This window comes from Podarcis melisellensis, assembly GCF_964234715.1.
Source record: "Podarcis melisellensis genome assembly, chromosome: 2".
Lineage (NCBI taxonomy): Eukaryota > Metazoa > Chordata > Lepidosauria > Squamata > Lacertidae > Podarcis > Podarcis melisellensis.
The window spans coordinates 88,673,959-89,250,674 of NC_138529.1; the positions used below are offsets into that span (position 1 = coordinate 88,673,959).

General features: G+C 42.7%; 1 protein-coding gene and 1 long non-coding RNA gene across 4 annotated transcripts; one reads left to right on the top strand and one right to left on the bottom strand.

Annotated features, from left to right (window-relative positions):
- The first annotated feature begins 10,782 nt into the window (after nt 1-10,782).
- On the top strand, nt 10,783-43,711 carry LOC309365364. Its single transcript, XR_014166056.1, has 3 exons — nt 10,783-10,877; nt 41,245-41,400; nt 43,238-43,711. It is a non-coding gene; the product is annotated as an uncharacterized lncRNA (long non-coding RNA).
- Nucleotides 40,007-451,278, bottom strand: GRM7 (glutamate metabotropic receptor 7). Of its 3 annotated transcripts, XM_081901586.1 has the most exons (11): nt 446,208-451,272; nt 314,793-315,009; nt 250,324-250,465; nt 241,635-241,789; nt 202,434-202,574; nt 174,080-174,280; nt 172,720-172,859; nt 140,099-141,034; nt 83,096-83,342; nt 76,442-76,534; nt 40,007-41,250 (listed from the first exon to the last, which is right to left on the bottom strand). In XM_081901586.1, exons 1-10 carry the CDS (start codon nt 446,715-446,717, stop codon nt 76,464-76,466), a joined length of 2,760 nt encoding a protein of 919 aa, XP_081757712.1. In that variant the 5' UTR covers nt 446,718-451,272; the 3' UTR covers nt 40,007-41,250; nt 76,442-76,463. The 3 variants fall into 3 exon arrangements, with proteins under 3 accessions (XP_081757712.1, XP_081757714.1, XP_081757713.1); XM_081901588.1 differs by lacking the exon at nt 140,099-141,034 and having other exon boundaries at nt 446,208-451,278; XM_081901587.1 differs by lacking the exon at nt 76,442-76,534 and having other exon boundaries at nt 446,208-451,271.
- Nucleotides 451,279-576,716: the final 125,438 nt, after the last annotated feature.

Consider the following 576,716-nt stretch of genomic DNA (forward strand, 5'->3'; position numbering starts at 1 on the left):
AGCCTCCAAGCTGATTGCTGGCCAGAATACATTATATAATGAAGTGTGGGCTGTGTGAACCCTTTGTGATATTCTCTGGTACAGATCACACACGCACAACTGACATTGGGATATCCTAAAGGAAAAAAGTGCATTTACATGGCAGTTTGCTTCATTTTCACAACATATCCGAGGTGTTGGTTTCCACATTCAACTTGAATTTTCACATGATGTAAAAGCCACTTCTGCAGTGCTTAGCATATGTACCGTATTTTTTGCTCTATAAGACGCACCAGACCACAAGATGCACCTAGTTTTTGGAGGAGGAAAACAAGAAAAAAAAAAATCTGAATCTCAGAAGCCAGAACAGCAAGAGGGATCGCTGTGCAGTGAAAGCAGCAATCTCTCTTGCTGTTCTGGCTTCTGGGATAGCTGCGCAGCTTGCATTCGCTCCATAAGACACACACACATTTCCCATTACTTTTTAGGAGGGAAAAAGTCTTATAGAGCAAAAAATACGGTATATAGGTTTTGTATATACACAGTGGAAGATTTCAGGACTGGTCAAGATAAGTCACTAAGGCTCATGTATCTTTCAAAACAGCTGAGCTGTAAACAGGCAGTTGACATTTGCCACCTCGAGTTCATTTTGAACATTGCAGATATCTATGATAGCATTTTCAAAAACATTTTCAAAACCCTTGACTGAGCTCACAGTGGTTGATCACCTTTCTTCTTCACTTTATCTGTATGGTGACTCCACTGCCTTTTTGTTTTGTAAAATGCCAGGCTAATTTGAGATGTCTCTCCCTCTGGGACTGTACCAACAAAACAAAGGAATACCTTATTGCACTTTACAAGAGAAGTTTGCACCTCAGCTCCAGTGTAAGTACCATTAAATGAATATCATCTTCAATTTCCTCATACTTCAAATACTGAACTACAGATGTTGAATTATACCAAACACAGCCCAGGGAATTAAGTCACAGCTATACGGGAAATAGTGATACTGCTATCATGGATCCTACGTAGTTCTGTGAATAATTGCAATGATTCAGTCAGCTGCTGTACATCAAAGTATTTTAGATAAGTGGAAGTTTTAATATGTGGCTGATAAGTATGAATTTTTGGTCCGTTCTTTACTCTTTTTTTCACAAGTGATCTCTGATGTATCCTTTTCTTATAACCAAAAGGCTTATCAAACAAAGAAGCATCCAAACCATCAGGGGCACAGTTAGTTAACTTGCAGCCCAGGGCAAAACAGAGTCTTGGGAGTCTCCCGTTGCAAACACACACACACACACACCAAATTCTGTCAGTACATAACACAACATATTTATGTACATGGGAGAACAACATCATAAAGTTATTATGTAGTTTAGTATAGCCACAACGGCAAAAGGAGTATCGATATTTCTGCAAAATGAAAAATAGACCCAATTAATTGTCTTATTTTTTGATTATCTGTAGTGATGATTATATCTTCATTATACACCTTTAGGCGTCAGGCAAAAACGTTCCTTTTTAACCGGACCATTGGTTGACTTGATCAACATCCTATACCCTTTTAAAATGTGGCTCTTTATGGGGGGAGGGCTATTATTGGGTTATTGTTTTTATTTCAATTTTATATTTTTTTGTGAATCGCCCTGAGACCTCTGGGTATAGGGCAGTATATAAATTCAATAAATAAAGTAAAACAAAACAAATGATTATTGTTTCTATGGGGCAATCATTCTGTCAGCCCAAGCATTTCTGCTTGTCAGATGGAATTATCTTCCCTTTAACTGGCACATATCAGTCTGGAGTTTCCCTCCATCAATCAGAGCAGATTTAGGCAGAACACAGGGGTGTGCATGGGGTGGAGAGTGGGACTCACCATTGTGCTAGTGGGACTCACCTTAGTTGAATCTGGCCCATGGAATCTAGAATCTCAGTTGTTCAACGTTGGTGGTCTCACAGACCCCCTAGTACTGTTTCTCACACACTCTTCAATAGAAAACCCAGAGTTGTAGCCATGGGAGGACGGGAGGTTGTGGGATAGTCTATGCCACTCCATTTAACTGAATGCCACCTTACAGGTACATCTGCATCTCCAGCCTCAGTGGTTTCAGCTCCCCAATGATAGAGGTGCCTGGTTGAGTTATTACACTTCAGGGAGTGGCACTGCTGGTGGAAGGGAGGAGAATTACAGCCTGGTAGACAGATACCACTAAATGCGCATAAGATTTCAGCAGAACAATTAGCACATTCAATGTCACCACATGCTGGGATTACTTTCTGTTTACTGTCCCTACCAGGATTCCATTCCGCTAACAGAAAATACTAGAGCAAGAGCAACAAAAATGTAGTAAGTGCCTCATTTCCACGAAGTATTACATGAGCCAGTTCAAAAGCAGCAGAGAGTGAGATCGGATCTGTCTCATAAAGATGTGGAAAGGGGAAAGTTAGACAGAGGCTGCGTAAAAATAGAGGCAGAAAACAAATCATGAGACACGTTTAAAACAAGGTATAGCAGCTCTTGAGAAAACTACCACAAGAAAAACCTCATGGTATCAGATCAGTGTTGAACCAAAAGACAGGATGATGTAGGAAAACTTTCCAAAAGAAAAGCATGTTTTGGTTAAAATTCTAAAATTTACCGTATGTTTTGATAGCATACTGAAACCAACACATTTCAAAGAACATCCTTAAGTAATAGACTATCTCACACAATCCTTGTTGAATGTAGCATAGCAATCGCTCTTAAAAACACACACTCTTCTGCTTGGATAGACTTGAGCTTACTTTGCAACTGTAAGGCTTCTGGGGTGTCAAGTGACTAGGAAGCATTTCAGTCCTTCAGACCCAACACATTCACTGGACCTCCTTCAGCACATACTCAAACTGCTTCTGACATGCCTCTATGGCCCTACCAGCTTTTCATGGCAGTAGAAAATGGTGATCTTACAGTGGATCTTCTTCAGTGATTTCTGATCTATTTCTCCAGTGCTGAAGAGTCAAATCTGAGATACTTTCCAGCGCCTGCAGTAGGGACCATAGGATTCGCATTTACCGTATTTTTCGTCCCATAGGACACTCCATCCCATAGGACACACCTAGTTTTTTGGGGGGGAAATAAAGGAAATTTCCCCCCCTTTATTTCCCCCCCAAAAGCAGGTCGGGGAAACCGAATCAGGCCGAGGAACAGCGGGATGGCGGTGCTGCGCCTCCCTGCTGTCCCCCGAGTTTCTGGGGCTCTGCTTCAGGGTGCCCTGCACGCTGGGCGGCAGGCTGCTATCCACAGCGTGGGGAGCCCTGCGAGGAACTCCTGCAGGGCTCCCCAAGCTGCGGATGTCTGTCTGGCATGCGGGGCACTCTGCTTCAGGGTGCTCCGCGCGCTGGGCGGCAGGCTGCTATCCGCAGCCTAGACATCGCTGCGGGACCTCCCACAGGGCTGCCTAGGCTGCGGTAGTGTTCCCGAAGCACCGGGCGCTCTGCTTTCAGCGCGCCCGGTGCTCCGGGAAGCAGGCTACTATCCGCAGCCTAGTCTGCGGATGTCTTCCTGAAGCCTGGAGAGCAAGAGGGTTCGGTGCGCACCGACCCCTCTCGCTCTCCAAGCTTCACCGAAAGCCTGCATTCGCCCCATAGGACGCACCCAGATTTCATTTTTGGAGGGGAAAAAGTGCGTCCTATAGGGCGAAAAATACGGTAGTTGGGATTTGTTACCACTGAACTCAGCAAGAATTTCTTCCTGCTTTACTTATATGCAACCCCAAATATTGTATTAATTTGTTATGAGTTGCTTCTAAAAATCCCATACAGTGGTACCTCAGGTTAAGTACTTAATTCATTCTTGAGGTCTGTTCTTAAGCTGAAACTGTTCTTAACTGAAGCACCACTTTAGCTAATGGGGCCGCCTGCTGCTGCCGCGCCGCCAGAGCACAATTTCTGTTCTCATCCTGAAGCAAAGTTCTTAACCTGAAGCTCTATTTCTGGGTTAGGGGAGTCTGTAACCTGAAGCGTATGTAACCTGAAGCATATGTAACCCGAGGTACCATTGTATTGGTTATAATTATGAATGACCTTGAATTAAAGTGAACGATTGTGAGGCAGCCAAATTGTTTGCTATGAACTTCTGAAAGGAATTTAAGGCTTTTATTTATTTATTGTTACGGCAGGGATGAGGAACATGTGGTCATCTCGATTGTGTGGAATACAACTCCCATCATCCCTAGCTGTTGGCCATGCTGACCAGGGAAGTTGGATCCCCAAAACACATGGAAAGTATTCCCCACACCTCCTTTTTTATACTTTATTGCTTTTTGCCCATGTGCAAGATAGTCTAGTGCAGACCAACCTGAGGGCAGCCGCACTCAAGGAAGGATCATTGCCGCAGATCCCAGTGCAACACTCCTCTCTATTCCTATCCATGATGCATATTCACATTGGTTCGCATGCACGCCATTATAGGAGCTGGCGCACTTCATGTTTTCCCAATACAGTGGTACCTCAGGTTACATACACTCCAGGTTACATATGCTTCAGGTTACAGACTCTGCTAACCCAGAAATAGTACCTCGGGTTAAGAACTTTGCTTCAGGATGAGAACAGAAATTGGGCTCCGGCGGTGCGGCGGCAGCAGGAGGCCCCATTAGCTAAAGTGGTGCTTCAGGTTAAGAACAGTTTCAGGTTAAGAACGGACCTCTGGAACGAATTAAGTTCTTAACCTGAGGTACCACTGCAAAGCATTTTAAACTTGAACATGCCTAGCTGGGTTGGTGAGTGAAGGCTAGATGGGGAAGCAAAAATATACACTAGCCTCTTGTTCTGAGGTTCTGTTCCAGTGTTCTCATATGCACACAGTGCAGAGAAGGAGGGCCAGGAAAGCACATTCTCTTCATTTGCTACAAACCAGAAAACAAGAAGAGATCAATTGCTGTGTTTTCGGATCCTAGAATCATAGAATCCTAGAGTTGGAAGAGACCACAAGGGCCATCGAGTCCAACCCCCTGCCAAGCAGGAAACACCATCAGAGCACTCCTGACATATGGTTGTCAAGCCTCTGCTTAAAGACCTCCAAAGAAGGAGACTCCACCACACTCCTTGGCAGCAAATTCCACTGTCGAACAGCTCTTACTGTCAGGAAGTTCTTCCTAATGTTTAGGTGGAATCTTCTTTCTTGTAGTTTGGATCCATTGCTCCGTGTCCTGCTGCATGCGATGAATGAAGGAATACTATCCAGCCTGGCAGTGTGCCTGCATATTAATTTCTGCCTGCACAATATGCTTCCTATTCGGGAAAGCAGCGTGGCCGTAATACAATGTGCCTTCACCAGTCTGTTTTTCCATATTGGCTATCCACATCTTGAAGCAGATACAGTGAGATACTAGTAACTCATGCAACCCTTTTGTGCAGAGATATCTTTGGAAGAAGCCACATCTTTCCTCTATGCAGCTCTCCCTTATCTCAAGGATGTATGAAAACACTACCATAAGGTGGGGGGGGGGGAGCATCATCAACTAAAGTCTAGGTTTTCAGTTGCTGAAATATTCACATTAGTGAATATACTCCCTCCCCCCCCCTTTATTTGAACACATGGTTTCTTACAGGAACAAAATGGCATCTTCTTTTCTTGTAGATTTATTTTCAGGCAATTGGGCAAGATGTTCCTATGGTAACAGATACAATTTAATTTCCCTGATGTATTGCAGAAGAAAAATGGATTGGATTTCATCTGACATGGATCTAGGTAGGCCATATCGCTGGTTATTAAGCACAGTCGCTCAAATTATCCTGCGGCGGCAGCTTTGGGTTAGTTAAAGAAACCTTTCTGATGAGATTCTCAGGGCATTTTTCTTTGAGCTACCATGTTGTGGGGAAACCCGTCAGCCATGGAGAAGATATTTTAGGATGTTTAATGGGCTTACAGTGCAAACCTTCTGGGAAGTAAGTCCTATTTAGTTAAATACAGCCTTATAGCACAGTATTGTAGCTTGTATAACATCCATAGCTCCCAGGTCAAAAAGGGGTGTCCCATCATTAGGTTCAGTGGAAAAATTCCTGCATGTATATAAATATGTATCTTCCATTCACATTTATAGGCCAATGTCTGTAGAGGAGAGCTCAGTGTGGTTATTTCACACTTGAACCATTTGTGTGATAGTTTGGTGAGAATGCTTAAACGTGAATGTGTCTAGGACAAGCAGTTGCACCATCAGTCTCAAAACATTTGAACACCAAGGTTTAATTCAAGCATGCAAGGTTTCAGTGCATCTCAGTGTCCAGTAATACAGTAGGTGGCAATGGTGGCTTGTGTGGAAGCTGAGGCAGTCTTCCAGCAGTGCTGCATTTGTTGAGATGAGGTGAGGTGGTAGGAGCAGTGCACACTCAATGCAGGGACATTGCCACAAGTCTGGAACTTCCTCAAGCTCACCACCATCTTGCCCCATGTCCTAATGAGCACATGGCTGCCTCCAGAATGACATCTCTGGCTCCCCCAATGAGCCACTGTTGGTGTGAGAGGATATCAGCATGGTGTGTGTGTGTAGCTCTGTGGGTGGAAATTTGTTCACAGTTGAAGCACTGGGAGAAGGCTGATCCAACCTTTTCCCTGTGGGCCATCTTTGCAACTGAATTTGCTTTCTACCTGCCCTCACATTTAGGAACTTAAGGACATAAATTGAGCCCGCTGGATCAGCCCAGTTCTCTATCTAGTCCAGCACCCTGTTCTCATGGTGGCCTGTGCAAAGCCTCCGAGCTGGACATGAATACAACAGTTCCTAGCAACTGGACAGTGGAGGAAGAAAATAGACATCATGTCTAGTAGCCACTAATAGCCTTGTCCTCCATGAATTTGTCTAATCCTCTTTTAGAGCCATCCAAGTTGGTGACCATCAGTGCCTCATGTGGGGACAAGTTCCCTAGTTTAACCATACACTGCTTTCTGGAAAAGCCACTCCAACAAAGTCTATGGGAGGAAAATTTTCCCTCACATGTCACCTTCACAAAGTTACTTGTCAAACATTTAACTCGTTTAAAATGAGGCAGATATTATTCTTTCTGTCCTAGATTTGGCATGGACAATCATCATCATTTCCTATACAGTACAGCAAAGTTTCAAAGCAGTCTGCTGAAACGTCTTCTAAGTGTACTACTTTCTCATCATTATTATGGCAGAATGTAATTTCTTCAACACACCCTTAACCAGAACTGTGGTCCTATAATGCCTCTGGTGTAGGATACAGTAGGTAACAAGTAGGACTGAACTAAAAATGGTTGTTTCATTTTCACACAAAACTTCCACTTATTTCTATTTGTTTGAGTGCTCCTTTGAGATTCTCTTCTTTCTCTCTCTATCTCTCTCCCTCTTGTCCAAGACCTAGCCAACCAAACTTCTCAGAGGGAGCTGTGCTAAAGAACCATAGGAGAAGCACATCTTATTTGGAGAAGAAGCCCAGGTTCATAATCAATAGCATTGGATGAAACATACTGACTCACACAAAATTGAAGTAAACAGATATCTCTGTTCAAAATATTGGTGGATGTGTTTTTTGTTTTTTTAAACATTGCTAAGTTGACATACTGTAAACAACCAATTAAGGTTTTTAAATGTTAAATTACTTTGTCATTAGATGTTATATTTAGCTGAATGGTTCCCTTGAAAGGAACAGAGTTCAAGACTGAAGAGAAAGTGGATTATTTATCACAGATAAATGGGGAAGGCAGTCTCGTGAAGAACAGATGCCTCTAATTAGAATGCTGTGTTGTTTCTAACATTTAACCTTGCACAAGAAAACTGTCTAACTCTTTTGTTGTTGCTACACTCACAGACAGTCAGAGTGAATAATCAGTAGGGTGATCATTTGTGATATTGTCAAAATAACTCAAAATATGGCACACATTTCCCATGAGCATGTAGCATCATTCCCAGGGTGGCTTCTCCAGTTACAGGTATGTCACTGCTTCAACCCTTCCAAAGGTTATTAGAAATGCTTTACCGCTTTGCCCAACGCACAAACACCTTTTGTGGGGGACAAATGGCCTGGTGAATAGAGCCTGCTGTTCTCCCTCTGCTGTTGAATCATTGAAGGAGGTTGGGAGGCAGGCAATTCCTTCAGAGAAGGTCCCTGTGAGAGGCCTGGCTATGATTTTGTAGGCCAGGGCCCTGTGGGATTTGGTCAAGGAGGCTCTTGCCTGTCAGTCAGCCACAGACTTCATGTCTGGCTCCGCAATGTCATGATCACTGCTGGACTCTGGGATCATGACACCAAAACTTATGCACACTCTCTAGGACATGTGTTAGGAAGTTTCTGTAAATACACATGCAGGATTTTTTACACATGTTGCAACGAATGTGTGTAGGTCAGGAGAAGAGCCTACCCTGATTGGCATAGATGAAAGGAGTGTGATAAGCAATCACACTTATCTATAAATATTCAAATCTCCCAGTTACTCGTACTAGACTAGGCACAGGCAAACTTGGCCCTCCAGATGTTTTGGGACCACAACTCCCATCATCCCTAGCTAACAGGACCAGTGGTCAGGGATTATGGGAATTGTAGTACCAAAACACCTGGAGGGCCAAGTTTGCCTATGCCTGTATTAGCAGTGTAACCAAGAAACAAAATCCATGATGCAGCTTAGATCAAACAAAGCTTGGCTCAAACTTGCTTTACTGTCATTTAGGGTGATGATGGCTTTATCCTCCACTCAATATTATCCCCCAAAGCGTTCCTTTACCTTCTCCCATACAAGTGAATTATTGCCTCTTGGGAAAAGGGAACTTGTGGCTCTCTAGTTACAGACCTTCCAAGTGTCCCTATTTTCCAGGGACAGTCCCAGATTTACAGAAGCCATCCTGGTTTCTGATCTCAACCCAGAATGTCCCACTTTTCCTTAGGACGTCCCTATTTTCATCAGAGAAATGTCAGAGGGTATGGAGTTATGACCTCCCGATTTTTTCGACAGAATCCTTGCAGCTGAATAGTCAGGCTTTTCTTCCACATCCTCCACGCCACCTGTCATAATTGTTGCTATTGTTTCAGAAAACAAAGAAGCCTAGAAGCCTAGGAAGTTAAGAGTGTAGCATGTATCAGTGGCTGGTTAGTGCTAAGGCCTCCAGCTGGGTAGGTGAATTGACATGAAGGAAAGCTGCCAAACAGTTAACATGGTTTCAAGTCTGCCTGGGTCCACAGTGGTACAGGTGAGCACAGGATGTGTGTGTTATAAAAGACTCGCCAAATGTGAAACAAACCTTTCTGAACAGCTGCCCTGCTTGTCATTAGTCAATCTAATGTGAAGAAGATGCAAGAAAACAATTAGTTTGAAGAACAGCCCCTGTCTGCTCATGTGGATACTGGTTATTTCACTCTCAGGTATGAATACAGAGAATTGACCAAAAAAAAGGAAGAAGGTAATTTTCTTTTTCCTGAAGGCTCAATATTTCCCAGCAGGAGAAATATGTCCATTTTGACTGTGGCTTTTTAAAAATAACATACGATTATATTTCATTATCACAACAGCTTGATTTATCTCCTTTGTCAATATTTGTCTTCATCTTGCTGCTGCTTATCTCCAGGGTGCAGAATCTTCCATCCTGATCGTAGGCAAAATTATGTGCTTATCATGAGGCCACAATTGGTTTACAATTGAAGCTTGAGGCTCCCTCCCAAAGTGTTAATAAGAGCCCAGATCTAAAAATTTTGGGAGTTTGTACTAAGTTCATGCTGTCAGTGCATTTTAGAGCATTTTATGGCCCAGGGGATGGAGTACCAAGACGTGTAGATTAATACAAAGTTGATAATAAACTTGAGGCTCACTACTTTTTCATTCTACCAGATTCACCATTCTGAAATGTATCAGTTCTTCCTCTTCTTCTTTTTAAACCGCTGGCTGTCACACTCTTGTTTGCTTGATGAAAGCAAATGAAAGGACTTCATCCGAAAAGGCAGCCTATACATATTTAAAATACATGAAAAATAAATAGTACAAAACAGGCATGGCCAACTGGCAGTCAGTAACGCAAGGAGGAAATATATCCCAACAAACTAAAGGCGTGATTTTTAAAAAGGGGATCAAATGTATACAACTATAATAAGTAAAAATCCAAGATTGTAATAATTTAAGAATAAGATTTGGGTAGTAAAAACAGGGAAAGAAATTGTTGAATTAATAATTTGATTTGGAATACAAAAAAAGGGTGGTATGAGGAGGTCCGAGAAACAAGTAAATGAAAAATAAGGCGATGGAAAGATGAATTGTTTTTAACAATTTTTGTTTGATATTTTTTTTCTTTTTTCTGTTTTTTTCCATTTTTTGTAATGTAAAATCTTTAATAAAAATTATTTAAAAAAACACAAATGTATACAACTATACAGTAATTCATTTACTCAGTGCTTTTTTCTATAAAAAAATATGTTTAGGGGTACAGGGGAAGAGGAAGAGGCGGAGCTTGGATGGTTAGTGGGAAACCACAAAGTGTTTGTTAGTCTCAACCCTGCCCTCTACTGACTGGAGGCTGAGAGAGTCAGCAGAAGGCTGGGGACGGAAAGGTTAAAAGCCAGAACTGCCATGGAGGCTGCCAGTTTTGTACAGTAAATGCAGTGCTTTTTGGGGGGGCGCAGGGATATGCATACCCCTAAACATTTTGTGACTCTAACTTTGGCTTCATTGAGGGGCATTATTTCAGTATGAGTAGGAAAATGAGAGTACCCCTAAACATATTTTTTTATAGAAAAAAGCCTCCAGTCAGTAGAGGGCAGGGTTGAGACTAACAAACACTTTGTGGTTTCCCACTAACCATCCAAGCTCCGCCTCTTCCTCTCTCTTCTCCCTCTTCCTTTCAAGAGGGTACCATGGAGGTAGCTCCAGTCATGTAGTGGAGAATCCAAAGCCATTCTTGTGAATAGAAAGTAACGGTAAGTATAAAACCCATTTTGTGTTTTATTTTCCCCTTTAAGCAATGCTAGTAATGTGTGAACGAAGAAGAATGGGTGTTGAGACTGAGTCATTCCAGGCAGCTCCAGCTTCTGATTGTGAAAAATAATAACACAACCTCTTGGCCAGCTGCATTTTAAAGGTAAGCAAATCGTACACCCATGTTGCAGGGAGGCATGGCGATGGGTTTTATTCTAAAGTTAAAACACTTAAATGTAGAGGGAAATGGCCCTGCAGAAATGTGGGTTAGCACATAGAAATCTTGGAAAGCACTACCTAGAATTGCTTTTCTCAGATTACGTAGATTTCCATGCGCACTGTATCAACTATGCATAACCGGGAGTTCCCCTGTTTCTTTCTAGTATTGTTTTATGAGGTCATTTTGCTCCGTGTTCTGTGCTACTGCCTTCCTGTTTAACTTGGAGAACTTCTAAAATTTATTTCAGAATCGACGGGCATGCATCATTTGCTGCAGTTTTCAGATCATTCCTTTTTCTTATGCCTTACCAGTGCCCACCAGTGCCCACAGATTAAATCACAACACCAAAAGGCATCTTAATATAACAGCTCAATTCTGTTGCACACAGTGGTTTTAATTGGGGCGAAGATGCGCTGGTATGCAATGGTAACCTGTAAGAAACAAAACTTTCAGCAAAATGAAAGCTGTGGCAAAGTCGCATGAAAAACTCCAGAATTTTATTTTATTTTTAAAGTAGGAATGGTGGATTGTTACCGTATTGATGTTGCACAAAGCAGGACCGTGCACTTCAGAAACCTCATAGTTCAGATTGTTCCACCTCAGTTGCATGTGGACACGGTCATCATGGTGATGTTTTCTCCCACATAATTGCATTTGTGTGTTGGGGAGAGGGAACTACTGTGGAGGAAGCAGAAAGGTGGTTCAAATTTTAGATGTAGGTTATCATGAGATAACTGCAGGCATTACATGGAAAATGCGATCCCATTAATGTACCATCTATGGTGCCAGAATTGAATGTTCAGGCTCATGTGGATCTTTTGCAATCTCAATCATGAGTTTTCATGCAGAATAGGATTTACCATGCCAGATACACAATTACGGAGAGATGCTTTGTTGTAGGAGGCATATCGGCAGATTGAGGCGGAATAAATTTGTGCAGCAAAAGCATTACTCCCACCTTAAAGATGGAAATGAAGGGGTCGTATCGGAGAACATTATTACTTGTACAAGTAAAGAAAACGGCTTTGTTACTCATGGATACATCACTTACTTTAACCATATACATGAAGAAAACTATGTGTGGTATTTCAGGTGTATATAATTTCCATACTAATTCTTCTTGAACTCCAGAGAACCATACAATGGAAGGTATTTTTATTATGCTTTTGACAGTGCGAATGCACTTATATTGCACAGAGTGCAGCAATAACTATGCCTACGAAATTGCATATGATGTTTGCAATGCCTGATGTAACGGAGAGATAATTATAGTACTCCCAGAATGTGACAGGTGTCACGAACGAAAAGTGTTCTCTCTCACTCACTTAAATCTATGGGAGATAACATATGCATTGAAATGCAGGCACATTATGCTGGAATCATAGTCTCCAACACTTAGAAATTAGTTTCAGTGAAATTCCCCTGTTTTACCAAACACCAGAGTGTGATCAGCCACCATAACCTTGGGGCATGTCAATTTGTGCCTATCAGATTCATAGCAAGAACACAGAATGTTTCCTACTAACAAAACTCCCATCTCTTTAGAAGCATAAGCTCACAATTCTGTTTTCAGTGGTTGGTTGCATGCCTGTTCAGCCTCTCTGGCACGTACGCCAGATGGAGCCAGTGGAGCACCTTCCAAAGGGCATGGCTATGGATCTCCTGCAGCTCATGTCCTCCTTTTCCATAGTTTGCCATGCCCTATAAAGCATTTCACATCTGCCCTCTGCATCACTCTGATGGTCTGCTGTTAGGTTTGGGAAAGGCTCCTCCGGCCTGGAAACTTGGACAGCTACTGTCAGTAGACAACACTTGAGTTAGATGGGGCAACAGCTTGATTTGATATATGGCAGCTCCCAGGGACTAGGCAGGAGTTAATCCTCCTGAGTTACCACCCTGTGCAACCTGATCCAGCCAATCATATTCCCATGCAACATACCACTTGTGTCATATGAGTTCTATATTCTTACGTTGCCAGTGTTGGTAGAGGATGGGAGCATTGGAGGAACGTCGGCCACAAATGTGGAAACGTTGGTTGTGGGAAACCTTTTGCTCTAAGCCAGGGGTGGCCAGCTCCCAAGAGACTGCAATCTACTTACCAAATTAAAAACTGGCAGTGATCTACCCCCGTTTTTGGGAAGTACAGGTCAAAGGTTTTTTTTAGGGAGGATAAAAACCCTGGGTGGGGGAGGGGGGTACAAGAAAAAGTTGTTTAGCTTTTTTTAGGGAGGAAGAAAGCCCTGTTTTTAAGGGTTCTGGAGGAGAAAGAGAAACAGCCACTCAACAACCAATTGCCAGGGAAACAAACAGCCTCACTGAGTAAACTCTGTCTTCTGTTCTGACGATTGTGCAACAATGGAAGGCAGGGCGAGGGGGCGGGGCCGGATTCAATTTTACCAATGCTAAGGAAAGGGATCCAGCGATTGACCGTAATCTACCAAAACCTCCCAGGGATCTACCAGTAGTTTGACCTGTTGGACATCCCTGCTCTAAGCCTATCTTGCTCAGGAACAAACTAGGAAGGGGAAACTGTGTACTCCTGAGAATGACTGCAAGACATCAACTTTCCAGGAATCTCTAGTGCGGTGGTTATTGTTCATTGTGCCACCCCACCCCATGGGGGGAGATTGCATAGGGGGCACAAAGAGGCAAGTGGGTGGCAGGGGGTGCTGAGAAACAAGGGAGCAGCAGGGGGTGCTAGGAGTGTAAAAGACTATATGACTTTGAAAAGCTAGTATCAGTAGATCAGGTTCATAAATGTTGTTGAATTAATTAAGCCAAATAACTGCAAATGTGCAATCAGTTGGTTCTGTTTTTAATGTTATTGTTTCATTACCTTCCTTAATGGGTCATGCAAACTGCTACAGTCATACCTCGAGTTGAATGTGCTTCAGGTTGAGCGCTTTCAGGTTGTGCTCTGCGGCAACCCGGAAGTAACGGAGTGCGTTACTTCCGGGTTTCGCTGCTTGTGCATGCACAGACGCTAAAAATGACATCATGCGCAGGCGCGGAAGCGGCAAGATGCGACCCGTGCACATGCAGACGCGCCATCGCGTCTTATGTTCCATTCAGGATGCGAACGGGGCTCCGGAACAGATCCTGTTCGCATCCCGAGGTACCACTGTATTCTAAATAATTTTAAATAGGGTAGAGTAGGGGCACTGGGGGTGAGTTTATGGAACCAAGGGGACAGTGTTTTAGTCCCAGTTTCCGCATCTCACCATGGCTTCTTCTACCCTTTGCCAGAAAGAAAGGTTAGAGACGTTGCCTTGGCCTAGAAAAGTATTCTACTTTAGGCTTCAGACCACATTCTAACCGGCTCAGAACATCTGTTATTGTGGCTAGGAAGTAATCTTGGAGGGAGGCAACTCCTCCTGCCCTCTGCACAAGCCAGCCCTTTAATGAACTGCTTCCCCCCTGGCTTGCTATTTCCCTTCTGTTATGTTGTTCAAGCATGAAACAAATAAAGCAAGTAGTATCGCAAAATGGACGTAGAGCTCAAACTAACTTTTTTCCTGTGAATCCAGGTAAGCAGTGTGGATGGCAAACACTTCAATCCCATCTCCTTCTCGGTGCTTTTGTAACCCTCTCAGGCACTTTGTAAGCAGAGCTATTCTGAAACAATGCCTTGGACAAACTGCTTGGAGAAGAGCAAACATTACTTCGCCCTCTTCCCCAAACAGCCCTGGAAGAAAAAGAAACAGAATGCCCTGAAAACAGAATGAGAGTACCGTATAATTTAAGTAAACCATTATTTTTGTTCAGTACTGGTGTCATTACATCGCTTGGAGTCACTTGGCTTTCTCTTGCAGGGGAGGAGGTCTTTATATAAATTACTGGCCTTGGATCTTGCAACTTTAGTAATTTTTTTTATCCCTTCCCTTCCCTAGCTAGTCCCCTAGGCAGTTTTTAAGTCAGTGCCAGGAAGTAAATGTTTTAATAAAACCAAAGCTCATTAGGCCTGTTATAGGAAGCTGCCTTACATCATAGAATCATAAAATTATAGAATCACAGAATTGTAGAGTTGGGAGGCACTTGAGGGTCATCTAGTCCAACGCCCTGCAATACAGGAATCTCAGCTAAAGCAGCCATGACAGATCACCATCCAACCCCTGCTTAAAAAGCTCCAAGGAAGGAGATTCCACATAAAATAAGAGTAGTGCATTGCAAAAGTATTAAGCAGCTTATCAGTGATTTACAATCAATCAGGGAAACACGATTTTAAATGCCTTCAAATAAATAACTAAAAAAAATGTGTAGAAGAACTGGGAAGGAAGCCTTGCAAACTCCAGGTCTTTTCACATCCACTTTGAGATTCTGCCCTCGGAGGGTGAATGTGACCACCTCTGCTTTCTGTTTCCTGCATTGGGCACCACCTTTTTCAGAAGCGGGGCAGCGATATTCCATTTATTTCCAAATAATTTAATCAATACATTTAATTAAAAAAATCACATTTCTCTTGCAGAAACACACTTTTTAGCTACCCTTCCTGTAAACATTTTCTCTACACTGCTGGAAGTCTATTATGACTTTTCTTTGTATTTTTTTGTAGCTCCAGAACGACTTTTCAGAAACTCTCTTCAGACATCCACACTCCTGTGTGCAGCTGCTATCAGTGCTTGCCAGATAGCAGTTATTCATCAGTTTCACTTACCCCATCTTTCTGTAGCAATAGCTTTTGTTATCGGCAGATTTATTTATTTTTATCTCTTCCCCCCCCGTCCGTCCATCTTGTATGCACAGCAGTCTCTTTGATCTCTCCGATTTCCTTTGCTGGTGCAGGTATGTGGAAACGGCATCTGTGAAAATGTGTCACCTTCAGATCTGTGGACTATAATACTCTGTGTGTCTCGATGCCTCTAACATGTAGGGCATCAACAACACTTGCCAGCATACGGCTGCCGTTTTAATATGCTGCTCGTTTTGCCTTTTGGTATAGCAGCAGCAGCAGCAGCACAAATGCAATTGTCTCCTTTTCCTTTTAATTGCTTTCCGTGAATATTAATTAGGTCCTGAAGATGTAGATTGGCTGCTCTTGTAAGCGGAATCATCCGTAACCAGAAAACGTATAATTTGACACTTCAGTATCTTTAAAAATGAAATGCTGTCTGTTATCAAAATTGTTTGTTTCCTAGACATCTACAGTTTGATCACTACATGGAACACCAACATTTGCAGTAGCCATGAGAATAATGGCCTCTGCTGCTTTTCCATCACAACCCTTCCCCTAGCCCTGACATGCCTCTTCATTATTTCCTCTCAAAAGTAAAATTCGGTGTCTCTATTATTTCATACCCCTTGACCTGGTCTAGTGGACTTGGGTTTCCACAGGGAATAGACTGTGAATAATGGATTGTACTACTTTAGAGAGTGTGGGGTGGTGGTGGCACTTTTTGAATGATCCCTCCTGCAAGAACCCCCCTCCCAAAAAATCCACATCTGCTTTGCTACTTTTTAGGTATTGTTTTTCGCAGGGAACCAAACTTTTTAAAATTTAATTACAGTGGTACCTTGGGTTACATACACTTCAGGTTACATATGCTTCAGGTTACAGACTCTGCTAACCCAGAAATAGTGCTTCAGGTTAAGAACTTTGCTTCAGGATGAGAACAGAAATCGTGCTCCAGCGGCATGGCGGCAGCAGGAGGCCCCATTAGCTAAAGTGGTCTTCAGGTTAAGAACAGTTTCAGGTTAATAACGGGCCTCTGGAACAAATTAAGTACTTAACCTGAGGTTCCACTGTACCTCCCAATGGGCAACCTGAAGTGGTACAGTCCATTTTAAGAACTGCATGTGTGGTTTCAGGGAACCAGGCAGAGGGCCTTCTCAGTAGTGGCGCCCGCCCTGTGGAACGCCCTCCCATCATATGTCAAGGAAATAAACAACTATCTGACTTTTAGAAGACATCTGAAGGCAGCCCTGTTTAAGGAAGTTTTTAATGTTTAATGTTGTATCGTGTTTTTATTATTCTGTTGGGAGCTGTCCAGAGTGGCTGGGGAAACTCAGCCAGATGGGCGGGGTATAAATAATAAATTATGATGATGATGATGAACCACTCTCTTTCCTTCTTTTCTGCTGGTCCACTCCAGCCCCTGCTTGTATTTATGCCCCAAACCAGTTTCATCCTGTAGCTCCCCTTCTCCCCTGACCTCTGGTCAGTCATGTTGCTCCTGCTTATCAGCAGGTACAGGGAAAGCAGAGAAGTGGCAAGGAAGTTGGCATGGTGAAAACACACTGGCAGGGGCACCCTCTTAGCTCTGCTGAGGCATTTTTTTGCTGCCACCTCACCCCTCTCCCCAGTGGTATGACCAAACAGAGGTCATGTGAGCGGTGGCGCCCCATCATGCGATCCACTACTGTTCTTACATTCTTTTTGTTCATAGCAGGGGGGCAAACTGGATTTGAACTAGCCTGCCAAACCATTATCAGTGGCCTACCCACCCCCAGTAAAATTGGGTGCTGCTTCTTTCAGTCTTGGTCCTGAATGACAGTAGAATTTTAAACTTCCCCTCTCAGCCTCAGCTTCACATTGGTTGATTTGAATTTTTTGAATTACTTTGGAAAGTTAGCAATCCATTAGAGAAGATAATCTCCTTGTTTTCCTACAACCATTTAAAATTTTGTTGCAGACTCCTTAACCATGGTCAAATCACTCCAACCTTCATTGTGACCCATCAAAACACTCTTTTTCAACATAACGATAATTTTACATAACACATTTTGAGGACATTGTGACCATAATTGTGTCAGCAAATGTTAGCAAGCACCCATCACACGCACTCCAGTGGGTGCCCAGGTTTAATGGCAACTCAAGGAGCTTCCTAGAACCACTTTTCTTTGTCCATGGAAAGAGCTTTGCAAAATGTGGTGTCGAGAGTTTCCTTCCAAACTGGAAAATGATTTTCTATATCCATTTCAATTGGGGTTTATGCCCAATTTTGGCACAGAAATTCCTTTGCATGATGACCTCTATCGGGAGAGACCTGGGGGGATGTTTCTTTGTCCATTCTTCCCTGACCTCTCAGCCAGAGGTCATTTCCAGAGGGTATATGCTTTTCAGCCCCATGAAGCCTTCAGTGTGGGGTTCCTACTTTTTTCCTCCAATACTTTGCATCATATGAAGATAGCTGCACTTCACCAATGGGCCCCTACCCTCCATACACCTTTGCAATTCAGTCACACAATACAGGTATACAGTGGTACCTTGGGTTACATATGCTTCAGGTTACAGGCGCTTCAAGTTACAGACTCCGCTAACCCAGAAATAGTGCTTCAGGTTAAGAACTTTGCTTCAGGATGAGAACAGAAATCGTGCTCCAGCGGCGTGGCGGCAGCAGGAATCCCCATTAGCTAAAGTGGTGCTTCAGGTTAAGAAAAGTTTCAGGTTAAGAACGGACCTCCGGAACAAATTAAGTACTTAACCCGAGGTACCACTGTATATATATATTTCTACTACCGCTGCCATGACAGTGACTTCAATACTGTCGCACAGCGGTAAATTAATCAACACAGAGTCTTCTTCATAAACAGAATAAAACCTTTACTTGAGAAAATAAAGTTGTTCATAAACAGCATAGTTAAAGAGCATACACAGAGTGCTCATAGCAGCTATCTGACTCTTCACAGAGGCACAGTCTTAGTTACTGATTTACTAGATTCCTGGAGCCACTCTGTCTGCGACAACACAACACACACACTGGCTGAGACACACACAGGCTGACTCCAGTACTTTTACAGGGAGAATGAGTCATCACCCAAGATGAATCACAGTCACAGTGACTTAGCAGTTTGCTGTTAACACTTAGCAGGCTTGAATGATTGTGTAGGCCTTGTAGGCCTTACTGCTTCTGCTCTCAAAAACCTTTGTCTCATGACAAATACCACTCACCACCCTCCAGGTGCCTGGATAGTGGTGAGCATACAGCAGTACTGCTTTTGAATAGAACCCAAGCTCAGCTTCCATCCGTGGTAGCAGCCCATCATTTAAATGGAATGCTATGGTCAACAGATCTTTGATTTAATAGTTTTTAAAGACCTAAAATAGCCACTTGTGCCCAGTGGGGAAGACAGTGATATGTGCACAATCTGGTCAGGATGCTGTGGGGACCTTGCCCAAACCTGGCATCAAACCTAGTTACAATTGATGGGTGATTAGTGCCATTCAAAGGAAGACAGTATGTGCCACCCAAACCCATAAAGTATGACATAAAACTATGCCACAGTTCTAAAGTTGTCATATAGGCATATATACGTGAAGGAAGCAGACACTACTGCAGCTTGAAATCTAGGTCAATCAGTGGTTGAGAAGCTAATGCATTTACAGGATTCTGGGTGGAAAATAAGTCATAACTTCTTCAACAATATGCCACTGGACTGGGGATTAGCCAACACTGGTTGGCACATTGAACATGAATAAACCAACAATCCTCTGTGGATTTATTCCCATAAGCCCGGAAGTGTTAACAGCATTTTTGGTTTTAAAGAAGATTTGACACTTGTAAATTATGTGCCAGCAAAAGGAAGCACAGTGATTCTCCTTTCTTCATTGCACAAGGGCACATCTTTCTCGGACCAGAATTCCAAGCCTGAGCTCATTTATTAGTAAGAAAGAGCTAAATGGGACCAAAAGGTGGCCAGTGGTATTTCCTGCCCAGCCACCCCTCAAATATGGTGGGCATTGCCTGCTGAAATATTTGTATTGCTGGGAAGTTGTATAACCCGTGACAGTGTGAACTTCCCTAAGAACACTGCTTTCTAATAACCCTAGGTTTAAAGTTGATCCTACCTGGTTTGAGTCTAGAAACATAGCTTATCTGAAATGTCATGAAAAGGGAAGGTTTAATGTCTGAAGTTGATATAATGCCAGACAATTGCAGAAACATATGTGCTTCTGGTAACCATTTTGTCTGTTTGGAAATGTTAATTGGTTTTAGACTGCTCAAGTGGCATGTGCTATTGTTGCAAGATCTGTGAGATTTGTGATCCACAACTCATGCTTATTGTACCATTATACATGCGCATCGGTTATAACTCAGTTAATGACACTCCCCCCCCCCCCCAGTGTTGTGTAGTTTTTTTGGACTTTGCATTGTGGGATATTGTTGGCTCTATTATTTGCAACAATATTGTTCCACTGGGGGGGGGGGAGTCTCTATAAAGACATGATTTATTACTTGCAAATTATGTTCTCCATAATCACTCCCACTAGATAGTTTATTTTCATGACTTCATTGGGGTACATACATTTGGGCCCAATACTGGATTGATACAGCCAATTTTGTATCAATGGAGATTGAAAGTCAGGCCTTTGGAATAACCTGCGGTGTGTCATAAAGTCATGCCACCATTGTCCTCCAGTTTACTTCATGCAAAATGCTCGTTGAGAGCTCAAAGCAATACTGGCAAATTAAGAGCTTACCAACAAATGAATCATTCCATTGGTCTCTCATTCTTATTCAAAAAGCACAGTTATACAGTTCCCTTTCATATATTTTCTCTGTTTATACATTGTCCAAATGTGTTTATCTGCAGTGTTGCTCCAAAGCAAATGTTGATTTGAACACTTTTCATGTTGAATGTACACAACATTCAGAGAACTCTTCCTTCCTAAAACTCTCAGGGGAAAAGTTTCTCTTCCTAGCCTTATGCTCACGGCAGTCTTTATGTATGATCGGTATGATGAATTAGAATCCAGCCGGTACACTTCTGTGAATCCTTTTCATTTGAATTCAGTGCTTTACACCTAATTTTCTTTTCCTGTTTGACCTGTTCAGGTGAACCATCTGTATCTTGCAAAGGCCATGCATAGCAAGAGAAATGAGACAATCAATTCCAAAAGAGAGAACATGGTTTGTTACAATGGGAAGTAATACTAGGCAATATGAGAGTCTCATATTCAGAATATCTCAAATCTCTCTCTCTCTCTCTCTCTCTCTCTCTCTCTCTCTCTCTCTCCCTCTCCCCCCCCCCCCTAGATCACAAGCTTGGATGTAGTCAGTGCAATGTAGTAGATAAAATGTTAAGTCACAACTTAGACCCAATCATCCTCCCTGTTCACCTGTGGAATTTGCAAGCAGGTGGGATGCCCTCTGGTGGAAGGCCCCAAAAATGGGACATTCCAAGGGTGGGGCTGAGCCAGTTTGAGATTCACTGGACCTCAAGCTGGCCTTCATCCTGTTGAGTGATGGCATTAGGCCCAATAAAGGCCGATTGTCCTGCCTTCCACCTTCCTCTACAGCTGCTGTGAGAACCTGAGCTGCAGATGCAGCAGTAGGGAATATGATTGCAGCCGAAAGGTGTGCATGCATTGAATGTGCTAGATCCCCCCCCCTCAAAAAAAAGTAACTAGCATTTGCAGGAAGCGTGGCACAGAAGGCATTCAACAAGGAGTTAAATGGGGAGATTAACGATCTCTCCTATGGAAATTCATTAACTTTGGAAGGGAACACACAGGGAAGGTAAATAATATGCAAGTACAGTTGGATGCTCAGGTTGCGAACGTGATCCGTGCGGGATGCAGGTTCGCAATCCGCGTCTGTGCATGCACGGGTTGTGATTCAGCGTTTTCGCATGCGCAAAGTACGTTTTAGCGTTTCTGCGCATGCGCGACTGCCAGAACCCAGAAGTAACCCGTTCTGGTACTTCCGGGTTTTGGCAGTCCGCAGTCCAAAAAAACGCAACCTGAAGCAGACGCAACATGAGGTATGACTGTATTGCTGATGACTGAGACATGTTTGTCTGTTGTGTGCTAGGGAAAAGATATGTTTAAAATATGTATGTTCCCACGTCATTGGACGGCAAAACAGAACAAAGACTTCTGCAAAGTAAACTAATTCCAGCAGAATGGAATGCCAGGTGAAAGTGTGAAATAGAACAGATTGAGGCATGTTCCTAGATGTTTAGTATAAGCACAACGATTCAACAGGTATAGTGGAAACAATGTTCTCAGTTATGGCGAGAACAATTTTGTTAACAAAAGCAAATATTTTGTTTTTGATATATTTTTGATATATTTAATAAATTTTATACAACGCTTACTGGAACAGAATTCCTCTAAGAGGGTTTACAGGGACGCAGGTGGCGCTGTGGGTTAAAGCCTCAGCGCCTAGGACTTGCCGATCGAAAGGTCGGCGGTTCGAATCCCTGCGGCGGGGTGCGCTCCCGCTGCTCGGTCCCAGCGCCTGCCAACCTAGCAGTTCGAAAGCACCTCCGGGTGCAAGTAGATAAATAGGGACCGCTTACCAGCGGGAAGGTAAACGGCGTTTCCGTGTGCGGCTCTGGCTCGCCAGATGCAGCTTTGTCATGCTGGCCACGTGACCCGGAAGTGTCTCCGGACAGCACTGGCCCCTGGCCTCTTAAGTGAGATGGGCGCACAACCCCAGAGTCTGTCAAGACTGGCCCGTACGGGCAGGGGTACCTTTACCTTTACCTTTAAGAGGGTTTACAAGGGAGCTGAAAATATTCATTTAAAATACCAAAAAAAAAGAAGAAATATTAAAAGCAAGTTACATAAATAAAATGAAATCAGTAATCTTAAACATATCTATTTCTGTTCAACAAAATTTATAGTGCCCAATCCTAAACTTGTATATATGAAGTTATTTAATAAACTCATTTGAAACCAAATTCTATGCCACATATTAGCAACAACTTCATTTTGTCTGATGAAGAGCTCTGCATAATCTTAGCCAAGAAGATTTGCTCCAGTAAAAAACATGGCACCGTATATTTAGTCTCTGTATACTCTGGGGTCAAAAAAGCAACAAAAGTCTCTTTCTCATACTGGGGGGCAAGCAGCATAAGCTTTTCATTTTATTAAAAGGAAATAAAGATCATCCAGGTACATTTCCGATAGTAGCAATCTCTGCCTCATATCTCGTAACTGTATCTCTGCAGATAGAGAAAGACAGTTCGGCACACATAAATTTGTTGGCATTCCTGTCCAACATGCTTTTTAAGAGCTGAACATAGGCTTACATTTGCTTTAAAGCTTCCTGGTCAATCATTCAGACACATACTGAGTGAAACAACTTGACACGTCTTTCTTCCTCTCGTTCCTGTGTACCTTAATAAGCACATGTAATATGGAAGAGGAACACAGACCCTCCAAGTGTCCCTATTTTCCAGGGACATCCCTGATTTAGAGAAGCTATCCCAGTTTCTGATTTGATGTCCCAATTTTCCTTAGGATGTCCCTATTTTCATTGGAGAAATGTTGAGGGTTTGGAGTTATCTGACCCCCAAGCCATCTTAAGGCAATAATGCATAGGGAAGTTTTTCTAATGTTTAATGTTGTATTATGTTTTTATATGTGTTGGAAGCTGCTCAGAGTGGCTGGGGCAACCCAGTAAGATGTGTCGGGTATAAATAGTAAAATTCTCATTATGGAATGGGACATCCCTATTTTCATCAGAGAAATGTTGGAAGGTATGGGAAGAGAAGGGGGAAAAGGTCCCCCTCATATGTCTATATATGATCCTATGGCGCTCTTGCTTGTTTTCTTGCAAACTGCTTAGAGGTTTTATTGCAATCAAGCCGTATATAAATGTTGTGAAATGAAATAAGTTAATTAAAAAAATGGCCACTAGGTGCGATCATCGCATACATTTTCATACATTCCAGTTTCAACTTTGCTAGCGTTTGCCAGAGCCAACAACAGGGATCCTTTGTGCTTTCTGGGTTTTGAGAAGCAACTCTACTATGGAACTAAATCCTACTGATTCCACTGGGCCTTAGGCCCATTTCAGACACTACCAATGTGGTGTAATAGGTGTCCAAAATCTGCTTTCTATGTGGTTTGACCCTTTGTTGTCTGTCTCAGTGACTTCATTGATCATGTACAGTTGCGCTGATGACATCATGACCATCCAGCCAGCTCCACTGGTACTGGGGGGAATTTCTGACCATCAAACCTCACAGGACATGTTACAGAGATTCCAGAGCTGAGGAAAGTAACTGTATTAGTGAGTACCACACTGCCTAAGGCCCAAAGAAATTACAGGGATTCAGTTCTGCATTCATAACTAGAACTCGGAACTCTAGCTTTGCATTCAACTCAGTTCTGTTAGCATCTGTCTGTCTTGAGAGAGAATGGAGTGTGCCTCTGGGAATGAAGTCAAACTGCTGGAGAATCACAGGGCCTGCTGTGGCAGCAAAGACCAGTAACTGTTGCCTCCCTGTGTTTTTGCTGCATTAGCATCACCAAAGTGATCTCTCCAGGGCAAACGGCTGGGCAGTGTGTTTGGAGGTCCTGCGCTGCCCAGACAACAAGACCCCCTTCTTGGCCTCACTGCTGTCATCCAAAGGAAACCAGAGCAATACGTTTGGCACCAGCTGGGCTGCAGGAGTTGCCAGAAGTAGGCGTACAAGGCGCCATACAACTGTCTTAGGTTGGATTTCTGTATGCTTTACTCCTTAGCCTTTTGTTCTTCTGAAGATGTCCCACAAAGCAGAGTAGATCCATTGAAATTATTGGACCTAAGCTACCTACGTGTGTTAATGCCAGTGGGTCTACTTTGAGTATGACTTGTGGTGGATACAATCCAAGGTTGTATCTGGCAATTGTTGGCTTTAGTAATGTTGAAGCTTGATTATGAGGGGTTATCCAAGTGCCGGCATAAGAAGGATGTTGTCATTGGCACAATTCCAGAGCAGAGCTTCATGTGCAAGTGAGCCAACATGGAAGACATTTTTGGGCAGCAGCCATCCAACCTTGAAAGTGCATACAATGGTCTCCTAATTCACATCATGTGTGCAATGCCAAAGTGTTTAGTAGTTGCACTTTCTACCCAAATCTCTATTCTAGATTTGTTTTTATGTGTTTATTTTCCAGCTATGGAAAGTTTTTTAATGTAACAACCTGAGTCAATTATATCACAGATGCTCTAGCAGAAACTCTAATGCCAAACCATAAACTAAGATATTTTCCAGTAACAGCAGCATCTGTCTGCTTAGCAGCTCAGGTAGTTCGGCAGCCGGCTCTGCCTGTGCGATTAAGCTGGCTGGCACTCGGCTGCTGCTGCCTTTTCGCCTTCATGGCTCCTCATGGATTTACTGTCTTAATGAAGTGAGGAAATGCACTATGGCAGAAGACCTCCATTATCTAAACCCCGCATTTTACTGTAGGTCTCCTGTGTCGCCTGGGACACTGTAACTCACTCGTACGGATACTACCTGCTCATCTGATTATCCAAATATTTTGAATGACCCTGGAACTGTTCTGATGAAGGATGTCCGGTCATTTGTTTTTTGGCACAATCTCTTCATTCGTGTCACTCACTTGGTACATATATATTTACTGGGTTTCTCCCAGCACCATACAATTCTGCCGATAGCTGCTGGGTTGGTAATGAAGGCGCAGAAGTTGGTGCTGACAAGGTGCATTACTAACCAAACTTAAAACTTACACCACAAAGGTTGCACAGCACTCCAAAGCATCTAGGCAAAAGCAGTTATTACTTCCTTCATCTTGCTCTTCCTGCTTTCAGCAAGACATGTTCCAAGAGCAAATGATTACTGCCTTTGTAAGTATGTTTACAAGCAGCTTGGGAGATTGGGGGTGATTCCAAGAAGTTCAAGTTCCTTTGGGTTTTTTTTGCTTTGTTTCATTATAGAGGTGGTGTTGATACCATTTGCAGTGTTTGCTCTCTGTGGAAAGGTCAAGCTATGTACATTTGTCTATGGAAAGGGCAAGCTATGTATATTTACAGGGTACACATGAAGGGTTTCTTTCGCCACAGGCAGGAAGAGAGAGGGACATGACTCTGCATTGCCTGAGCAAGTGAGCCAATATTTATCACTTTATTTCATTCCTTCACAAACCTGCTTCCCATGAAACCTCTCAAAGTGATTTCACAGGAAAAACATCAGCAATGAAAACATATATAAAATTGCATGTGTGTGTGTTTAAAAAAAACCCTAAAGCAGTTTAATACAGAATTGTATATTAACAGTTTAATCAGTTTAACAGTTTAAATATTTTAATTGTAGAGACAATTAAAATATTTTATACAGTTGTACCTCTGGTTACGTACTTAATTCGTTCCGGAGGTCCGTTCTTAACCTGAAACTGTTCTTAACCTGAAGCACCACTTTAGCTAATGGGTCTGTAACCTGAAGCGTCTGTAACCTGAGGTACCACTGTTTCTACAACAAATCCAATATAGATATAGACTAGAAGAAAAATTCCCACTGAAAGGCTTGCTTAAAAAGTAAGGTCTTCAATAGGCACCAGAAAGACAGTACAGTATAGACAACATCTGATATGGACCAAAGGGTTGGTGACGCCATGCTAAAGGCCCAGTTCCTATGCCATAAAGAATGGCCCTCCTGATGAGATGGGTGCCTACATGAAGGATGCCCTCTCCTGCAGAGCTCTGAGATCTGTTTTGTATATAAAGGCTGACAGAATCTTTTTGGAATTCTGGTCCCAAGCTGTATAGGACTGCTAGTAAGTCTGGTCCCTCACATACTCAAGTGGTTCTGCTTTTTGGAGCTATGTCCCTGCAAGCTATTGCAGTTCAACCCAGGTCTGTCACAAGTATCTAAGAGGATAGTATTGGACCAGTCATCTGCTATAACTCTAACCTACTTTTACGGTGTTCTTGAGAGAATAAAGGATGGGAAGGGAGAACAAAACTGTCCTTAAGTTCTTGGAGGAGCCACTTATTAAAATGGTTCCAGTTTGATCCATCTTTAAAAAGCACATGACAGACTGTGCCTAATAGTTCCCAAATGGAAAGGAATCCTTGCTATTTTTCAATCTCTATTGATTCATGATGGAGAGACGATGTCTTCTCTCACACTGCAGAATGCTGATTAAACCCAGTCATAGGCGCCGACTCCATGGGGCCTGAAGGGGCCCGAGCCCCCTCAAAAATTCATTTGGGGGGGCTCTGCCCCCCCCAATAATTTAAGAAAATTATTAGTTATATTATGCTTTGTAAAATCACAAAATTATGTTGGTATTTTTTATTTTCCTTGTTTGACGATAGTTACCTTTTAAAATACATTCAGTAATGAGTTAAAACAAAGCCACTCCCGATCTAGAGAGGGGGTGGGGTTGCGGGCTCTCGACCCATCAACAATCTCGCGGGGCTGGCGTCAGCCCCGCGAGAAGCGGGGATTCCCCCAGCTCATTAATATTCACCACCCACGGCGGGAGCCAATCGGCTGCCGCAAAGGGCGGGCCCTCACAGGTTCACTTAAGGTCGGGGCAGCCCGGGGCTCGCCCCTTTCGTTCCCCCAGCAGCAGCGGTTTGGAGGTCTTGGGCCCCCCCAATATTTTTTATAAGTCGGTATGGGCCCCCCCAATATTTTTTATAAGTCGGCGCCCCTGAACCCAGTTCTTCTAACTTCTATTCTGCACTGTCATGACTGGACACTGCTTGTGACATCACTACGGAAAACAGGGTCAATTTCTGGAAGAGTTCGTATCCGGGTCATTAGTGATGGGCAATGCCACCTCCACTTTCCCCCTCTTTTTAAAGTCATTTTAACAACAAAGAGGAGGAAGATCTTGCACAGTCGCCATGCTCTCCCACCCCTAGAATGCTAAGGACACAGCATTGTTTGAGAATATCTGGGGAGGTCACTATTTCCTTCCAAAATGCCCTGGGCCATCTAGAAACAGGGATGGTGGTTCTATGTTGTCAAATTTTGTAAAGCGAAAAATAGCTCGCTGCCCAGCCACTATCTGACTTCACTGGGACTAGTAAGCCTGATCTCCCATTAATTATTTTAAGAATTCCTCTTCCTTCCATTACTCCCAATTTCAGGTGCCCATTTTCAAATACAAATACTTCAAATTCAAATAGAACTTGCTGAGAACTTGGTGCACCGAACTGCTTTCAAGTCAGACTTTCAGAACGCTCTGCTTGATAAGTGTTTAGGCTGAGCTAGAATTCCTTTTGTGAAATTAATTACTTCTTTTACATAATTAAGTGGCATTTGGTGCTTCTATCTACAGTATTTTGGGTACCCATGCATGCAGTCATCAAATGTATTTATTAATTTCATTTTTAATTCCTTCTCTTTAATCCTTCCATATCTTTATGTGTTTTGCCATTTTGATAGAACCACACAGAAATTATTTCACTAATTGCTGTTCATTCTGTGCATGAAGCAAAAATGGAGTGGGGGGGGGGAATCATGAAGGGAAATATCTACAAAAGTCAGGGCTTTACTCTCAAACTGGAGAATGTGAGTAGATGAAAATACAGCAAAAGGACAAGCCTGCACATATTTATAGGGTAATGAAAACTGCAAGCAGCCTCTGTGTGGTAGCTTTTCCAGATTGCCACTGTAACTGGTGATAGCTGAACATCCCTCAGGTCACTGTTTCTGTTTCTGAAAGCCACTTTTCAAAAAAAAGTTGGAAAATAATACATTTTTTTCCAACCAGCTCCAAATTCCAAAGCCCCTGTCGTGCTCCCAATTACGTCAGTGAGAGCTTGATGAAAGCAGAAAACTTCCCCTCTCCCGAACCCGACTAGTGAACTCCTTAACCTGCCCAGCTGTTCCTTCTCTTCTCTGAAGCTTTCTTATTGGTGGCCAAGGCAAGGCATTGAGCAAAATCTCTCTGGAAACATCTGTTTAGTTCCTCCCTTGCCTGGCATTTAGAACATTGCAATGTTAGCATCCCAGGGAGCAGGAAACTCGTGAAACATTTTTATTATTCCTAGCCACCTACTCAATGTGATTTTATCTGTGAAGTGGCATTCCAGACCACCTCCCATCGAGTGTGAAGATCTGCGATTCCTGCATTGCAGGAATGACCCTTGGGGTTCCTTTGCATCTCTACAGTTCTCTGATTCTGGGAGAGAGAATGTATGAATGGTTATACTGTGCTGTATTTGGTAAAGCACCGAATGTGGTATAATCGTTAAACATTTTCAACGAAGGCAAGAAACTGTTGTAAGTGAACTGGCTCCAAGCATCAGCAGCTGCGTTGAACGCAGTGTCAAGTCAAATAGATAAATTTTTTGGTTTGTTTTATTTTTGTGGAAAGACGCCAGTGTTTTGTTACTTCTGTACAGAGTAGGAGACATGGACACGTGTATATTTTGATAAGAGACCACAGCACAGGGCTAAGGCATGCACTTTGCATTTCAATCAGTCAAGGCATCTGAAATTGAACAAGATCTGTGATGTGAGAGAACTCTGCCTGTGCTGGAAAGACAAAATAGTCTGTTCTGGGGTAAGACAGCTTTTGATTCCCTATGGATGAGGATAAATTTGACTATATCTTGAAGGGCGCCCCGCCCCCCATATCTAGTGCAGGAGGTTGGCCCAAGCAGGAGGCAAGACTAGAAGCAGAAGGAGAAAGTAGCTCAAGGGGAGAAGGTCTGTTGTACAGAGTCCTATAATGAATTAATTGTTCAAATCCTCTGATCTGCTCACCATTTAAACAGAGAACATTACATCATGTATACAGGAGAATACAAGTATACATGTATACAGCAGAATAAAACAATGATGTTCAGCAATATTTTTATTGCAAGGAATAGGAATATAGTACAGAATTTTAAGAGAAAGAGGCCTCTTTGTACCTACACTTTTTTTTTGGAAGAAATGTAGGCCATTTAGAACAGGACAGTGCTTCTGCCATTTCCAGCTGTCTTTGAAAACTACAAGGTTAGAGTTCATGAAGACTACAGTAGACATGGCTCCCTTTTTCACCCACATCTTCTCAGATCAGAGGAGGGTGTCACTCCACAGAGCACACAAACCAAGATTCTGGTATCTTTTCAACAAGACATGGGTCACACTTGTCACCTCATTGTTTGCACTTTTTTCAAACGATGTTTTACAGTCATTGCTGGGACTGTGGGATTCCCTTGTGCCAGAGCCAAGGGCAGTGCCCCAGGCCTGAAGGTGCCAGTGTATAATTTTTGTTGCTAAAAAAAAGCTGTATCCATTTGAAGGTACTTTGGGACACTTGTTCTTTAAAACTTGTGGTTAAACCTTTTGCGTTCTATTTCACCAACATTTTCTCCGATAACTTTCATAGCTTACAGTGAATTGAAAAGAACACACAACTAAGTAGAAGCCTAGGCATCATAATTCATTATTATATCATGACAGGCTCATGCATAGGATAATCTGAAGCAATTATGTAGTTTGTCATGCAGGACTTCACATCTTTACTTGCCATGGGGCTCAGCCCTGGAGGTAGGAGCAGAACTAATATGTACTCTACTATGGCCTCAGCTCCCAACCCACAGACTGTGTTTATAGTATCAAAAGTCACTAAGGTATCAAGGATTCCACTCTGTTTCCCCACCATCTCCTGAAGCAACTCATCAGGCAGAGGAACCAACATAATCTCAGAACCAAATCAAGATCTGAATTCAGTTTGATATGAGTCAAGACAATCTGCTTCATCCAAGTGTATCTGAAGTTGCACAGCCACAATCTTCTTCAAGGTCTTGGGTGGCAATTATTCAAAGTCTCCAGACTCAAAAAGAGCTCCTTAAGGAGAGGAAGCATCACCACCTATTTCAAGTTGGGGGGGGGGCATTCCCTCTCATCACGAGGCATTAACCACTCATTGGACCCACCCCAATAACCCTGTACAGCTATTGCTAAGAAACCACATGGGGCAGGGGAGCTTGGTCTCACTTCTTCATTTGTCTTGTCCATAGTATCAGGCTGCAGTAGCTGGAATTGATCCCAAATAAGAGGGCCACTGGTCCCATCACCTCCTGGCAAATAGAAGGGGAAGAAATGGAGGCGGTGAGAGATTTTACTTTCTTGGGTTCCATGATCACTGCAGATGGTGACAGCAGTCACAAATTTAAAGATGCTTGCTTCTTGGAAGAAAATCAATGACAAAACTAGACAGCATCTTAAAAAGCAGAGACATCACCTTGCCAACAAAGGTCTGTATAGTTAAAGCTATGGTTTTCCCAATAGTGATATATGGAAGTGAGAGCTGGACCATAAAGAAGGCTGATCGCCGAAGAATTGATGCTTTTGAATTATGGTGCTGGAGGAGACTCTTGAGAGTCCCATGGACTGCAAGAAGATGAAACCTCTCCATTCTTAAGGAAATCTGCCTGAGTGCTCACTGGAAGGACAGATCCTGAAGCTGAGACTCCAATACTTTGGCCACCTCATGAGAAGAGAAGACTCCCTGGAAAAGACCCTGATGTTGGGAAAGATTGAGGGCACAAGGAGAAGGGTACGACAGAGGACAAGATGGTTGGACAGTGTTCTTGAAGCTACCAGCATGAATCTGACCAAACTGCGGGAGGGAGTGGAAGACAGGAGTGCCTGGCATGCTCTGGTCCATAGGGTCATGATGAGTCGGACACAACTAAATGACTAAGCAACAACAAACAGGGCCAGATGGTTCTCTGTAACCTTCTCCAAAACAGTAGTTGCCAAAGGGCAGAATGGGGTAACTGGTTTCATCCTCAAAATGCCTAGGAAATATATCACAGTGGTTCAGATGTTACAGACTGATCAAGAATTTCCTCAACCTCTAAAAAGCTCTGCTCTACTGTGGATGAGAGAAAAGTAATTTCCATTTGCCACCATGGTTACCAAATGATAGGCACAACTATGTGCTCTAATATGTTCAATTGGCTTCGTACAAGATTTGTTCCACTTGCACTCTGCCCATCATCCAGCCTGCTTCATTCAACCTGCTTCACCAGGATGAACAGCCTTGGAGAAGGTGCTCAGTCATCTTGATGGCCCATTTCCATCTTGCCATTTCTTATTGAGGCCAGAGCCTTGACCAGAGTGTCACGTATGTCAACCAGAAAATCTCTTGAGGCATTCAGGAATCTTTTAAGTTCTCCTAAGTTTCTAGGAGGATGATGACAGAAATTGGTCCCCTACCATACAGGAGAGGAGTGCTTACCATCAGATCCAACATCACAGGAAATGTTCCATCCAGGACAAATGTGGTAGTGGCAATCAAGGACAGAGGGTACCAGACACAATGAATGAGGTCTTGTCTCCAGCACCCTAGAGATTGTTCACACTCGATTAGGGCAGCTACCATTAGATCCACCCATATGCAGTGCCAGAAAAGGAGGCACTCTGCTTCTGAGCAATTCAATATCGGCCCAAATAATTTGTATCTGGGACTCAAAGCAGTCACATGATAGGCCTGGCACATGATAGGAAGCCACATCACTTAAATCTTATCACAATGTGTGTCTTCTCATGCTTCTCGTTTACACATAGGAAAGAATGAAAAAACAAAACTACAAACCCTCAGCATCTCAACTTTTTGAATGGATACATTTTGGTAAATGCTTCACATTTATTTTGCCATAATGAACAGCATTTTTTGCATGTCAGTAGATACAGTTTAACTTTTACAAGAAGCTGCTGCAGAGTTGCTGGTTTATTCCCCTCCCAAATATTTACATATAAAGTATACTGTATTTCTATCTGCATTTTTTGCTTAGTGTAACATGAAATCCTTTCTAAATGCAAATGATTCTTTTCTTTTGGTATTGTGCATACCGATAACGTATCAGTTGAGGGTCAATGGGACCCTCCCCCCCACAAAATAGGTTTTACTGGAAATTAAAAACAACAACCAGGAATTGGGAAGATGCTCTGTTATGACTGCTGAGCCTTCTTTCCACGGGCGTGCTTGCTGAAAACGTTTTTTTGCTGGCGTTTCCTCCCTGCCCCTCCCCCCGGACATCTTTATTGAAAGTTAAAAAGTACCTAAGCTCGGCTTCTGATATTGGAGACATCAATAGTTTCCTTTTTTAAAAAAATTGTTAAATTTGCATCCTTCCCCTTCTCCCAGGGTGGAGGGATAGAGCTGTATCTTGTCAGCATACTGATGACACTGCACTCCAAATTCCTGGATGGCAGCTACCAACAGCTTCATAGAGATGTGGAAAAGCTTGGGCTCAAAAAACCATGGGGATGAGCAATTGTCTCTTAGCACTCCTCCTTGGTAGCAATCCTTCACGTCTCATGCTCTCTAAAGCAGTGTTTCCCAACCTTTTTTGGGCAAAGGCACACTTGTTTCATGAAAAAAATCTCGAGGCACACCACCATTAGAAAATGTTAAAAAATTTAACTCTGTGCCTATATTGACTACCATATTTTTCGCCCCATAGGACGCACCGCCCCATAAGACGCACCTAATTTTTTTGGGGGAGAATAAAGAAAAAAAAAATTTCCCCTCCCCAGGCACGGGGCAGGCGCGGGGGAAGCCCAAGCTTCCCCCGACCCCAGCCCCCAGAACAGCCTGATATCCGCAAGCCTAGGGAGCCACACTGGTCTCCCCAGGCTTGCGGAGAGGTGCGTGAAGCCCGGGGGCGCTCTTCAGCGCGCACCAGGCTTCGGGATGCAGGCAGCTCTGCGCTACCCTCCAGAGCCCCGTGCGGCTTCGCGCTGGGATCCGGGGGGTGGCGCGGAGCTGCAAGAAGCCCTGGAGCGCAGGCAGCTTCGCACCACCCTCCGGAGCCCCGCGCGGCTTCGCGCCAGGATCCAGAGGGTGGTGCAGAGCTGCAGGAAGCCCTGGAGCCCAGGTAGCTCCGCGCCACCCTCCGGAGCCCCGCGCGGCTTCGCGCCGGGATCCGGGGGGTGGCGCGGAGCTGCAAGAAGCCCTGGAGCGCAGGCAGCTCCGCACCACCCTCCGCAGCCCCGCGCGGCTTCGCGCCGGGATCCGGGGGGTGGCGCGGAGCTGCAAGAAGCCCTGGAGCGCAGGCAGCTTCGCACCACCCTCCGGAGCCCCGCGCGGCTTCGCGCCAGGATCCAGAGGGTGGTGCAGAGCTGCAGGAAGCCCTGGAGCCCAGGTAGCTCCGCGCCACCCTCCGGAGCCCCGCGCGGCTTTGCGCCGGGATCCGGGGGGTGGCGCGGAGCTGCAAGAAGCCCTGGAGCGCAGGCAGCTCCGCACCACCCTCCGCAGCCCCGCGCGGCTTCGCGCCGGGATCCGGGGGGTGGCGCGGAGCTGCAAGAAGCCCTGGAGCGCAGGCAGCTCCGTGCCACCCTCCGCAGCCTCCTCCAAAGGGCGCCCCGCGCTCCGCGCTGCAGGCTGCCGCCCGCAAGCCTTGCGCGCGGGGGGGGAGTTCCCCCAGGCGCCCAAGGCTTGCGGACAGCTGCGCGAAGCACGGGGCGTCTTCCAAAGGGCGCCCCGCGCTCCGCGCTGCAGGCTGCCGCCCGCAAGCCTTGCGCGCGGGGGGGGGGAGTTCCCTCTCCCGCCTCCCTCCCGCGGCACACCAGGCAAGGTCTCACGGCACACTGGTGTGCCGCGGAACACCGGTTGGGAAACACTGCTCTAAAGCAAACACACCTATGATTTCAGTCCACTCTACATATCCAGAATTAGGAAGGGTTCTGGATCATGTAGAATTGTGTGCATGTGAAGATTTCAGACATTTGCACACACAGACACCCGGGTGGCACCATCTTGTTTCCTGTTGTTAACCATGATCTGACCACCTAGATGAAGCCGGAGGGTATGGCTCTGTGAGAGGCCAATAAAATTATTAGCATGCTGAGAATTCCCAGAATTCTTTGGTAACTACCGCCCTTTTTTAAACACAAGGGTTGCTTTCACCCTTTATCAACTGTGTGCATCACAGGCAACAATAGGCGTGGTCAGAAGTAGGTGTGACCACCCCAAAATCTCACATATACTTGATACACACATGGCGCATGCTCCCCTCTCCTCAGCTGATCTTTTCAGATCAGTTGAAGAGTGGAGCTGCTGCCCACTTCCTCATCAAATAATTCATCTGATGACCAGAAAGGGGACAACTTCCATCCCCATCAGGGCACAGGAGTAGGGGGAGAGGTTTAAACCTCTTCACCTACCCCCCATTTTTCTACTGCTGGGATGGGTCAGGGGAAAAAAATAGCTGAAGAGTGGGACTAGTGGTTAGCTCTATACTGTTTTCAGATGACCAAAGTATATAAGGAGTTAAAATAAAATAAAATTGTACCCCGCTTTTCCCTTCCACAGAAGGGTCACTCAAAGCAACTACAAAAGCAACAGGGTCTAATGGTTAGAACACAAATCAACAGTACTGAAAAATGTTGTGTTAGTTTGTGGTTTAATGGTAGGATTATTATTGTGCATTAGGGTGCAGGGCAAAGAATGACGTCATCTCTTTCGTCTTACTGTATCCACCACTGCAGTAGGAAATTGGATAATGGAAATCAGTTTACACTTTCAGAAATGATGGATCTGCTCAGGATCCATATTTACCGAAAACCTATTTCTCCCTGTTGTTTCCCCTTCATGTAAATATTTAAATGGCTGAGGCAGGTTGCTGAACGTGTGTGATTCATGGAGAAAATAATGAATCCTTCGGGGAATATGTGGGTAGTGTTTACTGAGGCATGTCTTTATGGGTCTGGAACACCTATGGAAATGCATACAGTTTGCCCCTGGATAAATGACTCAATAGCTTCTTTGACGTTAAAGAATCTATTTCAGAGCAGAGCATCCTGGGAAAGCTTGTAGAATGCTACTTAATAAAGAGGCACTAAAAATGGAGAAAATTGGCTATCAGTCATCCTGTTTAAAAATGTAGAGAATGGCTACAACCCAGATATAATACCTTGGCCACTCACATTTCTTCTTCCCACTACTTCTGGTTCGAAATACATATTTAGTCTGAGCAGGAGAAATTGATAACACATATGAGCAGCAATTAAGAACATCAACCCATTGAAATCGGAGGCCAGCATAGCAGTGAAAGATTATTATATTATATTATATTATATTATATTATATTAAACATGAGAACATAAAAAACAGCCTCTTGGATCAGGCCAGTGGCTCATCTAGTCCAGCATTCCGTTCTCACAGTGGTCAACCAGATACCTGTAGGGAACCCTCAAGCAGGATTCAAGCACAAAAGCACTCTCCCTTTCTGTGGTCTCCAGCAACTGGTATTTGCATTGCTACCTCCAGCTGTGAAGGCAGAGCACAGCCATCATGGCTAGTAGCTGTTGATAGCCTTCTCCATGAATTTGTTCAGTCGTCTTTCAAAGCCATCTAGGTGGGTGGCCATTGCTGCCTCTTGTGTGAGCAAGTTGCATAGTATCCTGAAGTTGCATCAAGAAGTACTTTCTTTTATCTGGCTATCCACGTTATAGTGCCATGGATAATTTTATCCTTTTTGAGGTAAGGTGGCCAGAACTGTACACAGTTTTTCCACATTTAACCGCCCTGTATATTTGTATAATGGCATTATGATACCATTGCTTTCCTAATGATCCCTAGCATGGAATTTGCCTTTCTCACGGCTTCCGCACACTGAGTCAACATCTTCATCAAGCTATTTACAACCACCCCAGAGTCTCTTTCCTGATCACTCACTGCCAGTTCACACCCCATGAGTATATATGCAAAAATTAAGATTTTCTTTGCCCCTACATCCATCACTTTACACTTGTTTACATTGAATTGCATTTGTCATTTTACCTCCCATTCACACTCTCTTTATGTTTTAACAACCCTGAAAACTTTAGTATCAGCAAATTTGGCCACCTCACCGCTCACCCCTAACTCTTAATCAAAAGTATAAGTCATGATACTGATCTTGGCAGATCACACCTTCTACATCTCTACACTGGGAGAGCTATCCATTTATTCCTACTCTTTGCTTTCTGCAATGTAACCAATTCCTGATCCACAGTTGTGCTGTGATTTTTCTGAATACTCAAGCAGCAGAGTCCAGGTTTGCAGGATCTAGTTTGCTATTTACTAGAAGCTTAACAATGACCCACCAGAGCCTATGCAAAGTAATGGCTCTGAGTGTTGCTGATGGATCCAGTTACAAACTATACCCATACAGAAGGATGACAGATCAGGGATCCAACAAGATCAGGGTAACAATGTTGTTGCTGTTGTTAAATAATTAAGAGTCAGAAACTCTTGCTGATATGCTGCAAATCATCAATCATGTCTACTGGTGGATGGCAATCTCTGTCTTTCCCCCACTCATTCCTGGCCCTAAATCATAGATAATGTGGTTCCATCACTGGTAGTCAGAAAGAAGATAATAACATTTATAGACATGCCCACTTTTTGAAATATTTTCTACCTGCAGTGGAATCTTTTTGTTACACCAAAATGCTATGGAATATATATTTGCATAATGATGGCGTCTTCATTTATTGCTTTGTATAACTTGAAACCTACTCACACGATCCATGGTTAATATAGTGTTGTCATATATTGTTACATGTTCCCCACTTACCTCAGTGTTGACAAGTTTCAGGGGCAGCATTTACCCTGCTTTGATCTCTTTAGCAGGACAGATCACTGGAGATTTACAATATTTTTATAATGTTTATTTACAAAAAGACAATTTGAGCATAGGTGGAGGTAGATAGTGCAGGACTCCAGCCGAGTAGCAGATCCACTGCCTTATCACATCTGCAGAAAGGCAGAAAGCCATCCATAGATGCTCTTAACCTTGCAAATCTTAAAGCTCCTTGCCTCCCTCCATCTCAGTTCTTGTTCTTTTTTTGCAACACATTTCAGTGTTCTTGTTCTTTTTTGCAAAAACAGCTTCATTCGAGGAGGCTCAGAAAAGGTATGTTGCCTTCCTTTCCTCCTGTTCAGAACATTCAAGAGGTGTTTCCAGAAGCCATATTTTAACAATTATCTCCCAGAACAACATATTCCATTACCATTAAGGAACACCAGCCAGTCATTCTGGCCTGAGCATTATTTTGCCTAAGCCTCAAGCTGTGATCCAGGATTGCTTCAAGTCAAACCCACAGTAATTTTCTGATTCACAGTAATCAGTTGACAATCCTATATGCTTCCTCCATCCACCTTAAGATGAAAAAGTCTGCATGCAATGCTATAAGTTGGACACAGCTTATCAAACTTTCCTAGACCCCCAAATATATATTTTTAGGAAACCTATATTTAATTTCCATAACCCAGTGTTATGTTCTGTGTAACTCAGAAGTTTGAGGAAGCACCATGGCTCGTTGGTAGAGCATCCTTGCATGCAGAATGTGGTTCCAGGTACAATCCCTGGTATCTCCAGGTATGACTGGGAGACAATCCTGACTGAAATGCTGGAAAGCTGCTGTCAATCAGTGGAGATGATACTGAGATAGATGGACCAGTGGTCTGACTCAGTAAATAAAAGGCAGTGTCCAATGTTACTGAATGTCCAAAATAGAATGCATTATGTGTTCATGTGCTCTATGTTTACTGTATCAACAGACTGGATCAAGTATAATACAGAAGCTTGATCTATAATTCCTAATCATAGTTAATTACCTTGTTGCTTGTAATACTGTGAAGAAATCAGGAAAGGAGTTCACTTTTTCATGAATTTACCAAGTATAGGGAAAGCAAAACTATATTTTCAATAAAAATAAATAAAAGCCATTGGACATTTTTCAATTCTTTTTTGAAATGACATTTGAAAACAAATGGAAAATTGCAGGTGTTAACTCTTGTACTCTTTGCTTTTACAGTGCTCACATTCCTTATGAATGATTTACTTAAAAGTTGTTTTCCAAGATCGTCACTCCTATCCAGCTATCCCTTATAGCAGGGATGGGGAAGCTGATGCTGTCTGGATGTTGCTGGACTACAGCTCCCACTAACTTTGACTACTGTCCATGCTGGCTGAGCCTGATGGGAGTTGGAGTTCACCAGGGCACCAGGATTACCTATCCATTCCTGAAAATGCCTTAGAAGTCCCATACCTATCACAGACTCACACATTTCAGTGAAGTGGCAGCTCTCAGTCTGAAAGCAGATTTATCATAAAGAAGTGAATGGCGATGCCTACACAGGCATTCTTTTTCAACATTGCAGCGCATCCTGACTAGATCTAGGATGCATAATGGTGGTTATGGTGATTTCCCATATATTTGTGTGAATTGTATGTATATTTCACTGAGGTATGGCTCCCATTCAGGTATGGCTTTTGAAAAAGTTCTTGAGTGCCCTCTCTTCCCTCTCAGCCCCTTAAAATAACAACAACAAGATTCAGTCAAAATTGGAACATGAAGGTTTTCATCCATAGCATTCTGTTGTGGGCTAATGCCTCCCGGCTGTCACATTTTGTTTTGATGCTGATTACCTTCATCAGTATAATTTATCAAGTTGTCTGGATAAAAAGGGACGATAAATACTTTGGAATCTAATCTTCAAATTAGACAGAAAATATTGCTGCATTGCCTGAAGGTAGCATGCAGGTGTGCCATCTCATCTGTCGGGAAAGAGAATCTAACTGAATCACCTGTCTTGACCTGTATGAGTCACCCTATTCTTTTTCTTTCATCCTATAGAAAACTTGTTGTGTGATCCTTGGAGGTCTTTTTGAATCATGCCATGTTGAATTTGGCCTCATTTTCATTGCAGTCATACTGTGAAGGGATGAATTTAACTTATATCCAACATCTGGCAACCTTCTTACACACAGACTGACTGTGGAAAGCAAAATTACATACATGCAGTCACTAGTGTGGTTGTAGCCTTTCCTTTCTCAATTGCTTTTGACCAGTACTCAAGACTGCTGGGAATCCCAAGTAAAGGAAAACCTCTTGGCAATCTCATTAGTTGTGGGCAATAATTAATACTTCCTACCTTTATAAACTACTGTACAGCGAGCCCTGTGTTCATTTGGAATATTTAGAGTGACCATACCCTAAAGTGGTTGCCTGTTTTCCAACCTACCTTTACATTTGCTGTGTATATACAATTTATATTCCAGTCACAAATAGACCCAATCTGTGCACTTCACCTTGGCCAAGAATAGTCTTCTGTTCAGCAAGCAGCCAATTCTGGAATCCATTCCTCTGTCACACAAACACAGGGAACGTGCTTTTTCTTGCGACTTCTTGCCTGTCTCGTCTCTATCTCAGCAAAGACTAGCCACCTTGATATAACCTTGAAAGAGAAGTGGGGTCCCAACTAGAAAATAGCATTTTTACAGTAAATAAAGAAAAGTTAACCAAAATGTTTTATTGATACATTCTTAGACAATATCACAGGTTTGAGAGTATGGAAAGAGGGGAGTTCTGCGGCAAAGATTGTTCTCACTAAATTGGCACATAAGCAGCAAGATTAACGAAATTACTTATTACAAACAGTATAAAACATACATGCTTTTTTCCCTTAAAAGTCTTTTTTTTTTGTTTAAATCACACTGGTCAGTCAATAGTGGGGCATTAACAAAGAAAAAAAAATCTTTTCAAGACATGTAAAAGCCGTTTTCTTTCTTTCAAATACCATAAGAATTATTGAAATTATTGCAAAATAGTTATATACCGTAATGAAAAGAACAAAATAGAAACACAAATACAAATATCCAACATAAATTATTAACATGTACTGTAAAATACATTACTGGCATGCATTCCAAATATCAAGACGACCTCTATCAAAATTCAGCAATCCGTTCTGCTTTCTCTGTTGCCATCAGAATTATGAAAGGCAGAGAATGGAGGTGGAGGTGGAAGAAAGGGGCGGGGACAGAGTGAGGGGCTTGCTTGGTCAGCACAGTTTTTGGTCTTAAGTATCTTTTTTCTCCCTTTTGTTTTAATTAAAAAAATAACATATATGAATTGCAGTAGTACAGTAATAATCATACAAGTCATGTACATAAATTCTTTTAAATCTCAGGGGTTTTGTCATTTTTGTTTTAGTGTGCTAAAGTTAGAAAGAGCAGGGCTTGCATGATAACTGTGCATTCAAAACCAATGGTGAACCTCTGAAACGACATGAATGGCAATATGCAAAAATCCCTCACAAACTGTACAGAAAGTTCAAAAACTTGCAGTTTGGAAGTACATAGAAAGACAAAAATAGCCCCTTGAAAGTCACCATGGCCAATTGCAGTTCACCCGGGAGAAGCTGGTCGGAGCTCATAGGTCATACCTCCCATACAATGAAGAAAAGGTCCAACATCACAGCCCAGTGGCAGTGCCAGTGACTTATTAAGCCAAGAATAAGTTAAGGATATTTTCATAGAGCAGCTGTTCAGAATACTTGGATCCTCCATAATAACTGCCTGGCCTTTCAACGTCTCCAGCAGTGCATACGCTGCGGTTTCAGGAACAGGCCTACACGAGGTTAGGTGACTGAATGGATGAAAATCTCCATCCTCCCATGGCTCCGTCTGATGCAGCTGACTAGATAACCAGATTGTTATAACTGACATACTTCTTTTTTGCAGCAGGGCCTGTGGAAGAAAAGGGCGAGAGAAGACCAATCAGCAATACAAGAACCTGCTGAATCTTCTGCCATGGTCTGTTGGTAGATACCAACATTTGGGAGCTGGCGTTCTATGGTGAGAGAAGAGGGAAGCAGAGTGGCACAGGCATGCATGCAGGTACATAAAAATTACCAGCCCATAAACATTATTACTAGTCCATCTTCCTAGGCGTACCAATGTAAGTCGTTTCTCGCACGTGAAGAGCTTGCAAGTAGTCCACTATCGTACCATATTTTCCCCATTTGGAGAATATATATATATACACACACACACACACACACACACACACACAGTGGTACCTCGCAAGACGAAATTAATTCGTTCTGCGAGTTTTTTCGTCTTGTGAATTTTTCGTCTTGCGAAGCACGGATTCCCATAGGAATGCATTGAAACTTGCAAGACGTTTTCATCTTGCGAAGCAAGCCCATAGGGAAATTCGTCTTGCGAAGCAACTCAAAAAACGAAAAACTCTTTCGTCTTGCGAGTTTTTCGTCTTACGAGGCATTCGTCTTGCGAGGTACCACTGTATATAAATTTCCATTGCAAACCAAATCTTGCATGCCTGTTTACATGTGGTTGCACAATGTGCACACACATAAGGTGGATTTTACCTAACAAGTCCCATCAGCAGAAGCCCTGCACAAGGACTTGCGCAATGGGGCTTTGCCTCTTCTTCTTCCCCCATGCCCTCCACCCGGGGTATGTATGTCAGGAGTGTTAGGATATTTCCGTTCCACCTTAAAAGGGAGCAGGCTTTGTGAGTCACAGAGTCTGCATATTTCCTGTTCACAGGAAGTTTCTCTTTTTGTTATTGCTTTCGTTTCTCTCACTGTGCCTGAGACATCGAAGCAGGCAGTCATGTTTTCTCTTTGTTCTGACCAACGCTAAATAAAGTTGTAAATATGCTCTCCTGAGTGCGTCTTTCGCTGCACGAACTCTGCTGATAGAGCGTGCACGAGCTCTGGAATGTGGCAAGCTATTTCTGAGGCTTCGTGTCGCTAATTGACTGATACTGTTTCTACGGGAGATCGATGGATCGTCCGGCATCGGCGTGGGGGCATGATAGACTCTGTCTCCCTGGCAGTATCCCAACAAGGAGATCCCAAAAAAACAGAATGTGGGGAAGGGAGAGGCCGGGTCATTCTCTCTGGCAAGTTGAAATTCTTGCGCTGGCAGAATGTTTGATACCACGTGAGACTGAATTCGTCCAACAGGGTTGAATCCAGCAAAGTCATTTCACAAGTGGAATGACGTCTCCTTCCCACTGTGCCCTCCCACCCTCCTCAGATCTGCTTCTAAAGGTTTGGGGAGGCCCCAGAGCCCCTACTGACACAGACGTAACTGTGGGGCTATTTGGACGCTTGCCGGTAATTTTATTTTACGGCTAAACCTGAAATACTTCTGTGTGCGTAGCCACCATTCACATCAGACAAAATCAATTTTCATCTCAAAGTAACAGCCTCAATTATTGTCATCAGTGGCAAATTGCTAAATGGCAATTGGTTGTATATAAATATACGAAGGGTGAATAGCATGCTTGTGTTTATTATTAACATTACATGTGTTAACCTGTAAGTATGCTTACAGCTGCACCGTTCAGAAAGAGCAGGGAGTAATTCGATCTACTAGGAACTTCTCCTTAACAACCCCACTGAAATAAATGGTGGCTATGCTTGTGCCCTGGCATAAGTTTAATTCATTCACAGTGTTTGTGGAGGACCAGCTGCCGGTGGATTGTGCCTGTTGTTATTGGGGAGCGGGGGCGGGGGGGAATCAGCTGTAACTTGCTAAGCATCTGCTGCTGCAAAATGCCATCAATCTAATCAGAGAGGAGCACCTGGTAAACAAGATCCAGACAGTAATAATGGCAATAGCATTAGATGTCCTCATATATACACACAAAATGGCCAGAACAGATTGCAAACTGACTTTGGGTTTTGGATCTTTCCAACAGTTATTGATATGAAATGAAAGGCTTTGTATCAGAATTCTCAGTTCTGCAGCGCAAAGGGTTTGTGTCGTGATGGTACTGAAGAACAATAACCCTAAAACGTTTAAGTGGAAAAGGGCCACAAAAAAGTAAGGTTATAAAAGTGTTTTCAGAATAAAATAAAGATGTCATTAATAGCAGCAGATGACTTTTTTTTAAAAAAAATAGTTTTATTAAAGATTTTCTTGGTTTACAAAGTACACGCCTTCTGACATTTTATATAGCTTTCAGTTCACAGTTCTGAGAAAGCGTCGCAATCATTAATGAATTCACCTTCTTGTCACAATAATGGAGCAAGCGTCCAACTCGTTCAGAACGTGAGCCTGACCAAGGCTGTTGCAGTCTATCAAATAGGGATTGTTGTATGCTATGTGTGTGGCAGACTCCTAATTTTGCCGCCTGCAGAAATAAAATCCACAGTTGGGCAACTGGTTGGCACAAGATTTTGAGTTCTCCAGGATGGGCCTTGTGTAAAGCAGGGGACAAATTTAAAAAAGCGACAAATTGGCCTGATGTTGTAGCCATCAGATTTGCATCTAGACTCAGTCTTAAAAGTGGAGACTTCCTTTGTCTCTGCAGGGTGCTCTTTAGGGAATTTACCATTTGAGGATCCCATTCACTCCAGCTGATTTGGTTTCAGCTGACTTCAGAAGCAGCTCATCTGATGGTACACAGCCACAGTGTTTCTTTCCTGGCGCAATGCTACTGCTTACTGAGCGAGGAGGGTTGAGACAACACAGGGGGTGGCACAGTGGAGGCACACTAGTCAATCTGGTGCTCTTGCTGGTGTGTCCACACTGCACTGACTTCCCTGCTGCATCATCTCCTCCTGGTAAGAAGGAACAATACGTACACTGGGAATCTAGAGTTGCCATTGCCCCACTGGGCAAGCCACTTCTGATGGCCTTTTTTTAAATAGAACTCTTCCTAAAATCAATATTCAGCTTTGCCAATATAAAAACTCTCTGCCTAACAAGAAACACGTGTTTCAGGCGGATTTCGGTAACTTCGTGTTTTTGAAAATCTGGGTCAGCCATTGCTTCTTTGTCCCAGAATTCTAAATGTAACCTGAAACCTGTGGCATCTAAGAGAGACTATCCTTATCCCTACCTGGGTTGTATTCATTGAAATTCTACTCATTGAAAGTCTTACAAGACGCACTGAAATTAACAAGCCTCAGCTAGTCATGCCCATTTACTTCAATGGATCTACTCTGAGTAGGAATAGCACTGAACAACACCCCATGTCTCGATGCAGACATTATGGCTGTTCTGGAGAACGTGAAAGCTTGCTCATTATTTTGTGACATTTCGGTTGGTCCTAATAAAGTGTAAAGGAATGAAGCTTTTCGGTCTTTTGTGTTGTATTCTTTGTTGAAAAAGGATAGCTTTTAGATAGAGGCTTTTCTTCACAGGAGGGTCAAAAGCTCAGCCCAAGAAACTGAAGCTTAAGGGGGAAGTGAAACATTAACACAAAAGTGGGGAAGGAATCAAAGAAATTACAGGAAAGAGAACTTAATTCTCACACAAAATTCCACTGCCCTTCTGATTGGCCAAGAGACTGGGAGGAGAAGTGGAAATACAAAGTACATGAACTAGCCAAAATAATTAATTAGTATTGGGCTTGGAACACCATTGGACAAAGAGTGAAAAGCTAAAATGGGGTGGGTGAGGGTGGGCAGGGTGGAAGGCGCTGCAGTGGAACTAGAATCTGTTTTAATGTTTAGGTAGGGAAACAGACCACACAAGGTTTAACTAGATGCATTTTTTTGTGTTGTTTGAGTATTCCTGGTCAAAAAATAAAACAAAACTGTTTAAGTTGCTGCTTTACAAACATTTACTGAAAGCTAAACTTGTTTTTAAAAATGAAGATCATGGCCACTGAGACCATCACCTCCTGGCAAATAGAAGGGGAAGAAATGGAGGCAGTGAGAGATTTTACTTTCTTGGGCTCCATGATCACTGCAGATGGTGACAGCAGTCACAAAATTAAAAGACGCCTGGTTCTTGGGAGAAAAGCAATGACAAACCTAGACAGCATCTTAAAAAGTAGAGACATCACCTTGCCAACAAAGGTCCGTATAGTAAAAGCTATGGTTTTCCCAATAGTGATGTATGGAAGTGAGAGCTAGACCATAAAGAAGGCTGATCACCAAAGAATTGATGCTTTTGAATTATGGTGTTGGAGGAGACTCTTGAGAGTTCCATGGACTGCAAGAAGATCAAACCTATCCATTCTGAAGGAAATCAGCCCTGAATGCTCACTGGAAGGATAGATCCTGAAGCTGAGGCTCCAATACTTTGGCCACCTCATGAGAAGAGAAGACTCCCTGGAAAAGACCCTGATGTTGGGAAAGATGGAGGGCACAAGGAGAAGGGGACGACAGAGGATGAGATGGTTGGATAGTGTCTTCGAAGCTACAAACATGAGTCTGACCAAACTGCGGGAGGCAGTGGAAGACAGGAGTGCCTGGCGTGCTCTGGTCCATGGGGTCATGAAGAGTCGGGCGTGACTAAACGATTAAATAACAACAACAACAAACTTGTTTTTATTTAACATAAGATTGGCAGTGCTGGATGAGCCCAGTGGCCCACTTTGTCCTGCGCATCCTGTTCTCACAATGGCAAACCAAATGTTCACGGGAAGCCAGCAAGCAGCACCTGAGTGCAATAGCCCTCTCCCCCCACTGTGGTTTCCTACAGCTGTTATTTAGAAACATACAGCCTCCTGCTTCGAGGGATATAAATCCACAGCTTCATTGTGTCTTTATTTCCCCTCAATTCCCCCCTCCGAGCTGTGCTGAATAATAATAATAATAATAATAATAATAATAATAATAATAATAATAATAATTTTATTTATATCCCACCCTCCCCAGCCAAAGCCAGGCTCAGAGCGGCTAACAACAATAAAAGTAATACCTTCTGAGTAATACCCCTCCCCACCTTCTCACTATATAGAAGGGTCTGGAAACTTCTGTTTCAGTGTATCTGAAGAAGTGTGCATGCACACGAAGCTCATACCAAGAACTAACTTAGTTGGTCTTTAAGGTGCTACTGGAAGGAATTTTTTTTTGTTTTAACAATAAAAGTAACACAGCATTCTAAAATCAATTCATTCTAAAACAATTCAGAATCCAATTAATGGCAACCATTTTATGAGGATTGCCAAAGGCGGGGGTCAGACTGTGCCTTGGCCAAAGGCCTGGTGGAACAGCTCTGTCTTGCAGGCCCTGTGGAAAGATGTCAAGTTCTGCAGGGCCCTAGTCTCTTGTGACAGAGCGTTCCACCAGATCGGGGCCACAGCCAAAAAAGCCCTGGCTCTGGTTGAGGCCAGCCTAACCTCTCTGTGGCCTGGGACCTCCAAGATGTTTTTGTTTGAAGACTGTATGGTCCTCCGTGGGACATACCAGGAGAGGCGGTCCCGTAGGTACAAGGGCCCTAGGCAATAGAATGCAGAGTCCCCAAGCAGCTAGAGAGAGACCAGGGTGAGAGAGGCAGACTCTGTTTGGCAGCAGCCTATAATAATTCCGGGGGGAGGGCAAGGCGCAGGTAACTCTTATAGGGAAAAAAAATGCAGTTTTCCAGCAAGTTCCCCCATCTGTCTCAATAACTAACAACATAAAAAGGTTTTTTTCGTGTATAAGACACCCTCATGTATAAGACACCCCCTACTTTTGGAGAAAGGAGTACGGCAAGGCTGTATATTGTCTCCCTGCTTATTTAACTTATATGCAGAATTCATCATGCGAAAGGCTGGGCTGGATGAATCCCAAGCCGGAATTAAGATCGCCGGAAGAAATATCAACAACCTCAGATATGCAGATGACGCAACCTTGATAGCAGAAAGTGAGGAAGAATTAAAGAACCTTTTAATGAGGGTGAAAGAGGAGAGCGCAAAATATGGTCTGAAGCTCAACATCAAAAAAACGAAGACCATGGCCACTGGGCCCATCACCTCCTGGCAAATAGAAGGGGAAGAAATGGAGGCAGTGAGAGATTTTACTTTCTTGGGCTCCATGATCACTGCAGTTGGTGACAGCAGTCACGAAATTAAAAGATGCCTGCTCCTTGGGAGAAAGGCGATGGCAAACCTAGACAACATCTTAAAAAGCAGAGACATCACCTTGCCAACAAAGGTCCGTATAGTAAAAGCTACGGTTTTCCCAGTAGTGATGTATGGAAGTGAGAGCTGGACCATAAAGAAGGCTGATCACCGAAGAATTGATGCTTTTGAATTATGGTGCTGGAGGAGACACTTGAGAGTCCCATGGACTGCAAAAAGATCAAATGTATCCATTCTTAAGTAAATCAGCCCTGAGTGCTCACTGGAGGGACAGATCGTGAAGCTGAGGCTCCAATACTTTGGCCACCTCATGAGAAGAGAAGACTCCCTGGAAAAGACCCTGATGTTGGGAAAGATGGAGGGCACAAGGAGAAGGGGACGACAGAGGATGAGATGGTTAGACAGTGTTCTGGAAGCTACAAACACGAGTCTGACCAAACTGCGGCAGGCAGTGGAAGACAGGCGTGCCTGGCGTGCTCTGGTCCATGGGGTCATGAAGAGTCAGACATGACTAAACAACAACAACAACTTTTGGAGACCCCAAAATTAGAAAATGGGCATATGCACTATCCGTGTAGAAGATGCCCCCAGATTTTTGACCTTATTTTAAAGTAAAAAAAACAACTAGTGTTATACACAGAAAAGTACAGTAGTCTTCAGACTTCCACCAACATGCTTTCAGCTTGGGGGAAAAAGCAAATGAAAAAGTTTTCCTTTCCTACTGCTTCCTACTCTCTCCCTATCAACTTAGCTTTCCCATGCTTTTGAAGACTTGTGGAAGGATGTCTGCTGGATTTTGCTTTTAGACGGACTATTAAAAGATAACAAATAACAAATGCTGCGATATAACCCAATCATCTTTGAAAATGATATCAGCGTTGTATTCCTTCTTAACCGGATTTATTTTTGTTTTGTGATCACTGTTAGAGGGTGTATTTGATGCTATTTTCCAATGGCAGCGCAACATTATCAAATCAGAATCCAGTTGTAGCTTTTAATACTTCATGACTTCTTCTAATACAAAGGCAGTGTCTGAACCAAAGCGACACCAACGTTGGGGGAAAAGCTGCTTTTATTTCTCAACGCGGAAAGCCTCCCATGCTTCAAAGAAAACCTAATTTGTACTGCAAGATGTAATACTTCACATGGCAGTTGACATGGCTTTAAAAAGATTCATTTACAGCTTGTCTTGAACTGTGGTAAATGGGGAAACAGGAGGCCCTGCTTTGGAACAAGAAGAAAATGGTCTGTGAGATTTGTAGTTAACTTTGGGGTAATTTGATTTCTGGTGCATTTGTTTATTTGCCTGTTCTACAGCTCCCGTACAGAGAGAGCCAGGTAATTTACAATATCAAGGCATCTTAATGTTGTAGTATTTATTCATTTTGCCGTGGCAGTCATAGGACTCCTCTAATCAGATTGTTTTAAAGTGCATATTAAATCCAGATGCTTTCAAGCTCCTCTAAGGAACTTCGGGCATACCAAGTGCACACAGCAACAAGATGATAAACATTTTGTTTTTCCAGTTAAATGACCACCAGAATAGAAGCTTGTTTAATAATGATGCTTTATAAAGAACTTATATGAGGCACTGAAGATTAAGAAATCCACGCTACAGCATAACCAAGTGCCCATGAGGACAGTACAGAAGAATATAAATGAAGCATTGGATGATGGATAATTTTTAGAGGGATTCTGCTATGCAGTCTAGCTAAAAAGTGCTATTAAAGAGTCAATATATCTTAATAATGACCACTTGCACAGAAAACCAAACTGCTTCCCTTTCTTAGCACAGGAGACCACAGGATTGTTTTCAGTACTGTGGGACAGATAGGAGTTTCTGCATTTGTCTGGTGGGCGCGGTTTGAAAAGCTGCTTCTTAGGATGTAAGCTTCTGGCCAGGGATCATGGAGTTGAGCATAACAAGTGATTGGAACCGAGTGCCATTATTATTATTTTTTAACATTAATTCCTAATTTACCCACCAGGATCATAGCTAGGGAGACCTTGGGGTAGCTGGCCATCTGAAATATTCAAGGTTCCTTCCTTGAATATTCACATTTTCTTCTTTTTCCAGCTCATTTTACTTCTGTAGACATAAGGAATGCGCCAGACACTGCTGTTCACCACAGCCTCCGGCATTACAGCCGATGAAAGCATAGGTTGCTAGCATGACTGACAAGCACTTATTTTCACTTGATTTATTTGATTGCATTTGATACAAGGAGTGCGCTTGTTTGAGTGACTGCATTTGTTGCATAAACGGCTTAATTTCAAATACAGTTTGACTAGCTGTATTTGCAATTCTGCTGCCAGACCCACCTCTCCCTAAACTCATGGCTACAGCCAAATGATCACATTAAAAGTGCCTATGGAATGAATAAAAGAGCATGCTTCTGAAATGTTTTGAAATATGGCCTTGGGTTTGTTTGTTTTCTAAAAAAAGACACACCTGGAGGAGAATTCCCATGTATTATGCAGCCACCCTATATTTATTTAGCTTGCATTGTGTTCATATCCATGTGGGACAGGAACATGGAAAAATATGTGGATCCAAGCATAAGGTCAAGGTTTGGCTCTGTGTGGCAAGTCTGAAAATGTTGCCTGTGCTACTACGCGATGCATAGCAGCTACAAGCATGTATTATTAATAGCGATATAACTGCCATTCAGAAGCATTGCAGGACAGGAACAAATTGGTTTAAAACAAGTGTATTAACATTCCCTGACAGACTTCAAAGGGGTGAAATCACATTATTTTTATTTTATTCCGATTTCACAAGGTACAACCCCCAAATGTGGCAGAGCTCTTTATATGCACCTTGGGAATTGGTATCTAAGGTGTATAGGCCTAAATTGTCACTGCAAATAGGATCAAATTAAGTAGCTCTAGACACAGCCTGAAAAGCTGAAATGAACTGAAATGGCATGAAGGAAGGAAGAGTTGCAGGTTGCTTAGCAACTATTACCATTTCTCCGCATTAGATGAAGGGAGTTCAAACTTTGGAATTGTTGATATTGGTTTCTGGGAATGTGCAGGGAGCTTTTTAATTTCACCATGTCACAAAATGAGCTAGCTGCCATTGTTAGAGGAAGACTTGACATCTGAAATTTGGAGAGTTATCCGTTTTTCAACGGCAAGTAGGCCAGAAGAGGCAGTTAAGAATTTTAGGGCCTGCCTCTTAGCAGAAATGCTACATTTACTTTCCCAAGGTTATCAGAGCTGGGCATCCCTTTGAGATGACAGTGACTGGTGGCAATTCAGTGCTACTGGCAGAATGAGCTGGTATGTTGGAAATAAAACTATTACTAAAGAGACTTGTATAAGTCTATAAGCCACACACACACACACACACACACACACAGAGCTGAGCCTGGAGCCTCGACTGCTTGTCTCATTGCCTTAACAGTATCATATTTTGCTCAGAGCTCTCATACATTGGGGGGGGGGGAGAGAAGGATGAGACTCCAGCCTCAGTTTACTTTTGTACCCCCCTCACAGCAGGACCTCAAGCCAAAATCCTGACAGAAACTGACACATTCTGTCCAGGTCTTTGGAAACAGTTCAGAGCATGGCCACCAACGGTTGTATTAGCTAAATGAAATTAAGGATGAGACTGTTTTCAATACTGTGTAAACTCCAGGGTCATTTGGGGTATCACGTTAAAATGCCTGCACGTCTATCACCGAAAGCTGAAGCACAGAAGGAAACACAACATCATTTCATGTCATCATTGCCTTTCATGTGCTGATGTACATCAGATCCCCCCTTTGATTCACTATTGCTTGTTGACAATCAGGTACTTTTAGGCACGCTGATTTGAAATGGTTCTGCAGAGATAACATCAGAATCCACTTATATGCTGAACTGATCTTTGGCTTTTCAGAACTGAGCTTCTCCTAACAAATTCAAACTTTATAATTTGTTTGCTCTTTTCTATTTGCCCCTCCAGCACTGATGGATTCTCCTTGAAGGCAGAGCACCTGCCTCAGAATTCAGAATAGCATACACAATAGTCAACCCGCTCTAAAGAGGCAGCAAGTATTATTCCTTTTCATTTGTGGAGCAGAAATCAAAGATTCCAAGCAAATCCCCCTGAGTACATTGGGGATTACTGCCAGGGAGGTAAGTGAATATTGAAATAGGTTTCCAAGGTTGTCATGAATCTGGAGAGGGATGGGGTGACAACATGTTGAGAACATGTTAACTCACATTGTGGGTGCTAGTTAACAAGCTGGCCTGTGCTTTAAATGGGGTCAAAGCTCAGAACAATAAACCACAGTACTCAGATGGTCAATTTTACAAGGTGTTATAAATTGTGCAAGACTAACTACTCACTTCGAAAGCTGAAAAATGCACAGGTAGGTTTCCAGGCTGAGAACCACTCTCCATTAGGCCATGACTCTGTGCCTTCAAATGAGGAACAATGCATAGTAATGCTAAGATCTGAGCAAATGGGCAAACCGGCACATCGGGGACACCTACTGTTTCCTATCTGGTTTTGTAGTTAAGCCTCCAGAACATGCATTGGTAGTTGTTGGTGAAGTGACAAATGGAACAAATGTCTCATGTTTCTTTTTCTTAAGGTTGGTACAGAAATTATGTTTGGTACAGAAATTATAATTTGGTACAGAAATTATGTTTGGTGTTGAGCCATTAAAATGACTTGTGTCGAGTATCTATCCAGGAGACACAAACCTCAAATATAAACAGTCATACCTCGAGTTGAATGTGCTTCCGGTTGAGCACGTTCGAGTTGCGTTCCATGGCAACCCGGAAGTAATGGAGCACATTACTTCTGGGTTTCGCCACTTGCGCATGAGCAGACGCTCAAAATGACGTTACGCGCATGCACGGAAGCAATGAAACGCAACCTGCAGAGACGCACCGTCACGTCTTGCCTTCCGTTCAGGATGGGAACGGGGCTCCGGAACGGATCCTGTTCGCATCCCGAGGTACCACTGTAAAAACAAAATGCGATTTCAAAATCCTTAGAGAGCCAAATTAAGGCATTCATCAATATATTTCTGCATTTAGAGTCAATAGGTGGTATCGAATTGGTGGCCTTGTGCAACCAGAATAGATTTGTGGGCAGGGCAAGCACTGCCAGAGGAATCTCCAAACATTTCCTACCTTCTTCCTCTTCCATGACCCAATATCTCTGCTGGTGGAATAATGTTAAGGACATTAACTGGATATTCAGTATCTTGGTTTGCATACACACATGGTTATATGCTGGTCATTTTACATTTATGTGTTTGCTTCTTTAAAGTATTTCATGACTGAGTCAGGGTTGAATGCTACCCTGAGACTCTCTCATTATTAGCTTTCTTATAAATGCACATTATTTACAATCCTTAAGCAAACTCAGACTAGGCTAACAATAGAAGTAAAATATCAAAGAACTGTGTGAGCCTGTTACCCATGGAACTGGTAAAATACTATCACACAAAACGATGCCTGAACCATAAGTAACAATTATAGATGTTCACCATAATAATTTTCTTTAACCTTGGCTGCCTGCAAGAGCAGTTTGAAGTAGCAGTCATCAGATTACAATACTTGTTCTACTGCAGTATATTTATTATTGCACATTGCACTGCACAATGTGATGGTACAGGTAGGTGCCTTATCTAAATTAGAGCTAGTTAATTATATGGATAGGGTGGCACTGTGGGTTAAACCACAGAGCCTAGGACTTGCCAATCAGAAGGTCGGCGGTTTGAATCCCCACGATGGGGTGAGCTCCCGTTGCTTGGTCCCTGCTCCTGCCAACCTAGCAGTTCGAAAGCATGTCAAAGTGCAAGTAGATAAATAGCTATCGCTCCGGCGGGAAGATAAACGGCGTTTCCGTGCGCTGCTCTGGTTCGCCAGAAGTGGCTTAGTTATGCTGGCCACATGACCCGGAATTTGAACGCCGGCTCCCTCGGCCAATAAAGCGAGATGAGCGCCGCAACCCCAGAGTTGGTCACAACTGGACCTAATGGTCAGGGGTCCCTTTACCTTTACCTTAATTATATGGATTCTTCAATATTCACAAGAAGCCAGAAAGTTGCACTGAGTAACCAAAAAGCATTCAAACTCTGGAGATGTGAATGGTATAATCCTGAAGTGGATCAAAACAAGGTGAGATGAGTCTGACTGCAAACGAGCTGAGGATTATTATTATTTAATTACATTTTTGTATTTAATTGTATTACATTTCTATTTAATAACATTATTGTAGGTACTTAAGGAGATACACAGACATAAGTGGGCAATCACTTGATGGCTTCTAAATTGCATGGTAAGACTTCAAAAGCAGTGCATGAAGAGGGGTTCTGGATTAAATCTACCCGCACAGCATTGCTTTCAGTGGGATACATGTTTGAATGTGTATCCACATTCTGGCAACTTGTACCAATAACTGTGTGTTGCTGTTTTAGTTATTTTCAGTTTATATGACCCATTTTCAAATATTTTGGAATCCTCTGAGATGTCTTGCATCATTAGATCATATTTACTGTCGTTTCTCCCCCAGACAACTAGTCAATTTGTTCACCTGTTTTTAGAAGCTGTTCTTGCAAAGCTCACCAAGAGCATGATCCTTGAAGCAAGGCATTCTGACTTACGTCAATTCAAACCCAGCAGAAATACATCTGTTATGAATCTTCCTCCTGAAAAGGATGCTTTAATTGTAGTGTTACAAAAAAGAATAGTTTGCCCCTGTTGTTTTAATGGAACCCAAAGCAGAACACAGCTGCTTAGTTCTGCTCCAGCTACTATTCTAAAGCCTTAAATCTGCAGTACTGTCATGTATCCTTCAACTACACCTACAGCTGGTACTGCTGTTTCTTTTAATGAGACTTAACATGGTTCAATTCCTTATGCACAAGGTTGTGTAGCACATATGTTCTGGCCCTACAACAGTGTAACTACACAGAGGATGAGGCTAGACTCCTCTTGTGCAAGAAGGCCAGTCCCCTTTGCCAATATTCAGGAAGAACAGCAGCCCATTGGATCCAATCATAATTGTAAGCATTAAGCTTTATTATCAGACAGGAAGTTGTAATCTAATTAGCGCTATTTGCACATCAAGACATAAGATTGCGTTGAGTGCATGTCCTTGGTTCAGTTCTGTTATTTTAATGATGCACCAATTGTCCTGTCGTGGGCAGTCCAGAGCTTATGGTATCATCACAGTTCTGTTTCTGAGACAATGGGTTAAATGGCAAAGGCTGACAGACTGCAACCCTCTAAAAGAGTTCATTCAGTTGAAACAGGTTTGAAATTAAATCATTTAGGCATAGTGAAAATAACTGATCTAAACAGTTAGCCCAGAATGGGAACTAAGGACTTAATGGAAGCCAAAGAAGTACTCAGTACAACACACTGATATGACTTCATCAACGGGTGTGCCATATAAAACCCTCTTTGAAACTAGTATGAATAGATCTGGTGAAAACAAGGAGAAAAATCACACGAAACAAAAAATGCGCCATGTTGTCATAGAAACCGGTATTGCAAGAAATAATGTTCTGAAGCAAAAAGCAAACAAGCTAAAAATAAAAACAAAAAACCCCCACCATTTCTAACACAATCAATGGAAAATAAGAGGTGTTGAGGTTGTTAATATTTTGACAGACTACAATAAGCAAACATTTACAGACAACTGCATGTCTTCTTTTTGAAGTAGTAAGCATTTGGCTGTTGATGCCCCTTTCATACTCTAAGCAGATCTACCATATATTTTGGAAGGTGGTGTGTCTGTTCTCTGTGCATTCCAGAGCCTCGTGAGATACCATCACCAAACCTGATACGGTGGTTCCCAAGAGGAAGGAGGCAGTTTTCTGGATACTGCATGCTATTTGGAATCAAGATGGTGGACCGAAACATTCTGAACTCCACCACTTCAGATGCCTCTGGAAATATTGTTGCCCTGTTAGGTAGGTTCGAGGAGTGGATTTTGGCCTATTATTGAATGCCATCAGACCCTGTTTTGAATTCAGCTGGTGGACCACACAGTTTCAAACTGTGCCAGTCTGGATGCCTCTGAAGATATCGCTGCCCAATTTGATGTAGCAGTTCCAAAATGTGCTGATGTGGACATCTCCAAAGATATCTCTCGCCATTGGTTTTGGCCCCCTTTGTAATAGTGACAGCTGATACAGGAATTGAGCCATGTGCCAAGTGAGTAATCCTGCAGGGGTCTGCTCCGCCATCATGTTTAGGGAAGTTTTTAATGACTGATGTTTCAATGTATTTTTTATATTTTGTTGGAGGCCGCCCAGAGTGCCTAGGGAAACCCAGCCATATGGCTGGCGTATAAATAATAAATTAATATTAATATTAATGTTAATATATTATGTTCCCCACAGAGAACATACTGTTTTGTGATCAGGGGCAGGAGAAAGGAGACAGTGTTAATTTAAAAGCCCAAATTCTGGGTTGGATTCTATTCAGATTTTCCATAGTCAGGTCATGTGTGTGCACACAAGTGAACATATTTTATTATCAATTTATAAATCTCAGGCTAAATCTCAGAATTCTGTTCTTTCTCAGAATTCCCAAGAGATGCCAGGAACTTTCAGCTACTTTTGTATAATTTGCAGAAAATATCTGCTTTACTGTGTGCCATCTGGAATATGGTAGTATCTATTGACAGTATAGCTAGCTAATCGATGCAGTGTAGAGTCTGTCGGAGACTATTATCCTCTGGAGTGCATCATTAATATAGTCAATATTTTAAAATAATTTACAATCTACTTAGAGCACAGAAGACCCATCAATGTGTACTTGAAGGAATTTACTTACAGCAAAGTACCCATCAGCATATTAAGGTTGAACGATAAATGTTCAGATTAGTATTTGTAATTAAATGGATACCCATTAAAATAAAGGAAGTGCTTCTACACTCAAGTCAAACTGTTTGATAAACCAGTTATGGTAAACTAAGTGTAGGTATTAAACCTTTATAAGGAAACACGCGACACAGATCTGGAAGCTCTCACTGGGCAATGGCCAAAATAATGGCAGTCTCATTTCACAGCAAGTGATGCTGAAGATTAAACATTTACAGATAAAAGGTGGACAAATGCAGATGCCATATGGCCATTCATGTTAGGAGCTCTACAGAGAAATTGTCTTTCTACAGGTAAGAGATTAAGGGTCAAATAAAATGTGTCATGAAATGCGTTAATGCAATTAATGTACTCTTCTGTTATGTGAATAGGACTCATGGGGAAGCCTGAACCAAGGGTGGTGCAGAGCAGGAAAATAAATCTCTCTTCCTCCCACAGTCTGAACAAAAACCATCTCTTCATCCCACTTCCCAAGGACTTCCTTGCAGTGCTATTTACTTTTTTGGGACAAAAACCATGCACATTAATTGAATGTACACAATTTACATTGTGGGTCTAATTATGCTCCATTGATGTTGGAAGCAGAATTACAATAGAATCATAGGATTGCAGAGTTGTAAGGTGCCCCCAAAGCACCACCCTTGGATCAATTGGTAGACTATTCAAATATCTATATCAATTCCATCTAACTTGCAAACTATAAAGCATCCCTGAACCTCTAACAGCACAGAGTTGAGGCATAAATGGACCAAAAAGAGAACAGAGATTAGTTATTACCTAGGGAATCCTAAGCAGGTTGCTATTATTTTTATTTTTCAGCATGGATGAATTCTTAGAAGAACAGCATTTTTTTGTTAGGCAGGGTAGGAAAACATTTAATTTGATGAATGTATTATTTTTGTGAATTACTCCCTTGCCTCCATTCTTTGGTGTGCAAGGAACCCACGATGTGTTCTGTGGCAGAGGGTCTTAATAAATGTGTAGCTACATTGTTTCATTGTGATTGAAACAAAGATGCATTATTCAGAAACAAAACCAGCTCACATAATTTACAGTAAACCTTAAGTGCCTTTAATTAAAAAGCATAAATCACAGAGAGCCGTTTCAATGTAAACTGTCTTAAGACTGCTGAATATGTCTGTTCTCATTTAAGTTCCAGTGACTTGAAAGATAACAAAGACTTGCAAATTACTTTCTCACATTTAAACAATGCCATTAACCATGTTTTTCTTTTTGCAAGACTGTGTTGGCTTCTCCACAGTTTAAGCCACGCATGGAAATAATTTCCATCGAACTCACCTGCTGTCTTTTCTCCCCAAATAGCAAGACTCATTGTTTTCTCGAACTGTCAGAATTTCAGTTCTGTCTAGTTATCTATGCAGTTCAGAGTCTTCAGTTTGTTATAGTGGTGAGATACTCATTCAAAATTTGTTGTTGTTTAGTTGTTTAGTCGCGTCTGGCTCTTTGTGACCCCATGGACCAGAGCATGCCAGGCACTCCTATCTTCCACTGCCTCCCGCAGCTTAGTCAAACTCATTTTGGTAGCTTCGAGAACACTGTCCAACCATCTCGTCCTCTGTCGTCCCCTTCTCCTTGTGCCCTCCATCTTTCCCAACATCAGGGTCTTTTCCAGGGAGTCTTCTCTTCTCATGAGGTGGCCAAAGTATTGGAGCCTCAGCTTCAGGATCTGTTCTTCCAGTGAGCACTCAGGGCTAATTTCCTTTCCTTTTTCATCCAAAATAGCTCAGTATAATAATTTCCAGGTGCATGCTATACTATCAAAATGAGGGTGTTTCTCTGCCTCCCATGAGTACACAAATAGCTCCCCCCCGAATCAGTACACACCAGTATTGTATACAGTAGCACCTTAGAGACCAACTAAGTTTGTTATTGGTATGCGCTTTCGTGTGCATGCACACTTCTTCAGATACCACAAAAGCTCATAGCAATAACAAACTTGGTTGGTCTCTAAGGTGCTACTGGAAGGATTTTTTTTTTTATTTTGTTTCGACTACGGAGACCAACAAGGCTACCTACCTGTAACCAGTATTGTACAGACATTCATAGACCCGATTGTAGGTTAGAAGAACAGCCCCGTGTGAAGTCGTTTGCATGGGTGCTTCACAGTATGTTTGCGCAGAAGCAGCAGGATGTGTGGCAAGGAAAGAGGCGGGTGCCACAAGTAATTTCAAACTGGAAGCTCAGAATTAAGTGCATTGCCACCACATTGCTGCCATGCCATTCCTTACTAAAAGCCATGGTACTGAACTCTGAAGCTAATTGGAGAGATCCCCTGTGTGAGAGTCCATTCATTCATTCAGCACGAGCTGAGATACAACCTGGCCAATTTGTGACCCAGGAGACCAAATGCAGTGAACCACCAATGTATGATGGTCCTTGAAATAGCAACTGCAGCAAGCCACCAACAAGCAGTGTGTTAGAAAGTGCCTGCTATGGAATTGAAATTTCCAAACCCAAGCTTGGCCAAGTTCACTGGAACCCTTAATTAGGAACAGGACAAGTTTATATGCTGTGAGACAGGGCAAGCCTTCAAGGGCATCACCAGTTACATGTCTTTAATTTAAATTACGTTTGTGTCTGGAATTCTTACTTCACGTACTAACTACAGAGCTTAGGACAAGTGCTGGAAAAGCTAACCAGCAAACTATATTTATTAAGAGCAATAAAATCCCAATTTAGTCATAAAATTCGTTGAGAATGTCCTTATCTCTGAGCCTAATCCATCCACAGGCAAGGCGTGAAGATAAAATGGAATGATCCCACAATAGTGTCCTGAGCCCCTTGGATGCAAAGTTGTGATACAAATACATTAATAATTGATATATTTTCAGCATTATTTTACCCGTAAATGTGCAGCTTTCCCATATCCATGTATCATCTTCACAAGAGAATGCTGATTGCTGTATATTTAATCTAAACAATGTCTCCTACTTCTCAGAAGTTATCTCCACTGAGTCCAGTAGGATTTACTCTCACGTAAATATGTACTAACGCCACTTGTTTGGGAGCATCCCTATTAAAATCAGTAGCGCCTTATTTCTGAGTAGACATGGCTAGGATTGTGCTGGAATATATTTACCGCAATTATTTGATTGGTTAAAACTAAGCTTGGTGTATGTGCTTATTTGATGTTTCAATGTGTTGTAAACCTCTTTGAATTTTTTCTTAAAAATAGAAAGTGGTATAGAAATGAAAACAACAACAACAAAACAAACATTATTAAATATATTTGAGGAATCTTATTCTTGTGAATTCATCTTATCTGCTTCTCACAGAGTAATGTGCAAATAAATACGTAGTTACTCCTCATATTTTTTTTGTGCCTCTGAATATTGCGATGCAGCTCTCAACTCCAAAAAAGGACATGGTGCGTTTTAAAATGAGTATCTTGAAATTTAATTCTTAGAAAATCATATTTTGAGATAATATATGTTTAGAAATGCATATTTTGTGAAAAATGCATTCAAAGCACGTTCAAAATGAATGCAGGCTTTTTTAAAAAAATAAAAATAAAACCACAGATGAATGCAGAAATTAGATGGTCTTACAAATGAACACATATGAAAGTGTCACAGACCAGAAATAGACTGAACTGTCCATTCTTATTTGAAATACATGATCCCTACTAATTTCAGTAAAGCTTTTGAATTAGCTTCTATCGCATTATATCCTCAGTTCAAAATGCCTTTATGTACAACTGTAATATTATTGCTGGTGCAAAAATTCAATAAATACAGTTTTTGTACTGCTAGCTCATTTTCTCTCTCTAGCTCATTTATCACTTTAACATATTTCAGCTGCTTAAAAACAAGAAGAAATGCAAATTGGCAGATGTTTTCATTCTGCAATCTTTGGATGAGATTTCTTTTTAATGCCTTAGTTCATGCAACACTGGACACAGTAGCAGCCCAGCCGCTTACTTGCAATGATGAGTGATTTGAATTGTCTCAGAGCACACATGCTTATGTACCTAGATCAAACAAATATTTTATGGCATTTTTATGGTTCTCCTTTTAGTAATGAAGAATATCTTATGGAACCTTTAAAAAACCCTCTCGAGTGTTCTTGTGAACAGCCTACCACTGGGGTAGTCATCAGTGTGATGCTCTGCAGATAGGGCCAGCCCAAGACATTTTGACACCTGAGGCAAATCACAAAATGGCAACCGCTCCCTATCAGGGAAGAAGGGGTGAGTGAAGATCTACATCAGGAACAAGGGGGCAAAAACGATCTACATCGGGAATCTGCCCATGTGGATCCTGCTGCCTGAGGTGGTTGCCTCATCTTGCCTCATGTGTGGGCTGGCCCTATCTGAAAATGTTGTCCTCCAACACCCATCAATCAACCTACATGGCCAATGGTATGGGAAGCTGGGAGTTGATATTGTTGTTGTTAGCCTTTCACCCTGAGGTCCCAGGGTGGTTCACGACAATTAAAACAGAATATTAAAAACTACTTATTTGTAGTACAGCAATATCTGGGAGGCATTGCATTGGTCACCTGTAAACTAACACACATGCTGGAGTCCCACAGCCTTGTAATCACAAAGCGCAATAAATTTTAGCATACTCGTTAGTTAGGATTGCCACCTTTTTCTCCTGCAAGAGCCTCTATCCCTTTAACATCAAAGCAGCTCAAAGCAGAAATGCAGCAGAACCAGCTTCTTCCCTACCACATCTCTATGATGTGATCAACTGCATCTGTTGACGCTTTGTTTTTCAAGCAGTGCACAGAGCCTCCATCTGTCAGAGAGAAAACTAGCAGTGCTAGGGATGACCAAACGTGTCAATTCTGATTTCTCTCAGTTTCTCTCTCTTCCCCTCCTCCCAAATCATAAGTTCAGTTTCCACATCAGTTTGTGGGGTTTTTTTTTAAGTACTTAGGAAAATTCATCAGCATTTTAGTGTGAAATTTTCCTGATATACAGTGGTACCTCGGGTTAAGTACTTAATTCGTTCCGGAGGTCTGTTCTTAACCTGAAACTGTTCTTAACCTGAAGCACAACTTTAGCTAATGGGGCCTCCTGCTGCCGCTGTGCCGCCAGAGCACAATTCCTGTTCTTATCCTGAAGCAAAGTTCTTAACCTGAAGCACTATTTCTGGGTTAGCAGAGTCTGTAACCTGAAGCATATGTAACCTGAAGCGTATGTAACCCGAGGCACCACTGTACGTACGTATGTACGTACATACATATATACATACATTCCTGATATACACCCAGCCTGATGGAACGCTCTGCCACAAGCGATCAGGGCCCTGCAGGATTTGACATCTTTCCACAGGGCCTCCAAGATGGAGTTTTTCCGCCAGGCCTTTGGTCAGGGTTCAGCCTGACTCCCCTTCTCTTTCTGTATAAGAACTAGAACGAAAGAGGCCTCCCAGCATTCTCACAGGCCCATATAAGATCAGCGTAAACAGTTGGGCCGATGAGCACTTACTGTTCCCAACCCTAACCCTGCGGAAAGCCATCTAATTAGACTTTAATTTGGACCTGCTTTTAGGAGGTAATTTAATTATTGTTTGATTTTATACCAATGTTATATATTTGATGTTAGCTGCCCTGAGCCTGACTTTGGCCGGGGAGGGTGTGATATAAATAAAAGATGATGATGATGATGATGATGATGATGATGATGATGATGATGATTACATGCAATTTTGCCCAATACACTGTATTTTATATGTTGTTTTGCTAAAGTGCATTTTTGTGCACACTTTACCCCGGCATATGCATTTTTGTTAGGATGCCGGTGGTGCTGTGGGTTAAACCACAGAGTCTAGGACTTGCCGATCAGAAGGTCGGCGGTACGAATCCCTGCGTCAGGGTGAGCTCCCGTTGGTCGGTCCCTGCTCCCGCCAACCTAGCAGTTCGAAAGCATGTCAAAGTGCAAGTCGATAAACAGGTACCACTCCAGTGGGATGGTAAACAGTGTTTCCGTGCACTGCTCTGGTTCGCCAGAAGCGGCTTAGTCATGCTGGCCACATGACCCAGAAGCTGTACGCCGGCTCCCTCGGCCAATCAAGTGAGATGAGCACCGCAACCCCAGAGTTGGCCACGACTGGACCTAATGGTCAGGGGTCCCTTTACCTTTACCTATGCATTTTTATTACACATTAGTGGTCTGGGGAACTGCATTGCAACTTTCGAAGGATGGCTGTGCTTCGGGTTCACATATTGTGGTGGTTTTGTCTTTAAATGCAGATGGAAACAAATTTCTCCTCATCTCAAAGCAACACTTATACAGCACTGCTGTGTTTGCAACTGAAGTATTAATAGTTTCTTCACATACACATAGGTCTTTCTACATTCCAAATAAAGACTTTGATTTTGGCTCCCCCTTCCACCCTTAAATCTTGTTGTTGTTACTGTTGTTGTTGTTGTTATTAAAATACTACCCTTTCGCCAAGTATCACAGGACTGTTTACAAGATAAAAACACAAAAATACCTAACACAATAACAAACAAAAACAATGCCCCCCCCCCAGTTTAAACAACCAGAGATGGTTAAATTAGCCTAAGGTCTGGGAGAAGAGAAAGGCTTTTGTCTGGCACCTAAATATATGTAACAGGTGCCAGGTGAGTCTTCTTGGGGAGAGCATTCCACAAATGGAGCCACTGCAGGAAAGGCCTGTGCTTGTGTTGCAACCCTCTGGACCTCTTGCAGAGGAGGCACACAAAGAAGGGCATCAGATAATGATTGCAGGATTCAAGTTAGTTCATATTTTAAGACCACTGTTTATTTCCATCCTCACCCCCCCACCATTTGTAAGTGTTAGCATTTCTTCCTAAATCTCACTCGTGTGCTTCAGGGAAGTCAGATTCAAATCTAAATGTTATCAACAGGTTTTGGCTGCTCAAGCTCACTCAGAGGATGCCCATTAACTTGAAAAGAAAAGAAAAAAGCAGAATGGACTATTTACAAACGAGAAAGTGAATAGTGTTAGCCAATCCCTCTGGCAACTCTAGTGTAGAGAAATCAGTAGTTTTGAATGCAACTTTTATCCACTTGATCAAATGACCCAAACATTGCTACACTAGATTCAGGTAGGTAGCTGTGTTGGTCTGACTATTATAAATAATAATAATAATAATAATAATAATAATAATGTCCAGTAGCACCTTAGAGATCAACTAAGTTTGTTCTGGGTATAAGCTTTTGTGTGCATGCACACAGTATGATCTTCATAGCATCCCCCAAATGTGATCGGCATAGTATCAACTAACAGTAACTATGGCAACTATTCATTTGTACCCTTATTCAAAAGCAAGTGAAAAATGGCACATTTTGACATGAGTTGCTCTCATGTATGACTACACTGCATCCAGGAGATAAATGAGTTTTCAGGGAAAAATTGAAAGGAGAATTTGATACAGATAATTGACTTATGGTCTTTGGGCTATTGTATTATTTTCATGGAGGCACTTTAAAAAAATAAAGACGTGGGCTGCACACAATTCACACAATTTATCTCACACACCTACACTTACTGTGTTTTCTGAGATGCCTTTCCCATCATAGTTCTCTCTTAGCTCAATCTGATAAGCCTTACCATTCTAAGACATCTGGGATGTGTATGTTCAAATATCACCATCAATTAGAATTAAAGAATCCTAGCGGGGGGGGTGTTGGTTTCTGCTTTCTTCTCTGTGCAGCGAAGGGCTTGTCACAAGACAGGTTGTTTACATTCCACAGAGTCTGTACTGTTGTGTTCCCACGGGAACGGGAGACTGGATGTGACGTATACTGGTTTCCTGTTTTTCACTGCTCTTTGCAGTTTCAGTTTGTGATTCTCTCCGTGCTTTAGAGGAGAGATGACGCTTTCTCTGCTCCGGCAGAGGGAAAATGTTTTTCTGTAACTTACCAGCTTTGAACTGTAAATAAAGTAGTATACAGCATGTTGGCTCATACTTCTCATCATTCCGCTGTGCACTGGACACTGCTTATCAACAACATTTGGTTTCGGGCCCAGAAAAATGCAGTGTTTTGAGAATGGGCTTCAGAAGTCGGGCTCCTGGCAGAGGAACAAAGGAGCAAGAGACGAAGTGCCGGCAGAGGATCGGAAAGCAGCAGAGAGACGGAACGCAAGGTATCTGCTCTGCGCGTCAAAATGATTGATGAAGGTATGTGCTACTGCTCCGGGCAGCCTGCCAGCTTCTAATTAATGGCTTTAAGGCTGGACTTTGAACTTTTAAAGCCGTTTTCCACGGCACAAGCGTAGTGGCTTGGATGGCTGGGAAAGTGAAAGTGACTTTTGGAAGTGCTGTTGTTTCACAGCAGCTGCAGACATGACGCAGCAAAAATTAAAGGGCAACATTGAGAAAGCACTTGGGGACTTTCACTTTTGAGCTTGCTTTTGGAATGCAGTTTAAAGCAGCTGCAGATAAGCAAAGCAAATAAACAGAAGAGCAGCACAGGCTCATAGGCAGAGGCTGTTTTGAGATTGCCTTTGGATTGAAGCAGCTGTACACAGAAGCAGCATGTATACAGCAGCTTGATTTAAAGCAGCATAGATGATGCAGGAGGCAAATGCCAGAGTCATGATGGCTAGCTGCAGAAGGCTGGATGAAGCAAGTGGGGAATTTGATACCACTGATCAGCCAAATGCTCAACTCACAGTAGCCTGTGATACTGCCATGAATCAGAATGTAGCAGATCGGTGGGGTGCTGGCTGCATGGGAAAGGGGGAGACTTCACAGTCATCATCCCATAGTGCAGTGGAACCACCAGATGGCGCCAAAGCTTTGAAGGCAGTGAAATGCTACTCGTGTGGACGTCTAGGCCATATGAAGAGGGAATGCAAATATCCCAGGGCCAAGACAGAGCAGCGCAGCGAAAGCTCATCGCGTGGAAAAGGCCGAGGCAAAGGCAAAGGTCCGGTGTCCAGGACAACGCAGCACAAGGCAATGGTCTCACGCTACGCTCCAAAGGTTGCGGAGGTTGCAGAGGTCCAGAAGACATCTAGATCTTTCTTCGTTGTTGATTCAGCTGCAACGCATCACATGTGCAACGATAAGCGACTGTTCGTGTCTTTTACACCGCAGGAAGGTGCAATTCACCAGGCGGATGACCACACTATCCCCAGTAAAGGCTACGGAACTGTTGTTCTTCACAGTTTGGACTTATCGATACAGGATGTTCTTTATGTGCCGGACGCGAAACATAATCTGCTTAGCCTTGGACAGCTGATGGAGCGGAAAATAGACGTTTCCTTTAAGAACAATAGATGCATCATCACCAAGAAAAATGATTATCAGTTGTATGCTGAATTTGTTGATCGTTTGTTTGTTTTGTATTATGATGATGTTGTGCAGGATGACACTTGTTGCATTGCAGGTTCTAACAAAAGTTTGCATGCAGAATGTATTCACGATTTTCACAGGAAATTTGCTCATTTGCATTTTGAGGCAGTATCTAAAATGCCTGCCTTGGTTGAAGGTATGACTATTAAACCCTGCAGGTACCACATGAAGTGCAAGGCATGCGCAGCAAACAAGGTGAAAATGGCTGCGAAAGGTAAGGTGTCTAGTAGGCAAGCTACAGAACCATACCAAATTATTCATGCTGATTTGGTTGGACCACTAGCGCCCTCTTTGGGTGGGAATAAGTACTTCATGGTTCTTGTTGATGCATTTTCCAGGTATATTTATGTGTACAATCTCAAGCAGAAATCAGAGGCTTTTCCTAGGTTCAAGGAATTCTGTGCTTGGTTGGGAAATGTGCATGGTAAGAAGATTAAGATTCTTTTCACCGACCGGGGGGGAGAGTTCACTTCTCAGCAGTTTGAAGCTTTTCTGGCTGAGAAAGGAATTCAACATGATTTGTCTAGTCCTCGCTCGCCATGGCAGAATGGGCTTGCGGAACGAGCAAATCAAACATTGCTTCAAGGGTTAAAAACCTTGCTGCATGATGCAAATCTTCCAGAGAGTTATTGGGCCGAAGCTCTCTCATGTTTCACTTACAGTTATAATCGCAGGTTGTCTTCAGCGATTGGTTGTACCCCCTATGAGAAGATGTTTGGCAAGAAGCCATACATCAAACACATGAAAATTTTTGGTTCGGACATGTGGGTTCACTCACCACAAAACTCCAAGTTAGACAAGCGTGGATTGCATGGTATCTTTCTAGGTTATCAGAAAGGGTCTTACAGAATAATGATGACTGACTCTAAGGAAATTAAGCTCACAAGAAGTGTTGAGTACAATGCCAAGTGGGGGGAGAATGTGGGAATTTTCCAATGTTATCCTGATGACAGTGATGAAACTGAGGATAGTCAAAAGCAACCGCAACAACCCACACCCACTGATGAAGGTTCTGATTCTGAGTCTGAAACTGAATCGAGTGATTCAGAGGATTTCAAGAGTGCGAAAGCCTCTATGCGACCCTCTGAAAGCTCTGATCAGGAATTGGAGGAACCATTGTTCACAATAGGTCACTTTTCTCCTAAGAAGGAAGAGGAGAGTGTTGAAGACCTAAGGCTAATTCGTAGGTCACAGAGAGCCACAAAAGGCAGACCTCCAAAGAGATTTGCTGATGAGTTTGCCAAGATAGCAGTAACAACTGTTAAAAGCTCCAAGAAGGTTTTTGAACCTTCAAGTTTCCAAGAAATCCAGGATTTGGATTCAAAGGAAGCTGAGCCATGGTTAAATGCCATGAAGGCTGAGCTTGATTCCTTGGAAAGGAACAAAACATGGGACCTTGTTCCAGTAGTTCCAGGAATGAAATTGCTTGGAAGCAAATGGGTCTTCAAAGCGAAGACTGATCAAAATGGCAAGATAGTCAGACACAAAGCCAGATTGGTAGCCAGAGGATTTGCACAGGTACCAGGTGAAGACTATCACGAGACCTACTCACCTACAGTGAGGTATGAGAGCATTAGGCTTATGCTCAAGCTAGCTGCAGAGGAAAATCTACACATTAGTCACCATGATGTAAATACAGCTTTTCTGTACGGATCTCTAGGTGAATCACTTTATATGCTTCCACCTGATGGCGTACAGGTAAAACAGGGATTTGTTTGTGCTCTGAAAAAGTCAATTTATGGTCTCAAACAAAGTGCACGGTGTTGGCACACAAAACTCACTGAAGTATTGTTTTCTCTAGGTTTTAAGCAAGGGAAAGCTGATCCATGTGTATTTGTCAAAGAGGAGGGGCAAAAGAAACTGTATTGTTTGTTTTATGTTGATGATCTTTTATTCTTTTGGAAAGATGTCACAATGTACAATAACACCCTAGCTCAACTGAAAGAGCACTTTGACATGAAAGATCTTGGTGAGGTAAACAACTACCTATCTCTGGAAATAGAGAGAGATCAAGATGGTAACATTCTAGTACACCAGTCACGGAAAATTGCTGATGTGTTAAGCAAGCTAAACCTGATGGATGCTAACCCTGTAGACACTCCGATGACAACAGGTTATCAGGTAGATGACACTGAAGAAGCATTTTCTGACACTACACTGTACAGAAGTGTGCTAGGCAAGCTAAACTTCATTGCCAGATGTTCAAGACCAGACATTGCTGTTAGCTGTAATTTGCTAAGCAGACAAGTCAACAATCCTACTGTTAAGGATTGGAAAGCTCTGAAACGCATAGCGCGGTATTTGAAAGGCACTATGCATTACAGACTGAGATTTAACAATCAGAAGTCTGGTGGTCTTGAGATATTTGCAGATGCAAGTTTTGGAAGTGACACTACAGACAGGAAAAGTACGTCTGGAGTTTGCTATAAGTACAATCAGGGTCTATTTGATTGGTCGTGCAAGAAGCAAACAACAGTTAGCTTAAGTACTTGTGAAGCTGAACTGAATGCACTGTCTTATTCACTTAAGGATTGTGAATGGTTGTTACAATTGTGCAAAGACATGAAAATTCCTGTCAAATGTCCAATCCAGGTTTTCCAGGACAACAAAGCATGTTTGGCTTTGCTAAATTCTGAAGGTTGTAAGCAAAGCACAAAGCACTTACAATTGAAGGTGCAACATGCTAGGGAACGTATTCAGAAGGGACTCGTAACGGTGTCCTATATGCCAGGTAATGAAATTCCTGCTGATGTATTGTCCAAGATTGTATCAAGGGATCAACACTGTACCTATGTGCAGAAGTTGGGTTTGTACTGATATTGTACGAACACGCTGCCCAGAGATGTTCACAGAAAGGGGGAGGATGTTGGTTTCTGCTTTCTTCTCTGTGCAGCGAAGGGCTTGTCACAAGACAGGTTGTTTACATTCCACAGAGTCTGTACTGTTGTGTTCCCACGGGAACGGGATACTGGATGTGACGTATACTGGTTTCCTGTTTTTCACTGCTCTTTGCAGTTTCAGTTTGTGATTCTCTCCGTGCTTTAGAGGAGAGATGACGCTTTCTCTGCTCCGGCAGAGGGAAAATGTTTTTCTGTAACTTACCAGCTTTGAACTGTAAATAAAGTAGTATACAGCATGTTGGCTCATACTTCTCATCATTCCGCTGTGCACTGGACACTGCTTATCAACAACAGGGGGGAGGTGTGGATCGTGTAGATTTAACACACTGGTCTTTCCCCCTAACAAACTAGGCTAGGAAAGGCACACCAGAAGAATATTTTAAAAATCATTGTTCAGTAGAAGAGCCATTTCAGCCAGCATTCGATGTTCATCCAGATGTTCCAGGGAAACTCACCAGTAGTGCAATTAGATAATTTAGTCCTTGAATTTAATGTTCTACTATATTTCTTCACTTATTTTAAAATGTAAGTGAGCTGGCCCTGCTGGGTTTGGGGAGCCTCCTGTTCATTCTGCCTGGCATATTTGCCTCAAAGTCCTGTCCTGATGACACCACTAAAACTGCCCAAGACTTCATTTTTTAAAAAAAATATTTTATTTAGGATTTTCTTGTTTTACAGAAGTGTAATGCCTCTTATTTTTTTCCCCATGTAACATTTTTACAAATCCGTTTCATTTGTTGAGGCATTAGGGGGGAGAAGAAAAAAAAAAGGAAAAAGAAAGGGGGTGGAGGGAGGGAAGATGGATGGGGGTGGGGTCAGGTGGTGGTGTTTCTATTATGCTTAATGTATGTAGAGTTTGGTGTCAGTGTTGTTTGTGTTGTTCACTTGTGTTCCTTTGGTGGTGAGAGAGTTTGGGGTTGGCCTAGGGTGTGATTGTTTGCTTGTGATTGGCTGTGGTGATCTTTGTTTTCGTGTGTGAGTGGGGTGGGTGGGTGTTTTGGATCAGGTTAGCCATATTGATTTGTATGCTGTTGGTGGATTATTGTCATTGTCCTGTTGCGCTGTGTATGTGATAAAGGGGAGCCATACCGGGGTGAAGGTGTCTTCTTCTGTTTGTCCCCGTGTCAGTTTCAGTTTATTAGTTAATTTTTCCAGTAGGGCTGTTTCCCATACTATCTGCCCAAGACCTCATGATGCAGACAAACATTTTCCTGTTTGAACATATCCCTCTGCGTACGGTCGTTCTTTTCAAAATCTATACATTTGCTGGGGCACTGTTATTGGCTCTAAAATTTACTAAAAACACGGTGTTAATTATTTTAATTCCAGGCAATTTTCTAAGTAATTAGAAACAATTCAAAGAAAATCTGTATAGGTAAAGACACATAGGAAGCCTAAGGCCCACAAAAAAAAAAAAAAAATTCCCCAGCAGGCTATCTAGCATGAACACCTGTTTTGAGTTCCAAAGGGTAAAGAAAACGATATAATGAATAGAAATAAAGCAGAGACGCCCAGAGGGCTGAAATATCCACTGACAACTAAATTAATACAGCAGCTAATGTGGGCAGGATAACAGAGCTTGGCCTTTAGGAAACACCTTACAGATGGTAAGGGCTAATGCTGTAATCAATAATTATGTGAATTGCTAATGCAGGCAACGAACAGCTCTCTAACTGCCCAGATGGAGAGGCATTCTGCAGCCATGTATTAGGAAATGAAGCTACTGATCCTTAAAAACCTTGCTGGAACAAGCTCTGTTCATTCCAGTGCCGCAGAACACTTCGAGGATTATGTCGCCTAGGTCCAGCCTTACAAAGACATATGCTGCACCAGTTTAACTTTGTGCACTACTATCAGTCTTGTTGAAGTCAATGGACTTGTTTTTAGTGCACCTAAACTCAGGTCTCCAGGCAGGGTATCATATCAGCATGCAGACACTTAGGCTTCACTGAATCAATGGCTCGCAAGGCAAGCAATGCTGTTAAGGGTCCTCTCCAACAAACAGCTGAAAGAATTGTGGTTTAGGATCCAAGCTTGTTCCAAATCTGGTAACGTCCGTTTCTCAATTCCAACACAATAGAAAACAAGAGTTCGCTGGTGGCTTCCTGGCTTTTCACGGCACATTGAGGAAGGAAAGAATGATGTAAGGATGGAGCATGTGGCCGAAAGCTTCACACACACACCTCGATTTATTAAGCCAGGGTATGATCATCTGAATGTGGCCATTGCCAAAAGAGTCAACTATCTAACTGTATGTGAGATGGTGTGAAGTCAGGGCCGGATTTATGTATAAGCTAAACAAGGGGACCCCCAAAAGATTTAAAGGAAGAAAAACTGGATGTACATTTCCAAAATATAAGTTAAAAATAAAATAAAACAAAACCTACATACAGCAACAGTGTTTTGTGTTGTGTAGGCTCCTATTTGTTATGTGCAAATGGCTTTAGATACCTATTAGGTTCATAAATTACCATATAGCATATATTCAACACATAAAACAGCGACAATTTGTTGTTGACAAAGGACAGCTGGACATATAAAGGGACCCAATACCTTCAGTAGCTTAGGGCATGGGTAGGCAAACAAAGGCCCTGGGGCCAAATCCGGCCCAATCGTCTTCTAAATCCAACCCACAGATGGTCCGGGAATTTTACATGAGTAGAATGTGTCCTTTTATTTAAAATGCATCTCTGGATTATTTGTGGGGCATAGGAATTTGTTCATATTTTTTTTCAATATATAGTCCGGCCCCCCACAACGTCTGAGAGACAGTGGACCAGCCCCTGCTGAAAAGGTTTGCTGACCCCTGGCTTGGGGCCTCCTCAAACCTAAATCCAGCTCTGGGTGAAGTGACAGTCAAGCACGTGCTATTCTACATGTGAATACATTACTTTGCATGTGACTTCTAATGCACAGTGGCACACTCATTCCAAAGAGGACAGGGCACAGGGAAGACTTAGGTGAGGACTGAGTTGTAATACAAAGCCCCATCCTGTTTTACAATGGGTTCCCCTTGCTGGCGGCAGGGGTAAGCTCTCAGTGCTGGCAAGCACAACATGGTTAATTGTGATGGAGCCCTGGATTGAAGGTTGCATAACCACAACAAGCAACCGTCTTCTAAAAATTAAGCAGTCCAGAAAAGCAGCCAGTTAGGCGCAGTAAGGAGCTCTTCAAACACAATCCATGCATGCTTTCTCTGAAATAGGTCTTACTGTGTTAGTGTGGTTTTAGGATTGAAGCCTCCGAAGCTAAAACTTCTGTTATCCTCACACTGTAGTCAGACACAGTTAAAAGAACACCCACCACTGGTGCGGAGCTCAAAAGGGGGAAACAAAGCTTTGCTTCAGGCTAAAATGATTCTTGAAAAGCTGTGGTCTACTGCTCTCCCCTGCTGATACTTGTTAGATACTGCTTAGGTACTGGACCATGCTGCCGTTGCTTTGGAAACAACAACGGCCCAGGTGCTTGGCTCTCGGTTTTGACTTAGGATTGTACCTCAGTTGAGTGAGCATCTCTTTAACTCAGTTCCCGTAAAACTGGACTTATAATATCCTACATTACTTAAGGCACCAAACTCAGGTCTGATAAACACATGACATGTTTAAAGTGAGAGAATGCAAAGGGGTGAGGAAGGTGGGCAAGATCCTGTCATTTTTCTTAAAATCAGGAATCTAATATCTAAAACAGATGATTGCTGGGTGGGTTCAGATAAACGTATCATGCTGTATGCTAGCTGAAGAACTAGCTGACCTCTTGCTGGCAAATAACTCTGGAACACAGAAGAGCTACTAAGTGGTTAGGGTGTTGTTTTTTATAAAGCAAATATTGCTGCTGAAGAAATTCAAATGCCAAAAGACCACAGGTAAAGCCGAGCTGTGAATATCTGTCCTATTTTAAAAGTAGGGCAAATCGTGTATGAGGAGAGTGAAAAAGCTGCTGGCTTGAAACTCGGGAAACTGAAGCTTTCCTGGTGCGACACTTCAGAGAGACCCATGCAGAACAGAAGGCTTTTTCATTCCAGTTTCTGCTCTGACAACGAAGGAGGTAAGTTCTCATCTCCAGCTTTTGTTCAAGCAATTTAAATAAACTATTTAGGGAAAATATTTTTTACATTTGCATATTGTCCACTCAGTCCTCTTGAGTGGTTTACATACACAATAAAGTACAGAATGCATTAAAAATTAGTCGTAAGGCAAAACACCATGCAACACCCCCCCTTAAAAACAGCATTAAACAAACCAGCATGAAATCAGCTCAGGGAAATGACAGCAACTGAAATTCAAATGCCTGGGGGGGGGGGGAGGGAATGAGGTTTTCACCTGGTGCTTAAAAGACCATAGCATGGTTTTCATGTGAATGGGCTTCCCACTGGCGTCTGGTTAGCCTATGTGAGAACAGGATGGTGGATTATACAGGCTTTGATCTGATCCAGCAGATTCTCATAAAAGTTATGGAGAATTACCTCTTTTATAGAAATGAAATCAATGTTCTACAGTCCAGTGCTTATACCCTATACACTAGAAGGTTCAGTGACTTTCTTGTACTAACTTATCAGGCATAGGATTGCAGTCTTAACCAGTCCAGCTTGTTGCTGTTAGGAACATCCCTTTCTTTCTTGCTACATTGACTCTTAACTCAGCCATTTGGATGTGTGTGACGAGTCCACTGTAATATTATTGTGTTATGACAGAAGAATTTAAAGACATGCCTAACAACATTTTTCATTTAACTGTATTAAATTTACTGTTGCTCTCCCATTCTATTTTTTTCCCCAGAAGTTGAAATGAAAACTTGTTTGATTGGGTTGATTACAAAAACAACCCATACATTTTCCAACGATGCTGCAGTAACTTCCTACAGCTGAAGTCACCGAAAAGTAATTTCCACCAGTCTTTGTAAAGATAAAATAATGAAATATTTTTTCGCTGTGTATGCAAAACCTTTATGTGCAGTGTGATCCTTTACATGCCCATTTGGAACTGAAGCCTCCTTAAGTTCACTGGGGTTTACTCCTTTATAGGATTGCAACATTTATTGAATATACAGACAGCAAATATGATGTTTTTATTTCCAAACTCTGAGGAGGATACTGCTAACGTATTTTCCTCACTGAACACTGAATGCTTCAGGAATCTACCGTATTTTTCGCACGATTGGACGCACCGGACCATAGGACGCACCTAGTTTTCAGGGGGGGAAATCAAGGAAAAAATATGATTCCCCCCCCCCCCGCAGCTCTGGGAGCAGTGGACAGGTTGCACGCAGCCTGTGCGCTACTCCAAGACCTTCTCCCTGCTTTTGCGGGAGGTGGCGGAATTCCCACACCTCCCGCAAAAGCCCACAGGAGCCCCGCTTGACTCCCGCGGGCTTTTCGACCAGGAGGGAGAAGGGACTGAAACGGCCAGTCAGTCCCTTCTCCCTCCTTGGGCAAAAGCCGCAAAGAGCTGCACGCTCTTTAAAGGCTGCGCGGCTCTTGCAGGCTTTTCTGCGAGGTGGGGGAATTCCCCCACCTCCTGGAAAAGCCAGCAAAGCCGTGCAGCTCCTTTAAAGAGCGCACGGCTTTTGCCTGCTTTTGCGGGAGGTGGGGGAATTCCCCCATCTCCCGCAAAAGCCCGCAGGAGGGAGAAGGGACTGACTCGGCCAGTCAGTCCCTTCTCCGTCCTTGGGGAAAAGCCCCCAAGAGCCGTGCGCTCTTTAAAGGGTGCGCGGCTCCTGCGGGCTTTTCTAGGAGGTGGGGGAATTCCCCCACCTCCTAGAAAAGCCTGCAGAAGCCACGGAGCCCCTTTAAAGAGCACACGGCTTTTGCCTGCTTTTGCGGGAGGTGGGGGAATTCCCCCATCTCCCGCAAAAGCCCGCAGGAGGGAGAAGGGACTGACTCGGCCAGTCAGTCCCTTCTCCGTCCTTGGGGAAAAGCCCCCAAGAGCCGTGCGCTCTTTAAAGGGTGCGCGGCTCCTGCGGGCTTTTCTAGGAGGTGGGGGAATTCCCCCACCTCCTAGAAAAGCCTGCAGAAGCCACGGAGCCTCTTTAAAGAGCACACGGCTTTTGCCTGCTTTTGCGGGAGGTGGGGGAATTCCCCCATCTCCCGCAAAAGCCCGCAGGAGGGAGAAGGGACTGACTCGGCCAGTCAGTCCCTTCTCCGTCCTTGGGGAAAAGCCCCCAAGAGCCGTGCGCTCTTTAAAGGGTGCGCGGCTCCTGCGGGCTTTTCTAGGAGGTGGGGGAATTCCCCCACCTCCTAGAAAAGCCCGCAGGAGCCGCGCACCCTTTAAAGAGCGCACGGCTTTTGCCTGCTTTTGCGGGAGGTGGGGGAATTCCCCCATCTCCTGCAAAAGCCCGAAGGAGGGAGAAGGGACTGACTCGGCCAGTCAGTCCCTTCTCCCTCCTTGGGGAAAAGCCCCCAAGAGCTGCGCGCTCTTTAAAGGGTGCGCGGCTCCTGCGGGCTTTTCTAGGAGGTGGGGGAATTCCCCCACCTCCTAGAAAAGCCTGCAGAAGCCACGGAGCCTCTTTAAAGAGCACACGGCTTTTGCCTGCTTTTGCGGGAGGTGGGGGAATTCCCCCATCTCCTGCAAAAGCCCGAAGGAGGGAGAAGGGACTGACTCGGCCAGTCAGTCCCTTCTCCCTCCTTGGGGAAAAGCCCCCAAGAGCTGCGCGCTCTTTAAAGGCTGCGCAGCTCTTGCAGGCTTTTCTGCGAGGTGGGGGAATTCCCCCACCTCCTAGAAAAGCCTGCAGAAGCCACGGAACCTCTTTAAAGAGCACACGGCTTTTGCCTGCTTTTGCGGGAGGTGGGGGAATTCCCCCATCTCCCGCAAAAGCCCACAGGAGGGTTGGAGAGTAGCGGGAAGGCGTCGCGCGCCTTCCTGCTGCCCCCCATCCTCTGGGGCTGGCGATGGGGGAAGCGCTGCTTTCCCCCCCGCCAGCCTCAAAGCCGGGTTGGAGAGTAGCGGGAAGGCGTCGCGCGCCTTCCTGCTGCCCCCCATCCTCTGGGGCTGGCGATGGGGGAAGCGCTGCTTTCCCCCCCGCCAGCCTCAAAGCCGGGTTGGAGAGTAGCGGGAAGGCGTCGCGCGCCTTCCTGCTGCCCCCCATCCTCTGGGGCTGGCGATGGGGGAAGCGCTGCTTTCCCCACCGCCAGCCTCAAAGAGCAGACTCTCCTGGCTTCAGCGGAAGCAACGCAAAGCCTCTGTAGCGCAGGCTTCGGAGGCTTTGCCTTGCTATCGCTGAAGCCAGGGAGCCTGCATTCGCTCCATAGGACGCACACACATTTCCCCTTCATTTTTGGAGGGGAAAAAGTGCGTCCTATAGAGCGAAAAATACGGTAGCTACAATATTGAAAACCACAGAAGACTGAGCAACTTAATCCCACCCCACAGAACAGTCTTCACATGGCTTCCTCTCTCTCATGTTGAATGAATGCAGAGGAGGGAGCATGAATCAACCTGCAGGCCATGCCCCCTGTTATTGGTGACAAAGGACTCAGTGTGCATATAGCCGTATACACATATATACAGCGTATAACATTTAAATAACAAGGCACCCTGATTAGTCCAGGGTGCTTGAACACAAGGTAGAACTGCACACATTTAGTATCTTTTCTAACCAACATGGTCACTGGAAGGGACATGCTGTGTGGAGTGCCAGCAACAGAGTGGTATGGCCCACGGTTGTGACCCTCCTTCCCTTCATCAAATACGTGTGGAGGGTGTCATGTGAAAACCCCTACAGCTTCTCATAATTCATAAGTCTCTGGAGAACCTGCTCACAGTGGCAATATTTGGCATCAAACTGTAACCCTAGGGAAAGGCAACTTTTGGTTCCTGGGTCTGAGTTTCCACAATCCTGTTCTATGCTCTTGAGGTGGCTCACGTTGGCTGATTTTGCCTCCCCTTAAGATTATCATTTGCATATTATTTCTTTGTTGACTAGTTTTGATTAATCTGACATCTTTAGTTCCATTATTACATTGAAACAAATATACATTCTTGACATTTAACTTGCTTTTAAAAAACTTTTTAAAGAATTAAGCAGTAAAAGTTAGATCTTTGTCTTACCTTCTAAGAAAGCAGGCAAGAGCTATACTGTAGGTGGAATAGTGTACCAAGTAACAGATTTTTGTACACTCTTTCTTACAGGTGGTATGCAGTCTACAGGAAAAGTAAATATATTGGTATATATAATGCACACATTTGAATAGATAAGGTAATTTTTTTGGGGGGTGACATCAAAAGGTTTCAGTCAAGCAGCGGAAAGGACTTCTGCTCTCACATCCGGACTTCCCCATTGTCTCTTCCTCTTTGTAGCCCCCTACATGACTTCAAAAACTGTTATAGATGGTTATTGGTTGGGGTCCTCCATAGCTTATTGGGGAACACAGAGTTACGAGGGGGGGGGGGAAAGGGGAAGTCCCTTTGCGTGAACAGATGCCCATTTGTGTGATGTTGAATATCAACCTTTAATTTATGAGCTAGGTTTAGTCACACTATAAAGTTTGGGGATATGGCAACACACAAATTACAGTCCTGTAAATTGACAACGAACAAATCAGTTCACAGAAGGCTTCAGGTACCTCTGAACATAAGAGAAGGTGCCTACACATCAAAGGAATACACTGGATTCATTCCAGAAAGGCCTGGAACTGTTTGCACCAGCTAACATCCAGAATCTAGTTCCCTATGTTCAGCTATGCTATCAGTCTTCACTGTCTTCCATACTTCTCTCATTGGGCTGGTCTTATGAAACTCCCACCATTCCCCACCATAAAAAGATGAATTAGGCAACAACATGCCAATGATGTTAGGAACTGATACAAATGAACAAACGAAAGAAACGGCACAGCAGAGCAGTGGTTGCATCGTGGGGCCTACTTCATTCTCTGAAGTAGAACATGGGATGTTTTCATTTCACATGTACATCATTCACAATCCACTGATGGGATTCCACAGACAGAGTAGATTCTTAACTGCCATGTTTCACGTCACAAACATCCTAAATGAAGTCTTACAGAATTTTTGCTCCAGAGAGAGAGAGAGAGAGAGGCAACAAAGCTTTTCAGTTTTGCCTGTCTGTGCTACACTTTCGGTTAAAATTATATTCCATAGAAACTCAGAGGAGACGAGTATATGTGAGAGGGGGTAGAAGTCCTAAATGTTTCCAATCTACTCTTGAAGCACATTTAGGCACTGATTTTATTTTGAAGTCCAAGTCCTCCAGCTGAGAACTTGCTGGCTTGAAAAAAAAAAGAGTTGCAATACGTGGCGATTCACACACTTGTAGCCTCCCAATTCAATTACAGTACAGTGGATGTCCAGGTTGCGAACGTGATCTGTGCGGGAGGCACGTTTGCAATCCAAAGCATTTGCAATCCACAGTGCTGCATCTGTGCACGTGCGGGTTGCAATTCGGTGCTTCTGCGCATGTGCAAAGCGCGATTCAGTGCTTTTGCGCATGCCCTAGTGCCGAAACCTGGAAGTAACCCATTCCGGTACTTCTGGGTTCCGTGCGGTGCGCAACCTGAAGCGTCTGTAACCCGAGGTATGACTGTACTTAAAGCTGTGATCATTGTAATATGTGGAGTTGTACTTGAAGACAATGTGGAAGCTTCATTTAGTGATGAGTCCATTGCCAGAATTGGGGTTGCCTGTATTACATCTATTCTGAAAGTATCACATGGTATGCTTTTAATAGAAGATGGAGAAGTAGGGAGCCACTGCTTACCTGACCTCAGGTTGCCTGCATCTCTGCTGTATATTGTGACTGAGTGACTACGGGGTGAAGCGGAGATGAGGTCGGTATGGTGGAGATGCTCTGAAGGTAGCACTGGCCTGGTTCTGCAGGTATGTTGGCACTGTACTGACCTTGCCAATGCTTCATAAGAACCAAAAAAGATATTGCTGGATTGAGCCAAAGGCCTATTTATTCCAGCATCCAGTGGCCATTCAGTTGCTGTTTACACTCTCCATCTCCACTCAGTACACAGCAATGGCTTTTCCTTAAGTGAAGGCTCATGCTTTAGAGCCTTCTGAAGCATAACAAAATCAAAACATACAGATAGACACACATTTTCCAGGTATGTGGGTAGCAAAATCAAAGGAAATTAACAGGGTGTGTGTAAGGAATGTTTTTCTGTCTCAAAAGAAAGACCCCAAGGGACACAAAAATAGGCAGCTGGCCTTCCACTTAAACAAATGATGTTTGCCTTACACAACCATCCAAATTTCATTGATTGTGAGCGTTGACATGCTACTTCCAAGTTCTGTCACAAAACACTTAAACTCAAACAGGAGAAATCAGGGATGGAATTGTGATTTCTTAGGGAGATTCACTTGATGTTTGAAGGTTTATGTCAATGAATTTAATGTTATTATCTGGCACAATTATGTAAGAACTCTACATAGTATGATTTTCTGACCCAAGGGATGTGTGTGTGCTTTAAGATACAGTAATGCCTTGATGTGGTCACATACCTGGAGGAAAATTGTTTTGCTTCTCAAACATTCTGAAGAAAGTAGTATTTGGGAAGCAGTTTCTCTGGAAGAAAGTATTCTACTTTTTTTTTTAAGGGAACCCTCTCATTAAGGAAGAAGTGAGATCTTATTTCTCATTGCTGATTTCATAAATATATTAATCTTTTAAAGAAGCTAAAGACAACAGGCACAGACATCGAAATTAAGATAAATATGGCAAGGAGTTTGCTTTTGTCCAAATTTGCCACTTTCTATCAAGAACAACATACACTTCACTTATTCAAATGATAACACTATGAGTTATTTTGTCAAATAACCGTGAAATTCAACCGGTGAAACACATGAGAGAAAATGAACAATTTAAGAGAAGAAGTAACAGTGCCTCCAACAATTCAGCTCATTATAAACTGCTGGATTTATTTATTTCTAAACACAATCACATATGGAAAATACTTATAATGCAAACATGTAATAGCAAAGCAAAGCTGCTCAATGGGGAGAACATGCACATATCAGATGATAACAGTATTAGTGATTAGTGAGACTTTTAACGTTGTTAAAAGACAGGAAAAGCTTTGGATTCCACCCACTTCAGCCTCCTGCCATAGAAGGCTCTTTGATATAGTGAAGGTTTCTGCAAGAGGAAGGTGATTTTCACTAATTCCCCCTTTGCCCCTTCTGAAAATCTGCTCTAGAGGACTGGCAAGAGTCTTTGGAACAGAGTGGGAAGCGCTTTGAGGGCAGGAGTGCAAGGGAAGGGGAAATATGTGAAAATCTCCTCCATCCCACTTCCATTTGTGAAAGCTTCTGTGGAAGCAAAGAGCCATATATGAATGGATTCATATTTGAATGCATCTCAACCAGCTGCCCACTGCATTTGTCAGCGAAGGGCTCAGTTCATGCCATCCACCAAGACTCACTGAGCATCACATGCAGGTAATGGTCCCCCACCATTCCACTTTGGTCAGTCCCATGGTGCACTGAATGGTCCCAATAACTTTCACTTACACTGTTTTTGGCCTTCAGTAAATCACTGCCAGAAGATCAATTAGGAAACATATTATTAGAAACCCCTTAGCACCTTTTAACTACTGGTGTTTGAGGTTGTGGGGAGGAAAAAATGCTTGAAGATGGAGCAATATATAATGAGGTGATCTTGCATATAATTTGTTGCAACCTCATATACCTCATTATCAGTGCTTTACCTGAGGCACGTATGTCATTAAAACATGTTGCCTCTCTTACGTTTATGAAATGCACCAATTGTGAGGTCTGCTTGCACTAGAAATATGTTTTTTGTGTGTTAAACATTAAACTCTTAGCAACAAAATAACACGGTCAATTGCTAGCTTTTTATTATTGTTTTTGGTCACCAAACAATCTAGTGTTTTGAGGTACATGAATCTCCTGTGGGGATAGATATAGACCATGGATATAAAGCCTCATCGTTTCATTAAATAAAGGAACACATTGTAAAATCCCACCAAACACCTCACAGCAACAACCTTTGTTAAACCAAAGATAGCTCTTAAAGAACATTTCATGCCTAAATTAAGTACACAAGTCATCAGGCTCTGTTTCAGAGTAATATACATTGAAATGATTTGGGGTTATGCCAGAATAGTATTTTAGTGTGCTCCATCTCACAGGTTGTATCTAGCTGGAGATATTGACTTAATTTCAGACCTCAATCAGCACGTTTTAGTTCTCGATATATGAGCCCTTTCTAGGCTTCCTCCACATGGATGGTGAATGTGTGAAGGAAGGGGAGCCTCTGACATCACAAGCACAGCTTGTGAATTTGGGGACATTGGTTGTGTGGACTACCTGTGCACAGATTCAGCTGGCACCTGGATTTATATAAGTGGTGGTATTGAAGGCAAAGTGTTTCTTCTGCCTCCTCTAGAGGTTCGCTGTAACCACAGAGCAGGTCCAAAAAAGAGCAGCACTGAAATTACACGCACCTTTCCAGTTCTAAAGATAATTGCATTTGGCGCTGCAAATAAAGCAAAGTGGGATAAATGAGATCTCATCCCCTTTTGCAACTTTTGTGTTTTCTGTAATTAAGATATGAAAGGGGGGAAAGAAGAAGAAACAATAACATAGATAGACCTGCTTGTGACAGACTGGTGATTACTGTGCATCTGCAAGAAAAAAAATTGCATAGGTGTGCGAAACGAGATACTTCCAACATGTTTTATTGAGAGTTTAATTAATTTTAAGTGTCACTCTGAAACGATAGCTTATTGACTCACATACAGATTGGCTGTTGGCAATTTCATAGGGAATTACACCGTAGGATCCAAAGGGTGAGAAGATGAATCAAGAATGATAATCATGTTTTACTTGTGGGATCATAAGAAACAATGTAGGCTTCCGGCATCATGAGATATCAGATCTCTCTGCACTAGGGCTGGTAAGTAGCAGCGACAACAACTTCTCCATTCATGCTTTTAATTTGATTTAGAATTTGTTTAAACTGGGCAAGGGACAATAAGTAGCTCCTGATAAAACTCTGAGACTACTATGAGTTTTTAAAACCAAAATGTATATTTAGAGGCTCCCTCAGTTGCAACTCCCAATATCCTTTTTCACTTTGCTGCACCATCCGAAGGTAAATTTCTGGGGATGAGGGGGCAGAGAGGATGGGAAACTCTATTGTGCAAACAGGGCTTCTTCAGACAGGACTCGTTAGTTGAATCCCACCCAGTTGGTTGTATCCATTGCTAGTCCTACTCAGAGAAGACCCACTGAAATTAATGGGCCTGAATTAATCAAATCCCTTAATTTCAGTGCCTGGCATTAGCACTGGATATAACCCAATGTCTCTGAAAGTCAAGGTGTAAACATAATAATTTTATATGTGATTGCCAATCATATTTAAGCCAAGCCCATAAGGCTGCTTTATGATTTTGATTGTTTTCGAATTAGCAGGAGAATGCCTTTAATCTCCTTAACTGGTAAGGAAATTCGGACACTCCATATCACACAAAAGCCTTTCTGCAATGCACTGAAAGAAATTGCCTGAAGTTGACTCTGTTATATGACACTTCAACTGCTGTTGACAAATGTGAAGTTTGAGTTTATAGACTCTTCTAAGGAAGACAACCATATCTACTAAAATGTTTTCTAATATAATTTGCATCAAATTTGCATGTGTGTATAACATTCAAGTTAACACGAGCCCTCAGGTTATTATTAGGGCTGTCAATCAAAATGGTTAATCAATCATCTGCTTTTTAATCCATCTATTTAAATAAATTTGCATATTTTCAAATAGTTTGTTTCTGAGGGTATTAAAGGATGAATGTCATTTCTCTTGATGCAAAAAAAAAAAACAACGACCCCAGATTGTGCCGCTCATTCCTAGAGTGTGCTACTCATTGAAAGAGCAAAATGTCACTGCTTCATTCAGAAATTTTGAATATACCATATTCCATATAACAGCACAGAACCAGAACGGTTTCTAAATGAACAAATTCAAATCCTGTCAGTATTGAAGTAACACTGATTTTAACTAAGAACTGTCTATAGCTTGTGTTTCTTTCCCATAGTTGTACTATGGAACACCAAATAACATCTACTTTAGAGGACAAATCAATCAAAATAAATCTTTTTAAATTTCTCTTTCCTCACATTTGGCACAGAGATTGTGTTGTCTGTGAATGCTTTAGTCTCGGGTTCTGAGAACCACATGTGATTTTAATAATAATAATAATAATAATAATAATAATAATAATAATAGTGATTTATGTCTGTATTCCTACTTTTCAGTACTGGATATAAGCATGGAGAAAATGCTTCCACAGAGATTAACAGATGTGTGAATTAGCCAAGTAAGTCAGACACAGAAAGGAGAGGGACCACCAGGCAGATGTCCTGCCTCTCCATTTAAGACCTTCAGTCATATAGGGCAGGTGTGAATGAGGGCACAGTATTGGGGTCAATTATGAAAGAAAACTGCTATACTTGGAAGCCTATTCCTAAAAGAGAAGGTGAGGCAAGGAGGAATAAATGCTTGTGGTTTTCAAGAGTAGCACAGAGGGTCGCTCTCAGTGGGAAGAGCCAAAGAGCGATGGAGAAAGAATAAATGTCATAAAAAAAGCTTCCCACAGAGATGAGATACCTTTAGATATCTGTGTATAATCTTCAAAATAGGAGACCAGAACTTATGAAGGCACTTCTCAACATGACCCCTAGCATAGCACCAGCAGAGAAAGCAACAAGTTCGAGATTACTTACTGTTTGGGTCTACATTTTCACAAAGTTCTGTTTTTGCTTCCCCATTTGGTCTGTCGCTAGTTTTGTGTGACAGTCGCGACGACATGGTTGCTGCTGTCACTACTGCCTTAAAGCTGCGCTTCCGCTTCTGGACGTTTAGTTCAGGGTGGAAGATGATGATGTACACTTTCGGCATATAAAGCATCCCCAGGGCCACTGAAGCACTTAAATTCATGGATATTGTAAGTGTGGTGGTTTGTATGTAGACCTAGGAGAAAGAACACACGAGGACACTGTTGAATAATGATTGAGAATTGGACAACAGCACCTTAAAAAGGAGGTGCCTCTGACATAACTTGAAACAGGGTGGACTACAAGATTGTTTTCCTTGCTCTGAATTTTGCAGTAGCGGTTCACCATAGAAAAAGTGCTGCTGCTCCATCATTCTGTTCCCACAGTAACTGTAGGAAGCCAATAATAAACTGTAGGAAGCCATCAGAGCTTACTCTTACAATTTGGGTTTTCCAGCAGCTGTTTTCCTACCTTTGATATTGGAAGCAATATATAGCCAGCAGAACTAGTAACCATTAGTGGCCTTTTCTCCATGAATTTATCTAAATCTCTGTTAAAGCTATCCAAGATGGCATACATCACTCAGTCTTGTGCTAGTGAATTCCATGGTTTAACTATGCACTGAGTGAAGAAATACTTCCATTGTCTGCCCTCAATCTTCTCGTCATTCAGCTTCATCCCTACCCACATTTTCATACCATATGAAGACCAAATTATATAAACAGGACAGGGCTCTGTCAAGTTTGCAGATACTTTTGCAGTAAAACCAAATATTTCTAGGTTAGAAATCTCATACGATCTTATGTATAAACACAATGTAAATCTCACTATATCAAACAGAACTTAACTCTCAGGTAAGTCTACAAAATTGGTGTTTTTCATCATAAAATATTATCATGTACATAATTCCCTTCACTGAACTATTTCTGACAGAGCTTATTGTCTCCTGGAATGAAGATTAAGACATGGAGTTGTATAAGTCATCACAGTCCAACAAGGGGACTGCATGCTGAGTCCTGGGTGCTGGAATATAACAGGCAAATTTCCCAGAACCAACTCAATATTTATGAGCTGCCTTGGCAAGCTTTTCGGAAAAATACATCTTGTTCGGGAGACTTCTCTCCCAGTTTGCAACATTGACTCAGTCTTTTCGGTTTTGCTTCCAGTTTTGTTCTTGTCAAATCACACCTCTATTTTTCCAGGGAGTTTTCAACTGCCTTAAAAATAATAATCTATTAGTGTCCTGGACACTAACCATAGCTTAGCTGTGCAAAGTTCTTAAAACTGATTTTAACACTCAAGGGGAGGGGTTGGCAAACTATGGCCTGCGGGCCGAATACTGCCCGAGGGGGTTGTTAAACTGGCCCCCGGCCCTTACCGCCCACTTGGTCAGTCCCTGCATGGAGCTAAATTGGTGCACCGCGATGCAGCCACAGCTTCCTATTGGCTGCAGGAAGCTCCTGCAGCCAATAGGAAGCTGCAGACATCACCTCTTCCCCCACCATGGCTCTGAAAACCAGTGGGGAAAGAGCGGCGGGTGGGCGGGTGTGCATGTGCACGCGTGCGCTCTCTCTCTCGCACTCCTGTGCGCGGGTGATCCAGCCCACTGGTGGAAAAGTTTGCTGACCCCTGCTCAAGGGGGAAGTATGCTAGCTAGTCCACAGAGCACAACTCAAGGAATCCCCTAGGCTTTGAAGTTCTGTAATCCCAGGTATTGTCTGACTGAGCTCCAACAAACAAAAACTTAGGCAGAGCTTCTTTGTAAAGTCTACACTACAGCCAACACCACTGGTACCTTAAGATCCTCACCACAACTCGTCCCGGTTCCACTTACATGGGTTGTGCAAATGTGTGTTTCAAGCACACTTTTCCATTTTTCTTACGAGGGATGTAGCTAGCTGCTCTTCCCCCCAACACAAAGATACCAACATTATCTTCTTATGCATTTTTACTAGGATGGACATCCCACTAGGATGGGGGATTCTTCCTCCAAGGATTTCAGGAAGTTACCCAAGTAGCATGTTAGGCTAAGTACAGGAGTGCTGGTATGATGAAGCAGCCGAGGGGCAGAGCTGGCCTTTAAACATCAGTTTTCATGTCACTTATTTGAATGATGAAAGGGGTAGAGCAGGGTAGTGGTGAGGTCAGGTCTTTGTAGGGCATCAGAGGAACCAATCCACTGCTTCTGCTGGTGCATCTGTGAATTCTCAAACTTGCCGCCATCCTGAACAAGCCCTGCACTATCCCAGGGAGTGGCAGTGATATTCCTGCGTCCCCACTTCTACTGTCCCTGCCTGAGAGATAATGGCTGTTCCATGGCTTTATAGCTTAGCAGGGATTTGAAACTTGGTCCTCCTAAAGGTAAAGGGACCCCTGACTGTGAGGTCCAGTCATGAATGACTCTGGGGTTGCGGTGCTCATCTCGCTTTACTGGCCAAGGGAGCCGGTGTTTGTGCACAGACAGCTTCCGGGTCATGTGGCCAGCATGACAACACTGCTTCTGGCAAACCAGAGCAGCGCATGGAAACACCGTTTACCTTCTTGCCGGAGTGGAACCTATTTATCTACTTGCACTTTGACATGCTTTCAAACTGCTAGGTTGGCAGGAGCAGGGACTGAGCAACAGGAGCTCACCCCGTCATGGGAATTCAACCGCTGACCTTCTGATTGGCAAGCCCTAGGCTCTGTGGTTTAGACCACAGCGCCACCCGCGTCCCTTGGTCATCCTAGTTAAGGCCTAGGTTTTAAAAAAATGTTGACTAAAAAAGAGGAAAATTACCATTTTTCTCAGGTACTCTCTAGTGTCAGTCAAGAATAAAATCCCCTTATTTTCATGCTATTCAGCCTCAAAGGTTCCTCTCATTTCTAAAAAAGACTGATCGCTCTAGGTCTAGTAAACCAGTCAGGCACTAAAGCATGATTTTAGCTTCTTGGACAATTGCTCCCATCAAATAGGATAAATCTACTTATATGCTGAGAGTTAAGTGCCTGAATGGGTGACCCACCTGTACATGTGTACAGTGGAAAGGATGAAGAATTGCTAATTCATGTTACAGAGCCTTTAAGAAGCCTCGCAAGCCTCAATCAATTTATTTAGTAGCTTAATCAACTAATGCTTTAATTGCAGATTAAATCTTGCCCCATAATTATTCAGAGGGTGCGCTGAGATTAAAGGGCAGCCTGCCATTCAGCTTGCAACAGTATGGGAGATTACTCTTCCCTGGGCCATTGCAGCTCTCAGCGGGTATCAGATCTGGAACTCCACACTGACAAAGGACCTCAAAGGCTCCTTTATAGAAATGTCTCCCTTGCCTCTTCACCACTACTGTGCATCATTAAGTATGTTAAAACAATTCTGCTGGATGTCCTGTTTCGCAGTGACCAATGAGCTGCCCATGGAAAGCTCACAACTGAGAAAAGAGAGCAATAGCCCTCTCCTAGTGTTGCTCTGCAGTGTGTAGACATCATGACTTGTAGCAATTGCTAGGCTTATCCTCCATGCCTAATCCTCAACTGAAGAACTTCCATCCCTACATTTTGTGGCAGCAAAATCCGTTTGTCAACAAGACCCTATGCAAAGAAGTCCTTCCTTTTGTCTTTCAAAACCTGCTTCGGTTGTGCACGAAATGTACACCTGGCTAGGGAAGAATGGCTAGTGATGGATGAGCCAGCCCATTTCTTCCTCTGTCTCTTGCAAAGAAGCATATAATTGTAGAGTTGGTTATCTAGTCCAGCCCCCTGCAATGCAGGAATCTCAACTGAAGCATCCCTGGACAGATGGCCATCCAGCCTCTGTTTAAAAACCTCAACTAAAGGTGAGTCTATCACCTTCCAAGGAGGTTTTCACACCTGTTTCCTCATAAATCCTTTTCATCCTACTTTCCACATTAATATGCATTCCTTAAAAAAAAATCCACATAAAATTTCTCATGAAATACATATTTAAATATGCATTTTAAAACTTATATTCTCTCAAAATGCACATTTATAAATGTATTTTCTTGAAAAAATTACACTTCTTTTAAAAAAATGTTTGATACAGTTTTGGGTTGAGAGATTTTTCACAATATTCAGAAACGTGCAACGTCTGGTGTATAGCTTTGTTCTGATTAACACATTTGTTCAGGAGCAGCAACAATTCAGAATTTTAATCTGGCTCCTCCCCCCCCAAAAAAGTTACATCAACCTGAAATCAAGGACACATCAAACTTTGCTAAAGTACATTAGCAACAAGAACACCCTCAGGATATCATTTGAATGCAAAGGTACCTAGGTTTGATCATTTACTTTACATAAAATATTTCAGTTTGAATTTCCATGTGTGCCACAATCTCATGTTCTCCATGCAAATGACACAAAATTACCTTAAAATGCTGCAAATAGCCTTTAAAGTGCAGCGATATTAACTAGAAAACTTCGAACAGCACATATGGCACCAAATAGACAATTTTAATGGCTAAGGGGCTGTTGCATCCTCTAATCACTTATGGATCAGGTCCTTGTGGGGTTGTACTATAAAATGCCACAGTTTGGACATCATATTTTATTTAGTGACTACCACTCTTTCACCATAAAAGCCTATAAAGAGAAAGACAATTGGGCTGTAAATACGCTACTGCAGGGTCACACTTGACAATTGCCTCTAAGAACAAATTACGTTTTGTACTAACACTTTTAAAAGAAGCATCATTCAATAGACGATTTCATAGTTTTTCTGTATCAATTGAGATGTTCTGTGGTTCTCTGCTAGCGAGAAGTGGGTAGCTGAAATGACTTGTGTTTTTATTATGGGGCTTTACTAGTGAGTCGAATCAAAAGGAATGGTTATTTTCATTATCATTCTTTATTTTAATGAAACAAATCTTCACAAGGCCATTTAAAAATAAACTCAAATTTCAATCATAAAAGTATTCACAAGACAATACAATGTCTGGACCATCCTCATAAAGCAACTGTTAGTAAATGGCCATGTGATGGAGGAAGAGGTAACAGCTGTTTTTGTCCTACAATATATACTCTTTACACAACTAGTGGTTTGTCATGTATTGTCATCTACCTACATCTCTTACTTAATCAGGCACTGAGGAGAGGCATTGCATTCAACACGACCGACTTCTGAACAGACTACACTGTTAGTTATCTGAGAAAGGTCTACTATTACATAGCAAAACAACCACTTAAGAAGGATATTGACAAGCTGGAACAAGGAAGGCAACCAAGATGATCAAGTGTCTGGATATCAAGCCTTAAGAGGAACGCTTGAAGGAGCTGGGTATGTTTAACTAGGAAAATAGGAAACTGAGAGGAGATACGATAGGATCCCTTCCAACGTTCTATGATTTTATGAACTTGCTTGAAATCTCCACAATAATGCCCTTTCGTATCTTCACTCTGTTCATAGTTCTAGCTCCGGGTTTGCTTCTTTTGTACATAACCCTTAACTTAAACATGTGTTTTCTTTATACGCTCTACCTACAAACACTGATCTGCATAAGAATAGCCAGTTAGATCAGGCCAGTGGACCATCTAGTCCAGCCTCCTGTTTTCACAGTGGCCAACCATCCATGGAGGCAGAGTATAGCCATCGAGGAGTGAATTAGTTTAACTATGTACTGTGTGAAGAAATGCTTTTTTTCTTCTGCCCTGAATCTACCAACATGCAGTTTCATTGGGTGTCCATTAGTTCCAGTGTTATGACAGAAAAACTATCCTCCTTCTCCACACCATGTATAATTTTATTCACTTCTATCATGTGCTCGCATTTCTTTTCACTCTAACTTAATTCCAGGACAAGACATTCCCCCCCCCATTTCTTTTACAATATTGCAGTGCATCACCATATGTACAATAGCCTGTGAGTACATAGGTCCGGGTAGCGCTGTGGGTTAAACCTCAGAGCCTAGACTTGCCAATCAGAAGGCTGGCGGTTCAATCCCCGCAACGGGGTGAGTTCCCATTTCTCAGTCCCTGCTCCTGCCAACCTAGAAGTTCGAAAGCACATCAAAGTCCAAGTAGATAAATAGGTACCGCTCCAGCGGGAAGGTAAACGGCGTTTCCGTGCGCTGCTCTGGTTCTCCAGAAGTGGCTTAGTCATGCTGGCCACATGACCTGGAAGCTGTATGCCGGCTCCCTCGGCCAATAAAGCGAGATGAGCGCCGCAACCCCCGAGTCGGCCACGACTGGACCTAATGGTCAGGGGTCCCTTTACCTTTACTTACATAGGTCCAGTCTGAATACACACATCTCAGGCCCATTCACTCAATATATTAGTTAGACAGAGAGAAACAGACAGAAAAGAGGGCAAGAACTCTGCTTGCTTTTGTTGTTTCTGTCATTGTTTCTGTATTTGTGAATAGGAAGACATAATGCTTAAATTAATTGGTACTACAAGTTTATTACCGGGGAATAACAAGGGATAGTGAATGTGGTATGAAGATTTTTAAAAAAACAAACAACCAAACCAGTCATTGCTTTCAGTGACATCTTGGTGCTTGTTTCTGTTTTACAAGTTGTACATCCACTTAGCACAAGGCACATCCCAAGGGAAAGACCTATCACTGTCTACATGAAATAGCATAAGGTTGTTTTTTTAAAAAAAACAACAACATGCAGTTTCTGTTGCACTTGGTTTTGCAGTACCAGATGGAGGCTACAGGCTCACCTCCATGCCTAGACAACCCTGTCATGTTCATTCCATATGCTTTAGAACTGTTTAGAACTTGTTTTCATCTCAATACCTGAGGCAGCAGAAAAAAGAGATTGGAAAGAAAATATTCACTTGTGTGACATGTACCGGGGGGAGGGGGGAGGGAATCTTTCATCCAGATTTTTCTAATTCCAATCTGTCATAATTCTGAATTTATGTTTTGTCCTCCAGCTGTCCATTTCATAAAACTTTGCCCTTTGTTTTCTCACATGAATGGCAGAACATATAATGGGAGGTTAAAACATTTGGGTGAAATCTAACTGTCATACTCTGAGGAAGCCATTTAATTACTGTAAATATTTACTTGGATATTTAATACTTAAATAAATACTTGAATTTACTTAAGCACACTGATTTCCATAGATTTGCTCTGACTAACAGTGGACACCGCCCTATTTCTTTAAAGTAAACTGATTTAATTTCAGCAGCACTTGTTTGGGAGATTAGTTCCTGGAACAATTAATGTTCCTCCACAGCTTTGGTTTAAACTGTTATGGCATAACCAGATTTGGAAGATGAATTTCCAGTCGGCAATGATGAACCACAAATCCTTGCTTTTCTACAATCCAAATCTTTCTTAAATTGGGATTCTGTAGTTGGAACAAAGTAGCAAAAAGCCAAGCTTTTTATGGCTCTGCAAGTAAATGCTTCTCACTAGTGATGAATCCTGTTCATGTTCCATTCACATAAAAAGACTGGCAAGTCTTTTCCATCCAATGTCCATGTGGTAGTTTTGGTGGAGGAAAAATCCTTTAAAAATCTTCATGCTTTTAGCAGTTTTAAACTGTTAAAAATGTGGGACTGTTTCTAGCTGTTTGGAGTAGGTAAAAAGCATTTTATAGAACATTGTCTGTAAATGGAGATATATTATAAAATAGCAACCCTTCTTGGGTAATTGTGGGTGGGTGGGGAGAGATGCCTGTCTCCATATATTTATGAGGGCACCTGGCAATTAGCTAGGCCTTTTTGGGGGGCTGCCTATTTGGGTCAAAACTGGGCCTCTGTGGTACTCCTACACACTGGCAGAGATCTGTAGAGAGGGGCCCACGCTTCATTCTAGCTCCTGCAGCTTGAGAAATAGCATTTGCAAGGGTAGAATTTTCTGAATGCTAAGTTAATCCACATATTATCTTGGTTACTGAGCTGATTCTGTTCTCTTCAAAATGAGACGTTTTACAAACAGGATACATAAAGCATGTATGTGGCTTGTCTCTTTACACAAACATGGGACATAAAATGGTTACTCTTTTTAGAGATTTAGAAATATATGTTCTTTTTTGTGTTGGGTTTCAAGAATATGATTTCATTTAACTCTGTTATTTTTACCCAAAGTTGCTTCAGACTGTATATCTCTGATGATATACAGTGTTAATGTATGTATGTATGTATGTATTGATTGATTGATTGATTGTTTTCTAGGAAAATAAGACACTCACACACACAAGAGCAAATGAGTTGCCAGAAATGGAAATATCAAACACCTATTTAACGTGTTGACAACAGCTACATTTTCATGGGTAATTTAACAGTGAAAATTCAAAAGGTGCAAGTGTAGGAGGTTGAGGGGGAAAACAACAATTCTACAGGGTCCTGGAGCACCCCACAACGACTTTATATTGTCAAGCCTATCATCACTTTTCTCTGTTCCATCCAAATCCCCAATAACTATTCAAAATCCTTTCACTACACAGGAAGCCCCCCACCGAGCTCACATTCCAAGGCACTGCACATGTCAGTGAAATCATGTATAACTGAAACCCATTGAAAAAGCCCTTTTAATTATATTTCAGTGATGTTTCTGGGTTACTTCTGGGTTTGGAGTGATGCGCATATACACAGTGGCACACATACTGAATATCTGCAACTATAAATAGGCAATTCATTACCAAAAACAAAATATTCTTGTACTGCAAACCATAATGCATTTCCATCTGCATCTGAGGATGATAATAGGTAACAATTATGGCATTTGCATAATTTTTCTTCAAACACAGAATTTAGCATTTCCATTTGTGGGAGTTTTTACATGGCAAGCATTTAACACACACCTCTTGGGCTACAAGAGGTGTGGGTTTTTTAAGGTCAATTGAACTGCAAAGTAATGCTATGCTGATTGCTATGTCTTCAGTGTAGCTCACTAAGTTTTACCAGTGACTAATGATGGCACGCAGGGGACATTTGATAAACAAATGATAGTAGTTATGATGATTGCAGCTATTACTGTACAAAATAACAAGGCATGCAAATGGCCTCTCTGAAGTTTCCATGGGAATGTCAGAGTATCATTTGCACCATCTGACTGTCAAATCAGTGCTTTGTAATTAAACAAAAGGTGATATTCTCTGTAGGGACAAGAAAATGATGAGAAGCTATTTCTAAACATTTGCTGTTTAACACATGGTAATATTGCATGTCCAATGTCAGACATACTGATTTGCTCTTAAGCAAAAGAAGCCCCAAACAGGGATTGTACTAGCATGCTAAGTTAGATGATTAAAAAATATAATAGAGTTGTCCAAGTGGGAACAAAATAGATGTTGGTTTATAAACTACTGGTACATTTCAAGCCTAATGCTGTACATAGTCGTGTTCACAGAGGATGGTTGCACTTTCGTCTCAGTGCCATTTTTCTAGACAAATAGGTGCCAGTACTCACCATGAAGGTGTTACAGTAAGTGCCACTTTTGAACAACAAAAAAGAGGTGTTGGTACTGCATATTCTTGAGTACCCCCTGAAAAAAAGCTCTGGTTCTTCTGATGTTAAATTTGCTAGTCTCTTCTTCTCATTCCTAGTGAAAGAGGAGCTACTAATAAAGGTTCCATAAGTAGTGGGTTGAAATTTACCCATACAATTTTGTTTAAAAATGGGTGGAGAACCCATTTTCAACCAAAGGGTGATATTCTAGGTTCACATGCAAGAGGCAAACGTTTGTATGGATGTACAGCACAGTAGGCCACTGAAGAACCAGATGTTCTGCATTCTGTGCCTCATATCACATCATCCTTTGTCAGGGCAAGCAAGAGATGTTATCACAAATAAAGAACACATTCTAGCCAGTAAAAGTGCTCAAGGAGGGCACAGCATAGGGGTTGCAAAGGATATGGGAACAGAACAAAGAGGCCTGCATTTGGCCCCTGGCTTGATGCTTCCTATCCTTGACATAGCAGGTGGTTACACTACTGATCTTTTAGATTTGCAAGCCTCTTTTTCAAGCTACAAGTGAAAGAGTAGTTTTTCTTGAAAGTTATGAGCTTTGTAGTAAACTAAGCATAGGTAGGGATTAGATTCATACCCTTTTTGTGTTAGCAAACCTTGCAGGTTGGGTGAATTAGATTGGAACAATCACTTATAGTTACTGGAGTTCAAAGGCTTTATTCATGCAGGAACTATTTACAGGATGAACAGAGATAAAATGACAGAGATAAGTAGCTGACAATTTGTCTGGAGAGAACAATAAACAAAATGTCTCAGCTTTTAGGAGTGGAGTTAACTTAGACAAAGAGTTACAAGCAAGTGTTATCTAGACTGCAAGACAAACATTGCCCTCATGTGTTTTAAATGAACTTATGTGTTAGCTAGAAGTTCAGGATAAAGAAATGTATTCATTGTTCTCCAACACTTTTTAGTTAGGTGGATTTACTCCAAGAGATTATTGTTTATCTACAGACTAGAAACTTTCCACTGCCACTATGGTTATCTACACTCTCAACTTCATTTATAAAAGGTAGTGACAATTTTCCAAGCATATACCTAATATAATATAGATGCTATGAAGACATATCAGCCTGCAGTATTTCTACTATGGCCAAGCTTCCTAAACTTTGATTTAAAAAAGTGTCCTCTCTGGAGCAGAACCAGGTTGTGAAGCCAAGATAGATCAAAGGGCAAAGCCACAGTGCAAGCAAAAATAGAGCTTGGTTTCTCAGTGATAAAGTAGGGTTCATGGATGACCAGGGTGGAATCTGGTGGGAAATGAGAAGAGTCTTAAAAACCTTGTGTTGGGGTTAGCATATTTTGGGAGGGCTCTGAAATTTACTGGCTTTTAGATCCCAGTGCAAGTTACCTGCCAGATAAAAAGGAAAAGGGACCAAAACAGTACAGTATGTAATGACTGGTTGGCAAACTTTGTATGGGTGTGGAGAACTAGGACAGCTCACTTTGGGGAACATGCTGCTGAGACAGATTTGGACTGAATTAACAGCTTGAAAGCACTTTGTAGTAGAATCTACTAAGTATATGCTGTCAAAGAGATCTGGAGAGGTATATGGTTCTACTTATAGATTCTTTATTGTCATTACACAAGTGCAACATTGCACAAGTGCAACGAAATTGGATGCCATCCCTTAAAAACAACAAAAGCAAAACAACAACAACAACCAAACAAACCACATTCCAGCCACACCCACACCCACACCCATCAAACTCCCAGGTCACACTATCGAGTTACAGCATTCAACAAGGCCACAGCTCTTGGATAGAAACTATTTTTCAGTCTGTTTGTCCTTGACTTGATGTTTCTATATCTCCTGCCAGAAGGCAGTAGTGCAAACAGACTGTATCCCGGGTGAGATGAATCCTGCAGGATGTTGTTTGCTTTCCTAAGACAACGGGAACCGTACAGTTCTTCCAAAGATGGGAGAGGATGACCAATAATCCTTTGGGCTGTGGTTATGACCTTCTGGAGCACCTTCCTCTCCCTAGTTGTACAACTGGAGAACCAAGCACAAATACAGTATGTGAGAATGCTCTCTATGGAGCCTCGGTAGAAGGACACCAGCAGTCTCTCACTCAGATTGTTCTTCTTTAAAAGTCTGAGGAAATAAATTCTCTGCTGGGCCTTCTTCACCAGAGCAGTGGTATTTGCGCTCCAAGTCATGCCCTGATCGATAGTCACTCCCAAAAACCTGAATTCCGCCACCCTCTCCACCCGTTCCCCGTTGATATACAAGGGCTGAATGTCCGCCTTTTTTTTCCTGTAATCCACCACCAATTCCTTGGTCTTGGCCGTATTAAGAGCCAGATTGTTCTCTCCACACCAAACACAGAGCCGCTCCACCTCGTCCCGATAGGCGGACTCATCCCCTCCTGAAATGAGCCCCACCACCGTAGTGTCATCAGCAAACTTGATGATTTTGTTGCTGGAATAGATGGCTGTACAGTCATACGTATAGAGAGTATAGAGCAGGGGACTCAACACACAACCCTGTGGTGAGCCGGTGTTTGTTGGTTTCTGCTTTCTTCTCTGTGCAGCGAAGTGCTTGTCACGAGACAGGTTGTTTACATTCCACAGACAATGCACTGTTGGGTTCCCACGGGAATGGGAGACTGGATGTGACGTACACTGGTTTCCTGTTTTTCACTGTGCTTTGCAGTTTTAGTTTGTGATTCTCTCCGTGCTTTAGAGGAGTGATGACGCTTTCTCTGCTCCGGCAGAGGGAAAATGTTTTTTCTGTAACTTACCAGCTTTGAACTGTAAATAAAGTAGTATAGAGCATGTTGGCTCATACTTTTCATCATTCCGCTGTGCACTGGACACTGCTTATCCCCAACATTTGGTTCCGGGCCCAGAAAACGCAGTGTTTTGAGGATGGACTTCAGTAGTCGGGCTCCTGGCAAAGGAACAAAGGAGCACAGAGACGAAGTGCCGGCAAAGCATCGGAACAGCGGCAGAGGCACGGATCGCAAGGTATCTGCTCTGCGCGTCAAAATGATTGATGAAGGTATGTGCTACTGCTCCGGGCAGCCTGCCAGCTTCTAATTAATGGCTTTATGGCTGGACTTTGAACTTTTAATAGCCGGTTTCTGCCGTGGCACAGGCAAAAGGCTAAAAGGGGAACAATTTCCTATGCTGGGGAAATCGAAAGTAACTTTTACAAATGCTGTTGTTTCAAAGCAGCTGCAGACATGACGCAGCAAGAATTAAAGGGCAACATTGAGAAAGCACTTGGGGACTTTCGCTTTAGAACTTGCCTTTGGAATGCAGTTTGAAGCAGCTGCAAATAAACAGAAGAGCTGCACAGGCTCATAGGCAGAGGCTGTTTTGAAATTGCCTTTGGATTAAAGCAGCTTGTTTTAAAGCAGCAGTGATGGCTAGCTGCAGAAGGCTGGATGAAGCAAGTGGGGAATTTGATACCACTCATCAGCCAAATGCTCAACTCACAGTGGCTTGTGAAACTGCCGTGATTCAGAATGAAGCAGATCGCCGGGGTGCTGGCTGCATGGGAAATGGGGAGTCTTCACAGACGTCATCCCATAGTGCAGTGGAACCACCAGATGGCGCCAAAGCTTTGAAGGCAGTGAAATGCTACTCGTGTGGACGTCTAGGCCATATGAAGAGGGAATGCAAATATCCCAGGGCCAAGACAGAGCAGCGCAGTGGAAGCTCATCGCGTGGAAAAGGCCAGAGCAAAGGCAAAGGTCCGGTGTCCAGGACAACGCAGCACAAGGCAATGGTCTCACGCTACGCTCCAAAGGTTGCAGAGGTTGCAGAGGTTGCAGAGGTCCAGAAGACGTCTAGATCTTTCTTCGTTGTTGATTCGGCTGCAACGCATCACATGTGCAACGATAAGCGACTGTTCGTGTCTTTTACACCGCAGGAAGGTGCAATTCACCAGGCGGATGACCACACAATCCCCAGTAAAGGCTACGGAACTGTTGTTCTTCACAGTTTGGACTTATCGATACAGGATGTTCTTTATGTGCCGGATGCGAAACATAATCTGCTCAGCGTTGGACAGCTGGTTGAGAAGAAGATTGACGTTTCCTTTAAAAACAATAGATGCATCATCACCAAGAAAAATGATTATCAATTGTATGCTGAATTTGTTGATCATTTGTTTCTTTTGTATTATGATGATGTTGTGCAGGATGACACTTGTTGCATTGCAGGTTCCGACAAAAGTTTGCATGCAGAATGTATTTACGATTTTCATCGAAAATTTGGTCATTTGCATTTTGAGGCAGTATCTAAAATGCCTGCCTTGGTTGAAGGTATGACTATTAAACCCTGCAGGTACCACATGAAGTGCAAGGCATGCGCAGCAAACAAGGTGAAAATGGCTGCGAAAGGTAAGGTGTCTAGTAGGCAAGCTACAGAGCCATACCAAATTATTCATGCTGATTTGGTTGGACCACTAGCGCCCTCTTTGGGTGGGAATAGGTACTTCATGGTTCTTGTTGATGCATTTTCCAGGTATATTTTTGTGTACAATCTCAAGCAGAAATCAGAGGCTTTTCCTAGGTTCAAGGAATTCTGTGCTTGGTTGAGATGTGCATGGTAAGAAGATAAAAATTCTTTTCACTGACCGCGGGGGAGAATTCACTTCTCAGCAGTTTGAAGCTTTTCTGGCTGAGAAAGGAATTCAACACGATTTGTCTAGTCCTCGCTCGCCATGGCAGAATGGACTTGCGGAACGGGCAAATCAGACATTGCTTCAAGGGTTAAAAACCTTGCTGCATGATGCAAATCTTCCAGAGAGTTATTGGGCCGAAGCTCTCTCATGTTTCACTTACAGTTATAATCGCAGGTTATCTTCAGCGATTGGTTGTACCCCCTATGAGAAGATGTTTGGCAAGAAGCCATACATCAAACACATGAAAATTTTTGGTTCGGACATGTGGGTTCACTCACCACAAAACTCCAAGTTAGACAAGCGTGGATTGCATGGTATCTTTCTAGGTTATCAGAAAGGGTCTTACAGAATAATGATGACTGACTCTAAGGAAATTAAGCTCACAAGAAGTGTTGAGTACAATGCCAAGTGGGGGGAGAATGTGGGAATTTTCCAATGTTATCCTGATGACAGTGATGAGACTGAGGATAGTGAAAAGCAACCGCAACAACCCACACCCACTGATGAAGGTTCTGATTCTGAGTCTGAAACTGAATCGGGTGATTCAGAGGATTTCAAGAGTGCGAAAGCCTCTATGCGACCCTCTGAAAGCTCTGATCAAGAATTGGAGGAACCATTGTTCACAATAGGTCGTTTTTCTCCTAAGAAGGAAGAGGAGAGTGTTGAAGACTTAAGACTAATTCGCAGGACACAAAGAGCCACAAAAGGCAGACCTCCAAAGAGATTTGCTGATGAGTTTGCTAAGATAGCAGTAACAGCTGTTAAAAGCTCCAAGAAGGTTTTTGAACCTTCAAGTTTCCAAGAAATCCAGGATTTGGATTCAAAGGAGGCTGAGCCATGGTTAAATGCCATGAAGGCTGAGCTTGATTCCTTGGAAAGGAACAAAACATGGGACCTAGTTCCAGTAGTTCCAGGAATGAAATTGCTTGGAAGCAAATGGGTCTTCAAAGCGAAGACTGATCAAAATGGCAAGATAGTCAGACACAAAGCCAGATTGGTAGCCAGAGGATTTGCTCAGGTACCAGGTGAAGACTATCACGAGACCTACTCACCCACAGTGAGGTATGAGAGCATTAGGCTTATGCTCAAGCTAGCTGCAGAAGAAAATCTACACATTAGTCACCATGATGTGAATACAGCTTTTCTGTACGGATCTCTAGGTGAATCACTTTATATGCTTCCACCTGATGGCGTACAGGTAAAACAGGGATTTGTTTGTGCTCTGAAAAAGTCAATTTATGGTCTCAAACAAAGTGCACGGTGTTGGCACACAAAACTCACTGAAGTATTGTTTTCTCTAGGTTTTCAGCAAGGGAAAGCTGATCCATGTGTGTTTGTCAAAGAGGAGGGGCAAAAGAAACTGTATTGTTTGTTTTATGTTGATGATCTTTTATTCTTTTGGAAAGATGTCACAATGTACAATAACGCCCTAGCTCAACTAAAAGAGCACTTTGACATGAAAGATCTTGGTGAGGTAAACAACTACCTATCTCTGGAAATAGAGAGAGATCAAGATAGTAACATTCTAGTACACCAGTCACGGAAAATTGCTGATGTGTTAAGCAAACTAAACCTGATGGATGCTAACCCTGTAGACACACCGATGACAACAGGTTATCAGGTAGATGACACTGAAGAAGCATTTTCTGACACTACACTGTACAGAAGTGTGCTAGGCAAGCTAAACTTCATTGCTAGATGTTCAAGACCAGACATTGCTGTTAGCTGTAATTTGCTAAGCAGACAAGTCAACAATCCTACTGTTAAGGATTGGAAAGCTCTGAAACGCATAGCGCGGTATTTGAAAGGCACTATGCATTACAGACTAAGATTTAACAATCAGAAGTCTGGTGGTCTTGAGATATTTGCAGATGCAAGTTTTGGAAGTGACACTACAGACAGGAAAAGTACGTCTGGAGTTTGCTATAAGTACAATCAGGGTCTATTTGATTGGTCATGCAAGAAGCAAACAACAGTTAGCTTAAGTACTTGTGAAGCTGAACTGAATGCACTGTCTTATTCACTTAAAGATTGTGAATGGTTGTTACAATTGTGCAAAGACATGAAAATTCCTGTCAAATGTCCAATCCAGGTTTACCAGGACAACAAAGCATGTTTGGCTTTGCTGAATTCTGAAGGTTGTAAGCAAAGCACGAAGCACTTGCAATTGAAGGTGCAACATGCTAGGGAACGTATTCAGAAGGGACTCGTAACGGTGTCCTATATGCCAGGTAATGAAATTCCTGCTGATGTATTGTCCAAGATTGTATCAAGGGATCAACACTGTACCTATGTGCAGAAGTTGGGTTTGTACTGATATTGTACGAACACGCTGCCCAGAGATGTTCACAGAAAGGGGGAGGATGTTGGTTTCTGCTTTCTTCTCTGTGCAGCGAAGTGCTTGTCACGAGACAGGTTGTTTACATTCCACAGACAATGCACTGTTGGGTTCCCACGGGAATGGGAGACTGGATGTGACGTACACTGGTTTCCTGTTTTTCACTGTGCTTTGCAGTTTTAGTTTGTGATTCTCTCCGTGCTTTAGAGGAGAGATGACGCTTTCTCTGCTCCGGCAGAGGGAAAATGTTTTTCTGTAACTTACCAGCTTTGAACTGTAAATAAAGTAGTATAGAGCATGTTGGCTCATACTTTTCATCATTCCGCTGTGCACTGGACACTGCTTATCCCCAACAGTGTTAAGGCTAAGGGCTGTGGACATATGTGACCCTACTCTAACCCTCTGAGAACGTTCTGACAAAAAATCCAAAACCCAGAGACAGGTGGAGTTGGAGAGTCCAATCGCCTCTAGGGTGGACACTGCTTCCTCCTTCTCAAACAAGATGTAAAGCTGTTTTCGAAGGGCTTCCAAGCAGCCCAGCACTGTGTCTTGTAGTTCTGACAGTAGGGATTTCAAAGCATAGCATCACCTGACCGCACAATGACATCAGGCAACTGACAGATGAGTTTCTCTACCCACCTGTCAAGGTTTAGCTCACCTCACCAAGGGGTGAGGAAATAATGTTCTGTTCCACTGGCTAGAACAGTTTACCCACCTCTGTGTTTGTAATTATTTTCTTCATTCAAAACAATGCTGATATCTCCCACACACCCATGTTCACACACACACACACACAGACACACACACAAAATACAAATATTCATGTTGTATTCTGTATGAACAGAATAACAAAGCTAATATATATATATATATATATATATATATATATATATATATATATAAACTGTAGTTTAAAATAACACTGTAAATTGTCTATACTTACTAAAGTCAGAGCAAAAAAGACCTGATTCTCATATCAAACTTGTATGTTTAGATTGGTTCCTTTGAGGTTCTGGAATGCTTCCAGAATAAAAAAAATCATGAGATCAGAAGATGTCCCTGGTTCTGGAGTAACCATATCAAAAATACAATTTGCAATCCATAGGCCCTTCTAATATAGATGGCTCCTTCATCCATTAGGGATTTCAACATGCAATATATTAATCACCCTAGCTGATAAATTTCACCTAGTATGCTGAAATTGGAGGTGCATTTATGGCTCAGGTAATTAATTAGCTGTCAGATTGGTCTAAGCAGGACTAAAAGGTGATGAAGGCAGACAGCCATTTTTTAACACTAAAATTGAAATTCCCTTTCTCATGAATATGTATGATTTCTTAGTCTGGTAAAATGTGTCTGTCATAAGACTCCTTATGGAGGATTTAAAAACATCTAACAAGAAGTCATCTGCCTAGGGCTATTCCGCAAATTATGCAGAGCAGACACCTGTTTGTCTACTTTTGACAGTCTGAAAGAGGTGTGATGAAGTTTATAAGTGAATTAGTGTTCTATTAATTTCATGAACTGATCTCTTTGCATCAAATTGTTCCCTGTGGTGGAACGGCTCTGGTGTACCATGAAACTCTACAAGATTCTGCATTTAATTTAAGGGACTTTGAAAATGAGTTGGGGGTCTGGCTCACATATTACACTGTTGTTCACTTGAACATTTTTTTACAGTCCCTGAGTATGCACTAGGAGATTCCAAATGCTACTTCACACAGGATATATCCTTGTGAGGTTACTTCAGAATGTGCATGGCTGCCAAACTATACTCACAGTAGATGTCATTTGTGGGCACTAGTTTCTCAATGTGAGTGCATGTTAGGGATTATATGTGAGTTGAGTGGTTAGTGTGCCTAACATCTGACCATTGCGCATATTCACCAGGTCTCATGGAAAATGTGCACATAATCTGTCCTTTGATAGGGAACTGTGCATATTTCTTGGCCAGTAAACATCATCTCCAATAGCCCTTGGGGAATGTGTATCTATGAACTCCATTAGCTAGCAAATATGGATAATCCCCAAAAGTCTTTGGGAACAGGTATATCTTGGCTGTGTTTTGCACATTCTGTAGGCAATGTGCACATTCTCCAGTCATTATGCAAAGTCTCCAAGGAACATCCCCCCCATCACTATTTCAGAAGTGTTCAATCTGCACCTCCTGGGCTGCTTCTGTTTCACTGCTTTATGACATGCCCTCCCACTGATGGCTACCCTCCATCTGCCAACATTTCCTTCTCTATGGTTGGTAAAAAGAGGCATCTTATTATCTGGAAGGGGTAAAACTTATGTTTCAATCTCTTTCCTGCCTTATCTTTTCACAAGGACTATTATTATTTGACAATGACTCACTTTTCAGCACCATATTTAAACAAGATTTTGAGGAGTAGGGTTAGATTTGTGAGAATTGACAGCTGACCCACATAGGGTTTCTGGAGATACTGTGCATCTGTTTCCCACAATATTTTTAGACATCAAACTAAGATGTCTCTTTTTCTTCAAACCTGTGAAGATAGCTGATATGAAGAGTCATCTTTTCACTGCTGAATTTGTTGCATAATGTTTCTGGTTTTCTAATCTCTACATGTTATTGATATGCTGTATTTTAATGGGAAGTTGTTTACTGCGCTGGGAACCTTCAGGTTAAACAGTGAGTAATAAATCTCACAACTTAACAACAACAATGCAAGAGAATGTACAGAATGCTAGCTGCAAGGGTTCTGCACCTGTTTCACAAACCAATGCCTAAAAATTCCCTGTCATGCAATGCACGTACATCATGAAGTTGCCTTACACCCAGTCAAATCAATGGGCTGACCTGACCAGAATTAACTTTTCTGACTGGAACAGTTCTCCAAGGCCTGAAGACTTTATCGATCTTCCATTCCATTCCACGGTGATGCCAGGGATTGAACTGGCATCTGATGCAAGTAAACCATGTGCTACTGTCTATCCTTCGTGCTACTTTTATGATAGTTGTGCCCTACAGTGGGCAGAGTGAGGCAGGTGCTCCAAGTGGCAGATACTAGGGGGAGGCAGAGAAGGAATGGTAGCCACACAGTCTGCCCCACAACCCCAAAGCTAGCCATCTGTCTTCAGATGTGGTGAGGGATGCTGTCCTTGTCAGGAGCTTGTCCTACTCTCAAGTATGACCCTGGCAGAGACACATGCCCGACTGGAATGTTCTCTCCCTCCTGGTTGATCGTTTGGGAGCTTCAAAAGCTTTCTTCTGCCCCAACATCACAGCGACCGATGCCAACAGAAACCGGCACACTTAAGAGATCTGCAGAGTCTTCAGAGCTTTCGTAATAGACCTCAGCATTTTGGCTAATCTACTTTATTTACATATAAACACACACGGAGCACTGCAACATGGCTCCCTCTCTCTCTAGCATCAGACAGTAAAAGGGAAAAGTACAAAGGACAATAGTCCCACTTCATGGAACACAGTAGCACAGACATCCTGTCTCCATCACTTCCCACTCTGTTGTGTAAAAACATACACAAGACAACAATCCCATCACTGCAATCATGGAGCAGGAATTCTAACAGTCCTGTTGCCAGTGCTAAAATTCTGTACCTGAAAGGGAGGCACCATCTTGTCTGCCTCAGGTAGAAAAATGCCCTGAATGACCCTGATTATGGGATACAGCACGTGGGATACAGAAGTTCTTTCTCTCACACGAAAGTAATGGATGAGTGTCCTTTAAACAAGCAAACAAACCCTTTCAACTTCCCTAACATCCCAGTGTGCTTCTGTACAGAAATAAAGGCAGTTTTACAAGTCACCCGGGACTACATTCTTTGTAAACATATAGAAAGATAACTGCCTCGTCTTTACTGTTGCAAGGAAACCTAAGTGACACCAGAAAAATCAATGTTTGCTTTTAAAAGTGCATGGTTCCTCAATGGTTGCTTTTAAAAGCATTCAGCTCCTCTCTCCTAAAAGAAAACCAAATGAAGTCTCTCAGACATTAGTGGGCTTTTTGATATTGGTTTGCTGTGATATTTTAAACAGTGACAGTGTAAGGCCACATGAAAACAGAAATATTTTGGGGTCTCTCTCTCTCTCTCTCTCTCTGTGTGTGTGTGTGTAGAGAACCTATTCAATAAGATTTTACAGCTGTGAAATTTCATTTGGCACAAATGTTGCACTCACTTTTTTTTGTGGAGATCATATTGCTGCCTCAGAATGCCATAAAATTTGGCATGCAACAATGCAATGGTAATAAACCTGGGGAGAAACAAATGAGGAGAACAATAACACTGATAAACCCCCTAAACGTGTTCATAAGTGCTCAGCACAAATGTTTCCCAGTTTAAGGCTCTAGTTCATGAGAGCATAGAAACAGCAAAATTATGTGCTATAGCTATGCAGGTTATGGTACTTCAATATGTTCCCAGCAGCAGGAGACTTTGGATACCAAAGAGAAAATTGGGGTCATATTGTGAAAGATTGCCACCTGCAGAGGCCAAATGCAAAGGAAGATAGTACCACAGTAAACGGGTCCTCTAGGACTAATTTTCAATTTCCCCTTCCAGCAATGTAAGAACTATTTATCCAGGTGTCGCAGTGCTGTAGCCAACCTAAATCTCCTTGTCTTAAAGCATAACACCTGGCAGATGGCTTGGGTGTACTGGTTGTGAATCTTTTATTTCGCAAGCTGAAGAAATGCTGAGAGGAAAAAAATTGACTGTGAACACAAAGTATACATGATTTTTTAAATGCATCTGGAGTTAAATATTTATGCACCCTGCTCCAGGATGATTACTGATGGGTTTATTCCCTTGGGAAAGCACTTGGGGAAATGTTTTCTGGAGTTCCTCAGAGTAGCCTTGAAAAAGCCACAGGCCTTTCTGTAGTGCTGCCCCACGACATTTTGCTGCATTGGGAGGAGCACAAAATATCTCCACCTCCCAGCTCTCCAATGATAGGCCCAACACTGTGGAAAGGCTATCTGCATCATTACAATGTCAATTCCTGCCTTCATCTTTCTCCAGTGCATAGCCAACATTGTGTCCTGCAACTCCCATCAACCCTGACTATTGGACCATGCTGGCTGGGGTAGATGGGAGCAGCAGTCTGACAACATCTGGAGGACACCATATTACCTATCATTGATGTACCGCCTTATTAGGATAGTAGCATGGACTAGGTCCCTCAAAACTGAGGCAGCTGTCCTGTTAAACCCTGCCCATTGAAGCTAGACAGGTTCTAATGTCGCATACTTTTCATCAGGTACAGGCATGGGGCTTACGTTACATTCCAGACCCCCACGCACATTGGAGGGGCCCATGTTAAAACGTTCCACCTCACCCCATTCCACCATTTTAGTGATGTTTTACTGACGTCTTCAGGTCACTTCCGGATTTGGCGCCATGCATGTTTGCACAATCACGCATCAATCGGATGTGCGTAAATCGATCGTTGCCTGTATAAAAAGTTTCATTTTTTTTCAGGCTTTCCTAGAAGGATGAGTTGACTTGTGAGTCTGTTTGTTGAGTGTCCTGCACTACCTGCAGCTTCTCAGCCATCTTGGAAAACCATCCCACACAAAACATGTTGCAATGACCTAATCTATATTATTAACCTATATTATAAGGGTCTTACTCCTGAGTAGTCATTTACTGGATTACATTGTAAGTGACCTTAGTATAACTCTATTTTTTTCCTTTAACCAAACTGTGTGTATGCATGCATGTTAAACTGGATACGATTTGTGTGCTTATCCTACTTCTTCAAGCATATGACTACGGGAGGCTTTTTTTCATTTTTCACATCCACAAATGTCCCATTAAAATGACTGACAGATGATCTCGGCATTTTATGGTTTTTCATTGCCAGGCATGAGCTACCATTATAAATCATATTTCTTCACACCAATTGCATTTCATTCATTCTATTCATGGCTAGAGAGTAAAGTTAAAATGAAATAGATTCCCCCCCCCCCCGCCCCCATCCAACAAATCAAAAAAGAAAAGTCTTCAGTTTTGGATAACTTTGATTCCTGAACAATTCAAAGGGAAACGAAATAAATGGAATGCTAAAAGTCTTAAGTGCTCAACTTTGGGAGGATAATGCCCAATATGATTTCCTACATATTGTCTCTGAACATATGTAAATGGAATTGTGATCCAAACCTCTGGCATAGTACATTATAGAAAAAGACTAGAACATCCAGCCAGCCAACTAGCAAGCCCATCAGGGTCAACTTCAAAAGAAGTTTTAGAAGTATGCAAACAGCAATGAATAAATAGAATGTACTTGCTATTTAACCAATTTAAATTTCACTATATTCTATATATTCTAATCAGAAGGTCAGCAGTTTGAATCCCCATGACGGGGTGAGCTCCCATTGCTCGGTCCCTGCTCCTGCCAACCTAGCAGTTCAAAAGCACATCAAAGTGCAAGTAGATAAATAGGTACCACTCCGGTGGGAAGGTAAACGGCGTTTCCATGCACTGCTCTGGTTCGCCAGAAGTGGCTTAGTCATGCTGGCCACATGAGCCGGAAGCTGTACGCCAGCTCCCTCGGCCAATAAAGCGAGATGAACGCTGCAACCCCAGAGTCGGTCACGACTGGACCTAATAGTCAGGGGCCCCTTTACCTTTTTATATTCTAATGACATTCCTGGCATATATCAATAGATAAGCTTGCCATGTTTGCCTAGCACACACCAACAGCCCAATCCTTGTTTTCCTCACTGATCTTTAATTAGTATTCATATCAGTTATTAAGTTTATATCCCACCTTTCTTCCCTAATGAGAGCAGGGTGGCAAATACACAAGCGATCCAAAAATCAAACTTCTAAAAACCTTCAATACAGGTGCAGACTGGGAAAGATCTCTAAAGGGCTTGTTGGAAGAGGGAAGTCTTCAGTAGATTCTGAAAAGACAGCAGAGTTGGTGCCTGTCTCATATTTAATTGAGGTGGTGGTGGGGAAAATTGCCATGAGTAGGTGCCACAGCACTAAAGGCCCAACTCCAGTATTGTGCAGAAGGGACCTCCAGCTAAGATGATATCAGCAGGAGGCTCTCTCCTGCAGAGCCCAGTGATCAATTAGGTATATATAAAAGGCAGGATGTCTTTTAATACAATGAGTAGGACAGATGAAAACTGCATTCACAGCTTAGTACATTTCCAAAATTATAACCAGTCCCCCACCAGCCTTAATTCGGACCTGTATAAAGGGGATGATAACGTCCTTTGACAACCTGCTGGTGTATTATATGTTTGCCTCTAGGGCTGCATTTTCTTTCCCAGTCGCAACTCGAAGCGCACAGACTTCTTTCTATACGTACAATGGCTCTGCACAGAAACAATGGCTGTCTGAAAGAGCTGGCTGCAGACAAATCAGGGGCTTGATAAAATAACCCGAAACCTCTATATCAAAGAGACAGGCAACCTCAGCAGAAGAACCCGCATACAGATTGCGAGATGGCCGAGCTTTTGGGATTCGCTGCCTTGCTTGCTTTCTCTTTCCCCTCATTACATTTCATCAGTATGGACAAATGAGATAACAGCTCACAGCAGGGCATGTGTAATGCAGGTGCTTTTTGTCAAGAGGCAGGTCAAAACTGACAGCTCTGCTTGACAATCGACAGCAGCTCATAAATTCACACGCTGTTGGCATGACAATGAAAACACTGGGAAGAAAGCATATATTTACTGCTGCTTCACATTGGTTTGTCCTGAAAAACATCACCCAAAGTATTCTATGGTCTGAGGCAAGAAGAGACAGTGGAGGGAAAGTGTGTGGTTTTTTCTCCTTGTGCGTTTTAGCAGCATTGAATTGTTTGCTCACAGGTCAATTGACTGGTCAAATATTATCATCGGACTGTCTATTATTTTACCAAGGTAAACTAACAGTCAAGCATATTATGATTCAAGAATGCCTCTGTGTGTAAATATCATCCTTAAAATGATTTCTAGTTACATATTACTAAAAATCTCACCAAAGGTGCTTTTAAGACATATCAAAGGAAGTTTAGATAACTTTCAATTTCATTAAAACAGCTACACTTGCTAGAATTATTATCTACATTTAATATTTTTCCACTTTATGTATACTTAAAAAAAACCACGTTTATTGATTTTCAAGAAACTTAACATCTCCAATGAAAAACCTCGTTATTACATATTTTTACATGGCTGGTTATTTGTATATATTTTTAAATTTCATATATGTGTGTTTTATGATGGCCTATATTTGTATCATCTAATAAACACTTGGCGAAGTAAGTAAATAGATTTTCAAGGAAACAAAGCAACCAGAATAAATTTACAAGGAAAAATAGGGTTACCCCCACACAGAAAAGTTAAACTTCACAGACTTCCTATTCTGGTAAGAAACCAGGACCAAAACAGCTTCATCCATAAACTAAATATTGAGTTGATTAAGCTACAAAACAAATTCATTTAACATTACACCCCTAAAGCTGTAACTTAAATTGCCATTCCAAAGGACAGCATATAAAATGTGCATTACTTGAGGTAAATTAGTAGAGTAGTCATTGGAAAATATTCACTGAATGACATCAGAAAGGTGTTCACGGATATTTTCAACCTATGGACGAATATGAGTGATAAATGGAAACACCCGAGTGGCAAAACTTTGATCCTGGGAGGTGGACAAGGGTCCATTGGATGTTGCAGATATTCCTCTTCACCACAGAGGAAGTGGTCCACTGTCACTCTGGTGCAGTGTCAGCAAACTGTAGAACAGCCATGGCTGTTCTTCTGGCAGGGCTCTGAAGATAGTGGGACCATGAAAGGAGCATATCAAGGATGTGCAACAGAAACGGGAGGATGTGAATTTGCAGGACCTTATGTCCCTCCACCACAGCCCTAAAACTATTCTAGTTCTGGAGCTGTCACTCACCACAATGGGAGATGGGGGAGACTAGATGTTTTGTTCAAAACCATGCAGGTTAATATTCCCTGAACATTTCCTAATGCAGCTGTCAACTTTAATTAGAATTGTGGCGCTGCCACCATCACATCCAGAATTCTGCTGGCTTACATAGGTCACCTGCCCATCTCCTGCTCTGGTCTCTGAACCAGTAGGGCTCAGGATATGGCTGCGGCTTCACCACAGATCACTGCCAGATCACTAGGAACAATTGCTCTAAGATTATACAGTGGTACGTCGGGTTACAGATGCTTCAGGTTACAGACGCTTCAGGTTACAGACTCCGCTAACCCAGAAATAGTACCTCAGCTTAAGAACTTTGCTTCAGGATGAGAACAGAAATCATGTGGCGGCAGCGCGGCGGCAGCGGGAGGCCCCATTAACTAAAGTGGTACCTCAGGTTAAGAACAGTTTCAGATTAAGAATGGACCTCCAGAACGAATTAAGTTCTTAACCCGAGGTATCACTATATATTTCATGTTTACAGTTCTAAGTAAAGTTGACAACTGCATTAGGAAAGTTCAGGGGATATTGATCTCTGTGGTGTTTTAAAAAAACAAAACAGCACAACAAATCAATTATATTGCAGACACAGAAATCAAATGATATGTCTGCAAAAGCATTTAATTTTATTTGCTTAAATTACACTACTACTTAAAGAAATGGGTTTGTAAATTAAGAAGTCTAGTTGATGTTTTACGTACATGATACTGCATTGCGTATAACTGAGACATCCAAGTAGCCACACTGAGTTCTTCCTTTGTGATAATACTTGCAAAATATTTTCTTTTTTGACATAATAGCAGGTGTATACCATGAGCATTGCTTCTAGCAAGGCCAATAGAACTAGGATACCTCTAATGCTGTGGTTCCCAACGTGGGGCACATGCCACACAGGGGGACAATTTAACTTTTAGGGTGGGTGCCATTCAAGAATGAGTTATTAACAGTGAATTTTTTGCATTTCTTCCTCCATGTGAATAGGACTTCACTTTTTGAATTATAATAATTATATGTCACCGGGGTGGGGTGGGGGAGAGAGATCAGGATTTTAGAGATGTTTAGGTGGGGCATGGCCTAAAAGGTTGGGAACCACTGCTTTAATGTATTGCATTTACTAAATATGAACAACAGAGTGAAAAGCACACAGAAAACGAAGCACATTGTGCCCGAAGAATCTTCACAGTTGCAGAAAACCAAACAGAAAATTGGCAGCATAAAGGTAAAGGCTGAAGGGACCCCTGACCATTATGTCCAGTCATGGCCGACTCTGGGGTTGCGGTGCTCATCTCGCTTTATTGGCCAAGGGAGCCGGCGTACAGCTTCCAGGTCATGTGGCCAGCATGACTAAGCCGCTTCTGGCGAACCAGAACAGCGCACGAAAATGCCATTTACCTTCCCGCCGGAGCGGTACCTATTTATCTAATCGCACTTTGGCATGCTTTCAAACTGCTAGGTTGGCAAGAGCTGGGACAGAGCAAAGGGTGCTCACCCCATCACGGGGATTCGAACCACTGACCTTCTGATCGGTAAGTCCTAGGCTCTGTGGTTTAACCCAGAGAGTCACCCGCGTCCCTCTAGGTAATAGAAATATTATTTTATTTTATTTGAGAATTGCCTATTTCAGATGAGATTTGGCATTTGCAGTAAAAATGGGTGTATGACACAACAAGGCTAGATAGTGCCAGACCCATTCATCACGGTTTTAAGCTGCTAAGGCTGCAGTCCTATATACACTTACCTGGGAGTGTCTCATTGAATTCAATAGGAGTTACTTCTGAGAAGACATGCAAAAAATTGCCCTGCACATGTGCAAGTAAAAAAGAAAAGAAAAAAGCCAGGGATATATAATCTGGAATAATTAGGTAGGCTACATATCCTTATGGCTTGAATCAAGAAGCATGTGCTGTATTTTCATCAGGACTGTCACATTTAATCACTTCATAACAAATCCAGAATTATACCCAAAACTGGACAAGGCCTTTGAAAGACACTCTGTGAATACAGTGGTACCTCAGGTTAAATATTTAATTCGTTCTGGAGGTCCGTTCTTAACCTGAAACTATTCTTAACCTGAAACACTGCTTTAGCTAATAGGGCCTCCTGGTGCCGTCGCGCTGCCAGAGCACGATTTCTGTTCTCATCCTGAAGCAAAGTACTTAACCCGAGGTAATATTTCTGGGTTAGTGGAGTCTGTAACCTGAAGCATATGTAACCTGAAGGGTATGTAACACGAGGTACCACTGTACAGGATTGGATGCTATGTAATAATAATAATAATAATAATAATAATAATAATAATAATAATAATAATATTTTTTCCCACGCATGTAATAGTAACACATTTCCTGTTAGAGAGGTGGATTCCTCTGAGTGCAAATTGCACCCATTATTCTTTTGGCAGCACCAAGTCTAATTGGCTAAATTACTTCAACAGCCCAAGTTATGTGTCAGATAAAACTGAGGCTGTGGACACTGCTCAATCTAGCGGAATTTGCAAAGTGAAGTAAACCTGTGCTTTAATATGGAATTCCTGTCACTCCAAGACAAGCAGATGGGCGTTTATTATTAAGCTAAATTGGGATTTGATAATCTTGAAACACAAAATGGTTTAGATGCTCACTCTGTGGAGATCTCATTAGGAGACATTGATCACTTCAATCCCTGGTGCCAAAATCCAGTCATTCTAAGATGTCTCAAATTTCTGAGAAATGAGAAAGGAAAAGCATTTTCCAGAGAATTCTACAGTGGAGGAAACAGCCCATTCCTCTTGGAAACTGCTTTTCACAAATGGCATCCTGATTCTTTTCTCTCAAATTTCATTCATTCTATTATTATAAAGGACAATAAGTAATTTCCTCCTGAAATTGTGACAATGCAATAACAATATTCTAAGATTATGGGCAAACTGCCTACATATTTCTCTCTGGTACTGCACCTTGTAGCACAGCATGTCAGTTTTAATGTTCTATAATAGAAAACTTAGAAATTCATTATTGTATATTTGATCCTTACTGGACGAGTCTAAATCTCATCTAATAGGTAAGCATAAACTGCATATGAGTCTCAGGAGATCATTTACAATGTTGACAAACATATATTATTAAATATTATTAAGCCAGAAAATGAGCATGATATATCTTTACATTAATCAACCAACTCAAACTCATCCCAATATTTTTCTAAATGCTGAAGAAAGCTTTTATCTTTTTAAAAAATGTGGGAGCATACTTTTTGTGTTTGTTTGAAATCTCTTTCCGTATCTATCTGATGACATGTTCAAACCTGGAGAATAATCTTTTAAACTCATCTTCCTTTAAAAACAAAAAACAAATAAACATTAAAAACTACATTTTGCTCCTAAGGCAAGATGGAAAAAGAAAATTGGTTAAATTGTCTCTGCCAAAACGCTCCCCACACCAATGACCACCCTTTCATATACCACGATATTTAGTTAAGTAGTTTTCATGGTGGAATTACCATGAGTGAAATTTCAAACTCAACTCCTGGTGCTCTAATTGGCTAGCAGTCACCACTTTCTCCCAGAATTCTCTGTTCTGAGAGCCAGTTTGAGGGAAATTGGGAGCCACCACAAAAAAGGGGCAGCCCCTCCACCATTGGTTGCTGTCATTTTGCTTTTTGACGACCAGTTTATGTTTTGACCAGTAACTTCACTTTGTCTTTTTTTATTTTCAAGGTACAGAAGAACAGCCAAGAGTTTCACAGTCAAGGAATTGCTGTTTCTCCCCTATTGTGGGCAGCTGTGCATTTTATTTCTAATCCTATAGGATTACAACTAATATATCATAGAGTTGGAAGGGATCCCTGGGATCATCTAGTCCAACACCCTGTGATGCAGGAATCATATAATAAAAAAAACATTTTGGGCTTAGCCACACTTATCTTTTGCCCCTCTCTTTCTAGGCAGAGGTCTGTGCTTTAATGTTCTGTGTTTTTTATTTTATTTTTGTCATGAGCTGTCTACGTGAACACCTGTTCTTTAAAGTGGAATTGGAGCAAGGATCGTTTTGGGTTTTCTGAGGATTGCCATTTGTTCCAATTTAGCTTCAGAGAGCAGGTTTTTTGTGGGGAAAGCTCCAAAGCAATAAAAATGGGTGCTCAGACATGATTACGGACCGTGTCAGGAAAGAGTGGAAGAAAGGTAAGTGTGGATAAACCCATAGATTACAGCAACATCCTGAACAATACAGAGGAAAATCACCCCAACTGCTCCTCAGAACTAATCCAGATAAAACCAGAGGTTCCCTGAATGTTTTTAAACCTCATATCAAAACAAGCTTTTCATGAAAATGTTTGCTGTGTTAAGAGTGCCCTTCCCCACACCCCCTTTCATAGTAGCTGCATGCTCCAATATCATCCTCCTGTTCACAGGAGAATTACTTAGGCACTTGGCCAAGAGAGGGATTTATTTTCTTCCCAAGGAGTTCTTGTTGCTCACTTTCAAGTCAGATTGAATTTGGTCCTTGTAACTTCACACGCTCGTCTGCACTCTCTCTTCTAGCCTGTCTCCACTGACAATGCAGCTCACCTCCCAAAGGAGATGGGGCTGATGCGCCCGCCATTGATTGGAGAGAATGAATTTTTAAAGGGCCAGGCCCTCTAATTCTTATCCTGAGTCACATTATCAGTTTTCACTTTCCACTACTGAAGGCAGCTAATGAATCATATTGATTAAACAAGTACTCGTGTAGCAAAACATTTGATCTTTTCACTTAAATCTGCCTCATTCCTACCAAGCTGGGTAAGGCTAGCAATATATTATTTAAACGCCTCCATTCTTTAGCTATCACATAACACCACTGTGTACATGCCTTCCTAAGTTTCCATTTTTATTTCTACCCATTCTATTTCTTCACAAAAACCAGGTAGCTGTACACTTTAGCTGCTGAACATTCAGTCCTTATCAACTGTTACATGAGGGCAGCCTCACAGGTTTCACTGGAAGCTAAATTCACACTGCACTTTATACACTAGCTCAGCTGAGAATCACGACTTCTTTAAGCGCGCACGTGCACACACACACACACTATTGATGGCAGAATCCTCATCCTTCTTTTCCAGTCATCACTTTCGTGCATTTTGCTCAGAAAATCATCATTTGAACAAACATCATTCTCAACTTGTACTGAGCTATCCATATTCCAGTGGTATCAATGTAAAATGGCTGCTGTTTTAGAATATTAGTTTTAATCTGCTCATTTGACTACCGTCATGCAATGAACGGTATACTTTTTTAAAAAATCAAAAAATCTTTGCCCATTGTTTCTTTGGCTGTGAAGTCTCCCTGTATGAAATCTGTGTCCATTCCATCTTATATACATAATTGTAATTTGAATTGTGTAAGCAGCCTAGAGAGGATATTGTCCAATATAGTGACCTGAACTATTTTATATTCAATGTAATCATATTTATCCAGCAGAGCTAGGCTTTGGCTGAATTGGGTTCAGACAGCCCAGTATTACCCAGGATCAGGTTGGGTTATCTGGAGTGATCCTTGGCTGTCAGAAGGTGAGGTAGTTGGGCAGTGGGTGGGGTGGGGGGAGAAGAGGAGACAGGCTAACTATGAAAGCAGCACATGACTATTTGCAGAAGGGCTTTCAAACCACTGAATTCCAGCTGCATGTGCCCATTCCCTGTTTTTTGTTGGGTTGGTATTGGTTAAATGAATAGTTGGGGTTGGCAGCTATTTTAATTTGGTTATAACTGTAAACTGTTTACTGTTATTATTGGTTTCTATTGATCTATTGGGTTGTTGCTTTTATAGGATATTATGTTTTTTAATGTTTCATGTCTGTTGTGTTTTTATATATGTTGTAAGCCACCCAGAGTAGTTGGGGAAACCCAACCATATGGGCAGGATATAAATCATCATCATCATCATTCCCAGCAGGGAAACATGCTGGCAAAGCAGACAGCAGCAGCTGAAGGCAATCCTGTATAGGGAAAGGTTTTTTAATGTTTAATTATGTTTCTATATATGTTGGAAGCCACCCAGAGTGGGTGGGGCAACCCAGTCAGATGGGTGGTGTATAAATAGTAAAATTATCATTGTGGAATGGGACGTCCCTATTTTCATTGGAGAAATGTTGGAGGGTATGTTGCACTGTAAAGTCTAGCAGGCATAGGCAAACAGCCCTCCAGATGTTTTGGGACTACAATTCCCATCACCCCTGACCACTGGTCCTGTTAGCTAGGGATAATGGGAGTTGTAGTCCCCAAAACACCTGGAGGGCCGAGTTTGCCTATGCCTGGTCTAGAGCCTCTTCTAAGATTTAAAAAGTAAATTATAGTTGGACAGAGCTGTTACTTTGGCATATTTTTCAACAAATATTCTCTCCGCCTACCCTTTTTCTGCCTCTCTAATCAACTGCTTCCCCTTTGGACTTGTGTATAGCTAGTACCAAAGAGATGAAAAACTAACATAATTTCTTGTTTCACTGGAATTTCTATTTCTTCCAGTATCAGAATCTCTTTAACTGTGGGATTGGATGGAACAACAACAGCAATCAGTTCAACCTTTTCTATGGCTGAAATTCAGAGCTGAATGAATAACGTAGATTTTTATTGAATGATTTCTATTGGGCGTTTTGTTGAGCTTTCAAAAGCCCTATTTGACAAATATAGGCACATATTAACAATTCCACGTAGAAAACAGAACATTTAACCAGAAGAGCAGAGTGGGGAATGGAAAAAGGGAAGATCAAAGAAGGAGCAGTAAACGTAATGGAAAGGAGAGAGGAGCACAGCTGGCAAGGAAATAAAATATGCCTCTCATAAAAGCAGGTAAGCTTGCTAACATCCTTCTGTTTAACCATTTAAACAAACATTTGCCATCAAGTTAGAAATGCTATAAATCTCTACTTTTTTTTACACTTTTACCATGTGCAGTTATTACGCAGTTTGCCAGCAAACAGCTGCATAAGCCGTGCACAGGGCAAAGCATGGCTATGTAAACTGGCCAGATGTGCCCTTCTAAGGCTCTCTATTAAGGCCTTACTGCCTCTGCTCTGCAACTTCCTCAGGTGCTTCTGCCTGGCTGAAATGCATTCCCGAACTGTGATAATGCCGCTCGCCTGAACAAAGAATGGAGAGGTGTGTGTTTGTGTAATGGAAACCCCTGACTCCTGCGTGGCTTGAATGCAAACCACTGTACAAAGAGAGACACATCCATCGCTCCAGCCACATTTAGCTCAGGTCATATCCATGAGGGAGAGCATGTTCGGATATATATCGATCCTCCCTGATCGATAGGGCCGCGATCTCAGACAGCTTTATGATCCCAATCAATCATTTACAGCGGTCCGGCACGCTTCCTCCCAAGCTGCGCAATAACTCCTGCTGTCTCTTCTCAGTCACGGCTTTTAGCAGAGTAGAACACAGCGTGTAAAGCAGTCTTGCTCCTTGTAAGCACACATAGACAGATTTGTCTATTTACAGCTCTTTATTAAAACATTTTACCAACAAAGACCAGGGCTTCTTTCAGCCATGTCTCCCTCACAGATACACAGAGGGAAGAAGTGAAAGTACAGGAAAAAACTCCTCCTTCTTAGCTTCTAAAGCTTCTGTCTCCGCCCAGCTTTATGCTGACGTCAGCAGGTGACACACACCAGGGAATTTAACCAGATAAATTCTGAACCATCACACCCCCCCTTGTGTCCCTGCGTGATACCTGTGCAACATCTTCAGTAACACCTTGTGAGATCGATCCCTTCCCCATTGCCTTGTGCCCTCCCTTGGCAAACCTGTTTGGCATTTGTGGAACCACCTCACAACTCTCAGAATCGCACTGTGCGAAACTTACCCACGCACCTGTGGCCTGATACCTCTCTGGTGGGATACCTTTAGTTGTGCGACTGGACCTCCTAGGCACAAACTCAGGTGTTCCCTCTGACTCACTTTGATCAGCAGGTGTGTCCTCTGCATCATGGGATTCACTCTCTGACTTAAAGCGTCTTCGAATCCTCTCCATTACACTCACAGGAGAACTAGGCGCACTCTTGGGCTGTTGTTTTACAACTTGTGTAGATGCCCTATCCTGCTCTTGACCCTGGTCAGTGACCTGGTCGTCATCAGCAGCCTCAGCCTCTTTTTCCTCCTCATCAGAACTGTCTTCTGGGTCAGAGAGACATTCTGAGAGAACATCACGCCTGACAGGAGTCTTTGACTTTACCTCCTCCTCTAAGAACTCAGCGTGTTTACTGATCAGCACCTTACTCTGATCACCTGACGGGTAAGCAAACCGCCATGCACGGGCTTCTGGCTCATACCCACAGAAGATCATTTTCTGGACTTTGGCTCCATCTGGCCCTTGCAAAGCCTTAGGCAAAGCGACAAGCGCAGGAGTCCCAAAAGTGCGCAGAAAGTGAACCTGGGGTTTTCGGCCATTTAACAAAGAGAACGGTGTGTCGCCTACCAGTGAGTTGTAGACACGATTCCAGGTGAATGACACAGCCCTAGTAGCCTCCAACCAAAACTTAGGAGGTAACCTGGCTTCTTCCAGCATCACCTGTGCAGCCTTAACCAGAGCTCCACTCCTCAGCTCTGCCACCCCCCCTTGCTGGGGTGAATTAACTGTGTGGCGTATCCCTCTCTTCAGAAAGAACTTCTGCAACGCAGAACCAGTGTACTTAGCATTTCTGTCACTGATGATCGCTTGAACCCTGGTGGAGAACCTCTGTTCCACCCCCTCAATCCAGCTCTTGATCAGCTGTGCTGCATCCTCCCTGGATTTGAGACCGTGAGTCCAGGAATTCTGCGAGAAATCATCCAGAAAAGTTAGCAGAAACCTGGCCCCCCCTAGACTTGGTTCCTTGACAGGACCGGCCAAATCTATGTGTACCAACTCAAAAGGTTTAGTGGCCACACGTTCCACCTTTGGGTAACTGCACCCTCTCACCTTTGCTTGCTTGCAAGTGTCACAATTAATGGCACTTCCACAATTTTGAATCCTACACCCCGTGGCAACCTCGGGCAGAGTCTGCAAGTCCTCTACCGACCCATGAATTGTTCTCTGATGCCATACGCATGCACATGTAACATTATGAGCGGGAATTGTAGCACGCTGGTTGGGAACTGTAGCACGCAACGCTTGTGCTTTCTCAACCTTCCCCTCACCCCCAAGAGACGTTTTAAGAATGAAAAGATCATTCTGTCCCTTCCGCACTTTGGCCAGTAACCTCCCCCCTTTGGAGATTGTGCAGACATCATTTTCAAAACAAACTTTGAACCCCTTACTTAACAAATAAGGCACAGATAACAAACAATGATGAACCTCTGGAACAATACAAAAATCCACCGTCTCCTGTAAAACAGAAAAAAAGGCATTAGTACATTTGAGAACTCTAGTTTTCTGTCCATTCGCGAACTTAATAGTTTGTCTCTTCGGAACTGCCGTGCAATTCCACCTCTCGACTGCAGGGGTCTCTGGAACCATGTTGCGGTTAGCTGCAGAGTCTATTACAAGGCTGAGCTGGAAATTTTCCACTCCGCCGTCTTCAAACACTGCCATACTTGCAGAAACTTGATAAGACTCTTCCTGTTGTTTACCACGACCACCTGGCTCAGCTCCACGCCTGCCTGTCTTCCCAGGCCTGTTGCCATGGAAACCTGCCTGATTCCCATGGGAAAAGTCCTTCACAACATCCTGCCTCGGCTCTCTGCTCCGGTGGGGGCAACTGCCACGCCGACGTTGAACTCCAGTGGAAAAACACTGCCCAGGGCTCCTCCCAGCTGGCCTGGCCTTCCTCCTTCTGGAACGGCGCCTTCCACCAGCCGCCTGGCCCCCCCTGAAGCTGCTCTCCGCTTCAGCACATAGCGAAAGTTCTTTAAACTTGCCTTTGGAACTCTTCGCCCCCCCGATCTGCTCACTAGCGCTCCTAGAGGCCAAGACATCGGGAACAGGGCCTGCCAGTCCAGCCTCTCCAGGACTCAGTCCATCACACAGACGTGTAGAAGCATTACAACAGCTCCCCAACACTGTCCCAGCCCCCATTGGGCTTTCTGGGCATCCTTCAGCCTCTCCTGGGCTCTGGCCTTTCGCTGACGCCTCGCACAAGCCCTTCAGCAAATTCCAGGCAGCCCACGCTGTCTCAACACCCTCCAAATGAGGCCTCAGTGATGCATCAACGCATGCTTTGAGCATCTCTAGCTCTTGATGCAGTCTCTGGCTATCTTCAGCCAACACAGCCCCACAGCTTGCTTCACCTGCTCCAGCTGCTGGCCGGCTAAGGGGTGATTTTGGCTCCCATTGGCTTGCTTCCCAGAGCCCTTCGACCAAGAACCATCCCCTTATTTGTCTGGACCACGTTGCCCAACTCTTTAGAGTGAGCTTTTCCAGAGGTATATTCTGGCTTTTGGCCATCTTCTCCCGTTCTCCCAAGGGGCCCCAAGCTGTACTTACTCCGTACCAGCTGCTTGGCTCTCCCTTCCGTGGAGAAACGTTATCAGCTGCGTCTCAGCTCCCAGCTTTTAGCTGCTTTTTAGCTCCAGCTCTCTGTGTATCAGAAGCTCTCACTGCCTCTCGGAAGCAGGCAATTAATCATTCTTGCTCTCCGGCACCCAGTCAGCTCCCGTTGGCCTCCGACGGCCCCTCAGCCTCAGAACGCTAACTTCAAAGCATTCCTGAGGCTCACACCGACTGCTTTACGAGCGTTGGCTGACCTCCATAACCTGTTCGGATATATATCGATCCTCCCTGATCGATAGGGCCGCGATCTCAGACAGCTTTACGATCCCAATCAATCATTTACAGCGGTCCGGCACGCTTCCTCCCAAGCTGCGCAATAACTCCTGCTGTCTCTTCTCAGTCACGGCTTTTAGCAGAGTAGAACACAGCGTGTAAAGCAGTCTTGCTCCTTGTAAGCACACATAGACAGATTTGTCTATTTACAGCTCTTTATTAAAACATTTTACCAACAAAGACCAGGGCTTCTTTCAGCCATGTCTCCCTCACAGATACACAGAGGGAAGAAGTGAAAGTACAGGAAAAAACTCCTCCTTCTTAGCTTCTAAAGCTTCTGTCTCCGCCCAGCTTTATGCTGACGTCAGCAGGTGACACACACCAGGGAATTTAACCAGATAAATTCTGAACCATCACAGAGCAGCCCTCAGGCCAAAACCAGTTTCTCTGCCTCTGCTATATAGGTTCAGCTGCAGAACTGTATCACATGCCTCCTGACTATCCTTTTTGCCTAATCCGACAGTACCAGGGACCCTTTAGGGCAGGTCTCTCTCTCTCTCCCCAGGCCACACAGACCTTCTTCAAGCTGCACCTCTCAGCATTGCTGCCGTGCACCTGCTTGAAGTGTATCCTTGAGCTGTGATAAAGCCCCTTTCTCACTTGGATGCAAGGTGGAAAGACATGTGCATAAAACTTTTAACAAGGCTGGAATACAACCTGCTGTACAAAGGTAAGAGTCACATCTCTTGCTACACTTGCTTCTGGTCCACCCACTTTTTGCTTCTGGCTACATGACCCCTGGAAAGTTGCCCACAGAGGAATGTGGGCCTTGAGTTTCTAAGGCGTTCTCCACCCCGGTCTGGGGAAATAAATTTTAAAAGCTTATATACTGCTTCCCAGTGCTTTTTTTTTCTTTTAAAAAAAGTTTAAGGGTGCTCTCAATTTTCTACTCATATTGAAATACTCAATGAGGCCAAACTTTGATTCACAAAATGTTTAGGGGTATGTGTACCCCTGCGTCCCCCCAGAAAAAAGCACTGCTACTTCCTGTTTACGTATCTCAAAGCACTTTACAATATACATAAAAACCTTAAAATCAATAAACAGCAATACAGTGGTACCTTGGTACTCGAACGGCTTGGCTCCCGAACAAATCGGCTCCTGAACACCACAAAGCTGGGAGTAAGTGTTCCAGTCTGCAATAGTTTTTGGGAAGCCGAACGTCTGACGTGGCTTCTGCAGCTTCAGCTTGAGTGCAGGAAACTCCTACAGCCAACCGGAAGCTGTGCCTTGGTTTTCAAACAGTTTCGGGAGTTGAATCGACTCCGGGAATGGATGAAGTTCAAGAACCAAGGTACCACAGTACTTAATATATCTAGATTGTAATAACGCATATGGGGCAGACCGGGTGATTCTGTTTTTGTTTAGCTAGTGGGAATCTTGTCTCCAACTGATACTTTATATCTGTCCTTGATCTGGTTATGCTCCCAAAGCTCTATCCCCTTCCTAAAAGGTGGAGACACTTAAAGGGGTAAGCCATCTTTTCTGGTTCTATCATTGCTGTGAAAACATCCACTGGGAATTGTGGGAATCCAGCTCTGATGGTTTTCTCCCATCCTGCTACACACTTCCTATGCATTTCCCATACTTGATGAATTCTGAAGCAAGGAATCACAAAATGTAGAGGAGGGCCTATCAGTATTCAGGGAGCACGGCAAGTAGATTTCTAGCCAAAGGGGAATAGCAGGTGTGACAGAAAAAGAAAAAAAGAGCCTGGGGGGGCAGGGGGGGAGATAAAAAAGAAAATAGCAATCCATAAAAAGCTCTACAGTTGTCATGAGCAGACCAAGTTCACCATAGCTCTAATGCAGCTGACCCTGTGAAAACAATACATGCACACCACTTTGTCATGAAGAGCCCTGGAGCCTGGGACTGGAGCGGGAACATGCCTGTAGGATAAGGTGACAGAGAGCGCTGGGCTTTGAAGCTCTTGGATTTTTCCTCCTTTGACCCAAGAGCCCCGGGACACACTTCCAGCTGCTGTTTCTTCTTTGTCATGCCCTCAGGATTGATATCAGAGGAGAGGAACGTACATGCCATAGAATCTTTCATTCTTTCAGACCAATGTGACAGGAACATTAGCAACTGCACAGATAAATAGCTGAGAGCAAAAGAGAGAGAAAGGCTTTCAATTTCGGATCCTTCGTGAGGGTATTTCCTTCCGTCCTTTTATGAAGGTAAAATAATTGCTTTTTCTCTTCCTACTTATGCAAACTTAGCATCAGGTGGTATGCAAGTGGAAAAAACAACACCTACACTCACCTGCCCAAACCTTACACAGACGTTTCCTACATTTCCCAACATTTATAGCTTCATTTTGAGTTTCTATTATTATTAATTTTTGCATGTGTTGCAAGAGAAAGGGCAGGGGTGCAGGAAGAGCAAGGTCCAGAGGGTATTATGCTGGTTGAATAGAACATCCGTTCCTTTCACAGGTGTTCCACCACATCCTCATATTGCAAGCATGTCTCATCCCTGACTCACAACCAGGAAATATCATACATACATCTCAGTTCCATGCAACAGCACAAGACCAGCAATATTTCAGCACAGTACTACAGCAATGTGGCACCATCTTTCTTGTTCCACTCCCAGGTGATGATATCAAAAGGATAAACTGCACCAGCTCTGCTTTCATGGGACTGTAAGGGTTGGCAGTCAGCCAACCAGCTGCTCGGCCTCGCTTATTAGAAATCAGTCTGCATCAAATGTGGTTGTGCACCGGCTCCTGCTGACATTCCCCTCGCGTATACACACACACACACACACAGAGAGAGAGAGAGAGAGAGAGAGAGAGAGAGAGAGAGAGAGACGTTGCCCTACTGCCCTGAGGAGACCAGGCCAGAAGGGGTAAGGGTTGGAGGAGTTGTCTGCTGACAACCATGGGGACAGCAGGTTGGGACACCTGCTTAGAATGACATTATATTAAGACATCACAGTTACAAATTGAAAAATTGTATGGGTAAATAGATCTAATTCTATGGTTCTTTGGAACCCGGCCTACCTCTTTATAGTAGTTCCTAATGTGGTTGATGAAACAATGAAGACTCATAATTTGAACTCCAAAAACATTTTGCAACAAGTAGCCTGAGGTGAAGGCTACCCTTACGGAGCAAATAAATGCGAAATCCCTCTTTTTTATTTCCTAAGGAGGAACGTGCAACACCCAGTACCCAAGGAAGCAGTTTCATTTCATTTACTTCTCTGAGCTCTATAAAAAACTAACCAACAATGATTACTCTGTGCAAAAGGAAGCAGATGAGAGAATGCTGCTGTTGCTGTTTGATTTAACATGTCAATATTCTATTTCGATAAAGTATTTGTATCCAGTGGGAAAAAATGCTGAAAAATATAATGTTTCTCTCCCACCCCCACCTCCACGATCTCCTGAAGCGGTTTCCTCAAATCAAGCCCTGCTCAAGTGTTCAGCATGAAAATTGAGGAACATCTGCATAACTTATCTGGAACTGAATAAAGGCATCTATGGTTTCCTTTGTGTTCCTGGCTGAGCTTAAAATCAGTAGACATTATGCTTTACAGAAAATAATGTTATTATGTTTGAAGGGATTAAGGGCCTCATTATGATCTTTTCACACAAGACACTAGTTTGATTGTTTTTTGGCATTCAACTTCCAGTGCTAGGCTTTGCTTCCACACCATTTCTCTGGACAAAATATTACTTCCTCTTACTAAAAGCAAATTGCAAAAGGGGAACTTATAGTTTCTGAGCGGCAACATTTCTAAGCATATATTTATGCAAAAATTCACGTATAAACTGTCAGAGTTTCTTTAATGTTCAGGTACTCAGTTCCCTCCATATGAATTTACAAATTTATCAGTCCAGTGTTGGTCACAACATCAAATGACAATAAACACTTGAATCATGTCCGTTCCCCACCCCACCCCCTCTACCTGTCCAGAGATAATGTTTGCCTCAGGCTATTAGGGACAAAACCTTCAGTCAGATGTAAAAATTCCAACTAAGAGAGTAGATCGGCATGGCCAAAATAATGCACAGCTGGGTCTATTTCCCCCCATTTAAATGAATTACAAGCAGACTGACATGTAGCTAGGCAAACTGGTCCAAGATCTGGAACCTCAAACTATTTGGGGTGGTATGAGCAAGGCGAGCCCCAGATCTGCTCTTCAGGGCTTCTCACTCTCTTTGTATCATCTGCTACTCTGGAAATGGAGGTTGTGCTCTGCCCTGCTCTCTTATGATACTATAGAACTTCTGCCTGCAGGCAATGTTATATACACAGCCCTATTCCTTCCTCCAAACTAGACTGGCCTTGCCTCAAGCCTTCTGAAACTGGGTGTGCTCAACTCACACTTTCATGCCAGCTTCATGAGAGGAAGCTGGGAGCACCAGAAGGATGAAGAGCACGGCATTGCTGACTTAAGCCTTCCTGGGAATCCCACACGATATTGCATTCATTAGAATTTGTTTGCCCATTATACCTGTAAAATGTAACAGGAAAGGAAGAGGAACACATGAATAATCCATTAAAGGAGATGGGACCCACTGATGGGCTCTTGTCATCTCTACAACCCTGGAGCTGGTCTCTACGTCCTCTCGCCCCCGCCCAATATTTTTCATTGAATTTTAATAACGACAAACACATTTTTAAAAATTTAAATGAAAGAAAGAAAAGGATAGGTTGTCACAATTGCCAATAAAAAAATACAGGATACAACTATGGAAGATAAAAAAAATAACCTTGAATCAAAACATTTGCATAGAGCTGTGGTAACTTATACTTCTGAAAGCAGGATTATACCTCTGCCCCCACCCTGCAATACTCAGTTTACCTTGGGGAAAACTCTCACTAGTCACTGCCCATATCTAGGCATGTAAGCTATTGCAGTGTTTCCCAACCTTTTTTGGGCAAAGGCACACTTGTTTCATGAAAAAAATCTCGAGGCACACCACCATGCCAGATGGGGAAAGGTCACTTTTTACTTATGTAAAAAAAAATAAAAAAATAGTAACAGCATAGAAGGTAATGGTTATCTCTTTGATGTCTGATGGGAGGGCATTCCACAGGGCGGGCGCCACTACTGAGAAGGCCCTCTGCCTGGTTCCCTGTAACCTCACTTTTCACAGTGAGGGAATTGCCAGAAGGCCCTTGGCACTGGATCTCAGTGTCTGGGCTGAACGATGGTGGCGGAGACGCTACTTCAGGTATACTGGACTGAAACCGCTTAGGGCTTTAAAGGTCAGCACCAACACTTTGAATTGTGCTCGGAAAGGTACTGGGAGCCAATGTAGGTCTTTCAAGACTGTCGTTACGTGGTCTCGGCGGCAGGTAGCAGCGCTAACAGCTTACGGACTGCACCGTGTAACAGGTGTCTGGCCCAGCAGCCTAAGGCGGACAAGCCACTGAAACAGGCATTCAGAATCCATTCATTTCATAAAACCTGCAGGGCTCAATCTCTGTGTTTGTGTATGTGTGTGTTTCTGTTTTGCCCAAGGGTCTGGGGGTGGGAGAGAGCTCTTTAGCATGATGCTTTTAAAACAATTAAATTATCAACAAACAAACCTGATGATACGAATAGCAACGTCAGGTGCTACCGGGGGGGGGGGAGGGGGCCTACTCGGAAGTAAATACTGCGTCCAGGCGCAATTAGCGCTGATTTAAGGTGCACCAAGACTGCCTAAAAACCTCACCAAAGATATGCAACAAAGCGCTTCGTTGCAGAGGGGAGAGTTTGTGCACCGTGGAGGCTGGAGGGCTTCTATTCTACATGCGGGGGTTGGGGGGGCGAGGAAAATGTGCTCCGTGGGGGGGCGGGGAAGGCAAGAAAAGGAGCTGAGCTCTAACTATAGGCTCCCACGCTTGAGCATGCCCAACTCGGTGGGGCGGACCACCCTCTCTCCTGGAGGAGGAGGAGGAAGAGGAGGAGGAGATTCCCATCCACGGCGTGGCCTCCCGCGCTCCTGAACGGGAAATCTCTGCAGCCCAAGACTCTCCGCGAGGCAGCTCCTCCCTTCCTGCCTTGAGCCGCCGCCAGCCGCGCCCCCTCCCCAGTTATCTGCTGCCTGCCAAGCCCCGCCCCTCTTCATTGTCCTCCCCTTCTGTTTATTCCCCTTCCTCCATCCCTCGCTTTTTTCCATCTCTTTCCTTTTTTTAAAAAAAATATTTTCTCTTCCCCTTCTTTTTTCCCACCCTTTCTTTTTTCTCTTTCTCCCCCCCCTCCCCGCCCTCCTGGGTTAAAGGATTTGAGCAATGGGTCCGGAGGTGGAGCTCGTCGGAGGATTAGCCCGACTCGCCTGACTCCCTCCCACGGCACACTAGGCAACGTCCAGCGGCACACTAGTGTGCCGCGGAACACCGGTTGGGAAACACTGAGCTATTGTCTTGTATGGGACCAATAAACACTGACACTGCTATCTGCCTCGCCCACCAGTGGTCATTCCACCTGATAACATGGGTAACCAAAATGTAACATAATGTAAGCGTTTATGTCCACAGCCTTTCTTCCTTTGCAAAATGACAAGCCACTGGGGAAAGATGCTATTTAGCCTACTCACTATACGGCATTTAATATTGTAAGCCCTTAAGAAAAGAGTAGCAGCAGCAACAGCAGCAGCAGCAACAGGAGAGGCAGATACTGTACTTCTTACTTCAGCAACCCAAAGGTACAAAGTAAAGTTTAAAATAACTAAACCATTTTTTTTTTGTTTTACTCCACAATTTGTGGCTTTTGTGATGGGCATGTTCATATCCATTATTAATGGTACATTTACACAAAACGACTCTGAAGTTAATTCAGCTACACATGAATGAAAGAAAGGCATTCACTGATCTAGAACGGGCAGGAGTTGGTGCATGTGGTGAAATAGAATGCACAGCATCGCACCAAAAACAATAATAGTAATCATAGAATCATATATGCCCTTTGAATTATTTATAGTTGCAGCTCGTTTGATGTTAAAACAAAATCAAGGTATAAGCATAGGGGAGGGCTTTTAATAATTAGACTTTGCTGTTCAAAATATTGCCAGCGGAATGGCAATTATTTCATTTTAGCTAGTAGGTTGTCATTTTAGCTAGGAGGTTGACTATTATGTAATGTCACAGGCGGGACAAAGGATTTGGTATTCAAATTCTGCTGGCAGTTTTACAATTTCTGAAGAAAGAAAGGAATAGGTGTCAACATGATGCATTCAATGCCTTGCAAAAATATTAGCTTTTAACATTTAGCTGGAGGCTGTTAAATGTGCATGACAAAGCCTTGTGCCAATGGATGCAAAGCCCAACATTCTATCATATTCTAATGCTGCCAAGAAACAGAGTCAGGAATAGATGGGGGTATGGAGATAGAAGGCTCAGAGGTGGCAGAAAGGGGTCAAAACTGGCCCCACTCTTTTGACCGGGATAATAATAATAATAATAATAATAATAATAATAATAATAATAATAATTTATTATTTATACCCCGTCCATCTGGCTGGGCCTCCCCAGCCACTCTGGGCGGCTTCCATAAAAACCAAAAATACAGTAAAATATCACACGTTAAAAACTTCCCTGAACAGGGCTGCCTTAAGATGTCTTCTGAATGTCAGGTAGTTGTTTATCGCTTTGACATCTGCTGGAAGGGCGTTCCACAGGGCGGGCGCCACTACAGAGAAGGCCCTCTGCCTGGTTCCCTGTAGCTTTGCTTCTCGCAATGAGGGAACCGCCAGAAGGCCCTCGGCGCTGGACATCAGCGTCCAGGCAGAATGATGGGGGTGGAGACACTCGTTCAGGTATACTGGACCGAGGCCGTTTAGGGCTTTAAAGGAGGCTTCAATCTACCTCAATTCCTTTGCAACTACACCAGATTAGTAGCTGCCACCCTTATCCCCGGAATGGGCTGTTCCAAAGGGCATTTTAGAAAAAAAATATGAATTTCCCCTTAGAATTTAAGAATGGGGTATGGGATGGAGGAAGGAAAGTAGCCTTCAATCTATATTAGTGGTTCCCAAACTTCAAATTTGCAGATGATTCCCAACTGCTGGAGGGTAGTTAATGCCACAGAAGGCAGAATCCGGATTCTAGAGGACCTTAACATATTGGACATCTGGGCCGACCATCACATTTCAATAGGGACAAATGTCAGGTTCTACTCTTAGTTAGGAAGAACCAGCTGCACAAATATAAGATGGCGGACACATATCTGGATGAGCAGTAGTGAAAAGGATCTAGGGGTCTTAGTAGACCAGAAGCTTAGCATGAGTCAACAATGTGATGCAGGAGCAAAAAAAGAAAATGATAGTCTAGCCTGCATCAACAGAAGTCTAGTGTCCAGATCAAGGGAAGTCATAGTCCTGCTCTATTCTGCCTTGGTCAGAACACACCTGAAGTACTATGTCCAGTCCTGGGTGCCACAATTTAAGAAGGATATTGGCAAGCTGGAGCATGGGCAGAGGAGGGCGACCAAGATGATCAATGGTCTGGGGGAGGAGGGGAAGCCTTATGAGGAATGGTTGAGGGACTTGGGTATGTTTAGCCTGGAACAGTGGAGGATAATTGATAGCCATCTTCAAAGGGCTGTCTCATGGAAGATAGTGCAAGGTGCTCCTGAGCAAATCAATGGCTTCAAGTTGCAAGTAGGGATTGAAACATCAAGAAGAACATTCTGATGTTAAGAGTTGTTTGACAGTGGAACAGATTCCACTGGAAGGTGGTGGACTCTCATTCATTGGAATTTTTTAAGCAGAGGTTGGATGGTCATCTGTCCTGGATGCTTTAGCTGAGATTCCTGCAGGGGGTTGGACTGAGTTTCACTGATTCTGTGCTCCCCTCTGTTCTGTTCTTATAGCACAAGCAGAACACATCCACAATTGGTGTGAACCTGGATATCTTCCATCCATCCCCCCACCCCATGCAGTTCAGGTTCAGTAATATCTTCTTTTTCTTTCCTGCTTTGTGGCTTCTGTGTATTTTATTTACATTAGTTTTCATTCCTTTGTATAGGCAGGATCGACCCAGCAAAAGAGGCTAGAATAATCACACGGGGGAGGGGGGGATCCTTGCTTTCTGCATGAAACATCAAAGCGCCAGCGCTTGCAGGCTTCAAAGAATTCCTCTGTGACTGGAGACCTATCTCCGGAGGTGCCAACTTTTTAAAAAAGTAATTTCTGCCTAAATGAATACATCACCATTATGATGCAGTTTCATCTGAATTTAATTTGAGTATTATCCCTCCATTGTGAAGACACTGATTTTAATAACTGAAAATCCCACAAAGGATACTGATTGTTAATTATGCCTTAGCATTCATCTGTATATTCCTATTAGAGATACAGGGGTTACAGCAGCATGAATATAGTTTTCATTCTATCCAAATGGCTGGTGGCATGTTCCTCACTGAAAATGAACATTCAGCTCCCTAAGTAATTTATATAGAGCATGATTATGGCCTTGGGCTCTTTCTGTTCAATATTTTAAATTAGATGCATACCTTACAACCGCAACATAGCTGACAAAATACAAATTTTAGGGGGGATTTCAATGCAACAAAAAATGATAGGTTAAGTCAGGTCAACGTCAAACATCTTTTTTGTTGTTGTTTCAAGAATCATATTTTATTAATTTATGCCCTTCTAAGGAGGAGATAATTATTTCAATCTGCCCTAACCTTAACCCGAAGATCTCAGTAATTAGAATCTGAATGTATTATTAACCAACACACCTCTAAATTTCTGTTGCTTTTGGTAAACATCTCACATGATCTGTCAGGAGCAAGGTGCATTAAACATATTTGAAGACTCTTGAGAAGCATGTAAGTGCTTTATGAACACAGAAACAAGGATTTTTTGTGTAGACTTGTTCACCACATAAAATCACAATAAAAAACAGATAAAGAAAAATAAAAAACAGACAACCCCCCAAGACCACAAAACATTTAAAAGGGCATCGTATGTCAATCAGGCAAAGGCCTGGTTAAAGGCAACATTTTCACCTGGCACCTAAAGGTATAATGGTATAATGAAGGTGCCAGCCAAACCTCCATGGGGAGAGCATTCCACAAACGGGGAGCCACTGCAGAAAAGGCCTGTTCTCATGTTGCTACCCTCTGGACCTCACATGGAGGAGGCACAAAAATAAGGGTCTCACAGGATGACCTCAAGGTCTGGTAGGTTTATATGGAGAGAGGTGGTCCTTGCATGTATGTAAATAACGAGTTGAAGAAGGAGCATAGGGTCTCAGAATGATAGCTAAAAAAATATTTTTAACAACTAGCCTATTCTCATCCCCTAATTTACACGTTTATTCTAATAAATTTATGTCTTTTACATTCTGCTCCTTTGGTCTGTTTTTAAACTTTCCCCTTTTGGTGTATCCCACTGCAATTAGTAAATTAATTCAAATACAATACTATGGGCCACTTTGCAGATTACATTTTTAGGTGTACACCCATAATGTTTTAAGTACACATCATGAATGTAAATCATGAAGGCGGCAAGCATGTTTGGAAACTTATGTGTTAATTGTATAAGTATTGTCAAGGGATGCGGGTGGCACTGTGGTGCAAACCACTGAGCCTCTTGGGCTTGCTGATCAGAAGGTTGGCGGTTTGAATCCGCACAACGGGGTGAGCTCCCTTTGCTCTGCCCCAGCTCCTGCCAACCTAGCAGTTCGAAAGAATGTGAAAGTGCAAGTAGATAAATAGGTACCACTGTGGTGGGAAGGTAAACTGTGTTTCCGTGCGCTCTGGCTTCCATCACGGTGTTCAGTTGCGCCAGAAGCAGTTTAGTCATGCTGGCCACATGACCCGGAAAGCTGTCTGTGGACAAATGCTGAATGCCGCAACCCCAAAGTCGCCTTTGTCTGGACTTAACCATCCAGGGGTCCTTTACCTTTTACCTTATAGGTATTGCCAGCATTTATTTACTTATTAAGAAACATACATACCACACATCATCAAAAGGCCACGTTGCCTATATTACAGCATAGTAAACAATATAAACTAACACACACAGACACACACAGAGAGAGAAAGAGAGAGAGAGAGAGAGAGAGAGAGAGAGAGCGCTAAGTACCCCTAGCAGTGATGGAGAAATGTAATTAAGTTTGCATTTAAAGGTGATCCTACCTAATTAATACATTCCAAAACAATACATGAAACCGACAGACAGATTAAGTTTAAAGGAAAAATGGAAACAATCTAGATAATTTTGGACATTATCCAAATTAAAACATTGTAAGACTTGATCAGATATGCATATTCATCACTTATAGGTAAGTATAACCTATGAATGAACCATCTCAGAAAAAGCATCATGGGCAGAACTTTCAATTCACCCCAAAAAAATACTTTTCAATCGATTTGGCAAACTGACCTGGAGTCAAACCTAGAATGAGAATCCCTCTGTGAAGTGAAATGTTAATAGAACATTAACTTCTCTGCCTTAATTTGATGCAACTGTATTTCAAAGACATAAAATGATTGATATAAGCTTTGTGCATTTCTTCTCATTGCCATCTTAATACTGTCTTGGGGGCTCTTCTAGAGCTCTGGTTATTTTAGCATTAATTTCCTAATGAACATTTCTCACTGTTTTATCTGGAAAGAACATAAATTTGTGATAGACTTAAGAGTTTCGGGATAATGTTTTCTTTTGTTTTGTTTTAAGCCCACTCTCTCGAGCCATTACTTATTCTGGAAGAAACAAGTCAGCTTTTCTAGCACACTGAAATATTTAGCTATGTTTTTCACTTTTGCTTTCCAGAGATAACAGCACCTGGAAGAATGGTTAACAGAGAAAACAACAGCCACTCAAAACATTCTTAAAATTATTTAGTAGGCCCCAAAGCACCAGGCTTCCTACCTTATATAATTTCAGCTTCAATTTATTCACTTCTTATTTATGTTGAGTGCTAAATGGAAGTTGTTTTTTGTCATTGAAATCACTTAGATTAAAAAATCCCAACCGCCCCTTGGCTGGCACAAGATATTTTACGGACTGAAGCAAAGGGCAAGATGGCAATGGGGCAGCATCCTTTGGTGCACCAGTTGACAGCAAGCTAGTTTAGGGGTATATGACGGACCACAAGGAACATGCAGTTCTGGTTTCCAGCAGAAGGAAATGGTAAGGGGACTCAGGAGGAGCAGCCATAGCTGTCCCCAAGCACCTGCCATCTTTCCCTAAGGATACAGCCAGCCTTTTAAAGGGAATCCTTGTACAATCTTTTCCCTGCATGCTATCTAGTAGGCTTGTGAAGACCTTGAAGTACAATTTTCAACAGGTGTTGTTTTATTTAAAAGGTGAAGAGAACCCTGCTTCCCCTTGCCATTCATTTCTAAAGCATGTCTGAGACTGAGACATGTGTCAGGTCATTAAATCCAGCAATAACACCTTGAATATTTTAAAATGTTAGATTGCCACAAACTAGCTCAGAACAATTTCATGGGAAATTAACATGGCTATAGTGTAGCTCATTCCCCACCCCTAAGTGCTATATTTTTTAACATCATGGGCATCTGTTGCCAGTTTTGAAATGAATTTATTTAAGCTTAAACTCAGCAAATGGGATGCCCACTGATTAAGGACTTTGGCAATTTATTTTCTGTCTTACTTTAACTGATAAAGAAACCTAGTAGCACATACCAAGTAATATCCAAAGAAGACGAGAGGTTAAACATATGTTCTAATGGCCCCCGCTAATAGCAACTGGTGTTAATGGAAGATTCCCTCCCAAAGCAAATAGCAGTTTTAAAGAAGAGGTTTTAGTCAGGATCCCAACAGAGGAGGTAATGTTAAACTTCCCCTCTCTACCTTCTGCAAGCCTCCGCCTCAACAGTCCTCACCTCACTCCCAAAATCCAAAAGTTGCTCTTTCCATTTTTAAAGGGGGCACATGAAATGAAAAAAATGTATTAAGTATTCGGTATAATTTTGCCCTAAATGTGGTTTGGGCTGGAGAGTTGAAGAAATGTAACACTATTTTAGTAGAAACTAATGGTATCTTGGATACATTTTGATGAATGTAGCTTTATTAAACAATACACTGAAATTATTAACCTATACACAGATGTAATTTACTGCTAATTAAAATTGTTTGCATGTATGTGGATGGATGCTTGATTCAAGAGAGGTGCATATGTGGCTTAGAGCATTACTACAGATGTCAGTTTGGACTACAATCAGATTGGTTAATTATTTTATTACTTTCTTAAACAATCATTGATCATGCTGATCAATGGTTTTGGAAGCTTAAATAAGCAATGCTAAGATCATTTTCTCATAGTTCCAGTTCTAAGAAGTCTCTCACACCTGCAAAGCCCATGGACTGGGGCACCAACTTGGGCCCCAGATTATGAGTGCCTAGCGGCATGCTGACGTAATGTGCCATCATGATGTCACGATACACTATGTGCACTATGTGTCACATCGGAGGCCCCATGAGCCCTCAGCTACCATCTGTGAGGCCTTGGACTCCACCCCAAGGGCTCCCAAGGCCTCAGATGTGACCTCTGGTGCTTCATGAGGCTCTGGTGCTTCATGAGGCTCTGGAAATCATGTTGAAGGCCCTGCAAGGCCTCAGATGCCACCTCTGAGGCTCCGTGAGGCCTCAGGTGTGACTTCCGGTGCTTCGCAAGGCCCTGGAAGTCATGTCGGAGGCCCTGTGGTGCAGGTGCTGAGCACCCACAACAAAAATTTTGTGGGTGCCTGGGCACCCAGGGTCCCCTACAGCAGTGGTGGATCTTCATGCTCTGGCACTGGGTGGCAGAGAGCAGGCGGGGGCTGGTACGCATCCTGGGGGCATGGTGTGCGTCCTGGGGGCGTGGCGTGTGTCCTGGGGGGCATGGCGCCCAGCATGGGCAGGGGGGCAGCTGCAATGTCACTCCACCAGGATCACGCTGCCAGGGGCGGTGTACTCCCCCCGCATGCCTCTTCCTCCGCCAGTGTCCTACAGTTGGCCCCAGTGCCCATGGGTAAGATGAACTGCTGCCTAAATAGGATGCTCATGCAATTCCCACTATATCATGAGGGAACCTAGGCAAAGGCGGTCAGATCAACATTGTGAAAGTTAAAGGGCATTTCATGTTGTTTTTTAAAGATCTTACAGAGCTACATTTCCATGGAGTTGTAAAGCTGTACAATTTAATGCTACTGCATTAATCCCTAACAAAGGTAAATGCAAGTAAAACAATAACCCTATTATCACTAGTGAGGATCTGACCACATTACAAGTCATAATTTTCTAGCTAAGTTATGAATCCTACATAAATTGGACAAAATCTCCTTCACTATGAGATTTCAAAGTATCTTCACATTTTTGTAGAGCTGTACAACTAAACACAGGCTTATATTTTGGGAAGTAAAGTGGGGAGAGAGCAGAGGAAGCATGGGACAGTTGAAAACTCTGTATTATAGTTTAACAACCTTGAGAAATGGTTCACTGGAAGCCTTGGGACACTGACACCCATGAATATATTGTTGCTATAGCAACTACTACATTTGTTGATATGGCACACATTCACTTTCCTGGTGAAACACAAATTAGTCTCAACAATCAAGCAATATTTCACAGGACAACCAAACAGGGAATAGTGCCTCGTCCCCCTAAATGTACAGTAAGTACAGTAATATTTTGCAAATGTGAATTACATTGTGTAGAGTGAACCAAACGAGTCCCATCGGCGCAAGCTCTGCACAAGGGCTTCAGCTTCCACAATGGTGTCCTCCGCTACTCTCCCCATACTTCCAAAATTCACCCAAGGCAGTTGGAAATGCTGGCACAGAAAGGATGCTCACCATAGCAGGACACCCACCCATTGTTTACTTTGCCTTTTTCACACTTTTAGTGAATGTGTGTGTTCATTCATCCTGTCAAATGGACCTGGCACTTTCTCATTCCCCCACTGTTTTGAATGAAAAGGCCATTTTTTAAAAAAAATGTCACCAGAGGAGAGAGGGTAGTTGGTTTCAACAGCAAATGGGATTAAGGGCTTCACATTTCCTGCTAGTAAAGATACATGGAATGGGAGGATGTGACAGAGGCCTCTGCAACTGGGACATGAAAGCAAAAGTTTGTCTAGAGGCGATGAATTAGCTGCTTATATTCCTCACACTTTCCCCACTAAGCATACTCAAACACAGAATCAACGTTAAGAGATTACTAACGCCTTTCAGATAATAATGATAGTTTATAAAAGTTCAAAGAAGCCTAAATATATCCCCAGTTAGACTTCGCAGCTGGATGCAGTGAGATATTCTTCAATTGGATGCTTAAGAACAGGAAGAGCAACGCAGGAGAGCAAGTCAGGCTGAGTGATGATGGACACAGCTTCTGTGGGAACACAACACCAGCTCCTAACCATGCTACTCTTCCCTGCAGCTAGGCAGAAAGAAGTATGCATACTGTTTCTCTTGCTCTATCCATACACTTTTAAAAATTTCTGATTTTTTTTTTTAATTTGCTAGAGCACCTTGCCTACAGCTTTACAGACACAGACATCTCAAAGAGTGCCTTGACATCATTTCAGCATGCTGAAAAATATTGATAAGTTCCAAGATCATAATTCTAGCCACCTTCTATGAGTGCAATACTGCTAGATAAAATGGATGGCTTGGGTTCATATGTAATAGTCAAAAACCTTGCAGAATGCACTTCTGACAACAAAAGCACTTGATCCTCCCACACATCCTCAAAAGCCAACCTAAACATGAATTTCTTTAATGGATGCTCAGAAAAATACATGATTGAAGACACACATTAGCCTCAAGGAGAGTTTGTTCTCGTATGATAAGCACTTTCAGATTGCTTCTGCAAAGAGCTTTGTTTTCTCAGGGCCAAAATCTGCCTTAGGGTATATTTGTGACTATGGCTAACTTTTCTAGTTTGCTGTTGTTAAATAACAGCTGTGGGGGAGAACAACATGTGGGTAAGGAGGAGAGTTAACCCCTGACCCACACTCTGCCATTTCAATGAAAATCACCCTCCTGAAGCTGCTGTTTGCTGTGGGAAGGCAACTGCTATAATGGTGTGAGGGTGATTTTCCTTAGGACCGTGGCACACGAAGGGTTGTTTAATCCCACTCTTCATATATCACAGCCTTGACGGCAGTTGTTGTTTACCCAACAGCAACCCATCAAACAGGCATATTAATTCTGATCTTGCATTTAATGAAATATAATTTGGCCCCCAGACCGGTGTTGTGGGATATTTATAACTTTCTACCCCCAGGGAACAGTTTCAACAATGCCTGCTTTGCAAAGGAACACTTGAGCATTCGCTAATGAGCTTTGCACATAAAGAAACTCTGTGTAGGGAAAAGCATAAACAAATCCATGTGGATCATTGTGAATGTGACTTCCTAGTATGTGCTCATGTAACAAAATATGCACAGGCATGGGTATCGCATAATGCTATACAGATAATGATATAAAGGTAAAGGGACCCCTGACCATTAGGTCCAGTCGTGGCCGACTCTGGGGTTGCGGCGCTCATCTCACTTTATTGGCTGAGGGAGCCGGCGTTCAGCTTCCGGGTCATGTGGCCAGCATGACTAAGCCGCTTCTGGCGAATCAGAGCAGCGCACGGAAACGCCGTTTACCTTCCTGCCAGAGCGGTACCTATTTATCTACTTGCACTTTGAGGTGCTTTCAAACTGCTAGGTTGGCAAGAGCAGGGACCGAGCAATGGGAGCTCACCCCGTCCCGGGGATTCGAACCGCTGACCCTCTGATCGGCAAGTACTATATACAGACATATTATTCCTTTTCTAATATGTAAGTGTTATGTGTGAAACAGCCCCAAGCATTTGATGACAATGTATACTGGCTTAAATGCATACTGATTTCTTGACAATGTATACTGGCTTAAAAAACTAAGAACAAAAATACAGTAAGAATTAGAAAGGCATTTGTTGGAAAAGGGAGAAGCTTTCAGAGAATAATTATATGCTATGTGTGTCAGTCACATGAATAATTTGCTAGAGAACTTGCTTGACTCACTCAACTCCTTATCGTCTCACTTTGCTATTCTAATATTTTGATTCAATTTGGCTTATTGATTTAGCTGTGCTTGGCTTGACCTTACAGGGGCTGTTTTTGCTCTTTTCAAGTGCCACTTTGTATTGATCCTAGTATAAACCTATAGCTTCTATAATTGGTCTAACACTTCTCGGAGGCTGCCTTTGCTCCTGATCAAGGTAGCCACAGATCTGGGGAGAATTTAAAACAGTTTTGTTGTCCAGGCCAATTATATTGGCAGCATTATCACTAGCATTTCATTTGTACAACACTTGCTGCCAAAGGGAGAGGTTAATAAGCTGTGCTGCACCACGGTGTTTAGTTGGACAGCAAATGGTGAGTCGGGGATGTCAGCTATTCTGAACTCCCCATTGCTGTGGAGAAAGACTTTGATTCAGCTGTTCACAATTCAATTACAAGGAAGTCATCGTTCTCATAAGGATGAAAGCTAGCACAATAAGATCTGTTAAGGGATCGATCTCTATAAGAAGAATGCCTTCAGATGAGCTGATGTGCTAATTGTTGGTAAGGCAGTAGCATGGGCACATGCAGTGCCCAGATTTATGTATAAACTAAACAAGCTATAACTTAGGGGCCCACTATCTTGGGGCCCCCCAAAAAATGTAAAGGAAAAACAACAACTGGATGTACATTTCCAAAATATAAGATAAAAAACAAATAAAATTAAACTTTTGTTATTGTCAAATGCCAATGTGTTTGCATTATTAAGTTTGTTATGAATAAAAAATCATTTTAAGTTAGAGTTTAATAATTATTTCACTATTAATATACCTCTACTTAATTGTATTTCACTATTAATATACTTCTTCTTAATTGCATTTCAGTTCAACAATTACTTTGGTAAAATACATATTTTGTTCTGTGCAAATGGCTTTGGATACCTATTAGGTCCATAAATTACCATATAGCATAACACAAAAAACAGCGACAATTTGTTGTTGACAAAGGACAGCTGGACATATAAAGGGCCCCATTACCTTCAGTAGCTTAGGGCCCCATCAAACCTAAATCCAGCCTTGCTTATGGTAAATGGCTTTACCTAATAGTCTCTGAAATAAGCGACCACGTAACCTTCAGCTTTTAATCGGCTACACTCTTATGTTGGTTTGTATGATTTTTATTTTTTAAATTGCTTTGTATGTTAACCACAAAGTGTGATAGAAATAATTTTAACTAAATAAATCATAGGAGGGCAGATAGGTACTTGACCTCCTGTGTCTCCACAATATCACAACAGCATCTATATTCTTCTTTTTTTAATATTTCCTTTCCTCATAGTTCCAAGGGGTTTCACAAGTCTGAACAAGAAGGAAGGGTTGTAAGGAGACCTGCAGTTCTTTCCCAAACATTTTCTCCCTCCATTACAAACCCAATTCCCTCACCACAGTATATATCTCTTCCCGTCATGTTAGAAAAGATTCTGCTGAAAACTAATTTTTAATTGGAAGACAGTGATTAGTCTAAGTAAATTATATGTGTATAATTGGGGTTAATGCTGGCCACACAGAATGTGCTTGTTCTAAAATCAGAATGTGCACATTTTAATATATAAATCCCTTTTTCTTAGTCACATTAAAATGTGCTGGTCACATTTATGTTATTATGTCTTATAAAAATATCAATATCAAGACAATTTTTATTGCTTCTGATTTAAGTTCCTGAATATTTCCTAATATTAAAAACTTCTTGAATATAACAAAGCCTCCAGAAATGTTACCATTAAACCATCAATAGCTCTTGTTCTCTTCACATTTTCCTATAGTATAATTTTATTCCAAGGCATCATTGCAGTCCCTTATTATATTATATAATATAATGCCATTTTTCAACATGTAAATGTTGTAAGAACTAATAAAGCTAGATGTTATTGATGCCGGTATTATAGGAAAACCTAAATCAATATATAGGGAGCACAACCCAATGTGAATGTACTTGAACATTTCAAAATGCATTCAGAAGGGATTTGAATTAGGAAAAGGGTACAAGGAGAAACATTCAAAGGCCTAGCAATACTCTTATCTTAATACAGTTTATTTTCCAGTATTAGAAATTATGATAGTTCCATTCACAAAACTCTAGACATCACATCTAGTTTGGTCAATTGTTGCCTGCTCATAGAATCAGCTTTGATTTTATGAATAATTAGCTGGTTAGTCCACTGCTGTAAATGGAATTGGACTAGCAAATGTTACCTGCACGTGGCCTTCTAACAGGTGAGATCAATGAATCACACTGTACCCTGCTTTGTTATACATATGTGCAATGTCACTTACTAAGCTAAGTGATAACTGTCTCTGTAGAGACAGTGGTGGAGCTTCATACTCTAGTACTGGGGGGCGGAGAGCAGGCAGGGCAGGGCTGGTGTGTGTCCTGGGGCATGGCGCGCCTCCCGCAGGGGCATGGCATGCATCCTGGGGGCATGGCACGTCGCCTGCAGGGGCATGGCACCCAGCACGGGTGGGGGGCAGCCGCGATGGCACACCACCGGGATCTTGCTGCCAGCGGCAGTGCGCTCCCCCTGCACTCCTCTTCCTTCACCAGTGCTTAGAGATATATCATAGATAGATAGATAGTCTGATTACGAAACATGGTCTTCTGACAATGATTGCTTCATATCACAAATTCTGCAGGCAGAAGGAAATTAAATTAGAAAAGTAAAAAAAAAAAAAGCATACAATCTAGTTTTGTCTCAGAAATGGCTATAATAATAGGCAAATACAAAAGAACTGAGCAAAACTTGTTTGGACGACAAGTCTGTTTGGACGACAAGTCTGTTATGCAAGTATATATACTCCTAGGAGTCAAAATGCATTTGTTAACAACAAATCATACCAACCAACCCAATTTTTCTTCTTTGATGTGGAAATGGGTATAATGGACAAGAAGGACTACTGTGGATATAATGTATCCTGACGTTAGGAAAACTTTTGTCACCAATTCAGAAGACATCCTCCTAACTAAATTGAAGAAATTCATTTTAGAAAGTGGATACAATATTGGAAGCAAAACCCAAAAGAGTTATAATGCAAAATGTATTTCCAAGGAAGTTGTGGAATCTCCTTCCACTAAGGCACAATAAAGTCAATTAGAAATTTGTGCATATGTTTAAGTCTAGAGTACTCTTCAAACAACAGCTCGCCTTCCTTTGCATCACTGTCGCTGCAGGCTTCCACATTCTGGGGACTGAACTTCTGTAGTGGAGAACCTTCTTTATTTTTGTAGGCTCCCTGCACAATTTATAACTGTGATCTTACAAGATTTCCAATTGCACAGGGAACCTACACAAGTAGGCTCCACACTGCAATGTGTACAAGTCAAAAAAACATCTTGGTTATGGCAACACTGAACCTTCCTATTTAGAAATTGTAGCCATATTTCCCACAACAAAAGCTGCAATCTTTTATATACTTACCACTGGGTATAGTCTATTCATGTTAATAGGATTGCACCACAATACCTAGTTTGAGAAATGCATCTCAGCGATCCTTTGCGCCCTGTGGTTCTGAATTCCCAAAATGCAGATTAGGGCACAAAACTATTTTCAATAGATGCTGACTTTATATCCTGTAATCAAAGCAATGAGCTGTCCCTCCCATTAAAATAGTAACGTTCTATCCATTTTGTTAAAAAAAGGTGCAGCTGAAAGAGAAGGAACCGATGGATCAGCTGATTCTTACTGACCATCATCTGCCACTTCATCAAACAAATGACTTACAAACTAACTGCAGGAGGTGGGAGGCAAATACATCTTGTATTGTTGTAGTTGTAAGAAACCATTTTTTGTCAAGCCATTTAGCCCATTTCTAGAAGCACGTTTAAATAAAAACTTCCACGTATATTTTATAGGGAAAAAAATCATCCCACGAGTTACTTGATTTTCACCTACCTTTTCAGCTGCATGGGAAGTGCAAAAAAATATTGGAATAAAGGCAAGCCATACTATACAAGTCGTGTACATAGTGAATCCAATGGGTTTGGCTTCATTAAAATTCTCCGGGACACCCCGAGTCTTGATAGCATAGACAGTACATGTAACCATGAGGAGAATGCTATACCCCAAAGAACATATGATTTGTAGATCCGTAATGTCACATTTGAGGACTCCTCTGGCTTGATCTGGTTCCATAGGCTTATGCTCATCATAATCTATTATACTGTTTGGTGGGTCAACTGCAAACCAAATAAAAACCCCAAGAAGCTGTACTGATATCAAACTTGAAGTAATTGCTAGTTGTGACGTTGGACTAATAAGCCGGGGTGCTGTCACTGATTTTTTGCCCTGTTCAAATATGCGGTAGATGCGGTTTGTTTTAGTCAACAGAGCTGCGTAACTTATGCACATCCCCAATCCTAAGAAGATACGTCGGAAGGAGCACACGGCGACATCTGGCTTGGCAATCATCAAGAACGTGATGATATAACACAGAAATATTCCTGTCAACAGAACATAGCTGAGTTCCCTTCCAGAAGCCCGCACAATGGGGGTGTCGTTGTATCGAATGAAGGTTGCCATAACAAAAATGGTGGCAATAATTCCAAGCATGGCCAAGAAGACCGGGATGACTGCCCACGGGGAATGCCACTCCAGCTTCACAATAGGGATAGGGCTGCATCCTGTACGATTCTCATTTGGCCGTTGACTGTAGGAGCAGATCTTGCAGGTCACTTCGTCAGACTGGTATTGGTATCCATCGCATAGCTCACATTGCCAACAGCAGCTCATCCCTTTAATAATCCTCTTTCGTTCTCCCGGTTTACAGGGAAGGCTGCAGACCGAAGTAGGGACCTTCTTCGTTCCTTTGCCCCACTGCATTTCATCCATCTATGGGTAAAAAAATGCAAAGTAAATAAGACTGGTTATCTGGAAGTAGGTATCAAGCAGCCCTTAGTAACGACAAAGGAAAACGAATGTGTGCACAGATGGCATCATGGAAACAATCCATTTTCTGCTAAAATTTGATCTGTGCAGATTCAATTCTGTACATATATTTGGGTAAAATGGATAGAGCCATGTTAATCCACCACCAAGTAAATGAGGGCTGTTGCTGAGAAAGAGAAAATAGAATTAAAATTTCACACAGGAAGCAAATAATAAGCAATCGATATAAAGGTTATTTGGGAGATGCTATAGGAAATAATTGCATGTAGGATCCCGGATTGTTGAAATGATGAATTTTGTTTTATCAGCTGAAATATTTTGGCATTCTCTCTCTCGTTTTCTTTGCAACACAGTAAATGCTCATCTAGCCATGCATAACTTCTTATAACCTTATAAGTCATAGAGATTTCTTAAAATTGGAAATAGTTTAATGAACACTGAAGTCTGAATTTGATTTAGGCACCTGCAATCTGCAAAAGCTGTGTCTAAAGTTTAAGCTAAAGGGGTTTTCACAGTGAATGGCCATGCTCCCTAGTGCTAATGCGCGCCTTCAATCGAAGTCCAGAGGCAGTGTAAGGGAGAAACAGCTGTAAAGTTTAGAATAAAGGGGTCTCCATCCCTTTAGTTTAAATTAAAGAGAAATTTGCAGCTTCTGCGGGACATGGGGAACACACCCACCCCACTGGCAGGCAGAAGGCCTAGCCAATGCAAGTGATTGAAACACATGTTTCAACATACAAAAGTTCACATGAAAAGTAACCTGGTCTGGGGCTTTTGGAAAAAGTAACCTGGTCTGGGCCTTTTGGATATAAGCATCTGGGGAAAAAATGTAATTTCATAATCAGAAATATTTCTCTATTTGAAACTAACCAATATAATGGAGCAACGATACAATATGCCAAAACTGGAACAGAAATCCATGGAAAATTATGGATGCTCTTTTCCTTTCCTCTCTAGCAAGAATGCCCTTCATCATACCTCTAAACTAGTAGCCTCCAAAAGCTAATCATTTTGTTGCTTCTGGCAAAAAACTTCATTATGGGAAAACTACCCATTACAGAAGGGCTCGCCGATCAGAAGGTCAGTGATTTGAATCCACGTGACGGGGTGAGCTCCCCTTGTTTGGTCCCAGCTCCTGCTAACCTAGCAGTTTGAAAGCACGTCAAAGTGCAAGTAGATAAATAGGTACCGCTCTGGTGGGAAGGTAAACGGCGTTTCCGTGCGCTGCTCTGGTTCACCAGAAGCGGCTTAGTCATGCTGGTCACATGACCTGGAAAGCTGTCTGTGGACAAATGCCGGCTCCCTCAGCCTATAGAGTGAGATGAGTGTGCAAACCCAGAGTCGTCCGCGACTGGACCTAGCGGTCAGGGGGTACCTTTACCTTTACCTGTTACAAAAGCCACTGACAAAACCAGCTAAGTAAAATTGGGAAATCAAATGGATGTCACAGACTTCTAACAGATAAAAATAAATAACGTGTATCTGGTGTGTGGTTGTGGTTGTATGTGTGTATGTCTTGTGTGTGTGTGTGTGTGTGTCTGTTAATATATGAGAAAGCCTGGTAATTCCTCAGTGACAGAGCATATATTTTGTGGGTTCAAGATTGCAGGTTCACTGAAGTTGAAAAAGTTATCTCAACTTCAGGTAGCAGGGCTAGGAAAGGAAGACTTATTTAGACCCATTAGAGTTCCTGTCAGTTAGAGTTAGCAATACTTGCTAGATAGACCTACTGGTAGAAATTCAGGGCAGTTTCAGCCAAAACACACTTCTCTATTTCCAGAGTGGTTTCTCACTCTGTGGTCCCTCAAGCGCCATTTATTGAGGCCGCTACACATTTTGAATGATAGAGATTGATGACAGACCAAAAAAAGAGAAAAAAATGCAGAAAGGAAAACCTTTCTTAATTCTTTCAGAACTCACATTTGTTTGAACATGCCGCCTCAGGAAGAAAAGTTTGTTCACATGGGGATTTCTGCTTACCGCTTTATATTACTGTATATTGCTGGGAAATGATGGACACAAACACAAACTGGTTTCTCTTTTCCATGTAAATCCCCAGTCTATTTATCCTATAAGAAAACAAGTTACTCATTGTAGGCAAAATCCCCACATGGGCTGTACTTGTAGGAGAATAAGGACTGGTGACCTGTGGAGCATGCATCCCAAAGCATGCTCCACAAGGCATTTAAGCCTATTTTGGAACTGGCTCAAAGGGGCAGGGGGTTGAACACGAAATAGGTTAGATCAATTTGAGTAGAGGACTTGCATTTTTGACCCACACCCTTTTCAAATACTCATCACATCACATTTCTGTTGGAGACAGAGGAACTGAATTTTAGATGCCATTCTCTCATAGATCCATTTTTGACAGAACCTCAAATCATCTGGTCCAGTCTAATATAAATCTGGACTGGGGACTTTAATCTCTGACAGGTGACAATCACCTCATCACCAGAGCATCACCATATGTTTTGCACAAACCACCAGTGACAGGAGAGTGAAAGGTATCCATTTCCTGCAAAAGATACCACAGTGCAGTCTGAATACAGCCCTGAATACCATTATATATTCTGGAACTGTGGGGCTTCAATGGATTGTACAAACTATGATTTGGATGTGTGCCCTTTAGGCCTATGAGCCTAACCAGACAAAATCTGGACCATGGATCAAAATTTATTCAGCTACTCAGATTCATTCTTGACAAATTATTGGTCAGTCCACCCACTGCTAGTTCTCTGTGTGGCTCTTATGCTGTCCATGGAACCCTAGAGCACTTGGCTGATGGCTCCATGGAAAACGTCAACCCCCCTCATTATTGCAGGATCTTTAATGGGAGAAGTGAGCAGAGAAAGAGAGATTTGAATCTTGTACATTATCTGTTATCATACTGGAGGATTTACATGAGAAAGCTTGAAACAGAAATGCCCTGTCAGTACACAACCTCTTTATTTTACGGACTGGAGAAAACCGAAGGGGGAAAAAAATCTGAATAAATTAATTGGTCAAGAAGGTGACACAATAAATCAAACTGCTAACAGCATCTGCTGACCCTTCCAATGTGCAAGCAGATGATCTACATGAAAATAAAATATTTGCAAAGCTTATTTATCTTCCACTTACCTGCACTCACAGTCATGCTTCCTTTACATTGTTGAAGACTGCAAACAAGGTTTTAGCCATTATTGAGGGGGTCACAGTCATTTCTGGACACTAAGGGAGTATCTGTATCTTTCCCAGACAAAAACTGCTCATTTCACCTTTAAAATGAAATGGCTTTTATTCCCACTTGTCGACCTCGATGGGATCATGCACAGCTCAAAAGACTCCTTTGGAAGAATAACAGGAATCAGGTCTAGCTGACGCAAGCTTTGCTGGTATCCGTCTAATATTTTGAGGAAGTGCAGCTGTGGCTGTCTCACTTTTTCTTACAAGGCTGATGCCCTTATGCAACAGAATGCAATATGAGTGTTTCAGGATGTCAGGCCTAGATATGTTTTCACCTAGCGACACAGAATAAAAGCTAGAAAAAAGCCAGGCATGGCTAAAGGAGGAGGAAGGAAATTTGAGAAAATAAGTGTTATGATAGCCACAATTTCTCTTGCTTGCTTTGATTGAAACCCAAAGGGTCTGTGTGCAGAGCACAAACCACACACAGTGGGAGTCTTCCAGCCTGCCTTCCCAATATAGCACCTTGTGTCACATTAAGAGAATCTGGCGCTCCAGGGGGGTTCTGGAGCACATCCATTGTGGCAGGAGGGGCAGCAGCTAAAAAAGAAAATTCACAAACACAGATGCTGTTTCTTTGCTCACAATGTGGAGACGGTTCAATCCTAACTCTTATCAGGATTTTAGATGCTGCCTCTCCCAACTCTACCTCACCCACAAAAGCAGGAGAAGCAGAGGGATTATACTACTATTACAGTTTGTGCCCATGTATTTATGAGAGAGGGAGGGAGGGATATAATAATAATAATAATAATAATAATAATAATAATAATAATAATAATAATAATTTATTATTTATACCACACCCACTCTGGGCGGCTTCCAACAGAATATTAAAAGACAATAGTCTATTAAACACTAAAAGCTTCCCTAAACAGGAGTGCCTTCAGATGTCTTCTAAAAGTCTGGTAGTTGTTTTTCTCTTTGACATCTGGTTGGAGGGAGTGCCACAGGGTGGGTGCCACTGTCGAGAAGGCCCTCTGCCTGGTTCCCTGTAACTTGGCTTCTCGCAGCGAGGGAACTGCCAGAAGGCTCTCAGCGCTGGACCTCAGTGTCCAGGTAGAACGATGGGGGTGGAGATGCTCCTTCAGGTATACTGGACCGAGACTGTGACCGATTGCATGTTTGAATATGTCCTCACTTAAAAACAGCAACAACATACTTGTGTGTAGAAAACTAGCTTGTCAGGGAGACAGCTAAGTCTGAGCCTTTTCCCCCAGGACATGGTAGTTTTCCTATAAAGCGTGTTCTCCTTCATGGAGAGCGTGTGTTGCGATGGGGTTTGCTGAGCCACGCCTCTGTTACTAGGCAGGGTCTCTAAAGATGGCCTGGGGCAGTGATTGGTTCACTGGGTTGCTGGGGTAAAAGTTATGTTGCAATTTTGGTGGGAGGGGTAAAATGTTTAAATACTCTGCACGCAGCCTGGAGCTTTCTCTTTGCTGTGTGCAACGGATCACCCACCCATCCGCCCTTGAGTAAGGGGTTGTTGCATTGACCTTGCTATGCCTGTCATGGGGTCGTCTGCCGTTGGGGCAGGGGCTTGATAGGATTTTTGTCCATCTGGCTGATTGGCTGGGCCATTTGGTTTTTGCCTACTGCGTAGCAAATCGTCATAACTTGTAAGCTTGCAGTTAGGCATTGGTTATAAATTGGTGGAGGAGGGGTTAGGATAGGTTGGCCTGCCCCTCCATGGTTGCTGCGGAAAGGGAATTCCGTTAAAGGAATCCTGGGGCTTGCCATCTTTTCGTCCAATCCCTGGAATGGGACTAGGGCCGGCAAGCCTTCAGGGAGCATGCAGATGAGAATTGAGGGTCTGTGACTCAGCTCCATTTCTCCCCGACTTGCTTTCCCCCGCACTGTCTTTCGGTGGTGCCCGGAAGTCAGTTCTGTCCCCAGGCGGGGGGACAGATAGTCTTAACCAATGCCTAAACAACCACTCACGGTTTTGTATTTAAATAAAGTTGTGGCCAAAATTATGCCAAAAACCTTAAACAAAAATTAAGTGTGCGTTGTGAGTTATTTGGGGGGTGGCTTGGGGACCTCGACACGCAACAAAATCAACAATCAATCACACAAAATCCATCTTCATTCTGAAGTGTGCCTTTTTGTGCTCCCGAGGTATGGCTTCTGACGACAGCAGCCATGTGGGAGCACCTGCCTTGCAGTTTAAAAATGTGCATAAATACTGGAAGCATGGCCAGGACCGATGGCTCTTTCCCACTCAGTTGTTCGCCTCCCAGGTTGGTGATCCAGCAGGAAAGAAAAGTCAGGCCATGAGTGCCACCCATAAAATTGCAATACAGTATTCATAAGGGACGTGGGTGGCGCTGTGGTCTAAACCACTGAGCCTAGGGTTTACCAATCAGAAGTTTGGTGGTTTGAATCCCCGGGACGGGGTGAGCTCTGTCCCTCAGTTCCTGTTCCTGCCCACCTAGCAGTTTGAAAGCACGTCAAAGTGCAAGTAGATAAATAGGTAGCACTCTGGTGGGAAGGTAAACACCATTTCTGTGCACTGCTCTGGTTTGCCAGAAGCAGCTTAGTCATGCTGGTCACATGACCTGGAAGTTGTCTGCGGACAAACGCCGGCTCCCTCGGCCTATAGAGCAAGATGAGTGTGCAACCCCAGAGTCATCCGCGACTGGACCTAACAGTCAGGGGTACCTTTGTTGTCGTTTAGTCGTTTAGTCGTGTCCGACTCTTTGTGACCCCATGGACCAGAGCCCACCAGGCACTCCTGTCTTCCACCTTTACCTTATTCATAGCATAAAATGAGGTGGGGTCAGATCAGAGCATGGAGAAGAAATTACCTTGCAGCAAAAGTTGTCAAAAGGGGGTGGGATTGTGGTGAACCATAGGAGATCCAAGGACTCCTGCAGGTGCAAGGAATACAAGTTGCTTGGTGACAATTACCAATCAAGTGTGAATAAGGGGCATGATGCTGGATGTGTCTGTGCCCAAGTAATAGCTTTCTGGAACAGAGCAAGAAAAAGCCACCTCTCCAAATACTCTATCACTTGTAACAGCTACTGTAAACGTGCTTCCCTTGCCAAAATGAGTTTTTCTGCAGTATCTCTCTTGTTTTATCCTGAACAATTCCATGCAATGTTTAAAAATCAGTACAGAAATTATCATGTGAGTGTTAATTAACACACCATGCTTGAAAATAACATTTTTTCCCCTTCTGTAGCCACAGTTGTCCCCTGCAGCTAGTTAATAACAGCTACACTACAATTGCCATGGATAGATTAGGGGGGTAAGAGTTGAGGATTGTTCTCAGGTTTGTTGTTATCTTGCAAATTCCATCCCAACTCCAGTTACTAAGTCAGCAGTTCAAATAGTTTTTTGAATATTTAGCTTCATAGATAGGAGTATTTGCATGATTTAGCTCCCCAGGCTTATCCATTTAAGTCTTGTAATTAGTTTCTAAATCCTAGGCTTCAAAATGATAATAGTTTGAAGCTAGGAATATGTCAATAATATGCAGTTGATACAAACTACAATATACAAATTAAAATATGTGAAATTATCTAAGAAGGAAAAAAAAGAATTAGTTTCCCATTTAAAGACTGAAATTGTAAGTTTTTGATCTGCAGTGACTAAGAACCCATTGTACAATTGTGCAGCTAATAATTACGGAAAGGAAGATCTTCCCCAAGCCAGGACAGCCCTGGTTGCCTAGCAAACTTGCTATCAGGTCTGGTGCTGCTATTTAATACCAGCTTGATACATAATAAAACATCTATGTATTATCTAGGACAGAGGTAGTCAGCACAGTAACCCTCCAGATGTTGCTGGACTACAATTTCCAGCATCCCTAGCCATTGGCAATACTGGCTGGGGCTGATGAGAGTTGGAGTCACCATCATGTTGGGCTTAACCCTATCTTGGGCTTAATCCTAAATGAAAAGGCTCATCTGGCTTGCACTGCTGAGCCCTGCATGGATGAGTTGTGCCATCGGGACAGACAAATTAAGGAACCTCCCAGTGCAATAACCCCTCCCCCCATGACAGCTTCCCTGCCTGAGCCTTCAGAAGGCTTTGGATTGACAGTTGTGAATCCAATCTGTTGGTTATGACAGTTGTTAATCCAATCTGTTGGAAAATCCACAGGTTACCTTGTTGGGGGTTTTATGGCCATCATGAAAGCCATGGATGCAGCACACCCAGCGGATCACAAGCTAGACTTATTTTTCTTGCATATCTGAGGGTGAACAACTTGTCAATTACAGATAGGTAGCCGTGTTGGTCTGCCATAGTCAAAACAATTCCCCCCCCCCCCTTCCAGTAGCACCTTAAAGACCAACTAAGTTAGTTCTTGGTATGAGCTTTCATGTGCATGCACACTTCTTCAGATACTTCTTCAGATACAGATTCTTCAGTGTATCTGAAGAAGTGTGCATGCACACGAAAGCTCACACCAAGAACTAACTTAGTTGGTCTTTAAGGTGCTACTGGAAGAAAAATTTTTTTTTTGTTTTGAACTTGTCAATTGTAGATGTCAACTTTTCAGTGTATTACTGTATTGTGGTTGGAGGCTTTCAAATGTGCAGACATCATCTGTGGACATCATCCACAGAAAAGAACCTGGCCAATGGTATACCAGACATTGTTCGGATTGAACAGTGGCTGGTTTAAAAACAAAAGTTTATGAAAGATAGCCTCACAGAAGTTTTCCCAAATACTACACCAGGTTTTTTTTACTCTTTTGCCCTGCTTACATTCCCTTTTGTGCACAATCTTTAGTTCCCTTTTATCATCCTCCAGCCACGACGCATCTGCTAACTTAAACCTCTACTATTATTCTGCTCCAAACCAGCTTTGTGGCAGCATGAAGGCTGCAGAAGAGAGGCATGACATGGTAGATTTGGACCATTTGAAACTGACTCTATAATTCTGTCATGGCTGATTAAATGGGAGTGTCAATATGCCTGATGTGTATTAGTAAATAGTAAACAGCAGTGATTAGTAAATGTTACTACAGCTGACCTTTCAAAGAATACAGACCTGCTCCAATGGCTTCATCCAGTGACTTTGTGTATATTTCTCTCAACTGGTTTGGGTGTGTTTGTCATAAAATTACATAGTGGAGTGAGAAGAACGTTGCAAAGGCTTCCCAATAAGTTATATGATCTCTTTATATACACGTTTAACTTTATTTTGTGGCTTTCTCTTGTTGTAAGAAAGAAACCTGGCTCTGTTTAGAATGGCAACATTCCCAAGGTGAGGAGGATGACACTTTAAAGAAGTGCTTCTTGAATCACAGAAAGTAAGCGTAATATCTGAACTAATCACGACTGGTTCCTGTTGGAACATTTCTGTGTTGAGATAAAAGGGCTTCTAGAACTCCTTTAGGCACCACTGCTATATTCCAAAAGGAGTATTGATTATACCATTAAAAACCTGATCATGAATTCTGCAGCTGACTGCTGGATTTTCTCTCTTTGCAGTTTGTCTACTCTGAATGCGATTCCAAAAGAACATTTTATCTCTCTTGATTTCTTAAGCAACTTTAATGCTGCCGCTAGATTTTAAGTCTGCTCATCATTCCTTCCTAAATGGAAGCACCAATTTTTTACACTGAGTCTTGCATGCTTCTTCTGCATTGCAGAACATACTGGAAGATAGGTTTCCACCCTGCTTCTTGCTTGTCACTATGGAGAATATTGCTTATGAATATTAGAACACCCTTAATATTACTATGAAGTGTGTGACGATGATGGATAGAGTTGTAATTCCAGGATTTGTTTCTACTCTTTAAAATACAGATAAAAAACTGGGTTGTTTCCAAGTAATGAATATGAGTTTCTTCATACTAAAATGCTATTTTACTTATTTCATATATTTATATATTACTTAATACCAAGACAGTTTCTAGGCAGTTGCAAAAAGAACATATGGTAAACTACATCAAAGGTCCGTATAGTTAAAGCTATGGTTTTCCCAGTAGTGATGTATGGAAGTGAGAGCTGGACCATAAAGAAGGCTGATCGCCGAAGAACTGATGCTTTTGAATTATGGTGCTGGAGGAGACTCTTGAGAGTCCCATGGACTGCAAGAAGATCAAACCTATCCATTATTAAGGAAATCAGCCCTGAGTGCTCACTGGAAGGACAGATCCCGAAGCTGAGACTCCAATACTTTGGCCACCTCATGAGAAGAGAAGACTCCCTGGAAAAGACCCTGATGTTGGGAAAGATGGAGGGCACAAGGAGAAGGGGATGACAGAGGATGAGATGGTTGGACAGTGTTCTCAAAGCTACCAGCATGAGTTTGACCAAACTGCGGGAGGCAGTGGAAGACAGGAGTGCCTGGCGTGCTCTGGTCCATGGGGTCACAAAGAGTCGGACACCACTAAACGACTAAACAACAACAAAACTACATTTTTAATGTTGGATGTTTTACTGGGGTTTTATAATTTCTTGGAGGCCACCAAGAGTGGCTGGGGCAGCCCGGTCAGATGTGTGGCACAACAACAACAACAACAACAACACCACCATGGCTGTACAGTGAGCACTGATCTCAGCCAAGGCGAGGCCTGGGACATGGCATATTAGGAGAACAAAGCTCTGTTGTTGTTTCAGCCAGCATTAAACTGAAAAGCTGCTATATGGTAACCATATAGAGATGCACCTGTCCTGGATTTTGACTAGGTAAGTGTGATGGTCATGTTCTGCATGGCAGTAGACTCTTTCCAAAAGGCTTTTGCTGCTGCAGTATAATTTTAAGTAGCCACCACATGGCCCCTGAGCACTTGTTTTCCACCCTTTGTCAGTTTTTTTTGCTGATGGATGTCTTCCTGGCGCAGTAAACAATGCCATTCCCTCCAAGCCAGTAAAACTGCTGTGCTCTCTTCATAGGCTCAGTTTAGGCACTACATAAAAACTCTGCTGCCAAACTCTCTCACTCCCCCCCTCTCTATATATACATATTATATATGCACACACAAGCATAATTTCCTTCCCCCCAAATTATTAGATCTCTGCATGTTCCCTATATTTGGTTTTCTTCTTTGTTTTCTTCCTGTGCTTATTGGAGAGGAAAATCTCCAGTATTTATAGTGAGTATAGAATCCTGCACTGCTGGTTAAATACAAGTTTTTATTAACAGAAGAGGTAAATTTCTCTTAATTCAAACACTGCAGAATTTGCAAGCATTCCTCTCCAAGTCTAAAATACTGGCGTGGAGTAGGAGACATTGGGAGTCCAATTAGGAGCTATATTTGATATTATCTTCTCGATTGTTGACAAAATCAGTCTTTGCATTGGGTAAAATATTTAAATTAGGATGTGGGAATGAAAGAGTCCTAAATTTCATGTGAAAAAAATTACCCAGCGTTTATGGGTTTTCAAACCAGGTTTACTGATGCTAAATTTTACAGTAGGAAGATGACTTAAGACATGGGTAGGCAAACTAAGGCCCGGGGATGTGATCCAGCCCAATTGCCTTCTAAATCTGGCCCACGGATGGTCCGGGAATTGGCTTTTACATGTTTTTACATGTTTTAGTGTTTTTACATGAGTAGAATGTGTGCTTTTATTTAAAACACATCTCTGGGTTATTTGTGGGGCATAGGAATTCCTTCATTTTTTTCTTCAAAGTATAGTCTGCCCCCCCCCCCCCAAGGTCTGAGGCACAGTGGACCGGCCCCCTGCTGAAAACGTTTGCTTACCCCTGATTTAAGAGGTCATAATCCCAGTTCCATGTTCAATTGGATTTAGTTGGTTTTATCCAAGCAAACTCCTAGGGACGTGGGTGGCGCTGTGGGTTAAACCACAAAGCCTAGGACTTGCCGATCAGAAGGTCAGCAGTTCAAATCCCCGCGACGCGGTGAGCTCCCGTTGCTCAGTCCCTGCTCCTGCCAACGTAGCAGTTTGAAAGCACGTCAAAGTGCAAGTAGATAAATAGATACCGCTCCAGTGGGAAGGTAAATAGCATTTCCATGCCCTGCTCTTGTTCGCCAGAAGCGGCTTAGTCATGCTGGCCACATGACCTGGAAGCTGTATGCCGGCTCCCTTGGCCAGTAAAGCGAGATGAGCGCCGCAACCCCAGAGTTGGCCACGACTGGACCTAATGGTCAGGGGTACCTTTATCCAAGCAAGCTAGCAGGCAGTGCAGCATGGCCATCCTTCGCTCTAGTGGTTGCTTTGGCAGAGGGGACAGGGTGCACTGTCCCAAGTTGTGCACCTTAAATTTGGGGGAAAGAACTGGCAACCAATGCAGCTGTTTTAAAACAAAGTTTAGACCTGATTTAAATTCAACCCCAACGAGAAATTTGGCGGCTGCATTTAGTGCCAGCTGAGGTTTCCCCCCTCCCTGCCCACATAAAATTTGGCCTGTGGTCCTGTGAAATTCGACCAAGCCAGAGCCACATGTTGCTCACATGTGTTACAGTGACCTTACATAAGAGAGAAACCTTATTATTATCTATTCTCTTCCACCAATCTGAAATGATCCTTTCTCCTGTCATCTAAGGGCCAAAGGTTGTACTGGAATAGTGCAACGTTTCCTAGCTTTATCTATATTCAGTTCATTTTTATTTAAATAGGTGGAAACAAAAAAGTGAATGCATTAATATGCAATTTTTGGGGGTAAATGTAATCCAAAAACAGCCCATCAGATTAAGCCAGTGGTGGGGAAGGTATGCTAAAAAGCCAATCCATGTTTTCCACTTCCTCTGCCTCTTGAAAGCAAGGCCTGAAGTTGTACTCGGGTCTTTAATAGCATTTGAATAATTAATCTACAGTTTTACTGTGTGCATCAATGCAAATTTCAAATAATAAGCATTTTCTGTGAAATTGTAGATGAAGCACTTTTCTGACAGCGCAGCAGGGCTAAAAATGTGCAGGACTTGAATGCAGAATGAATAGTTTCTCTGAGCTCATCAGGGGCATTATAAGAAGAGCTCATTGCAGCGAGGACACCTTCAGTGCCATTACAGCTTATGGGAAATTAGGGTGCATCGAAACAAAATAAACGAACAATATCAGATGCAGCAAAGAACAACAACAACGAAGCTTAAGAAAACAAATCTCTTTTCATCTTCCTTTACTGCGGTGGACTACTGTCTCCTCAGTTGCTTTCATACCAGACTGGGAATATTTGCAGTCATATCTTGCATGCTCCTGCTATGACTTTCTTCACTCCTTCTTTCCAGCAATCCAAAGACATACATTGTGAAGTCCACTCATTCCCACAGGAAGCACTCCTAGAGGCCGAGGTCCCTTTGTGGCCCCCAGTAAAATATTTGAGGGGACCAGGGCCCCTCAGAGTTAATGGGCATTGCCATCCAAATGGTGTGGGTCGATCATGTGATTGATTATGTGAGACGGGGCTTATTTGTTCCTCCAGTACAGTGGTACCTCAGGTTACATACGCTTCAGGTTACAGACTCCGCTAACCCAGAAATATTACCTCAGGTTAAGTATTTTGCTTCAGGATGAGAACAGAAATCGTGCTCTGGTGGCGCGGCAGCAGCAGGAGGCCCCATTAGCTAAAGTGGTGCTTCAGGTTAAGAACAGTTTCAGGTTAAGAACGGACCTCCGGAACGACCTGAGGTACCACTGTACTTTATTCAAGTTGGTGCCTCTGCTCCTCTCAACACTGGCTTCTACTCACATCCAAACCCAGCAATACCACACTTGTTCTTAGCTTTCCTTCTTTCACCGATGAAGAGAAGCATCTGCAGGAGCCAATGCCTGCTTTTCTGTATGGCAAGGCAGTCAGTCAAGGCTTTTATGTGCTACTAGGATTTGAAAGGTCTGGGGAAGAGGGTGGTTTAAAACCCTTGTGGGGCAACAGTGCCTGCTGGTGCAAATGATGTCACAGGAGAATTATTGCCATCTTGTAAACATCTGAGAGACAGGCCAAATAATTAAGGTTTTTAAGAATAACCAAGATCCTGTGTAATATAGGTGCATACTACCCTCGATCCCCTGATGACTGTGTTTTATTACTTATGTTCCCTATAGGAATGTCTTTTCTGCACTCCTAAAAAGCTCTTTGATTGCTTCCATGATAATTCCATGCAGTTACCACTGGCAGGCAACCACTGGTCAAAATGGCTGTTTTAAGGCAATACTAAATGTTTTGAGTGCGATAATAATAATAATAATAATAATAATAATAATAATAATAATAATAATATACCCTGGCCATCTGGCTGGGTTTCCCCAGTCACACTCGGCAACTCCCAACAGAATATTAAAACACGATAAAACATCAAACATTAAAAACTTCCCTAAACAGAAGCCTTTGAGGAACCCCTAATCTTTTAGACTTTTTTTGGCACCATTTTATGTGGCTGGCCATATCATCCAAGTAAATGCTTCTTGAAATGGATCCAGAAAAACTCAGAAACCCCTCCATTCAGAATTTACCAGTGACTATAAAATGCATTATCAGCAAGTTCCAATTTAAGGTGCGACACGTGCAATTTGCACTTGGACATCATGACATTTAACAATGCTCACCGCAGCTCTTCAGCTGGCTTCGTTTAATGAATGAATGACTCGTTCTCTGGCAAGTAGCCAGGATAATCATGAAGAACTATGGGGAGGAAAACATGGCTCCAGCCACCCCCAAGTGCTTTCTCGTTTTCTGGCATGATATAGCTTGTCAGAGAGTGCTGTGATCCTAGGTGAAATACAGCTGTTGGAATGAAAGCTGGCACCTCTGATGGATGAGAACACGCTCCCTAATGAGGAATTCACTCAATCATAATGACAATGGGTCACAGTACTTGGCTTTTACTGACCACTGCACTGCAACTTAAGAATGTGGGAGAGCTTTTATCTACACAGCACATATCATTTGTTATTAGAGAGGTGCAGGGAGATATTGAGTTTTTGTCAGCAAACTTGCCACATACATCAAGTGCAAATATAGGCAGCATCAGGGCTGATCCCAGTGGAATACAAGCACTCTTGGAGGTGGCACGAACAGTTCTATTTTCAGAAAGCTGCTGATTTGGGCTGCCTTAGAAAGCCCAGGACTCGAATGAAACATAGAGCTTTACTATGGTTTTAAAACTGTTGCTGGCTTGCTTTGCTTATCAATATTTTTACTGTCCCCAAGTGTCAGATTCAGGCATGATAGAAATGCAGAGCAAAAGCAAAAAAGCTTCCAGACAAGTCAGTTATCTGATCAACTTTTCTAACAATGGCACAAACTTTTCTTTCAGGCACAAAAAAAAGTCGAGTGCATCTTCCATAATCTCAATTATCATGGTTCACAAGCAAGTTGAAGGAGGACTTTCCAATGGATAAATAAATATAGAGATATGATCATTTAAGCAGGAAGGTGTGGGGCTGATGCTGAAAATGTAGTGTTATTTGGAAAAGAAAGGGTGCTTGTGTGGATAAGGAGGACTTTTATATTGCATAGATATCAAGCTGCATCTCTGTACACCCTGATATCACTCAAATGCACCAAAGCACATCTTGCTATCATTCCCTGTAAAACTAAAGGGTGATGCTAATCTCAATTAAGCCAAATATCCACAGGTGTCAAAAGACACCTTTTTGATCAGCACTGCTGGGGGCAGTATATGTGGTTCTGTAACGTTCATGCGTTCATTTATTACATACATAGTCCATCTTTCCTCCAAGAAATCAAAATGGTACACATAGTTTCTCTCTCCAAATTTATCCTGACAACCACATAGCTTCTTCCAAATCCATTATTTACAAAAGACCCTTTTCTGCCAAACCAGCAGAATCTTAGCTTAGCCTTCCTCTTTAACAGCCATGACCCACATATCTGCTCTGTTCTGTGCAGTCATGAGGGAGTTCTACATTTCCTTTTGGTTGGCAAATAACAATAACAACAAAGTTGTAGTAGTAGTAATAACATCATAGGTAAAGGTAAAGGGACCCCTGACCATTAGGTCCAGTCGTGGCCGACTCTGGGGTTGCGGCACTCAAATCGCTTTATTGACCAAGGGAGCCGGCGTACAGCTTCCAGGTGATGTGGCCAGCATGACTAAGCCGCTTCTGGCAAACCAGAGCAGCACACGGAAACGCCGGTTACCTTCCCGCTGGAGTGGTACCTGTTTATCTACTTGCACTTTGACGTGCTTTCGAACTGCTAGGTTGGCAGGAGCAGGGACCGAGCAACGGGAGCTCACCCTGTCGCGGGGATTCGAACCGCTAACCTTCTGATCGGCAAGTACTAGGCTCTGTGGTTTAACCCACAGCGCCATCCTCATCCCTAGTAACATCTTAGTTAGCCCCTAAAATATCCACAGCTGGTGCTAACCAGAAATTCAGAGCAGGCACCCAGCACTTGACTTTCTGAGGGCTCTATCAAGAGCTCACAACTAATACATTTTCTTGTTCATGTTGCAGTCATCAATCAATCCTCCTCTGACAACAAGAGTTGGTACACAGAAAATTAGGTTTTGCTCATTGAACTTTAATTATGCTTCATTTGGAGACATTTTCACATTAACATCTCAGTCCTGTCTGCCTGATGAAGCATGCAGAGAGGAGAAAACACACAACTGATCATTGCAGACAAAAAAGTGGGAACCTGCAACAGAACGTTGCAGTACATCACCAACCTCTAAGAAGAGCTTTCCTATGTAGTGCTCCTGAGAGTTAGGCTTAGGAGCCTTGTCATGTTCGCTGCCTCAGTGTATTAGCCTGAGGAGGACCACTTCTAGACTGCCCTGCTCTGAGGACATGACTCCATTCCTCTGCAGACTCTCTTGTCCCACCACCACACAAATGCATGTGGCTACAGAATAGGCTACACACCCTTTAAATATTAAAAATTCTCCCAGGGAGGGTGGAGTCACTGGGTTGGAAGAAGAAGAAGAAGAAGAAGAAGAAGAAGAAGAAGAAGAAGAAGAAGAAGAGTAGTTTGGATTCAGGGCTGCAGATGACTCTAAGCTAGGTCAGGAGAACCTATGGCCCTTCAGATGTTGCTGGATTCCAACATCAGCCCCGAGTCCTATTTCCAATGATCAACAATGGTGGTACAACAATATCTGGAGGCCTCAGGTTTCCCAAATCTGTTCTAAGCCTTTACTGAGGCAACATCTTCCCAAACTGAGCTAGCAGAGCCCCCTGGGAGATGCCCAGGTAAGCAGCATCGTTGGTTCGTGGACATAATTTTAAAAGTATGATTAAACAAGGTAGCACAAGCTGCAAATCTAAGCACACTGATTTGGAAAAAGTCCCACTGATGCGAATTGTACCTTACTCTGGGTAATGATGTGTAGGATTTCACTGTTACTGTTGAATTAATGATCCTAGACTGTATGAAAATAATAACATGCTGAAAAATAACCCTGACTTACTCTAGAGACTAGATTCAAAAGCACTAATAAAAGCAGAAATAATGAAACATACCCAGCCCCTCCCTCCAACGAAAACATAATTGTAACCAGGTATAGCTAACACTTACATACTACCAATTTTTGAAACTGCACTATTCTTTAAGATTAATATTCCAGTGGAAAATGTCATTAAATCAATAAATTCATCCTTCAAGTCAGATGTCCAGTCCAAAGAGGACGTTCTGGCTGCTAAGCTGCTCGTGTTATAAAGTCATGATGGTGAGTTTGGGAGGGGTGGTTTGGTATGCAGTTAATTTGACTTGTTTAATTAAATCCCAGATCTTATTTAACCATATCTACTTTACTGGCCGAAGATATAACAAAGGCTGCAAGTCCTTGTGAGAAATTAATATTGTGCGTGTGGAAAGTGTACTCAAGTCTCATGGTGCCTCTGTTATAGGGATGAAGGCTCCAACCTCCACTGCTGTCACATAAGCAGACAGCATTAAATTTGCTTCTCTTTTGATTTTGCCCTTCAGGGCAATTCCATTAAAACAGACAAGAAACCCTCGAAGAACAATCTAACAGTGCCCTTCTGAAAGTTAAATCTCTAGTGAAATACAGTCTTGCGGGATGTTCAGCTATTACCCAAGTCTAGTCAAACTGCTGCACATTTCCTCAAATTATTAGGCTTTCCCTGAGCCTAAGGTTTTGAAAAGAAATGTGTACCGTATTTTTCAGTCTATAAGATGCCCCCATGTATAAGACACCCCCTATTTTGGGGGACTCGGATTTAAGAAAATGGGGGGGGGGATATATCCGTGTATAAGACGCCCCCTAATTTTTGATGTTATTTTTTAGGGGGGAAACCTAGTCTTATACTCGGAAAAATACGGTATCTGTTTTAGTTTAATTATTTTTATTATTTGCCAAAAACATCTTTCAAAACCACCAAGTTCAAAAAGCAGTTTGGAGATTTGGCACAAGCAAGTCAAGGGGATGTATGAAAACAAAACACATAGCATCCCTTAACAAAAAAACCCCATGCTGTTCTATCAAACTACAAAGAGTGTTGCTGGATCAGACCACGGGCTCATGTAATCCCATGTTCTGACCCCAGAATGCCTATGGGAAACTGACAAGTAGGACATCTGTGCTATAGCCCTTCATTGCTCAGGTTCCCCAGCAACTGGTATTCAGAGGCATAACTCAGGTGTGCTTACAGAGTAGTAACCTTGGGGTGTGTGATTTTAAAGCAGACATTCAACAAGGGTGACAGAGGCAGGAGCAGCTCACCCACTAGGCTGGCGTCACCACAGCAACAGCCTCCTAGCAGCATCACTACTGCTGTTTAATTGGAAGTTTGAGGTGCCCTGAGGTTGAGGTTGCGCCACTGTGCTGTTGGATTCCATCTGGCATCCCTGCTCAGGCGTGATCTCACCATTACCTTGCTCCTCCCTCCCCCTGCTGGTAAGGAGCAGTAATGCTGTAGACAGGAGTCTATTGCTGCGCCTTCCCCCCACCAGGTGAACTTTTCCTATAAGCACACCTCAACTCGGTGAAATGCCAGCCTTCTCACAGGCAGATTGCAGAGATGAGCATGCAACACATACGCCATTTTCTGCTGCGGCTACCCACCTCTATTTATTGAGAAAATGAGCTCCAGAGCAGGGGAGATGTGGTTTTAATCTTTTATTTCAAGTGAAAAATGGCATCAGGCGGACACTTCTAATCACATCTACTCACCTCTATGAAGGAGGAGGAGGAGAAGAAGTTGTTGAGGTTAAAAATCTATTATTAATCTGATCATGTCCTAACCTTATCCTCCCAAGTCTTGAATGGTTTAGCTCTATCTTTTAAGTGGCTCAGTTGGCATCCCTTGTGGACCACAATCTCCTATTTATAAGATTATCATGGCTTCCTGCTGTTCAAACTGTGCTGTGCTACTGCTGCTGCAGCCTTTTAATAACTCAGCCCAAGGATGGTAAGCAGATGTGAAGAGCTGGGCTCTGCAACCATTTGATATGCATGGCTGAGGAGAAATATTTGCATTTCCCAGGTCTGCGGCTTCCTTACTCAAACTGTTATGCTGATACAGCCCTTTGACATTCCCACTGGTGAGGCTTCCTACTCAAGAGGAGCTTTGAGGACTGGGCTGCAAATGAAGTGCATTTTGGGGGGTGGGGGAATATATATCTATTTCTAACACACTGCTTCATTTGAGTTTCTGAAGGGATAATGCCCACTTTTAACTGAAAAATATGTCTTTTCTGCTTTGGGAAATTGCCAGCAGAACAAAAGTTCCTCTCTCTTTCTCGCAAGAGTTAAGAATGGAAGAGGCAAGGGCCATGCATGGGTGCATTTTCTGAACAAAATATGAATTCAGCCTGCCAAGAGGCCTCCACAAAGTTCAGCATACAGTGCGCAGAAGGAAAACATTGGAGCAATGAGGGCTCCCTGCTGACACCAGGACTCCTTGTCAGGCGTTCCTTCACAGTCCCTTGAGCATGGTGCTCAGGGCATTCCAAGCAGCTACTTTGTCTTGCTCCAGATGCGTAGTGAGAGATATTTTGAATACCTGCATTACTATTTGAGTCAACATTCTTATTTTCACGGCTTGCAAGCTCAGTTATTTATTACTGTTATTTTAATTAAAAATACTTTTGCACCAACTTTCAAGGTCAGTCACACAAGAATCATTTGAGTATTTTCAAAAGATATATAGGCAGTGCTTTTTTCTTTTAAAAATGTTTAGGGGTACTCTCATTTTGACTCAAGAATATCACCATTTTATAGTTCAAATCGGGAAAAATAAATACAGTAAATGGACAAAAGTACATTCACAAAATGTATCCCTGCATTCCCACAGAAGCACCATATATAGGCATCTAATAACAAGCTTTCTTATTACCTTAAGCACACAATTAATTTTTAGAATTTTCTGTGGCAAGATGTAGTGATGACCACTAGCTCAGATTTGAGGATTAGACAAAGTTAAGTCAAATTCAAGATCTGCAGAACGAGTTTTTATTTGCTGATCTTGGGCTACCTGCCCCCAGTGTAATTGTTCTAGAAAAAGAAGTGCCAGAACTCACCATGAACACCTCCCTTGTTCTCTTATAATGGCAATGGTGCCCACCTGAGAGGTGCCAGAACTGAGTTCCAGTGAGTTCTGGCTGGGAAAAAATGCCCTGCCCACTTCTACCACCCCAGCTCAGCCAAAGAAATATCCACATAAATTGCTCACCCTGGCTCAGCCAGCAAAATTTAAGCCAGCAAAATTTATGCCAGCATAAGTCCTCCCAAAAGGGATGTGATGGAGGCACAGGAGAGGTGGAATAGGGAAATGAAAGGCTCACACCTATGCTAGCCACTATTAAACCTGGCCACATCACAGAGTGTGGATCTAAACACAGGAAAAAACCCCTCTATGAATAAATCAGAAATTAGATCATTTTAGCAAAAGAAGAAAAAATCTTTTTGGAAAACAGCATTCTAATTTTGCTTGCTCTCTGGCGCCATCTGGTGTTGCATGTTTATAGCGCATTCAAATCACTGTTTCTTCACTAATTTAGCTGAGTCCCTAGTATCTCCATGGAACTTTTGCCAGCAAAAGAGTGGTGCAAGTCAAATTCCTCTTGGGGGTTGTTTGGAATAGGGATAATTTATACTGGCTTTCCATCATCAGCATTGCTCTATTATTTGTTATTTAAGGCATGGAGATTCCAAGGCAGTTAACAAAATACATAGATAAGACATAATAGCATGTTAAAGAAAATTACGTCAGACCACGCCAAAAAGCCTGGGAGGTTTGAAAACTGGCAGCAATGCTGGTGCCAGATTGGCATCTCTGGAGAGGGAATTCCATTCAATGGACACCACCACTGAGAAGGGAATCTGGTTGTCTTTCTCTCTCTCATCACAGCACACCTGGCCGCAGGTGAATGTGTACCTCTACAAATGAGAATGCATAGGGAGGTTGGTATGGGAGTAACTGTTCCTTCTGGTAAAAGTAAACACCAGTGCCATATGGAACTTCTGTGATCCAAGGGAGCATCCCAGTAGGGAGCAATTATGGGGGAGGGAGATATTGCCTTGGATTCCTCCATGGGGGCGTGCCTCAGGCATCCCACTGGGCCACTGGGGGGTGCTATACTAAATAGACCTGTGGCCTAGTCTAGGGTTTTTAATATGTTCTTATCTCTCTCTTTTTTAAAAAGCTCCTGCAGTACTGCCTCTATATTTATATCTCTCTAAATTACATGATGAAATATATTTTCCAGCTATTTTCTTAGTGTGATTCTACTTGACATTGTTTTTATTTCTTGAGACATTAAAAAAAAAACACTACATCTGCAAGGAAAGCAACAGCAGTGTTCAGTTGCCAAGAGATAATAAACTTTAATTTGTTCCCTCGCGCCACAGGTAGTGCATCTCATAATGATGTTACACTTTGCTGTCTAGGCACACGATAGCTACAGTAAGAGTGATACTCCACATCCACCATTCCGAAACTGCATCATGGATCAATGTGTCATGAAGAGCTGCGGAGTGCGAGCGCAGTGTGAGAAAAGCAGGGGAAAGACCCTTAAGCAGCCAGTTTTACTGGGTGGAAAATGAAGTTTGGGACTGCATTAACGAGCTCTATTTCTGCTGCCACTGTTTCTGTTTCGAGTGTCAGCCACGGATGCTAGAAGTCTGCTTTGCTGTCATGGCATTTGTTTTTAATACCAATCAAGGCGGAGCAGACTTTTGGTCCCTGTGACTTCAGAAAACAAAACAGTAATATTTAGCAGTCGGAGGTTATGGCCGAAGTTACCGAGAAGGATCAGTCATAGGCCACGATTCAAATAATGAAACAACTAGCTCCCCAGTAGGGCTACACTACACTACTGCGTCCCTGATGCAATATTAGCAAGGGCTGTTAACTTACAAAGAGACGTCTGCTAAATGAAAATCTCATGGGCTACTACTGCTAGCTTTGGGGTCCATCTATCATCGTCAAAAGAAACAGAAAACTCAGGAGCAGTCACACAAAGAGGGGGGAAATCACTGACAAAAAAATTACAATTCTAAACAATAGCTAGGGAAAAAGAGAAAACTCAGCTTATACAACCTCTGGCTGTGGAGCCTGTATGTTTATTGCTGCTGTTGTCCCAAGTTGCAGTACTGGCTCAAGACATTTTGCTGCCTGGGGTGGAGTACAAATGTGCTAGAGTCTTGCTGCTACATTCAGACCACAATTATTGCTTTCATGGGCTTCTTGAAACAGATCGCTTCACCACGTTGCACGGAAGAGCCCCACTAAACTGAGAAGGAATTTACCTACAACCACCCACAGCTTTTGAGTTCATTTGCACAATGCTGCGTACAATTGCTATTCCCTCAGGCCTTAGGGGTTTTTTGTTTTTACAGTCAGGCGGGATATACATGTTAAGACTGCTTCCTTCTTTCCAGACCATCTCAAGTGGTGAGATCTACAGAGAAAGCCCTCTTGGTAGTTCCTCCCTTCTCAGAGGCTTGGGGAGGTGATGGTGGCCTGGGAGTGAGCCTTCTCTGTGGCAGCCCCTAAGCTGTGGAGAGGTGTGTCTATGCCTTTATTATACAGCAGCTGCATGTGGAGGAGCGGAGACGCGAACCCGGTTCCCCAGATTACATGACTACCGCTCTTAACCACTACACCACACTGGCTCTCCGCACTACACCACACATGGACCCATCTCATCTTTGTCCAGCTTTGCCTGGACCTACGGTAAATCCAGCCTAGACCAGGCCCTACCAAGCACACTTCCTGTTCTTGAGAGACCGAGCTGTCTTCTGCCTTCCTCCACACGCTGACACATGGCTAAAATCTTCTACTATATAATATCTTAACCACATCTCCCATTTTTACTAGGTACTTATAAAAGGCCAACCTTATACAATATGGCCTATATTCACAATATGTTTCACCGTATAATATTTGTTTATGACACCATGTGCTTTTAAAATATTTACCTTCTACACAATGAATTCTTAAGGAAGAATTTGTGGATATGGCTGCTGAGCAGTTGTTCAAAAAGCTTTTGTGGTGCCCTCAGGGGGATTGGTTTTAAAGTGCTGCGTTTTGCGATCTTAGCACCTTCACTCCCCCACAACACACCAAGGATAAGTGGTGTTTACTGTATTTGCATTGCTCTGCCAAGGAGATTGAGAAATCTATAATACACCAATTATTTATATAATCATCTCGCATTATAGGTTTGGAGTTTCCTCCTGCCAGCTAAATCTGCAGCCACCGCACACTGCTGCCTACAGCTTTTCAGAAGTGAAAAGTAACAATGTACAATTTGGACAAGAAGAAATCAGAAGTACCCGTAATTCCAAATCTTTGGAAGTGTTCCACTTCTGAGATTCTGGTCTGGTTTATTTGGACCAGAAAGACCTAGGCCCAGATCCTTCCTTAGTAGCCATGGAGCTTATTTGGTTACCTTGGGCAAGCTACCACATTCAGCTTAATTACCACACTGATTTGTTCTGAGGTATCTCTTTCCAGTATTCAAAAAGAATCTGCATGGACTCCTTTACTTTTCCAACTATACCAGGTCAATATATCCAGTACCAAAAATTGATGGTCTTTCAGAAATCTTGTCACAGGGATCGTATAAATTATTTCAGCTGTTTTACATTGGTAGAGACTTAAGCCCATTTTGTACATTTCATACCACTGTTGTCTGCTTTGAGAATGTCCTATAACTTTTAAATAAACAACCTGTTTGGTTACATTTATCTCAACATTTATCGACATTTCTCAAAACATATGCTCAGGCTTGACATGAATAAACGAGAGCTTTATTGTCATTTAGCTGCCCATTAAAGTATGTTGTTAGTATATGACTAAAGATCAGAATAAGCCTATGGCCTGTCAATAGGCTGATAAATCCTCTTTCAGTTGGCTCTGTGGAAGTTAAATTCATTCACATCTTAATAACACAAGCAATGGAAAACTGTAATTAGAACTAGTGCAAATATTCTAAAATTCTCCTCTACAATTTCTTCACTATGTCATTCATAATATTACAGTATTTCTAAATTCGGTGGTGGGATTCAAAGTATGACCCAACTGTTTCTCAACAATCACAGGGGCTGTGGGTTTTTGTTAATTGAACACTTGCCTTGACACATCACTTATGAAACTAAAGGGGCTTTCAAAAGAATATTGGACAGGGGCTTACTGTTCAAAGCAGGGGTGGGGAGGTGGGTGACCCAGGAAAAAGCCATGCTTGCCAAAATTAGCCCTTTGCATCTATGCACAGTAATTGAGATTAGTTTATACACAGAGAGACAAATAGATACAGTGGTAGCTTGGTTTAAGAACAGCTTAGTTTATGAACAACTTGGATTAAGAACATTGCAAACCTGGAAGTAGGTGTTTTGGTTTGTGAACTTTGCCTTGGAAGCAGAACATTTTTCTCTTCCTGTCGAATGTGTTCCATTAGTAATTTGAGCCCCCCCACTGCTATGGGAAAGCATGCCTTGGTTTAAGAACGCTTTGGTTTAAGAATGGACTTCCGGAACGGATTAAGTTCATAAACCAAGATACCACTGTATAGAAGTACAAGCCATTTTCATAAATATGACAGAATAGAGCAAAGGGATTTAATTTTTTCTTCTGGCGAGGTTGCACTACATGATGTTTTGAGACTTTGGCGGTCAATAGCACAGAAATTAAAAGCACAGTTCTCATGCCTGGATAAACTGAGATCACAGATTACAATTTTATCCCATCCTACTTCCCCTACTTTCTGTGGAAACACATAGCTTGGTTAACCAACCGTCATGCTTATTTGTTTTAAGATCTATAGGATCTCACAGCATGGAATCTTGCTTATAAAACAGCAGCAGCCCAGATTTCTGTTAGGCAGCTCATCAAATACAGCAATTAAACAAGTCCACCAAAATAATGCAGCTTCTATTCATAAACCTGTAGTCATATGTGGCATGTAGGATAGGATATGACTCAAAAGTTGCATAACCCGACACTCTTCAGAGTGTCTTCTTCCATCATCAGATGCCTTACAAAACTACCAAGTTTAACACGCAGCTTGGGAGCTGGGAACATAAAAGGTTCTGAAAGGAAAACCTTGGTGCAGTGAGTAAAATAGTATGTATGTTGTGGTGGCAATTTCTTCCAGCAGCAACTATAACAAAGCCCCAGTTCCCTATCCACCCTTGTAAATAGCCCCATCTGTTGATTCTAAGCAATATATAAATCAATATTTGTAGAAACATTTATCCACTATTAGATTGTTCTCCTGTATTACTTCATCCCGTTGAATTGTTAATGTTATTAGTCGCAGAACACATATCAGTTGGACTGATACTATCTAATATTTATTTGGTTAACCAGTTAAATGTCCCCCCCCCCCGCTATTGCTTTAATAAACTAATTCTATCCCTGTACTTTCAGACAGTCATAGATTCACAGAATCATAAATTGTAGAGTTAGAAGGGACCCCGAGGGTTATTTCGTCCAACTCCTTGCAATGCACGAATCTTAACTAAAGCATCCATCACAGACAGTCATACCACCTCTGTTTGAAAAGCTGCAATGAAGAAGAGTCCACCACCTTCCAAGGGAGTCCATTCCACTCCCACCTGGAAAAAGAAAGGAAAGCTCCCAGGTAAGAGATGGGAGAGTCGATCCCTTTCTGTATGAGATAAGGCAGGCATAGGCAAACTCAGCCCTCCAGATGTTTTGGGACTACAACTCCCATCATCCCCAGTTAACAGGACCAGTGGTCAGGGATGATGGGAGTTGTAGTCCCAAAACATCTGGAGGGCCGAGTTTGCCTATGTCTGAGATAAATGTTAAGAGCTACATTTGAGATAGGACTCTGCATTTTCTTTTCTCTCTCTGTTTTTGTTTTTATCTAGATTAGTTTGTCTTTATTGTATTGTATTATGAAAAAACCTTAATAAAATTTTATGGGGCGCGGGGCGGGAATCAGCTGGATCCCCCCTGGTCTTCTTTCCCAGCCTTTCTGAAGATGGGGACAACATTTGCCAACCTCCAGTCTGCAGGGACCTCACGTGCTCACTAATAATTCTCAAATGTTATAGACAGAGGCTGTGAGTTTACCTCTGCAAGCTCATTTAGTGCCCTTGGGTGCAGCTCAGCAGGTCCTGGAGATTTGAATTAATTTAAAGTAGCTACATGTTCCCTTGGGGACGCGGGTGGCGCTGTGGGTTAAACCACAGAGCCTAGGACTTGCCGATCAGAAGGTCGGCGGTTCGAATCCCTGTGATGGGGTGAGCTCCCGTTGCTCGGTCCCTGCTCCTGCCAACCTAGCAGTTCGAAAGCATGTCAAAGTGCAAGTAGATAAATAGGTACCGCTCTGGCGGGAAGGTAAATGGTGTTTACGCGTGCTGCTCTGGTTCACCAGAAGTGGCTTAATCATGCTGGCCACATGACCCAGAAGCTGTACGCCGGCTCCCTCGGCCAATAAAGCAAGATGAGCACCGCAACCTCAGAGTTGGTCATGACTGGACCTAATGGTCAGGGGTCCCTTTACCTTTACCTTACATGTTCCCTCACCACCTCTTTTCCTATATTGGGCTGCAGCTCCCTCGTTGTGTCATTTATTCTGTTATCACCAGGTTGGGCATTGCTTTCCTTTTGGGTGAAGACTGAGACAAAGTAGGTGTTGAACAGTTCCACTTTCTCTCTGTCACCCAAAAGCATTTCTCTGTCTTTTTTCCATCCTGCAAGACAACTTAATGAAAGGATATTTAACTGTTTCCCAAGCACTAAGAATAACATCACTAGGGGCTTTTGTAGGGAAGAACCTACTTCAGTGAATGCACTAAGCGGAATGAAAAAGTAGTGAGTATATATAACTTAAGGTTGAGGAAACTGTGGCTCTCCATGTTGTTGGGTTCCAGTTTCCATCAGCCCCAACTGGCAGAGCCCATGATCAAGCATGATCAGAATGGTAGACAAGGAACATATGGGTAGGGCAGCAGATTCCCCATCCTGGATATAACTAAACACATACAGGGGCTGATATACATTAATCGTAGAGTTGGAAGGGACCACAAGAGTCAACTAGTCAAACCTCACAATTTTTGTATGTGCAAAATGTGGCTACTCTATGGGAATTTAAACATTAGGCATACTTAGAAATCCTATATAAAACCCTCTCTTCAGCTGTAATGGATTCATTTTTCTTTCCCTCAAGCTTCTATGTACCATTCTTATTTATCCTGAGAATACAGTGGAAAGAAGGATCAATACTTATGCCATAAAGTACCTTTTCTTGATATAATACTGAGCTGTAAGTCTTGTTCATGATGGGAAAACTGGCAATTAAAACAAACTTGAAGAAATGCAAAATACCAGATGGAAATATAAAAGTTAACCACTACACAAGTTCATGATCATTATGATTTCCATACTGGGCATGATGCTAATATTTTACTTCTACTCACCATGAGAATTATGGCCATGCTAGCCCATTATTTAATATGAAAACAATCAGAGTATTGCAACTGCTGTGTAAACATTCAGTGTAGTCTAGACTAGAGGCCAGGGGAGAGACATTTTACTTGCCTGCAAACACATGTTTTGAATAATTACAATCCAAAAAGCTCTGGAGATTGAAGGGCAGAGGAATATCCTCTGAAAGCCCTTCAAAAACCAGAATATGTTCTGTAAAGTAAAATATCAAAGCAAGCTCTTGTAGATGTTTGTAAGTATGTATTTATTACCTTATTAATTAATTTTGAACCACCCTTCTTGAATACAGATCCAATGGCAAATCACAGACATTAAAATAAAGCAAGCCAAACAACCACAAGGTTGTAAAACCCAAACAAAACAAAATTCAACAAATCATAATGAACGATAAATACAGTAGCAATCCATAATAATAACTCTAAGGTATTGGACAGTCCAATCATAGTACACCAACGACCTTGGAAAACTAGTGTATCTCAATCGAGGTACTTTGATCGTTGGGTACCTTGCTGATCAGATCATGGGTAGACTACTGAGAAATAAGTCTGAACCTGCTACTGTGAGGGTTGCACATATTACTATAAAGACTTGGTAGGGTAGTGTCAGGGAACTGCCATCGGAGCCGAGTGGAGAGGTAAGGCTCCCCAATGATGCCGGAGAGGGAACTAGCAAGGAGAGAGAGAGAGCTTCCGCTGAGGAAGGAAACCAAGGTGACACCAGGAAGAAAGGAGAGGCTGAGAGTACTTCGGAGGGAAGGCTCCGAGACTCTTCCAGTGAGATCAGTGGGGAGAGCGCAGGACCTCCGCTTGGCACGCCCACTCTGCGCAGAAGGCTTCCACGCAGAGAAGCGAGGCGGAGACTTGCTGTCAAGGAATTCTTATGTTGGAAGAAGTTCAGGAAACGCCCACTGACGGATTCTGCCAGTGACTGAGAGAGTCGCGCTGTTAGGGCTGTCAAACCGGGGAAAGGTTCAGCCATACAACCAGCTTGGAGCAGTTTGGAATTTACACACAAGCAACCCCAATTCCCATTACAGGTAGCTATAAGACAGATCTGATATTTCAAACCAATGTGATTGCCAAATGCTATAATACTCTTTCTTTTCTTTTTATTTTTTTTCAAAATGCTCTGTTCATTTATGTTTTACTTATGTAATACATAACGTCTAGATGGGCTTTTGACAAACAGATCAAATGACTAAGAAAGTAATTATGTTATCATGGTATATCATAGAATGATTTAAAACTGAAAACAGGCAACAAATCCTGTTGAATCAAATCACCACATAATCTGGATTTAAATGCTTTCTTTGCAATATCTGGCCAGGCTCCTAGAAGGTAGAGAGAACAAAACCCATTTCTATAAGTCACTTGGCCAACAATTCTCTGCCCACAAGATCTATATAATAAAACATCTCTTCAACAACCTGTGACCTGCCAAGAATTAGAATTAAAATCCAGTAGTTAAATAAACTCAGATGCATCTTCATTACAACAGGTTTCATTTCTTACTGTGGAGGCTGCGCTTCATTTCAGTCTGCCCAAAAATGCATGGTAGGCAAGCTCTTCTATCAGCAAAATATGCCAGACTATGTCAGATCACAAATTCTTATAAATGGGAGCCTTCATTTTCCAATACCTGGCTAGTGACTATCATTAACCTGGTCACTATATCATAATGGTGGATGATAAAACAATGTGAAAGTTAAATCGAATAGTACAATAAAGAACTTGGAGGGTATAACCCTTTTTAAAGACCAGTGAATCATGTGATATGTTAAAATAAGATGATGAACTAAAAAGCAAGACAGACACAGTTTCTTTTTGATAGTTCGACGTTTCAGTCCTGATATTTTAATGAAAAGAATCCCCAAGTACCAGAGTGGTACCTCAGGTTAAGTACTTAATTCGTTCCGGAGGTCCGTTCTTAACCTGAAACTGTTCTTAACCTGAAGCACCACTTTAGCTAATGGGGCCTCCTGCCGCGCCGCTGGAGCACGATTTCTGTTCTCATCCTGAAGCAAAGTTCTTAATCTGAGGTACTTTTCCTGGGTTAGCGGAGTCTGTAACCTGAAGTGTATGTAACCTGAAGCATATGTAACCCGAGGTACCACTGTATTTTTTTCCCTATGTGAAGAAATTATTATTACTAATAATTCAGCAATATTAGGAATGCTGTCAATTGCACATGTATAAATATTCTCTCCCACACATTCACTTGCTCTATATCCTCACCTCAACCAAATTCCTGCTGGGATAGCAAGCAGCCCAGAAGAGTCATTTCTCAATCTGTGCAGTTCTATATTAAGAAACACGTGTGTCTCAACACAATGCGCTGCCTTGAATTTCAATCTGACAACTAAAGCAACATATTGGCAGAATAATTCTGCAGAACTCTGCCTACTCTAAGACAATATTCTACTGCAGTAACAGTTAACTGAGTAAGGGGGGAAAATAACATAGGAGGATGATTTGTCTTCATGCTCTACCAACACATGTGCTCTCTCTCCCCCTCTCTCTCACCTTATGTAACATGCCAGTGTCTTCTCAGAATCAGCTCAGTGAAATCCAGCTTGGATTTCAGGCAACAATATTACTGTCTAAACAGTTTAAAAACTCAAAACAAAACAATTATATTGTGTGTGTGATTTGAGCAGTTCAGCATGTAAAGGGTAAAGGTAAAGGGACCCCTGACCATTAGGTCCAGTTGTGACCGACTCTGGGGTTGCGGCGCTCATCTCGCTTTATTGGCCAAGGGAGCCGGCATACAGCTTCGTGGCCAGCATGACTAAGCTGCTTCTGGCAAACCAGAGCAGCGCACGGAAACACTGTTTACCTTCCGCTGGAGTGGTACCTATTTATCTACTTGCACTTTTTTGGGGTGCTTTCGAACTGCTAGGTGGGCAGGAGCAGGGACCAAGCAATGGGAGCTCACTCCGTTGCGGGGATTCGAACCACCAACCTTCTGATCGGCAAGTCCTAGGCTCTGTGGTTTAACCCACAGCGCTACCTGCATCCCAGTTCAGCATGTAGTGGTGTGGAAATGGATGGATATTTAAGACATAGGCTTTTGCTTCAGGAAGTTGAACATTGAGTAGAACAAGAAATAGGACAGCAATATTTCTACAGTTAGTACCTGGTGATCAGGAAAACTGAAAGAGGTTAGGAAATGCTCATCATATATTGGGGGAAGCCAAATGTTCTTTCAGCATATTATAAATAATATTTATCCCAGCATATTGTAGTTGAATACTGGCCAATGCACTTCAAATGAGGTATCTTGTTTATTTATGATATGCTCATACAATTTGAACACAATCACGGTGCTAGCTCAGGGGACCCTGTGGTTTTGTGCTAGATCAGCCACAGAGATTAATAACCTAAGAGGGTTTACTCAGAAATGACTCCCATTGAATTTGTGGAGTTTGCTCCCATCAAGCATGCATAAGATTGCAACTTTAATTTGCTACAATAACCCTTTCCCCATTCAGGCACGGTAGCACCACAACATGCAATGTAAAGTGGTAGTTCGTCCATCCCCAATACACACTCCTTAAAATAAAATATAGGGATTGGTGTAGAAATATTTCCAGAGTAAAAACAGGACAGATGGACTTGACACCTGCTTTGACATTTTCCAGATAAGGAATGGGGAGAGCAGCATAGCTCGGAGTTGTCGTTAGGTCATCTGTTTCCTATCTGATATCTCCCATCACAACCACCTTCTCCATGTAGGACACCTTCAGGTATACAAGCTGAAACCTTTGTGTGGTTTCCCTGATATTTTTTAAAAAAGAATGCCTGGGGATGTTTGAAATAGTATATCATTCCAAAATGCACAAGCAGGTATGCGGCCTGTACAGCTGGTTTGTTTTCTTGGCTGCTCTGTGTCTCAGTTTGTTACCGTTATTTAATGATGTTTTAACTGGCAACTATAAGACGCAGCTACAGTTCTTACAGTAGAACTATCAAAACATCCTTGTTTAAGTGCTGGTGATTCCGTATTTTTTCGTGATTTTTTTACCATAAAAAGTATCTAAAAAATGGGGGGGTCATCTTATACACAGTTATTGCAGAGTTGTGACCGGGGATCGGTTGTTGTCGCGAGGAGATTGCAAACGGTGATTGGGTGGGTGATTGTTGCATGCAGCAATAGCTGCTTCCGATTTGCTGCTGCTGCGGCAACTGGACAGACGATCTGCGTCTTCTTATCACACCAGGTGATGATTGGCAGATTACTCACGTTGCGCTCGTCATTCTGGCGGGTAAATGTTCATTTGCAATCCACCCCCCCCCCCACACACAAAAAAAAGCTCCACAGCTCTGGGCAATCCCCTCCCAAAAAACCAGCTCAACAACTCAATATCTCTGGGCAATCCTTCCCTGGGCAATCTCCCCCCCCCTTTCTTAAATTCTAGTCCCCAGAAATAAGGGTCGTCTTATACATGGGGGCATGTTATACATGGAAAAATACAGTATTTCACAGGGCTATGTAATGTTGCAATATTGCAATGTCCACAGGTGACTTTCCCTATGCAGCAGTCTACAGCAGCGGTAAGTATCCGACCTGAAGTAGCAGCATGCTACTCATGAGCATACCTCAAAGTAGAGAATAAAACAGGCTTACATTGAGCTGCAAGTCATCTGTCCACTGGCCAATCAGATGGTAGCCTGGAGCGCTGGTGTTTGTTGCTTGGTATTGAAAGATGTCGTAACGCCCTGGTGCATCACCATTCTTATTAAACATCACTGGAGTGCCAGCACTGCCTGAGGAAGGAAGTCAAGCAAAAGGAAAGAGAGAAAAGACCCAACACTTTACAATATTTCCTTTTGTTATGTACTGAGTTGAATAGGATCCAAAATGCAGCAGTCTGATTGGTCCTAGAACAATAGGATCCAAAATGCAGCAGTCTGATTGGTCCTAGAACAATAGGATTCAGAATGCAACAGTCTGATTGGTCCTAGAACAATACAGCTGTATGATTGGTCCGCAGGAGCCACCCAATCCAGCTCCTGGTGGAAGTGAATCCGCAACCTGATTGGCCTACCAGAGAATCCTGGAATTAGCCAATCACGAACAGCCCATTGTGTAAATAATGTATATAAAGCAGATATTTTGGGGGAACTTTCATTCATCACTACTATGAGATGAATAAAGAGCATGAAATCCACACTCGACTGCGAGTATATTTCACCTTTCTTTGTTCTCTGGTTGTTGAAGAGCTTTTAGGATGGAATTACAGCTCAGACAGCAACCTCCCATCACTGCACATTTTAAATGAACATTTTAAAACACCCTTCCCTGTCTTCTCTTCTGTTATTTCTGGGATTCATTGTCCTGACTCCCCCCGCCCGATGCCAGCTAGCTGAAACACGTAGCAGTCTTGGTTCCAGTCTAATTCATACATATGACTCAATATATGAGGTGGGTCCATTCCACTACAAAAAAAGGAGGGATTCTTGGGTGGAAATCTGTGCTGCGAATGGAACTTCTTGATTATTATGTTTTCCCTCAGAAAACATTCCATCTGCTTCAAAGAGAGTATTGCCACCAGAAGACAGTGAATCTTGACTAGCATCCAGAAATAGCTTCTTCCTCCAGAATATGTTCTTATTCCAGTAATCAACACAGTTCTGGAGTGGAAAACAACAACAGAGGAGACTGGGGAAAAGCTGTTCCTGATTTATCCTTAAGTTCATCTTCCCTTAGTCTCTTTCAGGAAAATAAAAGTAACAGGAGTGAGCATACCACTAGCCCGGGTCCAGATATCACCCTAAGCCAAAGCATGGCTTAGACCTGGGTACTGCAGCAGCTTTCACCATTTTTTTTCCAGCCAGCTAGCCAGCCAGCCCTGTATACTGTGTACTAAGTTCCCTTGAAGGCAACACAAATCGCTTTGCTTTAAAAATATTTATCGGGATTGGGAAAGGGTCAGGTAGTTAATTCGAACCAAATCTCTGAGACGGATGGATGATTGTGGACTCACCGTTGAAGTTAACACTGCGGATGTACTTCAGCAGCTTCTTGCCCCCTGCATGTTCCATCTCTGGGCAGACACCAGAATAGTCACTGCACAGATCCTTGTTCATCTGATGGAGGGCATGAGCCATGGCATAAACAGCATCGATCACAAACTGAACTCTCCCCTCCTGCTCATAGTGGGAGTCTTTCCCAATTCTCTCCTGTCCTGCACAGTTAAAGAAATACACATAAAAGATATCTGTTGAGGAATAGAATTATTCCCATGATTAAAGTGCCATGTTCATTTCAAAAAGCACTGATGAGAGAGAGAGAGAGAGAGAGAGAGAGAGAGAGAGAGAGAGAGAGATATTTTTTGGAATTTTTTTAAATATAGTTTTAACACACAAAGCTCATTATCGTGAATAAGACCAGCTCAAGGAGTACTAATTAAATTATCTGAAATATATTTAATTGAAGAAGAAGCACAAGCAAGCTGCATTTTAAAGATAACTGCTTTTAGTTTTAACAGTCTGAAAGTTAACCAGACCCCCCCAAAAGTAGCCCATCTGGCCCAGTGCTCTGGGTTGTATCTGACTTAAGTCATACTCAATGCGCACCCATTGAAATCAGTTGACGTAAGTTAATCAGGTCCATCAAGTCCAAAGGGCTGACTTTGTAGGATACAATCCTTTGATTGGCAGGGGCCTGGTTCACATATTACCATAAGCCAAATGTGTGGGTTCCCCAAGAGGAGCTCACAACAGCTTTACTCCATCCCAGAATTGCCTGCAGCTTCTGGTTTGCAAGGGAATAGCTTAACTACAAGCCTGGGTTCAAGCAATATGATAATTCAAACTTTGGCTTAGCTTAAAAAGGTAAAGGTAAAGGGACCCCTGACCATTAGGTCCAGTCATGGCCGATTCTGGGGTTGCGGCGCTCATCTTGCTTTATTGGCCGAGGGAGCTGGCGTACAGCTTCTGGGTCATGTGGCCAGCATGACTAAGCCGCTTCTGGTGAACCAGAGCAGCACGTGTAAACGCCATTTACCTTCCTGCCAGAGCAGTACCTATTTATCTACTTGCACTTTGACATGCTTTCAAACTGCTAGGTTGGCAGGAGCAGGGACCGAGCAACGGGAGCTCACCCCATCACGGGATTCGAACCGCCGACCTTCTGATCGACAAGTCCTAGGCTATGTGGTTTAATCCACAGCACCACCTTAGCTTAGTGCAGAAAAATAATAGCCGGGGAAAGAGAAAAGTGTCTTCAAGCTCTAATTTGGGAGCATTACATTTGTGTGATTCTGGTAAGCCAAGCTTACCATGTGATGTGAACCAGCCCAATGTGTGCTCTAACATTGAGCTATGAGACTCGCATTTAAAGCAGCCCAGGAGAATCCCAGGAACTGCAGTTTGCTGAGGGTGCTGGGGATTGTAGCTCTGTGAGGGGTAAACTACGATTCCAGGGATACTCTGTATGTGCTTTAAATATGTGCTGTGTATGCAGCCTTAGCCTCTGTTCCAACTCCAGAATGAAGATACCTACAGTGTCGTGCACATTCAGCTACTGTATTTGTCTGTTAAAACCAAAACCAAAGATACCCCTACAATATGCAACAAATAATACTTATCTGAATGGGAAGAAATCTTGCTTTTTTATTTTAAAAAAGAAAAAAGACACAATTCCAATTTTGAAGTCTGATGGTATGCATGCTTTTCAAATCCCAGACTCTTAATTTAAAGATGCAGACAGATTTGAGAAGGAAAGAGTAGTTTCTGTGGCAAACTGAAGGGTGCTCAAGAGAATTTGGTTAACCAGCAATCTGGGGGAGTGCGGTGCATATGCAATTCAAGAGGCCTTCCTTTCGTCTCCCCCCAAGAGATAAAAAGAGTTCATCTGAATTCATAGAATGCTATTCAAATGTTGCATTTGCAATGCAGAAATCCATTCCATTCCCCCCAACTTCCACTGTTAAAAGAAGCCCTGCTGTTTTCAACCCATAAGAAGGAGGTGTATTTCTTTTTTTCTTTTTTTCTCTTTTTTTGGACACCGTGGTGCTGGTTTATAAAACCAGCACACGTTTATGTATATATTCTTTAGTAACTAGAGTGAAGGCTTGAGGGTTGTCCACAAAAGTGCAGAGCTTATTTTCACCTTTCAATCATATACATGGGTAAACAAACACAGAAAAGGTTTCTAATGAAGGAGCCTTTTTAAATGTTCTTCCATAGGCAGATGGTTTTCATTGAATTTTCCCCCCAACGCTGTGTATCCAACTTCACGATCTTGTGGCGACAGTGAGTGCCACTTGTAGGGATGGCTAGTCCTGTTTCGCTGCCTGACGTGAAACGGAAAGGTGCCATCCCTGCCCTACCAAAGCCTTGCTTAACAGAGTTGCGCAGCAGTGGCTCCAGCAAATCCCACCAATGCCACCACTGTGAAACCTGTGGTGGTTTGGATGTCTGCAGGGGCACCCTCCCATGGGATTCTATTGCCTGAGGCAACTACTTCAGTCTGCCTCATGGGTGGGCAGGCCAGCCCTGGCCACTTGGCTTTATGTCAGGCGCCAGGGAATCCGATCCCCCCACAATAGGCTGCTAGGAATAGACAAGGGAAGCTCTTACCAATGTTTTTTATTCAATATTCACAGAGAGAGGCTTAGAAACGCAGCCTCTTGGAGCAATGGCATTGCTCTGAGTAATCTCCACCCTCCTTCTCTCCTCAATCATCAACAGCACCACCCACCTTACAGTGGCCACTTAGGGCCATTTGCCTCTGAGCCCTTTGCTCTCCTATTTTCTATGCTCGCTGGGTTCTGGGAGAAGGGGGGAATGCTTTCTACTGATAACATGTCAGCCAGCTACTCTGGTTCTGCTCCCACCCTCCCATTATTTCCCAACTTTGTCCCTCATCTATGCATGAGCTGTGACCTTCTGCAAACCACTATTGTAAATCTATACAATCTTCTGTATAGAGGAGGGGGAGGCGGTCTCCACCATTCCTCCTCTGTCCAGTCCCTGACACTTTAGAAGATCTGAATTCAGATGCCTGCTCAGCCATCAAGAATTCACTGAGCCTTTTCAGGAAAGAATTAGCCTTCCTTACTCCTTCATCTGTTATGCAGGCAATTGTATCACTGATTGTGAAGAAATAGCTAAAGACAGTAAAGCAGTCAATGTGCTGAAAAAGCACTAGAGAAATGTTTAATAATAAATCAGGGATTGACAAATGCTCTGACACAGAATAATAATGAAACTGGAGAAGCTTGCTGCTGCTCTTGGGAGCTTGTTGCCAAGCGCACCAAAGAGAAAACTGATGAGTTCAGTTATCCAGCAAAATCCATAAATATGGTGGTGTCAGAACTGTATGGGTATCCTGGGTCAAGACACGCAATTTAGACACAGGAACTGCAGTGGGCAATGGGGAACATGCCTCTCTACTTCCCTATGCACCTTAGGTAAGGAGTGATGTTTACACTCCACTTGGAGGTATACACATGCTGCCACCATTTTTTATATTTTCTTGCCACTCAGAACTGGGGGCAGTGGTGGGAGAGATGCATTAGTTTAGTGGATGATGGGGCAGGTGGGCTCATACCTCCAACACCAGAAATTGCAGCCACCTAGAAGTATTTATTTTAAATCTAAGAATCCAAACAAATGAACATAAAAAGAGTCCTGCTCAATTAGATCAAAGACTTGCATCTTGTTTTCTATGGTGGCCAGTCAGATGCCTCCAGGAAACCCACAAGCAGGATATGAAGGCATGAACTATTTCCCATGTTGCTTTCAAGAAAGTGGTATTTTGATGGCATGCAGCCTCTGATCCTGGAGGCAGTGAGTCTTGTTGCTCGGGTATAGTCAAGACACAGGTATAAGGGACACTGTGGCACTGTGGTCTAAACTACTGAGTCTCTCGGGCTTGCCGATCGGAAGGTCGGTGGTTCAAATTTGTGTAGTGGGGTGAGCTCCTGTTTCTCTGTCTCAGCTTCTGCCAACCTAGCAGTAGATAAATAGGTACCACTGCGGTGGGAAGGTAAATGGCATTTCCATGCACTCTGGCTTCCATCATGGTACTCTGTTGTACCAGAAGCAGTTTAGGCATGCTGGCTGCATGACCCGGAAAGCTGTCTGTGGACAAACGCCGGTCTCGTCAGCCTGAAAAGTGAGATGAACATCGCACCCCATAGTCGCCTTTGACTAGATGGACTTAACCGTCCAAGGGTCCTTTACAGTTCCCTTTCCCTTACAGTCAAGAAAAGCTAGATGTCAAGCACGGCCCACGCAAACAGTTTGCAGCTGACTATAATTCACTGCACATTCATTTTGAACCAGTGCCTTCAGATGAATGCTTGCTGGAATTGGAATATTCTCATTGAATACAACACCCCAATATGCTTAACAACCGATTTGCATTGAGCTGGTTATGGCACTGTGGCATACACAACAGCAGCAACAAGCATATTTTACTCCCACTGCCCCACACATTTGTTCCAGCTGATGCCTTTTATTTTCATATAACATTGTGCGAGGCAGGCTCCAAATGTGGCAAGCTGCAGGACTCCGCTTGAAGAGAGGTGCTATGATTAAGATATTCCCTGGGTTAAAGCTCAATTATAATTCACAACAGGACTAGCCATGATTAATTTCTCTCAACTAATCCAAGAGGGTGAAAAATGGCCTGAGCTTTGATAATTCACCAACTGTCCCTTTTTTTATTATCATGCCGTGCCATACCCATTGATTACAGAGTGTATGACATTGCAAGGCGGTGACATTACAGTAGTATCAAAATTGTCTTTCTCTGAGATCCAGAACCAAATCTGTAATGCAGTGGAAAAAGCACACTAAGAGACTCAGAGAAGCAGTCTTAGAATTTAAAAATGAAGACAAACAGGATTTAATTAGCCACACTAAATTTGAGGTCATATGTGGCTAACTGAAAGTGTGGGTGAGCGGAATTTAGTGTTGCCGCTGTGAAAGTGTAAATGAAACCTTCTTAAAGGGGTGTGGACACTTCCTAGGAAAACTGGCAGAAAGCATGGTTAAACCTCGAATTATTAAAAGACAGAGAAAATCAGGGTCTGGGTGAGGAAAAATTGGTATGTTTTCTGCAAGACCTTCATCTGGTCCCAACTCTTGGAGAGGTATTGTTGGCGTGATTGCCCTCACGCATCGGCAATCAACAGAGCCAGGAAAATGGCTCATCGTGCAGTGGCACAAAAGGTGCAGCTATTGAATGGTTGGGTGAGATGAGCACCGCAACCCCAGAGTCATTTGCAGCTGGAGCTAATGGTCAGGGGTCCCTTTACCTTTACCTTTAATTGGAGTTGGGGAGCACTAAAGTACTTGCGTTTGTTGATTCCAAACTATGCAAAATGGTGAAACCCCCCAAAAACTGTGGATAACTACAAGGGGATTTTCAAATAGCTTGCTTAGATAACAAAATGACAGATGAGATTCACTTATATAAACACAAAGTGACTGCTTCAAATATACATTAATGGGGTCCAAATTAGCAGTGGCTGTCCAAGAGCTATTTGGATCATGGTCTACAGCTCACTAAAAACATAAGCTATGTGCAGCAGTGGTAAAAAGGGGTGTGGTAGAAATTCTTAAGGAAGGGACGAAAATGTACAAGCGTCATGACACCTTTGTGCTGCGTCCTGGCCTGCCAAAGAGCCTATTTGGCCGTGTGGGTCAGTTATTACAGCACCAAGGAGAGCTCCTCATGACAACATGCTCCAACAGGAGCTGGAAGTGATCTGAGGTCTTTTGCACTTCTGCCTCCAGTCCACCTCTCTTGCGCTGTGTTAAAAAATTGTAGACCTTTAATGGCTACAAGGGTGAGATCTGGTAAATGACATACATGGATGGCTACTGATTTCATTCCAAGTGTACCCAGGGCTGCTGAACAAGGTGTTATTACACACACACACACACACACACACACACACACCCCTTCATAGAGCAAGTCTCCCGCATCCATAGGAACTGCTGTATCTTTGCTGGGTCAAGACACACACTTTTAGGAAATATAATTCAGAAAGAAGGTTCCTTCTTTACACCAGTAAATAAGGGCTGCTTTACACATTATTCACAGCCCCACCTTGTACACATACAAGGTACCCTAGCCAATCACAGTTCCCCGGTAAGTGTGCCTATATGATACACATGTTTCCAAAAAAGTGTTTATTGCAGTCATGCTTGACATATTTACACTCACATTTGTGTGTGTGTGTGTGTGTGTGTGTGTGTGAATCCAAATACATGATAGGAAAAATAGCCCTGAAGAGGAGGTTTCAACTGAAGTATATAAGTATTATCCTGCATTATGCTAGCTATGATAGAAGCTGGAATACAATCAGTCCACACATTCAAACTTTCAGTTTGTAATCACTTGATAAACAAATCTATTTTTATTCTTCTGCCCTGTGAATTGAGGATTGCATTTACTGGGTATATTTTGTCAGTAATAGTATTCAGAGCAATATCAGGCAGATATGCAGGCAAACAATATCATCAGTTCATCTGCCTGTGTGAAGAAATAACTTGAGAAAACCATAGACTATGGCCTATGCAGAAATCCTCCTGAAAAGCAGTAAGCTATCTTGAGGAATCAGTCCCACAGAACAGACCACTGGCTGCAACAGTTGTGAGGAATGGAAGGCAAGGCTGATAAGTTTGGTCCCATATGAAATATGCACCATGTTTTAACTTTTATATTATGTGCTGGCAGAATGGAAATGCACAGGTATAGTAATGTTGAATAATGATGTCAAGGCATGAAGGAGAGGGCCAAACCCAAACCATTGCAGAGCACTGGGTTTGATCTGTCATATACTGGACATAGACAATAATGTTGTTATGTGTTCAGTAATTTGCAATGATTGCTATATACAGTGTATAACCGAAATAAAGTGCGTTGTTCCCCAATTTAGCCCTGCTTCCGCTTGCCGTTCCTTCCTCTGTTGGCTCCACTGTGCCAGATTATAGATTGTATCTCTTATTTATCCTCTTGTACTCTGTAAAGCGTTGAGCATGTTGACTACGTAAGTAAGAAATAAATGGACCAAAAGAATGAAACATCAAGCTCCTCTGTCCATTAGAATGCTCTCCTGGTACTCCACATATCGGCAATATATTTTTCCAGCTTTAAAATATAGTTCTACTCATGAATCATGACTTGTTCCTTATACTTTTATAGCAGATAACTGCTCAAGCTTAACCACAAGCTAGAGCTAAAATGAAGAGGAAAAAAAGGATCCTTGTCCCATGACAATTCTCCTAAATGTTTGATGCCACTTAGTATTCACGTCTGGTGGTGTGACAAAATGGAACCAGAGAGTGCTTTGGCATTGCAGCTAGAATGAGTCAGCTCTTGAAAGATAAATGTAGGACCCGGAATGCTGTGCAAAATGGCTGAGTCTGCTTTGTGTCATCTTATATAGGAACAGTCATGACTTTTTCAATGAGAAAGTGGCAAGACTTCTGAACATCATTCCTCAAAGCTCTACAGCTAAGCTTTTGTCACGGGCTCTCTCTTTCAAACTCTGTCCTGCCTAACCTCCACAAAGCACATTGCTTCAGGTAAGTAGCAAGTAGAAATATCACGAGATCAAGAGTGATTTTAAAATGTCACTGAGAATAGGCTAATGGATACTCAACAATGTACTGCTGGGAGCCTTTTGAACCCCTTCTTGGCCCCTGGCAGAGCAGACTAAAGCTGCAATCAGCACTTTATTCCAATTCCCTGATGTCTCCTTACCTACTAATTTTTGCATTTTATACAATGTAAGATCGACTACCGGAATCTAGTGGAAACTTAGTGTTTATTTCCGTGTTAATTTGTGTGTGTGTGTGTGTGTCTGTGTGTACACACAGGCAGGCAGGCAGGCAGGCAGGCAGACAACATTTGCAACCCTGTTAACCTGGAAAATTATGGAACAAAATCTGGGGTGGTATTCTGGCATACAGTTCTTTCCTGTTGTTTTCATGTATGAATCACTGGGGAGCAGAAGGACACATGGGCATGGCAGGGTGGTGTTGGTGACACAACATGTCCAATGACATCTGCTGTTGTGTCACATTTCACTCACTGTTGTGAATGAAATTTAGCATGCCATGGCGGTATATTGAGAAAAGAAAAAATCCACAGTTCTGTAACACCATCCACAATGCACTGTAAAAGAAATGGTAGAAACCAGTACAGAAGTGCTAGCTGTATTAACAGGAAAGCTAACATGTCTGAATCCACCCTAAGCACAGCAGTGGGTGTTTGGGAATCCTATTGGTACTACTAAGCCAGTAAGAGCTGCTGCGCCATTCTTGAATCTATTGGGATAGCCTTAATACAGTCTTGTGAGTTGTCACCCTGCTCCTTATGGCAAAATGCAGAACTGATCTATTGATTCAGTCTATATTTCCTTACCTGAACATTGGAAATACGAATATTACCAACATCCTAGATGTTAGCAATTCATAGTTAGAGCAGCATAGCCTTTTATGATGTGTGTTTGCATGCATAGTGGGCGCTGCATCATCTGGCATGATGGGGGACATCTGTGGAAATGTTCGTCCCTATGAACTTGCAAAGTGTTTCTACTTGGAAACACTCTTAAGTCTCTGTGTGTGCGGTGACTGCAAAGAGCGTTAGAGCATACATAGAGGGAATTAGGGCATCTTTCCTTTTATGTTCACTGCATAGCAGTGGGAACATCTAGGCCATATTCACTGAATGCTCCATTCAATAAGACATAAGTGCCTAATGTTAAGCCATAAAAAAAAATCTATTGAATAAAAGCAAACACCCATCCTATCCAACACCCACAGTACTAGGCAGGTGTCTCTGAGAAAGATCAGAAGTAGGCCACAAAGGCAATACCTTTCCCTGATATTGCTCCCTAGCAACCAGAATAATTAAAAACACACCCCTTATTCAGCATTCTTTTTGCTGAACAGTCTAAAAATATATATTAAAAATGCCCATGATCTAATTAAATATGTTAGTAACACTGCCCATGATAATGGAATGTACTGTGAGTACAAAAGCAATATAATATCTTTAGGTAATGAATACATTCAACAGAAGTACACATGACGGCATGATGCAGCCTGTATAATTTTGGTTATGGTGTTAGGAACATAGGAGTCCATTGGTCCATCTTGTTCAGAACCATCCACACTGAGTCGCAGTGGATCTCCAATGTTTTAAGCAAGATTCTCCCCTAGCCCCACTTGCAGATGCAGTAGATTGAACCTAAGACCTTCAGCATCCAAAGCAGCTGCTTGGCCCCACTGAGCTACATCTGTTCCCCAAACATCAGCTCTGGGTTTCTCCAAGACGAGAGATTGCCATTGCCACAAAGGGGCTTTACATTAAAACCAAATATTTTAAATGTGGATACATTTTAGAAGCATCAACTTTAGCAAATAACACCACTGCAGTTTTAGACACATTTTTGCAGTCCTATAACCCTGAAAGGTTTGTTTTCTAAAACAAAAATCTCACAGATCATTAGTCAGTTGTTATTATGATTTTGACCTTTATTGGCATAAAGTCCATTATCGAGTCAAATGTATTTGGAGAATGAGTCGGCACTTTTCCCTGGCACTCTATGCTCTGCTTCATTGCCACCACCAGTCCTCAAATTATCACAATATCCTTATTTCATTTATTTATTTTGTGTGTTTTTTTAATTGCAGGGGAGTGATATAAGAGGAAAGGGGCTCCTAAGAGAATGTGTTGCTGTGTTCTGAATTCTCTAAGTTGTATGTTACTAAGTCACCATTTTTGGTCTTATAAATATCTTCATCCTTGACTGCATCCTTTAAGGACACCCACAGTTTTCTAGCCCCCATCTGGCTTAGCCAATGGTCTGAGATAATGGAAGTCAAAGTGCAACAGCACCTGAGGACACAAGGTGGAAGGACACAGTTTGAGATAATGAAGAAGAAAAAAACCCTTTCTCTCCAATTCAATGAGTATGACCTCCCTTTGTTCTTCTTATCGGAAATCAGATTTCCTGTTACACTCTTTTGCATTCCCTCCCTTTCTATTCAGCTGATTGTTCTGATGTTATGAAATCTTTAAAAATGGTTATCTTGAAACATGTAAGATGTTAAAAGGAGATAAGATGATACAGAGAAGCACAGTTTTCAAAAAGCATCTACAAAGAGAAAACAACTCAGATTCTAACAGACAGATGAAATATATTCAGACATTTGAAAAAATAATAAAGCTACCAACTGGTCGTTCATCTTTTTTTTTACCTGGCCTGGTCAGCTTAGGAGAATCTGGGCAGACAACAGATGGCTCGTAACAGAAGCAAGACAGTTTCTTGTCCTTTCACTGGTTCCCCGCACCTCAATTTTTGAAAGTTCTACAAACAAGTATTTATTTTGTACACTCACTTATTGTGTGCATATGTCTAGCAGGTATGGGAGGACCAGAAGAAGGTGTGGGCATGCAACACTGAATGAGCAAAGTTCAAAATCTCTTTACTGCCCAGTCGTTGTGACTTGCAGCGAGGTAGAGTTTGGAGACTTGCTTCACTCATATGCCAGCGCATTTGCTCCTTCCAGATGGTGTAGTGAGAAGTGTTGTAAACAAATATTGCCCTTTTCCCTTATAGGGTATCTAAGAGCCCAACATAGGTTCCCTATTGGTTGAAGAGAATAACAGAGGCCAACCAGAGAATATTGAGAAGCAAAGCGGCTAGTAAGCTTGATCTTTATTGAACTGTTGCAACAGGGTGCTCCCCTCACATGCAGGAGAGAGGCGGGACCCAGAAAAATGGCATGCAAGGCCTTATAAAGACTTTTGAAATTCCCATCCTGTAGATCAAGACCACCCCCAGAAACATCATACATACATCACAGAAGGGGTGTAACCTAAGACCACCCCTCAGATACATCACACCTACATCTCAGAAAAGGGGGTCTAAAACATAAATTTGAATATTGTTTTTCTCCTGTTGTTGTTTATCTCCTGTCTGGCAGGTTACTTGATTGGATTGCCTGGGGAGCCTGGCCATTCTTTTGTAGTGATAAATACATATTTCCTGGGCCAGGCCACAGGCTCACACCCTATTCATATCTTAAATGTGTCCTTAAGACAGGATTTGTGAGGAAAGAGACAATGGAGGGGTTTCCCACTCTGACCTTGCAGAGGAAACATTTGGTCAGTTTAGGAATCAAAATGGTTCCAGGTTGGCCTTCCTGTGATGATCTATGTATATGCTTGGTTGGTACACTTATGAATATTACCATATATCTAAGACCATAATATTCCTATCTCAGAAGCTAAGACAGAGGAGAGAGTCTGAGCAGGGTAGGGAGCTTTGCCTACTGGCCAGTTGGACAACTTGGTGATGTCCGTAAATCTCATTGCAGACAGCAGAAGTAGGACAAGCCTGACAGTGGTTTTGCTTGTGCTGCATTTTGGCCAGCAGCAGCCACTACCACATCTGTACCGTGGCTGTAGCAGTGAACGTCATGGCAGCAGCTGCACACATGGAAGTGATAGAAACAGCAGTAACAGAGATCTCCATAATGGCATAGAGCAAATCCAGCAAGTGGTGTTGAGTTCCTGGACTAGTTTCCTGTCCTCTGCTGCATATGTGTTGTGCTCCATTTGTGCCAAATTCCTTTGGCGTGTCTGAGGCTGGCTGACTATTGGGTTACTTGTGTTGGATTGTTGCAGCAAATTGTCCCTGCCTCAGTGTTTCCCTTAAGAAAAACTGGAAATGCTTTCTGTCCTGTGTTTGTTTGTACATAGGTGTTCGTTTTACCAGTGACTTGTTAAGGTTCAGCAAGGTTCATCTCCCTGAGTTCCCTGATCTGGATTCATAGTTAGCCGTTGCTTTGTTCTAGGGACAAACCTGAAGCCGTATTCTTATATCTTGTGGGAGTGAATTCCAGAGGTTGTGTAGAAAGTCCTTCCTTTTGTCTCCCCTGAATAGTCTAACAGCTTCAACAGATGACCTTGGTTCTAGTAGTAAAAGAAAGGGGGGGGACTTATCTCAATCTCTAACATGGATTTTCTTATTTGCCTTATCATCGAAAATAAAATGCCCCAAATGTTGCATCCTGAAAAATGCAGTTGTTTGATGGCTTACTGGAGCAGAATATCATAATCGTATTAAACCTACTGCAGTTAGATCCTGGTCTAGGTTCATGGTGCTGAGACTGGTGTACAAACCCTGTACAGCTTGGGACCAGGCTATCTACATGATCATCTCACCCTTTGTATACCCAGCTGATCACTGCACATTGCAAGAGAGTTCCTTCTGCAGACACCATATTATCTGAATATCTGTTCCATATGATGCAGGAATTGGGCCTTTAGTGTGCTGCCACTTACTCTTTGGACCCCCCCCCCCCAATTAAATAACAGACACGCACAATCTCTTCTGTGTCTTCAGTGTGTTTGGAAGAACTTCATTTTTCAACAACAAAATGCTTTAATGGTGCTTTATGTGCTAACATCATAGACTGCCCTGATATTTTATGATATGGTGGTATAGAAACACATTTATTTGTAAATAAACAGTCTATCTCTGCACTGGATTTGAAATTGATTTCATACATGAAATTGTTTTTCATGTGATTCTATTTTCATATCACTTCAATAGGTTTCATACGGGTTGCTCAAGTTAATGAAGGCTAGACTAGGTTTCTGGTCAGTGATGGACCACCACTGAACCACCTCCCTGTCTCTGGGCTGAACCTGCTAATTGGACTCAAATTTACTCCTGATTCTTTCAATCAGGCTCCTGCGATACACACCAGGAGAGCATGTTCAAATCCTGGCTGACAGATGTTCTAGCATTAATTAAATAATAATAATAATAATAATAATAATAATAATAATAATAATAATAATAATAATTTTATTTATACCCCGTCGTTCCTGGTTCAAAAACCGGGCTCAGGGCAGCTAACAACAAATTTAAAACACTTAATTGTAAAAGCACCATAAAATACAGTATAAAAACATGAATAAATAAAATTCAAAATTCAGAAATCAATTAGGGGAAATAAGCATTAGATAATCCCCAGCTGGCTGAATTGGTCCAACATGGGCCAGCGAGGAGGCCAGGGGAGAATTAGCTGTGGGCTCTCAGAGCGGGTAATCTTCATAAAAGGGGAGGGGGAGGAATTAGCTAAACAGTTTGAGGATCTATACAACTCTGTAACATGCAGAAAATAGCATTATTGGAGAAACCAAAGACTGAGGGAAGTCAGGGGGTGGGGTGGGGGGATGGGTTCTGTGGGGTGGGGGAGGAAAAATGGGGGGGGATAAGGTTATGGTTTTGGAAAATATGTTTTGTTATAACTTTGAATAAAAAATAAAAAAATAAAAAAGTGGAGGGGGAGGGAAGAGAAGAGAAGGGAAGGTAATTAAAAGATCAGGCTGAATTCAAATTAAAGGCCAGGTGGAATAGCTCTGTCTTACAGGCCTGATGGAAGGAGGTTAAATCCTGAAGGGCCCTAGTCTCATGGGACAGAGCATTCTACCAGGTCAGAGCCATCACTGAAAAGGCCCTGGCCCTGGTGGAGGATAGTCTGACTTCCTTAGGGCCCGGGACCTCTAAACTATGGTTATTCATGGACCTTAAGGTCCTCTGTGGGGCATACCAGGAGAGGCAGTCCTGTAAATACGAGGGCCCTAAGCCACAAAGGGCTTTGAAGGTTAAGACCAGCACCTTGAACCTGATCCTATACTCCTGGGAGCTAGTGCAACTGGTAAAGCACTGGGTGAATATGCTCCCATGGCAGGGACCCTGTGAAGAGCCTTGCTGCAGCATTCTGCACCCGCTGGAGTTTGTGGAACAGTTTCAAGGGCAGCCCCGCATAGAGCGAATTACAGTAGTCAAGCCTGGAGGTGACCGTCGCATGGATCACTGCGGCCAGATTGGGGCGGGAAAGGTAAGGGACCAACTATTTAATGCGGCAAAGATGGAATAATTGACCCGGCATTCAGCAATAGAACTTTAAAATCAGAGGGGCTATCACAAAAGTTACCACAATACTGTTGGTTCAAAGACACCTTGTAAGGTAGAGTGATCAATATGCAATCAGATTGTCTTCCTCTATAATAGTATTCCCCAGTAGCAGTCCTCTGTCATATGCCATTTTTTTTCTGCCAATGGCTGCACTGACACCCCCCCCCCCCCCAGTTCTGAGACGTACTATTACTTCCTCCCTGCCCTAAATTGCAGGGGAGGGGGAGAGAATAACATTTCCCTTAGCGACAAAGACGATAGCAAAAAAAAGCTAATTATCCAAGGTGATTGCCATGGCATCCTGTGGTTAATTATTAGGTCTAAAGAAAAAACACATATTTAAAATATTTACTATAGCTATGTCCTGCTCTCCCCTCCAAGAGATTGTGTGATGGCCTGGGATTCAGATTCGGATGCTGAACCTGAAGAATCCCAGCCTGCACAGGATTCCCCTCCTCCAGAACCAGCTGAGCCGGGGCTGTGGCATGAACCTGAAGGGTCCTCACCTGTGCTGGATCCTCAGGTGCAGGCACCAGCTGAGTCTGCTCAGGCTCCTGAGGGGATGGAAGACCCATTGCCTGCAGGTGCTCCACTCTCAGCCCTGGCAGAGGAAGTTGAGGTTGCCTCTGGGTCCGGTAACCCTCCAGCCTCTCCTGAGCTTCAGTTCCCTTCAGAGGCGGAGGGAACTAAGTTCCTGCAGGAGGAGTGCTCGCCTCCAGGCCAGGAGAGGCAAGTCCCCTGAGGATCGGGGCCGCCCTGTGCCTTGGGGCAGATAAAAGCCAGCCAGCCCCAGTCCCAAGTTGCAGGAGCAACTTCATTGGTTGACAGTTCCTGCCTGAACCCTGTCCTGCTATCCTGCCGGAGCTCCTGACCTCACCCGACTACCTGCCCTGCATCCAGCTTCAACTTTTACAGATTGCCTCCATACTGCACCTTTGACCTCGGACTGGACTCGGACCTCGCCTCTCGGTTAGCCCATGGGACCAACACAGATTGATCAGCTCCACACTCCGTTTCAGCATTGCTGCAGCACAAGTTGCTCCCACACTAACTCACCAGTCTAATTTCCCTGCTCCAAACTCCAACCACCAAGTTCAATGTCAGTTTCATCAGGCTTGTCTGTCATTCTTTGATAAAAAAAGGCATGCCATCAAAGATTATTGCCATCAAAAGTGATCAACAGGGTAATCTTTCCCCCCTGGACAGAATAAAATTGGGTTTGGTGGGATTTGCCCGAGTATGATAGGGTGCTATTAAGAAGGGAGTATGAAATAATGACCAGAAAGTAGGGCAATTATTTTCTTTATATAAACTCTCCTTCTGCGGTCTCTTAGAAGAGTCAGCAAAGAATTCCTGGGCACCTTTCAAAGTGGGACATTCGGTTTTGCTTTGATTAAATTAAAGCAGCGGTGGAAAAATTGTGGAGGGCCTCCAGAAGTTGTTGGACTCCAACTCCCATGAGCACCAGCCAGTATGGCCAAGGGTCAGGGTTCATGTGTGTTGAAACCCAGCACCTCTGGAGTGTCACAGGTTCCCCACTCCTAGATTACATCGTGTTTTCAGGTTGTGCCTTTCAAAGAGAGGGGGGACTTTTGGAATGGGGCAGGCAAAAGCTGGTTCCAGGACTTCATATATGTGTCACTGACAGACAAAGGAAGGGAGCAGGTGATCTTTTGCCCCAGAAACAATACCTCACTAGAGATATTTAAGATATTTAAGAGTGAGAACCAGCATGGTGTAGTGGTTAGAGTGTTGGGCTAGGACCTGAGAGACCAGGGTTTGAATCCCCATTCAGTCATGAAGCCCACTGGATGACCCTGGGCCAGTCACCATCTCTCAGTCTAACCTACTTCACAGAGTTGTCATGAAGATAAATTGAGGAATGAGAAATCATGTACAGTGTCTTGAGCACATTGGGGAAAAAGGTAGGGGATAGAAGGAATATATATATATATATATATATATTTGCTTTCGTAGATTTTCACGGGTACAGGAATGCAGGTTTTGGTGTCCTCGGGTGTCTTCCCGTGTAAAAGTTGGGGTGTCTAGGCGACGTTTCGACGAGGTCTCACTCGTCATCTTCAGGCTGGTGCTTTTGGCTTCTTGTTACTGGAACAGAGCAGGATCTCAGTGTTTGAGTTCCTATAAATACTGTTGAGGGGGTGTGGTGTATAGCCTCCAATGTTCTGGGCAGAGAGGAAGTTCCCAGGCTAGTGTGCCTTTTCTTCTTTTGTTCCTTAATTACTTGAGGGATATCTTGAGTGATTTCTTGAGTGATATCCTGAGTACCACTTAGGTGGGTCATTAGGTGTGGATTAGTTGCTAAAGTCTTTGTGTCTTGACCTCTTGAACTTTGTGAAGAGTTTTTCTGAGAAGATGGCTGTACTGCACTTAGTTGTGCTCTGGCTTGGCTTCGTGTATAGGGGTGAGCTGTGGTTCTCCGGATGCTGCACCCCCCTGCAATCCCTACACAGATCTGGCTGACACAGGCCACAAAACCACAGCTCGCCCCTATACACGAAGCCAAGCCAGAGCACAACTAAGTGCAGTACAGCCATCTTCTCAGAAAAACTCTTCACAAAGTTCAAGAGGTCAAGACACAAAGACTTTAGCAACTAATCCACACCTAATGACCCACCTAAGTGGTACTCAGGATATCACTCAAGAAATCACTCAAGATACCCCTCAAGTAATTAAGGAACAAAAGAAGAAAAGGCACACTAGCCTGGGAACTTCCTCTCTGCCCAGAACATTGGAGGCTATACACCACACCCCCTCAACAGTATTTATAGGAACTCAAACACTGAGATCCTGCTCTGTTCCAGTAACAAGAAGCCGAAAGCACCAGCCTGAAGATGACGAGTGAGACCTCGTCGAAACGTCGCCTAGACACCCCAACTTTTACACGGGAAGACACCCGAGGACACCAAAACCTGCATTCCTGTACCCGTGAAAATCTACGAAAGCATATATATATATATATATATATTCCACACTCCAAATAGTTTACAATAGAAAATAAGGGATTACAACACCCTAACAAGATACATCAGAAAAGGAAAAGTGGATGTGGTGAAAGACTAGGGGAAAAAAAACAAATTCCCTCATAGATTTATTTTTTTTTTTTGAAGTCACATAATAAACAGGCCACTGAAGACAACAGTTCACAGACTAGGTAAAAGTATTTGTTCTTTCTGCTAAATGGTTGGTTGCTCACAGATATGAACGTAAGAAACTGCAAATCTTATACAGCAGGGCTTTCCAACTTCCAAGAGACTGCAACCTACTCCCACTATATAAAAAACCCCACAACTGACAATGATCTACCCATTGGATTGACAAGAGTTGGGGGAGGATGAGCCAAAGTTGTTGAGCTTTTTTTTGGGGGGGGTGAGAATCATGATCCTGTTATACAGCAAACTGTGAGATCTAGTCTGATCTCAAATAGAGATCAGAGAGAAATTTAGGGTTGGCCGATTTATGGAAGGGCCATAGATCGAAGGTAGCATACATGCCTCACTCACAAAAGGCTCCATGGTATTTTCATGTAGGGCTCAAAAACATCTCTTTCTAAACCCCTGAAGAGTTGCTGACAGTCAATGTAAACAGCACTGAGCTAGATCTGGCTGGGATAGCTCAGTCAGCAGAGCATGGGACTCTTAATCTCAGGCTCCTGGGTTTGAGCCCCACGTTGGGCCAAAAGATTCCTGCATTGCAGAGGGTTGGACGAGATGACTCTCCAACTCTGTGATTCTGTGATTCTAACTGGATGGTGCAATGGTCTGAAGACGAGCTGAAGGCAACTTCCTAGGAGGTTATGCTGACTGTACGACAAGAAGCTCTGCTTAATTGGAACACTGAAGGCTGATTCCGAAACTCAAGGTCACCAAGTGGACCATATAGAATGTCAGAATATGGAATGCACCAAAACAAGTGAGAATGCTGTCATAAGATGATCCTTCTGCGGACTGCATTTGCAAAGAATGCAGGTTTTGCAATGGTCAGATCAGGATGTTAGTGGTGGTTTTTTTGTGGATGGTTTTGCTGTTACTATCATGGATTTCTTTGTAAACCACCCTGTGATCCTCGGATGAAAGGTGGTGTAGAAATTTAACAAATGAGCAGCAGCAAATATTCATTCACATTCCTTTGCTACGTTCTATTTTCTTCAGGAATATGAAGCTGGTTGTGAGGGAAGCAACTGCACATTCTCTGTGCACCTAGTATCTGAATAGGGAGTTTCTCACAAGTGCATTCTGGCCTCTGCATGTAGATGTGATCTCTGTTTCAGACCATGCCATCATGCCAAAGGAACAAAGCCTGCAAAATTATTCAGTTTTGATGTGGTTCCACATCATATAAAGGTTTTAAATAACGGGTTATAACTGTGAGGATGGATGCCCTTTATAGGAAATGGATTCAGCAACATTCCTTTAAGAGGCGCACTCCAGAGCTATATTCTGAAGCAGCAATTACCACTAACGTTCCCATTTCTATTGTACCATTGCCAATGTGCCAGCCAAGCCGTCATAATTGCTCTGAGCTAAGGTGAATATAAACATGCCACTGACATCTTGTCTTTCAATACCTTGGGGTGCTAGTTCTGTTCGAGCCTGACACACTGTAGCTCATATGGTTCAAAATGCCAGTAGTTTTAAAGCCAGTATCAAGACAAATAGCCTTTTGTTAGACTTTCAATGATTCTCTACAAAATATCCTTTACAGCTCATGAATATAGGGTGGTATTTAACTACCCACTTTAATTAATGACTACAACTAAGATAGGCCTATTGTTTTCAATGGGTCTACTTTGAGTAAAGGTTAGTTGGATACCATGTATACCCGCTCTCCCAAATAATTTTATATTCTGTCCAAGACATGAGAAAGTATCATTCCGGCAAAATAACTTATCAGTCCCACTTACACGGCATCTATAAGAGGTGTGTGGCCACTTGGAGACCACAAAGGTTGATTGCTCATCTATATGCATATGACATAAACGTTCCTTGCAATCAACAAGATAATGCCTCTGACCTGGTTATGTAATCAGTGCATGCAAGTGGTTCTCCGGTTTTTAACTCTGCCAAAACAAAGCACCCATCAGCTCACAGAGTACCATCCACCATAACTGGTAATGAGAAAAGCCTGTGTGGACTTGAATCACAGTTATTATCGTCAAAGCCAGCCCAGTAGAATTTGCCCAACAGCCTTTACAGTAGCCAGCCGAGCTCCAAGTTACTTCACTGGCTGCTAGATGCGAACATTTAACTCCTGTTAAGGGGAATTCTGTATCCCTGTAACCTAATAAGCCCAGCAGCCATAGATAAGAACCCCAGTAGAAACCATCAGCAGTGCATAGGGCAAGGGGAGGCTGAGCAATAGGGTTTTGTGCCAATTATTTTTATTGATTTTCCAATTTCAACCCAATTACACAAATTAATTCCAAATTAAGACAATTTCATTCAAGAGGTTTCCCATGTGCCGTTCTTGATGGGTCTTTATGATTTAATATTACTGCGTTTCATATTCTTATTTACTTCTAACACCATCCATTTTACAAATTACCACATAACAGTCACTCTTAATGATTTCTATTGCTGAGCAATTGTGCTGCCCTTCCAGCAGTTTTTCCTTCGGTAAAAAATGAGGTGCTGGTAACCATACACAGATAATGCGCATAATGGCTGACATGGTCAGGTGAAAAAGAGAGCTGCCAGGACTCCATACTGGTAAGTACTGTCACCAAAGCCCTGCCTTCCAGCATTGGGAAGAATCGTAGTATTGTAGAGTTGGAAGTGCAACAACCAGCAATGCAGGAATTCTCAGCTAAAGCATCCACGACAGGTGACCATCCAACCTTGACTTAAAAACCTTCAAGGAAGGGGAGTTCATCACCTCCCAAGGGAAACCCTTGCACTGTTGAACAGCTCGTACTGTCAGAAAGTTCTTCCTGATGTTTAGTCAGAATCTCCTTTATTGTAATTTGAAGCCATTGGTTCAAGTCCTACTGTCCAGTGCATGAAGAGTATGCTTCCTGGGTCAGGGACTGGGAGAGCCTGGGGGAACTTCAGTTTGTTGTTGGCAGCCCACAGTGTGTATGTACCTGTGGAGTCGCTGACAAGCCAGAGAACCTCCATCTTGCCCCTCTCTTGCCCCACCCCAGTGAGCACAATACTGCAGCCACCAGGGATGGCTACTGCTCTGCACCCTGACACGCTGCTGTTATGAATGCAATGAATTCTGCTATTTAAATACCCAGCAAGCCTCAGTGTAGGAGGCTGAGTTTGATTGGGCAGCATTGGCCCTACCATTATGCAGAGTGAAGCAGCTGCCTCAGGCAGCAGGCAGGGCTGCCTCAAGACATTTCAGCACTTGAGGCAACCCCCAAAATGGCTCCCTGCTCTCTGACAGGAAAGAAGGGCTCAGTGAAGATCTACATTAAGAACAAGGGGGGGGGGGAATAAAGATTTCCATTTCCTCGTGAGTCCTGCCACCTGTGGTGGTTGTCAACAACTAATTGTCGCTGTTTTTTGTGTTGAATATATGCTATATGGCAGGTATTCCCAACCTTTGGCCCTCCGGATGTTTTGGCCTACAACTCCCATGAACCCTAGCTAACAGGACCAGTAGTCAGGGATGATGGGAATTGTAGTCCAAAACATCTGGAGGGCCAAAGGTTGGGAATGCCTGATATAATTTATTGACCTAATAGGTATCTAAAGCCATTTGTGCATAACAAATAGGAGCCTGCACAACACAAGACACTGTTGCTGTATGTAGGTTTTATTTTATTTGTTCTTTATCTTATATTTTGGAAATGTACATCCAGTTTTTTTCCCTTTAATTTTTTTTGGGGCCCCCAAGAGAGTGGGGCCCTAAGCTAAAGCTTGTTTAGCTTATACATAAATCAGGCACTGGGCAGACTTGGTTAACTCCCATTTATTTCACTGCATGTGTTTGGGTGTGTAATCCTATACACACAACTGAGAATAAATACCATTTAACTCAATGGAGCTTGCTTCTGAGCAGGCTTCTATAGGATTGCACTGTAAATCTCAGCAACTGAAATCAATAGAAATCAAAAGAACTTACATTTGGTAGTTGGCTAATTCCCAAGCTAAGAATGATATAAGTAAAGACTAAGGTTTTCAATCCATAACAAAACATAAAACATCCCCCAAAGTATTATTTTATTTTAAAATGGACGTGTGATGTGCTGGAGAACAAAGAGTAATCATTTGTAAGGATTTGTAATATATAGTTCGGTGGGCAAATAAATAGGCCAAACAAACTCCCTTGATGAAATCTATGTATTTTAAACCTAGAAGCATTTTGGTAAGAAAAGTAGCAATCTTCAGTACTTGCCAAGTTCTATCAAAAAATAAATAATTGCTGCCTTTAAAGTTGTCATTTAGAAGCACACACTGGACCGAAAGCTGCCCTCAGGCATGTACACACAGCTCCTACTGTGTTTAATGTGAGTTGTGCATATTTATCAAAGAAAGGAATTTGACCCATTACTTTCAGCAAAAGACCAACAGCTCTCAAACTCAGAGTAGCTATTTCTGGATTCTGAAGCTCAGAAAAAAACCTTACACATATTTCTCCAGACTGGACTGTATTCTTTATAAAAATCAATAAGCGTATAAGGGTGTGCACAAGACACAAGATTCAGTTTGTATTTGAGTCTGTCACTTTGAGAAGCAGCTCAATATGTTCTGAGTCACTCTGTGGTATATATGTTTACAAGTGTATAAGAATGGTTTATAATATTTCACTCCCCTTTTGATGGAAGTAGATAAAATTCTCAGGAACAGCAGTCCCTCCAGAATAGATTTAACGTGCCAAATTCCAGGCAAATACACCCAGAGCTTTGTGGGGGTCACACACACACACACACACACACACACACACACACGTTACAATGTTAAGGTAGATAAAAGAGGAATGGTTTAAAACCTCTTCCACTGTTTTGAGGGCAGTTGGTCTGGAAATTAACATCTGATACTCTTCTAAATGTGTTTCTGAAAGGCCTTGGGGGGAGGAGAGGTACTGGTTTATGTGGAGGTTTTGCGTTCTTGTTTTTATTATGCATTTTGTTTTTGTTTGTTTTTTAAAAAAATTGTATATTCATGTTGTGAACCACTTCGAGATCTATGTATGAAGGGCAGTAAAACAAACAAACAAATAAACCAACCAACCAACTATACAGACATGAGAGAGGTGCCTCTGAGAAAACAATTTGGATGCACATTAAAGCATACACAGGTTTTTGTGCTAGGAGGTTTTAATGATGATTTGGGCAGGACTAAGAGATTAAAAAAGAAACAACAAAATACTGGAATGAAAAGCAGCTCACACTCCACAATTCTACAACTAAGGTTGGGAGTGGAAGCATAGCACTTTAAGCACTGTAGCCAACATTAACACTAAAACAAGAAGGAGAAGGAGAGAGAAATCATTAAAGGAAGTGTAATGTTTGTTGGTAAATGGAAATCGGTTTGAACAGGTGGGAGAAACCCTGGCTAGTCCACCACTCTTTTAAGTGCCCTTGCTCTATAAAAGAGCAAGGACCGAGCAGGTGAAACAAACTATCAAACTTCCATCAACATCCCTCCTCCAAATTGCTGCTAAAATAATTCCCTCTGATTTAAACCTAGGCCTCTTTGTCAAAATGAGTGACTTCTCCTCCCCCCCCCCCACTTGAGCTGCGCAAGAGTGTTTCCGCCTTCTAGTCAGCTTGGTTTTGCTTTGAACAACAAAATGTCTGTTATGATTTCTTTGGTGTCCAAGCTGACAGAGTGAGACATGAGGCCCTTGTGTGGTGCAGGGTGGGCACTGCGAAAAAGAAAGAAAAGTAACCTTGATTCACCTCCTGCCTTAGATTTCAAGTTTCAGAGCCACTCTATATGCTGTCAAGGCAGGTAGACAAATTCCATTGTTTTTTATTTTCTTTTTAACCAAAAAATCGGCACATAAGCATTCATAGTTTACATTAAAATTATATGTCCATAAAAGGATCACAGTTTCCATTATCCCCAAACAAGAAATGATTTCAAGATGTTCACTGAATGTCATTTATGCCCCTGACAGATCTGAACCATTTAAAACTCAAAGGAACTGCTGTTGTTATCCGGGTTAAAAGTACCTATAAACATACGCTAGAGATCTCACTGTCTCACTTCACTCTAAATCCTACACTTAGATCAGTGCCGGATTTATGTACAAGCTATACAAGCTATAGTTTAGGGCCCCACTCTCTTGCCCCCCCCCCCAAAAAAGGGAAAAAACCCTGGATGTACATTTCCAAACTATAAGGTAAAAAAACACACACCTACATACAGCAAATGGTTTTAGACACCTATTAGGTCCATACATTACCATATAGCATACATTCAACATAAAAAACAGCAACAATTTGTTGCTGACAAAGGACAGCTGGACATATAAAGGGCCCCATTACCTTCAGTAGCTTAGGGCCTCATCAAACCTAAATCTGGCCCTGACTTAGACTCACAGTGCTGCCACCCTCACACACACAGGGACCCCCCACAACCGAGCACACACACACCCCACAGAGCCTGACAAATGCTCCCCACAATCTCACACACTGCGGCACACTCTCTAGCAATTCCTCGCATCACACAACCCATACAAACACAGGTACACATATTCCTGCAGATGCTCTGGACCAAACCATCAGCCTCCTCTGCCAGAATTAATAAGCCAGGGCGGATGGGCGTGTGGTTGGACATCTAACTACAAACACCTTGTCCACATAAGCTGTCTGCGTAAGCGGAAACTGATCTCAGAACACCCCACTGACTATGGCCTTGGATACTTCATCTCAAAGAGCAAGAACTGCAGAGGCAAGGTCACTCTGAAGTCAAGTGACTTTATCCACAAATAAAACTAAGGCATACTTTCTCTCCAAGCAAGTTAAAAAGTGTGCCTTCCTGCAGCAGATTTCTCTACCTTCATGTACACCCGTCCTCTGAAATATGCTCTGAGATTTGAATTATACATCATGAAGTTGCTTGAAATGTCACAGACTACATTTTCCCTAAGGTGGAATGTGCTGAGAAAGCCCCCTCCCTTGCTGCACCTTTTCAGATTTCTTATTTATTTCAATTTATAGCTAATATTCCATTATCAACCCTTGGGCTGTTCATTTGAGGCTTTCTTTTTCTCATTTTCCCCTCATTAGTTTCTGCCTTTCTCTAGGCTATTCTATGCAAGTTTTGTTGTCGCAATTCTTAACGAGGACTGAGAAGGGCAACTAACTTCACACACACACACATACACACACGGGGGGGGGGAAGAGATGATAGATATAGATAGATGATAGATAGATGATAGATAGATGATAGATGATAGATAGATGATAGATAGATAGATAGATGATAGATAGATGATAGATAGATAGATGATAGATAGATAGATGATAGATGATGATAGATTAGATAGATAGATAGATAGATAGATGATAGATAGATAGATAGATAGATAGATAGATAGATAGATAGATAGATAGATGATAGATGGATAGAGATAGATAGATAGATAGATGATAGATAGATAGATAGATGATAGATAGATAGATAGATAGATAGATAGATAGATGATAGATAGATAGATAGATAGATATAGATAGATAGATAGATAGATAGATAGATATAGATAGATAGATGATAGATAGATGATAGATAGATAGATAGATGATAGATAGATGATAGATAGATGATAGATAGATAGATAGATGATAGATAGATGATAGATAGATAGATGATAGATAGATAGATAGATGATAGATAGATGATAGATAGATAGATAGATGATAGATAGATGATAGATAGATAGATGATAGATAGATAGATAGATAGATAGATAGATGATAGATAGATAGATAGATAGATAGATATAGATGATAGATAGATGATAGACAGATGATAGAGTTGCTGATCTAGCCTAAAACTAAGCCTCACTGCTCTGGTGTGTATTGTTTTGCATTGTTTTTTATTATTTTAAAAACATATCTCCTATTAATATTCATTTGCAATTATTATGGATAGGCATTTACACCAATTCCCACATCCCAACCAAGGTCTGAAATGTGGGTTAAGTGACGTTGGGCTTAGTCCATACTTGGAATAACATTTCTTACTCTGCTATTTTGGCTAGGGATAACTAAGGGATTCTTTCAGTCCACATTTTAAAGCTAGCAGGCCTAATTCAGTTAATGATTTCCCCACACACTTCTCTGAATTTTGCAATACAGTTCTCGGCTCAAAAAAGTGCTAAAATGTGTATAAAATACATATTTGGGGTTAAAATGCATATGAAAATGTGTATTTTAGAATAATGCAGATACAAAAAAAGTGTGTTTTATGGCAAAATTTACAGCAAACATGCAGAATGATGGAACATCTGAAGGCAGCTCTGTTTAGGGAAGCTTTTAATGTTTGATGTATTATAGTATTTTAATATTTTTTTGGAAGCCTCCCAGAGTGGCTGGGGAAGCCCAGCTAGATGGGCGGGGTATAAATAATAAATTATTATTATTATTATTATTATTATTATTATTATTATTATTATTATTATTATTAACATATGAATGAACAAACACACACAAACTCTCTTGTGTCATAAACAGATTTGTCCATACTTGATTTTGACACTATGGCACTTAGCTGCAACTGGAAGCAGCAGCATTAAGAAGGTACTATGTTGTCAACAAGAACACTAGAACATAGAAGCACAAATATCGAAGTCACAATAGTATGCATACTTTTCTGGGAGTAAACCTTATTGAACTGCTGAAACCCAAGCAGGCAGTTTGTGACATCTGCTCCTTTGAAGATCACCAAAGGCTTGAGAGAATGCTGCTGTGTTATTCTTTGGCCCTTTGAACCATTTATTTATTTCTAAGTATTTTAAAGAGTGAGTGCAGTGACTGAGAAATCATATATGAGTGCAGTCATTTTTTATTTATTTTTGAAGGCATAAATTTGGGGCCAACCACAATACTGTTGTTCCAATTTAAGCCTCTTTATTTCCACAGTAGACTAAGTTATGTGTTATTTAAAGCCATTCTTTTCCATAAGCAAACCCAGAGACTAAATTGGCCTTCTCATTTTGTTCTGTCTCCTCCTCTTGCCCCAGCTTCAATCAGCAGAATTCCCACAGAAGCCAACTGAAAGATGCCAGAGTAAGTAGGAGATCAGAACGGGATGCTTACTGCCTTACATTTGTATGCCTGACACATCTCTTTTCCTGCTGTATCTCCATGGGGAAAAAACATACAGTGCTCTCTGTCTTTTACAAAATAGCTGCCATTTATGGCATCTCTCCCCCTAAGCAGCTCATTCTCTATACCATTAACTGAAGTGCACCTTCAGGCCAATTACAGACTCTGGTAATTAGAAAAGCTCTCTGAGTCACCTACCATCCAACAAGGTGACATTTAGGGTGATGTCACCCCAATATCACTTCATTATGCCTTGTTGAGGACAAGGCAGGCAACATTTAAGACGGTATCTAATGAGGGGAAACTGCCACAACTACAGTCAAATGTTTGGGCTTCCAAAGAAGCATGGTTCATTAAAGGGAGGGAGTTTGCTGGTACATTAAAGCAGGAAAACGCATCCAGAGGCACTTGAAAATATGGCCACACTTGGATATGTCTGCAAAGCAGACACAGCAAACGCAGAATTACATCAGAACCATTATTTTATTTTTCTTGTTTGCTTGTGCATACAAACAGAAGAAATCTCTCTAGTGTGGTGTCAGGCAGAAGACAAGATTGCACTGACTCAGACTGCCTGATACGTTCATCTTATTTCTCCCTTTGTGCAAAGCCATGTCCTAACAAAGTGGTAGTGGGAACAGACTGTAGAGCAAACTCAACTCTCGGTTTCAAAGGCAGCATTGATAGTGGCCGTGGTGGGAGTGTGTGTGTTTATATCACATCTTTACTGCCTTGATCATCTTTGGCAATCGCCCAGCCATAGGCTCCCATGGTGTTTTTGTTAACCGTTGCAATTACGGTAGGTTGGATCCAGAGTGTTACTTTCACAAACAACTCGCTTAATGTGCCCACCAGCCCTGCAGAGGTAAAGACTAGGCAAGAAAGGGATCGATGAAAACATTGACCCTGTGTGCATTTGCTGCGGAAAAAAGCGAATTGCATGTTTGAGATCATTAGAAAAGGAACGGAAAACAGCCTGCCAATCTCACAATGCTTTTGTATAAATCTACAGTCTGACTACATTTGGAATGGTGTGTGTGCTCCCCTAAAAGGATTATGTGAAGCTGGAAAAGATGGAGAAGAAGGTAGTCAAAGCGGAGGGTAGGACAAGGGATTTGAGCAACTCCACCTGCGCGTGTTGCATATGCATTGAGCCACTTGACTGGATAGGCCTTTGGATGGGAATCTACTAATGTTCTTAACGTAAGTAAGAGTATGCACACAGCTGTTAAAATAATCCTAATGTCACATTGGTGGGATTGAACTGGCACTACTGAGCTGACAGTGACTAACCAGGATCATGGTGCATGGTGCACCATCTTGGGTCATGGTGCATAGCTCAATCAAAACATCACATGTGGTACATGCAAAAGCCTCCAGTAGTACTCAAGCACAGGGATACCCCAATGAAACTGATTGTCAGGAGATTCAGGAGAGCAATGCATGCCTAATTCATGGAATCACCATAAAAAATTGTTGATTCAACAAATGCAGGTGGCTATAAAGGGGAATTGGAGAAATTCATGGAAGAAAGGTTTATTAATGGCCACTAAACATGATTACTGTATGAAACTTCTAGGTTTCATTCACACTGTGTAAAGAAAAAGACTGACTAGGTAGATGTTAGTCTTGATCCCAGCAGGGCTCCTCTTAAGTCCTTACATATATTCACATCTTATATAGGTATCTCCCCTCAAAGAGAGATGCATTCCCTACTCAAATCTATTTCAGTTCCAGACCAGGAGAAAGCAATGCTCTTTCCCAGATTACAACTTCTCTTGTACAGTATGAAATAAATGTATAGAGGAAACATTCAAAATGATACAAACACCTCTCTCTCTCTCTCTCTCTCACACACACACACACACACACACACACACACACACACAAATCAATGAAAAATGTCAGTTACTAGAGGATGGACAGGCAGAAACAGAAAAAGTGTCTTTTTTACTTAATCTATTTCTTCTTCTTTGTATGACTTGTGCTTCTGAGTTCCAATTTTTATAAAACAGATAAAAATTCTCTCTGTTTCCCTTTCTCAACTTATCTCCAACCAGCTATACAGACATTTTATGCAGGCCACGTACAGAATCATGGGAAGGACAAAGAGAATGAAATTACCCGTGCATTTACGATCTGTGTCTTCCTTTTTTGACCCACTAATCGTTAACTTGCAATTGAAGTTTTCTTCCCAGTATTCTGCAAACCACACATTTCTTCTGTTGTTCTCCAGTGTGCGGGAAGTAAAGTAGGTATCAAATCCTAAAAGAGAGAGTTGTTGTTGTTATTATTATTACATATATAATTCATATACAAGATTGATGTTTTAGGACTTGCTATGCCTATTGCAAGAGGGAACAACATGATTCCAAGACAAACCTCAGCCGATAGAGCTGTTTCAAAACATCCTAGCAAACTGACTATTTGTGAAGGGGTGGTGATGGTCAGAGCTGAAACAAAAGTCTCTCATTCTTCCATACTAAGAAATTTGGGAAGGGTTCTGAGGCTATGGACAAGGCAGGATTGCTTTAAAAAGTGAAAAATGTTTCAATTAGATGTTTGCTCAGTGGGTAGCTGGTGAGGGGAAATGATTGAAGAAGGTGAACCAACAGGGGACGGACCACAAATAGGAGCTAGAATAATGTGAGGCTCTTCTGATGAAAAGGGAAGAAGGATTTCAGATAGACAAAGGGTTGTGGGTGAAAGCATCTGCTGCTGCTGATTGAAGTTCTACCTATAACAAAGTAGACATTTACAGTTTCTAGGAAGTAACTATTGAAGATACTAAAATATAGCCATTGTACACTTTCCATTTAGCAACCACACTTTACAAGTTAATCACTACACCATACATTGTGAATTCTCAGGACACAGCCAAAGTTACACATATTTAAATCTCACAAATTTCAGTTGGTGAGATTTATCTACCCATGAAGCTCTCTTATATTGAACTGAGTTCTTGGTCCATCTAGCCCAGGACTATATTTTGACTGGCAATGGCTTCTGCAGCACCCAGAAAATCTTTCCTAGCTCTAATACCCAACTTCAATCTTAACTAGAATAATGGAAAATATGTTATTGACCGCTGAGCTATGGCCCTTTCCCCTGTCAGTTTTTCATGCTTCCTCTGACAATCTTTAAGGTAACTGTCCAACGCCACTTAAAAAAATCTCTCTAAACAATATCTCCTTTTAGACACTACTGAATAACTGGAAGAAATCTTCCTGTATCTGAGGTTTTGGCAAATTGTGCTTAGTACCAAACTCAGGAAGCTTCTTGCACTGTACAATAGTACAAGGTAGCTGAAAATTGTCTCATAACATGGAGAAAATGACTAGAGGTTGTTGTTGGTTTTTAGTCACTCACTCTCTCATAACACTAGAATTTGTAGACATCCAACGAAGCTGAATGTTGGAACATCCAGATAAAAGAAAGTATTTTTTATGTAGTACATAGTTAAAGTATGGAACTTGCTTCCACAGGAGGCCATGATGGCCACCAACTTGGATGGGTTTAAAAGAGGTTTAGACAAATTCATGGAGGAAAGGGCTATGGTTGGTTACTAGCTATGATCTGCTGCCATGGTTGAAGGCAGCAATGCTTCTGAATACCAGCTGCTAGAACCAACTCCCAGTCTGCCATGCTGAGGGCAGGTTTGGATGGGGTGGGTGTCTCCCTCCACAGAGGTCTCCATCCACACAGAGCCCCCAATTCTGCCTGAGTTGGCCCCACTGTTATCGCTTGATGGCATTTGGACCAATCCCTATGCTAGCTCCATCCCCTTCTGCCTCAGTTGGAATGAACAACTGCAAATGCAGAAGTAGCTCCACCAGTCCACCATGCCCCACTGATACTCAGCCAGGTTTTGGATTGCTCTGCAAATATGCTTTTAAGTCAGACACCTGAAGGACTCTAAACGTTGTTTCCTTAAATGATACAACACATAAACAAATCTATAAATCTTAACAGGAAGACTTAAGTGCAGCAACAGCAGTGTTGTGAACCGATTTCATAGCCCATCTCTATTGTTAATATAATGCATTTCTCAGGCCCTTATGGAGAAGCCCAGTATTATTCCCATTTTCCTGGCTGTAAGTGAAGTTGAGACACAGTAAACTTCCACTGCCACCAGGGAGAATCATCTCCAATTTTCATATCTTCCCGGTTCTAACCCTAACTGGAACACAGTGTCTTTTGCCTGCTGAAATTTGAGGAGATCCAAGCGAGCCTTTTATCCCATATAAGTGTTTGCAAACAATAATATGAGAATACAATAGCAGTGTTGACAAGCCAAACAACACAGCTTGCCGCCCTCAGTTCTACTGCTTTACCACTTCAGTATTTGTTCACGTGTCCAGGATTTAAAGCAGTCAATCAAATGCAGAGAGACCTTTTGTAAATAAGAGGTATTGTAAATCGATAGATACATAAGCTAAATACTAGCTTGGTGTCAGAAAGCTGACCTTTATGCCTGCAAAAAAGAAAGCTCACATGAGAGCTGGCTACAGAGACAAGGAAGGATCACAATGTCAATGTGGGTCAAACACCCAGACAGCAGTCTCAGCTTGGGTGATGCTATGCTGACAGATACTAATGGGACTTCACGCAGCATGGAAGTGCAATGACTAGCCATGATCACGATGCTCTCAACACAAGCCAAGCATTTCAGGATTAGAAATCGCCTGCCAAGCTCAGTGGTGGTATCTATTTGGCTGCTTTCTAAATGAAAACTTGCTTCAGTCCATCCATTTTTTTAAATTCCCCTTTTTTTGATTTTTTTTTCAAATATCACCTGCACAAGGAAAGTCAGTTCAACACTCACAGCTGTATTTTGACCCATCGTTAGATGGAGTCATGATGGATTCACACAGCCTAGTTTGCCACCTTGCAGTGGATCTGACACTTGTGAATGGTTTGGTGTGTATTCAGATAAAGAGCCAAGGACTGTTTACAAATTGCAAACATGGGAAAATACTGTTGGGGCTCTTAGTTATTAAGAGTACATTCGATTTTGGTTTTTTGTTTTCATGCTCTGCAGTGCTGCTGTAACAGGGAATGAAAAGAAACATATCAAAGACCGCTCCCCCCCCCCACCAACAAGTGGAACGTTTAATTAGATTGCAAGTTACCTTACAGTTCCTTCTGGGTCTCAAATGATCAATACTGAAAAACTGCAGTATTGGTAACATGCAAATTGATTTAATGAAATAAAAAATAAACAAACTAAAAACTGTTCATCCACTGACAGCGATGCTTATTAGCCAGACATATCTCAAGCACCATGGTTCCTGTACATAGTGAAAATTATTTATTTAAGAAAAGTTCTATACCTCTAAGTAGTTCACAAAATTGCACTTCTATATATATGTACAGGTGCACTTTTCTGTTGCCACGCAATACTTCACATGGTCACAGACAGAGGGCTCCTGTGAAATATAGTGTAATGAGAGGCTGTGGATGGGAAGCCTAGGTGAGTCACAGAAGGGCAGCCAGGAGAGGTTTCTGCAGCCTTCCAGCTCTGCTGGTTCCTTTGCTGCAAGCTTCAAGGCCGCTGTCTCTGGTATCCCAATTCACAGGCCAGCCAGTGCAGCTCCTGGCCGCTTTCTTCCTCTTCTGCCAGCCTGTGGTGACACTGCTGCTGCTGAGAGCCAATTAGCACAAAGGGTTCTGCCTGGGCAGCAGGAGGTGCACAGCAAGGAAGGTGCTCAGAATCAGCAGTGGCCATCCAACTGGAGGACCCCCATTTTTTCTACATCTTTGCTCCCCTGGTATTTATTTACTTATTTCTTTCTGCAACCTAGGCCCATTGTGATAATGTTCCACCCCCCTCAGCCTTAGACACAAAAAGATACAGGGTCACTGGGTACAACAACATTTTAAATTTAGGACAAGTCTTTTGGATCCATACTTGAAGAACATTGCTCCCTTTGGGCCTAAATAACAACTGTAACTGCATAGCTGCATGACAATATTTTCTCGTTTGTATATTGAACGTGAGCATTATCTTCTTCTCTTCTTTGCATTGATTTTGCATTTGGCTCTTGTCATTGTGAATCAATTTTGTGTTAGTTTGCTGCCCTGGCTCAAGGAAACATATAAACCACAGTCATTTTCCATCTCAGTTTTAGAGTCCAGCATGCAAACAATGTTCTGCTTCAAAATAACTTCCGTATATAACAATAGCTTACTGTGGTGCAGCCATACAGAAAGGCAAGGTACTTCTCCAAGTATGAGCAAAGAGTATGAGAGATAGCATATATATGTGTGTGTGTATATGTGTGTGTATATATATAAATGTGTGTGTGTGTGTGTGTGTGTACACACACACACACCCCAAACAAACAGTTTATACCATCCCCATCCCCGCCCCAGCCCAATACCTGGTGGGCTGTTGCCTCTCAGCAGATGATGAAAATGGCATATAGGTTTAGGTAGAGGGAATGGGTACATTTGGATGCCAAATCCACAGATTAATTGTTTTTATATCCAAATCTTTTTGTTTATATTATTAAGACTATTTATACTCTGCCTTCATCTCAGGGTGCGGGACAGAATACAGAGGAAGTAAAACCACAAAAGACACATTAGTAAATCATAAAACCAAATTAAGCAACAAGATCAACTGAAACTACAGAGCAGGCTGAGCTATCATAAACTGACTAATGATCTAAGGTTGCATCCCTAACCTAGTTCTTCTGGGAATTAGGATCCAGCAGATCTCCAGCTCAGCCAGCAGGTTCCCAGCTCAGCTGGCATAACTCCATCCCCACAGCTCAGCTGTTTTTCTTTTTCTTTGTATATATCTAAAATTATTATTATTATGGTGGGTGGCTTACAGCATACATAAAAACATAGTAAAACATCAAGGATTAAAAACTTCCCAATACAGGGCTGCCTTCAGATGTCTTCTTAAAGTTGTATAGTTCTTTATCTTGACATCTGACGAGAGGGTGCCAAAAAGTATTGGTGCCAATCATGCTTCTAAAAGGAGGGCATTCCACAAGCCTCACTCATTGGATCATCACCTTGCTGTGGTGAGTGGGCTTGCACATTCCTATGACCCTTGTAAGCGAAGCCGTCAGGAGTCTCGTATTCCCAGCAGGGTCACCCAAGGCAGTAAGGTCAAAGGAAAGGAGCTAGACAAAGAATGATCCAAGAAGTTCTCAATGGCAGAACAGGCGGAAGATAACAAGTAGCATGTTACAATGAGTGTGAAGGCCGACGAAGGCTGCAACAGCAGTGCAGACCAGGATGTTTGAATATGAACAGAATGAAATATTAACATTGTACAGGGCTGAGGTATCTAATAAAGAGGTATAGTATGCTCCTTTCCCCCAAAGGACATAAGTAGTTATTCTGACATTCCTCTAATGAAAATAAATGTATTTACTTCATACCCACAGGATTTTATTGCATGAATATTTTTACACTTAGCTAACATCAAATGGTCTAATTTATTCTCTGCCTGTGTTATTAATATTTGTAATTACAGCAGAATAATTCATTTTAGGGTTTTTTTGGGGTAAGGTAAATAGCACAGCAACTGCTGCTATGGAAAAACAGATCAAACAAAAATATATATTCCCACTGAAACATTGAAATATATGTTCACAATTATTCATTAATCCATTCAGAGAATGCAGGGCATTGTATGTGTAAGGCTAATTCCTACTGCCATTCTTTCCGCTTACTTATATCCACATAGTCACACATATATGCATCTTAATAATATCACCATTTCATCTATATAATTAATGAGAGAGTTTTACAGTGGGAAACCATCAGATGAATGTAGAAAGCAGCTCAGCCTTTTCCCACTCATCATAAGCCTTGTGAATTCCCTTATGCTGTTACACTATTTTTCTATTTTGGCATCAAACGAAGTCCTCCCACGCTCCAGCTGAGGCACACGAAGCAGGCGTGGGAGAATTTCCATGCAGAAATAGTGTCATGCTCTAAATTCCAGAGAAAATCCATATGCATTTGGGACACCAAGAGAGAACCTGTTGCATTTTTTTCCCCATGATGTGGACTTTTCCTTCCTGCAGCAATTATTTACCTAGAGTCATTTCTCAAGGATAGATTGCACTGTTTTCACAGCAACCACTGCCAATCTCAAAGCTTCAGATCAGAGATTCTTGGCCAAGAAACACTGATGTCAGTTTAGGCTTTTGTCTGTTGTCCCTAAACAAACTAAGTACTCCAAGTACTTACAGTACCTCGCTGGTTAGTGTTGGACTCAGAGTGGGAAGGTTCACTGATCAGCCATAAAGCTAACCATTATCTCTCAACATAAACTACCTGAAAGGGATGTTTTGGGGCTGATTTTGGTCTGTACCACGCCAAGAGAGGAAACAGATAAACCATTCTTCTCTGTGTGCAGCAGTTGTGTGGGTGGGGTGGGGGGAATCCTCCAATTCCTGCAGTTTAACAATAAAATGCAGGCATTGTTCACAACATGTTGCAAGTCACATTGAGTTTGGCCTTCTATCATATCTTTTATATATCCTCAGGCCTGAATTGATGGGAGGGAGCAAGAGAGGACATGTCCAGGGACCAGGGGTGTCTCTCTCTCTCTCTCTCTCTCTCTCTCTCTCTCTCTCTCTCTCTCTCTCTCTCTCTCTCTCTCTCTGTGTGTGTGTGTCTGCTTCAAATGAAGGGTGTAAGGACATTCCCAGAATATACAAGAGTTCTCTCCTTTGTCCCCCACTCCCGATGTTGCTACAACTGGGCTAAGAGACAGAAGAAAGCCTGAGTTTTGAACAAATAAGACATTTCTTCATTATGTCATGATATTGATACTGTAGGACTTTCCAGGCATTTCTCAATTAAAAAAATGGGGGGAGGGGAGATTAATCTTGATACAGTGAGGTCCACTGAAAAACTAGTGATAGCACACCTAGTAAAAACTAAAGATTTAAGAAAAATAATAATCAAAGATGCACTTTTATGGACACACTGCTGCATTATAAAGCCAGGAGTATATTTTGTAGCAGCAGCCTCCCTCGTGCTGTAATACTGTGCCTACATCCTTATATTGCCGCAATAAGGGAGACAACCTGAAATGGAGAATTGACTTGAAACTTTGTAGAGCATATTAAGATGAGTTGCATCAGTTTAGAATTGGTTGGCGGTACACTTTGAGGTTGTAGACCATTCACAGTTTTAAAGCAAATACTCCTAAGCAAGTGTGAAGGGTGGTATCTCCAGACTGAAAATGAATAGCCACTGGAAGGGTTCCCCCCTCCCCCCAAGAAGGTCTGCTGGGAAAGAGGCATATGAAGCAGAGTTCAGCATAAGCTGTCTTCCATAAAGGGGTGGAAATAGAATACAGTCCAATTATAAAATGAAATTATTGACCTGTTTTATTGTACTTGTGCATAGAGCACAGTGAATTTCATTATTTCATTTCAAGCCAGGTAGTTTGTGTCTGCACATAAGATATTGGCCCAATTTCATTTGGTGCTTTTCTTACCGGTTATTTTATTTCACCTCCGCTCTTCTTAAAGTAACTAAAGAAACCATTACAGCTATGGACAGTAATCAAAGTGCTGGCCTTTCTTATGTAGTTAAGATTATTGATTTAATAAGCAGCTAGGCTTGACCTCTGATTAATGTAACTGAAGAGCCCTCGGATCATTTTCCCCTATTTGTTCAGCATTCAAGCCAAAGTACATTTATTTCTTGATCTTAAGTCTGAAGAGAAAACATTAATGGGAGGAAAGGAAATCCTGCTTGAAAGAATTCTGGCCCAGCACACCTCCCCTCAGTTTTTATTATGTCGTCTGAACAGTACACTCCATATTTTTTATGAAACTATTAAGATGCTTTACAGAAGCTCTCTAAACCTCCGTGGCCAATAAAAAAGGAAATGCTGCTACTGAGTGATTTTAATAACTTACTGGCAAGGTGCCATAAAAATGGTTCAGGACTGGGGGCAGGGGTATGGGAAAACGAGGATAAAAAGGACTTCCAGGTAGAATAGCAGCAGAAGAAAAAAAAAATATTCTTGTTGACATGATGCAATGGCCACTTACTTCTGATTTACTCTGGAAGATGCCTCGTAGTAAAGGGAAACAGGTGATTCTGCTCCTGATGAATGCAGACTTGGAGAACAGCCTTTACACAAATAGCTGCATTTGCTAACCATCATATGCACTAACCCTGTCTCATCAGAACACTGGCATGGCAGTGTCTCAGTAAGTTGATGCAGTCCATTGCATGTAAAACAGAACGTACAAGGAGACTGGGGAGGCATTTGGCAAGCTCAGCTTCCAAAATGAACTCACCAGAGCCACAGTGCACAAATCAGTGTCTGGCTCAGATTTGGGCCGATTTCAGAAACCTCCCCCCTTTCCAGATTCCAAGACGAGGGGGTCTGAGGGCAGCCTCTGTCCTTTTCTTCTAACAGATAAGGCTAGCCACCTAAAGGAACCACTGGGCTCATTGTCACAGACATTGAAAACACCTGTATCTGCAATACCCAGAGCGAGTAATAATAATAATAATATATAAATTTTATTTATACCCCACCCTCCCTGGCTAGAGTAGGGCTCAGGGCGGCTAACACCAATAAAATCACAGTAAAAACATAATGGGGGGGGGGGAGAAACCAATTTAAAATACAGGTTAAAATGCAATTTAAAATGCAGCCTCATTTTAAAAGTAGCCGATAAATCAAGACCATAAGGGGAGGGAAACATAAGGGTCAGACTGAGTCCAAACCAAAGGCCAGGTGGAACAGCTTTGTCTTGCAGGCCCTGCGGAAAGATGTCAAGTCCCACAGGGCCTTAGTCTCTTGTGACAGAGCGTTCCACCAAGTCGGGGCCAGTACTGAAAAGGCCCTGGACTTAGTTGAGACCTTGCGACCTGGGACCTCCAAAATGTTGTCATTTGTCGAACTTAAGGTCCTCTGTGGGGCATACCGTGGGGCATACCATGATGCAACATGGGTCATTGTTCTCGAGGGGATTGTATGGGGGTGGGGAGCATGGCTGCTCCCATGGCTCCGTGAGTAGTCTTGTCAAAAATAAATATGTTTACATATAGGGAGGAATTCAATATACTGCCAAAGGAAATCACTCCATCAGCATAAGCATGTCAGAGGGAATATACCTCTGAATACTAGTTGCCAGGAATCACAGGCAGGCTAAATGCTGTTGCGCTCATGTCCTGGGGTGGTCACTGTAGAAACAGGATGCTGTGTCTTTGCCTGATCCAGCAGCAGCAGAAGAAGAGTTTGGATTTGATATCCCACCTTTCACTCCCCTTCAGGAGTTTCAAAGTGGCTAACATTCTCCTTTCCCTTCCTCCCCCACAACAAACACTCTGTGAGGTGAGTGGGGCTGAGAGACTTCAGAGAAGTGTGACTGGCCCAAGGTCACCCAGCAGCTGCACGTGGAGGAGCGGAGACGCGAACCCGGTTCCCTAGATTAGAAGTCTATCGCTCTTAACCACTACACCACACTGGCTCTCCACACTGGCACTGCACCACGCAGGCTCTTCTTACATTCATATGTTCTTTCCTGCACATTCCTGTCCTTCATTTGCTGTATTTACTATTAAGGATGCTCTCATTAAGCAAGAAGCGCACTTCAGGTGGCCACATTGTTGTGTGTGTCTCTGTGTGAAAGATATACTTTATTGTTGACATGGCAACATTTGAGCTGAATTTAAAAAAAATTCAAAAAAATAATAATTGTTGCCTTAATGCCGTGTTTTCTCCCCCTTTTCTATTGGAACACCAATTAAATAGCACACACTGAAGATTTTTGCCAGCGGGTATTGTGAATTGCATTCATGTAAAGCTAATACGTAAGCAGGAACAATGGTGGCAATTCATGCAGTGAATGTACTGGATTTGATATAATTGGTTGTGGCTATACAGAAAAGCAATTTCTCTCTCTTTTTTGAGCCAGCCACATCTATTTTCAAATTCTCGGCAGATAATGACCTAAGAATTTTTTTCTGAAATCTTGCTTGTTGGTTTTTTTTTTTTAAAAAAAAAGCCCAGCTGTTTTCTACCTTTATAATTTGACAACTCTTCCTTTATACTAGACAACTTTCCTTTCTTAATCAGATTGATAAAGGGATCCAATTCCAACCTTTTTGATTAAAGTAAGTACAATATATAGTTACTACTCTTTACTTCACTATATTGCTCACAAAACTGGTTCTATACCAACAGAGTTCCTAACTTTTGTGTTTTTTAAACTTAAAAGCTTACCATACAATAGAAAATGGAAGGGGGCATTACCCAGAATGTGAACTTACGAGACAGTTAGTTGCCTTGCTGTTTTGTGGTTGTGCACCAGTCAGATACATGCATTGAAAAACAAAGAGGAAGGAGGGTAAGTCTTGTGTGGCCCCATCCTACACGGAGAAAGGCAGCAACCCACTTTTGGGGGCGTAAAAATGTGGGTTCAGTACCATAAGGTTGAAAACAATAGCATTAAGGTGGAACACTGGCTTCATGTATACCTTGATGTGCTTTCTGCAAAAATTTTGACAAAGTTTGGTGCCAGTTTGGAGTTAATCGCATGGCGATGGGGTTTTTTGTGTGGACTACAATCCCCCAGGTTTGATGTATGAAGTACTTCATTTGAGAGGCACTACAAAACATGGGGTTTTCATTAAAAAAACATTTCAAAACAACTACCAGACGTTGGCACCGGTTTTGAGGGGACTGGACAACATTGGTTTTGGGGTGACCCCCATGGCACCTGCGTTTGATGTATCAATTACTCTGTTTGTGGGGCACTAAAAACATGGGGGGGGGGTTGCTACAAAATGACTACAGAACTTTGGCACCGGTTTTGAGGGGATCCTTGATTTTGGGATTCATTGTTAATGAAGATTGAGAATAATACCCTGCACTTCCCAGGAGCCCACACACTTCTGCTTTGATTTAAGGACAGGTTTACTTTCATTCCCTGCTCTCGATCCAATTCTAGTGTGGGTTCGTGGCAAAACTGTCATGCTCACGTTTCTGTAGGCCTTTTAGAATAGTTAGGGAATCTTTTACCCTTTAATCAATGTGTGTATGTATTGTACTTGGCTACCTGCTTAGATGGTGACAGCAGCCATGAAATTAAAAGACGCCTGCTTCTTGGGAGAAAAGCAATGACAAACCTAGACAGCATCTTAAAAAGCAGAGACATCACCTTGCCAACAAAGGTCTGTATCGTAAAAGCTATGGTTTTCCCAGTAGTGATGTATGGAAGTGAAAGCTGAACCATAAAGAAGGCTGATCACCGAAGAATTGATGCTTTTGAATTATGGTGCTGGAGGAGACTCTTGAGAGTCCCATGGATGGCAAGAAGATCAAACCTATCCATTCTTAAGGAGACCAGCCCTGAGTGCTGGAAGGACAGATTGTGAAGCTGAGGCTCCAATACTTTGGCCACCTCATGAGAAGAGAAGACTCCCTGGACAAGACCCTGATGTTGGGAAAGATGGAGGGCACAAGGAGAAGGGAACGACAGAGGACGAGATGGTTGGATAGTGTTCTTGAAGCTACCAGCATGAGTTTGACCAAACTGCGGGAGGCAGTGGAAGGCAGGAGTGCCTGGCGTGCTCTGGTCAATGGGGTCACGAAGAGTCGGACACGACTAAATGATTAAACAACAACAACAACCTGCTTAGACTGCAGCTTTGCTGTCTAAGTAGCATTTTTATAGGTTATGTCACTCCTATTTTATGTAATAAATCAAGCTTTATTTATTTGTGTGTGAGCTTTTTGCAGGCATAAGGTTAAGGGTTAACACACATCCATAACAAGTGCATGTCATAATTCCAGCAAAATATCCTAACCCTCTCAGCAGTGTGTAGATAAACATACCTGAGTGCTGGCTGCACACATGGAAGTCCTGGTACACACTTGCTAACAAAGTAATTGCTCTAGGAGGCCTGAGACACTTCTCTCTGGCTCTTCAGGTGTCTGTGTGTCTCACCATCAAAACGTGATAAGTCTATTGTGCAACTGATAATCTTTCATTGCAAATAAATATACCTGTATGCTATCAGTTAATTTGAACCTGCATGCCCTATTTAGGATTAGTGTCTCTATAACATCTCCAAATGGTTAACTATGAAAAATATAAATCTGATTCAAAATAACTATAAGAAAACATGGAAAGAAATAATGAAGGACTTGGATACATGGAACAGAATACATCTCTCATGGTTGGGGAGAATGGCGGCGATTAAAATGAGCTTACTACCTAAATTACTCTTCCTATTTCAGAATATACCGATAATTAGAGGAACCTCAATATTCAAAGAATGGCAGAGATTACTTTCCAAATTCATTTGGCAGGGAAAGAGACCAAGAATTAGATTTAAACTGCTCACAGACCAAAGAGATAGGGGTGGTCTCGCGGTCCCAAATTTGAGGTTATATTACGAAGCTGCATGCCTCTGTTGGGTAAAAGACTGGATTGTCATCAAAAACAAAAATTTGTTAGATCTAGAGGGGTTTAATCTAAGATTCGGTTGGCATGCCTATTTATGGCGAGACAAAGGAAGGGTTCATAAAGGTTTTTCTAACCACATTTTCAGAGGGCCACTGCTGGAAGTGTGGGAAAGGAACAAAAAATTGTTGGAGCAGAAAACGCCCTGGTGGTTATCACCAATAGACATTTTAACAATTAAAAGATCAAACATTGAGGGGGAAAGATGGACATATGAAGATTTACTAACCAAAACAGAATCCGGGTGGAGGATTAGACCTTACGAAGAAATAAAAAAGCAAGCTGACTGGCTGGATTCAATACCATCAAATTAATTCAATGTGGAGAGAAGATAATAAGATCGGAATAAATGACAAGAAATCTAGATTTCAGATTGAAATAATAGAAAGTAAAACAAAATTATTATCAAAAATGTACAACCAGTTGCTTGAGTGGGACACCAAGGACGAGGAAGTAAAGGATGTGATGGTGAAGTGGGCGGTAGACCTAGGGTACAACATAGAGTTTGACAAATGGAAGGCATTGTGGTGTAAAGATATGAATTTCTCAGCATGCACGACACTAAAGGAAAACATATATAAGATGATGTACAGATGGTACATAACGCCGGTAAAACTACATAAAATGTATAGAACAGGCGATAAATTGTGTTGGAAATGTAAGAGCAAGGAGGGCGATTTCATCCATACGTGGTGGACGTGCGAGATTCTCAAAAAATTTTGGGAATCCATCTATAATGAATTAAAAAAAATTCTCAAATATACGTTTGTTAAAAAACCCGAAGCCTTCCTGCTGGGGATAATTGGTAAGGATATCAAAGAAGAAGATAGAACCTTTTTTCAATATGCAATGGCGGCCGCCAGAACCCTCATAGCACAGTACTGGAAAACACCAAAAATTCCAACACTAAAGGAGTGGCAACTTAAATTATCCGATTATTTTGAGTTGGCTAAATTGACACAGAAAATAAGAAATCAAAGAAGTGCAAAATTTAATAATGAATGGGATAAATTTAGGATATATATGGAAATAGAGATAAAGGGAAAATCAAAATGTTGATCAGAAACATATATGTACTTACAGAAATCACAGTAGGCATGAGATAACGCTTACTACGTAAAAAGTTTTATTAAGGAATAGACACAGCAGATAGATAAACAAGGTAATATTTTCCGAAATCGAGATAAGGGGAAGTCGATCAATGTCTTTTAAAGTTGTATGTTTTTCGTGTTTTTCTTTTTTTCTCTTTTTATCCTTTTCTCTGTTTTTTCTTTTTCATTTTGTCTTTTGTACGTTTGTGAAATATATTTATGTCAAAATTCAATAAAATATATTAAAAATATATATATATATAACATCTCCAAATGTTATCATGTGGTGAGTACTCCAGTTAGAAAAAATACTAATTTATTCCCCAGACAAGGTCAGGGAATGCTTGCAGCAGTATCATGTTTATAGATATACATTTTTTGTCCACCCAAGAATTAAATTCTAATTCAAATGAAGCAAATAGGTGTTGCCTGTCTTCTTTTATCAGCACACCAAGCATGACACCTGTTTCTTACCAGGCATACATATTTTATTTGCTTAAAAAAAATTGCGGAGGCAAATTTCCCAGCTAATATCTCATTCCCTTTGGTTGCTAATGTGTATTCAACAAATGTTGTCAACAAACTGGAGGGGGGAAACCACAAACACACCATAATTTTCAAGTATTTTGTAACCTAGCAGGATCCAGGTTTAGACTTTTAACATTCATTCTTCTTACCTCCCCCCCTCAACAAATACTTCCAACATGTTTCCCCACCACAAAAAGAAAAGAAATCCCCAAAGACTAACTTTACACATGGAGAAGAAACACGGAAAACTTGTTTTCATTCATCACAATTAGGGGAAGGAACATAGCTCTTCTTCTTTACATGCAGAAGGTCCCAGATGCCACCACCAATATAGGGCTGGGATTGAACCCACTTGAAACCCCAGAGAGCCATTGCCAGTCACTGTTAACTACAGTTGTACCTTGGTTTTTGAACGCCTTGGTACTCGGACGTTTTGGCTCCTGAACGCCGCAAACCCGGAAGTGACTGTTCCAGTTTGCAAGCTATTTTTGGAACCCAAATGCAGGAGGTTCCTGCAGCCAATGGGAAGCTGCGCTTTGGTTTCTGGATATTTTGGAAGTCGGACTTCCAGGATGGATTCTGTTCGACTTCCAAGGTACAACTGTACAGTGGTAGTTCTGATTACGTACTTAATTCGTTCCGGAGGTCCGTTCTTAACCTGAAACTGTTCTTAACCTGAAGCACCACTTTAGCTAATGGGGCCTCCCGCTGCTGCCGCGCTGCCGGAGCCAGATTTCTGTTCTCATCCTGAAGCAAAGTTCTTAACCCAAGGTACTATTTCTGGGTTAGCAGAGTCTGTAACCTGAAGCGTATGTAACCCGAGGTACCACTGTATTGGTCTTCAACTGGTGGGTTGGGACATGCTTGAGTTAAAAGTGGGGGCTCAAGAACTCTCTCCTGGGTGTCAGCCGAAGACCACAGTTCCATGGTGATGTATCCTGGTGGGTTGTTCCCACCCCCCACTCTGCCAGGATGGGTCCCACACCACTGACATTTCCCCCTCCCTGAGCCCACTAAGTGGGCTCTGGATCTGGTATGCCTTATGCCAGCAGACTTTAAATCAACATGACTTAACACAGGAGGAGTTACTCAAGTAAGTAAGCATGCACAGAGTTGCACTCCTGGAACAGTCACTGTGATGAAAAACGAAGACAAAGAATTCAAGGGAATAGAGTGGCCATTGTTTTTCCAGCCTTACGTATATTTAGAAATTCTGAGTTCTCTCTATCCTGGCAATGCAGAGAGGTATCCGGTTAGAAGTGTACTTCATCTCTGAGAGATAAGGGAACGAGTCACTGAAAATATATCACCTCGTGTGCTTTAAGAGCAGAGAAGTGCTGACTGAGCAAGCCGCCTCCAGTTCTTAACACCTCAAAGCTTCAGTGAAGTGGAACCACCAGGAATAAATACTGAAATTGAGAGGAAATTCTAAGATTTTAAGGGCTCCCATAAAAATGGCAGGTGTTGCTGTGGAGGAAAAGAGGCCAGATCTTTAATAACTTCAAAACTCAAGGATAACTGGGCATTCTGCCATGTAGCTCACACAGGCTGTTGTCTTATGTCAGGCCATTCTATCTGTCCATTTAAGTCAAGTGTAGGTCCACTCTGAGGGACAGAAGATTTCCAGGGTTCCAAGGAACAGTCTTTCTCAACCACAGATACTGACTTTTAAAACTGGGTACTGTATTTTTAGTTTATGTGATTATTTAATTATTGCCACCTGCCACCTGCCACATAAGTGTTTATGATCACTTATAATACTAGTTTATTAAAATTGCTAAAATAAAGCTTCAATAAATACATACCAGGGATTGAACCTGTAAATCCAGTAATACTTCTATTTGAAGGCTCCCACTACAGTGTTTTCACACACATGTCTGGCAGTATGGCCCCTTGCTGCAATATGGTACCACTGAAGCAAAGGCTGATCCCACAGGACATATTAACCTGCTAGAAAGTTGAAGTTCAGCATCCAATGCCCTTCCCTCTAGCTCACCAATATGAGCTGTAAGATTTTTAAAGTACCAGAGACAGGGCTTTTTCTTGTACCAACAGCCCAGCACTTTTAGAATTCCATCCCCAGCTTTGCCACTGCCATTTTTAGCAGAACTTTGAAGATGTTTTTATTCTAGTTCACATTTGGTGTGCTTGGAAATGTTTTTGCTTCAACTGGTTTTGAAATAAATGGTTTGGAAAGTGTATTTTTTTTAAAAAAAGAATGCTAGTTATTGGTGGATATTTATGAAGTTTTATGCACTTCTGTCAGGAGCTGCTGCAGGAAGTTGTGTATGGCTGCCCTTTGTGGTAAACTAGTGAACTGCAGTGGTAGGCTGCCATTGAAGAACCTTCTGTATGGACTCTTCCCACCCAGGCTCAAGAACAAGTAGAGAGAGCTTCCTTTCCACCTGGGTCTCATTTGAGCAACAAAGTCTACCTGAACTCTAGTGTTACTGGTTTTGACTCTTGGTTTCCCCTCTGTTCCTGAATGTTCTTTGGTTCTTACTCCAGAAAGTGGCCAATGACCCAACTTCAATAGTTTTGCACCTCCCCCCCCCCCTTCTGTAAACCACTTTGTGACAGCAATGTAACCTGAAGGGCTGGTTAGAAGGTCATTTAATAAATCAATACCAGCCCTGTGTCATGTATGTCTGTTATGTCTTGAGCTTGGATCCCAGAACAATAGGCAGGTAGGATTTTAGAATGCAGCAATGTGATTGGCCCATAGGAGCTGTCCAATCTGGCTCCAGGAGGAGAGTTTGAATTAGCTTATCATTGAGGCTGTCAATGAAGTATACATAGCCTGGGGTCTGGGCGGGGACCACCTGACTCCTACAGGATGATTGACTGTTTTTACTATGAGTTGAAATAAACACAAGAAAACCGATGGCTCTACACTCAGTTTATTTCAATGTCATAAGGGCTCCTGCATCAGACTGAGGCAACAGCTCATACTGCTGGATTCTCATGTGAAGGACCTTTTAAATAAAAAAGTGAGACGTTACCTATCTATCACAACACGGGCTAGAGAACAGGTTCATAGCTCAGTGGTACACTACCTCCTTTTCATGCCTAGAGTTTGAGGCTCAGTCCCCTTCACATGCAGTTAGAAGGAAGTGTGTCAAATCATCGCATCTACTTACTAGATCCTCCAACCCTTGCCATTAGCTCGCCCAATCCAGAACACATCTGCCAAAGACAGAGATTTAAGAGTGCAATGATGTATCTTTGTGTGATTCAACAACAGCTGACATTAAACACAGCAGATCGCATTTCAATCAGGGCAAGGGAAGATAAAACTTAAATTAATCTTCCCAGAATTTCTTCTATGTCTCAACAAAACTTTCATCTTTCTTTTGCCTGAAACAGTGGTGCCCTGCAAGACGAACACCTTGCAAGATAGAAAACCCACTAGACGAAAGGGTTTTCCGTTTTGGAGGCGCTTCGCAAAACGAATTTCCCTATGGGGTTGCTTCGCAAGACGAAAAAATCTTCTTTCCCCCCGGTTTTTTTCGCTTTTTTCGCCCTTTTCCTAAGCCGCTAAGCCGCTTATCAGCTTATCCGCTCATAAGCCGCTTAACAGCTGATCGCTGGAAGCCCCTAGACAGCTGTAGCGCTAATCCGCTAAGCTGTCAATGGGCTTGCTTCGCAAGACGAAAAAACCGCTAGATGAAGAGAATTGCGGAACGGATTCTTTTCGTTTAGCGAGGCACCACTGAAAAATGATATATTACAACTGGGGGATGGGTGGCATGAAAAAGTAAAGCTACTTAGCTGTTCAAGCAGAGTGTGCTATTATATTCATTTCCATCTATCTATATCATCTATCTATCATCTATCTATCTATCTATCTATCTATCTATCTATCTATCTATCATCATCATCTATAAAAACTGCCACCTTCAGCAACTGAGATGTTGTTATTGCTTAATGCTACAGCATTAGGTATTTAGCAGGATAGCTACGTTTCTTTTCAAATCAGCCTGCATTCAAAATTCTTTTGATGTCAAGATCACTGCAGGTCACTACACCAGTTTGCCAAGTATCTAAAAATAAGTTATCATGTTCTTTTTTATCCCCCCCCCCCCCGCCCAAAAAGGGTAAATGGGAAAGACAGAAAAGCATTCCTTAAAGAAAATCCACTGGTTTAAATAATATGTCTTTAATAAGAAAACATCTGCAAGCCATCAGGTTTCAGAACAGGTGTACATGCGATTTAAGGACACAATTCGTGTGTGGGAAATAATGTTAGATTTAAGTGACCTGCTTTAGAGTGATTCAGATTCGCACTTCTTTCTGCAGAACAGACTGTAACAAAAAAAGAAATCTGTTGTCATGCATTGAAAACACAGGTGCTGGGAAGCCTGGCAACAATGGCTGAGGAGCCCAGGGGTTTGGAATAGCTCCTCATTGGCTCAGTGACCTAGTCAAGCTGACATTCACCACCCTCCCTGCTGGGTCCTTTGGATACTTTTCAGCAGCAGCTAGTGGTGCTGTTCTTGAATGGAAGCCAATCTCCTACCCACAGTGACTGTCCACCATTTTGTTACCAGAAATATATTGCTCCAACCCACAGATCTATGAAATTTCCAGATTTCATATTTCTATAGTCTGAGCTGGATGGGAGCTGAATTTGGCTTCCATTAAAGCTCTGCTGTCTGTCCACCACTGAAGCATGTCTGGAGGGTGGCGAGGGGCAGCAGAGGAAGCATATGGAGGCCACCAGAGCAGCTGCCACAAACAGGACTGGACCCATCCCTAACTGGGACAGGGTTGGGAGATACCAGGCAACACCACCCTCCCAAAAATATTATGGGAATAGCCCTGTTTGTAGGTTCTACAGATATTCCCCTACTACAAATGCAGGAAAGTTTATAGTAGGGTAGATAGGTATTTCTTTAATAAGGCATTTCTTTATTATAAATAAAATGGATAAGCCTTTGATTTTTTAAAAAGGGCCAGGACTCCCTACCCATTATTCTTCAGAAAGTATGAAAGAGAAAAGCTGTTTTCTTTCCCCACTTGTAATGAGGAAAAACTACTGTGCAATAACAATGGTGCAATGATAAAGAGGAGCTTGTGTACAGCAGTATTTGAATTTCCCAAGTCTGTAAATCAAAGGAGAAAGCCAGGCTGATCAGAACATACATTGAGTTTTACAATGACTTTTCTCTGCATTTTCTTTCACACGTTAATAGCATTTAGAAGTGAGGCGAGAGGGATTAAAATGTGTTCTTAGCCTCACTGGCGAAGAAATGGACAAAAGGCAGCAAGATGGGAACAAAACACTGCACAAGTCCTATTCAGTGGTTTGCGTCTGCTCAATCTTATATAGTTTAAGGCTCTGCTTCTGCCATCCAATCACTGAGGGCGAAGATCTGAAGCAGGGAGCCTACTGCATGCATGGTATTATTAAATGTTAGGGCTTTGGGGGGCCATATTTATGAGAATATATGTATGCTGCAATTGCATTGCATTTTGAGGCTTTCATAGACTCATAGAATTGTAGCGTTGGAAGACACCACGAGGGTCATCAAGTCCAGCTTCCTGCAAGGCAAGAATCTTTTGCCCAACGTGGGGCTTGAATCCTCAACCCTGAGATTAAGCATCTCCTGCTCTACCAGCTGAGCGATACATGATTGACTTTTGTGGGTTTCATTTTATCAATGTGCTTTGCTTTGAGATTTATTGTGGCTTAATTGTGTTGCTGTAATTGTAGAATATTGTGGAACGTGGTGATAACATTGAATTTTTATATTGATTTTTGGTGGGATATATCAACTGCTTTGAGATGTTTGTTGAAATATAAAGTGGTGCTAAAATGTTATCAGTGGTGTTAACATACTGTTAATGATTATGAATAATAATAATAATAATAATAATAATAATAATTGCATCCTTTCAGACCTGAGGAATTCTCTCCCTCCTCTCCCAATGGTTTCAAGGAGCAGGAGGAACAAGAAAGCTTTTCAAAGATATTTATTCAGTCACTGTGGTAACAGACAAAGGAATCTCAGTCTTTCCTCTATAATGGAGTTGCTCACTCTGGCTCCTCCCCCTTCCCCCTTCCCCAACAGCACTGGCCCCTACGGAAGCCCCCTGTTGCCAAACATCGCTGTGCACCTTGCTCTTGTACCCTCAATGACGGTTGTGTCCTAGGAGGTGGAGGATCATCTGTGCTGTCTATTGAAGTGTTCACTGGCTGCTCTCTCCCCTCCCTTGATTCTCCCAATTCAGCATAACTTGGCTGCCCGCCCGTCTCTGCCCCGTTATCTCCCTCATAGTTTGGCTGCAATTCAATACTGTTTCTCTCCTCCCTGACAGCTACAGGAGAAGGGGACGGGGCGAGATACCCACCATTCCTCAGTCTCTTCATCCCAGTCCCTGATACACACCCTCCAAGCGTCCCAATTTTCCAGGGACAGTCCCGGGATTACAAAAGCCACTCCAGCTTCTGATTTGATCCAGGAATACCCCTATTTCCCTTTCTGAAGTGCTGCTGCTGCCAGTCTTAGGGAGGAGGATGAGGCAGGCCAGCAGCTACGACAGAGCATCCTGTTGCCTGTCCATGACTGCTACTGCCAGCCACCTTCCTCAGGCAGCTCATAGTGGCTGCTGGAGAGCAGGCAAGGATGAGGAGAGGTCGCTGCCACCGAGGCCCAGCCCCACATGACACACTGGCTCTGAGGGGCAGGCAGAGTGTAGGCCTGCCCTGGGTGAGGGAAAAGGGGGAGCAGAGTGAAGAGCAAGGCATCTTGATTATTATTATTATTTTACTAAAATACGCTTTGTGTGTCTGTGTCTAATCTCAGACCTTGCCAACATTTATTTCATTTTGTAAATCTATGAAAGAATAAAGTAAAATAAAGTTGGGATTAAGGGGCAGTTGGTATGTGTGCTGTGTCCCATTGGTGCAGTGGTGGCGGCACTTGTCCCCCTTGTGATAGGAAATGCTCTGCGGGGCAGGGAACAAAAAATGGGGGCCTACTGAACAGAGTTAAGAGGCTCATTTGTGAATCCACCCACTTTTGCCTCTGGCCCCTGCTGGGTTGCGCATGGGGGAACGTGGCCCTCAGCCCAAAAATGGTTCTTCACCCCTGCATTATAACTTCTCGATTAGCAAGCTGGTCAACACTGTTGGGCTTTTTCATTAACAGGGGGTGCGCAGTGATTGGGGTGTTGAAAAAAAAGGCTGTCTGCAATATCTTTGCTTATTTTATTTTTAAATATATAACAATCAAAAGCCGCAAGACACCACTCCTCACCAGCAGCATACAAAACATTTAATCAACTTAAATACAGTTTTCAAATAATCAATTACCCTATCACATCCCTGCATTGGTGCAGAAAGTAAACTCCCCCTTTGATTAGTCAAGAGACCACAGGTGTGCTGCCAAGCATACACCTCTGAGTAGCACCATTGACCATCTCAAGATCGATGAGCAACTGTGGTTTCCCCAGGTCTAAAAGACTGCATTTTTGTGTGTGATTACGGCGACATGCTGTATTTATTTGATATGGCTTGGACTAATGTTCCGTAGTCCTAGGAATGCAGCCCATTAGGAGAGTCTTTGCATCAAGTGTAATGGTGCTTTGCAAAGCTAAGTTGAAATGAGTATCAACATCAAGCCAGCATTGTGTTCCTAGTGGGCAATTCCACATGGAATGAATTTTACATGCCTTGGGACTGTTTGCAATGCCAGTAAGAAGAATGCATCCTTTCTGCATTGCATATGAGACCCTGAATATATCCCGAATAGGACTCCTTTCTGTATGCAGTCTTAAGTCTCCAGCAGTCAAAGTTCAGCCCTTTTACAGAACTAACTTGAGTACTCAGGTAGGGTGGTTTGCAAACTAGGAGGCACCCCTAAACCCAGGGCTCAGTCTCCAGGATTTGTCATGGAAACAGAATGTGAGAGGGACAGGACTCTTGTAGTGCCTTACAGACCTTCAGGATGGATCAAGAAAGGAATCTTTTCATACAACGTGGTGAGAGGTCCTGAGCAAGGTGTTCTAAAGGATTTGAAGTCACCTGCGGGGCATCCTCTATTCATTAGTTGACTTCCGGGACTGCCGAAATCTATAGCACTACAAAGACAAACCTTTTACTCAAAGCTATGAAAGCCATGTTGAAAAAGAAGGGGGGGGGGAGATGGAAACTGTGCAAAACTGGGGTCAAACTTCATCAATGCAAGCCGTTCCCCAGGTGAAAATGTGGGTAGGGGAACTGCAACAGCTTTCAAGAAATTCAGTCGCTGGGATTAAATAGGAGAACATTTGTTTTGCTTGTTACATTTCATGTGTGCCTGTCCCACCCTCCCACGCTAGTATAGAGAGACTCCAGGATAAGGTCAGACATTGTAAGTCTCCAGGATTTTTAACTGAGCAAGCTGGAGAAGGTTGCGGTAAGAATAGAAAAAGCTGCAATACTTTCAACAAGTTAGACGGAAGAAAGAAACTATATTAACTTGATAACACAATCTTGCTGCAGTAAAATTGCATTTCCTAGCCTCCCGAGACCTGCATATTAAACAGTAATACATCCCTCCAGCTAGTGCTCCCTGGGATTATTGAAATTCTCCCCAAAGCCTTCTTTTTAACTTTATAATGTTAAGCACTGAGTTGGTTCAGAAATGTCACACTGTGTATGAAGTTTGGGAATATATCCCAGATTGCCAAAGGATTACCAGGCATCTCTGCCTAAAAAAAACTATAGAATAGAAGCTAACCCAATATTTGATTGTATACTGTTCCTCAAGCTGAGCCTGCCAACTGAATGACCATGAAAAAAGTAAATGGAACAACATACTGTATGATGCTTGAAATGGAAATCATAGCTCATTATACTTCGGGGAGTGAGTATTTCCTAGCATTTAGCTCTTAACACCAACACAGACAAATATGGGACATTACAGCCTTGCAAACACCACAGATGTAATAATAATCAATCGGTGCAAGCGCTGGCAAGAGAAAACAAGAGTCAGCATTAAACGAAGAGCCGCTGAAATAGCTCTTAGCTCCTCACGGAGAGTTTTCAAGGCAGTGAAATCATTAGGTGATTTGGGGCAGTTTAAAGTCTCTTTCGTAATACCTAGCCATCTTCAGTATTAAACAATCAATTGACTTGTTGCTCAGCACGGAGAAAGATCTGTTCTGATTGTCTTTGCAAACCTAGCCCTAACGAACAGCATGGTCGCTGATATATAAGAGCATCTTGCCAAAATTCCACATGTGCCAGCTCCGGTAGAATACTAGATATGTCCATACGGGAGACAGATGGGCACATCACAATATGACCTGAAGTTTTGGCATAGATACAGACCTATGCTTTCACTGAATATACAAGCATGTATCTGGTCGACTGGTCGTAAATTCCAAGCAATGTTAATTTGACATACATTGCAATCATTCTGTAGTGAGATTATGTTCAGCCATCTTGCAATAGGGAACCTAAATTACACGTGATCAGGTTTTCCCATTTTTACATAGAACAAAGTTTGTTTTTTTAAAAAAAACAACGACAACATTTTCATTAAACATTACAAATGGTAAATGAAAGCCCACATAATTTCCAGTACCAAAGTACAGAGCAAAGCATAATATAGAAGTAAGGAAAGTCTCCACCAAAGTAATATTATGAGTGCCCTGCTATTGTGTATTTGGAGATTCATCTTAACACAATGATCCTATGCCCAGCAGCGGAGCAAGCTGATTGGGCGCCTGGGGTGGCGTACATATCCTGCACCCAGGGGCAGGGCCAGCCGTGTGGGGGGGTGGGGCGAGCGCTGCCTGTCATTTTGCCCCCCCCCTCAGTGGTGACACCTGGGTTGGCCTGCCCCTACTGCACCCCTTCCTCTGCCCCTGCCTATGCCTCATGCATCGCACTATGTTCAGTAAGCATGGCCCCTCCACAAAGGAGCTTGAGAGAGTGAGGGATATAAAATACAGTGGTACCTCTGGTTACAGATTTAATCCATTCCAGAGGTCTGTTCTTAACCTGAAACCGTTCTTAACCTGAGGTACCGCTTTAGCTAATGGGGCCTCCTGCTGCCGCTGCCCGACTGCCGTGCGATTTTTGTTCTCTTCCTGAGGTAAAGTTCTTAACCCAAGGTACTACTTCCAGGTTAGTGGAGTCTGTAACCCAAAGTGTTTGTAACCCAAGGTACCCCTTTATGCTGTTCCTAACTAATGAAGGAGAAGAAACATCAAATCTTCCCCTCACACTTTTTCAAAACTCATATAATTAACATTCTCCTGCATGAGAGTAAGTTAGACCCTTATTAGGAGTTGAATTGTTCTGATTTAGGTAGAAGCTAAGCGTTGAAATACATGAAATATTGGGCAGACACAATGGTTGTCCACACATACTGTATGTCCTGTTCACATATAAGGCAGAGGGAATTTTGGTCAGTCTGTACAATTCATATATCACTGACCAAATTTAATACTGAGCAACTCCTGCATATACAGTTGCCAACTAAAACTAATGTGCCAGACATCTAAGGACTCAGCTACATTAGTAAAAAAAACCAGTATTTTGAATGTGTTATAAACATGCAACACCAGATGGCTCTGGAGAGACCTATTTATCTACTTGCACTTTGATGTGCTTTTGAACTGCTAGGTGGGCAGGAGCAGGGACCGAGCAACGGGAGCTCACCCCGTCGTGGGGATTTGAACCACCGACCTTCTGATCGGCAAGTCCTAGGCTCTGTGGTTTAACCCACAGCGCCACCCGTGTACAAAATGTGATGAGAGCTTAGGTGGCAGTGGCTATGTTCTTTTCCTTCAAGACATTAAATTTCTTAGCAACTCCTCCTAAATAAGTGGTAACAGAGACAGGACCTGGCTCTGAAATCCTCATCTTTAAATCTGAAGACTCTGTTTAGATTTAAATCCTTTCCTCCCTGTTGTTTGAAATAAGTGTAATTTTTAATTACAGTAATTATCTTAAATTGCGGCTGTGGTTTTCCATTTATCATAGGAGAAATCGAGGGGGAAACAGAAGTGTATGAGAGATAGAGGAAGAAATGAGATGCATGCTGCACTGCTTGAAGCGAAAAATACAGTGGGGTTATCTCATTAATATGTCTGCGTAATTAATGTTTGGAATGGTCTTGTGTACTGGGAAAGAAGAGTATTCCTTAAAACAAAAAGCAACAATATTCAATACCAATTAGCAATGGGATCTAAACAAAAGCTGCAGGACTCCGTTTGCCAACTGTTTGGGTGGCAAGGAAAGGAGAGGCAATTTTGTTACTGGTGTACGTTGATCCCAGGACTGGGAGCAACTTGACCATCAAGAAGAAGACCATGAATTTAAGGCACATCCCTGCTATTATAGTTCAAAGCTCACTGAAAACAAATAGTTCATTTCCAATGTCATGCTTTTGCTGTCTTCTAGCTCCCACTTACGGACGCAGATGGCGCTGTGGGTAAAACCTCAGCGCCTAGGACTTGCTGATCGCATGGTCGGCGGTTCGAATCCCCGCGGCGGGGTGCGCTCCCGTCGTTCGGTCCCAGCGCCTGCCAACCTAGCAGTTCGAAAGCACCCCCGGGTGCAAGTAGATAAATAGGGACTGCTTACTAGTGGGAAGGTAAACGGCGTTCCGTGTGCTGCGCTGGCTCGCCAGATGCAGCTTGTCACGCTGGCCACGTGACCCGGAAGTGTCTGCGGACAGCGCTGGCTCCCGGCCTATAGAGTGAGATGAACGCACAACCCTAGAGTCTGGGAAGATTGGCCCGTACGGGCAGGGGTACCTTTACCTTTACCTTTAGCTCCCACTTCTTGGCCTCAATTTATTATAAGTAGGCATTCTTTAAAACTGCACCATACAAATGCAAGAATTAAACTATGATATGAACAATAGAAGAGAATGGTTTAAAAAAAAACAAGATTAAGTTTGATCTGCAGTATCAAGAGATTCTACTGATGAAGGTACAGACCAAATAAGAGAATTTCAGGAATGAAAACTCTCTGTAATGCACTTATGAAACTGCTGTTCTTTTGGAGGCTTGTTAAAGTCTAGGCATAAACATTTGAGGAAATAAACAACTATCTGACTTTTAGAAGACATTTGAAGGCAACCATAATCAGGGAAGTTTTTAATGTTTGATGTCGTATTGTGTTTTAATTTGCTGGAAGCTGTCCAGAGTGGCTGGGGGAACCCAGTCAGATGGGCGGTGTGTGTGCGTGTGTGTGTGTGTGTGTAAATAATATAGAATGTGACAGCTAGACCGGTGAGATTGGGAGTGGTCATCAAGACCACATAACACAAGTCCAGAAAGACCTACATTGGCTCCCAGTATGTTTCTGAGCACAATTCAAAGTGTTGGTGCTGACCTATAAAGCCCTAAATGGCCTCGTCCCAGTATACCTGAAGGAGCGTCTCCACCCCCATCATGGAGACATCTGAAGGCAGCCCTGTTTAGGGAAGTTTTTAATGTTTGATGTTTTATCAAGTTTTTAATATTCTGTTGGGAGCCGCCCAGAGTGACTGGGGAAACCCAGCCAAATGGACAGGGTATAAATAATAAAGTATTATTATAAAATTATTATTAGATTTTTTTTTAAGGCTGATCTTGAGCTGGATTATTTTATACAGTCATATCTCATGTTGCGTCCGCTTCAGGTTACGTGTTTTCAAGTTGTGTCTTTTCAAGTTGCGTCTTGCGGCAACCCGGAAGTACCAGAACAATTACTTCTGGGTTTTGCTGCTTGCGCATGCGCATAATTGCTAAATCACTCTTCACACATGCGCATAAGTGCTAAATCATGCTTCATGCATGCACAGAAGTGCTAAATCGTGCCAAGTGCGTGAGCAGACAAGGCGCTTCTGGATGCGAACGCTTCAAGTTGTGGACGTGCCTCCAGGATGGATTATGTCTGCAACTCAAGGTTCCACTGTATATGTGTATGCATTTTTAAATGTGGAGGTCTTCCTATTTTTAGACAAGCTAACAAATAAAATCCAAGAGCCCATAATGTGTGTGTGGACAGGCAGGCAGTGTGGTGTGGGGAATGGGGGAACTGTGCTTTGATTTCATTCCACTGCCAACATGTCTCAATGTGGCACCATTGCTGATGGGTCATATAATATAACTGCCATCTACATAAAGGTAAAAAAAGAGAAGAAAAGGTCCAGTCAAAGGCAACTATGGGGTTGCGGTGCTCATCTTGCTTTCAGGTCAAGGGAGCCGGCATTTGTCCACATGTGGCCAGCATGACTAAACCGCTTCTGGTGCAATGGAACATGACGGAAACCAGAGTGCACGGAAATGCGATTTACCTTCTCACCGCAGTGGTATCTATTTATCTACTTGCTCTGGTATGCTTTCAAACTGCTAGGGTGGCAGGAGCTGGGACCCAGCAATGGGAGCTCACCCCATCGCAGGGATTCAAACTGCCAACCTTCTGATCAGCAAGCCCAAGAGGCTCAGTGGTTTAGACCACAGCTCCACCCTCGTCCCTGCCATCTACATAACACTAAGGCTCTATCCATAAGTCACTGCCCTTTCTACCCAAGTCTACTCTGAGTGCCACAAAACATTTTAGACTTTGCTGATGAGGGTAGGGGGAGACATAACCCCATAACACGCAGCTTTCCAGCACTGGGACAGCTGTGAAAGAACAAGAAAGAGCAAAGGATGTGTCAGGAGGCTGTTGTCTTGGCTTTTAAACTGCTTAGAGCAATGCATAGAAATGTAACGGTCAAACATGTTAGCGAACAGCCATATGCAATAGGAATATATATGTGCACAACTGTTGGATCAACTGTGGCCCACTACTCCTATGATGCTACAGCTGTTTTCAGCCTCAGTCAAAACTCCATCCTCTGCTTCTTATCATCTGACTTCATACTCTGATCTTAAAGAATCACTTGTCACCTCTTCATTCACACTAAATTTAAAGCACTGTCATTTTTCCTGTCATCATTGGGATACTAAAAAACTAATTAAAAATTAGCCTAAGGTAGCTCTTTGTATTACATGCCATATCGATGTGGGATGGTGATGGAGAGGCTATGACCTGCAAATTAAGTATGATGAAATGACAGATTTAAATACTTTCCAACAGATCATGAGTTTAAAGGCTTGCCATTTAGTGCCTAAGTTGTGTACGTGTATTACAAAAAGTTTTTTTTTTATAATTGGAGCAGTAACCGGGGGGGGGGGCAGGTGTGGTTGCCCCTGGTGCAAAATTGTTAGGGGTGCAAAATTCAACGTCTGGTGATGCCTGAATCTAGCTACCCACTTTTGCTGCTCCACTGAAAACAGCTTCTCCATGAGAACCAGAAAGTGACCTCTCCAGACAACAAAATGGCTCTTCTTATCCCTCAGGCTGAGATCTTTTGGGTGATGTGGATGCTGTTGGACAGTTCAATGTGCATGTATCCTCCTTCTTTTCCCACCCCTCCTTCATGGCCCCGGGCACTGGCAGCCCATGCTACACCACTGATCAATAAAAAGGAGGTATTAAACGTGAATATCTGTGTGTGTACAATTAAGTATTATTCGGGGTGCACTGAAATCTTTCCCATATTTATGCACTTTTTGTTTGCTTACGGTAATGTCAGCAAAGATATAAATATATTATCCGTAGCCCAAAGAAAATGATGGCTAATGATTTTTTTACATGGACTTTCTTCAGACCTCTTTAGAGATTGACTCCACCCACCAGAAGTCTTTGTAATTGGCACCTTTACTCTTAGAGAGTGGTTTGCAAGTGCCGCATGTACTTCCATACCTGATGCTTCTGACCTAAGAAGGAGTACTTGTCCCTGAACTATGGCTTCATTTATTTTCCAAACGGCTATTAGAGAATTACAGAGTTCAAGAACCTTATTTTCCCATAGCAGCCCTTCTGGCTATGAATAGAAAAATGGGGACAACTCAGCTGGCCTGCATTTAGCAGAAAACCTTGCTGGTATACTGCCTTCCTCATGTGAGAAAAATCAAATGATGACAAGATATGCAGTCTCAATAAAAAGCTGTCTGAAAGCAGCTATGGGTGGACTTTATGGGTGGGTTGTATTCATTTGAAATCACATGTGAATTGGCTCTCTGCCTTTTGTACAGGTGTCATAATACAAAACATCCAGATTTTGAAGTTGGCATTTCACCACATTCAAAGAATCAGTGCGGAATTCCAAGCAGATTCCAGTGGCTACCAGGATTACTGAACGATAGTCCAGCTCTGCCCTTCATGCTCAAGCAGCATAATAGGTGGTACAGGATACCCAAAGCAGGAACCAGCATTATGCAGTAAGACTTTTTAAAGCACTGGCCTGGGGGAGGAGGACACCATTTGGACCCAGCCGGCTTCAGGTGGCAAAATGTCTTGGGCCGGCCCAAGTGCCAACCTAATCATCCTCATCCTCATCATCATCATGATGGATTGGCTTCAAGAATTGAGGAGATGAATGTACAGAATATTTTCCTTTAATGTAAAGAAAATGTTGAGAGGGCTGGAATACACAAAATGAGGCAGAGGAACAAAAGTAAATGCAAAGATGGATGGCAGCACGTGAGGAGAACAAAAGGGGAAGACCAATATAACACCAGTAGGAAATAGACCATGATGGCCAACAGAAATGGCAATGGAAGGAAATCAGCAATTGTTGTTGTTGTTTAGTCGTGTAGTTGTGTCTGACTCTTCGTGACCCCATGGACCAGAGCATACCAGGCACTCCTGTCTTCCACTGCCTCCCAGTTTGGTCAAATTCATGCTGGTAGCTTCGAGAACACTGTCCATCCACCTTGTCCTCTGTCGTCCCCTTCTCCTTGTGCCCTCCATCTTTCCCAACATCAGGGTCTTTTCCAGGGAGTCTTCTCTTCTCATGAGGTGGCCAAAGTACTGGAGCCTACATAAGCTTCAGCATCTGTCCTTCCAGTGAGCACTCAGGGCTGATTTCCTTAAGAATGGAGAGGTTTGATCTTCTTGCAGTCCATGGGACCCTCATGAGTCTCCTCCAGGACCATAATTCAAAAGCATCAATTCTTCGGCGATCAGCCTTCTTTATGGTCCAGCTCTCACTTCCATACATCACAACTGGGAAAACCATAGCTTTAACTATACGGACCTTTGTCAGCAAGGTGATGTCTCTGTTTTGAAATCAGCAATAGCTGAAGTAAATCAGCAGTAGACCTCAAAGTCAGGTGAACCCTTGCTAGTTTTGCTCCTCCTCGCATAGATCCCAGAATTTACTATCTGTTCTGTCTGGTCATTTTATGCATTTCATTTTTGGATAGTGTTGGCAAAAAGGCAAGGTAATAAATACAAGATTAAAGTAGGAAGAGCTCTTCCTTCCCCTTTGAACCTGCCATTGGACCTGTCAGTATACTCCTTTTATTTTCTCTCAGGAATCTGCACAAATATTGTTAGTCCTGTTCTCATTCTACACACATGTGCCCAGGACTCCACACTTCATATCCACACACAGAAATTCACAACAAAGCCCTCATTGCCATGACACAACATTTCCTTGTGACCTTAGATTCTACCCAACGTGGCCAGACAAAATAAATTCTAATCTTTTCCCATTTGCTTCATATAAGTACACATATAGTACAAATCACAAGGGTGATTTTTTTGTTTTTGTTTTAACAACCTTTTTAAAAAAAATAAAAATAAAAGATGTATAAGCTGCCTTTGGGGCAACTGGCTCTCCTAAGAGGCTTCAATACAAAACAACAACAAATCATTGAATGATTTTCACTACTTTCATTTTATTTTGCCCAAATAAGCTTTGAAACGGCTTTGAAGAAAATGCAATTCTCTTTTATTGATTTTTGTTGCATAAACATGGGTACTGTTTATTGCTTATCAATACCAAAGAGCTCTGATTAAACACCTTTTAAATGCAACCTTTTATAAAGTGATTATTATATAAGCACACTGCTTGTCCTTTGCAAATAAGATCTGACTTTATCCTTCACTGTAATTACATCAAACAAGACCAGACTATATTAAGACTGATGTAAGCTCACAGGGCTTAATTCACATAATCTGTACCTTTGGGACAGTGGCAAACATATATTTGTCCCACAAACGTTGTTAAGTTAGATCATTACTTCTTGGGGAGCCAATTTACACAGGCAGTGTTATAGGATGACAAAATGGGCTAAGTGCTTTCCCTGGGGAGGGCAGGAATTACAGACCACCCGCCTACAAAAAAACCCTAACACAGAACCATTGACAATGATAGGGAGATGTGACTTGTTGTTGCTAAACAACCCCCTCCAACCCCTCAGCTAACAGCTCAGACAGAAACCATGACAAATGACTATGCAGATTGATAGAATCATGGAATCATTGAGTCGGAAGAGACTGCATGGGTCCCTAGTCCATTCCCCTGCAATGCAGGTATCTCAACTAAAGCATCCATGACGGATGGACATCCAACCTCTACTTAAAAACCTCTGTTCCCCTGTCAAAAAGCTTACTACCAGAAAGTTCTTCCTGATGTTTAGTCGGAACCTCCTGTCTTGTTACTTAAGACCATTGGTTTGGGTCCTACCCTCCACAGTAGGAGGACACAAGCTTGCTCCATCTTCCATGTGATAATCCTGTACATAATGGAAGAATGCTATCATATCTCCTCTCAGTCTCCTCTTCTCTAGGCTAAACACCCTCAACTCCTTCAACTGTTCCTCATAATGCTTGATTTCGAGACACCTGTTCACCTTGGTTGCTCACCTCTTCACAAGATCCATACTGTCACTATCCTTCTTAAATTGTGGTGTCCACAACTAGACGCAGTGCTCCAAGTGGTCTAACCAAGGTAGAATAAAGAAGTACTATGACTTCCTTTGATCAGGACACAATAAAGAAGTACTATGACTTCCTTTGATCTGTGGTTTCATCCTAGAATAGCATTAGCTTTTTTGGCTGCTGTATCACACTGTTGACTCATGTCAAGCTTGTGGTCTACTAAGACCCCTAGATACTTTTCACATGTACTACTGGCAGGTTAGGTGTCCCTCATCTTATACTTGTACAGCTGGTTATTCCTTCCTAAGTGCAGAATCTGACATTTGTCCCTATTGAAATTCAGTTTGTTAGATTTGGACCAGTTCTCCAATCTGTTACGGTCATGTTGAAACCCGATTCTGTCCTCTGCATTAGCAACCCCTCCCAGGTTGGTGTCATCTACAAATCTGATGAGCAGCCCCTCAGTTCTGTCATCCAAGTCTTTCATAAAGACATTGAACAACAAAGGGCCCAGAACATCCCTGACAAACTGAACAGATAAAGGGTCTTTTGAGGAATGTTCATTGGTCCAAAGCAGTCAATGCCTTTGAGAAAGTTCAAGTGTCTCTCTGTCCTAAGAGTCATTCTTCTCATTCTAATTTCCATAAATTGAGTGCAAAACGACATGCATCAACCTGTGTGGTTAGAGTGCCAGACTTGGACTTGGGAGACCAGGGTTGAAATCCCCACTAAGTCACAAAGCTCACTGGGTGACCTTGGGACAGCCGCTGTTTCTCAGTCTAACCAATCTCACAGGGCTGTTGTGAGGATAAAATCAGGAGGGAAGAACCATGTACACTGCCTTGAGCTCCTTGTTGGAAAAGGCAGGATATTGAATGAATGAATGAATGAATGAATGACAGGTCTGTTTGCTGAAAATTACACATTGATCTGGAAAGTTATCCTTGGGAAATGAGTTGGGTTGTGTTCAATGCAGTGCTAAAGTGAACATCTCATCAGCGCAAGGATTTCTCCTTGTGCAATAGAACATTCTTCCCCTCTCCACTCACTATGCACCACTTAAATCTGTTTCTCCATGAGCTGCCTAAATCAGTTTCTGCCGAATACTCCAGAGCAGATTTGGGGGTGGCACAGGGTGTGCCTGGGGAAGAAGGGGGAAATCTCACTGCACTAGTGTTAATCCATGCGCTAGTGCAATATTTTGGTTGACTATTGCCCAGGGTTGACTATTGCTCCAGGGAGAAGACTCCCTGGAGAAGACCCTGATGTTGGGAAAGATGGAGGGCACAAGGAGAAGGGGGCGACAGAGGACGAGATGGTTGGATAGTGTTTTCGAGGTTACCAGCATGAGCTTGACCAAACTGCGGGAGGCAGTGGAGGACAGAGGTGCCTGGCGTTCTCTGGTCCATGGGGTCACGAAGAGTCGGACACGACTAAACGATTAAACAACAACAACAATTGCCCATTGTTTCTTAGAATACAGCAACATTGAGAGAACATATATACTTACCCTTCCTTTCAGCCTTGCAAAGAACCCCCGATGTAGCTTATACTTAGAGAAATAAATTATACAAACACCAACACAATTTTAAAAGAGAGGCAGAGAGCGCACACACCCTGCCAACAGAAAATAAAGAATAACAGCTTGCCTCCCTCTCATTCGCACTATGATACACTGTGGACAACCCAGCATGGATTTTAAAAAACTTTTGTAAGAACTTGATGTTTTATGTAAAACTGGTGCAGAGACATGTGCGGCCTAAGCGAGACAGCAAGTCTCCTCGGTATTCTAATTTTTTCTTTCTAAGTGCGAATAGAGGAGGTCAGAAGTATCACACATTTAACAACAAGTCATGTTATTCTCACACTATCGGCAAAAAACTCTTTTAGAAAAAGAGACTGCAAAGATTCACGTTCCCATGAAACTTCTCTGGAAAGATTCCCTTGTGAATTTCAACCCACCTGCCTGAATTTTCACTTTTATGGATGGGCACTGACTGTTACCTTGATGGCAGGACGGCTGCTGTGTGTGGCACATACTCTTCATTCTTGTCCATGGACCTTACAACCCTCTGTCTACTAAGAGCTTTGAGGTGCTAATAACAGTAACAGAATGATAAAATGAAATCAAACTTACAAAATACGCCCATCTTGCAAACACTAAAAATCATTATAACTTCTAAAATGTCTGGTTGTATGAACAGACTATGATAGGAGTGACTCAGCAGTAAACAACACTGAGCAAGTTGGAGTTAACTCTTTATTAGGGAAAAAAATCCAGGATCTGCACAGGAGTGTCAGGCCTCATGGGCACAGCAACCCTTCTAGGGTAGGTCTTGCCCCAATGAAGCAGTTGCAGAGACATCTGTGACTTTTCACCAGCCTGATTCATCTCTGCCTCTAGGCCTTTGTTCTCCCACTCTCCTGCTTCAGTTTCTGCCTGTGATTCTGAAGACATGATTTCTTGCTGTTGTCAAATGAGCCTCACCAACCTGCGTGAGGCTCACCTGCTCCTGCAGATCAACTCAGTGACCAAGCTGGGATTTAAGCCTTCAGGTGGACCTAAATTGTCCAAGGCTTTTCAAATGAATACAAAGTCCTTGAACCTAGCCCAGCAGTTGATGGGCAAACAAGGGCAGGTACTTTAACACTAGTGTCATGTTGTCGGCTGGATGTCCTTGTCAGCAACCAGGAAGAGCTTCTGAACCAGGCTCAAGGCACCCCAGATAAAGCTCATTGCAGTAATCCATCTTTGAGGTTACTACAGTTATTCCACCAGTTATTCATCTCTAAGGCCTATCAACCTACTTCACATTTTAACCTTTTCTCTTAAACAACGAAGGACTCTTGGGATCATAGAATTGGAGGGGAGCCTGGGGATCATCTAGCCCCCTGAACTATGCAGGAATATGCAGTTGTCCCATATGGGGATCAAAGCTGCAACCTTGCTGATATGAGTGCCATGCTCTAACCAGCTGAACTATCCAACATCATTTCACTTTTACTTGATATTCAAGCAGCTCGTACTCTCCTGTGTAGCAATCTCAGTTTTTTATCCAACTTTTTGTGTCTTTTTATTTTGACAAAGTAATAATCATAAATAAATAAGAATAAAAATGTGACCCCACCACCGAGACCATTCCATTGTAACTATCCAACCTCCCAGAATTTCAACACTTCTTGCAATGGTTTGACCCCTTTCCATTTTAACAGTATAAATTCTACAAACACCTTCAATATCCCCTCAAAATCATTTCTCCTGCATATTCCCTGTCTTACCTTAATGGCACATGTTAATTTCTCTTTAATAGCTATATCCCACACCTGTTTATACAAATTCTTCCATTTTATATTCTGCTTGCCCCTTCCACTTCCTAGCTATCATAATTTGTGCAGCTGTCAATAAGTTTGTGAGCAAGTCCTTCATAGCCTGTGAACCTCCCACCTCATTGTAAATTGATAATAATGCTACCGCTAGACTTTCAGTCAGCTTTAACCCAGTGATTTTTGTTACCACTTTAAACACCCTTTGCCAGAAAATTTCTACATATTTACACCCCCACCACATGTGAACATAATTCCCTGTTTCCTGGCATCCCCTCCAACATAACACCGGATATTCCTTGTTTATTTGATTTAATCTGACTGGTGTTAAATATCATCCCCAAACTAATTTATAATAATTTTCTTTTATTCTTATGGACAACATTTTCAACGTATGATTCTCCCATATTTCCCCCCAGCTTTGACTATCTATCTGTCTCCTTTCCCACACTTCTTTTAATTGATCTTCTTGATCCTCCATTTCTACTAATATTTTATAAATTTCACTGGTTTCCCCTTTTAAAACTGTATTTTCTTCTTTATCTCCCCTTTTTATAATCATTTTTTTTTCAAATTCTGTGTATTCTTTGCCGTTCTTGCTTTCCCTTAACCACTTCTTCATCCATTGCTCCAGTCATTCAACTTTTATAATCCCCAGGTAGCAGCATTAAAAAACAGCCAAGTAGCAGTTAAGAGAACACTCCCTGAGCAAAATCCCTGGTTCAAATTCCTCCATTGCAGTAGTAGCCAATACAGGCAGAGCTGTATTGCTGACCTGGCTTCCCAACACTGCACCTTGCTGCCAGCTACTGGGGAGAGAGGCAAGGTAAAAGGGAGTGCAGTGTGGGCACAGCAGCAGGAGCCTCAGATAAACTGCAATAAACTCAAACAACCTCTTTGAGCAAAATAATGAAAGCCTATCACTGCAAATGGAGGCACTCTCATGTTTCGTGGTAGGCAAGGCATCCTCCTTTGGTATATACACATTCACTAGCAGTCTTTGGGGAGCAGTTGTTCTATGCTACGAGATAACAGAGATGACATTAAAATGTCTCTTCTCATTTCAGTTTGATGTATAATCTAATGATAAGAGAGAAACATGGCAGTCTAATTTATGAATCTGAAACGCATAAATGATAAGGCGGTGGAAGCAAAAAAAAAAAAGGGGGAAGCAGCAACAGACTTACCAAATAAACAGTCTTACATAAATGTGATTGACACCCTCTAATTAACACACTGTGCCCTAAGATCTTATCACAGTGTATTATCAAATAAGGACCCACAATTGGCCTAGAATAAGACATCATGGCTGCATTGAGAATGGATCTTATACATCCAAGTTAGTAACCGTTTACATTCCAGCTGAACAAAGATCGTTTGCGTGACCAGGCATGACAGCCCCAGCCCCCAGGGATTGTGGGAAAGGAAATAAAGACTCTGACAATGTTATGGAATTAAAATTAGGCTACAACTTTATTAAACTTCTGAATGTAGGAATACCTTTGCTTAGGCCTTGGCCATGTATCCCTCCCAGCCCCCCAGCCGGGGGAAGTGGGGCTCATCAGGGTAACTGGGATATGGGGGTGCTCTGTGTGATGTAAGTGTAGCAGGCAGCCAAGCCCATATCCCCACACGCAGGGTAGTTCACTGATGACCTTTCAGTGTATGGCCAGTGACACCCATTTATGTAACCCCTTTAAGAGGGGACCCTGGAATTGCCACAGCATGGGGGTGAATCACCACGTCACACCCCCTCCCCCATTATAGAGAAGAAAAAACTAAAGGATTCCACCATAACCGCCAAAGTTGTAACAAATTGCTACAGGGAAGACAAAACCTGCCAATGTAGGAAAATTTCTTCCCGGTCCTTCAACAGCAACCAGTCATAGACCATAGCAGCGCCCGCTAAACAGAGAGCAAAAGTTAACCAGAAAACAAGAAAACATTAAATAAGGGAGGGTAGGGAGGGTGAATCTCCAGAGCCGTCTCCCTGGCTAATACCGGCTCCTCCCCCTATTTATAATGGAGCTGGCCCCACCTCCCAGCAATGAAATTTAATACTGAGGCTGGGCGTGAACCTCTGAATAATACACTGAGAAGCAGGCCAGCCTCCTTCTACTAGCAAGTTCCCTGGGAACTGTAGCACCACACGAAATCCCACAAAGGGCACCCACAATATATGATGTGAGTGCTCATTATGGGAGGCAACCCACCCTTGCACACAACTGGATTTTGGAGATTCTGCACAGCCTCTCTCCAAAGCAAGCAATTCATCCTTTCCTATCTCTAGAAAGGTATCCATGCGTAAGCTGCATCTGCTTCTACTGACAGACTTGATAGGATATGATAGGATATGCCTTGGCATTGCACACAGTGCCCCCAGGACATAGGTAGTCATGCCAAGCACATGGCTGTATGTGCAATTGTCAATCACGTTCTTGTGAACTGAATGAGGTGACGTAATGCAGGCATCTGTCTATGCAGTAGTCCATGTTACAAGGAAAGTCCAACATTCAGAAACTAAGTACCAAGCTTCAAAAGCTTGTGTGCAGATGTTGTTGGAGCTCTGACTAGAGTGGCCAATAGTCAGGGATTATGAGAATTATAGTCCAACATGTTCTGGAGGGCATCACATGCTGCAGTTGCTTCCAGGCCTGCAAGGAAGCAATTGCAAAGGCAGGAGACTTTGAAGGTTGCCTGTACAGAATGGTCACGTTCTTCACAGTCCCACCTTCTCCCCGTGCCTGTCAATTGTAAGGTAAAGGTAAAGGGACCCCTGACCATTAGGTCTAGTCATGACCGACTCTGGAGTTGCGGCGCTCATCTCACTTTATTGGCCGATGGAGCCGGCGTACAGCTTCCAGGTCATGTGGCCAGCATGCCTAAGCCGCTTCTGGCGACCCAGAGCAGTGCACAGAAATGCCGTTTACCTTCCCACTGGAGTGGTACCTATTTATCTACTTGCACTTTGATGTGCTTTCGAACTGCTGGGTTGGCAGGAGCAGGGACCGAGCAATAGGAGCTCACCCCGTCGCAGGGATTCGAACTGCCAACCTTCTGATCGGCAAGTCCTAGGCTCTGTGGTTTAAACCACAGTGCCACCTGTGCCCCAAGTCAATTGTAGCCCCCCCAAAATATATCTGAAGAGGCTTTTTGGAGTGGATAGAGCTGCAGTGGGGAAGGAGGAGAAGGGAAAGAACCACTGGGCCAGGTTGCCTTCCAACTGCACAGTGCTGAACAGAACGCTTTCAGACCAGATTTCCTTATAACTCTTAGTAGGAACAAGGAGTATATTAGCAGCGTGAACTTTGTAAAAAGGAATACCAATATTTGATTTCATCGGAACGAAGAAAGACACCGGATGTCAACTTAATGTGCGAAACTCATCTTCCAGGGTCTTTGCAGAGATGGCCTAACATGCAACAGGCACAAAGCCCTGTATCAACAGAGAACACTTTCTCTCTTTGCACAGCATCTCCTTAAGAAAGAGGTTTTCATATTTAAAATGTATATGAATACCAATCAGGAAGCCTATTGATTCTTGAAGGGTGCTATTAGAACAAGAAGGGGCTAGAGCTCAGCAATGGAGCACACACTTTGCATGCAGAATATCCCATGTTCGAAACTATGCGTCTCCAGGCAAGGATTTGTCTAAATCCCTACTGAGCCACTGCCAGTCAGAGTCAGCCCTCTGTGGGTGGGTGGGAGTGCGCCTTGCTTGATCAACAAACAAATGGGAGCTTTAAGCTCCTACAGCATCCCTATAATATCATAAAGTTGGCAGGACCTGCTGTGCTTATAAAGAGGTTGCAAAACACATGAACATCTTTCTGGCTGCCGATAATTGATACTGCATTTCACAAGCGTTCACCTTGGTGCAGAATATTTTACTGCTGTCATTTTACAGGGCTACCAGTCATCGTTGTCAGAGAAGCATTTGTATACCCCATGCAAGTCCCATGATGCCTGTTGCTCACTAACAGAGGTGATGCGGAGAACAGCCTGCATGCCTATAAAGATTTTTGTAACAGCAGCCTACACAGATAGGAAGATAGCTTCTCTTAAATTCAGCTGCATTGTGTTTACGAATCTGAAACTTACAATATATGAGACAACGGTTTAACATGAAGTTAGATTCACAGTCTACATGTAAAACAAGGGAGGACCATTCAGTGAAACCAGAGAGCAAAACCCTTACCTTCTATCGTTGCACGCTTGGGCAGAATGGTGATGGCTCCCTCAGCGACATCTTCCTGCTGAATTACAGGATTTATTTTGGAGCCCCAAGTGTCTGATGCAACCCAAAGAAAATGGCCAACTTGATCAGCCCTTTTTGCTGCTGCAAGGATATGCCTGCAGAGAGAAACAATTCAATTCAATTCAGTTGAGTTGAGAGAAACATTTATAATTTACACAAATATAAAAGTGGGGGGAGAGAGAAGGAAAGTCAAAGTGATACTTATTCACTTGGGAACAATAGCAGGCAGAGAAAGGTTGCTTAATGAGCTGGAACAATGAATCCCCATAACTGGAAGTTGAGTGCTGCCTCATAAGGATGCTTTCAGTCTCGCTTTCCATTGTTTCTTGGCTTTGGAAGTTAGACTGGTACAATCAGCTGCACAATTTGATATAGTTAGGAAGCAGCTGTGTGATTTCAAAATCAAGGATGCTTAAAAAATATATCCACCGGTCATTTAGAAATTATGCCACAATTTGGGCTGCTCCTGAAGCTTTTAACTTCCTTCAGAAATTCACTGGGGCAAGTCAGGTCCCAGAGTTAAAAATATAGTCCATTTTCTACAAAGCTCTTCATAACTGTCAAGGAAGAGGGGGTAGAAATAAGGGCATAGTTTTGTGACCAACCAGGCAATGACTTTGCAATCATAGTGCTTCTGGGTGGGGTCTAGAACGAATCTAAAACTGCCAGTGTTTTCACCACATGGTTGTGTGGTAACAGAGGCAGCTGCAGAGCTCAGGACTACCAAGGATGGCTTGAGAGAAAGCATTACCTGGTACTGACACCATCTTCCTAACCTGGTATGCAGAGTTCCAACAAATGCCCACAACCTGAGTCCTCCCTGTACTCTCTCACTGGCTGCCAGTGCAGAGAGAACAGGGTACCACCTCTCTGTTAAAAGTGATGCTTGCTGACAACTTATACCAGGAAGGGATAAGTTCCAGGCAGTCAGAGTACAGCTATGAAAAAGGAGGAGCATGAGGCTTGTATCCTCTGCCCCTTAAAGGCTTGAATATAGAAAGCTGTCTTAAGCTGCACCTCAGAAGGAAAGGCAGTGAGGAGACATCTGTAGTTTCAGGCTTTTCAAAACTAAGGCAGATTAGGTGTTGTCCAAATCAGTTTGAGATGATCTGACCTTCTATCTGAAGCATCAAAGTGGGATCCAAAACATTTTGAACATACAAGCAGAAGATTGTACTGTAAATCTCTTAACCCTTTAGTTTGTTTGACACCCAAGGGCAAGAACATAACTCAGGGCTGCCATACACGTGGATTTTGTTCAACAAAATTGATCAACCATTTTTGATTGTCCTGGCTTTTACTTTTTGAAAGATGGCAATCCTAACATAATTAAAGCTTCAATGAATGTGATATATAGTATATTTTATGCTTTCCTAAATGCAAAATGCTAAATACTTCTCCTGGAAATTTATTTTTATCTTGATTCTACAACACATTTCACTCCTCATTCTATCGCCATGGTAATTTCAGTGCTAATTACTTCCCTGTAGAATAATCTATACAAAAAGGTCTATGGGCATTTAGCTATAGTACATTTCACACTGAAGAAAATACCCCTATCTTATTTTCCTTCCTAATGGTTAAGCAAGTATGGATATGATTGCACTTGGAAAAGCCACTTCTCCCCCGTAATAGGAGGGTTGCAATGAATGCCCATGGTTTTCATTTCCTAAAGCAAAAAAAGAGCACAATTACCATATCAGATAAGTGTTCAAATATTGCCACAACTTTCCAAACAGTTGATTGACTGGTGAAACAGAGAAAAGAAAAACGATGACATTACACAAGATGCTGCGGAATCAAGTTAATTGCATGGAACAAGGAAGGAGTGCAATAGCTCAGTCTTTGAGCAATACCCCAGCACTAAAGCAATATCAATAAAGAGCACAGAAAAGCAAGACGTAATTATAAGCGATAGGCTAACGTCCTAGGCTTCTTCAGGCTTTTTCCATGCAATTAACATTGTACAGGCGAGGAAGGGAGAATGAGCGTGCTCAAGCACTGCATAGAAAATTAGCATTTTAAAATGTGTGACGGTCCTACATGGATTAGAGCAGGCTCCCAGTGCAGTCACTATCTCACCAACTCATGGAAGGCAAGAGGAACAGCAACAGAGGGATGGGACAAGTGTTATGTACTGAAGTTCTCACCCCAGGCCAGCAGGGGGATACTGTAGATAGTTATGCAAATAAGGGATTGAAAGTGATGTTCAGTGATTGGATAGTTTTAGAAAGTTGTTACAGTAACGTTGTACTGGAGCTCTATATAAGCAGGCTGACTGAACCCTTCAGTTCAGTTCAGTCCTGGCCTGTGAATAAACAAGAGCTGTTTGAAGAATCACTGTGTCGTCTGATATGTTCACCCACAACTTAACAACAAGCATATTCATCCCCACTCCCTCTTCTATGCAATATTAATTGTGTGGCTCAAGGAATGCCGGAAGAGGCTCCTGCAAACTGATGAAATGACAACACGTTTTTTCACAACAGGAAGGATGTGCATAAGCGCACAGACGCTCTCGTAAAATAAACAGGTCTGTGTCTTTAAGCGAAGAGTGATGGACAATTTTAGCATTCAACTAACTTGTGCAATAAGAATTCATGAAATTTCTGGCCTCCCCAAAACTGAATATCCACAGGGATTATCTCATTATATATTTCAAAATCAGCATGCAGTTTCTGCCCATGGACATTTATCCATTCATTACACTTTCGGCACACTTCCTTACAATAGTTTTCTCAGTCTTTAAAATGTGTGTTTAAAACTAATAAGTGAGAAACCTGCTAGAATGGAAGGTTTTTCACTGTGGGGAGGCAGGGAGAATAGCATGGCTTCGGCTGATTGGCAGGAACAAAATAGGATGGCGGTTCTTGCATCAGCAAAGGATTTAACAAAGTTCATCATATAATTCTGCTTGCACCAGTCCCACAGCCCGGCTGCAAATGGCACCAGGGATGGCACAATGAGGCAAAACACTGGTACGAGCCCTGCCAGACTCCTTAGATGCTGTTGCTCCCATCCACAAATCATTCCTACAAAATCACCTTTTGGCATCCATAACTCATGCTGAATAGGCACTCATGTCAATGGAAAGGCATGCCAGCATAGGACATCCCATTCTTCACTTCTGAGCTATAGTTCTAACATAGGAATTGCAAGCATCATTTACTGAAAGAGTATGAGCAATGTGTTGCCTGGGGGAACCTTTGGTTATTGGCATCACTCCCAACATTTGAGACCTTCACATTGTCCATACCTAACTAGCACTGCAGATGTATAGAGTCCAGCCTAGGTTTAACATGTATGCATGTGCCCTGGATATTGCTGAGATATATTTCCCATGCATAAATGCCTCAGGTGAGTGAAACAAGGATGCTATCAAACTATGTCTCATTTTAACAATACTAAATTCTTCAATATCTGTTATAGGATTCCAGCATATATATTGGGGATGTATTCTACTAACCATCCTATCAGTGCAAGGATTTCCACCTGTGCAAATGGACTCCCCACTCCTCCCTCTGCATGTTCTGCACCCTCTCCAAATCTGTTCCAGGGGGTTGGGGGAACCTCTAAAACAGCTTTAGGAGGCACACAGGTGGGGTGGAGGAGAGCTGGAGAACATTCCATTGCACTAGAAAAGAAACCTTGAACTGATGGAATGATTTCCTTCGTTTTATGTTGAATTCCAGCCACTGGCTCAGAGAAGAAGGATATCATTGCATTTCTTGACCTCCTTGCCTATTTGCCTATATGCCTCCATGGAATAAAGAGGTCACTCTTGGCTTGTTGGTGACAATGGCATTCAGAAGGACACCACATGGAATCATTTAAGTGAATTTAAGTGATCAGCTGAGCAATATAAAAGGAAGCCATGCAGAACCTGCAAATCACCCACCAACCATATACAGAAACCAGCAGCTGCCTGATGTTACTGTTACAATATTTCTCTTGCTTATTAATTTTCTTAATTAAGTGATATGCAGAGACAAAATTCAGCTTCATGTAATATCCACAAAACAAGCCGTTGTCTGAACAAAGGAGCCACTGAGGAAGGGAAGATGGGACAGGGAAGTGTGTGAGTCCGAGGGCAACAAATTCATGATTTGACCATATGTGGCAACGTGATCCAATATATTAAAAATAAATGTTAAAATAAATCTTTAAGCTACAGCTTGACACTACATTGTGACTGATTTCCCTTTTTAAAAAAGGAAAGAAAAAAATGAGGCTTTTGTGTTTGTGGAAAATCCAGAACCAGGTTTGTGGAGAACATTTCCCTAAAGTGTTTTTGCTAGCAGAGGTCCTGCGGGCTGGCCTTGCATAGTGCCTTTGCAATGTTATACTGCAGGGGAGCCAATTTTGTGCCCTCCAGATGCTCTTGGACTCCAACTCTCATCATCCCTGACCATAGGCCATGCAGCAGCAACAGCAGCAACAACAACAACATCTGGAGGGCACAATATTGCCTCCTTCTGTTATATAGACTAATAAATCAATCACAAAGTGCAGAGGAATAATAATAATAATAATAATAATAATAATAATAATAATAATAATAATTTATTTGTACCCACCCATCTGGCTGGGTCGCCCCAGCCACTCTAGGTGGCTATGAGTGGACACTGTGATATTGGCAACAAGAACAACACTTAGACAATGTTGTGTGTGTTCAGGGTTTTTGTACAACATCTAATTCAATGTGTGTTGTTGTCGTTTAGTTGTTTAGTCGTGTCTGACTCTTCGTGACCCCATGGACCAGAGCACGCCAGGCACTCCTGTTTTCCATTGCCTCCCGCAGTTTAGTCAAACTCATGCTGGTAGCTTTGAGAACACTTTCTTGCCCACAGTAGTAGATATGATGGTCATCCAAACTGAATTCCCGTCCATTTTAGTTCACTGATGCCCAGGATGTCAATATTTATTCTTGCCATCTCATTTTTGATCACATCCAACTTACCAAGGTTCATGGTTCTTACATTCCTATGCAATATTTTTCTCTACAGCATTGGACTTTCCTTTCGCTTCCAGGCATATCCACAACTGAGCGACCTTTCGGCTTTAGCCCAGCCGCTTCATCAGCTCTGAATCTACTTGTACTTGTCCTCTCCTCTTCCTCAGTAGCATGTTGGATGCCTTCCAACCTGAAGGGCTTATCTTCCAGCGTCATAACTTTTATATGCCTGTTGTCTTTGTTCATGGAGTTTTCTAGGCAGGGATACTGGAGTGGCTTGCCGCTTCTGCTTCCAGGTGGATCACGTTTGGTCAAAACTCTCCACTATGACCTGTCCATCTTGGGTGCCCTGCTCGGCATAGTTCATAGCCTCTCTAAATTATTCAAGCCCCTTCGCCATGGCAAGGCAGTGATCCATAAAGGGGAATTCAATGTGTAGTCTACTGAAAATGTACCTTATTTTATGTGGTAATGGCTGTGAATCTTGGGGTATGGTTTTTTGTTTTGCTTTTTGGTACTTCCCCCTCTTTATTTCATTTCATATATTCTACTGAATTGTTATATAACAACAAGAACAAGAACAAGAACAACAACAGCAACGGAACTGTCGTCATCAGATTTTACCAGAAACCTTGCATAGTTCCAATAATGGTTTCAGGTTCTGTAATTGTTTGTCTTTTGTTACTTCATTATATTGCAAAGCGCAATCTGGAAGAGGATAATCTGAACATATTACTGAATAACAGTGCCTTAGTTCTTCCCCTTAATGGTATCATTTCATAAAAGAGAGAGAGAGAGTGCCAGCAGTTTTTAATCAGGTTTCAGGCTTTCTTCAATGGAATTGGCTTTGCTTTGGATTGTTTCATTTCTAATGTCACTTATCTTCCGTTTTACCTGAAATTACCTGTATAATAGTTTATTTTAACAGCTCCAAAGCCCAACAATTCTTGGATGCCCCTGGTTCCTCTGATTCCTCAATAGCAAGCAATTGTAGCAAACTGGTGCTATTCAGTTACAGATAGGTAGCCGTGTTGGTCTGCCATAGTCAAAACAAAAAAAATTCCTTCCAGTAGCACCTTAAAGACCAACTAAGTTAGTTCTTGGTATGAGCTTTCGTGTGCATGTACACTTCTTCAGATACACAGAATCTGTTGAGCTGGAAGCCAGAACTGAAGTTTTGTGGGTTTCCCTTCAAGGTGCAACAACTTTCACAGAGGGACCTGAGCGATGACGGCCCAGTGATGAAGCAAGGTGAGGCAGTTGCCTCAAGCTGCAGGCTAGGAGAAGCAGCTGATTTGCCTCTCTTTCTTATTGCCCTCCTCCTTCTCTGGTGCCTGCCCACTGTGTACCTGCATGTTCAGTGACACCACCCCAGCTGTCTCCCTTTCAGTCAGTTTGAATATTTGCATGCCCTTTCAACCCTCAACCTGTGAAGTGTATCCCGTCACATCCAATCAACAGCCTTCTCTGGTCAGGACAATGGAAGATGTTCCTCTAACTAGCTTAGCTCCGGCCTCGGCAGCAGCCAATGAAAAGTGGGCTGTGTTGAGAGTAATGATAGCAGATCTCCATTAACTATTTGCTTGCTTATTTCAAAATGGCGTGCAAACCTTTATCTCTGCAGGTTCAAGTCATAAGCATCTCTATTTTATGCCTATTCTCTTTCTCATTCTCCTTTCTTCTCTCAGACTCCTTACTCCTTATTTCCTTCATTTTTTTCTTCCTCTGTTTCATTTGTCTTCTGAAACGTTGCTTATATTTTTTTTCAAATAATTGAAAACAAGTCATTCTAAACCATGTGACCATCATTCTATAAGGTGGTTCTCAGTTGACAACAATTGCAGCCTTTATCTTCCCATCCCAAAGATTGTGAAAATGTTCAGCCCGAGTACTGATTGAATAACTTAGTGGTTTATGTATCTTGCATTTTCTATCCCACAAATTGCTCAGTAATTTTCTAAGACTTTGGGGGGTTATTGGTTTCTTAATCAGCTCTCATCTTGGTTAAAATTAAATCAATGCAACACAGTCTCCAGACAAAATGGTAACTTATATCAATACAGCTTTTTTATTTAAAAACACAGGCAAGATGGAGCTTTTTCATCTAAGGAACTACCAATGTGTTGGTATTGCCAGGGGTCAGCAAACTTTTTCTGCAGGGGGCCGGTCCACAGTCCCTCAGACCCTGTGGAGGGCCGGACTATATTTAAAAATAAAAAAATGAACTAATTCCTATGCCCCACAAATAACCCATAGATGCATTTTTTTTTAAAAGCACACATTCTACTCATGTAAAAACACCAGGCAGGTCCCACAAATAACCCAGAGATGCATTTTAAATAAAAGAACACATTCTACTCACGTAAAAACACGCTTATTCCCAGACCGTTTGAGGGCCGGATTTAGAAGGCAATTGGACTGGATCTGGCCCCCAGGCCTTAGTTTGCCTTCCCATGGAATAGACACTTTACAAGAAGGGTCTGCCCTCCTCTGCTCCCCCTCCCAATTAATCTCAATCTTCAGATGATTTTGATCATAATGTTTACATCAAGCATTTTCTCTCTTTATTGTTTGGCAAGTTTTAGCTTAGGGTTGCCATAATTCAAAAAGCAAAAACCAGTTGTTGAGCTTTTTAATTTTTTTTACCAATTGTTGATGCTAAAAAACCTGCAATTTTTCGATTGACCTGTCCAAGATCCAGGACAAAGCGCCACCTTTCGGAAATCCCCCCCCCCTTGAAATCTCAGTAATGTCCAGAAAAATCCAGACGTATGGCAGCCCTATTTTGGCTAAACATCTTTTACAAATCCGCTTGCAATAGCTTTGATCTTGACTATCAAACAACTCTGATTGTAAAAAGTCTACATTTAATGAATTTTCATAGTAACAGAGCTCTTGGTGAATTCTGCCTTGATTTTGCACCTCTGGTCCGGCAAGGCTAAATGTCAAAGCATCAAGTTCCCAGACCAAAGGCCTTGCAGTTTAGCTACTTTGCAAGTGAATTGCAAAGCAACTGAATTCTGCAAAGGGCAATATAATTAGCTACAAAGGACCTGTGCTGTAAAGTACAAAATATTTGGATTGCAAGCAAGTGATCTGAGATGCAGATTGCACTACCAGCTAATTCCTTTGGCTCTTACCATCCCATTAGTTGTACACAAAAGTAAATGAGGTTCAGGCATATGATGTAGGACAAAGGTTCTTGGAATTTACCACTTCAGACTGCAGACAAGCAATCACACAACTGTATATTATCTATAAATATGTTTTGATGGACAGATTGATAGACAGGTAGATAATCACTCTATGTACATAGTACACTAGAGGCCATGGAGAAAGTTTCTACTGAGTATTTTCTGCTAGTATTTTCTGCTAGTGTACCAGTTTTGTATGGGGAGGGAATTTTCCTATGGGGAAGAATTCAACCATATAATCCCACTCCTTCAGTCTGAAGTGGTATAGTCCAGGAACAATTGTGTATCAACATCTATTGTTCATGTAACACAGACAAATTTTAATACACAAAACTGATGCAGCTCGCAAACACTTCCACTACTACTTTGAGTTGCACATTCTGTTCTATGTGTATATGCTCTTGAAATTATTTTCTGTATTTTCTTGCTAATCCACAAAGCCATTATGTGTAAACAAGTTAATTTCTCCAGTCATCCTTACTTTATATCCTCATCGTAGGCAAATACAATGATAGCCCTGGCTCTGGGAGTATCTAGGAGCAGCTTGATAATTTTATCAAATTCGTAGGTCTTGTCTTTGCGATCCTGAGGGATTTTCAATGACTGAGCAATGCAGAGGTTACCTGTTAATAGAAAGAAAGAAGACAAGATGCTAAAATCTGTAAATTAGTGCAGGAAGGAATACTGGGGGGGAAATAGTGGTTAGATGAAGATTTCATTTGTCCAGTGTGGTCCAGTGGATGTGGTTTTAACTCTGGGGAAAATGGATCCAAATTTCCACTCAGCCATGAAGATATCTGGATGTTCATATGCAAGTAATCAGATCAGCCTAACCTACCTCAGAAGTTCTCAGCTAGTCCAACCTAGCACTGTGAAGATTAATAATTCAGAAATATTAGGGTACCCTATAAATCAACAAGGCAGTATAAATGATTAAAAGTGGAGGGAAAGGAAGAAAAATGCAGATAAATCTGAAAATCTGAATCCAGAATTAGATTTCCATTAAATTTTCCAAACTTTATTGAGGTTTCCCAAAATCTAGACTGCCCTCCAAGTGTGTAGAAGCATCGCTTGGACTTTGGTTTTTCACCTAAAATACTTCATGGCGTGGAATGAGTCCATCCCTGTTACCCTCACATAATAATTGAGAGGGGTGTGAATCCAAGGCTTGTAAAGAGAGATGGATTTGTGCACTGCAGGCAAGGTGCATTTGGAGAGGATTCAGCAAAACAAAGCAAAAGACATAGCAGGTTCTGGGGTGCGGCCATCCCACATAAGGCTTTGGCAAGTTGTATGCCGATGGAACTCTAACCGCAATTTCACCTTTGGCTGGATTTCACTATAGCTTAAGAAAGGTTTCCTGAGAGGTGATAACAACATGAGAAGGAACGTGCTTGTCAACAGACAGGTAGAGGGAGAGGGAGAAGGAGCGAGAGAGAGGTAGAGGGGTGGCATGATGCTGTAAAGAAAGGTAAAGTTAAAGATGATTCAAAAGAGAGAGAAAAACCCCTCATGCATGGAGTTTGCTTTCAATTCTGCATTGTGATCACTACTGAACTTTGGAGTGGTATACTTACTTTCTGCTACTGCAAACCTTTTATTTAAGGGGATGCCAGGGGGAAAAAAGCACATGAGCACTGGTGGTGGTAGGTAATAAGATCTGATGCCCATCCTTCACACTGCTTTGTAAACTCAGATAATGTTAATACCTAGTTTTGGGGTTCTGTGGGACTGGTGGGGGTGAGAGGTCAATGTGTATGTGCCCTCAGGCTCACTCTGATCAACAATAGATCGTTCTGAATTCTTAAATATTCAGTGTAGCCACAGATTGTCCAACTAAAACAATGCCACTACCGATCTTCAGGAGGGGGTGGAGTTGCGGGCTCACGACCCGCCCACACTCTCGCGGGGCTGAGGTCAGCCCCGCGGGAATTGCAGGGAGTTCCCAGTTACCCCGCCCACGCTCCCATGAGGCTGAGGTCAGCCTCGCGGGAATAAGGGATTCCCCAGTCACACCCCCGCGCGCCAGCCAATCGGCTGGCGGCCGGGGCGGGCCCTCCAGAGGCCACATAAGGTCGGGGCAGACCCCGGCTCCCCCCTTTTCCCCCTGGCTGCGAGCGCGATTTCCCACCCACCCACTCCTTTAGGTTCCGCCATCGACCTTGCTATGGGCTTCGGCTGGTCGCCGCTTGGGGCCAGGTAGGAATTTTTCCCATTTGGCTAATTGGCTGGTTCGGGAGCCACCTGGTTTTTCGCCTACCTCGTAGCAATTCGTCACAACTTTCCCGGTTGGCGGTAGGCATTGGCCGGGGTATTGTCATGCAAATGAGGTGGGGGGGAGGAGCGCCATCACCTCCCCCAAAGATTGAAGGGTGGTTCGTTAAAGGACTCCGAGGGGCGACGCCTCGTCCGAAACCTACGGAGGCTAGGGCCTAAAGCGCGCCCCCGAGCGGTAACCCCTCGGGGAGCGCCTAGGGATACGCATCTCGGGTAGCTCCCCCTGTTGGTGTTTAACCCTTCCCGGTTAGACCGGATAGTCGGTTAGGGGCCAATGCCTAAAGCCAATACCTCTCTTTCCTGTAATCAATAAAGTTGTGGCCATTTTCGCCCATTAACTTAAATTCTTGTGTCCTGTGTCTTTATTCATTACACCTGTGGGGGGGAGGAAATAGCCACGCAAAGGACAGGCAGGTTCAAATCTCCACCAAATGTGAAACTCCCTAAGTGATGTGTTGGGGTAGCCACTGCCTCACAGGATGGATTTGAGGCTGAACAGAGAGGGCAGTGAATCATGTATGTTGGCCTGACCTTGAAGAAAAACTGAGATGCAAAACTCAATCAATCGGAGATGCCTTTGGTCTTAACTGTTACAAAACAAATTTTGTCTCATGAACATCAACTAATTTAAAATCTAATATATGCTTTATGTTTTGAGGGTGTGTGTATGTGTGTCAGAATTGCACAGACATGAGCACTGTGCACAAATTATGCATTCCTCCTCCAGAAAACCTGTTCTTTATTTTGATAGAAGATGGCATCTGATAAACTTTCCTACTATTCTCCCCTCCCCTGTTTCTTTCCAACACTAGGTCAGACCTGCTCTAATGGCCTGTCCACTGCAACGGGGACACATTTGGACATTAACCTTAAGCTTATTAATAGCACAGCAAACGTGCAAGGTACGGCCATGTGGAGCCTCTGCTCAACAGGGATGGTGTTAAAGCGTTGGAGTGATACATAAAGGGAAGGGTGGGGAGTGAAAATCCATTTCCCCAAACAATATTGTGAAAATTGCCTGACTTTATAGTTACTACTTTCCCCTGCGGCTCGAGTCTCTTTGGCAGACAGACCCAATTGCTTCTGAATTGTCCAAGTCATTTAAATTCCCAGCACTATCTGTCCCTGGCTGTACTCACAGGTAGCATAGAGACACTAAAACATTTAGCCTGAAACTTCCCCAAAGAACAGCCTGCTAGACAAAACATAAAACCAAAGTGAGACTTTCCTCACACAATCTTTCAGGAGAAGAAGAAGGTTCTATTGCTGAGTGCAGTTCAGGACAGCTACCATAATTCAGGGCAGCCAATTCTGCACAGAGTACAAAAGGCCAACTTGCCATCTTATTTTTAAAAATGTTTCCTAATTGCTGTGCAAACACATCTACTATACGTAAAATGTAAACTTAAATATAAACCTGTGGTAAGCCGTTTTTTGTTTAAATATCAGCAGTGTATAAATTGTATGAATAAATAAATGTCACACAATTTGTATGAAAATGATCATATTGCTTACCGTGTAGGTACAATAAACCATTTCAAATTCTAATAAAGATATATAAGTCCTATTCTTGTGGATCTCATTCTCATGGTTGCTTAAAGTGCTTTGGGCTTTAATGTGCAACAGATATTTACTACTAAGGGTATTAAGTTATATGGCATTTTAAAAGGCTACTGATATTCACGATTCTGCCTTAGGCACTGCAGAGAAAAGAATCATGACACAAAGGAATCACATTTCCAAAGGTCTAATTTCCAGCTTTACAATTGGGTCCTTCTCTAACGTTTCCAGATCTTTGCAGTTTCATCAGAGGAAACCAATCTATCCTGTCACATCTCATAACAGCTGTAGTGTCCTCCAGCAGATGTCACTATGGCACAGTTTGTCATTATTATAAGGCCAAGATATATGCATCTGATCATTTATGATATTACTTCTTAAAGAAATAATAATAATAATAATAATAATAATAATAATAATAATAATAATAATAATAATAATATCCTCCATCAGGTTTGCTGCCAACCCTGGCAATATGATGGCTGGTGGAAGCTTAGGCTTGATGACCTGGGTCTATGCTAAGAGACAGGCTGGATGTGGATGGATGCTGTTGCCCTGGATCCAAATATGATAGGTTTTCAAATGTCATGTATATATTTGTTGGTTTGTTTGTTTGACTTTGACTCTGATTCTTTCCCTCTGAATAAAGGGGTCAAACAGGGCTGCCTCTTGGCCCCTTTTCTATTTAATTTCTACATCAATGACATCGTTACAACCATGAAGGCCCTAAACCAATCTGCCCCCTCTTTACAACAGCTCAAGATCCCCATATTACTCTATGCGGACGACATGGTGGTACTGACTTTAACCAAGCAGGGCTTAAACAACATGCTCAGAGGGCTCATGACATATTGTGATACCAACTCCCTCAAAATCAATTTCGCCAAAACCAAAGTTCTTACTTTTGGCACGAAAACTCGGAAGTCATTCTGGAATTTTGAGAGCCACTCTATTGAATATTGTTCAGCATTCAAGTATTTGGGTATCACTTTTCAGCATGGGCTCAGCTGGTCAGCTCACCTAAATATGACCATCCTGGCTGCCCGTAGAACCATCAAAGCCTTGGAGAAATTCTTCTATGCAAAAGGCGGCCAGTTGGTTCCACCAATCAGAAAAGCATTTATCAGCAAAGTCCTCCCGATGTTACTGTATGGGGTTGAAATCTGGGGGTGGAATTTAAAAACACTACAACGGCTCGAGATTCTACAAAACTCTTTTGCACGAAAGTTACTGGGTCTCCCCAAGGGCTCGGTTGCTGCACAGTTAAGAACAGAACTGGGCCTCCCCTCCATTGTTGCGAGAGCCCACATTAGAATTATTAGTTTTTATTGTAAATTAATCAAAGCCCCAGGTTCCCTACTAGCCAGGCAAGCCTTTTTAACTTGTTCTCATAGCAACAAATGGTCCAAGGCCATGGAGACTATTACTGCACGCTACTCCCTCCCAGATCTTGACACGCTGTCATCTTGGGACCAACATAAAATCTGGGCCTGGATTCTTACAAGAGACGAGGCCATGGACCGGGCACAGTCCACCACAGCTCGCCTCTCCATGTGGCTCCCTAAAGTGAAAGTGGTAAGATCACTTGCCAACTACTTGATAGACCTGACGGAGCCCAATTTGAGAAGAGCGTTTTCCATGGCCTGTTTCCATTCTATACCCACGGCCTTCTTGCAGGGGATTTACTCTAAGACCCCTATTACTCAGCGTCTATGTCCATGCACAATGAATGAAGTAGAGGACTTCATACATTTCTTTTTCTACTGCCCTATGTATGAGCTAATAAGAACTAAGCTCCTCCTCTTGATCCCGTCCACCATCACATCTAAGGAAGACTGTTTGAAATCGCTTCTTGTGGACGCAAATCCCCAAATTTCACGTGGGGTGGCAATCTTTATAGTGCAGGCTTTGAAACTCAGGGCTACTCTGACTGGGTAGTGTGTCCTAGACCTGGACCTGTTTGAATTCTTTTTATTACCTTTTAACCTAATGTGCCGAGCCTTTTTGGGGGCCATTATATGCTTTATATACATCCGCACTTTAGATTCCCGGCGCTGGCAACTAATTCTTTACATTATTGTCTTAGGGTAATTTAAAAGTCATAACGCCAGTAATATCGCTTTGAATTTTGTTTGGTTGCTTGTCTCTAGCATTTTTGTCTTATCTTGCTATGGCTGTATGCTAATGCAATAAAGGTTTGATTGACTTGACTTTGACTGAGAAGATGAAATAAATGACTGGAGCCTACTCCCTGGGACCATCCGTCCAAAAGCAAGCAAGCAAGCAACAACAAAAGACTACTGTTGCAGTCAACGATAAAGAAGTGGGAGAGATAAAGTTTGTTTTTCTTTGGACCCAGCAACCATTTTTGGGCCTTGGGAACAGGACTTTGCCATGGATGGATGGGCTGAGCTGGACTGAGAGCCAACATGTGGAGAAAGAATGAGAGGGCGAGAGTTGGGCTACGCTGACTTAAGTACCCAACCCCGGCTCAGCCCAAGACACACTAGCATAACTTACCCATCCCAGCTCAGCCAGCTGGGTCAAGCAAGTCAAGTCCTTGAAAAATGGGTATTCTGTGGAAGTGGCTAGGGAAGGACCAGGCAAGGGAGACAGACCTATGTTGAGTCCTAACTCCATTCAGCTCTGTCACATGATCTGGCAACCTGGTAGAACTTACATAAGTAAAAAAAAGAGTGGTGTAAGTTAAACTATTTTAAAGGCTTCTTCCCCCTCTGCTGGGTTGAGGTAGGCTCAATTGGCAGTATCACCGCTCCTGATCAAAGTCTGGGTCTGGCATACTTTATGCCAATGTGTGTGTATTATTGTTTGTTTGTATTTTGGTTGTTATTCTCTTATGTATTTTGTACTTTTTAGACCATAAACCTTACTGTGATCTTTGGATGAAAGGCACTATATAAATTTAATAAAATTAGTTACACTGGATTCCCATATTTTGCTCTCTTATTCTGGGCTAGTTTCCTAGCCCTCCTGAATTCTAGGATGTACTTCTCAGCTAGGCACTAGGCTTTGGGAAGGAGGCGTGAGGCTCTGGCAGTGTCCTAGAGCCCTCCTTCCTTCTTCCCAAAGCCCAGCGTTTACTAGGCTTTGGGAAGGAGGCAGGAAGATGCCCCCTTGGCCCCTGTGCACCTCTGGAGGAAAGCTGAATAAGGACTGGCTAAAGATCTTAGTTTGACCAAACTGCGGGAGGCAGCAGAAGACAGAAGTGCCTGGCGTGCTCTGGTCCATGGGGTCACCAAGAGTCGGACATGACTAAACAACAACAAGGATCTTAGACCAACCCTAGCAAAAAAAAGTCAGATGAAATTCTACTTAAAAAAGGAAAAGCTAGATTATAAAAAAATGCCATCTGAAGCACACTAGTGTGTAACATATAGGAGGTGTTGTTTTTTTCTCCTGAGAAGGCTCAGTGGCGTAGCGTGGGGGGTGCAGGGGGGGGCCGACCGCACCGGGCGCAACATCTGGGGGTTAGGGTTAGGGGGCGCAAATCCACAGGTTAGGGGGCGCAAATCCACGGGTTAGGGGGTGCAAATTACTTGCCTTGCCCCGGGTGCTGACAACCCACGCTACGCCACTAACAGAAGAGTTCACATTGTGTTGGATATATTCGAGCTTGTAAGTGTTCTTGCCTATGTGGATCAAATTAAAATGGGGTAGAAATATGCCTAGCTCACCAAATTACATTTGTGCATGTGCACACACAAATGTATATGCAATCAAGTGTCTTGAACTATTAATCACAGATTCAGGGAGCAAAGCCTTGGCTGTCAATCAAGTAGCAGTTTATCCACCCAGAAACAGAATTTGTTCTCAGAAAATCCAGTACGTTACCAGTCTGCAGAGGAAACATATTGAATAACTCCTTTAAAATATTTGCTTTGATAAATAATGCCTTATGTATAACAAACTCCTGTGCCTTCACCTCTCCATACTCAATATCTCACCTTTATGTCATACAGGTTTCTAAGAGACCGATATACCTTGCATCTAAAATAAGAGATGCCCTCTAGATATTCTCATGAAACCCAAATCAGCATCTCTTAAAGGGCTCATGTCTATAGGCTGTTCAGGCCCTACAATGAATACTTTATGAAATCTGACAAGGTCAAAATCCAAGGCTGCATGGGTTTAGGCCATGTTAGCTTAACAGCTGTCAGTTACTCCCTACAGCAAGTTGTTTCAAGATGGCTGCTCCAATATGTAGAGCAAGAAATGAGTAAAGGATAGCCAGCAAATAAAGTTCTAGCTTACTTTAAAAAAGAAGTTGATCTTCTTCACACTGTGCCATATCATAAACTCCCATTTAATCTCTTATTTATGTCAAAAGCCAATTGCCATTTTGCATGGGGGTTTGCATCTCCGCGGCGGGGTGAGCTCCCGTTGCTCGGTCCCTGCTCCTGCCAACCTAGCAGTTCGAAAGCACATCAAAGTGCAAGTAGATAAATAGGTACCTCTCTGGCGGGAAGGTAAATGGCGTTTCCGTGCACTGCTCTGTTTCGCCAGAAGCGGCTTAGTCATGCTGGCCACATGACCTGGAAGCTATACGCCGGCTCCCTCGGCCAATAAAGCGAGATGAGCGCCGCAACCCCAGAGTCGGCCACGACTGGACCTAATGGTCAGGGGTCCCTTTACCCCTTTACATTTACCTATGGGGTAAACAGGGTTCTTCCCTCTTATACATATACTTTGGCTCACAGGACTAGCATAGCAATTATTTGGTTCCTAGCTATCATCAAATTGTAAGAGATGAGAATGGCAAATATGGTCATATTCACAAGTGGGATCTGAATAACGTGTTGCAGTGCATTGCTCCTGTTCAGGCTTCCAGTCAGCAAACCAAACCCTTTTCCAAGATATTCCCAGTACACTCCCATGGATTTCGATTACCAGTCACAGAAATCAGTCAGTATTCTTCCAAGTCTGCTGATACCTCCCTCATGTGCATGGATGATGCCATTTTGGCTACATAAAACCTAATACAACAGTGGCATTCCTTGGGGTTATGAAGATGAATTAGTTAAGAATCATGCTGTAATAAACATATAAAGTGTGGGTTTATATGACTGTTTCCTAATAAATATGGATGCAATATGCACTTGAAGCATAATTTGTTTTGTTTGTTTTTTTGCAGAGAATTTCTGTGTGGAATGAGAATTAAGATTCCTTTGGAACTTGTCCATATGGAATTTTTTTACTGAATAATTTTAAATGTTTCTCTGTTTATTGGTTGGTTTTATATATTTTCCCCACAGCAAACCTAATCTAAAGCAAAATTAAACAGAAGCCATAGTGTGTAAATTGGCAGAGAAACGAATAATGTCTAGCACAGATGAGTTAATTAAGAACTTTATTCTATTAAAGTTGTCACTGTAATTTTTGGTGCATTTTTAATGCAGTTCCCTGGTGCATTTTATCACCTCAAAGACTCACTTTTATTATGACAGTTAAATCAAGCTTCTTTAATCTACCAAAATCAAGGCAGTCGCTGGAAGACTAAATTGAATGCTAAGAATGGTGTAAATGATAATTATGGAAGAGATGGAAAAGATAGAATAGTTTTTCTTGATGGATTGATTCTTATCTAAAAATAGGTAATTACAGAGCCTCATAACTTGTTAACTCCACAATGTCCAACGTAATGAATTCTCAATTGTTAATTTTGCAAGAATTGTCCTGTGGAGGAGCAAAATTATTTCATAGAATCATAGAGTTGGAAGAGACCACAAGGGCCATCGAGTCCAACCCCCTGCCAAGCAGGAAACACCATCAGAGCACTCCTGACATATGGTTGTCAAGACTTTTGCTTAAAGACCTCCAAAGAAGGAGACTCCACCACACTCCTTGGCAGCAAATTCCACTGTCGAACAGCTCTTACTGTCAGGAAGTTCTTCCTAATGTTTAGGTGGAATCTTCTTTCTTGTAGTTTGGATCCATTGCTCCGTGTCCGCTTCTCTGGAGCAGCAGAAAACAACCTTTCTCCCTCCTCTATGTGACATCCTTTTATATATTTGAACATGGCTATCATATCACCCCTTAACCTCCTCTTCTCCAGGCTAAACATGCCCAGCTCCCTTAGCCGTTCCTCATAAGGCATCGTTTCCAGGCCTTTGACCATTTTGGTTGCCCTCCTCTGGACACGTTCCAGTTTGTCAGTGTCCTTCTTGAACTGTGGTGCCCAGAACTGGACACAGTACTCTAGGTGAGGTCTGACCTGTGTATGCATAAATGACACATAACCAACCACATCACATCTTTTCTCTGGTTAGCATTCACAAGAATCTGAGCATCAACCATTACACTTTTTTGTCATATTAGAAATTAAATAAATAGATACATGAAGGGTCCCATATATTTGTTTTAACCCCTAAAACTAAAATGGCTATTTTAAAAAATCAAACCTGGGGGTTACCTTATAATCACTACCCATCGAATATAAACTTCCAGATATTTTTGGGGGGTACTAAGGTTGGTCATGGTCTCACAGATGAATTGGTCATAGATCCTAAAGGGGAGGAGATACGAGATGTGAACCATGGGTCTGATCCTAATGAGGATGAACCAGAAACCCGGTCCAATGAGAAAAACTACTTGCAGATGTGAAACTCAACTACCTGTGTGCCCCTAAACATGTGTCCCAGGTCCCCTATGGCCTGTTCCCTACAAATGCTGGATCAATGTCAGTACTGTCAGACTTCTGGCAACTTCTGTCCAGGTGAAATTGCCTCTGACTTTCTGTTCCTCAATTCCAGTTGCTTTCTTGTTTGCTATGAGTTTCCTGCACCTCTAGCTGACCAGATAACAGGGATACTCCCACAGAAACCTCACCTTGCCCTGTGTGCCTCCCCAAGAGGCCAAAATAGAACAGCTGGCAGGCTTGGATTGTGGTCAGAGAATGTGCATGACAAATTATCTGCTTAGGATAAATGTGCCTCCTGCTAATTATTTTGAGGAAGACCCTGAAATGATAAAAATCATGGGCTTGTACAAAACTGAGCAGTTTATCTGATTCCCCAGTTGACCATCTTGCAAGGTTATTTGTGAAGTGCTATCGCCTAGGAGAATCTCCCATTCTTTACATCTTCTTAACCTTGTCCTTTTAGCTTAGGTCACTGCACACCTCAGACTTTTAGTTATGGTTTCTGCAAGGTAACAAATGAACTGTTATTAGGCTCCCATTCCAGAGATACTAGACAGACAGTGGCACACATTGTGCCTGAATAAAGGCATAAGGTGAGATTCAACTAATTAGCTCTCCTAGAAGAAGCCAGTGCAAAAAAATTCTGCTACCGCAGTGGGGCTTTCTCCCCTCTCCTTCCCCATGCACTCTCCAAATTTGGCTTGTGGGGGCTGAAGAACCCACAGAACAGCCCAGAGGGAAAGCAGGAGGGGGTCCTTCCATCTTGCAAGCTTGCACTGACAGAAAGACTGCACTGATGGTACATTGCCTTGCTTCCTCACAGTAGCAAAACACAGAGCTACAAAAGAGGGTTGCCAAAGTGATGTTTGGTATAGTGTGGGACCATAAAATGAGAAGCAAAATAGAAGCAAAAGAATGCTTGTGATATGTCCTTTATCTGGAGAGAGAGAGAGAAAGAGAGAAAGAGAGAAGAGAGAGAGAGAGAGAGAGAGAGAGAGAGAGAGAGAGAGAGAGAGAGAGAGAAGGAGGGAAAACTTGTTTGTTTGCCTGTTGTCTTTGAGTGCAATTTCATTGTAGGCAGTGGGCATCGATGCTTGCCCATTTCTGATTTGCAGTCATTTGTCTGCTACCTAGAATTACTGGTTGCAACACTGCTCACAAACAATACCTTCCAACACTGATTTGGCTCCATTGCCCAAAGCAATTTCCTGCAACCTCCGCATGCCCAGGAGAATGTTATGCTCTGTGACATTGTTTTATTTTTCTGAACTGCCTCTTGGAACACCACACTGTAATTTAAGAGATTGTTCAGTGCTGTGCCATTCTTACAAGGATTTCTCTCCAGCCTCTGTATTAATGTGACCGCCTCTAGATAGTGAAGCATTTTACAAGTTGCAAGCACAAAGCCTTCTAAAAAAAATAAAAATAAAGCTTTTCTGATTTATTTATTTTCTTGGACAGATGCATAGTGTTCCAGCCTATTTCAGATGACTGTGCAGCCTTCAAGGCAAGCAGTCATTGTCAACTAAGGGAAAAAAAAAATTCAACGAGCAAGAAAGGAATAATGACTAAGCGGTAGGTAGCATTTGTACATTCTATAGGAAGCCAGCTTGAATGTTCTCTAAATTTTAATAGATTAGTGACTGCAGAGCACAGCATAAACTTGAATGTACAAAGCAGCAGGTATAGGAGGACTGATAGCATATTATGGATTTTGAAAGTTGCCATATGGTATCTGGCACTATTGGCTGAAATAATGTTGTGTTCTTGCATGCTCCTCCTCGGTTGCTCTTCCTACTTGGCCAGTGGTTAATTATGGTATTTTAGGCTCATCTTCACTCTTTGATTTCTGCCACATTTCCTTTGGTGAAATACTGTTCTTCCCCTCATTTTGGGCTATGGTGCTTTCAATGTTGAACCAGAAAATTACCTGAAATCCCTAATTCAGAATCTCTTGTCATTATCTTTAGGTAACCATTGGAGCTGAAAGGCAGATGAAAGTAAGATCTATTGTTGTCTGGATTGTCTGTGTCTGATTTGAAACCAAATGGAAACTGATGACTAAGAGTGGTGCCCTCTGACAGTCCTTCTGTGAATCTCAAACAGCTCAAGATAATAGACAAAAAGGCTCTTTGAATTTGTACTGGGGGGCCACTTTTCATAAACAGTTTGGAACCCATTCAAAATGTCTCCCCCCCTCTTTTTTTTGAAAGGGTCTAACACTCCCTCATCCAGAGTCACACATAACTGACAAGTTGTGGTAGTGAATTTGAGTGTGCATCCTAATCCACATTCTGCCTGACCTAGTCATGCCATGCAGTTAAAGCTGGATCAAGGCAATGAACAGTCTTGTTTTGCACAGTTGTCAGGCAGTAGAACCTCCAGTGCAGCATATGAAGACAGGAAAGACTTGCCTAGTTGTCTAGGCAATCAAGGATATGCTTCTGCCTTCCCCATTCAAAGTAAGGGAAAGAATAAAGGACATGTTTGCCATTAGTGACATCCTCATGTGTGAATTGGCTACAGAGCACCACAATATTGCTGCATTTTTTTTTATCTCAGGGGGTAGCCAACCTGATGTCCTCCTGATGTTGTGGACAATGAGCAATGGTCAGGAATTATGAAAGCTGTGGTCCAAAACATATGGAAGGTGCCACGTTAGCAACCCCAACATAATACCATGATATCACTGCATTCTCTATGGATCCCCTGGTTGGCTTTGATTCTGCAGTGACTTTTTTGTTGTTGTTTTATTTGGAAAAAAGAGCACTGAAGCAGGAACAGATTGGCATACCAAACAGAAGGTGGTAGAACTTATGCTTTGTAGAAGAAGACTCAGTGTTCAGTCTCTAGCATCTCAACTTAAAGAGATATAAGAAATACTTCTGGGCACATTGCTGAATGGGACCAGATGTATGAATTGCCCTGGCTCTGAGTTCATTTTTGGCCACAATTTGCAGTGCTTTAGATACATAAGAATGGGCATTCAGAGAACGGGTTTGGTCTTGGCATATAAAGTGGTAATGGGAAATATGTGGGGGTCCCAGATGGTGTTGGACGTAGCTCCCATCATCATGGCCAGTGATAAGAACTGCACCTCTGAAGTGCTTCAAATGTCTTGATGAACCCCAACTAATAGTTCAATGAGTCAACATTTATTATATGGTCAAAGAGCTGGTAAAACAGAAATAAAAGAACAGTATGGCAAGGTCCGTCCATGTTCTTTGAAGCAGCCATGCAAGCCCATGAAAAGCATCCATGTGAATCACTTCTCAGAGAAAGGCAAGAACAATTTTCCCCCAAATATTTTTTCTCATCGAGTCTGTCACACTGTTTCCCAAGCAACCTTAAAAATATCCAAGTTGTTTCAAAGGGAGAGTGAGATATCAGGTAGCAGCTGATCATGAATCATTCTTCACTTTTCCTGAGTGTAGAAGGTGATATGCAAATAGGCATTTGAAAACTGTATTAACTTTAATATGCAGAATGCTTTGTCAAAAAAGAATAAATGAAAAACTCCACCCAGCATGTTATTAAGAGTCTGGTTCTTTTCTTTCTGACCCAGTTTCTATATTAGGGTGTGGCATTGTTGATTTCAAAGGAAGTGCTCTCTTTCAGTTTTACCTATGGAAGTTTAGATTCAGTTCTACCTCGATCCAGTTTGCAGTACTCTAAAAACAAGCTTGTGCAAAGTTTAATCAGAGTTAGCATAGCTTTAGAAGGAGGAGGAGGAGGAGGAGGAGTAGTTTGGATTTGATATCCCGCTTTATCACTACCCGAAGGAGTCTAAAAGCAGCTAACAATCTCCTTTCCCTTCCTCCCCTACAACAAACACTCTGTGAGGTGAGTGGGGCTGAGAGACTTCAGAGAAGTGTGACTGGCCCAAGGTCACCCAGCAGCTGCTTGTGGAGGAGCGGAGACGCGAACCCGGTTCACCAGATCACTCTTAACCACTACACCACACTTATATTACTTTATTTTGTACCACACCAACTCCCAAGCTGAACTGAAGTTGAATTTACATAAACTGTTACATCTTTGAAGCCTACCGGAATATGGGGTTTGAACTGGAAACCCTCTTAGGCCAAGGCTGAGAATGAAGTGACTGACCAACTGACTGGAACCTCCAAGCCAATCAGACTGAAATCTGTCCAATCCAATGTACAAGTGGAGAATCTATGCACCAGTCTTATATGATTGATATAAGTTTTATTTTTAAAAGATCTGTGTGATAAAATAAGACCCCATTTACTTTAAGCTGTGTGGACACGCAAGCTCTGTTCCATTACTGTCTCTCTAGGGCATCTATAACACAACTGTTACCTCTCTCAATGCCTGAGCAGTGAGGACTGTCGAATAATCGTGGGATCTGCAAACCTAACAGGAAGCATAATGACATTGCAGAGGCAGCAGGAAGGCCACAACTGAAGTAAGCAGGGAAAAGGAATTGTGATTGTAAAGGATGGTAGGCAAGTACAGGAGTAAGTCAAGAGCAGGGAGCTGCAGGTGACTTCAGTGATCTCCTGCAGAGGATTACTGCCATGTCTTCTGTTATTTAGACCATGGTCTTTTTATAAAGACCCATTAATGTGATGTAACTATTAGCACACAACACCTTGGAACACTAGCTTATTTAAACAAATTCTCCTACCAAAACAGGTTTCTTATTTCAAAACCATCTCCCCCCCTTTTTTTTTACTAGCCATGGGACATCTGTGCTAGCGGTCTCACAGATAAATTTAATGAGCATACCTCCCCAAAGAAGCTTAAAGTATTTTCCATGCTCTATTAACAAAACAGTCTAGCATATTGGTATACAAATAAAGCCAGCCCATCAGTCATCACTCTGCCTCAATGCAGAGTCATTCTCTTTTGAGACCTTCAGACTGCATATGGGCAACGGAGCCCATTCTTGGAAATCACAAAAAATAGGAGTCCTCAGACAGACGGTAAACTGAACAACTGTACAAGTGTATTAGACAAATCCATTGGGGAAAAGGCTATCGATGGCTATTAGTCATTATACCTACATATACCCTCCAGAACCCAGGGTGAGGGCATGCACAAAACATGAAATACTGCATGCAGACTTGACTATAATGCTGCTACTTCCACAAACAAAACTCAGAATTTAATTTACTGGTTGCTTTCAGAACCATCTCACAGAAGTGACAATCATGAAACAGCCTACATTGTGAGCACTTCAAGCACACCTGCTGTCATGAGCCAAATAGCTACATGAATCAAATTGCCCAATTCTTTATGAGGACTAGGTTATTTATTTGGGGAAAGAAACAATGTCATGTTACACTGCCACACAACTAGAGGTCATCTGCATCAGCCCTTGGTCAAACCAAAACAGGCATAATGGGGTGCTACAAAATTACATGGTTCATTTGCCATCCATTTCACTCTGGCATATTTTAATTAACTCATTAATTTTTTTTCAAGCTTCCAATTAGTCATATAAGTCTATGTGTATGACTATGTCACTGAAGCAGCCTTCTGTATCAGGAAAGGGATGGTGTTATATCACACAGTATAGCTTTCAAACAGATGAAATAATGCCACACATTCCATCCTGATTACCTTACCTCTGCAACAAAAACATAGTTGATGTGTCCAGGTTAAACCCAACGTCTATTATCGTTGCAATTAAGGGAGCAGATCTTACATCAGGTGGTCATATTTTTAGAAGCAAATATGTAAGCAAATATATAAGCACATGAATCACTCTGAGGCGGCAGTCCAGATCTGGAAGCAGCAGGGATTAATGGAGCAGTACAACCAGAGCTTCGTCCACTAAGCCCTGCTGCTGATGCCAGCCAGGGTGGAAGGTGGGAGGGGTATGGGAAAATGCACTTTTGGGGGGGGGGCTGGTTTACAGGTTAGTGCAGCAAAGAGGCCTGGATCCCTGCTGCTGGGTAGTTTCTGAATTAGGAGTTTTTTTACTGGCTACTGATGATAGGGATACCACCAGTGGTACCACATTTGGAGTATGTGTGTTGAGGTGTTCATTACTGGGAGGACTTCACTGCCGCCACCAGAGCTGGAGCAAGGCTGGGTGAAGTGATACCCTGGGTGATTTAGACCCCTCCAGCACCAAGGATTCAGAGTTTGGATTGCCCTGCCCTTGAAGTTCAAACTCAACCGTTTTCTATATCTGCACGAATATTCTCAAATGCTACATAAGCGTTGGTTGACAATGAGAAGGTAGCAGATAAATGAGCTTCTTTCTGTCTTGCATTGCATTATGGCTGTTAACAAAATTTCACCGGTTACTAGGTGATGAAGCAAAATAGCTTAGCTAGGGCTGGTAAATTTATCACAACATTGTCAACACTGCAATAAAGACATTGAAAAATCCTGGCCTCCAGAAAAGATAAATTAAATCATTATCCCACCATTAAATGGCTATAAAAATTGTTGTAGGAGCTGGCTTGTTCTTTTCCTTCCTAATGAATATTGCAGCTACAATTTTGTTTGCAACATATGCAATAAGGCTCCTGCTTGAGGACTGAATTCGGAAGAAATGATACGCCACAATCCTCCTTACTTTTCTTTTTTCCTATGGATTTGAAATATAGAATGATAGCCAATTTCATGCCAAGGGCTGTTGAGCATCAGCAGATTAAATGCACATGGTACCAATTGTTCACATGTTCAGTGAACAGGGCCCCGAGCTTACCTACCATATTGCTGCCTCCACCCCATCATGAGTGGACACACAGAGGAGTAACAGCCAACATATGAAAAGGATCTTGGGCTCCAACAACCTTGCTGATCACTGCCTGCATTCTCTTCATCTGACCTCTCCCGCTACCTGTGGAAGCCCACTCCTGGAGTTCTGTTGTCTATTGCAGGTGAGGCAGTGGATCAGAGTAGACCATAAAAGTGGCTGTGCTGCATGAGACTACAAAGCCATCTAGTCTTGCATCTTGTTTCCAGAAGCATGGAGCAAGCATGAAATATAGCTGGCATAGCATGAAGGAAGGATTTTACCAAGTTTCATTTAGCTGCCATGGTTCACACCACCAGGTGGCCCAATCCATACATTCCCTTGTCTAATTCTCATTAAAGTCATCCAAGGAAGTGTCCATTGCCAGAACCCACAAGAAAAGGCAAATAGTCTCAGTACCTGGAATGCTTATTATTATTGTTTATGTAAAGGTAAAGGTAAAGTGACCCCTGAACATTAGGTCCAGTCGTGGCCGACTCTAGGGTTGTGGCGCTCATCTCGCTTTATTGGCCGAGGGAGCCGGCGTACAGCTTCTGGGTCATGTGGCCAGGATGACTAAGCCACTTCTGGCGAACCAGAGCAGCGCATGGAAATACCGTTTACCTTCCCACCAGAGCGGTACCTATTTATCTACTTGCACTTTGACGTGCTTTCGAACTGCTAGGTTGGCAGGAGCAGGGACCGATCAACAGGAGTTCACCCCATTGCGGGGATTCGAACCGCCGACCTTCTGATCGGCAAGTCCTAGGCTCTGTGGTTTAACCCACAGCGCCACCTGCATCCCTTATTGTTTATGTACATGCAGTCAAAAGAGGCCCTTAAGACGGCTTACAGAAAGTAGGACACAAATGCAAAAAAAATAAATAAATAAATGCAATACAATTTATAAAAATTCAAAACAACAAAATCTAAATGTTAAATACACATGCACACACACACACAAAACCATTGATGTTCACACCAAAGAGGCAGAGGGGATAAACATATAAGAGTGAAAGTGAATACTAAGGGGGTGCAGTAAGGCAAGTGGGAAATCTGGTTCTGGCTGGTTCTAGCAGTCCCTTCCCTGTAGGTGTTACTGAGTGTACAAACAGGAGAGGCTTGGCTACTAAAATGACCCGGTTCTTATTAAATGCCGAATGGTGTGCTCTTTTTTAATGCTTAGTTTGAAAGCTACTATGGTCACAAATCTTGCAGCCCAAGTAGGTTATGCATTTTTATTCAGAAGTAAATCCCACTGTGATTAAAGGGGCATGCTCCCAAGTACATGTGCTTAGGATTTATTTAGTGATAAAAATGTGCCTACATCAAGCTGTGTCCATCCTTTGCTGTCCAGCCAGGCCTGGCCTTGCTATGCAGCAGTGTGAGGTGATCAGCTTCAGGCTGCACCATGAGGAACTGAAGGAGGAGGTAGGGATTTTTGTCAGAATGGGGCAACAAGAGTTTTAAAAGTGTTGCCCCACGTGCTGCGGGGTGGGGGGAGGGGAGAGAGATTTGGTTTCGCTTCAGGCGGCAAAACATATTGGTTTGGCACTGTGTCCAGCATCCTTTCTGGTCTGGTCTAGCTGAAAAGTAACTATATTGGAACAGTGACATTAAAAAAAGCAATTTCAGACTAACTGGATTGATTGACCAATTAATTAGTACAAGGTAGCACAGAGAGCTAAAGCAGTGTTGCTATGTTTATCTGAAAGTTCAACTGAAATAAAGTGTAAAATAAAATGAAACCATTTTTTAAAAAAAAATCTTCCTTAGGAATAGTTGTGTTAATATGTTACAGCAAAAATAGCAAAGAGTCTTTTGGTACCTTCAAGTTTAACAATCTTTAAGGTAACACAATAGAACTTTGTTGGTTTTGTTAGAAATGGCCTCTCAAATCCTTAAAGAAAGATATTTTCTTTAAAAGCTAAAACTCTTCTCCCTCTCCATAAGGTCAGATTGGCTTTGGATAGATAAGTGACAGTAGCAAGAGATCATCACAGAAGCTAAGCCTTTGGGTTACCACGAGAGAAAAAGTGGAAGTGAGTGGTCAGGGGGGGGGGGGTAATGACATTTTCAGCTTAACTTTGTAGTGCAGTGCAGTCTTCATTATCTATGAAGATAATGAAGTATCCTCTGTGTATCTTCTTCTGTGTATCTGAAGAAGTGTGCATGCACACGAAAGCTCATACTAAGAACTAACTTAGTTGGTCTTTAAGGTGCTACTGGAAGGAATTTTTTTGTTGTGAGCAAAAGTGTGTGTGTGTGTGTGTGTGTGTGTGTGTAAGTCTGGACCTGGCCTGCTGAAGCCATATAATTCAGACTTGCACTCTGACACAGAACACATTGACACATCCCATATACCGTATTTTTCGCCCTATAGGACACACTCTTTCCCCTCCAAAAATGAAGGGGAAATCTGGGTGCGTCCTATGGGGCGAATGCAGGCTTTCGCTGAAGCTTGGAGAGCGAGAGGGGTCGGTGCGCACCAACCCGTCTTGCTCTCCAGGCTTCAGGAAGCTATCAGCAAGCCTGGAGAGCCTGCGGGAGTTCCCACAGGGCTCCCTAGGCTGCGGATAGCAACCTGCCGCCTGGCGCACAGGGCACCCTGAAGCAGAGCGCCCCTCGCACCGGGCAGACATCGGCCAGCCCCACAAGCTCGGGGGACAGCGGGGAGGCGCAGCGCCGCCATCCCGCTGTTCCCCACCCGCTGTTCCCCAACCTGGTTTTGGGGGGAAATAAAGGGGGGATTTCCTTTATTTCCCCCCCAAAAAACTAGGTGCGTCCTATGGGACGAAAAATACGGTACTTGGCCAAAGGAAGCTTGGTCAAGGAAGAAAGAATAATAGCAAATGACTCCTTTAAAGGAGTCTGTAGTTCATTCAAGCCTATAAAATGTATTTCTGGAGCCTATGGTGTCAGTAATTTCTGACCATTCTAAAATGTGCCATTTGGGGGCAGGATACCTTGAGTCTGTAGTTGCATCTCAGCTCCAGAGTTTCTAGGATAAAACTGATCATCTAGACCCATTTCAACCCATGGTTGATATGGAAACCTATTTCCATTTGTTCAGCCATACAATGTATCCATGTTCAAACTGGGCCCTAGCCACTATGCATCTAGCATTCACATGCCAGCAGGATGCCTGGAACCTTTCTAATGTTGTTGCCCACCATAGGTGGGTCTGAGTTCACCATGAAGCCCTATTTGTAGAATTCTGCAGAACTGAGCAGCCTTAGCCTGCCTGAGAACTTGCTTAAATCAAAACTATTAAGAGCACTTCAAAGTCCGCCCCCCTCCCCACACAAAAAACAACAACGTGGGAATTCAGCTTCATTATTTAACATGTAAGGATTAGGAAAAGGACCTTTTGTTTTGTCATCTTTAAGTTTTGTTTGGTATCATCCTTACTTCCAAGCTCCCTGGTTCTCAGTTGTGTCAGTTTTAATTTGTTAATCCATATTTATATATTTACTTAACAAATCACAGCACACTGCGGTTTTCAAAATAGGTTCTCCCACATAGCCTCCTACACAGTTCTTCTAGTTGTATCTGAGACTATGGCTGAACATGTGGGGGGGAAATGCGTGCTGGAAATATTAATAGGGAGGCTGATACAGTAAACCAGGATAATCAAGACTAGAACCGTGAATGTTGTGTGCAGATGTGATCTAAAGTAAGGGAACGTGCCCTTGAATATTTTTAACTCATACTGTGTGGAAACGGAAGGAAGGGCCAACAATATACTGCAATTAAGCAAGCTGACTATTCCAGATACGGAAGGGGGGGGTGTTGAAAGCCTGCCCAAATCAAGGACAAATCAGTGGATTCCATACACCTAACTTGTATCTATTTATAAGGCCAAGCAATGTATGCACGTTTAAAGAAAGAGCAATAACTTCCAAGCCTTATCTGCCTGCTGGGTTGAAAAGTTCACAACTTCCCAGATTTATGAGCTGTTACTAATTTCAGCTGCGTAGGCTGTCTCAAAAGTTTTGTAATAGAGCACAGTCTCCATTCCCTGCAAGCCCGTCTTTCAAACCCACTTCTGTTTAACAGCAATGATTCCAACTGATCAGAAATATAATCCCTTTACTGTAATGTCTGCCTCGCTGGCTTTGGAAGCTGGGTTTACTAGAGCTCCACCTTAATGACTTCCCAACTATTCCAGTTGTAGCTGGCAAGCTCCGGTCTCTTGCCTGATAGCACAAATGAGAGGGAGTGGAGTAGGCAATTTATTTACATATGGATCAAATATTGCAGCACAAATTTCATCTAAATTCAAAACAAGGCACTTTGAAAAAGCTGGAGCACTTAGGGGTTTTAGAACACTTTTTGTTTACCTGTTTCAAAGCTCAGAAAAAGAAATGCAAATATTTTCCAGCAAACTCTGTTACCATTATCTTCTTCTTGTTGTTGTATGAATGACTAATCCAAGTTTATGGCATCTTCTGATGAATATTGGAGGGTGTAAAACCTAAGGAAGTAACTCACTTCCAAGAAAAGAGGCTCAGATATAGCTTTTGGAGGGAAGAAAGCAGCATGGCATAGTGTTAAGAAAAGGGGCAAGGAGTAGCAATGAGTGCAACAGGCACTGCAGAATTTTACTATTTGCATAACAACAGAGGATAACTAGCTGCTGTGGTGTTTGTGTTGTATTGGCTTATGCAAACCACTATTACCTGTGTGTAGAGCATGAGTGTATAGAGAGAGGAGCAGGGCAGTGGCTGCTGGTCCATTAGGAGTCACTGCCTCACTTGTTGTTGTCGTTTAGTCGTTTAGTCGTGTCCGACTCTTCGTGACCCCATGGACCAGAGCACGCCAGGCACCTCTGTCCCCCACTGCCTCCCGCAGTTTGGTCAAACTCATGCTGGTAACCTCGAAAACACTATCCAACCATCTCATACTCTGTCGCCCCCTTCTGCTAGTGCCCTCCATCTTTCCCAACATCAGGGTCTTTTCCAGGGAGTCTTCTCTTCTCATGTAGCTAGCCTCAATCTGCCCTCAGCCAGTGCTCAACTTGCCTCCCATATTGTGTACAACCAACACAGGTGGGTGACTCTGCCTGTCACTGGGTCTGGACTCTACCTGCTACTGGTCTCCCAGCCTTCCACCCCACCAGTCTCATTGGCAGCAACCACCGAGCAGGTCCATGCCTTTAGCCCCACCCTCAACATCACATCTCCCCACATGCACAGCCGTTGTGTGACCAGAAGTAAGAAGTGTCCTGATTGTGTGGAGGCCCTGCTTGTGAACTAGGCTTTCTTCTTGTGAGTTGGGAGAATCGCATTTCTCATTTGTCTTGCTTTAAATTCAGTTCTCTATATGTCTATATTAGTTTGTGTAATTTCACTAATATAGGCATTTGGAGAAGTGTGAATTGCCACCAAAATTGTTTTGGAAAGTGCAAATTAGGTTGGTTTACCTATAAAGGCAAATTGAATATAATTTCTCCCCCATCCCTACATTTCACACAAGCATGCACGGCACACAGTTGTGGTGGTGGTGGGGAAATGATGTTGGGGCAGGGCTTAAAACATCGCACTGACTAGATGACTCTCCAGTTCTGTGATTCTGTGGGTGCTCCCCTCTCTCTCGCCATACACTTACGCCTGACTGCAAGTAATGTATGAATAGTGCTAAAGTCCTGTGGAGCTGTCCAAACCTTTAAGGTGCTGAAATTGTGCTTTCCAACCATACCTAAATTCAACATTCCAGAACATCGTGTATCCCTGCGTGATACCAAAAGAGTGAGAAAGATCTCTCTCTGGGTTTCTGCAGCTGTCCTTCCCCTCACCAGTCTTGAAAGAAAATACAGGGGGGAAATATTTTTGAAGATGTTTTCCAGATCAAGTAACATTGGTGCTTTTAAAAAATAAAATAAAAATAAAGGCTTCATTTACAATTTAAAGTGGAGAGTTCATTTTTGTTTCCAGGAATGAATTCAAAAAATACTGGAAAATAGACATCTGTCCAGTTTACAAACGTAAGTTTTAATGCCGCAGGTTTTTATGCCTTTGCTTTATCATCATCTTCTTTTTTCTGTTGGAGAAAAACATTCAAAATACTATACATCATACTAACTTCTAGGGATTAGAGTGGCATGGGCAATAGATTAGCCTATTAAACCATTTTCTTTTGAGATGTCTGTTTTTGGCCAGTGTCAGAAGCTCCATACTGGAGTACTATATATGCACATCACCTTGAGGAGTATTTTTCATTTACCCCCCTAACATGCTATATTGCAACAGTGCCTGATATCACAGAAGAGTCAATTGTCGCAGCAGCAATTTCATCAGAGACTTCAGTGCCAACCTGAAACAAACAAGCAAACAAAAAACTACCCCAATGAGGCTCTCCGAATACTTAAAGGTGCTCCACATTTGCCATTCTAAACTGAAACATATGTAAAGCATATGCTAATAGAATGTCACCCATCCTATATAACTGAATGAAAGCGTCAGATCAAGGACTAGGTGACTATGGTATAGGTGACTAAATGTGGAAAGCCTTGCATAAGCAGGGCTTGGAGAAAAGAAAGGCTCTGTCAACTTTACAAACACTCATACCAACCTGGCACAATACACGTGAAATCACACACACAAACTAAACATAAGCACTTATGTCTGGGGACAGTACCACGAATTTGGTATCCCTTGGATGAGACACAGTTGAACTATATGGCATCTCTGCAACAGGGGCGCTGACTTATAAAAAATATTGGGGGGGGCGGGGGCCCATACCGACTTATAAAAAATATTGGGGGGCCCAAGACCTCCAAACCACTGCTGCTGGGGGAATGAAAGGGGCGAGCCCCGGGCTGCCCCGACCTTAAGTGAACCTGTGAGGGCCCGCCCTTTGTGGCAGCCGATTGGCTGCCGCCGTGGGCAGTGAATATTAATGAGCTAGGGGGAATCCCTGCTTCTCGCGGGGCTGACGCCAGCCCCGCGAGATTGTTGATGGGTCGAGAGCCCGCAACCCCACCCCCTCTCTAGATCGGGAGTGGCTTTGTTTTAACTCATGACTGAATGTATTTTAAAAGGTAACTATCGTCAAACAAGGAAAATAAAAAATACCAACATAATTTTGTGATTTTACAAAGCATAATATAACTAATAATTCTCTTAAATTATTGGGGGGCAGAGCCCCCCCAAACGAATTTTTGAGGGGGCTCGGGCCCCCTCAGGCCCCATGGAGTCGGCGCCTATGCTCTGCAATATGTCTTCTATTTACAAATATTCAGGGGAAACTTGGTAGAAGTGAGCAGAGTTCTGTAAATTTGCAGCAACTATTCCAGCCTTGCATCAGATACTCATAAAGAGCCTTTGAATCGTAAGAAGTTTTACCTTAAGCTAAACTCACAGCACTCTGCCTAACTGCCTGCCTCCCTTTTCTCTACATTCAGATCACAAATTGACAGGAGGCTGATGACAGAGGAATTCATTAACAGAAAAGGGGGCAGGGGAGACCTGGTTCTTTCATCACTGTTCTAGTTGTTTATTGACTGTTCTTTTTATTTTGTAAGTCACTCTGGGAGTTTTGGCTGAAGGGTGACTAGGAAGCAGAAACCTAAATAATAAATGAAATAAAACTGTAAACTCTGTGGAACTGTGATGTGCCTTTTTTTGCTCATGATAGTCTTTAAAACACCACGAATAGCAGAATAATAGTACATGTGCATTCTCAGATGTATATCAAATTTTTACAATGCATTCACATTACTGAGAGTAGCTTACAACACACACACACAAAAGAATCCATAACAGAAAAGAAAGAAAGAAAGAAAGAAAGAAAGAAAGAAAGAAAGAAAGAAAGAAAGAACAATAGCCAGACAGACTCAGCAGATATAAAAATGAAAAATAAACTCAGCAGATAAAAAGTACTAACTGAGGTTCACCATATAATATGGTATAACACAAGTTTGACAGAACTATCAAAGTGGGCTATTAAGGCTTGATTACTCATTAAGTCCTCCTTACCCACCTACAGAAAATAAGACTAAGTATTAGCACATATTTTCCCCTATTACCCTTAATTTTCTTTCCCTGTCTGCTCAGACCCCCTCCTTCCCATCAATGATCAGTGAGTCACAGAAGACAGTCAGAGCCCACCATCCCCTCTGGAATTTAGGCAGAGAATAATAAAACAATTCCACTCTCTACCAAAACTCAACAAGGTGGACAGCTCAGCAGGCCTTTGCACCCTTGCTGCATAAATGCATTAAAAATAAGTATAATAAAAAATAATAATCAGGTAATGATGTAGGATAAAGCCTGCAAAATAGAGGGAATAATCCACATCTCTACGACCTGAATCAACATAATTTAGGCTTAATCTGGTTCTTTTCCAAAGTCATAACAGAACAAGACATAAATTGTGCTATGAATTCTGAACATATATCAATGCAGTCTACAACATTCACAGGCATATATAAATCTTTTAAAATTCATCTTTGGAAAACTAAGTACCAGGTGTTAAATGCTTTGTGTTGAACCGATGGCAAAATGTTCCAGAAGGCCTGCAAATGCCACTTGGTAGTCAAGATATATTAAAACAAATGAATATAATCAGCTTTGACTGATGGGTTGTTGCAAAAATGAGCTCATATATTCACTTGTTTTGATATATACTAATTGGCTTGTTTTGATGTTGTGCTTATCTGTTGACCCTGGGCTGTTAGGCTGTTGGCCCAGATAGAGAAGCTATTCGTACACTTTGAATTGTTGCCACCTATGGCCTCAGTGGCCAGGTGAACTGATGGGAGGGTCTGGCTAAACTGATGTGTGCTGCTTTGTGCATAAATCATGTGTAAATGTTTGCTTGGGTGAGGACAAGTCATTATGATGTCCCACTGTTGTGGTGTTCGCCCCATGTCTGCAAAGACAGTGGGACTCTGAAGGCTTTGCTTCAAGTTTACTCTTTCTTACAATAAAGCACTAGAATTGATTACGCTGGATTTTTTTTTACCATTCTTCTTTGGTATTCCTGCATCAAACCATTCCCATGAACCCAGCTTTGGGCTGGTGGATCAGGACATGTTTGCATTATGATTTTGCAAGAGAAAAGTCAATAAACATGTCTACTAAATATTAGCATCTTTCTTTCTTTCTTTCTTTCTTTCTTTCTTTCTTTCTTTCTTTCTTTCTTTCTTTCTTTCTTTCTTTCTTTCTTTCTTTCCTTCCTTCCTTCCTTCCTTCCTTCCTTCCTTCCTTCCTTCCTTCCTTCCTTCCTTCCTTCCTTCCTTCCTTTTCCTTTTGCCTTAGAAAAAAGTAAGATTTAAGTAAATAAGGTTGGTGGATTTAAAGCATGCTGTTTTGTTGTGTGTGAGGCATCAATGCAGATAGTTCTAAGCCTTTCACATTAATGGGGTGCATATTAAAGCAATCTCCATTTCTGTTGTTCTGTTTGAAAAGTGCAGGATACTGCAATAAAAACAAACTTGAAAAACTTTGTATAATGACTCCTTTCACAAGCTGTATAATGAAAAGTACAAGGAGAGGAGTGTTAGATTTAAGGGTTCTTCATGCCTACACAGTATAGGCATAGTGTGAGATGTTTCAGCAAAAAAATGTTTCAGTTGAAAACACAAACAAATGCCTTCTGAAATGGAGGAAATGTGACTTAGCTAGGACATTGTTTCAAGGATTAAACAATACTATCCCTGCAATCCACCCTCTTTTAAGGTCAGAATGTTCTCATGAATTTGATGTAGTAGACTGTCAAATAGGGAATGCTTTTTTTTAAAAGATAACACATTTTCTCATTCACAAATCCTCTGCTTCTTTATCACTGGATGTTAGAAGCATCAGCTCCCCAGAAAAAGAATGTGCAATGGGAATATGTTTCAAAATGTTTATTTCCCTTTAAACAAATTGGATTTTTTAAAAAGATGCTGGTATACAAGATCCACTGCATCAAAATGAAGCAGTGTATTAGAGGAAATAATCTTGCAAGACTTCAGCTTTGTATTCGTAATGCCACATGATAAAACTGTGTTTTAAAGCCTCATCAAATCTAACTTTTCAAATATGTCCCTAATATCTCAGTTCAAGTTCATGAAAATTATGAAGGTTGTGCTTCAAGATAGCATTCACAGTCAGAAGCACAAGCTGCTTAAACCCTCTCTTACATGTTCCCTGACAGGCCTGGAAATATACTTCAAGAAGATAAACAATATCTTTGTTCATGCACAATCTATAATGCTGTTGCCATTTGTCCTGCTTCAGTTAGCATAAGGCAACAATTCAAATGCAGCCCTCTTTTAAAGAAGCTGTTCAAAACTCAACCATTAAAATTCATTCTGGATTTAAGAGTGTTACGAAGTTTCACAGGGACATTTTTCTTTATCGTGCCAGTGGTATCGCTTCTGTCTGAACCCAAAAGACAAAAATAGAGCTCCACAGAATTTGCTTCCTGTTTTTGTCATATTCTCTTTTTGGAGAATTCTCTTGATCTTAAGGCTGAGATGGGGGGGGTCATCTCAGCAGCTGTGGCATACTTAGGAGGGTAGTCCCCAACATTCAGCATGGGACATGGCATCAATAATCTTCTACCATCTCCCTGTGATTGGAGCTGGGAGGAAGACAAGGTATCATCCATGATGTTGTGCTAAATTTTGGTGACATTCCAACTCCAGAGAGAATCATCACATTAGAGACAAAGCTCCATTCACCAGAGGCAGTATTAAAGCTTAAGTTTTGACTACCTACCAAGACCTCAAGGGAAAGGGACTGGGTGCAACCTGTCCTGTGACTCCACAGAGAGAGCAACCTTTGCTAGAGGACAGTGAACCTCATAGCCAGGGCAGGGTGGAAGGGGAAGTGGAATTAGGATCCAAGGCATTCAGTGCTTTGCATATTAACTTTAGCTCCTTAAACTGGGACTGGTAATATAAGGGTAAACAATGCAGATCCTGCAGGGCAACTGTTGTGTGGCTGCATTTTGAAACATCAGTCAGCACTCCACCAGAAGCATTCTACAATAGTTGCTGGACCATCTTCAAAGGTGGCTTTCAAAGGTGGGTTCCACACATTGATGACACTGGAGTCCCAAAGCCCCAGATGAGAATTCCTAATGGCTTCATATAGATGTTAAATAGTGCTGGGGGCAGAAAAGACTCTACAGACCCCACAGCTCAAAAGTCACTGGGTTCAGCAGAGGTCACCCAGTGCTAGTCCCTGAAAGTGGGTCTGCAGAGAAGAGCAGAACGACTGTATCACTGTGGACCCAACCCCCAGAGCTGCTCCTGGAGGATACCTGATAGCATCAAAACTTACTGAGAGATCAAGGAGAACCAATGGGGTCACACTTTTCCCTTTCCCCAAAAGAGACATTAGCCAGGGCAACCAGAGCTATCACAGTGTCAAAACTGGTCTAAGGTCAGACTGAAATGGGTCAAGATAATCTGCTTCATCCAAGGCATACCGAGTTAATTTGTTTTTCCCTGTTGTCCTGTGTGGCAATTGTGTCTTTATTTTAATTACATTTCTAACTGGTTGCCATTTTTGGTCTGCTGAGCTAATTTGTTTCTCTGTGCTGCTGTGTTGTAATCTGTGCTTTCAATTTAATCATGTTTTTAACTGGCTACCATGTTTCATGCTCTTATCTGATTTTAGATGGGATTACTGTGATATTGTCTGTTTGTTACACGGTTTAGTTAGGTTTTTTTTATTATTGTTAGCTGATGAGTATCTTTTCATAGACAGGCAAGGCATTGTAATACATAAATAAATAACATTTAAGATGTGAAAGACTGCTGGAGTGAGAATTATAAGAAGCAAGCACCCCTGCTTGAATTCTTTATAATAGAATCAAGGCAGCAAACAGGTCCCCTGCCTTGAAGACAGTACTCAGCTATCCAGACAAATATGAGTCAGCATAAGACAGCCTCAGATGTTTCTGTGAACTGAAATGGTGACCTTTTTAAAAAACGACATCTATGGGCAAGTGGCAAATCCACAGCCCACCATCTCCTGTCTCATCCTGCATATCAAATGCAATGTTGCGATCCATTGCTACATCACTGCAATCCATTACAACAGTGACATGTCATGAAAATCCCTGCATTAACAACAACAGCAACAAATGAATCAGCCAATGGCTTCAGTCTGCATATATCCAAATACAGCATGCAAGCAAAAAGCAACTTCTCCTGTTCTCAAACAATGCTGGATTCTGTGCATTTGCTGGGCAGATTACCAGTATTTCAACAAATGCATGAATCATGACCATTCTATTGGTGTTAGGTAAGTTACCAACTCTCAGTGATTGAGGGATGTTTTCATTTACCCACATTACTGCAAGGAAGCATGAATGAAAACATTCCACTAGCTTCTGAGTAGTCAGGTGTACATGTTGAAGAATCAGTCCTTCCTTTTGTTCTGCTAATGAATTTTCCATATGCCAAGATATGGAAACGACTGTCTTGCCTTGCAAAACAAGAATGTTTTATCACCCCTTCTTGATCCTAGCTTGACAGAAATATCTGTCCTTGAACAAAATAGTGTCTTGTATATCACACTGTTGAAAATGAGAGACTGATTAGAGACACCATTTACCTAGAACGATGTACACACACACACACACACACACACAAAATCAGTATTGAGATGGAAGGCAAGAGATACAACATGCCAGAAAAAGGAAGGAATGAAAGCAGGATCCCTCCCTGCTTTCCCCCTCGCTTTTTCGTAAGCATGAGCCCAAAGCAGAAAAGCTCACAATATCCAATATAGCTCTCAAGAAAGCTGTGGCTAGTGATGCCTCTACTAAGACACAAATACATATTCATCAGTGAAGAGTTAAAAACTCCTTAAGATTTTTAATCTTGATTCTGTTTGAGTCTCAGGCTTCATAATCATTTTGCACTAATCTCAATTTTGTCCCGGCACATATACTTTACTTGTAATCATCTCCAGCTCTATTTTTCAAGCTGAGCTCCTTTTCTTTTCGCAAAGGCTGCTTCTAAAGCTCCTCCCCTGCAGATGAGCTTTAGGAAGAGCTGACAGACGGAGAAATTCTATCAACTGTGCAACAAAAAGGAAAACATTTTCCTGACAATAGTACTTGGAAAAGACAGAGGGAAACTGTTCATACTGTACTAAATCCTCCAAAAGGCACAGTTAATAATTATAGCAGCACATTGTAAGGAATGATCGTTAGGTCAAATTCTAAGCGAGAAGAAAGAATTATGGATGCAATGGCATGTTTTGCATTTTGGAAGATGCCAGCAAGCAGTTATTTAATACTTTAAATCGTTTCATTTTAGGGGTGTGGTTTTTAACACTGAAGAAAATATTCTGCAATCAGACAAGCTAGATGTTCAGCACCTCAGTTTTAGAATTAGCAGGGTATTAGGTGGAGGAGCTGCAAAGAAAACAAAGATCAACCTGGTCATGAAGAAGAAGAAGAAGAAGAAGAAGAAGAAGAAGAAGAAGAAGAAGAAGAAGAAGAAGAAGAAGAATAGTAGTAGTAGTAGTAGTAGTAGTAGTTTGGATTTGATATCCCGCTTTATCACTACCCGAAGGAGTCTCAAAGTGGTTAACATTCTCCTTTCCCTTCCTCCCCCACAACAAGCACTCTGTGAGGTGAGTGGGGCTGAGAGACTTCAGAGAAGTGTGACTGGCCCAAGGTCACCCAGCAGCTGCATGTGGAGGAGCGGAGACGCGAACCCGGTTCCCCAGATTACGAGTCTACCACTCTTAACCACTATGCCACACTGGCATTGTGACATTGCAGAATCCAGGGTTTGCAATTTCTTTGCAGCTAGGATGAAGGAGAAGTGCTAACCCACTGGCCTCACAGACTGATGTCTAAGTCTCCATGTATGATGCGTCCAAAATAAAATGTTTTCCTACTTTGCAGTCTAATCCACCTCCTCAAATCTAATTAAACAAGAATACTTTGGTCGTACAGCATTAGCTTGCCCAGGACAGCTTTCTCCAAACATGGACTACTGAATATGTCTTCAGCTTTCAGTAGAAAAAGTGGCACTTTGAGAAATTGGCAGGAATCCCAGCCCACATTACCCTTATTGCCTGTAGATGTACAGTACAGTTCCACTTTGCCTGCCCACTATAGGTTTGCCACTTGGCACGTGTGCAGTTTTCTTCAAGTACTCTATTTCCAGTAAAATGCCTCTGATCTCCAGGGATGTATAAATTTCAGTCTTCTTTTTCTTGCTTTCTAATGTGATCCTCTGGCCTACATGAGCTCCTGTCTAGCAACAGTTCTGAGTGCTTCCTTTCCAGCCAACAATTTTAAAATCACTGTTAAAAGAATCAAAAATTTTATGTATCCAAGCACTGTGTCTCCTTATAATGCCTTCTATATCTTCACAGCAGCCATATAATGTAAACTAGGCTGATTGTTAGTAACAGGCCCAAGGCAAGAAGTGAGCAAAAACAATGATGATTTAAATGATAGACAGTGAGTTTAAAATGTGAAACTGCATATGCTCAGAGTATTTGCATTTTTGTTTATCAGGGTTGGCAAAAAGAAAGAAAATAAATGGAAAGTTGTATTTTACAGGCTCGGTGTATTTTTTTGGTAGCTCACAGAGGATTACACCATAATAAAGATACTATTAGACTTGTATTATATTATCTTGTTTCATGTCTTCCTTTGGGGGGGGGGGGAAGGGTACTCTGTTTTGGGAAATGTACCAGGGTGTCCACCAGCTTAAACCGTATTTTAGAATGGGAGGAGGTGGGGGTGAAACTTGAAGAGATTTAATATTCATAGCAGACAAGGTACCAATGTCCATGACTGGATAAATTCAAGATAAATATGTTTTAAAGTGTATACTAAGAACATTTGTTATGTCTAGAAAGCCATAGCAATGTTGTCAGCTCATGTCAATCACCCTTTGCTTTGCTATTATTTTTTTAAAAAAGCAAAACAGGATTTAAGTTTTTGATATGAATATACCCATACATGAGCAGCAGCAACCCACCCACAGGACCCATGAAAATAATTGTGGTGGTTGTCATGTAAAATGGCTAGTTCATTAAACAAAAAACAAAATCTTTCCCTTGTGATCAATGGGTCTACTCAAGCATTGATGATAACAGGGGAAAGCTGTTGAAAGTATACCGAATAGTGTATTTGTAAGCAAAGGCTGCTTAAACCCTTAAAGTCCTTGCATTCTCCTCTTCACTGAAAGTTGATCCCTTTCTTTCACAAACTTCTGAATGTATTTTCTTCTTTCCCTCCAAGAAGTTCAAAAGGGTCCTTTTCTTTACAATCAAGTGGTGCTGTCAGGGGCTCAGGAGCAGAGGCACAGGAAAGGGAGGAAACGGAGAGCGAGGGGGAGGAATCCGAAGGAAACGTAAGCGATGACAGTGGTCCGAGGTCTCTGAGTCTTTCCAGCGAATCGGAAGACTCACAGAAAGGGGCTCCCAGGGTCAGAGCAAGGGGGACACCCCAGGAAGAAGGGGCCAGAGGGGACTCAGAGAGCAGCAGCTGGAAATCGGGACCAGCTTCCCCACCAAAGAGCAGTAGGGGGGAGGAGTCCCAGGCATCGGGATCTGGCTGCTCACCGCCAGCGGGAGGAGATGAGTCAGGATTGGTCACGCCTCCATCGGAAAGAGAGGAAACGGTCGAGAGGAAGGTTGGAAGATGGGCGCACGCACCAAGTTCAAATGTACAGGGGAGCGGCACAGTGGGTAGCCCGGATAGAGAGCCAGGTCCTAAAGCCCGCCGAAAGGAGGGACAGGAGTCAGGGGGGTCAGCGTCAGAAGAGTCCAGGAAGGAGGAGACACCGGGGGGCAGAAGGACCCAGAGGAGAAAGGAGCAACGGAAAAGGTGGAGTAAGGCTAGAGTCTTAAACTGGTGTACAGGGGGTGGAGACTCAGACAGGGCTTCGCCGATCTAGCGTCTAGACGTAGGGCTGCACGCTGCGGCTTGTAAATGGAAACTGAACCTCAATAAAGACTTTTGTACATTACTACCGGCTAGCGTTGGTCCTCTGTGAGCTGGGACCTGGAGGCAGCTCTGACAGGTGCGTACATTTTGTGAGGCAAATAATAAACAACATGTCCACCATTGTAATAGCAGTGAAAACAGTCTCTCTGTAAATGAGTTCTTTCACCCCGTTCCCCTCATAAGTTTAAGTGCACTCAGGGCTTCCTTCAGCAGCAGCAGGTTATGAGTATCTCCATCACTGACAGCCATTGGTATAGCTAAATATTATAGAAGAAAGGGAAATAACTCGTCACAAGGAAGTTGTTTGGGGACCATAATGCTCTCCGCCTTACAGCAGCCTTGTAAGGTAGGTTAGGATGAGAGATCAGGCTTGCCTGAGGGGACACAGCAGGGAGCTTCATTTAAAAACTTGGCCACCTACAACAGAGTCAAGTGTCCTATGTTATGGCACCACAAAGGCTTTGCTAGATTGCATCTAGTACAAATAAGTGACTCACCACCCAATGCCTTAGTCAAGCAAGGCCGTGTCTGGGTACACTTGAGTTCAAAATATACCGGTATAATGCACAGGACGAATGTAATATCTTAACACTGGAGTGCCTGGAGTTTAACATCATGTGCCAATGGAAGAGAACCTGTGACTCTCCCTGCTGTGGAGTCTTCTGCAACTGCTAAGGCTGTGGCGACACCTGCAAGGGATTAAACACACACATGGAGCTAAGAGCTTTGACTTCACCCCAAATGATCTTATTTGTTCCCTGCAGAAGCACTTTGGATGAACCTAAGACGATCCAACAAAAAGTGGCTGCCTATGTAGTATACCTATGTAATATGCCTATGTAATATGGGCATGTGTGGCCCATGCCCGCTCACAATTTGCTGATTAGGCAAGCAGGTGGGACCATTTACCCAGGCAGCAAGCTCAGCCCAGAGGCTTCCTTTGCTACCTGGAAAACAGTCCCTGGGACTTCCCATGGCGGATCCTGGTGCACGGGGGAATGCCAGCCCGCAATGGCACTCACCAGAGAGGGTGGCCAACCAGATACTGATACCCAGATGCTGGACCCGAAGTATCGGCATATCCCCAGCCTACCCTTTGCAGCTCCCACATCCAATATATCCATTTTCAAATGCAGTGGTAATCCTATTTTTAAAACCCCCACAGATGCAGCTCTCCAAAAAGAGGAAACTCTAGTTGGGAAACTGACCCTGTCCCCAAATTTGTTATATCCTTGTTTGGAATGAAGGGGTATATCTAAATTTTTTGTCAAGCGAAGGCTGTTTCATAAAAATGGTATAGAAGCCATTCCCCGTCACAAATTCCCCCCGCCTCCCCACCCCATTTAGCTGCACCTGCAGAATAAAAGAGCTATCGAAGGAAAGCTATCTGTTAAATGTTGATTCAGAATGACTTCAGAACACAGTCGTTGAGCTTGTAGTGGTAAAATGTGTCCAACGAAACAGCCTCCTAATCTCTGCAAATTGTGCATAAGAGCCTCATTAAACCTAGTTGCCATTAATCCTTGTTCTCCCTGCTGTAACTCAGTGAGATGTGCTACCTATGGAAAACACACATACACACAGAACACTAGTAAACTGATGAAATGAAATGAAAAGAATTCAGCCATTGTCAGCAAAGTGTTCTTATTTGCCACGGACATGTTTGTTCTGTGTCACTGTGTCACATTTCAAATGGTCCTGTATCAGAACGTCATTCAAAAGGTAAAATAAACATTTTTTATTTTTATTTTTTAAAAAGCTCGACGTGTAAAATTTGAGAACCTTTCCTAACCCTTAGTCCTTAATGGAAAAGTCTTGTACATTTGGCAAATGCACCCATACCAATGAAATAAAAGATAACAATAAAATTGAATATAAAAATAAGCGTTTCTTTTTGTACCGAGGCAAATTTGTGGGGTGGCTTTCACTTTATTTCTTGGTACGCTGCTTGGCAGAGCTATAGTCATCGTTGCCATCGCAGGTGCATGATACTCGCAGCATGGAAAGGGCCAGAAAACATAGAAATAAACACAGGAGATTGGTATTTGGGTTGAAATAGGCCACAACTTTTATGGATTATAGATGCAAGTGCAGTTTGGCCAAGGCATTGCATATGAATCTGGTATCATGCAGCCTGCTAGTTGGTAAATACTGCAATGTGGATCCAGAGATGGGAAGTTGCTCCTGACATGGACCAGGTTCATCAACCCCACTTAAACCCCTGTGTGGGCTCCCAGGCAGAGACAATTTTCCTGGGCCCCTTGACAGGGTACCCGATCAGCTAAGGATCCAACTCAATGCCTTATCCACCAAAGTTGTGACTGTTGCTATGACACAGGTGAAAACATGAAGTCTTCGGGGGGGGGGGAATCCTCACTGTCCCTGAACACAGCAACTGAATAAACCATAGCAATGTCCTCATGAAAGTGGCAGGCCACTTCCAACTTGGCTGGGTGGGTGGCGAATCTGCAGATAGCCTCCAAAGAGGGTGAACTCCATGAGGTCACCCTCTTAAGTACTGCCCGAGAGCAGGCCCAATCTGCCTCCCACTGCTACCAAATTGGCCTCTTGGGACAGGATCCAAACCCATTGGCCAGAATGGCTGGAAAGGGAAAGCCCTGGATGCCCCACCTACAGCTGTGCATGTGGATGATGGCCTTCCGAGTGGGCTGCAGCCATGCCACACAGCAAACACCACTCCTCTGGAGCCGCAGGGGAGTGGGAATTTCAGGGGGGGGGGATGTATGAGATCATAGAAATCTGAATGTGGTCATTACACAAGTACAACATTCCCACAGATCTCGCAAAAAAACCCAATAACAACAACCCTGATTAGCTCTTAATAAAGGTGTGGAGAAATTGTGGGACTGAACTGGATTTTCAGAGGTATACCCAGAAAGATCTGATTAAATGTCAAGCTGTCCCACATGAAATACAGAGGGTTATGTTCAACTTGCATCCTTCCATTCAAGGACACACAGTACCTTTCAAATATTTTTTGGTGAAAAAGTAAGGATGATAGGCAGCTGGCATTTTATCAATGTGGGATGTGTATACACACACACACATAATTCCAGACTGAAGCAGTCTGAAAGGGTGTTAATTCTTAAGATATAGTATGTGCGATAAGTGTTCATAGGGGGCAAATGTGGATACTATTCCTGTCCATATCTGTGTTGCTGAGACAGATGAGAAATGCAAATGCTTTATAGCATAGCACTTCTCAATATTTGTGTGAAACATGGTTTGTTTTTGTTTTAAATGAGAACAGAACGTAAATATCACAACTGAAGTCCAAGGGTGGCTCCATGGTGACAGAAAGACTTTAATTATCGAGCAACTGCACACAGCTAATCTTAAATGGGAATTTTGTGGATGGATTTGCAACAAAGACTTCACTCACAGTCATGAGCTGCTCAAAGATGGGATTTACAATGTAAAGAAAGGCAGCCACAGTGCAGCTTCTCCAGAACATTGATGTTCATGGCCTTGGGGGCTTTTAACACCTTCAATAGTATCAGTGGTTAAGAATGTTTTTTCACCAACTCCCATTACTTTGTTACAGGAAATTAGGCCAGTCCAATAATTACTCACAACTGCTTTAACCTTGAAACTTCATTGCATAATGGCCTGTTCTCATGTTGTCACCCTCTGGACCTCTTGCAGTGGAGGCACACAAAGAAATGCCTTAGATGATGGTCACAGGGTCTGGGACGGTTCATATGAGGAGAGGCAGTACTTGAGGTATTGTCGTCCTGAGCCAGTTAAGGCTTTCTAGGTCAAAACCAGCACTTTGAATTGGGCCCAGAAATTAATCGGCAGCCAGTGCAGTCAAGCAAGGATTGGTGTTTCTGCTCAAACTGTCTCGTCCCAGTGAGCAACCTGGCCACTGAATTCTGCACCAGCTGTAGTTTCTGAACTATCTTCAGAGGCAGCCCCACATATAATGAATTGCAGTAATCTAACCTAGAACATTGATGGCAGAAGCTAGGCTATTCCTGTCCAGATAGGAGTAAAGCTGGGCCACCATCCAAAGCTAATGGTAGGAACTCCACACCACCAAGGTCACCTGAGCCTCAAGCAACAGTGATGGATCCTTAAGCTGTGTGCCCACTCCTTCAAATGAAGTGTAACCCCACCAAGAGTAGGCAACTTCCCACCCATCTATTCTAGGCAACCACCCACTAACAGGGCCTCAGCCTTATTTGGATTGAGCTTCAGTTTTCTGGCCCTCCTCCATGCCATTACCAAGACAAAACTATGGTCCAACAAATCCATTGCCTCATCTGCAGATGTAAAGGTGAAGTAGAGTTGTGTGTCATCAGCATATTGCTGACAACATACTCCAGATAACCCCACTCAACAGTTTCATGTAGATGTCGAACAGCATGGGGGATTAATTGAACCCTGAGGAGCCCCACATTAAAGGCTGCACAGGGGCGAAGAGCAGTCCCCAACCATCACCATCTGGAAATTACTGGTGCCATAGAAGACAGAATCATGAATCAAGATGACTTTAACAGATTGGAGAACTGGGCCCAAGCTAACAAAATGAATTTCAGTAGGGACGAAGATCAGGTTCTGCACTTAGCCATGAATAACCAGCTGCACAAGCTGAATTGCAAGACATGGTCACACACCATTTGAATGGTAATTTCCACCAGCTTTGGGGAAGACAGGCCCCCTCAAATATTTTACTGGGGGAGGCAAACAGACCTCAGTCCCTAGGAAATGGCTCCTATGTTCTCATCCATGGCAGCCGTAACTTTTTGTCACCCTGAGATGGTGCTAAGCCAATTTTTGTGGACCTCATGGCTGCCATTTTGTCATGTGCTGAAAGGTATCTAGGTTGTTTGGCTCCATTTTGCTGCAGTAGCTTGAAATGCTGTGGTTGCAACTTAGTACCAAATGCTGATCTGTGGCAGGAGGTACAGTGTAGAATTTACATGAATGGTTGCATGACAAACAAGCTTACAGAGCCTGTGTAAAACCACAGAGCCACCATATAGCCAGGCATATGTGAGTCATTATTGTTGTATTATTTGCAGATTATGGTAATAATGATGTGAATCTTTATTTCTCCAAGACTGGGCTTTATTTATTTAATGAATGGAATGCAAATGCAAACAAAATTAAAATAAAATAAAAAATGGTTGCACCTGGGAAAACAAAGCTAAACAAACAAAGGCAAACCAAAGAATCATTGTAAAACCCTGTCTCTCACACACTTTAGTTTGTAAAGAATTTAATTTGTTTTGTTCATCCTACATGAACAGGCTATGTCTCTCTGTGTGTGTGTTGTTTCTGTTTGTTTATAATAAATATCTGGGGACGTGGGAACTGATTTGGAAGACAGCTCTCATTACTGCTTTTCACTGAAGCAGAAATGAAAAATTGGGTTCTCACAGATATTTTATTTTCTAAATAGATGCATACGGTAAATTCCAGAAGATGCTTCATTTCTGTCATTTGATTTTTTTGTACTCTAGGTCTCGACTCATAATATCCTTAGGACAGAAGTATTGTGAAAAGTCCAAGCTTTTTCATTTTATGCTGGTTTTGGTTTCCCCACAGGAATGAAATTTTGGTTGCTTATGTCTGGCTAAATGCTGAAAAACACTGGATGTCCAGCAGGAAGCATCCAGTTGCCACTTTAGCCTGGATTTATATGTTCCTCCCCTTTACCTAAATAGTGAGGAATTCTGCAACAACAACACAGAGATTAGCTTCCTCTGGTCATGTAGGGCTAGAGCAGCAGTGGAGTGAGCAGGGGGGGAGGAAGGGGGTGCGGTGGGTGTGGGCTGCCCCAGGTGTCACCACTTGAAGAGAGACGCAGTAGCTTGGGCGTGCACAGGCTCTGCGCTGCCCAAATGGTCCACCTGCTGCCTCTCCACAGCTGTAGGGCAGCTGAGTGGGAGGAGGCAGACAGACTCTGGAGGCCCCAGGCGCCTGAGCAGCTTCCTCCACTGCTGGGTGTGAGTGGTGGGGGTAGTGGCACCATTCACCAGAATGAAAATGGGGTGGGGACAAGGTGAGATGCAGGTTCAGTCCTGGTGGTGGACCCATGTGCCACCACCATCCTGGGCCTCTTCCAAACTTTCCAGCACTTCGCCCCATTCTATCCCCAATACATCAAATGCAGCTGTTGGAAGCACACCACTGCTGCCTCATCCCCTCATAAAATGGAAGTCTAGCAGCAAACCTTTGACCCCTTATTTCCTATGAAGCCAGTGCTATGAAGTGGAGCACAGCAGTTCTTATAAGGCAATTTCAAGTCAATTTGTTGGTCTGAGTAACTAGAATAGCCACACAAACTATCCCTCTCTACCTATTTTGCCTGCTTGGTCCAGGACCTATCACCAGTCCATCTTTCTCCATGGCACCTGCCTCTGGCTCTTTTTGATCCCCACCTGCCAGCTCATGGACCTGCCTTCCAGTGTGTCTTTGACCATAACATCTCTGCATTCAATGCCTTGTTTGCTTGCACCAAAGCTGTACCAGCAGCTTTGGCCGGTTTTGAAGCTTGGACAAGGCATGACTGTTTAACACTGCGCTAGATAACCTGTTAAATCTATGTTTACTTACAGATATTCAAGGAAAGCCCAGTGAAGCAGCTTCTTAGAGCAGATAGTTCAAGGGCTAATCTTATATCAGATACCTAAGTCAATAAAGCGACCACCTTGAAGTACCCAAGGCTGCCTTCAATGTAACAAAACTCTGCTCTCTGTCACCACATCCCACATGCAGCAAACCAGAAAATGTTTATCTAACTCTCTCTGCCAATGCTATTGTCATGACCCAGCTCATGGCTATAATTCTAAACTAACAACAACAACAACAACAACAACAACATGCAAAGGTGACCACATATTTAGCATATCATCTAGTTCTGCCCTCAAGCTTGGTTACAGTTCAAGGTGAAAATGACAGAGCAGGGGCGGGGCAGGCTTTTTCTTGATGCTTGCTCTCCACAAGATTATCATTTACTTTTTTAAAAAAATGCATATGAATGTCTGAAAGCCACACATATGAGCCTCCCTGTCTCTTGTGAGAAAAGGGGGTCACATGCATACTCTGTTCCTCTCCATGTACTGTGCTGATTGACTGTGGAAGGATCAAATGGGAATTACTGAAGACTGAATGGAGTCTCACAGTGGCTTTAATATATGTTAGCACTGAAATTTCATGCACTGCTCCCACAAATAATTGTGTAGCATTTTCCACAGAGCTCTTGAATTTGTCATTAAATTTTAAAAACATCCCCCTCATTTAGCCACCCTTGTTTCTGAAACCATTTTATTATTTTCTTCTCTGCCTCTCTTCATGAATACCAACCAACCCCTCACTAATGAATGTTCTGGCCTTTGCACTTGAGATACAGTATGTGTTCTCAGGACCCATCCTTTTCCTGTGAGTGTAACTTAACTGGTTTTAATACTGAATTTTAAACTGTTATAAACCAACCTGAGACTTGCTGGTGAAAGGAAGATAATAAATTTAACAACACCACCACCACAACAACAACCAGCCTGAGTATCAAGCAACAGGAGTTTTCAGAGTCTTACTACCTTCTTTTCATTCTTCCCAGCATCTTAATAATTGGTATAAAGGCAGTTTCATCTGTCTAGCACTTTAGTAACACCTGGGAATTTGCTTTCTGTTCCAATGCTTTTAAATCACTGTCTACAAGGAATATGGAGAATACCTACAGCTTAGCTGGATTACCTCTGGCACATTAAAAGTGCAAAAACGCTGGGATGATTTCCGTTGGCAGGACTGCAAATGGCTCAAACAGCACACATGGCTAAAAAGTGGCTGACACCTTCGAGCCATTTCCCCAAGATTTGTGACACTCCAACACCGGAGTTATCAATTCTCTTACAATGAGAAAACAAACAAATGACCCAAAAATCAATAGAATTGTACTAACTCTGCCTAAAGCTCATAATATTGGAGCAACAGTATGGAACGTTTAATGGAATCAGAAGACCCACCACCTTCTCAATTATTATTAATTATTATTATTATTATTATTCCTCCATCTCAAGATCACAGGGTGGTTCACAGCATAAAAGTACAAAATACATAACAAAACAAAACCAACAACCCCCCCTACCATATTAGCTCATTGTGCTCCCCTTGACCTTCAAAAAGCAGTTTCTAAGGGAACTATCACAAAAGGAAAAGCAGCAGGAGCACTGTACGGACTATGTGCTGAGTGACATGGAACAGTTCCATCGCTTGCCTTTGGACGCAATACAAGTAATCGGCAAAGCATCAAATCTTAACTCCACTGAGAGATGTTGAGCAGCACAGAAACCTTCTGCTCATTCTCATACACAATCATGAGGACAAATTCCTAGCCTAAAGAACATTTCCCAGTAGAAAGCAAAGGATGAACATATTTATCATACATGAAATGTCAAAGAGGCACAAGGATAAACAAATATTCAGCTGCCATTATAAAATCATAGCTAACTGGGGGCACCAAAAGCCAAATCCTTTTTTGTTTTGTTTTGTTTTGTTTCAGAAACATAGCAGCCATGTCACAATTAAGAAACCAAACAAACGTGCATCTCCCAGTGAACTTCTGGTATCCCCTTCTAGATGTGCAACTGAATGAGCAAAAAAATAAATTAATGTCAGGGTAAATAATGTCATGAAATTATGCAACATTGCTGCTATAGTGTCTTGCATTTAAATGGATGTACTTTTTTCTAGGGGAAATATTCAGTTGAAAAACAAGATATTCATAGCATAGCTGTTTTTTGGTGTGTGTGTGTTTTTCATATTTAGTACTGCACATCCAGAAAGACTGGGGTTATATGGTTATTTTTGAACAAGCGTTTTTGGGGAACCAGTGTTGCCAGAGAATGAATGTCTTACATCAAAATGCCACGTATATGACATAGATGTATTGTAGCCTGCAGTTCAATCAGGCATGCCACTTACTCTGGGTGGCTGCCCAGCTGTTAGTAGGTGCCCTTAGAAATTTGCTCCAGAATATAATAGGACTTACTCCAAAATGTGCAGGATTGCAGCCTTACATGGATTACTAAGGGAATGAAAAATGTTGCTGAATGTTCAAGACTATGGGTACATCTAGCCCAACACTGACTGATCTGATTGCCAGTGGAACTGCAAGGCTACAGAAAACAAAGTATGCAGTTCCAACCCTGCTATCTAACCTGCTAACTGAAAGTACTAGTACCAGCGACTTTATGCTTTCATACCATATATTTTATCACACAAATATGGCCTCTCCTCGATTCAGATATTCATGCATTTTACACTAGTTGAGGTCTCTGACAATTCAAAATCCACTTCACATAGAGCATAGCACTAGTAGAATCTTGAGGTCACAAATTCCAGAAATCAGGGAAAGCTTATTTCCTGCTCCTTTTTCACTAGTCCATGAACTCTCTCCAAACCTTTTGTCAGGTTTTGTCCCTAGCCTTTCAATCTCCACACTCTCAAGCAGGCATGAAAATGATATATACTAGAGCCTGCAGCATCACAATAGCAACCCACTAATGACCTACTGTTATTTTCAGCTGTGCCAAAAAAACAATATTGCTATTATTTGCAGAAATATTATAGTGATTCATTAATTTTTTAAAAGATACTGAGAACAATTTTATGTGAATGTACAATCCTTGCAAGGCTTTATTTTTAAAAATGCATTCATAAGCATTTCAAAGAGCAGTCTGAATAGAATTACAGTAAAAGATGTGATTCTGGGCAGGTTCTGGATATTGTTGCAAATGAATCCCATGCTGGCAGTCCAAGGGATACTGCTGCAAGACATATCCTAACACATTATAAGACAGCCTTGGTAACTTTGCTGCAATGGGCAATATCACTCCAAACCATGGTTTACTAGACAGATTTCCCACTCTGCTCCCAATCCCAGTAGTGGTCAGTAGGACATGTTTAAGGCTCAATTCTGGCTATCATCCTGTTTGAGAGCAAATAGGCACCCCTTCCTCAGCACAAAGATGGTGGCAAGGCAAGGAGTGAGGGGCAGAGCATCTATAGGCTTAGCTCACTTTCCCTTCTTTTAGCCATTGTACCCTCCCAACCTCCACCTCTCATAAGGTGGTCACTTCAAAATTTTGGTTTTTTGCCAATTCCCCATTGGGCATGGTGTTTAGGGCATGGTAGTGGTTGTTAAATAGATTAGTTCTTTCAATGCTCCAGTCAGCCATGAAGCTCACTGGCTGACCCTGGGCCAGTCACTGCCTCTCAGCCTAACCAACCTCACAGAGTTGTTGCGGGGATTAAATGGGCAAGCGGGAGAACCATGCATGCCATGTTGAGCTCCAAGGATACCCCACGCTGCAAACCAGCTCCTTGCAGGGGAGTGCAATCCCATCCAAGGCAGGCCATCTCCCCAGCTCCTGGACATGGAAACTTGGGACACTTAACACCTCTGCCTCTTGAAGATTCAGTTGCAGCCCATCACCACCTCCAAGCACTGCTGCATGCAAATTAGACATCTGAAAAGAGTGATTGAGTCTTTGTCTTTTAAATAAGGATACAGTGGTACCTCAGGTTACATACACTTCAGGTTACATACGCTTCAGGTTACAGACTTCGCTAACCCAGAAATAGTACCTCGGGTTAAGAACTTTGCTTCAGGATGAGAACAGAAATTGTGCTCCGGCAGCGCGGTGGCAGCGGGAGGCCCCATTAGCTAAAGTGGTGCTTCAGGTTAAGAACAGTTTCAGGTTAAGAACAGACCTCTGGAACGAATTAAGTACTTAACCCGAGGTACCACTGTATCTGTTTTAGAAAGGGCACCAGATGTCATCCCTGACTGAGTGTGGTCTACATGTTTGTTAGGCTATCAAATATTAACTTTTGAAGAAGTGGGCACATACATTTGCTGATACGTAGTATAGTTCCTCTCTCAGCAGCCTGTTTCTGAATTTGTCACAGACCAAACAAATTGGTTAAGGCAGCATGATAATAAGTTTCTGCTCAACTTGCTGCCTTTAACATCCACAGACACTCCATTCCTCTGCATCACTTTTCTCATCATATCATGTTCTTTTTAAAAAGAAATCAAGCACACAACACTTTCAATTGCACAGTCTGTGCTTCTCCAAAATTTCTGGTGCGTAGACACAATGGAATTGATGAGTCCACCTGGCTGAGAACTTGCAGTATACACTTCCATGAAATGTTCACAACTATTGCATGGATATGAAGTTTTGTACTTCTTCAATTGCTACCAAAATTTCACCTAAAGTGAAATACAGCATGTATTTAGAGCTTGAACAGAGGGGTGGGGTAACTAACAACAACAACAACAACCCGTAGAAATAGTTTTAAGAGAACCTAAGGGAGTTTCATTGAAACTAGTACAATTTCATAGAGAGTTTGTGCATATCTCAGAATAACATTGTCTGAAATCTGAACTCAGTCTGGAAAACATTCCTCAAAACAGTTGAATAATTTTGAAGGAAAACAAAAAGAGGCTTCCGTTAAGATAATACAATTCTCAAGGGTTGTGTGGGTGTTGTATGTACATTTTGAACTTCTCTTCAAAATATACTTAGACTCAGGTTAAAAATCCTAATATTCAGGTTTATTACACTTTTTGAGGGCAGAGCTGCAGGCAGTTTTCAGCATGGAGCTGGGAACAAGGACATAGACCTGGGGTGTCAAGACAGGAGTCAGAGACAAGGAGCAAACCCAGAAATCAAATGCTAGAGCCAGGAAGACAGCTGCTGCCCAGAGAAAGTCCCAGGAAGTCTTTTATAACCCTTTGCACCTGGAAGGGCCCAGTGCCTAGTATAGGCAGAAAGAGGCAATCAAGAAACTGGAATATTCAAGACAGACAAAAGAAAGTACTTATTCACAAGATGCATAGTTACCCTATGTTATTCACTTCCATAAGATGTCTTGATGGCCACCAACTTTAAAAGAGAATTAGAAGAATCAATGGTGCATGAGGCTATCAAAAGCTACTAGCTGCAATGTGCAGCATGGCACTCAGTGGCTAGGATCAAGTTGGAAGCTGTCAACTCCTGGATAGCCACTGTAAGAACGCAGTGTTGGACTAGATGGGCCTTTGGTCTGATCCAGCAGGGCTCTTATGTAGCAAACATAGTTGGCTGCCAAGGGAGAAGCTCTAAGCTGCAGTCTTGGAGACTGACTACACAGGGCAGCTGTGTGCAGAGCACAGGTGGTTCCTTTCAGAGTTCCCCTGTTATGAAAGCCAAAGCTTTTGTGAACAAAGCACACAGGCACACAAGGATATTCCACCCTTTGTTAAAACTACCTGGCAAGAGCAAAAGGGGAGACCCTACCCAATTTACACCTCCTAAAGCTAATGTCATGGGAGAAGGTTGACATCTAGCTGCACACTGTATCTGCCAAGCCTCAGGATCCAATTTGATTGGATGCTGGCTCTTCCCCTTTCAATCACAGACCTGCAATGCATTGTGAAAGTGGATAACTGGAGCAGGTCTTTGTCTTCATTGCCTGGGGCAACTCTGTTCACTCCAGTTTCAGCAAGTCCTTTGCATCCCTCTGCAAGGAATAAGGATAATGTTTCCTCATGTAAATAACTGATCTGACCTAGTGATTTTAAGAAATATCAAAGATATAGGAAGAGTAAGAAAATTACTGTTTGTTTTCTCTTTCTGATCTCTTACTCATGTTTTTTTCTTGATTTGTTCAGCAAACTAGCTTGAATTAGAAACCCTGAATTGATTAAAGATTCTTCTTCATTCATTATCTCACCCATGACTGGCTGTTCTCTCTAATTCAGGGATGGATCAGAGTTTCCAGTCAGAGGGTCATATTCCTTAAGAAGCAACCTTCTGGGGGCGACTTGCCACTTGTGGGCAGAGCCAGAAGCAAAGTGAAAGGAACAATAGGCATGACTCTGACCTTTGTACAGTAGGTTATGTTCCAGCTAAACAAAAGCCAAAGGTGACCCTGCTTCAGCCCCAACCCTGTAGGGTAGGTTCTTAACACACACACACCACATAACACACAACACTTCTCTACATCCAGCCAAGCAAGAGAGATGAGCACAGTTCAAGGACACATTCCAGCCACACAAAAGCTCTCAAGAACGGTGTACAGCAGGGCTAGTAAAGCATGGGAAGGAAGCCATGACCTAGGAAAAGCCCTGAGGTGGGCTAGTCAGACCTGGAGGGTCACATTTGGTCAATGGTCTAAATGCTCCTTGGAATGATACAAAGAAGCCAACTCAGGTTTGTCTCTTGCCCTCTCGGATATTGGATGGTATCCAACTAACTTGTTCCATCAGCTTGGGGATTTTCACATGTACAATGGAACTCCCCCCCCTTCTCCCCCTTGTGCACCCCACACCAATCCCAAATCTGCTCTAGTAGGTTGCGGGGGTGGGGGACCCCAAACAGATTTAGGGGAAATGCCTGGAGAGGAAGAGAGGAGCTGAAGTTCCTTTGCACAAGTGGAAATCCTGTTGGAACAAGTTGGTTGGCTACTGTAAATTTGGATTTCCATGTATCCAGATGCAGGATACCTAAGGACAGCAGCTTTGTTCAAGTGTAAATTACATGAAGGTTGTCACTTAGTAAGTCCTTTCTTTCTTTCTTTCTTTCTTTCTTTCTTTCTTTCTTTCTTTCTTTCTTTCTTTCGGAGTTCAAAGGGGCCAACAGTGTTGACAAATTCCTCCTCTCCTCCTGTTCTCTCTTTGCTTGCCTATCCATCCTTCAACTGATTCCTCCCTCCTGCTGACCTTATGCAGAGGTGGATTTGGGGAGAGCAATCGGTTCACTCACACTGGGCTTGGAGCCTCAGGGGTGCTGCAAGGAGTGCCACAACTATGATGTAGAATGGAATTCAAGAGGTGGGGACACCAAATTTTGATGCTGCTGAAATTTGAGACCCCTGGGTTTGCCACTGCATTAAGGGCCAGACAGGCAACACCAACACTGTAGTAGTTCCTTAAATGAAAAAGCTCCATCTTGCCTGCACCACACTCTGTTGTTGTTCATTAGCACAACCACCTTCTTGGCACTGTGACATCTCCTTCTGTTTAGGATAGCAGGACTGAAAGTAAAACATCCCATTGGCATTGTCTGCCATGGATGGTGGGAGTTGTACCTGAATTTCTATGAGCCCAAACAGAAGGAGATGCCAGAGTGTCAAGATGCTGGGTGTGTCTCTTTTCACTTTTGACAGAATCATGGAGAAGAAGGCGAGGCCACTATCACTTCCACTTGTTTGGTCCCAAAGGTAGAGAGGTGCACACAAGTGGATTCATGGTAGAGAGGAGTAGGCTGTAATTCTGTGCTCCAGTTTTCCCCACAGAAGTTGAGCGGGCACTTTTTATATAACCCTACTCAATTTATCACAAACCCTGTTTAATTATTATATTATATAACCTTACTGAAAAAAGGGTTTTTCCTTTTTTCCAAGTAACCAAATGCAAAATACACAAGGCGTAATGCAACCAAAGTTAAGCAGGCTTAATTCCTATTGATTGAAATGACAGAAATCTAAGTACATGTTTAACTCATCCACATAAATCAAAGGGACCTCAAAGTGCTTGTCTTTTGCTGCAGTCTGCCACGGTATTTACTTTGTGACTCAGAGTACATGATCTCTTAAGTACATCTGAATATTAGACAATGAGATAACAGAATATTTGGGACCCTATAGTGAAATACATCTAGTGATGTATGGAAGTGAGAAGTGAGAGCTGGACCATAAAGAAGGCTGATCGCCGAAGAATTGATGCTTTTGAATTATGGTCTAGAGGAGACAATTGAGAGTCCCATGGACTGCAAGAAGATCAAACCTCTCCATTCTGAAGGAAATCAGCCCTGAGTGCTCACTGGAAGGACAGATCGTGAAGCTGAGGCTCCAGTACTTTGGCCACCGCATGAGAAGAGAAGGCTCCCTGGAAAAGACCCTGATGTTGGGAAAGATGGAGGGCACAAGGAGAAGGGGGCGACAGAGGATGAGATGGTTAGACAGTGTTCTGGAAGCTACAAACACGAGTCTGACCAAACTGCGGGAGGCAGTGGAAGACAGGCGTGCCTGGCGTGCTCTGGTCCATGGGGTCACGAAGAGTCGAACACGACTAAACGACTAAACAACAACAACAAAGTGAAATACATCAAAGGAAAAAAGATGAATTTTGTTGGGTTTGGCATGAATCCTATGCTTTTGTGAATTGTTTTGAAATGCATTATATGGGGTGCAACCAAACCACCACACCAGTTAGTGGGGCATTGTGAAGTGGCAGAACTGCTCATGCATCCACAGTCCAGATGCAGTCACATGATGGCAATGGGGCAAGCTCAAGATCCAGTGGATCCTAGGCCAGCTCAACCTCTCCTTGCCTTTGGAATGTCCTGTTTTGGGGTTTTCCACTGGGACCTGCCAGAAAGGGAGCTGCCAGCAGACCTTCCACCAATCTGCATGTTCAATGAACTCAGGGAGTTTGGTGCAGTCACAAATGCTGGCTGGCTGGATGCCACTACACAATCTAACCTGGCCATCTCAGCTCAGTGTAAGGGGTAGTGATAGTACATTGCTCTGGTAGCTTGAATATGATACAGGATGAATGTTTGTACTAGTTTAGCTGCCGGTGGAGGTGACAGATTTATTGGCCCTGATACTACTACTACTGCTACTACTACTAATATAATATTGAACTTAGCAGTGATTAATTAAGTCATTTTAGAATTTGCTTTGGTTAAAATAAAAAGTAGAGTGGGCGAGAGAATGTTGTGACAGGGCCACCAATAGTATTATTATTATTATTATTATTATTATTATTATTATTATTATTATTCCTGATGCTGTTCCCTTTAGCCTCTTTAACCCAGGAGCTAATTGTGTACTTGAGATGGATCTCATGTAGACTTTGTCAATACCGATTTCTACTCAGTGTCTGTACATTGGATCACAGGATATGAAATGCCAAGAGGGTAATTAGTTCTTCTCACACGTGGTGCTTTAGCTTCTCAGAAGATGTTCTTTTGAGGCTGCTCTAAATATGGATCTTTGTTAAAATAATGTGGATCTGTCTGATCATGTCATTGTCATACATCGAGCCTCTGAATACTTGGGATTCTACATCTTTCCTTTCAATCTCCCCCCACTTTTGATCTAGCATTTATTTTCTCTTTTTCTCTTGCTGCCTTTCTTCAGCGTGATGGTATTATTTGCATACTTTGAGCTGTCAACTGGGCTTTTTACTAGATTAATTCCCTGCTGATGTTCTTGTCCCTTAACTCAGCACATAATGAAATCTAACCAATAAGCAATCACAGAGATGGTTCATAGCCCAGCTAGTCATGTTCATTCTTCTTTCAATATATATTTTATCATGGCTTACCTTCTTCCTCAGTGCTACAGTAACTATATTAAGTTCCCCCCTCAATATATATATAGTAATATAAATATTTCTTCTTCTTTTTTTCAAAGGAGTGGGAAATGCATTGAAGTAATACCTATGTTTTGTGTGCTGTTGCAACCTTTTAGGTTGCACTCTTACACACCCTACTTTTAAGGACACAAGAAGAGCCTGTTGGATCAGAACACTGGCCTATCTAATCCAGCATCCTGTTCTCACAGTGGCCAGCCTGTGGAAAACCTTTAAGCAAAACTTAAGCACAAGAGCGCTCTCCCTTTCTATGGTTTCCAGCAACTGGTATTAAGAAGCATTGCTGCCTTCAACCATGGAGGAAAAGCACAGACATCATGTCTAGTGGCCATCGATAGCCCTCTCCCCCATGAATTTGTATAATCCTCTTGTAAAGCCACCCAGGCCATCACTGTCTCCTGTGGGAACAAGAGCCATAGCTTAACTTTGTGCTGCAAGAAGTATTTTTGTGTCGGAAGATACTAGACGAAGTTGGAAATAATTCTGAATAATAATGTTGAAAGAATTACTTGTGTGTGTGTGTGTGTGTGTTTAAAAATCAAAATAGAACAAAAAATGGGCCCCCCAAATAATAAATATTTTGGCATTACAGAATCATGGTGACAGGACCCATTGGAGTTTTCAATAATGTTTCTTTAAAAGGTGATCTTTTGAAATGCCAAATTTTGGATTGGGGCTTGGGTGCCACACAAAAAAGATGTGAGCAGTGGGAGGGTCTGTGGGTTATGAGTTAGTCAGTCCTGGTATACAGTTGTACCTCGGGTTACAAATGCTTCAGGTTACAAACACTTCGAGTTACAAACTCCGCTAACCCAGAAGTAGTATCTTGGGTTGAGAACTTTACCTCAGGATGAGAACAGAAATCGCTTGCGTCGGCAGCAGGAGGCCTCATTAGCTAAAGTGGTACCTCAGGTTAAGAACAGTTTCAGGTTAAGAACGGACCTCCGGAACGAATTAAGTTCGTAACCTGAGGTACCACTGTAAATGAAAATGAAAATAATTCCTTATACATCAGTGCAGAAACACTGCAGGCAGGCAGGCAGACACATACACTCAGCGGAAAGGGGGCATATGACCTACACCAGGGACTTGATGGGAAGCAAGAACACAGCAGCACTGGGATGGGAGGTTGCTGCCCTGCTCACTGCTGCTCTGGGGAACAAAAACAAAGTGCCTTGGCAGGGAGGGAGAACAAAGCAACTCAAAGGTCTTTTAATTTCTACCTCTAGCTGTCCTTCCTGTTTCCTCCATCTTCTAAGACCTTCTAGCAAAGGTCTCATGCCAGAGGGAGAAGCGACACTTTTCAAGGTAAAAAGTGATGCCAAAGGTGAAGAAGGAGTGGCAGTCTACCAGAAATTGCTTTGCAGGTCAAGTCTGAAAAGCAGCCTCCTAGTTGAATAGACGTGGGAACTTCAAGAGAGTCCTTCACATCACTGTGTCCTCCAGCCATTTCATGTATCATACATTGCAAACCTACATCTGCCATGGCATACAAATTTTTGCCAGGGATAAACAGAAATCCTTACATGCAATTTGACATCTTAGATGGGCACCTAAAATACAAAAAGTGTGAAGTAGCCTGAATATCAGAAGTTGCTCGCTGGGTGGGGGACAGAGCTGATTTGCTAGCTTCCCAGCTGGTGGCCTGCTGGGGGTTACCAGGAAGCGGAGGGGGCAACGCTGTGATGCACATGCACCACTGGAGCCAATTCAGCTCTCCTGCTGGTGTGTTTGCACTGTGCCCACCTCCCTGCTGCGTCACCCCTCCGTCTCAGCAAGCAACAGTGATCATCAACCAGGAAGCAAGGGTAGCAGCTCCACCCCACCCGGTGAGCAGCCCAATACAGTAACATTAATTAGTCATTTCTAGGATGAGGTGACAGAACATTCAAAGGAATGTGAAGCATGTGAAGAACACTTAAGAGACAGTCATCTCCTATAGATTGGAATCAGTTGACAGAGTGGTGTTATAGTACACCATGGTGTGTGATACATCAGACTGCAGGAGTGGGGATGCCATTTTAAAAATGCTCTGCTGTGTTTTTAAAAAGCAAAACCAGAAAGACAAAACCAGCATGGAGAGGGGCTGGGGTGGAATCATTAATATCAAGCACTGCTTCCTGGTAAGTATATCATCTGCTGATGTGAACTGGCCTGTTCCAAGCCAATGTGGCCCGACTACATAATATCTTATAAAGTGAAAAGTTGGTTGCAATTAATGGATTTTTATATATTATTCATATGTAGGAGAACTGAAAAGAAATTTCTGGATTTACTGCAGCCATAGCGGGATCACTTTATTATAGTGGAACCGGCAAAGGAAAGGAATGCCGCATCAAAGAGATCTTCAGTGCAACAGCATTATGTGAAAGAACCTCAAGAGGCACCGAACTAATAAAATTTTGCAAAGCACTCAGAAGTGTTAATTGCTTTTTAGTGTGTATTCCAGAACGCTGGTACAATAGGCTATCAAATTGTAAGGAAACCAATAATGACTCCTTTTTAAGTGCTTGTTGTGGAGATCCACCCCCACCCCAAAAGACATTTGTTTAAAGCAACTCCATCACTGAGAATTTATTTATTATGTTCTTTGAGACTGTTTGCATACTGTTCATTAAACCTCCATTTGGCTGCAAACTTATAGCCACATCTGGCAACAACTTTCTGTAAAATCAAAGGAACTTCCTTCTGATAAGCATGTACAGCATGCTATCTTATTAAACTGATGAGATCTTGATGAAGCACATATTCACTATATTTAATTTCCTGAATAAGAGAACCTGGACAAGCTAACTGGTATTTGAGGACATATTACCAACATTTCCCCCTTGTCCAGCTCTAAAAGGGGTCCATGCAGAAGCACGTTTGCAGTGGTGCCAGCCTGAGACCAGTTTCAGCTGAGCCAGGACATGGGAGGAGTGGGTGGAGGCTATTTAAGGCCTGCCTGCTCCTCCAGCTTTCTCTGAAAATGATGCAGCAGCCAGCCCACCCTCACAGTATGCAGAGGAAGATGATCTGGTCGCCAGAGTTGGGGCCATGTCAGATTCTTTTGTTCTCCCCTTTTATTTACTCAACATTATTTACTCAAAAGACAATGTGGATGCATAAATTGTTAACAGCTCCACCAAATTTGGGATTTTGTAGTTTTAGGTCTGCAGGACAAGTTATTTTTAAGTCCACAGGTTTCAATGATTTTAATACTGCAGCACCAAGAGTAACACAAGAAAGGAGATTTGGCTTGAAAGGATTAAAGTACCACAGGTATGAAAAAGTGTCTGACACATCCTATACCTGGAAATAGGTAGGATGCATTTCTTTTAAATCCCAAACCTTACTGTGTTCACACCAAGTACCACTGTTTCCCAACCACCAGCAGGGCATATTAGAGAGATGGGAAAGGGTGGAGGGTTAAATATTTGATCTGAAACTCCTTGTATCTAGTTGTAAAATATTTGGTCCTTGGTGAAATTTTGATTCAAGCATGGGCTGAGAAGGAATGGGGTAGTGGCATAGGATAAATCCTAAGAAGATTCATTACTGATCTCTTTGGAAACTGGAGGACCTACATGGCTAATCATAGCCATTCAGTGCATTTAAGTACCGGTATATTTGGGCAACACATGAGGTCAAAGGCGCTTACTCTTATTGACAAAGGTTTAGCAAGTTGGCTTCTTTAGGACTGGGTGGGTCCTCACATATTAAATATATTCATGGTGAAGCAGTTCTTGCCACACTCCATCAAACCCAATTTACCAAGAGATTTGTACCATTAGTAGTAACCACCAGTAAATCAGGAACTTATTGGCCTGCAACATCTGTTGATTTCAATTTAAAAAATGCTGGTAGTGAGATCACTATGATGCTTCCTTTGGATAATGAATACAGATTGCCAGGTGTTGGCACTGGGGTTTTTTTTCTTTTCTTTTGGTTGTTCTCTTCTTCAAAACAAAAACGGGATATTTATACAACAGACAGAAAACAGTACTTAAACAACAATCAAATTAATCACCAAATTATGACAATAATGTTAAAAAATGAAAAGGCAATTGCTTAGCAACCATCCAAGTAGCTCAGAAATGCCAACAATGTAAATTTAATTAGCTATTAAATTTTTTTAGACGCTCTGTCTAGACTTTCTGTTTTTCTTAATATAAAACTAGCTTTAAGAAAACTGAACAATTAAGTGTTTTTCATCTTGTCTGTCAAGAAAATTCAGATTATGGCCAATACTATGCAAACACATCTCAAAAAGTATTATTATTACTAATAATGTGCTACTATTTACACATAATTGGAACTCAAATGTACAAACTGCATTGTCATTCCTCGTTCTTCTATTATAACCTTCCCCAAACTGTGTCTATCCTGATTTTTTGACTACAACTGTCATCATCCCTGGCCATTGGCCATGTTGGCTAGGGCTGTTGGGAGTTGTAGGTCAACAATGTCTGAAGGGCACCAGGTTGGGAAGGCTGATCTGTTACAGCCTTTTTAAATAGTAGCAAACCAGCAGGACCCTGACCAAACATACCTAGAAATAAGCATCATTGAATTCTGTGGGATTTACTGGAGTCTTAGGTAATTGGCAGCAACTCTTATTCCCCACAAACCATGAGAAAGCTTCTCAAAAATTAGGTGAAATTAAATTGATTGCCAGTAGATTCAGGCCAGACAAAAGAATGCAGTGCCTCATGTATAGTACACAGTGTGCCAAAAGCAGAGTACAGGAGTGAACAAAGTGGCTCCTGTATCATTTACACAAATACGATGCAGCTATCAACTTAGGTTTCAGTTGTTCCATCACTCTCCTCCATGGAAACTCACTGTTTTCTGCTGAATGGGAACAAACATAAGTTGGGTTTTCTCTGGACAGACATTTGTTTTGATTCAGTGGTAAACATTGGGTTTACCTGAGGAAAGCAGCAGGCCAAACGGAAAACCTCTGAAACCTGTGTCTAGTAAGCACAGGGCAAGCGGAAATGTGGATGACTTTGAAGTGAAGACACATATTGCATTTCCCCCAATCTCATTATATCATCAGATACGAAGTTTGGGATAAATGCAATTCCACTCTCCCCAGGCTAAACCCACCCACCTACCGTTGTGGTTCATCAGATCAAATATTTGCTTCCATTTTCTGCACCAGCAGAAAGGAGAAGTGCCAAAATCCAGTCAGATTTAGATCTGGACCAGTGTTGGGTCTCCAGCTGTTTTTGAACTACAATTCCATTATCCCTAGCTAGCAAGACCGGTGGTCAGGGGTGATGGGAATTGTAGTCCAAAAACAGAGAGACCCAAGTTTGGTAAACACTGGGCTGGACTATGCAACACTTAAAGGAAACTGAAAATGGTCTCTACTTCACAGACTGTCTGCAAGCATGCTGACATATAGCGTCTGCATTTATCAACTTCCTGGTGACAGCTGGTATGGAAATTATCCATAGGAGGCAGAAGACTCAGGTAGTGGTATTACACATTTGGGAAGAGACTATCCCCAGCTGCTGTTATGTCATGCAGGTAATGCGTTGTGGAGTGGGTCTTCTTCACTTTGAAGTGAGGAAGTGTTTGCTTGAGATGTCTTTGTTCGGGGGGGGGGGGAACATTCATTAAACTAATTGCCTGAATGAAGACTGCAGAAACAAAACAAGGCTCAGATTATCCGTGAAGGTAGTGAAGGAGGCAAAAGAATCGAAACAACATTGCTCAGGTTAGACTCATCAGTGGAAAGGAGAAAAGAAAGATAGATGCATTGTAAAACTTGCTAATTAAAATGGTATTAAGCATAAGGATTATGGAAATTAAGGGGGGGACAAAACTCATGTAGGGAATATAAAAGGTCTACTAAGTAAAATATGTGTGGACATCAAAGTTGTCTGTCAGATAAGCACAAACACAGAGAAAAGTTTTTTCTCCCTCCAAACACTGGAACTCGTGGATATCCAAGGAAGCTGATTGTTGAGTGATCCAGAAAGTACAGCATATAGTTTAACTATGGAACGCACTCCAAACAGGAACCAATCACGGCCACTAACTTTGATGGCTTTAAAAGAGGAGTGGACAAATTCATGAAGGAGGAAAGGACTGTCGTGGCTACTGTCAGAATGGCTAGGTTGAAGCAGCAATGCTTCTAAGTCTCAGTCGCTGGGAAGCACAGGAGGAGACAAAGCTTTTGTGCTTAGGTTCTGTTTGCTGGTTTCCCACAGGCAGCTGTTTAGCCACTGTAAGAACAGAATGCTGATGCCCTAGGTGATGGGAAAACCCCTGCAGTGCTGAGAGTGGAGGGCAGCTGTGCCTGGGGAACCACCAGCCCCCTGGAGCAGCAGGTGTGTGTGTGCACGCACACACACACGTGCATGCATGCACACACATGCTTTCTGGGGAAAGAGTCCTTCATCTCCTGGCACTGACTGCCCATGCTGCTATAGCAGCTCTGGCAAGTGCCCTGTTCGCGAGACATACCTCCCCCTATCATCATCATCTTCTCTTCTTCCCTTCCAGCCTCTGCAGCCTCTGTGGGGTGGAGTCTGGCTTCACATCAACCACTGGCTGGAAGCGAACTTCTGCCTGCCCACAAAATCTACTGCTTCATTCCCCCAGAAGCCATCAAGAGGAAGCTCTCTGGTAATGTCCATCTTGGGTTGGGGTTTCTAATAAAATAATGGTTGGGTTGTTTTCCGTGGCACTTCCTGGTCACAGAGTGCTCCAGGCAGTCTTCTAGATCTGCACTCAAGGGGGGGGGGGGGTGCCACTTCTGGCCTCTGCTGTGAAAGTGGAGCAGAGGGAGCAATTGTCGTGATTCCTGCATTGCCAGGGGTTTGGACTAGATAGCCATTGGTGTCCCCTCCAACTCTACAATTCTATGATCCTGTGATTGTATTATTCTTTGTTTGCTTGGCCCTCCATAAACTGAGCTTTTTCAAAGAAAAGGAGGTGCATCTTCAGGGAACTGAGAGGCTTAGCACAATATTTTCCACAAAGCTAACCCCTCTCTTATCATCACAGGAAGGAAGCTCTTGAGGGCTCTCATTATCAGCAAGTACTGTTAAAATCCAGTTAAAGATTCCCTCTTGATTTCAATGAGAATGTCGCTCAGACTCTGTAATGGTGGTCGAGCCCTCATCAAAATAAGCCCTCTTACTGAGTGCTCCTAGGTCAGAGTCCACCTTTCCCACTGACTCTTTCATTCTTCTTCACAGCATGCACTGTAAGATTACCATAATAGCATTGCTATCCCCTGGAATGCACCTCAAGCATTTGTTGCTTTCAAATTACTATACAAAGCAGGAGGAAATTCAAAAACTACATTTGTGACATGTGTGTGTGTGTGTGTGTGTGTGTGTGTGTGTGAGAGAGAGAGAGAGAGAGGGAGAGAGAGAGAGAGAGAGAGAGAGAGAGAGAGTATTCAACAGTTCTGGCCCTCAGTGCCCAACAAAGAATTCAGACTTCCAGATCAGGTTTCTGCCAAAGACTTCAATGCTTAAATCAGGCACTATTACAATGTACAGCATGTGTACAAAAGAATTAGATACATGGCTAAGGCACTGATTCTGCAGCACCTTCCTTTTGAAGGACAGGGAGGTCACAGCACTTAGTGTGGCAAATGGGTGGAGCCCAGTCAAGAGAATGGGCATTCCTCCAGGTGGGTTGATATGTGTTTATGTGTGTTTATGCCACAAGTGGCAGACCTTAGGGTCTTGAATTTCAGTGGCACCCAGTGTGAAGACAAAATTTGCCCCCTCCCTCTTGCCGTCCATTCTACATCATAGATGAAGCACTCCCTGCAGCGCCCCAAACCACTCATGCTTCCCTGGATCTGCCTCTGATGCCAGTGCTGGCATCTCCATTTCCTTGGAGGTGGAAGCAGAGTTGACACCAGCTCAACATCCAGTCTCATACATACTCATCAGCTAACAGGAGGGGGTTCTGGAGAAGGTTCTGATTAGAGATGTCCAATGTCACTGGAGCAGAACATTCCTCTGCTATGTTGCATGGTCCCTCATCAGGATCCAGCTCACCATTACCCACAGTACCAGCCCTGTCCCTGGACTCTGACGTCCCTTGGGTTCTGCTGACACTTCCCACCATTACACTGAGACTCTGTCCCGGGTGGTCCAGCTGCAGCAATCTGAGTTCCTGCCATTCTTCTCAGAAACAGACCATCTCCCCATGACACCTCCACGGGACTCATGCCAGATACTGAGTACCAGCATCTCCTTCCTTCCTTCCTTCCTTCCTCATTGAAAGATGTGATATGGGAATGAGTCGAGGAGCTCTAGAGAGTGTGGAAATCCATATTATATGGATGAGTGGATGCCTTATGGCGCTCTGCATTAATCTCTGGAATTCATGGCCACATTCTCCAGAAGGAAGGGTATGGGAGACCATCCTGATGATTCTCCCCTGCACAGAGCAGCCTGTTAACTCCTCAAAGACTTCCTGTAGATATTTTCAGGACATTGGGCTGTGGCCATTATACTATACATGCACATTTCCAATGGAGCTCTTCCAGTAACACACAGCAAGAATTTCCTGTGACCCTTTCCTTCCATCTGCATCCCCTTATAACATATCCCCACAGTGTAACTAGCAGGCCTGGCCCACCCATGAGGCCAGGTGAGGAGACTGCCTCAGGTGGCAGGAGACACTTGGGTAGCAGATCCCAATGTCAATCTCTATTCAGGGCAGCCCTATCCAAGTGGCCAGGTGAGACAACAGACTCAGGCAGCAGCATCCACCAGGGCAGCTGTTCTCAGTGTTGATCTTCCTCCCCCCTTTGCTTCTGATGTAGATCTTCCCTCACCCCTTCTTCCCTGGTGGGGAGGGGGCACAATTTTGGGTTCTGCCTCAAGTGCCCAAATGTCTTGGCCTGGCCCTGGTAACTAGGAATCCCACAGTCTCCAGAAACAGATTTGGAGGGGGGGATGCACAAGGAAGGATGGGATGGGAAAGCCCTGTTTTCTGAATGGAACACTATTTGTTTCATAGAAAAGAACCTAGCATCCAAACCCCAAAGGGAAATAATTATTAGTAGCACAGTACTACTGGTGGCATAACTCCACATAATAAATTACTACTATGTATTACAATGCAGCATTTGTGACAGAAGACACCCTTGAGACTTAAACTTGTGCAACATTTATTAAATCAACATTCGTAAAGGGAGAGGGGAAACCTTTAAACCATTGCTAATAATTCTAGTAACAAGGAGCACACCAGAAGTGTGCAATGTGCGCCAGAAGGTCTACTATCAGTCAAAGACACATTAAAACATGCTACGATTAGCCTCCAAAGCAAGTACCCTCATTAACATTTCTCATGAAACTGATAAAACTCATCTGAAAGGGGGGGGGGGGAGAATAAATGTTATTGCTACTATTTTTAAATGTACCACCAGCAAAAATCAAATATCTCATTAAATGTTTCTGGCCAGCTTTACCATGCCAACTGAGAAGACAAAATCTGCGATATTGCTTCTCTTATGGGAAGTGGAGAGAAAACTTTGGTGATGATACTTAGTGGCAGTTTCAGTAGTGTCAACTTAAAATGTAATTAAGAGGATGCTGTATTAATGAGAATGCTCCTCAGCTAATATGGCAATACATAAAAAGCACTAATATGAATGACTAGAGATCTCAGCAATTAAGAGGGTAAAATATACTTTGCAAACTGCATTTGAAAGTGTACATAAAACGATTCTGTCATTAACATTTCATACTCTGCTATGCAGTATATTTAACCCATGAGAGAAATGAAGTACAGTCCATTAGAATGTACTCAGGCAGGACGGGGGGAAATCACTCAATATAGAGAAAACTGAGGATGCATAAATTATGCCTCTCGTTAAGAGAGGTTTAGCCTGTCTACCAAACTTTCACCTCCTGTCTCATTTATGATGATTTTCAGCTTTTAAACCCAGTGGCTCCCTCTGTGGAGATATTTATTTTAAAGGCGTTACCCAAGGGATCTCTTCATTATGTATATTCCTTTAGCACATGATGGATGGCTGGATTTGGTGTGATGAGACTGCATCTCTCCCCTCCCCCCCCCCCGCCGCTACTATTTCTGCTTAGCACAAGAAAAGCCTTTAAGTTGGTATGACGTTGCGTGTCAATTCAATATAATTAGCCAAGGGTGAGAGGAGTCCAAGACTACAGCCATTCTCTAGGTACATGTACAAGAAGCTAACTCCTGGGGCGTTCTGAGCAGATCAGCTTGAAAGCTGACATGGATTAAAAAGTAAAACTGTTTTGTGAGGTGCTTTCATCCAAACATTATGGAATTGAGCAGTGTTATATCAACTGGTGCCCTTATCATCAGTTAGATATTAGGTGCATTCCAAACATGCCCCCCTTCATTATATTGCTCAAATTGCTTTCAAAGGGACATGCAGTTGGACCAGCATAAGGGAAAATGGGGATTCCTGGCAAGGGGTTCTTCAGAGCTCTAATGTTTGAAGTAATTGTTATTTTATATGCAGTTAGAGCGGTAAAACTGAATAATTCTCCCTTATTTATTGCTACTTTCCTTGCAGTTCTCCATAGAAATTTGCAGCTTTAGCCTAGGGTTCTGATGGGGCTGTAATAAGAAACTGCAAATGAAAACAATGTCAGTATTTGCCCATCCTAACTCTCAGGGCAAGTACCGTATTTTTTGCTCTATAAGACTCACTTTTTCCCTCCTAAAAAGTAAGGGGAAATGTGTGTGCATCTTATGGAGCGAATGCAGGCTGCGCAGCTATCCCAGAAGCCAGCACAGCAAGAGGGATTGCTGCTTTCACTGCGCAGCGATCCCTCTTGTTCTGGCTTCTGAGATTCAGAATATTTTTTTTCTTGTTTTCCTCCTCCAAAAACTAGGTGCGTCTTGTGGTCTGGTGCGTCTTATAGAGCGAAAAATACGGTACTGGAACCTCATGTGAGGTCATGGATCATGGGTTTGAACCACATGTTGGGCAAAAGAATTCCTGCATTGCAGAGGGTTGGACTAGATAACCCGCGTGGTCCCTTCCAACTCTACACTTTTCAGACTCTATGATTAGAATACATGTTGCCATTTAAAGAGGGAAGGGGACTTCTGGTTACCTGATCCTGCAACAGTTAAAAGGTTTACTGGGGATTTAAGGTAGTGCTGGAGCAATCTGCATGCACAAATAGCTGCTGTACCACTGAGCTGAGGCTCTTTCTCCTTGTAATCTTATGTAAATTTGCCCCAAAGTAAGTCTCACTAAGTTAAAAGAAATTCACTTTTAATGGTCTTATCCTTATTGCTATTGCAGTCTGATCCTTAACTGAACATTCCCTCCCTAATGCACACACATCCTTTTAACCTTTTAGTCAGCAATTAACCCCACTAATTACTAATTAAGAAAACCAATTCATCAAAGATATGATGTTTAAGATTTGTGGCCAGTAAATCCAAATTATCCCTTAACATTTTAATCATTGGGGGGTGGGGGCTAAAAAACAACCCCAAACAAACCACACAGACTGCAGAATGCAATTCAAATCATCCACTGTCACAAAGACAAATCTAAACTAACTCGAAGTGCCCATAATAAAAGTCACTTTAAGAAGAATTATGAACTCCAAAAGGACAAGTCGCGGTCTTCCGATTCTGCTAGTGTGTCTAAAAAATTACAGAAAGAATAATGTTCTCTAGTTACTGTTGCAAGCCTTGAGAATTTAGCACTTTGGCAGCCACTCTGGGAAATATCCCAGAATAACAGGTAATTTGGCACAGATTTGAGGGTGATGATAATAAACATTTTATCACTTATGAGAAGACTTCTTGTACATCAATGAAAGCCGAGCATCAGAAAGAATTAGATGCCAGCCAGCATCTCCTACGTATTCCAGCAAATCACTTTTGAACTGTACCAGTTTTGATGCAAGACATGCATCATCATATGGCATGTCCAGCATAATATTAATAACACTTAGCATTTATATTCGTTCTGCACAATGTATGGTTGCCATATTTCAAAAAGTGAAAATCCGGGCACAAATTGCCCCAAAATCAGCATTTCCAATATGGGCTGCCATATGCCCAGGTTTTCCAGGACATTTTTAACCTACTTTGGGAGAGCATTCAAAGGTATAGGGCAGGCTTCCTCAACCTCGGTCCTCCAGATGTTTTGAAACTGCAATTCCCATCTTCCCTGACCACTGCTTCCCTTCCCTGCTACCTAGGAATCATGGGAGTTGTAGGCCAAAAACATCTGGAGGGCCGAGGTTGAGGAAGCCTGGTCTAGAGAGAGTGTGCTTTGCCTGTTTGTGATTTTGGCTTTATGTGCTATCCCTGCTCCTTCAAACACACCTACATTGAAATAGTTTTTAATTGTTCAATTCATTGTTGTTTTCTGCCCTGGGGGTGGGGAGCAGGTAACATAAATTTAACTAATGAATAGTTAAATAAATAACTTCATCAGTTCCTGCAATATTAAATCCCAAACATTCCCCCCTTAATGCTACATTAATATGCGTCCAAACCAGGAAAATACATGTAAATACCAGCAGCTTCTGAAACATCAACATCTTGTATCTTGCTTCTAAAGAGATCTTTTTGAAAGTGCAGCTTCCCCACCACTGCCATTTTCACAAGGATTATGCTCAAGAATAAGATGCTTTAAATTACCCAATGACAGCTTTGAGTGTCGTTAATCAGACAGATGCTCTTTGACGTATGGATAATGCAGGAAATCTGCAAAGATGCAGTTGTTGCTGCCGCCACTGAACTAGTTAATTAATCCAGCGATAAACACAAACTTCATGTGGCTGCTTGAGATCATGGAAAATTTATTCCATGACCTATTTTAGATGGAAATCTCATTGGAGGTTGAGAAGATCTCAAAGGAGGGCAAATCTATCTGAAATCCATGAGAAACATTTTAGATTTGTACACAGTTTCACATATTTGTTTAGTCTACTTAGTTTATTTTACCTAAAAACTTGATGTGTTAGATCAATAGTTCACCTAGCTCAGTGGTATCCAACACTAAGTCAAAGAACCAGTAGATCTGCAGTATTGGAGGCAGGCAGGTCTGACTTTTTGCCACAACCCATGGAAATCACCTTGTGTACCAAGTGACTGGGAAATGGCCAATGTAAGAACAATGTCAGATAGTCTTTCCTGCCTAGGAATGCCTTGAAAATCCCACTGCTTATGATACAGCCTGTTGATAACAGCAGCCAAACCAAGTTTTCCAGAACAATACTCAGCATGTATTTTGGCCAAATGGCCCATATTAGTGCTTTTTATGTATTGCCATATTAGCTGAGGAGCATTCTCATTAATACAGCATCCTCTTAATTACATTTTAAGTTGACACTACTGAAACTTGCCACTAAGTATAACTGATAAAGAGGGTGATATATAAAGTTCAAATGAATGAATGAATAAGAAAATTGGAGAACCCAACACACTATTTGTGTTGCCATCACCTTAAATATTCCACCTTTGCTTCCCATTATACATTACATTAGAAGAACTGTGTTAAAAAGTGGAGGAGGAGGCTAATCCACAAACTAAATTACAGCAATGGCATTCATCCAACCCATGAAAATCACCTTGTATACAAGATGACTGGAAAATAGCCAATGTCAGAACAATGTCAGAAATTTAAAAAGAAAAAAATCTGAGGGAAGTGAGAATGTATTAAGTGACCACAGGAGTATCCTGTCAGAACTGTGCATGCTGTAATGGGGCAGGGTGAAAATGAGGTCAGGGAGGTGCTGGATCAGCCCTAACTCTGACCTCACCCCTGCCTTGCCCCACCCCACGAAATACTTCTGAGTTACTTCAGTATTCTTACCGTCATTCCTTTGTCTGCAAAAGGAATACCATACTTCTGAATGATAACTGTTTAGTCTCACTTTCTGTATTGATCGCAAGTATTGATTGCAATCAATACTATATTGATTGCAAGTATTTTAAGGTAATGTAACAAAAACTGAGCAATGTATTCAAGGTGTAGTGTGACCATCACTTTACACGTGGACATACTATTTCTGCAAGTATTCACATTTCTGTAACTAGAACATGGAGTTATATATTTGGGGTGGCAGCATTTACACATCTCTCCTGATGAAAAAGTAAAATCCAGATACTTTAAACCAACTGGCTCATTTAGTCTCCTCCAGTCCTTAAGTCTATCCTGAACAGAGGCAGCAAAATCCTTTCACCGGGGTACACTTTCCTCCGTAACAACCTGTTTCTTAAATCCACAAAATGTTTCAGCTTATCTGAGCTAGCAGAAGACTAGCTTTCATTTTCTTACCATCTGGGGTGTTCTGTTTTGAGATGATGTATTTCACTATGGCAAAGCAGGTTCCGTGCATGACTCTCAAGTTGTGCTGCAGAGAACCCTGGGATTCTTTGGCAATGTATCAAGATTCTCAGTGAGGAGATCAGTAGCAGCAGATAAACTCACATGGAAAACGGCTTGTACTCAAGGCAGTGACAGAGCCCATAAGCAGTACTAGGTGATGGGGTGGGGCTGCAGCATATCACTACAACTTACCAGGGTGGAGAGGGCTGAGGCAGCAGTGAGGTCACTATGATGAAAACACACCAGCAGAACCAAGCCAGTGCTCCCACAGGTGCATTTGCTGACCTTGCTAACACCTTACCTCCCTCCCTCTCTGTATGCAACAGCAATGTGGGCAACTGGATTTCAGATATCTACTGCCAAAACCTATGGGTGGACATTCTAAAATGTGGTCATGAATCTTCCACCACATACTAGTATTTCTATAAAAGACAGCAGACTCATCATTGTGGAAAAGGTTCCCAAAAAGGTATGTTTGAAAACCACTGATTTATCTCAAATAGTGTGGGAATATCTTCAAATGTAAGTGGGGAGCCTTTGAACATATATCAATAGACTGGAGTTCTCTAGGCTTCCAAGCCCATTGCATTAAAACAGGTTTGGTGTCTCTTCAGAGCTAATAACCTTTGATCCCTCAAGCTGACCACCTCACATTGTACTATCTGATTTTAAAAAATATGTGTAAAATTATTTGAAAGACATAGAAGAATTGTCTGACATAAAGTTTATATCAAAGAAATTGCTTGATTTAAAAGCATTCTTGGCTGTGAAGAGATAAGGACTCAATATGCTAAAACATTGCTTTGTACTATCTCACCATAGCATGTGATTTTAACAGTGGGCACACCAGAAGCTTGATACAATTTCACTGATATATCTTTCTCCAACAGAGCATTAATGCCATTTAGCTCTCAGACTCATAGGTGCTTTGTTCCTAAAAACCTCTATGTAAGTTGAGAAGAGAGAAATGAAGAAACCATAGGAATGGAATTGTGAAGGTATGAATAATGAATGTTAAAGGATAAAGCTTCATTCAATATAGTATTTAAAATAAGTTCCCATTTTGTGCAGCATGGTTTGTCACCTACCTGACTCTCTGGAAATTTGTATAAAAGATTCCATGCCTTTTTCTCCATAACTTCCTTCAGAAGCCAATGTGGAGACATAATTCCACCCCAAAGCTTTCACGATGTCCACCATCGCCTGCGCTTGGAAGGAATCTGGAGGTACCACCCGTGAGAAGAAATCATAGCGCCTGTCGTCACTTAGTTCTGGTGCAGTTGAAGCATAACTGATTTGGGGTATCTGTAGGGAATAGAACAATTATTTGGAGTTATAAATTGATAAACTCAACACACGCACAACAATTAGCTTGAGCTATAACACAATTAGTCTTCCCAGTGCCCATCTGTTACTTTCTATCTCCGTCAGTGCCTAAGTGAAAGTCAATGAAGCCATCTTTCAAATGATTTTCATTATGTGAATACTAATAGGCCAATTAAACTATTATCAGTTTTGTCCCCAAAAAACTTCCATGAACCTCTTTGATGAAGGATAAGTTAGCATGCTTTGAGATAAGCCTTGGGTAAGCTTGCCCCCCCCCCATGGACCTTATGATGCGTGATTTATCAACAATATTTCACCATCTTTAGGGTTCTTGAGTATTTGCCTGTTTACACTTAGCTTTGCTAGTCTGAATTACTGCCTACTAGAGCCTTAGTTCCCACCAATTTGTGATCATCTCTGTTACTTTGGCTCTCATCAATCTCAGTCATAACCATTGCCAATTTATGAGAAAATCCAGTTAACCAGCCATTAAAAACATAAGAGCTTGCTGGATCAGGCTAAGCCTATCTAATCCAGCATCCTGTTCTCACAAAACTGGCAAGTAGGACCTGAGTGTAAGATCTACTGGAATCTCAAGTATGAAGCCCTCCCTAAAATTCAGGGATTATGTGCATCAGCTGTTCCACAGGACATAATGGAGCAGTGTAGAGCACTTCAAATCCAATTCCCAATCAGCAAAATTCCTAGTCAGACCACCTCTGCCTTCTGAAATTTCACCAGGGCTGCCTATGTATGTTCTGATTTAACTATTCAGACACGAGGCCTTGATTTGTGTCTCCTTTTAAGAAAAGAATAGGCAGGATTCACCTAACCAGCCCCACCAGTGGAAACCCCACATAATGACTTCTACTTGCAAAACTGGGCTTTTCCTTATCTCCTTCTCTCATGCCTCCTGATTTTGGTTTGGGGGAGGCATTGGAAGAACCCCCAAAACAGGGCATGGGAGGAGGAGGAAGTGGAGGAAGATCATAGCATCCGGCAAGGTGAAATGCTTGTAAAGACAAAATGATTGGAAGAGTGCAAGGTTAAATAGCACCTATTAATACTAAATTTCATTCTTGTATGTGCAATCATGGCCATACTCAAAACCACACAGCACTGCCAAATCCCATTGATAATGATATGTAACCATTTGACAACATGTTTCTGATGGAAGCGTTACACTGTTCATTGACATATCTGTTTGGTTTAACAGGGCTGACCCTGCCTTATTTAATCATTATTTTCAGTAATGTTTCACCAAACAGAAAGAACCTGCAGCATCAGCCTCTCCTTGCTATTGTAAATTATTCACCAAAAAAGTGCTCAAACTTTCAGGCAAGGTTATAGAAGCATTTCTTACATTTTAAAGAGAAATCTATCCCTCATTACCTTTCCTATCCTTACTTGCCTTTCTGCTAGGATTGCATTTTTTAAAGAATTTGGTGCTCATTTTAAACAGGTCCCTGTCAAGTCAGTAAGTGTCTCAAGCAGGGAACTGAAATTTCTAAGGGCATACCTTCTTGCAAGAATTTGAGGAGTGCTATCTTCAACACACAGATTTACCATCACACTTTCAAAACAAAATCAGGTATACTGACCACCAGGTATTTGATAACACTTATGCAATATTACAAATATTACAAAATCAAAAATATGATGATAGTGTGGGGAGTGTGTTTATGAATTCATCAGGGATTAGTTTATTTCTTGGTTGATATTTTGTTAATGTTGTTAATATTGGTTTTTAGATAATTTTTTGTATTATGAGCAGGCCTGCTGGGAGACTGAACCTGAGGACCAAGCCGCTTCATATCTTAAAGCATCACCTGGCACTGCAGCAGAGAAACCCAGCAAAAGACTATTCTATCTATCATCTATCTATCTATCATCTATCTATCGATCATCTATCTATCTCTATCATCTATCTATCTATCTATCATCTATCTATCTATCTATCTATCTATCATCTATCTATATCTATCTATCTATCTATCTATCTATCTATCTATCATCTATCTATATCTATCTATCATCTATCTATCTATCTATCATCTATCTATCTATCATCTATCTATCATCTATCTATCTATCATCTATCTAACATCCATCTATCATCTATCATCTATCATTAAATTCTATACTGACCTTCATCTAAGGATCACAAGGCAATTTACAAAGTAAAAACACAAAAATACATAACAAACAAAAACAGCAAACCCAAACACACAGTTTAAAAGGTCATAGATGGTTTAATTAGCCAAAGCCCTGGGAGGAATGCTTTTGCCTGGCACCAAAATATATGTAATGAAGGCGCCAGACGAGCCTCCCTGGGGAGAGCATTCCACGGGGGGGGGGGGGAACCTCTGCAGAAAAGGCCTGTTCTTGTGTTGCCATCCTCCAGGCCTCTCATGGATGAGACACATGAAGAAGGGCCTCAGATGATGAATGCAGTGTCCTGGTCATTTTATATGGAGAGAGGTGGTCTTTGAGGTATTAAGGTCCTGAGCCCAATACTGCCTCCGTCCATTACTGAGGCAAGACAACAGTCCAGCACACCCACTGCCACACCTGCAGAAGCAAAGGTGAGCTGTGTGTCATCAGCATATTGCTGACGTCGTTTTCTGAAACTCTGGAAGATCCCACCTCAGCCGTTTAGTGTAGATTTTAAACAACATGGGAGATGAAATCAAGCCCTGAGGATCCCCTCATTGAAGGCTCCAGGGGCTGAAGAGCATTACCCACTGGAAACTACCATCCAAATAAGACTGGAATCACCACAAAGCAGTGTCACCCACCCCTAATTCAGACAGCCTCTCCAAAAGGTTGCTATCAAAAGCCACTGAAAGGTTGAGTAGAATTAACAAGGACACCTTTCCCTGTCTCTCTACTAACATAGGTCATCATGCACGGTGACCAAAGCTGGCTTAAGAGATCTCAAGGTTAGGAGAGCTTGTCAGCACCCCTCCTGACAAACGGCCTTGTGAACAGCATCACTTTTTGTCAAGTTTGGAGCATTATCTCCAAATATAACAATATTCAGAACAGCATCAGTCATTAGGTGGACCATCCTGGGACCTTATGGTAAGGGGTGGGTAAGGAATCTAATGGATGAGAAATCTTAAAAGGAATTAAATACAGTGGTGCCTCGCAAGACGAAATTAATTCGTTCCGCAAGTCTCTTCGTCTTGCGAGTTTTTCGTCTTGCGATGCACGGTTTTCCATAGGAATGCATTGAAAATCAATTAATGCGTTCCTATGGAAACCGCCTTCCCCCGACCTCTTCTGGCGGGCGGCATTTTAAAATCGCCCGGGACAGCGGAGGACTTCTCCGCTGTCCGGGGCGATTTAAAAGCCCCTGGGAAGGCAGGCAGGGGGGACAAAGGCTTTCTCGCCCCGCCGCTCGGCTTCGGGACATCGTTCCGATGCCGGGCGGCGGGGGGAGGCGTTCCTGCCCCACCGCCCGGCATCGGAACGATGCCCCGAAGCCGGGCGGCTGGGGGAGGCGTTCCTGCCCCGCCGCCCGGCATCGGGACGATGCCCCGAAGCCGGGCGGCTGGGGGAGGCTTTCCCGCCCCGCCGCCGGGCTTCGGGACATCGTTCCGATGCCGGGCGGCTGGGGGAGGCGTTCCTGCCCCACCGCCCGGCATCGGGACGATGCCCCGAAGCCGGGCGGCTGGGGGAGGCTTTCCCGCCCCGCCGCCGGGCTTCGGGACATCGTTCCGATGCCGGGCGGCTGGGGGAGGCATTCCTGCCCCACCGCCCGGCATCGGGACGATGCCCCGAAGCCGGGCGGCTGGGGGAGGCGTTCCTGCCCCACCGCCCGGCATCGGGACGATGCCCCGAAGCCGGGCGGCTGGGGGAGGCTTTCCCGCCCCGCCGCCGGGCTTCGGGACATCGTTCCGATGCCGGGCGGCTGGGGGAGGCGTTCCTGCCCCACCGCCCGGCATCGGGACGATGCCCCGAAGCCGGGCGGCGGGGGGAGGCTTCAAAAGCCGTCCGGGGGCTTTTAAATCGCCCCGGACAGTCCCGGGGCGATTTAAAAGCCCCCGGTTAGGCAGGCAGCCTTCAAAAGCCTGCCTTCAAAAGCCGTCCGGGATAGCGGGAAGCGCTTCCCTGCTATCCCGGACCGCTTTTAAAATGCTGGCGGTGGGGAGCAAAGCCTTTCGCCCCCGCCGGCCTTCCTGGACCTCTTCTGAAGTCCGGAGGGGGGAAAAGGCTTTGCTCCCCACCGCCAGCATTTAAAAAAAGGTCCCCGAGATTTCCCTATGGGCTTTCGTCTTGCGATGCAAGCCCATAGGGAAAATCGTCTAGCGAAGCGTCGCAAAAACCGAAAAACCCTTTCGTCTTGCGGGTTTTTCGTCTTGCGAGGCATTCGTCTTGCGGGGCACCACTGTAAAGCCCTGGCTTCTTGAAATTCTTTGTTTCCTTTTTAAATGAGTGAGTTGCCGAATGATACACAGGGCTTTAAATCTGATTGTGTGTGTGTTTAACTCTTGAGACACATAATCCAGATGTCAGCTTCATTCCACATTTTCTCATATATACACAGTGGTACCTTGGGTTGCAGACACTTCAGGTTACAGACTCTGCTAACCCAGAAATAGTACCTCGGGTTAAGAAATTTGCTTCAGGATGAGAACAGAAATCACGCGGTGGCAGCAAGAGGCCCCATTAGCTAAAGTAGTGTCTCAGGTTAAGAACAGTTTTAGGTTAAGAACGGACCTGCAGAACGAATTAAGTTCTTAACTCGAGGTACCACTGTGTGTGTGTGTGTGTGTGTGTGTGTATGAGTGCATATAAACTTTGTGCGGCGTGAGGAATTTTGTACAGATTGTTTTTCCCCTTTCTTTTTCTTTTTTTGCAGTGTCACCAATTTGGTCCAATATTTCCTGCAAGCCCTGCAATAAACTTCGTGAGCTATGCTGAAGTCCTCTTTCCATCATATCTACTCCCTGAAGGATCATCACTGCAATTCACAGCACAAAGTTACCATCTCATAAGTATGAAACAAACAACATCTGCTCAAGTCAGCTAAAAGAAAAGAAAAAACTCAATGTACCACTTCTTGAGTCAAAAAGTTCAATTCTAGAGCAATCAAGTCACAGATGAATAGGAAGCTGAAAGGTGTCTTCAGGAGAGAGATGCTTGTCAGTAAACAAAGCAGCCAAGAATCTGCAATCATACGGGAACCATAAATTTAGGAAGTCTAGAATCAAAACTCAAGCCAGTGAACTACTGTGAATTGTGAGTGCTCAGCTGTCAAGGGCCTTTTCTGGTAGGGATGAGAAGTGGAGTGTGCAACACAAACATATGTCATTGACAAGATATTGGGAACTCAAAATCATCCACAATTTCTTGAGAGAATACTGCAGTCTCTCGGCATCATTGGTATTTATGAACATATTTTTCATTCCCTCTAATGCAGAATTCAGGTAGGCAGATGCTGATCAACTTGGGAGGTAAAACAGGGACACCGAGGAACAATAAAAGGTATACAGAAATACTTATCTGTATAATTAGGTCCCAATCCCTCTCCCCAAAATGCTACTTGGTGATTACTCCAGATGCTTTGCATAAGGCCCCCAGCACACGGTGGACTGAACTCAAAACACTGGCTTGTGTTTGTTCTCCTCTGCAAGTGGTTGAAATCGTGCAAGTCAAATGTGTATAAATGAGGGACTACTGTATACAGTATATAATATAGTACATTGGGATACCTCGTGGGAAGCTGAACTAAATAAAACAACCACCAAAAGCCTGAGTATTGGCCAGCCAAAGAGGGGTGGCTAACTCTTTCTGAAATACAAACAAATCAAAGAGACAGCTTTAGTGGGGTGGATACGTAGGCATCACTAAAGAGAGTAAATGCATTAACAAAAGAGACAACAAAAGTTCCTAATGCATGCTCTGCTGCTATAAAAATGTCAGTATTAGAATTCAGGGTTGGAGCCCTGCTATACTTTCTTTCTTTCCTGTTTTTGATCCTGCGATGCTCCGGTGTTTAAAGCACCGCACCCTGCTGCCATGGGAATGGCAGGGATGTCAACAAATTCAGCATTACCATGGCTTTGCTGCAGGATTAAAAGTAGAAAGAGAAGAGAGGCTGACAAGGAGATGGAATTTGTTTAAGCACACAAAAAAAGCATCTTGGCTAATTCACACTTTAAAAAATGACTGGGAAGCCATGAACCATAAATCCATTATATAAGCACCGTTGGATTGATATGTAATAGAGACCCAGCATGAGCATTCAATCTTAAAGCTGCAGGGTGTCACCTCAACAGTCCTCAGTGATTCTCACCACAAACTCTTCTTCTAAACAAGGATCATGTGAGACACGTTTACAACCTGAGTGTGTATTCTTCTTCTCTTTGCAGAGGGGCAGCTCTCTCAAACTCTCTTAGTGTAATTTTTTTTTGGGGGGGGGGGTAATGGTTGCCTTATTTTTTACCCTGTTTTGCAAAGTTTTTGGTGACAAAATGAAGCACAGTTAGCTTGACATTTGGTAGTTCCGCTTTCCTGTTCCTTTCTGTCATGGTAAATTGGACCCCGATAGCTTAGTAAATTAAACATATTCCTAGGAATTTGAATAGGACTGACCCATGATTGTTGAGTACTACACAGAGCACAAAGGGTTCAGGTTTGCTAAATTTGTTTTTCAAAATAAAAATTTAAAAATTTAAAAAAATTGTCCAGTAGCACCCTATAGACCAACTACCGTAATATTTGTTTTTCAAATATATGAAATAGCTGCTATATTTCGCAGCAGCCCCATTGGAATAGAGAGTTAAACTGGCCAATTTTATGTACTCCTGATCTGGATTGGAAGTTTGCCCCCAATAGTCCTGTTTGCATGGAACAGAGCCTTTGGGGGGCAAATGGAAGCTGAGAAGGAGGAAAATGATTTTCAGGAGGAAACTGGCACAGTTCCCGATCTGGATTAGAAACACATTCTTGATCGGGGGCCCTGCAGCTATTTTTTCTTCAGAATGAGAGCAGCCAATTTAAGCACACTTTTTAAAGCAAGTGCGAATAATGTTAATGTGCAGATTGGCCTCTAGCCTCAGCGGAGCATATTTTGCCTATCTCAAGGTGCTGCAGCGATTGCTGCCATGCTTCTGGGCTCAATTCAACTGCAGGTTTTTAACCTTTAAAGTCACAAATGTCCTGGTTCTTTAAGGTATCTCAAGAAGGACTTTGTCCTTTCGCCTTATAGTCTTGCTGAGGAAGTTTGGTTTATGTAGCCTGGTTGATATGGATTAAATGGACAATTCCGCCCCACATATAAGTTTTGCTTAAAAATGAACAGTACACCCAGATATTTACTGGAACTTAACATCAGGCAGGATCTTACTGAACTTGGGTTTCACTCTGTGCCTTCTGCAATCTGAATGAAATGTATCACCTCATTCCCTTGGCCTGCTGATACTGTTACTATGGCTGATACCTTGGCACCAATCTAGTTGAAAATGTTGTTTGCTTTGCCCTGTAGTGCCAGGGGTTTACGTTGGTAGTATATTGTTCTTTGTCCTTGCGCACCAGCTGGTCTATAAATGATATTCACAGGGCTTTTTTTTTTAATCAAATGAAGATTTCTATACCATTCACAGAGTATTCCTCTTTGTAGTAGCAGCAAAACTAAACAAATGGATAGTTTTGAATGAGATTGCCATTTATCATTATTCTGGTTTGTTGGTCTAATATTTTACATTGGGTAGAATGGGCGAGGAACCTCAAGCCCAAGGGTCAAATGTGCTCCTCCACACCTCCCTAATTGGCACTCAGGACTGTGATTTTGAGAGGATGTGTGTGTGGATGAGTGTGTAGAAACCAATGCCTTTCACGTGGCTGGTATGGAATCTTCTTCAGTGCCATACCGAGTGGTGGTCCATAGGCTGGTGCTGATCTGCACTCGAAGCCAACCTTCTAAAATGCAATGGCAGGACTCACTTTTAAAAGTCCAGTATAATTTTCAATATCATTTCGGTATATATAATTGTTTCCAAGAACTCTTTCTTTTTCATATTGTGCAGCACAGCTACAGTGCATGGAAAAGTACATAGAAATCCTTGTAATCAAATAGAATGCACCCATTGGCATTTTATTGCATTGCTCTTCATCATATTTTCCCCCCATTACCTTATTTGTACAGAACTCTATTCTCGAAATCTTTTTTGTTTCCTCCCTAGGGAGAGCTATCCCCCCTCTTTTCTTACTGAGTTTCTTCTGAAAGTCAGGGTTTACTGAACATGATTGAGTGCTGTAACATATTTCATAACAGATGCAGTGAAAACATCCCTGTGTTGTAGGGATTAAACTGAGCCAAAAAAATTGGATGAAAACAGATGTTTTCCATAGTCTCTCAACAGAAAGACTGATGCAGACTCTACAAATGTACAATCCAGTGAGATGTATGCTTCACACAGAATTGATAGCCCTTTGGACCATGCAGAGAAAGAAAATGGGGTAAACCTTCCTTCCCCTCCATAAACAAAAGTGAAACAGAACCCTATGGCTTAGGGCAATATATTTTTCAAAGCCCCAGGTACCACCCTCGGTGATCAACTGCTGCCTCTACTCTCATTGAGCACACTTGCAGATATTTGTAATTATCTATCCCTCAGTGCTGGTGCTGGAGGAGACTCTTGAGAGTCCCATGGACTGCAAGAAGATCAACCTATCCATTCTTAAGGAAATCAGCCCTGAGTGCTCACTGGAAGGACAGATCCTGAAGCTGAGGCTCCAATACTTTGGCCACCTCATGAGAAGAGGAGACTCCCTGGAAAAGACCCTGATGTTGGAAAAGATGAAGGGCACAAGGAGAAGGGGACAACAGAGGACGAGATGGTTGGACAATGTTCTTGAAGCTAGCAGCATGAGTTTGACCAAACTGCGGGAGGCAGTGGAAGACAGGAGTGTCTGGCGTGCTCTGGTTAATGGGGTCACGAAGAGTTGGACATGACTAAACGACTAAACAACAACAACTCCCTCAGTGATATAGGGACCAATAATTCTTAATTTAACTCTTGGAAAAGTGGCAGTGTGGTGGGCCCAAGTTGTGAAGCTGCTCTCCTGACACCAGTGTTGCTATAGCTTCCCTGGGCAGGGCTGGAGCAGGCAGGGTGGCAACAATATTGAGACTGTTCAGAAGCTGTGGCAGGGTGCTGGGTTGCCTGTGCATTCACAAAGCCCTGACCTGGCTATCGCCTTACCCACCTCAGCCTCACCCAGGCCAGCTGGAGGTTGGCTCCATGGCTCTGCCCCAGCACCCCATTCATTATGAGAGGGGGCCTGAGTAGGGATGGGGAAATATCTCCACATATACAGTGGATTCCATTTCTAAATGAAACCACAACAGGGAAGAAATTCATGGTCCCAACCCAATTGGAGGACTAACCCCTTAGACCAGGCATGGCCAAACTCAGCCATGGGACTACAACTCCCATCACCCCTAACTAACAGGACCAGTGGTCAGGGATGATGGAAACTGTAGTCCTAAAACAGCTGGATGGCCAAGTTTGGCCACGCCTGCCTTAAACCAACCTAACAATAACAAGCCAATCTGAGTTTAACAAAGCACACCAGAAATGCTATTTAGATTGGTGATTATTAACGGGGGGGGGGGGGGAGTAAATGTTGAAATGTTCTGAGTTCTTGATCTTTGAGGGAAAGTACATTTTGCTGATCACGCTTGAAAATGTGAATTTGAATGCAGGTTGCCCCCACCCCAAGTAAGCTAAATTAACAATTACTCTAAACATTGACTCTTAATGAATGTTTACTCTGAGTATCACCCACAGATGGTCAGAAGTTTGTAGCCTCGTTTAGGTTCTATTTTTACAATCGAGCGGTGTCTACATTTTATTAAATAAATAAATTTTACAGTTTTGTTTTTTCTGGCCACAACCCAACGTGAGCATTAAATCTCAATGTTGCATTGTTGCTACTGTGTCTCACTTAGAATATGGGAGAGAGCAATCCACAAAGGATATATAGCCTGCTTCACTGTGGCATCTGCCACTGCTGGCTGATCAATCTCCTCCGCCCTACTGCTTTTGCTCTGTTACTTGCTTGGTTTCTCCCACTGTGTAAAAAGAAACACTGACATTAATAGCAATATAAATGCAATGTCTAATGTTATATCACTTCAAATTACTAAGTAAATTTTGCTATTCATCTCTTTTGCTACCGAGGCAGAATTTAATAAAATGAGACCAACCTGAAACTTCTTTCCAAAAGACAGTTGTTAGGAAACTTTTAATAAAAATAAAAAGGCAATTTCTTTAAGGATCATGTGCGATTAAGATAATGCATGAGTGTACCTGTTGAGATATTAATGAGCTCCCACTGGGGTATTATTAAGTGCACAGTTTGCTGTAATTTCACTTTCAGCCTCCTATTAAGTTTTATTGATATGGGTTCCAGACAACACGAAGGGAAAAAATTGCCACAGAAAACAGATTCGCAACCTTTTGAACCAAAGTTATTTGGAAAAGTTATTTTAGCATCCGTTTTCTCGTGGCACAATGCACTTTGCATATAAAGTAAAAGGACTATGAAGAAATTTGCAGTCAGACACTAAACAATTCAATGTGATTGATGGATGATTAACGGCTCTGAATTGGTTTTGGGTTTCACTTGTACTGATGTAGAAATGTTCCTCTGTCAGAGCTCAGATCAGTTCTCCCAGCTGTTCTTTGTTCACAATTTACTTCACTAATTGCATAACAAAAAACTCTGGCATTCCAACAGCAATGAATAATAATTTGCAGCCTTGAATTAAAGTTATTCACTTAGAAAGTGCTTCTACTGCTAGGACAAACACCAAGGGCCCTTCCCCCTGGAATGCAGTCTGAGACCAAGCGCTCATGCCCAACAGCATGACGATATCCAAGTAAAGGTAAAGGGACCCCTGACCATTAGGTTCAGTCGTGGCCAACTCTGAGGTTGCGGCGCTCATCTCGCTTTATTGGCTGAGGGAGCCGGCCTACAGCTTCCGGGTCATGTGGCCAGCATGGCTAAGCCACTTCTGGCGAACTAGAGCAGCGCACGGAAACGCCGTTTACCTTCCCGCCGGAGCAGTCCCTATTTATCTACTTGCACTTTGACATGCTTTCGAACTTCTAGGTTGGCAGGAGCAGGGACCGAGAAACGGAAGCTCACCCTGTCACGGAGATTCGAACCGCCGGCCTTCTGATTGGCAAGTCCTAGGCTCTGTGGTTTAACCCACAGCGCCACCCGCGTCCCTTTACATCTGTGCAATTACATTTAACTCCCCCCGCCCCCTGAAATTTTTTTGCTTTTGAAGCTTTCAGATCTTCCAGCATAGTAAAAGCCAAAGGAGACTTCTGTTTCAACTACTTAACATAATTTAGTCTGCAACCTTATAGAAACTTATCTGGGAGCAAGCCCCTTTAAATTCTGAGATGTTTACTTTTGAGTTAGCATGCATTGAATTCTCCTATTAAGCTAAATATAAATGTACCATTGTAATGAAGTGTTGGTTTATTTGACTATTGAACGAACATCTGAAATTAAGTAAAAATAATTATAATATGTTCAGCAAGTGATCCATTAAATGCTAACTATACCACTTCTCCACTGAGGATGACGTAAGCTACCTAATCACAACATTGGCATGGCTTGTCTAACATTTAAACTTATTTCAGAAGAAATACTCAGATTAAGAGGACTGGAGTGGCTGAACAAAAGAGGCTGCTTTAATACAGTCTTTCATATAGTGGAAATTTTGCAAAAACATTAAGCTGTTTACAGTTCACATTTTCTCCCCTTACTTTGCCTGCTCGTGTTTGCCAATTACTAAAGCTACTTGTGTTCAAACAAGATCCTGTTTGCTCAAATCCCAGTCTTTCTCCTTTGTTATCTTTGTAGTGAATTCATAATGATGAATTAGCAACTCTGCATTACTGGGACAGTAAATGTATACAGCTTTTGTAAGGGACAGACACATTTGTGGCTTTAGGCATTCTCAGGTCACAACTTCATAAAGGGCAACATTTTGTCTTAGGTTTTCAATACGTTCATTGCCCTCTGTTAGAGCATTCAGGACTTTAGAGTCAAGGCACCCACAAACTCAACACAATATGCAAAACACAGATTAAAGCATCAAAAATAGAAAAACTAGTCTAAATATCTCCTGAAATAAAACTTGCTTAACCTGGTGTCTGAAATTTAGCAGGGACGGGTCCTGCAGGCTTTCTATTGGGATAGAGTTTCAAAGAGCTGGACGCACTATGCTAAAAGCACAACTGCTTGTTGACATGTGCTTCTGGTCCATGAGGAACCACTCACAGTTCTGGCATACAAAGAGCATATTATTGTATAAACTTTCAAGATCATCTGATAGGATTATTTAGCAATGGCTGATCAGACTACACAAGCTGTATGGAGAAAACATGGCCAAAGGTACACGACAAATTACGCAACAGAAAGGGGAAGCTGCAATAATGCATGGAAAGCCTTGCACAACTATAGATTAAATGGGCTTTTAAACTTGCTACCTGTCCCTCAATATTGTATCCAGAAGAGTCTGTTAACTGCACACTTCCTCATGAGAGCAAGTTCACTGAATAAGGGAGCTTCCTTCTGCTTATTAGACTGCAGGATTTTAGGCCCTTTGAAACAGGCAGGTAGGCAGACATATCTCCATACATTTGGCAATGTGCTATTATTATTACTATTATTATTATTATTATTATTATTATTATTATTATTATTATTATTATTCCTCACTCCTGAAATCTGTAAATATTAGAACGCATGCCAGTAATTGTGAACATTGAGCTTAAAGATGCATCAACATTGTTAACTGTAGGCAGCTAAAAACTAGAAAAGATTGGTGTGATTGTCTAACAGCTCTTGGTTCAAAATCTAAGGTATTAGTTCTGTGGTGAAGCACCTGCTTTCCATGCTGAAGGTCCCAGATTCAATCTCTGGCATCGCCAACTAGAAGGGTCAGGTAAATAGATTATGAGAAAGATCTTTACCCAAGAGCCTGGAGAGCCTGTCACAGCTAGACAATACTGGGATCGATGGACAAAATGGCCTGCGTAAGGCAACTTCCTAGGTTCATAACTAGATAAGTGACAGAGCCAAAGAACAAGCAGGTATACTTTGATGCAAGGTTATTTTCTCTCTCAATGAAACTAAAAAGAGAAACAAAATAAAAACCACATATGCGCAAAACAGAACCCCACACTTCATTTTGGAAAATGCAACTACAACAGCCAGTCTAGTGTTTGGCTTTTAAAGACTAGCTTTGAGGCACCTCCGTAACAATGACAAATTCAATCCTTCCATCTCTTCTGGTACACTCACATGCTGTGTATTGGTGGTAGGATGCTATATGCAAGGGATGCCGTTGTTCAAGTTGACAACTTTGTTGGCTCAGCTAGAGACATTCAGTAGTAAACTGGTCAGTTTACACTTAAATCCCAATATGCGGGCTATGAGTTTGTGCAAAAAGCTCCTCCTGCCCATCTGAGGCAAACAAGGAGAAAAAATGTTGATAATGACATCCTTGGTCAGTGGCTGCATCTGCATATTCTTATTCCAGTATGGATGAGTTTGAAAGGAACATGGTGCTTTGAAGCATATAATTTGAAGTCTTACTTGACCCTCAAATTCACTTGTCTCTTTTGAGGTTATGTTTCAGACCAATTATTAGCTGAGCTCACTTGAGAATGGGGTTGCTCCGGAGCCCTCTTAACCTTTCTAATTAATGCATTGGGTAATTATATACTGCAACAAAGTTGCTTCTGTCACAACAAAGATACCGCTATATCAAAAGGGTGGAACATCGCAACTAGGATCAAAACTTTGTATAAAGTAGGGAGGCGAGGGCCTGGCTATTAAAATAATCTGGCTACCAGAATGATCAAGGAATGGAAAAGCTCCTCTAAGAGGAAAGGATCCAGCACTTGATGCTTTTTAGTTTACTGAAAAGGTGAGTAAGAGGTGATATGGTAGAAGTTTATAATATTATGCATGGTATGAAGAAAATAGATACAGAGAAGTTTTTCCATCTCCTTCGAACACTCGCTGAATGTTGGAAGCTTCAAGACAGAATAAAGAAAGTAATTCTTTACACAACATATAGTTGAACTATGGAACAGACTCCCACAGGAGGCAGTGATGGCCACCAACACGGAAAAGAGGATTAGACAAATTCACAGAGGACAAGGTGAACAGCGGCAGTGGCTATGTTCTACCTCCACTGTCAGAGGTGTTACACCTCTAATTACTAGCTGCTGGGAATCACAGGTCAGGGTTTCCCAGGGGCATCCGGCTGGCCACTGGGTCAACTGCTGGCCATTCATATCCAAAATTGTATAACACACACAAGCTGTCCTTTGCTCATTTGCAAGGCAGCTCTCAGCCTGGATTTGTAATTATTCTATGCTATTGAGGAAAACTGGAACTGGATGGTGTTCACAGTGTGTGCTAGCCCTTGGGGCCTTTTGACAGTATCTCACTACCTATAGGTAAAGGTAAAAGTACCCCTGACCATTAGGTCCAGTCGCGGATGACTCTGGGGTTGTGGTACTCATCTCGCTTTATTGGCCGAGGGAGCCGGCATACAGCTGCTTCTGGTGAACCAGAGCAGCACACAGAAATGCTGTTTACCTTCCCGCCAGAGTGGTACCTATTTATCTACTTGCACTTGACGTGCTTTCGAACTGCTAGGTTGGCTGGAGCAGGGACCGAGTAATGGGAGCTCACCCTGTCACGGGGATTCAAACTGCCGACCTTCTGATCGGCAAACCCTAGGCTCTGCGGTTTAGACCACAGCACTACCAAAAAAGGAGGAAAGGGCAGGGAGACTGACAGATAAGGATGGTGGAATCCACCAGGCCTGATCTCAATCAGTCTGAACAGATCTGAATGAAAATTCTGGTAATACATGACCATCCCTATTCTCCCTGTTCCCATGCATAAAGGAGACTTGATTACGTCCAGTTATTTTCACTCTTCTCAGTTATTTAAACTTGTTACCCTACAGAAGCCTTAAGTACAAGGTTTACTGGGGTTTCAAGCTTCATGGTGCCTTATTGTTGTTTTCATGCCTAACGGCCTTCTGCTCTACCAAAAATAAAGGAACTACCTATATCCCTTTCTGAAAAAGTGAGGTGCAGTTGATGCTGCCACATATAGCTTGTTGTGTTGCTTTAGACAGTTCAAGCTGGAAAGGAAGGATATATATTTTTTAAACAAACAAATAAAGGCATACACAGCCTACTGTGTATGGCAAGAGAACTTTTTAGCTGAGCCTGGAACCCTTTACAAGACAGAATGTCTTCATCCACACCTCTGGCTTCAATAATAATAATAATAATAATAATAATAATAATGCAATTTTATTTATACCCTGCCCTCCCTGGCCGAGACCAGGCTCAGGGCGGCTATCAACAAATGAACAAAATGTTGACACAAGGAAATATTTTTTTAATAACCCACCTCCCCCACAAATTGGATGCTTTGTTCTAATGCACATCCATTAGGCACACCCTTCAAGGCTTCCGAAAAATCTTAAGTCTTGGGTATTTTCACTTACTCTTGCACATCACAAGTTCTTTATAAATTTGCAGGATTCTATTAAAAGCCAGCCTATAAGGCCACAATGACAGTTTTACAAGTCCTAAAAAGACCCAGCTATTAAACCATAACAAGTCAAGTTTCAAGCATAAGACATTTTTGGACTGGATAAATGAGCTGTGCAAAATCATAAGCATGTATAATTTTGATTTATGAGCAGTACACAATGATTTAGAATGGAGGGAACGAATGGAGGAAGTCCTCACTTTTCCCGAATCCCTGCAATAAATGATAAACAAGCAGAACTAGTTTATAATATGATGGACCAATCAGAAGATACGTCTGCATTCTAGTTGATCCTCTCCACACATGAAATTTCCTATGGTTTAGTAGCCAGTACCAGCAGGGTTAGGTGGTTCATTTGCAGTTATACACTGTCACTGCTGAAGAGCAATTGATATGGGATGCTTCATTACTTGTGATAATTGGGAGGCAGCAGTAGAGGCGTCAATTGAGCTACCCTTGCTTCCACCATCATCTACCAACAGTCTCCAGTTAGAATAGGCATTCCTCTACCCTCTTATCACCTTTCCTCAGGTACAGAGCAACTCTGCCAGATGCTGCCTTAGTTGTTGCTGGTGCTAGGGACTCTTCTTAATCCTTGGTCATATGTTGTTGCTTGACTGAACCTCCCAGAATACTGTAACGTTTTCAACAGAACTCTACTAAACTCATCTGGTCAATAAGATGAGTAATTTTGCTTCATTAAGACATTCATTAGGACTTCATTAGGACATCTGAAGGCAGCCCTGTTCAGGGAAGTATTTAATGGTTGATGTTTTACTGTGTTTTTAATATTTTATTGGAAATAGCCCAGAGTGGCAGGGGAAACCAGTCAGATGGGCAGCATATGAATCATCATAATTACCACCATGGGGAAATGTAAACTGACCAATATGGTCAAAATGAGGGTGGTGCTGCTGCTGCTGATTAAGTATGCTTAGGTAAAGGTAAAGGTACCCCTGGCCATTAGGTCCAGTCGTGGACGACTCTGGGGTTGCACGCTCATCTCGCTCTATAGGCTGAGGAAGCCAGCTTTTGTCCACAGGCAGCTTCTGGGTCATGTGGCCAGCATGACTAAGCCACTTCTGGCAAACCAGAGCAGCGCACGGAAATGCCGTTTACCTTCCTGCCGGAGTGGTACCTATTTATCTACTTGCACTTTGATGTGCTTTCGAACTGCTAGGTGGGCAGGAGCTGGGACCGAGCAATGGGAGCTCTCCCCGTCGCGGGGATTCAAACCACCAACCTTCTGATCGGCAAGCCCTAGGCTCTGTGGTTTAAACCACAGCGCCACCTGCTCACATACTGCTTTTTGTCAAAAGTCAAACTGGTCAGACCTCAAACCGGTCTACACACAAAAATATAAACAAATCACATTGTTACAAATCACAGAACAATAAAACCAAGAGAACCTTGTGTTGAAACACCATTCATGTTCTGAGAAGCAGAATAAAACCAAACTGGATGAATCTTGCTGCTCATAAAATGTGCTTCTTATATTGAGAAAAAGCATGACTTTTATATGCCTTCTGTAACTATAATAGAGATTTTTGGGGGCCTAAGTTTGTTTATAAAACTCCCTCCCTCTACATGCTATAAATACATAAGCAAATTGCACATTCAATTCCTCCCCTAGCAGATGGGAAAAGAATAATTATTCTAAGAACATATTATTTGCAATTTAAAATTGGATCATGAACTGGCTGGCACTGTGGATTTTCACAAAATTTTATCCGAGTTGATAATGTGAACTGGGAGGGAGGATGTGAAATTGTTTGGGGAAAAGTTTATAGTTTAATGACCTACATATAGCTCACTAATACCTGCAGTGTTTCTCAGTGCTATTTCTACAAGAGCTTTCAGTAAACTAGCTGAAAACCTTTTTTAAAAAATAAAAAAATACCTTATATGCTAATATTGATAAAAATATAAACTGCTTCTTCTATCATCTCCAAAAATAGCTCTGTAGTGTGTGCGTGTTGGCTTTTGTTCAATAGACACTGCAAACTTGTTAAAGCGTAACGTTTATTTGCCTTGGAGGCTAACTGCAAAAACAAGAGAGGGAGGGAGAAAACTAACAAATGCCAAAAGAATACCACTTGTGAGTTAATGAAGGAACTGAGAAAAAACACACAAAGACCCTAAAGAAAGGGAGCATAAAAACAAACCTTTACAATGGTAAGTGAACGTCCTGAGTGGATTTCCCAACTCTCGAAGTGAGCAGCGTCTCAACTGAGGGGGGAATTATGTAGTTCTTAAATAATATTCAGCATTTATATAGTGCAGGGTGAGCGTTTGAACCCCTTCACATAAATTATTTGCAATACTCCTTTGAGATATAGCACTATTTCACTCACATTTGCAAATGGCCCCTGAGGATAAAGGCTTTCTTGAGGCCACTTTCTGAATTTGTGGCTGAGGAGAGCTTGAAAAAGGGGAATTGATTCACGGCTCACATTCAGTTGCTATGCTGTATCAGCTTCTCGTTTGTCCTCCTTTCCACTGTATTAGAAGTCTAATATCCCCTTCTGTGTCCTCCCGAAAAGGATTGTGTGTGTCTTACTTGTCTGTATATGTGTATGCGTGTGTGCACGGATACATACATACATAGCTCTCTTCAGTTGTTTATTGGGTGAAGAAGGAAAGTGGGCACAAAAAGGAACCAACAGATTCACATCACTGGCTTCTCTCTTGGTCTCTGAATTGGGTTTTTTCCTCCTGGTTCTCTGCTGTGTCTGAACTTATTTCCCAAACAGTTCAGGGAGTAAACCGCTAATGGACTTGATCCTTCATTCCTTGTTTGTCTTGTCAATAATTTAGTGCCAGTTACAGACTGTCATTTTACAAAGCAGCAGCATTATTTATGTACAACACTGCAAAAAGCAGTTTATGACAATAAAAATAGCATTATGAATACTAATTATAAGCTGCTTTCTTTCTACACTGTACAGTGGAAGCTCGGGTTGCGAACATGATCCGTACGGGATGCACGTTCACAAACTGCAGTGTTCGCAACCCTCAGTGGCGCATGTGCGGGTTGCAATTCGGCACTTCTGTGCATGTGCAAAGTGCGATTTAGCACTTCTGTGCATGCGCGGCTGCCGAAACCCGGAAGTAACCTGTTCCAGTACTTCCGGGTTTCGGCGGTCCGTAACCTGAAAAAAAGTGCCTGTAACCCGAGGTATGAGTGTACAACAGAATTAGGGATAGGCCTTTCAGTCAAGCCTCTAGTCAACTGAGCCATCAGCAAAGGAAATTGCCCCTCTCTAGAGAGCTGATTCGCATATTGATGACTAATGATTTTTTATTTTTTAAAAAATCCTTTTCTTGACATTACATGTGAGCCTATGCTGGAAGTTTTATGGGTTAAATGCAACAGAGATTTAGCAGTCGCCTAAGGAGTACTGGGACGCGGGTGGCGCTGTGGGTTAAACCACAGAGCCTAGGACTTGCCGATCAGAAGGTCGGTGGTTCGAATCCCCGCGACAGGGTGAGCTCCCATTGCTTGGTCCCTGCTCCTGCCAACCTAGCAGTTCGAAAGCACCTCAAAGTGCAAGTAGATAGATAGGTACTGCTCCAGTGGGAAGGTAAACAGCGTTTCTGTGCGCTGCTCTGGTTCGCCAGAAGTGCTGGCCATATGACCCGGAAGCTGTACGCCGGCTCCCTCGGCCAATAAAGTGAGATGAGCGCCACAACCCCAGAGTCAGCCACGACTGGACCTAATGGTCAGGGGTCCCTTTACCTTTACCAAATTTGTACTGGAATAAACTCCAGTTTTAATGGCACTGCTATGAGTATGGATTATGTCTCCCTCAAAAGAGACTGTGAAATGGTTTCCTTCCTCAGGATGAAGAAAGGAAAAGACAACCTGGAAAGTTGCTGACTGAAAGAGAGAACTGTGGGAGCATGTCAGTGATGGGGTCTATAGATGTGACTGGAGAAAATCCTTGGTAGGAGATTGAAAGTAAAAGGTAGCGCTGGAGTCATTACACAAATTGACTTTGCTGGAAAAACCTAGGACTAGAAAGACCAGACATGCTGCTAAATACACACTGTTCTACTGCTGAATTGGCAGCAGGAGAAGCTTAGTTAAAGAATTGTTAAGGTGTCTGCAAAGTGTTTTACCAAAATTTATTAGCAGCACTGTCATTTACAAGTCTAAATGGGACTTGTGCTGGTTTGATAGGCATGTGTCAGGGTGGCTGCTGTGCAGTAAACCTAGTCTGTTTACGGATATGAAACATCAGTAATATAAAAATACCAAATTTACTGCGCAGCCCAGACTAACCTATCTGAATTACCTAATTCCCCCCTCCCTCACAATTATTAAATTAAACTGAAATTTAGAATGCTGTATGTCTTCCCTTTTCATGTTCTGAAAGCCCCTTACCATCAATGCCATCTAGTGGCCATTATAAACTGTTGATCTTAATACAGATTTCAGCTTTCCAATGGCTTAAGGAACTTAATGTAGTAGGCTATTAAACTCCCTGTTAGCTGTCCAGTTTGCCTTGTATCTCTGCCCTGTAATCAAATGTAGAATGTCTTGTCTTAAAGCCTCTCCACTGTCACTATAGGTCACCCCTTCAGTGACACCTCTGCACTTGTTTCCTGTCTCGCTATGCTCCCAACACATCAACTTCATACTGAGTCCTCATCTTTAAGGATTTCCCCCCCCCTCATTTCGCTCTATACAAGCACCTCAGCTATTAGCCGTCTCCATGCATTTGTCTACATTTGTACTTATGTCTAAATAGCCTCCCCATTTCTACACCATTTCCCATTTTTTGAAAAGATATCCCAGGAAAACTATTCTTTTAGAAATGCTATAGCTGATCCTCCACTGTCTCTTTCACCCCACTCTTCTTCATGCATGGACATCACATCATATCTTATACTGTAATATGATTACTTAATATTTGATACATGTATGAGCAGAATCCACTGAAATTTATTCTGAGAGGTGATATGGCTTATTTGAGTTACCATTTTGATGCTGCCATCAGGAAATGAACATTTATGAGCCATCCTATAGATCCTAAGAATGCTTCCCTTCTTAGGAAGGAGCGTCTCCACGCCCATCGTTCTGCCCAGACAGTGAGGACCAACACTGAGGACCTTCTGGCGGTTCCCTCACTGAGAGATGTGAGGTTACAGGGACCCAGGCAGAGGGGCTTCTCCGTAGTGGCGCCTGCCCTGTGGAACGCCCTCCTATCAGATGTCAAGGGAATAAACAACTATCTGACTTTTAGAAGACATCTGAAGGCAGCCCTGTTTCGGAAAGTTTTTAATGTTTGATGTTTTATTCTGTTTTTAATCTGTTGGGAGCAGCCCAGAGTGGCCGGAGAAACCCAGCCGGATGGATGCGGTATAAATATATATTATTATTATTATTATTATTATTATTATTATTATTATTATTATTCCACCACTAAGATTAAGAGTTTAGTCTGAAATTGCTACCTTTTGTTCACTTGCTTTCCCCACAAAATCCAGATAGCATTACTGCCAACCCATTGCATTCCAATGTTTGGTGGTGTCCTTTTTCTATATCTCTTCTGTGGCAAAACAATTGCAGGCCCAGCCAGCCTAAGAATAGCTTCATTGTCACTAAATGTCTCTTGTTCAGCATGGTCAGTAACTGATGGATTGTTGTATAATCAGTCGGTTCTTCCCTCTACGAAAGGTGGCATTGCTTGCAGAGTTTCTCTTATTCATTTTCTTTTTGAGAGAATACAAGAAAGGCCGTGTGGTGGTGGGAGCAATGTTTCAAAAACCAGTAATGAAAGCCAACATCACCCACAACAAGAAACTTGACTCCCTAAGAGACCTTTCATCACTAATGTCGTCACACTGAACACAAGAAGCAAATAGAGAGAAAAAGCTGTAAAGGGGAAACTTCTAGCTAAAGTTGCAGTGGACCTTGCAACATCATACCTCTGGGTAAACATTATGGAAATACCACGACCACGAGAAAATGCATTACCAGATAAGTGTAAATTGCAATGTAGAACCATTATTTTAATTCTGCTTCCTATTGCATATGGAAAAGTGATACATCTGCACTGCTAAAGAGCCCTAGCGTGAAAGCAAGCAAGATCAATGTTTCTTCCATTTTCTGTGCATTGTAGCTTTGGGTGCATGGGGTAATATTGCATTCATTTCCCCTGGCACTTCTCTCTGTGATTCTAATGTTCTTTTTACATTGCTATTATTATTATTATTATTATTATTATTATTATTATTATTATTATTATACACTGCCCATCTGACTAGGTTGCCCCAGCCATTCTGGGCGGCTTCCAACATATAGAAAAACACATTACCTGTTATTTTATGGAACTGTGGCTTTTTTATTAATATACTGCCAAGTATTGCTGCTTTTTAAATGGTGGGAAAGAACTGTATGCTGGGATACCACCCCAGATTTCATCACATCAAATGACAATGCAATGGTTTCAAGGCTTAACAGGGCTGCAAATTGATTTTTTTTTCTGGAAGCAAATGACACAGAAATGAGTGCTAAGCTTCCAAAGTTTTCTGCTAGTTTCCCAGATGTGGCTTTTACATCGTATGGTAAATGGAATAAAGTGCTGTCTGAATGCAGCCTTTAGCACCAAAATGTTAGCTGGGATATCAATGTAAGAAAATAAATGAAGAAGTAAATGATAATGCTAAGTAATCATATCCATGGTTTCTGCCATATTCAACACCTCTGAAGAAGCTCTGAGATCCAGGATGTCCTGAATAGCAATGTTAAACCTTAACAGTAATTTGTTAACAAGGGCTGTGAGTTCTGCTGGTGATGACATTCTAACAGGGCAATTAAAACTTTTTCTGCTCAGGCTCATCTCGGCAGGAGATGGATTCTTTCACCTCGAGTTTTCCAAGTGTGGCCTGTGATGCACATTCTGTCATATCCATCAGACTTCAAGAAGTGACACTGCTAAAAGTGGCACAGAGCGAGAACTCTGGAGCAAACCTTATCAGTTCAGCTAGTCTATTTTTGTCATTTCCCTCCTCGGTTCCATCACCCACAGGAAACCTCCCCCATTTTCCAATTGTGTTTCCACCGCCGCATCAGCATACACCTACACAAAACAGCATGCTTGCTAATGAGAATATCGTGCAGCATTCAAGATTAGAATATTTAAATTGTGGTTGCCAGACCCTGCACAATCCCCAGGGAGATTCTGATCCTTTATTCTGCCTTTCTGCCATCATGCCTGGCTATATGGCTCATCCAAGACATGGTTCATTTATTATGATGGACGTTGTTCGTCCCTTCATCCCTTCCATAATTTGGGGTGACCCTACATCTTTGTTGCTACCTCCCCTAAAAACTTTATTTGGCACTATCACCTAAGTGTTTGAAGAGGTACCTCATGACCTTTTTGTTCTGCAAGGACTCTGATTACATAGCCTCCAACTTGCCCCAGTGGAAAACAGGGGTGTGTGTTTTGGGGCACCATGTTCTTATGTGAAAGCATACCAAAACTGGGAAGTCCTGATTTAATCGGGACAGTTGAGGGGTATGTGATTCAGCTATTATTGACTTTTTTCAGCTTTGTTTCTCTTTTTAGTATCTGATTTTGCGCATGTGTTGCAAAGGGCAGTTATTGTATGACGCCTTCAGAGGAATTGTTCGGAAAGGTGGTATACAAACAAATAACATTAAGAATGCCCAGACACTGGTGGCATAAAAGATGAGTTTCTCCATCCTCCAGAAAATGAACCTTTTTGTCTTTTAACTCCCTTTCTTCCAGTTAAATATTCCCTCCAAACATTTATTCAGAGTCTACACGGAGCGTGCCATGGAACAAACCCCATGTGCATATATTTTCTAAGATCCATTGACCAGCTGGTAATTACTCAACTCACAATGCTCAACCTTACAAGCAATTCCAAATGGGGATCAAACTAGACTCTCTTCAGAGAAGCACAGCAAGCATTTTATCAAAGACTGAACCCTCCACCCACCCAGAAGTCACAAAAGCGCAGGAGCTTCCAAGATGCTACATTCTTCACAGGCAACCATCAAGAAAATTAGCATTGTGAAATGGCAATCTCCTTTATATAAGCGCTATGTGAAGTCTCAGTCTGCATACAGTCATTAGCTGGTCACAAGCGAGTTTTCTCTCTCCCCCCCCCCAACCTGAGCATGTTGCTCTGGGAGAATCTTTTGATAGTTATACATTGATGTTTGAGGCACAGCAGTGACAGTTCACTGACAGGTCTACTTAAATGACAGGGACATTATTATTAATTACCCAACGTATCTGTCAGTATGAGGGAGAGAGCTGGGATGCGTGGCAGGTATAATTTGCTGGCACCGAGCTATAAATAGCCAGATTACTTCAAGTAAGTTTTGCAGGTATTTTGATTTGCAGCCAAACGTCAGTTTCATTGCACTTCTTCCTCTGTGTGCAGTGCAGAGTAGGAGAGAGATGGTCCACCTTTAAACTGACCCAACAAACTGTTGGTTTCTGCTTTCTTCTCTGTGCAGCGAAGTGCTTGTCACGAGACAGGTTGTTTACATTCCACAGAGTCTGTACTGTTGGGTTTCTCACGGGAAAGGAGACTGGATATGACGTACACTGGTTTCCTGTTTTTCACTGTTTCTTTGCAGTTTCAGTTCGTGATTCTCTCCGTGCTTTAGAGGAGAGATGACGCTTTCTCTGCTCCGGCAGAGGGAAGATGTTTTTCTGTAACTTACCAGCTTTGAACTGTAAATAAAGTAGTATAGAGCATGTTGGCTCATACTTTTCATCATTCCGCTGTGCACTGGACACTGCTTATCCCCAACACAAACAACTACCAGTTACTTCCAAATTTTCATTATTTAGTCTCTCTCTTGGGAAAGACCTTGTTTGCATAAGTACTATTTTATAGCCATTAGAAACAGAAACATGGGGAAGTTTTGCTATAACTTGAAGGAGCGTCTCCACCCCCATCGTTCTGCCCGGACACTGAGGTCCAGCGCCGAAGGCCTTCTGGCGGTTCCCTCGCTCGGGGTATAAATAAATAAATAAATAAATACATACATACATACATACAAACACTAAAGAGTTTTTGGCACCTTAAATACCAACCAATGCCATTGTGGCATAGGTTTCAATATATGATCTGGCTTTATTCCACTACTGGGTGATTTCTGCAGCATATGTGAATGAAGAATGGAGGCAGTCAAGACAAGTTAAGCTCACTGTCCAAGCAATTCCAAATGGGGATCAGTTTCTGGTAGCTCTCATTAGAATGGCACCTAGATCCATTGTAGGGTAAACCACTTCCAGGAGGGATAAGGACATGATAATATGACAAAGCAAGCAACACAACTGAGGCTGCAATCCTACCGTTTATCATGATGTACACCTTTATCATTATGCGGTACACTACCCATGTTTTACCACTGGAATTCCAAGTGGTTTTGTGGCTAGGTGTGCTTGTGCCCAGCTTAGGCTGATTTACCAGCTACAGCCATACCTTATCAGGACAGTCTAGCTCAGTTGTCCATGCTGTGCTGACCTGTCACCTAGACTACTGCAATACACACTATGTGCAGCTTCCCTTGAAGACAGTCCAAAAGCTGTAGCTAGTACAGATAAATCGAAAGCTCAACTCATTCACATTTATTTGAATGAGTATGAAAGTTGTTCGATGCTGCGTTTCACCAAGGGAAGAGAAAAGAACCACTTGTCTGGAGGCAGACTCCCAAGAGAAATCTTTGAGTGCTCAAGGCCTGGAAGGAGTACATGTCAGTTACTCTTTTCAAGCTTCTACAAAAGCGATTGTCCAGGGGTTTTAAGAGGGAAAAATGGCAACAATAGAAGGAAACATATAGGAGAAACAAATGTGCTGAAGTCAAAGTGAAGATAATTTGTGTATAGAAAACTTTTATAACTAGGCCCTTTTACTTTTGAAATAACAAATCATGCTTTCTCTTTTTATATACTTCATCCAGACTCAGGTGCAGGCCGCTACTTTCTGACAAATGAGTTACAAAAGTAAAATATTTTTGATTATATCCTTGGCTCTCAAGAATGCATTTTGATTCAGTATGAACCTCTCCAGGTTTCGTTTTGTGTGTGCCATGCTAATTGGTTTTTAAATATCCCTTTAATCAGAAGAAATTACATTCTGTCCTGTGTTACCACAAGGGAGAGAGAGGGGGAGGAAAAGCCTGCTAATCAGAATGGTATTCTTTTCAAACTACATGAATATTAACACGACAATTGAAACTAATTCTACCAATTACTGTTACCATACCTCTGTTATGATATGTAAACTGTGCCCAGCTAACTGAGCAATGGTGAGATTTTTTTTTAGGAAGAAATGGTATCACAAACTGCTGGAGTTGCAGAAGCAGAAGGAGACAGCTGTCTTCCACTTTGGGAGTTAGTACTGGTGTTGTAATGTTTCTGGGTCGAATAACAGGCACCAAGAATGAGGAATAGTTTTATAAGATTCTAAAACCCTCTGCTTGAAAGGAGATTCCAACTAAACATCAGGAAGAACTTTCTGACAGTAAAAGTTGTTCAACAGTGGAACGGAGTAGCTCAGAAGGCGGTAGACTCTTTTAAGCAGAGGTTGGATGGCCATCTGTCATGTATACTACAGTTGAGATTCCTGCATTGAAGGGGGTTGATAGATGACCCTCAAGGTTCCCTTCAACTCTACAGTTCTATGAGTCTATGCGCACAAAGTTAGTAACGCTAGAAAGATTGCAAGGCAGATAATGTCTGCCTAGGTGACAGCGGATGGAGTGAGGAACAAATAATTTCTGCAAAATTAACTTATTATATTCTTGCTACAGGGAAAATGAGAAAATAATATTTTTAGAAGCTGTTTTTGTAATGCAGCTGCATATACACTAATTAATAATAATAATAGAATCCTGCTAGGAAGCTGTGTATAAAATTGTTTAATAAACCTGTTCTTTGTGAAACCTGAACAAATTCTTAAGATTCAGCAGTCAGTACAGAAATCAAGGAGAAAAATAACTTCTTTAAGGCCACACAGAGAGTTTGTGGCTAGGATTAGAATACTGTAGCCCATGCTAGACATTAGTTGTTACCCTACAAGCTGGCCAAAATCTCAAGTATAAAGAGCCATTACTCCAGATCTGCAATGAGCTTTGCCGGTTAGCTCATGGCAATCCAAAACTGGGTATCTAAGCCATTGGTGGAGGGAGAGGAGTGCAGGGGGAGCGCACCACGCCCGGCAGCGTGATCCTGGTAGGGTGCCATCACAGCTGCCCCACCCCCACCGCGCATGAAGCTCTGCCACTGATCTAAGCAAAGCTGTCGGCAACGAGACTATTCCATTGGAAATCACTTTGTAGTAGGGTGCAGAAGAAAAAACTGAAAATCTAGTTGAGCAGGAATTATTACACCAGACAATCTACCTACCACTGTGCAAGAGAATGACCTAGCGCTGACCCCACACAGATGTTGATGCAGCATGTTTGTTGTTCAACTAATTTGTGAGACAATGCTGGCTTCATGGGTCACCTGCACTTCAGTACACACTCGATGCAAAAGCAACCTGTGGGTCTGTGCAACAAATGCATGCAGTGATTTTGACAGTGCAAGGCAAACACACCCACATTTATCTATTTATATTTACGATTACAATTTATGATCTGCCCTTCATCCTAAAGTGCCAGGGTGGTTTACAATCATGACATTTTAGTTGGTTGAAATATTTTTTTAAAAAAAATCTGAAAAAGTGTGCATGCACACAAAAGCTTATACTAGAACAAACGTAGTTGGTCTATCTGTCTCTATCAGGTGCTACTGGACAATTATTATTATTATTATTATTATTATTATTATTATTATTATTATTATTTTGACTTTGTCACTACCTGACTTTAGTTAGTTAGTTAGTATACTACCCTTAACTTGAAGATCCTAGGATGGTTCACAGCATAAAATACAAAATGAAAACACAATATTGCACAATATTAAAAGCAGCTGAAAACAAGTGGCACCTCAATTGTCAAAAGCCATGGTAAAGGGTATAATGTTGTATAATGAAGGCGCCAGCCCCCAACCCCCCGGTGGGGAGGTTCTGCAAATGAGGCCGCCACAGACAATGCCATCTCCCAGGTCACTACCCACTGAGCTTCTGAGAGCACTGGGTACAAACCATCTTAGCACCTGAAAGTATCTGTAGAGAAGGAGGCAGGAACTGGGGTGGGCCTGAGTCATTTAGGGCTTCAAACACTAATGTGAGCACCTTGAATTGAACCTGGAAATGAACTGGCCACCAAAACAACTGTTTTCAAACAGGGGTCATTTGAGATATGAAGGGGACTCCAGCTACTGTCTGCAGGAAGAGGCAATCCCTTGCTACAGAGCAAAGGAGCATCCAATGTCAGGGAAGGGCATTATGTTTATAGGGGGTAAGAGTTAGACATTATTGATGGTTGTCACCAGATTGGGATTTAGGCTGCATTCACATGGTGGTTTATTCCATTTCCCCCAATGCTTCCCGGACTGTTAATTTCCATATTGTATTTGAGCTTTCACACAGTGTAAGAGCCACTTCTGGAAATCCAGCAGAAAATATTGGAAGTTTAGCACTTATTTCTGTGTTAATTGGTTCAAGAAATAATCTGTTTGCAACCGCATTAACCCAGAAAATTGCAGGAGGAAAGGGATGAAATCTGGAGTTGTGTGCTGGCATATAGTTTTTTCTGCCAGTTGTGGGGGAACAGAAGCATGCATGTGTGGACAGCATGGAGGAGTAGCAACATGGTCCAATGGCACTGGACCTGTGGCCCCCCTGGATAGTGGCTAAGACAATATTCCCCATGTCTGAATGCACCCTTAGAGTCTTTAACTTGATGGATACAGAGTAGGATTCAGCATACAAAGATCCTACAACTAGTGCTGTGCTCAAAATTTCCCCTGTGTTCCTCTTCACGCCATTCAATATCAATCAATGAAGGGGGGGGGAGTAATTGAAAATTATCAAAGGAAAGAGAAAAATTTGGTGAAATTCTCAAGGGTGGGGTGCAGTGCTTTTCTTGCACTTTCTTTACTTTCTAGGTGGCCAAGGTGTGTTTTGTACTTCAATTCTACAAATCATCTCTCCAGCGATCTGCACTCTGTAGCTCTCGGACGAGACTTCAGCCCAATATGTCCTCAGCTCAGCTATCCTGTAAACATGGGAAGTCAGGAAAGCTACCTACTGTGTGCATAAAAGATGTTATTTTTTAGTGAAGTCTTTTCTTAATTTTAAAGAAATCAGGGTTCTAGCAACCAGTATGCAGAAGCATTTCTGCCCCCAACTCCAACCAGTATCCACAGCTTCCTGAACTTCAATTAAAGCTCAGGGGGAGACATCAAGATGCAACCCCTCTCATGGGGTATTTCCGATCAAGAAGTACAGGGAACCGGGATGGCTGCAGAGTCTTGAAGAAATGTTTAATATAAAGAAAAAACGCACATACGACCCTCAAGCACCTTGTGACAATAAGATGAGCCACTGAAATTACGAAGAACTTTTACATCACCCCAAGGATGATAAGAGGATGAAATAAAGCTTTCCATTTTGAGAAATTGGAGGGCAGGTTTCTGCACACAAGGGCTGGCACAGGATGATTTGGCACTTGAAGAAAAATAGAAAATGCCACCCTCCTGCTGCCACCTCTTTTGCAGTCTTACCCATCTCCTCTACAGCAACACACACAAAGAGAGAGAGGGAGGGACGGAGGTGATGGAGTGAAAGGAGGCTGGAGTTGATCAGGAGGTGATGAGCAGCATGCTCCTTGGAGGTCAGAACTGCCACCTGAGGCAACTACCTCATCTCGCCTCAAGGGTGGACCGGCCCTGCAGCACACCATTTCCTACAGGTATGTACTACTTGCTGGAGCAAGAAGCCAATCCTCTCAGCCAATCCTCTCTCTGTCTCTTTAAAGTTATCCTGGTAAGGCCTGGTGTTTATAAACCGTGTCCTGTAAGGCCTGCAAGCCATCAATTTAGACAAAGACTATAAACAACATGGCATGAACAAAAGATTAGGATAGCAAACACTGAAGTGAACCATCTGTAGAAGTCTATAGGCAAAAGTGACAAACATCTCTCCAGTGACTGATGGGAATGACTGAATGGCTGATATCAGTACATGGTTGAGGCATGCACTGGTGTAACTGCAAGTTGTATAAAGCAAATAAAGCTGACATTTTCAAAGGGGCCAGCTTTAATCTCAGACATTTTTCAAAGATGTTTAGATATATAAATATATACCATAGATATTTATTCATGAACTCAAAAGGCTCTATTTGTTTCAGCTCTAACTTTTCCAAAAGCATTTGATCTCCGGAACGTATCTCCGCATATGGAGTTTCTGATTGATTCCACTTCATGTGCAAAGCCCAAATGGTCTTTTATTATTTATGTGGCAATATGCTTCTACATTTCATTTCAAACTGCCTTTTTTCACATAACTGATGGCTTTTGTTACATTGCTTAAATTTACCGAAATTACAGAGAAATAAAACATTTTCAAAGAAAAGCTATGAAAACATGCACTTAGCTGTGAGTTACGGCTTCTGTTTCGGATGCTGCAGATGCTGGTCTAAGTTCGGATACCAGCCATATATAGATGTAAATATACTAGCTATGATCATCTTCAGGGGCCCTTGTTTGAGTTCTCCCCCACCACCTCTGAAAATGAGATGGGTTCACCTAGCATTTAGTATGACGGTCCTCCAGCATCGTATGATGGCCCCTTTCATTAGTCTGTTGTGCATAGATAGATTAAGTTATGTTATGTTGTTATGTTATGTTATGTTGTTATGTTATGTTATGTTATGTTATGTTATGTTGTTTTATGTTATGTTATGTTATGTTTTATGTTATGTTATGTTTGTTATGTTATGTTTAGATTGGCTGTATGGTTTGTGGGGTTTTTACTGAGCTTTTATTTGTGGACTGATATTCTGAGAAACTTCAGGATAAAGAACATGATAAGAAATATTCCAAATAAAAAGAGGCTTCACTCCTTTATTTCCTAGAAAGGGCATGTAGAAATGCACTGCAGGAGACGTTTTGAACCCAGCCAATGCTGTTCCCTACCACACTATTGGAACCTTTCCCTGCAGACTTTTTAATCACCTCATCAGATGATATAGCAGGTTGTTTTTGCTCCAATTCATAGAAAGGGTATATAGCTCAGCCCCAAACATGGAATCTACACTACAGATGCTGAACTTCCCACACCCATCACTGAAAGGCCCTCTTCGGTGTCTTTTCTCATAGACCTAATGGTGCAGCTTCATTTGGGAAGGCCCAATATATTTTTGCACCCGAGGGGAACCACAAAATGGCTTCTCACCCAACCCCCACCAGGGAAGAAGCGGTGAGTGAAGATCTACATCAGGAACCAAGGAGGGATAAAGATATACTTTGGTGGTAGGAGAACCTCCTATTTGCCAAGAGGCCACTTTAGAGGTTGCGTGGGGGGTGGGAGGTGGTCTGGTGAGGAGGCAGAAGATCCAAAGACCACACCTCATACATTGCTGCCATTGCAGCAGCAGCAGCAAGCTATGCATTCATTGGAGGCTAGATTTGCTGCCCTTGTGACTCCTGCAGCCCAAGGTAACCACCTTGCCTCATGCATGGATCGGCCCTGCACTTCATTGTATTTGGTCCTGTGAGGGAAACAGAAAAGGATTGTAGGAAAAATTCTGAGGGTGTCCATAAGAAAACTCTTCTACCTTGAGAAACTAAAGCAGACAGAGGAAGGGACCATTCTCCCAGAGTTCAAAATCAAAGCTAGAGAAGACTTTAGGGAGCTCTGTTCTGAGGCTGGCTTGAAGTTCAAACTTTACTTACATCCCTTGTTAGGAGTCATTCCATAAATGTATATACTGGGAGTATAAAGGTAAAGGAACCCCTGACAATTGTCTAGTCAAGATCGACTCTGCGGTTGCGGCACTCATCTTGCTTTACTGGGTGAGGGAGCGTTTGTCCACATACAGTTTTTCTGGGTCATGTGGCCAGCATGACTAAGCCGCTTCTGGCGAAACCAGAGCACGGGAATGCCCTTTATCTTCCCACTGGAGCAGTACCTATTTATCTACTTGCACTTTGACATGCTTTCGAACTGCTAGGTTGGCAGGAATAGGGACCGAACAACGGGAGCTCACCCTGCCAAGGGGATTTGAACCACTAACCTTTCGATTGGCAAGCCCAAGCGGCACAGTGATTTAACCCACAGCGCCACCCGCGTCCCCTATTCTGGGACTATAATACCATCTTAATATATATTCTCCAACTTTGGGCCTTCAAATCTATATCTGGGAGATAAATTCTCATTTTTCAATGGAATGTATAAGAAAATGAGAATTAAGTGGGGTGTACCGATCTTCCGAACTAAGATGTTACTATTTCCAATTCTTTTATTCAACTTTTCTTCACTAGCACTGCTGCCAACCAGACCCTAGCTGAGTACAGTGCGACTCCTCCTGGAGCTGCTTTTAATGCTCCAAGCTCAAAGTTAGAGCAAATACTTGGCATGAGAAGTGTTTCAGTTTGAAACCTTGCCTTCTCCCATTAGACGTTTCTCAGGAGTAGGGCTGGAAAAGACTGCTTCTGCATCAGAGACAAGAAATAGTTGGAGATGGCAATATTTCAGTAATTTGGAATATATTGTAGTCTGCCAGAGAAGTGAGGTAAAGATGGAGACTTCTTGTCCTTTTTCCTCTCAGGCTAAGACAGACCCTTGAGGCCAAAGTGAGGTAGCTGCTTATACATAAAGGAGATGGGGGCAGAATAACCTGTTTGGTCATTATTATTATCGTCATCACCATCACTGAATTCATGCCCCAACTTTCTACACAAGGCAGCTTACACAAAAACAGCACAATGAAAACTGAGATAAAAATACAGTGGTACCTTGGGTTAAGTACTTAATTCATTCCAGAGGTCCGTTCTTAACCTGAAACTGTTCTTAACCTGAAGCACCACTTTAGCTAATGGGGCCTCCTGCTGCTGCCGTGCTGCCGGAGCACGATTTCTGTTCTCATCCTGAAGCAAAGTTCTTAATCCGAGGTACTATTTCTGGGTTAGCAGAGTCTGTAACCTGAAGCATATGTAACTTGAGGTACCACTGTACAGACTTTAAAACAAAAAAAGGCAAAACCAGACAAACAATCAAACCCAAAAGTTAAAGACAAACAAGCAAATCATGCAAAAGTTGAAGTGCAACTGTGAGTTTTCACTAGGCTATTGACACTAAAATTATTTAGTTTTTTAATGTATTTTTTAAAAATAACAAAAATTATATATTGCTTACTTGTAAATAGAACCTTTAAACCTTCTACCAAAAAGTACTTGTTTTGTTAACAGTTTTAATTTAAATCATATTCACCTGTATTCATTAACATACAGCCAATAACCGATTTATGTGCATCCAATTGAACCGCAACCACGACAGTGTGCATCACAGTGACCCAGAAGTGGTCACAGCAGATGGCTGATAAGTCAGGATCTTTGCAGCTCTAGCCAGCATTTGCCTATCCTACCATCTCCTCCCAAATCAGGCACCAGCATACAGGAGAACAACTTGGAGACCTCAGCCCCTACCTATATCTGTTCTTACGCCTCCTACAAAATGCTAAAATTCATAAATCCAGTCCCGCTCATCACAAAGATGAAGCAGATGAATTGTTTCCTAGAGCTATCATTTGTAGAATTCATGAACCCATTACCTCCGGAGTCTAATGAGATGGATGGGTTTAAGAACTGTATCATGCATACGTACAATTGTTGATTATGCACATTTCAAAAGTATGACTCTCACTGATCATTTAGTCTGCAAAATGCAGCTTTCTAGTCTTGGTCCAAATTACATATGTAAAATCCTCTTCCTGTTTATTGGATCCTCTTCTCCCGCCCCCTAAACTTTTTGATTATTTCACTTTATGCCTATCACACAGCTTCCATTCAGTAAACTTTCCCATCCATATTTCAGAACAAAGTTCCTTCTTTATTACAAAGTACAAGCAGCCAAGCATCTGTTAGTGCAGTAATAAATGTATCACCAGCTAAGCCCAGTTTACTTAAAATGGAGTGTTTCCAGTTTTTCTTGTGAATAGAGAAATAAATCTCTCTCCCTTTCCCTTCGTTCCCGGGAAAACGGAGCTGAAAGCTCTGTTCAATTGCCACTGCTTTCAGAATGCCAAGTGAATGATAAAAGGGATGGAATTACACACATGTCCACCCAAAAACGTAAGGGCAGGAATGGGGTAGCTCACAGTTACAATGATTGGAGCAAATTACAACATAGAGGCTCAGAAAAAGCCTGATGTGGAGGAGATTTCACAGACAGCTAGAATCTCCATAAAATAAGGCACTCTCTACAGACCTTTCAAGCAACTGCCCGCTACAAAGAACAATTCAATATGATAATGTAACCTGGGGATGAAAGATGCACACGACTCTAGTGCTTCTAGATGTGAGTAGTGTGGTTTTTAATTGCCCAACCCATTACATTTAATTTGTCTTTTAGAAAGAAGCAAACACAAATAGATTTAATGAGAAGATCAAATGTGGGGTGGGCAGCAAATCAAATATTGTGGGAAGATATATTTACAGGTTTCTTCCTGTGTTGATCTTTAAATATTTAATGGGAACAGTGGGACGGGTTTCTGATTCAGAGAACTAGCTTCAAATTCTGTGTCCTAGTGCTTTACGGGAATCTAATGTCTTGCCTTAACAGCAGCTAAAGCCTAGCCCATACATTATGAAAATGGATCAAATGAGGAACAGTGACCAGACTCTATGCTACTCCCCAAACAGAAGAAATCTGGTGTGCAAACCCTGCTCATCTATTCAACGAGGAGGAATTCAATGTCTCACTCTCGCTTAGCAGTATACTAGCTGCACAAGGAAGTCAAAGAGACACAGTATGGATCTCATCACTGCTTGTGCAACAGATTGCTGCTGTAGTCCTGATACTTGTCCAACAAGCTTCCACTAGCACAACTGTTGTGCTGCATTACATACTGCACAACTTTTATTTTTGTCCTTATCCTATTGTAACAACCCTTGCACTGGTGGCCAGAGAAAGTTTAACCCGGGCCAATATTTTCTGCTAAAGACCTTTCAAATTTGTTTTTCTTCCCCCTTTACTATCAATCACCTCTACCATCCCCAACTTTCAAATTGTACACACATTCACAAGTTAATAATGTAAAAGTGCTCATGTCTGGCTGCACACAAAATTTGCTTACCAAGATTAAAAGGTTAAGGCATTATATGCACTGCTGAAGAACATACAGTCCATAGGACTGGACAGACTGCCAGTTGCAATGTGCTCTTTAGATCGACAAGTAGAATGTTAAACAGGTTCTCAGACAAACTGGAAATATTAAGAAAAATTGTCCTTCCCAGCAGACCTGGGCTGCATTGGCTTGGGAACTATGACGAAAGAGTGCGTTTTTGACTAGTGTACCGGAGAAAATAAATTTTCACTTTTGAAATCACATGCTGCAAGATAGCAATCATTCAATATATTCCAACTTTAAAAGAAAATTAATCTAGACTCTATGAGTTCTGCCAAAGGGCATATGCAGAGTCCATTTCAAGGACAGATTTGATTCATAAAAAATTAATTGGTCAAAGGTAGCATCTGCTGGCCTGATAGCAATGTTATCTTATTGTGTAGTATTACTAGGGAGTTATCTGCCAGAGTTGCAGGTTAAGCACATATAGGATTTGCGATAGTGACTGAAATGTCTTCCGGTTCTGGTGTAAAAGTGGAAATGGAAATAAGATGGCATTTATCACAAAATGTAAACCCAGGGATATAGAAATGTGCTGGTATGGGTTCAACCAAGGACACAGCTCATGCTATAATCTAAGCACAATCCAATACCAGTCAGTAAAATTGTTACATATTGGCAGATGCAGCCCTCCCTATCATACAAGGAGGATACATACCAGGAACAGCGATAAGGTGCCACTCTCTGTCATAATTATGCACAGTGTCAAGCATTCTTTAACTAACTCATTATAAAACAACTCTTTTCTAAATCATGGTGAATATCCATTTCTACACTAAAAAAAATAAAATGAGCACCACTGTTGATCCTATATGATAATTTAGACAGTGTGCAAAGCCTTTCGCAATCCTTTTTGCAATTCTGCTTACATTTGTGCAAGATAGATCACTGATATTTTAAAATGGGGAACTGCAGACCTAATACACAGATGCTCCTTCAATGCAGCTCATCTTCCTGAAGAATGCAGTGCCCAGAGCTCAATCTACTCCAGTCAAAGCCCTGAGCAGGGACAAAGCAGGCTACACCGCCAGATATATGTGATAGTCATTCAGGCCTCTCTGAAATCACTTTATCCTGAGCAAAGGTTTCCACTAAAAGCTCCTCTTAAACATTAAGCACCCACACGTCCTCCTTTTTGTCTTCATAAGTGGATTTAGGAGCGCATGACCAGTTTGGCCGCACTGGGCATGAAGCCTCGGGGGCACTGCAACTATGAGGTAGAATGGTAGGCGAGGCATGGGGAGCACAGGGCACCACTGAAATTTGAGACCCCCAGGTCCACCACTGTTGTGATCTCTCTGTAGATAGACACATTGGGTAGTATGCAAGTAAGTTTTAGGCAGAATAGATCCACTGAAATTAATGAACATGATCAAATTAGGTCCATTAATTTGAATATGCCTATTTTGGGTAAAATTTAGTTGACTACCACTTACTGTTGTTAGTACTATTATTATCATTTCTGATTTAGGAATACAATAAGAATCAACCACATATATAGAAAATTTTTTGAATCCAATGCCATTGGCGATAAAAAAAATCTCCGCTTGGAAGGCTTGTTTTCAACAGGTGCCAAAAAGACAACAGAGATGGCAACTCCTGACTGATAAATAGTAGTGGGAACTTCTTGCTTAATTAGTTTAATTTGTATTAAATAATAAATAATCAAAGGAGCAAATAATTGCACCTTGCTAACTAATTTCTCTTGACTTCTATGTCCCTTGTCTGTGTGTAAAGTAAACCCACCACAACACTTCAAATTTATCTACATATTCTATTTTGCCTGTTCCCACAGAGCTTTTGGAGAAAAGAGAATGCATTAAAGTAATATTTTATTCTTGTGCAGGGAATACCAGGAAAATGGATATCACTTGCACTATGGAGGGGAACTGGAAAAATCACCTATTTCCACTTTAAAATCTATGCATTACGTTAATTCACTGTACAACTGCATAACTTACATGCTCAGGAATCATTCTACAAGCCACTGAATGACTCTCAGCTCCCAAACATTATACATTCAATGTATTTTTCAAGCCCCTAACATATGAGCAGAATACTGATGTATTTCTTAAGGAGAGCAAAGTTATGTTAGGCTGTTCTTTCTTGAAACATTTAAGACCTGAACTTATCTAGCAGTCTCTGTGTGATACTGCCAAAAAGGCCTCTCCTGAAATGAACTCCATGTTATTTACTTTTTTTAATTCCATCTCTCCTGAGTTCAAAGTGGCTTATATAAAGCAGCATAAAAACAAAAAGCAATGCCGTTGTACAAAATTCCATACACCAATCACTTGGTCCTTCAGTAATGAAATGACGTCCTAAAAGGATAGGACTTACTTCCTTCCTTAGTCAAGAGAGATGGACCAAAATGAGTCTCTCCTGAGAGAGTGTTCCACAGTTAACTGGGGCAACCACAGAGAAAGTCCTGCACTTCATGAGAAAGACTACATGTTGGAAGCACAGCCTTGCTGCTATTCTTAACTGGCAATTGCAAAGGTGGTTTTCCCCCCAGACTCTTTATTCCCTCAATATTAATAGGTATGTCTTTTCAGTATCTCCATTATTGCCAGTATTACTGTCACCACTGAGGTTCAGACGGTACTTACAACTGGGGGGGAAGCATGGTAAGTGAATACAGTACTGAATGCTAGACGCAATATACAGAGTGTCAGTATGGGCTTTTAAGTCACCTCTACATTGGTATGCAACATTTAAAATCCATTCAAAGAGCTCTGAAAGAACCTTAAGCCAGATGTTATCAATAGATGATCCATGACATTTCAGTCCACATAAAGAATGGGCACGGAATAATGGTGTGATGATAGCACATCAGTCAGTCAAGTAATACAGCAATACAGCAGATACATCTCATCCAAGGGGGGTTGGCAGAAAGGGGTGGCACTGCTTACCTGGCCTCCTGTCAGCCGTGTTGCTGTGCGTACCAGGAGGAAGAAACATGAGGCAACAGGGAAGTCAGCACGGTGCAAGCACAGTGGCAGAGCCACCCACCACTTCTGCATGCTACAAAAGTATCGGCACTCAGAGAATGTGTTTGCTATTAGTATATATTATTACAAATTCCTGCCAAAGGTCTGTATGATGTAATATATCCCCAGTGCAAGGAGACTGGAGAGAGAGAAACTGTGCAAAAACAAAAACAAAAAACCCAGCTCTCAAAATAGGTGATAGAGATTGAGCATCATAACAAATCCAGAAAGGGTGGGAAAGATCTTTGGGAAGAGTGCCTGGTGCCCTAAGAAACATGATTAGAAACCTGCTATAGACTGATAGTGAGAAAACAGAGAAGGAAAAGCCACCCCAAAGCTGCCATATCCTACTGAGGAGCAGCTTATGAGAGATTGTAATCATCGCTCAGTAGTGGATTAGACTGCAAATCTAACAGACCAGAACATAAACTACAAAACTCTGACACTGTCAAAGCAGACTAGATTTATTAATCCGAACGCTGTTCTGTGTGCTCTTTGATTCTGCCTGACCCATGCTACAAAACATTACTAACTTGAAAAAGTAAACAATCTTTTTGCTGTGTCCTGTTTCTTTTTGATTAACCCATGGAAAAGTTAGCAAAGCGGCGGGGGGGGGGGCGCTAAATGTGGATTAAGGCAACCCCTTTGACCATGTTGATTTAACAATACAGAAGTTACAATACAGATTTACTGAAGCCCTGGAGGTTATTTCAAAGTGGTTCAAAATTAATGTATTAACAGTGGTGGTGGCTTCAGACATTGTACCTCTGCAGATGAAAGCACAAGTGACCAGTGTTTTATCTTTATATGCTTAAAGAGTTGAGTCCTAGCGGACCACATGTTTAGACAGGCTTTTCAGTACAAAAGCTGGGCCCACTTGATGCCTGGTTTTCACTCTTCCCACACCCAATTATTCTAACTAACTCCAACCATTTTCTCCTCTGCCCTTTTCTGCCAACATAGTTAGCAAAAGCAATTTTCATGTTACAATCAAACATTGCATGCTGTTTTATCAATAGATTAGGGTGGAATATGGACATCAGAAATGATTTTCTTCTTTCCATCCAATCCTTTTCTCCTCAAACTTACATTGCCGGTTTGGAAGAAGCAGAGAACAATCCATGTTTCATTTAATACTGAAAGCTTTAAGGAGGAAAGCTTTAAGGGGGAAATTCTTTGCCTATCTGTCTGCTTGTCTCACACAATGTACCCTATGGGTTATACGTGATCAACCATCACATAACTTCACATATCACGATAACCAACTAAGTGGCAAAAATACAATCTGGCAGACAGATGCCTATCCCAGGCTTGAGCAGCCATTAGCATGCAGGGTGAAAACAGGAAGAAGAAAACTCAAGAGGAAGCAAAGACCCAGGCATGCAAACATCTGAAATTTGGAAGATGGGACTGTCCCCAGGTGGCACTGCTGAAACAGGAAATCTGAATGGGAAAAGAAAACCTAGAGACTTAATTAGCAGAAGAGTGCCAGACTTCAAAAGACAACATTACCCTGTTCTCCATCCACCTTGCAGCTTTCAATGGTTCACGACAAAACACACCAGAACTGCTCTTAAAAGGATGCAGAAATATTTGGAAAGTGATCTAGCCAGCATCCAAAGAAGCTTTCGGCAACAACGGGCTTTGCAATAACTACAAGCAGCGAAGGTCTGTGCTTTTTTGACCTGGATTTGGCAAATCCCCTTTGAAAAGCAGCAGCAGCAGCAGCCACTTATTGAGAGCACCATCTCCTGTTTTTGCTAGTGCTCTATATAGACAAAACTGGAATGAAAGGGGCCTTTCACAGAATGCACACAAAAAACATCTTGTAACTGTGAAACAATTTGTAAAGAGGGGTGGGGGAGCATGCAGCAATAAAACAATAGGTGCCATTTAGTTAGAAAGAGACTCAAGCGCTGCCTTTTCCCCCCAACATGAAACGTAATTTTGTTTCAAAAGGCAGTTTGACAAGACTGCAGCTGTTGCAAGGAAAATCCAATACATAACACAGTCTAACACCATGACAACATATCTTATTTTCAGGGCTGTAAAAAGACAGTTGAATTTCTGAGCGATAACACACTAAAGCAGCTTAGGCACGTAATATGTGCTGATACGTTTGGCCACCCACACTCAGATTCAAAATGAACCACATCATAAACACAACAGGCTCTAAATTATATCACAGGTAGTTAGCTGCTTACAGCTGCAATCCAATGCACACTTACTAGGGTTGAATTCAGTGGGATTTGTTTCAAAATAAAGATGTGAAGGATTACACAGAAAACCTGCAAAAACAAGATATATAAGCCCTTTTTGGTCAACTGTAAAGAGTTGATCGACATGATACATTTGCTTTGAAAGTGTTTACTGTGACCATGCACCCCTGCGTATGTGCAACATTGTATTCTAGAATCAATGAAGACTGAGTATCTGTTTTTATTATGCAGCCCACATATCAGGCTTTTTTTAACCCCTGAAACGTTTTAACCGGTTCTTGAGAAATTGGTTTTGTTCTGAAAATAAAAGCTTGTTGCCAATTGATTCTGAGTGTGCATTTGAAAACAGATGTGGACACGCATGGCACTAGAGGTGTAGCCACATCTGTCCAATGATGTAAGTGGACATAGACCAGGATTGCAATCTTCCACTTCCTTCTTCATTCACCCAGGGTGTGTGCAAGGAGGAATATGAATGGATAACCTCATCAAGAGAAGTGTTTTCAAATGTGTATCAGGTAACTGTTGGCATCATAGGAGCCAACTCCTAGGGGCAGAAATCCCTTCATCCCACCATAAAAGATTTGAGGGGGCTGGGGGGGGGAGTTGATGGGCAATGCCATTCAAGTGGTGTGCATGCTCCACATCTTGTGATTAATTTTGTGGGGCTGAGGTTAACCCCCCCCCCCCAATATTTTATTCAAGTTGGCACACCTGTTTGGCATTCATACAAAGGGTTGTGGTAATCAAGCAGTTAATACTTTGTATATATTTTTTATTAATTTTTCTGTTTTAGAATTTAAAGCACTCATTTATACATCCTTAAGATATCAGTGACTTTCCTTCTTCTCTTTCCTTGGTTTATTTTACATATCATAAATCCCTGCATATTTTACAGAAACTATACCATTCAGCGTTCCATTATTACATCTATCATAACCTATTTACACTGTTGAATCTATCTGAATGCTGCCAGCATTTTTAACTGTAAACAGTTATTTCCCATATATTCAATAAACGTTTTCCAATCTCCTCTAAACGTATGTTCTTCTTGTTCCCTTATTCTATATGTTAAAACTGCAAGCTGTGCATATTCTGTCAGCTTAAATTGCCACTCTTCTTTGGTTGAGACTTCACTCGTTTTCCTTTTGGGGGCTAACCTCAGTCAGTAAAGCGAGATGAGCGCTGCAACCCCAGAGTCGTTCGCGACTGAACTTAACTGTCAGGTGTGTTTTTTAAGGTATGATTTACTCCCCCTGCTGGCTTCTCCCCTTTATGTGACGTCTCCTGTATGAGCTGGCATGCCTGTGACACCTGGATGCTGATATTGTAAGAAGACTGCATCATGTACCTTGATGAACCACCCAAGACTGCAACAGGAATAAAGCTCTTCTTGGAACAAGGTTTGATTCCTAAGTGCTTCATGGGGGTGGGGGGGGGTCCTTCCCATCATTCACAATCTCCTACAGTAACCACACCTGTGGATGGCGGGATCTAAAACCAATCTAGACTGAAATCAGCGTGTCAGGGATGAACATCAGCAATTCCAGATTGATTTAATTCCAAGGGTGTCTCTATAAATTACCTCAGTGGTGGTTAACTCAAGGCCCTCCAGATGATATAGGACTTGAATTCCTATCAACCCCAGCCAACATGATGATGGCCAGGGATGATGGGAGTTGAAGCTGTACATTTAGTGGTCACGGGTTAGTCACCCCAGATGGTCCTATACCCTGTAATAAAGAAAATGAAAAACTGTATAAACTGTATGGTTGCAAATTTGGCAGGCATGAGAGAATGAAGGCTTTTTTTGTAGTCACCCCCAGATTAGAACTCCCTCCCCACTGAAGTGTGGACAGTCTCAATGTCGCCATTCTTTAAAGCTGCAATCCTAAACAAAGTCACAATAGGCCCAACTGAATAAGAACAACCTTGCTTCCAAGCAAACATGCATTGGACTAAAATGTAAGCCAGTTTTTTTTTAAAAAACTATTTATTTCAGGCCACTTTTTCTTGATTTAGGTTTTTGCATTTTACTGGCTTAAATCAGAATCCTTTTTCTCTTCAGCAACTCCTATTTGCTGTTTTATTTAACTGGCCTATGTTCTTCATTAAGGGACGTGGGTGGCACTGTGGGTAAAAGCCTCAGCGCCTAGGACTTGCCGATCAAAAGGTCGGCGGTTCAAATCCCCGCGGCGGGGTGCGCTCCCGTCGCTTGGTCCCAGCGCCTGCCAACCTAGCAGTTCAAAAGCACCCCCAGGTGCAAGTAGATAAATAGGGACCGCTTACTAGCGGGAAGGTAAACGGCATTCCGTGTGCTGCACTGGCTCGCCAGATGCAGCTTCGTCACGCTGGCCACGTGACCCGGAAGTGTCTGCGGACAGCGCTGGCTCCCGGCCTCTAGAGTGAGATGAGTGCACAACCCTAGAGTCTGTCAAGACTGGCCCGTACGGGCAGGGGTACCTTTACCTTTACCTTTTACCTTATGTTCTTCATGTGTTTAAATGACTTTTTGTGCTTTGTTGCCAGACCATTTCTCTGTGTTTGCTTTCTGAATTGTATTATGTTTTTTATGATATGTAAGCTGCCTTGTAAGAGCACATTGATAAAATAAATAATAAATTACCAACTTTCATTCATCTATTGCCCTTTTTCCAACGCTGTGCACCATGCATTATTCATGTGCTCCCAAGTACACAACCATGTCATCTACAAATGACATTTGCCAACAGACATAGAGTTTCTACCAAAATGTCATCTACAGCAAGAATTTGTTGAATGCAGAGGTTTGCCCTCAACCAAACATCTGAATAATTCTGTGAAATAAAACAAAGGCTAAGGAGGTTTCTAAGGTGAGGTTTGCACACCCAAATTACTGAAAGAAGTATGAAGAAGAAGAAAACATCAATAATATAATCTTATTCATATATCATTGCAAGCCTGTGTCCTTTTGACTTACACATTCTGCATTATGGTGTCAGAAGAGATACTCAAGGAGTGGCCTCAAGATACTGAACTCCAGGGTTCCATTTTGTGTTCCATTTTGAAGTTTGGAAGAAATGCATGGTGGGAAATAGTTTTTCTAAAAGGATCAATTATTTTCTGAAGCCTGTAGGCCGCACACCCATTCCATGACATTATCAATGCCTTGCCAAACTTCTGAACTTGTCCCAATCCTATAGAAGTAGACTGAGCCTTCCCTGTGGCCTATAACCCCTGAAACCTTGTTAATTCTTTCAGGGTGTTGTTGCTGTTGTTTGATAAGGTGGGCTAAGGTCAGCATGTGGGGTGGATTTAAATCAAAGGCCTGGCTTCACATTCTTAGCCACAAAACTAATTGGGCAAAGTTGAGGTCAGTCATTCCTTCAAGTTTAATTACTTCACAGTGTTGTTTTGAGAATAAAATAGGAGTGACCCCATGTGCTGCTTCAAGTTGGAGAATGAAAAATATATTTAATTTCATTGATTTTTTTAAAAAAAGAAAAAAAAATTGTTTAAAATCTAGCAATGGCTCCAAAACTTGGTACAGAATATGAGTTGTACAGCTCGTCATGTTCTGAAGCAATATACGTTGAACATTATTTCCCCCAGAGTTCTTCTATAGCTCAGAATAGAAAATGAGATACAATGAGGAAAGCGAGTGGTTTTTAACTTACTCTATTTTTAGTCCGAGTCCTGGACACCAACTGCTGCTCACACATAGGTAAGGAAAGAAGAAAGGGGAATTGTTAAGCTTCTACAGATCTGTGGCTAAGCCCAGGAGGAAAGGAAAGTGTTATGATTTGCATTCAGCAATGCATCTGAGAGGAATTATCTTATGTTTTGTTATGAGCTAAAGAGGTTAACAGTGGCGTGCGGTGAAAATTTCCATAGGGGAACAGTTAGGACTAGAGGCACCAACTTGCAAGGGCAATTGGGGGGGGATGAGCATTGTGCCTCCCTCCCTAAGCCAGGCATAAGCTTTCTGGGCTTTGGGAAGGTGGCAGGAGGGCTCTTGGACCCTGTCAGAGCATCACACCTCCCTCCCTAAGATGGGCAGAAGCATCCCGAGCTTTGGGAAGGAGGCACCAGGCTTTAATGCTCTAATTTACCTAGTCCCCCTAGTCCACTGACCACACACCACTGGAGGTTAAGCAGTTTGAGCTAAAGAGGTTAAGAAATCACAGGGCAAGAAACAGCCGTCAGAGTCTGTAGTAAAGATATTTACCCATATTAATGGTGCTAGTTGCATTTGGAGATTCTCCTGAGATTGGTTAAGCAAGAACTGTGAGTGCACTGCAACTCCATCTCCTCAAGGTTTGGAAGCTTGGGGACTTGCTTATCTAGCCCCTAGAGCTTCAGAAATTTCTTTTGGGGGTTGGTTGAGCTGAGTCCAGTTTCCAACATTCAGATGAGATTTTAAGTCAGTTTAACACAATGGGACAGTTTTCTTTTTTTAAAAAAATATTGTTAATTGGTGAACCCTTTCCAAATTCCAAAACAGATAGATGGGGATGTCTTTAGAAGTGATGGACCAAGTCTAAGAATTTCAAGACTCTGCAGTGACAATGTAGTGCTTTAAAATGAGACCCAAAACAAGAGAATAAATACCAACTGGTTCTACCTTCCGTCTTCTACATCATTCCCATCTCACTCTGTCATACTCAAAGGAGAGCACAGAAGATCTGTTCTCCACTGCAGTTCTCTTGCTCCCAGCACCGAGTATTAAAAATTAATTCACATAAATACGTTTCACAGCTAGAAGAGTTAATTAGATTGCATCCATTTAGTTTCTAAACCATTAAATAAAGTTTTTGCATTGATTTACAGATTATAGGCTGGTTCATCACAGCAGCAGCAGCAGCATTTATTTCCATTTTCTACTCCAAACACAGTTTCTTCATGGAAATCAATACTGACCTTTGTAAAGCAAGAAATAAATGTGAAGAGCTCTAAAGGCCAAGCTTTAAAATGTTTAATTTTTTAAATAGTTGTGGTTAATACTAGAAGGGAAAAACAACAAAGTCTGAAGAAGCCAATATTTTGCTTCTCTGTGAAACTGCAAATAAAAGGGAGCAATACGTCAGTTATTAAAAATGCAACTCCCTATGATGCTTCGGTGCCGTAGACTCTTGACGCAAAATGTATTAAACACGTGCAATGATTACATCAGTCTAAATCAAGCGCGGCTTGCAGACATTGTTGGGCTCCAATTCCTATCAGCCTCAGCCGCTTGAGGGCCACAGGTCAGTCACCCTGGTCTAAATCTCAAGAAACAATGAGATTAGGCAAGGATGGCATCAACTCAGACAATTCTGAGGAATTACAGCATTGTGGAACTGTAGATTAAGACCACATTTAAACAAGACACTGACCATAGGTTAGGCAGTTACTTAAACAGATGATATCTCCCCCCCCCCTTAAAGCATCTACCATGGGCATCCTAGGAAAATGAGTCAGACTATAGCTAGTATTGCCTACACTGACTGGCAGTGGCCTTCCAGGAGATGTTGGGGATTGAGTTTCAGACTTCTGCATGCACAGCCTGGTCCCTATTTCTGGGCTGCAGCCCTTCCCTTCCCTGTAAGGGGGCATCCACCATGGCCATGGTTTCCTTAAGCTGCTGTGCTTGCAAGAGGCAATGCTGAGGAACAGACTAAGGCACAGGAAAACACCGGTAGAGGGAAAATCAGGCTTGATTTCTATTTTCACACTCCGAAATGTTGAAGTCTGCCCTTGTGAGAGAATTGTTTCATCTGTCTTTCTGGCATTTGGCAGGCTTCATTCCTTCAGAAGGGGCAACCATGCCTGCAATTTACATCCAATTCTGGCAGAAAATGACTGTGCCTTTTTCTTTTTAAATCGTCAAACTTTGTAGTTTCCTTGCATAATGGCCCCTGCATTGACCTGCCTAAAATTTGGCAGGCTTGAGCCATTCCGGAGGGGCTCCTTTGCCTGCAAATTCCATCCACTTATGTGAAAAGAGGGGCAAAGTTAAAGCCTTTTTTTTTTTTTTAGATTAGGAGGGTGGAGCAAAACAGCAGATTTAGCAGATCAAATTCAGACCCAAATAACAAATCAGATTGGGATGTCATACAGTGGCTCCTTCTACTGGATCAGGCCGCTTCCAAACACTATAGATACAGAAAGAAGGTAAATCGTGTGGCTGTTGTACACCACTGCACTCAACAACACTGTGACTTTGGACACACTCCCTGAAATGTTCGGAGGCATTTTCCTAAGATAATGGCAGGAAATAATTGATTTAATGAGAAATCTTATTAGGCCGTCTTTGTGACAACAAAGACTGGCAGGAAGACTTTGGCTACAAGACAGAAATAAATTTTGCAGGCTCTTGGAATAGAAGAAAATATAGCTATCTGCAGAATAAAATTTGGAACCCGGACTTATCAAAAGATACACTGGCATTCAGAATGCTAAGGAGAAGTTGTAGGTGGTCTGCACCAGAATTGGCCTCCACAGTCACTTACGGACTCCTTGTTAAAACCGTGTTTATGGAAGACAATCTTACTCGACTACAAGTGATCTCCAAAGAAGAGAAGAAGAAACTGCCATCTGATCTTTGAGAGCATTCATCAATGGAAAAGCCCTGCATTGTAAATTCAGTTAAAGACTTCCAGTGGCAGCTATAATCACAGCCTTCCAGGTGTCTTCTTGATATCAGCAGAGCTTTCCCTGTCCCTCTGCAGGAGTACTAGCCCATGCCTTAATTTCTGGCTAGTGTTGCTGACAGCAGCAATCTCTTTTCATGCTCAGCCAATTTCACCACCTGCTTCTTAGTCATACTCAGAAAGTAGCGAGACTTTTGGAGTCTTCCGCAGTATCCTATACAGTACATTCATTCTGAGATCAAGCACCCTGATGCATGCTTCTTAACATGACTAATAGATCATCAGTAAATAAGAAGTACCTCGGCTTCAATCCAAAGGCAGCATGCCCCCCCCCCCAGCTCTATGAAAGGGAAAGAATTATCACTAATTCTCCTGTTAATAAAAGGTTTCAAATCCTACTGACGAATGAAGTCATAAATGGTGTCTTTCATTCAAACACCATCTTGTCAAAAGGAGCATATGAATGAAAATCCTTATAGGAACTGTTCACTTAGAAGTAAATCAATTTGCTTTCAACAGTCTCCTAGAGGCACTTGTTTCCTTTTAAAGTGGCATTCAGCATTAAATCTGTATTACGGCAGTATACTGGCTCACAAGGCTTATAGATCCATGGTCCCGAGTTGATATTGCTAGACTTGTGTGTGCTGTTTTAAACATATAACACACATAGCTGAGTTCTAACATGCGAGTACATCAGTTAACAACTGCAAATTCAAGTACAGTGGTACCTCGGGTTAAGTACTTAATTAGTTCCGGAGGTCCGTTCTTAACCTGAAACTGTTCTTAACCTGAAGCACCACTTTAGCTAATGGGGCCTCCCGCTGCTGCTGTGCTGCCGGAGCCCGATTTCTGTTCTCATCCTGAAGCAAAGTTTTTAACCTGAAGCACTATTTCTGGGTTAGCGGAGTCTGTAACCTGAAGCATATGTAACCTGAAGCGTATGTAACCTGAGGTACCACTGTAATGACTTCTGTGTGAATGGGCCCTCTCAGTTTGACACCAGACAGACAACAGAATGTGTGAACTGGTTTCCAATGAAACCAATTCACACATTCAGTTTCCAGCTCTCAAGACTCTGACATTTTTCATTCCATCAGCACGTTCAGCAAACATATGAAGTGCAAGTCACAAGGATAGGCATGCTAACTCCATTTTGGAGTTCTGAAATTCATGGGAACTCTCCACAAGTACAGGAAGAAAGCATACCTGTTAGTTGGATCAATAATATTTACCCATCCCCTTCTGTTAAATCTTCAAAATATAGATTCCACAATGGTTTTCTTTGCCATCCTTCACAGAAGTGCCTGAGGCAAATGCTATTCTATGAGGTAACATACAGAGATATACAGGAAGCATAAAGACAATGTGGTGCCTGAGGCAACGAACAATATGGTTCTCTCAACTGTCTCCTTTCCGTGTACAAAAGCCAACTGGACAGCAGTCTTCACCACACTGGTGAAGATATGGAGGGGCTTGTCCTCCAATACCTTGTTGCTCTTCCTTACTCTTCATCTTCTGCATGAGGCAGCCATCTCACACTACCTAGTGGTAGTTGTAGGCATCTATGAAACTCTTCCAAATATGGGAAGATTCCTCCTCCTGCTCAGTTCCTTGGGTAATGTTGCTTGCAAGCTGGCTGAGTTAAAAACTCATCTGTTTTCATTTGTAAACCTTTCACAAAATTGTAATGAAACGAGAGAACACTTCTATGGGAAGCAGAAACAGAAAGAGTACGTCCTCAATTGATAAGGAATGCTACTGTATAACTTGGTGTAATAAGTATTAAGCAAGAAAAACTGGCAGCATAAAGAGCCTAATTGAGGACATACTATTTCTGTTTAAATTTAATATTATCTTACTATGTTATCATATTGGGCGGAGGGGGGGAAGTTGCAATAGTTTGGAAATTAATTTTCCTTTGTACCAGGCTTCTGTTATGCCACTATATAGACAATGTTTTCCTTAAAAGCAAACATTGCAGATCCCCTTTTGGGCCTTCTAACATTAGTATATAAACACCTGCACATTGTGTCCATCTCCAAATGTCTCTGATGTTTACATCTTCCCATGCAGCCCTTTGGCTTGCTGTCATGTCTAATTCTATGCTGTCCCTATTTGGTGAGCATATTATTATTATTATTATTATTATTATTATTATTATTATTATCCTCCTTTGGGAATGATTCATTCCTTCTAGTTCATGATTCATTCCTTCTAGCTGGATTACAACTCTATCAAAATCCTCACAATTTTTTAATAGGAAAACATGGTGACCTATCTGCAAAGTTTAACCCTATATAATATCTAAATTACCGCTAAAGAATAAAACCCAAACTCTCTTTTCTGTGGACCCTGAAATACTGCAAATCCCCAGGAAAAAAGAAATATAGGATGCTGACGTGTTGGAGTTTGGGAGACCAGTGAGGACTGATGAGTCAAAAGCAAATATAATATTTTGTGATTCAACTGCAAAAGCATTGCTCAAACCACCAGAGACAGTGTTGAATGAGCATAGGTGTGGCGCCATCATCACAAATTCCAGAAATAGGTGCTTGTTTGAAAGAAGAACTAGAAATTCACACTACTGCCGAACAAGCAAGAATGTAGTCTTCTGTAGTTCTAATAGCTATGTGTACGTGGGCAGCTGCTACAATATAGATCCACGGCAATATTAAAGACTTATTCTTGGCACATTTCCCTGGTGGTTAACTATTATCCTCTGTTGGGGAATTTGCATCAGTAAATGACTGAGTCTTTGATGTACCAACATCCTTATGATTGCATGCATTCCTAAAATATATGAATGAATAACAATCACAGATACTTATAAAAGATTTTAATTCTTTTCCATATAAACTTGCCTTCTTCTGGTGTTTCCTTTATATTATTTTAAGTGCAAGGTGCAACATAATTTATTTTTTACAGACTTCTTAGATCATTGCACTCCAAATCCACTGAATTTGAAATCTTTGTATTTTTAGTGATGCTGTGAAACTTATTATATTGGTTTACTTGCCGCTGCTTTATTGATTGTTACTGTATTTTGATATTTGTTGTAAGCTGCCCAAAGAGCACAGTTACTGGGCAGCAGACAAATACTTGCAAATAAATAAAACTGTTACCATTTTATGTAAAATGCCCCAAGAACAAAATGATAAGGAAGGAATTCTATAAACTTTGGAGACAGCTTCCCCTGTTCTCCACATGTTGTTGAATGGAAGAAAGAGTTGTACACAAATCAAACTGATGTCAATAAAATAACAAAAATAACATTCTCCAAGACCACAAAATTATTCTGTGTGTGTCGCAATGCAAAAATAATTTGATACCACTTTTCACCAATCAAATATCAAATATGCTTTCTTGGAGGGTACCCCAAAATGTCCACTTTGCAATATTTTCTCTCACACCACCAGCAGCCCAGTCAAAGATACCATTGACAGGCTCTGTGAGCAGGTCTTGTGATTATTTTGTTTACAAAAGTACTCAGTTGTAATCCAGTCTTCCCAGTGGATTTCAAAAAGTGAGCAGCCTTCCTCTCTTGACATATTTCTAGTACAATATGGGCTAGCAGCAAAAGACCTGCTGCTAAGGTTCAATTCCTGCTTCAGCTGCTCTTCTGTACGACCAGGGGGTCTCTATGAAGGATGGAGGCACAACGCAGGCCAGCTCTATTTCCAAAGTGCCATCTTAGCCATCTACATTTTAAAAGGTATTATTTAAAGAAAAAGACTCTTAACACAGCTATCTTGTTGTTGTTGGCACCCATCTGGCTCAAGAGGCAATGGAGTGTACCTCCAGAGGTGAAGTCAAACTGCTGTGTTAGCAGAACCGAAGTGATCTTTCCGAGGCGCAAGTTTGGGCAGTGTATGGAGGTCCTGGGCTGCCCAGATGATAAGCCCCCTTCTTGGCCTCTCTGAGGTGCTCCAGGAGACAGAGGAAGAGCAGCCCAAATACTTGTTGGAAAGAGTTTAGCACTGAAAAGCCAATAAGGAAGGATTCAGGTGAAACAACGAGCTACATCACTTTGGTGCCATTCAAAGAAAGTCTTGTCCTGTGTTGCCATACACAATATGTCATATTGTAATGACACATAAAACTGCTAGGATATAGTTCCGTTCCACCTTAAAAGGGAACAGGCATGACTGTTGTGTGTCACATGCCTGTTTACTTCCAGACATGGGAACTACCGTTTGTATATTGTTTTGCTTTATGCTGCTGTGTGCTTGGACACGAAGGGAAGCAGACATGTTTTTCCTTTGTTCCTTAACTATGCTGAATAAATACCTGTAAATAATGCTTACACATTGTCTCTGTCCGCCACTTCCGTTATGAGACGTTATTCACTCTGCTGATAAGAGCATGCCGAGTCTCTAAACGTATCTGAGGCTCGTGTCGTTGATTGATGCTGTACCAGGAACTGGAGATCGCCCGGCTGTATCCCAACAAAAACAGGACCTCCAAGAAGGATCCTAATTCAGAAGTAGGGTGATTTGGGAGCAGACAGTAAACTATATCACTATACAGTGGTACCTCGGGTTAAGTACTTAATTCATTCCTGAGGTCCATTCTTAACCTGAAACTGTTCTTAACCTGAAGCACCATTTTAGCTAATGGGGCCTCCTGCTGTTGCTGCGCCGCCAGAGCCTGATTTCTGTTCTTATCCTGAAGCAAAGTTCTTAACCTGAAGCACTATTTCTGGGTTAGCGGAGTGTGTAACCTAAAGCGTATGTAACCTGAGGTACCACTGTATATGACTATATAGATATTTTACATATAATGGTATTATGTTGATGTTATCTGCAACAAATATAAATCCTAGTAGAGTAGAGTTTGATGTAATATGGAGGCGAACTATTGTCAATGAACTGACAAAGAAAACAACAAGTTCTACCAGATGATTAAATGCTGGTTATATACCCACCCAAGAAACAAGGTGTGGGCCACCAGAGCAGTCTGATTACTGGAGTACAAACCATGGATTAATACAGTGCAAAATGGGACACAATTTCCTTTTTGTGGTACCAGAACCTACAGCATAGGCTGGTGTGCCACGCAATATCAACTTACTACGTTTATTAATAACACATAGAAAAATAATTTCACAGCTTTTTATCAGTATGGAATCCATTCTCCTTTGCACGCACAGGTCTAGTTCTTGAAACTGCTCTGTGGAGAGGCACAGACTACACTAAAAGGGGAGATCAGACCAATTTGGCATTTGTCTCTTCCAGAGTGAATCCCTAGGAGCTCCGGATTGATCAAACTCTCAGCCTCATACCTCTTTTTCCACTTGCACTAAATTATAGATGGCTGCAGTAGGAATGTTAATTATTAATTGGAATGGTTTCCAATTGATTTTCAATTACAAAATATTGTTTTCTATGACATTCCAATAAGGCTGCAGGAATCCCATTAAATCTGAAATGGCCGTCATTAATTTCCACTAAAACACATGCATACCAAATCTCCCTCTCTCTTGGTTGGCAGCAGTGAATTCCATTATTCATTTCCATTAATTTCCATTTATTCCAGGCAATTCTATTTCAATTCTCCAACAGCTACCTGGCTTATCAGTATTCCGAGCTTTCCAATTTGACAGGAGCACAACCTAGCTGCCAACACCCATTCTGGCACATTTGCAAGTTTAAGACCTCAATTGGTCTTCCTGATAGGCTGGAAGCAGCAGCCAATTCATTTAGACAGTTGTCTTTAGACAAGGAGGTGACTCTAGACGTGTATTAAAGCTGTGCTTCAAATTCTTGGCACTTTAAAATGGAGGATTCCGCCCCCCCTCTTCCTCTGAAGGGATAAAAATGATTCTCAACTGTCTTCCTAAAACAATCCAAAAATCAATTTGCAGCCATCTTTCTAAATTATCATTTACTCCACACACAACTCCTTTTAAAATCTGTTTTCTAAAATGCTCAGTCACACAAATTTATAAGATTATAGGCTGCGTACATAAAAGCGCACTCCCCCTTTTCTGGATAAACAAACTCAAATAACTGCTATTGCAGGGTTTGCTACTTGAGCTCTCTAATAGGAGTCAAAATAATAGTCACTACAAACTAGTCACTACACAAATGTAAAAATCACACCCTTTCACTCTGAAACGCCAGGTTGTGTAATACAGGGTAAATCACACATATTGATTAGTTTATTATTAGCTTATTAAATAATAAACATAACTACAACTTAGTGTTTTTATATGTAAACAGAAGTAGAATATACTTCTATCTATGGGACGGTATGCATGACCTGAGATTAGTATCTACATATCTAAGAATATAAGAGCCCTGCTGCTTCAGATCAAAGGTCCATGTAGTCTAGCACTCTGTTCTCACAGTAGCCAACCAGATGACTGTGAGAAGTCCACAAGTCCACAAGAAGCCCACCTGAGTGCAACAGCACTCTCCCCAAGCAACTGGTATTCAGAGGAATACTACCTCTGAGAGCGGTTCCCCTACCAGCCCTTCACATTGCAGGTAAAAGTTCACAATTAATTAAATACACAGTATTCCTTCTTGTGAGTATCCAACAAATGGGAAATGCAATATAATCTTGGGAAATCTGTCAACATTAATTCATCTGTCAGGAGTTGAATTTCTCACAGTTGCATCTTGATTTCATCTTTTTTAAACGTTTACTCAAAGAAGTCTCCACAGAAGGATCAAAATTTATCACACAGACTCACAAACTACCTACACAATGGTTCTCATGACTGCTTAGCAATCTGCTTATTCACCGAACATCTCTCTGGGTACCAGCTTTTAGTTCCAGAAATGCTACCTTCCTCTAGGTAATCATCACACCCATGGAAACTTTTAGTGTTGTAAATACCACACACAGAAACCAAATCCAGTGATACCAGATGTTACTTGTAAAAGGTTTTTGGAGTACAGATGCTTCGGGTTGTGTGATTTCGGGTTGCGCACCGCGCCAAACCTGGAAGTACTGGAATGGATTACTTCCGAGTTTTGGTGCTTGCGCATGCGCAGTTGCGAACATGCTTCCCATGCAGATCACGTTCGCAACCCGCGCATCCACTGTATTAACTTGAACTAGGTGCGGTCCAAAGTTTCAACTTGAACTTCCCAAGGTATTAAAAGACAGCAAATCCATTGTGTATTTATATGAGACTATGTCCCAATGCAGGCTTCCTCAACCTTGGCCCTCCAGATGTTTTGAGACTATAATTCCCAGCATCCCTGACCATTGGTCTTACTAGTTGGGATCATGGGAGTTGTAGGCCAAAAACATCTGGAGGGCCAAGGTTGAGGAAGCCTGTCCCAATAAATGTAGTGGGACGTTCATCTGAGTAAGCCTACAGGAGGTTGCACTACATGTATTTAAAGAAGGCTAAATGTAATAAGATGGTATTAAAGACCATCTTGGGCCAATTTGAAAGACACTGCCGATGTTCCACATTATATCTGCACTATACTGTATATTTAAATAAGTATCATACCATTTTAAACAGTCATAGCTTCCCCCAAGAATCCTGGGAGCTGTGGTTTGTTTAGGGTGCTGAGAGGAGACCCTTATTCCCTCCCAGAGCTATGATTCCCAGTGTGGGTTAACCGTAGCTCTGAGAAGGGAATAGGGGTCTTCTAAAAACTCTCTGTACACTTAACAAATTACAGTTCCTAGGATTTCAACAGAAGAATGGTTGACAACCTATCTGAAACTCTTGGCATGTTTTCTGCGGCACTCAACATAGAGCCAAAGCCCAATTGTAGCTCCATTGAACATAACCAATTGGTTCCCCAGCTGTAAAACTGCAGTTTTGCTGTATCCAGCATCTTTCTGGAAAGTCTAAAACCACATCAGGACAGATCCCTCCAATGTCAAAAGACCAAAGACAAACTCTTCATGGTTTGAAAAACAAGCCCAAGCCCTCCAGTTCCAGGAAATACAGCTAGTGTACTTGCTTGAACTAGGGATCCATGAGCGTTCTTCCACCTCTATGAAAACTACTACAATGCTTCCCATTCTAGGCTAAGGCAACTTTATCCTCACACCTGCAAACAACATCTGTCTTGGTGTTGTTTTAGACTTTCCAGAAAGATGCTGGATACAGCAAAACTTCAGATTTACAAGAGGTACAGTATTTCAAGTGTGTACATAAAAGCACCAATTTATTCCTAAGAAGTGTGCCATAAAATCAACATCTGTTTTAAACACAGTTAATGAAGGACTATCCTGAATAGTAGATGTGTTCAGAAGATGCTTTTTAACCAGCGTACCATAGAAGTGTGCTCAGGTGGCCTATCAGCTGCCTCCATATGGCACAATTGAAATTAAAATGTCTGTGTCTGTGTGTGCACATGGAGAAACCTAGTTTTAAGACAACAACTATACTGGTTTTAAAAAATGAAAAGAGTTTGAAGGCAAATACAATAAAAATGAAAGTTTCCCCCGGTCATATTATATTACATCCTATTATATTTTCTATTATTAAAAAATGAAACCTTATGCCACATGATGATGGTTAGAGGCTGCAACAGAAAGCGGCTTGTGCCAGGAAGTGATGCTTTTCCTGGCCAGTATCTTTTGCCCTAAAAATAAGGCCACTCACAACAATATATTATAAATTATAGTGATTGAAAAATAATGGAGTATTTACTCAGGTGTTCATAACTGTCACCACCATCATGGGACGTGATGAAAACAACCAGTCATATGAATGAGTCACAGGTCAGGTGAAAATGCAGGCATTAACAGTATTTCATAAAAGAAGTACTTTGTCCTGTGTGTTTGAGGGCTGACAACTTCTGTGGGAGCAGTGTTAGGCCCCACCTGTGTTAACATATTTAAATCAGTATCATACCACTTTAAACCATCGTGATTTTCTGCAAACATTCCCGGGAGCTATGGTTTGTTTAGGGTGCTGAAAGTTGTCAGGAGACCCTTATTTCCCTCATAGAGCTACAATTCCCAGACTGATTGAACAATCAATTTCCTCTTCCCAGGAAAATGGGGACTGTAGCTCTGAGAAGAGAATAAGTGTCTCCTAAAACTCTCTTAACAAACTACAGTTCCCTGGATTGTTTGTAGAAAGCCATGACTGTTTAAAGTGGTATGATTCTCTGTTAAATGTATCATCAGATGGGGCCATGGGCTGTTGCAACAAAGGATCTTGTGGCACCTTAAAGACTAACAAATTCATATTAAGGTATAAGCCTTCATGGACTACATAAACCACTTAATCAGTTTCATGACCCCCAACTGACTAAAACTTATGCCATAATTAATTAGCCCCTCTTTAAGGGTCCACAAGAGCTCTTGCTGACTAAAAATTGATTTCTGTGGCCTCTTTCATTCCCATCATTGTCTACAGCTACTGGTCTCTGAAGAAAACAATGAAGGTGTAGTTATTGGTGGTCTCGCAAAAGCTCTGTAAAAACAGCAAGTTTTGAAGAGGGATTTAGAAGCAGAGGTGTGTGACTTGCTGTTATCTGCTGAACAAAGCTCCTTGAATGGACATTTTTGAATTGCGGTATCACTTAAAGAGTCAGTTGGATGCTGGGGTCCCGAGCAGCAGCATGATAGGGTAGAGAATTCCTCATGGTAGGATATCACTAATATTCTGTAACGCAATAGAATTCTCCACATGGATTCCCATATGGCTGTTCACAGTGTCAGCAATATGAACCCAAGGTGTGAAGTCCTCATTATTCTTAGCAAATGAAAATCCCACATTTTTACATGACTAATGGCTGAGTTCCTAAAATAAAGGAGGAAGGTACCCGATCTGCTCATTTTCATAAATGGGAAAAACCAAGCATGCTATTTCCTGCAGCTTCCTTGCTGCAGATTCATCGTCTTAAATGAAAAGATGAATTATGGTATCGCCTGCCGAGCACTGCTGAAGGTATTTGCTGAAATCCTCTCAGCCTGAAAGCTTTTCCGAACTCTTCTGGTGATGATTCTCCCCCTCCCACTGTCATAATGAGTAGGATTACGCATCATGTGATTCATTCATAACATTGAGAATCTTCCCACTCCACATTAATTGGTTGCCTCTGGAGAGTTTGAGGATGCTCACAAACAGGATCAAGTTCCATCACATGGTTCATAATCTTAGAGATTATGGCAGGTAGGGAGAGACAAGTCACCACAGGGATGCCACTTCCAGCAGCATCTCTGTGGTGGGGCACACTATCTAGGCAACTCTTAGTTTAGATGCTCCAGTGAAGGAAAACAGTCTAGAGGAGTGTGGTGTTGTGTTGAAAGTCTGGTCTTACAGATGGATCAGGAAGGAAGGCTTACACACCAGATGCATATAGCGTATCCTGAAATGGACACATGAAACTGCCTTATACCAAGTCAAACCATTGGTCCATCTAGCTTTGTATTGTTGACACCATACCGACTGGCAGCGGTGATGCTGTATTTGACAGGAGTTTTTCTCAGCCCTACCAGGAGATGCTAGGGACCTTCTACCTGCAATGCTAGGGCTAGGCCACTCTCCATGAAACTGGCCGAAGAAACTACACAGAAGATTATTTCTAGACAGAAATAAAACTATGAAGTGACCATCCAGGTATTAATGTGTGCCACTCAGACAGGTGCAAAGGGTGATATCCATGTTAGTCATACTCAGAGTAGATCCAGAGAAATTAATGGGTGTGGCGATCACACAGGGCCTCTGGACGTTTGACGGTCTATTGACCCTGTGCCACCACTGTGATTGCTTTCTTCGCTGCCACCAACCCGATTCTCCTCACAGGTACACACGGAGTCCAGTCAGTTGTTAATGTTAACAAATAATCAAGTTTATTTTTAAGCATGAACAAGCTTATGGTTTCAGTTAATTTTTCTTGGTAGTTTCTTAATCTTAGTTCCTTAGCTGTCCTACGCGTTCCTAACAACTTCACACTGACTATTCCAACTATCTATCTGACTCCACCTAACAATTCCTCTCACTCACAACTCGACCTACCCATAGACTATTCCTCCCTCTTCCTTCTCCAACTCCCAACTGACTTTTACACAATACCATCTCTAACCCTAACTCCTCCTGTCAGTTTCCACTGGCCAATCACATCACCCTCATTTTAACCCTTTCCTTATGACCCACCTAGGAGGTATACGCCACAATGAGTTTTAAGGAAGAAGATATTTAAATACATTTATTTAAACATTAAAGCCACTGATCTGAAGGAGTATGACTTAGCTGGATATCACTCAGGATATTTATTTTAAAGCACAGACCCCCACTTTTCTGACACACACATGCTCCACAAGTCAAAATCAAGTAAAATATGCAAGTGCCATTCTTCTCATATGCCCATTCTTCAAGAAAGGAAATTATTTTATGGTTTTGTAAATATGAAATATTAAATGGGGGGTACCTTTACTTGGGCGAGCTCCCTGAACACAGTGCACAATTTTAGTTACAGCAAAATATTGTTATATTTACAAAAGGAAATTATAAGGTTTTGGAAATATTTGACATTATAGGGAAATGTTTTTAATTGGGTGAGCCTCCTAAATACATTGTACATTTTTAGTTATACCAAAATATTAATTTTATTCTAGAAAAAAACACCAGATTTTATTATTATTTTGATCAATCCAATACATGGATTACAATTATAATTCTGTAGGAACATCTTGCAATCTGCTATTAGGTTTGTTTTTTTCTGTGATAAATTTGTACTGCTGGTATAAAATTGCTTTTGTTGCTATTATAAAAATTGTATTGCTATTATAACATTAATAATGCATTAAATCATTTGGTCCTTATTTCTAAAGGTGCCATTATTATAAATCATTGTTTCTGGGTTATTGCTTCATATTTTAAGGAAAATGACATTTTCTGTTTCTATTTTCAGTTTAAAGCTTGTTCCTATGGCATTTGTTATTCTGTCCTCTACTATCTTGGGATATTGATAATTTATGAATTCCTTCGAAATGACTTAACTGGTTCCATGTAGCATCACTATTGCATCAAATAAAATGCACATTTTTAAAGATTTTATAGGCTTCTTTCCCCATGCAATAGCACTTGCAGATAAGTGCTGCTTAATCCTTCTCTCCCAAAGTTGCCTCTCAAAGGCTCTAAGTGGATTTTCCCTTCCCACCCACTCCCCATACCTCTCTTGAAAGTATTTTACCTATCTCCTGTAATTTCTTCTCCCATTCTTCCTTTCATATGCAGCTTGTGCCTTATCCTCTGATTCCCACAAACTGCTAATTTCTTTCATCATCCCATCTGGTCATTTTGCATTCACTTCTTCCTCCTATAACAGCTTTCCTTTCTCTTATTCCTTCCAGTCTATCCCAGTTTGTTATAAGAAGTGTTAACCTTTTGTATCACTTTCTACTTCTTTCCCCCCAATACAGGCTCTGGCCTTTTTCCCCTCAGAGGAGAAAGATCTTCCTTCCTCCTAAACCTTCCTTTTTCCTGTACACCTTTACTCAGCATGCAAAGAGTTGCCAGTGCTGGCACTGGACCAGCCAAAAGCCTAAGGGGTAAGTACCGTATATTTCGCTCTATAGGCGCACCGGACCATAGAACACACCGGATCATAGGAGGGGGAAAACAGGGGGAAAAAATTCTCCCCCTCTCTGCTCAGCTCCCCTTCAGCGAAGCAGCAGGAGAAACGGAGTCCTTTCCATTTATCCTCCTGCTTCGCTGAAGGGGCGCTGCGCAGAGAGGGAAAACTGTGCAGCGCCTCTCCAGCGAAGCGAAGCCTGGAGAGCAAGAGGGATTGGTGTGCACTGACCCCTCTCACTCTCCAGGCTTCAGGCGGCTATCCTCAAGGCTTCGGAGCACAAAGGGAACTCCCTGAAGCCCCCAGAGCACAGCGGGAGTTCCCTGCGCTCTGGGGGCTTCAGGCAGCTTCAGCGAAAGCAACGTGAAGGCTCTGGAGCATGGGGGGAGCTCTCCAGCTGTGCTTCGGAGGCTTTGCGTTGGTATTGCTAAAGCCAAGGAGCCTGCATTCGCTCCATAGGACGCACACACATTTCCCCTTCGTTTTTGGAGGGGGGAAAGTGTGTCCTATAGCGCGAAAAATATGGTAAGTGAAGAGGCACTGGGCAGGCTATGGAACTAAGGTCCATCTGAAAATGGTCTGAGGTTGACTGTTGAGTCCCAACCCACTCTTTTAAAAACAATGGTCTACAAAGACAGACAGTGGCTCTCCAGGGTTTCAGACAGGGGTCTCTCCCACAAGACCTGGAAATACTGGAAATTGAACCTGCAACATTCTGCATGCATAGCACAAGCTCTGCCACTGAACCATAGCCCTCCTCATTTAGTTTAAGTCAGCTGAAGAGTGTGCCTTGCTAAACATGCACAAAACGGATGCACATTTCATTCTTCATTATACACTATAGTAAAAAGTTAATATTTTGAAGTGGTGGGGTTATTAACTGTTACATTAACTTAGAAAAAATATTTTGCAAAAAAATAATAATCACATTTCCTTCTGGTATTTACTTATAAAACAGTATATTCTTGAAACTAGGCACAAACAGCCCTGATACTTATTTCTGAAACCCCAAGCAGAACACTTTTCAAAAAGCATATATAGCATTTTCCAATTTGCTTCTGAATACATTGACTTTTCTTGTTATTGTCCACACACATTAGGTTTGCTTCTATTAATATCCTGAAGCGTGACTTTTCTTGCCAACAGTAAGTATATCCTTTTTACAATACGGATGTCCCTTAAATTTTGAAAATGATCTTCTAATGGCTATATGGGGGATAATTAACTGCTTCTTTGTGGAGATAATGGGATTTGCAATGAGAAAAATATTGGTATTACCTTTCCCAAGACCTCTGTAAATGGCAAAATCCCAGTAATTGGTATTGCTATATGCTTAGCTGTTATTCCTAAAATTACCATAGATAAATCTATCAGAAATTACCTCCTTTCATATTATTTATTGCATTTTGTCTTGGAAATAGATCACGGAACAGGTAGGAAATGCCAACTTCCACCTTATGCAGTAAAGACAACAATCACAAAGTTTCATTTGCCTCCCTGAACAAATTGGGGTGGGTGGATGGGGGTGTAAGTTATATTTGTAAAATTAAGCAATTCTGAAGTCTGGACAAAGTGAAAATACAGAACAGTTTGGTTGGTAAATCAAGACTTTTATGGCTTTTCTTTCTTATTCCCCACTGAAGAGATAAATGGAGTTGGGAATGGCTTGCAAAACAGGTCAGTTAATTTATGCCTCACCTGTTAAGCACTGAGTGCCATTTTTACTCAAAGCTTTAAGAAAATACTGTGTGTTTAAGACACACTGATCCAACATCAGTCCAGTTCAGAACCTAGATCTATGCAAGTGCAAAGCATGTTGAGGAATTCCTACAAAAAAAAAGATTTAAAACTTCTTATTCCTGTAAAACAAGGTGCCTGAAGATATTCACACAAAACTGAAAGGTGACCATCCTAGTTGGGCCAGTATATTAAGCCAAGATGTGTACATCTATTCCCCATACACATTGCTTCCTGCACTAGAGTCACTATTAAAGCAGGCTATTAAAGTTCATTATTCTCCACCTCTAGCATTGTAGCTAGTGGTATGGGGAGCTGGCAAATGACAGCACACGCCTTATCTTTAGGGCAATGGTGGACAACCTTGACCTGCCAGCAACCACAACCAGCATGGTCAGAGAAGTTGGGAGCCGAATTCCAGCAATCTCTAGAGAGCCACCTTTGCTTTAAGGCATTGGTGCTTGTGCAAATCATCCATTGTCATTCGTGAAAATAAGAGTTCTCAATTGCTCTCAACTCAATGAAGAACTTAGATATTACACTCCAGACCCATAATCAAACCAATAATACAATCCCTTTTGGGAAATTAAGGAATGAGAGTTTATGGTTGAGGCGAGCCCTTTTTTTAACCACGTCTAGGTTTTGTGGAAGACCTCAGCTTCTAATTGGCCTAATGTTTTCCAAACTGGGAGAGTTTGTTTCTGATCCTGCCCATTCATCCCATTCTACATTTTGTTGCCACCCCAAATTTCTGATTAATTTGAGTGTCTATTTTCTTTTGCACTGAATCTTGCATATAATATATTTATTTTCACTTTTTAAAAGAAAGTTCTGTTCTCAGAGGATAATCATCATTCATATTAGTTTATCTAAGCAATTCCTTTTGCTCGAAAATGCTTTTTTTAAAAAAATATTAGCTGATCCAAGGTTTCTTCTCCTCCCCATACAATAGAGATTTCAAAAGAGACAATCTTCAGTTAGAGAGCTATTCCCCTAATTAAAAGTAAACACGCTTTGCAAATGCACTCAGCAAGTATCTAAAGTAAGGTGTCTTCAGGGAAATTCCTTTTTATCGTGAAAATTCTCTCTTCCACTTGCCAGCTTAGCGGCAACAATTTTGAAAACACAAAGCTATCCATCAGCACAAATATGTAAACAAATCTGAAACCTCCACTCTGCGTCTCAGAAGAAAGAAAATGAAATAAGTGCAGTTAAAAAGATATTTATCTGCAAATTTCTGTATGGATACATTATGCCTCTGGAGAATCTATGATGCCTTCATCGGTGCTTTCCTTGAAGTCAATAGTAACATTTCCAATTATCAGGCCCACATTAAGTAAATAAATTGCCTGTTGGCCCATTATTGTACGTGCATGCTCTGAGTAGTAACACTTTGCTTCCAGTTCTAAAGACTCACACATCACAGGCTCCAGGAAGAAACACAACTTAGTGGCTTAGCCCTTTGCAGCAGAAGTGGGAAATATTCTATCTCCTGAAGGCAACATTTCCTCCAGGGTATTCTGCCAGAGATCACATGCTTGCAGTGGGTAAGGCTGAAACAAGCACAAGGTGGAACCAGAACCAAAAGTGGGCAGGTCCATCTCCTTTTTCTCTCTCTTTCTACAAGTCCATAAAGCCCATTTCTACGATGCCCGTTCTCTCTATGTCTGTCTCGCGTTCCCTGTTGTCCTGTACCTAGTGAGCCACAAGGGGAGCAACAAATCATGCTTGCCAGAGGCCTGCAGAGTTCTTTCTCCCCTCCTCCATCCATCCATCTGTTGCCCCATCAGTTTCTGGTCCCCCACTCTAGTCTTTCCCTTCCCACCCTCCTTCTCTGTCTCTGGGCATCCCCCAACCACATGAAATTAGGCTGAGATTTAACATGGGATAACTGGAGCACAAAAAGAGTCTATCAAATCAGAACAAATTCCCTCTCTATATATATGATTCCCTCTATATCTATGGGCTGGTATACGATAGTATACAAAGTGAGGAACTAAGCTCAGCAATTGTTTAACAACCAGCTATTGATTTTATCAAGATTCCCAGCTATGATCTTGGAGTAATATTTATTTTCCAATATCTCCCAAACAATAGGTTTCCTTTACAAAATGCATGACTTTTATGTCGTAATCAAGTTCTCTTCCTTTTACCCTCATTGTCTTTAGGCTAACCTAATCATAAACTTCTTTGAATTCAATTCTCTCCCCAAAACAGTCAATCTCATAGTCACTCCTTTATTACATAGGCAGAAAGTCTTAACAACACTGTCTTGAGTTTTGAAACATGCTGCAGGTGTTTACGGACAAACATTCTGACCTGATTTTTCTGACTAAGACAAGAGGTTTTCTGACCTCTAAAACACCACCTTAGCAGGAAGATTGTTTTGCTGAAAACAAGGTGAGAAGGGCAGAGACAAAAAAATTATATATATCAAGCAACTGAATCAAGCTTAAGATAAATCTGTCTCATCCATTCATACTTCCCTTAACATATTCTATTACTCTGAGAGAGAGGCAGCAGCAATATGCAGGCTGTTTACACAGAAAGAGATTTGCAAGATTCAGGAAGGCACAAGATTGCACAAAAAGAACTCTTCAGCAAGAGTGCAAAGGCTTCTTTGACAAATATGAATACATATTTTCCCCAATATCCATGACAACCTGAGAGTTAGGAACTGGAGGAGAAGTTCCTGCAGAAAGTGACAGTACTGCTAGCAGGGAGGGTTAAAGAATATGAGCTATTAAGTATGAGCTGAAGCACATGTCCAGAGCAGGCAGTGGGCTGAGGAAAGCTGGAACTGGAAAAAGACCTCACACAGTGGAACCTCACACAGGAGGCAAGACAACCGGTATTCTGTGGACAAACAAGACTACACAAAGCTGAGGAATATAGGCCAGTAAATAAGGATCCCAAACAGAAACAGAATGCCAGCTGTACTTACTAATATTATATATAAAATGAAGGAATGTCTGATATTCTCCATCTGGAAACTTGCCACAACATTCCTATTATATTTCAACATACCCATGGCTCCTCCAATCTCATTACAGAAGTTTATTTCTTAACTGGTTCCTTGTAAACCCCGGGGAGCCAATAAAGTCATTTTGAGCAGAGAGCAACTCACACAGGAAGTCCCAAATTAAATATAAGCATAGGCTAATACAATGTGGGGGGTTCTGTCACCACTCATAAGAGCATCAAGCTGTGTTATTGCCCTTCCAGATATCAGCAAATCCTCTAATCGCCTCAAAACTCATTTAAAGACCATGCCCTGTACCATACTTATAACTGTCAGCTAATTGCATATTTTTTCCTACAGGTGTACAAGGAACAACAATGTTTTATTGTACACCCAGCTCTGCAAATTTTACTGAGTATATACTGTATATATGTTCTGAGAGAAGGAAGTAGGTACAGTACTGTACGTCAAAAGCTAGATGGGCAGGGCTGCAAACAGACTATACATCTCTCTCTCACACTCTCAGTCTCTCTGACTGACGCACACATACACAGAATATCCTGGAAGCTGTAGTTTACCCCTCACAGAGAAGAAGAAGAAGAAGAAGAAGAAGAAGAAGAAGAAGAAGAAGAAGAAGAAGAAGAAGAGTTGTTGTTTGGATTTGATATCCCGCCTTTCACTCCCTTTAAGGAGTCTCAAAGCGGCTAACATTCTCCTTTCCCTTCCTTCCCCACAACAAACACTCTGTGAGGTGAGTGGGGCTGAGAGACTTCAGAGAAGTGTGACTGGCCCAAGGTCACCCAGCAGCTGCATGTGGAGGAGCGGAGACGCGAACCCGGTTCCCCAGATTAGAGACTATCGCTCTTAACCACTACATCACACTGGCTCTCAAAAATCCACAACACTCTTAACAAACTGGGTTCCACAATTTTTTCACAGGGTGCATTCAATGTATTCTGTTTATGCTGCCACCATGCTGGCATTCTCTTAGACACATTTGTATTTTGTGCTAAATGCATTGTTATCTGAGCCTCCGTTTAAAAGTCATATGCAGGGATAAATCATCCTGATTGGGAAGGGCATTGTGAGAGACAGCAGGATCCAAGGCCAGGAGCAGGGCAGCGGAGCAGGGCTTTTGACCCCTGGTCAAAAGAAAAGGGACAGATACATGTTCTAAAGCAAGAAAGGAAGGAACAAGGGCTGTGCTTTGTGAAGGGTACAGGATTATCAATGGATCAAGATGCCTTAAACTATACTGGATGATTTTTATTATTTTGCTCCCTTTTCTTCCTTCATTGTTTTAAAATATATTTCATTATACACTCTTCAACTCATTTCCCACACCCACCCAAGAATATAATTCTTTTTTTGGAGGAGGGTTGTCGTTTCATGGTCAGTCGACAGTTGGGCAAGGATGAAATTGGATGTTTCCTTACCATTTCGAAACTCTAAAGCTTCCCATCACATCTCTTCTTCTTTGCTGAACTCCTTTTTTTGTCCAGGTGGCCTTTTTCCAATATAGCAAAAAGCATTCAATCAAGGCTCCAGACAGCTCAATGGCCATCAATTCATGTGTCTGAAATAAATCCTCCGTCTCATTCCAGGTCTGATGCCTTTCATTCAAGCCCTTTATTGACGATCATTTTATTACTGTGCCATTAATTTTACCTGGGTCATTAATATAGAGAGATTTTGCCCCTTGCTGCCAATGTTTGGAGATTAGATGTTTGAAGAATGGCTCCATGCAAAGTGAAAACCAGGGTTAAGCTGTCCTTTCTCTATTTCTTGACCTCATGTTCATGCCCATTTCCTCCTCACCATATTATTGTGCATGTGTGATCTTATAATAAGCCAGAACCAGGGCTTTTTTTTCCAAGGGAAACTGACAGGAACTCAGTTCTGGCACCTCTCAGGTGGGTTCTGGCACCTCTCCATTGCCATTCTAAGAGAACAAGGGAGGTACTCATGGAGAATTCTGGCACCTCTTTTTCTAGAAAAATAGCACTGGTAGGAACTATTCACTAAGGTTGCAAACCTACACATAGTTGCTCAAATATGGTTGCTGGCAATGGTTCAGCAGGTCTCAGGCAGAGGTCCTTCATATCACCTCTGCCCTGGTCCTCTTGTGTGGAGATGCCAGCCATCCACATTACTGCTTCAGTGTATGTGTTTACACACACTTCTCTGCTTTGGGGGTACATTTGCATGTACTCTGAGCAAGTGCAGTTTTTCATTTTAAACCCAGCGCCATCAGAAATAAAATGGTATTTCCTTCTGCTGCCCTAGTGCTCAGCACATTAATAAAGACCATTTGTTGAAGGAAAGGATAATATATTTAAAGTAAAAATGTTGACATGAGCTTATGTAACCATGTACATGTCTGGCTGGCTGTCTTTGTCTATAAAATGTTCTTTTTCAAGTTTAGAAGGTTGGCTTGGCAACCAGTGTCCACCCCAATGATCCCTAGTACAACCATACTCAGTGCCAGATTTATGTATAAGCTAAACAAGCTATAGCTTAGGGCCCCACTATCTTGGGGCCCCCCCCCAAAAAATAAAGGGAAACAAAATGGATGTGCATTTCCAAAATATAAGATAAAAAACAAATAAAATGAAGCCTACATATAGAAACAGTGTTGTGTGTTGTGTAGGCTCCTATGATGTAAGTACGGTAATAGGCCCTACCTGCTAGCCTGCTCCCTAAAATATCACCGGTTTGCTCATTTCTATATATAGGGTGCCTACATTCGGCATGGACTGGTTGCATTTCAGTTCAACAATTACTTTGATAAAATACATATTTTGTTCTGTGCAAATGGCTTTAGATACCTATTAGGTCCATAAATTACCATATAGCATACATTCAACACAAAAAACAGCGACAATTTGTTGTTGACAAAGGACAGCTAGACTTATAAAGACAGCTAGACATATAAAGGGCCCCATTACCTTCAGTAGCTTAGGGCTTCATCAAACCTGACTATACTGACCATACTGGCTCGGATGTTGGAACAACTTTGCTTGTCACTGCCTCCATCAATGTCTGCTCTCTGGACAGTCATTTGGGGGACCTGGTAGCATTTTGCTCAGGAAGGGCATATTGCAGCTAGCTGCCACTTGAAACTAACCACCACCCCGAGAACATCTTGTAGTTCCCTATCCCTTCTGTAAGATATACATAGATCCCACCTCTAAAACCAAATTTAAGTGTAGCACCCCAAAGTATCCATTACAGGTAGAATCCTAAAGCAATCCTAACAGAAAGTAGAACTTTGAGACGAGGCCACCTGTCACCTTTTTTTTGATGACATAAAGTAGATATTCTTTTATTTAGGGTCAATGCTTGCAAAAATGCATATTATAGGGTGAAATGCAATAAAATGCATGTCTCTTAGGAAGATAGGTTTTTTAATTATGTGAATTTCCATGCTTTTTAAAATAAAAAATGGCAGATTTATGTGGGAAATGGTTGAAACACTGAGTACCATCTACTCTTAGTACAGAATAAACTCTTTCCAGGTACTCTAAAAGCCAAGCAGAGCAGAAGCAGTTTCTTATTACACTGTACTGTTAAGAGATTCATCTAGAGAAAACCACATTTTAGCCTGAGGACGTGCCATTAATGCATAGTTTAATATACCAAACATAGGTGATGTGGTAGGACTTCTAGAAAATCAAATCCAATTATTAAATACATTTATAAAATGAACGGTCCACAAGATTCACAATGGGCAGTACCTTTCCTATTGTTTTTTAGAGGCTTAATTGATCATTATGTTTATGAGAAACTGAAGTCTCTTGTGCACCTCAAAACCCGGAATCAGGCAGCAATGGGAAGTAAATTCCTGGTTCGACATAGATGCAATCCCATTTCAACAATAAAAGTTTGTTATTGAAATTTAATCCCTCCCTAAACTACCAGCATTTAGGTTTAATATTGTGATTCTTCACATCTACATTCCATTTTTTTAAAAAAAAGAATCCGACATTCATTCCAAAATGTGCCATACTGTTGATGAACTTCTTATGAATCATGCTTACATGAACAAGAATTATGTATTCTCGCAATGTCTGCTCTTGCAGTACTTTTAACTTTTTTATGCCAACCATCTGTATTCTTTCAAGTGAAACAAGCATGCGTTAGCATCCCTCTGTTTCTTATCCTGAACTCTCCAAAATCTAGGTTGCACGGCAACAGAAGCAACAAAGTGAAATTCTTGAAGGAAAAGTCACAAAATGAAATCTGCTTAAAACAAATCTCCACTGGACTTTAGCCACATATAAGAAACAAAGTGTGCCTCTTACGTGGAGGGAGAACAGTCCTGTCCTGTCCTCGGGAAGTCTCATTTTGAGCTCTAATTGACACATGCACAGATTTATTTCTTTATCTGGAAGCATTTATGAACCACTTAATGGGGTTTTTTAAAGAATAAAAAAGAAATCTAAGAGGTGCAAAACATAAAAAATAAACAATATTTTCAAAACAAAAACGCAGTGTAAAAACCAGTAAAACAGTAGTATAAAAGCATATAAAAACTCACACATTTTATAGTTAATAAGTTATAATTAAGTAAGTTGCTTGCAGCAGATCTCAAAGGTTGGTGCAGAATGGAAAGCAAGCCTTTTGGCACCTTCTCAGCATTCCACACCAGTAACTGAGTCAGCTTCAGGCTCAAGAAGTGAGTAAGTTTAACAGGCAAAAGGCCAATTCACTCATCATGGTTGCCACTGTTTGACACAAACATTAGGCATGCATAGATAATAACTTTTTGTTTCATATTCAGTATCTAATTGAGACGTTATTGACTTTTTCCTTCAAAATGTATGGATGTCATCCAGAGCCATCTTCTGGGTAGCAAATTTAGTTTGCAAATGCTTTGAGCTGTACGTGTCTGCGTGCACTGCATATGAAGCAGAAGTGCTCAGGTGATTATTTGGCTCCCTCTACAGTGGTAAAGGTAAAGGTAAAGGTACCCCTGCCCGTAGGGGCCAGTCTTGCCAGACTCTGGGGTTGTGCGCCCATCTCACTCAAGAGGCCAGGGGCCAGCGCTGTCCGAAGACACTTCCGGGTCACGTGGCCAGTGTGACATCGCTGCTCTGGCGAGCCAGAGCTGCACACGGAAACGCCGTTTACCTTCCCGCTAGAAAGCGGTCCCTATTTATCTACTTGCACCCGAGGGTGCTTTCGAACTGCTAGGTTGGCAGGCGCTGGGACCGAACAACGGGAGCGCACCCCGCCGCGGGGATTCAAACCGCCGACCTTTCGATCGGCAAGCCCTAGGCGCTGAGGCTTTAACCCACAGCGCCACCCGCGTCCCAGTGGTACCTCGGGTTAAGTACTTAATTCGTTCCTCGGGTTAAGTACTTAATTCGTTCCGGAGGTCCATTCTTAACCTGAAACTGTTCTTAACCTGAAGCACCACTTTAGCTAATGGGGCCTCCCGCTGCCGCTGCGCCGCCAGAGCACGATTTTTGTTCTCATCCTGAAGCAAAATTCTTAACCCGAGGTACTATTTCTGGGTTAGGAGAGTCTGTAACCTGAAGCGTATGTAACCTGAAGCATATGAAACCCGAGGTACCACTGTACTTCATTTTGCCAAGTGCATAGTGTTAGGAGTCTGACCAGAGATCTGAGAATTTGGGGTTAGAATAGCTACATAGGATCTACAGATTAACATGCCACACATCAGTGCTTTTGAAAGGCAAGGGTGAGGTGGGAGAGAAGAAAAATCCTCTGCTTTTGGCCTTCACTTCTCTTTATTGACATGAGAAAAGGTGCACAGCTTAAATGCAGTTCTGTTGGGAGGATAAGTGATGTTGTGTTATTCCACATGCCACCCCTCTTGTTGAATTTATAATAGAGTTGCAAGCCACCCCAATCTCTGAGCAGTGCGAGATTCCAGGGGTTCCAGGCACTCACCCAAAATTTGGTTCCCTTGGAATGAGCAGAGACTGTGGTGTCTTTACGATATATGGTTTGCTCGCACATATATACAATCTGAGCCTACAGTGGGGAGGCTCACAGCATTAACACCCCAAGAAAGTCTTGCTTCTCCCTCAGCCACAGCCTTGGATTGCAGCAGAAATCAAATATGTCTCTTCCTCACATGCTTCCGCCAGCTGCTTGCTTTTAGGATCTCACATCAAACTATGGCTTTTGTCCAGCTAATTGATGGAGATAAGGCCAGCCATTTGCCCTCTGGCATAGAGCATCTTCCTTTGTTATTCTAGCAACCCATACTTAGACTTAGAGGACCATTACCAAGAAGCTGGCCTGGCTATGGCAACAACTGAATCTTTGCTGGATCCAGGAATTAGAAAGGACTCCAGCATACAGCTTAACACACATGTACCCTAAAGTCAAAACACTACATCCCTCCCAGAACAAGACATCTGTTCCCAGGCATACAAACGAACAACAGAATAACAGCTTCCCTTTAGAAAAATAGCAGACAAGTAAACAAAGCCATTAAAGAACACACATGATCAAAAACAGGTGATCAAACACAGTTACACTTTCAACCCAGCACCAGTACAGTAACAAGTTATTGCTTTGAAGCAAGTTTCCAGGCCATTACAATCTCTCCAACCCTTCCTCTTTGTCCTTGGTGCACACTCCCAGCCACAGCTCTGTATCCAAGCAGCTTACCCAGGCTCCACACTTGGCATGCCTAAGGTAATGGGTTTCCGACACGTTTAAGCCAGGATATGAGCCCCAGTACCAGAGCTGCATTACCGGAAGGCCTTGCACTCTCTTCCCTTTGTGCCACCACAGCACGAAACAGAGTTCAAGCACACACACAGTTATCTGAACAATTCTTAAAAATCATTAAACAGTTCCTATGACTGATCGCCGAGGAATTGATGCTTTTGAATTATGGTGCTGGAGGAGACTCTTGAGAGTCCCATGGATTGCAAGAAGATCAAACCTCTCCATTCTGAAGGAAATCAGCCCTGAGTGCTCACTAGAAGGACAGATCGTGAAGCTGAGGCTCCAATTCTTTGGCCACCTCATGAGAAGAGAAGACTCCCTGGAAAAGACCCTGATGTTGGGAAAGATGGAGGGCACAAGGAGAATGGGACGACAGAGGACGAGATGGTTGGACAGTGTTCTCAAAGGTACTAACTTGAGTTTGACCAAACTGCAGGAGGCAGCGGAAGACAGGAGTGCTCTGGTCCATGGGGTCACGAAGAGTTGGACACGACTGAATGACTTAACAACATGACTACAAATATGCAAAAAGCGCAGGTCAGCAGCTTTTCAAAACGCAATGACAAAACTTTCAAGAAGAATCTGTACAGTAAATCATTGACGCATATATATCCAACCTGAGCCTAAGGTGGAGGGGCTCACAGCATTAACACCTCAATAAGATCTTGCTTCTCCCTTAGCCAGAGCCTTGTATTCCAATAGAAATCAAGCTGGATTCCCTCACAAGCTTCTGCCTGCCGCCTGATTTTAGCTTCTAGTTCTCTCACACACCTCAGACTTTTGTCCTTCTAACTACCAGCCAGTTGAGGTAGATTGGCCCAGCCACCTGCCCTCCAGCACAGAGCTACTTCCTTTGTTACCCTAACAACCCACACTTAGGGGACCATTTCCAAGAAGCTGGTCTGGCTGTGGCAACAACTGAATCTTTGCTGAATCCATGAATTAGAAGGGACTCAGGCATACAGCCTAACACACACATCGCAAGCTTACAATAGGAAATAGTCTCAAATCTTGAAAAAGAAGCTGTTCATAGCGAGGAAGTGGATGTCTTTGATTAATATAAGCAGTTTATTGTAAGAATGAAAGGGCATAAAAAGTGAAATAAACCCAGCTGGAATATTGGAGCCCCTGGTAAGAAAGCCAATAGCAGCCTTTTCTGGGAAATAATTTCCACAAGAAATTCGAATGAATCTCTTACACCTTCCTCCCTTCCTAGCTGAATCTAACTCAGTGGATGCTAACTGCCCCTTTTCTCCCTGACTGTGCAGAGTGGTTCTTATAAATAAAGAAAAAAGTATTTGTGGACTGGTCTTCAAGACTGTTAGTACAATCTGGAAAATACGACAGTCATTTTATACTGCTCCTTAGTCCCCAAAAGCAACTCTCAGGGAGATTTACACAGGAGCTTTCGTTCTGCAGAAATTATTGTGCTCAGAGGCAACCTTTGTTTCTATAGACTGTTTCTGAGGGACCAGCATATTTCTCCATGAAACCAAGCAGCTGGACAAGCTCACGGGGGGATGCACAGCTGTTCACTCAAAGTGTTTCTCTCTTCCTTCTGTCTTCATGAGGTATCAGACAAAGAGATGGCTAAAAAAATAGAGATGCCACACTAGGCAGAGTACTGCTGTGGTAGAAAGGAAGCAAAATTAATAGTATTAGTGGTGGAGAGTACTAGTAGGTGGCTTCTCTTTTGTTTTGTTCAGGGTCTTCTGGACATGGCATTTGAGTTTTGCTAAAAAAGGTCATTGAAGTGTAGGTGGGTTCCCACGAGGCCAGAAGCAGTGATAACAGCAAGAAACTTTATTGAACTACATAACAGGGAAACACAGGCAAAGCAACTGCTTATATACATTTCTGAAAACCTGGGTCACTCCCACTCCTAACGTGATTGGCTGTCTAAACTTCCAAACTGCGAATCACGACTCAGAGTTCAAGGGCCAATGGCAGAGGCCCAAATCATGAAATGTTTTGTGATTGGATAGGTAAAGGTAAAGGAACCCCTGACCGTTAGGTCCAGTCGTGAACGACTCTGGGGTTGCGGCGCTCATCTTACTTTATAGGCCGAGGGAGCCGGCGTACAGCTTCCGGGTCATGTAGCCAGCATGACTAAAACGCTTCTGGAGAAACCTGAGAAGCACATGGAAACGCTGTTTACCTTCCCGCTGGACCGGTACCAATTTATCTACTTGCACTTTGATGTGCTTTAGATCTGCTAGGTTGGCATGCACACACAGACGCTCATACCAGTAACAAACTTAGTTGCTCTCTAAGGTGCTACTGGAAGGATTTTTTTTAATTTCGTTTTGACTATGGCAGACCAACACGGCTACCTACCTGTATCTAGCTCCTATCAGGTCCTTTTAACCAGAGATACTGGGATTGAACCTGTTATAAGAATTCCAAGGTCTCAGATGTAGAAAAAATATTCATAAATGCACACATATCTAAATAAATAAACAAACCATGTGCCTGAAATAGTACAGGAGAGCAATCCTGAAGCCATTTTGACTCTCCCAATGACCTCAAATATTCCTCTGCAGTAAGGGAGGCAAATGGGGAAAGACTTCCCGTTGGCTGTTTGCTTACAAACCCTGTCTTAAGGGCATATTTGTGTATGAATAGAGTGAGCCTGTGATCTGGATTCAGGAACTAAAGTATTCACCATCACAAAAGAATGGCCATGCTGCCCAGGTAATGCAATCAGCGACCATTATTAGGTATCCTGGCAGACAGGATCTCTGCTGTAGACTGCCTCCTATGATGTATGTATGATGATTTTGGGGTGGTCTTTGGCTAAGGGGGTTGGGCAATGTCAAAAGTTTTAAAAAGTTCCTGCACACTTTTGTTCAGAGTCTCTCCCTCCTTAGAAGGGAGGGAGGGAACTCTGTTGCAACAGAATAAAAAATATCTGCCTTGCTTTCCACTGGATCCTGCCTCCATCCATTCTTCTTTGACCGATCATGGACTTAGGGGTCTGGTTGGATATAATAATTTGAATGAATGTTCCTAATTGAGGCTTGGTTAAATATTTGCACCCAAATATACAAATATATGGGATTAACAGCCTGGTTTACCTAGGTAGTTTCAATTGGCTTGGAAAACCAGGCATAATTTCTGAACCTTTTATAGTTTATCCAGCACTAGGGCTGGCCGATATATCAATATGTCATCCCAAACCGGTTTGAAATTCACATCGTGATAATTGTTTCATAATATTTGAGCTGGCAATATATCACGAATCACAATGTGTTTAAGGGCTAGGCGATATCTGGTTTTCAACCTTGCAACAACTCACCAGCTAAACACTGCAAAGTTATCACAGCAGCTAAACCTCACAATATCACCAGCTAAACACTGCAATCTACCACAATGTTTGAAATAAGGTTGGAACTATGCAGAGGCAAACAGGACAATGTCCTGGCAACTGCTACTACTTAGGGGTCTAAAATGGATAAATAACAATATGATCAACTATCACACACTCATTTTCATCAGCAGGCAAGCCAAAATGCATCCTAACAGGACTTTTGGTTTGGCCATTTGGCAGTCCCAGATTATATGCATTCACTATGACTCATCATAGGATTGTCCTGAATACAACCATTTGGTAGCCAAGCCCCAAAACAAAAGTCTCATTTAGATGCATTATGACTTGCCTGCTGCTGAAAGTGACTGCGAAGTGATTGATAATATCACCATTTATCAGTTTTAGACCCTTAAGTAGGAGCAGTTGCCAGGACATTGTCCTGTTCACCTCTGCATAGTTCCTTCCTTATTTCAGATATCATGATACAGTACGTATATAGATATATCAGGATGTTTAGCTGGTGATATATTGCAATATTGAAAACCAGTTATCACCCAGCCATATCCAGCACTATAAATTAGCATTCAGTGGCATACATTTCTAACCGCCATTGGGTATAGTTTCTTGCCTGGCTATTATTAGCCTTTAATTCCATTTTAATAAATTACAATAAAGCAAATGCATACGCACAAAATTGAAACCGGATATATGCAAATGAAACAAAGCTGGAGAGAGGAAAACCAAAATGAGAGAAACATAAATGTATGAGATGCAAGGTCTAATAGCTACATTCATGCTGTGTGAAAACAACAGTCACTGAAAATAAATGAAAGTGACACATGGGGTTTTGACATATACGAGATCAGAACATGTTACACAACAGCTACTGTTGGCTTCCCCCAAGAATCAGTGCTGTTGCCCCACACTGTTCATTTCATTAGCTTTTAGTTAGCTTAACAAGGCATGACTGCACTCCAACAAAAAATATAAAGCAAAATTATTAACCATTCTCTTAATTCACTCTCATATATTTTCCAATATTTCACTTACTATTCCTAAGAATAACAAGAAGGAACTATCTCATAACCAAAAATGCCCCATTTTCCTTTAAAAAAAATCAACTATCAAGAGTAGCAAAATAAAGGATAACATATTAACCATGGTGTACAAAATGTGAATGCAAATATAAAGTGGATAAACAACTCATGGCAAGAGAACAGAATGTTAAATTAACATAAAGTCTACAAACTATAGTCTACTATCTGCCTTGGTAGCTCAGTTGGTAGAGCATGAGACTCTTAAATTTAGGGCCATGGGTTCAAGCCCCATGTTGGGCAAAAGTTTCCTACATTGCAGGGTGTTGGACTACATGATCCTTGTGTTCCCTTCCAGCTCTAAGATTCTGTGAAGAAGTTGGTAAATTTAATACAGTAATAATAATAATAATAATTTATTATTTATACCCTGCCGATCTGGCTGAGTTTCCCCAGCCACTCTGGGCGGCTCCCAATCGAGTGTTAAAAACAATACAGCATTAAATATTTAAAACTTCCCTAAATTGACAGGTCTGAGTTACTGAATCGATAAAAGCAAGACCTGCTCAATCCAAATTAACTGTTCTTTTCTTTTTCTTTTTCTTTTTTTTAAGAGTCTTGTGCTTTCTGTAGTACAATCCTAAATATGTCTCCTCAGAAGTAACCCCCACGGAATTCAGTTGCAGGTAAGTGTGTATAGAATTTCAGCCCTGGTCACCATACATACAGAAAGCTAAACCAGGCATATGTGGCTTTGGGTGAGGAGGAAAGCTTCACCTGTTGTTATTTTTTCCTGGGCCACAACATAATCTTCTGAAATCATTTCAGCAAGATTCCAATCCATGTAAGGCTTTTTAGTTTAAAGGCAGCACTTTCAACTGGTGCTATGTGGTCTTGCAATCAATACCCAATACCCATGTGTTGCTCCTTTTTTTTTTTTTTTTGAGAGAGGATTGTTTATTTTTAATGCAGAAAAATGGATGGGGGGGGTCGCTTTCCAAGTATGAGGAATTTATTTAATTAATTAATTTAGCAAATAACTTCCTCAGAAATAGTCTCAAGGCAACTTACCAAAATTCAAAGGCACAAAATAAAATAAAACACAAACTACAATAAGGAAAGAAAAATAAACATCATAAATACTTAAAGAAGCATAACCATCATAAAAACACAGTATCATGCTTGAAAACCAATTTACAATTAGCAGCTGTCACAGAATTCACGGGAGTAGAGTCAAGTCTTAACTGGGTGCCGGGGGGGGGGGTGGATTGATGTCAGAACCAGTTCGCCTTATAGGGATGAGCTTTTCACAATGTGAGAACTACAACTGAAAAAGCCCCTCCCACGGTGCCACCCTCTGAACCTTTCTCTTGGACACCTGGGGAAGGGTTACCAACGTTGATCTTAAGGTCTGAATAGGTTCATGATGGGTGTTGTGTCCCAATTAGGGTCCCAAACCATGTAAAGTTTTCCAAGTTAAAAGCAGTATTTTGAATTGGGCACAGAAACAGACAGGCATGCAGTAGTGCTGTGACCACCTAGTCACTGTCAGCAGTCTGGCTGTCACATTCTGCACAAACTGCATTTGCAAACTACATCTCCAAAAAAATACCCACATCTAACTCATTCAGTAATCTCACCTGAAGGTTACTAGAACATAGATTATGGAAGCTAGGTTATCCCTATTTTACATCCAGATAAGGAGGTAGCTGAACCACTAGCTCATGGGTAGGCAAACTAAGGCGCGGGGGCCAGATCTGGCCCAATGGCCTTCTAAATCCGGCCCACAGACAGTCCGGGAATCAGCATGTTTTTACATGAGTAGAATGTGCCCTTTTATTTAAAATGCATCTCTGGGTTATTTGTGGGGCATAGGAATTCGTTCATTATTTTTTTTCCAAAATATAGTCTGGCCCCCCACAAGGTCTGAGGGACGGTGGACCAGCCCCCTGCTGAAAAAGTTTGCTCACCCCTGATTGCTGGTCAAAGCTGGGAATATAAGGGGACCCAAGCTGATAACAATATTCTGCCTCTGTGAGCAACCCAGCTGCTGCATGTTGCACTTCTTAAAGCTTCCAGGTCAACCTAAGGAGCAGCCCCACACAGACTGAATTGCAGTAATCCAATCTGGAAGTTACCACGATATGGATGACAGTAATCTGGCTACCACAGTCCAGAAACAGCCAAAGCTGTCTTATCAAATGAAGCTGACGAAAAGCACTTTCAGTCACCAAGATCACCTTGGCCTTTAGTGACAGAGAGATCCAGGAGCAGCCACAGGCTGAAAACCTGCTCATTCAGGGCAAATACGAACCATCTAAGGCCAACGATACGGATCTGGAAACCACTCTGCTGTGTAAGCGCTAATAACTGTTGCGTGGACAGGTGGAGTCTCCCCCAACCCCAGGAAGCTCTGGAGCCAACTGACACTTCACAGGTAAGATTCACCTTCTGTTGTGTGGGCAGGGCGGTCCCTCCCCCTACCTGGCTGATCCCCTGGCAACGCCTCCCCAGGCGGGATTGGGCGATTGGCTGAGGTAGGCGGAGACCTCCAGGTATCCAGCCTGGGGAGGCCGAAGCCAACCTGTACTACCAGGAGCTGCACTGGGATCCGGAGGGCTGCACGTGACCACGCAAAAGGCACCCCCCATTTGATGTGGGGAGCGGTCATTATGGTTACAGTGCTTATGTTAATCCATGCAGGGAAGAAACTTGCCTCTTTTTACGTCACCCTAAAAAGCAAATAAAGTTTTGTCCTACTGAGAAATGTGTTCCCTCTCACAACATCAGAGGCAATATTAAAGGGGAAATGGTGCTCCTTCACACAAGATTTTAAAACTATTTTTTGAGGAGTAAAACTATAGGGAAAAGTTTCATGACACCCAGGCTGAAATTTGGCAGGAGCGTTCTAGGCCATGTAAAACTGCTTCATGAGCTGGATCTTGTCCAAGGCTGACTACTAGCCACTCCTGCTTTACATCACCAGGCAGTGAATAATAATAATAATAATAATAATAATAATAATAATAATAATAATATTCCCCCCTCGCCAATCTGGCTGGGTTTCCCCAGCCACTCTGGGCAGCTTCCAACAAAAGATTATAAATACATTAGAACATCAAGCATTAAAAACTTCCCTAAACAGGGCTGCCTTCAGATGTCTTCTAAAAGTCAGATAGTTGTTTATTCCCTTGACGTTTGATAGGATGTTCTACAGGGCGAGCCCCACTACCGAGAAGGCCCTCTGCCTGGTTCCCTGTAACCTCAGTTCTCACAGGGAGGGAACCGCCAGAAGGCCCTCGGAGCTGGACCTCAGTGTCAGAGCTGAACGATGCGGGTGGAGACACTCCTTCAGGTATACAGGACCAAGGCCGTTTCTAAACAAAATAAACTAAATATAGAACTAAATATACTTAATAAACTAAATCTAGAACATAAAGAAACAGAGAAACTGATAAGCATGTTTGTTCAAACCACTTTTTTATTTTTGTGAACAAATGTACAAAGATTACTCCCTTTCAAAATGCAGATGTTTGAAACCAGAAGTCCAGTTCACGTTTGTTTTACAAAAAAAGAAAAAGAAAAGAAAAACAAAGTGTAGGTTTCCTGTTATTTGGTCAACTGGATTCCTTGTGCCAATTGGCATTTTACAAAGTGATCCAACACAAAGTAGCAAGATCCTTATAAAATGACCCAATTTCATTTCATAAAGCTAATAAATTAATCCCTAAAACAGCATTATTAAATGGAAGGATTTTTTACCCATCAGGATGAAAATCATATGCTGCTGTGATAGATTACCTTTACAGTAAATGCAAATCTAATTTAGTATTACCATAAAATCCTCTGAGACTGCAGTAAAATACTTGGCCTGGCGACATCATTGCTTCAAGTAATCTGCACACAAGGCATGTGTTTCTTTTACTAAAATAGCAAATATATAAATGATGTTATGCTGAAGCTGCTTCAAAAACCAATCATAAGCACTTTACAGCTACTAAATACGGCGGCCGTGACCTGTAGGTGATGTGGCTCCATTTTTCTCTCTCTCCCTTTAACGTTTGAGCATGCATTAAGAAAAGCATGCCTTTCTCAAAGTATCTTTCTGTAGATAAGCTGTTGCTGCTGGACCCATATCAAAACCAGGGACAGAGGAGAATCTAATTCAGTCTGCATTGTTAAGTGAAGAATTTACACCTCCTGCACCAATACATGGATTATAATGTAATTACCCTTTGCAATATAGTTCTCAGTTTAAGACGTGTTCCAAAATGAAATATTTTAGAACTGTTACGTTGATATAACATATGTGTTTAAATCTGTATAAATATATAAAAATACAGATAATCTCTCTCTCACACAAGCATATGTATGCATGATAAAAAAATAAATACAAATTTTCATGCAGATATTTTTTTTGTTTCAACCATTTTCCAACTAAACCATAAACATTTTCAACCATTTCTTGCTCTCTTTTATTATCTTCAATAAGTAGTATCACAATGACCTCTCTATCCAGCATTGGTAAAATGTTTGGGTTGCGGTTTTTCATTTGATTTTTTTTAATCCCCAGCCCACTGTTGTTTTGTTTTTAGAGGGTACTTCCACAGACTCTCTCTCTCTCAGGAGATCACTGCTTTATCCCCAGGAAACCTTGAAAACTATCATGTGTGACTGGAGCTGGAGATGTCTAACAGATCCCTGTCAAACTACAATTCTCAAGATGTTGTGTGGGAGGAAGACCTGCCAATTTAACTGGCATAAGACTAAATATGCGATTATAAAACAGATATGCCCTACATAATGTGGGAGCTGCAGCTCTGGAAGATTTTGCTTGAAGCCCAGGGGGATCAGAGGTATATCACTTGTGCTCAGATCTTTAAAGTTATTCCCAACCTTTTATTACTAGGATTGCATGGGGGGGCGGGGGGGGGGAACCAATACCTGAAGCTAGCCAACTCTGGGTCAAAACAGAAGTGACAAAAATCATGCAATTGGTAATTATGTGAATGGTCTCCCTTAAAAAAAAACACACACACAAGTAAATAGCAGCATTGAGAGAGGGGCAATCTGAACCAGAACCATAGTAGGGACAAGTGGTTACATTCTCACCAACACTGTCCTGAAGTGGATGAGGTGCCTATGGACTGCTATTTACTTTTTTGTTTAATACGTAAATAGCAACCCTGGGGCTCCATCTTAATTAGGACTGGGCAGGGAAGGATAAGTGATTTAACCCTTTGCCCCTGCTACGGTGCCATTCTGGATTTCCACCTACTCCAGACACTTGCTTTAAAAACAATCAGTAATGCAGTTAATCTTCTATGATTATTATTACATTTGCTGGAGCACTTTATTGCTTAAATCAAATGGTTCTTTTCCAGCTACTCCATCAAGCATTTTCTCCACCAGCTGGCAGAATGAAGTTTATGCAGATATGAAGTTCATGTTGGTGTGCGCCGGTTCGTGAACCGGCATCTTTGCACAACCAGCAGTAATTGGTTCCATCTGAACTGCTTGTGTCCATACGATCCCCAATCACAGATACTGAATTGTGTCAATACCGAGTCAACCCATCTTTGATTGCCCTGTTCCTTGGATTGAAATTCAGGAATACATGGCTAGTTCTTTTATTCTGTATGTGCATCTGCCTCAGTTTCAGTCTTTAGGAAACCAGTATAAAGTCAGGCTCTTAATATTTTTGATGAGATAAACTTTCTTGAACAGCAAAACTTTTTAAAAAGAAAATCATATGCAATGTAAAGTGAAGCTGTATTAGAATATCAAAACGAACTAGGAGATAAATGATATTGTAAAAGATCGATGATATTTGTTACTAGGTTTGAAAATCTATCCCCTAGAGTTAAAGAAGTAGATGGGTAATCAATCTGTTCTACATGTTGGATGTATTTCTCTAGAAGTTCCTGGCCTTGTAGATTTCAGGGAGTGACACATGGTCTGATCACTGCTTATACTGCTACCAAGCAAATAAATGTGCTACTCTTTCTCATCAATATGGATGACTGCAGTGCTCGAAATTCAGTGGGAAAAAGTATTTCATTAATCAGCTTCCACTTCAAGAATCAACAAAGGCAAAAAGAATAAGCCATATTGTACACACAAGCACATCTGGAAGAAAGGGGGGGAATCCTTACATGTTTTACTTTCTCTCCCACTATTTATTTATAGCTTGAATCAAGAAAAAAAGAAAAAAACTGGCCTAGGCTGGGTACATAATAAACTCAGTATGGCATAATAAAATTACAGTTACCACAATCAATAACCAAACAAACATAAAGACGGGATCATACAATCCTGCCATTCCCCAAGCATCATTCCCCAAGAAAATTCTCTTTATGGTGTCCTCATCTCACCTTATGAGATCTTTCATTTCTATCACAACTCTAAGTATCACGTATGCTTTTCCATGCATAAAGTGTCATCTAGCAAATGAAATGAATTTTAATCTAGTGACACACATGCGCGTGCACACACACACAGGATATAGGGCACAATAAAGTGCATGCCCAAGACATTTTGCTGCCTGATGTGGAGCTAGATTGCTCCCCACTCACCCACTCGAGGTCAGGACTTTTGAAAGTCCTGCACAAGTCAGACACAATTCCTTATTTCAGAGTGCCTGTTTTAAGCAGGCCACTTCATTCTGCGCCAGGGCAGGGCCAACCCTGTGTGATGCTGATCATAACTGCAGGGAACCTGTGCTGATCATAACTGCAGGGAACCTGTGCATATCATGCTTCTGGCTGAAATGGGAGAATGCAGGATCTAATCCACAGAGAGAATGTGCATACAATAGGGAAGTATGGCTCAGGACCCCCTGCTGTATCTCAGGCAGGGCCATAGTGGTGGTGCACCTGCTTTGCATACAGAAGGCTGATTCCCCAGCACTTCTGGGTAGAGCTGGGACAGATTCCCTGCCTGAGATCCTGGGCAGCTGTTGTCAGTCAGTGCAGTCAATCCTGAGCTAGAAAGACCAACAGGTCTGACTTGATAGAAGACTTTTTCCTATATTCCTTTCTTTCAGAACTCTTCTCCTGATATGAACCTATCTCAGTCCTTTCTTCTTCATCTAATGCTCTTTTCCAGGTTCTCCTTCTGAGGGAAATATGGAGGGTGGCAGCAAGAAAAAAAGGCATTGTGGCTTCCCGCTTCTGAAACGTTCCCCAGGGAGGACTGCCAATTGCCATCGTCCTTTCAGCACCAAGTAAAAACTTACCTGTTCTCCAAATATTTGGAGATTACATTGAATGTTGCTATTTACCTAAGGGTGTTCCCAACAACAGAAGACTTGCTGGATTTTTAAAGAACTGTTATGGGTTACTGCAATGGTTTTGTTGCAATGCATTGTTTTTGACTTTACGCTTTTATTTTATTTTTCCAAGTTGCTTAATTTTTAGTAGCAGGTAAATAGGTAAAGGTAGAAAGGTAAAGGACCCCTGGATGGTTAAGTCCAGTCAAAGGCGACTATGGGGTTGTGGCATTCATCTCGCTTTCAGGCCAAGGGAGCCAGCATTTGTCCACAAACAGTTTTCCGGGTCATGTGGCTAGCATGACTAAACTGCTGCTGGCACACGGAGGACCAGGACAAGTGTCAGAGCGCAAAGAAACACTATTTACCTTCCCACCACAGCGGTACCTATTTATCTACTTGCACTGGCATGCTTTTGAACTGTGATAGGGTAGCCATGTTTCTTACTTTACAGATAACAGACCTCTCTTTGAATGGTTGCCTGGTCCAAGTTTGATTTAAGGATAAGAAAGAGGAAAAGGAACCTTGAAGTTGCCCGTCAGCAATACCTGGACTTCTGCGAGAGCAGGCACAGAAACCATCTAGTCACAGTCTCTTTTCCATTATGCTGAGATGTATTACACTATTTAAATTATAGTAATCATTTCTAAATTAGCAGCTATACATATAAATTAGCTTATAAAAAAAATATGAAAATGTATGTCCTCTTTAGTCCCCTTCTTTCATTATTTATTTTTGGTGATGTGTAAGCAGACACCCTAAGTAGTAACCACAACTCCTACAACTTAACAGCTAGTCAGCCTGACAACTGGAAATTCAATATCTGTCCCTACTTGAACTGTTTCTTCCATTCTGCTCCTGGTTTCATCATTAATCATGAAGGGGGAAATCACTTAACAGGATCAGGTGGATCCAGTCAAGCAGCATCCTGGTAACACCTTTGCTGAACTGTAGGTCTTGATGAGAAATTCACTGGGGCTGTGTTTGCATCCCCTGAACTCATCTGTGGCCAATTTTAGACTTTGCATGAGCCCAGCCCAGTCTGGCCTCAGATTGATTCAGGGGCAGAGCTAATGTTTAATTCATGAGGGGGGACAGAAGAAGAGATGCTCTGTCTCCTCCCCCCCCATCTCAACATAACTGTGGAGATCAGGATTGAACCTTCTGCTTACCAGCTGGTGAGCAGACAATTTAATTCTGCTGGGCGCTGCTTTAAAAGTATGTTCCCTGAAGCCAGAAGAATTAACCCTCAGACAAATCCTGTTTACAGCCCTAATATTCATGTGCTGAATCCCCATCATGCCCAGCAATAGGGCTTTGGACACATTTGTGGGCAATATGCCCAGAAGTAGCTACTGATTCTGGGAATTGAAAATAAATTCCCCGTCCGGAATATTGGGTCCAGCAAGCTTCCCAGTTCAGCTCCGTATCCCTGGAAGCTCTGAGCTGGCCTAGCAGAATAACAGCTCAGCAGAACCTGTTAAGTTCTGAACAATCACACTGATGGGCCAAAGAATTAAGACGTGAACTCCCATGTTCAAAATATCCACTATCCAAATACAGTCTGTGCCCCACTAAACGCAAAATGGAAGTCACTGAGTGATAAGGGAAAAGTAAGAGCTCATCCAGTTTTCCACTTGTCCCACTGTTTCCCTCCAAGAAAATCCGATCTTTACCACTGAATTGGAGCAAATGTCAATTGGGGTTTCTGCGGAATGACATTTGCTTCGATTCACTGTAAACAGGAAAGCAGCAGGGGAAGCAGAAAACTACTCAGACCCATCTCTATAAACCATGAGACAAGCAGAAAACCTCTCGGACCCATGCTTTCTAGGTTCAGGACAAGCAGAAGTGTGGACAAACCCAAAGTATCAAGGTGTCATTGAGCATGCAAAGCACATACTGTAGATAATAGGAAGCCACACAAAATATGCATTATCAATACTTCTGTACAGAAGACTAGCAATATTCATTTCATCAGAAAATCAATTCAAAAATGCTTATGTATATACTGTTCCATTGCAAACGGTTATTTTATTGCATATATGAACTAACCTTTTAATCTTAGGGTGTTTGATAAGAGACAGTAATGCTGTAATCCTACACACACCTGGGAGTAAGCCCCTTTGGGCACAGTAAATAAATATGCTGAGACAGAGCTGCATTTTAGTCTGGAGTGAGTCACTGGCAAATGTTAGTGCTTTATATATAACATCAAGAACTGTTTTTAAAATAAAATGTATATTTTAATCAATGTAGTTTGCATTCACTTTGCAGAAAGAAACGTGCCAAATGCAATGTTAGCATCATTTCTGAAAATGGCCATGGGGAGTGAGGTTTTCCATTTCAGCTGGGGTTATACAAAATCTAAGAAAGAAGAAACCTAGCATGCAGCCAGAGACATTGCATTCTGCTCGATTTATGCTGAATCTGTACAATCTGTACAGGTTTGGAGCTACAAAAAAAGAAAACCAACTGAAACCTTAAACACAATGCTACATCCCACTTCACGACACGAAGGTATTTATTTTAAATTCCTCCCAAAATGTTTACATTTAGGGTAGGGTAGGGGAGGGGAGGGGAGGGGTGGGATTTGTAGCCTCTATTTTCCCAAGAGATTGGGAAATTATGAATGTGTGATGTTCAATAAACTACTCCATCCAACTGAACAAGACTCTCCCATGAAGCATTTCAAAGTATCTTTGAAAGTGAAGTATATGGTAAACCCAGGCTTCTCAAGTGGTTCCCAACACAAACTTATAGGTAAAGGTAAAGGGACCCCTGACCATTAGGTCCAGTCGTGGCCGACTCTGGGGTTGCGATGCTCATCTTGCTTTATTGGCCAAGAGAGCCAGCGTACAGCTTCCAGGTCATGTGGCCAACATGACTAAGCCGCTTCTGGCGAACCGGAGCAGTGCACAGAAACACTTTTTACCTTCCTGCTGGAGAGGTACCTATTTATCTACTTGTACTTTGACGTGCTGTCGAACTGCTAGGTTGGCAGGAGCAGGGACCGAGCAACGGGAGCTCACCCCGTCGTAGGGATTCGAACCGCCGCCCTTCTGATTGGCAAGTCCTAGGCTCTGTGGTTTAACCCACAGCGCCACCCGCATCCCTAACACAAACTTATAGGTGTCCCAAAATCCCTGGTGATGTTACAGAGGATGTGTAGGAGCAGGATGCCTAGGCACATTCTCACTTAGCGCAAGAAACCAGACTTGCATTCAACCTGCAAGCCCTAAACTGTGGCGGTAAAGAAAGCTGCTTCATCTGCTTTCATCCTTAAAAAGGAGGATGTAATTCAAATTGCCACACAGCAACCCAGTTCGACAGTTCAGTTTGCACTGCAGCAGCTGAAGTGTAATCTAGTTTCCGAGAAGTGGAGCAGAACCAACAAGATCTATTCTGCTTGCCAATAAAACCTCTATGACACAGGCTAACCTCATAATATTGGGATGATGGTGTGGTGTGGACTTTAAAAAAAAATATATTAAAAGTTTTCAGTGAAGGCATAAATGCTGGTGCGGTGTGGCCTAGGTATGGGATCTGACAGGCTGTCCCCTCTACCAATGCCAAGTGAGAATGCAGAAGATTCCAGTTCACTCTTTGTTTGGGAATGAATCTACCCATTTTGCTTTCCTCAAACCCATTTGTAGATCAGAATATAAGCTCTATAGTTTTAACCACACAATCAATGGATTGATTTCCACCTGAGCCCACACTGTACACTGTACTTCTAAGGTGGTCTGAGGGCTGCCTTTTTCTGTCTTGAACATTTTACAGCTGCCTAGAGCTGCTAAGATCTCCGCTGTGGCCATGCAGCAAAACGCTCTTTTAAAATGCTCCCAGGAAGCAGCTGTACATCACAACCCCCTTGCTGAGAAACTCTAAAGAGAGAAAGGTGGGTGCCCCCATGTACCTAAGGGAACAGCCATCTCCCCAGCCCCCAATACAATGTCCTTGCATCAACTGCGCTGTTTGAGTTACATAAGGACCCACACTAACCTCTAGTTTTCAGAAATAAAGGGAAGGATGTTTGTTAACGAACCAGTTTAAGATGCAGGCTGCAAAAACCCATGTGGTCAAACGTGCAAGCGGTGCCGGATTTACGTATAAGCTAAACAAGCTATAGTCTGGGGCCCCAAATTTTTTTTAAGGAAATAAAAACTGGATGTACATTTCCAAAATATAAGATAAAAAAACAAAATAAAATCTACATACAGCAACAGTGTTTTGTGTTGTGTAGGCTCCTGCGATGTAAGTAATGTAAGCCTGCTAGCCTGCTCACTGGTTTGCTCATTTCCATATATAGGGTGCCTACATAAAATATGTATTTTATAATAAAATACATATTTTGTTCTGTGCAAATGGCTTTAGATACCTATTAGGTCCATAAATTACCATATAGCATATATTCAACACAAAAAACAGCGACAATTTGTTGTTGACAAAGGACAGCTGGACATATAAAGGGCCCCATTACCTTCAGTAGCTTAGTACCTCATCAAACCTAAATCCGGCCCTGAATGCAAGGCTTGGGTTAATCTTGCTGCTTCTATCCCTTTTGCATCTTTCCTGCTTCGCATTTATTTTTCAGTTTCTGCGGAAATTTGGTGCCTACTCCCAATTAAGCAGTTCCATATTTCCCTAGGGAAATTCATCTGATTTCTTACATTTACAGTAAATGCTAGATGGCTGACAACACCTTCAAAAATTCTGTTGCAGCCAAGACATTAACTAGGGCTGGCTGTGGGAGACTTCAGCAATATTTTTACATTCAAATAAAGGTCATCTTTTGCAACATGTATAACAAAAAGGACAACATTGTATCTTATTGGAAACTTTTAAAATCACCGTTCTTTCCGGATGAACGAAACTAAAAACATCTCGTTGACTGAATAAAAGCACAATTTCTAACCAGCTTTATTTTAATCCATTTGAAATTCTGGCAACTCTCCATGACATATACAAGATGGTGAATCATGTTTTCTGGTCATATTTGTTTCTTCAGTGATATATTTCTAGGAAGGAGGAATGGAATCTAAGATGTGGAAAATGTCCAGAATAAATGAATCCTATTTTTCTTAAGTTAAGTTTGTATTTATTACAATTATTTATATCCTTCCTGGCAGGATCCAGAGGGGCGGGGGGGGGGGGAATAGAGGGAGACAGAGAAAGAAGAGGGCTATTTTTAGTTCCAGGTGAAAGGATCTAGAAGGCCATGTAAATTAGAAATTAGTCCAGGGAACCAACAGGATCATACGGCCTCAGCCCAGTATACCTGGCGCATCTCTACCCCCATCATTCTGCCCGGACACTGAGGTCCAGCGCCAAGGGCCTTCTGGCAGTTCCCTCGCTGCAAGAAGCCAAGTTACAGGGAACCAGGCAGAGGGCCTTCTCAGTAGTGGCACCCGCCCTGTGGAACACCCTCCCACCAGATGTCAAAGAGAAAAACAACTACCAGACTTTTAGAAGACATCTGAAGGCAGCCCTGTTTAGGGAAACTTTTAATGTTTAATAGATTATTGTATTTTAATATTTTGTTGGAAGCTGCCCAGAGTGACTGGGGAAACCCAGCCAGATGGGCGGGGTATAAATAATAAATAATGAATAATGAATAATAATTTGTTGTTATTATTTTATCACATGTAAATCAGAATCCAGACCAGAGTTCAATAGAAGCAAGAGGAGCTGTGATCCACCCACCACTGCAATTGTTTACAATTGTTGTTTCATTTCCAAAGGACTTTGGGAGTAGGGGTACAAATTGCTTGCCGGGTGGCAGCTACCATGAAGAGCTGCCTCTGCTGGTGGTCATTAAGAACAACCATGAGACCCTCCTCAAACAGACCCCCCCCATTTTGCCATTCATGAATGAGTTAAGGGACATTTCAGCTTGGCCCTCCTCTAGGTCCCATCTAACACATGGTAGTTTACAGGCTTGTTTCATTGCCCTGCATAAATAGAGTTCAAGGCCTAGAACATGCCCCAGAAGTCACTGCAATGAGCAGAAGCTCCAGGGCGAAGAAGCAGATGTAGAAAGAGCTCCCTGCAACTAGACAGTCTGAATATCAAATTGCTTTTATTGTAGGATCTTCCTTCTTTATTGGCCCTTCAGCCTCTGGAGGGTTAGGAAAAATTGCCTCAGAAGCCAGATAAAGAGCTATTGGTTTCACCCCTAAATGAAGAGAGGTCAAGTTATTGAAAATATTTATTAGCTAGCATAATGAATGCTGATGTAGACACTTTGCTTATTAGCTGGACAGGCAGACTGCTAAAAAAAAAGGGAAATCAGAAAATAGTTTCAATGTAGTGCATTGGCATCTGTCTGAACCTTTGGCCCCAAGTAGCTTTCATTTCAAAGTGGCTATTTACAGTCTAGGGGCCTGATTCAGCTAACTGATCCTGTTAGCAAAAGCCCTTGAAGGGACTTCTGCTAGTCCTGTCTCCTGGTCTGGACAGGGGTTGGGAAATGTGAGGGGAGGAGAGTTTGTTCCAAACAGAAACACCTCTGCGAACAGAACGTTTGTAACAGCACAATGTTGAGTTCTGCTCAATTTTTATTTTTAAGTTTGCAGTGCTTAGTGGAAATCTCAAGAAGGCATAATCACATTGGAGAGACAACCAAAATAAACCTTAAAAGGGTCTCTGAGTGCAGCAGGCCTTTCAAGAAACAGGCTGTTTTGTAATGTGATGGTATCTTTTCTTCATTACCAGCATTGTGTTTAATTTGCATTTGCAACTATGAATATCATCTTCAGCAATGAGAGAATGAACGCAACAATGGGATGCAGGTGAACCATTTGGAGGATGCAGTCGGCGCGATGCATAACAAAAGGTTAAGGCATGAACAGCATTTCTACATTATCAGAGAAATCGGAGAATTAAAAGATGAGAAGTGTGCAAGGTAATAAATATTCATTATAGGTTGAAGAGAGAAGTACGAGGGAGGGCACAACAGCATAGACCCAATTTCACTGGGCTACCAGAGAGAGAAAATATTCAGTAATTACAAAAGAAACCTGCTGAAACTTTCAAAGTGGGAGGGTGTGGGGAACTTATCCGCCTCACGCCAATTATTTTTTTACTGTGACACGGCAAAGACATGCATCTGCAACCCTGACTGGTGGAAGGGTATGAAAGAAAAAAGCATGGGTTAGTCTAATTAAAGCAACCCCTCCCGCTAACTATTTCTTGGCTGCAAATCATAGTCTCTCCCTACTGCTTTGTAGCTGGTTGACAGCCCAGATTCTAAAGCCTGCCAAGAACGTCAGAGCAGGCTTAATGATCTAGGTCATAGAACCATCTAGTTCAACTTCTGGGTTCTAACAGTAGCGAGCCAAATGCTAAGTGGCAGAAGACATCCCAACTTTCCTTGCTATAAGGATGCTGCATTCAATTATTCACCGGCTATAATGTTGCATTCAAATAAATACCGACAAGCTCACTGGGGCAAGACAAGTTGAGCACATAAAGCCAATCTTGGCCCGACTGCACTAGCTGCCTGTTAGTTTCTGGGCCAAGTTCAAAGTGCTGGTGCTGACCTATAAAACCTTTCATGGCTTAGGACCTCAACATCTTGTTGTTGTTGTTTAGTCGTGTCCGACTCTTCGTGACCCCATGGACCAGAGCACGCCAGGCACTCCTGTTTTCCACTGCCTCCCGCAGTTTGGTCAGACTCATGTTTGTAGCTTCGAAGACACTATCCGACCATCTCGTCCTCTGCCGTCCCCTTCTCCTTGTGCCCTCCATCTTTCCCAACATCAGGGTCTTTTCCAGGGAGTCTTCTCTTCTCATGAGGTGATCAAAGTATTGGAGCCTCAGCTTCACGGTCTGTCCTTCCAGTGAGCACTGTGGGCTGATTTCCTTAAGAATGGATAGGTTTGATCTTCTTGCAGTCCATGGGACTCTCAAGAGTCTCCTCCAGCACCATAATTCAAAAGCATGAATTCTTCGGCGATCAGCCTATAAAACCTTTCATGGCTTAGGACCTCAATATCTTAAGGACCACCTATCCCCATACAAACTCACCTGGATCCTGCACTTGTCATCCGAGGCCCTTCTCTGTTTCCCCACTCCCTCAAAGGTTAGGAGGATGACAACAGGAGAGCAGGCCTTTTCTGTGGTGGCTCCCCATTTGTGGAATGCTCTCCCCAGAAAGGCTCACCTGGCACAATCATTACATGTATTTAGGAATCAGGTGAAAGCATTCATCTTTACCCAGGCCATTAAACAATCTATGGCCTTTTAAAGGTGGGGAGACTGTTATGATTTTTTTCTGTGATTGTTTTATTGTTTTTTATTATTATGCTATAGGTGATATATAAATTTAATAAATAAAATAAAATTTAAAGAACAGAAGCAAGAATTCCTATACTTCTCTTTGGTGTCTCTATCCTTTACCTTTCTATAGTTGGGCCTTAAGCTAGCTCTTCCATAGATCAAAACCAGCACAAGAAAGTGAGAAAGTGAAAGCTCTAGCATATCTGGATAAAGTATTTTAATACTGCCCTGACTGTAAATAAGTTACTATATTGCGTGACCTCTCTACATTAGAATGAATTTTTAAAAGTGTTATCAGGGATGGGAAGATCTGTCAATTTCAACTTTTTCAGTTTCTCATTTTTTCAATCTTAAATTCACTTCTCCACATTTCTGGAGAAATTTGAGAATTTTTCTTCTTCTTTTGAATGCTAATGAAAATTGTTCAGCATTTTAGTGCAAAGTTATCCTAAGAAGACTCCCTGGAAAAGACCCTGATGTTGGAAAAGATGGAGGGCACAAGGAGAAGGGGACGACAGAGGACAAGATGGTTGGACAGTGTTCTCGAAGCTACAAGAGTTTGACCAAACTGCAGGAGGCAATGGAAGAAAGGAGTGCCTGGTGTACTCTGGTCCATGGGGTCACAAAGAGTCAGACACGACTAAACGACTAAACAACAACAACATCCTAAGAAGCTCACTTTTGTCTGCTGTTTTGACTAATATACATATTGCAAGCAATTTTTCCTAATAGAGTACTTATTTAATGTTATTTCCATGCATACCTTTTACTGAAGATATGTATTTTGTAACCATCATTTGACTGAAGATCTGCGCTGCAAAATTCATTTGAGTGCAAATATCAGAAGAGTGCAAATTTTAAAAGATTGCTGTGTTCCAATTCATATGTTGTTTCAGAAAGTGCAGATTTCTTATATTCTCCTTGAGCTGCAGACTGAATTGGATTTCTTCTCCATCCCTAGTTGTGAGATTGGGAGTTAGGACAGGTGTGGGTTAATTAGCACAGCGGGTGGCGCTGTGCGTTAAACCACAGAGCCTAGGACTTGCCAATCAAAGGTCGGCGGTTCGAATCCCTGCAACGGGGTGAGCTCCTGTTGCTCGGTCCCTGCTCCTGCCAACCTAGCAGTTTGAAAGCATGTCAAAGTGCAAGTAGATAAATAAGTACCACTCCAGCGGGAAGGTAAACGGCGTTTCCGTGCGCTGCTCTGGTTCACCAGAAGTGGCTTAGTCATGCTGGCCACATGACCCAGAAGCTGTACGCTGGCTCTCTCGGCCAATAAAGTGAGATGAGTGCCGCAACCCCAGAGTCAGTCACGACTGGACCTAATGGTCAGAGGTCCCCATTACCTTTAAGTACATATTGTTCTTTGAGAATCTTTAGCAAAGTTGCCTCCTGCCAACCCAGCAGTTCGAAAGCACGTCAAAGTGCAAGTAGATAAATAGATACCGCTCTGGCAGGAAGGTAAATGGCATTTCCGTGTGCTGCTCTGGTTTCACCAGAAGCGGCTTAGTCATGCTGGCCACATGACCAAGAAAAACTGTCTGTGGGCAAACGCCGGCTCCCTCGGCCAGTAAAACGAGCGCCACAACCCCAACTGGACTTAATTATCAGGGGTCCTTTACCTTTGCCTTTTTAGCAAAGTTGCCAATTACATCTTTCAGTATGGAAACTATAGGTAATGGTCCAAGAAGGAGATGTTTCAGAGAATAAATTTATACTTATCTCAGTCCCAGAAAGATGGGAGACCCCTGCCAAGCTGGCTATAAGGAGAAAACAACCACCTTTAGTTTCTGAGAGTCTAACAGACTGAACCAGAAAGCTGAGTTAGGGCTCTTTGGGGCTCTGGCTGTCTCCCTAGAGATCTGATGTGTGACAGTGAATTTGCCTGTCTGTTAGCATGCTTAAACTGTGCCTCTACCAATCTTCAACCTCCATATATAAAAAGAAACACAGATATTACAAAGTGTATTGTAAGCATCTGGTGACATTCTTCTAAAAGGAAATTAAACCCAAAATGTGTGTTGAAACCATGAAACACCTCACTATTCAGAGCAAAACTATATAATAATATTAATTGCCCTAATTCAAGCAGTGATGGAGACAGAGGGGGATTTGGATAGGGGACAGGACAGGAAAACCACTCATTGATTATAAATAAAACAACAGAGAATTTTGTGCCAATCAAACATTCCCCTAGGATAAGAGTGAAATTAAGAAGAGACAAGGCATACGTCTGTGAATGAAATACATGTGCAAGCATAGGGCTATGAGTCTGATTATCACTAGAATAATTGTTGTGTATTAATTCCTGACTAAAAGATAGCTTGGTGGCTTTTATAAATTCAGCTCCAAAGGTTTATATGCAAGTTAACCACTGGCAGTCTTAATTTACATATGCCATTGTAGCTGTTGGTCGTTAATATGGTGAAAACAGCTGAAGGGGACACCTTTCAATACACACACACACACACACACACACACACATCTAATTTATGTATGTTGGATGAAGGGAGTTTGGCCCTACTTGATTGCCTAGATACATAAAGGGATACATAGTCTTCATTGGAGTAGGGGGAGGAAGGTAGTGAATTATATAATTTTTTGACATTTATATATTGTGTTCCATTGCCCTCAAACACAGAACTAAGAATGCAGATGGCATCACATCTCCAAATGACCTAAGTTTGAAAGTCCTCTAAAGTTAGCATTGTCACACAGCTACAGCTTCCATAAAAGAACTTTATCACCTCTCAATATTAAGAAGTCAGCATTTCATCAGGACACATCTTGATCCCCACAGAAATTATACCAGGATGTTTCAGAAATAGAGATACAGGAGGAATCTATTAACAGTGATTATGGTCTCAGAAACTACAACTATATATGCTGTAACCCATCCAGTGTGGTTGAGGGAACCAAACCAGATGGGCGGGGTATAAATAATAAAATTATTAACTACATGGAGACAGCAAAGGCACTGATGACCTATACTTCTTGAGTAACCTGCAAACCAAATACTCATGAATCTCTCCCAATGGGATGTACATTAATCAAGCCACATGACCCGGAAAGCTGTTGCTTGTGACACATCAACTTGAGAAGGACGGAGTCAGTCGCAAGGAGAGTATGAGAAAACTCACCAAAATTATTTGTTTGGCAAGGCTAGCAGCAAACAAAACTGAGAAAGTACAAAGAATATAGAAGAATACAGTGCTTCCGGCAATGAAGTAAAATGATTTGTGGGGAGGCTTTTCAAGGATACATAAACAAGTACAGCAGTGGAAAAGGAATTCATAAAAATCCTATGAAAGGGTCACGAAAGAGGAACAAGTATGTTTTGAAACATACGTAGAGAGGGATGAATTAAAGTGTTGCAAAAAGAAACACTATTCAAAGGATTTGGTTTATATCATCATGGTTTTCTTTATAGACTACAGAAACACATATCCTTTACTTACTTACCTACTTATCAAAGTGGCTGCTGAGAATGCCAGCTACTAAATCTAGACTTCTATCTGCAAAGTGTTCAAGCTCTACCTCTAAGCCAGGCATCCCCAAACTCGGCCCTCCAGATGTTTTGAGACTTCAACTCCCATCATCCCTAGCTAACAGGACCAGTGGTAAGGGATGATGGGAATTGTAGTTCCAAAACATCTGGAGGGCCAAGTTTGGGGATGCCTGCTCTAAGCTATGGTCCCTCCCTTTTTATCCAATCTCTCACACAATCCTAAAGACGTTCAATTTCACTTGTGCTGAGATTAATCTTGTGCTATCAATGATACTGATTTTTCAAAGGGCAAAAATAATACTGAAAAACCCAGTGATCCCCAAAACATATATCACTTGAGGGATTTTTTTTTTTAACAATCAAGCGGTGTTTAAGTTTTATGAAATGAATGAATAAATAAATAAGCATATATACTAGAAATAGATGTTGACTTTCATTTATAGGATAATATTTACTTGTTCCCATATGTTCCCTGGTGAATGTGATATATGAAAAATCCCACAAGTACAATTCATGTAATTTGTTTTTAGCTGTTCTCAGTGGCATAGCGTGGGTTGTCAGCACCCGGGGCAAGGCAAGTAATTTGCGCCCCCTAACCCGTGGATTTGTGCCCCCTAACCCTAACCCCCAGATGTTGCGCCCGGTGCGGCCGGGCCCCCCCTGCACCCCCCACGCTACACCACTGGCTGTTCTTATTTTATCTGACCTTGAGTCCCTGTCAGAGAAAAAGGCAGGGTATAAATAAATATAACAACAATAGCAACAACAACAACAACATCAACAACAACAACAACAAATTTATAGCAATGTTCAGGTCACCAAAAGCCTTAAGATTTTTCTGAACAGGGTGAGGATCTAACATACACAGCTGTGAACACCGCAATTTGATTATTCAATAGGAATTTTCCAAATACTTAGGAACGATGGAAGAAACTTGTCTCTCTGGCATATGTTAATATTTCCAAGGGTAGTATTTTTATTGGAAACTAATAATGGTGGGTCTTATGGGTATCTTTATCAAAGGCCTGGCCTTTGGCCATTAATTTAGATTATCTGCAAGTCACGCAGCTGCTTATCTACATAATCTACTTTTGTCAAATCTACAGTATTCAATAATCAAGCTGCTGCTTCCTGTGAAGCAAAAGAGTTTTTATCTGCATAATCTTAAAAAGTTTCAAAACCTTCATTGATCTTTTTATTAGTTCTTTCCAAGCTTCAGAGTCTGCGCTTAAGAAGAGAAGAGTTGGAGAAGGACGGACAAAGATTTGGGGTCTGTCGTGTGATGTCGCTCGAAACAAAGAAAACTAATGGCAAATCATCACTTTGAAAACTTAGCAAAAGCAGGGCTGAATGACTAAGCAAGAAGACACTCAAGGGCAGAGAAGAACTGTAGCTGCTGGAAGCAAATCTTGAAGTTCCTTGCTGGCTAGGAAAGCACAGGCTGTGTCTGACACCATACATGGATATTTTTAGTAAGCAGTGGGGCATGGCATGGGGGAAGAGTAGTTATCCTGCTTGCTTGTTTTTTATACCTATCCCTCATCCCACCATCATCCCAGTAACAATACCATATAATACAGTGTCAGGTGTTGTCCTTCTTTCTTTCTGAGCCAACAGCAGTCAGTACTGAAAGTTTGCAGGCCCTATTGACCACAGTGTAAAAGGGACCACTTTAAGCTGCTAGGTGAGTTGTGCTTTACAGGCAATCTTGGTGAAAACTGGTGAAGCCCAGTGTTTGAGAGCAGTATTTGAAACTCCCATTGTTCAGGGTGCATTTCATTAGCAGTTTCTGAATTCTGAGCACAGTTCTGCGCCTAAGATTTCAGATTAAAACTGCAGAGTGGAAGGAAAGGAGGACATTTTTTTGCCTCCCCACTTCCAGCTACTCTCTGAAGACCTTCTTAAGAATATTAGGGGTGTGGGCAGGGGAAGGACTAGACCATGTGAAAAATGAACATAATACTTTAGCTGCAGTTCATTCATTTTCAGCTTTGTATTCTTGTTATAAAAAATAACTAGTAGACATTCTGTTGTTGCGCCCATAACCTTGGTTTAAGGTGCCATTTAGCTCCTAGCTTTCATATCTCGGTTTCTAACACTGCTTTTAGAGGTACTGAATCTGGCAGCACGAGTTTAATGAGGCAGCAGGAAAAGATAGATAAGTTTCCAATGGCCCTTGCACCAATGTAAGTGTCACTGAGGGCTCATCCACACTTCCTTTTTTGGTGTGTTTCTTGGCACAGATCCAGTTTTTCCAGATCCGTGTCTGAGTGTTTTGTTGTTGTCATCCTGGTGCTTTTCCCAGGAAAACCTGCTTATTACTGCTGAATCAGAGCAAATAACAATCAGATTATCCTCAGATTGCTAATTGCTCCAATTTAGTGGTTGACTATTTGTATCCATAATGGTTCCCCAAGTTACGGGGAAACCTGGAAAATCAGGGCTCACTTTGATTTACCCCCTCCCCCCTCCATTCTGTCTCATCTTCTAACCCCAAACTTGGAAATGTTAATTGTAACCTCCTAAGCAGAAGGTCCGGTCTTCTCCCCACTCCTACATATGCACTAATGTTACTCTAAGAAGTACTGTGTCCATGTGGTCTCCTCCCAATACTATTGGGCTTCCAATGGTCAGGAATGATGGTCTCCAATGGTCGGCCTACTGGGGTTGAGCTGCTTTGCTCATGAGCCTGACACTCATCAAAGTCTGTGAAGATCATGCTTTTGCTAAGAACTCCAACTTTGAACAGTGTGAATTACTCACTCAGTGACAGAAGCTCTCCAGATGTTGTTGGACTCCATCAGCCCGAGGCAACATGTACAGTGGGTAGGGACAATGAGAACAGCAGTTCTCATATAAATAACAACATTCTTCTTGTTGTTCTTGTTCTTCTCCTTCTCATCATCAAGCAACACTTTGAGGGCACTGTATTGGTGACCCCTGCTATTCTTGTTCAACAAGAATGTCTTTAGCCTCTGTGACTGAGAGCCAGGCACTGACAGTCCTTCCACCTATTAATAACGCAATGTTTGTCATTTAGTGACTACAGATTAAATGCAAATACTTTAGTAGGGTGCAATTATGAACATTAAGCAGCAGCAATATTAACAAAATCCATTTAGCGAGAGAGAGTAATTTTTTATATTTGGGGGATAGAATCTTTCATCACCCATTTAACTAGAGCCTATGAAATTAGAGTCTAGTTAAATTAGGGTAAATTAGAATAGAGAAAGCTCTTCACATTCCAAGACCATTAACGTTACAAAATAAAGTGTATACCGGTCATACTTGGAATTCAGTATTGCTTGATTACCTTCGTAATGCCTACTGAGACCGTTCCGAGCCAAACCAAACTCTGCTCATTCTAAGATGGTGAGCTCAGAGGCTGTAATCCTCAAGCTAATCATTCTACAGAATGCCTATACTCTTCCATTGAAGAGTACTCCTCAGGGACCTCAGAGTCTGAGGACTTTGCTACTAGGCTTCCCCGAATCTGCATATGCTCCAATCTCAGAGTCCTGTTGGATTTGGGGGTGAAAAAGATGTGCAGAAGAGTACTTCTATGCAGTGTCTCAATTGGCCTGGCCTGGTCCAAATATCAGCAGTCTGGTCTTGTAGATTTTCTCCAACTAGCCCCATTTACCAGGAAGTCACAAGTCTGTTTTACCTGACGCACCACAGTCTCTAGTTCTGTTTTGCCATTAGGGGGAGTTGCTAGAGTTGCAATTCTTCACTTCCTCCCCGGAGCCTATATAAGCGAAATCTCTGAGTGGCTGAATACAACTTGTCCCTAGTGTGCATTCATATAAATTCATGGGCATGAACATGAATTGAATGAATTAGCTTCAGACTCCAAGATCATTATTGGGGAGATTGGGAACCTTGCGGAAATGGGAAACTGTTGCACACAGAGCAAGAAAGAGCCTGGTGGCATCTTAAAGACTAACAAATTTATTGTGGTATAAGCTTTTGTGGCTTTTATGCCATAATAAATAAAGTTTTTAAGCTTCTACAAGACACTGGGGGATTTTGTTCTGCAACAGACTAACATAGCAACTGTTCTGGAAACTGATCTATAGTAATTTATTTTTATAACAGTACTTTAAATATTTGTCAATTTTTATTATTTTTATCCTGAATTTGAAGAATATGTGCTCAGATATATATATATATATATATATATATATATATGCAGGTTTTGGTGTCCTCGGGTGTCTTCCCGTGTAAAAGTTGGGGTGTCTAGGCGACGTTTCGACGAGGTCTCACTCGTCATCTTCAGGCTGGTGCTTTCGGCTTCTTGTTAGTAACAAGAAGCCGAAAGCACCAGCCTGAAGATGACGAGTGATGAGACCTCGTCGAAACGTCGCCTAGACACCCCAACTTTTACACGGGAAGACACCCGAGGACACCAAAACCTGCATTCCTGTACCCGTGAAAATCTACGAAAGCATATATATATATATATATATATATATATATATATATATATAATCAGGAGAGAGCAAGGCAGTATAGAATAAATGAATACTGCTAACAACAGAGGAGGACGTTCAGCAGTACTTAATTGAGGTGAGATCCCTTGAGGTGTGATCTTTGGTATTTAATTTATTCACAAAATTTATATCCCACCCTTCACTGCAAGTACTCTCACAGCAGGTCTCATTCAAACAAACAAAATAATACAAATACACTCAGTGAAATCAAGCAGTAAAACAGTAAAACAATATTTATCTATGTCTCGTATTCACTTAGCCTGCTCCTTATAATAAAAATGAATGACTTCATATCCCCTCCTGTGATGCCGCCAAAGGCTTGGAGGGTGTTGTGGATCTTCCAATAGAACTAGAAGCTAAACAATGTCAACACCAGTTCAACTTGAGGAGGATTCGCATTCAGTATATTGGCCCTCATCTATCCAATTACAACATTCAAGCAACAATCGTTTCAATTTAGGATTGGCTCCACCTCAATTTCTTAGAATCAAGTAACTGAGTGTAGACAATCTATTCGACATCTGGATTTGGGTACAGATGTCTGTGGTTTCAGGAGCTGCTTGAAAGTCCATCTGGTGAACACTGTAGGGCCAGGGGTCAACAAACTTTTTCAGCAGGGGGCCGGTCCACTGTCCCTCAGACCTTCTGGGGGGCTGGACTATATTTTGAAAAAATAAAAAATGAACGAATTCCTATGCCCCACAAATAACCCAGAGATGCATTTTAAATAAAAGGACACATTCTACTCATTTAAAAACACACTGATTCCCGGACCGCCCATGGGCCGGATTTAGAAGGCGATTGGGCCAAATTTGGCCCCCAGGCCTTAGTTTGCCTACCCATGCTGTAGGCAGTAGGTAGCCTGTAATGCACATGGTCCCCAGTTTGGGCAATCTTTCAGACATGAACATGCCTGGGTCAAAATGTTCACCTTCTTTAAAATATGACTTGCCAGTGCAAATAAAACTATCTTACAGTCATTCCAAACTCATTGACAATCTTCACAACACAAACTAAAACCCACAAAAAATCAGTGCAATATTAAAATAAAGGAAGTGGAATAAAATCACAATGTCCTGTAACTTCCTGTAAGTGCAGCTGGGAAATCCTCATGTTACAGCTAATAAAAATAAACCAATTTTTGCTAGTGCAGCATGTTAATAGTTCAGTTACTTCTTTAAGTTAAGCATCCTTTCACGTGTGTGTGTGATTCCGAGCAAACAGAGCTGCCATGGAGCACCATTCAGAATGGCACCAGATCTTTTCCTTTATGTTTGTAGAAAGGGCCAGAATCCATCAAGAACCTTGATGGTTAGAGTATTTCTTAAAGGTTTTTACATATCATAGATATTAAACTGGGGACATAACATTCAGCATTTACCGAACTGTATCCCTTTGTATTGTACATGATGCCAGAGAAAGAGACACAGCCAAGCCTTTATCCTTGTCTTTTGATATATGCAAATCTGTCTGGATTGGTACACTTTCCAGAAGACTGGCTATGCTGGGGGGGGGATGTCTCTTCATCTGGGGGATTTCTCAGGTACACAAATCTTCTTCATCCGACATTAATCTGCAATGCTGGGCTTAGGCCTAAGTATAGTAATAGATTCCATTGAATTGTACATTTGCCACCACTGTAGCCCTTCAAGGAGTCAGGTTGCTGCAGTATCTCTCTTCCCACAATAACACCAGAATAAAACTATACCTGTGGTGCCACGACAGAGCCTCTGATTGCATAAGAGATTCTGCTCACATTCAAGCAAACACAAATACAATCCTCCTTAGCCTGGTCAATGGGGACTGAGCACATTGGAATGACATGCACAGGAACAAGGAGGAGGGGCTGCTACATTCACCCCCTGCCCTCCTTCCATGAATACAGTGTTTAAACATTCAGTCAAACACCTGAATCTTGGCATGAGACAGGAAGAAACAACAGGCTTCGGCTACGCTCTTAAGCACGCTTCCTGGGGAATAAAAAGCCCCAATGAAACTGGTGGGACTTCTAGTAAACATGGATAGGATCATGGTCTCCAAATGATTCACAGTGCCCAGAACCAATTTGCTATTAGATATAATGGCTGATATTCATGGCTTTCCAAATGAGTGATATCAGACTCTGTAATGAAGCTATTTCCCTGAACGATGCAGCTGGAGATGGCCCTGCGTGCATAAATACCCATCGCAAACATGTTGCCTTTAGGCTGGCATCATTGCTGATTTAGGCAAGAACTACACTGAGCTAAAAAGCCGAGCGGTAGATTTATAGGGGCATATTTTTTTGAGCTGTATATACACATCAGCCTTATTATCGCAAAGGGTTTTTACTGCTGGTTTAAAATCCTTTGGTTCCTTCAGCTACATCTGTTCAAATTCTATATTGAAGAACCATCCGAAAAGTATTCATTCCAGAGCAACGTAATACGATGGTTCTGCCTCTGAGCACTGTAAAGCAGAAGCAGGATGTTTGGGAAAGGATTATTATTATGGCCTGTAATAGCGCTTCTCTTCTCTCTGCCTCCCGGAAATGAAGGGAAAGGGATTGTGACCTTTGCTCTTCCTTTAGATTCCTTGGCATGTTTACATTCCTATGATATTGAAGCCAGATGTCCGGTGCAGAGAAGATTTTAACACACCTAGTGCTGCATCTACATTTGCAGTGGATAACAAAGATGCAACTCTCTGAGGATTTGCATTGCTTGGAGAGCCAGTGTGGTGTAGTGGTTAAGAGCGGTATCCTCGTAATCTGGGGAACCGGGTTCGTGTCTCCACTCCTCCACATGCAGCTGCTGGGTGACCTTGGGGCTAATCACACTTCTCTGAAGTCTCTCAGCCTCACTCACCTCACAGAGTGTTTGTTGTGGGGGAGGAAGGGAAAGGAGAATGTTAGCTGCTTTGAGACTCCTTAAAGGAAGTGAAAGGCGGGATATCAAATCCAAACTCTTCTTCTTCTTGGATAACCATGGATGGAGCAGCTCCCCTATGAGGAAATGTTGCAGCTTTGGGAACTTCTTCGTTCACAGAAAAGGCAAGTAAGAGGCGACATGGTGGAAGCTTATAAAACTATGCAAGGCATAGAGAAAATTAGAGAGGGAAAAAATTCTTCTTCATCGTGGGCATCCAGTGAAACTGCATGTTGGAAGAGTCAGGGTAGATAAAAGAAAGTGGCGCCTAATGAAAGCACGGAACTCACTCCCACCAGCTCGGATGGCTTTAAAAGAGGATTAGGCATTTTCATGGAGGAGGCTATCAAAGGCTACTAGGTATGATGGCTGTGTTCTGCCAGCATACTAAGAGGCAGCATGCCTCTGAATAGGTAAAAAGGTAAAGGTAAAGGACCCCTGGACAGTTAAGTCCAGTCAGATCCTGAAGCTGAGGCTCCAATACTTTGGCCACCTCATGAGAAGAGAAGACTCCCGATCAGACGACGTTTGTAGTATTGAAGTTCTGTGAGGAGTATTGTTGGAAATATTGTAAAAATGGAAAAGGGGAGATGATAAGTTAAGAGAGGTAAAGACAATATAAAATTAAGTAATGCCTAAAAAGAGGTTAAGATGGAAGATCATCGGAGGTGCTGATGGAAGTCCAAAAAAAGTGTATTTGTAATAATTTGTGTGGTATGTTTTATAATTTGTATGTTTAAATTAATAAAAATGTATTTTTTAAAAAAAGAGAGAAGAGAAGACTCCCTGGAAAAGACCCTGATGTTGGGAAAGATGGAGGGCAGAAGGAGAAGGGGACGACAGAGGATGAGATGGTTGGATAGTGTTCTCGAAGCTACCAGCATGAGTTTGACCAAACTGTGGGAGGCAGTAGAAGACAGGAGTGCCTGGTGTGCTCTGGTCCATGGGGTCACGAAGAGTCAGACACGACTAAACAACAACAACAACAAAAAGCGACTATGGGGTTGCGGCACTTATCTCGCTTTCAAGCCGAGGGAGCCCTCATTTGTCCACAGACAGCTTTCTGGGTCACGTGGCCAGCATGACTAAACCGCTTCTGGTGCAATGGGACACTGTGATGAGTGCCAGAGTGCACAGAAATGTTGTTTACCTTCCTGCCACAGCAGTACCTATTTATCTACTTGCACTAGCATGCTTTCGAACTGCTAGGCAGGCAGGAGCTGGGACAGAGCAACAGGAGCTCACCCCATTGTGCAGATTCGAACCGCCAACCTTCTGATCAGCAAGCCCAAGAGGCTCAGTGTTTTAGACCACAGTGCCACCCCCATGCCTCTGAATCTCAGTTCCTGGGAATCACTGGTGAGCAGAGAGCTGTTGTGGTCAGATCCTGCTTGCAGGCTTCCTATAGGCATCTGGTGGGCTACTGTGAGAACAGGATACTAGGCCACAGGGTTCCTTGGCCTGAACCAGCAGGCTCATCTTATATCCATGGGTTTTGTTTCTTTTAACTTTTTATCAACTTGTTCTTCAGTAGGTGCGGGGGGGGGGGGGAGGAAACCAATTCTAAAATTAGGTTTTCATCCTCCCCTATGTTCTTGTTTTGACAGCTGTTCGAGATAACATCGTCTCTCGTGCCAAGAAAAACAGATCTTTCTATTCACGACAGGACACTTGTGATGTTAGCCTAACAATCACAGGCCACCTTAAAAGAGAGAGCAGAAATCCCTCCATCTTTTCAGCATCCTTTAAGCACAGACTAGTCATTCAGCACCTAGGTCTCAATCCCTCAATCAGAGCTCCTTATCCTTGCTCACTGAGTACATTGGGTATTTATTACAAATCAGTCCAATTCATTTTTATTTTACTCAGTAAGTTCAGGTTTGTTTGAATTATTGCCTCATTTGCAGAGTGCAGAGGCATTATGATGAAATGTTGTCTTGAATAAGAGAGACTTTTTCTGGATGAGTAAGAAATTCATGATTTGATAGAACACTGATTTCAATGGCCTTGTTGGGGAAGTAAAAGCAATGCATCATTTTGATCGACGGCAGGCTATACTATTTAATCTTGTTTATGGACCATTGTCCTCGTGGCACTTGAGCTAATAAAACATTTCACATTTTCTTAAATTGCTCAATTGGAATATTTAATCACAAACAGTTTCCTCTACCTCCTCAAATAAAGTTCCCTATTGCAAATGAAAAGTGAAGTCAAAAGCACTTCTAGTCGGTGAAATTATTATGTATAGTGGAAGTATGTAACAGACAAGACACCAAGCCCTGAAAAACAGCAGCAAGTGTGTTGTCTGGCCCAGGCCCAGGGGCTTGGAAGTGCCCCTTGCTGGCCTGACCTAGCTGTGCCTCCCTTCCCTGCTTTGCACTCAGATACTTTACAGCAGCAGTTGGTAGTGCCTCCTCTGAATGGGAGCCAAGTTCAGATCCCAGCTGTGCCACATGCCTGCCATTTTAAGGTATCCCCAATTCACACACACTGATTTGGTAGATCTAGAGCCTGGGAAGTCAGGGGCAGCAGCAACAGCGGCAAAGAAAGCACATGGTACAACAGAACAGTAGAGCACCATTTAGTCCAACCCTGCAGGAACCTCAACCAGAGTGTCTGCTAAAAGCAGGGTTGGGCCCTGCACAGCTTTCGGAGGGCAGCTGTTGTCCCAAGGGCTTCCCAAAGTCTGACACAGGGACTGCACAGTTTTACTAGAGACATTTCAGATATTGTTTCTTAGGGGGGGATTTGTCAGTAGGGGCAGCAGTTGGTGGGACAGCAGAGGCAAGGCAGAAATCCATACAGAGCATTGCTTCCACTTACTGAAAGGAGGTGCAAGGAGCTTATTGTGGTGTGGTTGCAGGAGCAGGACCATCTGAGTGATTGTGCCACCACATCTGTACTGTGCTGAGCTTCCTGTGCCCCTGGGAAGTGGTAGGGAAGCTCGGCACTGGGAAGCCAGGTGCACATCGCCGCCCTGCCTGTGCTACCTTATGAATTTCTGCTGGACTGCAATGTGGAACCAATTACAGTTCACCAAGATCACTTGTGAACTGAATCAGGACAACAGATTTTTATCACACTACAGTGGTACCTCGGGTTAAGAACTTTATTCGTTCTGGAGGTCTGTTCTTAACCTGAAACTGTTCTTAATCTGAAGCACCACTTCAGCTAATGGGGCCTCCCGCTGCTGTGCGATTTCTGTTCTCATCCTGAAGCAAAGTTCTTAACCCGAGGTACTATTTCTGGGTTAGCGGAGTCTGTCATCTGAAGCGTCTGTAACCTGAAGCATATGTAACCTGAGGTACCAACTGTACATGTGTTTAATTGGCTCACCAATGGCTGGATGTCAGTGTTATCAACAACTGATTTTGTTTTGCTTGTAAGGTTTTTTTTGTGAATGACCACTGTTAGTGACATAATTTATCACTGTCTGTACTTTTAAGCATTTCCTTTCCTTCCAATGTCACCATTTACCATTCATTCCAACTCAAGAGAATGCTTTGCGTATCTGAAGTGGACTATAGTCCATTAATTCTTATTATGTCATAATAAATGTGTTAGTCTCTAATGTGCCACAGGACTCTTTGTTGCAACCAGATTAACAGGCAAGCCTTTTAGAAACTACCTCAAGAGACTGTTGTTACGATAAAGTGACGTGATGAGTAAGGTGCCTCAAAACTCATTAAGAAAAGGTGGGATGCAAATATGATAAAAAAATTAATTGGCAACCGGCTAGCATAGCTCATTCCCACAGCATATTTCAGCATACCTATAAGGGTCTCTGACAACACACAACAATGCTACAGTATCCTCTAAAATGGATTTGAGAAATATTGTTTCAAAGTGACTCTTAGTTCTGCTAATTCAGAGAGATGTGCAATGCATAAAGTAGCTTCAGTCTTAATGGACAAGATGGTACCACAATGAGTGACTAGTGTTTTACAGCCATGGAAGATTTTCCTGCAACTGTAGCGATGATTTCCAATCTGCTCAAGACACATCATGTTCTTACTTCATCTCTCGCAGGAAGCACCATTTACACCCAGGTGAACTGCTTTCATCAAAAAGAATGAGGGAAAAACTTCCAACCTTTCTTTTCAAGGAGATTTAAGAAATCGTTCTGCAAGAAAAATGAAAGCTACCCCCCCCCCCGCTTTTGAGTTTTCTTTGAAAAATAAAAGGCATTCAGCTGCTCAGCTGTGAATATTCATCTTCTCTTTGTAGTCATAGCAATTATCGTGTGTCCAAATGCGTTATCGATCATCTGATAACAAATGTACATTTCATCAGCTGTACTGTTTCATTTATTTCCTGCTGATCTTTGCCATTCCCCATCTTCAGCCATCCCTTTCACTTACCAGCTCTTTTCCCACTGATCCTATGGATGATTCTTAGACTATTTTTTATACCCCTTGCATGACATCGTCTGCCCACTCATCTTCCCTGCCACCCCATTTACCTTGCTCATTTTCTACATTCTTTTCAGTAACCAGGACTGAAGGAGCTGCTTTAGAGGTGATCAAGGGAGATAACCTTCAGCTTCCTACTCAGAGTCCCTTGCTATACATTGAAGACTGTGGCAGTATTGTTTGTACCCACATGAACCAGAAGGAAGGGATAGGGGTCCATGGGCTTTATAAAACTTGGCAACTTCTGTCACACCATGAATCTTTGTACCTGGGAGACAGCACATCTCCTGGGACATCCTGTTACCTCTGCACACTGCTGCCTCTGTCCCTCTCAGTAGGGAGTCACCTATCACCACCACACGTCTCCTCCTCATCTGGGCAGTGGCAAGAATCATTCTTCACACTTTCTACTGCCTACTTGGTGCGTTCTGGGGTCTGCAACTGCTGTCCTTGCTTCCTGGTGTCTGAGATGAGGCCATGGAATTGATTTTGCAGCTCCTGTGACACTTACAGTCCCTTAAGTCTCAGAGTACTGCCCATATCTCATGAGAGGCTTCCCAAAACCACCAAGTCCAAACACCTTTGAGCAGGTAAAATTAGCTGCATAGTTCTTTGCATCCTGGCCACTGAATGTGACATTTTTCCTGGGTGAATAATTCTGGCCACATTTCATATTTTAATAATGCCAGATGATAGAATTTAGAGTGGGGTTTTTCCCCCCAGTACAGAATGAAAAGAGACCAAGCAGCACCAGTTTCCAACTTTTACCACACCCCAGAATGTGTAAGAGAAAAACAACAACAACAATTTTTTGTTATATGTGACCAAGTAAATCTGTGGAAAACTTACCACTTGACTATATTGCACCTCTGATACCAATCTTTGCGACTATCCATGAAAAAATGTTGAGATTTTGAAGATTTGCAAACAGGTTTAATAAGTGTCCATGTTACCATGAAGTTCAAGGGATATATTTGGGAAGTGACATTCATGAAATGAGAACACCACAGTGACTGTAGCTAGTCTAAGCAATTTTCTGTGAATGTTTTGCTCGTTACACCTTTTGGATCTCCTTATTGTTTTCTCTGAACGCTGGAATGTGTTGACAATTATACTGAGGATATTAAAAGTCTTCTGGCTGGTCTGCTTTTGTGATATGGAGAATCTTTCCTTGTAATTGCAAGCGGGAAGGCAGAATGGCAGTAGCGCATTAATATAGTGCGTTTAAAATATTGACCTTTTTCCAAAGCTTTGATAGATGCTAGCAAGCAGAATTCATTAAAATATTTCTAATTTCCTGACATTAAAATGGGAAGGGCTTCTCTCAATACACAGCTACTCAAACAGCCGTCATCCAAATGTCCTAGTTTAACAAAGGTCCCTTGACTCTATGCATGCCAATGAACCTGACTATTGAATTTATAAATCAGTGCTAATATATGTCCTACAAAAGTCAGGGACTTCTGGCTGTGTATACACTGATGTCTTACAATTCATTAGAGGGGGTATAAATGCTTGAATGAGCTTGGTCTAAAGGTGCACAAATACATTCAAATGAATTTCAAATCAGGACTTTGAAAATGGATTAAGGGGGAGGGAAGCACCCAATGAGCACTTCAGGGCAAAATTTAATTCTGGCCACGTATACAATATAAAAGGCTAAATAAATATTAATATATCTACTTTCAGGGTGATTATATTTTATTTCTAATCTTCAAGCTCTATAAACTTGTGAAGTTCATGTGAATAGAATAGAAGCTTCTATTATTTTCTCAATGATTTTTTTTTTGCAAAGGATGCAATCCAGAGAATGCTTGCTTGAGAGTAAATTCCACTGAGTCGGGATTTAAGAAAACCTCCCGTATTCATGCTACAGAACAGGTCTCTGTGCCCGAGTATCTTTTGCCAAGCATTTGTGTATTATAGAAAGCAACTTTTAAAAACTTATATTATGTGTGTGAATTAAGCTAAAATACCTTGGCAACAGTTTGTCAATATGCTGTTCAATTTAACTTCTGATCCTAAATTTCAAAATGTTGTGAGTCAGGTTCCTGCGTAACTAGTGTGCGAGTCAAGATCTGTTTTCCGAACACGCTTACTTTCGTCCTGCTTTGTCTCTTATCCTTCTGTACTAAAAAACCCAAGAGATGTGAATGCTCTCTCCATCTAGGCTCAGGTTGTAGATATGTGTAAATAAGCCATATATCATAAAGACACCACAGGCTCTACTGTGCCTCATTGTTCCAAAATGAAACACAGAACCTGTTATCCCTGGAACCTCACACTGCTCAGATATTGGGGTTGTGTGTAACAATATGATCAGAATCATGAATCTGTTCATTTGCTTCCTTTCCATGGCACCCAATGAGGTCAGTAAGATCCACCAAGAAGCCTCCTTGCCACGGCTGCTCTCACCTTAACTCCTTTCTCACATGAGTTGTCAGCTGGAGAAGACAGCTGGTCTTCTCCAAGAGCTGCCAGTTGCTACGGTCTCATAAAGAGAAAGAAGAGAGCATCTTAAGCTAAACACTCAGAAATATACCATTGCACAGGAGATAGTATGATAGTGAATCATGCCTATGGTCTTCCTAGCTCAGTATTGCCACCGTACTTCAACAGTGGTCAGCGGGGCAGGGTGGCGCTGTGCTACTAACTGGGTTTCCCAATGCTTGGGTTGCTAGTGGTTCCCCAGAGGGAAAGGGGGAGAGATGAGGTGGCAGGGACGTTGGTGTGGCCGCCATGTACCAACTGCTGCTATATGCTCTGCCTTCTACTCCTGCTTGCAGCTTTCCAACAAACATCTGGTTGGCCACTGTGAAAACAGGATGCCGGACGAGACGGGACATTGGCTTGATCTGGCAGGGCTTTTCTGATGTTATTATGTTTAACTCCCATCATTGCTGGCCATTGTACATGTTGGCTGGGGCTGAAGGGAGTTTTAGTCAAGCAACATTTGGAGGGCACGATGCCAGCTGCCTGCTCTAAAACCTGACTAGCAATGGCTCCCCAAGGGTTAAGAAATAAAGCTTCCCTAGCCCAGGGATATAACCTGGGACCTTCTGCAATGCACAGCATGTGTGCTGCCACAAGGCTACATTCCTTCCTTTATATAAATAACATTTGCAAACAGATATAGCTAGCTGATTGGATACTTTTTCCGCTTTGTGTCTATGTAAGCAACCCTCATAACATGGCCACCCCAAAAAGACAAAAGCTGCTGCGGGTTGCCTTTATTTAATTCAATCCATTCAGCATTAACTCTCAAGCCACAAAAGGAGCTTAGTGTGTAGGTTACATATGAACGCCGCATAAAAACACTGAGGAACAGCATTCCCCTTTGGTGCGCTGAATAAAATGCACAACTGTGGCCAGATGTCTTTGATATGCTTGAAGCTTCTTCTGAGACAGTGCCTTCAATATGCCCAATGAAAGCTTTTTTCTTTTCTTTTTTAAAAGAACTACTGAAGTGTTTTGCCTTTATATTCCACAAATTTATGAAGTAGGGCACCGGAGAAAGTTTCCGGGAAAGGGCTAGATAGATGAAAATGGAACTATTAACTTGAGCAATTACAAGAGTCGATAAAAATTGGCAAAACTGGGGTTGGGGAGAGAAACACAGAAGGCTGTTGGATCCACTTGCCAATTTATTGTAAGATAGATAGGTCAGCAGCAGCTTGTTGCCATTCTATTTTACTCTGACAGGGTGGATTACTGTACAATATCAGTAAGTACCTTCTCCACCATCTGTCTATGCAGATTGTTTAGCAGGGGAAGAAATGCTGACACCTCCCTCATGAGATCCATGCAGGAAAGATACAGCCCAAGGGCCACACGTGACTTTATCCTAATTCCACGGGTGAGGAGCCCAGAAAGAGAGCAGGGTGGCAGGGGGCAAAGCAAAATGGATCAATGGAGGAAGAGAAGAAGGGAGGGCACCTTCTGGAAGCAATCAGCTCAGACCTCTCGCAAGAACAATCTGTTCATCCCTTGGAGACCCACTGGACAGGAAAGGAGTGGAAGACCAAAATATTAGTAGTAGTAGTAGTAGTAGTAGTAGTAGTAACAGTAATAATAATAATAATAATAATAATAATATTATACTGCCATATACCCACAGGTCTCAGGGTAGTTCACAACATAAAATCACAATATAAAAACACAAAATACACACAGAGGGGAAAAGTGTGCCCCACACACTTTTGCCTCTGGCCTCATCCACCAACAGCATGTGGCCCCTGACTGATTACTCCTGAGGGAATGCGGTCCTTGTAAGAAAACTGCTCCCCACTCCATTCCTGCACTAGACATGCCTTTCCCTTTTTTTTAACCAAATGCCAGTTTAGCTAAGCTTCCTTGGGTGTGTGGCCACATTGCCAGGAGCTATGAAACGCGAGGCTCATTGCCTCAGCCATCCTGCTGAATCATGCATATGACGCATCCAAAGTGTGGAGGAAACATATTCATAAAAAGAAAGGACTGTCTGTGCTGACTAAAGAGATAATAGTGACCAACTGTGATGTGTGTGGGTTGATAGTGATGCTTTTGGACTGCCAACAGATTAAATGGGTTTTTGTCGGGTTGGAATGACAAGCCTGCAACAAGTGAATCTTATCCCCACCCCCCATATACTACACACTATGTCAAGGGCCTAGACCAGTCCCTATACCTCCTATGGTCTTTGTGATTATTATAATTATTCACACTAAGGCATGACTAAGGCATGCATTAGGGAGGCATGAGAGACAAAAGCTTCAGCATTTTAAATACTCTTCAGTGGAGACAATTCACATGTTTAGCTGAAAGTCCTCAAACAATAAACAACAATTTATGAAATTCAGTGGTGAAGCCACCCTTGGCTGGTCCTGACTTAGGACTGGATACATGTAGACAGTATAAGAATATAACCCAAAATTAAAAGGTGTCAAGAAAGAAGTCGGGGGGGGGGGAACAATCACAAAACACTTGTTCTCCTTAAAAGCAACAGCAGTATTTTATCACCAGGCGCACATCCTAAAGTTTTGGAGTCTAAACGACAAAGCCTGACATTTCAAATCATCAAGGGACAAGCACAATTTGTAATATACACAACAAGAAACATTGGCAGAGAGGCATATTAAGAAAGCAACTTTTATTTTGCCTCATTCCCAATTTATGGGGTTAGTAATCATACCTGATCTACAAGAACAGCTGCTTCTCTGTGAAATGGGCAATTATTATACAAATGCTTTTAACTTAGGCCATCCATTATCAACATGCTTAAAAACATCCCTTTTCCTAATCGTAACTTCTACATTACCTCATTGTTATCTATGAAGCTAACAAAATATCGGCTCCTTTAGGCAATCAACAAGCCTTTGTTCTATGAAAACACAGGAATTTAAATTCTACTGACAGCACTATCACACTTTTCAGAAGCTGCCCCTGGTTTTACCATCACAAAATATAAATCTGAGCTTGGTGGTCTGATGTTTGAGCACACTGCTTTGTTCTTGCAACACCTGGAGCGAGCCAAGGGAACTCACTTGCTACCCCCCCCCCCCATTCTCTTCCCAAAGGAAAACAGGATAGTTGGAAATTATTCCTTCATGACATCATTTAGCTTTGTTGTTGTTTAGTCGTTTAGTCGTGTCCAACTTTTCATGACCCCATGGACCAGAGAACGCCAGGCACCTCTGTCCTCCACTGCCTCCCGCAGTTTGGTCAAACTCATGCTGGTAACCTCGAAAACACTATCCAACCATCTCGTCCTCTGTCGCCCCCTTCTCCTTGTGCCCTCCATCTTTCCCAACATCAGGGTCTTCTCCAGGGAGTCTTCTCTTCTCATGAGGTGGCCAAAGTACTGGAGCCTCAGCTTCACAATCTGTCCTTCCAGTGAGCACTCAGGGCTGATTTCCTTCAGAATGGAGAGGTTTGGTCTTCTTGCAGTCCATGGGACTCTCAAGAGTCTCCTCCAGCACCATAATTCAAAAGCGATCAATTCTTCGGCGATCAGCCTTCTTTATGGTCCAGATCATTTAGCTTAGATTTAGTTATACACTGGAGAGGGAGCAGGCAGAATACTACCACTCATAGCAAGTAGTGGCATTTTCAGATGCACAGTCTATTTGTGTGACTTTTACTGCGAAGCCTGTCCTGATTAGGGCCTCTCCTCTATTATGTTCACAAACACTGCTTTTTAACAGGTGTGTGACAGACAGAAGTTCAGTAGGTGAAGCACTTCTCAGCATGAAGATACAATACTGAAGGTTTCCCAAACTTGGGTCTCCAGCTGTTTTTGGACTACAACTCCCATCTTTGCTACCTAGAGGACCAGTGGTCAGGGATGTTGGAAATTGTAGTCCAAAAAAACAGCTGGAGACCCAAGCTTGGGAAACCCTGTAAAATGGTAGCGTTTACACAATGGGGAAAGCTGCCTGCACCTCTTGTCAACTGGTGATAGCAGATGTTAAAAGTGTGGCCTGCATATGTAAAAATACAGAAGCAGTCACAATCTTGTGTTCAAAGAAAGCCCAGTGATTAATGAGGGTAAACAGGAGAAGAATAAACACGTTTTATTTTTTTCTTTTATGTTGTTAAAAACACAAGTGGTGCTTCAGTGAAATTCCTATTTTGCCCCCCTGGACTTTTGTTGCCAGGGTTTGTCTCCAACAGTGACTTAAATCGCTATTTGGTCAGCAGGAATTAGCAGATCAGACTTTGAATGGCAAAGAAAGCAATATGATCACCTACTGTTGCTGCAGGAAAAAAATGGCTCTAGTTCCTTCCTTGCAGAAAATCCCCATGTTCAGTCCCTTTCATCTGCAGATAGTGCTGGGAAAGACTTATAAAACTCTGGAGAGCTACTACCAGTCACTGTGAACAAAAGGTGGGGAACTCTGACTCTCTAGTTGTTGTTGGACTACAACTCCCATCATCCCTGATCATCAACCCTGCTAGCTGGGGCTGATGAAAGCTTGAGGGCCACAGCTTTCCCATTCCTAGTGCAAAAAACATTGAGCTTGTTATGTACTGAAGTTCTCATCCTGGGCCAGCAGGGGGATGCTGTAGATAGTTTTCACTCAGGTCCACATATGCAAATAAGGGATTGAAAGTGACGTTCAGTGATTGGATAGTTACAGAAAATGGTTACAGTTGCGTTGTAGTGGACCTCTATATAAGGAGGCTGGCTGAACCCTTCAGTTCAATTCTGTTCTGGCCTGTGAATAAACAAGAGCTGTTTGAAGAATCGCTGTGTCGTCTGATACGTTCACCCACAACTTAACAGAGCTATTTGAGTTAATGTAAGTCAGCTTTTTGTGAGATATAAGCACACACACTACAACAGGCTTCTAAGAGGTAACACAAACATCAAAATATAAGCATCCACAAATAATTAAAATGCAGAATCAAACAATCCCATTAAAACAACACAGCAATTAAAATGGAAGATTCGGGTTGAGAGATTAAGGAAACGCCTGTGTAAAAAGATGCCTCTTTAAAAGCTGGCAGAATACCAATACAGGTGGGGCCTCTGTTATTTCAGCAGGGCCCACATTTGATATGACCACCTCCATAGTGTCACACACCAATAATTCCTAGGCACTTACAGAGATTAGTTCAAAGGCTGGCAATCTTAGAAGAACCACTTGCCTAGCCATTCCACTTCCTGCTCCTCTTTATGAATTTTCTTGTGCTTACCTGCTATGATTTAACTCCTACAGGCCAGGCTTTGATTTTCTACCTTCTGCAAGGCACTGGCACCTCCTCCACGTAGGACTGTCCATGTGTACATTCATCAGTTAAATTTAGAATCCTTGAAAAAGAAGGCAGAACTGTTTTTATTTTATTTTAAAATCAGGTGACAAGTTACACCTGCTGAATTTCCCTTGCTACACAACTATTAAAGGTGCAGGAGCACCTTTTAAACCTGGCAGTTCTACTTCCTATGATTCAGGAAAGGGGATGGAGATGGTTTTTGGAAATCAGATTCCTTTCCAGCCAGTGGACACATCAAGCTGTTTTCTTTTCCTTCCCTGAGCTTAGTCCATTATGCAAGAGTGTACCTCTAAAACAAAACACAGTGAGTTGGCTTCAGTCATGGACTTGCCTCTGAATTTATGTACATTTGTGTACACACACACACACACACACACACACACACACACATGTGCTAGGATCTCTCTTCAGGTCACCAAAAATGTTTGTTTTCCATCGGCAACCCAGTATCAAAGCAGAAAATGGGACATTCATAAATGGATGTTGAATCTGAGCCTGACAACCCTCTAACGAAGCAACGTGACTCATGATGAATAGGAATGGGGTGGTAGGTATGATTTCTTAGTCAAAATGTTCGTTTTGTCAAATGGGTAGATAGATAATGCATGATTATCAAGACATTTATGTAATAGCTGCCTTGCTGCAGGCATTCATGCACTTCTAATATGCTGGCTTTTTCTTTGTTTTTGTTTCAGTTCCTCCATCATCTCTTGCTGCTTCAGAAAAGTTAATAGCTATAACCTCATGAATCTGTTCTCTAAGTACAGGTAGGAAAACTGGGTAGAACACCTGGGCAACTCATAGAATCCGTTTGTTATGGAAAGAATTTTTTTTTAAAAAAACAAAGAGTTACTTTTATTTATTAATTTTTAAAAATCCAATTTCCCCCACTTTTCAACAAAAAAGTTTGCCAGAGTATTTTTCAGTGATCAACAATAATATGATCTCTGCCCTCACGCCTACAATCTAAAAGACGTGGCACAGAAAGGATAAGGAATTGGTAGGGAGAAGGAAAAAACATAATTTGGGAATCTAACCCCCAAGAGGATAGGCTATCATCCTCTTGGTGTTCTGCTGGCAATTGAAAAGATTCCTTTAAAAATACAGTACACTTTACCATCTTTTGCTGCTGAGTGTGCTGATTGTGAGTGCTGCTCTTTCTGTTCTTTTGCTGTGGTTTTTAGTTTGATCGTTTGTTTTTTACTTGTTGATTCACTGTTCTTCTTACGTTTGCTTTCATATTTGTAAGCTGAATTGATAAATTCCTTTAGGGAGTGGGAAAGAAGGGTATACTCTAAATAAAGGTTATCAATTACAAAGCAAGCTCTCTGCAGCTGCTCCTTCTCTAGTCGGTGGACCAGGCCAGGGTGGTTCCCTGCTTTCCATAATGCTTTTCTCTGGAGACAAAACAGTAGCCTCTTAGCTGAACTTTCTGCAGAATTTCCCCCCTGTGAAACCGCTAAAAGATGAACGCTATCGGAATGCACTGTGGTGCTAGTTCAACTCCAGATCAACCTTTGCCTTACAGTGTTAAGAAATTTACCTCCTAGACTTCTAAAACATAAAATACGGTTCTGAAAGGCAATGGTGAAGTTGCAGGTGAGTCAAGACAGTTGAAACTAAATCTACTAATAAATGAGACACGCTGGCTGAAATCCAGTGGTATCTAAAGCACCAAGCAAGGAGAGGGCTGAAAGACGGATCTTGAGGGAATGTTCTCTATGGCAGTGTTTCCCAACCTGTTTCTGACCTTGTTTCCTTCCTGTGCGGCCCTCCCTGGCATGGGCAAGGGAGCAGCTGCCCCCCATAAGTAAAAATCAATACAAATCTGAGGTTCTGCCCTCCCTAACAAAAGCCTGCCCATGCCCCCCTATCCTACCAGTAGAAAGGTAGGTATTTACTGTATTTTTTTGTGTATAACATGCCACCATGTATAACACAACTCCTGTTTTTGGGACTCCAAATAAAGAAATCCCCCATATGCACTATCCATGTATAAGATGACCCCCCCCCCAATTTTAAACTTGAAAAAATAGGGGGGAAATATAGTCTTATACACGGAAATACAATAAATGTTTTGTTTGTAAATAGAACATGTTTTATTTATTGCTATTATAATTTGTACAAAATACAATTACATAAAATGCTAGGAACATAATGAAATATTTCATTATGTTTCATAATGAAATGTTTCATAATGAAATGAAACATAATTGTCAGAGCTGCCCGAGGTCCCAGCTCACAAAGGACCAACGCCAGTTCGTTACTATTTACAAAGGTCTTTATTGCAGTTCAGTTTCGATTTCAAAGCCGCGTCGCACAGCCCTACGTCTCAAACTCTAGACCGCTGAAGCTCCGTCTGAATCTCCTCCCTCCAGACACCAGTTTAAGACTCTAGCCTTGCTCCACCTCTTCCTTTGCTCTTTTCTCCTCTGGGTCCGCCTGTCCGCTGGGGTCTCGCTCCTTCTACACTCTTCTGACGTTGATTCCCCTGAGTCTTCCCCCTCTCTCCGGCGGGCTTTAGGACCTGGTTCCCAATCCGTGTTTCCTGCTGTGCCGCGCGCCTGCACATTCGAACTTGGCGCGCGCGCCCAGCCGGCAACCTTCCTCCTGACCGTTACACTGCTCCTGTCACTGCTTCCCCCTTCGGGGAGGCAAGCTGAACCTGACTTCCCCTCCGTTCCCTCACTCTGCGATGGAGGCGTGGCCAGCTCTGACTCATCTTCTCTCCCTGCTGGGGGAGACGCTGGCCCTGATCCATGGGACCCTTCCCCCCCACTACGCTCTGGTGGGGAAGCTGGTCCTGATCTCCAGCTGCTGCTTTGGGAGTCCCCGCTGGCCTCTTGTTTCTGGTGCGTCCCCCCTGGGACTCCCCTTGCCCTGGCCATCGGCGCCCCCCCTCTGGGAATCTTCTGATTCGCTGGAGAAGCTCATGGAATCTCTCGGGTCACTGTCATACTCCCCTACGCTGCCCTCAGATTCTTCCCCTTCGCTCTCCATTCCCTCTCTCCCCTGTGCCTCTGCTCCTGAGCCCCTGACAATAATGAAAGCAGAAAAACATAGAATCATGGAACTGGAAAGGACCCCAAGGGTTATCTTTCTAGTGCAACCCCCTGCAATGTAGGAAACTCAGCAAAAGCCTCTATGACAGATGGCGATCCAACCTCTGCTTAGAAACCTCCAAGGAAGGAGAGTCAAGAACCTCCCAAGGGAGATCCATCTTCCATGTATTATAAATAGTAAACAACACTTATTTGACCCCAGTTATTTGACACAGAGGGGGAAACCTACAGGTACAGTCCAGGGAGTTCTGTATGCATGGGAGAATTTTTCAAAGCAAGTGGTCCTCACTGACCTGGTTCCAAAAGATCTTGTCATCAGGAGGAGCCCTGGCTGCCTAGATAAAACATTATAGTCCCACACACCATTACCTGGGAGTAAGGCCCACTGAACTCAGTGCAGCTGTCTCCTGAGTAGACACTTAGTTATTTACTAGATGCAACTCAGCAACACCAGACGATCTCGTTCAGCTAGGCGCTGGGGTGCATTTCACCCCGCATCTTGCAGAGCCGGGCTGATGCTTCCAACAGGCTCTGCGCCTCTCGGCAACATCCAAAGGCCATGATACATTAGATGCTGGAGTGGATTGCACCCAGCGCCTTGCGGAGTCAGGCCCACTGGGCCCAGCACTGGTGGCAGCAACAAGCAGTTCCGGCTTGCCCAGCCCTACTCATTGCCACTGCACTTGCCTAACTTGGGGATTCTGGATCGTGGGCTTTGCTGGTCAAAGTGGAGCCTCGGTGATTGCTCTCTCCTGCCAGAAACAAACCAGGACTGCTCCAAGAAAGCACATGTGGTGAAAAGGAGCGTGAGGCCCTGGTGGGCTGCTCCCTTACCCACTTGTGATTGGCCAAGCAGATAGCCAGCCAAGCAGGATTGTGTGTGTGTGTATATATTCCCCCCTCTTCACTTCCCACTTTTATATGTGGCCCCCTAGCCTTGTGTTGTGCCCCCCATTTATGCAATTTTCACCTGCGGCCCCCTTGGAATATCCTGGGGGGCTCCAGGGGGCCATATGCTCTACAGGAGCTTTGTAGACTAGCAGCCAATTGGAGTCCCTGAGGAGATGCTCTTCTCAGAATCCTTCATTGGATTCTACTAGAGTTCATAATATGGAGAGGTTTGTTGAAAAATATAAGAGCCCCTGGGGCACTGGTATCCAGGAAGTTCTTTTGACCTAAGTCGGGGACTCTTTTGTGTATATCACTACCCAGTCTTCATTTTACTCTATTATAAAGTGTTTCTGGATATCACAATCAATTAAGAAAAGAATGACTTATTAATCTTGTGTGCTGGATATTAAAAGCAGTGATTTAACTGCAGGCTTCAGATGGGGGGGGGGGGACTATGAGAACAAAGTGGAAATGAATTTTACCTTGCCATTTATCAACATAATTCAATTCATTTCACCCTAACTAGCAGGATGGTGTCACACGTAGAATGTATCCTACTGGGTGCAAAGTTATGCTTCAAAGTTGTGGTACCCATGCAGGGAACATGGAACACTTCTGTTATGCACATCAGAGGTGTCTCATCACTAACGCTGCAGAAGACAGAATTGGGATTCAAAATGACCGCAACATATTGGAGAACTGGGCCCGAACTAACAAAATGAGTTCCAATAGGGACAAATGTAAGGCAGGAGGAACCAGCTGCACAAAGAGCAGCTTGCCAGTAGTACTTGTGAAAAGGATCTAGGGGTCTTAGTGGAGCACAGGCTTAACATGACTCAACAGTGCAAAAACATGAGTTTGCAGCAGCAAAAAAAGCTAATGCTGTTTTAGGCTGCATCAACAGAAGTATAGTGTCCTGATCAAGGGAAGTAATAGTACCACTCTGTTCTGCCTTGGTCAGACCACCAATTCTGGGAACCCCAGTTTAAGAAGGATGTTGACAAGCTGGAACATGTGCAGAGGAGGGCGACCAAGATGATCACAAGTCTGGAAACCAAGTCTTATGAGGAACAGTTGAGGAAGTTGGGTATGTTTAGCCTGGATAAGATGAGACTGAGAGGAGATATGATAGTCATCATCCAATATCTCAAGGGCTGTCACATGGAAGAGGGAAAAAGCTTGTTTCAGTTAACAGAAAGGAGATTCGGACTTAACATCAGGAAGAACTTTCTGACAGTAAGATCTGTGACAGTGGAAAGGTCCGCCTCAGGAGTTTGTGGATTCTCCTTTCTGGAGGTTTTTAAGCAGAGGTTGAATGGCCATCTGTCCTGAATGCTTTAGTTGAGATTCCTGCATTGCAGGGGGTTAGATGAGATGACCTTGGGGATCCCTTCCAAGTCTACGATTCTATGTGAATGGACAGACACTGGCCACAGTGGTCAAGAACGTCCATCTAAGGGTCAGGACATCCATCTAGGGATCAGCACACCTGCAGTGCAGTGTGTTCTGCTGCCGTCACAGAAATCTGAGTGGGAATAAATTCATTCCATGCCACTTTGTACAATATACTTTCCCCTGGAACTCATGTGCATGAGACTGGTCAGATAGAGAATGTTTAATTTTTGTGTGCCAGGCTGTTGCTAATGAGACAGGAGCAGAAAAGCCGGTAGAAAGCAGGCAACTGTCCCATCATGAGTAGTTGGATAGAGGCTCTTTTCCTTTGCGACCTGACCCCAAGCGAGCTCCACATCTACTGAGTCACATCACTGCTGCAAGGAAGCTCATGCCATATGCTCACATTGAGTCCTCGCCCTTCTCTCCCCTCTCTTCTCCCCAGCCCCTGCCCCACAGGGCATTTACCATCACACAGAGAGAAACACGTGAAGCAAGACAGGAAAGTAGGATTTCAGAAGGAGAGGTCAAAGTTAGAAACAGAATTATTGGAGCCCAATACTAAGAATTTGTCTAGAATGTATAGTTTGCTGCTGAAATGGAATACGCAGGATGAAACAGTAAAATCAGCAATGATTAAATGGGCACAAGACATTGGCCATGATATTATGTTTGCAGACTGGGAACGGTTATGGACCACAGGCATTAAATTCACGGCATGTAGTGCCTTAAAAGAGAATATAATGAAAATGATCTACAGGTGGTACATGACCCCAACCAGGCTAGCAAGGATATATCACTTGCCCAATAACAATTGCTGGAAATGTAATGAATGTGAAGGAACCTTTTACCACCTTTGGTGGACCTGCCCAAAGATTAAGGCCTACTGGGAGATGATCTATAATGAAATTAAGAAAATCCTTAAGTGGACATTTGTTAAGAAACCGGAGGCTTTTCTCTTGGGCATGGTCGGCCAAACGGTACCAAGGGAAGATAGAACATTCTTCATGTATGCAACCACGGCGGCAAGAATTTTACTGGCAAAGTATTGGAAGACTCAAGAACTACCTTCTCTGGAAGAATGGCAAACCAAGGTGACAGAATTTATGGGACTGGCTGAGATGACCGGCAGAATCCGTGACCAGAGGAGAGAGACGGTGGAAGAGGACTGGAGAAAGTTTAAAATTTATCTTAAGAACTATTGTAAAATTTCGGAATGTTGAGATGTCAAAGGGTATGAGATACAGAATTATAGCTGTTAAATTTGAAATATGAGAAAATTTAAGGAAAAATAGCTTTGAATTTGAACGAAGGATTGCTAAGAACTGATATTTTAAAATTAAGGATGCAGTGAAGGGGAGGTTTGGGGAAGTCACATTATGTGTTAGTTTGTTTTGTTTTGTTGTCTTTGTCTTGTATGTTCTGTTATTTTCCATGTTTGTGAAAATTAATAAAAAATATTTTTTTTAAAAAAAAAAGAGAGAAACACGTGGTAAATTTTTAAACTTGCAAATTGGTAAAAGGAGAATTATAGTCGAGTAGAGAAGCTCAAGTTGTAAATGTAAGTCAAATTGCAATGTAATATATGTAAGTTACCCAGAGATGGTTTTTATTCGGCGTGAAATAAGTTGAAGTAGTAGTAGCAGCAGTAATGTAACAATAAATAATACTTATTAATAATAGTGTATTGCATGCAGGAGTTCCCAGTTAGGTCACAGGAATCTCCAAGAACAACTGAAAAAGTTCCTGTCTGAAAACTTGTAGCGCTGCTGTAGATTAGTGTGGACAATACTGAGCTGTAATGCTAAATGAACAAATCGTCTGACTCCGTATGCAGCCCTTTCCCATGTTCCATTTAGAGCAACAGCAAAATTCAAAGCATGCTAATAAAGAAAGACACAGCCCATGTTTTTCACAGGCTTCTCTAAGACTTAATTACATTTTATAGGACTTTTAATGTGCAAAATGTTTTAATCCATATCTCATTATAAAGCATTATCAGTCACAAGAACGCAATGAAGTGGGCAATTATTATCACCGTTTGAGTGACTGGACTGAGGATGGATGATAGTGCATTGCTCAAGATGTTCCACTTGAGGACCTTGGGCCAGCTGCAAGAATCTTTAGGCTCAAGAGTGAATACCCGAGTTCAGAGACTATGCAGAAATGGTGGTCACAATACTGGTAGGCACATTTCCATTTGATTCACCGCTGATGTATTTTGCATTCAAAGCAAGTGCAGAAAGTCTTGCAGGTACAGGCACTGAGTGAGTGGGAATTTCATCCCAGATTGGTTGCTGAAATACTACTGAATGGACATGAAGAACATGTCCCTAAGTACTTTGCAATTCCAGATTCTTGAAATGACAGAACTCTGCAATGCTAGCTCATTATTGAGGTTAGCTGTTGTTTGCTTGTTTTGCTGAGGCATGCTGAACAAAATATTTTTATTTCTTGAACAAAAGATTTCATCTGCAAAGAATAAGATGCTTTTCTGGTGGTATTTTCCTCCCCTGCTGTGAACTGGCATGCCCATCTTGCCACCACTTTTTTCTGCAGAGCTCCTATGCATGATTTATCAGTGGTCGTACAGGCAGAAATTCAACAGGTGTATTTTTGGCATAATGAAGATGCTGTGACGGGAAACACCTGGGGCAACAATGCAGTGATTAAAAGTGCAGGAACTCTGCCTCCCCCTCTCCCACAACATGGCAACCCTCCCACGCTATGGTGGAATATGATTTTGGCTGGCTGAGACCAGGATCAAGAGTAAGGTAATAATGATAAGTACATTCAACATCAGAAAGATTATATGCATTGGGAAATGATAGGAAGTCTATTTTATTTTAGCAAAAAGATAGGGAAAAAGAGATTGTACAAATTTAATTTAGATTTAATTTCTGTAAAAATGCATAAGACTATTAGTATATGATTGTTTTCATTTTTGTTTATTTAAGAGTGTGTATGTTATTCATGAATTTCAATAAAATAAAATAAAATACAGTGGTACCTCGGGTTAAGTATTTAATTCGTTCCGGAGGTCTGTTCTTAACCTGAAACTGTCCTTAACCTAAAGCACCACTTTAGCTAATGGGGCCTCCTGCTGCCGTTGCACCACAGGAGCATGATTTCTGTTCTCATCTTGAAGCAAAGTTCTTAACCCGAGGTAATATTTCTGGTTTAGCGGAGTCTGTAACCTGAAGCATATGTAACCCGAGGTACCACTGTAAAAAGAACAGGATAAAGATCTCATGATTTTTGATCACTTATTTGGAGTAAATAACAAAGACAATGACTAGACCAGTGATCAGGGTTGATGGGAGCTTTAGTCCAACAACAGCTGGGGCACAACCTCCAAGTGTCCCTATTTTCCAGGGATGTCCCCGATTTAGAGAAGCCGTCCCAGTTTCTGATTTGATCCCAGAATGTCCCACTTTTCCTTAGATTGTCCCTATTTTCATTGGAGAAATGATGGAGGGTAGTGAGTTTTCTGACTCCCCCCAAGCCATCTGAAGGCAATCCTGCAGAGGGAAGTTTTAAAAAATGTTTAATGTTTTATTATGTTTTTATATATGTTGGAAGCTGCCCAGAGTGGTTGGGGCAACCCAGTAAGATGGGGAGGGGCTATAAAGAGTAAAATTATCATTATGGAATGGGACATCCCTATTTTCATCGGAGAAATGTTGAAGGTACTTTGGGGACTCAAGTTTGAGAAAGGGTGGTAGACTTTGCACTCGTGAAACATTCGCTTGGATGTGACACAGGAAACTTCAGAAGATAGCAGCAAACAAGGACTGATGTTCTATAAGCAGGAGTTGTAAATGAAGTCTCCTGTTGTGGCTGTGAAAGGTCTCAATTAAGGGAAAGAGGGGAAAGTAGGAGATATGATGGAAAACCTAAAAACAAAAGTGAAATTATAGCAAAGCAGGGTGTTAGTGGAGAAAAGTATGCTTCTGGGAAGTGAAGAATGAAATCTTACAGAGCCTGCCGGTTCCCCTGGGCATTCTGGTAAACACTTCCAGCTGAAGGATTCACTGATAAAACTGCCCTAATGTAACTTTGAATTTGCTGCTAGATTCTGTGGGAATCTTGATGGACCATATGGTAACAAACCCATATTTTGCAATGTAATAGTAAGCTTAAAACTAATCATCTGAATTCTTTCACGGCGACCCTTTTGTTTCTCTTCTGCCACCTCTGCAGCTGAATCTTGAGAAGAAAACCGATTTGTAATTTTAAAAGTCTTTGCAACTCCAAGTCTGATTTCAAACTGAAGCTTTCCAGGGCCTAGTTAGGCTTGCTGAATCAGCCTCAAGGGATCTATGACAATGCCTGTGTTCATTCCTGCTGGTCTGAATGGAAGGTGAGAAACCAGCACAATTAGGTTAATGACACAACAACAACAACAACAACCTGTTACATCGAACCTCCAATGCTATTTGGTACCTTTTTTTTTTATAGTCCCCCCCCACACACACTTCTGGGCTAGTACGCAGCTGCCTACACAGTAAAGGCAACCCCCATTTTAGGCATGACCAATATGTGCACAATCACACACATGTTCCAAACCCAGAAGTGACCCAGAAACATCATGAATGACATCACTAAAAGGGTGTGGTGGGGGTGGAATGAGGCAGAGCAGAGTGGGAGCAGAATGGGGAGGCAATGCTTCCGTTTTCTTCCTTTGTGATTTTAAATTGCGATGTCTTATGCTTACAAACAGTAAACGGAACTTAAGAATTCTGCACTCGGTGTCAGTTCCTGCACTTTCGTGACTCAGCAAGAGATTACACACAGTTCTGTTCTAGTCGGAACACTTGATAGCTGATTAGAAATTGCTCACTCTTTAGATGTAGTGTAGTATGAGCAATGATCAGGACTCTCGGTTTCTGCTTGAATAGGCCATCATTTCCAAGTGTTATGTAGGGTGGCCAGGTTGGACGAAGCTCCGAGACCTTTAATAAAGATGTTGAGGCAGGTTCAATGAGTGTTGATTACTCTATAGCAGTGCTGCAGCTGTTAGAGAAGCACCCCACACTTATTTATTAAAGTCATCCCTTTTATTGCAGTCACCCTAGTCTTGAGGAGAGAATCTCACTTATGGAGTTTTACATCTGGGAATCTTTAGTTTCTTGTAGCTTCTGGGCAAATAATACTGAGGACCAGCAATCACATTCCAGGATACATATTTATTTATAAGTATTTATAAACCACACACACATATATACTGTCAAACATTATGAAGCCAAATACAGGGGTCTGCCTCTTGAGATCAGGTAACCCCATTATACTGGCTGGGAATATCTCGTTCTCAAAGTAGATGGCTATGTAGATGACTTTCAGTTCATTTCTCCAACCAGATGTTAGCCACTGGGGGGAGGGGAAACTTGCTTTTCTCATCCAGCCTTTGACAAGAAAGCTGGCTTTACTTTCCTTCTTCCGTGGTGTCTGAGAGTAAGACTTTGTTTACTAAGTCTACCATCTTATACTCACTTTCCTGGGAGTACATATGTACAGAACTGTGATATGAGAGACCATGTGGGCCTCTTATGCTTTCATGACCAAATGACCATGCTTACAAGAGCCAAATCATTTTCTATCACTTTCTTTCTGATTGTCCAGGATATGCATACACCTCCAGCACTCTGATTGTATTATGCTTCTCAAATGGCTTTAATTATATGCTTCATCTCTCTCAATATTATGACAAAATTCATCATATTCCTATCCCCAGGACACTCTCCATTGTCACTCATTGAGATTAATTAGCATATTGCTATAAATAGAAATAACAGCATCTGATATGGTGCGGTTTGTAGGATGGATCAGTGCCTCCAAGTGAAACCAATTTTTAGAGAAGAAAACTCAGAACGTATTGTCTGCAGGTTTATCCTATTAGCTTGGTGCCATCTCAAGTGTAATCAATATTACTTTCATAAAAATTAATATAGTACAGAGCCAAGAAAACAAAGAGGATGGGAGCTGGGAAAGGAGAAGTCTCCAGATCATAATCTCCATTCAGTGAGCAAAAACGGAGAGTAACAGGGAGGGGCCCAAATGAGAAAATGTGCAATTTCCCTAGTAGCAGCGGTAGGCGTGTGGACAAACCATCTAGGGCAACTCTCTGTGGACAAGGTGCCCCACAGCTAGAGAATGGGAAAAGCTCTCTGATGGTTTATACAGTCTTTGCCATTCCCAGTTCTAGTTCGACCAGCCTTTTGGAAAGAGCTTTCTGTTCGGTGAGTCCTCATTAACAAGTATTCCTTATCATCCTGCAGACTAGTTTCCAAGGAGGTCAGTTTTATTTTATCAGCTTCTCTTTAATCAATTGTAATGTGTAGTGGGACAACGTGCACAGGCCATGGGGAGGAGAGGTTTATCTTTTCCCTCCCCAGCTGTGATCTAGACAAAAATCCTGCCCCCCTGCAGCTATGGGGCTTGAGAAGGCAGGAATTCCCATGTACACCAACAGCAATTTATTGTCTGCGGCCCATAGCCATGAAAGGAGGGGGCTGGGTTTTGTTGGAACTGCCTGCACCCAAACTAAAGAGGGTAGGCACACACTACACATTCAGCATAGAATAGGCTTGGCCCCACTGAAAGGCCCTGTGCTTAAAATTACATGTAAGTTTTACCTGTGGTGTTTTACCTGTACTGGCTTATTTACACAGGTAGCACACAGACCTGTTTCCCATGACATGGTGTGGCTTAGCGAGACTGTGCAAAAATAGAGGCCCCAAGAGAAACGCTTGCAGCTGCTTTGCTGCTCCCCAATCCTTTCTTCTGCCAGGCTAAACTAAGCCAAACTTTGGTGTAGTGAGTCATCTGAAACAGGACTTCTGGTCAAACCATCTCCTCTCTAACTGAGCTGCAGCAAAGAACATATAGTATTCAAAAGGACCCAAGAGGCACAAAGCATCTCTCCGACAGCTCACCCATCCATAATCTCACTGAGCCATAGTTTGGCTTACCATGTCATGCAGACTAGGCCACATTAAACTTTGCAGGCTGTAAGTCACAAACCTATATAATGCCTATAATGATATTTATTGACATATACATTTCCAGATGTTTTCACTCCACAAAGCCTATCTGATAATGATCCTGTTCTGATGTAATTGAAAACCACAATCTACTGTTATGTGAAAGTTTGTGCGGAGGGAAAGTATGTACAGTGATACCTCAGGTTAAGAACTTAATTCGTTCTGGAGGTCTGCTCTTAACCTGAAACTGTTCTTAACCTGAGGTACGACTTTAGCTAATGGGGCCTCCCGCTGCCGCTGCACGATTTCTGTTCTCATCCTGAAGCAAAGTTCTTAACCCGAGGTACTATTTCTGGGTTAGCGGAGTCTGTAACCTGAAGCATCTGTATCCAGAAGCATCTGGAACCTGAGGTACCACTGTATGGTGAGTGTGAGTATGTGTGTGTAAACTGTATGGGAATTGTATGGGTACCTGAAGACATGTGCATGCACATGAAAGCTTATACCCAGAACAAATTTAGTTGGTCTTTATTTCGACTGTGTCACACCAACACAGCTACCTACCTGAATCTAGAATGTATGGGAATTGTATGTGTATACATACACATTGGCCATTCCCACCAATAGCATTTGGCCCTCATCGGGGTGGCTGATTGTCAGTGTATCCCTCAAGCTAGAAAAAGTTAACCACAGCTGGTTTAAACAAACCACAGTTCTCTGAAGGAGGACACAATAGTTACAAAATCCCCATTCTATGCAAATTTAAGCAAGAGCACATAAGGGAGGAAATCATGTGATACATTTGTCTCAGCAAACTGCTGTATGCTAACAATTCTTCCACCGCTTCCTGAGATACAAGATGAGCATTGGCAGAGAACCATCCAACAAACTGAACCAACAACAGCAACAGACAACCATGCAAATATACATTTCTTGCATTACTCCAAAATATTCCTAAAGTGTCCTGGTCACTTAGGGCTCTTGGCTTCTCTACATCTGACAACAACAAGGCTAAAGATTTTTTAGGCAGGTAAATGAAAAAGCTCTTCTTCAGTAAAATGGGAAATGTATCTCTGTGGGCCCCCCATAAATATTTGTCCTCCAACATACAACTTTGCCTAACTAAAAGCAGAAATAAAAAATGCTCTATATTCTGTTTATGTACATCATAATGAACTATTCTAATGGAAAATGATAATTTGAATTGATCCCAAGCCTGCAAGCAACATACTACTACCAAATGCATCAGGGGGGTAGTCAAAGCCTTCATGTAAATAAATAGCTATCTTTCCCAAGTGGCAATGAATCCTGCAGCATCAGTTCCCCTGAGAAATGTGATATTAGTTCCCTCTTAATTATACCAATGTCCCATGTATAAATGTGGGATTCTTTTGTGTATATAGTATAATCCAAAATGATGGGGGAGGTTGTTTGGTTTTGCACTTTTTTAAAATCACTATCTGAGAAATATGAATATTTTTGAAGAGCGAGAACTTAACAGATTTGCAAGAAGACACAGATGGTTTGTGGAGCACGGAAAGTAATATATCATTTGCTTGATTCTGAAATAATGCTGTGTTTAGCCCTATTGCAGTGGAGAATAAACTCAATACACTTTTGCCTTTCAGCTCTCTCCATCCATACTAACCCTCATCACCATCATTTTTATTGCAAAGCTCTGTAAGTCAGGCCAGTATCATAACCCCTCCATTGCAGATGGGGGAACTGGGGTAGAGTAGTTTGCCTAAAGACTCAGCCAAGTTCATGGTGGAGGAGGAGACTTGAACTGGGGGCTTCCACTCTTGCACATAAGGAAGCCACCCCTCTATAGTGTCTTTGGCTAAAAATACACACACTAAAGTGCATTTGAAGCACATGATAAGTTCTTCTACTACCCTAACCTGTTGCACATCCAGAGCAACACAGTACTCTAATAGTAGTGCTACATTTCCTCTCTTGTCTGCAGTCAATGTCCAGAGACCTTTTCAAAGAGGCAGCTGTGTTGGGGATGAAGAATGTGACCCTTGAGCAGTACATGAACCTCATTGTAGTAATGCACACCTGTAAAATATTTGTATCCAGAGCAGCAGTTTCTGGCAGGGTGGCGGCAGCAGAGTGATGACATAATGAGATCAGGGGATGTCGAAGTCATGTGTGTTTCTTAATTTATTGTGCAGAGACAAGTTTTGCTCTTGCCTTCCTGGCATGCTATATAAGATCTACATACTGGAAATACAGCAGACATTTCATGATTGCATAGATGAAACAGAAGATTGAAGGGAGGAACTGCTGTGGGAAGGAAATGTCTCCATAAAAGTATGCCTGGACACTGAGATCCAGCACTGAGGGCCTGCTGACAGTTCCCTCACTGTAAGAAGTGAAGCTACAGGGGGGAAGGCAGAGGGCCTTCTCAGTGGTGGCACCCACCACGTGGAACAAATCAGATATCAAGGAGATGTGGAACTATATTACCTATAGAAGACATCTGAAGGAGTTTGGTGCCCCCGCCCCCATTATTGAATGCCTATGATTAACATATATTTCTGTCGCAGATCTTTACATGTGGGACACAACTTGTCCACCTAGAAAAATATTTTGCCCTTTCTGTGCCCGTGCCCCTCCTATTTTTTTCTAGTGCTACCACTGTTCCACCTGCCTTCTAAAAAGGTTTCATTAGGTTTCAAATGAAAAAAATCTGCCTGTTACAAAAAATGAAATAATAATATTCAAAACACCCACATATTATAGAACAACTAGAAGACCCACCCTGTCACAAGAAGGACCCTGCTGTGGCTGCTGGTGGCTTTGTCGCTCCCTCCAGGAGTGACGATAATTGGGAAGCTGCAGCTGAGCTTCCCAAGTTGGCAGATCCCAAGTTGTAAAGCTCCGCTCTGAACGAGCAAGCTCTTCCTGGAGAGATGCCCACAAAGCTCAGATGCCAGAAGCAACGGGAAAGCCGGCTGAGCCCTCCCATCCTCCACCTCCTGGCTTGCGGAAAACGGAAGAAAGAAGGAAGATCCAGGAACCCGACATCCTTGGGCAGTGGCAGCAGCACCTGCACCTCCCTTCTTCCCACCTGGTGCAGAGCCACGGAGCCCAGAGGCAAGACCGGATCACCACCAGATTTCTCCCTCCTTACACCGCCCCCAGGCTAGGCGAGAGCAGAGCAGCCGGAGCAGAGCGATCGCCGCCTCAGGAAACGCAGCCAGGAAAGATAGCTGGGGGGACGAGGGGTGGGGAATCCATGCTGGACAAACGGCGCCAAACGAGGACAAGTGGCGGAGCCCAACTTCACGCTGCGAGCCACAAGTTGAGGCGTCGCTCCGCTCCGGGCAACCCAGCCCAGCCTGTCCTTCCCCCTCGCTCTCAGCAGCAAACGCAACCTGCTCCCTCTCTGCGCTCCGCCTTCCACGGAACAGTTGCCATTTGCCAATTAGACGCGGAATTACAGGGTGTTGCGAGGGCGGACGGCCGAGAAGTGCCCCGACTCTGTGTCCCGGGGAGCTCTTTTTCTTCCCCTCCCTATAACACACAAGTGCTTCTTATGTCCAAGATGGAATCATCTGGAGTTTCAATTTACAAATCAGCTATTGCAAACAAACACACACACACTTTCCAAGGTGTATCACCTATCCGAATTGCAAAAACGCCTTTGCTGTTGGTTAATTTATTCTCTCTCTCTCTCTCTCTCTCTCTCTCTCTCTCTCTCTCTCTCTCTCTCTCTCTCTCTCAGGCCATTGACTGCTAGAGTCAGGATTGTGCTCTGTCTCCCGCTTTTCCCAGTGAGATTGTAGGCAGCTTGGAAACGGGGGGTGGTTTGGATGGTTTGTTTTGTTTTTTAGTGGGATGGGCTTTAACTCGGAAGCGCAACTTGGGCTAGAAAGGGGACGCGCGTGCTGTCAGCGCAATTGCTGGACACGGACCCGTCGAAACCGCAGTTTGATATCCGAAGGGGCAAGGGGAGCTTCAGTTTATAGGAGCGAGCCAAGAGAAATGCATGAAAAATAAAACCAGCGCACATGGGGGCAAAGCACTGCAGCAACACAGGCGCGCGCACACACCGCAAACCATCGCCAGCACCAATCTTTTAATCCGGTTTTCACCGCCATCTCTCACAACTCGAGGGAGGAATGAAAGGCTCCGGGCATTCGCAGTTGGGGAAAGAAGGGGGATATCTCCCTGCAGCAGGAGCACTCATGCACACGCTGATTCAGATGCCGAAATGGACTAGCCAGCCAGATAAACTGACCTGTTGTCCAGGCTGATGGGAACGGTTGGATTGAAGGAGTTGGGTTCCATACAAGATCCCTTTCCAAATCGATCTTATCTATTCATCGGCTCCGACTTTGTATTCTACCTTCTCGGGTAGGCAAAGATTATGCCCATATTGAAATTGTCCTAGCACACCCAGCAAAACGAGAGAGAAAGAGAGAGAGTCACAGAAACAGATACACATACTCTTGGAAAGGATGGGAATTTAAGCCAGAACAGAAATCAGTGAAGAAGACGACCGAGCTGAATATGGATTTCAGTGCCACCGCCACGCGGTGCCCCTGTTTTTCCTCTTATTAACCAGCAGGGTTATTCCTCCAGCCCCAAAGCCGAAAAGTGGCGGCTTGCCTCCTAGGGGATCCGTGGAAGCTGCCCCCTCCTCCCCCAACAGCTCGCCTCCTTCTAGCACTGAACCGAGAGCTTGGCGGGGAACCGGTTGCCTTTAGCCAAGCCATATTTCACTCTAATGCAAACCCATTGAAATCATCGCCTTGCGTCTCCCCCCTCCGTCGTCTTGATTCACTGATTGATTCTTGAAAATGGGATCATAAATCCAGAGAGTGTCAGGAGAAAAATCCCGAGGATACGTGCTGGAAGGGAGGGCGCCTCGGATTTCCAAGGAGGGAAGAGGCGGCTGGGAGAAGAGAGATGGGAGCGCTGGGGAAGGCAAAGAGCAGAGCAGCAAACTCCCCGGGGGATGGGAGCGTGTGAACTGCCTGCAGGAGGGAAGTGGGATGGGGTGGATTATCTAACGCTGGGCATCCTGGTCCTAAGGAAGCCCTCGAGTCTAGTGATCCTACAGCACAGTGCCAAGTTGGTTGGTTTCCATTGCTGGGGCTGCTCTCTGCCATGCCCGCGTGCCAGGGCTCTCCCTGCCAGCCCGCGTGCCAGGGCTCTCTGGCCATTTGTGGCGCCAACAACCTGATGCTGGAGCCTCCGCGGAGCGCCCTACCTGGAAGAGCCTCAAGATGTTGGCCACCATGATGGAGACGGAGCTGCCCGACGCCCCGATGACGCCCACCACTTTCTCCGGCTTGACGAAGACCGGCGGCTCCCCGTTGGTGCACCTCACGTCGGAGGTGTCCTTCTGGATGAGCGCCTGCACGAAGGTGAGCGACTGCTCCAGCGCGTACGTATCCCGGGAGCAGGTGTCCAAGATCCTGGCGCCCAGGGTGACGTTGGGCAAGAGCTCGGGGTCGCTGTTGATCTGGTCCAGGGCGTAGAGCATGGCCTCCAGGCGGTGGATGCCGTTCTCCTTCTTGATGTCCCCGCACGGCACGCCGGTGGGGCCCTTGGCGTGGACGGGGAAGAGGCCGCCCAGGGTGATGTCGCCCTCCAGGCGGATGGAGTGCGGGGCGTACATCTCCTGGCCTTGCGCCACCGCCGACAACAGGAACTCCAGCAAGCACCAGGGCAACTTCATCAAAGTCAGCAGCTGCCACAGCCTCCCCGGCTGGAGCATGGTGGGCACCCAGGCTACCACGAGCAGGAAGGAGGGTTCGCCGCTGTTCCAGCAGCCGCCAGCCAGCCAGCCAACCGGGGGTCCGGGCGCCTCCTGCCGCAAGCAAGCGAGGGTTCCCCCGAGGGGCGGGCCGGGGCGGGTCTGGCAGGGCGGGGAGGTCCAGCTCCGGGCTGCTGCCGTAGGCGCGCTGCTTCCCGACCGCGCTCGCCTGTCTGCCTGCCTGGGCTCGCTACTGGGAGAGAGAGAGACTGGGCTGCCGCTTTAAATGCTCGGTCGGCTCCTCTCCGCCTCCCGCTCGCGCTCTGCCCACCTCCTTCTCCTCCTCCTACTCCCCAGCTTTGCCTGCCTGCTCTCCCTGCGCGTCATTACGCAGAGATGCGGGCGGAGGGAATCATCGGCGAGGCGAGGCGGAGAGGCCGCGGGGAAGAAGGGATGGCGAGCTTCTCGCAGACAAGGAGCATCCTCGGCTCGGCGCAGGCAGGAGACGTCGACTGCCTGCCTTGAGTCTCTCTCCTTCGGGTCCTTTCTGTTGCCTGTGCCGAGAGCCTTTTCGCAGCTCTCCCTCGGTTCGTTCTCCATCCTCTTGCGGATGCGTCCTGCGCTGGGGATTTCAAATGCTCTGGGACGAGGAGGCTCCTCTGCACAGTGGCTTGTAGAAAAACGCTCGCAAGTCGCTGGAGACTGATTCCAAAGCACAAACTCTTTCAAATCGTAAGCTGTCGCTGTCTGGGGGTAGAGATCCCAGTTCTTCAATGTAACCAGTTCCTTGCTTGAAATTTAGGTGCGCGGTGTGCTACATGTAGAAAGGGGTGCGTATATTAATGTGAAGAGGCAACTATCTGAACGTATCTTGTATATTTTAAATAGTTTCATTAATTTAACTGTTGCATGACCTAGCGGTCTTCTGAACCCTAGATTGTAGGGTGAGTTCTGAGCAATTCCTTTTTGATAACAGAAATATTTCTATCTTATTTGATTAAAACTCTTCAAATGCAAGACTAGAACGTAAATATTGACAGTAATAATGTTTCACCAAGTTAGGATCATACGTGGCAGGTAAATGCAAGGATTGTAAAAAAAAAAAAAATCACAGAAATTACAACAATGTGGAGATGTTTCATGAATCCCAACCTTAAGAACAGCATCCTTTGAGGGGAGCTCGGGTATTTTATGTTTCACTTCAGAGAGAAGGAAAAGGTAGGTTGGCCGGGCTAGAGCTGGGCAGCTTGTTTCCAGTGCAGTGCAGAGGAAAAACGGATTTCAGGTAACCTGGTCCAGAGTTATTTAGGGCTGGTTGGGTGGTGTCTGGGCTGCCAGTGCAGATCCCTGAGCATATGTCCTCTATAAGGAGCACCGCTCACCGCTCTGGATGAGGTATTTTGCACCCACTGTAGCCCGTGGATCCTAGCTTCAAGGAAATCCCCATGTAGTGCAAAAAAACAAGACTCTAAACTCGACAATGTGTTGCAGTGTCCAAATTGTCACTGTTCAGAAAGATGTGCAGTTGGCACAGCAATCGTAGTTAGTGATAGGTGCTCTTTGTGACCAAGGCCAGCTGGAGCTCAATGGAAAAATGATGGTTCAAAGAGCACCCCTGAACTGCATACCTGCTCTTCCAGAGGGAGTGCAACTCAGTCTAGAACAAGCAAATTTCCCAGTTCTCGAATCTGCGACCCACTCACCCACAGTGTTTCTGTCCAGGTAGGATTCAGCTTCAGTCTACTGGTTCTCATACACTCTACCACTGCATCAGTGTGACTGAGGCCTGCCTCATGCATGCAATTGCAGAAACAGGTGCCCATTCTGTCAAACAGATGCTCTACCCCTCCAGTCCTACAGAAGAGCTTGGGAAGAGCATCCCATTTAAACCCAGAATCTTACGGAACTGAAAGAGTTGATCTTCATTCGTGGAAACCACAGTTCTTTTCTGAGGCTCTCTTTTGCCTTTAAACAAATTATGTCCCCCTGCTTCGCTAAAGAGACAAATTTGGAGTCTATTTTATCTGCCAAAAGCCAAGGGAAGCATAGCTTATAGGCATAAGACACCTGGCTCTGGGTATTCCAGACCTGATACAAGATGCTCAGAGTTGAATGAAAAAATAAACAAATGAAGTAGGTCAGAACAGGACAGCCTCAGCGAACTTTGACTGTGCCATCTGTGCAACAATTCTACATTCCTTTGCTGACACTGTGGCATGTGGAACAAATTTAACTGCCCTCCGCACAGCATTCGAGAGAAAGGGGAGGAGAAGGAGCAAGGTGAAGGAGTACCTACCCAAGCCTATTATATATTTGATTTTTTCTGTCAATTTGAATATGTCATTTCTAGTCCAATGCTGCTGTGAAACCTCCCTTTCTCTCTCCCACTCCCTCCCACTTTCAATGCACAGTGTTTTCTCGGAGCTAGCTGAAAGACAACTACAGCCATGTGGAATGAGATAATGACATTGCAGTTGAACCAACTACAGCTAGGGCTGAGGAGTGCTCAAAAATAGCACTCTGTGTAACATGGATCTGTTGAGAAGACTCATCAGAAATGTTTGCCTTTCTGCACCTGAACCGCAGCCTATAGAACAGCTCACATGCTTTGAGCATCAACCCTGAAGACCTCTTACCTACATTAAAACATTGCGATTATATTCTCTATCTCCTGGCTAAATATCAGCTGTTCTAACTGGATTTTGTCAGGCCTTGATATCATTTGCTCAAGGAAGGAAGGAAGAAGGAAGGAAGGAAGGGAGAAAGGCAGGCGGGAGGCAATATCCTTGTGCACCACCAAACAAGTGCATTCCAACATCACAAGATCAACCCAGAGATGCTCAATGTTTAGCTAGAAGGCTTGACCTGGTTCTGAGGTGTCTGAAAGATGCCCAGAGGCATCATGGCAGCTTTTACAGGCATTTCCAGCACAAAGAATAGGGATAATTTGATAGAACCAGCAGATGTAGGGCAGGCTCTATAAAGAAACCCTAATGGATACACAGGAGTTGTTTGCAATAACATTGCTATGTTAGCCTGCTTTCTAACAAATGCTTAAAAGAGGGATAAATGATGTTTGTGAAGAGAAGGGCTCTGTTCAAACAAACAGATAAAATGGAGGAGCCTGCCAATATTATTTGATGAGTTTTAATATTACTTTGTAGTGTGTGTCCTTTGAGGGGCTTGTTCAGTGTGTGTGTGTGTGTGTGTGTGTGTGTGATGTGAGATGGAGCTATTCTATTTTGAATTTAACCTTGCTGTTTTGTCCATTCTCCATCTTTGGGTATATAAAGCCAACAGGCAGATTAATGGCCTCATAATGCTCTTTAATTACTCCTGTCCTATTTACAAATAAGGCAGTTTAAACAATGGGTTCCTTTGCCCCCACCTTTTCGATGTGAATTTATGAGTAAAATAGGGATTCCAATCTCTTTTAATGGCTCTGTAGAGTCCCCTACCAGGAGTCTTAATGTAAATGAGAAGATGGAGTGCTCTCCACCCCACCCCCCACTGCTCCTTGGGAGTTATATCCTGAACTTTATATCAAAAGGAGTTCCAAACCAGCTCACAACCAGTAGTAATGGTAACAAAAATGTAAAATAATGTTACCATTTCAACAGCCGCATTGTAAAAGTAACTCAGATCAGAGAGCATCTTTGGGAAAACACATATTCATCTAGAGAGGGGATCAGCCTTTTTCCCCAGAGCAGATAATAAGGCCCTACTCTCCCCCTTCACTTAGAAAGCAGGGGAACACAGAACAGAGCATCCTTTGATAATTGCAGTGCTGAGCTGTTTCCTCAAGCAACTTCTAATACGGTTTGCACAAGTTCAACTGTACCAAACTAGCATTCCATTTGCCATGGGTGTGTCAAATTCTCATAGATAAAATCTGTCCTAATGGTGTAAAGAACAGCATTTACAAATCACCTGCTACAAGGAGCTTTGCATTGTTGTGTTGAGATCCACAAAGTAAATGGCTGATTGCACATACGGAATAAACCCAAGTATGGAAGTTCTCTTGAGTGAAATTAACGTGGATTGCAAAGAAATCATCTTTTGTATTGACTAAAGGCCATAGACAATGATTTGCCTCTGCTGAACCTGCCCCCCGCCCCCTGCCAAAAAGGTAGCTCAGAGGAGGTAACTCAACTCCTCTTTCAATTGATGTATAAGAGAAAAGTATTGGGCACAACATTGGGTGTAAAGTAAAGAAAGTACTATTGATAGCAGCTTGGATAGTCATAACCAAATCCTGGATAAGCCGTCCTTTCCCAAAGGCCAGTGGATAAGGAAAGTGTGGGATTCCATGGTCATGAACAAAATTACTTGTAAGAAAGAATCTGAACACTCCAGATATTCCAACAAAATTGATAGTCATCTATACTGGAATTTGAAGAAAATGGATGAAATGATAGCTATGAACATTCTTAGCATGCTACAATATGGCAATGTTTGCTATATGACATGATTTGGCTGATGTATGATTTAAGCAAAATTTTGTAATTATAAAATTAAAACAAACAAATAAATAAATAAAAATACAATAATCCTGGCCTTGTATTAGTCACTGCTCCAAGGGGTCATGGGACCAAATACAGTGGTGAAGAGTATCCAGTTTTCAGTGTTGCGGGTCACTGTTTTGTCTTTTATCTGCCACTTTGAGTAACATTGATCACTTTCTTGGTCTGCTTTGGCAGGAAGCTGCAACACTACATCCTTCCTGCCTGGGCATCTCTCCATCATCAATGCCTCCAAGCTGACCACATGTACATGTCTGAGCTCTGAAGCTCAGACACCATTTTGAACTTAGTTTTTGTACTTTTGTAACTTAGATAGTAGTTACAAGCCTGCCTTTACTGTATTTTGCTACTGTACCTGTAAATACTACTTTTACTTCTTCACAAAAGAATGTGTGTGTGTGTGTGATTGTTATTTTTAAGAGGGAGAAAAGTGATGATACCAGAGAAAATCTAGTCTGTCTTAAAGCATCCTGGATTATTGTTTCTAGAAGATTAAATCAACATTGCCTTAGCTTCCAAGTTTAAAGCTGCAAAGGATGGTACTCTGTCATGGGCGTAGCCAGGATTTAGAGAGGGACAGGACTTTTGTTAGTGGGGCAGAACTGACATGATTGGTCAGTTAGTTAAGTATTTCTATTGCTTTATTTGATCTAGGGGGGCAGCCCATGTACTCTACTGATCTCAATCACATGAGTAAGGAATGTATAATAACTAAAAAATATAGCCACTCCTAGCACATAAACCCATTCCTACAGAAACTTTTGAACATAAGAACATAATAAAAGACTTGTTGAATTGGGTCAAAGGCTCACCTACTACAACATCGTGTCGTGATTCCCAGCAATTGATATTCAGAGGCATATTGTCTGCAACAGTGGACTAGAACATAGAGACATGGAAGTAACACAAAAAAACTGGCAAGGGGGGTATGTTGTGTGCTGCATGGAGACAGTAGCTTGATTGCTGGGCGGCAGTGGGGACCTCTCACACTTCTATGACTGTGCTTACAAAAGCCTCTCCCTTTTGGTATTACATTGCACAGGGAAGAAGCTGCCGTTACCAGGTGTTGTCTTGCTAACGTTTCAATAGGCTTAGCTGATCATGGAAGCCTCATTTTCTACCCTTTCAAATCATCATGAAACCTACTTTCCTGCCTAGGGCTAGTTCATGCAAGCATGTACATCATTTGGTGACTCAACACTTGATGACTTGCAGCAGACTGTGTGACTGACTCTATTGAAAAACACCTGCAGTGTCTGGTCTGTAATAGCTCATCTATATATGCAAGTCATCATGACCTGATGCTGTGGACATCAAGCAATATGTATACATGCATGTGAACTAGTCTCAAATGTGGATGAGAGGCAGGCTTTAGAAGGACAGTGAAACTCAAAGGGCTTGTGAAAACTCCAGTGTTGATATCTACTGTATCATAAGTCATGGGGGTCTGTTGTTTTGTTCTACAGAGGAAAATCTTGTGGATGTCTATCCCAGCTGAGATGCTAACAATATTATTCAGACATGTTTGTTATCTGTCTTACAAATTTTAGCACCAGACATGCAGAATATAAATCTCTTAAACTGATAAAGAAGTACAATTGTCACTGATGCAACAAAACCAGCCAGGTGTGTTTATGTTCCTATTGCTCCGTCCATATTTAGGTACCTCCCAGACATATTTCAACTTTACATAACTGTCCAAGGTTGTACACCCTCTCATGTTTTGAGAGGTTCTTTGTAAGGTCATATATACATATTTCACCAGTTCCTACACATCCTGATTCTCCAATGCCCAACACACACACTTAACTGAATAGCATATCTAGCTGAACAACACAAAGTTCAAAAGTGATAGACAAGACTGGAACCCAATGCACAAAGAGAAAAAGCAGGTGAAATGTACCATAGATCCCAGGGATGCTGTGAAACTGACATTGAGTTCTTGAGGCCATTTTGTATTAATGCAAAAGACCAAACCCTGACTTGCTGAGATTCCAGAGATAACCATGATGCACTTCCAGAGTTGCAGTGGTGTAGCCAGAGATACATTATACCTGCTCATTCTCACAGGAACTAGTTTCCATTATACACTGCAGTGGAATATCAGGTAAGGAGGCAGGTTCTGCCCACACCAAAAAGCTGTGTCCCAGACTGAAGCCATCGGCTATGATTTCAGCCATCTATTAGAATCTGCTAAGAACTGGAATTGGTCTTGTTCTGCCCTAGTTTCCATTATTCATTCACACTAAAGTGTGACAAAAAGAATGCTACCTCTCACATGATTTCAATGCATGCATGTGGGGTGTGGGTTGGTGGGTGGGTGTGTCACTCCCTCACAGCTGACATATGCTAGGCTATGCCTACCAGCATTCACATTGGCTAGCTATGTGTAGTACAGCTGTGTGGGGCTGCTCCATGTGAGGGGCAATTCTAGCTGGCACAGGAGAGCCAGCGTGGCGTAGTGGTTAAGAGTGGTGGACTCTTAATCTGGTGAACCAGGTTCGCTTCCTCACTCCTCCACATGCAGCTGCTGGGTGACCTTGGGCCAGCCACACTTCTCTGAAGTCTCTCAGCCTCACTCACCCCACAGAGTGTTTGTTATGGGGGAGGAAGGGAAAGGAGATTGTTAGCCGCTTTGAGACTCCTTAGGGTAGTGATAAAGCAGGATATCAAATCCAAACTACTACTACTACTACTACTACTACTACTACTACTACTACTCTTCTTCTTCTTCTTCTTCTTCTTCTTCTTCTTCTTCTTCTTCTTCTTCTTCTTCTTCTTCTTCTTTGTGGTAGAAGAGCCTTGTGTACATACATCTGTATGCATGTGTTGCCCCTTTACACAGCTGTTAAATCAGCAGTTTGTGGAAGATGTGACCAGCACAATGCACTGGGAGTTGTAGGGCAGCTCTAGCCAGCATGACCCTATGGCTCCCCCCCACACACCTGGGTGAGGGGTCAGTTAATCCTACGAGTGAGATGTAATACCATTGCTCATCTGCACATGTATTTTAGTCTGTATTATCCTAATTTTGTTTCATTGTTACCAGCAAACGTGTGGCTAGAAGACACACTACTGTGGTTATGTTTATGCATAGAAATCAAGAAGAAGAAATAGTGAAATAATAATACGATTTTTTAAAAGCCCTGTCTATATCCACATCTAAGCCCTGATACTTAGTACAGCAGTATATCTATCATCTATCTATCTATCTATCATCTATCTATCTATCTATCTATCTATCTATCTATCTATCTATCTATCTATCTATCTCTATCATCTATCTATCTATCTATCTATCTATCTATCTATCATCTATCTATCTATCTATCTATCTATCTATCTATCTATCATCTATCTATCTATCATCTATCTATCTATCTATCATCTATCTATCATCTATCTATCATCTATCATCTATCATCTATATCATCTATCATCTATCTATCTATCTATATCTATCTATCATCATCTATCATCTATCTATCTCTATCTCTATCATCTATCTTCTATCTATATCTATCTATCTCTATCTATCTATCTATCTATCTATCTATCATCTATCTATCTATCATCTATCTATCTATCATCTATCTATCTATCCATCTATCTATCTATATGATAATACCCACTACACAAATAATAGCCACTCCATCTTACTGGTTCAGACTTGTGGTTGGTTTCTGTGTCCCTTCTAAATCACTGGTGATAGTGAGTGAATGGTTAAATCTTAATTCTTTCATGTCTCTATCTTCAGCTGTTGAGTGCTGGAGTAAGTGTCACTTGTGTAGCCTGATTCAGCATCCTAAATCAAATTCTGCAAGCTAGCTGAATGTGTCATGACATTTAGAAACTGAAAAATGTAACCATCTTGTCTCAATGACCTCTTGTATTTAGACACTATCTTCATGAGATGCAATGCAACCACTGCCCATAGTCTAGTCCACTATACAGAATACAACATATACCCTAGCATCAATATACAACTCTGTAAATACACATATTTTGCAAATATTCTTAAAGTGTCTTGCTCACATAGGTCTTGCTCACTTTTTACAGCATTCAGACTGGGAAACTTTTAGGCAGGAGAGTAAATGAAATGCTTTTCTTTTGTTTGTTAAGAAGAAAACACGCGTTTTAGTGAAATGTCTGTCTTATTGACCTCAGACACATTTCTCTACAAATATGTGACTTTAACTAGAGATAAATCAAAAGGTGAAATTCAAAATATTATTTCTTCTGTTATGGACATCATAACAAACCTTTCTAATGGTCTGACAACATCTGTCAAGCTCCATGATATAGCTTTGAGATCCACAATACAGAAGATATATATCCTCCAACATAGCCACTTTAACATATTTTGCATATTTTCAAAATAAACCACCTGCTCTCTTAGGTGGAATCTACACACATATAAAAAACGCCATGAAAATGCTTAAAAAAACATTTTGAAAACCACATTGAATTTTGCATAGCTCACTTTCACCATCTAGTGTCACATTTGTATACTGCACTTTACAACACATTTAAAACGTTTTATTTGCAGCAGTTTAGCTGAGTCCTTAGTGTTCTGCTATTTCTATTTCTACCCCTGACAGCATCCAAAATGAGAAATTGTTATACAAGTCAATAGAGGAAATGGGCTTTTCTTTTTTTCTGGTTTAAGTGACTATTTTAAGAGAATCTATATATTACTAGCTCCACATATGTTTCTCATGCAGGTGTATCCTTATGCAGTATTAAGTAAAAGGTAAAGGTACCCCTGCCCATACGGGCCACTCTTGACAGACTCTAGGGTTGTGCGCTCATCTCACTCTAGAGGCCAGGAGCCAGTGCTGTCCGCAGACACTTCCGGGTCACGTGGCCAGCGTGACGAAGCTGCTCCAGCGAACCGGCACCAGAGCAGCACACGGAAATGCTGTTTACCTTCCCGCTATAAAGCGGTACCTATTAATCTACTTGCACTTAAGGGTGCTTTCAAACTGCCAGGTGGGCAGGAGCTGGGACCGAACGACGGGAGCTCACCCCGCCGCGGGGATTCGAACCGCCGACCATGCGATCGGCAAGTCCTAGGCGCTGAGGTTTTACCCACAGCACCACCCGCATCCCTTATGCAGTATTAGTCTTTCAGAAATATAAACCTCATTGGTGAGTGGGATTGTACTTGCAATGACTTTTGAGTGACAATTATTTGTGTAGGGAGGGGCTTTGGGGATGATTTGCTTGATGATAAAGAAAACCATGTTTATGCCTATTAATGGAGGCTATCATGTAATTCCGTGCATGGATGTAGCCAAGGGGGAGCAGGGGGGCAACAGTCCCCCTAAATCAATAAGAATCAATACAAAGCTGAGGTTCTATCCCATTCCAACAAAAGCCTGCACCCCTAACAAAAATCCTGGCTATGCCCATGATTCTGTGTGAATCAAATATACAAGTAAGAAATTGATTTCTAGTTGAATGGTAGCTTATTCTGAAGATGAAAAACAATATGGATTCTTATGCTTTTTTGTTTGTTTGTTTAAAAAGAGAAATGACTAAGGTAGTGGTTTTGTATGTAACAAACAATTCAACAGATTTGGACCAGATTTGTGTGAGATTCTTCTTCCTCAACTGAACAATGGTCCATTTTGGAAGGGATAGTCACAACTGGAAGTGGGGTAAATTAGGATAGCTTTTGGAGGTTTGTGGCCACACATTTTTCTGTAAAGAATTAACAGAATGCATTCATACAGTAAAAACAAAGTTAGCATTCTGTACACACGGGATCACCGGATATGCACATAACAGCCCCTCACTACATTATGAGGGAGAAGTACCTGAGATTCTAAATGGCAACCTAAGTTGTTAGCTTATGGAAAAGCCTAAAGCATTATTTCAATGATTCAGGCATTTCTGGATGAGGTCAAGTGTTCTGGACCAATTTCTGCCTGGCTTCAGGCACTCGTTTAGGATCAAAATAGTCATGGCTACCCTGACCAATTATCTTCTATGGGAGAAAAGCAATAAAAATGTGACCCTGTTGACATTCCTGGATTTCTCAGTGGTTTTTGTAACCATAATTAATGCATCTCACCGGTATAGCTCTGTGGGTTGGGAATTGGAGGTACAGTGGTCCTACTCCTACCTACATAGCCAGTTCCATATGTAGCACTAGGGGATTTCTGCTTGGCCCTGTGAAGGAATTAGATTGTACTTAAATAGATGGCTTCTAAGGACTCTGATTTTATATGTATTATTGTGTATTTTTATTGTCTGTTCAATTGGAGATTATATAGGGTTAACTTGCTGTACCTGGAGGCTCAAATAAAAAGGCAGTAGAACTCCATTGTGTATATGGATTATGACATGTCTCTTGTCTGAGAGTGGGGAAACTAAAAGGCTCCAATACTTCCTGCTGCCCATAACCTGGTAGGTGGAGCCTGCGATTTCCAGGGGTGGATAGGGAAAGTCTTTATCTATAGGTAGCTAGCCTGAAGGTGTGTGATTTAAGGTGGAGCTCCTGAGGCTTTTGTATGCCTGGGAGAGAATGGTGGTAAGAAATATGTACTGGGATTGTACAGGACAACAAATAAGTTAATGATTCTCACTTTAGGGAATGCACTAGAGTTAGGGATAGAGGGTTGTGTTTAACCATTTGTTTGTCTTTTGCTTCATTTGGGTGATGCTGGTTTTCTGTGAAATTTTCCTTGTAATATCTTTTTCTTAAAACACCATATAACTTCAGATTTTGTTTCATAAACCTATTGTGGTCTTATCTCACTTTAACACCTCCAAACCTAGAAGCCATAAACTATGCTACCCTGAGAGGCCTCAGGGAAATATACTCTGTGGTGGCCAGATGTTCCTTTCCCAGGTGGTACAGGACCCAGGGTAGTGATGGGTGTCCACCAGAGGCCCCAAGACAGTCGATCCATGGAGTCCCTCAAGGTTCTGTTCTGTTCACAGTGCTATTCAACATCTATATGGAACTGCTGGCTGAAGTCTTCAGATGATTTGGAATTGAATAGATCCAGTATCTCACCAGAGTTAGATGAGGCTGTAGAAGTTCTAGATAAATAGTTGGCCACTGCAATAGACTGGATGAAGGCCAGGAAACTGAATCCTGTTAAGAGGGAGATGCTGTGGCTGAGTGGTTCCCTTGTTTTGTGAATGGCCTGTTGTTGAGGTGTGCAATGTGGAGCACCCTACACAGTCGGATGGTGCTGTGCTGCCGCCCTTCCACCAACACACACATAACCACAACATGTATGTGTTGTGGTATTCTGAACATGATTTCTGTAATGAGGAAATTGTGGTGTGTGTTGCCCTTCCATCAATGGCTACATTGTTGTATAGCTGTAAAAGTATGACATGGCTGTGTGTGTGTGTGTGTGTGTGTGTTGTGATTTTATTGTAATGCATATAGTGATCTCATGACATTTTATTGTTATCTGCCCTGAGATCTTTAGGCTAAGGGTGTAATCTAAACATTTTAATACATATTGAATATTCCTCTAAATAACATAAAAAGCAGGTGAAATGAAAAAAAGAAAGAAAGAAAGATTTTTGTCATTCTGGGACCAGCCTACTTCAATTCAAACTATAGTTGTGATTAGACAGCCACTCTAGGTGGCTAAAAACCAGAATGCTAAGAAGTGGTCTTTCTAATAGAGGGACCAAACAATTACAGGCACAAATCCATCATTAGGTTTTGAGAGACGCGTCTCAAGCAGGAACTCTGCTATATCCTTCACCTAGATGTTTCAGAACATGGGAGCTCTCTTTAATGCTGGCAGTTCGATGATATGGACCAGGTGTACGGATTGTGAACTACAGTGTGCTGTGCATTTGGCATGGGAAGAGTTGTTGATGCAGAGAGAGAGAGAGAGAGAGAGAGAGAGAGAGAAGGATTGAAAGCAATTAATTCACTTTGTCTTTAAAATGCAGGGTGATTGATATGGTCAAAGGCATTAGGGAAAATGTCCTAATAGAACAGCAGTCCAACTGCACAGGGGAGCAGCTATCTATGGAATCCTGGTGGTCTTCAAAAAGGGCTAGAGAGGAGTGTGCCCAGGATACAATATCTCTGGTTTAATTACCGTAGAAGGGGGGGGGGATCTGTCTGTGGGGAAGTTGAAATTCTGGAGAAAGGAAAGGAGAATTTGTGGAAGAGTGAGAGCCCTGGTGTGGCTGTTGATGGCTTTGCCACTCCTTCCATGTGTGATCATTGGGAAGCAGCAGTTGGGAAGCCCAAGTTGGCAGTTTCACTGGGGAGGTGTAAAGCTCCGCACTGAACAAGCAAGCTCTTCCTGGAGAGATGCCCGCAAAGCTCAGATGCCAGAAGCAACGCGAAAGCCGGCTGAGCCCTCCCATCCTCCACCTCCTGGCTTGCGGAAAACGGAAGAAAGAAGGAAGATCCAGGAACCCGACATCCTTGGGCAGTGGCAGCAGCACCTGCACCTCCCTTCTTCCCACCTGGTGCAGAGCCGCGGAGCCCAGAGGCAAGACCGGGTCACCACCAGATTTCTCCCTCCTTACACCGCCCCCAGGCTAGGCGAGAGAAGAGCAGCCGGAGCCGGGCGATCGCCGCCTCAGAAAACGCAGCCAGGAAAGGCAGCCCCGTTGGGGGAACGAAGAATGGGGAATCCGCGCTGAACCAACGGCGCCAAACGAGGACAAGTGGCGGAGCCTAACTTCACGCTGCCAGCTACAAGTTGACGCACCGCTCCGCTCGGGGCAGCTCAGCCCAGCCTGCCCTCCCCAGTCGCTTTCAGCAGCGAAAGCAACCTGCTCCCTTTCTGCGCTCCTCCTTCCACGGAACAGTTGCCATGTGGCAACTAGACGCGAAATTACAGGGTGTTGCGAGGGCGGACGGCGGAGAAGTGCCCCCACTCTTTCTCGCCCCGTTCCCCCATTCCTCCTTTTCCTTCCACTTTGATTACATTCAAATGCTTTTCTTTCCTGATCTCCTGAAGTCCTCCTATTTGGAACCCAATCAGAGTTCAAGGCTATAAATCATTCCCTTTTCTTTTTTTAAAAACAGAAAGGCATCCTCCAAACCTTACAGACGAAGCCTTGGCTTTTGGGTTAATTAAATGCCAGCTCTTTCCCACTCCGGTGGATACAAAGGCCATTGAGTACCAGAGAGTCTGGATTGTTCACCAATCACCAGACATCCAGTTGTCTCACCCAGGGAGACCGCAGGCACTTTGTAAACGGGAGGGGGTTCGCTGTTATGGGTTGGTTTGTTTTATGGAAGAGGGCGGCTTTAACTTCAAATACTGAAGCACAACTTCGTATCAAAGAAGGAGGCTTGGTTTTGGGAATGCTTCAACGCTGCTGCAGGCCGGTGAACCGCTGGGACTGGGCTTTATCGCCACCAGGGAGATTCAATTTGGGAAAGGAGAAAGGCCAAGGGAGAGGAGAGGGAGAGAGAGATACACGCGGAAGCAAAGCGTCGCAGCGACACACGTGCGCGCGCGGGGGCAGACACACGATGGTGACATCCTTTAATCTCGCTTCCTCCGCCCATCTTTCACCCTTTGCTGTCCTAGCATTTCTTAGGATGATTCTGCTGCTGAAATTGACGAGACTGACAGAAAAACAGACTGTTCTTCGTTATTCCTATTTCAAGGCGTTCAGATGGCTAAGGATGGGGGATGCAGCTATGCATCTCTTTTGCAAAACGCATCTTCAGTCACCCCCATTTCTGGTTTGAATACTGCCTACTTTGTCAAACAAATATTGGACCCAAACTGGTACACCAGCAGAAAAATAATCGAGCGAAGTTCAGCTCCCCCTCACGGCTCCAGTTTATAAAGACTGGGCTTTAAACTAGAACGCAAATAAATGAAAATGAAATAAGCTTCTTTCTCGTATTAACCAGCAAGGTTATTCCCTCCAGCCCCAAAGCCGAAAAGTGGCGGCTTGCTTCCTCGCCGTTTCGTGGAAGCTGCCCCCTCCTCCCCCAACAGCTCGCCTCCTTCTAGCACTGAACCGAGAGCTTGGCGGGGAACCGGTTGCCTTTAGCCAAGCCATATTTCACTCTAATGCAAACCCATTGAAATCATCGCCTTGCGTCTCCCCCCTCCGTCGTCTTGATTCACTGATTGATTCTTGAAAATGGGATCATAAATCCAGAGAGTGTCAGGAGAAAAATCCCGAGGATACGTGCTGGAAGGGAGGGCGCCTCGGATTTCCAAGGAGGGAAGAGGCGGCTGGGAAAAGAGAGATGGGAGCGCTGGGGAAGGCAAAGAGCAGAGCAGCAAACTCCCCGGGGGATGGGAGCGTGTGAACTGCCAGCAGGAGGGAAATGGGATGGGGTGGATTATCTAACGCTGGGCATCCTGGTCCTAAGGAAGCCCTCGAGTCTAGTGATCCTACAGCACAGTGCCAAGTTGGTTGGTTTCCATTGCTGGGGCTGCTCTCTGCCATGCCCGCGGCTGGCGCTCTCCTTCAGCACCACTCCCTGCCAGCCCGCGTGCCAGGGCTCTCTGGCCATTTGTGGCGCCAACAACCTGATGCTGGAGCCTCCGCGGAGCGCCCTACCTGGAAGAGCCTCAAGATGTTGGCCACCATGATGGAGACGGAGCTGCCCGACGCCCCGATGACGCCCACCACTTTCTCCGGCTTGACGAAGACCGGCGGCTCCCCGTTGGTGCACCTCACGTCGGAGGTGTCCTTCTGGATGAGCGCCTGCACGAAGGTGAGCGACTGCTCCAGCGCGTACGTATCCCGGGAGCAGGTGTCCAAGATCCTGGCGCCCAGGGTGACGTTGGGCAAGAGCTCGGGGTCGCTGTTGATCTGGTCCAGGGCGTAGAGCATGGCCTCCAGGCGGTGGATGCCGTTCTCCTTCTTGATGTCCCCGCACGGCACGCCGGTGGGGCCCTTGGCGTGGACGGGGAAGAGGCCGCCCAGGGTGATGTCGCCCTCCAGGCGGATGGAGTGCGGGGCGTACATCTCCTGGCCTTGCGCCACCGCCGACAACAGGAACTCCAGCAGGCACCAGGGCAACTTCATCAAAGTCAGCAGCTGCCACAGCCTCCCCGGCTGGAGCATGGTGGGCACCCAGGCTACCACGAGCAGGAAGGAGGGTTCGCCGCTGTTCCAGCAGCCGCCAGCCAGCCGGGGGTCCGGGCGCCTCCTGCTGCAAGCGAGAGAGGATTTACCGAGGGGCGGAGAGGGGATGGTCCGGTGGGGCGGGGAGGTCCAGCTCCGGACTCTTGCCGTAGGCGCTTCTTCCCGGACGCGCTCGCCTGCCTGCCTGCCTTCCTCGGCTCGCTACTGGGCGAAAAAGAGACTGGGCTGCCGCTTTAAATGTTCGGTCGGCTCCTCTCCGCCTCCAGCTCGCGCTCTGCCCACCTCCTTCTCCTCCTCCTCCTCCCCAGCTTTGCCTGCCTGCGCGTCATTACGCAGAGATGCGGGAGGAGCGGAGAGAACCGCGGGCCAGGCGGAGACGGCTGCGGGAAGAAGGGATGGCGAGCCTCTTGCAAACCGGGGCTGTTCTCTGCACGGCGGAGACAGGCGACGTCTCCAGCCTGCCTTAGAGTGTCTTCTCTTCGGGTCTTTTCTGTTGCCTTTTCAAATAGTTTTTCCGCTGCTGTTCATCGGCTTATTCTCTGCTGCTTCAAAAGAAGACCCACCTGTTACCATCTGCTGAACCGATTCGGGACCCCTGAAACCTGAGATTCGGTACAACACGTGTACCTTGTGTTGATTTCGAAGAAGGAAAGCACATTCTTCAAAAAGATTGTGAACTTTCTGGGACAGGGATGCTCCTGTTCAGCACCTTGGAGAGAAGAGGTCTAACTTTGGCTTCTGGGATTTTCTTGTGTTTTACTAGAACTACTAGAAGTATCAACTACTGTAGTGCCGGTTGCAGAAGGTATCCACTTAGATTTGAACAACATTGTTTCTCTGAGCAGCTGCTAGGCGTGCGGTTTGGTTTTAAGCACCAGGACAGAACTCAATTTACAATGGCTGTAAAAAGAAAAAGAAAAAAAATCTGGCAATTCCAAATTTTCTTCACCATTCTAACTGGGGTGGGTGCTGGGTAAGTAATTTTGTTGCTAATATCCTCTACCAATACAGCTGGCCTGTTTAAAACTGTCGATTACAGAGCTTCTGGAGTTCCAAAGCTATGCTACCCAGAGCAGCAGACGGGAGAGAAACGGGAGAAACAAGACAAGCAAACTATTTTCTAGTGTAACTTGAATCAATTCAATATATTGTTTAACCCAATGATGCTCAGCCACACAATTGGTTTCCAAAGTCCTTTATCTGTGCACAATTCATTTCCTTTTTCAACTACTCTCCATCTCTTAGGATACTAGAGTGCCTTACAAAGTAATTAAAACAAAATACGTTATATAGAATGGTCATTTATTCTCTCGTGACTTTGGCAATGTGCAAAGTACTTCCTAAGTCACTTGAGCCACCCGCCAGAAATTTCAGTAGGACCTACACTTGATCAAGAGTGCATAGGATAGATAATTAATTCCAGCCTGTGGGATGGGGCAGGTAGGAAAGTCAGCTGAAGTCACCATCAATCTGTTCATTTGCCCTGTGTGTGGATGGCACTGTCAGAAGAGGAATCAAAATGAATGTTACATAAACTAGCGCACTATCTCTCTCTTTTTTGTTTCCCTTCAGTGTTGCTAGAATTCTGAGATCTTTCACAATTTAGGGAAGGCGACTTGAGTACATTTATAGCCTTTTGGAATCTGCATGTGGAGCGAACTTGTGCCCAGTCACACGCACTCTGCCCTCTCCCCCCCTGGATATCCAAGCACCAATGCAGATATCTGCAAAGGAAAAGGCTTTGCATGTACAACTTCCACATGACTGCAAACTCGTGACACATGATCCAGGATGTGTGAAAACTGCATCTACCTTCCCTTTTACAGACATCCAGGCAGTGGGGCTTGGGACATTTACTCTCTGTCACCTCTTTTCCAGACTAAGCATACTCAACTCCATCAATCATTCTTCTGGAAACCAAGCCTGAGACTGAGAGGATATATGATAGCCATATTCTAGTACCAGAAGGGCTGTCACATGGTGGAACAAGCTTGTTTTCTTCTGCTCCAGAGAGTAGGACCCAAACCAATGGATTCAACTTAAAAGAAAGGAGATTCTGACTAAACATTAGGAGGAACTTTCTGATAGCAAGAGATATTCAATAGTGGAATGTACTCCCTCGGAAGGTGGTGGACTCTCCTTCCTTGGAGGTTTTTGAGCAGAGGTTGGATGGCCGTCTGTCATGGATGCTTTAGTTGAGAGTCCTGCATTGCAGAGGGTTGGACTAGAAAACCCTCAGGAATCCCTTCCAACTCTACAATTCTATGATTCTATGAAATTCAAAGTGGCTAAGTACGCTTCTTTCTCATGACCGAGGTACATGGAAAAAATACAGTTGGGATGGAGTGTATTCTGCACAGTTATATACCTGCTGGCAAACTCCCTTGTTTTAGCTGCAAGGCAGAAGTCCAAGTGGTGTGTGAGATTAGTTGCATTCAGTGTATTGGACTTCAGCAAGGACAGCATCTCAGATCAGACATCTTGATCTTTCTAGATTCAGCCAAATTTCATCCTGTAACATTAAGATTTCATGGTAGAAGTAGGCTAGCAGATGTGGCTGATCAAATTATAAGTGGTTCTAGCTGATTAACTCTTGATTGAGTTTTTCAAAGCACCCTAAGGGATTTCAGCACATCTCCCATTAATTTGAAACACATATTTAGTGGAACATTTGTGTTCAAATATGCTTAGACAGCTTTGAAAATCGAATTGTGCTGAAGACAAAGAGTAGGCATCAGGTACCTTTAACAAGGAACATAATGCTCTAGGATAGCCTTTCTAACCTTTGGGTCCCCAGATGTTGTTGAACTACAACTCCCATCACCCCTAGCTAGCAAGGCCAGAGTTCAGGGATGATGAGAGTTGTAGTCCAACAACTTCTGGGGACCCACAGGTTGAGAACCGCTGCTCTAGGACTAGGTTCTTCTTCTCAGCTGATACAAGCATGAGCTTTGTTTTTTGTTTTTGTTTAAAATGGGGCTTTACTACATATGCAGTATGTTTTGGTTGCACCCCAGCCAATAAGACTAAAAAAAGAATTTCCAGCTAGATCAAACTAATGACAGATCTGCTCCAGCATTTCCCTGGCTCCCTGAGGCAAAGCATGAAGCTAGAACCTTCTACCATTCTATGTCACTGACATATTTGGAGGTTCCATTTATTTTGAGGTTCCATTTATTTTGAAGTTCCATTTAGCTATCATGACTAACAGCTATTGATAGACCTGTCATCCGCATTGGATCTAAATCTCAACTTGTTTTGTGATGGGCTGGCCACCCTGATGCTTTCCTGTTGCTGTTGCCTTCTTCCTTTTCTACGTCCCCTCCCTTCCCTTTCACATGGAGGTAATTTTGAAAGACTGGGTTAGCTTTCATTAGGCTGTTCAGAGCTGCCTAGAATTGTGATAGATGTAGTTCCTTTCCCATGGTTTTTTACATCCTTAGTGGGACATACACCTCATCCCCATTTAAGACTCAGCACTATCATTAGTCCAGGAGTAGCTGCCTTGGTAGGGCAGTCTCAACAGAGGCATTTCTGCTGCTTACAGGAATGATTACAGGCCTGACCCGGGGTGACAGAGAGAAGGCATGGTGGGGGCAGTGGGAGCACTGTGCCTCTCCTCCACTGGGCTCCTGTGTGTGAGATTGCCACTGGCCCAGCACTGCCAAGCTGCAATTTTACTCAAGGGAACAGAATACAAACAGAGATACCTACAGCCCTACTGGCCCTGGTAACCCAGTTGCCTGACCTTGGGGCAGCAGCACCATGCCTCTCTTCCACTGAGCTCTGGCGCACGAGACTGATGCTGGCCCAGCACCACTGGGCTACAGCTCAACTCCCAGGTCAAGGCCGACCTGGGGATAGGAGCATCAGATAGACAGAACAACAACACTGGCAGCACCGCCCCTCTCCTTTACTGGGCCCTTGCATGCAATATTACTGCTGACCCAGTGCTGCCAGGCCATCGTTCCTCTTCTGGGTCAGGCCGGACCTGGAGGTGGCAGTGGTGGAGAGAAGGAGTGGCAGTGGGAGTGGGAGAGAGAGAGGGAGCACTGGGTCTCTCTGCCACTGGGCTCTGGCATGCAAGGGAGGTGAGGACAGCCCCTGCAGTGAGATCATGTATGCAAGGCCAGCAATTCTGTTGGTTCCTGCAGAGGATGGGCCTGAGTTGCTAGTTCCGGCTATTCATTGGGGGCTGGGCTTTGTTGGTGGCAGTGGTGAGCCTCTCCTCTTCTGCTTGTTCTCCAGCAGCCAATTGGAGCTGTAAAAGGGAGGAGGCCAGCAGCAGAGGCCATGGAGAGGCTCATTTTAATGTATTTTTAATCTTCTGTTGGAAGCCGCCCAGAGTTGCTGGGGAAACCCAGCCAGATGGGCGGGGTAGAAATAAATTATTATTATTATTATTATTATTATTATTATTATTATTATTATTATTATTATTATCATCATCATCATCATCCCCCCCCCTCCTCCTCCTCCTCCTCCCTGAGCTTGGCAGCAGTTCTGGAGGGGGAAAGCGGGATATTTCTGTGTCCAAATGGAAGCCAGGAATGCTTCTGTGAATCCAGGATGTCCTGGTAAAATGGGGGTGGTTTGAGGGTATGGGAGCAGGAGGAACTACTCAGGTGTGTACAATTCTAAGCCAAGTCTCTAAACAGCAAAGTAAGAGGGAGGAGTAAGGCGCTTGTGAGCATTTCAGAGTCTTCCAGTCCCATGAGCGTCACCAGGAAGGTGCAGGTGGGGGCAACTCCCCCCCTACATCAAGTAAATAAATAAAAATACTTAACTAACTGCCCAGTTGTGGCACAGATAACTCGGTTCTGGGTCTCTTTAACATAAAGCTTGCCTCCCCTAAAATAAATCCTGGCTAAGCCCCTGCTCAAAGCAGGGTGTGAAGGCTGCAGTCTATGTAGGCCTCACTCTGCAGAGTGAGCAGGAAAGCCCCTAAACCCAGTAGGGCTGCCTTAAATTTTAAAGTATGTGGAAAAAAATAATATATATTACCATAAGCAATAAGACCATTAAATCCTGAGGGCTGCTGGACCAGCCTCTGGCTCCACAGTCTTGAGTTGCAGGTGTAGACCTCAGGCTGGCCGTGGAGCTGGTACTGAAAAATGGCTGCTGCATGAGGGAGGAAAACTGCCTCCCTCCTGTCTCTTGACAGCCTTCCCGCCACACATTTAAAGCACTGTGATACCACTTTAGACAGAGAGAATTATGGGAGCGATAGTTTGTTAAGAGTGAGGAGATCCCTAATCCAGTCCTAAAGGTACAGTTGGCAGAGTGGTTCAAAAAGTGATCCCTTCTTCATGGGGAACTCTGGAAACTATGGCACTGTGAGGGGAATAAGGGCCTCCAAACAACTCTCTGCACCCTTCACAAACTACAGCTCCTGTAATTATTTGAGGGAAGCCATGGTTGTTTGAAGTGGTATCATAGTGCTTGAAATGTCATCATTTCGCAGTCTCTCTCTTTCTCTCTTTCTCCTTAAAATTTCAGAACTGTCTCCCACCCTGAGACCAAACCTTTCCATTTTCTAGGGCACCACCAAAGGGCCTAAAATGGCTGTACTTGAGGCATTCCACAGAGGGCTTACACTGCCCAGGGTTCCATAGTGATTAATAGTCCTATGGCTCATGAGGAGGCCACACTCAGGACAATGGGGCTTCCTCCTAGGAGGATGTGCCCAGGATTGCAATCCAGCATGATGAAAATGAAACAGTTTCAGAACCATGTAGTTATTGTTTAAAATACAAATATTGTTAAACACAGCCACACACAACCACCCCTGGAGAAGAAAAAATATTTGATGATAAAGATTTTGGTTCAGTGTCCCCGACCTCTTTTTTTTCTGTTTGTATGGAGGAATAATATTGCTCATCATCAGGTTGACACAATTGGGACATGGTGTCAAGTTAAGCAAAGGAAGCAAGGTTTCCTGGGATGGTGGCATAAACAGAGCTGTCCAGGTCAGATGGAAATGGAGGGAGGATGAGGCCAGAGATGTCACTGGAAATTTCTCGTGTGCTCCACTGACTGCTGCCCTCCTGAGGGCCGCTGATGCTGAAACATACCTGTATCTTGCCCTGTTCCAGTCAAACAGCAAGCTACTGAGACTCGTTTATCATCCCTCATTTGTCATTTCAACCCATTCAGTTGCTGCTCAGCTGAATGTGAATCTTCATCTCTGCCTGTCACAAAAGCATCCCAATAATTTGTCCATGCTGACTGTTGCCTCTCCATGTTTGCTCACAGAAGGTTGAAACAGTCGGACACTTACTACATTCATTGGCACTTTCCAAGTTTTCCAGTGCTAGTTCTGATCAAATGGGGCACAGCAACCAGTGGGAAGTTCTCCTGGGCCGCCCCACTAGAAATGAATGCCCGCTTGCCATGCCCTTACACGCTTCACTTAATGTCATACATTTCAGCAGAAGTGGAATAGAAATCTCCTAGAAAGTCAGTCCCCTGCTGTTGTCCTCTGCAGTAACAGCAGCAAGAATTTTGTTGGCCCAAAAATGGAAACAAGAAGAATTACCTACGATGGAAGAATGGAGAGTGAAATTAATGGACTATGCAGAACTTGATAAACTAACAGGGAGGATCCGGAACCAACAAGACCAGAAATTCACTGAAGACTGGAATAAATTTACAGATTATATGAAAAGTATATGTGATGATCAGATAACGTTTGTAAGTTTTCAGGAAGCTCTGTGAGAATGTATAGTAGAAATATTGTTTAAAAAATAAGGTAAAATAAGATGTTAATGTAGTGCAATATTAAACTGAGAAATGTGGAAGAAGTGAGTAAAATGGAGAATTATCAGACATGCTGATGGAAGTCCAAAAAGAGGATGTTGGTGATAAATTGGAGGTTTTGTTTTTGTATAATTTTATATTGGAAAATTAATAAAAATTTTATATATATATATATATAAATGACCCACCTAAGTGGTACTCAGGATATCACTCAAGAAATCACTCAAGATATCCCTCAAGTAATTAAGGAACAAAAGAAGAAAAGGCACACTAGCCTGGGAACTTCCTCTCTGCCCAGAACATTGGAGGCTATACACCACACCCCTTCAACAGTATTTATAGGAACTCAAACACTGAGATCCTGCTCTGTTCCAGTAACAAGAAGCCGAAAGCACCAGCCTGAAGATGACGAGTGAGACCTCGTCGAAACGTCGCCTAGACACCCCAACTTTTACACGGGAAGACACCCGAGGACACCAAAACCTGCATATATATATATATATATATATATATATATATATATATATATATATGAAAGTCAGTCCTCTGTAGGCTCTAGCCTTGTGATGAGATAATGTTCCCCATGCCCTCATCTTCCTCACATTTCATAGTAGCTGCATGGTTCATGATAAAGTTTTAAATTAAAACAGATTATTATTTTTTGCCAGCCATCCCTCAGTTATATTTACCGTGTAACCAGCTATCATCTTTAGCATGCAACCACCATTTCATTGATGATTGTTTATTAAAATGTGAGTTTAGAACTATGGTGTGTGGGAGTTTTTTAATCAGTGAAATAACTATGTTAATTATGGGTATTTACATTCTACTCGTCAGACTGGGGAATTGCCTGCTGCGCTTTGCATTGTTTTGCATTGAATACATGTTCATGTGTTATTTATTTTGATATTATTGTGACTTGTTTTTGTTTTATATTATAAAGCTTATCTCACCATGTGGCCAGATCCTACAGGCAGCCATTTCCCTCTGTGGTTAATGCTGCATGGAGAAAGAGGAGAGGGTGATTTTACAGCAGTGGACACACAGTTGTACAGCAACAGATATATCTGTTTCCTCCACAGTCTGGTCTTCTCCTTAGTGCTACTACTTGCCACCATCCTTACTGTTTATATTCATTTAATCTTATTTTTCGTCATTAATAAGATTTTGAGGCTGCTTTTCACCAAAGGCCCCAAAGCATTTTTCAGCAATAAGAATACAGATAAAAACCAATATAAAATCAAAGCAAGCATTACAGAATGTGGAACAGAGAAACCTAAAACCCCATATACACCACTGAGAGATTATTGTAGCTAAGTGGTGCTGAAATTGACTAAATAAATAAATGTGCCAAGGTGCTGTCATTCACACTTTAAAATCACAAAAGCTACACTCACTTCCACAAGATGAGAGGCTGGCCTTAGACTTGTGCTACACTGCAATCCGATTGGCGTTTACTCAGAAGTCAGTCCCATTGTGTTCAGTGAAGCTTATGCCTAGGTAAGTGTGCCCAGGACTGCAGCCAAAAGAAGAGGATCACACAAATTCGTGGAAGGTACGTCTATTGAAAGCCATGAGATTTCTTTTTTAAAAAAAATAATATTTATTAAGGTTTTGAAAGGTTACAAAATTTAAAAAAAAGAAAAGAAGAAAAAATAGCAAAAACACAGAAAAATAGAAACAATTAAGAAAAAAACACACAAATCAATCCTTCCATAACTTATCTTTCATTTGCTTGTTTCCTTGACTTCCTCACACCTCCCTTTTTTGTATTCTAGTTCAATTTGCTATTTCAGCAAATCCTTTCCATCTTTGTTTTTATCTTAAAAATTTATCTTAATATAATGTAACTTTACATTCTCACCACGTAACAATCTGATTTTACTTAATCTTTTATAACATTTCTGCTAAAACCACGTAACTTCATTCCAACATCCTTCTAACATTCCTTAATTTTACAATGTTTCTGTAAATAAACTTTAAATTTCTTCCAATCTTCTTCCACCGACTCTTCTCCCTGGTCTCGGATTCTGCCAGTCATTTCCGCCAGTTCCATGTAGTCCATCAGCTTCATCTGCCATTCTTCCCGGGTGGGTAGATCTTGTGTCTTCCAATACTTTGCAATAAGTATTCTTGCTGCTGTTGTAGCATACATAAAAAAAGTTCTATCCTTCTTTGACACCAATTGGCCGACCATGCCCAGGAGAAAGGCCTCTGGTTTCTTCAGAAAGGTATATTAAAATACCTTTTTCATTTCATTATAGATCATCTCCCAGAAAGTCTTAATCCTTGGGCATGTCCACCAAAGGTGAAAGAATGTACCTTCAGTCTCTTTACATTTCCAGCATTTATTATCAGGCAAATGATATATTTTTGTGAGCTTGACTGGTGTCATGTACCACCTGTAAATCATTTTCATTATATTCTCTCTTAGGGCATTACATGCCGTGAACCTCATACCTGTGGTCCATAACCGTTCCCAGTCAGCCATCATAATATTATGTCCAACATCTTGTGCCCATTTAATCATAGTTGATTTCACCGTTTCATCCTGAGTATTCCATTTCAACAGCAGGTTATACATTCTTGACAAGTTCTTAGTTTTGGGGTCTAACAGTTCTGTTTCCAATTTTGATTTTTCCACCTGGAAGCCAATTTTCTTGTCCAAATTGTAAGTCTCCATTATTTGATAATAATGAAGCCAGTCTCACACTTTGTTTTTTAGTTTTTCAAAACTCTGCAGTTTTAATCTATCTCCCTCTTGTTCCAAAATTTCCCAATATTTCGGCCATTTGGCCTCCATATTGAGCTTTTTCTGAGCCGAAAGCCATGCGATTTCAAGGGGCAGTTTCAAAGGCAGTTGCTGGTAGGCAAATGACAGAGAGAGGCTATCACTTTCCTGTCTTGCTTGTGGGATTCTTGAAAAGATTTGGCTGGCCAGTCTTGGAAACAAGCTGTAGTACCAGTTGGGATGATCCAGCTGGACTCTTCTTATCTTCTTGAGTAGTAGCTCATGATCACCGAAAGGCAGAAAACTGAGGCTGGGAGATAATGATCCCAAACCAAAGAGAGTTAGGGTGCCTAAAGTGGATTTGTGCATAGTCTTCTTGCCATCCACCTATTGCCACCATCAAAATGCCAGCCTGCTCTCTTTCTCTCCCTGGCCATGTAGTACAGATTTCCGTGTTCGACATTGGTGAATGTGATATTGGGGTATGAGGAGAGCCAGTTCATGAATCACGAAGTCCTTTGTTTGAGCAGAGCTCAGAAACTGTTTTGAATAGCAGATCGTCCACCAGCTTCAAAATCTATGAACGACAATGCTTTATTGTCAGGGATAGAAGAGGATGAAGGGATGGTAATGAGGTATCCGTCATATGAGAGACTCATTTTCTGTTTGTTCATTTTTAATCTTTTCATTTGATCCTTTGGATCCTTTTAGAAGAACATGTCAAGAGGCGTCAAGTGTCTCCAATTTTGCTTTTAAAAAAGAGGGAAAAAGAAGGTTTTCTTATGCAGGAGTTTGAGAACTATTGTAATGCAGGGCAATTTTTTGTGTGAGATAAATATACGGCAAAGGCAGCAACACCCAAGCCACTGAATACAGCATAAGCCCAGTGATTTTGGTGTGTTAGAGGATCTGCTTGGAATAATAGATTTTGAGGACTGCTCTTGAATATATAGAACTTCTATAAAGAGACACGAGTTCAAATCCAACTAAGGCACAACCTTAGGCTTCATCTTGTTGCATGATTTTAGGCTTGTCCTGTAGTTTGCCCTAGCACAATAGGATTTGTGTGATAGGGGAGGGGGCTGAACCAGATTGGAAACAGATTGGCAAGGTCTTTAACCCTTTGACCCCCAAATATGGTCCTGATGGGACTCAGCTACCCTCCCTTCTTCTTGTTATTTGCAATGTGAGTAGGGGCATGGGAGATTCTTATCAGGACCACAGCAGAGGCAAAGTCCTTTTTCCCATATCATGGTCCTGATCCAGATCACCCCTCCATCCTGCACCCCTCTACTAGCTATTTTTTAAAGAAAACAACAACAACTATGGAAAGGAATAGGGCACTGTTACAGGATAATTTGGAGCCAACTGTATCCAAAGTGCTAGCTGCTGCCTGTGTGCATTTGGACTTCACCTTGCTACAGGGGCAGCTCTGTAAGTTGCATCCTTTTAGAGAAACCCTGCATTTCTGTGTGTATTTTGGAAGAGGCTGATGGATTAGGGTCACCATCATTAAGCACCAGTGTATTCAAAGTAAAATTTAAATAATAATGGCCTATTTACAGAAGGTAACATGTGTAAGATTTCTTCTGGAGGCTTTTTTCCCCCAGTTTCCATGCTATTATCAGACTAGAGTGCAAATTGCCTATTTCAACTCAAATTTTCTTCACATAATGGTTGATATTTGCAATTGCAGTGATTGCTCCCAATACATTTCTGTGTCAATTTGTATGTCCTTTCTCTCTCTCATCACCTTCCCCATCACTATAAAATAATAATAATGTCTGACTGTCCATCTATATGACATTTCGATGTACCTGGGAATAAGCATGTTATCATCTGTTGCAATGTCATTACATTAGGTTTCTATTTTCCCCCTGTTATTTTAACTTCACTACAGGCCAGGCTACCCCTGGGCTAAGTGGTAGCTGCTTCTTCCTTTTCTGACCCACATGGCTGATGGATGTGTGTATGAATACTTGAATGACATAGGCAAGACCATTGGTGTGGATCATTCCAACTGAGCTGGTTCCAGCCTATTCAGAAGAATGCAAATCTCACACTGCCAATCACACAGGTAGCTGATATATTTACATGCACAATACAGCCATGTGGTGTAGACCCTTGGAAAAACAGAGATCCTGTGGCTTGATGTGCATGTGAAAGGGGCCGTGGGATGTCACAGTGAAAAAATGGTTCCTGGGAGAAGAAGGGAGAGCTAACTAGATATGTTTCTACATAAGGTGACCACTTAAAGGTAAAGGTACCCCTGCCCATACGGGCCAGTCTTGACAGACTCTGGGGTTGTGCGCCCATCTCACTTAAGAGGCCAGGGGCCAGTGCTGTCCGGAGACACTTCCGGGTCACATGGCCAGTGTGACATCGCTGCTCTGGCGAGCCAGAGCTGCACACGGAAACGCCGTTTACCTTCCCGCTGGTAAGCGGTCCCTATTTATCTACTTGCACCCGGAGGTGCTTTCGAACTGCTAGGTTGGCAGGCGCTGGGACCGAGCAGCGGGAGCGCACCCCGCCGCAGGGATTCGAACCGCCGACCTTTCGATCAGCAAGTCCTAGGCGCTGAGGCTTTAACCCACAGCGCCACCTGTCCACTTACATGTTGCCAAAAAATGCATCACCCAAAAAGAGGACACAAATTTGCATAAAATTGGAACAAGCAGATTTATATGCATAGGTGCAAATTTAGAAATGATTACTTTAATTTAAATAGAAATGCATATAATCACAGGTAAAGGGAAAGGTAAAGGACCCCTGGATGGTTAAGTCCTGTCAAAGGTGACTATGGGGTGCAGGACTCATCTTGCTTCAGACCAAGGGAGCCGGCATTTGTCCATAGACAGCTTTCCGGATCATGTGGCCAGCATGACTAAACTACTTCTTCTGCAACGGAACACCATGGTGGAAGCCAGGGTGCACAGAAGCACCATTTACCACAATGGGGAGAAGTGTGGCCAAGTGACTTGTGTGCTCATTCAGTTTGCTTTCCAGGGGCAAACAGATGATGTGCTGCTCCAAGAACCCTACAGTGTGGTGTAGTGGTTAAGAGTGGTAGATTCGTAATCTGGGGAACCGGGTTCGCGTCTCCGCTCCTCCACATGCAGCTGCTGGGTGACCTTGAGCTAGTCACACTTCTTTGAAGTCTCTCAGCCCCACTCACCTCACAGAGTGTTTGTTGTGGGGGAGGAAGGGAAAGGAGAATGTTAGCCGCTTTGAGACTCCTTCGGGTAGTGATAAAGCGGGATATCAAATCCAAACTCTTCTTCTTCTTCTTCTACTCACCTTTCTAAACTGGACTTGGGCAGGAAGCCCTTCAGAGGACCCCACCCAACAGAGCACTCTGTTTAGGAAGACATATAGCCACCCTATTTCTACATGCATCTCAAACACTTGAAATTTAGTACTGGGGGATGCCTACTCATTACTGATGAACATGAACTATTCATCAAGATCCAGAGAGTGGGGCTGTAGCTCACTGGTGAAGCATCTACATTGCCTGCAGAATGTCCCAAACTGAATTCCCAGAATCTCCAGGTGCATCTGGGAATGTTCCCTTCATGGAACCCTGGAGAGGCGCAACCTCTCAGTTTAGAAAATACTGAGGTAGATGGACCAAGGGTTTGACTCAATATACAAGGCAGCTGACTATATTCACATCCAATACAAAGGTAAGGTAAGGTAAGGTTTACCTCACATCCAGTAAAATTAATGAGAAAGGCGGGGGAAGGCAACCATCACTGTTGCAGTCCATGCGCAGACAAAGGAAATTAAGTTGTGGGCAAATGCTTGCTGATTAAATGGCTCCCTATTTGAAAATCACAGCTTCTGCTCCAACAATGAGTTGCGCTGTCATGTGAAAATGGCAGGGAATTATTGGCTTGGCATGAAACCACATCTGTCAGCGACTCCTGAGAATGCCAAGTTGGACACTGGTGAGGTATGTAATGGAATCGGCCAGGCTCTCTTGAGAACCGACTGCTGTTTTTCTGCAACGTTAATGTAAATCTGAAGGTTATTTCCAGAGATGCAGAGCTCAAGAAAATGAGCAGAAAATTGGGGTGTTTCCGTATTGTCAAATTCTGATTTTGTTTTTTTACACTAAATTATAATAAAGATGCTTTCACTTTCCACAGAGTTACGATTTTCCACCATTGACAAGGTAAATTGTTGCACTCCACTTTCAACTTGTCTTTTAAAAAGGAAACAATTTTTTGCATGATTACAGCCACACCACATGAACACTAAAAATGAAGAGAACTTTTCTTATGTGACCTGCAGCATTTGCCACACACACACACACACACCCCTTTTCAGTAAGGCTTGTAGGAAAATATTTTTGACATGGAGCCCTACTCAGGGGATTGGCTGGACACAGTTAGAACCATCTCTGCAGCTATGTACCCTGAACATCTCAAGTTATCAGCTACCAGGAGGCTTCTAATCAAATTCAGTTGAACGTGGTTTGAATCTCTCATCAGGCTTTGTGTTCTACATGTGAAGGTCAGAGGTAGAAGTGTTGCACCTTGGTATGGGGGCAGGGCTTTCATGCACAGCTGCCTCCCCCTCCTCACTCAAACCCTGACAGGGGGCTCTGGTGGGGCCAAATGGGAACCAATCAAAACTTGGTCACTAACATGGTGGCCACATCAAAAAGTTGATTGACTAGCTCACACTGGGCTTAGTTTGGCGCAGATTTATTGCTGCAGGGCTTGAATACCTCCCCATAATCTAGGCTGGTCAATGAAAAGATGTCTCCAGAGAACAACATGCCCAGTCACATTCCACTGTAAGCAACTAAAGGGGGGAGACACCCCTATGAGTTTTTTGGGTGTGTTTTTTTAGACATTTGGGGAAATCGCAGGGGTCAGCACACCTGCAGTGCAATGGATGAGCCTCACCCTGGGAAAACCACCGTCATTATCAAGGTGTCTCCCCTGCCAGGTAAGTATGACACCCCCATGAGTTGACAATGGTAATGCGTGGACAGTAGGCCAGTGCTGGCAGTAGAAGTCAACCAACAGTTAATGGTCTATAGACTGAAGACTGAAGTTCAACAGTCCCATTTTAAAAGTAATTTCAAATAGAAAGGGTCTTTCCAGCTGTGAAGAATCTAGAGCCAGTGTGATTCAATATTGTGTTCAGAAATGGGAAATCCCCATTTCAATTTGGAGCAGCATCCAGCAGAAGGAGAAAGGAGCCTATTTTGAGCTTCTAGGAAAATGTGGTCCTTTGTGGTTTTAACAGAGTTCCTGTACACACGGACAGACATACAGATGTACATACTCAGTGGTACCATTCCAATGGGATATGCAGGCATTGCTGAGCAAAATAGTACTGGCATGTAAGAATCTGTATGTTTTTGGCTGGGCACAATTAAAAATGCATGGCACCATTTAAGGTCATTTTTTATTCTGTACTAATGGAAGAGGTACAAGCAATTAATTTGTTGGATGGAGTCAGTGGTAGGTCCTGAGCCAGGGCTCCTGCTAATCTGGCACTGAGTAAATAATGGAATTTTGTTATCAGAAGCCGGAGGGGGGGGAGGGAATACTGTGATCTTTAAACCATAAGGTTTTACAGGCTCTCTTTCTAAGAGGAAAGTAGATATCAAAACTCCTGGAGTCAGAAAAATCAGCAAGTTGTCTTGGAGGTAGCAATGGCTAGCCAGATCTCTTGCTGGTAGGTCAACTTGTGTCATGACCCTTATCTGAATGACTTACTTTTTAATTCATTTTCTCTTCCTTTTCTCTCTAGCTAGCTAGCTAGAACCATAAAATTATATAATTGTAGCACTGAAAGGTACCTTGAGGGTCAGCTGGTCCAATCCCCTGCAATGCAGGAATCCTAGCTAATGCATCCATGATAGATCCATGATAGAAAACCTCCAATGAAGGAGAGAACCACTTTCTGAGTCTGTTTCACTGTTAACCAGCTCTTACTATCAGAAAGTTCTTCCTGATGTTTAGTCGGAATCTCCTTTCTTGTAACTTGAAGCCATTGCTTTGGGTCGTACCCTCCGAAGCAGGAGAAAACAAGCTTGTTGCACCTTCCACATGACAGTCCTTTATATATTTGAAGATGGCTATCATATCTCCTGTCAGTCTGGGTCAAGACAGTTCAAGCTTATAACACCAATCCTGGCCCAACTGCATTGGCTGGAAATTAGTTTCTGGGCCCAATAAAAGACTTAGACCTATAAAGCCTTAGATAGCTAAACACCGCATTACCATAAGGATCACCTCTCCCCATATGAACCTTACCTGGACCATGTGTGAAGCCCATCTTCATGTGTCTCCTCCATGAGTGGTCCAGAGCAGCATAGGCAAACTCGCCCTCCAGATGTTTTGGGACTACAACTCCCATGATCGCTAGCTATCAGGACCAGTGGTCAGGGATGATGGGAATTGTAGTCCCCAAACATCTGGAGGGCCAAGTTTGCCTATGCCTGGTCCAGAGGGTAACAATACAAGAACAGGTCTTTTCTGCAGTGCCTTCCCACATGTAGAAAGCTCTCCCTAGAGAGGCTCACCTGGCACCTTTGCTACATATCTTTAGGCATCAGGCAAAAACTTCCCTCCTCTTCTAGGCATTTGGGTAATTAAACAATCCATGGCCTTTTGAACCGTGGGGGGGGGGGGAATATTGTGTTGTTGCTTTTTGTCACTATGGTATATATTTTTGTGTTTTTATATTGTAAACTTCCCTGTGATCTTCAGATGAAGGTCATAATAGAAATTTAATAAAGAATAAGAATAATGTTTGACTTTCTTTCCCCGTGCTTTCCTCACTCAAAGGATCTAAACAGGACAACTTACTCCTTTTCTTATAAGCTCAGCAGTGTTTTCCTTTCATTGATCTCTTTTTGCTCCTCATCAAAAACTCCAGGTCTAGTGTGGTTCTTCTGCCTGTGGGGAAACTGTGAATGTGACAGCAGCTCTCTGTGGCAACTTTATACAGTATGAAACACCTTCTGGATGATGCCAATGCATTCACAACCAATGATAGTGGTGGCATCGATTCACCATAGATAGTGCCTGTGGAAATAAACCATCATATTCTGCTGCAGTGTGGAATTTGTCAGAGGATCTGTCGCTGCTTCATAGTCAAGTCCAGATCTTGGAAGCAGCTGCCGTAACCCAGTTTGAAAGATGCCATGTGTCTTCATGGGCAGCCTGCATAGTCTACGTGATTGGCACACACACACACACACACACACACACACACACATCCTTCATCTTTCGAGAAACGTTTTTCAGCCTTCTGTCACACGCTCGCAATTCATGTCCCTCTCAAAGTCACATCAATACATGTCCCATCACTTTGAAAGCTGTCCAGGCCTTTAAAAGGAAGGGATCAATCAATTATGCAAGAGCAAGAGAAAACTATAAAATGGTCCCTTTGAGAGTGCAGATATTTCAAATAGGCAGATATATTAGATGAGTGCTGGAGCCAAATCATCAAGCACACTGCAATCTAAGAAGGACAATCTTACTCCCCCACTGCTCACCCTCAAATATTTCATTAGTATTGCATGAAGTTGGATCTGTCTTGGTTAAGTGAAAACTTGCTCAATTTCCCTTTCTTTCCAGCTGATGTCACCATCTTTTCTCAAGCTTAACTTTTTCCTCTAGCTTGATTAAACCAGAATAGTTGGATGTAAAACACTGTCTTTAGTTAGCTTAAACTGACCAATACCTCTTAACTACTTAAGCAGTTTGAGATTAATGGGATAAATCTGACAACTTTTCCCTTCATTTCTACATGTTATGGGAAAGTGAGTTCTTCTTTGTTTGTTTTTCTGTTGGGAGACTTTAAGCAGGTCTACAAATCCTCCTTCACAAATGCAAGACCATGTATGCTTTCAGTTTTGTACGTGATTGGGCCCAATGTGCTTAGATCACATCAGAGGACCTACACACATAGACATTTACAGGCGAGGCTGCCATTCACATGAAAGGTTCTGGGGAAAGGTGTGCACACCTGACATCCATGTCTGCTTTGTGGTTAAGCTTAGTGCAGGGACTGTCTGTGAATCAGCACTCAGTGGCCCATACTGTTAAGAAGAGATGCATATCTGAAAAGAGGAAAACCTAATTGCTACTCCTAAGCACATGTAAATTGCCAGACTGTTTTGCACGTGGGGAACCCTTCCCTGCATGAGATCTAGAACTCACCAGGAAGTTAACACGTGACCCGAGGCAGCCCTAAACAGATGCCTGTTTAGCACCTTCACCACCTATGAAGGTGCTAAAAACAATGGCAAGCTGTCTCCCTAGCCGGTTTAGGGGTCGCCCCTGATTCTACCGCAGGTCAAATTAATGTGCCCCCACTTCCCTCGTTCTCTTTGATTCAGGCGGGTGACTAGGGCAGCTCAGAAGGGCCCTCGCCACCCTTGTGGAGGTACTACAGAAAGTGAGCTTTCATTTTGAGGCTTCATTTCCTAGAAAATGTTGGGATCAACGTTGTTAGTCACAAGTTCACAATTCATGAGAAAACAAATACACCCCCCCTCCTTACATCTGATGGTATGAAATGCATGTGTCTGACAAAGGTTCTAATAACACAAGATACACTTTAAATGGTCACATTTCACCTTTAGATTACATTTTCGAAAGTCTCTTCAGAGTACAAGGGGATGATTCAGCGAATACTAGGGTGATTGCAGTGGTTTCAATGACCATGCACCACCCAAAGTGGTTTCTGAATAATCTTCAAGGGTAACTTGAAAATCTCATTGTGAGTGGTTCAGATTTATTATGCCAATAATGATTACACGTGCACAGAGTCAATAGGGGCAAATGTGTCAACGGGAGCCAGGCTACTCACTAGAAGAAGCACTACCTGCTCAGAGCAATTTGTTTCAGTACACAGAATTACAGGACCATCCTATAATGGCTTGGTCACTCTTGGAGTTTATATTAGCAACCATGACAACTGCTAGAAATGAATCACAGTAATCTCTGCTTTCTCTTCTGGGCAAAGTTTTTAGCCATGATGGATGTGACCAAAAAAAAAAAAAAATCAACAAAACTTGAAAATGACCACAATGTGTCCTAACCCCCCCCCCCCAAAAAAAATATCACAGAATATTTTCACTTGCAGGTCAGCTGAGGTGGAAAGTGAGCATCAGGGAGTTTATTAGATACAGAAGCTTCCTGTCAGGCAGTTTTAAAGCACTGCATCCACTAGGCTGAAGCCACATCTAGTGAGGGGATCTTGAAACCTTAAGTATGCTCTTAGCTCCTGAAGGACAGAAAAGGGTTTGAAATGCAGTCGTATCTCATCTCTCTCTCCAACTAGACCCACAGAGTGGCTATTTTCTTGTTTTGTACTTATTCTGGCCAAAAAAACCCCCACTCTCTTTCCCCACACCCTCTCACTCCCATTCCTTCCTTCCTTCTCCCCCCCTCACTTTCTCTTTCTCCCCCCTTCCTTCTCTCTCTCTCCTTCCTTCCTTCTCTCTCTGTCTCTTCTCTCTCACACTTTCCTTCCTTCCTTCCTTCCTTCCTCCCTTCCTTCCTAAAAATGTACATTAAAGCTGGATATCAAAGCCAAGGACAGAAATTCTGAATACATCAATATGTCTTGTCTTGTAATAAGGGCTGAGGCACAACAACCTCCCTGGCTTTACCGCACCCACCCCAATTCACTGACGGAGAAAGAGCCCCCTATAACATTCAATTATGCTTCAGAGATGGCTGTGAATAGTAGTGAAACGTCCCCCTATTTTGCAAGGTCCCTGAGCTGCATAGGCAAACAGGTGATTGTGAGTGCTGGAAATGAAGCAACTGCAGTGCAGTTTGGGAAGACAGGGAGACCTCAGCCTGAGCAGGCAATGGGTATGTTCCTTATCTTCTTGCCTTGCTGCAGTGCTTTCATCGCCTGTCCTCACAGAGTAGTAGAGGAAGAGAAATACTGCGTTCCCACATTGTCAAGGCAACTGAGTGATGCTTCCTCTCCAATGTTGCATTGTGAGGGTTGGGCACTGAAACCACTACCGTCCAGTAAAATAAGGAGAAGATGCCTGATTCTCTGGGTAATGTAGAGACAAATTTCTCCCACTGCCCACAGCAATGGCAAGGTTAGCTAGCTTGTCCCAGCAATTGTGTTATGTAGCCAACCTGATTGGCCATAGGGTAGTGTGATGCACCTCATTCACTGCATGAGCCCTGATTGGCTAGTAGCACATTGTAAGTGAAATGACAAAATGGAGCCCGATAAGCAAGGGTGACTGGGAGCAGTATGGCTGTGAAAATCCCCTCAATCATCTTTGGTGGTTTTTAACTTGTTCACAAGCAACTTGGAATTAGGGGTGAGCAGTGAGATGTCCAAATTTTCAGATGACACTAAATAATTCAGGGTGCGAAACACACAAAGAGATTACAAAAGAGGTCTGAAAAGGTATCACAAAAAGCTTTCCAGATTGTGTGACTGGGCATTAAAATGGCAAATGCAGTCCAGTATAAGAAAGTGTGAAGTGATACACAAAAAAATCTGAATTTCGTTAAAAATTATTTCCCAAAACAAATTGTAATTTGATTTTACAAGTATAAAAATATAACAGTACAACCATAGACATCCACATTTACAGATTCCTCTGAATCTCTGCTGGACTTGCCACCTCCCCTCCATGGGTCCTATTATTAAACCTTTTCTACTGCATCTTTTACAATAATCTGTATTTTACATAACACCATTGTCTCTATAGTACTTAGAATCATAGAGTTGGAAGAGACCACAAGGGCCATCAAGTCCAACCCCCTGCCAAGCAGGAAACACCATTAGAGCACTCCTGACATGTGGTTGTCAAGCCTCTGCTTAAAGACCTCCAAAGAAGGAGACTCCACCACACTCCTTGGCAGCAAATTCCACTGTCGAACATTACAATCCTGATAATGTTTCCATCTGCTTACAGTGGTCTCCAAGATAGCTAATTTTGTATACATTGATAGGGTTTCAGTTGGTCAAATTGTAGGATCATAGAATTGCAGAGTTGGAAGGGTCTGTTGGTTATTCTGCAGATTAGTTGTGCTGCAGAAAGCATGCTGGGGAGACCACACATTCAAGAAATACGAAATAACTTTTGCTAGGTTTTAATAAAAAAAAAAATTCCTTGTACACTAAATTACAGTATACCAATAAGCATGACCCATCCACCAGGGCGCTGAGAGAGCTGCATGCTGCTCTTTATATACCATAGCCAACAGCTTAATTACCACAACTTAACAGCACCTGCTATATTGCTTCACAGCTGTAAAACTAGGTCATGTTATTTGCTCTGGCCTTTAAAGAAATATACATCTTGTGAAAAAATAATGAACCTTCAAATTTAAAGAGACCATTCTACAGGGTCATCTAGTCCAACCCCCTATAATGCAGGAATCTCAAATAAACCATCCATGACAGACGGCCATCCAACCTCTGCTTAAAAACCTCTCGTCCAGCACCTTCCAAGGGACTCTCTCACTGTTGATCAGCTCTAAGTGTAGATAACTCAATAACAATGTAAGGACAATCATGCTGGTAAAGGTAAAGGGACCCCTGACCATTAGGTCCAGTCATGGCCAACTTTGGGGTTGCGGCGCTCATCTCGTTTTATTGGCCGAGGGAGCCGGTGTAGAGCTTCCGGGTCATGTGACCAGCATGACTAAGCCGCTTCTGGCGAACCAGAGCAGCGCACGGAAACACCATTTATCTTCCCGCTGGAGCGTTACCTATTTATCTACTTGCACTTTGATGTGCTTTCAAACTGCTAGGTTGGCAGGAGCAGGGACCGAGCAACGGGAGCTCACCCCATCACGGGGATTCGAACCGCTGACCTTCTGATTGGCAAGTCCTAGGCTCTGTGGTTTAACCCACAGCACCACCCGTTTTTTTACATGTTTTTTTGTAGCTATGACAAAAAAAGCAAATTCCTCATTAGGGATTGTTAGTAAAGGGATTAGAGGTGGCAGCAATGACTCACCTGCTGAGTGATCAGGTAAGAGTCTCTGCCCCACCACACCATCTGCTACTGCACCTGGTACATTTTAGTAATGCTACAGCATCAGATGCTGCCAAACATACCCTGCCATTGCTATGGAACCATCAGCTATAAACAACACAAGCAAGTGGCTAACCTGTCATCCACTTACCTTACCGTCAATTGCTAGAAAAATTTCTAGGAGCATTGTGGTGCATCTTCCCATCTTCTGATTTTAAAAGTAACACATCTCTAAATATAGAGAGCCTTTGTTCCGTCTACAGAAAAGTGAAAAGGAATTATCTATTCCATTAATGTCTGGAGGATGGGCGGTTAGAATAACACTCACTTCATTAAAATCCGTGAGATAGATTTCCAATTGTCACAATGGAAATTAATTATTTTTATAATGGATGTATATAATTGTACAAAGATTACATCAGGGATGAACGAGCCTTTATAATTAAAGGTCTGAAAGGTTTTCATTTGTAAACTATTGTTTTCAAAGCCTGAAACTAAGTTCATGTCAGGATGAAAGCACACATACCAAGCCTTATCGAGAAGCAAACATTTTCTCCCCTCCTCTTTTTATTTCCCTACCAAATTTTAAAAGAATGCCACATATTTCACAAAATGATAGTCCATACTAATACAAGATATTCCACAAGTACAAATGGTTCACACGTAAGTTGTAATTAAAGTAGCAGAAAGCTAGATTCCTTTCAAATGAAAAACATAGCACCAAGGTGAATTTTTCTTCAGCACAAGAATTTCTTACTGCATGATGGAACATTCTCTGCCTCCGCCTCTCTAGATATTTTCTGGGTGTTCCATCAAACCTCTGGAGCAGATATGGGGATGACACAGGACTTTATGGGAGGAAGCGGGGAGAATCTACTTGCAGTAGTATTGCTAGAACAATACCACTTCCTGCTTCCCTCTAATATAGTGGATCAGAGGGATTCATTTCTGTAATTTGGAGTGTCCTTTTAACTTAGTTGTCAGTTTAATAATTTCTGTCTGCTCCAGTGATTTTTTTGCAGTCGCTGCTTCTAAGAGGGTCATTGATTAGTTTTTCCATGTTTTCACATATGCAGTTCTTGGAACACTAAAAACTTGAGTACACAGAACTATCAGTATATTGCATTGCTTTTACAGCACTGTAAACCAGCTTTATATTCTTTTTAATTAAATACATTATATGAATTAGTGAAAGACTGATGTACTTTTCTAGGCTAATAGGGACAGAACTGGTGGACAACGTTACATTGCACGGGGCTGGACTAGATAACCCTTTGCATCCCATCTGTTTCTTCAAGGATTTATTGATGATAGCATTTAGAGTTCCGGGAAAAAAGCAAATTGTGGTGTTCTCATAATGAGTTTTGCAGACCTGAAATAATAAAAAAGGAAAGGAAAGGAAACCCAGACACGTTCCTAATGTCTTCAGTAAGTAGATTAATTAGTAATCGGCTCTTCAAAAATATTTAAACTTCCCTTTGTGAAAAGCTTTGGAACTCCCCCAGTGCTGATTGCTACAGCAATGCACAGAAGTGATGCTTAGATGTCAAAGGTAGATTACACTACTTTTCTTTCCTTTTTCATGTTTTTAATAGTACATATTCATTGAGGCTGCCATGCTACACTCATTTAGGAGCAAGCTATATGCAGTGCTAAATTCAGCATCAGAAAGCACATCGGGGGCTTTGTCTACAAAATCATGGGTGTGGCATGCCCTAACTTTTATTGGTTCTGGAGGTTATGGGGACATTTAATCCATTCCTCCTCAACCAAGTTTCCAAAGGGAAAAAAGACCTCCTCATGCTGCTATTCATCTTAGAGAAAAAGCTCCCATTGAGAGAAATTAGACGTTCTCTTCCCTAAGGCTAATAGCAGCACAGGGGGGATTTTCATGAGGATTCTATATATGAAGAGAAGGATTTTATTGGTCCCAATAAATAAAAGCTTCACCCCACACCAATTAAATAAACAATAAATAAATATTGCTGTAGTTTCTAATTATACATTTACTATTATGTTAGGTTAGGCCTTTATTTGGGAGTGTGTCCCATTCAAGCTGGTGCAGCATTTATCCAAAAAGATGTTCCTATTTTGTGGTTGCCTACCTAATCTATCTCTTTCCTCTGGATTTCCTTAAGTTCCATATTCACAGACTTTCTTTCGACTCACCACCTCCAACCTCAACCTTCCCAATGCTTCTTCCCTGGCCAAAACAGTGGACTTCCTTTCCCTCTGGAATCTGAGTGAAATACAATCCCTGTCAAAATTATCTTTCACGCCTTCCAAGGGGACCACAAAGATTATCATCAGGCCTCTAATTGCCAATAACATCTGCAAAATGTTTGTGAACCATACATTCAGTGACATCACAGAATCTTCCAAAACCCCATCAGGGCTATTAGCAGTGCTTTTTTTAAAAAAGAAAAATGGTGCCCATATTCATCATGAAGCTTAGTAAGTGCCACACTTTGATCATGTTTGATCATGATCCTTGAGTACCACCAGAAAAAAAGCACTGTATCAGGTGAGGCAGCCAATAACATTTCAAGATAAACTCTACTGTAAAATCACGTATGTCAGGGTTTCTGGGAGAGAGGAGGAGATGACAGAGGAGACGGAGAGCGAGTGGGAGGAGGGGCAGAAGGATGAGGAAGAAGATGACGGAATTCTGAGGGAATCCACGAGTCTGAGCAGCGAGTCAGAGGATTCTCAAAAGGGGGTTACCTTAATCAAGCAAAGGGGAGGAGAAGGGAGAAGCGGAGAGGAGCCCAGTGGAAGACAGAGGAAGCAAGAGACGTCTCAGCCGGAACGGAGTAAAGGGGGTGGAGTCGTCAGCCTCTCGGAGGGAGCAGGATTAGGAGAGAACAGAGAGAGGGGGTTGGAGCAGGGTGTTCAGCCGGAAAGGGTGGAGAGCAGAGCAGGGGGTGGTGTAGCGGTCGAAAGAAGGGTCAGCAGCAACGTACGCGCGCCAAGTTCAAACGTAGAGGCGCGCGGAAGTGGAGAGAGCTCAGGGGAGGAGCCCGGCCCTAAAGCCAGAAAGAGGGGGGAGGAGGCGGCAGAGGATTCAGCCTCAGGCGAGTCACGGAGAGAGGGAACCCAGGGGGGCAGGAAGACCCTGCGGAAAAGAAAGGAGAGGAAGAGGTGGTCTAGAGCCAGGCTATTAAGTTGGTGCGGAAGAGGGGAGGAGTCAGAGGGGACTTCAGCGGTCTAACGTGGCAGACGTACGGCCACAATGCTGAACTGTATGAGAAGCAGAAATCTTCAATAAACTTTTCCTGTAAATAAGCTGCAACGGAGTGAGGTCTCTTGTGAGCTGGGACCAGACCTGGGTGGCCGTGACAGTAAGTCCCCTCACTCAAAGCAAAAATTTTTTTTTTGCGAAGCTCACGAACGGGAGCAGCCATGAGCGCTGAGGAGCAGCTGGTTGCATTGCGGAATCAGGTTACCGCTCTCACATCGGCAGTCATTGCTTCGCAGAAGAAGAATGACGACTTGGAGAAGACGTGCCAGGATTTGCAGGCAAGGTGGGAGCGCGCGGACAAGGCGGGGGCCCCAGGATCCAGAGCGGAGGGCATTGCGCTTGGACGGAGGGGGGGTGCCCTAGTTCCGCATTTTAATGGCAACTTGCAAGACTATCCCAATTTCAGAGCGGACGTTGTATATGCACTGCACTTACTCCGTCACGATTTTAAAGATGAGGAGGAGAGAGTGGGGTTCATTGTTTCGCACCTGCATGGGGAGGCCAGGGCTTGGCTACGCAATTTGTGGCGCGAAGATGGACCGGCCCGTCGCGATTCAACTGCGTTCATCAAAGCGATGGATTCTTGTTTTCAATCCTCTGTGGATGTGGACATTGCGCGCCGTCAAATGCACGGACTGAGGCAGGGGAAAGCGACTGTGCGCCAATACCACTCTAAATTTTTTGCATTGCTCACCGCCTTAGATTGGCCAAAGGACAGTAAACCGGTCAGAGATCTTTTTTGGGAGGGATTGAGCCCCCCCATCAAGGATGAGATCGCTAGGGGGGACAGACCCCAGACCCTAGAAGACGTGGTGCAACGGGCTTTAGCTCTTGGAATTCGACATGAGGGGCGTCCGTGGCATGAGGAGGACGGGCCCCAAGCGCGTGCGCAAGCAAGGACTCTCCCTTTTGTGCACAGGGACTTCAGCCGTGCGCACCCCTCGCCAATGGGGAAGGACAGAGAGGAGCCAATGGAGATTGGTGGTGCTAGGGCTCAGAAGCCATCCCAGAGCCCTGTCCCTGGTGCAGCCAAAGCGAAGCCTCCTAGAGGAACCAGGAAGTGTTACATCTGTGACAGTGCGCACCATATGGCGAAAGAGTGCCCCCAGAGGCTCCAGAAGCACACTGCAGCGCTGGCAACTGTAACAGCAGAGGTGCAACCAGGGGAGCAGCTTCAGGGAAACGACAGTGCCTGGCTGGAAGCAGAGCTACTGGGGCTCAGCCAGGCGGATCTGTAGACAAGCCCCCAGCATCACTGCAGAGCGTGGACCCTTTGCCTCCCAAACCGGCAGTTCTGCTCACAGCAACACTCCAGTTGCCTGATGGGAGACTCCTCGAGGTTCCAATAACGATCGATTCGGGAAGCAACGCCGACTTCATGGGACTGCAGTTCGTTAAGCAGCACAACATGGCGCTCCTGCCTGCAACGACGCCTCTGAACGTGGTCACGGTGGACGGCAGGAAGTTGCTGGGGGGGCAAGTGGTGCAGCAAACCCCTCCCATGATGATGCAGATTGGCAACCATCGAGAGCTTATTAGTTTCAATGTCACCCACTTATCGGACACACCCATCGTGTTAGGCATGAGTTGGCTGGAGAGGCACAGTCCCGCGGTTGCGTGGTACCAGAGGCAGATCAACTTTTGTTCATCGTATTGTGCTCAGCATTGCTTTCAGACCGATCAGGGAGGAGAAGCTGAGCAGCCATTGCATCTGGGTATGGTGCAAACAGTGCCTCACAAGTACCAGGAATTCTTGGAGGTTTTCTGTGAGAAGGAAGCTGACAAGTTGCCGCCTCATAGACCTTACGACTGCGCGATTGATTTAGTGCCAGGGGCGCAATTGCCTGCTGCCAAGCTGTACTCCATGTCGGAGGACGAAATGCAAGAGCTTCGGGAGTTCATAGACCATAACCTCAAGCGAGGTTTCATCCAGGAATCTAAAGCAGCGGGAGGCAGCCCTGTTTTCTTTGTGAAGAAGAAGGACACGCCCCAAAAAAGGCTTATAGTGGATTACAGGTTCATCAACAGCTTGACTAAGCCCAAAGCTTTCCCCATGCCCAAGATTGACGACCTTTTAGCGACCGTCAGGAGGGGCAAGATTTTCACCAAGCTGGACCTACGTGGAGCTTACAATCTCATCCGCATCCGGAAAGGAGATGAGTGGAAGACCGCCATGTTCACCCCTCTGGGCACATACGAATACAGAGTCATGCCTTTCGGCCTCCAAAATGGCAGCCACGTTTTTCAAGCATTTATGCACCACGTGCTAGCAGGTCTCCTCTACAAAAAGTGTGTCTGCTTTCTCGACGATATCCTGATTTTCTCGGAATCGCAGGAGGATCACGATAAGGACGTGAGGGAGGTCCTGCAGAGGCTGAAGGAACACAGGCTGTACGCCAAGTTGGAAAAGTGCCAGTTTGATGTCAGAGAGGTTGATTTCCTTGGCTACAAGTTGTCCGACGAGGGACTGGCCATGGACAGGGCTAAGGTTCAAGCGCTGTTGGACTGGAAAAGCCCTCGAAATCGGAAAGAGGTCCAGAGGTTCATCGGCTTTGCCAATTTTTACCGCAAGTTTATTAAAGGTTTTGCGAACGCGACGGCGGCGATCACTGACACCCTCAGTTCCAAGAAGAAGAAGTTCGTCTGGACCGAACAAGCGGAGCGGTCCTTCCGGACGCTTAAGGGTCTTTTCGCCTCCGAAGAGCAGCTGCTCCACGTGAATCCCGGCAGACCCATGCGGGTAGAGACCGATGCGTCAGATAGAGCGGTTGGGGCCGTTCTTTTGCAAGAGGATTCACAAGGCAACTGGCGACCGGGTGCGTTCTACTCCCGGAAGCTCAGCAAGACGGAGCGCAATTATACCATATGGGACAGGGAGTTGTTGGCCATTCATGCAGCTTTCAAAGCGTGGCGACACTTCTTAATAGGAGCCAAGCACACGGTGCAGGTCCGCACGGATCACAAGAACTTAGAGTATTGGCGGACGGCTAAGTTGCAGACCCAGCGACACATGCGCTGGGCGGAGTTCTTTGCGGACTTCGACTTCAAAATAGAATACATCCCAGGAGACTCCAATGTTATTGCAGACGCGCTGTCCCGGAAGCCGCAATACTTGGAGGAAGCAGCTCCAATCGCAGCAAAGCACATTTTCGCACCGCAGGCGTGGACGTGCGCTACCATCGCAGTCGACCTGGACGCGGTGCGACGCGCGTTGCAAAGGGATCAGTTTGCACAGTCTAAGATGGAGGAGCTACGCGGAGGGTCGCGACACAACGATGAGTTTCAATTACAAGATGGACTTTTGACTCGTAAGGGTGCCCTTTACGTGCCCACCGACGATCTTCGAGCCAAGGTTCTGCAACAGTTGCATGACGCCCCTAGTGCAGGCCATTTCGGCAAAGAAAAGACGATAGAGTTGGTGGCTAGAGACTTTTGGTGGCCCCAGATGAGAGGAGAGGTGGCGGACTACGTCGCCAGGTGTGATATCTGCCAGAGGTCCAAACCAGTGCACCAGAAGCAGGCGGGATTGCTAGAACCGCTGGAGACACCGCAGCAACCATGGGAGAGGGTAGCGTTGGACTTTGTTACAGACCTGCCCAGCTCCAGAGGTAAGACGGCGGTGTTAGTGGTGGTGGACTTGTTCACCAAGATGGCGCACTTCATCCCTTGTGCCAAGGTGGCGACGGCAGAACAGACCGCAAAGCTCTTCATCGATCACGTCTTCAGAGTGCATGGACTTCCGCAGTCCGTCTTGTCCGACAGGGGGCGCCAGTTTGTTTCCACTTTCTGGCGAAAGCTTCTGGGCATCTTGCACGTCAAAATCAACCTGACATCGGCGAGGCATCCACAAACCAACGGTCAAGCGGAGAGGGTCAACGCGATCATGCAGCAGTACCTGCGGTGCTACGCCAACCAGCGACCTGCGGCGTGGGTGGACTATCTGCCGATGGCTGAATTCGCCTACAACAACACGAAACACGCTTCCACCGGGGTGACGCCTTTCTTCGCGAACAATGGCCGTCATCCCAGAACCTTCCCGAGATTTGCGGCACCAGGAGGGGGGGGGCCTCAAGATGCCGACCAGTTTGCAGCGGAGTTGCAAGAGGTGCACGAGGAGCTGCGGAGACATTTGGAGCTGGCAAAACAGGCGTATAAGGTGCAGGCCGATAAGCACAGGAGGGCGGGAGAGGACATCCAGGTTGGGGACTGGGTGTGGTTAGCAGCCCACGCGATGCCGGCCAGGTCATTGGCCAAGAAGAAGTTAGGACACAGGCAGCTAGGGCCATATCAAGTTGAGGCTAAGATCAATCCGGTGGCTTTTCGTCTAGCCCTTCCGGAAGGTTCCAGGGTGCACCCGGTCTTTCATAGGTCGGTGCTCACTCCCTACAAAACCCCACACAGGTTTCAAGACTCAGGAGCACCCCCAGAGCCACGTAGGAGGGCGCCTGAGAGGGGGGAATCGCCAAGACCAGAACCTCTTAACGAGGTCACAGAGATACTGGACTCGAGATGGGGGGAGGAGGGAGTTGAATATTTTCTCGCCAGGGAGGGCACACCAGCCGCTGCTAATAGTTGGGTGCCAGGCTACGAGTTAGACGAACCCCTTTTGAAAGAAGAGTTCCATGCACTTTTCCCACATAGACCCATGCCAGCTGAGTACTTTGATGACTGGCTTTTCACACCCACATTGTCAGATAGCACGTTCAGGGGTTTCTCTTCCCCCGAGGAAAGAACACCAGAATCAAGCCCGCCCAGGGGATCGTGCTCGGGGGTGGACACGGAAACCCCTTATTGGTGGGAGGAGCAGCCAGAGGAGGAATGGCGTAAGAGGTGGCTGATAGGTCCTTGGCGGGCAGCACCGGAGGAAGTAGCGATGGAAGCAGAGACTGAGAAGCATTTGGGGGAAGAACCCGACTTCGAATACGCTTACACAGAACTGCCAGCAGAGAACATTGACGTAGACGACCTGTATCCTGAGCCTACCCCCGAAGAGCCGCAGTTTCCACAACCGGTCCCCGGCGAGCGGGAGGGGGGAAGGGGGGGCTTCGAGGGGGGGATGGATGTCAGGGTTTCTGGGAGAGAGGAGGAGATGACAGAGGAGACGGAGAGCGAGTGGGAGGAGGGGCAGAAGGATGAGGAAGAAGATGACGGAATTCTGAGGGAATCCACGAGTCTGAGCAGCGAGTCAGAGGATTCTCAAAAGGGGGTTACCTTAATCAAGCAAAGGGGAGGAGAAGGGAGAAGCGGAGAGGAGCCCAGTGGAAGACAGAGGAAGCAAGAGACGTCTCAGCCGGAACGGAGTAAAGGGGGTGGAGTCGTCAGCCTCTCGGAGGGAGCAGGATTAGGAGAGAACAGAGAGAGGGGGTTGGAGCAGGGTGTTCAGCCGGAAAGGGTGGAGAGCAGAGCAGGGGGTGGTGTAGCGGTCGAAAGAAGGGTCAGCAGCAACGTACGCGCGCCAAGTTCAAACGTAGAGGCGCGCGGAAGTGGAGAGAGCTCAGGGGAGGAGCCCGGCCCTAAAGCCAGAAAGAGGGGGGAGGAGGCGGCAGAGGATTCAGCCTCAGGCGAGTCACGGAGAGAGGGAACCCAGGGGGGCAGGAAGACCCTGCGGAAAAGAAAGGAGAGGAAGAGGTGGTCTAGAGCCAGGCTATTAAGTTGGTGCGGAAGAGGGGAGGAGTCAGAGGGGACTTCAGCGGTCTAACGTGGCAGACGTACGGCCACAATGCTGAACTGTATGAGAAGCAGAAATCTTCAATAAACTTTTCCTGTAAATAAGCTGCAACGGAGTGAGGTCTCTTGTGAGCTGGGACCAGACCTGGGTGGCCGTGACAACGTACTTTGACCCAGCTGTAAATTTGTTACAGAAATATTCCATAGGTTTCAGTCTTTGACAACTCTCAAGAGGTTGGAGAGCATTTCCTTAACCAGATTTGGTGGGTGGGAGTGAGGTGGGGAGAAGTAGACTAGAGAGATATTTCTTAAACTGTGAATGCCTAATGGGCTACTTTGAGATATTGGGACCTGGGAAATACAGTCCAGCTTGCCCTTCACCTGTCCCCCATCAAACTTGTCATGAGGCAAAAGCTCATTAGATGCATGGGACATGCATCACCATCAAATGCTGGACCCCCATTTCCTGCTGAGAGGCATGTGATCTGCAAATTCCGGTGCCTCTCAATTCAATTAGCTTGGCTGGAAGATAGAAGAAGCAGCATCTCCCATGGTGCCTAGCAATAAATGATGCCCCTGAGCATCTTCAGAAATCTCAAGGCATTACGATGTGCTCCATGTGTTGGGATAAACTACAGATTGAGCCATACAGCTATTTTTACGTGCTTCCATATGCATTGCTTCAAAAATGAAACCCAGCTACCAGTCTTATGAGTGGTCTGACAAATGGTGGGAGAGGGAGGAAGTTATTTGATAAGCGGGTCTGCCCAGAAGTAAGGAGCTACACTTTCATAATATGTCATAATCATTCACAAAGCAAAACACTATGCACAGAGAGGAAAAGGCAACTCAGACCTTATGGAGCACATAAGGTCTGAGATGCCTCAGGTCTGTGTGAGGCAGGACTCTAGAGCTATGAATTCACCCGGGGCCCCTTCTTTCTGGTGTGATATTACTAGCAGGGGAACTGCCATGTCTGTACTATTCTGCTTTGTTGACACTGGAAGCCTTAAGTTACATGGAAGGAGCCGGTTCCCTCTCATGCTAGCTTTGCCCCGTCTAGGAGTGATGGCAAAATAAGTGTGGGAAAGAACCACGAAGCACAAATTGCTAATAATATTGGCAGGGGCCCCAAGAGGCATCAGGGAAGCCATTTTCACTAGGGGTGCCAAGCCTTCAAAGGCAAGAAGGCCCATGGCTGTGTGGTACAGCCCATACTTTGCATGTTCCTTTTGACGTATTATTTCCTCCTTTCAAGATCACTTTGCTTCCCACAATATTTTAAAGAGCCCCTTGCAGAGAAAAACCTCCTGACTCCTCTCTTTTCTATTTAATTTCCAACCCTCTGACACAGATATTTGAGAGCATTTTTCAAAATAAAGGTGCACCGCAGTCTACGCACACAGTGGGCCCTCAAATATTGAAGTCTCTGCATCATGAGTGGTAACCTAGTAATTTCTCTGGAAACTCACACACTCAGTTTGTACTTGAGATCTTTTTTCCTTCTTCTCATCGGTAAGTCAGCAGCCAGAAACATCTCTCAAAGGAACCTATGATTTGTCTTTCTCATTCTCCTCACTGTGCTCAGAATACTTCATTAATCTAATGAAGAGAATGGAATGGATCAAAAAATTATTTTCAATGACTTACAGCAAAAGGGCAAATTCTCTCCATTAGGAAATGCGAGGTGGGGCAGGGGGAGTATCTCTGTGGGTTGTTCAAGCAGAAGTGGTGTGAAGAGAACCTTGAAGGGAAAAATCCCCTCTGAGCTAATTCTACCGTAGAACAAAAAAATTCATTATTATTAACAACTCTTCTCATCAAGAGCAGCAGGAACAGCTGATTTAATGTGCAAGGTATTGCCTTTCCAAAACCACATGCCTTGAGGCACCAAGCCCAAACACAGTTGAGCTATTTTTAAATGGAAGTGCAGATGGGTATATTCATTTTAAAATTTGTAAATGATTTTACGCAGGCTTTGTAGCATCCACTCAAAGTATGTGCACACCAATACAGGCATGCCTAAAAGCCTCCAGGATCTATTCCTTTTCTTTGAGAACTTACGTTGTTCAACACTTCACCATCCAAAGGAGCAAGCCACCCTTTCCTAAGAACACTGTGGCTCACCTCAGAATTTATGTTTATATACCATCTTTTGGTTCGAAGAATCTGCCAGCATGTGACAGTGGCCACAGCGGGAACAGCTTCGATTGGCTGGCTAAACCAGGTGAAGGTTGCCAATCAATGGGTCTCAAACCCTCAGCGACTCCTGCGAAGACAGGCTCTGGCGGATTGCACGTACAAGGCCAAAAGTGGGTCTAAGAAAGAACAAAACAAAGAAGAGGATATGGTGCTGCACCAATGTAACAAAAAGGCCAGGTAAATATCAAACAGAAAAACACACACTGTGGGCCATATCCAATTATGTGCGAGAAGTCCAAGATTCCCAGGTAGTTACCAGGTAGTTGGTCAGAGTGCTGAACCAAAAATGGGGACATTCTGGGAATGAAACAGAAGCTGGCTTCTGTGATATGGGATGTCCTGCTTAAAACGGGACTGTTGGCGGGTCTGGATGCATGCCTTGGAGGCTGGATCTGCTGCCCCTGTGAATCCTGCTGCCCAAGGTGGTCATCTCACCTTGACTCATGGGTAGGCCAGCTCTGAACACTGTCTCCAGGTAGCCATAACCACAGCAAGGAGTTTCAGCCTTAAAGACAGGGAACCAAAGAGCCACCACATAGGTGCCAGCCTTACTATTCCTTCCACCCCCTTGTGAACTGAATGGTGGCTGCTCCTCAGCACTAGTCCTAGTGGTTGATTAGAGCCAAGTGCAATCATAATTATTTGAAATGTGGACACTTCATTGCAAGGCATTGGACTGCACCCATCAATAATATCATTGTCTTGCTAATAAGCTTGGCTCACCTCCAGACTCCAGCTTTCCAGAAGCTAGAGAGGGATTTGAAATCCTATCAGGGTTATCCATGGAGAAAGAGATGTAAGGGGAGGGAGGGAGGCAGAGAGGGAGAAAATTCAGCATTTTACCATTGAGGCTCTAATCAAATTAAGATTAAATTAAGGCAATTTGCGCTGGCTATTACCATTCAAAAAGCAGAGATGTTAAAGCACTTAGAGCACTTTCACACAGAGGTAACTGCAGTGACTGGAAGTGGTTTCAGACATTTTCCTGGCCAATTTTGAAGAGGCAGAGTATTCTAAAAGAGAAAGAACAAAAAGAGAGAGAAATGGGGGAGGCACTAGTCCATTCCCCTGAAATACCTCCTATACTTGAAGTTTTGCAATAGAGGCACATAGCAGGAACTTGTCATGGCATGTTCTAGAGACACTTTGAAAAAGTCCAAGAACAGTAAAATGTGCAATGGTTTACATCAATCTGTCAACATCAGGACACATGTTATTATGAGCACATTGGAAGGGAGAGTGGGACGTCGGCCACTTCCATGTGTCCTCGATCCCTTGCGCAGAATATCAATACATTGGGGTGTCTGAAAGAAGGGTCCATGGACACAACTGTGGTCTATATGTGCATGTTCTCCGTCTGACCATAAATTCTGCAGAGTGGTCTGGTCCAAGCTGCAACCCTATTACTGTGAGGGGGAAAACTCAGGCTAAAACTCATGCTTGGTGGCATTTATAGAAATTTACTTCCGTGTTCTGTTGCACAGAACTACCATGATTTGCTGGAGCCAATCAGGAGCAGTGTTACAGCAGAACATGCAGCTTTCTGAGTGACTCGCTGCAGGGGCAGCTCTTTTGGTGGGGCAGAACTATAGCAATAGCCCCTCGGCAGTGGCATCAGGAAGGGGAACAGTAAGGCGTCAGGAAGACAGGCGACACATGTGTGCACCAGCAGAAGAATTGGATTGGCTGCACCATTATGCCCATGGGCAACCCCAGGGGTGCCAGCTTCAATAAAATATTGGGGGGGGGGAGAGATAAGCCCCACCCTGCATAATTGATCACATGATGTGGTGCATGTACATCGTTTGAATGGCAATGCCCAACAACTTTGGGTGTGTGTGTGCTCTGCCCCCTCAAATATTTTAGGGGTGGGGGCTGAAAACCCAATTTTGCTGCCTCCCTATCACTCTCTCACACAGTGGTAGTGACGTCATGCTGGGAGGGCATTGCCGCAGCTGCACCCTGCCACTCCTGAGTTGCTGGCCCAGGCCATTCTCTAGAACCGGGAATGTATGCCTGCCCAGTTCAAGTAGGAGTCAGGGCCGGCCCACACATGAGGCAAGTTTAGGCAACTGCCTCAGGTGGCAAGATCCAGAGGGACCTCCAAGAAATTTATTACCCTCTGCTGCTGCTGCTGTGGTGGCAGTGACAGCTGCAGTGCACTCCTTGGAAGCAGCACCTGCTGCCTCCTCGGCAGCCGCCCACCCCTGCCCCAAATGCTGCCTCTCAGTGAATAGGAGGCCCTGCTGGTCTCCTTCCACTCCTAGGAGGTGGGGGTGCCCTCTGAGGTCTCCTGAGCTCTGCATGCACCCAACATGATTCAGAGCGCAACTGCCCCCCCCCGCCCGCCCAATGGCCTTGAATTCCTACTTCAACTGTTGGGTAAGGCTGATTTGATTCCCGCAACGCTTGTTCCTGATGTAGATCTTCACTCTGCCCTTCTTCCCTGGTAGGGAGAGGCACCATTTTGTGGTTCACCTCAGCTGCCAAAATATATTGGGCTGGCCCTGGTAGGAGTTGTAGTTTGAGGGACAGAGAGCTTTGCCAAAGGGCATCGCTTCCAGGGACAGTGGGGTCCAGTGCCACACAGAATTTACAAGGTGACCGAATATTTCAATATTGAAACTGTGTTGTTGTTGTTTAGTCATTTAGTTGTGTCCCCATGGACCATAGCACACCAGGCACTCCTGTCTTCCACTGCCTCCCGCCCTTTGGTCAAACTCATGCTGGTAGCTTCAAGAACACTATCCAACCATCTCGTCCTCCGTTGTCCCCTTCTCCTTGCGCCCTCCATCTTTCCCAACATCAGGGTCTTTTCCAGGGAATCTTCTCTTCTCATGAGGTGGCCAAAGTATTGGAGCCTCAGCTTCAGGATCTGTCCTTCCAGTGAGCACTCAGGGCTGATTTCCTTAACTGTGGGTTGTAGCTAATGCTGGTCCTACTCAGACTGGAGCCATTGAAATTCCTAGACATGACTAACTTTGTTTCATTAATTTCAGTAGGTCTCCTTTGAGTAGGATCAGTGCTATTTTTCTAGAAACAGAGCTACTGTAATTCACCATCACAAATGCTTCCCTGTTCTTTTAGAATGGCAATGTGGCCCACCTGAGAGCTCCAGCGAATTCCAACTGAAAAACCCCCCAAGTAGGACTAGCACTGGTTTTAATCCTGTGCTTGGGGCAATGGTGCTGGTTGGAAGCTGTCAGATGATATTGTCTAATTCCTGTCTAATGCTTTCAAAAGATGGTCAGATACTGTCACCATTATTCCATTACGGCATGATTTTTCATTTAAAATGGTCCGAAAAAATAAAGCTGTGAAGCAAATTGGTCTCTTTATAGAATATATGCAGCCATATATAACATCAATGGGATGATAATACTTTAATAGGACAAACAAAAAGGTTGCAAAATTGCCAGCAAGTTGTATCTTACTCCTCTTATTTCAGAATTAAAATAGAAGTTTTTATTCCATTCCAGCAATGCAGGGAGCTGGAATAAATGACCCTTGGTGATCCCTTAAAGGTAAAGGTAAAGAGACCCCTGACCATTAGGTCCAGTCCTGGATGACTCTGGGGTTGCGGTGCTCATCTCGCTTAATTGGCTGAGGGAGCCAGTGTACAGCTTCTGGGTCATGTGGCCAGTATGACTAAGCCGCTTCTGGCAAACCAGAGCAGCACGCAGAAACGCCGTTTACCTTCCCGCCAGAGCGGTACCTATTTATCTACTTGCACTTTGACGTGCTTTCAAACTGCTAGGTTGGCAGGAGCTGGGACCAAGCAACGGGAGCTCACCCCATCGCGGGGATTAGAACTGCCAAACGTCTGATCAGCATGTCCTAGGCTCTGTGGTTTAGACCACAGCGCCACTCACATCCCTTTTTCTATGATTCTATGAATTATGAAGCTGTATGTATGGGACTGGATTGTGGTATAAGTATGTGAGCAGGAATGAGATACAAGTTTCTAATGGGTCCAAAAATGATGCTTGGCACCTACATGCATATAGTGTATATTTGTGGAGCTCTAACAAGAGTACAGTCCTGTTACAGTTCAATGCATCTTTGCTTGGATATACAATCTGCCTATTTATAACTAAGGGAAATTTGTGGACACAGAAAAGCTGAAGTGAAGACTGCATTTTTTTTACACATATTTTATCATCATTTTCAATTTACAATAAAAACATCAAGCTTTGCTGTCTAAGCATTATATTACAGTCTTCACATACTTCATGAAAACTTAATATAGTAATAAACAGTGTTGGAAAACACCACAAGAAAAAAGGTTATTTGGAAAATGTGGTCATTTTCCAGACGCAAAATTACAGCTGTCCACGTCAATATTACTTCAGTTATGATGGCCAATCCAGTTTCTCAGAAAAGGCTCTCATGTTGGATAAAAGTTGTCTTTCTGTAACAGATTTTTGTCTGCCTGTGAATAATTTGCTAATTTTATTAACTTGGCAGTATGCCATGTTTTATTGAGCTACTGTAATGCGCAGAAGCCTATCAGATTTACATTTAGCACAACCCAGAATCATTGGCATTATCAACATGTTCTCTATTAACTGATAATTGCACTTACTAAAAGGAGCTTTAATATAGCAGAGTAAGGCTACCTCTGCCTTTAATTGGATTATACACCCTGTTATATATTTTGTATACCTGATAGTGTATCAGCCAGTAACTCTTAATTTTGGGGCAATTCCACGAAATATCACAAAATCTCTTGTCAAAACTTAGCATATTAGATGTAAGGATTACTTAGATGACAATGAATTTTGGAACCCATCCTTATTTTATAGAGAATCAGTTCCAAATTGCCGACTTTTAGAGAACACAACTGCCTGCAAGCCAGCTACACAATACAATTTTCTACACAGATATCTGTGTAGAAGTAGAGACAGCACTTTGCCAACAAAGGTCCATATAGTAAAAGCTACGGTTTTCCCAGTAGTGATGTATGGAAGTGAGAGCTGGACCATAAATGAGGCTAATCGCCGAAGAATTGATGCTTTTGAATTATGGTGCTGGAAGAGACTCTTGAGAGTCCCATGGACTGCAAGAAGATCAATCCTCTCCATTCTGAAGGAAATCAGCCCTGAGTGCTCACTGGAAGGACAGATCCTGAAGCTGAGGGTCCAATACTTTGGCCACCTCATGAGAAGAGAAGACTCCCTGGAAAAGACCCTGATGTTGGGAAGGATGGAGGGCACAAGGAGAAGGGGACGACAGAGGACAAGATGGTTGGACAGTGTTCTCGAAACTACCAGCATGAGTTTGACCAAACTGCGGGAGGCAGTGGAAGACAGGAGTGCCTGGCGTGCTCTGGTCCATGGGGTCACGAAGAGTCGGACATGACTAAACGACTAAACAACAACAACATCCACGATATACAGCATATACAGTCAAATCATGACAATTGTAAAATCCTGTGTTTCTGGAATTGCGGACCCATTTCAGCAGGAGGAGATCTGCCACCCAAGAAATGTGTGCATTTCACATCCAATTTTTGTGGCCACCATTTTTCCTGTATGGAAAGATTACAAAAGCAATCTTATGTGCAGCAAGGTTAGGTATTTGTGTGCAGCAGTATAGTGAAAATCTTCAAATATCCACCTTCTTTATCAGACAGCTATGGTTGCATGGGAATTGTATACAGTGAGAACTTTTCATTTGAACTCATGGCTTACAATCCCCTTCTCTCCACTAAAAAAACCAAACTGTAATTCAGAAGAACACTTAACACACTCAGTGAAGGAGACTGTAGTCCATGCTGGCGCTCCCAGTATGTTTCCAAGCACAATTCAAAGTGTTGGTGCTGACCTTTAAAGCCCTAAGCAGCCTTGAACTGGGCAGGCATACATTCCCTGTTCTAGAGAATGGCCTGGGCCAGCAACTCAGGAGTTGCAGGGTGCAGCTGCGGCAATGGCCTCCCAGCATGACGTCACTACCACTGTGTGAGAGAGTGATAGGGAGGCAGCAAAATTGGGGTTGCCCATAGAATCCAACTCGTAGGAGCCAATGGATCTTCAGCCCCCACCCCCTAAAATATTTGAGGGGGCAAAGCACCCCAATGTATTCATATTCGGAGCAAGGGATCGAGGGCACAAGGAAGTGGCCGAAGCCCCATTCGCCTTTCAACCTGCTCATAACAACATGTGAATAGTCTTGGTGTTAATAGATGGATGTGGAAACACATTGACTCCCAGTACGTTTTTGAGCACAATTCAAAGTGTTGGCCCTAAACGACCTCAGCCCAGCATACTTGAAGGAGCATCTCCACACCCATCGTTCTGCCCGGACACTGAGGTCCAGCTCCGAGGGCCTTCTGGCGGTTCCCTCACTGCAAGAAGCGAAGTTACAGGGAACCAGGCAGTGGGCCTTCTCGGTAGTGGCGCCCGCCCTGTGGAACGCCCTCCCATCAGATGTCAAGGAAATAAATGACTATCTGACTTTTAGAAGACATCTGAAGGCAGTCCTGTTTAGGAAAGTTTTTAATGTTTGATGTTTTATCGTGTTTTTAATATTCTGTTGGAAGCTGCCCAGAGTGGGTGGGGAAACCCAGCTAGATGGGCAGGGCAATAATAGTAGTAGTAGTAGTAGTAGTAGTAATAATAATAATAATAATAATAATAATAATAATACATTCAAGTTTTGAAGAGTGGTAGGGAAAGGCTATTTTGGATGAATAATTACTGTAATGTCTGAAGCCGCACAGAATTCTAGTATTGTATTTGGTATCCAAACTTATATTGTATTTGTATTTGGTATCCAAACTTATCATGCAACAGGGTTGGATGCAGTAAAGATTTATAAACTGCATCAGTGGTGATTGTCTTGTTCACTTCGTTACCTTCCATTTCCTTCATTTGCCTTGAAAATGAAAATGTTTAAACTACCATAGGAACATTTTTTATATTATTATTAAGACAGGGGCAGAAGATGAATTCCTAAGTCCTTCGATCTATAGACTTCAAGTCTGTTGTTCTGAGTGGGAATTTTAAAAAGAAATTTAAATAACCATGCAATCTTATGTGTGCCTACTCAGAAAACCCCCATTTAGTTCAGGTAAACATGTATAGGACTGCAGCCTTAAGCTTCAAATACATTGTCTTTACAGAGAAAAGAAGTACTGTAAATAAATACTTTTTAGGTGAGTTTATATATATTTTTTGTAATGTGCATCTTCATTCTGTGTAATACAAAATCGAAAGCAATTGTTCTGAAACAGAATAACTGCCACCCGTAACTACACTTTCAAATGTAGCCTTAATACACATGCTTTAATCTTGTCTACTCGACAAAATTCCTTTGACTACAAAGAAATCTCTAACAGTGTTTCTTCTTCCTTAGAAACATACACTTGGCGAGCATTCAAATGTTATTTGTGCATATGTATACATACCTGTATTTAGTTTCATCCAGGTACGTAACCCTCCCTACCCATGGCACAAATTGAGTAACCATGATGGCTATGTTCTGCCTCTAGTGTTAAGGCAGTATGCTTCTGAATAACATGTGCTGGAAACCACAGAAGAGGAGAGTGCTGTTTCCCTCAGGTTTTTATTCTGGACTTCCCTCAGGCATTGGGTTAGGCACTATGAAAACAGGATGTTGGACTAGATTAGCCACTGGCGTGAACCTGCAGGGCTATTCTTATGCACTCATGTTCTGTAAGTCATAGTCCCAGGTACTGACAGAACTGTCAAGGAGTCATAGAACCATAGAATCATTGAGTTGGAAGGGACCCCAAAAGTAATCTAGTCCAACCCCCTGCAATGTAGGAATCTCAGCTAAAACTTCCATGACAGAGGGCCATCCAACCTCTGCTTAAAAGTATGTGCATTAGAGCAAATCACATTACAAATAACAATAACAATAACAATAACAATAACAATAACAATAACAATAATAATAATAATAATAATAATAATAATAATAATAATAATTTTATTTATACCCCGCCCTTCCTGGTTCAAAAACCAAGCTCAGGGCAGCTAACAACAAATGTAAAACACTTAATTATAGGAGGTCCTAAGGAGATAAGAAAATATGTCATGTTATGTAATAATTTTGTTTGTTCTTTATATTGTAACTTAAAAATTTCAATAAATATTATATATATATAAAAAACCAAATGTAATAAAACAAAAAGAAACGTTGTTTTCTAATGTCTCTCCCCACACATAAAAAAAAATCACCATCCATTTTGATGATCTTAAGTAGCTTGCACACAAATCTCCCCCCCCCCCCCCGGTAAAGATGCAGCAATTAAAGGGTTGTGAGGGCTTCAGATGATAAAGGTAATAGGCCCCACATAAATGAAAGATAGATATCTCTGCTCTCTGGATTCAGCCCTCATGGAGAATTGCCATGTGTTTCACATTAGCATTAATAGACATGGCCAACTTAAATACCCACCTATCTCTTTCAAAACGGATTACGCTAAATTAAATTCAGGCCCAATAATGCATAAAATACAATTAGATCTCAGCAAATGGGAACAATTAAAACTTTACGCTGTTGGGTAAAATAGCGTAATTGCAATTGGGCTGAATTTGCTCTTCAGAATATTATGTATACTTAATGTTCTACTGTACCTATAAATTTCAGTACTCCTTAATGCTAACTTAAGGCTGGTTTGGATATTTCATTGTGTTTCTTTTTAATGAAAATATGATATGTGCAGTACTTATGATAGTTATACTGAAGGATGTGCTACTGCTTGAAGTTTATGAGAGGAAACAAATATTTCTTTTTTTAAAAAGCTCTAAAGCTTTAATTGGGATTATATTACTTTCTACATGAGTTACAGATACAGAAAATTATCTCCAGTTTACAACATGGGCGATCTGCTGTTCCCTCAGGCTTTCAGTATGTGATAATGCAATGAAAGCATTTTTTAATGAGAAGGGTATCTAAAACATTAAAACCAAAGGCTGCTCTAATTTCAGCGCATGTGTGCTAAAGAGGTAGCATGCCAAGAGACTGCAGTGACACTTCTGGTGCATCCCAGAAGCGAATTGGCTTCTAGGGATTCAACTCTTTCAGGGAAAGCAGGATACCGTATCAGGGGGATGTCTGAAACCACTTTGAAACATTTCCCTCTTCTGGCTTCCTTTGAATTCCTAAGACATTTTGCCTGAGTTGGAACATTAAAATTGCTTTCGGTTTTGCCCTATTTGATACATTAAAACTAAGAAGAAAAATAAATACATTAAAAATATGCTGCCTACTTCTAAAGGGCCACAGATAGTTAAAGGCCAAAGTCCTGGTTATAGAGAAAAGTCGTTACCTGGTGCCTAAAGACATAATGATGGCGTCAGGCAAGCCTCTCTGAGGAGAGCATCCCACAAGCAGGGAGCCACTCAGAAAAGGGCTGTTCTTGTGTTGCCACCATCATGGAGGGAGCACAAGAAGGGCCTCACAGGATGACTTCAGGATCTGGGTCAGTTCAAATGGGGAGAGGCAGTCCTTGAAGTATTGCTGTCCTGAGCCAGTTTGCTCTGCAGTGCCTTCTAGTGTCACATTTTAACAACACATTGTGAACGTTACAAGCAAAACGTAATGTGTCCATTACATCATGAGAATCATTCCTTAACCCTCATAAACATTATAAACCATGAGTGTAGATCCACCTCTAGAGGTTACCAGAGCATAGACAACAGATAGGGGAGCAGCTGGGTCACCAGCTAAAACTAATGGAAGATACTCTGCACCACCAAGGCCACCTGAACCTCAAGCGACAGCAGCGGATCCAGAAGTTTTCCCAAGCTGAGCACCCACTTCTTCAGAGGGAACGTACAGTGGTACCTCAAGTTAAGAACTTAATTTGTTCTGGAGGTCCGTTCTTAACCTGAAACTGTTCTTAACCTGAGGTACCACTTTAGCTAATGGGGCCTCCCGCTGCCACTGCCCCGCTGCCGTGTGATTTCTGTTCTCATCCTGAAGCAAAGTTCTTAACCCGAGGTACTATTTCTGGGTTAGCGGAGTCTGTAATCTGAAGCATCTGTAACCTGAAGCATCTGGAACTCGAGGTACCACTGTTATCCCATCAAGAGCTGTCAACCTCCCAAGGATCTGGTATAGGGAACTGCCCAATAACAGTGCTTCACTTGTTGTTGTGTGTGCATGTGGGCTGGAAGCAGACTGCAAACAGAGATTTGCTTGTTGTTGTTTTAATAAAGCTCTTTTGTTTAAGCTGCTCTTTGCTGGACTTTGGGGTTTCCCTGACAACCAAATGGGGAAGCAAGATCTCTTGTGGGGTATTAATGCTGTGAGCCCCCTCAATTCTATGCTCAGTTTGTGTAAAAAAACAACCACCATATATCCTAAAGATAACACAGTTTCACTCACCTTCATTCCAATGAACCCAAACCTTGGATAATCACTAGAACCTCTCAGGTCTCTCACTGCTCTGAAATTTGGGTGGTGTGTAACAGTATGAAATATCCATTTTTATTTGCTTAATTATTACATTTGTATTCTACTCTACAACTCTGGAGTGCTTATAGTAAAGCTAGAAACTTGTGAAATCAAAACTATAAAACCATTAAAAAGTGGAAAAAGTCCTACATCTATACTCCCCACACCCCTGAAATTTAGAACAAAGGCCCAGACTATCTACGCTGCTTAAAAGGCCTTTTTGAATAAAAAGGACTTCAATGATCTTAGAAGTTTTACATGAAGAAGGGCTGGTTTTGCTTTCAGTTTTTCTCTCCTATAAGAAGTAACACCACTCCCCCACCAAACACACATTATATTGTATTTTCATTTATCCAGAAAGCCCAGATAAATGCCTTGAACATAAACACTGTCATAAAATAAGGATAGTGGAAACTGTAATCAAGTGATTTGACATAAAGAGGTAATTGTGGGTCATAAGTGCAACGGCAGATACATCTTTGGAACAGATTCTTGTCGGAGAAGATTCTTCACTTTTGACTGCAGATGCACAAAAATCCTTGTGACAGATGCGGATGGGGAGAATGAATAGTCAAAGTGACTGCTGTCAAGTTAAAAAGAGTAAAGAATAAATATGGAGAGCAAAGAGGGTCTGGATATTACAAAATGCATTCCTGATTTTAACTGCTGCTGGGAATGTGCCATATTGGAACAGGAGAAGAATTTCCCTGCCACTGAATTCAACTTGGGAGCCTCACCCTTTTCTTTCAGGTCTTCTCTAATGGCATATCTAGACTACATCAAGAGTCATTTTCTCTCCTAAGTGAATACTTTAATTTGTAGGTCTGAGCTCAGGGAGACTAATGACCTCCATTAGAGAGATCTCAGCAGTTCGCCAAACTACAATTAAATTGTTCAGTTTTGAGGATAACCATATTAGCAGTTTATGAGTATAAAACTATGTTAATAGTTCAGATCTGTTGCTATTATTAATTTTTATTAATATTTATTTATTTATTATTTTATTTATTAATATTTATTAATATTTGTTAATTGCCTTCTAATCCACCATCTCAAGATGATTTACACATATGGATATAAAATTTACAACATGTTATGGTCTCAGAGAAAATTACATGAAAATGATATATTGGTGGTATCTAACACCGAGTAAATTGGCAAAAATGTATAAATCTAAATCAAATAAGTGTTGGAAGTGTAAAGAGAAAGAAGGTTCTTTTTATCATATATGGTGGTCTTGTAGGAAGCTTAAAGGTTAATGGGAATGATATATAATGAACTGAAAAGGATGTTTAAAAGAAAGTTTGTTAAAAAAGAACCCAGCAGCTTTTGGGGGGGGGGATTATAGGGACAGAACTACCCAAACTGTACAGAAACTTAAATTTTTTTTCCTTCCAGTAGCACCTTAAAGACCAACTAAGTTAGTTCTTGGTATGAGCTTTCGTGTGCATGCACACTTCTTCAGATACACAGAAACTTATTCATGTATTCTACCACAGCGGCAAGAATGTTTGTTGCCCCAAAATGGAAAGAAGCAGAAGTCCCAGAAAAGGAAGAATGGATACAAAAACTTATGGAATATGCACAAATGACAAAACTTACCGGAAAAATAAGAAATCAAGATAACAATTTTTTAATAAAAGAATGGAAATGGTTTATTGAATATTTACAGATAAATTGTAAACAGAGAAGAACCTTGGCCAGATTATTGTAATAACCTGCAGTTTCGTAAGAGTATATATTTAAAGTAAATGAACCAATTAAATTAATTTGGATATGCAGAAGATATTAAAAATACAGGAAGAGGGGGGAGGAAGTCAAGTTTTGAAATGTTAAAAGGATTGTAAAATTATTGAAATGTATAAACCTGGAAATTATAAATAATTTTTTTAAAAAGATGATTTACATATACAATAATTAAAAATAGTTATAAACACAAAGAAGTCAAATACATTTAAAAGTAGACACTAGTGGTAAAGACCCATTTATCCAACTGGGAAAGTTTGCATCTTCAATCGTTTTTTGTAACGTACAGTTAGTGGGCACTCATCAGGAAAGCAATTACACAGAACAGGGGCAGCCAAGCTAAAAAGCTCTGTTCTGAATGACTGTGGAATCTGGCTTCAGAGATCCTTGGAACTCACAGGAGAGACTGTCCCACAGACCACAGCAATCTACTGGGTTTATATGGGATGAAGCAGTCTCTCAAGTAACCTGCTATGGTTAAGGTTGCAAACTGTGATTGACGGACTCTGGGACAGCCTCCCAGTGACCCAGAAACCAATCAGGGCTGGGTGGAGTGTAAGCCAATCAAGAAAGAGGAGGGAGTTTTAAAAAAGTGAACCTGAGAGTTTCACTGTCAGATAGGGCTTGTCTGTGTTATTTAGGGCTTTGAAAATGTCTAGATGGAGATCAGTTTGGAGCCTAAGACTGAATTAGGGGTTACGTAGGCAGGGCAACCCAGAATGTTTTCCTGAGTAGACGATAAATATGCTAGAAGGGACTGGGAGTGTTTTACTGGTACAGTAGTGTGAGGCTAATAGCCATTCTAGGAGGAATTCAGCTATTCAAATACAAGTGAGAATTTTTCTTAACTATCTCTGTAAAGAGCATTTGTCTGAAAGAGTGTTGTGCCTTGCTAGAGTAAGCTGCACCCCTCATCAAGTGTACTTAAATAAAATTATAGGTTTCCTCCCCCAAAAGTGCCTCATCCTTACTTTGATCCTCTGGGTATGGGATAAGGATTAACAAGTTTCATAATTGAAAATATATCTTGCTGCTGGATATTAAGAAATGCTACCACATACAGACAAAAGCCGACCTCTCAAGTGTCCTGACAGGGAGACTCTGAATTTTAAAATGATCCCCCAATCCGGTCATGTTACCTCACCTCCATCTTCACTGAGGGAGATTACCAAAGAGGCATTCAGATTTTTCATAGGCCTTCTTATACTGAACTCAGGTGGTTTCCCTTTACTCCAGGACTTGTGTCAACCTCCTGTTCCAAGGTTGCTGCTGAAACCAAATCTGAAGTCCCCCTCCCCATCCTAGCTTTCTCATGGTACACATCTGACTTCTTTAATTTCCATAACATAATGATATTGTGTTACTACAGCGTGAATCATTTGTATTTTGCTTCAATGCTTGAGCATGAGGTGATGGACTCTTATCAAGCTGCCCCTTCAGGCTATGGGTACAGGAAATAAATCTCTCACTGCTTTCATATGTCCCTGAAGAAAGGAAACTCTGAGCTCTGGGGATGCAGAAACCCACTGCTGCAGGTTTCTTGAAACATTATACATTGTTAGCATCCAGCTGTCTCAGGAGACAATGGAAAAATGTCCTTTCAGGGGCAAAGTCATAGTGTTGTAGACTTACAGCAACTGCTGGGGCTACGGATTCTGATACATGAGAGACATGTTTAATTGCAGGTGGGGTAGATGAAGGTGGCCGGTTTTGCTGCTACAGGTGCACCATGGCATTTCTTCTCATTGCACATTGCAGTTTAAAATTTGAGCATCACATTTACTGCTGTCTCCAGAGGTTGCAGTAATAAATGTGCAGTCAACAAGATGGAATATCAAATTACGAAACTGAACCAAGGGATGTGAGTGGTATACTGGCAGTATGCAACCTCCTTGGTGATAGATACCCCCAGGCTTTTTTTTCCCCCTAAAAAAATGTTTAGGGGTGCTCTCATTTTCCTACTCATATTGAAATGCTGCCCCTCAATGAGGCCAAACTTAGATTCACAAAATGTTTAGGGGTATGCGTGTGTGTACCCCCAGAAAAAAAGCACTGGATATCCCCATTTATAAAATCCAGTATCCTTACTGCATATCAGCACAATAATTTAAGCTGTCTATGCTTTATGCTAGATTGAAAGTCCACCTCCCAACCAATTATCAAGTAAATGCTTCTGGAAGATTTAAACTGGTTTGAGAAATATGTTCAGCAGTTGCAGCTGGACTTAAATTTGTTTTCCAGAAAACCTTTTGAGAATCTTTGTTTGCTAATTCAAGCTCAGTTTGTGGAAGTGATATCTGTTTCAGAGGGAATGATTCCCCCATCCCACAGTAGACAGCACACTCTCATGTATACAGCTGTACGTGGTAGTAATAATGTAATACCTTGTTGACAGATACTTGTCTGGATAATTCAGTGCTGGAAAACTTGGCTAGACAGTTATAATCCTACAACAGTTGCTGCGTACATACTAACTAGATATAGGTGAGTGCCCTAAATGTCAGTCTGTAGTTCACTGACTAATTCCCCAAATGTCTGATAGATTTCAAATTCAGTTAATCTGGGTTTTGAATTCAGACCTGAACATTGCATGTGTGATGGGTGTAATTTGGTCCACAGAAACACCTGACTTGTAACATTAATTAGAACCAGCCAGATGTCCAGAGAAAACACAGTGCCAACAAAACAGAGTTTATATAGTTCTAATGGCCCAAAATTGCAATCACAAAATTTGAGGCTGGGTGGAATTCACTTTCACAAACACACCATCTGTTGTGGACTTTGTTGACAAAAATTGCCCATAGTTAAGAGCAGGTCCTAGAGTTACCACTGCATGTTTCCGTGCACTATATCCAGTTCTTCAGTTCTTTAAAACTCGCCAGGCACAAATTGCATTTGCCAAGTATAAATGGAACATTCCCACCCACCCTCGTATGAGGTGCCATTCCCTAAACTGTTGCAAAAGAAATAACTATTCAATTAATCAGATCTCAGTAATAATTCATGCCCTTTGAGTTATGGTACTGTTAGGCTGTCTGTTATCCCAGCCTTATTTCTGCTGGTAAATAACAATTCACTTAATTACAAAAATAAATCTGCTGGATGACATTTCAAAGTGATGAAAAAGTTTAATATAGAAATACAGACCATGATCATATGTAATGTTCGGCCAACATTTGTTTTATTTTGTGATTCACAGGCTGGAGGGCTGGGGAACTATTTTGCAGAGAGGGAACAAAAAGTAATGCAGAGTCATCACCCCCTTTTAGAAGGGGGGGCTTGTTCTCCTTCATTTATTATTGTTGATCTTGGGTGAAATTCTTTATAGCTTTTGGACAATGGAGCATCATATATTTTATACATTGCTGTGATTTGGATAGGTGAATTTTGTAATCCGTTTTAGGAGAAAACTTTTTTTATTATTATTAAAGGATATCATTAAGTTTTATTTGCCTTAGTCAGGCACCTTCACTGTATGCTTCTGATATCAGCAGTCTATAAAATTTGGAAATGAACACATAGCTCAAAAGTGCAATTGTTTTTATCTGAAAGTCTAATAACGAATCCTATTTTCATTTGGCCTTGGATTTGAACTACTGGTCTTTTGTAGGACCCAGATGTCTCACAGTTGTTCCAGTAGCATTCCTTATGACCTTGGATGTTTTTTCGTGTGTGTGTGTGTGTGTGTGTGTGTGTGAGAGAGAGAGAGAGAGAGAGAGAGAGAGAGAGAGAATTCAAATCCTAATATTGTATTTATTGCAATGATTTTGAAAAAGGAAGGCTATATTTATTTTATATTAATTTATTAATTTATCCCATTTGTTCACTTATTTTCTTAAAATATCAGGGCTGTATGCAGCAACATACAAAACCATTAAAAGCAGTATATGTGAAATTTCTACTTTTTCTACTTCTCTTTATAACCCAGAATGAGGAACAGACCTACTATTAGGCAGACTAAGGCAGCCACCCTAGATATGGCCATTCCAAGATATAGTAGTGGTAGTAATCATAATAATAACACTTGCATTTGATCCAAACAGCAAGGACCACTGGCAAGCATGTTGGTCTTAGACACACAGGCCCTGAGTTCAGTATATCTTCTGGGCATGGTAGAACATCATTATACGGTTTCACTTTCAGAGGGTTTTTGGGAAAGTAGCAGCCGACAAATGCTAAGAGCAATGTTACAACTGCGTCCGTTTTCTCCCCTTTTGCCCTGCCAAACCTTTCAAACGGCATCCCACATTTTCTCCACCTGCAAATGGGTTGGTGGAAATGGGAGAGGCTTTTAGGCTCAGCTCTTGAACCCCTTGCAGGAATAGAAGTTTAAAGACGCTCTCAAGGCAAATCTTTAAAAATGTAGTATAAGCACTGATAATTGGGAAACATTGGCCTGCGAGTCCTCCAATTGAAGAGTAGCCTCTACCCAAGGCATTGCAGATTTTGAAAAAGCACGAACTGAGGACAAAAGGGAGAAATGAGCTAAGAGGAAGGCATGTTTGGCAAATCCTCACTGTGATCAACCTGGAAACCTATGTCCCCATTGTGGAAGGATTTGTGGATCCAGAATTGGTCTCCACAGTCACTTATGGACACACCATTAAGACCATGTTCATGGAAGACAATCTTACTCAGCTACAAGCAAAAGAAGAAGAAGAAGAAGAAGAAGAAGAAGAAGAAGAAGAAGAAGAAGAAGAAGAAGAAGAAGAAGAAGAAGAAGAAGAAATAGGGATAGGAAATACAGTGGTACCTCAGGTTAAGTACTTAATTCGTTCCAGTGATCCGTTCTTAACCTGAAACTGTTCTTAACCTGAAGCACCACTTTAGCTAATGGGGCCTCCTGCTGCCGCCATGCTGCCGGAGCATGATTTCTGTTCTCATCCTGAAGCAAAGTTCTTAACCTGAAGCACTATTTCTGGGTTAGTGGAATCTGTAATCTGAAGCGTATGTAACCCGAGGTACCACTGTAGAAGCATTTCCGATTCTGATGGATCAGCTCCTGCAACTGAAACAAATGTATGCATTTGTATGCATCCATACTGGTGTTGGAGCAGACTGTAGGATCATAGTGATTGTATCCTAGTGACTGTGTGTTGAAATCCTGTCCCACTCATCACAAAGTCTGAGCAATGCACTATACCAGGAAGTTTAAGTTCTTTACAGCCTGTTTTCCCAGCCTTGAGTGTAAGAGTAATTTCAGACCTTCACGCAAGAGCACCCAGTCACACAGGTATACCTGAGTCAGATTGGAACTGACTGCCAAGAAAGAGGGTAAAAATTGAAAGTGCTCTTCAACACATTTAGAAAGCATAGTCCTACAACCTGCTGTGGCCCAAAGCAGTCATGATCCTGCTCTCTCAAGCTAGTGCCCATCACCTTCAGTTAGTGACTTGGGAGTACCTCCTATTGGATTCAATGTGGTTTACTTCCAAGTAGACATGCTGCTAGTGATATTCTTTATAGTAATAGAAGTAGTAGTAATATATTACTTATACCTCACCCATCTGTCTGGGTTGCCCCAGTCACTCTGAGAGACTTCCGGCATAATAAAATCACAGCAAAACACCAAACACTAAAAACTTCCTGATCTGCCTTCAGATGCGTTCTAAAAGTTAAATAGTCTCTTGGACATCTGATGGGTGGGTGTTCCACAGGGTGAGAACTACCGAGAAGGCCCTCTGCCTGGTTCATGTACCTTCACTTCTCACAGTGAGGGAACCACCAGAAGGCCCTCAGAGCTGGATCTCAGTGTCTGGGCTGAACTACAGGGGGTGGGGACGTTCCTACAGGTATACAGGACCAAGGCCATTTAGAGCTTTGAAGGTCAGCACTAACACTTTGAATTGTACTGGGAGCTAATGTAGATCTTTTAGGACCGGTGTTATATAGTATTGGTGGCCATTCCCTGTCAGCAGTCTTGCTGCCACATTCTGGATTAGTTGTATTTTCTGAGTCACCTTTAAAGCCCCAGGTAGAACACATTGCAGTAGTCCAAGGGGGAGATAAGCAGAGCATCTAGCACCCTGGTGAGCCAGGTAGGGTCTCAGCCAGTAGCTGGTAGATAGCTGCCCTGGACTCAGAATGAACCTGTGCCTCCATGGACAGCTGTGAGTCCAGAATGACCCCAAGGAGTTAAGAGCAGCAGGCAGGGTCTGTTAGCACTGCTGCTGTGCTCTGTGCTTCAAGGGGCAGTGGTACTTGAGAGTGACTTCTCTGTGATGGCCACTGTGTTGGGGAATGATCTGCCCTCCAGGTTGCCAGCATTTTATACATTTTGATGTTTGCTCAAGATACAAATCTTTACCTAGGTCTTAGGATGAGTGGATGTTTTCCCTCCCTCCGCATTGTTGCTTTGCAGTGCTGTTCTGTTAATTTTGTTATTGGTTGGTATTGTGACAGTATTTTATGATTTTAATTAGAGTGCATGCTGTTTTTAAGTGGGATATTTTTGTAACCCGCCCTGGAGTCATTCATGAAGGGAGACTATAAGTATGTTGTTTCTGACAACAGCAGTGCGAAACAGTTGGATCATGTACTGGTTTTCCAGTAGTTCACATCATTACTCATTTGGGAGGTGCCTGAATCATACCGGGCAGAAGATAGCCAATAAAATAATCATTAGCAACCTGAATAACAACTCAGTAGAAGTTGGGGTATATAGGCAAGATGGTCACCAATATGCACAACATTGGACCCTTTGAATATAAGATGTGCAACTACAGACATCTCTGCTTCTACACAAATAAATAAACTCTTCCTGGACTGTATTATTCAAAATTGATGGAAGTAATGTGGACTGTTGGATCTCCAGTGTCTATTACAAAATATCCAAACACATTATAAACAAATATTGCAGTTTGGCACCTGCAGTAACATTTTTCTATCTAGCATCTATTTTTCTATGTGTGGCGTCGTTTTATATGAGGAAGCATTGAACCATTTGACCCACCCCAGCCATCAAAAGTGATACAGTCTAAGAATAGGCATTTTATCATATAATCTTCTGCTTATATCCCCGAGATTGTGGGGGGTGGGGAGGAAAGGTAAATGTTATACACAGTCTTCACTACTGGTTCCCATTCGAATGCAGCTGTATGAAAGACACTTCTGAACGGGGAGTCCAAATCTTTACGGAGTCTTTTCCTGTTGCTTGCATGAATTACCTCACATGTTCACTTGGGAAGTGTTGCAATAGTTTCATTGAGTCTGTAGTCGCTTGTTTCATGTAGACCAGCCCTCGTGCCACGTATTTTTCACACATCCAAATGAATTCTAAACTCTAAATTCTCAACTTTTTCTATTTTGCTTTATGAAACCCAACTTGTGCTTTTGACATAAGCAATGCAGGCTTCGTTTCTGAACACTGCTGTAACTCCAGTGCATATTTCTCCCCCCACTTTCCATTTTCAAATGTTGCTAACTACTACTGGAGTTAATGCATCTTGATGGGCTGATTATGTGGAGAGCAGTCACAACCTTGTTGGCCCTAAAGCAAGACATTAATTATCAACTGCTTTCAGCATGAAGTCTTCCAGAAGCACCGGACTCTTATTATTTATGTAGTGCCATCCGATTATGTGGTGCTCTGCAAAATTAAATATAGCAGAACAGTGTTTTAAAAGCAGCCAGTCTCTGCTGAGAAAAATCAACAGTGAGTTGGGGGGGAGAGAGAGAGAGAGCACATGTAGAACCTAGTTAAATGCTACGGGTGTGCACTGAGAACAAGATTTGGTTCAGATTCTGGTTTAGTGCTTTAGAAAGCAGACAACCTTGGAAGCTGCCTGATTCAGTTTGGAATCCTAGTCTGATTTGAAACAATTGGCGCTTCATGACCCATCATCACCATTCACCAGGGGGAAATAAAAAGCAGTCACAACTTAAAAAAAATAAAATAAAAAATGCTGTTGACAGAAGTTGATGAAATTTGCAGCACAGTAATCTCTCTAGAGTGAATATGTGAAAAAGCCAAACACACACATATAACTAATACTAAGACTTTATACTACTACTACATCTAGCTTGTCATCCATGACCAAAATATCTTGGCATCATCTAAAACTATTCCTTTCCTCATACAAAGGTACTGCTATCTGAATGTGTGGATTTCTCAGCTCTGAACGCATTTTTTTAATAAAAAAAATATGAATGCTGGTAGATGCTGCTGAACTGTTGCTTCTTGGGTGTCTTCCATGCTGCCCTTAGTTTTCTGTTCAACGATTTCTGTTAATAATCACACAAGGTTTCTCTTTTCCCCGTAGTCTGTAACCTTGGGGTCAGCTGAGACTCAGAAATGTCTCCATAGTCTGTCATTAATCAGGTTGTTAAGTTTCGTATTGCTCTGGCCTGGATGTGTGAAAGCCAAGGCCTAGATGGTTTTATGTAAGCCCTCAGCCCAGCTCTCTGTTGTTATTATAACAATATATTTCACCCTCCCTTGTTCTTCTCCATCCCATTAAATCTTTCAGTAGCAGTCTTAAGAGGAATCTTTCTGTCTCACAATATCATCTCCTCTGAAGAAAACCCATTTTATTTCTGAATGCTTTAGCGTGGCCTTCTCACATCTCATGTCAAAGAATGTTAGGTTCTCAGAACCATGAGCATACAAGAGGTATATATATATGGAGGGCAATCCTTTCTGTCTGTGAGTCAACCACACTGGCAGGTGAGGAGAATGATCCCCAGCTGTAGCCAGAGGAGATGTTGACTCACACAACACCACTGAGAGAAATTGCCTAGCTATTACACAAGTTCCCTGACAATGCAAGCCTGAAGTGCAGTATGATAACTTGTAATAAGTAACAGCTTACTATATACTCCACTTCTTGAGGCTACAAGTGTCCCACTTAAGCTATATTCATTTTGGTTCTGGCACTTTCCCTTGAAATACCATTTAAATTTTGTTAAGCTAAGGGCAGTTGATCTGCACCCATCTTAAGGCACTTTAGAAGATAGATGTGTGTCAAAATACAGAAGCCCCAGTGTGTAGCAATGATGCCTTAATTGTCAATTAGCATGCTGCAACTCTGAACTTCTAAACTATAGAATAATTCCCCATCCCTGTTTTGTCCTTTCCTCTATTCAGGTGAAAATGTAAGCAACAAACACCCAGCATCTAGGAGCAGGTGAGGATATCACAGTAAAAAAATAGCAAACCACCACTATACAACAAACAGATCTCAAGCAATTCTATACAGAAATGCTAAATGTGTATCTGAGGTTATGTATATCTAACTAGAATGTTTTTATGAGAGATTTCAATTTCCTGCATCTCTTGCAAAATAAGGACTCCACACAATTAAATATCTCCTCCTTGTTCTCCTTCTGTCGGCAGGTGAAAAATATTTTATTCCGACAGGCTTTTGGGAACTGACTATTTTCTAAAGAAAGGGCTTTAATTCTCTCAGAGTTTAATTACTTTTGAACTATTATCTTTTATATGTTTTAAGCTTTATTTTCCTTATCCTTGATATTACATTTGCAAGCCGCCTTGAATCTCAGTTCTGGAGAAAGGTGTAACATTAATAATGACATTATGGATTTGTGAGTGCCCTGCCTCCGCCTAGGTTCCTGGGTGCTGGGGTTTAACCGTGCTTTGAAAATTAAGGTGAGCTGATAGGCATCAGATTTAGTAGTTTTCAATTTTCGAAGCTGCCAACATGAGTTTGACCAAACTACAGGAGGCAGTGGAAGACAGGAGTGCCTGGCGTGCTCTGGTCCATGGGGTCATGAAGAGTCGGACACCACTAAACGACTAAACAACAACAAGATTTAGCAGTGAAAAATTGGAGAATAAGTGTCTTTTCTATACCAGGGCATTGTTTTATGGGTGGGGGGAGGTGGACTCATTGTAGAAACAATGGTGCTGATAACCAGTCATTAGCCCTTCAAAGGACTCCTTAATATCTCCTTTTGTAATAAGTTTTACTATATATAGTAAAATGCATTGCATGTGATATGATTGCATTACAGAATTTCTAACATCTCTTCTAAATCAATAAAGTTTTTTTATTTTTTATCTTTCTGTGTCTATCTCATTTGTATACCATATTTCCTCCAAGGAACTGAAGGTGCACACATGAGGTTATTTCGTTTTATCTTCAAAGAGGTAAGTAAGGCTGAGAGATAACTGGCTGCTCAGGGCCATCCAGTGATCTTTATGACTAAATGGGGATTTGAACCTGACTTTCACAAGGTGAAGTCTGGCACTCTGCCCATTTTGCCACACTGGCTTGCATCTGAATTTCTATTTTTAAGATAGCTGCTATTAACTTGTGAAAAAATAATTACTCGGTTGGGGGGGGATATGTAGTTCTACCAAGTCAGACACACTCCTCTTTTCATCGAATAACAAATAAAGAGGATTGCACCAGAAAACTACAAAAGAAAACCCAAGTATAGGCACTGCAATTTGAAAACTTGAAAAATCGATTCACTGAACTGGAAGCCAACAAAGATTAAAAGAGTGTGTGTGTTTAAAGGGAGCCTGTGAGAGGGGAAAGTAGCAAGCATTGCGAAGACTCTTGAGCTAGCTTACAGCAAAATATTATTTTAAGACCGAAATCCTGCTACTGGTTGCCTAGAAACTAACTTTCTGGAGGGGAAAAATAGGTTGAATCATAGTGGTTGAGAATGTTTTAATAAGAAAATTATGCCATCTGGCAAAAAGCACCTGACATTCTTCCTCTGACATGATGAAGAGCCAGGTTACCGGCCAAAGTGAAAGATTACTAAAGTGCTAGCAATAAACTCTCATGGAAGATGCCACCATTGCCACAATAGATCTTCTAAGTTTGCTTGTCAAGTAATGTCTGAAGGTAAAGTATTTTGTACCCAATATCATGAGAAACGGGGGTTGTTTTTATTATCGTTGTCATTGCTATTAATACAACTGTATTCATTTTTATACCAAAAAGCCTCTGAAAAGTCTTGATTTAGGCAAACGAATGGTGTGCAAAACTATCAATCCAAGGCCAAGCTCATTAATTTCCTCACTGATTCATTATATTTCTACCATCTCTTCCACCTGTGAAAGCCCAGGGTGCTTAGAACATGGTCAAAGAAGGCATTTTGTGGCAGCCTCTAAGCTGTAGGATTCCTCCCCCACAGAGGTGCTTCTGGGATCTTCATTGTATAGCTTTCATCATATTCTGATGATGAGCCTCTTTACTTCAGCCTTTAACACCGGAGATCCTGTATTTATGTATCCCATCCTGGGACCTTATGGCAAAGGGTCAGTAAGAAATCTAAATTATTATTTTATTATTATTTATTAAATATGTATCCTGCCCTTCATCTGTAGATCTCAGGGAGATTCACAATATAAACATACAAGACAAAAACAATACTAATAATGTGACCCTCAGGCCACACATATGAGGAGTTTTGAAGGAACTCAAAGGAGTTTCAATAACAAGGGGTACATTTATCAGGAAGTTTCACACATCCACATTTATGGCCAAATCCTAGAACTTGATACACTTCCAAATTAAGCATTGGCAGGGGGCATAATGGTTGCTGTGCCAGCATGATGTCATGGGTAATGGAATCACAGCGTAATTACTCTTCCTTACCTAGCCAAGGTAGTTGCTGAGCAGCTCCACCCATTTCTATCTGGATTCATTGAGCTTTGGCAGTGTGGAGGAGAACACAGTTCAAATTGGCTCACAAATAAGCCAAGCTATTTGGCTTATTTGGGGGGAAGTAACTCAGGCCAATCTGATGTAAGCCTATCGCTACATTTCAAGCCATAAAGATCTCAGGAATAGGTTATTCAAAAGACAATCTCTTCTCCTCTCACATGCACATACCTGTAAGCTTACGTCAGTTGTAGGCATCCTTCTGTGTATCCCATTGCCATGAAGTTGGCTAACATGTGTGAGAGGGCTATCCCTGATGATGAACCTAGGCCAGATGGGCAACCTGGGACCTGGGACAACAATTCCCATCACTTCTGACCTTTAGCCATGCTGGCTGGGGCTGATGGGAGCTAGACTCCAACAATATCTGGAGGTTCCTGTGATGGCCTGGGAATCTGATTCAGAGGCTGAACCTGAGGAACCCCAGCCTGCACTGGAGCCCCCACCTCCAGGGCCAGTTGAGCCAGGGCAGGGGCTTGAACCTGAAGGGCCGGATCCTCAGGAGCAGACACCAGCTGAATCTGCTCTGGCTCTGGAGGTGATCGAGGACCCGTTGCCTGCAGGTGCTCCACTCTCAGCTCTGTCAGGGGAAGGTGAGGTTGCCTCTGGGTCCAGTAACCCTCCAGCCTCTCCTGAGCTGCAGAGGCTCAGGGCAGAGAGGCAGAGGGAACTAAGTTCTCGCAGGAGGAGTGCTCGCTTCCAGGCCAGGAGAGGTGAGTCACCTGTGGGCCGGGACCACCCAATGCCTCAGAGGAGATTAAGGCCAGTCAGCCCAGTCCTAGGTTGTGGGAGCAACATCGTTGGTAACCTGTTCCTGCCAGACCCTGTCCTGTTCTTCCAAAGTTCCTGACTATGCCCGGCTCCTTGCCCTGGATCCTGCTTCACCCTTGATAGACAGCCTCCACACCCTCGACCTAGGACTGGACTCAGACCATGCCGCACGGTAACCCCCCTCCTGGGAACAGCACAGTTCCCCTTCCTTGGCCTAGGCCATGAAACTCCCTATTCCAGGAGATCCAGATGACATTCCAATCCACTGAAGACATCTCTCTGCTGGCCCTCTGGGAGACTCCTGTAGTTGTGGAAGACCAGGTTTCTAAATTTTACATGGAGCTTCCACACGTACAGAAGACTTCCACTTCAGAAATCTGCCCTTTGGTTTGCGGTAAGGGATGGAGATGGTGATGGGGGGGCAGAGCTTAGAATGCTCATCCCTGGTCACTTGTTTATTTTACATATGAGTACAATGTCTCCAGAGGCCTCTAAAGGTGTGTAGAACCTTGCCCCATGACTCCAACCCCCCAAATTATGTTTTCTTATGGAAATCAGAATTCTTTATTTGAATAAACAGCAGCTGAGTAAGATGAGGCACCATTCTTCTGACACTTTTCACTCAAACTACACGGTTGAGATATTATAGAGGTCATTTTGCTTGCAATATCAAACGTGTACAGTGATGTACACCTACCTTCTTACATACTTATATGCTACAGAACGTGTGCATACTTTAGACAGGTCTGGACAGGTCATTTAGATGCTCACTCAATTCATATAGAATTATCACAAGAAAGTACCACTGAACATGATGAATTCTCTTGAGAATCTGCATCACAAGGGAAGAGTGGCAGTTGTGGAGCAAGCTCGCTTTTAGGGAATCTGGCCCACTGTTACTGTTCTTCAAACTGAGAAACCCTTGAGAAGCTTGGGGTAGACCTTAGAGGGTTCCTCAGAGTATAATTTGAAAAGTGCTGGACTGGAATAACACAACATGGTACTAAAAACTGGATCTCTTTGGAGTCAACTGGGGCTAGGAAGTCAGTGTCATTCACACTGCTCATGTCATTCTCAAGTCTCAGATTAGGTCAAGCATCAAAGAAGATACTATGCCCAGTTTTCTAGCCTGAAAGAGTTGCTTAGGGACTGCACTTTTATCCCTTTCCCCCAAGAATTAGGTCAGTTTAATTATTTTAAAATTCAACTGAACAGCCACCTCTCTGCTAATTACTTTTGGGCACATACATAATTCATTTACCACAAGAAAAGGGGAGTATATCGTATAAAAACTAGTTGCAGTCCTTAAAAGAGTCAGTCTGCAAATAATTTGGAAATATTGCACTGAGAAGGCAAACATTTTAAATGTTAAATTAGTTTAAAATGACCATAGTGTAATATCAGTCAAGTTTTTATTCTGCGAAAATGTTCGTGATTTCTCATCCTTTTATTGTAGCAACCCATAACACAATAATCAATTAATAGTATAATAATACAGTAGTATAACAATCCGGTCTCTTCATTTTTAGGTGAGCACTGATCTTATGTAGCCAAAATGATACATGTACGAGGGAAGTAGCTGCTTACTTGCAGAAGAACAAAAGATCATTGAAATGTGGATGAATCTTCTCTAAAGAGACCAGTGGGGACTGAGCATGCCATCAGGGCTAGTACTGGGCACTGTAATAATAATAATAATAATAATAATAATAATAATAATAATAATATGATGTACCCCACCCATCTGGCCTGCATACCCCCATAAGGTATGCTTAATGTGCATAGTAGAGGAGCCATGAAGATGGATGACAGTATGCCATGTCTATGTCACTTCTGCATAAGTTGTTTGGAAGAACAACTTTGGAACCAGAACATCCAGGATGTCTTGCCATTGTGATAAGAGCAAATATACCCACAACGTAACTGGCTGTGTTTAACTATATAAATTCTTTATCCATCATATAAACATAACTCTTTTCACATTATCTAATTGAGTAGAAGTAATTAAAGACCAAGATTTAGAACAGGAAATATGTATACGTAATGTCCAAATAGAAGCTTTTGTGTTCCACGTATGTCTTAGAGAATACAAGTATCAAACGTAACAACTTTAAGGAGCAGTACTTGCAAAAGATGAACTTTTCTTTGTAATGTTCCACATCTGCCTTTGCAAAGTGTGGTTATTGTATGCAGCTGCTGTATGCAGGTATCAGACGAAGGATACAGAAGTTCTTAACATGTGCCTTTGCAAAATATAGTTGCTGTATGCCGGTGTCAGGCGAAATAACTTAAATGTGACAAGGATTCCCTGAATAATATCTTGTTTCACCTTGCCGGTCTTCTGTGATAAGATTAATTTCAATATAATTTTAAAAAGTTTTGTACTCTATTAGAGTGATTTGCTTCAGTTACAATATTTTCTGTTTTTTTACTGGTTTGTTTTTACTTCCTCTTCCACTGGAAAATTTGAACATTGGTAAAGCCAATGAATGTTAGTGCATTTACCAGGATTTTGGCATTTGCCTTGATTGGATGACCAGACCGACCAACTTATAGCCTCATTCCTCATAAATTTCACTAATCCTCTTTTAAGCCATCCACATTCATCACTACCTCTTGTGGGAGCAAATTCTATAGTTTAACTATGTGATGTACCATAAAAAATAATGTGCTAGATGTAGGAAAGTAAAGTCTGCTTTGTTTTATTTATGGCATGCTATTTATAACCTGTCCTTCACTGACAGGTCCCAGGGGAGGAATACAACAATTAAACAAGAAGTCAACAAGATGATAACCCATACCGACATAATAACTAAATGTCGTAAAACATTGAGAGCCAGTGTGGTGTAGTGGTTAGAGTGGTGGACTCGTAATCTGGTGAACTGGGTTCGATTCCCCACTCCTCCACATGCAGCTGCTGGGTGACCTTGGGCTAGTCACACTTCTCTGAAGTCTCTCAGCCCCACTCACCTCACAGAGTGTTTGTTGTGGGGGAGGAAGGGAAAGGAGAATGTTAGCCGCTTTGAGACTCCTTAGGGTAGTGATAAAGCGGGATATCAAATCCAAACTCTTCTTCTTCTTCTCTTCATTCTCAGAATGCACACAATGAACTAGCAAGAAATGACAAACTGCTTCTGTATTGCTCATTGACTGTCTTCAGGTGGTAAGCATTAGCATAATCTTAAGCAAACTATGCAAAAAAAAAAAGCTTAAGACAGAAAAATCATCAGTCAAACAAGGATTTTCACTTTTCACAACGAATTGAAAAAAGTGTTGAAAATAACTTTTGTTAAAATACCAGAAGCTTTTATTTTAGGTATTGTCAGGGAACTAACATCGGAGCCAGAAGTGGAGGCAGGGCTCCCAAGCGATGCCGGAGAAGGGCCAAGCAGGGAGAGAGGGGACTCAGCAGCTGGGGAAGGAAATCAGCGTAACACCAGGGATAAAGGGGGGCGGATGGGGGAATCGGAGAGAGGGCTCCAGGACTCTTCACTGGAGACCAGCGGGGAGAGCACAGGTCCTCCACTACCCACACCCACCCTGCACAGAAGACTTCTGCGCAGGGAAAGAAGGCGGAGACTTGGCGTCAAAGAACTTCTTTGCTGGAAGAAGTTCAAGAAACGCCCACTGACGGATTCTGCTAGCGACTGAACAGCCACGAAGTGAAGGGCTGTCCAGCCAGGAAAGGTTTAACCAGGAGTGGTGGCAACTTACGCACGAGCAACCCCATATAACCATTACAGGTATACTCGGAGAAGAGGTGCTGAAAGACCAGAAAGAACTATTTCTGTATGCAATCACAGCTGCCCAAATGATATATGTCCAAAACTGGAAAGAGGAATTGACTCCAAAAAGAGACAACTGGCAATTAAAACTGATGGCATATGCAGAGATGGAGAAACTTCCTGGAAGATTAAGAAATCAAGATGATAGAAGTTTTGTAATAGAATGGGGAAAATTTATTGAATATATGAAAACAAATTGTAAACAATTAAAAACATTAGCAGGATTGATATAAACACAAGCAGTAAAAAATTTAAAGGAATTGTAAATGATAAATTTGTAAAAAGGATAAATTTGGATATGCAGTAGCAAAATGACAGAAAAATAAGAAACTGCAGAAGGGGAGGGAGGGAAGTCGCATCAAATATTATTTGATTTGTGTAGATTTATATTCACTGTTGAAGGTTGTAAAATGGGAAAAAAATCAGAAAATTATATATATATATATATATATATATGCAGGTTTTGGTGTCCTCGGGTGTCTTCCCGTGTAAAAGTTGGGGTGTCTAGGCGACGTTTCGACGAGGTCTCACTCGTCATCTTCAGGCTGGTGCTTTCGGCTTCTTGTTACTGGAACAGAGCAGGATCTCAGTGTTTGAGTTCCTATAAATACTGTTGAGGGGGTGTGGTGTATAGCCTCCAATGTTCTGGGCAGAGAGGAAGTTCCCAGGCTAGTGTGCCTTTTCTTCTTTTGTTCCTTAATTACTTGAGGGATATCCTGAGTGATTACTGCTCTGTTCCAGTAACAAGAAGCCGAAAGCACCAGCCTGAAGATGACGAGTGAGACCTCGTCGAAACGTCGCCTAGACACCCCAACTTTTACACGGGAAGACACCCGAGGACACCAAAACCTGCATTCCTGTACCCGTGAAAATCTACGAAAGCATATATATATATATATATATATATATATATATATATATATATGGAAATAGATTATCACTTATTGTATAGTCACTTTGTACAACTTCTGCACATGAAAAGCTGGTCATTGTGTTCATTTACAAGGAAAGAATGAGTAAAGCTGATTAATCTGAACCACCAAGAATCTCCTTCTATATGTTCATCTGTCTACATGTATATGTGTGGTTCAATAGGTAGGGAACTCTGAGGCTGTGAGGCACATATCCTTGCAGGCCCATGCACAATGTACCTTAGAGTCATCAGATCAGGCTGAATGACAAGAGACTTGACAAAATGAAGTACAGTGGATTCTCGGTTTTTAAACCTAATCCGTTCCGGATTATTCTTTATTACATAATGGACCCAACCAATGGGATGCTAGCCAGATATTGTTGAACCAGAGCTCCCATCGTTCCTGGCCTTTAGTGATGCTGGCTAGGGCTGCTGGGAGTTGATGGCCAACAACTGCTGGAGAATATCACATTGGATGACACTTTTTTATTACTAAAATGACCAGATCCAAATAAACACAGGGCAAATGAACACAGCTACATAGAAGGGATTTTGTAAGGCACAGCATGTCGTGCAAGCATAGTAATGGCTTGCTCATAATCATTCTTGCACACAGCAAGAGCCTTAGCCTTCTTGTCATTCCCATATCCAAAGCATAACTAGGGAATAGCAGCTGTATCCCCACAAGCAGTGAAATATATCAGTAAAATGTTTCTAATCCATTTTGAACATAGACTAGATTGCTGGCTATAGTGACTGCACTGCCAATCAGAGAACAGCCATTCCTGCTGCTTTCTGTGAGGTATGGCAGAGAAATGTATTTATTGATGAGCATCCATTGATCTGGTGTAACCGACCATGCCACACACACACACACACACACACACACACACACACACTGCTTCCCTTCCCTGCTTTTATCTGGGGCTTGCCTGTACTGGTGGTTTGCGAGATATGTAATAATGGACGTTTGAGCCTGATAATGTAAACTCCCATGCGCAGACAGCGCTTTTTGTCAAATAAAAACTCACTGGTTTCAAACGTTTCGTACCCACAAAGTGTGCATCGGCTTATGTCATCCTCTTTTGATGCATGTAGCGGCTTTAAAATGTTTGTAGTCAAAAAAATCAAATGTGCAAAAATGACAGCTTCTTACAAAATATCTTTATGCTTTGCATGCTTTCAGCAAGGAAATTAGTTTTAATGTCTACTCCTGCTACAGAGGCAAGACGTCAATAGGATGTTAAGCTTTCAGCCCAGCTGTCTTTTCTTTGATGAAAGTAGAGGCAGGATAATTTTTTTACCTGAATATCGCATCTCAGGCCTGCCATTAGAGGAGTCTGGTTTGGGCATATAAACAGGATCAAAAAGAGCTTGAAATAACAAAAATGAAAGCTTGGATGATCCACTATTTCTTTGCTCCAGCATGCAGAGCAAAGTGCTTGCATTTTTTTTTATTTTAAAGTAAACATTTAAAATGAGCCTGTAATAACTGCAGGGGGGGCGGAATAGGCATTGCTACATTGGTGTGTAGCACATAGACCAATAGGTAAAAAGACAAAGGCTTTTTAAAAACGACAACAACAGTTTGCTGCACTGAATGTACTTTTTAGGATCAGCACAGTAGTGCCTCTTGTGTGAAGCACAGATAGACAAGTGCAGTGCCTGGGGAAGAACACTCACAAGAAGATAAGAAGAGCCTGCTGGATTAGGCCAATTGCCCATCTAGTTCAGCATCCTGTTCTCACAATGGTTAAACAGCTGCTAATGAGAAACTCTCAAGCACAAGAGCACTCTTCCCTCCTGTAGTTTCCGGAAGCTGGTAGCCAGAAGCATTACTGCCTCCAATAGAGGAGGCAGAGCATAGCCATCATAGCACTCTCCTCCATGAATTTGTCTAATCCTCTTTTAAAGCCATCTGCATTGTTGGTCATCGCCACCTCTTGTGGGAGCAATTTCCATAGCTTAACTGTGCACTGAATGGAGAAGTGCTTCCTTTTATCTGTCCTGTTGAAATTCAGGTGGAAAAATAAGGATGAGCAAGGCACTGCGTCATGGAGACATGGAGACTGAAGGCAACGGATAAGAAAATCATCTCAATGGGACGGCAGAGAGCCCTGTAGGAAAGTTATGGTGCTGCATTTGTATATCCCAGCTTAGGAATATACAGAGAACAACCAAGGGAAATCAATTCATAGAAATTGCTTCAACTGTCTCAAAGGCCTGAGAGAATTTTTTAAAAAATGTTTTGCCTGGTCCAGAGGTGGTGGGTGTACTTTCTTGGAGATTGAATTCCTGCGCTGTTACCTGGAGGAGGGCATTGACAGATAATGCCAGCAAGCATATGAGCAGGATGATATATGAGGAGGTGTGGCTTTAGGTTTTGGTATTGCACACTATGAAGAGTCAGCTCAGCAGCAACAGTTTAAACTGGGGTTGTATACAAACCAGTAGCCAGTGACTGTCATCAAAGCAGGGGCCAGTGAGGTTCTTTCCAAACTGGTGAGATACAGTATGTTCCAGCAGGGAGTCCCAGCTGTGCTCTGTACTAATTGCAATTTCTGAGCTGTCTCCAAGGTAAGCTCCACGGATACAGCTAATGGCAGTAGTTTAAAAAGAAGACTAATAGGATATGGATAAGAGGGCCTTCTCGGTAGTGGCGCCCGCCCTGTGGAACGCCCTCCCTTCAGATGTGAAGGAAATAAGCAGCTATCTTATCTTTAAAAGACATCTGAAGGCAGCTCTGTTCAGGAAAGTTTTTAATATTTAATGCTGTATTGTTTTTAACACTCGATTGGAAGCCGCCCAGAGTGGCTGGGGAAACTCAGCCAGATGGGCAGGGTATAAATGATAATCAACTACTTCTTCTTCTTCTTCTTCTTCTTCTTCTTCTTCTTCTTCTTCTTCTTCTTCTTCTTCTTCTTCTTCTTCATTTATTATACCTAACCAAGACATTGCAATTTTATCTCCCAAATAAATTAATTTGGAGTAAAATGCTACAGCCTCGCATATGTGATGAACTAGAACAAAAACTCTCAAGGTAAAATGATGCTGTACAGAATGTTGACTTGTTGTGCGAAGTAAAGCTCTTTGGTTGGATTTATCAGGATGCTGGGCAGCTGAAATGCTTAAATAAAAATATTCACTCACACTGTTCTTCAGGGCAATCATAAATATATATTTTCCTACATACCACGCACCCACAAAAGAAAACTATTATTCTTCTAACACAAGTATATGTGTGTGCGTGCATGCACACATTCATATTTACATATACATAAAACCAACAAACATTGACACAAAATTGCACAATCATTGCAACGTCTCCTTTTTGCAATCCTGTCACACGCTCGATTAATAAGACTCTTAGCTTTTACGTTAATCATGCAAATCCTTCGTAGTAGAGGCTGTTCATTCATTGATTGGTATCTGCTAAAACTGCTATAATATGTCAGCAGGTCTGAAGGATTTCCTTGCAGCAGCACAAGGATGCCCCCTTCTGAAGAAACTGACTAATAACATACTATCAGCTATGCTGCCTTTTCCTGGACAGTTATCTTATGGGCATCTCTGTATTGTGAATGCAAGTTAATTAGTTATTGTTTCTATTTGTTATTGTAGAATTTCATAGTGTTTTCAGATAGACTCCTGTGTGAAAAAAGTAGTGGAAAGTGTAATCAGGGAGTGGCCTTTCTTCGTTCATCTCCACATCTGCTTTATGTTTTTTTCATAGAAGCAACAGAGTCAGAGGAACATTTTGTACTGTACCCTTTGACTAAGTAGGTAAATCTGTACGGCAAACAAAAGGAAGGCCTCCAAAATTCCAATTTCCTTCTTCAAGCTACGTGCAATCTTTACTCAGGTAAAACTTTAATTGCATTTGTTTAAAGAAAGAGAGAGAGAGAGAGAGAGAGAGAGAAGGGAGATCATGTATCAAAGTTAAAGTATGAAAGTTAATTGCCTGGAAATGGATTCCAGAATTTCAGCATATAAAACAAACAAACTGCATACCAACTGATTCCACACGCTTACTAGAATTCAGCTGGTCATGATGGGACTGGGATGGTTTGAAGATAAGCATTCCAGATGCAAATGGCGACTTATCCGTGAAACTTACTTCATGTCTGGAGTAGGGATGGAAGGATCTATACATTTCTGTTCTCTCGCTTTCTTGTTTTTTCAATCTTAAATTCAGTTCTTCACATATCCACAGCAATTTTAAAAAAATTAATGAAAAGCATTTTTTTGAAACTTCCTCCTGATTAACACAGTTTTGACTAGCATACACTTTTTTGCAGGCAATTCCCCCCATATAATGCATTTTTGTATGTTGTGTTCACTAATATATTAAGTTTATGCACTTTCCTGTCATATATACACTTGGAGTTTGGCCTCTTGGAGGGGCAGTATTTCAATATGAGTAGGAAAATGAGAGTACCCCTAAACATTATTTTTTTAGAAAAAAAGCACTGGCTAGATGTATTCTGGTCTGATTCAGTATAAGGCAGCTTCCTATATCCCTATATTCTTTTTCATTGAGACAGCAAGGTGCTGGGTGCAAGCTCTGATATCTCTGGGTATGGCAGGGAAACCCGCAGTTTGAAACTCCAAATCAGGGATCAGAGTCAAGATGACGAGATGGAGGAGAAGGAGGACTAGTGGGGATCACCCCCCTTCTCCCGACGCTGCAGGAGAAGAGGGAGAGAGCTTTGAGGTGTTTGAGGAAGGTCACAGCACAAACAAAGGAATTTGGAAATGTTAGAAGAAGGGGGAAGGATTGCAACAAGGCAGCCAGAGGACACATTGTCACTGGAGAGTATTTCTGATCCCCCTTCTCCCAGAACTTGGTGTTCATTATGGGTACAGAAACAATGGAATTAGAGACATTTGACCACAAGTGGCCACCGTAAGGGGGGCTGCTGTTGCTAGGAATGCGGGAGGAGAAGCCCAGTTTGGAGCAGCACCATTGTTAAGGCTTGGTTGTGTTCTTTTGTCTCTCTCTCTTAGGATTGAATAAAACAAACTAATTCAAAGGGACTCTCCTTATTTCTATGCTTTTGCTGCAACCGGGGGAGGAATAGCTTTTCTGAAGCCTTGGCAGAGCCTTGACACCCAGTGAGAGCTGCTTCAGTCAGTATAGACATGACTGAGCTATTGGACCAATAGACTGACTTTGTATAAGGCCATTTCTTACATGGTAGTTGTTGTAAGCTCTCAGCCTAATCTGCTCACAGGATCTTGCAGCGTGCTTTTTCTTGGAGTGAGCACAGCGAGCACCATTGCAGCTTACCCTGCCTCACACTTTGTTTTTAGAGTCTGTCCTACTCCCACCAAGGTACGATTCCACCACGCTTGCATAGTCATCTGTCTATGGTTGACCACCTGAATCAGCGTAAGGAACTGCGTCTTATTTATACAAACATCCCTGCCAACAGTGCAATCACACAGAAAAAGCTGGGGAAAAATTCACTCTCAAAAATCTCTAGCTGAGAGCTTAATAATTGCATCACCTCTGTTATCACAGTGCCGAGCCAAAAATAAACCCACGCTTCATCTTTGAAAGGAAGAAAGAAAACCTCCTGCATATTATCACATCCCAGTCAGCCCTGGGTAACTCTTATGTAAATGCCTGTGACGACCTTTACTTCCCTTGCCATTGATCCCAATGAAACACTGCAGGGATAATTCTTTCTAATGGGTGCTTGCTGAATGGTTCCCTGAAAGAGGGAACAATTGTTTCTGTGTCCTGAATATCTTCTAAAGGTGTTCACGGCACCCTCCATGTTCCCTAGAGTATTTTCTACTTGTAGTTTGTTTGAAAAGCTTTAATACAGATGGAGTTGCCAGCAATGTTTATAGATCAAGGCCAATATCTCATTGGTTCACTTGCAGAGGTCTCTGTTTCACTGTTTTTACACACTGTTCCCACCCCCACCCCCCACTGTGAGGTAAAATTATTTTCTATTGCTTCTTGCCCCCCCAACCCCTTGGACTTGAATATATATAATATATATAGAAGGGGTGTGTGGAATACACACACACACACACACACACACACACCTGAATAAAAGTAGGTTTACAGTAATCACATATTTCCATAAGTTGCAGTGCATTTGGTCTCTGAGGATAGTTAAAAATTGTTTGGCCCGGCCCAGTCCTTTCTCTGTTGCTGCTGCATCAAGTGATGCATTTAAAGTTGATTTGGTGCTCTTCAGGAACACACTCACTCCACCTGCCCCGATTAGATTTTTGTGATAGGGAAAGTGGGAAGAAATATCCTGGGAAATGTGGGATAATAATTCATTGATGGCACATCATAAAACCTTCCTTCAAACAAATAAAAATTAATGCCCCTCCCAAAAAAATCTTTGTGCAAACAAATCAGGATGAATCCTCCATAAAGAGGTTGTCTGGAAGTAACCTATGACACAGCCCTCTGTCTCTCAGATACTGCTCCCTAAAGCTGGCTTAGTGCTATTGCAAGGGAACCAAAGTCTGTCTTACTTCTGCCTTTGCTGTGAAGTTACTGAGGGTAACTGGGTGGCCTGTCTGACTTGACAAGCCTGCCACTCTTGCTCTGCTCTCAACTGTTGGGACACTATACACTTAGCATCCTTAATTTGCTTGTACTTTTATAGGGGACTCTTGCAAGGATTCTATGACCTGTGGCTTGGACCCAAAAGTAAATCTGTTTCCTAGTAGGGGATGAAAAAACACTCAGTTCCACATTTTGTCAAGCTCTGCGTGTGACCTTTCAGAGCCAGCCTATGCTGGTCCCGGGGGGAAGGTTACTGTTGGCATAGTCAAAGTCCGGTCCTGGGTCACTAGCCTGGAAACAGTTCACAAGGAGCGGGGCGAAGTCCGAAGCAGGAAGCCGGGCGGGGACAGGAACACTGGAGGGTCAGGTCTGGGTCCAGGCAGGAGCAGGTACTCAACAACGTTGCTCCCACAACCTGGGACTGGCCTGACTGGCCTTTATCTTCTTTGAGGCCAGGGGCGGTCCCGGCCCCCAGGAGACCCGCCTCTCCTCGCCTTAAGGCAAGCACTCCTCCTGGGAGAAACCAGTTCCCTAAGCCTCTGCAGTTCAGGAGAGGCTGGAGAGTTACTGGACCCAGGGGGAGACTCACCTTCCTCTGGCAGGGCCGGGAGAGGCGCACCTGTAGGCACTGTGTCCTTAATCACCCCTGGAGGTGAGGATCCGGCACAGGTGCAGGCGCTTCAGATCCAAGGCCCTGCCCCACTTCAGCTGGCCCTGGAGGCGGGGACTCCTGTGCAAGCTGGGACTCCTCTGGTTCAGCCTCTGAATCGGATTCCCAGGCCATCACACCATCAGAGTCAACTCACAAGGTCAAATGCATGGTGCGCTTATTTTTTTACATGAAAGGTTGGCAGTCTGTTCTGAAACCGTAACTTAGTTTAAGCAGTCTATGGACTGTGTGAACTTTTAAGGGTTGACCAAATTTTCATAGCTGGACAGGACCCAAAGGCTACTGAGTTGAACTTGTGCTCTGAGTCAAGGCTATTCATCCACTATGTGACAAACTGCGACAATCAGCAACATGGCATGTGCAGGCGGAAATGGCAACATACAAGCTGGTTAGGAAACACACTGGGAGGTAACAAATAGATGAAGAACATCATCTGATGCTGTTGACATTTGTTAGAGTTTCCCAGCCAACATTAATTTTGGAGGTGGATATTCCCCAGGGAGGCTAGGGCGATCGTAAATTGCTAAATTGGCATAACATGAGCATCATCCAGAAGAAAATGTGCAGCAGGAAATTATTGCAGACAGGCCAATTCCCAATACTCTCTCCCTATCTCCATTTTTTTACAACTTGTGGAGCAAAAATAGTGCTATTATTATGTGGTTTATTTTCTTCGCACCTAATTATGTACACCAGTATGGTCCAGTGGATATAATATTGACTGAGAAGTGGACTCAAGACCTGGATGAGGCATTATGAGTTCCCTGAGTGATTAGATCACTTTTCAAAATAGATGCAATTTATGCCAAGAAATGTACCTGTAAAAGGGTTAGGGGTCAACACCTATTCACCTACAATAACATTTAGTGTGCATGGCAGCTGCCCAAAACTATGGATGTTATACAGCCCCTAATGTTGTTGGACTACAACTCCCAAAACACAGGATCAGTGATAGTGCTATTGGGGGGGGGGGGGTTGATGGGAATTGGAGTCTATCTAACAATATCTGAAGAGTCACAAGTTCTCCATCTCTCATTTAATGCTACCTGAGATGATATGATCATATTCCTCAAATGTTTAACCCTAACCACCTAGGATACTAAAAAGCATTGCTTTTTTCTGGGGGGATGCGGAGGTACGCATACCTCTAAACATCCTGTGAATCTAAGTTTGGCCTCCTTGAAGGGCAGTGTTTCAATATGAGTAGGAAAATGAGAGTACCCCTAAACATTTTTTTTAAAGAAAAAAGCACTGCTAAAAAGCATATTGCTAAAAATTCAAGACAAAGTTATAATTGTGGCAGCAGAACACTCTCAAGTTCATATTTTACCACCCATTTTAAAATGTCACATAAATAACATGACTCAAAGGTTGATGAATATCATGTCATGTAAAGTACAGTGTTATTACATTGTGTTAGTCTGCTAAACTTCAGTTTACTTCAGATTAGCAAGCATGCCATTCAGGGGCTTTGTCATCTTATCTGCCCCACATACTGAGCCCTAGAGGTAGAATACCTTCTTTGCACACCAAGGTATAGCAACTTTTTTTTTATTTCAGAGCAATGCTTTCAGATCTCGACCTTCACCACATTCTTTCATAGCATCCTATTTGAGCAGGATTAACACAGTAGTGCCTTTGTGAGATTATACTTATTCTGGCAGCATTTAGAGTCCTCTGCTCTTCCCCACCTGTGGATTCTTGTCTGCAGTGATAGGCACAAACAGAAAGTTGGGAAATAAATGTATATCAGGCACTAGAAATCCCCATTTTTCATGCCTAATATATGTTTGCTAGACTAGGAAAAGACTGTACAATCTAGCTGACAACAAACAATCAATGTTAATTATGACATCTTATTTTTCATTTTGAATTGGCAAGTGGAGAGGTGTTTATTTTTCTTAACCAACCTATTTATTATAGATGATGTTAAGGTGCTACACTCAATATGCCAGCAAGTTTGAAAAACTCAGCAGTGGCCAGAGGGTTGGAGAAGATCAGTCTACATCCCAATCCCAAAGAAGGGAAGTGCCAAAGAATGCTCCAACTACCGCACAATTGCACTCATTTCACACACTAGCAAGGTCATGCTTAAAATTCTACAAGGCAGGCTTAAGCAGTATGTTGACCGAGAACTCCCAGAAGTGCACGCTGGATTTTGAAGGGGCAGAGGAACCAGAGACCAAATTGCAAACATGCGCTGGATTATGGAGAAAGCTAGAGAGTTCCAGAAAAACATCTACTTCTGCTTCATTGACTACGCAAAAGCATTTGACTGTGTTGACCACAGCAAACTATGGCAAGTTCTTAAAGAAATGGGAGTGCCAGATCACCTCATCTGTCTTCTGAGAAATCTCTATGTGGGACAAGAAGCTACAGTTAGAACTGGATATGGAACAACTGATTGGTTCAAAATTGGGAAAGGAGTGTGACAAGGCTGTATATTGTCTCCCTGCTTATTTAACTTATATGCAGAATTCATCATGCGAAAGGCTGGGCTGGATGAATCCCAAACCGGAATTAAGATTGCCAGAAGAAATATCAACAACCTCAGATATGCAGATGATAAAACCTTGGTGGCAGAAAGTGAGGAGCTCCACATCAATAAAACTAAGATTATGGCCACTGGTCCCATCACCTCCTGGTAAATAGAAAGGGAAGAAGTTGAGGCAGTGAGAGATTTTACTTTCTTGGGCTCCATAATCACTGCAGATGGTGACAGCAGTCATGAAATTAAACTAAAAGACGCCTGCTTCTTGGGAGAAAAGCAATGACAAACCTAGAAAGCATCTTAAAAAGCAGAGATATAACCTTGCCAACAAAGGTCTGTATAGTTAAAGCTATGGTTTTCCCAATAGTGATGTATGGAAGTGAGAACTGGATCATAAAGAAGGCTGATCACCGAAGAATTGATGCTTTTGAGTTATGGTGCTGGAGGAGACTCTTGAGAGTCCCATGGACTGCAAGAAGATCAAACCTATCCATTCTGAAGGAAATCAGCCCTGAGTGCCTTCTCAGTGACTGCTCCCAGATTTTGGAATTCTCTCCCTAGAGAAGACAGACTGTCTCTCTCCCTGCTGTTCTTCCACTAGCAGGTAAAGATTTTCTTGTTCCAATAAGCTTTTGGGAACTGACTGCTTTTAATTAAAGGGCTGATGTCGTGCTGTTTTTATGGTAATTATTGGTATGTTTTAAACAGATTATATATATGTATATAGTTTTAATTCTACCAATAATTAATTGTATTTTAATGATTTAATTTGGTTCTTGTTTTTTATATGTAAGCCAGCTTGAGTCTTGCAAAAGAAAAAGGCAGGGAATAAACAAGCAAACAAACAAATAAAAACAGTAATAATAAAATGTTAAAAATATCTCCAAAGATGTCAAAAATAAATCAAATAGATACCTTTCCCACAATATTCTTATATGCACAATTGCTCAGTTAGCCAGTGATCTGTGATTTTGTTTTTAGGTGGATTTTCTTGTCTAAATATATTTGTTGTAACCATGTTGATATTTTTTATGAATTGCAGTATGTAATGATTTTTAGAGATACATAAATGAAAAAATAAACAGGATGGATAACCAAAGGCAACTGTGAGGAACTGTGTAGCTGGACAAGCTCAGAAATGTTGCCCTGTTCACAATTGTTGGGTAGATACATTCTCAGTAATTCAGGCAGCGCATTTGCTTGCATTTTTGTAAGTGATAACTGTGGGGAGCAGATGTCTTGTGGCTGGGACTGAACCATAAATCAATATGTGGTTTTTTTTCAGGCTAGAGGCTGAAATTTCAGTCAGTTCTACATTCAGTTAATTTCTGCCCATGACCCATCTGACTCAAGCAAGTAGCTCACAAGGATCTGCCCTGGCTTCATCCCCCTCCATACTGATCTTTATGCCTGCCAGATACCTCTGTTGTTGTTGTTGTTTAGTCGTGTCCAACTCTTCGAGACCCCATGGACCAGAGCACGCCAGGCACTCCTGTCTTCCACTGCCTCCCACAGTTTGGTCAAACTCATGCTGGTAGCTTCGAGAAAACTGTCCAACCATCTCGTCCTCTGTCATCCCCTTCTCCTTGTGCCCTCAATCTTTCCCAACACCAGGGTCTTTTCCAGGGAGTCTTCTCTTCTCATGAGGTGGCCAAAGTATTGGAGCCTCAGCTTCACGATCTGTCCTTCCAGTGAGTACTCAGGGCTGATTTCCTTAAGAATGGATACGTTTGATCTTCTTGCAGTCCATGGGACTCTCAAGAGTCTCCTCCAGCATCATAATTCAAAAGCATCAATTCTTCGGCGATCACCCTTCTTTATGGTCCAGCTCTCACTTCCATACAACACTACTGGGAAAACCATAGCTTTAACTATACGGACCTTTGGCAAGGTGATGTCTCTGCTTTTTAAGATGCTGTCTAGGTTTGTCATTGCTAGATACCTCTAGCTTCTCCATTTGGTTCATCAGGCTCTACCATGGCTCTTCTCCCTTGGCCTTGCCCACAAGATCACAATTGTTGAAATTAAAACTTTGCAAACATACTCTCAAGTCATAAACATGGTGTGTGACCTGTGTGAATCTCACAATGTGATATTAAATATATAGCTCAGAGGAGGAAAGGAACCAAAGGCCGTTCAACCGTTGTTTTGAAGCAACCTTCCCCCAAACATATCACATCAGACCACCCAAGCAACAATGTGACAAATAAAAACAGGGACTTCCGGTCGGCGCCAGCGTTAATGGCGGTCCTTGCTTCGAGCTCCGAAGCAGGACTGCTCCGTGAGTTCGGGTCTGACCCGCTACGGCGAGCGGGGGACCCCTAAAATCACAGGCGCTGAAGCCTGTGAGCAAGGAGATTCGGTGGGCACCTTTGCACCCCCCGGTATCGCGAAAGAGCCTTTTTAAAGGCTCCGGAGCGGCATCGGGTGTGAGCGCGGTGCTGAGGATCGCAACCCAGCCCACGGAGCGAAGCCGCGTCGCCATTAACGGAGAGCGCCGATTCCTTCCTGAAACTACCGATTGGCAACAATACCCGTGAGTAAGATCGACAAATAAAGTGAACGGGACTTTAAAAATTAAGAAGATTAGGCTGAAACGGGCTAGGCAAAAATTAAGGAAGTCTGCCTCCCGGAACTGCATGACTGATTGAGCAACGAAAGGAGTAAGCTGTGTTTAAGGGGAACGTATTTATGCTTTTCAACTTCGTTAACCTGACATCGAAAGAGGACCTCCCCCCTAATGAGCAGGAGAGGGGGGAAGAAAATTGACTTAATTTTATCTGCTGGAAGAAAGGAGTTTGGAAACGGAAACTTTCCGCTGCCGATACCTCTGGCCAGGCTGCCGGAGCAGTGAGTGCCTGGGAGTGAACTGTCAAACTAGATGGTGGATGCAAAGTAAGATTTATCTGAAATAAAATAACGGGACTTTAGTGGACAAAAACTGTAACATCTTAAATCGCAACAAAGCAGGGTCTTTACTTGGACTTTCACTTTTGGAACTTTGTATGGCTACTTCTTTCCCTGTTTCTTTGTTCCTGTACTGGATACAATGTACTCCCTCTAGAGGTCTAAAAGAGAGACTGTTGTATTGAGGCAGAAATAGTGGGATTTTCCACTTGCAACTGTTCCTGTGGGAACGACCTTGAGATATGAGCGGTCCACTGGATGAAATATCAACAAGATCCAAAGCAAAGCAGCCTCAAAAGAAAAGAGGCTCCACATCAGGAGCATCAGCTGCACAGGAAAGAGCAACAACAGTATCAATGGATTCCATGACACAGGCTTTACTCAGGATAAATGAATCTTTAGAAGCACTTACTAAGCAGTCTACAGAGAATTCTAAGAAACTGACAGAATTGACAACAAGACTGGATTTGAACACAACGACAATATCGTCTAATACAGATTCTATAAATCGTTTAATTCAGGAAAGTACAGAAACAAGGAGAATAGCCGAGAGCGCTAAGAGCACGGCCGAGGAAACTAAAGGGAAATTTGTCCCTATTGGAAAGAAAGTATATGAACATGATGCAGCCTTGGCCCTTATGGAACTGGAGAGGAAAGGTAAGAATCTGAAATTGAGATTGGTACCTGAGGAGGAAGAGGACAAGCTTGGGGAATTTCTTACAGATAAGTTCCAAGAATTTTGGAGTGATGAGTTAGAGGGAGAGGAAGAGGATTTTGCAATAACTACAGCCTTCCGTATTGGCAGAAAGCAAGGCAAGAAACCAAGGGATTGTTTAATTACCCTCAGATCCAAGGAAGAAAGAGACAAAATATTGAACTTACACTTCCAGAAGGCACTGGTTATTAAAAACTCCCAAATACAGATCTTTAAAGATATTCCCAGATACTTTTTGGAGGTGAGAACACAATTTAAAGACTTAGTTGACCTACTGAAACAAAACAACATTCAATTCAGGTGGGAATTCCCACAAGGGCTGTCTTTCAACTTCAAAGGGAAGAAAATCAAAATAAAAACAATTCAAGATAAAGAACACTTTTTGGAGAGAAACTTTGAGGACTTTCAGAAAGGAACTGTGAGAGAGAGGGAAATACCGGACATTGCAAACCTATCGTTTGGATTGAACCCAGCACCGACCGACGAGGAACAAGAACTTGGAGCAGTGGGTGGGAAAAATACCCAATAACAAAAATGTCCCTGCAACTTCTGAGTTGGAACTGCAATGGTCTAAACCATCCCCGAAAAAGAGATCAAGTCTTTCATATATTAAAGAAAGAACAGTTAGACATAATATGTTTGCAAGAAACCCATATTGCCAGGATACACAGGAAACTTTTGATAAATAAGAGATTAGGACTGGAATTTGTTTCCTCAGACAAAGTTAAGAAAAGAGGGGTGGTGATCTACGCCAAGGAAAAATGGGAACCAAAAATGATCTTTAAAGATGATGAAGGAAGATACCTGTAGAAATTCAAATTCAAGGAGAAAAGATTTTAATTGTTGGAGTTTACGCACCTAATGAGGGGAAGGCAGAGTTCTTCAAGAAGTTGCATGAGACCTTAATGGACTTTATGGACTTTAAAATCATATTGATGGGCGACTTGAACGGAGTTGTCTCCACAAATATGGACAAAGCACAAAGACAAGTAATATCTAAGGACGGGAGACTACCAAAGACTTTCTTTGAACTGACTGACACCATGGACCTGATTGATATTTGGAGAACAAGGAACCCTCTGGAAAGAGAGGGAACCTTCTTCTCTGAAGCAAAAATGACCTGGACTAGAATTGATCAAATTTGGATTTCTAGCAATCTGGCACCAAGAGTGAAAAAAACAGAAATCTGCACAAAAACCTGTTCCGACCATAATGCAGTCAAGATGGAAATGAAATTAACAACGGCTGCAACCTTTAGATGGAGAATGAATGACACCCTATTTAGAGATGAAGAAATTTACCAAAAGGCCCAAAAAATAGTGAAGGACTATTTTGAGATAAATTTGAGAACGGAGGTGGAAAAAAGAACAGTATGGGACGCAAGTAAGGCCGTGATGCGCGGTTTCCTAATTCAGCAGAATTCTATAAAGAGGAAAAAACAAAATGAGAGGAAGGAAAAGATTTTGAAACAGATAAAAGAAGGAGAGAAGAAATTGAGATCCAAACCAAAGTCTCAGGAGATCTTAAGAGAAATAAAATATTATCAGACGCAATACATGGAATTGATGAATCAAGAGATAGAATGGAAAATAAAGCAAATGAGACAAAAGACTTTTGAATCAGCAGATAAATGTGGGAAACTGCTGTCATGGCAACTGAAAAAGAGACAAAAGTTAAACACTGTGACATCCTTGGAAATAGATGGGAAACTTGTCAACAAACCGAATGAGATAAGTAACTGTTTTCAAAGTTTCTTTAAAAAACTGTATGCACAAGGGCCTGCAGATGAGCAAGAAATGGAGGAATTTGTTAAAAATTATGGATTATCAAAAATTACAGAACAAAACAAAAGGATTTTGAATGAAAAAATTACAGAATAGGAAATAGAGGATGCCATTCAGAATATGAAATTGGGGAAATCACCAGGACCAGACGGCTTGACTGCGAAATACTACAAAGCTCTTAAGGAATGGTTAATACAACCATTGAAGGAAGTATGCAATCAGATATTAGAGGGGAAAAAGGCTCCCGAATCGTGGAAAGAAGCATTTATCTCACTTATACCGAAGACAGAAACTGAGAAACATCAAGTTAAGAACTACCGCCCTATATCACTCTTGAATGTGGATTATAAAATCTTTGCAGACGTTCTAGCGAAAAGATTTAAGAGAGTACTGGCAGAGGAGATTCACAAGAATCAAACAGGCTTTCTCCCAGGGAGACATATGTCAGATAATGTGAGGAATATTATAGACATTTTGGAGTTGCTAGAGGTGGATATCAATAGAAAGGCAGTTTTGATCTTTGTGGACGCGGAGAAAGCCTTTGACAACATTTCTTGGAAATTTATGAAGAAGAATCTCCATGGGATGGGGGTAGGCCAAGGGTTTGAAAACAGTATAGGTGCAATATACTCTGAACAAAGAGCTAAACTAATTGTGAACAATGTGGTAATGGACGAAATACCAATAGAGAAAGGCACACGACAGGGATGCCCTATATCCCCTTTACTTTTTATATCTGTCCTGGAGGTTTTATTAAATATGATTAGAAAGGACCAGCTGGTAAAAGGAATACAGGTCGGAACCAAACAATACAAATTAAGGGCATTTGCAGATGATTTAGTGTTAACTTTGCAACAGCCAGAAGCTAGCACCAAAAGAGTTTTAGAATTAATGGAGATATTCGGCCAGGTTGCAGGATTTAAATTAAATAAACAGAAAACAAAGGTGTTGGAAAAAAATCTAACAAATGAGGAAAAAGATAGGTTTCAGAGTGAAACTGGGTTGGAAATAGCAAAAAAGGTAAAGTACCTGGGGGTAAATTTAACATCTAAAAATGCGAATTTATTTAAAGATAACTATGAAAAATGCTGGTCAGAAGTAAAAAAAGATCTAGATATATGGTCTAGGCTGAAACTTTCCTTGTTAGGCCGAATTGCAGTTATCAAGATGAATGTATTGCCAAGAATGCTGTCTTTATTTCAGATGTTGCAGATCCTAGACAAAATGGACTGTTTCAAGAAGTGGCAGAAAGATATATCCAAATTTGTCTGGCAGGGCAAAAAGCCCAGAATAAAATTTAAGATTTTAACTGATGCGAAAGATAGAGGGGGCTTCGCCCTGCCAGACTTAAGACTTTATTATGAATCAGCAGCATTTTGCTGGCTGAAGCAATGGCTACTTCTGGAAGATACACACATTCTGGATCTGGAAGGATATGATAATAGTTTTGGTTGGCATGCATATTTGCGGTATGACAAGGTAAAGGTGTATAAAAGCTTTAAAAACCATATTGTCAGGAAAGCATTGTATAATGTTTGGAATAGATACAAGGATCTATTGGAAAGTAAAACCCCCAGGTGGTTGTCACCAATGGAAGCGAAGGCAGTGAAAAAACTTAACATGGACTCTAATTGGCCTAAATATTGTGAAATTTTAGAATATGATGGTGAAAAACTGAAGCTTCAAAGTTTTGAGAAGCTAAAGCATAAAGTTCGAGATTGGCTACATTATCGTCAGATAAATGAGACATTTAAGCAGGACAGGAAACTTGGTTTTCAGAAGGAGAGGTCAAAGTTAGAAACAGAATTGTTAGAATCCAATACTAAGAATTTATCTAAAATGTATAATTTGCTGCTGAAATGGAACACACAGGATGAAATGGTGAAATCAGCTATGATTAAATGGGCACAGGACATCGGTCATGATATTATGTTTGTTGACTGGGAACAGTTATGGACCACCGGTATTAAATTTACGGCATGTAGTGCCTTGAAAGAGAACATAATGAAAATGATCTATAGGTGGTACATGACCCCAGTCAAACTTGCAAAGATCTACCATTTGCCCAATAATAAATGCTGGAAATGTAATGAGACTGAAGGCACTTTTTATCATCTTTGGTGGACCTGCCCAAAGATTAAGGCCTACTGGGAAATGATCTATAATGAAATTAAGAAAGTCCTTAAGTGGACATTTGCAAAGAAACCGGAGGCTTTTCTCTTGGGCATGGTCGGCCAATTGGTACCAAAGAAGGATAAGACATTTTTTATGTATGCAACCACAGCAGCAAGAATTTTGTTGGCAAAGTATTGGAAGATGCAAGAACTACCTACTCTGGAAGAATGGCAGACGAAGGTGACGGAATATATGGGATTGGCAGAGATGACCGGCAGAATCCGTGACCAGAGGAAAGAGACAGTGGAAGAGGACTGGAGAAAATTTAAAATATATCTTAAAAATTATTGTAAAATTGTGGACTGATAAGATGTCAAGGGGTAAGAAATAAAGAACTACAGCCGTAAATGTTAAACTTTAAGTAAATTTAAAAGGGACTTGATTAAAAATTGACTGAAGAGTTGCTTGAAAAAAAAATGGCAAAATAAGGATGTGGCGAAAGGAAGGTATGGGGAAGTCAAATTTTTGTTGTATGTTTTTGATGTTTGTGTTTTGTTCTGTATTGTCTTTTATATGTGTAAAAAACCAATAAAAATTATTTAAAAAAAACAAATAAAAACAGTAATAATAAAATGTTAAAAATATCTCCAAAGATGTCAAAAATAAATCAAATAGATACCTTTCCCACAATATTCTTATATGCACAATTGCTCAGTTAGCCAGTGATCTGTGATTTTGTTTTTAGGTGGATTTTCTTGTCTAAATATATTTGTTGTAACCATGTTGATATTTTTTATGAATTGCAGTATGTAATGATTTTTAGAGATACATAAATGAAAAAATAAACAGGATGGATAACCAAAGGCAACTGTGAGGAACTGTGTAGCTGGACAAGCTCAGAAATGTTGCCCTGTTCACAATTGTTGGGTAGATACATTCTCAGTAATTCAGGCAGCGCATTTGCTTGCATTTTTGTAAGTGATAACTGTGGGGAGCAGATGTCTTGTGGCTGGGACTGAACCATAAATCAATATGTGGTTTTTTTTCAGGCTAGAGGCTGAAATTTCAGTCAGTTCTACATTCAGTTAATTTCTGCCCATGACCCATCTGACTCAAGCAAGTAGCTCACAAGGATCTGCCCTGGCTTCATCCCCCTCCATACTGATCTTTATGCCTGCCAGATACCTCTGTTGTTGTTGTTGTTTAGTCGTGTCCAACTCTTCGAGACCCCATGGACCAGAGCACGCCAGGCACTCCTGTCTTCCACTGCCTCCCACAGTTTGGTCAAACTCATGCTGGTAGCTTCGAGAAAACTGTCCAACCATCTCGTCCTCTGTCATCCCCTTCTCCTTGTGCCCTCAATCTTTCCCAACACCAGGGTCTTTTCCAGGGAGTCTTCTCTTCTCATGAGGTGGCCAAAGTATTGGAGCCTCAGCTTCACGATCTGTCCTTCCAGTGAGTACTCAGGGCTGATTTCCTTAAGAATGGATACGTTTGATCTTCTTGCAGTCCATGGGACTCTCAAGAGTCTCCTCCAGCATCATAATTCAAAAGCATCAATTCTTCGGCGATCAGCCTTCTTTATGGTCCAGCTCTCACTTCCATACAACACTACTGGGAAAACCATAGCTTTAACTATACGGACCTTTGGCAAGGTGATGTCTCTGCTTTTTAAGATGCTGTCTAGGTTTGTCATTGCTAGATACCTCTAGCTTCTCCATTTGGTTCATCAGGCTCTACCATGGCTCTTCTCCCTTGGCCTTGCCCACAAGATCACAATTGTTGAAATTAAAACTTTGCAAACATACCCTCAAGTCATAAACATGGTGTGTGACCTGTGTGAATCTCACAATGTGATATTAAATATATAGCTCAGAGGAGGAAAGGAACCAAAGGCCGTTCAACCGTTGTTTTGAAGCAACCTTCCCCCAAACATATCACATCAGACCACCCAAGCAACAATGTGACATCAGCAGTAGGCAGTTGTGTGCAAAAAGAGTTGTCAATATGTCTAATGCAGCAGCTGGTTAGGAGATGGATCAGGAAATAACCAAAAGATGGACAACAACTTTATTTGATGGTTGCTGCTGTTGCAGATATCTGTTAGGGTTTTTTTGAAGGCAACTGAAATCCTGGAGGGCCAGATACTCTGGTGGGACTATGACCATAATCAACTGTAGAGTTGACATAAAATGGACATAATCTAGCTGAAAATATGCAATGGAGAAAGTTTCACAAACGGATCAACTTTGGGTTGGCTTTGCTGTATTTTGTCAGGATTGCTGCCCTTTTCAGAATAAGAACAACATTTTTGAAAAGTGTTTTGGCATGCAGGATTTTTAAGCTTTCCCTTGTTCTAAAGTTCAATTTACATTAATATTACACAGACATCTGTGTTCTGCTTCTAACTTCATTCCCCACTCCCACCCTAGATATCTGTGTTGGTGTATTTTTCTTGCTGAATGGTGTTCAAAAAGCAACAAGAAGAAGCTGCCATGTCATAATCATGGAACAGTAGGGGGTTTAATCTAGTTCCTCAAAAATGGAACACAGAGTCCTTGGAATACAGAGTTTCTTTATTTTTCAAGTAGCTTTGCACTGTGAATTTGGGGAGTAATGTGGCAAAATAACAACATAGCTTCATCTTTGATCAATGCATGCTGGCAAAATGAGTAACTAATACTGATATTTTGCTGTCTGGTTTTATGCATAAGTTAATCAACAACTACAATGGTATATATTAATGATGATGAGAAGGATTAAATAAAACATTTGCAGAAGATTTACAAAAACCCAGTATGGCTTGCAACACCTTTTATATATTGACATAATTCCCCTGTTGAAATAATTCCAGTACCATTGACTATTTCCTTACATCATAACACTATTTCACTGTTTCAGTCCCAAACCTACAAAGATATTCTGGGTAACAGTTTTGTTTTGGGTGAAAACAGCTTTGCCCCCAGGTTTCCAGATGCCATTAGGGTGTTCCCTCCTCCTTGAACATCACAGTTACTGCTGGGTTCAGAAATAGATGGCAAAGGGACTAGGGATTGATGTTCTTTCTCCTTGCAATAGGGTTGGCTAACCTGGGGCTCTCCAGTTGCTGTTGAACTACAACTCCCATCATCCATTGGCAATGCTGTTTGAGGCTGATGGGAATTGTAGTCTAGCAACAGCTGGTGAAAAGTCACACGCCAGCCACCAGGGAAGGAGGAGAAATCAATTCAAGTTGGCATTTCAAGCAAAATTTATGAAATCTATACTTTCCAAAATGTTATAGGAATGGAAACACAACCATCCTCAAAAATTCATACATCTCTGAATTTTGTGATGCAGTGCTCCAACTAAACCATGTTTACAAACATGCATATGTTTTGGGGGAAATGTGCATATAACGAAAATATTAGTCAAAATGAGGTCCAAAAATGCATTACATTGGAAGAAATGGCTTGCAAGAATTTGTACATTAGTCAAAACGGAATGCATCAATGTGTTCAATAGGAGAAATTTGCACTAAAACGATGAAGAACTTTCACGAGGAATTGCAGAGATGTAGAGGACAGAATTTAAGATGGCTGGGGGAAATGAGAAACTGAGAAGACCAAAATTATTCAGCCTTCCATCCTTATTAGCCACAGCTGCCTGAGAAAGCAGTCTGATACTATTAGTCCATTGCTGTCACAGATTGGCAGCTGCTCTTCAAAGTTTCAAACAGACTCCCCCCCCCCAAAAAAAAAGCTATTTTGAGATTGCAGCATCTAATCCTGGGACCTTTTGCTTGCAAAGCATGAGCTGTACCACTGCTATCTGCTTATTCCTCTCACTGCTTGGAAAGCACAGGTGACCAGAAAGCAACAGAAAGGAAAGGGAATAGAGGTAGGGTCAAGGAAAGTCTGGATGCTGGCAGTAAGGTCCCTGCCAGATTACGGGGGCTATCTTATGTTGATCATGCCAACCCTGGGTAAAAGATTACCAATTAAAACCTGAGTGAGGGTGTTTCACCACCCAAAAATCAAGACACACCCATTCTTATTCCCTCAGGCTTTCTGGATATTCCATGTTTGTTAAAAAGATAGCGTGTGCTTTCACAAATGATATAACTGGCTCAGAAATCTGATGGAACAGAGTGATTTTTGGACATGTGGAAGTATCCAATGTTCAGCTTTCATAGACATTTGCTTCTGGCACTGAACTCATCAAGGAGATTCCCATTTTACAAAACACTGGAGGTTGATCCATCTGTCTCTTGAACAGCCCGATCCACATGTATTTCTGGCACATGTAGACATTGTTCTAGAGAAGCTAAGAATGGCAACAGCGATGAGCAAGAATGTCCTCCGCTCACCAGAGATTTGCATAAACAGTTAGTCAAAGAAAGCTGTCAGCCAGAGCTTACTGTGGAGTAAAAATCCAAACCGCATCTAACACAAATCAGCAGCATTGTATTGGGGATGAGGATCACTGGAACTGACATAACATAAATTCATAGTGAATTTATTTATCTATCTACTGCAGTTCTATCCAACCTTTTCCCCACAAGGAGCTCAAGGTGGTCTACAAGATTCTCCCTCTCTTTGTATAATCCCCACAGCATCCATGTGAGGTCAGTTAGGCTGAGAGGCAGTAACTGGCCCAAGGTCACCTAGTGGGCTTCATGGCCAAGTGACAATTTGAACCCTGGTCTCCCAGGTCCTAGTTTACCACACCACACTGAACGATGTCATGGTCAGAATATCCAAAGAGAAATGAGTCCAAGATGGATGGGAGTTTCTTAAAGGTGAAATGTTAAAGGCCCAAATGCAAACCATTCCAACAAGAAAAAAAGAAGTGGGAGGCATCTGCAGTGTGGCTGCAGAAGGAGCTTACAGATGAGCTGAGATTTAAGAAGGGTATATATGAGAAATGCAAGAAATGAGAATTCACAAAGGAAGAGTATGCACAAGTAGCCAACAGTGGCAGGGTAAATGTCAGGTGCGCCCAAGTTCAGAATAAGCTCGGGCTTGCAAAAGAGGTTAAGAATAATAAGAAAGGTTTCTTCAGCTATGTTCAAGGCAAGTGTAAGAACAAGCAAGTAGGAGGTCCTCTGCATGGAGAAAATGGAGAAATGCTACTGGGTGACAGAGAGAAGGTGGAACTGCTCAATACCTACTTTGCCTCTGTCTTCACCCAAAAGGAAAGCAGTGTCTAACCTGGTAATAACAAGAGTGGCTGGGGAAACCCAGCCAGATGGGCAGGGTACAAATGATAAATAATAATAATAATAATAATAATAATAATTATTATTATTATTATTATTATTATTATTATTATTATATAAACATTGCAAGGAGGGAGCTGCAGCCCAAGATAGAAAAAGAGGTGGTAAGGGAATTTAAATGAATTCAAATCTCCAGGGCCTGATGAGCTGCACCCAAAGGTACTGAAGGACCTTATGGATGTAATTCCAGAATCTGTCTATAATCTTTGAGAATTCATGGAGAAAAATTGAAGTCTATGCAGACTGGAGTTCATAGCCTAAATCACACCCCACATTGATTTAATAGGGTTGTGTGAATCTTCCGAGGTACCTAGCAGAATTTTATAGATTGTGGATGTTATACTTGGGTCTTGTAATTATTGTCATGTCTTCCAAATGGTGGTGGGTTGTTGTTGTTTTAATTAAAGAAAACAACAACAGTGTTCCATCACATATTGCGCTGTGCATATAACACACATACTGTACTATATCTATCTATCTATCTATCTATCTATCTATCATCTATCATCTATCATCTATCATCTATCATCTATCTATCAATCAATCAATCAATCAATCATCTATCTATCATCTATCTAATCTATGCATCTATTTTTGAAACATATGGCATTACACATTTATATTACTTGGCAGGATAGAGTTAACAAGTTCCCTGCAGTTTTCATATAGATCAGAATGAGTGTAGGGAAATTATTCTAAGTCTGTTTAAACTGTAAATTAAATGTTCAGCCATCTGAGTTCTCACATGATTTTCAGCCCTGGAGGCAAGCAAACATGAGGCAGTGATAAGGAATGTGCTGTGCCACTCTTTCACTTGCAGCCAATGCTTTGGGAGGCTGAATTCTTCAAAGTCCTAAAGCACTGCACACGTTCTCTCCCAAATGTTGCATAATGTATCTATTTGTGTACCTACTTACTTTATTATAGCTGGTGCATTTATTCAAGGTTGCTAAGTGCTGCTCATCTGGAGACAGCTCCGATCTTGTGTTCCAAATAAGGACAGGATGAAAACATGGAGAGACGAGTGTGATCACGGATGTGGCTTCTGTGCATTCTGCACACCTTGTTTATTCATTTGTTAGATTTGTTTCAGGTTACAAGAATAAAATGGGCAATTATGAAACAAAGAAAGTGTGAAAACAATTAAATGCAATCTCCATATATAGAAAAATCAACCGCCATGCCAGATTGGGTCAGTTTGAAGTGATTCAGGCCTGTATGAAGCACAACACGCTCCCAACAAATCTGTCTGAAATTTGGGCCCTCCCCAACCCGCTTGAGTGATTTGGAGATTCAGAAGCAAAAACGTCTGCAAACACCACAACTTTTCTCTCCAGTGATTCCATATGAGGAAAGAATCAGGGTGGAGAGAGGGGAGATGAACTGCTGAGAGATGTAGTTTTCTGACTGGCAGGTCAAGCTTCTAACCAGATGGAATGATTTTACCAGGGCTTGCCAATCCCAGGGCTTTGGGAGAGGGAAGAAAATGTATCAGTCATGTCTGTTTTGTGCTATCGACTCAATTTTGTGAGTGGTGCCTGCTTGGAAAATGCTGAACATTCAAGTCCTTATGCCACTCCCACACATCCACTCCTGTCAAACCAGCTTTCCTCTTAGTTTTTGTGACACTGGTGCCAGCTGAGTAGCAGACAAAAGAAACACACACACTTTTTTTTAAAAAATGTGCTAACTCTTGTGTGTGGTGTTGGGGTTAGAGTGTTGAACTAGGACCTGGGGGACTAGGGTTCAAATTGCCACTTGGCCGTGAAGCTCACTGGGTGGCTTTGGGCTAGTTACTGCTTCTCAAGCCAACTTACCTCACAGAGTTGTTATGGGAATTAAATGAGCAGGCGGAGAACTGTGTACAGTGGTACCTCGGGTAACAGATGCTTCAGGTTACAGACTCTGCTAACCCAGAAATATTACCTCGGGTGAAGACCTTTGCTTCAGGATGAGAACAGAAATCATGCTCCGGTGGCTGGCAGCAGCAGGAGGCCCCATTAGCTAAAGTGGTGCTTCAGGTTAAGAACAGTTTCAGGTTAAGAACGGACCTCCGGAACTAATTAAGTACGTAACCAGAGGTACCACTGTATATAGTAAATCCCTAACCCTTGCCCTCTTTTAAAATTCTAAAGTAGTGGATCTGGAACCTGCAAAATATATACCATTTTCATACAAACTGATGCCCACGAAACCCTAGGAAAGGAAGCATGTTCTCTTTCTTTTTAAAATTTCTTATCTCCAGTCAACTTTTAAGGCACCCAGGACAAAAATTGCTGCTTGTAACCTTCCGAAAATTGGCAGGGGCACCTCTATGATTTCTGCTATTTTCATGCAAATTGCCCACAAAACAATAGGTGGGATGAAGTGAATCCTTTTTTAATTTCCCCAAAGTTTAAAGCTTCCAAGAAAATACCTGTGCATGTATCCTTCTGAAATGCGGCAGTATCAAGTCTACAGTTTTTACTGAGTTCTGAAAAATCAGGAAAGTTATTGATGTTTCCCTTTGTTTATTTGTTTATTTAGTAAAGGTTGCCAGCACAAATTCCCTGTTCCTCTCTGTCTGGAATTTAGCAGGCTTTATACTGTGCCTGCAAATTTCATTCAATTGTGCCAAAAAGGGTGGGGAGTTTGTGGATGTCCTCACAGCAGCCAAAGGAGAACTATGAGGCTCTGGTTCTCCCAAACTGGCATTGGACCCAAGGTGAATTGGGCTGCCTTTGAGCAGATCAAGCCAAATCAGGTCGATTTATAGAATGCTGAATAGGGATTTGAACTGAATCTTGTGGCTGGTGCCCTAGTTAAAGTGTTGCTAAATTGCAAGAAAACACAAATGTCCTCCAAACTAAAAGGAAAGGTAACTATGGAATATTTGCACTTAAGAAGCAACTCTCTAAAACACTTGATACTTTAGGGATTGCTGTTTGCCAAAGATAAAAGTGGGGGGAACAATAGGTTTTAGAACATAACAATCACCTTGCTGGATGATTCAAAATTCTGACACATCTCTAACTGTGACCTGTTAGACACCATAGAAAGACTGCAAATGGTTTGGAATCAGATTATTTGGAAGGGCCACTTGCCTGGGTTTTAGGATTGGTTAATCCACCAGACAAGGCGCTAGACACAGGTCTTTTCAGTAATGGGTCCATATCTTTGTAAATATCTCCCCAAAGAAGAACATATGGTCCCACCAGTGGCAGATTTTAAACAGCCCTTAATTTCATACTGCCTTCTGTTAAAAGTTAGTTGGGGTGATCTGAAGATCTTGCTGCCCTTTCTGCATTAGAACATTTGACTAATAATTGTCAAGCTTGTTTGTATCCTTATTTGGACATGTGGACTGCTTACATTAATCAACAATAATTTTTGTCAGTGTCAGCTGATTAAGATTTTATTTTCCTTTCTTTATATTAGAATTGCAAATAAAAATTCTTCCCTACTCCAAAACAAACCCAGGAATGAATTGAAGCTGAAACAACCCACAGAAACCGAACCAGGACAGATAGAACAGAAATTAGCCCACTTTCAAGTATCTATGCAGGTTTCGATGCAGGGAGTTCTCTTAATCAGGGAATGATATTTCCACAGAGCAAAGCATGCTAAGTCAAGAGTCAAAACCTGATCTACTGTATAATGGAAAGATTGTGGAAGACTAATTTGTTAAACTGGTTCTATCAGCTTTAGAAATTTGTTACAAACATCATACTCATAAGTCTAAGATTATCACCTTTCACAGTGATTTAGTACAAGGAGCAAACAATTTTAGCAAGAGAACTATGGAAGCAATGGCACTGTTAAAGCTGAACTTCAGAGCTCAAGTCCAGGACACCACAGAGAGCCAACTGTAACAATGGGAAGTGGTGGAAGCAAATTGGGACGTACTGCTTGAGCAGTCAAAATTAAATCTGCCTGCCATTTTATGTTCAAACAATGCAAGAGTGGCAGTGAACTTGTCTGAACACATTGAAGAATGGGGTTAAGGAAGGCGGAGAAGGGTCAAGTAATCCCCCCCCCCAAGTTTGTGAAACAAGCACCCACCTTTTCGTGCCCTGGCAGACTCTCACACAGGAGAGCTAGAACCTTGCAGAGGCAGAAGTACAAATGAAAAGCACCAGCAGTGAGGAGAGAGGAACCACATCGACTGAGCAGTTTGTCCCATAGCTGTGTTCACCCTACACCTGTCATTGCATAGCTGCCAAGTGCCCTGGGAAAAACGGGACATCCTATTTTTTGCGCGAGATCGTGATGGCCATTTTGCGTGCTGTGCTCTCACCCTGCAAAAAGCACAAACAAACAAATCTAGAAGGTAAAGATGAGAATGAATTATATTCCAAGTGTTCATACGGGAGATAAATCCATTCCTTGCATTGGAATTTTGCAAAAGTCCAACTGCACAAAAACCACAACTTGTTTCTGGTTCTCCACGGAGGAAGGAAAAGTGACTTACGTTGTTTTGTTCTGCTTTTGCAACATTGAGCTGCACTGTCTGCTTAAAGCAAAGCTCCTGCTTTCAGCCAAAAAGCAGAGAAGAACAAAGGCAAAACCCTCTCTTCTTTCTTCCCTTTGGGCCTTTGCAGGAAGTAGCGGCAAGGTGCTGCTTGCTGCTGGTGCTTTTTGCAAAAGAGAAAAGAGCTTGCCTCTCCTTCCCCAGAGAGGCCTTTCAATCAGATCGTAGTATAGCAGAACTCAGCCAGGATTGAGCCGGCTTCTTGCAAAGCCCCATTCCTGTTTACGCGCAAGCAGGGACGCAGTGGGAGAGGAAAGATTTTTTTTTTGGGGGGGGGGGAATTAAGATGTAAAATGCCAAATGGAAAAAGGGACATCCCGCTCTGTACTGTGTCCTGCTTTAAAATCACAGTTTCATCCCAAGAACCTCATGGACAACCTTCTAAGGAACACTTGGCAATGGAAGAAGGGGCCAGAGGCAAGTGTAGGTGGAGCAATGAGTTTACATTTATACAATAAGCTACATTCCACACACACTCACCCATGCACACTCACCCACACACACTCTATATCCTCCATGCAGACAAGCAAGAGGAATTATTTATGATCATGATCATTACTACCCCCATCCTGCCCTGCCCTTCACCAGAAGGTCCCAGGGCAGGTTACTGCAATATAAAATACTATTTGTCAGAATTCAAGGGCATAGTCTGGGTGTGAGGCAAGGCCAGAAAGGGGTGTGTTGGGGAGAGTTCAAAGAGCCAACTAGAGAGGCCTGGAGGGCTACATTTGGCTCCTAGGAACAAGGTTCCCCAGAACAGAACTGAGCACGACAGGTATAGGGTAAGGGTCATGTTTCCTTGCTAATTATCTGAAGGTTCTCATACATTCATTGAGGCCTAATGTCTTCCAGTGTGTCACGGACTGGCAGAATGCAGAGGAATGGTGGAGGCACTGGCTAGGGAACCCTCAAGGGATGAAGGCTCAGAGCTGGGTGGCGGGACAATGAAGAGGGAGAAGGGGGAGAAGACTGGGAGGAGGAGATGTTGAAGCTGGAGAGGTAACAGGGTTTAGTGGGGGGGGGGGCAGTCTGTGGCAGAGAGAAGTCCAGAATCAGAGACAGAAGCTTCGGCAGGAGAGAAGGGAAGCCAAGAGGCAGAAATTAGTCTGGCTGGTGAAGAAGCAAGGATGTCTCCCCATTCTGCTGTGACAAGCTCCCCTACCCGGTCTCCCAGAACCAGGAGAGGCATGCAGTGAGAGGAGCAAAAACAGACATGTCAACATAGTCTCAGATTTCTTGGGAAGGACTTGGGGGGGGGGAGGGACTTAGTCAGCTGTGGGAAAGTAGACCTTCAGTCAACACAACTGCCTCATAGGAGTAAGACCTACTAAGAAGAGTTGTTGTGCTCATAAGTCCTGCTGCTCTGGTTCTCTTCTCATAAAGAGTTAACTTCACTTGCCCTGTGTATTTATTGCTGGCTGGCTCCCTGACATAGTGAGCAAAAAAGGGGGGAAAGTATTAAAAGAAATAGAATTGCAAAATATACAGGAGAATGGGAAATAAAAGTTTGTGAGTGTTTTTTTTTTTAAAAAAAGGCCTGATTGCTCAGTCTCAGGAATTTCTGTAACAGCCAAATGATTATAGCCATTATGATTAGTATGTTTTCTACAGTTTTAGCTGTAATAATTATGCCACTTAATTTTATTTGTAAAAGCAGTATGGTGTTATGCAAATGTCAGATTGTTAGTATTATTTTTATTTTTTAAAAAGAAGAGGTTGAATATAAAAATTCCCTAGCTCAATTTTTAATGACAAAAAGCTCGAAGCATTTTTATTACTTCTCTTAACTACACAACAGAGTCAAAGACCTCAGGGGTTATAAAACTAAAATCAAAAATAGAAAAGCGATCAAGGCACTCATGTATCAGAGCCCCAAACGGCAATATTTAAATAATAAAAGAGCTTCTAAAAATGAAATGTGAAGAATGAATAAAGTTATATATGCTGAAAAATCAGCAATAAAATAAATTAACTAGCTGAAAATACAAGTACTTTTATTTCATAAGAATATCATCTTACTGCCTGAATTAGCAATAATATAGAAACCGGCATCTCTGCCTCCTTCTCATACTTCATTGTAATATTACCATTATAACAGTTATTAGGCAGAGCCTTTAAGAGCTGATTAAAATGTGTATTTTGACACAGTAGTGCTTTCAAACAAATATATACATAAATAGTATGGTTTGGAAAGACTCTGACCCAATTACAGATTATTATTATTATTATTATTATTATTATTATTATTATTATTATTTCAACAGTAAATTGAGGTGATAGAAACTCATTTTTCCTCACGTGGATTTGGATTGGGGACTTTTCCTGCCCAACACATTGGGCTAGATTTAAAAACATAGTTGCCTTGGTACAGTGGTTCTCAGAGAGTGTGGCAGGAAGATTCAAGGGCAATCACTATTATATTTTGGGAATAACTCATGTTCTTATGTAGCTGCATCATTTTCTACTTTCTGGATGTCCCATGATCATATTACAAAGTAGTTGTGTTCTATGTTACAAATCAAGCACTGTTAGGAGTTGTTCTCCATTGTATTTCTTATCAATAAAAATGTAGCGTGGCATGAGCGAATTTTGATTCTGAAAGTATCGCCCAGAGAAAAAAGCTTGAGAACTACATCCCTAGTGGGAGCCAGCAACAATAAGTCTCACTGGTGCGATGGACTTCTCATCCTCCCCCCACATATTCCAAATCAGCTCTGAGGGGGGTTAGGAAGACCCCCAGAACGGCACAAGGAGGGAGAAGAGGGGATATTGTTCCATCTGGCAAGAAGAAATTCGATCATAAGATCCCATCGTTGAATTCCTCCCTTTTTATTTAAGCCCTTCATTGTACATTTGGAAACCAGATTTCCTTATAACCCTTCGTAGCATTCATCCATCCATATATATTTTATGATTAATTATTCTGAAAAAGTGCAATTTGCGGGTTTTCTTTTAACATAATACTTACAGAGAGACTTCCATGGTCTACACATGGGCAGATATGACACTGTAGAGACAAAGAAGGCTTTCCCATTCAATCAGGGAGTTCATGACTCAGAACCAACAGTGCTGTTTGTCAGCAAAGACCTTGAGAGAATCTATAATGAATTGAGATGTGTGGAAGTGCAGTTCACTTCAAACTATTCCGCTCCCTGTTCTAGCATTATTAGTAACAATGCCCTCAAATTCTGAGCCCAGTTTGGGTGCCAGTTGGGGCAAATCACTTTCAGAACATCACCCATGAACAAAAGGCTATTTGCAGCAGATTCCTGTCCTGAAAATGCTTTGATCAGGTGCTGTTAGTAGATGGCAAGGCCGTCCCACCAATGAGGCAATGTGAGGTGACAGCCTCAGGCGGCAGGATCCACAGGGACAGCAGATCCTGATGTAGATCTTTATTCCTTGCTTGTTCGTCATGTAGATTTTCAGTCACCCCTTCTTTCCTTGAAGGAGAAGAGGGGGGCACCATTTTGTGGGTCTCCTCAGGTGTCAAAATGTCCTGGGCCGGTCCCAGCTTGTGGTAAACAACACTTAAAATATTCATTTGCCCGACATTCTAATCCTTAGTCATCAGAATGTTAACTATGTCTCTGCCAGGTGTGCCATGGAGATGTGCTGGTTCCTAAATGCTAGGAGGAAAACACTGGTTTAAAATCATTCTATGCAGATGAGGCTGCTCTTGATTGTAGCTGAGTTTAACTGAAATACTTCTTGTTAATCCTGTTATTATTAACCTAGCTGGAAGTGCAATACAGTGGTACCTTGGGTTACAGATGCTTTGGGTTACAGATGCTTTGGGTTACAAACTCTGCTAACCAGGAAGTGGTTGCTCCAGGTTAAGAACTTTGCCGCAGGATAAGAATGGAAATGGCGCACCAGCGGCGCAGCAGCAGGAGGCCCCATTAGTGAAAGCACATCTCAGGTTAAGAAACGTTTCAGGTTAAGAATGGACCTCTGGAATGAATTAAGTTCTTAACCCAAGGTACCACTGTACTGGTCCCACATGGCATCTAATGTAGCACTGTATTCCCATTTAAAACCCACAGTGCAATGCCCACCCTCTTTATTCAGGAATAAGTCACATTTGGTCAATGGGATTTACTCCCTGGAAAAGTATGTTATCATCGCTGCCTTTTCAAAGTTGATGTTTATTTTTTCTGTTATTGTTATACTGGTACATGTGCTGTTGTGCAGCAATGGGAATGAAGAAATAAATAATTACAGATGGCCTTGAGCTAAGTTTCAAAGTAATGGTGTGTGTGTGATTGTGTGTGTGTGTGTGTATGCCTGTATGTAACTCAGAGAGAGAGGGGGGATGCTAAGAATGTTTACTCAGAAGTAAATCTAATATGGTGCTAATGGAGTTGCACCTTGTGGAAATGTGTGCTGCAGATTACTATATTTTTAAAGGTTTCAGTAGCTCAGGACTTGAGCAGCTGGACTGTAATGGGAATGGTGAAAAAGCAGCACTACCAAGCACATCTACTGAAACTCACAGAACATCCCTGCTGCCGCTTGTATCTGTAGAACTTTGCCAGTCTCCATGTAAAATCTTGGTACTTGAATTATAGCACAAGTCTGAAAGACAAACACAAATCTGGTCCTTTAAAAACACGAAACAAAACAAAACAGAAAGATAAGTCGGGAAATAGTGGGACGCAACAGGCTAGGCAACTTTGTTTACCTGGATTTCTTGTGACACCATGTTCTGCTTACCACCTTTCCATGGGCATCTGGTTATCCATTGTGAGAACAAGATGCTGGACTTTGACATGATCCAGCAGGGCTCTTACGTTCTTATGAATGTAGGATGGAAAGTTCAGAGAAAAAGCCTATGATGGAAGAGTTAAATCAGGACAAAGAATCCAGGCTTGGAAAGACAGAAAATTACTACAGCTTGACAATCCTTGTAAAACCTTGAAAGCCTGAGACACTGCTAGCTTCTTCCCCTTCCACCCCAAATTTCCCTTTATTCAGAGAATAATATTTTGTTTGCTTGCGTAGACCTGAGGATCCTATAGGCTGCACAGTTGAAGGGCATATTGATTGCTCCTGTAGCTGCCTCAGCTTCTGCCAACCTAGCAGTTCAAAAGCATACGAATACAAGTAGATAACTAGGATACCATTGTGGTGGGAATGTAAACGGTGTTTCTGTACACTCTGGCTTCTGTCATGGTGTTCTGTTGCACCAGAAGCAGTTTAGTCTTGCTGGCCACATGACCCAGAAAGCTGTCTGTGGACAAACACCGGTTCCCTCAGCCTGAAGCGAGATGAGCGTTACCCCAGTCAACTTTGACTGGACTTAACTATCCAGGGGTCCTTTACCTTTACCTTTTATGCCAGAAAAGAAAGACTCCATTTTGTGTTTGTTGTAGGAGCGTACTGACAGGTAACAGTAGCTTTCTGTCATTCCAGCCATGCAAAGATTCTCTCTACAAGTTATCATTTGTGAGCAAATATGTATTTTTATGATCTAATTACCGCTTTTACCATTCCAGATTGTGATTTTAATGCAGAAAATAATTCTACCAGCATGTGGGGAAGACATGTAACGCTCCTTTAAGAATTGCATAAAATAATGAATTTGCTCTACTGGAGCATTTGCACCATTTCGAAATAAACATTAATCCTTTCTAGCATCTTTTGAGATAATTCTCTTTTTTGTTCCCGTCTGAGTACAGGCACCATCTTTTGTGAGGTGATGGTGGGGGGTGGGGAGTGATTCAGACAGGGAAAATGGCATAGATTAAAGGTTCCCTTTTCCAGCACCACTACTCTGTCTAAATTCCCGGTCCTTGCCCTCCCCTGTTACTTTACAGTACAAAGCAAAAAATCAACTGGGAGATCCAATCACAGATAACTTGCAGAAGGTAGTTTGGCCTTTAGGCTATTAGTCCTAGGCAGAGATTTATCTTTTATTGTCTCTTGTAATGGTGTAGATTGTGATCACTTTAATGGAACTATCTGGCTTTCGGATCACTTTTGAGTGAACTTAGTGTCTCCTAACTTACCAAAGATTTTGGCAAATAGGAATAAAGCCCTCGCACTGCAGAGACAGGACTGTACTGTTTTAAAGGTGGTGGGGAGACAGAATAATATTGTTGCATGCCACCTCAGTCTATGTGCAGCACAAGATTACAGGGGTTCCAAGCATTTACCCAGGGTCTGTTTCCTTTTGCAAATGAGGCACAGTGGAGACTGTGGTGTCTTTAGGATATATGGTTTATTACACATATATTGTATACCACTTGAGCCAATAATGAAGGAATTACAGCATCAACACCCCAAAAAGGTCTTGTTTATCCTATAGTCTTGATAGATTGATTTCAGATAGAAATCAAACATAATGCTCTGACTCTCTAGCTTTCCAGCTTGCTGCAAACTCAACTCTAAACTCTGGCTTTTGTCTTTCCCACCAATACCACAAAAGTTGTGACGATTGCTACGAGGTAGGCAAAAAACCCAAAAAGCCTAATGCCAAATGGAAAAATTCCTACCAGGCCCCCTGGACAACCAGGGTGACCAACCTAAGGTCCATAGCAAGGCCAAGGAACTAAGACCCTGAGCTCAAAGGGAGTGGAGGGTGGGTGACTCGCGATGGGACGATGAAGCGGAGACTGAGGCCGAGGAGGGGCTGGCGCCGCAACATATAGGCTGCTGTAACACCCCCTCGGAGGCACCTGGTTGGGTACATGCCGGGGGGCGTGGCGCCAGCAAGGTGAGGGAGGGAGGCAGGGGGCTGATGCCCCCTGTTAGGGGCGGTGCTCGGGCTCCCGCCCACAACCACCCCCCTCTCTTCCAGGGAGGAGAGTCTCTCTCATTCTTTCACAAGACAATCCACATTAGGTTCTCTTGTTTTTGCTGTTAGCTTGATCAATTCCGCATAGTCCATTGCTTTTTGTATCCATTCTTCTTTGCTTGGAACTTCTTCTTTCTTCCAGTCAGCAATCCAGATTAACTCAAGACTTGATTAAATTTTAACACTTAGTGGATCCAGGAACATAGAGGAGTCTGGCACCCCCAAACTCACAATGGTGTATTACAAGTCTACAGTACCTGTTGTGGGGGCAGGGGTGGATGACAATGTATATTTCAAATGAAGTCCAAATAGTATAAAAAGAGCCACAGGAAATGAACCAAGTATTTCTGATGCACGTATTTGTGCTAGTAGCAGAGTCCATGTCAGCTGCATGACTTGCAAAGGGAAATGACATAGTATCACATGCCAGATTTTTTTTTTTTTTGCTATTGCAGTTATTTGGCAAACATTTGGGGAATTAACTAAAATATTCAAGACTCATATCTACCAGTGGATAATTAGTGAACAGGGAAAATAGGGAAAACTCATCAAGTAAATTATTTGTGGCAAATTATTCATTCAAACTCTGTTCCCACTTCATTAGTGATGCAGATCGATAAACTTTAGGAATACATTGGCCTCATATGAATTTTCAGTCTCTGCATTTTCTGGTTTTCTGATGGGAAGGCTAATATATGGTCAGATATTGAACGACGGTTGGTGTATCACAGTGCTGGAGTGAGTTAATGAGGTACTCTCAATAGTCTGTTGCAGTTAACTACTTTCGAGTCCTCGCTGTACATTTAGAACATTTAAAAAGCAGTTTATAACATGAAATAACTTTGTGAGGATAGACCAAATCAATTCACAAAGCACTTGTAAAAAAAAGAAGTCCTAGTGCGTTCAATGAGGCTTTTGCAAGTGGCTGCTGGGATAGCTCAGTCAGTAGAGCATGAGACTCTTAATCCCGAGGTCATGGGTTCTGCATTGCAGGGGGATGGACTCAATGGCCCTCATGGTCCCTTCCAACTCTACAATTCTATGATTCTATATAAGGATCAGGCCTGGCATCAAAGGAAGCACCACTTGGTACCTGCTGAGAACCTTATCCCTGCCGGGGATCCACTGCTGACCTCCAGAGCCTCCTGTGGGTTGTGCAGTTCTTCCTACTAGCTGTCCATTTCTGTTCTCCTGCCCTTCCCAAGCATACAAGACATGACAAGGGACAGAACAGGGAGCAGCATCCTCCACCTGCCTCTTTTTCTGCAGTTGTATGGATTGAGTCCACAGAGAGATTGAGGTAGAATGGTATGGAGATTGAGGAGAATGGTATGGAGGAGGAGATCGAGGAGAATTTTGATATTCCAAAAGGCTCTGGATTGGCTCAGCTTACTTGGTTATTATAATAATATGAGAAGAAGCCAAAAGCCATCAGGTCCACCATAAACTGCTTTGAGGGGTTCCCTCCCAATCAAGCAGCGTATAAATTTTATGAAATGAATGAATTAATCTTGTTCTCACAGCGGTCAATGAGATGCCACTCTTAACTGTCATAGCAGCCCCCAAACAATTCTTCAACGAAGAGATTTAACAGACTTTTTCTGCAGACCACTGCAATATATATAACAAATTCCAAAAAAATAAAAGTCATGTGAAAGGCAGAGTGTTGGGGGTAGAGCTGTTTCCTTTGCACACTTTTTCCTCTTCCTTAATAATAATAATAATAATAATAATAAATTATCTGTACCCCGCCCATCTGGCTGGGTTTCCCCAGCCACTCTGGGAGGCTTCCACAAAGACCAAAAATACACTAAGATGTCACACATTAAAAACTTCCCTGAACAGGGCTGCCTTACGATGTCTTCTGAATGCCAGGTAGTTGTTTATCTCTTTGACGTCTGATGGGAGGGCGTTCCACAGGGCGGGTGCCACTACCGAGAAGGCCCTCTGCCTGGTTCCCTGTAGCTTTGCTTCTCACAATGAGGGAACTGCCAGAAGGACCTCAGCGTCCGGGCAGAACGATGGGGGTGGAGATGCTCCTTCAGGTATACTGGTATGCTTTAGAAATATATTGCCAAAGAATAGAGTGTAGTTTAGCCAGCTCCTTTTTGCAGTCCCCCCTCTCTCTGTGTGTGTGTGTGTGTATGAGAGAGAGAGAGAGAGCGTGCACTATTTTATAAATGTGCATCTGTGAGGGATAATATTCTGATGTTCCTCAGCCAGACAAGTTTTTATTATCCAGTTTGGCAGTCCAGCTGAGGCAATGCCAAGCAATCTGAGGGTAAAGAATCAAATTATGCCTCATATGGTCATCACCACAGAAGATGGATGAAAGAGTTCCAGGGCCAGAATCACAGAAAGGAAATGGTGGCTGGGTCTCTACTCCTTCCCTGGCCCCCACCCCTATTGATAGTGCTGTAAGCGTAAGTATTTCAAGGGGGGAAGGAAACGTACCTGTGTGCAGCACTAACTTAATGTTTATGGTTGTCTTGAGAGCACAAACACTTCTGGAGCCCTGTCTAATTATGTATGCATTATGAGTCCAATTTACTAGCAGCCTGTGACCTTAGCTGTGACTTATTAATGAAGACAACAAGGCGGTGGGAGAGAAAACGGTTCTCAGAGAACCCTCCTGTCGGACCTTGAAGTCAATGATGTAAGCCTCAATGAATCATGCAAGCGCCTGTCACAAGCAGAACAGCATCGGTCAGCCGTTGTGAAAACAGTCAGGAGGGAGCAGGGAAACAGGCTCAGGTAGAAGCAGACAAGTCTGCTGTACATATCACTGCTTATTAGTTAGGAGCACTTTAACCAGGGGTGCATTTAAAAACAACAACTTTATTTTGCAGTGGCCAGCAAGGAAATCTGAACTCAGCAGCAACCCATGTGCCGGTCAGCAGATTCCATTGTTGAGTTTGATATTTTTATTTCACTCCAATGTTTGTTTCACATGCTTTCAGCCGTGGCCTCTCAGAGCAGCTCACAATGATATAAAAATGACAATAAAACAGGTAAGCAGCATAAGATGACATTTTAAACAGAGCCCTGTCCTGCCACCAGCACTTTATTTATTTACAGATTTATAAATCACTTCACAACAGAAGTGTTTCCCAAGCAGCGCTCAGTGAAATAAGAACTTTTGTTAGAGGGGAGTATAAATAAGCCTGCGGGTATAGGGTGGTATATAAATTCAAAAAATAATAACAATACACATACGGTATATTTCCACACACCAACCAACTTCCCCTAAATTGTGGCTATGTGCCGGTAATCTTGGCAGTGACAGGGAAAGAGTCAAAAGCTTCATAATGCCCATATATGTCAGAGATCTAGCAGGCACCTTCAGCAATGCATTTCCGCCAGCAATTAAAAGCATTTCTGTTCACCCAGACAAAAATAAAATAAAACAGATTATGAAGGCAGTGAACGAAATGACAATAAAATCAGTTATATACTGATACAGTTATTATTCCAGAAAATGATGGGCTCTCACACTTCAGGGAAAAGCCTCTAAAACAAAATGACTCCAATAGGTGCATAAATACCAAGGTGCTTGTCTGATTTCAATTGGTAACTGATTCCAGAAGGCTAGAGGTGCAGCACTAAAACCCTTGTTTCTAGTGCACACCAAGCACACCTCTGTAGCATGTCTCATTTATGGCATCATTGAGCATCTGCCAGGGCCCCCAGCCTCCGGTCCCTGGCCTCCCAAAACTTGGAGGTGCCATTTAAATTCCTCACAATGATCTGAAGCAATGCTACATAGGGGCACTTTGGTCAACTTAAAATAGTAGTTCAAGAGAAACAACTGTGACCTTACTGTGAGTATCTGCTGCAGACCTCCAAGCCAGACTGGAGACATGGATGATGCCTTCCTAGAGCAGATAACAAAACATTCAGAAAGGATAGATAGAGGAGTCATGGGAGACTTCAACTACCCTGATATCTGTAGGAATTCAAACTCTGCCTAGAATGTAAAGTCCAACAAATTCCTCCATTTCCTTGCTCCTCTATAGGTTTCTCAAAAGCAAGCCATGCCTGATGAGCCTCATTTCTTTTTATGATTGAGTTACAAGCCTATTGGATCAGGGGAATGCTGTAAACATAGTGTATCTTGATTTCAGTGAGGCTTTTGACAAAATCATCCATGAAATTATTGTGGAGAAACGGGTATATTGTGGGCTAGGTGAGGTAAGTATTAGGTGGATTTATAACTGGGTGACTAACTGAATCCAAAGAGTGCTAACTGACGATTTCTTATCATCCTTGGAGAAAAGGACAAGTAGGGTGCCGTAGGTTTCTGTCCTGGGCCTGTTTTTGTCCAATGTCTTTATAAACGACCTGGATGAAGGAATTGAGGAAACTCTCATCTAATTTGCAGGTGACAAATTGTTGTTGTTGTTTAGTCGTTTAGTCGTGTCCGACTCTTCGTGACCCCATGGACCAAAGCACACCAGGCTTTGGTGACAAATTAGGTGTTGCTAATACACTGGGATTCAATATGACCTTAACAGATTGAAGAACTGGGTCCAAACTAAGAAAATAAATTTTAATAGGGACAAATGAAAGGTTCTACACTCAGGAAAGAATAACCAGCTGCATTAATATAGGGTGGGAGACATCTGGTTAGTAGGACATGTGAAAAGGATCTAGGGGTATTAGTGGATCACAAGCTTAATATGAGTAAACAGTGTAATGCAGCAGCAGCAGACCCCCCCCCCCAAAAAAGCACACAACACCTTATGCTTTTCTAGGCTGCATCAACAGAAGTATAGTGTCCAGATCAAGGGATGTAATAGTTGCACTGTTTTCTGCCTTGGTCACACATGGCGAACTGTGTTCAGTTCTGAGTGCCACAATTTAAGAAGGATATTGACAAGCTGGAACTTGTATAGAGGACAGCGACCAAAATGATCAAGGGTCTGGAAACCAATCCCTATGTTGAACAGTTGAAGGAGCTGCATATGCTTAGCCTGGAAAAGAGGAGACTGAGAGGAGATATGATAGCCATCATCCAATATCTCAAGGGCTGTTGCGTGGAAGATGCTTCAGAGTGCAGGACCCAAACGAATGTCATCAAGTTACAAGAAAGGAGATTCTGACTCAACATCAGGAAGAACTTTCTGACAGTAAGAGCTGTTTGACAGTGGAACAGAGTGCCTTGGAAGCTAGTGGACTCTTCTTTCTTGGAACTTTTAAAGCAGAGGTTGGATGGCCATCTGTCATGGATACTTTAGCTGAGATTCCTGCATTGCAGGGGGCTGGACTAGATGGCACTTGGGGCTAGATCTTCCAACTCTACAATTTTATGATTCTGTGATTCTAAACTTAGGGTTCCTTAGCTCAAGCACATGTAGATTTCTGCCTATATAATTTTTTGCATTCAGAATCTGCCTTATACCAAGCCACTTCCATGTGGCTCACTGTTATCCAGGGTGTCAGACTGGGGCTATTCCCAGCCCTACCTGGATCCTTTCATGCAAAACATATTTTCTACCACCGAGCTATGTCATTTCTTACATTGCCCACATAATGTGCAGCACCCATGAAAGATCAAGTACATCAGTAGAGCACCTGATCGACACAAAACCGCAATGGAGGCCATAAAACTATTCATGGCACTGCATTTCCCCTTTCTTCTTATTCTTTTAAAAAAAGTTACAGCATAAGCACATTTGGTAAAAAGAAAGAAAAAAAATGTGGTTCTAACATAAGAGTCGTGCATGGCAATCACGCCTTCCTAAACATAGGTGCAAAGATGTAAAACATCCCCAAGTATCTCGTAAGTCCAATCTTTTTGATATATTGCAAGCCATGCACATGAATCAATTTGCTGGTGCTATAATACAACATTCGGAAAGAAGATAAAATGCCTTCTTAAACTCCACTAGAGTACCTGGAAGGAAAATATAGAACAGAAACTCCATCTAAAGCAGCTTTCTAAAGCAACTCCCCCCCCCTTTAAATTGCTATGCATGGGTGCTTCTAATAGGGATGTAAGAAGGCATCGTCCAGTCCTCTGTTTGTCGCATTCAGCACTGTTTCCTTTCTGACGCAGTTTGGCTTCCACTAAAACCAGTGTTATTAGCTTTGCTATCCAAAACTAAGGTAATTTATTCCCTAATTAGTTACATAATTAATTTCAACAGAAGATAAATGTCTCCTAACAATGCAGAAAACAATTGTTAGTGTAATGTTTGCTAAATAACACCGGGACATTCCCAGGGAAACTGAAGGAGGCAGTGGTGCGCCCGCTCTTAAAGAAAACATCATTAGATCCCTTAGATCTATCCAATTACCGCCCGGTTTCGAATCTTCCATTCCTGGGTAAGGTGATTGAGAGAGCGGTTGCTGAACAGCTTGGTAGGTTTCTGGATGAAACATCAGCTCTGGATCCATTCCAGTCCGGCTTCCGCGCTGGTCATGGGACCGAGACGGCTCTGGTCGCCCTAACATATGATCTCCGCAGGGAGCTGGATCGAGGCAGGTCAGGGCTGCTGATTCTTCTAGACCTGTCAGCAGCCTTCGACATGGTCGATCACAAATTCCTGGACCACCGCCTTGCCGACGTGGGGATCCAGGGCACAGTCCTTCAATGACTGCGCTCGTTTCTCTCTGGTCGGGGACAGAGGGTGGCGCTTGGGGGGGAATTGTCATCCCGCCACTCCTTGGTGTGTGGTGTGCCCCAGGGTGCAATACTCTCCCCGATGCTTTTTAACATCTTTATGCGCCCCCTCGCCCAGCTTGTCCGGAGTTTTGGGCTGGGCTGCCATCAGTATGCTGATGACACCCAACTCTATCTGTTGATGGACGGCCACCCGGACTCGGCCCCAGACACACTGATCAGATGCTTGGAGGCTGTGGCTGGATGGTTACGTGGGAGCCGGTTGAAGTTAAATCCTTCGAAGACAGAGGTCCTCTGGCTGGGACGGGACGACATGGGACTGAGGGGGCAACTCCCATCTCTTGCGGGGGTGCAATTAGTGCCAGCACCGTTAAGAGTTTGGGTGTAATCTTCGATACCTCCCTCTCCATGGAGGCGCAGATTGCAGCTATAACAAAGGCGGCATTTTTTCATCTCCGCCAAGCTAAGCAGTTGGCTCCTTACCTCTCTCGCCCTGACCTAGCCACTGTGATCCACGCGACGGTCACCTCCAGACTGGATTATTGTAACTCGCTCTACGTGGGGCTGCCCTTGAGACTGACCCAGAAACTCCAGCAGGTGCAGAATGCTGCAGTGAGACTCCTTACGGGGTCTTCGCTTAAAGATCACATTCATCCGGTGCTATACCAGCTGCACTGGCTCCCGGTGGAGTACAGGATCAGGTTTAAGGTGCTGGTTTTAACCTTCAAAGCCCTATACGGCCTAGGGCCCTCGTACCTACAGGACCACCTCTCCTGGTATGCCCCACAGAGGAACTTATGGTCTTCAAATAAAAACACCTTGAAGGTCCCAAGCCACAGAGAGGTTAGGCTGGCCTCAACTAGAGCCAGGGCTTTTTCGGCTGCGGCTCCAACCTGGTGGAACACTCTGTCACAAGAGACAAGGGCCCTCCAGGACTTGACATCTTTCCGCAGGGCCTGCAAGACAGAGCTGTTCCACCTGGCCTTTGGTCAGGGCGCAGCCTGACTCCCTCCTTTGGCAATCTTTACAAAACTTTAGTTTATGGTTGCCACCAATTTTGATTTTAATTCATTTTTATAATGTTTTATAATGTTGTACTGTTTTAGTGTTGTTAGCCGCCCTGAGCCCGGCTTTGGCTGGGGAGGGCGGGATATAAATAAAAATTATTATTATTATTATTATTATTATTATTATTATTATTATTATTATTAAAAACAATGAAAGCAAATATTGCTCACATTTGCTTGCATGATTTCTATTCCTGAGCTTGGATGAACTTGCAAATTGCAGCAATTTCTGTTCCCATTTCCATTTGCAATGGAATTCTCAGATTCTTCCAGTTGCTAAGTGGGTATTTAAAAGATTTGGGGAGCAGGCCTAGGATACAGATTTTCTCTGATGTCACAACCTTGGCCACCTTGTAAACAAAAGCAAAACAAAAGTTAAAACCAGGCAGAGGGCCTTCTCGGTAGTGGCACCTGCCCTGTGGAACACCCTCCCATCAGATGTCAAGGAAATAAACAACTATCTGACTTTTAGAAGACATCTGAAGGCAGCCCTGTTTAGAGAAGTTTTTAATGTTCGACCTTTTATTGTGTTTTTACTATCCTGTTGGAAGCCACCCAGAGTGGCTGGGGAAATCCAGCCGGATGGGCGGGGTATAAATAATAAAAATATTATTATTATTATTATTATTATTATTATTATTATTATTATTATTATTAGGAATGGGAAAGAGATCCAAGGGCCTGGTGCAAAAGACTTCAGCCCACCTACTGAGCCTTCACTGCCAACAATGCCCCTATTGTTATACCTTTGGAGCAATCTTGTTTCATGAGGTAACCTCAGATGTGAAACAAGTCAGAATACAGTGGATATATTCCAGAGATGAAATACTTGCCCCTCCTTTCTCAGATTTGCTCCATCTTTGACCACTGTGGTTAATGAGCTCAGGATCATCAATAATTATAATCAAGGTTTGAAGGGAGAACTCACAGCATCATATTCGAACATATTCCGCATTCGTAAGCACCACTCTGTATGCTGGGAAGCAGATGCTAAAAGGACCTCTCTTTTTTAGCTGCCAGAAAACAGAAATATTCATGCAACATTGATGAATTCTGAAACGTGCTGACAGCAAAAAGCTCTCCGGGAAGTCTTCACATAGGAGCTACAAAGGAATTTCTAGTAGAAATTGTTCAACATCCCATTCTTATCACTCACAATGTGGAGGAAAACAGAACCTAGTGAGAATTGGGAGGAAAAGAAAGAAGAATCCAGCACCTGAATTTGCTGAGTATTATATATTGCCTTGGAACCTGAAATCCTGTTTATTCACATCTATTTTTCCTTACCTAAGTTAATATTACCTGCTTCTTATTTTCTCTCCCTCTCCCTCTCCCTCCCTCCCTCCCTCCCTCCCTCTCTCCTCCCCTTCCTATCACTGCGCAGTGAACTCTGTTCATTCTTACCTACTCAGGCTTTATCTTACGAGGAGGCAGCTGCTTGACTCAATACAAAAGATTATGAACACAAAATAGGATAAGGGCTTACTTGAGGCAAGGCCAAGTTACCAATGCATGCCAGTACCCAGACTGTTTTCCATTTCTGAAGAAATTCAGCTACTCAAAGAGAGAGAGAGAGAGAGAAGCTAGGAGATTTAATACAGTGGTACCTCGGGTTAAGTACTTAATTTCTTCCGGAGGTCCATACTTAACCTGAAACTGTTCTTAACCTGAGGTACCACTTTAGCTAATGGGGCCTCCCGCTGCCGCCACACCACCAGAGCACGATTTCTGTTCTCATCCTGAAGCAAAGTTCTTAACCTGAAGCACTATTTCTGGGTTAGCGGAGTCTGTAACCTGAAGCATATGTAACCTGAAGCATATGTAACCCGGTACCACTGTACTGTTCATGTGTAAAATGAAGGTTGCATACCTGTAAACTGAATCCTTTCCCAAATGGCTCAGTTCAGTCATAGCGATAAGCAAAGCATATGCAGACCATCTTAGAAATAGAACCTTCTTCGTCATGAAGGAAATGTGCAATGGAAGAACACACTTCTTTTTGTACCAATAGTGACCTCCTTCTCTCCATCAGCCAGACATAGTTCTCCATCCAGGGGTACAATCTCTCTAACACCTCACACCTGACAAAGAGAGACATTTCTGGCTGGGACAAAGCTCAATGGGTCAATGGACAGAACCAACACAATCCATACAAGAAGTGGACCGGAAGGACAGGGAACAAAAACTGCAGACCATGCCACAACCTACAAAAGGAGCTGGGCACAAATTGACATTTTGGTGGGGCGGGGCTATAATTCCCCCAGTTTAAAAGGCCACAGTCTGTTTTGAGTTGGCCCCAGAAGCCTTCAAGTTCAGGTCCAGAATGAAATGGACTTTACCAGACTTTCTGTCATTCTCTTCCCACCGCAAGCCATTTCCCTACTCTAAGGAAAACAAGGGCCATAGGTCAGTGGTGGAGCATCTGCTTTTCATGCAGAAGGTTCCAGCTTCAATCCATGCCATTTATAGGTGGGACAGGGAAAAGACCCCCCTCTGAAACCCCAGAGAGCTGCTATCAGTCAGTGAAGACAATGCTAAGCTAGAAGGATCCATGCTCTCTCTTTGTGTAAAGCGGTTTCTTATTTTCCTAGACTGATATACAACCAATATAATTATATAAAACAAGGTGACCCAGCAGCTGGCAGATATTGATAAGGTATTGATTGATTGAGTGATACAGTGGCACCTTGGTTCTCAAACGCCTTGGTACTCAAACAACTTGGAACCCAAACACTGCAAACCCGGAAGTAAGTGTTTTGGTTTGCAAACTTTTTTCGGAAGCCGAATGTGCTCCGTTTCGAGTGTTACGCTTCCGTTTTGAGTGCCACACTTCCGTTTAGAGTGTTATGCTAAGGTCTGCCTGTTTTTGCTCTTTATCATTTTTGTTTTTGTGGTTCTTTTGTTTTCGTTTTTGTGACTGTGTGGAACCCAGTTCAGCTACTCATTGATTGTGTGACTGCAGTACATTGTTTATTGCTTTCATATAAGTGTGCCTTGGTATTGGAACCCTTTGGTTTTGGAACAGACTTTCAGAACAGATTAAGTTTGAGAAAGCGTGTTCTCCCTAGCAGAGAGCACGTGTTGCGGTTGGGGAACAGGCCGCCCTCCCATGACTAGGCAAATTGTCAGCAACCCTGGCCTTAAGGGTTAATTGGGTTGCTGGGGGATTTTGATTGTTACCAATTTGGAGGAGGAGTCAGAAGATATAAATAGATGTGCCGGACGTAGGGACGTCCTTCTTGGCCGTTTTGCATCGGATCACATGGAGCACTTGGACAATCTTCTCATTGTCTGGTTACATTTCTTTATTTCTATATTTCCCCTTTCCTTTTAATCCTCTCTAGTCCCTTAAATAATTTAATTCCCCCCTTTTCCTGTTCTATTTCCCACCCCACCCCTTACCCTGCCCTGTGGGAAGATTCTCCCTGTATCCGTGGCTTGCCTTTCCCAATAGGGAAAGAGCCCCCGTTAGGGGCTTTCTTTCGCAAAAAAGGTTTCCCCCATTTCTCTCGTTGAAATTGTGGGGCTAGTCAGGGCTGTTCCCAGCTTAGCTGGAATCACTTTCGTTTATGGTATCCCCATAGGTTGGCTTTATTTTGAGTGTGTGCAGCGCTGTTGGCCAAATTTTAAGCTAGCCTTGGGTGGGAGCACTAATTTGGTTTCCGTTAATATTGCTATGAGACTAAGATTCTCAAGAGCAGAAACTGGGAGGCCTATTCGGCCTGCACATTAACTTCCAAGCCTAAGTCTGCTACAGGTAGCAGTTAATTGTTAAGTCTCTGACATGTGACTCATTCTAGCTATAGGAATGTATCTGCTTGCAGGCCCAGTTGCTGCTAATGTATATCTGAGGCAGACAGAGGGCGGCAGAGGCTCTCTGTGCCTCCAAGGACTACGAGCACTCTGTATATGCTCTTGAACTATGCCGTTTCTGAGCAAGTTTATTTTCTTTAAGTTTTTTTTTGTTGTTTTTTTTGTCCTGTTAGTGGTGACTGCCATTTTAGAGACAAGCCATTGTGGCTTAGTGGCTAAAGTGTAGGACTAGGACCTGGGAGACAGGGTTCATATCCCCCTCTTAGCCACCCTTATAACAAAACAAAACTAACTGCTCCTTTTTGGCTATTCTGTTGCTGGGTAGTTCTGCCCATTTGTGATAAAAGAACTTTAGGTTTCTTGAAGGGGTGCTTCCCTCAAAAAGGGCTAGCAGGGGTACCTGGACAAGCTGTGGGCTACCTCAACTCTGCTATTTCACTGGAAACAATTATGCCTGGCCTAGCAGGTGATCCTAGGGCTTTGCCCTAGAATTCAATGGCCTGGAAGTGTTTCCGGCCTGAATAGTGTCCCCATGTTGTCCACGAAGCATTGGTTTCACTGGGTCAGCGCATAGTGCCGGTAATGCCTAGGTTGCAGGATTGGTCCCTGTATGGGGTAGCTGCATGCTCCCCCATTGCTCTACCTGGACACTTAGGTCCTTTTGGTGGTTACCTCACTGTGAGGGATGTAACGGGTGCCACGTTTGCAATATGCAAGTGGGAGAAAGCACCTTTGTGTGCCTGCATTGCAGTTTGCTCTGTGCGTTGCAGGGCACGGCGCTGCACGGGCTGCAATTGCATTGCATTGCATGAGAGATTTGCAGTTGCATTGCACGGAGGGTGTGTGTGCATTGCACGGAGTGTGTTGTTGCATGGCACGGAGTGTGTTGTTGCATTGCACGGAAGGTGCGGTTGCATTGTACGGAAGGTGCGGTTGCATTGCACGGTGTGTGTGCATTTCACGGAATGTGTGCATTGCATGGAGGGTGTAGTTGCATTGCACGGAGGGTGTTTTTTTGCATTGCACGGAGTGTGTGCATTGCACAGAGTGTGTAGTTGCATTCCACAGAGTGTTTTTTGCATTGCACGGAGTGTGTAGTTGCATTGCACGGAGTGTGTAGTTGCATTGTATAGAGTGTAGTTGCATTGAACGGAGAGTATAGTTGAATTGCACGGAGGGTTTGTTTGTGCATTGCATGGAATGTGTAGTTGCATTGCACAGAGCGTGTTTTTTGCATTGTAGGGAGTGTGTAGTTGCATTGCACGGAGTGTGTAGTTGCATTGAACGAAGTGTGTAGTTGCATTTGCTTGGAGGGTTTGTGTGTGCATTGCACGGAGTGTGTTTCTTGCATTGCACGGAATGTGTAGTTGCATTGCACAGATTGTGTGTCGGAAAAGGAAGCTGGCTCGGCAGCAGCTTTGTCAGGACTTCTTTAGGGGTTCTGGCCAGCGTCGGCCCTGTAAATTTACATATCACGATGGCAGCACAAGATGCCCCCTGCCCAAGTGGGGGCTGGAAGCTGGCAAGCAATAGCTCAATACCTTTGCCCATATTTCCATTTTATTTAGGGATCCAGTTGGATATCGTTGCAAAAACAAACCACTTGCCTATGGAGAAGCTGTCTGCCTTGAAGGAAGTTATTTTGTAATACTTCCTCTGTAGCAAGTGATGCTTCATCAGATCCGATCTTGCTGGGTCACTTAATTAATCTTCCCACTAGGCCAGGCTGCCTGCGGCCTGAGGTCCCCTTACCTTTGTGTACGCCTACCAAGTGTGGTGAAGGCAGATATCAGGCGATGGTAGCAATTCCTGAATGTATGCAATAGTAGTGTGCCAGGGTAGGATACCTTGAACCCGCACAGGGATTTTCAGGTTCATGCTGGTGCTGCTGGATTTTTGCCCTTTGGTTTTATTTCAAGGGCTGATGGTGTGCAAAGCTATGGCCTCAAGCCCGGTGTGGTGAGGCAATCATGTGACATAACTTTTCTTGAGTTTTTCCCCATTGTAGTAGCAGTTCACATGTGGCCCGAGGAGTTCAGTGACCATCGGATCTGCTTTTGGTCTGATAACCAGGTAGTGGTGAGCGTCTTGGCAAAACAGTCCTCACGCTCCAGCAGATTCTCCGCCCCTCCGCTCACGCTTTTGAGCTGCGCCGCTTAAGGTTTAATATTGTGCTTTCTACTCTCCAAATTACGGGATCCTCTAATGATGTTGCTGACACTATCCCATTTTCAGATGAAGCGCTTCAGATCCTGGGCTCCAGACTCAGCTGTTGCCAGACTTTTCCAGACCACCTGTGGCATTTTGACAACAATTACTAGTTACAGAGAGCAGCAGCTTCCAATTCCCCTTCTGCTTTTAGCTCTTATGGGAAGGCCTGGATGGATTTCTTAGCCTTAAGTTGGCAGTCCTCGGCCATTCAGATGAATTGGCCCCCATCCTCTGAGCATATCCTGCAGTATTTGGTCCACCTGCTGCAGATTGGGCGTGCTGTTATAATCGACCCAGCTTACTTATCTGGGTATTCTTTTAGATACGGTGGCTCAAACTTCTAGCTTGCCGAATGACAAGCTGGTTGCCTTAAGACAGATTATAGAAGAAGTGTTACCTTTGCGGAAGGTGTCTCTTAGAAAACTCCAGTCGCTATTAGGGCATCTTAATTTCGCTTGTAAAGTGGTGGCTCCTGGGCGCCCTTTCTGCTCTCGCCTAGCTCGTCTTACAGCAGGTTTGAAGGCTCCACATCATCGGGTGCGCCTTTCTAGTGAGGTGAGGGCTGATCTGTCCATGTGGTTGGAATTCCTGGAGGAATTCAATGGGGTCTCATTATGGCAGGACACGTTAAATTTGCATAATGATTTTCAGGTGCATTCAGATGCAGCTGGTTCGCTGGGCTTTGGTCTTTATTGGAAGGGCCGTTGGTGTGCAAAGCGTTGGCCTTCTGAATGGAGGGGAGGAGAGATTACGCAGGACCTAACTTTTCTCGAGTTTTTTCCCATTGCAGTGGCAGTGCATTTGTGGGTCGAGGAGTTCAGGAACCGACGTGTCTGCTTCTGGACTGACAACCAGGCGGTGGTGACGGTCCTAGCCAAGCTGTCATCACGCTCCCCTCGGGTGTCGGCCCTCTTGCGAGCTTTTGTGCTGCATTGCTTGCGTTGTAATATAGTTTTTTCTGCTCATTTTATTCCTGGGGTGTCTAACGAAATTGCTGATGCTCTGTCCCGTTTTCAGTTGGAGCGATTCAGACTCCTGGTTCCAGAGGCGCGGATACTTCCAGAATATTTCCCGGATCATCTCTGGAACCTTGGCAACAATTAGTTTTGCAGGGAGTAGCGGCATCAGTTTCCCCTTCCACCCTGCGATCTTATGCAAAAGTTTGGGATGATTTTTTGACGTTTATACGTCAGTCTGCCAGCAAAATACGGGGGGCCCCACCCACCTCCTCGCAGGTCTTAAAGTATCTGGCACACTTGTTTCAGCTGGGGCGGGCAGCTAAGACAATTAGAATGCAAGCGGCTGCCATTGCCTTTTTCTGCAAAACATTTTATGATAAGGATCCTTGCTCAAAGTTTATTGTCCGCAAGGCCCTCGAAGGCTGGGGTAGGTTGTGTCCTCCCCGGCCGGTATCCAGGCGTCCCATCTCTTTTGACATGCTGAGCAATATGCGTAAGAAGCTGCGGGTGGTGTGTTGGTCGGGGTATGAGGCACGTCTATTTTCGGCTGCCTTTTCTATAGCCTTTTTTGGTGCATTAAGAGTGGGTGAAATAGTGGTGGAGGACCATAGGGATGGTCGCTCGTGGGGCCTCTTCATCCAAGACGTGCAGTTATCCCCTGCCGAATTGAGAATCATGGTTAGACATTCTAAGACGGATCAGAGGGGTAAAGGTGCGCTCATTCGTCTCCCTGCCACGGGGGAGGCGGGCCCTTGCCCTGTAAAAGACGTTGGCAAATATCTGGCTGTGCGCACTCAGGGGGATGGGCCTCTGCTCCGGCATGAGGATGGGTTGCCGCTAACTAGGCAACAATTTACAGGAGTGATGCGAAAAGCGATTCTGGCCTGTGGCGGCACAGCTGGAGATTATGCCCCCCATTCATTCCGGATTGGGGCTGCCACGGTGGCAGCTCATTGGGGTTTGTCAGCGGCCAGGATAAAGGATTTGGGCCGCTGGAAATCAAATGCATTCAGAGGCTATGTTCGCTAACATGATGTATTTTGTCTGTTTATGTTGTGCCAGGTCTGGCGCCTGTCCGCGTGTGGATGGTGGGGCACAGCATCATCCATTGGGCTGGTGTCGCAGCACGGCAGGCTGGTGTTGGTCCAGGTCTTGGCCTTCCTCCCCATGTGCAGCTGTCCTGGTTGTCCAGACGTGGAATGCTGTGGTCGAAGCTCCTGCCACGGATCCAGAGCCAATTGCTCCGTGAGGGGCCGCCATCAGCCATTGTGATACAGCTGGGAGAGAATGACCTGGTGGACATGGGCTGTTTTTCCCTGCGTGCTGCAATTTTTGATGGACTTGGATACATTGCGGGCAATGGTGCCTGCGGCTAAGATTTTTTTGGTCTCAGCTTTTGCAACGATGCGTGTGGAGGGGCAGTCATTGCCCTGTGGCCACTGAAAGGGCTAGAAGACGCATCAATTCGGCTGTGGCTGTGCGGATTGCTGAGCTGGGTGGTGCGGTGATCTCCCACCCTGCGATTCTTTTTAAGAAGCCATCCTTTTTCTGAGCTGATGGCGTGCACCTTTCTGCTTCAGGAAATGAGGCTTGGATAGGTGCGGTGGTGGCCAAGCTGAGGTCTTGGTGCGTGTGGTGATCTCTCACCCTGCGATTCTTTTTAAGAAGCCATCCTTTTTCCGAGATGATGGCGTGCACCTTTCTGCTTCAGGGAATGAGGCTTGGATAGGTGCGGTGGTGGCCAAGCTGAGGTCTTGGTGCGTGAGGTGATCTCTCACCCTGCGATTCTTTTTAAGAAGCCATCCTTTTTCCGAGATGATGGCGTGCACCTTTCTGCTTCAGGGAATGAGGCTTGGATAGGTGCAGTGGTGGCCAAGCTGAGGTCTTGGTGCGTGAGGTGATCTCTCACCCTGCGATTCTTTTTAAGAAGCCATCCTTTTTCCGAGATGATGGCGTGCACCTTTCTGCTTCAGGGAATGAGGCTTGGATAGGTGCGGAAATGGCCAAGCTGAGGTCTTGGTGGGGTTAGTGAGTGGTTTGGCGGTGAGCTGGAGGCTCCATGGCGGTTAGGCATTGCTTGACCTTGCTATGCCTGTCATGGGGTCGTTCACCTTGGAGCGGGGGCCTGGTAGGAATTTGGCCATCTGGCTGATTGGCTGGTGCCATTTGGTTTTTGCCTACTGCGTAGCAAATCGTCACAACTTGTAAGGTTGGCGGTTAGGCATTGGTTAATTGGTGCTTGGAGGGGTAAGTGCCTATCCCTCCAAATGATGCGGAAAGGGAATTCCGTTAAAGGAATCCAGGGGCTTGCCATTCTTTCGTCCTTGACCGTGGAGCCGGACTTGGGCCGTGCAAGCCCCACCGGAACATGAGGGTGTGAAGCGAGGGTCTGTTTCCCGGCCTCACTTCTCATCCAATACTTGTTTCCCACGCTGGCTTCCGGTGGAGTCCGGAAGGACCAGCTCTGTCCTTGAGGGCCAGGACAGATAGTCATAACCAATGCCTAAGCAACCACTCACAATTTTTGTATTTTGAATAAAAAAGTTGTGGCCAAAACTATGCCAAAAACCTTAAACAAAATTGATGTGTGAAGTGTGTAATTATTTGGGGGGTGGCACTGTGGAACTCAACACGCAATCAAGGTACCACTGTATAGCCATTTCTATTCTCACCATTCTAGTACCTCTGGATAACTTACAATGATTCAAAACCACAATGTTGTAAATAAAATACAAAAATGTAAATTAAAAATAAACAGAAATAAATCTTAACAATGCAGCTAAGGCAGTGACTCTAGGGGGAAACTGGTATTCACAGAAGAATACTGCAGAAAAGCAAACTAGTTGTGACTGTGTAGGTAATTGCATCAAGACTTTTGAGTGTGCTGTTTTACCATGCACAGCTGCATGTGTAAAAAAAAAAACACTACACAAAAAAATCGCATGCAATCCTGGAGTTGCAAAGAGAGAGAGAGTTCCAAGTCACTTCATGGACCACAGTGCAGAGCTTATGGGCTGTATTTGAGGTTTTTGTTCACGGGTTACATAGCACTGTCTATTCCTTCATTCCCTTTCCCTAAGGCAGCTTTTCTAACCTGTGGGTCCCCAGATGTTGTTGAACTACAACTCCCATCACCCCTAGCTAGCAAGGCCAGAGCTCAGGGATGATGGGAGTTGTAGTCCAACAACATCTGGGGACCCACAGGTTGAGAACCACTGCTCTAAGGGCTGTTTCAAAGAAGACAATACCATCTTCCACATATATATCTGAAGGCTATGTACAAAACATGATAAAAATCAACCAAAAGATAGTTAAAAACAACACACACAAATGAATATGAACCTGTGGCAAGAGACCTGTTCATCAAGCTGGGAAAGCTTATCAGAACAAAAATGTCTCCAGATTTTTCCAGAAAGCAGAGATGATGGGCCCCTGGCATATCTCAACAGGAATGATGCCTATTCCACAGAATGGGCAGCCACACTGAAAGCCCTGCTCCAAGTGTCTCTGATCACCATTGCTGTGTGAGCATCACCAACAATCTCTTCTTCAGGGCAGTGTTTGGTATAGAAGTTGCAATGTTTAAATGCATCTTGTTTGTCCAGATATGAGAGGCACTCCATGCTGTTGCTGTACTTTCCAGTACCCCTCGGTCACTGGACCGAGGAAAAAAGCCTCCTTACACACATCTTTGGTTTGATCCTAATTTGGCATTGAAATCCATTTTACCTTCCCTAGAAACATTTCCTTTGTTTTAGATTAGGATGTCTGAGTTTAGGCAGCAGGGTGCTGGCACATTAAAATGTATGCCAATACCCATTAATGCTGCTCTTTCTCCTACATTTTAATTATAATTCCATCTATAGCATGATTGCTGGTTCACACAGTCCCTTTAAACCGGGAGAGACAAAACGAACTGAATTTTTAATGGAGGGCTTTAGATGTAGCCCATTGCAGATCCATTGTGCGCGATGTCAAAAATGACAACACTATAATCATAAAACAAATTCTGATTTGTACAGAAGGAATTATACTCATGAATCCACGCAGCACACTGGCTTCCCTCGCTGTCATTTGGCCATTAAATTG

Bases quoted from the DNA above. Each gene is read 5' to 3' on its own strand.
- GRM7 (XM_081901586.1), bottom strand. From the start codon at position 446,717: ATGCTCCAGCCGGGGAGGCTGTGGCAGCTGCTGACTTTGATGAAGTTG. The intron at 174,281-202,433 runs GTAATTTCATTC...TTAACTGTGCAG, and splicing joins CACAGATCGTAAATGCACGG to GACAGGAGAGAATTGGGAAA. The intron at 83,343-140,098 runs GTAGGTGAAAAT...TCTTTCTCCTAG, and splicing joins CTTCCCATGCAGCTGAAAAG to GTCTACATACAAACCACCAC.